This window comes from Equus przewalskii, chromosome 22 (assembly GCF_037783145.1).
Source record: "Equus przewalskii isolate Varuska chromosome 22, EquPr2, whole genome shotgun sequence".
Taxonomy (NCBI): Eukaryota; Metazoa; Chordata; class Mammalia; order Perissodactyla; family Equidae; genus Equus; species Equus przewalskii.
This window is the reverse complement of record NC_091852.1, coordinates 23,674,874-24,251,589: the sequence shown is the minus strand read 5'-3', so window position 1 is coordinate 24,251,589 and position 576,716 is coordinate 23,674,874. Positions and strand designations below refer to the sequence as shown.

The window sequence follows — 576,716 nt, the reverse complement described above, 5'->3', positions numbered from 1 at the left end:
ATTGTCTCAGGTGCCCCATGCAGAAGGATTTTTCAATTCACGTGGAAAGCCTTAATGAAAACCAGGCCAGAAGAGATGTCTAGTGTCACTAATTCAAAAGGAGCAGGGTTAAAAGCTATATTAATAAGAGGACATACTCCTTATATAGACTAGACAGGGTAATCTTTGGGGAAAAACTACTTCTCTCACAGATGAAGTTTGTTAGTCTTTAAGGGATGTCAGAAGGTGAACTGAAGGCAGGCCCACAGTTGGTGATGTACCCTCACAGCAGGTCCCTTCCACAGGAGAATGCACCCTTCAGAAGGAAGATCAGAGAAAGCTTCCACCAGCAACCAACTCAAACCTGAGGTTGCAGAATATTCTAGACTCAAGAAGTGCCTGGAACCAGAGATCTACATTCTGGCAGGAATAGAGGGAGTGATAGAAAGGGGAAAGGGAGATAGACATGGAGGAGTGGGGCCTAAATAGAGCAGGAGAAGATAAGATGATAAGGAGATAGAGGAAGAGTTAGGAAGGGAGCAAGCCTTCATGGAGACACATTCTAAAAGCCCCCAAACTTGGATGACTTGTTCTTCTGAGATATAAGAAGAATGTTAACTATTTTTTTAAAAAGGCACAATTTGTTTCTGCCCCCAACTCTCTACTGCTTTGGGTCCTACAGGACTCCTCCATGAAAAAATGACCTAAATCTTCTCCCAGTGGAGTTCAGGGAAGGCGGGAAAGTCAGTATAAGGAGAGGTAGCCATGTTATACCCGATAACACCAATCCTGTCCCTTGGAGGACAGCTGGGTGGGGAAGAGCCACCACCAGCTGATGGTCCCCTAGCCTCAGGGAGAGTATGGCAATTCCCTGACTCCTGTGACCCCCACCCCACCCTCTCAAGAGGGCTGCAGGCTGAGGCCAGAAAGGTCAGACACTCCCATAGGTGTAAGTACGTAAACCCTACTAGCAGTTTAAGACTTTTATCAAGCACCTAATATAGACAAACACTGGCTGGGGTTTGAACCTCCACAAAACTTACACTGTTTCCTGCAGATAGTGCAAATTATTGCACCCAATACATATGAATTACTGTGCTCAATAAATAGTATGAATTCTTGCCTACTTGAGCCACACCTGCTGCTTTTCTCCTTAAAATTTTATTCTCCACAATTTGGAATGTCTTAGAGTTCTTCAAACACACCATGATCTTTCAGGTATCTATACATATATGTGGTCTCCTCTTCCTGAAACGCCTCTTTCCCTCTCTACTGGAAAATATTTGTCCAGATTTGGGCCCACTGCAGCACAGAGCACGTGTTCAGGAAATGTTTCTGGAATGAATGAATGAATTACTCCTTCACCCTCACGCTGAGTTAATCACTCCCTTCTCTGTGCTACCTTAGAACCTTCTGTGTGTGTCAGTTCTTTCACTTAACACGCCATGTTCCCGATTTACATCTCTCTCTACCCCAGACAGATTCTTTTCTTTGTCACTACCATATCAAATTTACTTTCCAATGGCACTAATACAGCTGCAGGTGCTCATGGTGACACCACATAAGATTTTCTGCCTTCTGGTGTGTGTCCAAAGAGAAATGTCTACCCACCTTGTTCCTTCCCCCTTTTAGGGGAAAATCCACTACAGGGCATTTACCCAAATAATCCTCTTAATGCATTTAAAATTTTTTGGGGCATTTGAGTTTCCCTCTGAAGAAATGAAAAAAAAAAAGTGTTCAGTGTGTCCCATCCCCACCCACTCCAACCCCCCCGCCTCCGGTCTCCAGCCAAATACGTACCTGCGGCAAGGGCATTTCTGTTGCCTCTGAAATCTTGTAATAAATATCCAAAGAAATGGCACCAAGTCTTCACGCCGAGCGACGCACGGAATGGGCCCCAGAAACCCGGCAGACGGAGCAGCCGTGTGTCTGCTTAGTCTCGCGAGGCGTCCCGGGGCGAACACGAGGGCCTCTTGTGTGGCCCATTGTCCCGAGTCCTCCTGGGGCGGCCGGGGCTGCGGGGAGAGCCGCCTACAGTCTGTCCCCGAAGTTGTCCAGGGCTGGGATGCCTTCCTTCAGCCCTCTGTGCTTGCATGTCTCTGTTGCGACCTGGCAGGGGCGGCTGGGTCGTCGAAGGGGTCTCCGGACAGAGTGCGCCGGGGGTCAGACACGCCCTGGGGAAGGCCTGGCCGCCCGTGTGAGACCTGAGGTCGGCAGTGAAGCCAAAGGACCCGTTGATGGGCGGGCAAGTAGGCCTTCCCGACACACATGGGGGTGCCGGCCACCTGGCACTCCTCCAAGACGGGGCCCTGCTCCCTGTTCAGGACACCAGAGATGCCCCCAGCTCTTGTTGAGGACGCTTGCTCTCCACAAAGGCGTGGGCTGCCGGAGCCGGGCCGCGGTCAGCCCCTGGCGTCGGGGCACGGCCTGTCGTGCGGAGGCTCTGCATGGCGTCTGCGTGCCACGACCCGACGTGGACGTGAAGCGCACGCCCCGCGCGTTCTCGCACAGCGCCACCTCGGCCGCCGCGCTGTCGGTGATTCCTTGAGGTACTGCGTGCCCGTGGTGTCTGGCCTTGTTGAGAGATGCACAGCCTGGAGCATGGTCAGCAGAAGTCTCCCCAGTGGTGAGAATACTCAGTGGTTAAAGGAACCCCGGGCTTGGAAAAAACCTGATGATGCATGGGAAGTGCTGTCACATTGCAGAGAGGAGGGATGATGTCCTTGTGACCTTGGGGCTAGACCTAGCGCTGGTGGTTGGTGCCTAAAAGGAGACAATTTTCAGTTCAGAGTAAAAATGAATTTTCTAGCTGTTAGAGTCGTTCAAAGGTAAAATGTCTAAGAGAGAGAGTTTGTTGTCTTTAAGGGTAACTAAATAAAGGTTAAGAGATCCTTGTAGGGAATGTTGAGGGGATGACTCACATATCAGATAAGGATTGAATTTAAGTACTTTTGTGGCTCCTCCCAATATGGTATCCTTTGGTTCACTGAACTTGAGTTGTTTTAGTAAACACTAGTCATTTATCCGTTGTAGCACAGTGAGAGAATCCTCCTTTATGTGTGTAATGGAAAGAGTGTGGTTTGTAGAAATAGAACTGGGTTTGAATCCGTGATCCCTCATTTTCTAGCACACCTTCTGAGAGAACTCAGGTAAGTTTCCAAGCCTCAGTTTCTTTGTTTTAAATGAAGATGCTAGAGTATCCACCTCCTAAGATTGTTGTAAATATAAAGTACTTGACAGAGTATTTGATGTGTAGTATGCTCCAGGAATACTTGTCATTAATATTAATAGTATTATTGTGATTACTATTATCAGACAGCTTAAAATTTTGATTGATTACTCTAAGAATTAATTTTCTAAAAATTTATCTTGAAAAACATTCATAGCTTCACACAAAAGGTTTAGTCATAAAAATATTCATTATGGCCTTATAATATATACTTATATATATAATTTTTATTATTATAATGGGATAACACCCTAATACTGTTTGATAACCAAAGTTTCTTCTGAGTGTGTGGTGATTATAGGGAGGTTTAATTTTTTTTTCTCCTTTTTTTCTCTCTTAACTTTCTACTGTGGATGTGTTATTATAATAAAGAGATTAATCATAATAAAGCATATAAGGAACTAGTCGATTCCTCATCCCTAGGAGTGGTTTATCACTAGTTGGTCCTTGGGTGGTGAGGTCGGAAAGAGGCCAGCATCAGATGGGAAGAAGGGTGGAGAATCTTAAGGTTTCTTTGTATCCTGAAGCATTTTTTGCTGTCAATAAGTAGTACAAGTGGTAAGTGCTAAGGAAATTAAAGATGGTGGGGATCTCTGGACAGGCTTGGGGAGGAAGTGAGCCTTGTGGGCCAGGAAAAAAAACTGCATTTTCTAGAATTCCAGGCCAGGTCTGAAGTCCATGAAGAAATCTAACATCTGTGTGGCTTGGAAAATACAGCTGTTAGGTATCAGGTAGCAACTTATATTTTTGGGCTTTTGGAAATCCCTGAAATTTTTATTTGCTGGAGGGAAGCTGAAGAGAAACTGAGTATGGGAAGTGCAAGTGATGGCAGAAACAGCCCTGCTGTCAAACTGCAGCAAATGATACCCTAAGTGCTATCAGTTCGTCTGGTACAATAATCTTTCCCTGATGTGTGTCAGAAGATTTTCCTTTATTTAGAAATTTGGAAAACACTTCAAAATCTCTCATTCCATTATAATTTTACAAGTATTTTCTAAAAGACTGAAGCATCTGCCCTTGGTTTCTGGTCCTCTGCGGGGCAAGATCATGAAATTGGAGCAGCTGAAGGTTGACAGGTTACTTGAAATTGTGACGATGACAGTTACAACCCAATGATGTGCAACAGCATCTTGACTGTGGCTCAGGTTCCCAATTTGGATATCAGGGAATGGAAGGTCTTTTATCCGACACATTTTCAACACTAGGGTTGTGTTGGAGGGTAGAGGTTGAGTGGGTGGGAGTGAGAGGTGAGAGGTGGGTGTTAGTGGAGGACACAAAAGCTTATAGATATTAAACAGCTGGTGTTATAAAGTTCTCAAAAAGAAAGGCAGTTAGTTACCCAGCCTTTGGACGTGCAGGAAGCCAGGAGACAGTGATTTAGGTCTGGGAGTAAGGCAGTGAGTGGAATCTTGCTGTTTGTGGAAGAAAGGAGCGAGCGGCTTTTTTTTTTTTTTTTTTTTTTAAGACCAGGAAAGCAAGCAAGCAAGCAAGAAAAAAGACAGGGAGAAAGAGAGAAAGAAAGAAAAAAAGAGAGAGGGAGGAAGAGAGAGAGAAGGAATGAATTTCAATGTCTTTGGCAAAAACTTGGCCATGGATAAATAGCCCTTGTTAAAGAATAAAAAGCTGGTATTGACAACTTAGAAAATTAACTTTTATCTTCATATAGAGTCTCTAGAAAGTTGTTTTCCAATGAGGGTGAGTCCTGGCTAAATGAAGAGTATTGCCCAAAAAGCTACTTCCATTTTTTTTTTTTTCTGGCAGCATTGCTATTGTTTCAAAAGAGCCCCCCACGACTGAAACCGTAAAGTCATCAAGGTCCAACAACCTGAGTCCACCTCAAGTGAGGGTCCCACAAAGTGAGTGGGAGGAAAACTTGTAAATGTCATTGACTCAATCTCTGAACAGAGTGCTGGGAAGTAACTGATTAACCCCCAAAGGCCACAGCTTCTTCAGTACTAAGTGGGGAACAGATGGGACTAGGTTGATACCCTATAAGTGAGAAGACTGACCTGCAGCCAATGACACACAAACTCCTCCAGCAGATTATTGCAAAATGTAAGTAGAGGCTGGCTGTTCCTTGGGAAAGCAGGAGTAGTTTAGTGGATGTTTAGGGGAGTAAATCTTGAAGGAGAGGAATCTAGGAGTGATTAGGGATTCAAAGTCTCTCTAGGACTATCCAGCTAAGAAAGGATGAGGAGGGGGCCCATTTCTACTACTGGAGATCTGTTCACCATTTAATACCTCGCTCTTCATTGAACGGTAAGCCTCTGAACACAATAATTTTGTGGTCAATCAATATGAAGAAGGGGCTGATTATCCAGGAAATCTATTTTTCTGAAGATAGTTGCTCAAATGGAGAAGATCAAGGCATGGTACTACCTAAGAAGGGTGACCTTTGAAGGTCCCTTTAGGACCCATAATCTAGAGTTCCTTTCGTTTCAACTATCTTAATGGATTTTTAATGCAACTGGAGAATTGGAATTCAGAAATGTTAAAATATAGTCAGGTCTCAGCTTGTATGGAAACTGCTTTTGGAAAACATGCTGTTCTCAACCCGTTAGTAATTAGAAGTAATTACTAAACAGCTTCTGTCATAGGTGAGGGTTCTATATTGCCTTAGAAGTAACATAATAAATATCTTAATGTAAACCTAAATTGGTTTGCTCATCCAAGAATCAGGAACATTTTAAGTCAATAATGTGAAAGTAGTAGACACAAAAGGAAAATTAAATTTTCAAATAACAACTCCAAATGTAATTGAAAACTAATGGGATTGCAAAAGGTGAATAAAAATGTAATCTGTTTGAAGTTTAGTTTTTCTTGCAAGCTCGTTAAGCATTTGTTTTTTAAGCTTGCTCTTCAGAATGCTAATGCCAAGAACCTAATGCAATGAAATCTCAGGCCTTGGGCCAAGGAGAGGCTTACTTCTGCTCTTTTTAGTTCTTTCTTCCTCATATGAAGTCAGGACATGCCATCTTTCTCTATCAGAGAATCCAAGTTATTTACACTGTTTAGGTTTTGCTGTCTATTTTCTTGGTGAGTTTTATGCAATTCTTTCCTGGGAAAGAAAACTCATAAAAAGGTGGATTCAAGTATAGAATCAGTGAGTCCAGGGAAGGTCAAATTTTGCTATGTGAAATGGTTTATATTGGGCCAGAAATATTAATTAGGCAGTAGTGACACCACCTGGTCTTCCTGGGAATCTTCTCTCGATCAATTCATTGGAAAAGTGGACTAATTTTCATTGCGTCTCTTTAAATTGTGTTAGGCACAGTAAAAGCTACATTAGAAATAGAAGGGCCCTGATCTTGAGAGGTTTATTATCTTAGGAGTATAAAAAACATATTTGCCTTCTCTACCCCACCTCCCTCACCCCTTACTCTGGAAATTCTGGCTCAGGAGGTTAGGAATGGGAGTGGGGTCGTGGCATCTGTATATATTTTTCTGAGAATTCTGATGGTCACTTGGGGAGTGATTCCGGGGAAGACTGATTGATAGCATACCTGGGGAAACACTCAATAAATGAGAACCAAAGAACCAAAAGAATTCAGAGTAAGTAAGAGCAAGATTAGTTGGGGTAATCAGAGAGGCTTCCATGAGGAGGAGATTCTTATAGATCTGTGTAAAAAAGCAGACAGCTTAAAAAATAACAATAATAATAAAGTAAAATAAGCAAGGAGATATTCCAGGATGAGAGAGAAGGCATTTTACCCACTATATATGCCATTCAATAATAATCTAATTCTCCAATTTAATTTCAGTTTCAATTCTGGATTCTTATGGAACATATGAAACGTTCTCTAACCTGTGTTTGCGACACCTAATGCAATCATATCTCCCCTGATTTTACCAAATGTATCAGTCAGAGTATGGTTAGAAAAACAGATACCACTTCTGTTTCAATTAGAAGTTTCAAATAGAGGGAATTTAATACAAATTTTGACCTTATGGGTGTTGGAAGGGATAGAAGAGCTAAAAAGAAAAAGCAAGAGAGTTCAGGCAACAAAAAGGAGAAAGAGTGATACCTAGAGATTAGTATCTGTAGGAAGCAGCTACCAGCTGTATGGACTGGGAATAAAAGAGAAGAGGAGATGTTATCAAAGCCTAAGAGCAGACTTCTAGGGGTTCCAGCTAGCTGGTGCTAGGACTTTAAGAGGTTGGTCTCTCTGGACAGCACTGGTATCACCAAAGAAGGGCAGTTATAGCAGAAGCTTAGATCACCAACAGGATGCAGTTACTTCCAGAAACACTAACAGAAGCAAAGGAGTATGAGAAAGAAATAATGATTCTTTCTCTTGCTGGAATTTAACAGAAAGCCAGCTAGTGAGGGAGTCTGGGAAATGTAGTTTGTAGTTATCAAGCCCCAGCAAATAGATGGAAGATGAAGACAGAATAGATGGAAGAAGGTGGGTGTGGAGCTGAAGGACAACAGGTAGATAATTGGCACACCAAGTAAAATGAATCAAGATATTCTTCCTTCAGGAAGACAAATATGCCTCAGTCAGAGGTTCATGCATGACTGCCAGTGGGTATTAGTACTAAAATATGCCTAAGACTTATGACAACCACTTAGCAGCCCAGCCCAAGAAAAGCAGAGAATGAAGCTTGTGAATTTTGGTGAATATTATGTGAACATGCAACTCTTCCCTTGTTTTTTCCCATGTTAACCCAATTCGCCCACCCATCCATCTATCTATCCATCCACCCACCTACCCACTCATCCATCCATCCATCCATCCATCCAGTTAGTGCCCATTATATGCCAGACACTGTAGTAGGCACTGGCGATCCAAAGATGGTACCATGTAGCCCTGCTTAACTAGCTTCCAAGCCAGGCAGGCAGTGAGTGAATTTGATAGTCACAGAAAATACTACAAGCGATAACCATATCATTTATTCTTTATGCTTTTCAAAGTACTTTCTCATCTCTTAGCCTAAAATTCTTGTAGGATATTTTTTTAAAGAAAATTACATATTGAACATATTTTGTTTCCCACCAGCAAACTTTCAATGAACATTGCATATCTTTTTCTTATAAATATAAGATACTCACATTTTTACTGTTTTCTCATTCACTTGGCTCTCACTCTCCTTTTTGATGAATAGATTTCCCCCTCTGACTAGTGGCTTTCCCAAATCTCTCCCATCTTTGTAGGCCTCAACAATTCTACCATGCGAAAGACTCTATCCAATGGCCATTTCTGTCTATCTTCTCATGGTTTTCTTCCAATTTTTTATGGCCTCTTTGACTCTTGGGTTTGTCCATTTTCCTCCATCATCTTCATCTACTAGCTCTTGTAGATCAACCTTAGAGACATTCGGAGAGATCATACATTGCTGTGAATCCTTCTCTCCTCACTACACTCTTGCGAGGGTCTTGTCTCTCCTGTCCCAGAATTTTATATTGAATCAAGTCTACCCTTTGCTGTCTACCAGTTTCTTTTTACTTCATTGTCTTTAAAAATCTTAACCATGTATTTGTATTTGATTGGTAATTATTGGTAATGATTGGTAAGAGTTGTTTTTCAAAGTGTCCTAAATGGACCACCTGCCTGTGAATCACCCAGGGAGCTTAGTAAACATGCAGATTCCTTGGCCAACTCCAGTCCTACTGCCTTATAATCTCTGGTATGTGGCCCAGAAATTTACACATTTAACCAGTTTCCCAGATGATTCTGATCACACGAAAGTGTGATATACGCTGATAGAAACCTTTGTCTTCAGCTCTGACATTTTTATTCTCATCTCCTCTGGTGCTTTTGAAAATATTGTTGTCTTTAACAGAATACTGTCTTATCATCAGACTTCCCAGATGGGCAGTAATGATTTGAAGTTTGTCCCTTTATTTCTGAAATCATTTCGATTTGAACCAGTTATAATCTTTCTTCTCCTAGTAGCTACAGCCAAGGTGCCTTCTAGGTTTGAAACCTTGTCCCAAAATACTCCTGTGGAGTGGAGAAGGTATTGTTGTCAGGTTACAGGTGGTGAAAATGAGGCTCAGAAAGAATAAGGGACTAGTGCAATGTCACACAACTAGTTAATTACAGACCTGAGATTGGAACCCAGGCTTCCTGGGACCCGTTCACTGTATCTTCCCCCAATTCAGACCTCATTTTTTTTTATTGGCATCTGTGCTAAAAGACACACACACACACACACACACGCACGCACTTGCTTCTATCCTTTGCAATATACTCTGGCATATATTGAATATTGGCTATTTTTTTGTACCCACCTTTTGCAAAAGTAAAGTGACATCTTTTCTCCAAAAGTAAAAAGATTCTTGAAAATGCCTCTCTCATCACCAGGGCCACTGTGAATTAACACAGTTTAGTCCCTGGGTGGTGCTGATTGCAAATGGGTAGGGAGGATGCACACTGAAGTGAAACAAACAGACGTGATAATTTCAAGGTCCACTGAAATGGCAGAAAACAAGTCAACTGCTACTATCCAATGGAAATGAAGCAGCTAGAGGTTTAGCTCCCAGACCCTGAAGTCTCATCAACTCAAAACAGCTTATAAGCATTTAGATAATTTGCACTAAAAGAAGGGACTGATGTCAGTCTTCCAAAATGACTGATAATTCCAAAGTCATTTAAATTTTGCCTTGCAACATGGTTTTATGTTTAGTATTTTAATTTGGGCTTAATGTATTCTGGGAAATTATAACATTCTAAATAACGATAACACAGCAATTAGAACCAGGAAATAATATCTGGCTTTCTCATTCAGCCTCTTGATTTAACAGTTCCTCCTCTATGTGGTCCATAGAAGGAATGGTGGATGATCGCCCATTGCACCAACCAAAATTGAATCTCTGTTTCTGTCTCTCTCTTTCTTTCTCACATATATAATTATCGTATCTATTTCGTGGAACTGATGTAGGGTTACGAGATAAAATACAGGATGCCCAGTTAAATTTGAATTTCGGAAAAGAACAAATAAATTTTTAGTATAAGTACATTTCAAATGTTTGAGATAAACAATAAATAATTTTTAGTATGAATATGTTCCAAATATTTCAGATAAACAATGAATAATTGCATTTGGACATACTTATACTAAAAAATTATTAATTGTTTGCCTGAAATTCAAATTTAACTGGTGTGTATTTTTATTTTCTAAACCTGTCAACCTGAATGGCAAATTAAATGAGATATTATGTGTATAGTATCTGGCACATAGTAAACATTCAGTAAATGTTTATTAAAATAATTTTCATAATTGAGCTTCTATAGACCCTAGCAAATAATAATAATAATTAGCATTTGTATATTACTTTACTATTTCCAAAGCCATCTCATACTCATTGCTATTCTGATCCTCTTAATGACACTGTGGTATCCCCATTTACCAGCTGAAGAAATTAAGCCTCAAAACATAAGTTTTATTAACTGTAAAGTAATCCACAGTAATGCTGTACAATCTTTTGCTTTATAGACATGTATTTTTGAATATTGGTGTCATTTCCAGTCATTGCTACTATAAATATTATTGAAATGAACATCTAAGAGCATAATTGGGGTTTTTTTTGTAGCTATAAGATGTGTTCCTTAAGTCAGAAACCATGACTGTTTTGTTCTCCATTGCCCAACCAAAAATACTACTAAACACATATTTCCTAAAGAAATGCAATGTCCAGAATATTGCTAGATTCAACAATAGGGGCTGGCCCAGTGGCACAGAGGTTAAGTTCACATGTTCTGCTTCTGTGGTCCGGGGTTTGTCAGTTCAGATCCTGGGTGCGGACATGGCTCCACTTGGCAAGCCATGCTGTGGTAGGCGTCTCACATATAAAGTAGAGGAAGATGGGCACGGATGTTAGCTCAGGGTCAGTCTTCTTCAGCAAAATGAGGAGGCTTGGTGGCAGATGTTAGTTCAGGGCTAATCTTCCTCAAAAAAAAAAAAAAAGAATATTAATACTGTCTTATGATGTACCAGGCACATTCTGAATGGCTTACATTTACTCCTATAATCTTCACATTACTTTGTGAAGTAGGTAGCATTGTTACCCTACTTTATGCATGAGGTATCTGAGGCACAAAGAAGTTAGGCAATTTCCTGACCACTTGTTTGGCTAGTAAGCAGTGGAACTGGGGGACAGCTTCAGGTGACCTGGCTCAGAGTCTGCATTCTTATCCATTGCACCATTTATCCTCCAGCAGTGGAATCAATGGCTCAAAGAATATGCACATTTGTGAGCACCTTGATGCACATTGCCAAATTGCTTTCCAGAAAGATTGCACCTATATATTCTTCTACCAGGAATTCATGAATATCTCAACAGAACTTTTCCAGTATTGAGTGTTCTCATTAAAACTATTTTTTCCTATCTGATTGCTGAGAAATAGTATCTAGTAGTTTTTAAGTTGTATTTATTTGATTACAAAAGGTTGAGCTTTTTCATATGGTTTAAAAAATTATATTTCTTCTTTTATCAAGTATATATTTACATCCATACCCTTTGGGATATTAGAAACTAAACAAACCAGTTACACAAATCCTTTTGTCATTTGTTGCAAATGACTTTCAAAAATAAAGTTTGCTTGTCTTTCAGTTTTGTGTTGGGACCTTTGGCTTATGAAGTTTAATTATAAAGAGAGATAAATATGTCAGTCTTTTCTTTTATGATTTTTTTCTGTTGTTCTTGTGCTTAGGAAGAGAGCATATGGGTCCAACATTTTAAACTGAATAATCTATTGCTTTTTCAAATGCTTTACCTAAGAAACCTGTCTTCAGTCTCTGAAAGCTCTCCTTGGATCCGCCTAATGCTTTAGATGCTTGACACCTAAAAATTAAGAAGACAATCCCATTTACAACTGCAAGCAAAAAATAAAAAATAAAATATCTAGGAATAAACTTAACCAAAGAGGTGAAAGATCTGTACACTGAAAAGTTGACATTGTTGAAGAAATTGAAGAAGACACAAAGAAATGGAAAGATACTCCATGCTCTTGGATTGGAAGAATTAACATAGTTAAAATGTCCATACTTCCTAAAGCAATCTACAGATTCAGTGCAATCTCTATCAAAGTTCCAACAACATTTTTCACAGAAATAGAACAAAGAAACCTAAAATTTATATGGAACAACAAAAGACCCCAAATAGCCAAAGAAATCCTGAGAAAAAAAGAACAAAGCTGGAGGTATCACACTCCCTGATTTAAAAAATATACTACAAAGCTGTAGTAACCAAAACAGCATGGTACTGGCACAAAAACACACACAGATCAATGGAACAGAATTGAGACCAGAAATAAATCTCTATGGACAGCTAATTTTTGACAAGGGAGCCAAGAACATACAATGGAGAAAGGAAAGTCTCTTCAATAAATGGTGTTGGGAAAACTGGACAGCCACATGCAAAAGAATGAAAGTAGACTATTGTCTTAAATCATACACAAAAATTAACTCAAAATGGCTTAAGGACTTGAATGTAAGACCTGGAAACATGAAACTTCTAGAAGAAAACATAGGCAGTACACTCTTCAACGTAGGTCTTAGCAGTATGTTTTCAAGTACCATGTCTGACCAGGCAAAGGAAACAATAGAAAAAATTTAGAAAATGGACTACATCAAACTAAAAAGCTTCTGCACAGTGGATGAAACCATCAACAAGACAAAAGAACAACCTAATGATTGGGAGAAGATGTTTGCAAACCATATATCAGATAAGGGGTTAATGTCCAAAATATACCAAGAACTCATACATCTCAACAACAAAAAGGAGCCGGCCTGGTGGGCCAGTGGTTAAGTTCGCATGTTCCGCTTCGTTGGCCCGGGGTTCACCAGTTCGGATCCCGGGTGCGGACATGGCACCACTTGGCATGCCATGCTATGGTAGGCGTCCCACATATAAAGTGGAGGAAGATGGGCATGGATGTTAGCTCAGGGCCAGTCTTCCTCAGCAAAATGAGGAGGATTGGCAGCAGTTAGCTCAGGGCTAATCTTCCTCAAAAAAAAAAAAACTAATCCAATTAAAAAATGGGCAAAATCATTAACCATCAGGTAAATGCAAGTCAAAACTATAATGAGATGTCACCTCACTCGCCCTCCCCCCCCCATCAGAATAGCTATAATTAACAAGATGGAAACAATCAGTATTGGAGAGGATGTGGAGAGAAGGAAACCCTCATACACTGCTGGTGGGAGTGCAAACTGATGCAGCCACTATAGAAAACAGTGTGGAGATTCCTCAAAAAATTAAAAATAGATCTGTCATAGGATCCAGCTATTCCAATGCTGAGTATTTATCCAAAGAACTTGAAAACACAAATGCACAAAGATACATGCACCCCTATGTTTATCGCAGCGTTATTCACAATAGCCAAGACTTGGAAGGTGCCCATCAAGGACAAATGGATAAAGATGATGTGGTATATATACATAATGGAAATTTATTCAGCCATAACGAATGATGAAATCTGGCCATTTGTGGCAACATGGATGGACCTTGAGGGTATTACGCTAAGTGAAATAAGTCAGAGGGAGAAAGTCAAATACCATATGATCTCACTCATAAGTAGAAGATAAAAACAATGACAAACAAACACATAGCAACAGAGATTGGATTGGTGGTTACCAGAGGAGAAGGGGGAGGCAGGAGGGCAAAAGGGGTGTTTAGGCATATGTGTGTGGTGATGGATTGTAATTAGTCTTTGGGTGGTGAACGTGATGTAATCTACACAGAAATAGAAATATATAACTATGTACACCTGAAATTTATATAATGTTATAAACCAATGTTACCACAATAAAAAAAAATATGGATTAATTTTTCTTTCTGAACCTTTTCCTGCTGACTCCTTTTCCTCCTAACATCTTCCCCTGAGAGGAATCCTTTGCCCCTCCCTCAGAAACAGTCTCCTCCACTAGCATCATGTCCGAGAATATTTAAGGAGCAAGGCTAAACTATTTCTTTAAAAAAAATCCAGATTGCTAATCAGACTGTTCTGAATAACAGTAATAAGGCTTTGTATTCCATCTGGTGTTTTAGCACCTTTTCCATATGTGACTTCAGCATCCCTATGAGGCCCACAGCTCAGGGGCTATCTCCCTTTTCCAGATGAAGACTCAGAGACTGAGAAGTTAAGTGACCTGAGGTCACTGAAACTCATGCAGCTAGGACTGGAACCTGGTTATTCTAGCACCTGCTTGTGTGGTGTTTTCACTACTACAAAGTTTCTTATGAATCACTTACTGTCACAACAAGAGAGCTAAGTACTGACATAGTCATTTTTCCTCTCTCAAGTATGAGTGTTTTAGAAGGTTCTGAAACTTTCCTACTCTTGCTAGAATGTTATCAGTTGGGGTCAGGAAACTCTCTGAGTGTTCACTTTATATGCACACATTTTTTATAAAGCCAATAAATAATGATGTGTATATTCTGTTACTATAGAAGCAAACATTCTCTTAAATAGGGGCTTACAGTCATACTCACACTCTAGAAAGCCCTGTGTTTTCTAATTATCTTTGGTGTCAGCCACAAGATGGTACTCTTGCACAGCCTAGAGAGAGCATGGGTCAGATGCAGGAGAATTTAGAGAACTCAACAGAAAGGAGATTAATCTTAGGTTAAATGTAGCACGAACACAGAAGAAGGCTTGCTCTTATATTTAAAAATAGACCAAAGTTGTTCTTTTTCGTTAAAGGTAAAAAGGAAATTTGTATGTACTGTAATTTGATATACCCCTTTTCTTTACACTCCCACTCTCCCTCTAAAAAAAACCATGGTTCTGTTTGTTCTACAAGAACGTTATGATCTTCACTGTTACTGAAGGAGAAATTTGGGAGTGATTGGGCTTGATTGAAACTCCTTTTCTCTTCGTACCTGGTCGCATTTCTTCTCCTTTGGAGAGGGCTGACTGTAGGGGTCAGCTTTCCAGAAGGCATTTGAAATTCAGTTTTAAAAAACGGTGAATGACTAATAATAGTGTCTTGTGTCAGGAAAAGACAGGATTTGTATTGATGATCAAGCAGAGAGAGCAATCAGAGCATTATTTATAATAGTGAAAAGTTAGAAACAATGCAAATGTCCAACAATAGGAAATGGGGTGAAACAGCCATATAAAGGCATACTGTTGCAGATAATAAATAGCAAGTTGCAGAAGAATATTTCATCACCTGAGAAATATTTCATACAAGCTCAAGATGTATTGTTAAGTGAAAAGAATGGATTTAAAAACAGTATATTCACTTGTGTGCATGTATGCATGAATGTGTGTAAGTTGGATGCACAATAAATGAATAACAGTTGTTCTTTCTGGAAAGTGTAGGTAATTTTTTTTGACCTTTGAGCATTATCTACATTTTCTATAATAAGCCTGCTTTGTGTATATGATCACTCATCTAGGTGATGGGAAGGCTCTGCTGCCAACAGAGGTCTCATTCCTATCCTCTTAGTGGAGGAGATGTGATGCCTGGGATTGACAGCCTCATCAGAATCACAGAGAAGGGAGGAGCAGATAAGTTCCCCAAGGAAGGGATGCCAAGGAGACAGACACCATGTGTGAGCTTGACCAGAACAGCCCTAGCTGTCTGGAGGGCTTCAGGCTGGGCCTGTGTGAGATGTTCTTTTAGGGACTGGTTAATTGTTTGGAAATCCTGTGTGTGCTAGCCCCAGTATTGTTTTTTTTTTAAAGTAAGCTATCAGGTCTCCACTACCTGTTTCATTCATTGTGAGATGTGAAATGTATCTATCAAAAAGGTGCACCCGTATGGTGTAAATTGTTGAATAGTTACAGTTTGAAAACTTCATATTTTTCCCCCAGATAAGGAAAAATCATTAATTTCACACTGAGTGTTAGGAAGTCTTTTTTAGACCCCGGAAAGAGAATTTGGCCATGGGTTTTGTGTAACATATATATAATTGAAATTAATTCTTAGTGTAAATTGAATTGTGTCTCAGAAACATATGAAGCTTCAACAGTTTGTCATCCTAGAGCAGTGGTTCCCAAATGCTGGTTTGTGGGTCAACTATATCAGACCACATGGGAGTTTTAAAAAATCTCCCACACCTCTTCCAAATTCTGATTTAGTAGGTCTTCAGTGGATCCTGAGAACTCCCAACCTTCCCTAGGTGACTGAAATGCAATTGGGATGAGAAACTGCTGGTCTAGACCACAGGGCATGGAAGATGTTAACTGCTCATCTTCCACATTTAATGCAGTGGGTGATCAGTGATGTCTGAGAATGGTGTTCTGCATTCACCATCCCACCAGGTCACCAAGGAAAGTTCAGTTTCCTGTAAGCAAGTAGCATTTCAAAACTTATAAATCACAAAACCCCATCTTCTCTGGTGCTTGGAACTTAGAGAACACAGAAACCACTTTCCTGGGGGTGATGCCTAGTTATGAGATGTGGCATTTAATGATCCAAGTTGTGTTTTTCTTTCTGATACATTTTTGCCTTCCACAAACATTTATGCAGTGCTACTAATATTAGTCACTGCACGAGGCATGAGGTGGATAGAAATATCAGCCATCATCCCTGGCCCTGAGAATTCACTTTCTGTCAGAGGATGGGGAAGGACGATGGAGTCCTACCACTACACGGGGTGACATCTGCCACAATGGTGGGGGGGTGGGAAGAACATAGGTGACATAAGGATAAAGCACAAGATTCTTTCAAGGGTTAGATGAGCTATCATAACTTTGCATCTTTCCCAATTCTTGATTATATTTTTAGGGTTCTCTAGGAAAATCATCTATATTAGCAGGGCTGGGCCCCTCCAAGCAAATGCTCCTTGCCACAAGATTTTTTCTTTTAATCATCAGACAGTCTCCTGAATTAGCTGAAACTAGGAGGCTTCGTTGAAGCCACTTCCTGAAGTCCAGTAGTAAGTGCAAATGCTGTGTAATTTTTTATGGGAGTGTTGCTGTCCATGAGTGTCCTAGCCCATGAATGCCTGACTACTTTCCATTAGCATCCTGCCTACATCCTTCAGCCCTCTATCTGGGGCAGCCTGCTACAACAGGATGTGTCCAATGGCGTTTGTGGTTGGCGATACACCTGACAGAAACCACTGGTGGACCTGCTGTGTCTTTCCTAACCAGAAATAGTAGACCCATCCCCAAGAAGGCACTCTTTGTCCTCACTTCCATCAGCGTGCACTGCCTAGAGTGATGAGATCTGTAGTCCTTGTTTCTCCTGGGCTGGGACATGTCCCTTTCTCCCTACAAGGTCTAGGTGGCATTGGTTCATTTCTATCAAGGCTGTGCTCCTTGTGTAACGGGCCTTAGATTAGAGGGAAAAGATCCTGTTCTTAATTCCACCGTTGGAACTGACAATTTAGTCTTTAATCAGACTAAAACATAACACGTAGTAGGCACTTACTAAGTCTTCTCTCCATCTTTATAAGTGTAGTTTGGGGTTTGGTGGTAATCAAAATAGTTAAGTGGTTCCTTTTTGCCTTTGAAGGGCCAGCTACATAATTTGCAGTGCCCAGTGTAAAACGAAAGTGCAAGGTCCCTTGCTTAAAAAGCAGGAAAAAAGTACCATGAAAGGTACTAAAATATAATGCTTTTTCCTTTCTCCTGTAGTCTTTCTCTTGATTTGTCATGGTGTCTTAAATTTGCTGTTTAATGTCATTCTAAGTCATGAAAAATTAAACATTTAAATTATTAGCATGAATTTTACCATTCATCATTACATTGTGCAATGCCGGTTTTAAATGCAAATATAAGAGCATTTAACTTGTATGCGGAATCAATGTAGTTATACAATTTGCATATGTATTGTATTTGCAATACATATGTATTTCATTCTTACCAGAACAGTGGAAATGCTGCACAAAACTAACTCAGTTTCTAAAATTTCACTTCTTGATATATACAGATTCCACCAACACTCTCTACCTGATAAGTGAGGAAGAACTTAAAGGAAAAGGAGCTAACTGTTGCCCTACCTTTCCCTTTCCTTCTGTGTTGTCATTTTCAGCTTAAATGGTTGGCTAATCCAGAGAAGTAATGCAAATAAGAAGGATATGATAGGGTCCTTGGTTGCTTGTATTTCTGTTTTCTTCTGCATTCAAAGCAAATTCTGGTTCAAATGGAAAAAGTGGCCTCTTTAGGGAGTCAGTTTACTCAATTGTAGATGTAACATGTTCACCTTGTGCTCACTTTGAGTCTTCCTAAAGTCCCATGCATGTAGATTTACCACAATCCTGTACTCATGGAGCATCACAAATGCTGTCTGTGAATGTGGCAGCAAGAAATAGCGGCAGACATGCATGTTGCATGTATCTCCTTTGCTCATGCTTATGCTCTATTGTTTTGTCAGATTTCACTTATGTAACAGAAGCTCAAAGATAAAATTTTTTAAAATTTCAAGATGGCAGCAGGAGAGCATTAAATCAAGCACAGAGGCCTTCGGAGCATAGGCCCTGTGCAACTTTACAGGGATATGCCCATGAAGCTTGTGCTTCATGAATTCTTTCTAGACTAATCCCTCCTGCCTCAGGACACTTGAGCTACCTCTCACAGCATAAGTAGAGTAGGTTGAGTAGAAGTTATGCAGCCACATCTTCAAAATAGCAGGGATCCTACAGGAGGGGAGGGGGCAGGACCCAGCACCAGACCTACCTGTGGAGGCTGGACTAGAAGGGGTCTGAAAACAGATCCAGGTGCAGTTATGGCTAGAAAAAGTGCAAATAAACAAGTAGAATTGGGCATCCAAGGAAACAGTTCAGTTCCATCCACATTTATTTTGCAGGATACAGAAGGACTAAGAGGTGGCCTCTACTCTTGAAGCAAAAGGTCAGGTCCTCAGGAGGGGCTTGAGCCAGAAAGCAGATTGGAGCTTCATTTTGTAGGAAATGGGGAACCACTGAAAAGCATTAAGAGAGGTATTATGGGGTGATTTCTATGTTTTGTAAAGATGACTTGAACACAGTGCAGTAATAGGTAGTGGGAGAAACAAGGCAGGGGGCAAGGGCCAGTTGGAAAGCTGTAGCAATAATTCAATATCTAATATATCCCAACAAGAAGTCAGCAAGGAGGGCCACACACTGGGAGTGGCGGGATGTCCCAGTGGCAAGTCCTGGCAGGAAAAAGCACCACAACTACTCTCCCTGGACTGGGATTTGTGGGCCTGACTCCAGCCCTTGAGTGGAGGAGTGCCCAGAGCAACACAGGCTCATATAGAAGCTTGAGGGAAAGAATGAACTCATATAGGGAGGAGGAGCCTGGGGCTTCAGACTGAGGTGGTATCCAGTAGAAGAAATGGGGTGGGGCTGGGGGGGATGGCCCATGAGAGGGATTGGCTCAGCCATTCCAGACAGTGCACTACTTAAATGCCTCTGTCCCAGTCAGGATTTGTCCTGGGCATGCAGTGACTCAGCAAGTGAAAATATTACGTTTCCTTTTGTGAGGAACAGAGGAGATGCCAAGCCTGGGAACCAGGTGTGACCACACAGTTTATGTATGAAGTTCCACTCATTTGTGGTTTCCATATATTCATATGTGTGTATCTCAAGTCTCCCTCCCTGGAAGCAGGACCAGGTCTGCAGTTTTCTTTTGAATTCCCCAGAGCATCCTAATTCTTTCTCCAAAGTCTTCATGAAATAATAAGTTTTGTTGAGAAGAGGGCTAGTTACCTCTGTATATGAGTATGGTTGATCTCTATTCCGTAATTGAAAGAAATATATAATATAATAATAAAATTAATTGAATATAAAATATTTTATTTATGTATATTTATATTACATAAAATAAATATAATATATTGTTATACATAAAATATATACATATTAAATATAGAATATTTAATATCTAGAAAAGCTGACATGATGCAGCTCTCATTCCTTCAGTCCTTCTACATGAGCCAGAGTTTGAGATCCCATTGCCGTTCAGGGGAAAACAGAATGTGAAAAAATAAAAATACCCAAAGATTTTGACAGCCTGGAATAATAAACCAAATGAACCACATCAAAAGAAATTTATCTAAGAGACATAAGGTGCTATATTTACAACCAGAAAATCTAACAAGAACCATAGAAGAAGCACACAACTCTGGGATGATGATGAGGTGACAAATCATGGCTCCTGGGGAAGGGTTGAAAGAACGGGGCTGCTCATCGTGGAGAAGTCTGAGGAAGTGATGTGGCTCACTCATCTCAAGACTGTCGTGCAGAAAATGAGGCTCCTCACAATACAGAACCCCATGAAAATATTAACTTTTGGATAACCACAATGTGCTATTGATTTGTATTTTGCTTTTCACTGTCTCCATTATTTTCTGCAATTGTGTGTTTCATTTTTAGTTGTTTGCTTTTTGGTCATGAACGTAGGATTTTATTAGATAAACTGTCTTTAGAGCTGGTTCATGGTTCCCACTTGTCAAAATCCTTTGGGATTCTGATTCAATGAGCATCGAAGCCAGCTCTTCTGGTTGTATGCACGTTTGGTCAGCATGGCATTTTTATTTTATTATAATCCACTAGGTATGGATGAGACATAGAGCCTTAAGAATAACTTCTTGCTCAATGCCTTACAGCTCAGAGCTCAGACTACACCTGGGTCTTCTGTTCTTTCCCTGGCACCATACTCTCTCAAGACAATTTTAAACTTATGGTCGAGCTTATGGGTAGAAGCACTAGACACAATGTAATGGAGACTTACCCTTTGAATAGCACTTTCATGAACATTTTGCAATTAATTATTCTAATAGCTCTAGAGTTGGTATTGTTGCTCTCATTTTACAGAGAGGCCCAGGAAGGTTAAGTATTTTTATTCAAGGTAGGAGCGCAAACTGGGTGCTACTTATCAGTTGTTGCAGAGAACAGTTAGGTTGGAAAGATGTCTTCCCTTCCTGAGATTCTTAAAACATCTTTGGGAATACTTCTTTAGAAGACCAAGAAGGATAGCTGAACAATCCATCAGGAATTATTAAAATAGGAGGACCTCAAGGTCTGATTGGCCAAAATAGTGGAGAATCTTTATTATTTTGCTGAGGAAGATTCGCCCTGAGATGACATCTGTTGCCAATCTTCCTCTTTTGTATGTGAGCCACCATGACAGCATGGCCACTGACAGACGAGTAGTGTAGGTCATCTCCTGGGAACCGAACGGGGGTGACTGAAGCAGAATGCACTGAACTTAACCATGAGGCCACCAGGGCTGGCCCTAGAGAATCTTTCTTTACAATGTACAAAAATTCCAAGATGAAGCCTATTTCCAAAGAGACGCATAACAAGAAAGCATGTAAGCACCATTTGGAATCTGATTAGAATTCTGAGTCTAGTTTTTTACATTTAGAAATAGAGAAGTTGGAGAGAATTTTCAGGAAAAAAGAAAATAGCATTCTTTTGCGCATTATTTGCTCTATTTAAGACTTAGATAACATAAACAAGATTTTGATTTCTATAACTGAAGAGTTTGAAGAGGTCTTTTAACACCAAACAAAATTACCACCCTATTTCAAGCATAAATCATCAAGTTTGTAGATTCCAGCTCCACTTTGGATTAGAACAATAGAATTTGAGAACTAGAGGGGTCCTTAAAAAATCCCTTCTAGGGGCTGGCCCCATGGTGTTTTCCACTTCCGTGGCCTAGGTTTGTGGATTCAGATTCCAGGTGTGGACCTAAACCACTCTTCAGCCATGCTATGCCAGTGACCCACATATAAAATGGAGGAAGGTTGGCACAGATGTTAGCTCATGGCTAATCTTCCTCAGCAAAAACAAATAAATAAATAATCCATTCTAGTCCATGCTTCCATCTTCTTCTTTTTAGAAACGAGGAACAAAAGCTTAGTCAGGATTTTCCTTCAGGTCTGGGCCAGTGCTTGCCTTAGAATCAGGGTTTTGTGGCATCCTTATCTAGTGCTCTTTCTGTTCTCTGCCTTGTGATGCTCTGTTACCTTCTGGTTGGGAAAGGTCACTAGTAAGGGCTTTTCAGGATGACTTACTTATTTTCTTTGAAGATATTGGGAACATCAAAAGAAATCTCTTTTTAAATGGAAGAACAAAAACACCACCTAAAAAAACACCACCTAAAGTTTATAGAAATAATTTTAGGATTATTCTCTATTTGAGAATTGTCATACCATGTGATGCTTTCTTTGACATGAATAAGCAAGAATTGTCTCTGGTTAACTTGGGCTACTTAAGAGGGAGCATCATACAGTAGAAAGTCCACGGGCTTTGGAATTACACTTGAGTAAGAATTCTGGATTTGACATATTCACCTGCATAGCTTTGGTCAAGCTACATGAACCTCTCTGAGCTTCACTTTCCTCACTGTAAATTGAATAATAATACTTTCCTTGGTTGTATTAAAGAAGATTAAATGAAATAACAGATATGCAAGTATCTAGCCTAATGCCCGGTCCATATTTGGCACACAATAATATGTCACTTCTCTTTTTCCGTTCTAGAATTTGCTTCTTGAAACACATTCTCTCAGTAAATATCTATAGTCCTTGTGTTGGGTATGGACGATAAAGAGACGAATGGACGCCCTTGTAGAATTGTCTTTTAATGGAGAAGGTAGACATTAAATAAGCAATTATAATTGAGTGTTATGAGTGCTTAGGTAAGGAAATTTAAGGTGCTAAATTCAGACTGATCAGGGAGATCTACTTTAGGGGATTAAGAAAGGCCTCCCCGAGGAGGTGGTATTTAAAATAAATCCTACCGAGGAGGTGGTATTTAAAATAAATCCTAACAGATGCCTAAGATTTAGCCAGATGAGATGGGATGAAGGTGGGGAAGGGAAGCCATAATTATTCCTAACAGATGTAGCAATCAAGTGTGAAAATACTCAAGGGAGAGATTTCAAGAAACGTAAAGTGAGGGTGAGAGTGACAATTGATGTAGCTGGAGAGGTGAGCAGGGGATATATCCTTAGGTGCTTACAAGCCGTGGTAATGATGTTGGAAGTTAATTTTAAGGGCATTGGAGAGCTTTGAGTTTGAGTGATATGATTTTTGTCATTGGAATTAGAAGCCTGTAAATATTAGCTCTCTGGAGAGGTGTAGATAAAAGCCACTATTCAAATGGGCTAATAGGATTGCTTTAGGAAGTGCCTTCATCCTTTGTTCACGGAATTCAGGAATGTCTTTCTAATGGAAAAGTGGCAGGACTTAGCCATTGTGCTCCACCACAAGAGGGAGCTAGTGGTCTTCCCTGGTCGCGTAATTTTCTGTTGGCCCATGTGTAATGACAACATGGTGGCCCTGGCAGTTGGCTCAACAGTTGGCTATTCTCCAGGGACAAGGCTGTTATGGCAGTTGGTGGTTGGTAAATTCAGTCCCTGCTCTCTGAGCCCAACCATATGTCCAGACCCTACTGGCAGTCCTAGTCCTGGAGCCTCTAGCCAGCTTAAAACAAAGACAGTCTGAAAAGGCCTCTCCCTGTCACCATCGCAATCACTTGAGCATTTATGTTCAAAACAGCTCTCTGACAGGAAAACGTTTGTGTTCCTTCGGAATGTGAAGGAAGGTTCACGGTTTTTAAAATTCATGAATTGCGTGGAATGGAACGTTCCTTCTCCGAGTACAGGAAAGAAACAGAGAGGCTGTGTCTTAATGACATCCAAGCTATGGGTCATCTCAGGCAGGAAAAATCTAGTCAAACCAATTATTTGGCATGGTATAGACCCCTTTCCCTCCCATCTCAAGGAAAGGTTGTAAATGTTTTTGACTTTTCAACTTGTTGCATTGGATTCACTTGAGAGTATTCAGGCTTAGGCAACTAGCAGAAGACTTTCAGTACTTCTTTTTTTCTATTTTAAATGATTTGAAGAAAATGATACTAGTTGGGAATATGATCAAAGTAAAATCCAGTTAAAAGATTCAGGTGGCCTGATTTTCTTTATAAAATAGAGCCTTGGGAACTTTTGCAGTTTATCTTTAACTATCCTTAGCACCCTTTCTATGTTCTATCCTGCCTCCTTGGACCGATTTCTTTCTATCTTCTTGGCATCCAATACCCACATACCCCAAATCAGACTTCAGTTCCTCACCAAAGCATCCCCAAAGACCTCTCCTACCCTGCCCATTCTCTGGCATACATTTTTGAATGAACCTTAGAACCTATGAATGTGAAACAAAGAAATTTGATTACATTGATTTACTTTAAGATTTTAATAGACTCTAATGTGTGAATGTAGGAACACCCAGCAGACTCTCTAGCTCCTTAACCTTTGGGAGGGTGGTAGGTGTTACATTTTAAAAGAAGATTTTGATAGCCCAAATGAGTACTTGGTGGTGGCATTTTAGATATTCAAAAAAGGAAGCACAAAGTGAATCTCCTATTAATGAAACTGTTCGCACTTAAAAATGGCCAAATATCTTACCCTTAGATTTATCCTTGCCCCAGATATACCACACACTGTTTTTCAAGAAGGAATTTGCTAGTGTTAACTAAAAATACTCCAGTCCTAGGTTCTATCTAGTTTTTCAGAATTAACTTCAGAGAGAGATCAAAGACCTACAGAGATTTGGAGAGGGATTGGTTGTCCTGTTTGGTAATAGTTCTTCGGTAGACTCAAGGATATCTTAAGATCAAATGAGAGTAATCAAGTGGTTCTGCTCTTACCATGAGAGCCTTGAGTATTCCATTCAGTTTTTAGCCGAGGTTTAACCTGGAAGGGCAGATTTTATGACTTGACCATGCATTTTGTATCAAATGTATCTGTTTTCAATATTTAATATACAAGTTTCTGTAGGAATTCCATCCAGACTACTGTCAAACCAGAGTTACTAAAGGGGAATTTAAGCAAAGGATTGAGGACTATAGAAACCTCTTTTGTAACATTGGACTGGGAGTCCTGCTCTGCTTCCTCATAACTGAGAACACTGTTGGAGCCTTGCATGAAGAATTGCCACAAGAGGTTATAATGCAGTTTATTAACCTCAACAGCCTTCCAGCCCTTGTGAGATTATTTTAGTTGGTACAAGGTATTGATCAATGACAGTTCCATGTTTATTTGTATGTATTTTCAGAGCAGAAGAATTAAATGAATTTACTATGGTTAGAGCAATGATAGAAGTGAAAAAACAGTATACTTAGAAATGTTGCTGAGTACCTATTTGTTGAGGATAGAGGTGGGAAAGAATCCAGTCGGGATTAAATAGTGCTGGAGAAGCTGACTGCTAAGGGGCCTTTCAATACTAACAGCTCAGACACTAGGAAACATCTCTTGGACGGTACTATAGCTACTGCAGTATGTAGAATTTCTACTCCAAAATTTGTGTGTGACTTCAAAACGCCTTAAATATGCTTGGGGAGGTTTAATCGCTTTACTTTTTAAAGGCAAGTTAATTTTGATCATTTGTGTCCTACAGTTCTCTAGTCACTGGTGCTAAAACAGTTAAGAAGTTTTAAATCTTCTTCAGTTTATTGATTACTTCTATTCTTGCTGGTTTTCTAGATCAAGGCTGTCTCTTGGGATTAATGGAACTGATTTCCAATTTATAGAGCAAATAATGGACCAGTGTCCATCTCTCTCCTCTCTTCTCTTCTTTCCTTTTCTTTTCTTTTTCTTCTGCCTTCATCTTCTCTTTGTATTATCAGTATTTCTCCCTGACTACCCTCTTCATCTCTCTCCTTCCTTCCTTTAACTCCTCATAGTCTACTTCTTTCTGATCCAGTTTTCTTGAAATTAGGCATCTTTTATGTTTTCACATCATTCTCTAGCATAATAACTGGGTTTTCTGGCAGCCTTTCTAGGTCATGCAGAATTTACTCTTCTTGTTTAGTGAAGTGATGTACTAAGAGCTGGGTCCCTACTCCTTCTGTGCCTTCATGCCCATTTACCTCTTTGCTTGAGCATTACCTGAGGGCCCAACAAATGCTTTTGATCACAAAAATAACATTCAGACTTTGCCCCTATGAGGTAAGATCCCTTTCCCATTGGAGTCCTTGAAGGTGGCAAACACATGACCACGAGCAACTTTAAGGGAAATTCATCATAAAATGCCTTTTTAAAGTGTTGTTTGAAAAACAAGCCGTTGCTATAGGATTTTAATAAAACTGGCCCTGTGCCGAGATGGAAAGCGTGTGGTCATCAACTACAAAGGGAGCTTCAGCTGAGAGGGCTCATTTGGGGATGAAAATTGTCTTCCTGTTTTCTTACTACATCAATGATACAGCAATTTCTTTTATAATTTCCAGTTGTGCACAAGCTAGTCAGCAGAAAATGAGAGTTTCCTTTCCTCTCTAACTGAGAGAATAGTCTTTTAAAAGAATGAACAAAAGATAAAAAGAAGGAAGAAGGAAAGAAAGAAGAAAGGAAAAAAAATCTATGGCAAAAACACATCTGAAAAATCTCCCCTCTCCATTAGTTTCAGGGAAAAGAGGTGAGTTTGATGCACAATGCCCTGTCTTAGATCTTGTCTTAACAGTTGCCTTTCTAGGCACGTGAGGTTATTAGAGGGGAACTGATGAGCACTTTTCAGTGATTCAATCTTGTGTAAGTAAATGTATCCTTCTTCACTGACCATTTATCTCTTGCTTATTTCTGCTTTACAGGCTAGAAAAAGTATCAGTTGATCATTGGAATTTCATTTAGACTTTTCTCATTAAACTGCTCACACATTTTATTTCTTTTGGATGTGGAGAAGAAAGGTAACATTCCAAACTGGCAAAAACAAAGTAAAAACTTCAAAGATTACAAGGTCCTTCCCTTTACTATCAGGGAAGGAGCTTCAAATTAGGCTGTAGATTTTCTACGGATGTGCAACCAAATTTAGGGTTTTAAGATGTAATAAAATCCTTGTGTAACAACAAGGTGAGGAGATGTGGTTAGGACCTTCACTGACTTTTGATGCCAAGACTTCTCATTATGTGTTTACAAGGTCAGAGCAAGGACAACTCAGGACTGCTTATAGAATGGCTTGGGTAGAAATGTGGGGATATGGAAGCTTGAGCTTCCACCCAGGATCTATCAGAGGAATGATCTTGGCCCATTGGGTGAGTCACCCACAAAGGAACAGTTTCACACACCACAGCACTGTAGATCTAAATCTCCCTTGTATATAAAACCTTGCTGACACTTGAGATGGAAGGGCAAGAGACCTATGGTCAAATCATTTTTTTATGAGAACTGTTGTCTTAAATTGGTGTCCCTAGGAAAGGGAACAGCACCTTTAAGGGAGTGAGGGAAGCAGAATTGGGCAGAAGGAGAAGTTGAACAGCCATGTAGTTGGAGGGGAGATTTTAGCCAATCCCTGGGATCAACGGAAGGGTCCCTTCTTGAGACAAGAGGGCCAGCCCTTGGTACTTCCCTACATCCACTGGTCATTACATGAAGACTGCCTACAGGGAGGGGTATAACCTTGGGTCAAGCTGCTCCCTTTTGCAGATGGCACTTCCCAAAGAGGGGCAGCTGGGAGCCATCAGCAGCCACCATTGCCAGCAGCAACACTCTTAGGAATGAATATCTCAGCCTTAAAGTAGGGACCGAAGGTGCTCCAAGAGCATCGAATAACAGCTGTGTTGCAAAGTGGGCCTCTTTCGGAAAGCAAATATCAAGACTAGGATAAAAGCATTGGGACAACATGGGAATTAGGTCAGGAAAATTCGAGTCTGGCCACTGGAGAAATAAAGCCGTCAGAGGTTCCTGATTTCCTTGTGCCTCTATTAATAGTCAGTCGGCTTCTCTGCCCCAGTAGCATCTTTCTCAAAAGCACACCATTAGGAAATGCCTACCAGTGAGTTAACACCTCCTTTTACCTCACCCTTCAAGGCATCTGTGCCTCAGCACAGCTCTTTCTGTGCCAGGCAAAGGCAATGTAACATGATTTTAAGAACATAGCCTGTGGCTTCAACAGGCATGGGTTCAAAGCCCAACTCTGACAATAGCTGTGTGGCCATGAACAAAGGGCTTACTCTCATCCTTAATTTTTTCATTTATAAAATAGACTCAATAATATTGACTTCATGGGATTAAGGTAAAGAATAAATGAGATAATCCTTGTAAAGGGCCAAAGCTGACATGGTAAATGCCAAGAGCTTAATGCGTATTAGCAGTTATTATTTACATGACAGCAATTTAATTTTACTAATAATATTTGTATTAGCATTATTAGCCATCAGCCACATCTGTTTGAGCTGTTGAGTATGTATTTTCTGGGTGCAAGATGCACATGGACTTTAGGAAAGTCACAGTGTCTCTGAGATGGATCATGTTTTTCTTATAACAACCAAATGTAGTCAGTCATGTGTTCTTTTGTTGCTACTGCTCTTTGCTCATGGAAGACGTGTTGAGACACAGAAACTTTTGATGTCAAACCATCTAAAAGCCAGGGGTGGGTCAGGCATTTAGGTGACACTTCCAGTGTTTCTTAGCTTGCTGCCTCTTTGGGAGCAAACAGCGCTGTCTGCATAAGGCAAGTGCCTTCGTTGAGTAAGGATGACAGAGGGAAATGAGACTTCATTAGGAGATGGAGAATATCATAGGTGGGCTTTAATTTTTGTAGTTTAAGTTTTTGCAATTTCTGGTATTCCATTAAAATGCTAAATATATATATAGTTAACATTTGTCTCAGCATGGAAAAAAGTAAAAATAGATATATTGGTGCTTGTTTTTACTCAACATCAAGATTAATTATTTTTCAAGGTAAATATTAACTGAGGTGGAGACCAGGGCAGCCTGCACCTCTCAGTTCAATAATTCTTTATGTTAACTTCAGCAGAAATCAATGTCTGCTTATTATACTCCCAAGAGCCAAAGCAGGCAACTCTACCTTTTTAAATACATTTTAGTTCTAAAATTAAATTAAAATCCAGGTCTTGGCATCTCACGGGTACTGTGTTCTCCCAAGTTCTTTCTACAAAATGTTAAATAAAACATTTATTGGATCTGTTGCCCCTATCACCAGTCAGAAGCTATTATTCCTCCACAGATGGGAGGGAATCATTATAAGGTGATAAAAGGTGAGCAGCAGCTACTCAAAGAGTCAGCAAGAAAGATTGTAGGGCTTAGTCTCGTTATAGTAGAAATAACAATCAGAAATCTGTTCTGATTTTTGAAGGAGGACAAGCAGCTGTTTCTGACTGCCCGAGGCTAGTGGTTCCAAAAGCAGTTAAGGTCATAGCAGGAGAGAAAAGAGAAAAGGTCTGCTGAGCCACATGCCAGTTCCAGCCACTCTAGCAAGGAAGCCAGTAAGAGGTTGTGAAGATGCATGGGGAGATTCTCATGTGTGTGTCTATGGGTGTGCACAGCCGTGGGCACTCCTGGACATTTAGGGTTTGGTACGTACTGGAACAGCTGTAACAATTCACTTGGTTGGAAGGAGTCACTTCCAACCCCCAGAGAGTGGTAACTAGGATGACAACCCAGAATGAGGTACTTGTAACCTCCCTGTGGTGAACTATGCAAGCGTCTATCTCTATAAGCTGCCATGGCCTTTTGGAAATGTCAGGGGTGGGCCTAGTGACATGTTTTAAGGATTTAGGGACCCAGCCATCTCCCAAACTACAGCCAGCCGGGATTTAGGAACCTAGCCGTCTCCTGAACTATAGCCAACCTGGAGGGTTTTGGAGTGGAGGAGTGTAGGGGGCAGCAGAGGTAGCCCACACTGAATTCTATGCCTCTGGTTGTTACTAAGATTTTACGTGTTACAGGGACCTTTTAAACAACTGTCTGATCTGCTCTGAATAAAGATCGCATTGCATAGTGTTGCCAGTCGGGCTGTAACCAAGACACATATGTGTACATACACGCACATGCACATCGTATGCACACATACATACCTGTGCGCCCATCCCTCTGGAAGCATTTGTAGAATGACTACTTCACTGTATGAGGTATATCACGTAAATGTGATGCACAGACTGCAAAATTTCCACTCTAAATAGGTAGACTGTAAGAACTAGGAAGGCAAAGGTTTCTGTCTCTTTCAGTCACTGATATATCCCCAGCACCTAGAAGAGTGCCAGCACATAGAGGGTGCACAATAAATATTTGTTGAATGAAATAGGTAGTATTTCACCATCCTTAACAGCAACACCAACTATACTACCAGGAACAACTACATCAACAAACTAGAAAATTTCAACTGGATGATGAGCACTTCAACTTGGGAAGGTACTTAGCACATTGCTTGGTATGTGATCCTTAATTATTAAATAAATGGATGAACTTTTTTATTAGTCTAGGGTTTTTTTTTTAATTACGAAAGTAATGCTTGGCTATGGTAAAAAAAAAATCAAATATTAAAAAAGGGTATACAACAAAAAGTAGAACTCTTTGTCACTCTGGTCATCAGTCTCACTTTCCAGCAGCAACTAGTATTTATAGTTTATATGATCTTCCGGAAATTTTATTTGTGTGTGTGTATGTATACATCTGTATACACACACACATATATACATATACACACATGTGGGAATATACTCTACACTATACACACTGGTCTGCCCTTGCCCTTGCTTTTCTTTTCTTGGACATCTTTCCTTATCAGATTATATAGATCTACCTCATTCTTTTTCAACAAAGGCATAATATCCATAGTATCCTATCATGCAGATGTAACATAACTTATTTAATCATTCTTTAATAGTGGCAATTTGCATTGTTCTGAGTCATTTGCCATTTCAAACAATATAACAGTGAACATCTTTGTCATGCTTCAGGGGCACCATTGATATAGCCTCAATGGGAATAGTGCCGCCTGAACGACGTTATATAACATCATGGCCCAGATCCTTATACTTAGTTCTTTGCACATGTCCAAGTATTTCTGTAGGAAAAATTCCTAGAAGGACGATTGCTGGATCAAAGGCTACGCTGAATGTAACTTTTGATATCTAGTGCCCAGAATGTTGAGTGATGTTAACATGAATCAATTGATGAATCATTTGAGAGGATCTTTATTAGTCAGGGTTCTCTAGAGAAACAGAATATACACATATATACATATCCTGTTGGTTCTGTGTGTGTGAATATATAGATATATATATGAATGAATGAATGAATGAATATATATGAAGAGATTTATTATAAGGAATTGGCGCATGTGATTATGGATGGTGAAAGGTCCCAAGACTTGCAGTCGGCAAGCTGGAGACCAGGAGAACTGATGATGTAGTTCTAGTTTGAGCCTGAGAACAGGAGAGCCAAAGGTGTAAGTTTCAGTCTGAGTAGGAGTCTGAAGGCTGGAGCTGGATGTCCCAGCTGGAAGAAAGTCAGGCAGAGAAAGCAAATTCTTTCTTACTCAGCCTTTTGTTTTTACTCAGTCTTTTGTAGGCCTTCAACAGATTGGATGAGGCCATCCACATTGTGAGGGCAATCTGCTTTCCTCAGTCTACCAATTCAAATGTTAGTCTCATCCAGAAACACCCTCATAGATACACCCACAATAATGTTTAATTAAACATCTGAGCACCCTGTGGCCCAGTCAAGTTGACAGATAAAATTAACCATCACAGAGTCATTCCCCAAAGACTTAAAATGAAAAATAAATGTTACTCACTCTTTAAACGCAACTTGAGACAAAAATATGACTTTTTTTCTGTCTTGTTTGCATAAGTAAACACTAATACCCAATGGTTCATACATGTTAAATTTTGTGTTTAGATTGTTAGTGTTTGCAAACTATAAGATTTAGTGCCAGTGAATATATTCCACCATTTAAAATACTCATTAATATGTTACAATAATGCCAACCCTAACTCTTGGCATAATGCTCTCCCATGAAAGTCCAATTTAACCTTCCTTTTACATATGTGTTCTTGCAAACATCAGTGGGCATTTTATATCCAAAGGGCTTTGGGAGAAAACCTTTAGAGATTTCCTTACTGATGTTTCTCAAACTTTTAGTTCATCAGCAAATTCCAAATTCATCCTTGATGATTTTTATTGCTGTAATAATCATTCAATTTTCTTTATAAATGAAACAAGTGGCCTTTGATCACATACTCTTTGCAAAGCCTGATGTACTTCTGTTGAACCTTCCATGTTCCCTTTGTATTTTAAAAGCAGTAGCTGCACTAGAGACAGCTTGACCTTACCGTGAGAAATACCATTTTTTCATGAAACTTGGCAGAGCCTTCAGTTTCCTCCTGTTTAATATCTGCCAGTCATTCCCATTGTCCAGGAAACATTCTCTCCACTCTCCATGTGAAAGTTGTTATCTCTCGTGGCAGATACAACTTTTCTGGGTCCAGATCATCCTCATCCCACAGCTCAATCATGTTGCATTGCTGGATCCCTGTGAAAACCAATCATGTTCTTTAAAGTGCAGCTGGAAAGTTAATGATGCAATAGAAAGACCCTGGATTCCCTTCACATACCATGAAGTTACTGCTTACTCCCCCTAAATTTGTGCCAATCTCTCTGACCCTGCTGCTGAACTCAGTGGGCATAAAATAGAGGCTAAAACGAAAGGAAGAGGTCTTGTTTACCATATCATAGTGTTGAACTGGAAGAGATTTTAGTCTTTGTCTAATCATAAGCTTTCATTCTAAAAACAAGAAAGTTGAGGCCCAGAGAGGGGAACTGACTTGGCCAAGACCACTCAGCTAATTGGTGTCAGAGCTGGGGCTAGAAAACATATCTTTTTATTAACTAATTTAACTAAAGTGTAATTTGTGTACCATAAAATGCACAGAACTGAAGTGTCCAGTTGATGCAATTTGACAAATGTATATATCTATGTAATCATAGCCAACACACCAATCAAGATGTAGAACCTTTCATTACCCTCAAGAATTTCCCACATGTTCCTTCATAGTTGGAAAGTAGATTTTTGGTTCCTGATCTAGTGTTTTTGCCTCCAATGACCCTTTCACCAGTGTATAGGTACACTCGTCACTTGGTGAAAAAGAGTTCAGGACTGAAAACAGGGTGTATAGGTTCTCATTCCAGTTCTTGCTCAATTAACTGTGTGGTGTTAAGCAAGCAGATTTGCTGAGTCAGTGTCTCTAGCTATTATAAGGTGGGGTATAGGTGGGGATCCAGATTGTAAAAGTAATAAAGCTTGTGTTTCGTTCTTAATACGCTTTTATTCTGAGATCCTTCTTATAGCTCTTGGGCTATGAAGTGTCCCAAGTTCTATCTAGCTCTCATTTCATTCTGTGCTTGGTTTTGAGCTAGCTAGATACTATTACAAAGTGATCTGAGTAGTCCATTTCACGTTAAGGTATTAATAATTTTGTTCCTGGAAGTGCTTGTATTTAATAATCTTAGTGACATCTATAGTTTATTGGGGTCTACACTATACTGGGTAGGTGTTTAGTACTCTCTCTATTGCCTAAATGGATGCTGCCTTCTAGGAGCCCTGTGAGTTTGTTGGGTTCTACATAAAGCTAACCTGAGGCTCCAGGAGGTTTAAATTGCTGGCCCACAGTCACACAGCTGGTAAGTAGCAGAGTTTGTATTGGGATCCAGATCTGCCCAACTCCAAAGTCAGGACACTTTCCACGCTGCTACCCTGCCTCAGGGAACTCTTGAAGATGCCAGTGCCTTCACCCAAAGGAATGACTCTTTGAAGGTGGAATTTGAGGTAGCATATCTTCCCAGAGGGAGAATGACATCTGACCAGGGAGCTCGTAGACAAGTTATGCATCGCCCCAGGGCTGCCAATGAGGTTGTTCTCCTGGTCCCAGGACCACAGTGAGAGAGGCCTGAGAAAGCCCTGTGAACAGTGCACTGCTTTGCATGAGTGTGACTGTGCTTAACTGTGTCTGGGACAATCCCATGCACTGGAGTTTTGGTCTCAATAAGATGGGGCAGATGGACTCTGGAAGGCAAGCAGTTATTATAGGCAATATTGCCGATAAAAAGTGAGATTCTAGGCTAGAGTGTATAACTATGTTTATTATAACAAAAGGGAAAGGAATCGTCACCTGCTCCCTCAAGGAAGTGACTCTGGTCAGGGACCTCCTGCCGGCTAAAGGAGTGCTCAGTCCTCCTCCCTGCAGCATAAAGAGAGGTGTCCTGGTTTAAGGGTGTGAGCTGAATCTTGTTCACAAAGAGAATGGTTAGGAAGTTTTTGCCTGAGAGAATACTCAGAGTTTCAATTGGGGCATCTAATTTCATTTGGATACCTTTGCCTGCCATTGTGTAACTTGCAAGTTTATCGTAATACTCCTTTTTAAAAAGCCCTCTTGGCTATTAAGAGTTTTCCTGAAGTGGTACAGAGGAGTGAGAAATAAAAGCAACTCAACAGCTACAGGCGCCAAATTAAGTACAGCACATATAATTCAGAACATACTTCTCTATGCAGGGAATAGGCAGGCCCCAGGAGAAACAACTGAGAGCTATTCCACCGTGTGGTTTAGGGGAAGGGTCTGGATCTGTCTCAGGAGCATCCCAGAAATCTAGCCTAGTCCTGATTAAGACCCCCTTTTTTTTTGTAACTTCTTGACCTTGGACTTGGTGAGAGACACTCTTAGGCGAGGAATCAGAGTGCAGTTCTTAGTTTTGTTGGTAACACACAGATACACATGCTGCCCTTTGGCCAGCGCCCAGAGGCAGTTCTGGAAACGCCTTAGTCATTTCTGAGCTGGGCTGAGTCCAGGGACAAATCCTGGCCCCTGAACTTTGGAAATGCTGAAGCTCAGTAGACTTGATTAGTTTTGGTGCTGGTTAACTCCCACACCTCCTTCCCATCTTTTAAAGAAAGCTGCCTGAGGTCAGAGGCCTGAGGCTTCACAAAAGCAGTTCTTATAGCAAGCAGTTTCATGTGCAACATAGACGATGGAGGCTTTTGAGGGGTTGCTTGGCTACAGAAGTCTACACCCAGCCTGTGGTTTGGCCTGGTTGGTGGGGCACAGAAATCTAGTTGCCTTACCTCAACGTTTTTAGCCTTTAATGTCACAGGGATGTCAAGACAGGACGCTTCTCAGAGTCTGAGAGTAACAGAGAGGTTGGGTCAAATTGTGTTTGTTCACTCAGGGATCAAAGATGAAACCTAGTCTTGGGAGACTACCATACCCCAGGCTGACATAACTTTCCAAAGAGCTGACTGACCTCCTGACCAAACCCGTGAGCCAACAAACCACTATGGACTGGAGCTCTGAAGGAGTGTGAGGGCCCCATTTCTCAGCCTGAAGGGTCACCACTTACACCTGCTAAATGTGTAGAAAATAGGACTTGTTTTGTGCACCAAGGGATATGTTTTTCTTTTAAAGTTCACAAAATCTTTGTATGGTTTACTGAAGAATATTTATTTTTGGCCAATGTCTGAGAATATTTGTTTATGATCAATTCATTCTTTTGACCACTCCGTCAAAGTATTCTTTCCTAGAATCTGTGGCACAAAGGCAAGGACAAGCTGCACTGCCTGACACCACACCTAGCCCTTCAGGCCTGCCTTGGTCCTGATTATCTCCCCTCCAACTGCCTTAGTCCTGATCATCTCTGTGCCCATGAAAGCCTGTGGGTGGCCAATGGAAGAAATTTCCTTACACAGAGACAGCCTAATCCAAGACAGAGTTCACTTTAATGACCATCTATAAAAAGAGGCATGGCTGTTTGGTTATCATTCTGTGCTCTCTAATCCTGGAGACAAGGAAAGTTCTCGGTTTAACCTAGAAGTTGCCCCACCATGCCTTAGCCATCCATGTTCGTATGCCCTTATAAGCCAAAAGGACCCGAGGTGAATTGTGAGCTATTTTTAATTTAGAGATCAATGACCCAGGGACCTTACACAAAGAGCCCAGTGTAATTTTAGAGTCACAGGCCAGCCTCAGGTTTTCCCCTTTTTCCTGAGCCATATCCCTGCATGACCTTGAGAAAATCAGTTAGCCACCCAAAAAAGGGCACTACTGGGTGTTGCCTGAGCTTTACTGATGTTAGCAAAGCTCAGTACAACTGCATTTTTTATTTAAAGGAGGAATAGAAAGAACTGAGACAAGCTTCTTCTATAACGACAAAAATCTCCTTTTCCATTCCAGTTACAAATCTTAACTTCATGAACACGATAGTTCAAGCTTACAGAGATCACTTAGTGTATGAAAAGGAGGATATTTTACAAAACGATCTCATTTATTTTTTTAACTAAGAACAGCTATTAACCCTCTAGGGGTTAAATGAAACTTCTTAGATCTAAAACGCAACTCAAATAGAAGTACTACTTTTATTTTTTTCTCCAGATTCAGAATCCTGAATTTTTTTTAAGAAAACTGTGCATTCATTTTCTCTGAAAATGACTTCTTTGTGCTCCAGATTTCTAGCTCAGAGATAAAATTGGATTCTTTGAAGAGACCCAGAAACTAATTTTAAAAACCTAAGGCTCATCAATAAGTGACAGAGAGTCCTTTGGGTACCATTGTATGCTCCCTATTTCAAGGGACCACAATATTTTGTTCAAAACAAAATCTTTTCATTATCATTTGATGTCCATCATTAGGTATTCCAGATTATATACTTTTTGCCCATGAAAACTTCACTAATTCTGATCAATTAAGTGGAAAGTTCATTTTCAATCAGTGTAAAATCTGAATAATAAAGAAGTTTTAGATAAAGGTATTTTTGTGTTTTTAAATATATACTCTAATACTTTGTAATAAGCTGAAGCACTAGACATTTTTTGAGATATGTAAAAGATTTCTCTTCATCCCCCCAAATCTTGATTTATATATATAATATATATTTTATATATATTTTAATATATATTACCTATTTTATATATAAATATATTATTTTTTCTTTTGTCGAGGAAGATTAGCTCTGAGCTAACATCTGTTACCAATCTCCCTTTTTTTTCTTTTTTGCTTGAGGAAGATTCACCCTGAGCTAACATCTGTGCCAGTCTTCCTCTATTTTTTGCTTGAGGAAGACTAGCCCTGAGCTAAAGTCTGTGCCAGTCTTCCTCCACTTTATATATGGGTCACCACCACAGCGTGACTGATGAGTGGTGTAGCTGCACCTGGGATCTATACCTGTGAACCAGGGCTTCCGAAGCAGAGTGGGCTGAACCTAACCACTATGCCATGGGGCTGGCCCCTTAAATATTTTTTATGTGCATAATTATATGTCAAAGAACAATATGTGCTAGTGTATATGTGTGTGTTTTAAATGTACATGAGGGACAGTTTGCCCTACATATTTTTTTGTATATGTCATCTTACAAGTTGCTTTTCTCATTCAACATTGACATGAATATCTCTATTAGTGGATGAGTCTTATTTGTATTATTTATGGTTTGTGACATATTTGGAATTACTTATGCCACTTTAGTTTGCTTTTGTTTTTCCATTTTGTTTGCTTTTTTGCTCTTATCTTCTGTTGGATGGTCAGGTTTTCTTTATTTCTCCTTCTTTCTGCTATTAGTTTAAAAATTATGCATTCTATTTCTAGTCCTTTAGTAGGTACCATTGAAATGTTGTTATATACAGCTCACGTTATTTTAAAATAAATACTAAAGTTAATTTATATTCTCCTTCTAAACAGGCAAGGAAGTTAGCATATTCTGTTTTCACTACAAACAACCTTCTTCAGTCTCCCATATTGCTATTGTCTGAAGTTTTAGTTCTACCTTGTTTTTAAATACAAAAGAATGGTTATTATTGTTAGTTAACATATTTTTACCAGTTTTTTTTCTTTTCTTTTCTCACCATTGCTCTTGAATTCTATCCTTCATTCTGGCTTTCGGTTCTTTCTTGCTAAAGTCTCTCTTTCAGTAATTCTCTTGGTGAGGGTCAGTTAACTCTCTTGGGCTGGTATTTATATTGCTTTCACTCTTGAGTGATCGTTTATCTGGGGTAGAATTCTATTGTGTCACTTTTCCCCTTGAACACTTTGAAGACGGAATTCATTCTCTTCTGGCATCTCTTGCTTCCAAGGAGAAGTTTGCTGTCAGTCTGCAGTCAGTCTGAATGTGTGATTTTTCGTTTTGAGATAGTCTACCATCTCTTTCTGTTTGATTTTCTCTTAATATTCTGTAGTTTCATTACAATGTTTGGAATTGTTTTTATTTATCCTGCTCATGACTGAGTGTGGTATTTATTTATTTATGCATGTGTTTATTTATTTTTGTGAGGAAGATTTGCCCTGAGCTAACGTCCATTAGGCAATCTTCCTCTTTTTTTATTTTTTATTTTTTGCTTGAGGAAGATTAACTCTGAGCTAACATCTGTGCCAAACTTCCTCCACTTTGTATGTGGGATGCCTCCACAGAATGACTGACTAGCAGAGTAGGTCCGCACCTGGGATCCAAACTGGCGAACCCAGGCTGCCAAAGCAGAGCTCGCTGAACTTTAACCACTTGGCCACGGGGCCAGCTCTTTACTTATTTATTTTTTAACCTTAAGTATTTTTTTGGTTTTGGAAAATTCTCATTCACTATCTTTTTAGATATTGCCTCTTTCCTAACTTCTCTGTTCCATTCTTCTGGAATTTCTACTAGAAATATACTGAACTGTCCCTTTTCTTTCCTCTGTATCTCTTAATGTTTTGTTCATATTCTTAATTTCTTTATTTCTCTGTGCTGTGTTCATTGTTATTTTTTCAGCTTTCAGTTCACTAATTCTCTTTTCAGTTGTTTCCTTTTTTATTTAAATGAGTGTATTTTCATTTCTTGGATTTCTACTCAGTTCTTTTTCAAATCCAATTGTTCTCATTTTGTAATCTCCTATTTCTTAGATTAGGCATTTATATTTTTTCCCTTTGGAACAAGGATATTATTTAAAAAATATTTTCAGGTTTTTATTTCCCTATCCTGAAAATCTTATCACCCACATTGCAGTGTGACTGACAGGGCTTCTGGGAAAGAGCATGAGAAATACCTGCTATTTTTTAAAAAGACATTAATTAGCTTTTATCATCAAGTTAGATTTTGTTTGAATCCACAGTATGAAAATAAGCTTGAAGACCAGGCTTCTTTAAATGTAGAGAAGTTATTCTAACCAGCCTTAAGGTCTATGCAAGGAGCCGGAATCAGAAAGAAGAAGGTTATTATGTAGGGAAAGTGAAAGCCCAAAAGCTGCCATGTCAAGGCCTGGGCAACAGGCAGGACCAGCTATGTGGGCATTCAACCCCATGCTTAGAAGGGCCCTGTACTTGGTTTAATGCTCTGCTGTCACCCTCTTGAAATTTCTACTAATTTTTTAACAAGGGGCCCTTACTCTTTTTGCACTGGGCTCCAAAAATTATGTGGCTGGTCCTGGTACTAGGGTATGTCATAAGAGATAGGAAGAGGAAGTAAAAGAGAAACTGACCTTTATTGACCCCAGGGCATTGTGAGTAGATGAGGCAGGGAGACAGTGAGTGAGACACATGGATTCCACTTCCTCCTTGGCCCAGGAAGGAGGATATTATATGACTTGAGAGGAACACCAAAGGTGGGGTTCTTTTGTCCCATTTAACACTTTGGACTTTAAAAGGAGTATTCAATTGTCCACCTCCAAAACTAAGGTAATAATGCAATCCGAACAAGACTTTAAATTAAAAATAGTTTTAAAATTTTGTAAATTTAATTAATACTGTAATTGAATTTGTAAATTTACTCATGCTGTTCTCAGGTGAACAGAGAAAATATAGTTTAAAGACATTTTCTATTAATCATCTAAATTTCATCAATAGTTCCCATCCATTTGGAAGTGGGAAGAAAAGTCTAAATTTTAAGTCAGATCCAGTAAACCTGGTTCAGTGCAATAATTGAGATAGTCCCTTTAAACTTAGTTTTCATTACTGGCTTAAACATGCCTAGTTGCTCAGACTTCTGCCTGTTCTCCCTTTGCTATCCTAGGTGGTAAGTGGGTGCCTGCGAGGATGTAGCAAACATGGCCATGTGGTGGACCTTGAAGATTGGAAACCACTTCCTGAGATAGTGAACTGGCAAGATAGGAACCTTGGTCCCTGATGACACTGTGAAGATATTATATCAGCCCTGGATGGCCTACCTCCTCAGAACTTCTTTGAGGTGAGAGAAAAATATATCTCTATTTTGTTTAAGTGACAATTATTTTAAATGCTCTCTTATATGCAGACAAGCTTAATTCTAACTGATACAGATACTTAGTTTGATTCCAATTTCTTGCTGTTATAAGCTGTGCTGCAATTAACGTACTTGTCCAAACATCTCTGCATATTTGTCTGAGAAATTTTAGAATATATTCCTAGGAGTTGAATTATCAACTAAAAGATTTATGAACACTTTTTATTGTTTTGTGAAATAACTTACGTAACTTGGGAAGGTATTCTTAATGGGGATCCTCCCTGGCAATGAACAAATGGGGTGGAATACACATCCTAAATGTGCAGGACACTGACTGGAGGTGTGGTGCTGGGAAATGGTTGACATGAAACGGGAAATGTAGATGAGAGCCAGAAGTCCCCAAGTCAAACTAAAACTCCATTCTACTGTTCCCTTTACTAGAATGGCTAATGAATCAAAGTTGGAATTATGAAAGATAAGCCAATAAAATAGTTCTGTTTCAAGCCTGTCAGATAGTTATTCTTAAGACTTTTATTTGAATTAAATTGTAAATCAATAGACAAAAAAAAAAAAAGCTTCTATGCTGGGTGCATTTCCTTCCATGATTTTAGTTCACTCTGGATTATTGGGAGGTTATTATTGTTAGTGGATTATGTAAATCGTAATCCTCAAACTTCAGCACACTTAAAAATCCACTAAAAGCGTGTTGGAAAATGTAGATTTCTGAGCTCCACATATTCTGATTCAGTTGGTTAAGGGTGGGGCCTAGGAATATGCATTCTAACTGGCATACTACTTTGAGAAGTACTTATCCAGATACTTTAAAGAATTTTTTCAGCTATTGGCTGAAATCCCATCCATCAGTAAATCTTATTGCCTCACAGTTTATTAATCCTTTCAGAGAAGCTGACCAAAGATGGGGATAGAGATACAGCCGAGATTGGCAATTCTGGTCCTTTCCATCAGTTGATTGACATTTTGTGGCTCTGGATTTAAAGTAATGGCCACACTTATGAATAATGGATATGAGATTTTAGGAATTATTTAATGCATTTTTTATTCCTCTTAAATCAAGATGCCATATGGCTCCTCATCCTTTTAATCAATAAGTTTCAGTGCTTCAGGGGCAGGGTAGTCACTGGCTAGAACACCAAAGTCATCGCTCAGCTTTGACTGTCATATGAAGCTTTTTATGTATAGTGTCTCCAGGGAGAAAGTGCTCTTGAAAGCTAGGATGTGTCAAGAAGGAAAAGGAATTTCTAAATTTCTAAAGCTCCCTTTATATATCATTTATTTCTAATCTTATTGGATTCTTATTAGAAGATGAGGTCTGTAAAATCTCTACTTTTCATATTTTCTTGAGGTTTTCTTTGTAGCCATTTACATGATTGATTTTTATAATATGTATTTCCTTCAATGGATGTCAAGTTCTTTAGCAATTAAAACAAGTGAGTTGATAGTAATATTTCAGTTCCTCTGTGTCTGTATTTAATTTTTGTCTCCTAGATCTCACTGATTTGAAAGAAGTATATTAAAATCTCCTACTATAATTGTATTTTACCTGTTTCTTTTTAAATTTTTGCAGTCAAATTGTGCTCTAATTTTTACAAACAAAATGAAACAACAACAAACCCAGCAACATAAACTCTTGCCTTACTGCTCCCCATCCCCAAATTCTCACTCCCCAGAGGCAATTACTTTCAACTTTGCTTTATCTACTAGTGGTTACTACCATATTTCAAAATTACATATAACTTTGACTTTTAAATTTTAAATATTATCTGTTGACTTTATTCTTTGGAAAATGAGTTTGAAGAGAAATGGAGATAAACACCTGTATTCAATCTGCCACACTTAAAGTATTTAAGGAGGGGGAAAATGAGGAACAAAGGTAAGTGGTAAGATGTGTGGACCCTGGTTCCTCCTTTGCAGGTTAAAACCCCAGTTGGGGGTATGAGTGTTAGAAATAATAAGATATATTAAAAAATATTTATTGAACACCTACTGTTCTAGGTAAAATGCCCTCATGAGCTTACATTCTATTGAGAGAGCCAGACAGTAAACAAATAGGTAAAATATATGTCAGTTGGTTAAAAAAAAAAAAACTATGGAGAAAATAAAGCAAAGAGGTGGATAGCATAGGAGGTGGGGTTGGAAGTGGGCTTGTGATTTTTTAACTAGGGTCATTGTAGAAGTCCTGACTGAGACACTGAGACAGCAATAACTGTGCAAGTGTGTGAAGTAGGTGAGGGAACTGGTGAAGGGTGGTCCAAAAAGAGCCGAGTGAAGGAAGGACAGAGGTAGGAAGTGAGGTCAGTGAGGTAATGGTAGGGCCCAGAGTCAGGAAAGGGTGAGAGTAGATTGTGTAGGACCTTGTAAGCACTGTGGCTTTTACTCTGAGATGGAAACTTCTGGAGACTTTTGAATAGAGGAGCGACCTAACTTGATTTTGGTTTAAAGGGATCATTCTGGCTGTTGTATAGAGAATAAACTAAGGGAGACATGGGTGGAAGCAGGAGACTAGTCAGGTGATTAATGCCATAATCCAAGTGAGAGATAAGTATGAGTTGGACGACAGTTACAGTGATGAAGATGGTGAGAAGTGTGAATTCTGGATATATTTTGAAGATAGTGCCAACTAGATTGCTAATGGATGAGCTTTGCTGAGGGGAAGAGAAGAAACAAGGAATTTGGCTTAAGGAACTAGAAGGAGAGAATTACTACTTCCTGCACTGAAGAAGATTGTAGATGGATGCGGTTTTAGTAGGGAAGATCAGAATTTAGTTGTGGACAGGTCAGTTTGAGTGCCTGTTGTTCATCTGGTGAACCTGTGGACTAGACAGTTGGATATTTGAATCTTGAGTTCATGGGAGAGGTTTAGACTGAAAATGAATTTGGGAATCGTTAGCATAGATGGTTTTTAAAGCCAGGAGACTAGATGAGAACACCAAAGGAGTGAATGAGTATAAAAGAGAAGAGAAGAGAGAGGCCTAAGGACTGAGCCCTGGGTCACTCCACGTTTAGAGGCCAGAGGAAGAGTCAGAGAAGAGTTGATAATGAAGTCAGAAGAAAACCAGGATTTCCAGGAAGCCAAGTAAAGAAAATATTTCAAGGAGAAAACTTAATCAGCTTTGTTAAATGCTGCTGATGTGTTAAGTAGGATGAGGACTGAGAATTGACCACTAGATTGAACAATATGGAGATCATTAATGGCCTTGAAAAGAATAGTTTCAGTGGAATGGTGGCTGGAGGAAGGGAGGTAACCATGGAGGGAATTGAATTGGTCAGTATGGCCAAATCTTACCACAAGCTTTTGTAAAGGGGAGCAGAGAAGTGAGGTGGTAGATGAAAGAGGATATAGGTTCAAGGTAGGAGAAGAAATTGCAGTATGTTTAAGTGTTATGGGATTGAATCAGTAGAGAGAAAAAAAGATGATAATGCAGGAGATGGGAGAAGTAGTAGCAATGGAATCTAATACTAAAGTGGACAAGTTGTCTTTTGTTAGGAGAATGGATTGCTTGTCCATTGTAACAGGAGGGAAGGCAGAGTATGGGGCAGAGATGCAAGGGCTAGATAGAGGTGTTGGTACAAGCTCTTCTATGTTTCCTTATTCTCAGTGAATTGGATGACCTTTCATCAGCTGAAAGTGAATACAGGGTGAGGAAGTGCTGGGAGTCCAGAGTGATGGAACTTATCCCTCACTTCTTTGGATGCAGGTTGGGAAAACTTTAAGCTTCAGTGTTACCAGAGTGCTAGGTGAAAAAGGGTGGAGGCAGTTGGGCAGAGAGTGGTCTTGACTCACAGAATGTAGCCCGTGCCTGTGTGATCAGAGGACCCAACTATGAAAATCTGTCCCCTCAAAAGATGTATGGAAATGCTAAGAGAACTAATGGAGCGGAAGAGATAAGAGAGCATCGGGATTAGAGATAAGCAGGATTTGCAGCCAGAGGATACCTCAAGGATAACAGACTCCAGCTGCGGGTGTTAGAACAATTTCCAAAAGAATCCGGTGGGATCAGGTCCCTACGATGGTCAGTAGGTTCAGGTGTCCAGGGAGAAGATCAGTCCAGTTTCCATGTCCCCGTGGTGGATAACGGGAAGGACATGGAGATCAGCACATGGACCATCCCTTCCACTCCTGCCCTTCTGCTACCACAAATACAAAGAAGCTTTCTCAGGCCCAGGAGCCATCTTGGTAAGGAAAATGGGGAAGGAAGATACATTCTGAAAGATGGAGCCTTTCTCCCAAAGACACTGGGGTGAGACAAAATAAAAGAATGTTTCATACTAAAATTAACTGAGTTATATTTAATTGGTAAGTTGGTCTTCCCCTATTCCTCTCACTTCTACCCATTGGCGGAGAGGGAGCTCCAAAGTCAGATCATATCAGTCGTGGGAAATCAAGGAAAGTAACATAATTTTTTCTCATTTGATTTGTAGTTCATAAACTTCCACTTGGGTATAGACATTTTGGATTATTTAGAGATTTAAAACATACATATCGTTCCTGTTCCCATGTGGTAATTAAAAGTTGGCTGTGTAAGAAAAGACAAAGTATGAAAAAGAGAATAGATCCAGACATTCCAGGGGAATTCTGACTTTGCACTAGACCAAGTCATGAAGATCTTGTGAATTCACTGATGAGCAAGAAGCAAAGCCATTTGTCACCAGCTGGTGTTAGATCTTGACTTCTCCCCAGTCTTTGTATCTTGATCAATATCAACATGAGAATGTCTGCTCTGAGAAGTCCACTCTGTCACCAAAAACACACTGTTCCTTTCTGTTTTTTGAACAAAAATTGCCATGGAGCTTACAGCGTCACATGCATTAGGGAGATTTCCAGTTTTGTTTGACCCTGGGGTGCATTAGAGATCCCCCTCCACCCACCACCACCCATTAGCTCTTGGGCTGCATCTTATATGTCACCAGCAACCAAATTGGCAGTATCCTGTGATTTGACAGTGCTGTAGCTGTTTGAGGATTTTGCCTTTTTTTCAATCCAAGCCAAAGGCCACTACAGCTCAGGAGAATCATGTGTACTCTAAGAGTGAAGGTAAAATGAGAGTTAAGTGGGTTTTCCAAGGGCTTTGTGCAGTGTTCAAAGTTGTGTGTTCATCAGTGACCAAGTGAGCAGACAAAGGAAATGAGGAAGCTTCCTGGTAGAATCCAAGGCACTAGCACCTGAGAGAATGGATCATCCAGAGTCATCTTGGGCCACATCTCTGTCTTTACCAAGAGCCCAGTGTGACAGAATGTTCCACCTTAGAATTGGAGTTGTTTCTTGTTAGTTGGGATCTAGATTTGGACAAGTCTACTGTTATCTCTGCTTTTCTTCTAAAATTCAATCCTGTCACATTGCTGTAAGGATCAGTGATAATGTATTTAAAGCAGCAGGCATATAATAGGTGCTCAAGAAATGCTTGCTATTATTAACATAAACAATGAGAATAGCATTAGTCTAAGCCAGTAGTATTCAAAGCTTTGCTCAGAACTCTATGGTTAAAAAAGTGAAATTTAATGTATACCAATGGTTTGCAAATCTAGCTATGCTTGGAATATTCTCTGAGGCTTGTTAAAAACACATACCCTGGTTTGAGCCCTGGACATTCTGATTCACTAGCTTTGGGGTAGGGAGTGGGCATCTGTGTAGTTTAACAAGTTCCACAGGTGATACTGATGCACAAACCAATGGTTCTCAGTCCTGGTTGTATATTAAAATATTAAAATAACTGGGTAGCTACAAAAATTACAGATGCTAGGGCCACACTCTGGACCAACTGAATCAGAATCTCTGGGCACTGGTGTTTAAAAAGCTCCCATGGGATTCTAATGTGCCACTAAAGGTTCTGCACTTTGGTTTATGTCACATTCACCTGAGGTACTTGTGAAACATCCCAATACACAGGGCCCACTGATGCCATTCTGAACCAGATTTCTTTGGGTAGAGGCTCAGGAGTGTGCATTCTAGCAAACTCCACAGGTTCTTATGCATAACAAATTTTGAGGACCACAGTTGTAGATCAATAATTCTCAAACTTGGCTGCACATTGGAATCACCTGGGATAACTTAAGAAAGTACTGATAGCCTCGTATCACCCTCAGATATTCTGATTCAATTGGGATGGGATGTGGCCTTTCATCAAGATTTTTTAAAGCGCGAGGTGATCTTATATCCAAAAAAGCTTGAGAGCTAGTGTTCCTTGGGCCAGTAGCATCACCATTATTTTCTGGGAGCTTGTTAGAAATGCAGATTCTTCGGGCCTCACCCCAGACTACTGAATCAAAGACTCTGAGGATGGAGCCCAGTAATCTGTATTTTAACAAGTGCTCTAGGTGATTCTGATACACACTGAGGTTTGAGAACCAGGGGACTAGACCTTGCTATTTAGCACGAATCAGTTAGCAAGGATTAATGGATCAGATTAGCTGGTTGGCACTTTGATTCAAGGGACATGGCCCAGTCAGTTTCAATTGAGACAGTAGGAAAGGCTGGCAGGGTACAGCCCTGGATGAGGGGTGCCCAGAGAGCTCAGCCTCCAGGTGTGAGATCAGCCCTGCACACACTGGTTCTTCTTCCATAGACTAGCCATGCTCTGCCAAAAGAGAGGCCAACTCACCCAAGGCAACCCAAGGGCTTTCAACAGCTGTTCCAGGCTTTGGTGAGAGCTAAACCCTAGACACACTTGTGGTGGACTGTTAAAATTCAGTTTCCTGGGCTCCACGACAACAGATTCTGGTTCTCTGGGTGTGGAGTGGGCACTAGGAAACAGCATTTTAAACAAGCACCCATGGTGATGTTGATGTAAGTGAGGTGTAAACCAAACTCCGAAAAACGTTGGTTTTATGGGCTGTTGTCTCAAGGCTTTGTGAGACCAACTTGTGAGACCTTCAGATTTTAGCCGTGGTTCAGCTTCAGAAGATCTGGGCTCCTCCATCGGTATATGAGTAGCAGACCCAGATCACTATGTACAAAGTCACTGGCTGAGCATTCCTCCTGGTGTCTGGTTCCAAAGCACTGCTTTTGGTGTCACTGAGAAGCTTCTTTTGTTCCAGGCCTCCTCAGTCCTATCATTGTATTGCAGTCTGGCTTTGAAACGTCACACTGGTATCTTTGCCCTTGCTTAGGAAACTTTGCTGTATGAAAAATCCAATTTGCTTCAACTGACCCTAACTGCTTATGACTGAGGCAAATCGCAGGTGGCCAGACGCAACAGGTTGAAGAGGCTCCTTCTGAACTGAAATCCAAAACGTTGCACGTATCTGGCCTCAAGGCGGCACTAGCCTTTTGGAAAACAAGGCTGTTTATGTAACAGATTGGCAGTTTGAGCGGCTATGTAAATGTCATTCTTTAAAAATAAAGATGAAACTCTCAGTTAACTCAAACAGGAGCAAATTAAAAAGTAGAGTGAAACATCTATTTCATGAACACAATTCATCTGCTGTCTTTAGTACTTCAAAATGATACCTTTTCTCCAAATGATAACTGGCATCCTCCCACTGGCTTTAGCTAGGCAGTGACAAAACAACAGATCAGTCCATTCACTTCAGTGAAGAAGAAAAATTCAGTCAGTTAAGATTCGCTTCATGTGACTCACACTTCTGGAGACTGAATTCTTTCTATGCGACCAAACACATAAGCCAAGCCACTGAAACATGACGTATTGAGGAAGTTTTGTATTGAGTCTCAATTGTTTTTAAATCCAAAAGATAGTTATTTTTCCTTGTGAACTCGCCAGGAGGGTCCTTGAAATATCAATTTGCATCCATTTCAAGGGTATGTCTACAACACATAAAGCTATCTCATTTCTAGGGCTTTGTATCTTGTGTGCTAATGCAGAATCTCAACTTTATCTTCAAAATGGAATCACTTGGGAAGGTTTTTAAAATTCCCAGGCTCAGGCACATACCCCAAACCAATTAAGAAAGGTCATGGAGGTGGGACCCAGGTAAGAGTACTTTGTTAAGCTCCTTAGGTGATATAATGTGAAGGCACTCCTTTGGTTCCTTCACTTTCTGTTTGCAGCTCTTTCCCCTGGAGTTCAGACCCAAGTCCCTGGGCCTGGGTGCAGGGACCAGTCTCCAGTCTCACACTGCTTTCTCCCAATTTCTCTTTCTGCTTGGATTCTGCTCCAGAATCATGCAGATCGATCCCTAGTGGGCCAATCTCTAGTATCTTGTATGAAAAGAAGCCATGCTATGGACAAATAGAATTTTCATATTTAAAAAAAAAACGATGAATTTTCTTTCTAACCTTACCAGTCAGACCTTAGGGGAAAAAACAAAGCATTCTGGAAAGTCAGATCTGGGTTCTTGCCCCTACTTAGCCACACATTAACTGTATGGTTTGGGGCAAGTATTTTAATCTCTTTGAGCCCCAGTTTCTCCATTTTTCAAATGGGGTGGTACTTGTCTCATAAAGTTTTGTGAGGATTAAATGATACAACATATATTAAGGGGTGGGTATAGAACCTTGTACTGAGTAAAATCTCAAAACTGGTTGCTGTTATTTCTACTATTATGATTATCATTTATGTTAATCAGCAGTTATCTGGCTTTTTGATATGGGAGAAAGAGAGCCAGAATGATGGCCCAAGAGGGATCTACCATATTCTTTTAGCTTGGTGATCCTGGACGCCCTCATCTAACTCAGCACATCAGAAAAAAAGATCTGCAGGCACTTGAAGTTTTTTGTTAGATATATTTTTCTGGTTATAAGTGAAATACACATTATTGTAGAAAATACCAGAAATGTTCAGAATCATTGGAAAATATTGCTTTCAGTCTTTTAACTCAAAAGTATGATCATACTATACATACAATTTTGTATCTTTATTTTCAAATTAACATTGTGCTGTAAGCACTTTTCTCTGTCATTAAATTTTTTTTACTTTATCACTTGAATAGCTGCTTGATATCTAATCATATGGCTGCATTTAATTAACTATTTTCTGAGTTTTAGACATGTATATTGTTTCTATTTTTGTTAGAATAATTAATACATTGATGAATGTCTTTATAGGTAAGTCTTTTTCTAAGTTTCCAATTATTTCTTCAACATTGAGTCCTACAGTGAGAATTTTTGGGTTAAAGGACATGAACTTTTTAAACTTTTTATTGAGATTATGATAGTTTACAACCTTGTGAAATTTCAGTTGTACCTTATTGTCAGTCGTGTTGTAGGTGCACCACTTCACCCTTTGTGTCCTCCTCCCTTTCCCCTGGTAACCACTAATCTGTTCTCTTTGTCTACATATTTAACTTCTACATATGAGTGGAGTCATACAGAGATTGTCTTTCTCTATCTGGCTTATTTCACTTAACATAATACCCTCAAGGTCCATCCATGTTGTGATTGGGACGATTTTATCTAAAGGATATGCACTTTTAAATATTTTTGCTAAGTATTGTCAAATTACTTTTTGGAAAGTTTTACTAATTTGTTGGTGCACTAGAAGCCAGTGACACTACCAACTTTGAGTATTTTTTTCTAAATTCATGGATTAAAAATGGTATCTCATTTTAGTGCATTTAAAAACATTTACTAGGGGCCAGTCTGGTGGCATGGTGGTTAAGTCTGCACACTCCACTTGGGCAGCCTGTGGTTCATGGGTTTGGATCCAGGTGCGGACCTACACATTGCTCATCAAGCCATGCTGTGGTGGCATCCCACATACAAAATAGAGGAAGATTGGCACAGATGTTAGCTCAGTGACAATCTTCCTCAAGCGAAAAGAGGAAGATTGGCAACAGGTGTTAGCTCAGGACTGATCTTCCTCACCAAAAAAAATTTTACTAGTAATGCTGGATTTTTATATATTAGTCATTTGTATTTTGTCCCTTGAGAATTATCTGTTAACTGATTTATTTTTCTCTTGGAATTTAATGTTTCTCTTATCAGTTTGCACAAGTATTCATATATATCATTGACAGATAAATTTTGTAGACCTTTCTTCACAGATCCTTTTAACCAATCAATAGTATAATTAGTTTGTGCATCTATCTACTATCATGAAGGCTTACCCACTAAAGGAAATAATATACAGAGTGTGTAGGACATGAAACATTAACTCTGAGCAGCTAGAACCCTGCGTTTCCCGTAAGTGGTAGCTTGGTGTAACAGCAGGGTTTGGAGTTAGATAGACCTGGGTCTAAATCCTGATTTTGCCACTTATAGATCTTGTGGTCTTGGTCGTGCTATTTAAGCTTTCTGAATCTCATTTTCCTCTTCCATAAGATGAAAATTATTATATCTAGTTTGCAAGGTTTATGTGAGGATTCTGAGAGGTGGTGTTTATATAAACACCATGACACACACATCAGTCTCAGGCACCAGAAGTGGTAGCAATGATCCCAAGGTATTGAGAACTCTGGCCCAGAACTGATAGCCAGAATATTGCTGACCTAGCATGGCATGGTGGCTTTGGCTCTGTGGAGCAATTTAAATGCCAGTTGTACCAGCACCAGGGGTTTAGTGGACAGCCTTGGCCACGGAGATCTCTAAAAGGATCCAGAGCCAAAGAGGAGGAAAGCCATGGATGCTTTATGGCAATGGAGAGGATTTATTTTGAACTCACATGAGATACTCTTTGGAGACTCCCAAAATTAGGGCAGGGAGAGGATTTTTCCATGGGCTAGAGCCAGAGAAATATTGTTTTCTACTGCTATTGTGACCGCACTTGAACATCATGTTTTATGGCCTGTGGATAACAAAACAGATGGGGAAATGGAGGCCCACCAAGGTGCAATGACTTGCTCAAGATCTCATAGCCCATCGCTTTCAGACACAGGTCTCCTGACTCACCAATCACTGCTCTTTTTTCTACATTTCCTTGTCACCAAGGCAATTTCTCTGTCAGCAAATTTTTACATTAGGTGGTCACAGTACTGTGTTAACTACTTAAATTTCTTGGAACTAGATACAGACATCAAGCATAGGATGAGGGAAGGATCACTCAGTTCCCTTACCTTGTCCCCTTAAATCTAGTTAAGTTGGGGAAGGGAATTTAGGGTATTTCAGTGAAGGACAAGGGACCCAGGGGAGACTCTCTTGGATCCTTCCAGGATGGGTCTAAATGGATCCTGATGTTCAAGTTTAAACTAACCCCCTATGCAATGTTGAAAGCGCCTCCCATTTAGCCCTGGGCTAACTAGGGTCCTGCAGGGGAGATGCCAGACATAAGCTGTGTCAGCACCATCCCCGGGGCTGGTAGAGTGGAGGTGGACCCTGGAATCATCGCATTCTGCCTCTCTGTTTTCCAGCCTGAAGGCTTTGTCTACACAGGAAGCACATGGAGTTGAGGTGACACTTCTGACAATTTGAGCAAAAACCTTTTGCTGAATAGAGTTACTGGATATTTTTATTTGCTAAATCTGGCAATCTGATGAGCAATTGAGGATTTGCTTTAACTGAACCGTTTCATTTAGCTGTCTACAATTAGTTGATTAAATTCACAGGTTAATTGGCTTAGGGCTTCATGTCACTTTGTGATGTAGACTTTCATCACTGGAGGCATTTCTTAGGTTTCTAATTTGTTTTAATTATGGCACTGAGACAATCAGTAAAACCGAGTGGAATGGGAGTTTTTCTTCTGAGAGCTGTTTTCATTTTAGTTACGGGTAGAATTGTGGGCATGACTTTCCATGGATGGCCACACTTGAAGGTCAGGTAGAAAAGGGCCATGGATAGCCCCCCTCCCTCATGCTGATGGCTTTCTGTAGTGTCTTTGTGCACTAGAATGAATGCTGCTCTCGTAAAGGCAATGGCTTGGATGAGGAAGTGAGAGAGTGAAATGAGAGGGCAGGGTGGGCAAGGCAGTGTGGGGACAGTACTGCACCAGGCCCCTTGCTCACTGAGCCAGGTCAGACTGTTTGGTGTTCACCTAGGTAACCTGTTGCCAGGAGAATGACAATAACTTCTCCATGACAACATTGGAGCAAGGTCCCAGGCATTGCAAACAGGGCCAGAAAAGTCTGCCCTCCAGTAGGCCTGCTGCTTAATGAGCATGCATTTGCACTGAAGTCGTTTCTGGAGGGCTGGAGGGGGCATAGGACACTCACCAGCTTCCCAGCCTCTCCAGCCACCAGCTCCTTGGCAACCCCACCCTTTCTGCCCATCTGCATACCCTAGAGCTGCCTGTTTTTACAGTTACTTGTTTTGAGCTGGTTCTATGCTTTCTTTTTTTAATTTGTAGAAGGACTGAGTATTATATCCAGAAAACTCCTTTAGAAACAGAAGATTTAGAACCTGCCTGGGACTTAACCCTGTACAGATGGTCTTTCACTGTCCTCTTAACTCAATTTCTTCACCTGTAACGAAATCAATTGCCATTTCCCAAATTTGACTGAACTTATATGAGATCACACTGCCCAGACACCCTTGTTATAACTGTGTGTCTTGATATTCAAATTGAAATACTCTGAATTATGAGACTAGCGTATTGCCTGCCTCAGGAAGAAGTCGCTTGTGTTTCTAGGTACTTAAGCCCCTTACAATTAATCTAGTCCTTCCCTCTCCTTAAAAAGTCAGCGGAGTAGACATGGTGGCAGCGTTCCAGGTAGGATTTTAAGGAATCCAAGATATTTCCAAAGCAAAATGGTTTTCTCTGATGTTGCCCCAAATTCTACCTTTTATAAAGCCTTATTTGAGGTTTTGTAATAATATAATTTCTCTTGGGAGGATGTTTCCAATCAGGTGTAACACCTGAAAGTGATGGGGAATCTGTTTCAGATGAAGCAGGAAAGTTCCTCCCATCTCATTGTGTCACAAATTATATCTAGAACAGCCCTTCTCAGAGTTCTGAGGTAAGTTAATAACATTACTTGCAAAAAGGGTCTCATAGCCAAGTTCACTTGGGAAACGTTGGGTTAAATCAAGTTGAACAGATCTCTTTTCTGCAGGTCTTGTTAGAGACTTTAAAAGCACAGTACGAATCTCCTTATTATGCAATATTTTTCAAATTTATTTGACCAAGAAACCATATTTTTTTCCACAGAGCACGAGGCCTATTGTTCAATGGATCAAATTTGGGAAACTAGCCCAGAGCAATGTTGAAAGGTCGTTGAACAAGATCTTGTTCTTTCACTCTTAACTGCTCAGAAAATGCTAGAAATCTCTCCCTGTCTCTTGTGATGATATTTGCTAATTCATAAGGAAATTAAAGTCAACTTTTAAAAAAAGCTTAGTTTTTAAATTTGTAAAATGAGAATAACAATAACCTGTCTCATAAGGTTGTTCTGAGGATTGAAGGAGCTAGCCTAGATAAAGCTGCTGTCACAGAGTAGACACTCAGTGTTGTATAGACTAACCAGGAGCTGAAGACTAACACTGAACCAAGAGTTTCCTAGTGTCATAATAATAAAGACTATAAACAAAGAGCAATATACTGCCCATCCAAGAAATATTGATACTACCATGTATGGGGTTCAGAATACATAGCACCTAACACCTAATAGATGTTTAGTGTATTTACTGAATGGATGGATGAGTGGGTGAACACCTAAATCTACATCTATACTGAATGCAATCTATATCAATAAGGACCACATGGGGACGACTCCTGCATTAGTTACAGTGGCTCAAAGGTTATAGAAGTTTCTTTCTACCTCATCCAATAGTCCAGAGGTCAGTAGGGTGGGTAGACTACTCTTTGCCTCAAGAAGTCATCTAGATAGCCGGGTGGGCTGGTCTGCTCTGCTACCCTCAACATGGGGCTTCCATCTCTGGGCACAAGGCTGGTACAGTTGTCCCTGTTTCCAGCCAGCAGGGCAGGAGAGGAGACAAGAGTAAGTGGCTTTGTTGAGAAGATTCTGTGGACCAGAACTTAGTTACATGACCATACTCAGCTACAGGGAAGGCAGGGATGTTAATCTCTGGGCAGCCATGTGCTTAGCTAAAACTTGGGAGGCTTATATCACTAAGAGTAACAAAGTAATAGTGGATATTAAGGTCCAGTTAGCAGTCTCTGCCTCAAAAACCTGCCCCAATTTTACATCTAGATCTAGGAAGGAAAGGTGTTGTCAGTAAATGTTGATCATTAGGGTCAGAGTGTCGATACTTTGGGGTTGGGTTGGAGTATTTTCTTCAATTTTGGGTTCTACTTCAAGAGATTTAGAGAAGCTGGAGTGGGTTTGTAGGACTTCAACTGGGATAGTTAGTGATGAGATGTGCTCCAAAGTATATGAGAAATGCTTGGAGGAATTAAGTATATTTAACCTGGAAAAGAGAAAATTTAGGGATAACAAAATATCTGTCTTTAAATACATAACGAGTCCCAAGGTGAAAAATAGTTTGGATTATTCTCTGTGGCTTCAAGAGATAAAGACAGGGGCTCACACTTTAGTCCTCCAGATGCTCTCCCTCCCACCCCCTCGGACCACTCTGCAACCCAGCCATTTTGAATGTCTTTGTGCTCCTGTAATGAATCATATTTTCTCTCACTTCTGGGCCTTTGTTGACAAGTTCCTTCTGTCTGGAACACTCTTCCCTAATGTGTCTCTTTCTACTCAGATGTTCATCTGACTATTTCCTGCTCATCCTTCAGGTCTCACCTTAGACATTCCAAATGTTGGGAAACCTTGCCTAGCACCCGAGTCTGTGTTCAGTGCCTGTCTTCTGTGTTCCCATGGCACCCTACATTTCTTCATCATAACCTATCACACTTATGTACTGGAGTGGGATTTATCACCAACAACTTCCACCCAACTGTGGGCTCAGGATATTTTCTTGCTACATAATTGCTTCTTTGGATGTCAAGAATCCTTTTATTTCAAGGGACCAATGCAAATGCTGAGCTGTTGGAAAGCAGGAGTAAGGAAAGTTCAGTAATGGTAGTTTGAATGGTGTAGTGGATTGAATAGTGTACCCACAAAATTCATGTGTACCTAGAACCTTAGAATGTGACCTTATTTGGAGAGTCTTTACAGGTTTAATTAGTAATGATGAAGTCATACTGGGTTAGGTTGGCCCTAAATCCAATGACTGGCATCCTTATAAGAAGAGGAGAGGACACAGAGAGACACACACAGAGAAGAAGGCCATGTAAAGATGGCGGCAAGATTAGGGTTATGCTACCACAAGCTAAGGAATGCCTGAGGCCTACAGAGGCTGGAAGAGGTAAGAAAGGATCCTTCCCTAGAGCCTTGAGGGAGCGTGGCCTTCTGATATCTTGATTTTGGACTTCTAGACTACAGAACCATAAGAGAATAAATTTTTGTTGTTTTAAGCCACTCTGATTGTGATAGTTTGTTACAGTTGCCCTAGGAAACTAATACAGATGGTCCAGGGCAAGGTAGACATCCTTTCTACTAGACCACCTTAGGGTGGCATGCTTATAGCAGTCAGTAGAGGGTCCTAACTATACAGCAGTGGGAAGAATAACTAACGTGATCCCTCCCACAGATGACATGCATTGTTTGGTCAAATGGCAGCAGGTGATCTGTAGGCATTGGCTTAATTCCCTCCTGGCTCCCCTGGTGCTTGTAGTGGGTGATTATGAAAAGTTTCTCAGTGTTGACTCCACTTTTTGCAAGTTATCCCCTGAGTCCAGTCCCTCTTCTCAGCAAGCTCTACTCTTTCCCAGGTATGGTCTTCTACTTCAACTCCACCTTGCTTCCTAGCCCAGTGGAGGTCATTTATTTCCCCTTAGACCTTAGACTGGATCTTTGTCTTTCCAATCCACTGTCAAGGTATAAAATCTACACCAGTGGTTTTCAAAGTATGGTCCCTGGACCAGTAGCAACAGAATCACCTGGGAAAGTTTTAATAGTGCAAACACTCAGGTCCATCCCAGATCTACTGAATCAGAAACTGTGAGTGTGTACCACCAATCTGTGTTTTGACACTCCCTCCAGTTGATTCTGATATGCACCAAAGTTTGAGAACCACTAGCTTCCACCTTGCTGTCCTGGGGACCCTGCTGCTTGATTCTCAAGAGCTTTTCTTCTGTTGGCAGAATCCAGACATGATAAATCAAATCAATTTGGCTTTCAAAGCTATTGTTTCTGCTGTGGGCTTCAGGAGCTTACACTGAATATCACAAAGGTAAGTTTTGATCATTTCTGTATATTAGCATTTCTGGTGGAATAATCCTCATTTTCATCAAGGATATGTGAAAACATTTGGCTGACTTGGGGAAGGGTGCTGTTCAAGGAAATATGGAAAAGAAAAGCACAAAGATTAATATTTCAATATAATATCTCACTGCATTCATTTATTCTTCTGTATCTCCATCTAGACTATAAGCTCTGTGAGGACATGACTATTTCATCTGGTTCACTGTTGTATACCAGCACCTAGCTGTGAACCTGGCCACTTGTTGAACAGATGAAAAAATGGATAAATTATAAGATTGTGAGTTTCCCATCACTGGAAGTGTTTACACACTGGCTAGATGCTACCCGCTGGGATATTGTAGAGGAGGTTCTTGCATCAGTTAGGTGGTCAGACCAGATAAATTTTAAAGTTCTCTCTCACCCTGGAATGCTGTAATTCTTTGTTATAGGACCCTGTTGAGATGGCAGGTGGGACTGTACGGTACTTAGCACAGTGTCTAGCACATTTTTATTGATAAATGCTTTATAGCCTTTTGACTTCTCCAATGAGGGTGGGATGGGTGGGGTTATGGTGATTCTATTACAGGCCCCCAGACACTGCCTCGTTCTAGGACAAATTATAAGGTGTTAGAAGTACCTATTGGGAAGCCTTTTACCATTCAGATATATCTTTTTTTAGCTGTCACATTTGTAAATTTGGAGAATTACTCTGACTTCAATATTGAAAGGTTGATTATCAGAAACAAGTGGAAAAAGAAAAGACTAGAAGCGTCAGTGGGAAAAAAGGGAACTTCACACTTAGGTGCAGAGGTGCCCTGGCTGGTTTTATGAGGGCCTGTTGTCACGGACTCAGAATGTTATTGCTGGAAGAGACTTCAGAAAGCTCTTGGGTTACGTTCAAGGAAACTGAGGCCCACGGAGGTGGAAAACTTCTCCATCCCACACAGCTGTCCAAGTAGACAATATATTGGGGGAATGAAAAAAGGTTCAGGCCATTTCTTTAAGTGTTAAAAATATAGCCTGGCAATAAGGTAAGATTGGAGAGTCTTATTCATTATCATAAGCCTTTGGTAACAAATGCTATTGGTGTCTTGCCCATGTCCCCTCGGCACTCACCGCACAAACATTTGTCACTGGAGCTTGTGAGAAACAGGCAGGGAACTGCAACCTGTCAGCCTGCTGTCTGTGGCCTGGGAGCAATAAGTGTCAGACTCCTGTTCTAATAGAGTAATAATAGTGAACATCTATTGGGTGCTTACCATATGCCAGTACTGATCTAAGTGCTGTATGTGTCTTAATGCTTTCCATCCTCACAAGGCTCTGTATGATAGAAACAATTATCATCATCTTCATTTCACAGATGAGAAAACTGAGGCACAGAAAGCTGAAGAATCTCGTCCAAGTTCACACAGCTAATGATAGGCAGAGCAGGATTCCAACCTGGGCCATTCTAACCAGACTTCAGGATGACTCCTCCCTATCCTTCCTTACATACGCGATCATGGTTAGTTTCAGGATTCAGGAGACTTCATCTTTCTTGAGACCCAGAGCTTGGCTCCTCCAGGTTCCCCTTCTTCATGGCGGCTGATCTGCCAGTTGATCACAGTTTAGGGGTGGAGCCGCAGTTTATCTGTCCACACAAGTGAAAAGGTGGGAGGCAGAATGGCAGCTGAAGGTCTCTGGATTCCTCCCAGTGCTGCCTGTTTTGCTGTGACTTTCTGAGACATGAATACCTCCGCTTGCTGCCAGTTAGTGGGTAGAATGGGTTCTTGTCTGGCTTTATGCAGCAGGAACCCCAGGTAGAGTTTGGGCCTCTGGTCAGACTCTATGGAACACAACTTACTGGTACTGAAGCCCTGGATTAGGAGCATCCAGGGCTCTTCCCATCCACAGACCACATGACCAGAAGACCATATGTGCTGGCTGCAGGAGCATTGCATTGATAACGGTGATGAGTGGGGAAAAAGCAAACAACCCTCCAACATCCCTCCAATGTGAGTCACATGCGTGCAGAGGCTTTCTCTTTTCTACTTTACTTTTGCCCAAAATCCTTCTGAAGGCCCAGGTTCATGATATAGTTTCAGTGGACTTTAACTTGAATAGCTCAACATGGAACACTTGATTCCACTGGGCTTCAGGTACATTGGTCACTGATCATAGCTTTCAGGTATACCAGGAAGAAAACAATAGATAGGAGGAAGTTAGGCCTAGGTCAGAGAGGCACATCTTGTCTGTGGGTCACATGTCACATGGGGCTGCTGCTTGTGCACAACTCTAGGGGCACCATTGCCATTGACTGCAAAATGAATGGCAACCCCTGGAGTTCTGCAGTGTGGTGACACTGATTAAGCCTGTATTCAGTGAATTTGAAGGCCACATCCATCCAGCTTCTCAAAGCAGAAAGTGCAGATGTAGTTGTGATCCCTACTTCTCTTGTATCCTTCATACCCCCCAATTGTGCACCCAATTCCAATGTGGGGATTTTCCCCCACCAACAAGCAATTCTCAGACAATATCTGGGTGTCCTACAATTCAACTCAATTCTGACACCATCTACCTGGGGATAGCTAAGGGCTAAGCCCTGCAAGACTGCCCCCTCCATTTCAGATGCCAGTTGAAGTCCAGGTTGTCCCCTCTGCTTCTGACTAACCTGGCTATAGATCGGAGATTCCGACAACCCACTCCTTGGGTTCAATTAACTTGCTAGGGTGGGCCACAGAACTCAGAGAAACATTTTACTTATTGGGTTCTCAGTTTATTATAAAAGGATATAACTCAGGAACAGCCAGATGGAAGAGATACATATGGCAAGGTATGGAGAAAGGATGAGGGACTTCCATGCCTTCTTTGAGTGTACCTCTCTCCTCAAATCTCCAAGAGATCACCAACCTGGAAGCTCTCTGAACCCCATCCTTTTGGGTTTTTATGGAGACTTCATTACATAGGTATGATTGATTAAATCATTGACCATTGGTGGTTGATTCAATCTTCAGTTGCTCTTTCCTCCTCAGAGGTCTGGCACGGAACTGAAAGTTCCAACCCTCTAATCCCGTGGTTGGGTCTCCTGGCTACCAGCCCCCATCCTTAGGTGCTGTCCAAAACTCACTTCATTAACATAACAAAAGACACCTTTATCGCTCTCATCACTTAGGAAATCCCAAGGGTTTTAGAAGCTCTGTGCCAGGAATGGGATTGAAGACCAAATATATATATTTTTAAAGGTAAACTGAGGTATATTGAAATTTTTAAAAGTTTATTTGAGCAAAAATCAATTTGAATCGAGCAGTGCCAAACTGCAAGTGGTTAAGAACAATCCACCAACAGGAGCTCAGGGAGAGGCTTTTATAGAAAAAAGCCAGAAGAAAAGTAAGGAAATTATTGATTGGCTATAGCTTAAAGCCTAGTTGGCTGTTTGTGATTGGTTGTTCTTGGCATTTTGATATTGTAACCTTGAAGTTATAGACTTGGATTTTGGTTTGCTTATGTAGGCCACCATGGCATTAGAGCCATATCAGTCTAATGGCCTCCTTGTTTAATTAATTTAACAATTTTCCCCTTCTCATGTATGAGAAGATGACCAAAAAATTGGTATTAGCCCACTCTCAGTCACCATCAGGGCTCAGTTGCTCTTGTCTCATCATGAGACTCATAGGTTATGAAGCAGATCTGTGGAAGAATTGGTTTTGCTGTTCATCTTGTCGCTTATCTTGTTTCTGGTTCTCCAAGAACAGTGAGACCATCTGATGTACTGCTGATGGCTATGAACATGCATTTAAGACCTTTGAGAGAACATGGTGCACCAGGGAGACTATGATTATAACTATTAGGAGGATAATACCAAGAGACTGAAGTATACTCCTTAGCCAGGGCCCCCATGAACCAAACCAGTTGGTATCAAATAAATCAAAGAATATACCTGAAGGGGCATCAGCCTGTTTTAGTCATGACTTGTTTGTTAATTTCTTGTATTTGCTATAATACCAGAGGTGTTGTTGCAGGTACAGCAGGAAGAATTTGCTATGGCACAGAGTCTTCCTCATTCAGCCGAAAAAGTAATCTAAAGCAATTCTGTTATCTAAAACCACCTTAGCAAGAAAGTCTAGGGACTTTTGTTGTGCTGCTATAGTAGTAGATTTAGCAATAGTTGCCAGAGTTAAGGGGCATTGTTGTCTTGTGCATTAACAGAGAGAAAAAACAAGTAGGAAAAAGAATAAAGTTTTCATATCAGAGATGAAGATCTTGATCTGTGATCTTGGGAGAGCTGCTTACCACAAGATGCCATCTGCTTCTGGTGAGAAACCTCACTAGTCAATTTTAATTTAAGATCTCCAGCTGGGGTGCTGTTCTAAGAGTCTGGAGGAGCCCTTTTTAATTTGAGGATATGGACCCAGGTTAAGTCCCTAAAGTTTGGCTGCTATCTGGGTAGTGAGGAGAATCTGGTCTGGTTCCTTCCAAGGAGGTTCAAGAGCAGTCTCTGTTCTTAGTGATTCCAAATAAGAAGGGTGGGAGAAAATTAGAAATGTTAATTTGGAGAGTTGTAGCCAGATATTGGAGAAAACTAGAGAAATTCAGGATCCAGTTCAATTTACAGATATGTAACAAAACCTCAAAGACAATGAGCAGGACTAGAATTTGATATCCACAAGTTTATGTTATAATTTTCTACTGAAATTTAATTTTTTCCTCTAAATTACCCTCATTTCTATCAAAAATAGTCACAGTAGACTAATTTGTTGGCAGAATAAGTCTAGTCTCATTAAACTTGGACTGATTATTTATATAAGCATAGCAAGAATAGTGATTGGTCATATACGCTATTTTAAAAATCTGCTTTGTTGGAACTTTTCCCAAGGAATCTTAGAATGGACTTTAAAAGCCTCTCCACGATTAGAAGCCAAGACAAGAACTCACCATCAGACTTTGCCTGCAATACCTATAGATTTGGGTGATTTCCTCTCCTCTTGGCATCCCCAAGTATCTTGAGGTTCCTGGGCCTACCAGGACATGACCTTCATTACTCACATGGTAGGGCTGCTGGGAACCCTGTAAGCAAGTACCAGGGTGGGGAGGGGGAGGGGGTTTTCCAATGGGCTTTATTGACTACATAAAGTCAACCTTAGTTCCTTAAAACTATCTGTTCATATCTGATTTTATGCATATTCCCAAATATGACATTCCAGTCAAAGCCTTGGTAATATAACCACTGTTTCCAGCTGTGTCCTCTTACAAGGAGAACAGCACTTATGCAAATAACTACAATATATTCCCAGGAAAATAAGAATAGAGTTTCTGAATTCTGGATGGGTCAAGTAGGGAGTAAAAGATAAATGTTTCATTTTTGTTCACAAAGGTATATTTTACCAAATTGTCAATACTTTAAGAGAAAAAGCTTTCCTTAAATCTGGAAAAACAAAAATTAACGAACCACAATGTTTCAAATGAAAGTCATAAAAATTATAATCATCTTCATCAGTTCCTTCAGTCTCATGTAATTAATTCTTGTTGATCTTGATCTTTTGTTAGCAGTTTTATGAAACCATCAGTTTCTCCATTAGATTTTTACAAATTCTTACCCAGTTCAGTGGTGTTATCTGAAAGTTATCATAAACCTGTACTTTTAGAGTCCTTTCCATGAGTCTCCTTGAAGATGAGGCACTTTTGCAGGAACACTTTTGAAAAAGCATCAGAGTAAAACAATAATGGTCTGTAAATGATAAAATACTTAAAAATGGCCATGGTTAAAGATCTGATGAGAGTTCATTATAATGTTATTGACAGGAAAATTCAGTTATTTCTGTGACATACAATATGTTGAGATAATAACTAGAGTTACAAGTGATAACATTATACCAGGACATAAGAGATTTCTAGGAATTTTATACAATTTCTGGAACACATATTAATAACATATAGCCACACAAATATAATTATTACCTTTTATTTTACAATGCTTCCCATGTAATTTAACATACCAAATAAGCCTAATTAATTTAATTTAAAGTCTCTTTTTATAAGGAGAGAGAACAAATCTTTCAAGATGCTCCAGGGGCTTTCTGGAAAATCCCAAAGTTACTTCCAGATCAAAAAGACTTCATTTAGAATTTGATTTTGGGAAGTTTGTCAAAAATATCAAAAAGTTTTTGGACACTTGACTAAATAGGATCACAGATCATTATGAAATAATACTTAATTATCTATTTAACCAAAGTGATAAAAAATTTTAAAGGCAAATACAGAAGGTTGCATAGTTGTGAGAAAAGCTTAGCTGTTTTAATATTGAGAAGACTCAGTTTTTTTTTAAGTAATCAAAGACCTAATAAAGACAACATGAAACACAGGAAATTATTTTAGTAAAGCACAAAATCTTTGCTTTCTAGGCAGAGTACTTAAAAATTAAGAAAAACCTTTCACAATCTCTTATTATCAAGAGCAGAGCAATATCATGGAAAAACTTTGTTCTTTTACCAGATGAAAGGAAATTGTTTTGGTTTTACATAAATAAACTACTGATATTAAAGCTTATTTTTAAAACTCTTATAAGAACAATTCAATTTTAGCCAGCTTGACTATACAGGGTAAAATTTTCTCTCTTTCTCTCCGCCCAACTTTCTATATCCATTTAGCTTGTCTTTTTCCCCCCTCTTTTCCATTCTGAAGTAACCAACTTTACTTTAGGACAAAATTACTTTAATTTCCTGTAAGAAAAATGCATCTCCACACCTCATAACCTTTGCTTAACCAAAAACACATCTTACTTTCCTTGCATACATTTTTTCCCTTATTATTTCTAGTAGTTTTAATTATATACTAATTAGAATTCTTAATCCTTAAAAACCTTAATTTCTAGTGAAAATTAAAAAGTAACCAATTGAACTATTATGCCAGCATTCTTTAGATTGGCAAATTTATGAATACATTTCCTAATTTCCAGAAGGATATGTTTCCTCACAGTATAATTTTTCAGTGAAGCACAGGACATGTTTACTGCCAGACCAAAATATCTTTAGTTCCTCTGTATTCAGAAGCCAAAAGTAGATAAACCTATGTTCAGTAATTAATATTTCAGTACTTTATCTTATTTGGAAATGATCTAGATATTTGATGAATGTCTACCATTTAACTTATCTCAGTATAACTTTAAGGTTTCAAGTTACCACAAAGATTTTGGAAACTATTTTTAAGTATACATACCATAAAGCATAATTATTCCTGAAAAGTTCATGTATAAACTTTTACCGTACATCTATTTAATTTATTTGTTCTTAAAAATTACATTTAGATTGCTCATGAAAATGTCATGAGACTTTAAACAGCTAACCATCATCTTAAGTTATCTTTCTTGCTGACAAATTCTGTAACAGAGATAACATGAGCTTATTTGACTTTTAATAACCATAGGTTAAATAAAAATATTATATTTAATGCTGATAACTCTAAAGACATGCCTGTTTTAATTAAACCAACAAACTTAAACTAGCTTTTATTTACTGAAGATTATGCTAGATCATGTGAACTTGAAAAACATTTGGGTTAGTGTTTGTGTTTTTGAGAATATACTTAATTTATATAGTGCTTGTTTGTCTTTAAGCCAATTAAATAGAGCTCTTTACAAATTAATTTTGGCACTACCACTCAGAAGTAGAAAAGCATATATATACATACATAAACCTACACACAGGTGCAAACAGAGATCTTATAGCTTTTGTTTTAAAATTTTCGCTATAAGACAGATATGATAATGCAAAACTCATGGGTTTATAAAAGAACAGTTGGATCTAAATTGTCTTTTGGCAGATAGTGTAAGTTAAGTTTACCTGCTCAGATGGCTTAAACATTTTACAGATCTTCCTCAATTTATGATCGGGTTATGTCCTGATAAACCCATCATAAATGAAAAATATCGTAAGTCAAAAAGTGAATTTAACGTGCCTAAGCTACCAAACGTCATAGCTTAGCCTCATCTACCTTAAATGTGCTCAGAACACTTACATTAGCCTACATTTGGGCAAAATCATCTAACACAAAGCCTATTTTATGATAAAGTATTGAATATCTCATGTAATATATGGAATATTGTACTGAAAGTGAAAAACAGAATGGTTATATGGGTACAAAATGGTTGTAAGTATATTGGTTGTTCACCCTTGTAATTGTGTGGCTGACTGGGAAACTGGCTTGCTGCCACTGCCCAGCATCATGAGAGAGTATCATACCACATATCACTAGTTAAGGAAAAGATCAAAATTCAAAGTTTCAAGTATAATTTCTACTGAATGCATATTGCTTTCATACCATCATACAGTTGAAAAATTGTAAGTCAAACCATTGTAAGTTGGGGACCATCTGTACTAATATTTGAGGAAAGGATTTTTAAGATTTTTCGTTTGCCTAGTTTCCAAATAGCCTTTCCCCCTTTTCTTTCTCTATTTTTTTTCTGTCTGATAAGAACTACCTCCTTGAAGTTTACATTTCAAAGAGATAGCCCTCAGTTCCTAGAGAAGACAGGGTAGAACACTTACATCTCAAAGGCACAGGAAAAGAATGCAAGTTCCTACAAGGACTTTTGATCCTAAATCTAGAATTTTACAATACCTACAAGCCTTTTTGAGATGAATAGGCAGGGGTTTGGAGGTTAATAAAAGGGATATGTGGGCTTTGAAAGTTTTCTAGAGCAGCATTTCTGTTTTTTTAAAGACTTGATTTGGAAGACAAATATAGTTGTTTTTAATTCCTCAAAGAATTGGGTTGCAACCTGAATGATATCAAGGCTGACCCACCCATCCTACTACATTATTTTCAATTTGCTTCTTTATATCAGGGAGAAGATCTTCAACTAAGATGGAAATCAAAGATTCTGTTGTAGATTTAGAGCTATTTGTCTTTGGAATGTTTTTCTTTCCCTCTGGGTATATAATTTCATTTAGCTTAGGGAAGAAGGCTTAAAAAAACCCCTTCCCATCAGGCTTTTGAATACCAGCTTCCAATTTGGCTAACTTCAGACCTTAGAGCTAGTTAAAAAAAATCCTTTTGAATATATTATCGGGTTTCCTGGCAGTATTGAACAACCCCATGGATGCAAGAGGCATCCCTAAAGAGGTGCAAAAGATGCTATCCTCCCAAGATCCAGAGCCACTTTCAAAGATAGCCAAAGGAAAGAAAGATTTATTAGACAAGTCCCCTGTGAGCTGGAGCAGTAGTAAGACCCTAGCTGCAAATGGAGTGCAAACTACATTTCTGTCCAGCCATATTTTTGGGGGTCCCAACCTGATGGTTGCCAAGCCTAGTTCTCAGGACACAAAACAAGACAAACAAGGCAATAGCTGTCCCTAGGAGAGAAAAGATCAACAACCACTGGGTACCCAAAAACAAATTCATGAGTCACAATTCAAAGATGTTACTCCTACAATTTTGTGTGTGTGTGCCAATCTGAATTTGGAAAGGAAAGGACAACATGAAGTTTTACTGTCCTTTCCCCACCGGGAATTCCGCATAGAGATCTGGAAAAGCTGACTTTGCTGAGAATTCTCACTCTTTGCCAGCTTCTGCCAATTTTCCCAGGATCCCATCTGGAGGCTCTAGAGTGAGTGAGGTGTCCCAGTGGGTCTCATCTTGGTCACCAGAAACTAGAGGAGGAAAAGTAATTTTCCCTCTGTCCTGTATGGTGTTCTGGGATGAGATCTCTTTTTTTCTAGGGTACCTCATAAATGGATAAGCTTCTCTAGGTTAAAATTTCTCACTATGGCCACTGTAATTGAGGATATCTTTGGTAAGGTTAACCTACTTGTTCAGCCTTAAAACAAAATTTTATTCACCTGAGGCCTCACAGCTGTACCCAGTCCAGTTTCCAAGTCAGACCCAGTCCAACCCTGGACCCAGTCCAGTTTCTGAGTTGGACCCAGTATGACTCAGGCTGGTTTCTGGACCCAGTCCAGAGAAAGGAATGCTCAAATAAAGTCTGAAAGTCATAATGCAAAAACTGCAGAGCCAGGATCTGAGAGAGACTTACCCTCAACCTCCAGAGGTAGTGAGAAAGCCGTGAGCTCAAGGGGCTCAGCAGGTATCTTCCTCTCGTTGCTTGTTGCTACTGAGGGCTGTGGGGGGAGGGGTGGTGGTCTCCTTTGCTTCCCTCTTCTGAGATCAGAACTGTTAAAAGGTAAACTGAGGTATGTTAAAAATTTTAAGAGTTTATTTGAGCAAAAATTGTTTCAAATTGGGCAGCACCAAATGGAAGTGGTTAGAAGTGCTCCAGACAGGAGGTGAGGGAGAGGCTTTTATAGAGAAAAGGGGGGAAAAAGTAAGGAAATTATTGATTGGCTAGAGCTTAAAGCCTAGTTGGCTGTTTGTGATTGGTTGTCCTTAGCATTTTGATTTTGCATCCTTGAGGTATTTATAGACTTAGATTTTGGTTTGTTTATATAAGCCACCATGGCATTAGAGCCATATCAGTCTAATGGCCTCCTTGTTTAATTAAGAATTTCATGTTATAAATCATAATATCACAATACCCAATTCATCTCACATCCTAAATCCCACTTTAATCTACCGAGTCTCTTCTTTTCCTCCAGCACTTCTTTAGTACCCCCACTTCTATTGTCCCTCACTTAGACTACTAAAGTAGACTCCTAACTGGTCTCCCCACATCTCTCTTGACCCTTTTTTCCAGAATGCAAATCTGATCATGACATTCCAACCTCGTTCTCTCCCCCACTCCTACCCCTAACACTATTTTCATGATTCCTCTTTGCTCTGAGGACAAAGATCACAGGTTTGAACATGGCCCAGGCCCTGCTGTCTGTCTCCTGCTCACCTCCCCAGAATCATACTGCTGCCTTTGCTCTCTCACCTTTGCCACTCCGTCCAGGTCCTAGAAACCTACTGTTCCTTCTGCCTAGAACACTCCCCCTTCTCACTTCCACCCCACTGCATCATTAAATCTCATTCATTCCTCATTCTCAGCTCATGCTTCATTTCTTCATCTGACCTCCTTGATAGGGATCACATGGTAACCTCCATTTGCATGAGTATATGTTTTATGTCTGTCTCCCCCATGTGACTCTAAGCTATATATCCTGTTTAGTGCTGTACCCCCAGTGTCAACACAGGGAACTCAATACATGTTTGTTGTTGAAGGAATTGCTTTGCCCTTTGGTGGTGAGGAGGGAAAACCTTGTCACTGTGAGAGGACAGGCAAACCCACAGCCATGAATCCTCCATACTAATGCCAGCTCTTATGTCCTTATAAACCAAGCCCCACACCTCCCTCCTTTGCATGTGCTTCCAGTCTGAGTATGTTTCTGGATCTCTCTTTCTTTGTCCTCACTGCAGCTAGAGACTCCCATTTTATTTTTATTGAGGTAATATATATATACCATAAAAGTTACCATTTTAACCATTTTTAAGTTTACAGTTCGGTGGCATTGGGTCTATTCACGTTGTTGTGCAGCCATCACCACCATCCATCTCTAGAGCTTTTTCATCATCTCAGATTGAAAACTCTGTACCCATTAAACAATAACTCTCCTTTCCCCCTCCTCCTTGGTAACCACTATTCTACTTTCTGTCTTTATGGATTTTGACTACTCTAGGTACCTCGTATAAGCAGAATCATACAGTATTTGTCTTTTTGTGACTGGCTTATTTCACTTAGCATAATGTCTTCAAGGTTCATTCATGTTGTAGCATGTGTCAGAATTTCCTTCCTTTTTAAGGCTGAATGATATTCCATTGTAAATATATATACACCACATTTTGTCTAGCCATTCATCCATTGATAGATATTTGGGTTGTTTCTACCTTTTGACTATTGTGAGTAATGCTGCTATGAACATGGGTGTACAAAAATCTGTTCAACAGACTCCAATTTTAATGACATGCTGTAATTGTAAGATCAAAGGATGATATCTCCCTCGTCTTGGTATAATAGTCTTGAACTGAGTATTTACTTCTTCCCCAACAAGTATCTACTAAGCCCTTTGCTGAGCTGGCTCCAAGTTAGACATTCCCCGCTCTGATAAATTAAACAAATATAGGGAAAGTCTGTCCCTCAAAGGGGCTTACACTTGGATGAGGAAAATGCTTCTGTGGAGTTTTGAATGCCTCTTTGTGTATTCAAACTTAATCAGAATTCAAAGAAAGGGGAGATCAACGTAGACCTGAGTGTCAGAGAAGGGTGTATTTTCTATTGCTGCTGTAACAAATTACCAACAACTTAGTGACTTAAAACAACACAAATTTATTCTCTTATAATTCTGGAGGCCAGAGGTCTAAAATCAGTTTCACAGGGCTAAAAGTCAAGGTGTCAGCAGCACTGGTTCTTGCTGGAGGCTCTGAGGGAAGAATAGCTTTTTGCTTTCTTCAGCTTCTAGTGGCTTTCTGTATTCATTGGTTTATGGCCCTTTCCTCCAGCTTCAACGCACATCACTCCAGTCTCTGCTTCCATCAACACATCTCCTTCTCTTGTGAATCTGAATCCTCCTCCTTCCCTCTTATAAGGACCATTGTGATTACATCAGTCCCGCCTGGATAATCCAGGATAATCTCTCCACCTCAAGATCCTTAACTTAATCACATCTGCAAAATCCCTTTTGCTTTATAAGGTAACATACTCACAGGTTCCTGCGATTAGGATGTGGGCATATTTGGTGAGGGGGTGCATTATTCAGCCTACCACAGCAGGCTTCCTGTAGAAGCATGTGGGCTGGCCTTAATCAGCAGGCAGTGTAGGAGAGGCTGGTGGGGACAACATTCTGCCCTCAGCTTGACAGTAGGCTTTCAGGATCTTCTTTTTCCTGTGTATGATTCAACAAATGTACCCAGGGCCCACTGTATGAGCCTGGACCCTCCTCATTGCACCTGTTTGAGTATTCTGTATTCTTCAAGTTCCCACTTGGTGTTTTCTGACCAGTAAGCAAAGACCTGATCCCTGGACACATAGCAGCAATGGAGACCATTGACAATAAATGCTTATGGGTCTTTGAAAAAATTCACTCATCATCAACATTCATTGAATGCCTCTAAGTGCCAGGCACTATGTCAGGCTTTGTAGACACAGATAACTGACACATAGGTCCCGCACCCAGGGCATCTTTTTCTTTTTTATTTCTCAAGCTTCATACCATGAACAGGATTACTTTTATAAATTAAAAAAATAAATAAAAACAAAACATGGGCTTTATCTAAAAAGAGTAAAAGGGTTGCTTCTGGTGCCAGCTCTAGGTGAAAGTGAATCTAAAGTGCTTTGTCTGGTTGCAGTGCAGACAAGGATTAGAGAAGGTAGATGAGGCATCCTTTGTTTTGGAGGTGATTACAAAACATAGATGTTTTCTAGGAAAAGGACGGATGTGAGAGAATGGAGAGCGACCAGAAGGCTAAGTGGGGATGGGTTTTAAGAGACATGGCTGAGTAAAAATTCCTAGTAGGCTCTGAAAGTCCATCACAAATGCTAACTTAAAGATGAATTGTATTTTATTTCTTAAACCTTTCTTTCTTCCGTGTTTGCCTAAATGTTATGCCCTAGCACATTTCTCAGAGTTCTAGTCACAACATTATGGGGTCCTCTACACTTTAAAGCGGTTTCAAGGGGAACTTGTCACTCATCAAGAAGACACAAACAGCCCCAGAATAGGTCCTATGCTGGCCTCAAAAGTGAAACAGAAAGGAGAAAAAGTGTGATTGAGTTTGCAGTTTGGAAAACACAGATTTATGCATTTAAAGGTCAAGAGTGTGCTGAAGAAGACGCACTTTGCAGTCATATCAGTTGCATTCACATACCATCTTAAGCACTTACCCACTGGGTGGCCTGAGGACTTATTTAATTTCTCAGTGATTCTGTGATCTCATCTATAAAATGGGGACAAAAATAGTACCTACAGCATCAGACTGTTGTTGAGGATTAAAGTATTTAACATATTACCTAGCACACAGTAAGTCCTCAGTAAATATTAACTCTCATTCAGTGCATAAAAAATACTATTTAAGGTTGTAGGGGTACATCTTTTAGTCTTTAAAGCAAGGTGAGAGAAAATGATGAACAAAGTTAATGCTTTTTTAAGAAACGAAAAACAAATCACCCAAAGCCAAAATCAAGTGAATCAAGTGACTTACAGAAAATGGGGCAAAACAAATCAAATGATTTACAGAAAATGGTGCTCACTGAGTCATTGGCAGGCTTCCTGCCTCCTTGCATTTTCCTTAGCAATTTATTTGAATCTTGGAATATGTGTTCAGATTGACCTCAGTCTCTTTATGAGAAGATGTTTCAGAATCTAAATCTGCTGCCAAATTTATGTGTGAAAGGAGGGGGAAAAGTTTGAAAACATCAAGGAAGAATATTAATCATAATAATAACTATCATAGTGCAACTAACATTTGTATTGCCCCTTATAGATGACAAAGAGCTTTTTCACCTGTTTTAGCTCACATGGTTCTCAAAATAGTCCTGTGAGGTACCTATGGCAGGTGTTATTATTAATCTGATTTTACTGATTAAAATACTGAGATTGAAAGAAGTTAAATAACTTGTCTAAGATGACACAGAAAATATGTGACAAGGCTGTTGACTCCCATCCTGTGCCTTACAAAAACTCAGCATCCTTGTCATATCTATTAGCTTCACCATGAAGTGACTTGAATAATAATAAACACACCCAATTTGATGTAGCCAGGTGAGTGTTGTTTTTCACAGTGGTCACTTTTGGGTCCTGTGTGCTATTTTGAAAATGTGGCTGTTGTGCAAGCATTTTTAGGACACTTTTCAAATTATGAGACACATACACACGTCTCATTATTTTTTAATTCCTTTCAATTGTTGACCTGAAATGCCAAGTTATTTACTAGCCTTGGTTCCAAATGACTTTTTGCTATTTTCCAGACTCAAATCTGCCTTTTCAGATGAGACTTGAGATCAATGAACATATTCAATTAAAAATCCACAGGCTCTAATGATACATCCAAAAGATTTTGAACCAGAGTAGCCTTACTGGAATGTATTATAATATATGTGTCACTTCCTCAGGGTACTGTTTTGAAGGGCACCCCTTATTTGGGTGTGAAAGTTCTGGTATGTTTGTTTAAACACAAGGGTCATATTATTTTATGGTTGTGGTTTTAGGAAGTGGATAAATAACTCCCTTTTTTCTTCACCAGAGTTCAGCAATAGTTGAGAAATGAGACAGGGAAAGCAGACAGATGGAGATCAAAGTGTGAACTTTATCACTGATAAGCTGATGGGAGAACTTACTTCAGAGCTGTGGCCAAAAGGATTGCCAACAACCCAGCCCAAAGTTAGAGAGCTTTACCTACCAGTGAGAGCCCTCACCTGCACCTCCAGGGCAGAACCTGCCTCACTAAGCTTACCCTGATGGAGAGCGGCGGTGCAGAATGTCTGAATCCTGCAGACAGGCAGGTGAGACCAGGTGAAGGGTGGAAAGGGCAGAGGAGGGTGGGTGGCAGGTGGGAGTGGTAGAGAGGAGAGAGAGAGAGAAAGAGGAAGAGGAAGAAGAGGCAGAGGGGAGGAGGAGGAGGAAGTTGTTAAACTAGGACATTCACTTTCTTCTTCTAAATTCACTAATCTGTTAAATCACTCCTCTTCCTTCCCAAATGAAAAGTGAGTAAGAGGTGGGGGGTGAGGCGAAAAGTGTTATACCAGAAAAACATGGGGTAAGTGGCAAGGGGATTCCTATCTAGCATTTTCCAGATATTTATCTACTTTAATTTAATGTGACCAACATTTCCAAAAGTTAGACACTGTTATTGTTATATAGATAATTTCTGAAGGTCACGCAGTAGGTATTAGTAGAAAGGATTTGAAATCGGCTCCGAATACAAAGCCCATGTTTGTTCCAACAGACGGAGAAGAACTTTTGATTGTGTACAGATAAGCACTGTGTGGTAGTGTGTGATCATAGCCTAGAGATTGAAGAGATCATTCCATCTGGGAAATCTGGGAAGTATTTTGAGGGGATGTGGTATTTGAAGTGGGCATTGGGTGGGATTTAAATTCTCAGAAACAGAGGGCTCTGGGAACAGGCAATGCATAAGCAAAGGCAAGGTGATGGGAAATTATCAGGCATAGTTTAGGGAACCAAAAATAGTGCATATGGAAGTCACATCAGGTTGAGATGGTATATTGTGGTAAGCACCATTTTCAAAGTAGAAAGAACAGAAGTGAGCAAACAAGCAAAGGTGAGGGATCAGGGTAAGACTAGAGTCAGACCTAATGTCAATTTTTTTTTTTTTAAAGATTGGCACCTGAGCTTACATCTGTTGCCAGTCTTTTGTTTTTGTTTTTGTTTTTGTTTTACTTTCTTTCTCCCTAAAGCCCCCCAGTATAGTTGTATATTCTAGTCATAGGTCCGTCTGGTGTGCCATGTGGGACACCTCCTCAGCACGGCTTGATGAGGAATGCCATGTCCGTGCCTAGGATCTGAACCAGCGAAACCCTGGGCCACTGAAGCAGAGCGTGTGAACTTAATCATTTGGCCACAGGGCCGGCCCCTAATGTTGATATTTTTAAGCCTTGGTGACTGTGAAAGAAGGATGATAGCATTAAAAATACATGAAAATCAGAAAGAGAGACTGGTTTTACAGTTATTTATCTCTGAACATGCTTAGTTGGATGTACTGTTTAGTAGAAAGAAATACTTATTTTCATGATTCATTCATTCATTCAAGCAGCAGCTTTTATTGAGTTCTTATGATGTGCTAGGAGCTGGGGATTTAATAGCAATCAAACACAGGCATGCCTGCTCTTGAGGAGCTTACAGCTAAGTGGGTGAGGGGACAGACTGCAATTAAACAACCACGTGATGTGAAATTGCTACCGTGGTAATGCCTACAAAGGAGACATACAGGGTGGCTTGAAGGTCTATAATAAATAATGGAGTCTGACCTGGTTATCAAGGTCAGGAAACATCTGACAAAGTGACACCTGAGCTAAAATCTGAAGGCTAATTAAGAGCTAAATAGGCCAAGAAGACATAGAGCATTACAGACAGGGGACATTCTCATAATGGAGTATTATACAGCAATGAAAATGAATGAATCTCTACTACTCACAACTACATGGATGAATATTGGTGATGTAATGTTGGGTGAAAAAAAGTAAGTTCTAGAGACTATATACTGCATGATACCTTTTTGTAAAGTTTAAAACCAAAAACTAAATAGTATATTGCTTAGATCTACAAATATATGTGGTAAAACCAAAAAAGGCAACAAAAAATGAACACAAAATTTAAAGAAAGTAAAAATTCGGATGTGGAGTGGCAGGGGAAGGGATGAGGAGTTTCATAAAGGGACATATAAGTTATTGGTAATGTTCTAGATACTGGGGCAGATTGGGAGTTCTAAAAAGCTCATTATGTTAATTTAAATACATAAGTAAAGAGGGCCAAGCATCAGCCAATTTTAATGGTGTGATAAACTGAGGATTATAATTGATTCAATTCTGGGCACCTGAGGGCTTTTTTTTGTTTTTTTTGTTTTTTTTTGCTGAGGAAGATTTGCCCTGAGCTAACAGCTATTGCCAATCATCCTCTTTTTGCTGAGGAAGATTCACGCTGAGCTAACATCTGCTGCTGATCTTTCTCTTTTTGTATATGAGCTGCCACCTCAACATGGCCACTGATAGACAAGTGGTATAGGTCCATGCCTGGGAACCAGGCCTGGGCTGCTGAAGCAGAGTGCTCTGAACTTAACTGGGCCACTGAGGCTGGCCAAAGATTTTTTTAAAAAAGGGATTATGCTGAATTTTTGGGACTTAAAGAATATCAGGATGGCTGGAATAGAAAAGCAGAGGGGAAAGATAGGAAATGATGCTACAGAGATGGCTGAGCCCTGGATCATGCAGAGCCTTGCACGCCTTTACAGGCAGTTTTCCCTTTATCCTAAGAGCAACTGAAGGGTTTTTAAGCAGGAGGCAAGGTTCAAAATTTGAATTAAAAAAAAATCGTTTTGCCTTCAGCATAGTGACCAGATTGAAGAGAGGCCAGAATGAATGGGGATGAACCCTTAAGACAGCTTTGTCTACATGTAAGGTAGTGGGAGCTTAGAATACAGTGAAGGTTGCAGTGGTGATGGCGATGGTGGTGGTGATGATGGTGGTGGTGTTGGTGTTAGCGATGATGGTGATGGTGCTGGTAGTATTCGTGTTGGTGATGGTGGTGATAGTGGTAATGGTACTGTGGTAATGGTGGTGGTGGTGGTGATAGTGATGGTGATGATAGTGTTGGTGTTGGTGATAATGGGGGGGTGGTTCTGGCGGTGTGTGTGCTGCTGGTGATGATGGTGGCTTTAGTGTTGAAAATAGAACTAAATGGACATATTTGAGAATATTTTGGAAGTGAAATCTGTAGAATTTAGGGATATATTTGATATATGTGTTGATGGACATGAAAACATCAAGGATAATTCCTAGGTTTTTGGCTTATCAATAAAGTGGGAATGAAGCAGGAAGGAGAAATCAATAATTCAGTTTTGGGCATGCTGAGTTTGAGATGCTTTTTCAGGTTCCACCTCTTTTTCAACTCCTTTCCAGAGATGGTGATCTCACTTTCTTCTTTGTTGCCTAAATAAGAGCTAACAAACTCAAATTCTTTCTGGGGCCAGGCAGATAACTGGAGTGAGTAAAGCAGCCTGGGTCAAGGAGACATTCAGAATGGTGGGAACCTTGGTGACCTCTAGAGAACATAACCCTTGAAAGGAGGAGGGTGGCTGTGACTCAGCTTAGCCCATTGGGAGGCTGAGTGTTGTCTGCTCTTGATTTTTCAAGAGGAGCAAAAAAAATCATGATTTTTGTGTTGAATTAGTTAGCAACTAAGTCAACACACACAAAAAAACTCTACTGTAAGGACCAGTTCTTTGGGCCAAACAAAACTGATCTGTAGCCCATGGGTAGCTAGATTAGAATTTTCTTTCTAAATTATTAATATTAATTTACTTATATTATTGATCAAGTATGTTTCAATACAATTTTGGGATAGCAGTTTTCTGATAGCATAGCACTATAGTCATGTGTCACTTGATGGGGATATATTCTGAGAAATGTGTCGTTAGGCAAATTCATCATTGTGTGAACATCATAGAACGTGCTTACACAAACTAGATGGTATAGCCTACTACACACCTAGGCCATATGGTACTAATCTTATGGGACCACCATCGTATCTCCAGTCCTTCGTTGAGTAAAACGTCGTTACGTGGTGCATGACTGTATTAAGAGCTATTTGCATTTGAATTTTACCAACATGTACTACATACTCAATTTTAGAACATCATTTTTTAAGTTTTAAAATTTTCATTTTGATAAGTTTAAAGCCTTCAGAAAAGTTGCAAGAATAGAATAACGAACTCCCATATACCTTTGCCCAGGTTCATCCTTTGTAAGCATTTCTCCACATTTGAGTTCTCTTCCCCCCACCTCTTCAGCCCTGACTCCCTCCATCTGAATCATTCCAGAGTAAGTGCACACATCATGACCCCTAATGCTTCAGCATGTATCCCCTAAGTACAATGACATTCTCTTACATAACCACAATGCAATGATCAAATTCAGGATTAACACGATACTATTACCTAAAATACAGTTAATATTCAATTTTGCAATTTTTTTTCTTTCCAGAATCTAGGCTGGATCACCCATTGTATTTGGTTGTCATATATATTTAGTCTTCTTTAATCTGGAACAGTTCCTCATGTCTTTCATAACATTGACATTTTTGAAGAGTACAGGCCAACTGTTTTATAGAATGCCCCTCAATTTAAATTTGCTTGATTGTTTCCTCATGATTAGATTCAGGTTATGCATTTTTGGCAGGAATACTATATAACTATTGCGTCCTCAGCACATCACTTCAGGAGGCACATGATGTCACTTTGATCATTTAGTGAGGGTTGTGTCTGCCAGATTTCCCCACTTACAGGAATTTATCCTCTTTGTAATCAGCAAGTAATCTGTGGGGAGATAGTTTGAGACTCTGCAAATATCTTGTTCGCTAACAAACTTTCACTCAGTAATTTTAGTGTCCATTGAAAATTCCCATCTGAATCTATTCTTACTATGGAGGTTGCAAATTTGTGAATTTTTTTTTTTTAAAAACTAACATTTCTTCTCCACTTAGCATTCCACTGTAAAGAAGAGCTTTCTCTTCCCCACTTATTTGTTTAATTACCTTGTATATCTTTTTTGCCTCTGTTTGGACACCTGGACTCTTTTTGTATCCAGTATTTTCTAAGCTATTATTATTGTTTTGATACTAAAATTGCCCACAATTGGCTAGAGGGAGCTCCTTCAAGCTGGCCCCTGTGTTCTTTGACACATCCCCATCAATTTTTGAGGATTTACTTTCTGCCACAAGATGTTTATGGCTCACTTTGTACTTTCCCTGCCCTAGCCTGGAATCAGCCATTTACTGAAGGAGCCCCACTTCCTTTTGGTGAGGAATGTATTTAGAAACTAAAATCTGGGTCCTAGGGTGCTCATCACTACTGAAATATCATTGATGCTAGGTGCTTTCAGTGGATAGGAGGCATGTATTTTTAAAAATTCATGGATTTGTACCGGTACTTCTGATTCCAATAAAACACTTGAAGGCACTTCCTTGCCTTCCCTCGTTCCATAGGTGAGTACCCTGGCTCCTAACAACATCAATATATTTGCTCACTTAAAGCATGAATTTTAAAGCAAGAGAGCTTTCCTCCTTTACTTCCTCCTTTCCCAGTTGCTGAGTTAATTTGTTTTGACATTCCTCAGTTTCTACAGTTTTTTCTAGTTGATTTTCTCACATTATAAGCATGTTCAGGTTTCTCTAAGCATATCTTTGTAGAGATTTCACTGTGTATATAAGTACTATATTAATATTATTTATCATAAATCACGTGAAGAGCAGTTCTCTTGCTTTCAGTGAGGCTTTTGGGGGTTGTTGATAATAACTTCCATCTGCTTGGCAGTTTACAAAGTAGTACTTTACATATACTACTTCATTTACTCTTTTTTTTTTAAAAGATTTTATTTTTCCTTTTTCTCCCCAAAGCTCCCTGGTACGTAGTTGTATATTTTTAGTTGTGGGTCCTTCTAGTTGTGGCATGTGGGATGCTGCCACAGCGTGGCTTGATGAGTGGTGCCATGTCCACGCCCAGGATCTGAATTGGCAAAACCCTGGGCCGCCAAAGCAGAGTGCGTGAACTTAACCACTCGGCCACGGGGCCGGCCCCTTCATTTACTCTTACTGGTTTGAATTCTTCAGATCCCAGACAAAATGAACAATAGATAAACCCAGAGCTTCGTGAATGTTTCACATAGTAGGACTCAAATAATACTTGCTGATTTTTAAAAAGGTGCATTTAGAATCTATGGCTGATGAAAACAGGTATCATATAAAAGCATGAATAATCCTCAGCAATGCATAATCTAAAATTTTTTATACCTACATTGGCATTATTTGTTATTGTTATTTTCTAGGAAGTTTTTATCTTCCTTAGAATATTTTTAAGAGATGTCTGCTTCCTAAACATACACCAAATTACAAATGCCTTTAAAGCAATGGTTCTCAAATATGCCTGCACATGGAATAGCTTGGGAAGATGTGAGTGGGGCTGAACCTCTCACCAATTAAATCAGAATCTTTAGGGTAGGCACCAATACTTTTTAAAGCTGTTCAGAAGATTCTAATGAGCAGCCACCAGATGGGTGAGGGAAGGCTGTGCTAAGTTTTGGTGAGAGTGGATTGGGTCACAGCCAAACACAGGGGAGCTTGATCTGTACCTGATTTCTGATTTTAAGACTGATACTTAAAGTACGTAAGAATATATTTAGAGCTTAACCTAGCAGTTAAAAGGCATTGAACATACTCTTTTATTTTTTCATTAGCCAACCACGTTCTCTTTATTCTAATGATATCATGATTTTCACATTTTAATGTTTCTGAAATCATGTCATGACCTCAAATTAAGGGGTGGGGGTGTGCGCACACGTGCATTCTAACATTCTAAAGCTGTACGTATAGCAGAGTTCTTACACCTCAGTCTGCATCAGAAATACTTGGAGTACTTGTTACAAATGAGGAAGCTTAGGCCAGTTTTGGGCCTTTTGAAAGGGCCAAAGTTCACCAGCACCCCCAGGTGATTCTGATTCACCAGGTACTTGGAGTTTGTTTTGAAAAGAGTGGTCCTCTCCTCTCCCCTCTAGCAGTGTCAGCGTCACCTAGGAACTTGTTAGAAATGCATATTCTCAGGCCCTACCCCAGACCTACTGAATCAGAAACTCTGGAAGTGGCACCAGCAGTCCGTATTTTCACAGGCCTGATGCAAGATAAAGTTTGAGAACCACTGTTTTGAGAAATACTGCCAGTGTTTCCCATACTTCTTTGATGATAAGAATCACCTAGCCTTCTTTTAAAAACACAGAATGTGGTCTCCACCACTGAGAATTAAAATTCCAAGGCTAGAGGTGGGTAATCTATATTAACAACTATCCCAGGTGATTCTTATCTTCAGACAAATTTGGGAAATATTGAGATGGAAAAGCCAAGGATGTTATCAATTCACATCTTACATTCCTTATTTAGGGTTTCTCTTTGGATTTTGTATTCATCATCACATTTAAATTTTCTAACAGCCTTATGAAGTAGATACTATTATCAAACTCATTTTATATATGAGAAAACTGAGGTTTAGAGAACTTAAAAAACACATATAGATAGTAAACCAGAGAGCTAGGACTCAAACCAGGAGCTTTCCAACACCAAAGCCTTTGTTCTTAAACTGTTCTAAGGTAACTGTGTGCAAATCACTGTTGTTGCAATGTAGTGCAGCTTTTAGATAGATACTTGCCCAGAGACATTCCTTGATTCAGCATTTAAGAACTGCCATTTGTAATCCCCAACTAAGCTTTGCAGGCTTTCTTCCCCACTACTTCTCAACATGAATTGTTCCCTCTGACAAGGCCATTTTACTCCTCATCCTTGGCCTCCTTTGCTCACTCCTACCTTTACTGTTGTGCTCACTGCAGCTTTAATGATGAGATCTCTCCATCGTCTTGTCTACTAGGCCTCTTACTTACTCTCCCCCAACTTCTCCCCTGAAAAAACTGTCCTTCCTCTTCTCCAACAGTCCAAAACTGGGCCATCCATTCCTCAAGACTCTATTTCAGTCTAATTCCCCGAAGCTTCCCTGACTGCTAGAGGCCTCGGTGAGTTCTCCCTTCTTGGACTTATCATGACACTCTTGGCCCACACCCTCTATTTGTTCCTCAACATGGAGTGCCCTGCTGAAGCATCTTAATCTTTCATCTAGATTAGCTCCTTGACGATAGTCTCTGTCCCTGGCCAAGTAGTGGGAGCTGCTACAATATATACTGACCTGCAATAAAGTCAATCCATTTAAAGACCCACAGAAAATGAAGATGGATTTTTAAAGGTAAGGCAGACAAGTGTGAGACCTTCTGGGAGAATCTGTAATAAGGTCACACTGATGATCATGTGAGCAATCATTAGAATTGCAAGGGTAGTTAGATGAAGTTAATGATTATTCTTTAGAATTTAGTTTGTAGGAATCCTACCCTTTCTTCCAAACTCAGAAAAAGCTGGGAGAGAAATCTCTTTTGGTGGGGATAGAGTGACAGTGGCATTGGGAAAAGGGGTGGAGGTGTGGTGTATGCTTTGTAAAGGGGAATGGCTTTAATTTTTTTTAAAAAAATGTTTTTTCCATTGTGATCTTCATTCCAGATGAGAATGTATTTTCTTTTAAAAATACAGACAATGCTTATTCTGGTTCCCTTCCAGACGTTAGAAACACATCCTAAAACACTAATAGGTTTCAGGACAACAATGGCATTCTGAGAGGTAACATGAGACTTCTGGTCTGAAAGTCCTGCATTCTGGAAGCGGAGACCCGGAAGAACATGTCGATCCCTCTGAACTAGGGCCAGGGCCAACACTGGGGAAAGGGCGCCACCTACTGACCAGCCACAGTCACACTGCTTCCTACGAGGGACCTTCTGTTGGGTTTGGCTGAGAGCAGGTATCCCGAAGAGGCTGGCCCAGGGAAGTTGTCTGCCAGCACCCACCCCCACTGTGCTTCACAGGGAAGTTTATGAGGACATACACACAAAGTGAGGTGTTTCAAGGATATGTCTTCTATAAGAATCTCTCTCAGGAAGAGAGTTCTCCCTTGAGGAACAATACCAGCAGCCTTGGTGCAGAAAATGATAGAACTAATTTTTGGTTGAATGCTGTTACATAAAGTTTTGATTCCATCACACGGATTAACAACACAAAGACAATTGTGTTGTTGAGGAGTGGAGAGGGCAGAGGGTGAAGTTTAGGACTCAACTCTGTTTTAGAAGTGTTTGAATCTATTTAAAGGTTTTTAAAAAACAGAGGTCCATTTCATTTAAAAATAAAACTTTATTCTCTACCACATTAGTAAATAGAGTTTACACATAGAAAAGTGTCGTTACATACACACTAGAGTTTTAGAATGTCAACTGAAGCGACAAGACACTGACAGAAAGGGCACCCATGTCTCTTGAAAAACCATTCAGCCTCAAGCTCCCTGTCTAGGAGATAGTCATAATTGCTTGTCCTCTTAGTACTCTGTTGGGTCAATTTTAAAAGCGCATTAGGTGGCGCAGCAGTTAAGTTTGCACGTTCTGCTTCGATGGCCCGGGGTTCACCGGTTCGGATCCTGGGTGAGGACATGGCACCGCTTGGCAAGCCATGCTGTGGTAGGTGTCCCACATATAAAGTAGAGGAAGATGGGCACGGATGTTAAGTCAGCGCCAGTCTTCATCAGGAAAAAGAGGAGGATTGGCAGCAGATGTTAGCTCAGGGCTAATCTTCCTCAAAAAAAAAAAAGTGCCTTAGATGTTGACAGGATGGATGGATGGGATTTGTTTCCTCCATCAGGAAAATGCATCAGGGACACGTGATTGTAGGTGTGAGAAAGGACACTTCCTAAGTCAGCTGAGATCCAAAATTTGACTCTTGTACTTTTTTGGTGAGAGTGGTATCTTAAAGAGAGGACACTTTCACTGAGTCAGTAGGCAAGGGAGTGAGAGAGAGTGGAAGGACCTTGAGGGAGGAGAAAGAATTGGTCCTTCAGCAGCCAGAGAAGGACTTCTGGAGCTGCATCTTGGCAAATTGGGTTTTGGGGGCTTCCCACTTTCACCCTCAGCAGCTCTTAATCCCTGGGGAATTCCGGTCCTCTAGGTTCTGATAAACTCACATTAAACTTAACCCGCCTTTGAGATACATTCTCAGGAGGTTTTTACCTAACCTAGAATGAGAGGAAGCGAATGCTGCTTAGCCCAAAGGAATAGTACTAACAGCCAGTGCTTACTGGTGCCAAGCACTGAGCTAAATGCCTTCTAGAGATCATTTCACAGATGCTCCCTACAGCCCAGTGAAGTAGGAATAGCACAGGCTCAGGGATGGAGGTTAAAGAACTTACTCAATGTCCTAGAACTAATGAGTGAGAGAACTGAAATCTAAACCTAGTTCTGCTTTGCTCCAGAATCACTGTGACATCCTGAACCTCTAATGGTAGAATTTCGGAAATTGCTAGTGGAGTTATCTTGGAACTAGAGAAGCTATGAAAGAACCCATGGCTCACCTCTTTCTTAGATATAAAGGCTATCCTTTGCTGTCATTGACCGAGGATTCCCTACTTTCTTTTCCTTTTTTGCCTGAAGACTGTGTAGCTTCCTCAAAGTTCTAAATTACCTTAAGTGGAAAAGCAATGTCTACCTATCGATCTGAGCATGTGTGTGTGCACATGTGCCATGCATGAAGTGGGATGTTGAATCAACAGTAGGGACACTGGGGGCCAGCCTGATGGTGGAGCAGTTAAGTTCTCATGCTCTGCTTTGGTGGCCCAGGGATCGCCAGTTCAGATCCTGGGTGTGGACATGGCACTTCTCGTCAAGCCATGCTGTGGCAGGCATCCCACAAATAAAGTAGAGGAATATGGGCATGGATGTTAGCTCAGGGCCAATCTTCCTCAAAAAAAAAAAAAAAAAAAAGTAGAGACACTGAAGTAACGGAGAGCAGAGAGTGGCAGGCAGCTACACAGGGCCAGGAGGTGGAGCATGGTATAAAGAGCACTGGACTGGAAATCAAGGGCCCTCAATTCTGACTCTGGCTCTGCCATTTACAGCAATAACAACAATAGCTAACATAACATCTGAGTGCTTACGGTGTGTCAAGTGCCATTTCAAACATTTTATATGTGTTAATTCACTTAATCCTCATGACCATCCTATAGATAAGTACTATTATTGTTCCCATTTTACTAATAAAAAGATTGAGGCACACGGCAGTTAAGTTACATGCCCCAGGACACGCCAGCTAATAAATGGTAGAAACTTGGCTTAAACTCAGGCAATCTGGCTTACTACATTAACTATTATGTAATACTGTCTCTCGGCTAACTGATTCACTGATTGTGTCAATTAACCTTTCTGGGCTCTGGTTTTTGCCATTTATAAATTAATCTTTTTAACAAATATTGAGATCCAAGATTGATCAGGTGGAGATGAAAAAGACCATGCACACAGACCTCCGCACCCCCCCAACACACAAAAGTGCAAAATGCAAAGGAGAAGAGGTCCATGTGCGGCTGGCAGCACCTGGAAAGGTTGTAGGAGGAGCTGACATTGGAACTTGATGTTAAGGTTGGACACTGGTCCAGAGAGGGCATCCCAGGCAGAAGTAAAGCTCAAGGTGAGTTTGCGGACTCTCCTAACTAGTCCATTTTGACTGAAGAATGGGGTATTGGGCAGGGGACACTGCCAGAGGGAAAGATTGATTAAGGAGTCATATCCAGGACCATTAATATATGACAGTAATGTGTAAGTCAAATTCGAGTGGGGAGAGACTGAAGGCAAGGAGACCAGTGAGGAGGCCAGAGAAATGGTCTGGCAATGAGAACTGAGGACCTCAAGTTGGGTGGGGGAGGAGGGACTGAACAATGGGGATAGATGCCAGAAACGTCAGAAAGCAGGATGGTCAGGGTGAGACGCATAGAGGAAGTGGTAGAGACAGCAGAATGGCCAAGTGAGAGGGTGACAATGGCTTGCAAATGAGGACAGTTCAGCTGCTGACTTCTTCAAACTAAGATTCCTGTGAACTCTGTAGGCAGACACCCTTGGCCAGAGTTATTGGATTTGTATGGCGGGAGCTCAAATTAATGATCTTTAGAGGAATATGATGATAACTGCTATGTGCCAGGCACCCCTCCCCCTCATTATCTCTAATCAACAGAAGACTGCTGCTATATACAGGTGTGTGGCTTTCATTTTAGAGGGTTTTTTTCCTTACCCAAAGAGGCAGCATAGCATAGTGCTAACAGGACAGACTCTGAAACCAGAAGACTAGAATAAGTAGAGGAGCTACTGACCAGTTGTATATCCTGGGCAAGAAATTTAATCTTTTTTGTTCTTCAGTGTGGGCATGTATAAAATGGGGATAACGTTGCCCACCTCATAGGGTTGGGTAGGGAGTAACTGAGTTAATATGTAAAGTGCCTGGCCTGAGTAAGCACATAGCTATTGGTTATTCCTGTTGATGAGTAAACTGAGGAGCAGAGAGACGAAATGATTGGCTGAGGACAGACAGCTAGCAGAGCTGGGATTCAAACCCAGGCCCGTCCAGCTCCAAGGCCTCTTTAATTTCCACTGTGCCACTGAAAGCAGAGCCCTAACAGAGATGAGAAAGAAGTGAAGAGGACTGTGGGAATAGCATGTCAGAACGAGGAAGAACAGGAATAAAGAACTTTTAAAGAAATCATTTATGTTTTTCTGATTGTTAAAACAGACTCACTCTAAAAATTAAAACATCATAGGACTAAATTCCTGTGATCTAACCACTTCCCCTGCTCTTTTGTCAGACAGCCATTGCTAACAGACTTTGAAAAAACAAAACAAGCACAAACACAGGACATTATAGTATCGTAGAAAGCAGGGGAGATGACTCAACAGAGCAGAAGTAGTTGATAAGGCTGGATGCAGGAGGGTCAGGGCCATGAGGCTTGGTGTTGGGGAAGGCAGAGAGGGGACATCAGGGTAGGGTGGCAGTGGAAGCTAGGTTTAGGAGGGGGCAGTGGGCATAGACAGCTCCAAAATAAGGGGGCTGAAGCAGAGAGTGGCGGAGGTGGGAAACTTTTTTGTGCTATGGACCCCCTTTGGGAGTCTGATGAAGCTTAGGGACCTGTTCCCAAAATAAGGTTTTAATACCTAAAATAAAAGACATGAGATTACAAAAGGTAAATGCTTCTCTCCACAGACCCCTTGGAATTCAGAACTCCTGTAAGGACACTTCCAGCTTTAAGATTTGGTACTTCTGTGAAGTCTCCATCCTTAGAAGCTGCCTGCTGCCATCTGAATTCTCTAAATCCTGTCTGTATAGAAACCCAAAGATGCTGCCAGAATGCAGAAGGAGTCCAAATCTCTAGCTCTAGATTGTGATTTTAGACAAGGACTTACCTTCAGGTGATTTCAGCACCCTAAAACGTAGAGAAGTTGTGTAAAACATCAACATCACCACCCCATTTAGTTCTTTCAGAAGGATGCTGGCAGAGTGAAAAGTGCTTTGGAGACTGTGTGTGCTGATCAAATCCTTATAGTGTTCCAAAAAAAAATTCCACCACGACCCGAAGGCGGGTGATCCTGGGTTATTGAGTCATTACAGGAGGTCCTTGGTATGCTCCACATGCCTGCAAGATGGCTGATGTACTTTCCCTATGGGGCTGGATCTGTTCCCCCCACCCATATGGGCATAACTGGGGCTTAAGTTTGCAAATAAAATTCAGAAAATCACCAGTGACTCTTCCTGGACCAGGTAGAGGGCAGAAGAAAGGGTGGCAGGAGGCATGGCACAGGGTGGATTCGTTGGGACACATAAGCTAAAAAAATGAGTTTCTGAGATTTTCCTTATCACTCATTCAATCGGAAACTGGCTGAGCCTGACCATGAAGTCATTATTAGTACAGTAGACGGTGGGGAGGGGGGTTACATCAAATAATCCCATTTAATGTTCAATTATGTTTTTAATATTTTTTTCCCAGGCCACAGGAGTATGTCTGTAGGAAAAGGGCTTTTCTACTCTTTACCCGTAACTTGAAACTGAAATATCATCCCAACTACATTCATTGTTGCAAGTACTGTTTTGGGTTGGCCCTGTGTAATGTGAAATGAAGAGACAAAGTGTGTAGCTGAATCCTGATATGGAAATCCAGACTTAAAAACATTCTCTGATGGTTTGGAATCCGCGGGATAAATTGGTCATAGTTTTCAACAACTCAGATCAAAGCCAAATGCTGTTTGCATTCAGACAGTGATTCAGGGACCATGTCTTATTTGGTTTCTTTGAAAATAGAGCACAGACGTTTTTTCATACCTTCGAAAGAAATCTTTTGGCCGCCAAATTTGTGCCTTGTAAATGTTATTGTACCTAATACAAAATTTTACATCTTGTCTCAGCTGTCTTTTTCGGAGTTATTCCACCATCCTCAAGCTGAGTAGCTTGTTGCAATGAGGGGCTCCTGATGTAATGTGAAAAAAAAAATTGGCCAACTGGTAAAGATAAAAAAGAAATGAGAGTAAATAAAACACATATGGAACGTCTACTTTCAGAGTTAAAATGTATAAGTGTGTATGCAAATCAGCCATCCAAATAGAAATCTAGGCTGGGCCCGCCTTAGGCACAATTATAAAGTAGCAAAGTTTGCTTTCTGAGGCCTTTCATTCCCCTTACCTGGATATTTTTCCATTACCTCCACCCTGCTTCTTCGAACTCAGTCTGCTTTCTAATCCTGATCCTTCTGAACCTCAGTTAGAGAATCAGAATTGCTCGGGTTCCAGTACCCACTTCAGGACTCCTCCCTACGCTATGCATTTCCTTTCACTTCTACTCCCCCTTCAAATGCATATGTCCTGTGCCCCTTTGCTGTGGGCCTTGCTTATCAGAGAGGAGCTCCAGGGGTAAGTGAGAATTATTTAAATGACTCTTCTTAAAAAAAATTAACTTATAGCTAGTTCTTGATTTTAATTAACAGATTATATGTTTTTTGAATTGTTTCCTGATTGTTTTGTCTGCTTAACAGACTTTATTGAGTGTCTATTATGCAGAGCGCAGTGGCTTTGGTGTAGTGGGAATTATAGGAGAGCCCAGTTGATAATTAAGGGGGTGGGTCATATACACAAAAGGTTAAATAGCATGGCAAGATAGAGTAACAATTTGGAGATGATGCAAGCTGATTTTATTTTCTCTAACAAATGCTCATTTTGTACATTTGGTGTGGCAGACATTGTTCTCAGTCCTTCACAAATATTAACTCATTTAGTCTTCAAAACAATGCTCTAATACTATTGCTATATTCATTGCTGTTCTGCACATGGAGAGATAGGCACAGAGAGGTTAAGTGACTTCCCTAGAGTCACTCAGCTATTAAGTGTGGAGCCACAACTGAATCCCAGAAGTTTGGCTCCAGGATCTGGCTCTTTAAATCATCTCGATGCAGCCTCTCCAGCTTCAGAAGATGAATGCCAAGTGCAGGATATAGACAAGGGTTCTGAATTTGAAGGCAGGACCCATTCCAGGTGAGCTGAAGAGGTCAGAGAGGGCTCTATGACAGTGCTTCTTCACCCTGGCTACCCATTACAGTCAACTAACTGGAAGACTGAAGAAAGTCCCAATGTCCAGATGGCATCCAGGCCAATTAAATCAGCGTCTCTGGGAGTGAGGCCTGGTGAGTAGGGTGAAGTTTCTCCAGGTATGGTGAAGGGCAGCCAGCATGAGAACCACTGCAGGGAGGAGGCGCTAGGACTGGATCCTGAGAGAGGGCTGGAGCTCAGGGAGAGTGGAGGAGAGGGTGGTCAGGTGGGAGATGGGGGTGCAGAAAACAAGATCCCTCCTCTTTTTTCCCTCTTCCCATCCTCCTCGTCCACCACCAGGCTTCTGGATCTTCCCCCAAACCCCCTTCCTTCTTTTTCCTCTTCTCTGACCTCGTCATCCCTTTCTTTGCTTTGCTCCTCTCATCTCCTCTGTCAGCCCCTTTACCCTCTTCTTCCTACATCCTCCTGCTGCCTGAACTCTTCCTTCCAGCTTTTTGGTCATTTCACTCGACATTGCTTCTTCTCCCAGCAGAAAGTGAGCAGAGACAGAGTTGAGGCTCACAGATCAATTGCAAGGCCCATTCACAGTGCTCCTGAAGGAATTAAGGGAAGGCTAGGGATGTATAGATCTGGTTCCCAAATAGTATAGTCAGAGTTAAATATTGGTGAGGCTATATTATGCAGGGACCTAGAGCTTGTGGCTCCTGGCTCTAGGGGCGAGGGGAGGGAAGAGAGCTTGGAAGGTGTATGAGTTTTCTATTGCTCCTATAACAAATTACCCTTAACATAGTGGGTTAAATAACCCAGAATTACAGTTCTGTAAGATAGAAGTCTAACCTGGGTCTCACTGGGCTAAGATCAAGGTGTCAGCAGGGCTGCATTCCTTTCTGGAGGTTTTAGGAAAGAATCTGTTTCATTGCGTTTTCCATCTTCTAGAGGCCACCCACATTCCTTGGTTCATGGTCCCTTCCTCCATTTTCAAAGCCAGCAACGTAGCATCTCTCTGGCCCTGCTTCCATGGTCATCACGTTGCTTTCTCTGCCTCTCTTCTTCTGCCCCCTTGTAAGGACTCCTGTGATTACAATGGACCCACCTGCATAATCCAGGATAATTTCCTTATTTTAAAGTCATTTTATTAGCAACCTTAATTCCGTCTGCAGCTTAATTCCCTTTTACCATGTAACCTAACATATTTTGCAGGTTCCAGGGATTAGAAAATGGACATTTTAGGGGAGACATTATTATCCCTGCAACAGGAAGCCTCATAGAGTAGGAGGAGAATTGGACAGCAGAGGTCATTCCATGTAGACAGAATAGCAGATGCAAAGGCTTGGAGGCTTTGGAGAGTGTTCAAGGTAGGTTTTGAGGAAGTATAGTAGTTCAGTACACTTGGTAGTGTCATTTCACAGGCCATTACATGTATCATTTATACAGTATATTTTGTTCTTAAATTTTACATATAATTATATTTACCATGTATCTCATCAACACATCTTACAATAAGCAGTACTCTATAGGGGCAGTACAGTGTTACAGCTAAGAGCATACACCCTGGAGGCATAGGGAACTGGGTTCTAGTCCCACCTCTACCACTTAGACCAATATGTGTGAGGATTAAATGAGATCAGGAATCTCAAGTACTTTGCTCAGCCCCTGGCACATAGTAAGTCCCTAATAAAATGTAAGCTGTTATTTTTGCCATAATTAAACCATGCCTTAAGCTTATGTTTATAACTTGCCACCCTCACTGTCTCCTTAATGTCCACTTCTTGCTGGAAGAAAAAAGAAAGCACTGACAGAAAGAACATTTCAGACCTGCTGAGATAACATCATTATTATCAAACTCACATTGTCTAACTGCTGGGCCCTAAATTCAATCTAGAATCTAAGCACTTTCTGCCCCTGCCACTCACGACAACAGCCCCGAATGGTATCTATAGCTGAGTTTTAAATGATGTTTGGTTATGAAACAGAAAAGCATGGGTGTGGGGGAGGAGGTGTTCCAGGCTGAACTGAAACTTTGTAAGGTAGGATTAATAACAACAGCAACAAAACCAAAACTGAGCGGGACTCTGAGATACCTGGGAAGGCACTTCTATACAAACCTTTTTTATTTCTGAATGTCATCCCAGGAAAATCTTGACTCTGTTTTATCTGGGAATGAGATAAAGTCTAATTTCAATAGGAATTTGGGAATGAGTCTATTTCCTATTAGGTGCTGAGTTCTGGGGCTACAGTTGTTAACCAGTAACTGAGAACATGTAGAAATGGCTTGGCTTTTCAAGGCAGTTGTCTGACAACCAAATGGATAAGTTACTCTATCTCGTCCCGGAAGGTTGACCAGCTGGTCTGAAAGGGGGCATTGTGTAATTATTGAGGGAGTGGAATGTCTCTTGCTTAACATTATACTGACCAGATGGTAGGAGGATCTTGAAAAGAGCGTGAGCCATAACTTAATTTTTAAAAAACATACCAGGCTGGGGCTGGCCCAGTGGCACAATGGTTAAGTTCCCATGTTCTACTTCGGCGACCCAGGGTTTGCTGGTTGGGATCTTGGGTGCAGACCTACGCACCTCGTGTCAAGCCATGCTGAGGTGGCGTCCCACATATAAAGTAGAAGAAGATGGGCACGCATGTTAGCTCAGGGCCAGTCTTTCTCAGCAAAAAGAGGAGGATTGGCAGCAGATGTTAGCCCAGGGCTAATCTTCCTCAAAAAAAAAAAAAAAAAATAACCAGGCTAAAATGATATCATAAAAACTATTTAAGTATTTATTAGGTGGTGAGCCCCTTTAAATCTGTCCTGCTTATCTTTGTACTCTCCATGGTGTCTTGAACACCTCAGGTACTTCTTTAAGTTGCTGTCAGCTATTTGTTTAAAAAATAAAAGGGATCTACTGGCTCTCACAAACGAAGAAGTCCAGAGGTCAGATGGAGATCAGGGCTCTGGCCCCTGTTTTCTGCAACCTTCTCCACCCTGCCCTCTGCTAAGTGTCAGCTTTCTCTGCAGGCTGAGAGGAAGGCAGCTTCACTTCTGTCTCTTCACAACACACAGAAGAGGAAAGGGCACCTTTCCAGTGGCTCCCTAGAAAGAGGAGAAGCCACTTTCCTCAGGAGCCACCAAAGAACTTTCCTCTCATGAGAACATCTCATTGGCTCAAATTGGGTCACATGCCCATCAATGAACACTCCCTGTGGCCAGGGGAATGCCCTGAACTGATTGGCTTAGGTTTAGATTTATGAGCCATTCACTTTGACCAGGGGAGGGAGATTTCTTTCACAGTCATCAAGCGCATTCCTGGAACTGGGGCTGGTTTAATTTCCCCTGAAGCTCTTCAGCTGTGTCCCTTATCAATAGAGGAAGTCCCTGGTTGCATATGTGTGCTGGCCAGTGTTGCAATTCCCATTCAATCTTTGCAATAACTCAGGTAGTAGAACTGAGGTCCCCAGTGGTTCAGGAACCAGCCCAATTTTCCTAGTAAGTGGTAGAATTAGGATTTCTAGGTTTTCTGATTCCAAAGTCCACCCTCCTTCCAACACACAGCACCACCCTGCCTGAGTGATTGAACAAATAAATGTCCAGTGGAAGCAGGGCTCCCTGCCCCAAAGAGTAATAGAGTAACGGTTAACGTGGGAGACTGTTTCTGTTTGAAGTCTGGCCATTCTCCTACCAGCTGGGTGACCATGAGAAGATATCCCACATCTCTATTTCTCTGTTTCTTCATTTGTAAAATGGAAGTTGTGCTGGATCTTACCTCTTTGGGATGTGTGGGAATTAAGTAAGATAATGCAGATAATGAATTTGGAACAGTGCCCCCAGCTTAAAGGGAGTCAATACTCTTGCCCAGGGCAGGTCTGCTTTGGGCACAATTGGTCATTTGTCCAATGGACAATAAAATTACACTCCTCCCTGCTCTAAAGTGTTAAAAGAGGAAAGAAGTGTTTGTACGTGTGAAAAGCCCCCAGTGCATTAGTATCATGGGGAGTTAGGATTTGTAGAAAATTTCCAAATGTATTCAAACCCCCTTGTAGGTGTATTTAGAACCTGAGGTGCATTGGGAAGGAATCTGAAAAGCTATTGAATTACTTTTTTCAATTTAATTCAATTCAACTTAATTCTGTGCAAAACTTATTAATTTTTCTCAATTATCCAGATGGTGTCCTAATGCTATCCTCCCTTCTTCATTTCCTCTCATTTAAAAAAAAATTCATCTTTCTCTCTGAACTCTCATTCTGTATTTTCCCTCCTTTTCCTCCCCATAATTTAGTACATATCTTCTTTTTTTGGTAGACTTCAGAGTGTGATGCAAATGACCCGGTTTGGTGTGTGATCAAGGTAGTGGGGTGGCAGATAGGGAAGGATCATTGGGGCCAAGGAGGGGGAGGCTCATCTTCCTAACTCTAAGCATTGCCTAGAGACTGTGAATTTTCTTCCCCAAGAAATAGGAAATAATATTTTAATCTTCAGTTTACAGCAAAGAGCCTAGGGCACAGAAAGAGAATGACAGGTGTTTAGACTCTTTTGGAGTATTGAAATGATTACATGCATACACAAAGACAATTGTTAGTGCTATTCACCATCTCTGAAAGTAGGCATTCTTTCACTTCCTCATCAATTAAGTCATTCAGTTAGCATTAATTACTTACTAGTGCCAAGCAGTATTGCTAGGCCATGAAAGGCTTTGAAGAAATGTAAATTTTGGCTGTTAGAAGGAACTCATGGAAGGCAGTTATGGATAAAATAGCATCATGATCAGGTAATTAATTTTACAACACCACATATAAATGGCTAGTTTGGATGCTAAGTGGTAAAAGAGTAGGAAACTGGCTGACTGTGGAATGTTGTGTATATTATGAATTTACTTTTTATCTTGGTAAACTCTCTGTAGATATACCTTAATAAAATGTCAGGGAATATCCCATCAACCTTTGTAGAAATTAGATACATCTCAATCTAGTTTGTATAAAATGGGAAGAAAAATTTTACCAATCAAAAAAGATGGGGAGACATTGTATGGAGTAAAATATTTGACATTTTGGTTAGATGCATGTGGAATGATACATTTTAGACTCTGATTTACAGTTTTGACCTTAGAAAGGAAAAGAGTTATGATGCTGTGAATGTAATGGATGTCAATAACTTAAAAAATTTGTATCACTGATGTGTAAGCAAGAGAGTCTGCTGACTGCACTTATGGCAAAATTAGTAGAAAGATCGGCTTAAAAGTTTTATTAGGGTATCAAGCACTGATAACATTCCACTATTTGTACTACTCGCTTAGGGAGGTAAAATGGAAATTTTCCATCTTACACATTTAGTTCCCCTCTTTAAGTTGGCAAACACTGACTTTTTCCACTGCATTTCTACATAATTGGACTCTTGCCAGCTTTCGTGTGTGTGTGTGTGTGTGTGTGTGTGTATGTTTTAATAGCTAGGCATACTATCACTGGTGCTGTTAGCTCAACTTATCTGCATTTTGGTGTTAAAACTTGTTTCTCTCTATGGACACTTTACAGGAGTAGGAATCTGATGATAGTTCTTTGCAAATTTCTAAATGGTTTGCTGTCAGATCACTCAGACTGACACAAATAATAGTTCTTCTGAAGGTTTGCAGTTAGGATGTTCCCTCTGGGAGTCCGTTGTGTTCCACTGCTATAGCTATGAGAGTGGGAATGTTCCTATTTTGTAGTCTAGCTTTGTGTGAGCAGATACGTAGGATCTAGGCCTTTTGTCCCCTTTCTGATGCTGATTCCTCCTTTTGGAATGGTCTCCTTTGCTTATCAATTCTCTACCCATTTTTTTTTTAAAGATTGACACCTGAGCTAACTTCTGTTGCCAATCTTCCTTTCTTTCTTTTTTCCCCCCCTTCTTCTTCTCCCCAAAGACCTCTAGTACATGGTTGTATATTCTAGTTTTAGGTCCTTCTGATTGTGCTATGTGGGACACCGCCTTAGCATGGCCTGATGAGCAGTGCCATGTCCGTGCCCAGGATCCGAACTGGCAAATCCCTGGGCCACTGAAGCAGAGTCCAAGAACTTAACCACTCAGCCACGGGTCCGGCCCCTCTACCTATTTTTTGAAGTCCACTTCAAACAGCCAAACTACTCCATATTGTTGTAGGAAATTATTCTTGCCTCTTCCACACTCAGTTGTGCTTACCTGACATAAATCACAAGATGCCTTGCACTTTATACACCTGTGGTGTACTTTGCACGCATTCAAAGAACATGCAGTTATTTTGCAGGATAGCAATGTTGAAAGAACTTGGGGCTTCTAGACTGACAAACCAATCTCTGCCTCCCACTCTCCTTAATTGGTTACTGAGCTTCAGCTTCCTTCCTTCTAAATGGGAGATTACCATTTATCTCATATGATTGCTATCTCATATGATTGCTTTGAGCAGCATATGAGATCATATATTCAGAGGACCACCATTTCTTGAGGTTTTGCTGTATCCCAGCCACTGGACGAAAAGCTTTATGAAACATCCTCTCATGTTACTATACCTATAAGTGTTAATTCCTTTACCCCAAATCCTGGGACAAAGTAGATACTCACTGAATATTTCTCAAATGAATGAGAATTGGACTTGACCTGGCGGTAAGGCCCTGTCTGCTGATTCAGCTGCCCTGAGTCAGCGGTTGCGATGCATACAACTGACCACTCCAGAGAGGGAAGATACCAACTGGGTTGCAATTCCCAGCTATCTGGCTGAAAGGCTGCCAGGAGATGAGTCCTAAGCATGACAGAGAGCTCATGGGGAAGGGAGAGTGTCATTGCTGAACTACACTATTTCCTTTCCCACTCTCATTACTCTCCCTTCCCCCACCCCTGTTGACCAATTCAGTCCAGAAAAGGTTCAGATCTCATTCTGAGTCACTCCAGGGTTCTATTGCGAGTGCTGCATTTTTACTATATCCTGTGGAATGTAAGGACACTGCAGATCTACATTCCTGGCCAAAAGAAAAAAAAGTCAAGCAAAGCACTGTACCTATTTAGTGGTAATGTCTTAGGTATTTTTGAGGCTCATGAAAATCTCACCTAAATAAAAAATGACATTCCCATCCTTGGGCTTTTATAAGTGAAGAGAATTTTGGGGATCTCCATGTTGATGACTAATAACTTCCCCAGTGTTTTTTTATTTCCATGAGCCATTGATTAAAGTAGGGTGTAGCACTATGTTTTTCTCTTCCAGCTAAGCTATTCCCATCAAGTGGGAAGTTTTGGAAACTTCTGCAAGGCCCTAGGATATCATTTCATGCATCAAAACCATTGTATTTGAAATGATATTTGAGGGGTGTTGGAAAGGTTTTGTGTAGCCTCCATCCAGGCTTGTCTTGTTCCTGGGGAGCAGCCTCTACAGCATGAGAGTCTGGATCATGAGAATTTCCTGTGATGCATTGAAGGGTCAGTGTTCCCATTTTGCTCTGCTTCTGAAGGCTGGCGTTAATGATGAAGAGTTTTTATGTGAATGTCAGGCATGTTGCAATAACTAGCCACAATGGAATAGTCATGGCAACTTCCACCACTTGGTTTCTTTGTTTTTGTGATGTAGCTGCATGCTTGATTTTATGAATATTTTCTTTTCTTGTGTGTGATTGAACCCATCTATTGCCTTCTTGGGCTTGGATACTTGCATTTAAAAGGAGATAAAGAACACAGGGAGAAACTGGAAAACTGACAGAATGATATATCCTAAGCACTTATTATTTCCCTCCCTCCACTTCTGCTGACAGATATCCTGGTCATTAGTATTCTGATGAGTTTGTCTTTAGGAAAGAGAAAAAATGCCTTCCCTAAAGGGAGTCTTGAAGAGGGAATTATAACAAGACATAGGAAGATGTATTGTGAAAACTGGACCTTTTTGGGTGTTGTCAATATCATGGATACAGACCAACTCTAGTAATACTCTTTCTGAAGTCAGTTAAATGAAAATTGTCAACAATATTTTTGGTTTGGTTTTCTGAGGCAAGTCATTTGTGTACTTGAGGGCTTCTGTCTTGATCATAGCATCTACTACCTGAATGCTAATTTGTATTTGAGTGAGCGCCCTAGAATAGAATATAAGGACTGGTAACATTCTAAATGTCCGGAGATACCCTCATTCATTTCATTCATGAGAGTGAATAATAAGTACTGTCACTGCAGAAAGGCCTAACTGGAGGATATTATATGCCTTCCGTTCCCAAGACGGAAGTCAGTGCATCTGTGGCAATCAATACATGTAGGGAACCACCAAGAGCTGTTCTTCTAGGGACAACTTCTTGAGGGCTCTATCAAGCCAAGCAGAAAGGCTGGGTCACAGCTTAGGTGGGGTAGGAAGCTGAGGATGTTGAATTCTTAAGGAGAAAGTGCCACTATATAGATGCAATATATAGAGGAATGTGCCTCCATTCCTAGCAGCGTGTCTTTAGAATTTTACATCGTTGTAACACTTCCATCACCTTTGTCTTCTCTGCCTATACTTTATTTTAAAAAGATTTCAAAGGCATCCTCTGTGCTTCACCTATCCATTTTCAAAGTATCTATGTGCTTCCAATCCTGTATATTAGAAAGACCTTATTGCCATTTTTCACTTTTTAGTTTTTACTCTCTCCGTTTTACTAGTGGGTTTTTCTTTTTTTTTTCTCTTGTTCTTTACGATTTGACATCAAATCCTGTCAGAACGCTGACACTTTTTCATGTTAAAGAAAAAAACTAGTTCAACAAATAAGGGCCAACAAGAAGGCGAAGTGTCTCCCTTACATTACCCTGTTCTGGAGTTCCTCGACTCCCTGGCGCACTGGAAGGAGAATGTGTGTGAACACGTTGAGAGGGAGACACTAGCTCGGCCGGCCTTCGAATTGGCCAGCCCGGTGACCAGCGAGCCCGCCTCCACTCTTTCCCCCTCCCCCTCCGGCGCTCACACTCAGGAAGCAGCTGGCTACAGGCCGGCCCTCGCGGCCGCACGCACATCCAACACTCCTCGCCGGGCCGCCTCCCTCCCACCCTCTCTCCCTCCCTCCTTCCCCCTTCCCCTCTCCCTGCAGCCGCGTCCACACTGCGCCGCCGGGGCAGCCCAGAGCGCGGCGCGCACGGGCACAGCGCCGGGGGCTACCACTGCCGCCCCTCCCCGCGTCCCGCGTAAGCCGCCTGCAGCCGTCCAGGTTCGCACCAGCGCTCCCGGACGGAACCCGCCGAAAGCACTTAGCCAGCATCCCCGGCCGGCTCCCAGACGCATCCCCCGGCCCAAGGCGAGGATGAACAGGACAGGCGAGGCACAAAGTCGAAACTCAACTTTTTAAAACATTATTTGCGCGTGTATGTGTGTGTGTGTGTGTGTGTTGGGGGGAGAATGAGCTGATGCCTAGGGTCCATCCACCCTCCTGTCTCCTCCTCCCCCTGCCGCCGCTGCCCTCGCACACGCGCGCGCACACACGGCACTTGGGCCGGGTTTCCGCGCTCCGTCCCCCGGCTTGGATGGGAGTTTTCATTTCCGAAGGAGGCAGAGCCCGTGGAGCGCGCTGAAGGGCTAGAGCCCCAAGTTTCTCCTCGCCAGTGCTGGCCGCCCGCTGTCACTCGCACAGGCTGGCCGGGGGAAGGGACTCGCACGCCCGGCTTTGTTGTGGAAATCCCGGTTACCTGGTAAGTGGATGCCATAGGAACTTTGCTCGCAGGCGAGAGACTGGGAGAAACCCGGCGCTTGAGAATGTGGGGGAGTTAACGCTCAGAGACACAAACTAGAGGTTAGAAATAGTTTTCCACGCTGAGCCGGTGGCGTTCGCGCGGGCTTAAGGATATGCGCACCCCACCCCCAGATTCTGTGAAAGATCTGTTTACTGAGATAGATAGCAACCTTCAATTAGGAATCAAGCTGTGTTCTTGTCAGTTGCCTAAGAGCCCCCAGTGTAGAAGACGGAAAAGAAATCAACAAGGTTTTAAAGTTTCTCTAATTAGGAAGAGTTTTTGTTTTTGTTTTTCTTTTAAACTACAGGGCCACAGGGCTACAAAGTCAGGGCGAGTTACAGGACGCAAGGGCATGCTCGGGTACGGCACCCATGAGTCCCCACTGAAGGGAAAGTTTGGAGAAGTGGGAATTGATGAGGTGACGTGAGGTCTCGCGCGCGCACACGGGGCTGGGCTGCAGTTGTCTTTTCCAGTTCCACGTGTTTTGGAGCTCCACGAAGTCTGTTTTCCACGCTTGGGTCTCCCCCAAGCCGACGTCCCCAATGCTCTGGGAGGTCCTCGGGTTTGGGGTACAGTAACTCGTCGCGGGAATGGGTCCGGTGACCCGCAGCCGCCAGGTCTATAACTATAATCTCCCACGCCGCAAAATGCTCAGACACATTCAGACGCGCACACTCCCCACCGGGTTCGTCACCTCGCGTTTACATTTTTATGGGGCCCGACAAAATGTCAGCACTGTTTGGAAAATGTCTCAGTCTCGGGGACTTTGTCCTGCGCACAGCTCCAGTCCCTATAAATGACCCTGTGTGTATTTTGAAGTCGGCCCGGGGCCACTCTCTGGAAAGCGTGAGTGAGCAGCCGGCTCTCTCCTAGACACACACCTTGCCCCGAGCGACACTTCCAAGTTACTCACTGGAGCTGACAAGTCACCTCGGGGATGAGGAAGTCACCCAAGTGTCTGGAAAACTTGGCTCTGACGGATTTGTCATCCTATGGGTGATTCAATTAGGTATCTGGAAGGAGAAACTTTGGGAAATGTCGTTTCTGGCTTCGCAGGTCGCGCCCTCGACCTGTTGGGGTGCTTGGGAGGCAAGAAGTGAAAGTAGACTGGAGGGTTAGGACACTAGTTCGGTGGGGGTTCCGGGACCGCGCGCTCCCCAGAGCAGCGAAAGCGGAGCCGAAGCTCCCCCCGGATCCGGGCTTGGGCCGGGCTAGGCAAGCGCGCTGGTTCCCGCCGCTTGGGCTTCCCAGCGACGGGCCAGCGGCGTTGCCCTTTCGGCCCCGACTTACTCAGGACTGGGTTGCACAACAGGAAGCCGGCACGAGTTTGTTTTGTTTTGCGGCGCTCTCTCGCTGACCGGCCCGAGGGTTAGGGGCAGAGACGGCTGGGGAGTGACGGGATCGCAGCATTGTGCCCCCAGCTGGTGCCCGTCGCCTCCGCCCCCGAACCCGCCCCTAGCTCCGCGCCAGAGAGCCCAGGGGCGCGGGCCTCGAATCCCCGCGGGCCAAGCTAGGGTGGTCGGGAACAGACAAGGGCTGCCTACCTCCTCCCCTGCCCCACGCTCCTCTTCCCAGCCCGGCGGGTCCCCAGCACTCTCCTGATCTCTCCAGCTCTCCTCCTGGCTGAAGAGGCCACCACCTCTCTGCTCTGTTTTCCTCACTCCCCTGCTATGCTTCCCAGGCTTCAGCTCGGCCTTATCCCTGGAGCATCTAAACCCGGGGCAGGGGGTGGGGTGGAGGGTGCTTTTGGAATCGCAGGGAGTAGCGTCGGTAGAGACTGGACTCCTGCAGTTGCGGGCTCCCTTTTAAAGGGAGGAAGGCTTTGCACCCTCTCGACGCCTACTTCCAGGACATCAGCATCTCCCCACATCTGGGCCGGGGGCCCTGGAGTTTGTGAGGAGAGGGAAGTTCTGCAGCTCCCCCCAGTGGACCACTTCCCTTTAGGAACTGGGAATCTCAAGTATAGACTTTTAAAGCTAGATAGGACCTTGCCGATCACCTACTGATGAGAAAACCGAGACCCAGAGACTTTTAGAGGTTTTGCCCAAGGCCTCACAACCAATTGTCACAGACGCAGGAGAAACAGTCAAGTTTCCCAGTTCCCAGGTCAGAGAGCATTTTTTGCCCTGAAGGTGAACCCAAGACAAATGCAAAGTGTCTTTCTCTCCCCTCTGAATGCTTTGATGAGTCGTGATTTCTGCCTTGAGAGTCAGCCAGACATTCGTTTCTCCCACTGTCACGTTCACCCCTGGACCTCACTTTTTACACTAAACTAGGAAACATTTTTTGGTGTAAAATTGATTTATATTGGTTTGCATCTTTCCATTCCTCCTCTTCTCCCTCCTCCAGGCTTACTTCCAGTGGTGATGTGTGAAACAGGTGCAACTTGCAAAGATTTGCAGAAAAAGGATCTGCCACAATGAAGGCTGTTGGGGTGGAGTGGGGGTGGGGGGGTGGGGGGGGGAGTTTGAAGCTATTTAGAGACAGGAGTGTGTGATACTATATGTTACTTTTGCAGTTGGGAACATACTGAAGTTTAAGGATGGCCTTTAAATGCAGTACAGATTTCATGAGTTGTCTATGCAGCCGGAGTATCCCTAACACTAGCTTTGAAAGGAAGAGTCGGGGATATTTCTTTTTAGTTAGTTTCAAAATACATTTCATTATTGGTAGTTGAATTCCTTTCTTTTGTTGTTCAGAGGACTTAGCAATCCTTGACTATGGCAAGTTAAATCTGACAACTGCGATAAACTCCCTCTTTCCTTGGTTCACCTTAGGCCAATCTTGAGAGAACATCTTTTCTCTGATCTCTGATTCCATCCAGGTTACTTAATAGCAGTCGGTTTGTCAGAGGTTGAACACCTGGAGTCGGTTTGCTTGGAGAATGTGATCATTATTCGAAATAGGAAAAGCGACTTTTTTGGTGGGGGGTGGGGGAGAGGACTCCAGGGTCCACCTAGTGGGTGACATTCCTATTGGGCCCAAATAGGCAGAGTGGGGAGGTTAACTAATAGCAAATTAATGTTTGTTCCAGCCCTGCCTTCATTTATGTGGTGGAAAGTGGTCTTTCCATCATTTCTCAAGAGAGTTCAGTGTTCTCAGTCTTTTTTTTCTCTGAGTGCTCTTTCCTGCTAGTAAATTAAATCTTTGGACATTCTTTCCACTGTTGTCCCTCTCATATTGTAGTTACTGATCTCTGAAGTTGTAATGTTAATTTATAATTCTTCTAGAATATGGAAGGAGTACTTTATGAAAGAGATAATTCTGGAAGTGGCATCCCATGCACATTCTCTTCCCTGGAGAAGTCATTTTCTGTGTTTTTGTGATTATTTTCTGTTGAGGATATTATTAAGAAGGTGAAAATACAGAACTTAACTTGAACTTTTCAGTATGTTTGGTTCGCTCATAGACTCATTCAGGACTGAAAATAAAATTTAAAAATAAATAAATGGCACATAGGCAATCTGTGCAATAAAAATGTGCTGCCTTACTCATTCCAGGAGCATGAGGCATATAACAAAATCTTTAACATGACATTAACACATAGTTTGATTAAAAGATGCCCAAGTTCCAAGTTTTCCTAGTTTCCTACTTACTTTAAGCAGAGTTAACACAGAGCCAAATGTTTTAGTGAGATAAAATAAAATATCAATACAGAAAAGTGCACATATTTTAAGCTTGATGCATTTTCACAAGCTGAACACGACTGAATAACCAGCATCTGGATTAAGACGTAGAATATGACCAATACCCTAAAAACATGTCCCTTACTTCCTTCTAGTCACCGCATCCCTCCCAACCGTTCCAGTGACTGTGTTCCCCCCAAGAGTAACCACTGCCCTAACTTCCAACAGATATATTCCTTTTGCCTGTTTTAAATACCTTATGTAAATGGAATAATTCAATATGTACTCTTGGGTGTGGCTTCTTTCACTGACATAATCTTTTAGTAGGTCAAATAACTTGGATTTCCCTTTAAAGATGGTAGGAACAGTTTGCCTTGCAGAAATTAAGTGGTCAGGCATTACTTAATATGATAGAATTAAGGAAAAACACTAATGAAATAGAAGCCCTATTTTTTATCCTAATGACTCTTTGATTAGGGAGACTGAACAGACACTAGTGAAATGTATAGTGTGAAACCAGTGTGGGATGAGCAAGGAGAATGCTGAGGAGCTCCTTTTGCTATCACAAGCCAAAATGCCTGTGGTCGTCCCTCTGTTAGGGCCACTAAACCCCAAAACAAAAGAAATGCCTGGTCTCAGTACTGAAATGACTGTATTCGTTTTGTGGCTTTTAGCTAGGATTTTTCATTGTTCACAAGTATACCAAGATAAAGGCAAGACTAATGTGCCTGAGCAGAGAGTAGAATAGAGTTTCTATGCTACTTTTTCTTATTAGGGAAAGGAATAGACTAGGAAACATGCAACCGTAATTAAACTGGTTCCATAAGACACAGAGCGTAGGATTCACGATTATATGGTCACACCTTACTTACACTGTATTTATTCAGGCAATAAATGGTAAATATGGGATACAGGTAGACAAATATATAGTTATATATTTCATTTATGCCATATTTTTCAGTATAAATGAGCAGAAAAGTATGAAAAATATAAATATATGTGAATGTATAAATGTAGTATGAAAAATCTGTATGTATGATACATGTGGTGTGAAAAATATAAATATATAGGTATAGTATAAGACAATCTATGTACACATAAGGACTGGGGAGAGTTCAAAGATAAATTAGACATAGCCCCAAAACTTCATGAAATTAGAGTTTAGACAAGGAGATGCAACACAGGCAAATAACTGTAAGGCAATGTAGAAAGTTAGGAATGTTAAAAGAGAGGTATGTAGAGTAAAATAGTTAACGTTTATTAGGTCATTCTATGTATGAGGCACTGTGCTAAGCAAGTAACATGCATTATCTCATTTAATATTGTGTAATGCTGTGATCTACGTACAATAATGTAATTCTCGCCATTTTGTAGATCAGAGACATAGAGATTGAGAGGATCAGAGAAGGCCTCAGGTGGGTGTTTGAGGTGGGCCTAGAGGATGAGTAGGATCTGGATTTCGGGAAAAAGGGAGAAAAATAAGGGAGGAGGGGAAAGACCACCCTGGTGGACTCTAAGGGAATATGTAGGATGAACAGAAACAAGGATTCAACCGTGTTCCACTTTGGGAACAAAATCAGGGGATTTGTCTGTAACTGGAACCAGGAAGGCTCTAAGTAGTTGAGAGCAGACTTGAGATGAAGGCGGCTGGTGGGGCCATTCTTGTGTGACGTGATCTCTTCAAGGCCAAGAATGGAAACAACTGCATATTCCTTCAGGTGTGGCAGGCCTTGCTGAACTGCAGATGGCCAGATAGGGTTACGGTGCAAGATTAGATCCTGTCCCAGGCTCCTTGATAGAGGTCAGACTGTCTGAATATCAGTTGTTCCTGAAATTCTGAGCCAGATCTATGAAGTTTCATTTCTAGGCCTGCTGAATGCTGTGCACAGAAAACTAACCAGATGCCAGGGCTAGGTATGAATTCTTGTTATTCTTGTGTGTGAAGAAATGGATTAATGTTTTCCCAACCTTTTCAGCATGACCAATAGATTCCACTTCTGTCTGTAACTTGACTGAGTCATTCATGTAGGGTTTTTTTTTTTTTTTAATAAATATGTTGTCATGTTGGTTAAGGGCCTAGTCATTGTTGTGGACATTCATACTTCTACAGTGATGTCAGTGAGCATAATTTAACTTGTATAAAACTTCTGTCTACCAACAGCTAAAAATAGTTACATTAGTTACTTTTAAGCAATAACTAACTACACTGAAGGGAAGAAATCACTCAGTTACACGTGATAGGGACAGTTTAATATGCTTGAATATTTGGTTTAATGAGTGATAAATTCAATTTTATTTCTAGAATCTTCCATAGACTTATATTTATTACCTGTTTGAAAGGATTTTGATCTTTAGCTTTGCAATTAGCTGTTCACATGGGCCAAGTAGTTATTTATACACACTAAATAACAAAGAATGTGCTTTCCATTTACCATATTTGCTATCTATGTATCTCCCTGTGTGAAGATGGAGGGTTTTTTTAAAAGAAAAATCTCCAGCCAGTTACTTTTCTTATATTTCTGAAGAAATCTTTGTGTCTCAAACCATGACCATGTAGCGTTCACTCTTGGCAATTCAGGTAATTAATTCAGCAGTGACGTCATAGGGAATGTGTTCATTTTTCCATTTCAAATTCCTCTTCGTGGGATCTGATGGTTAACTCGTATTAAGAACACATTTTGAAAAACTCAGTTCTCAAAGGCATATGTGTTAATTTAATCTTTTCCCCCTTGAGCACTGTGAGAGTGAAGTTTTATTCCAGGCAAGATATCTAGCTTTCGCAGTGAGGAAGATGTAAAATTGTCAGTCATTTTGATCCTGATGCTGTTAGTTGGTTGATTAATTGATATTTATAGAGCACAATTGATATTTACTGAGTAAAAGGCACTGTGAAAGATAGCAGTGGTAGGAGTGTAGCTTTGTGTTACTTAATCTTTACATTTTATAAAGCTAAAAATACTGAACTTTTAGATCTTTTCTTCGTTAAGCCATATTTTGGTATTTGTTTTACTTTGGCTGTTCAACTGTGTCTATACCTGCTGCTGTTCTTTTTAGGTACCTGGGCAGGCAAATAGTCTAAATCCTTCTATAACAGTGGGTTTTATGCTTTTTTTGACTGTAACCTACCATAAAATATATTTTTCATCTTACCCAGGATACATTATATGTATATAGATATACAGACATGTACACTCATAAATAACTGAAATAAAACAATTCTCAACCATTAATATATGTGACGCACGTTGATAGCTTCTATTTTATTCTAGTTGGTTCTATTTCATAAAAAAATGCTTTCGCCATTGAATAATTGATTTAAGGGCCCACCAGTGGATTGCAACCAGTTTTAAAAAACACTGTTTTAGAAAGAGGACTTTGTTAAATATACATCTAGGAACTTATGGCCCCGTATTCAAGTTGGACCAAGTGGGCCAAGGCATGATTACCTTTCTGAACTTACCTATGTTTGTCTTAAAATTCTTTTTGCTTCCAAATTCATTCTCATTTTGTGTGATTTCTTACAACTGACTGAGGGGATCCCTAATTATCCCCCTCACCCTTGCCATTTTCTGTAGGGCCACAGTTTTCTAGAACTTTCTGTACGCATTGATGAGTTAATAACTGAGGTTCGGTGAATGAAACGTGTGTAGGTAATTACTACTAAAAGTAGTGACATGTTTAGTAAGCTAGGAGGATGTAAGTGTTATATGCAGATACATCGAAGTGTGGAAAGTGGATTCTAAGAGAGGTTACTGAACTTTTAATATTACCTTCCAGTAGTATTTTCCTAAATGTTCTAAATTTCTTGGAGCAACCTGTAATCACTGGCTTTGTGTAAAGGGCTCTCAGTGCTGCTTCTGATTTTTAAGATAGGATTGGCTAACTAAAGAATGAATTCCTGAGCTGGACGTGGTCATTCCTTTTTTTCGTTTCCTTCTCTTTCCCCGTCCCTCCTCTCCCCTTCTTCTTTCTGTGCTTTTTCCTCCTTCCCTTTCCCTTTCTTTCCTCTGTCCATATTTACTACCCATATTTTGAATATCATAGCCATTAGTTTAAATTGAAAAGGACACTGCTGGATAGTTCACTCCATAAATTTAGGGAAGATTATTTTCATTTTTGAGGACATTTTATAAAATATAAAAGTAAAAAAAATTAAAATGTGTATATCTCTAATTAGATAGCCAAGGGTTAGAATCCACAGATAAAACAAAGTCATAGATTCTATTTGATGGACTCCGTGATGTTCATTATGTTAACTTTTCTGAGTGGTCTTCAGAAGAATGGTCTTGAATCTCTGAAGGGAATACTAATTTGTCTTCATAATTTTAATTGGTCTAACTTAGAGCTAAACCTCTTTGATTTTTTGAGATTTCATCTTATTGGTGATTATATTGCTTGAGTAATATCTGTACATCTTAGTGTTCAGAATAAATATGTTAACGTTCTTAAAATTACTAACATTAAGTCTTGGGAGTACCCACGTGAGTATAAAATCTATAGTTCCCGGTTACCAGGTGTAACGTCCCTAAGTTTCTGCCCCAGGTCTCAGTCATGTAGAATTATCCCAACCCTGTCTCTATGTAACTTCTGTTGTGACGTCTGTGAAGCTGTCGGTCTCACTGAATAAAGCTACAAAACCAGAAAAATGATCAACTATATCTTGTTGGGGGTTACTTTATCATAATATAGTACTCTCCCTTTCAATTTAGAGAAATGATATTGTACACATCCAATGCATTTCCTCTATAATATCCTCCAGCTTCACAGGCACATGTTTGCACTTTCCTTGTGCTAAAATTGCAGACAAGAATAATTTTGATTTATTGGTGACATCTAATATAGCTGTGTTTATATTGTTGCCAATAAAATGACTTACACGATTGGGTTTTGTTTATACAATCTTTTCTGAGGAGTCAGTCACCTGTGTTAGGACAAGGTACATTCTGCTTATTAAAATGAACTCCCTGGATCTAAGAACATTCAGCTCTATCTGTCCTTGATTGAATTGCAAAATGTGCTTCACACTGCAGCCGTGCATGAGAATAACTTATATTATCTATCCGTAGGCTTTTCATTTCTATATCCTCCTGGCCACAAAAGCTGTAACTAGAGAAGCCCATGGGAATAGCCTGGGCCTATTAACGATCAAGGCAGCGACATTGAAAAGGCAATGTTAATGAAATTATACAATCATTAACCCAAAGGAAAAAAATAAAAAGAATCAATAAAAACTCTATTTTAGATGGCTGAGACGTATATATATATAAGAAGCCAGCTCAGGAGCAGTTTGTTTGCTGACCAGTATTTTGTGTCTCATTATCAGGTTTTCTATGCAGGGTAAAAAATGCTTGTGGCATAAGGAATGGAAAATGTAACAAAGGCTAAATGTAGCCTAAGGAAATGAAATGATGTATGAAAATTAATAATTAACTGGCTCATCAGAAGAATTATGACTCTAGATGAGTCTATTAATGATATTTACTAAGAAAGGGCTTCTGGCAGTAAATAGGCATTATGGAACTTGTGTTTTTGGATTTTTCTTGAATCGATGAGTTAACATTGCTTTTTGTTTGCTTAATCTTTTACTCCGTGAGGAACAGTGCCTGGAACCTTGGGTAGAAGGTAGAGTCAAGATCTTATATTCTGATTAAAGTCATAGCTTTTCCAGAAATCTAGTGAAATTATTAAATGCTTTTGTGCTTTGGTTACCTTAGGAGTTAAGTAATTTCCTCTCTGACGTGACTTATAGGAGTGTGTTTGAAGAGTATGAAAGTGGTCAAAAGGAAAGATTTATTAACTCATGTTGACTCATATAGCAGAATGAACATTTTCATTGTTTGAACTAATGGAGTATTAAAAATCTAAATGTAACAAAATGTCAGATCCAAAGTACCCTAAATTTGTACTTCTGGATGCTCCTTGCTTTTTCTTTTTCTTCTTTTTTTCTGTTGATAGCCTCAGGCAGAGTAGCTGGATGGAGGGCAGAGGAGAAAGTAATTCCTCTTTTTAAATGGTTTTTAAATAGAAAGATGCTCTTCCAATGGAATCCTACCAGTTAGGTTTTGATGCTGATTAGTTGTGATTTTACTTTTTAGCAAAGTGTAGGAAAATTTAATCTTACTATTCATTTTTCAAGGTAAGTGTTGTCTTTCAGCACATTGCTGGCATGAAAGCCTTCTGTCAGCTCTTGCTTTGATAGAGTCCGGAGAGACTACTATCATTTTTGCTTCCATATCTACCCCATCCCCTTGATTTAAGTGCCGTAGGTATGAAATCTACATATTTATTTTTGATTATAGTAAATGGGTGTATTTGATAATCTTTCTTATCTTAATTATCTGGAAGAACAGAATTTCAAGAGACTGTAGTGATTATCACCAAATTCCTCATTTTTTGGATGAAAAACCGTTAAGTCCAGAGAAGTTATAAATGATTTGCTACAAGTAGAACTCAGGTCTCCTGACTTCTAGTTGAGTGCTCCTTTCACTTTGACTCAGTGACGACGTGTTTTTCTTAAAAGTTAGCAGTTTATTTCTTTTTTGCTACCAAGTGGATTTAGAATTATACATGATCATATGGCCTAGATAAAAAGTATATAAAATATTATAATATGAATAGACAAAATTGATTTTTAAATTCTGGTATCTAAGGCTCAAAAAATCTGTTGGCATAATTAATGTGAAAACTGGATTATTAGGCATATTTTCACATACAGTTTATTTTATTTTTGTCTTGAGGCTGGTTTTTCTCAGCTCACACACCATTGACCTATTGGTTTTTCTTTATGGTATTAATCACTTTACTTTCTGGCTCTTGCTTTTTTAGTAATAAAATTTAAGTACAGTTTTGTTGTTGTTGTTACTTTCCACCTAAAGCTATTTAAAACAGGAGTGCAGTTTATAAAAAAATAAAAATAAAATAAATATCCAGTCTAAGACTAGCAGGTTTGACTGTCTGATACTTAATTAAGTTCTCAGCACTTTAATTATTTTTCCTTCTTGCAAACTCACCTTCTTAATGATCTAGCCTAATTCTAAGTAACTTCTTATGTGTTTTTCTCCAGATTTTTGATGAGAATTCCTGCTTGTATATGTATGATCTTGCTGCCAAAAATGACTCCTTTATTTTTAAAAACCTGGAAATGGGCATCGTCTGCAAATCTGCAGACACTTGTCACCTGGACCGCGGTCTTAGTGACGCATATTTCCAGTCATGTTGGATAATTCCTCATTTTCAACAAATTGCCAATACAACATATTTATTTTGCCTTTTTTTTTTGGTCGGTACTGAATAAGGGCTTTCTTCTGCAGGGTTCAAAGTACTTAGAAAACAGTATTTTATCAATGAGGGGAGAATAGATGGCCAATATCATCTGGCAAAGCATGGAGACATTAAATGACTCTTGCCCACAATCAACCAATGAATCAACAGACCAGCTGGTAATACACTCGAGTTCTTCTAAATGGACACAGCAGAAAAAGCATTGGAATTTTTCCAGTGTCAAAGAAAAATCTTACAACCATTCTGATACCAGGGTTCATTTCTCATTGTTCCATAAACAAACTTAAATGATTCAGGTTTGGATAACCTGGATTTATTTGTCTGTTCTTGGGAACTGTAGCAGAGGTAAGGGTAGGACGGAGACCTGTGAGTGTTTCTGAGGGCTAGATGGTGTGGCAGTATTAAATGTGACTGATAGAATTCTTAGTAAAATAGAGAATTGGTAAAGATGAAGACATTCCAAATTTTATATTGCTAGTAATTTTTGGAGTTCCTCAACATATGAGCGTGCACTGTCAACTTTGCAGAAGGCACAGTGAGTGGTTGACTTGAAAATTTAATATTTTTGATTTTCTAAAATGATAAAAGAAAAAAAACCTCTTCAAAAACTTTGCCCTCTTTGATATCCTGTCCTTGATGATTGATGGAGCCATTCATTTTGGAGTTGAGTTGGAAATATTTGTCTAAGGCATTGAGTGGATCATACAGAAAAAGATAGAATTATCCAGTTGAGGGTATCTGGCCACTACTACTTTGCACGCAGTCCATATTTCCTGTCTTTGTTCAGCTTTGGCTTCTTTCCATGACTATCATGTCTTTATAAAAGAATACAGATTGTGACTTTGTCTGTTATTCTTTTGGAGTAGTGGCACTTAGTCACCTCATTGCATATATTTTGGGGACCTATTGATCACGGGAGGAAGGGGTCTTTCCTAATGATTTTTAACCAGGGAGTACTGACATGTTACATACGGATGTATCATGATGTCCAGTGGCCATGTCAGTTCAGTTCTTTTGGTTTTCCCTCTGCCAGTTGAGGAAGAGGCTAGTGGGATGGCAGATGGAAGTTTCGTGGAACTATGCTGAATTTGCCATGTGCTTGGTGAACCTACTCACCTTTAGAAGGGCTCTTTGTCCTTGTGCTTTCCATAAAGCATTTTGCGCAGCCTTTTCCTTTTCTAGGATCTTAATGGAAGGTGAGAGTATTGTGATGTTGATTGTATTTCCATCCCCATAACTCAGGATCAGTATGGAACCAAGACTCTAATGGTGCTGTGAATATTTGGACACATGGATGTATGAAGCTTTTGCAGCATTCCCAGGCCCATATTTTTATCTTTTGTAAATCTAGGGACTGTGAAAAAATGGCTCTAAGGGTGAAAATCTGAGATGGTTTAATGTCCTCATAATCTCATTTAGAAGCCATATCTGCTTTTTGTTTGTTTACTGGAAACTTTGAAGCATTGCTCTCACAGCTCATGAAGGTGATGCTTTTGGAATTCTAAAACTCACTATAGCAAAAGTGAACTAGTATGAACAGATCCTCTAGGGAGCAAAGTAAATTTCATTTTGCAAGCTGGCACCAGTAGATTGGTTGTAGTTGCCAAGAGCACTGTATTGAGAAGGGCTCAGTGGCAAACAAAACAATGCAGTGATCCATAATCCATGTCTACCATGAATGCAGGAGGGGAGAGTGCTTGCCAGTGAAGCATGTATTTGATGACCCTGCTCTACATAAAAGATCATTTTGCTAAGAGTGCCTCTTTTCTTCCTGATATGAATGCTGTACAGGTTGAAAACTCGCTGTAATTTATTTTCATTTTTACTTTAAAAAATGCCTGCATTTATTTTTTTAAACAGGCTAATAACCCACACCATGGATAACTTATTGGACTTTGCCTGAAAGGAGTCATTAGTGCCATTGGATATTTGACCATCTTGGCCACAGGTTTTTTCAGAATGAATGGAAGGTCATGCAGCATGAATCTCCACCGGACATCAGGAACCCCACAGGGGCCTGGGATGGTCAGTGGCCAACACATTCCTCCCATCAGAGCCCACTCAGGGACTCCTGGCCCATCGTCCTGTGGAAGCACACCAAGCCCTGCTATCGGAAGCCTTACTAACAGCCTCCATCTCAAGATGCCCTCAGGAGGAGGGATGGCTCCTCAGAGCAACATGGCTGAGAGCCCCATCCATCTGCCTGCCTTGAGCCCCAGGAGACAAGTGCTCACCAATGGAAAGCCACGATACCAGGTCACCCAGGCCGGAGGCATGTCAGGGCCCCACACTTTAAAGCCAAAGCAACAGGAGTTTGGAAACCCTTTTCCTCCAAATCCTGGGAAAGGTAGGATTGTCTTTCTGGGATCTTTTAAAAGTGGACACTATTTTTTTCTCCCCCTAGTCTCTTTTCTGCCAGCAAATCCTATGAAAAAATATATGATTCAATGTCGGAGTCAAAGTTGATGGTCTCAAAATGATGTGTAGCTTGCTTGGTAAGGGGGTGAATGTGTATATGTGTCTGAGGGCAAGGGCCACAGTGGTAAATGTGACACCCCATGGGACTGTGAAACAGAGTAGAAGGTGAGATAGAAAGATCAGAAATGGGGAGGTAGGGTGGGTGGTGGTGGTGGAAGGGCAAGAGCAAGTTTAGCAAGATCCTGCCCTCTGGATACACAGAGCTCTGCCCTGGCTCATCAGGGGCTGGATTTTGCAGGCCATAGAGGAGAGAGGTGGCTGCAACTGTCATTATGGTAGGTGGGTGCTAGAAGAAAGGTGCTGTTTAGAAGGAAAAGGATAAAAAAGGGAGAAATTTTAATGGCTAATAAAATGAGGAATTTATACATAGAAATGATAAAAAACTATTCTCAGAGCAGAACCTATAATTTTTATATATGGCTAGTGACAAGAAAGAAGGGAGCTAGAAGAGAATAATGAAAAGATATATTTTTGTGCTTGTGGAGAACTGGAAAACCTGGTTAATTTGAAATGCAGAGAGAATGTGATTTTAATTCAGTAGTGTTTGGATTACCAAATACTTTAAATTAAAGAATAATTGTTGGAGAATAGCAAGTTATTTGAATGACATACTCTATAGAAACTGCTGTTGACTTACTGAGGTTATATTGCAAATTATATGTGTATTTGGGCTAGAAAAAGAAAGATAGGTAAAATATAGCTTTGTTATGTAAAATAGCACAACTATATATTCTTTAAGGTATTTTTAGCATTTAGTTTTAAATATTTATATGAAGTATTTATGCCATCAAAATAATTACTAGTGGCCTTGTGAATAGCCATTCACCCAGTTAACTCATAACTCACTCAGCTGTAGTGAATAATGCTTTAGATCAGACAGGTAACCAAAATGTTGTTTGTTTTAGTGTCTGTGTATTTCTGTGTATGGAGAAGTTGGTATAAATGGGTAGATTAAAAAAAAACACAACTAAACATATGTGTAGCTTTTTTCTTTTCTTTTTTATTTATTTATTTTGGCCTAGGTTTGGTTTTGAGTTGTTTTATTTCTTAGAACTACTGATATTTAGTATAAGTATAGGAGAAACCTTCCCTGGGGGCTGCATCCCAAATAGTTCTGTCATTGTCTGTATGTTCACGGTACGGTAAGCTAGGTTCCTTCATGTCAAGCTCATATGTTTGGATTTTCAGGGCCTGAGGCCCAGTAAAATCTTTCAGCTTATGCTTGATTAGTGAACTGTAGCTTGTTTTTATATATACTTGTGTTTGAAATCCTGACTGGCAATAATAATGGTGATAATAGTAGCTTGCATTTATTATATCATAACTTAGCAGGTATCAGGTATGTGTTAAGTGCTTTCCAATACATAGTCTCAGTTATTCCTCACAACAGTCCTGAGTTGTATGCTTTTGTTGATTAACCAATAAGGGAACTAAAGTCTCGAAAGAATAAGTAACTTCAGCATTGCCAGCCAGTAAGGAGTTTAAGAATATCGCTTTGATGGTGACCAGAAGTGGTTATAGTTATAATCATGGTGTTAAAAAAATGCTTCAGATACGTAAGAGAGAGTGAACTCTCTGGGTTAATACTCTTGGAACTCAGGTAGGGATTAGTACTGCTTCCTGATTCTCCTCTTTTCGACTTTCTGGCTCCTTGCTCAGCTTCCAAGCTGACTCTTGTAGATCTGCATGGTTGGGGCAGGTGTGGGCATGGATAAGAGGTCAAGGACAACAGTATTACTATCCCCCTGGCCTTGCAGATTGGATGCCACTGGTGGTCTGGATACTGCCAGCAGTAGCTGAATGTGTCCCTTTCAGATCTTAGTTGACAGTTCCTAAACTAAGTTAATAACTTGTTGAGAATGGTGATCTGAGACTGTTTAAACTTCATCCAGTCATTTATTCAACAAATAATTGTTGAGCATATGTTGTGGGTAAGCCACTGTTTGGGGGATACAGTAGCCAATAAAACATAGTCCTAGCCCTCAAGAGTTGGAGAAGTCAGACAAATAAATGGGCAGTTAAAATAAAGCACAGTTGGGGCTCTGATAGGGATACACTCAGGGTGATATGGCAGCATTTGGAGGGGTTCCCAGCCGGTGCTTGGTAAGAGGATCTAGGGGGAGAGTAGGATATCTAGGCAGACATCTGAAGGATGAGGAGCTAGCCTTGAATCAAAGTGTCTGTCCTCTGTGCGTGTGTGTGTGTGTACGTATGCATGTGAGGGGGCTATCTGCAACTTATTCTGGGTAAAAAGAAAAGCATACTCAAAACCTGGAGGGGAGAGATCGTGGTCCACTTCGTGGCCTTTCACGTGGTTCTACATTGGAGGGCGTGGAGACTATGCTAAGAGATGAGGCTGGAGAGGAATAAGCAGAAGCCAGATGAATGGTCATGAATGACACACCAAGGAGTTTAGATCTATCTTGATGACACTGGTGTGCTCTGGAAGGGTTCTAACCTTGGGGATGATGTGATAAGCTCGAGATTGACATCTTTCCCTGGCTTTGTCATTGCATTCTCATGCATTATTGACAATGCCATGACCCAGGGGGTAGGTACCAAAGAACGTGTGTCTCTGTGGGTGTAGTAGTCAGAGTTCTCTGGAGAAACAAAACCAATAGTAGATACATCTATATATCATCTATATCTATATCTACTTCCAATAGAATATATATATTCTGGGAGCCAGCTCCATGGCATAGTGGTTAAGTTCAGTGTGCACCACTTTAGCAGCCTGGGTTTGTGGGTTTGGATCCTGGGCGCAGACCTACACCACTTGTCAGCCATGCTGTGGTGGTGACCCACATTCAAAATAGAGGAAGATTGGCACAGATGTTAGCTCAGGGCTAGTCTTCCTCAGCAAATAAAAGAGGAAGATTGGCAACAGATGTTAGCTCAGGGCCAATCTTCCTCAGCAAAAAAGGAAAGAAAGAAAGAAAGAATATATGTATTCTCTCTCTCTCTCTATCTAAAGAGATATATATAAAAAGATATAAAAGCTCACATGATTATGAAAGCTGACAGGTCCCAAGATCTATAGGATGAGTCAGCAAGCTGGAGACCCAGGAGAGCCAAGGGCTTAGTTCTAATCCAAGTCTGAAGGCCTGGAACTAGGAGAGGCAATAGTGTAGTTCCAAGCTGAAGGCCAGCAAGCTTGAGACCCAGGAAGAACTGATGTTTTAGTTTGAGTCAGAATGCAAGAGAAAAGCCAATGTCTCTGTTCAAAGGCAATCATTCAGGAAAGAATTCTTTCTTAGCAGAAAGTCAGCCTTTTGTTCTATTTAGGCCTTCAACTGATTGGATGAGACCCACCCATATTAGGAAGGGCAATCTACTTTACTCATTCTATTGATTTAAATGTTATTTTCATCTGAAAACACTTATAGAAACACCCCAAATGATATTTGACCAAATATCTGGGTACTCCATAGCCCAGTCAAGTTGACATTTAAAATTAACCTTCACAATGGGATATCATTGCTTTGGGGCCAAGTACAGTTTACATGGTGGCTAAGAAAATACATTTCTAAGCCTTGAGAGTAATTATCCCAATTCTCACGAATCCAGTGGAGCTGTCTACAGAAAAGGATTACCACACAGCAAATATCTGACTTGAAGACTGGAGAATCTCCAGTGGAGGCCTCCTGAGAAATATAAATTTGATTGTAATGTTTATGTTAGGTAAGGATTGAGTTCTACTCACTGATAACTCAAATAACAGTGGCTTTAATATCATAGGATGTGGTTCTCAAATAGTACACCAAGGGCACTGGACTGCTATACCAAACTCAGGGGGTGCCACAGGATATTTTAAATTTGCAAGGAAACATAGGGATACTCGACATCCTTTGAACACCAGGCCAACTGCTAGCTTGAGAAGGTTCATAGTTTTGACATTAGATTGCACCATGTTCCTTTTAGTGATGTCATATCTTTGCTAAGCTACATTTTCAGTAGTGATAAAAAAAAGCAAGCACTTTATATACTCATGTTTGTAGTAACATTATTCACAGTAGCCAAAAGGTGGGAGCAACTCAAGTGTCCATCAGCAGATGAATGGATAAACAAAATGTGTCACATACATACAATGGAATATTGTTCAACCTTTAAAAAGAAGGATATTTTGACACATGCCTCAACATGGTTGAACCTTGAAGACATTATGCTAAGTGAAATATGCCAGACACAGAAGGACATAGATTGTATGATTCCTCTTATATGAGGTTCATAGAATAGTCAAATTCATAGAGACAGAAAGTAGAATGATGGCTGCTGTGGACTGCGTGGAGGGGAGAATTGGGAGTTATTGTTTAACGGGTCCAAGAGTTTCAGTTTGGGAAGATGAAAAAGTTCTGGAGATGGGTGGTGATGCTGGTTGCACAACAATGTGAATGTACTTAATGCCACTGAACCAGACACTGAAAAATGATTAAGATGGTAAATTTTAAGTTATGTATATTTTGCCACAATAAAAAAAAAGCAAGTGGTAAGTGAAAATCAGTGTGGAATAGGAGGTGAAGGTGGTGGTGTCGATTCTGATTACAAGGTTTGAGAAGTAGTAGAGGGCACAGTTGGAACACATGTACTCTCAGTAACTGGTTATTTAAAAATGAAATAAGAATACTTTTATTTTTAATTTATGTGTATTATTTTTTTCAAACAGCTAATAAGTTGTTAATATATAAATACCATTAAGTCGTTAACAACTAACTACTTAATAAATGGAACTGTTAGGTGTTCCTTTTGGCCTACAGGCACCATGAAAAAATTGAGACACTGAGGATGTCGGGACCTGAGAACATTTGGGAACCTCTGTTAGAGGAGTTTGTTTTTCTCACACAAAGAGCAGGCCAGGGTAGGCGATGCTTCTAATGGTTGGACTCTCAGGGATGTCAGGTCCAAGACCATGGAGCTTCCCTTCGTCTTTCCCTCTTGGTTGTACCATAGCCGCCTCACTCCAGCTCCTGCTGTGGAGTCTGTCTTCTGAGAAGGGTGATGGTGGAAGAAAGAAGGACAAAAGGGACAACTCCTCCCCAATCGATCCTTTTTAGTTGGCTTTCTCAGGAGCCGCACCCGTCTATTCCCACTCAGTTAGCCAATCATACATAGTTTATTTCTTAAATGAAACTCATTGTTTGCTCCTGAATTTATCTTTTTTAAAAGTTAGATTTTATCTTACATTATTTTATCTTATGTTCTATCGTATTTTGCTTTTTAGCATTTGCCACCTTTCTCTCTCTCAAGTAAGTTGAACCACTTGTAAGTTGCAGACATTGTCACGCTTCACCCCCAAATTCCTAAGCAGGTGTCTTTCATGCTGTATAACTAAAATACATTAAGGATAACCAAGGAATGTAACTTTGATACAATAGTATCATTTGTATATAATTATATCTTTAAATACAGTACATACTAAAATTAATTTTACTTATTTTATTTTACTTACATTATTTTTTGTAATATAAATTATTTCCTTTCCGCACTTATAATCCAAATGTCCATTGTAGCCATTTTGTTCATTTGATCCAGGATCTAATCAAAGATCATGCATTATATTTGGTTGTCATGTCTCTTTAGTCTCTTTTAACCTAGAACAACCTTCTCCCCCTGACTTTTCTTTGTGTTTCATGACAAAATATGTTGATATTTTTAAAGAGTTCAGGTCACTTTCTTGTCTCACCATCTAGTTTGTCTGATCGTTTCTTCATGATTGGATTCAGGTGAAACATTTTTGGTAGGAATACTACATAAGTGATTTGTGTACCACCTGTTCTATTATGCCAGGAAGCACTGAATGCTCATTCGTCCTACTATTGGTGATGCTGCTTTTGATCACCTGGCTAAGTGATGTCACCAGACCTCTACGTTGTGAAGGACACTTTCTCTTTCAAAATTAATAAATAATCTTAGGTGAATATCTTGTTCTCAAATAACCTTTCATAACATCCATTGATGATCCTGTCTTAATCAGTTATTACATTATTGCTTGCCTAATGGTGATTTTCTGATTCTAGCATTCCTTCTTTGTTTATTAGCTGGTATTCTTCTGGAAGGAAGAGCTGCTCTCTCTTCTCTTTTTGAACGTCACTGTGGACTCATGTGTTCTTTTTCAAAATTCACTGTGCTGTAATTCATTACCAACAATATTCTTTCTGATGCTCAAATTGTCCCAGATTTGGCCAGTAGAAGCCCCTTCAAGTCATTTCCTATGTCCTTTTGATATGTTCCCAGTAAACACTTCCTTGCTTTCATACACAACAAGATGTTCTAGGCTCACTTGTACTTCCCTGCCCCAGACCTAGAATCAGACATTTTTCAAAAAAAAACACTCAGTTCCTTTTAGTGGGAAATGATATTTGGAAAACTGGATGAAAGGGTGTTCTTATTGACCGTGGGTTGTCATTGTTTCTAGGCTTTATGTGTGGACAGAGTTGGGAAATATATCAGAACAAGATAATGAGTTCCAGTTAAAATATAACATTACAGAGTTCTTCCTCACACTTCCTCATTGCACATTTGTCAGTGAGATTCCTGGTTCTCAGCAACGTTAGTGTGTTTGCTCATATTTATCTGAGCCACTGAGTGAGTGTGGAGGATGTTCTGCAGTTGGCAGCTTCCTGGCCCTCCTAGGATTGGTGAGTATGGAATCCCAGTTATATTGTACCAATAATGGCATTTCTCCCTACTTTCTGCTCAACAGTTATGAATTGCAATTAGACTAGTAGAAATGCATTTTTCAAAGCATCTGGGGAAGTTTTATGATCCTCACTTTAAGCATATTTGACACAGCTATTTAAATATTTAAGACAATTCCACATTCTCAGTACCTGTAGGACTATATAATTAGGAAGATTTTCGTTGTAAAGGTTTTATATTTTACTTTGGGGCCTCTGACATTTCTTGTTGGGCTCTGCTGTCCTTGGAGACAAAGGGAGTTAGTTATTCATTAGCGCTTGTGGGTTATTCATTATTGTTGGTCAGAAAAGGCAGAATAATATCAACAAAGGACACCAAACTAATTGGAATTAAAAAACTCTTTTGTGTCACTTAAGGCTGGTGTTTCTTGTAAAGACCCTGTTTAAGAAAAATAATGTATCGTGTGAACTTGGGAGGTCTAAAAACTAATGTGCTTTAAATAATACGTCGTTTTATTTTTATTTTTTACTGTTTGTGGTTTGCTAATTCAGTTGGTTATAACCTGGAGTTTAGATTAGAGTTTGATTCCTTAGTGGGTCAGCTAACTTGATAGTTTTCCTTCACCGCCACGTCATAAATTGTAAAATACCATTGCCACTGATTTAAAATGTCACTTCCTCATATCATTTCTTCACTTATGTTTATCCCTGGAAAAACAGACTATGAAAAAAAATCTGCTAACACCATTGAGTGAACCATGTTGAATGTTCTCATGTTAGAAGTGAGGCAAGAATAGCAATTGGGGTCTCATGCTTTTGAAGAGATGCAGTTGATAATATTAGCTAAAGAAAGTTGGGACAAAATACTTGGTTACTTTTTTTTTCCACTTCTGCTTTTTAATCATTTATATTTCCTTGCACTTCCAATGTGGCTTCCTGTAGAATTAGAGCAAAGTTAATATTCCATAAATGGTTCCAAAAATAACCAAACCAGTCGGAGACCAAAGGCATTATTCCAGTTGAGGTAGCCAGAGTTTTCATTTTGTCTCGCCAACAAGGCAGGTGAAACACAATGTTTACTTTTGTTTACTCTTTGGGCTGCACAGGGTATACTTTGTGTGATTTATTGATGCTGGGTATAAATCAAATTGATGATGGATTTCCCAGTATTACTGGACGGCAGGCACAGTTTGTTCCAGTTATAAAAGCGATTTGTCAGTCTCCTAACGTTCCACCTTTAAAAGAATGTATTCTATTAACACCTCCTGCCCCTTAGACATACCTCAAATGCTGTAGGACATGCAGCTGAAACATAACAATCGTTAGTCACCTCCAGCGTTTTCTAAGGCTATTGAATAGCACCAGCTTTGGATTTGTACAGTACTTTGTAGTTCACAACCTTGCATATTGATTATCTTGTATGATTTGATCAAAGGCATCATCCTGTGAGGCAGGGCAAGTGTCATTGGGCCCATTTTAGGGATGGAGATACTGAGGCTCAGTTTGCTGGAGATCTCATTCTTTATTTTTTTTTGGAGATCTCATTCTTTATGTACTGTGTGGATTGACACTGAATAGGACTCCACAATCTGAGAGCTCCTGTTACAGGTATTCTGAGAAGTCTTGCCCCCTCTCTCCATTAGAGTTTTTGGTTACTGCCATTCCTGAAAGAGTATACCTTTAAAAACTCAAAACCATTCAGCTGCCATTTCCATCCATGAGCTGAGGAAATGGGCCTTTGCTCCTGTTTTGGAAAATTGTACTTGACAGTTTGCAACAATAGGCCCTTCTCTCAGCAGGGAGGGCATTGTTTACCTTGGGGGGAAGTCAGGCAGTCTTTGTGTGATGGCTACCTGAGTGATATCAGTATATGCACAAGTACCTTTCCACCCTTCTGTCTATGAAGTCTTTAAAGCCAGGCAGGGGGATATCATAATTGTGAAGAGATTTGCTATTTCTGACCTATCAAATTTTAAGGATACAATGGAGGTGACTTGTATTCAATATCTGTTTTCATCCCTGCCTTATTTGAATAATGAAAGAAATAGAAGGTCTGTAATTGGCTCTGACATAATAAACAAGTTAAAAAATAAGACTTTTGGAGTAGGACCTTGCTACTCAAGGATAGTCTGAAGCCAGCAGCTTTAGAATCCTGGGGGAGCTGGTTAGAAATGGACAATCTCAGGGCCACCACAGACCTACTGAATCAGATCATGCATTTCAGCAAGATCCCCAGGCAATTCATGTGCCCAAGGGCTGGGTTCAGGGCTGTGTGAGCAGCAATTGTACAGGTTCCCGTGCTCAGAAGAGGTGCCCTGTGGTTGGGGTTTAATGCTCTGTGGTTGCTGTCTTGGCATTCTTACTAATTTTATCTTTGAATCTGTGTTTTGTAAGTGAAGTTCAACGGGGCACTGGAGCATAGGCAGGGAGCTTGGAGTCTTAGTTCATGCGTGGTTCCACATCCTGCCAGGATGACTGCTGGCTCACCTGCCCCGACTCAGTGTCCACTGCTGCCCTCTGCCTCCAGCAGGGACCTGGACATGAGTATTCTCCATGTGCCCAATCCTGGGGGAGGCTCTCAGTACCTTTGAGGTCTGCATTCACCCTGTGAGTATCCCCATGCAGAAGGAGCCCAGTGTTAAATAGCAAATGAAAATACACCATGACAAGTCGAGAGAGAGACTGGAGAAGAATGGAAAATACTTTTTTCCTGCTTTTTGAACAAAGGACCCAGCATTTTTATTTTTATTGGCCCCTGAAGGTTATGTAGGTGACCTTGTAAGTACACATTGAGATTTGAGACACACTGGTGTAGGAGAGAGTATGAACGCTGGACTCAGAAGACCCACATTCCACTTCAAGCTTTGCTGGTGTGTGACCTTGGTAACCCACTTGACTTCCCTGCCTCAGTTTCCTCATCTGTAAAATGGGGGTAGTGTCTTATCCTTCTTTCCAGACGGTCAGGGTCTAGGCAAAGGGCAGACCTGACCACATGTCCTTGAGTAGGAGCATGTCCAGGAGACCTCTCATCTTTGGCTTTGGCTTCATGAGGCTCATAAACAAATCTGGATGGGGTGGAGGCAGAGGGCAGGGTTCAAAATGAGACTAGAAGGTCAAAAATTGGTTTTCAGCCACAGGGGAGTGGATGGAAAGCAAGAATCGAAAGCTGAGGAAGGCAAGGACTGAAGATCTTGGGTATGGAGAAGGTGGGCATCAGAGAACTTGTGAGTGAACTCTTTGGCTTTCTAGGTAGTCACCCACTGTGTGGCAGTCTTGGGTGCACCTAAGATGGTGGAACAGAAAATGGTGTTTGCTTTTGAGAGTTAAATTAGATGGTAAATGTGAAAGGTCATTTTATATGATAAACTGCCAGAGGCATGCAGAGTGCTGCTGTTCTCTGATTACAAATCAGTGTGGGGCGGTATGGATCTTGATAAAACACAGCAATTGCTGCCCAGTGGGATGGTGCTGCTCCATTACCCTATTCATTCATGTGACTTGTTCTTTGAAATAAAGGCCTGCTACTTCGTCATAACTCCTAAGTGTGGGCAGTGTGTGAGCTGCTCCATGTGTGGATGTAGAACCCTAAATGCTCTCTGTTTTCACAGTTTGTTTCAAAAGCTAGAGAGAAAAAATTTAAACCACAATAAACAAACACTGAGGTGAAATAACATATTTTAAAAGTTTATCTTCTGTCTAAAGATTTTACTTTATTTAGATAGGGTGATCATATAATTTATTATCCAAACCAGAACACTTTCAAGAGTGAAATGAGGCCCTATTAATAATTATGCCCAGAACTATCCTGGATGAACTGGAATTCAGGGTTACCCTACATTTAGGGGAAAGTATAATTGCGTTTAGATTCAGAATCTTACTCAACAGCTTTAAGGTAAAGTGGTTCAACCTACTTGACAGGATTTGCCCCATATAAGTTGATAGCAAAATTGTTTCTTGGAGCCATTGAGTGATTATTAGTATATTATTAAGTAGACTACATTAGTTTCTGGTTGTTCTGAGGTTGAAAATAAGCGAGCTAGCAATTATTTAGCACTTTCTATTTTTTATTACTGTTGTTAGCTTTACATATCTTAATTTAATCCTTCCCAAGCCTGTGAAGTATCCCCAGCGAAAACATGAGAAAAAGAGGCTTAGAAAGATTAAGAAACTTGACCAGGAACACACAGGGATTTTTAACCCATGTCTCACTGACTTTAGAGCTCTGAATACTTCTGTAGGATGTTGTTTTATTTTTTGGCACAGAGTTTGCCTTAAAAAGCTAGGTTCTTGGCCCTTGAGAATGGTTTCCTGAAAGACACAGTATGGCCACTGTAATTTCTACTGTATGTGGTGGTATAGTATCTGGCATATATTTCTTTTGAAAGGAACAGTGAGCTGAAGCAGAAAAACCACTGCCAAATGAATTATTGCAGGTGTCTGTGTCTATTTGTGTTAAAAGTGCCCTTTCTTACCTGCTTAAAGTTTGGTTTTGGTGACAGTCAGGTAAGGCATGTGACATAAAAAGGAAAGACACAGTAACAGCTAATTTTTGAGCCCTTCCTCCGGGCCAGCTGCTGCACTGAGCAGAGCTGCTGGGTCACATAACCCAGAAGGCCTTCCATGATGGCCCTGGAGCTCAGAATTCCCTTTAATTCTTGTAACAACCGCGTGGGTCATTAGATTAAGAAAGCTGAGGCTTGAAGAGGTGAAGTAACTTAGCAGCAGTCACGTGACTAGTATGTAGCAAAGCTGGGAATTGAGTGCAGGTTCTGTCTGACCCTACAGCCTTGTGTCTTAAACATTCTCCTGTGTTTTGCTAGGATGAGTCAGGGAGCCTTACTCCTTGTAGCATTATCAGCAGCCAGAATTGAGACCAGGACTTTCTACTGCAAGTGTACTGATTCCCCAAGTACCTTTTTCAGCTCTTTTGGTTGCAGGTAACTGAAACCCACTGTGCTAGCTTATGTAAAAGTGGCTTTATTATAGGGAAGCAGAGTGTTTCATGGCACCCAAGGAGAGCATGGACAGACAGATCTTTTGAAGGACTATGAGAACAAGATGCTTCCCTGTGCTGCTTCTCCCTAGGCAACGGAGTCTTTTATTTCTGCTTCTCTTTACACGCCACCTTATCCTTCTTCCTGTAGATTGTTTTCCTTTGTGTTTTACTATCTGTATTAGTCAGGCGTCTTTGGGGAAACACAACCAATAGGATATTTATGTATTTATTTACACATATAAGGAGATTTATTACAAGGAATTAGCTCACTTGATTATGGAGGCTGAGAAGTCCCAACATCTGCAGTTAGCAAGCTGGAGACTCAGGTGGGCCGATGGCTTAGCTCTAGTTCGAGTCCGAAGGCCTGAGAACCAGGAGACCCAGTGGTGTAAGTTCCAGTCCAAAAGCTTGCAGGCTTGAGACCCAAGAAGAGCCGATGTTTCAGTTTGGTTCTGAAGGCCAGAAAAGACCCATGTCTCAGTTCAAAGCAGTCAGGCAGGAGAAGTTCCTTTAAAAGGGTCCACTTTTTTGTCCTATTCAGGCTTTCAACCGATTAGATGTGGCCCACCCACACAGCAGAGGGCAATCCACTTAATTCAGTCTACCGATTCAAATGCTAATCTCATCTAGAAACACCCTCATAGACACACCCTATATTTGACCAAATATCTGGACGCCCTGTGGCTCAATCAAGTTGACACATAAAATTAACCATCATAGTATCTGTGGCTTCAACATGGCTTTCTTCCCTAGCCCTAAACATGTAATGCACTCAGAACTTCTGTGCTGTGAGTCAACTGGCTCCCATTTTCAGGTTCCTTGTAAAGAGAGTCTGGTTGGTCCAGCATGGGTTAGGTCTGGTTCATCCAAATGAGGTGGAGGCAAAACCTCATAGAATAAACATGGGTCCCACCTGCTCAGAAAACGGAGTGCGAGTTGAGTGACAGCTAGGACTTAGTCCCCTAAATAAAGATAGTTTGGGGATATGTCTTAAATTAATAGTGACATTTCCAAAGTTATCATAGAAATCATGTTCTTCAGCCAGTATGATTCCAAAGTAAGGGAAAAGATTTTAGGAGTATGACCACCAGCAAAAATTAATTAAAGGAAAAAAAATTTTTTTTTTAATTTATTTTTCTTCTTAAGAGTTAAACCATTTAGCCATGTACATTGTGATGCTTTGCATCAGTTTTTCAGTAGTGGCCACTACATTTTATAAAGTAACCCCTTTTTCTAAGGTAACCCAGATTTCCATTCCTGGATGTGGGAATTAAGAAAGAGCATTTGTGGGGCTGGCCCCGGGGCGGAGTAGTTAAGTTCATGTGCTCCCTTTCAGTGGCCCAGGGTTTCACCGGTTCAGATCCTGGACATGGATGCGGCACTGCTCATCAGGCCATTGAAGCAGCGTCCCACACAGCACAACCAGAGGCATTCACAACTAGAATCTACAACTGTGTACTAGGGGACTTTGGGAAGGAAAAGAAAGGAAGATTGGCAACAGTTGTTAGCTCAGGTGCCAATCTTTTATTTTATTTATTTATTTTTTAATTTTTTTTGAGGAAGATTAGCCCTGAGCTAACTGCTGCCAATCCTCCTCTTTTTGCTGAGGAAGACGGGCCCTGAGCTAACTTCCGTGCCCATCTTCCTCTACTTTATATGTGGGACGCCTACCACAGCATGGCGTGCCAAGCGGTGCCATGTCCGCACCGGGGATCCAAACTGGCGAACCCCGGGCCGGCGGAGAAGCGGGACATGCGAACTTAACCGCTGCGCCGCCGGGCCGGCCCCTCAGGTGCCAATCTTTAAGAAAAAAAGAGCATTTGGGGCTGACCCCATGGTGTAGTGGTTAAGTTTGACGTGCTCCACTTTGGCAATCCAGGTTCATGGGTTTGGATCCTGGGTGCAGACCTGCACCACTTGTCAAGCTATCCTGTGGCACCAACCCATGTACAAAGTGGAGGAAGATTGGCACAGATGTTGGCTCAGGGCTAATCTTTCTCAAGCCACAAAAAAATAAAAAAAGGAAGATTGGCAGTAGAAGTTAGCTCAGAGTGAATCTTCCTCACCAAAAAAGAAAAAAAAAAAAGAGCATTTAATGGGTGATCCATTAAGCATTTAGGTTTAGTTTGTATTTAGAATTTGGTGAAGGGGAAGATTGCCAGGGTTCAGGTACACAGACCTATGATATCTGTTTGAATTCACCTTGAACAACACAGCAATTTGAAGTAGTTTGGGTGTCAAATTTGAAATTTTTCAGCATAGCTATTTCCTGTTGTCTTGGGTTATATAATCAGAGCATTCATTTGTGATTTGAATACACTTGGCTTTTATGCCAGATTTTAATAGGAATCTATCAGACATAAAACGCAATTAACCATTGAGTTAAATTTTTAAAAGTTAGGGTATGTGGATTGGGTGTCAAAAACATATTTTCTCTACATATTTGGCTCAGGTAGTTTTTCCACTTACATAGAAGAAAATTCTGTGCAATCATTTATTTCATTATTGTGACAGGCAGACTCTAAGACCCCACCATTCCTGTCTCCTGGAATTCATGCCTTTGTGTAATAGCCGCTCCTTGAGTGTGGGCTGGATGTAGTGACTTGCTTCTAATCATGACAACGATGATGAAATGTCACTTCCATTATTAGGTTACAAAAGATTTGACTTCTGTCTTGCTGTCAGACTACTGTTGTCTCGGTTTGTATGCTTTGATGAAGCAAGCTGCCATGTTAGAATGGCCCATCTGGCAAGTAACTGAGGGAGGCCTCCAGCCAACAGACAGTGAGAAGCTGAAGGCCTCAGTCCAGCACCCTTATAGAAACTGAATTCTGCCAACAATCACGTGAGCTTCAAAGCAGATCCTTCTCCAGGTGAGCCTTCACGTGAGGCTCTAGCCCTAGCTGACACTGTGATTGCAGCCTTGTGGAAGACCCTGACTCAGAGGACCTACCTCAGCCAAGCCCAGATTCCCGACCCAAAGAGACTGAGATATTACATGTGTTGTTTTAAGCCACTAAATTGGTGGTAATTTGTTAGTAACAATTCTTTTTTTTTTTAAGATTGGCACCTGAGCTAACAGCTGTTGCCAATCTTTTTTTTTTTTGCTTTCTCTCCCCAAATCCCCCCAGTACATAGTTGTATATTTTAGTTGCAGGTCCTTCTAGTTGTGGTACGTGGATGCTGCCTCAGTGTTGCCTGACAAGTGGTGCCATGTCTGCGCCCAGGATCCGAACCGGCGAAACCCTGGGCCGCCGAAGCAGAGCGCACAAACTTAACCACTTGGTCATGGGGCCAGCCCCAGTAACAATTCTTAAAACAGAAGTCATGGATTAGATCTAAATGCCAGTAGGACTTCTCCCCTTTTATTCTCTCTTTCAAGAAGCACAAGAAAATTAGACAACATATAGGAGCAGGAGGGTAGGAATTAACATCTGTCAAGGGCCAATGACATGCCAGGTGTGGGAGTAGACTTAAAGATTCGGCAGAGCCTACTGGTGAGGTCTTTTTTATTACCTCCATTTGACAAATGTGGGAATCAACAGTCAGAGAAGGGAAATTATTTGCACAAGTTTACATGCCTCATAAGAGGCAGAACCAGGATTTGAATGCAAGTCTATCTCACTCCAGTGCCCCTGTTCCTTCCATGCATCTTGCTAACTCCTGTCAGCCATGACAAACTCTGGTGTGGCATTTTCGCCTAGAAAAAAAGATTAAACAAAGGCGGTTCATCGTAAGCATTCATCAAGTACCTTCTGTGGGCTTGTTGCCAGGACTCACTTTTCCCCTTCTCTTTCTTCTCAGTGGTGCGTTCCCACCAGATATTCTTTTGCTTCTGTCTTCTGCCCTCCATCTAAACATCTAAACCTGTGTTTCACAGACCTATTTTTTATTGCCCTCTTTATTATTCTCAAACAAAATTTATAGACAGTATTATCTACCTATGCACATGATATAAAAAATCAATATAGCTTCATAACTAAAATACAAGGGAAATAAAAAGGAACAGAATTTATAATGAAATAATATGCATTTAAATATGAAAATGTTGCAGCTCAACTATGCTAGAAGACATGATGAAGCAGTCGGATAAGCTTGCACCTAAATGTGGAAATAGCTAAAATGCGGAGGATTCAGGGTTGTGTTTTTTGTATTGGTAGTTCAGCTATCTAGTTGCTTTCCTTTCAGTGATATGATTCTATGAAATATGGTTCTATGATTTCATATGATTCTATGAAATTGTGACAATAGTTCATAATATTTCTGTGAAAACAATAATCAATCTTCCTTTGATTTGCCCTGTAACTTCATTTTAGATAATTTGGCGTAAGAATTATGAAAATAAAATGGCCTTGGGTTCTAAACTCAGATGATTATAAACAGGTTTTACCTCCATGAAGGTCTGGTGAGACACTTGAAAATCATGTGGGGTGTGGGATGATTCTTTGTGTGCGGGACTGTGTGGCACCCTGTCTTCACCACTGCGTGCCAGTAAAGGTGACAAGTCAGAATGCCCCTAGAATTTCCTAATGTCTTCTGGGGGAAGTGTCCTCCAAACCCACTGATCTAAATCTAAATCTGCTTTCAGTAAAAGAGCTGATCAACTGACTAAAGTATTACAATTTTCGGAGGTGTTTGTGTTTTAACTGGGTCAAAATCTTAGGACAAAGAAAGGCCTTGTTCATAGTGGAATTTGTGTGAAGTAGGGAAGTGGCAAGTTAAGGGAAGATGAGGATCCCCTTTTTTGCAACCCTTAAACTACGTGGTATATGTGTACTCTTTTTATTTTTGATTCTAGCCTTTCTTCTTATATTCCTTTTCTTTAGGCTGCATATATACTTTCCATGACAAATTTGATGTCTTCATAAGTCAAATTATTTTTCTCTTCTGATTGTGTGTTAAGAGTTTCCCTGTGTCAAACAAACAACTGATATTTTCTGAGCGTTGACTTTAACCAAGATGTTGTTGTGCTAGCTACTGGGGGATCAAAGGTGATCAAGATGTGACCAGAAATCTCAGCGGATTTGTGATTGTAACTCAATCCAAAACACATTTATAGGGCAAGGCACAGTGCTAGGCATGCTCCGGACACACATACACACACACGTACGTCTGTGCCTTCAAGGAGCTCACAGTCAAATGTCAGGAGAGAAAGGAGAAACTTTAAAAACAATAACTTGCATAAATAATGGTTGTTTAACAACAATAAGTGAATTTCACAGGCTTTATGTACTTATATATATTATATAATATAAGGCTGTGAAGTGACATATATACTATATAATGTACCATGCATATTATATATACTATATACAATTACATGTTATTATATGTAATGTATTACAACTTATATATAAAAGCTTTTGTTAAATTAATAAGCAAAAGTACCCAGAGGTAACTTTTTCTTCCACTCTTTTATACATTAGAAATATATCTTCATACATAGATACTTTAGAGGGTGTCTTTTATCGTTGGAAGCTCATTTTACATACCCAAAGGAAAGAGGGAGAATGGGAAGGTAGTATGTATTGAAAGAAATTTCGTATCAAGACTGATGGGACTGGTCTCGTCACACAATAGTACAGATGACAGAATATACATGGGCAGTGTGGAGAGTGTCTTTAGTGTACATTGACATTAGATTAAGAGGAGAAGATTTCATCTCTCAAGTGGAGAAATTGAAATCAGACATTAAGAAGAGCTCCCTTTGAGGGACACAAGGGCATTTTAGCGTGTTTCAGGTGAAGGGTTAGAATTGCCTTCTCTGTTGATTTTATTGATAAGGCGTGATTTTTGAGTAGTGTGAGACAGTTGGGACTAAATCCTCATCTAGTGGTGTATCAGCCAGGGTCCAGTTGGGAAAAGAGAAGCTATTTCAGTTAAGAGAATCTAATATCAGAAGTTTGTTAAATAGGTATTGAAGGACTGAAAAGGCGAAAAAAAGAGGTAATACAGATAACAATTGCAGGAAGCAGCTACTGTCCTACGACTGGAGAATCAAAAGGAAGAAGTTGGAAATTACCAGAACCTAGAAGCTTAGAGAAGGATCCCGCAGAGTTGGGACCCAGACTTCTGAGGAGGTGCTGCCCAGCTGGTGCTGGTATTTTGGGAGCTTGGACAAACTGCCCTTCCAACAGCTCTTCCAGAACCAAACCAACAAGTATGGGCTCCTACTCTCTGCTAGCGTCACCACAGATCCTGGAGTACTCTATAGAGATATCAAATTAGTAACAATTCTTCTTTTTTTTTTTTTTAAGATTGGCACCTGAGCTAACAGCTGTTGCCAATCTTTTTTTTTTTTTTTTTTGCTTTTTCTCCCCAAATCCCCCCAGTACATAGTTGTATATTTTAGTTGCAGGTCCTTGTAGTTGTGATACGTGGATGCTGCCTCAGTGTTGCCTGACAAGTGGTGCCATGTCTGCGCCCAGGATCCGAACTGGCGAAACCCTGGGCCGCCGAAGCAGAGCGCACAAATTTAACCACTTGGTCATGGGGCCAGCCCCAGTAACAATTCTTAAAACAGAAGTCATGGATTAGATCTAAATGCCAGTAGGACTTCCCCCCTTTTATCCTTGTTCTTTAATTGCCTGGAATAATTGCACTACTTAGGTTTAGGCAAAGTACACTAAACCATACTATTGAATTCCTTTCAAAATGCTTGTATCAAATGAAGCTTGTATATTTGAAAAGTACTATTCAGAACGAGCCCAGAGAAATAAAGCAAAGTGAGACTATAACCTCCTTTTCACGAGTTTTTTAATAGTTTTAATCAGATTTGAAAGAAGAATGATAGATATCTAATACTTACATAGCACTTATGATGTGGTAGATATTATTTTAAGTGCTTGATATTTCTTTTTAATGTATTAATAAGACATATTTCATTTAAGTCGCCTTAAAACTCAAGGAGGTGGATGCCATCATGCTAGTTGTTATTATTCTTCCTCCCATTTTATAGATGAGGAAACTGACATACAGTTGAATAATTTTCCCAAGGTCACACAGTTAGTAAGTAAGAGCTGGGATATAAACTGCCAGTTTTGCTCCAGAGTACATGCTCTTAACCACTAATCCGTATTGGCTATATATATATATTTTAAACCTGTGTTCTTATGTATCTGTGGATGGATGGATGGGTGGGTGGATGGACAGCAAATCTGTTCATTTCTTCAGCAATAATATAGTGTAGTAGACATGCTGACTTGGGGATTAGGAGGCTCAAAACCTAGGTCTTCCATTAATTTCTTAGAGATTTTAAGAGTCACCTTAGCAATCTGGGCTCTTTGTAAAATGAGGAAGTTCAACAAAATGATATTGGAGATTCCTTTCTAACTATCATTGTTTGTAAGGAGCCTGGTCTCCTTTTAGGAGCTTGGAGCTAGGGATAAAGCCTGACTTGCAGGGTGAGTTAGCAGTCCATTTCCTAACATGTGACAGACATAAACAGGGAAGTGGTTGTGCTATTGACAGCTAAGTAGCCAGGGAACGTCAAGGACAAAGAAATTAAGGACTCATTTTCTTCAGATGTTTGGGCACTGTGGGGTTGGCTGTTGTTTTAATTCCCATTTTTTGCTGAATTTTCATTTCTCTGCATCCAGATGTCACTCTTGCCGGGAACTGGCGAAGTACTATTTAGAAGTCATTTCATCTCTGGGGATTTAGTCAGGAGAGAATGGTCCCTTCTGCTAGCTTCCCTTGCTCCTAAGGGGCTGTCTACTTTCCCAATTTATAGATAGCCCATCTGTAGACTCATCTTTGATTTTAAGACTGGAGACATGGAGTCCAGAGACCAGAAAATGCCCAGGAATGATAAAAAAGTCTAGCAAAAATGACCCCCGCTTAAAAGATGGGAGATGAGTCTGTTGGCCTAAAAAACCTTATTGTAAGTTTAAGGAGGGAACAAGGGTGTGTGTGGGGTGGGTGTATCTGTAGGGGGACAGCTCTTCTCTTATTTAAGCAGTGATACTCCTTTTACCCTCAGGCATTCTCATTTTTTCCTATTTCTTTTCTCCCTCTCACATTTTCCAAAGGCTTGAATTTTATGAAAAAAATTGAGTCCTTGAAGCCTTTACATAAATAGGTCATATTGCAGCATGTAGCACTTATCAGCAGTTCTATAAAATTTATGCGTTTAGAGTCAAAAGTGATTTCAAATTAGGTCCTGAGTGTTGCCACATGTCACAATTGATGTTATTTTGGGTAAATTTAGAACCAAAGAATAATTTTGGCTCATGTTCAGTAGTAAAGTTGAATATAGATACATAGTTTGTTTTCTTTATAATCTTTGAATTGCATCAGGATAGTTTTTACTATTTATAATAATTTGCAATGAAATAACTAAATCATTATCGTAGTAGATGATATCCATCCAATACACAATCAAGAGCCACAAGGTTGGTAAGGAGATCTGTGTGTGTGGATGGGTGTGTGTGTAAAATGTAGTTGTGTGTGTTAGCATGGGCAGTGAGAACCAGTGGTATCTTGACAGGGTACACAGATTGGCTGTTCCTAATTTATATTATGGTAGAAGAAAGAAAGAGAGTCACTTTACTGCATCTCTGAACTTGTGGTGCCTATTTGTATGTCCTGTGCGGTTCCAGAATTGAGCTGGAGGGTCCCAGAAAATTTTCTTGGAGTTGTGTCAAACTCTCAGAGGGGCCCATCTGAGGCACTCTATCCTGCACAATCAGTAATTGGAAGATTGAGTCAAGGAGTTGGTTTGGTTCTTTCTGCACAAGCCAAGCAGCTGATTTTCTTGGTGACGGGTGAAGAACCAGGATGAATGTGTTTTGCTGGAGTATTGACTTTGGTTGACTCCAACTTGTGAACTTGTCACCTCTACTAGTTCTTGTTTAAATTTATAATCTTTAGAGTGGGAAATTTCATAATGTGGGTAACATGGGTGATGAAGTGGCATGACAGATGTCTCATTTGATGCCTCATCACCCTAACATGGCAGCTGGTCTCTGTATGCACATATTCTGCATTGGTCTGTTGTCAGTAGTCTTCACTGAATTATATTTTGGTAAAAGAGTTCTTGTGATTTAATATAGAAATTAAATTTCAAGCAATATAAGTGACAATGTTTTTTCTTTGATAGGAGGTAGAATTGAAGCATTAGAGGTCGTTCTAGATCAATCCCTCCATTTTCCAGAGAATAACATACACAGGCAGTTGATAGCATAGCATAGGGTCCAGGGTGTGGACCAAGAGTGTGATGCATCTGAGATTGAATCCAGACTCTCCCTCTTGTCACCTCTGGGATCTTGAGCAAGTGATTTATTATCTCTGAGGGATAATATTTGTACCTACCTCATAGAAACTTTAGAAAATTAAATAAGATAATGTATGTCCAGAATTTAGCATGATACTTGGTACATAAGGAATGCTAATATATTAAGTAGCATATTGTGATATTAGCACAGTAAACAACAGACTTTAAACTGGATAAGTAGGTTTTTTGAGTTCAGGATCTTTTCCTTGTCATCTTTCACCAGATGTAAACTCTATGAAGGCAGTAGGTTGTTATTTTACTAAGTGTTTGAGAGTCCCCTGTGTGCCCATGTGAACAAGACAAAGTAACAACACTCACCTTATGTTCTAATGGAAGTAGGCATCAACAAATACATATGTAAGATGTAATTTCATGGAGTGATAGTACTATAGAGCGATAAAGCAGAATAATGGAGTTCAGAGGGATGGGGAGAATATTTTAGAAAGGGTGTCCAGAGACGGCCTCTCTGATTTAAGTGAGGAGTGAGCCATCTGAAGATCTAAGGAAAAGCATTCCTAGAAGAGGTAAAGGAAGTGCATAGGTCCTGATGTGGTTTCAGTATAGCCATATCATTTAGGTCCTTATAGATTGAAGTAGGGAGTTCAGAGATTTCAAGTATAATGGGAACTCCTTGAAGGGTTTTAAGTAAGGGATTGATATGATCTAACTTACATTTTAAAAAGGAAGTCCTGGTTACTGTGTTGAGAATAGACTGAGTGGGAGGGCAAGAGTGGAAACAGGAAAACCAGTCAGGTTATTGCAGCAGCCCTGGTGAGATAAATGGTATAGAGGGTTTAGATTCAAGATAGGTTTTGAAGGTAGACCTAAAAGGATTTGCTGAAGGATTGGATGTGATGATAAGAAACAGAAGAATCAAGGAAGAGTTCTAGGTGTTTGGCCTGAGCATGTAGTGAATGGCAGTACTATTTCCTGAGATGGAGAAATCTGGGTTTGGGGGTAGGAGATCAGGATTTTGTTTGGAACATATTACATTTGGGATACCTATTAATCCTCCAAGTTAAGATCTCAAGTACATAGTTGGATATACAAGTCTGGAGTTTTAGAGTGAAGTGGGAACTAGAGATAGAAAGGTGGGAGTTAGTAGCATAAAGATGATACGTGATATCATGGGACTACAAGGGACCACCCAGAGAGAGAGAGAGGATGGAGAAAATGGCCAAGAACTGAGGCATGGGGCAATCAACATTGGAGGCTGAGAACAGGAAGAAACTGAGAAGATGCAACCAGTGAGTTAGGAGGAAAACCAGGATAGAAGATGTCTTGGAAGCCAAGTGAACAAAGTGTTTCAAGAAAGGAGAGATTAACTTGGTCAAATGTTGCTAAGAGTTAGGTAGTATGAAACCTGAAAATCCTCTCTTGAATTGGGGAGGATGGTGGCCGCTGTTGCCCTTGACAAGAGGATGAAGGCCACATTGTGTCTAGCTTGTTCACTGCTATGTTCCTTGTGAAATACGGTATCTGGAACATGATAGGAACTTAAAACAACATCTGTAGAATGTTTGGTGAATGAATGAATGAATTGACAAGCCAGACTTTCCTCTCTTTTTAGTCTCAGTGCAACTTTTGCTTGTTTTAGACTTTAGTTTTGACTCTTATCAGGGACAAAATCATATGATTATAGTAAAACATACACATGGCACCTGCTTTCTTTCAGTTAGCAGTCTGTAATATTGACTCAACGTTTATCTCACATGTTAATGAAAAATACATAAATCACCACAGTTGTAGACAATGTCCTACATTATACCATAGAGTGAAGTAGTTGAAGAAGTGGTGGATCCAGTAACACTGCACCCCCTGTCCTCGCTGGTTCTGAGTCTCTTTGAGTCACCTAAGGGTTTATCAGTTACCCCAAGGCTGCTGTGGCCTGAATGTAGAACACTTTTAACAGAACAGATCACAGGTTACTTCAGGCCATTTCAGTCTGGGCCACATAGATTTTTTCCCCTTTATTTTGACATGTGAACCAGCCAGGGTACTGTTGATTGGTTGCAGTTGGATGAGTCTGGCCTTGCCATTTCCCAGACTGTTCTCTGAGGTACTTTGGGGGTGCCACAGTGAATTCAAAGGGAGGCTATGGGATGTTTTAATTTTTTTGAGGAAAACAGAAATAATCGACATCTGTCAGTTACCCTGTGCCTACTGTAGTTGACTCACCATAGTTCATAGTTTCAATATTAGATCACTACATTCCTTTTTAATGATGTCATATCTTTGCAAAGCTGGGCTTTGGGATTTGCTGTACTTAAAAAGCTAGTACCATGTAAAACTTAATGTGGAGCAGGAAATAAAGTGGCAGAGTTTAAACTGAATCCCAAGTTTGAGCAGCTGTGCAGTCCCAGCAGCATACATATCCCATTAATAATTGTGGTTATTTAAGAATGAAATGAAAACATTACTTTCCTATCAATTTATGTCTATTATTTTTTTGAATGGCTACTAAGTTGTTAGGACATAAATAGTTATTAAGTTGTTTGAATCTACCTATTTAACAGGTGGAACTGTTGGGTATTTCTCTTGGCCTAGGGTACCATGAAAAAAATTACTAAGGCACTAGGGTGTCATGAGCTGAGAAAGTTTGAGAACCTCTGATTTAGCTTCTTAGGCTTCTAGCAAGAAGAAAAAAGGGCGGGAGGGAGCCATGGGCTGCCATCTCCAGCTTGGCCTGTTTGTGGCCCTGCATCTCACCCAAGTCCGTGCCACTCAGTACTCTTTAAGGCATTCCTGTGAGTGATTGGTGAATTTTCAAAATTAATAAGTATTGAACAGCCCCTAATTACAAATGGCCAGTGTTACCTCCCACCCAGGAGAGAGTGAAAGCATTTTCTGTCCCTTTCCTCTTTCTCCCTCTTGAGCATTGCACTGTAGCTCTTACTCTTAGTTCAGATTTATGGTTAAAGAGACTTTTTGGACTAGCCTGGGTCTTTCTCTAACCATTCATTTCTGTTTTATTTTCCTCTCCATGACAATGTGTTCTGAGCACTAGAGAACTGCCTTACATGTGAACTTTCAGGACACAGCCAGCCCTTTGTAACATGGGGACCAGCTGGATCTATGGAAAGCCCTCTCTGGAGATGATATTAGAAGATACAGTAGTTATGATAGAACTGTATTTGGCCCTTAAAGACTCAAATAAATCCGTATCTGTTCATAGCAGGAATATGTTTTCTGAAATTCCAGAGAAGAGAGTGAAAAAGATACATTTTCACAGGTTCCTGAGGCAGTTCCACATGCTTTAAGACTCTGAAATGGGAATTGAGTTTAGCAAAATTGTGGGTTTATGGCCATTGACAGAGATGAGTGAGTTACATGATGGGGTTTGTCCATTTTGCTCAGGGGTATTCTAAGGGCTGAGAGTTCGTGAAGATGTTTTCTATACCTTCACTTTTGTGATTTTCTTTGCTGAGTGGAGTGACCCTCTTGAATATCTCCCTGGGCACTTGTCACTTCATTCTTGATAACTGGCCTACTCAGTCTTAGTTTTCAGAATTACTCTGAACAGTAGGAAGGATATTTGGGTTTTTTATTGTTTTTTTCTACCTAGAGATATTCTTCTCTATCTCTGTCTGTTTTTTCCTAATCTCCATCTTTTCATCTATACTTCTACCTTCGCTGCTATTCTCTTTCCAACTTAATCTACGCCCCCCCTTTCCCTCTCCTCCTTTCTCCCCTCTTGCATCTCACTTAAGTCCATGGCACTCAGTACTCTTTAAGGCATTCCTGTATCCCCATATTTCCTCTTGATTGCTTCTATCCCAACAGTCTTCAGGCCCCAAGTCTCACTCTCAAATATCCCCAAAAGAAAGAGGCGCTCACATTGAATTGTGGGCATTTACCCTAGACCAGAATCGAGCATTAGAGCTTTGCAGTGTTTTCTGTGTTGAGCTCATGGATGGGACTCAGATGATCTCTGTGAATGAGTTTTACCTTGGGGATGAGTTAATCAGGACTCCATTTCCCCATCAGTTTTCTAGAATTCTGTATGGGTCAGAAAGATTAGCCTGTACTTGCTGCTTGGGTTTAAACGTCTCTGATTCTAGTACCACATATCTCCAGAGCAGCACTGCCCTGTAGAAGTATTATAGTAGCCACAAACATGAGCCACAGAGGTAATTTAAAATTTTTTTAGTGGGCACATAAAAAAGGAAAAAATAAAATAGTGAAATTAATTTTAATGATATATTTTACTTAACTAAATATATTCAAAACATTACCATCCCAACATGTAATCAGCATAAAAAGAAATTATTAGTGAAGTATTTTACAGGCTTTTTTTCCTACTAGGTCTTTGAAATCCAGTGTGTATTTTATACTTAAAGCACATCTCAGTTTGGATGAGCCACATTTCAATTGCTCAAGAGCCACATGTGCTAGCGGCTACTATATTGGACGGTGCAGCTCCAGGGAACGGGGCATGGAGAGAAAGAGAGATTTTAGGCAATTAATTAACCAAAAGTATTTCTTGAGCTTTATTCTTCCAGAATGCTGAGTGAATGGAACAAGTGCTTGGCTAAGGAGATGCTCTTGGGAAACACCTTCAAGTTCAATGTCAGTCTTTTAATGACCTTATTGAGATAGCTGGTCAGCTGAGGGATACGGGGACTTGACCTGAAGGGATAGAAGGCCCAGGGGTCACTACCCTTCTTTCTATACAACAACCCATTTCCCCTTCTCCCTCTCTATTCCCACCTCCCACACGTAAATTTCCTCACTTCTTGGAAGTCTAGGACTTAAACAAATAGAGACTAGTCCTGCTGGTGAAAATAACTCAGCAGTTAAGAGTTCAAGTAGGTCCTTTAAATCTTAGAACACATTCTCTTCCTTTTTACACTTTGGTTCACGTGGTGAAGGAGATTTACCTTTTTCCTTGAAATTACCAAATGACATCTTATTCCAGAAAGGCTCAAAAGCCAGCAGATCTAAGTAATATATTTTCATATCTTACATGTCACAGTGACAGGAAGGTGCTGCCCAACCCCACCCCCATCTGTGAATAGAGACAAGTTTGAACAGGCCTTGCTTCTTTCAACTTAGTTAAGCATTATCTTGTGTTCTTTGGGTTACTCTTGCATAACACCATCACAAGCATAAACTGAAAGTGCCCCCATTTAACTTTGGCCTGAGTCAACCCTGAGGACGAAAGGATAGGATTGTGAGGGTGGGGAATTGGTGAATTGTCAATACCTAAGTAAATAAAATGGGAATATGGTCAGCTTTAACTCCTCTCTCCTAAGTCCCCCAACACTTACCTTCCATATTTTCTTCTCTATGAAATGAGGAGTTGGATTAGATAAGGAATCTCTAGTGTTTTTCATGAAGAAAGCCTGTTTCCCATTCCCCATGTGCAAAAGGGAAGGTAGAGGGGTCCTGACTATACGAGTGGGGCTTGGGGACTCTTGGTTCTGCAATCACTTATCTGGCTGCTATTAGAAATGAGCACCCGGAGACCCTTGGATCCCATGAAATCTAAGGTCCTGTGGTAGTCTCAGTTTCTAGGTTTCTGAGTTTTGTAGAATACTTGAAGTGTTGCTTATCTGTGCTTTTGCAACAGAGGTAGGATCCTGGTTGCAAGGTCTCCATTAATGATAGACAGAGAAGTACTGGAATGTTTGGGGAGGGGTTATGCAGGGAAGTAGGGTTCAGGTAGGACATAGCAAACCCACAAGGGTCCATTGGTATTTGGTGGTATAAATTTGTTTGTTGGATGACATCTGGGGCTTTATGATAGTAAACCAGAAAACTTTCTTTAGAAATAGGATCGGAGAAGTACAGACGTTGAATTATTACCACGTGTTAGGAATGTGGAAGGTTGCTTGGATAAAAGAGAAGAGAAAGAAAAGAATCCAAGTGATGTTACACTAGGGTAGCACAGTACTTTGTCTTAAGTGGCTTCAAATTGTTAAATATATTTATGTTTACTATTGTAGCAATTTTTAAAAATCAACCAATGAAAACATAAAATCACCCCCAATTCTGTCACTTAAAATCAGCTAGTCTAGTTTTCTGTAGTTTGAGAATTCCAAGGGGTGATTTATAAGGGAACATGATTCCCCTTGGTGATGGTGTCCTTAAAAGCAAAAGGCCATCTTCCAAAGATGTTAATTATTTACCCATTATGAATCTTATTTTTTTAAGTAAACTTTTTATTTTGGAAGAATTTTAGATTTACAGAAAAGTTGAAAAGATAGTCACAGACAAAGCCCCAAAGACAAGCCCGCAATACCTCCCAGCAGGGCCAGCTATCTGACTAAGGTCATTAAAGGACTGATGATAAACTTGAAGGTATTTCCCAATTGCATTTTACTGGCCAATATTACCTAAATTACCTTATATTAAACATGTCAAAACTAAGAAACCAGCATTGGTATATTTCTGTTAAGTAAGCTCCAGATTTTATTCAGATTTCATGAGTCCATTGTGGATCTTTTATCCATGAATTTAAGTAATTTTTTGAAGTTTTATATTTTCTGTTATACCACTTTATTTAAATAATGTTTTTTTCCCTCTGAAAACAAACAAGAATATACATTTTCATTGTAGAAATTAGGAAAATACTGAAAAATATAAAGAATAAAATAAAATTAATTGTAACCTCATCCCTGTACTAATTTTGTATTGTATATAAACATGTATGTATTAGCAAATGAAGTTCATTATGTCTACAATATGGGTTTAAGTTGCATATTTTTCAAATAATATTACCTTAGGAGAAATTTGTTTAATTAAAAATCTTCAAATCAAATGTGCAGTTTTTTAAAAGTCATAGTTCCTTGTGTAATTATTCATTCATCTATGGATAAACATCCCTCAGGCTCTTTCTAATTTTGGCTACTATAAATTGCAATTGATACAAATTGTATTACATAGATCTTTTACCTCTTCTCTGGTATGTTCTCAGGGTAAAATTCTAGGAGTGAAATTACTGGATCAGTGAGCCTGCCTTGATGTATGTTGCCAAGTTACCATCCAGAAACATCGTACCAATTTATATTCCCAAAGTACCCTTTGAGATACTCACCTTACTTTACCTTTACCAGCACTGAACATCATAATTTTTAATCTTTCACAATTTGATGGGTGAAAAGTTGGATATTTTTATTATTTTAATTTGTTTTTTTCTGTTACTATGGTTGATCAGATAAATATTCACCTATATTTTCTTAGCTTATATAAATTAACATTTTACGCTTAATATTTTGTCATCACTAATTAAATTTACATTTGCTGAATTGTATGATATAGGATCTAAAAAGACTTTTTTTTCTGCGTAGTCAATGTTCTCCCAAACTATAATTGAGTATTGTCTATCCAGTTCTTACTAAACTGTGGTATTTTTTATAGGAGTGTCTCATCTTAGGGTCACTCATCTGTTCCAGTGACTTCTCTGTATCTTTGGCCTGTACTATTATTATTTTACCTTTAGAACCCTTTTATTTAGGGCTTGGGCAAATTCTTTACCTTTTTATTCCAAAAATGTTTTAGCGGGGCCGGTTCCGTGGCCGAGTGGTTAAGTTCCCAAGCTCCGCTGCGGCGGCCGAGGGTTCGGATCCTGGGCGCGGACATGGAACCGCTCGTCAGGCCACGTTGAAGCGGCGTCCCACATCCCACAGCTAGAAGGACATGCAACTCAGATATGCAACCGTGTACGGGACGGGGGGCTGGTTTGGGGAGATAAAGCAGAAAAAGAAAAAAAAAAGATTGGCAACAGTTGTTAGCCCAGGTGCCAATCTTTAAAAAAAAAAAAAAAATGTTTTAGCTTTTCTAACCCTTCCCAATGAACTTTGGAACATTTTGCTAATTTCCAAAAAGGAATACATACAGTCCCATTTCTTTGGAATTTCTTTGTAATTGCTTGTCTTCTCATTCAGTAATGTGGGATGTTTCTCTATTCAGTGTTTTAAAAAAATTCTTCGTTTCTCAAGGTGATTTGTAATTTTCCTCAGATAGATCCAGCACATTTCTTGTTAAAGATACTTTTCGTTTTGTTGTCGTCGATGTTGTTGCTGTTGTAAAAGGAATCTTCATTTCCACATATCTTCTAACTTGTTTTTAATGGTAGAGGTTATTACGTAGGGCTTGAACCTTATTTATCTTTGTACTCCTTGTGCCTAGCATATTACCTGACCTGCAATAAGTGTTAAGTGTTTGTTGAGATGAATAATTGATTTTTGTAAATTTACCTTGTTATCCAATCGCTGTTGAATTCTCTTAATTCAGTTAGTTCTTCAGTTGATACTCTTGGATTTTATTAGTATACTATCATATTCTATAAGTAATGATAGCTCTGTTACTTCTTTTAATATTTGAATGTTTTGTTTTGTATCTTATTGAGTTGTCTGTATCTCCCCAAATAAATTATACTGGTAGTAGTAAATATTCTTGTCCCTGATTTTAGTCGGAATGCTTTTGGTGCAGGAATCATAACATCCGTCGAGATCTATGGATGGGCTTTAGGGAGAGTCTATTATCCCCTAGAAGATGATTGCAACTTGATTGGAAGAGAGAGTATTTATATTTATGTATCTATTCTTATATTACCTAATTATATGTTTTAATATATTTTATGTTATACTTAGATTTATAATTTTAATCATGTAAACAATATATCCCATTATTCTTCTACTTCTTTTTGCCATGAGTTTATTATCCTTTGTTTGAGTTTATCTTTCCTTTTATTTATTATAGAACAACTGTCCTTCAGCTTTAAGGATATGTCCCCTTAAAATAGCTGCTTTTAGGGACTGGCCCCGTGGCTGAGTGGTTAAGTTTGTGTGCTTGCTTTGGCGGCCCAGGGTTTGCTGGTTCGGGTCATGGGCCTGGACCTAGTCACTGCTCATCAAGCCATGCTGTGTTGGCATCCCATGTAAAATAACTAGAATGACCTACAACTAGGATATACAACTATGTGCTGGGGCTTTGGGGAGGAAAAAAAAAATAGCTGGCTTTAGGGGCTGGCCCTGTGGCATAGAGGTTAAGTTTGGCACTCTCTGCTTCAGCAGCCCAGGTTTGCGGATTCGGATCCTGGGCATGGACCTACACCACTCATCAGCCACACTGTGGCAACGACCCACATATAAAGTGGAGGAAGACTGGCATAGATGTTAGCTCAGGGCTAATCTTCCTCAGTAAAAAAGAAAAACAGAAGGTCGTTTTGACTAATGATACTGTTAGCAGTGGAGAAAACAGCTATTGAGAGAAACCAACCAGTTTGTGAGATTTAAACTTTGTGGGAGGCTTGAGGTCCTTACAAATGGCACCGAGAGCCTATTGTAATGGCATTTTGGTACACTTGAACTCGTGAAGACCAAGACAAGGAGGACTGTCGAGGTGTTTTTAAAACCCAAGGTGTTTTAAAAATTCAGCTGTTTGAGTGACAAAAAGTATTCACTAGAGAATTTAACCACTTCTCACAAGTGTATTATTTTATGCCTAAACCAAACTAAATGTGAGCTGGTTTATTTAGAGTAAAGCTGGGTTTACCATCCTTTGGTGCCAATGTTTGGGTAAAGGATGTGAAAAATCCTGAATAAAATGAGAGATTATCTCACTGAACAATATTTATTAAAACAAAATATAATTTACAGTTTATGTTAGAAGTTAAAAGGAACAGAATTTGAAGACCCTACTTAAGAACTCCAAACAGGTGCTACAATGGGATACACACAGTTTTATTTTAAGAAATGGCAGGAGGAAAAGAAGGAGACTAGTTCTTACCTTTAACTTTAGCAAATTTCATACTAGAATTAGATACCTTTAGTCAGCAGCAGTTTGTGGGGATCCTGAAGTCCTGTCTCAGTTTGGAAAATAGATTACTGCAGTGGTGGCTGTGGCTTCATCAGCTGTTACTCACAACTTTAAGTTTTAGTGGAAGCCATTAGAAATCTTGAAACAACCAAAAGTGGCACTTAGAGAAAATGCATGTAAATTGTACTCATACAAGATCCCCTATGGAGTTGTGGAAATATTTTACCTTAAACAAGCTCTTGAGAGGCCCACTTCCTATCTACATACCTGGGAACACAACGTGGCCTGTTTCTTTCTCTATGCAGTGACTGACTTCATATGCTTTGGTTTGTGTGTGCAAAATACTTCAAATGCTGATCAGCAAAAGCATTCTCAACAATTTAAAATGAAAGAAGTATTTTCAGAGCGTTTATTGCTTCTTAGACTCATAAATGAAATGGGCCCGACTTGCTATGAGGTGTTTCCTTTTCTAGCAGATAGGGGAGGTAGAAACACAGCCAAGAATTACTTTTCCGTGATTATTCTTTATGTAGTTTGCTAAGTCAAACTGGGAAAGGAAAAATAAATGCCAAAGCAGGGAGTATAAGATATGAGAGTGAACAAAACTGGTGAGCTTTAACTACTTTGATAGTCGGTTGGAATTCTGCATTCAGGCCTTCCCTGCATGCTACAGGGCACCTCTGTGGTGACTTGGAGATGAAAAAGGAGGTCTCTGTCCCGGAGGCATTTAACAGGTGGGGAATGCTCAACTGTAACATAAGGCAGAATTAGGGTTATAATAAAAATATAAAGTATTGTGGGAGCCCAGAGGAACTGTGAAAATGGAAAAGGTGGAGGGATTTTGAACTTTGCAACCCAGACATGTATTTCTGAAAGAAGTTCATTCCAGGCCAGAGTAACAGCAGGGGCAAAGCCTGAGGGTGTGGAAGTGTTCAGGAAGAGCCTGTAGATTGTTATGATTCATGGCGAAATGTGATGAGAGACAAGACTGTGGAGCTATACTCTGAAGTCCTTCATTGCAATCTTTACTGTGTTGGTAGAGATAAGTTATTGAAGGATGTCGAGGAAAGAAATGACGTGATTTGAATTGTGTTTTAAGAAGACTACTTTGGCAGGAAATGACCATGCATTTGGGGAAAGAATAACAATGCATTTGGGTTGCATATAGACAGTATGTCTATTTCCAAAACAACTCTTTCTCCATGTCATCAGGGTCTTAGGGAGTTGCTCCTTTATTTCCATCCTTCTTCTTCTGTGTATTCATCTCTTTATTCATTCACTTAGGAAAAAAATACTCAGCATCCACCATTACATCTTTACATGTATATAGCTGCTTGAACTTTTTGAAGTGCCTTTATAATATTGTCTGTCTTGTTTCCTGTAAATACACTATGAAGTTAGTAGGGCTGATATTATGGTTCTTATTTTATAGATATAGAACCTGAAAATTGCTCAAAGTCAAAAGCTGGAAAGTGTGAATTCAGACCACAATTTGGGTCTTCTGATTCCTTAAACAAATATGACTTCTTCATCTTGTACAACACTTAATCCTGTGTGGAGTGCTAAGGACTGTAGGCCACAATGATTTCTTCTCTGAGACAGGTGACACTCTTTGTGGGGTCTGAGGTCATATACCTACCAAGCAGCAGGGTCCCTCTTAATCAACATGATCTGGACAGGTGATTGTTCAGATAATTAAAAAAAATTGGTTTAAATGGGAAATCATAAAGCTGCTATCCGTACATACCTTAAGCATGTTACAGCAACTTAAAGCATCTAAACTCATATTTATCAACCAGTCTTTTGATGTAAGACGATGGTTTTTTTCTTGGAGTCTACTTTAGTCATCTGTCTTGCATAACTCCTCTATAAATTAAGAGTGTTGATTTCTTTAATGTGGAGTGAGAATTTAAAAACATTTGTGATGCAATCTTAGGTGTAGAATCATTTTAGATTTTAAAATTCCCCCCTAAGATCTTTTACAGATATCTAGCCCATACCTAATTCAGCAACAGTTTTTTAAAAGCAGTTCACCTTTTTTGACTTTTTCCAATGTAGTTTTCATAGAAAAACAATCAGCCTTCTTTTTCTTCTCATTTTATGTAGGCTTTAATTAAATTTTCTAAATATAACAGCATACAACTGTCATAAATATGTTTGCCATAAACAGGTCTGGGAACAACACGACTTTTTTTTTGAGGATGATTAGCCCTGAGCTAACCCACTGCCAATCCTCCTCTTTTTTTGCTGAGGAAGACTGGCCCAGTGCTAACATCTGTGCCCATCTTCCTCTGTTTATATGTGGGATGCCTGTCACAGCATGGCTTGACAAGCACTGTGTAGGTCTGCACCTGAGATCCGAACCAGTGAATCCTGGGCTGCTGAAACAGAATGTGCGAACTTAACCACTGTGCCACCAGGCCAGCCCCCACAATGACTCTTGATAAATATCCAAGTCAGTTGGTGGGAGCAGAAGTACACCGACATAAGGGAAAGTAGCTTCCTAGGTAAGAGCATTCACGATGCCATGTGCAAGGGTCAGTATATTTCACAGAGGGAATAGAGGACATCAGCCATTCTGGTGAGTTGGTTAAGAGAGATTCAGCTGCAATGCAGTCTACAACAGCATATACCACTAAAGAAGGTCAGAGTGTAGGTGGGTTGAGGTGGTCCAGAAAGATTTATGGATGGCTTGGAATGTTAGTTGGGACTGGGATTTAGGAAGAGGGGGTTCTAGTTGTGTGTGTGTGTGTGAGTTTGTATATATGAGAGGAGAGAGACAGACAGAGAGAGAGTAAGCGGGGAATGGCCAGGTGTTCTTAGCAAAGGAAAGAAGTCCATTTATTTGGAATACAAAAAAGTGGACAATCAGATAGACCAACTTCCTCTATTCAAAATCCTCCTCTAAATTCTACCTCATGAAGGAAATCTTCCCATATCAGGTGGGTTTGTTGAAGATTTTGATTTATTTCCTAATGTAAATAAAATCATTGTGGTAGTTAGGAACTTAGTCATTTAGTCTCCCATCTTCAATGTGGACTACACCTAACCCATCCCAGACAGATGAAGAGCTCCCCTACTTTAAAAAAACTACCCGAGAGGCATTTATAATTTCCCTTAGTGATCCACTCTAATGTTCTGGCCCTCTCTAATAACTCTACATATTTAAAAGTTATTACTAAATCTTCCAGTGTCTAGGCTGGATTTTCCCAAAGTGGTAGAACCATCATTTCATATTCTTTATTCTAAATTTACTAAGTAGAAAGAAAGAGGAATTACAAAGCGTAGATTTCTCATCCTCAATTTCAAATCAGCCATAAGGAGTGTTAGTACTATATATGTATATCTGTGTTAGTACTGTCTGTATATATGTGTATCTGTGTGTGTCTGTATGTATACATATGCATATATATGCATTTATGAACATAAATATGTGTCTAAAACACAGTGTGTAAATTTATACCCACAAATGCACACACATTCATACACACACACCATAGCTTTTGGAAACCAAAATAGAGACATCTGATCAACTAAAGGTGCCAAAGGCAGTCTCACAGGTGTAACTGGAAAGTCAGAATGCTGAGGTGCTCTCTGCTGAGGTCACCTGACAGCAGGGAAAGTTGGTTGTCTGGTACCCTTTCACTGAATCATTTCTGGCTGATCCTTTCTGGCCACTTCCTCCTCCTTCCTGTGCTTTATACTCCGTCACAGGTTAAATAAGAACTGAGCCTCTTATCAGTTTGTTAAGCTCCTCTTGATTATTAAGTGGGTTTGCTACTAAAAATAGATTAAGGTGTTGGGGCTGGCCCCGTGGCCGAGTGGTTAAGTTCGCGCGCTCCGCTGCAGGCGGCCCAGTGTTTCGTTGGTTCGAATCCTGGGCGCGGACATGGCACTGCTCATCAGACCACGCTGAGGCAGCGTCCCACATACCACAACTAGAAGGACCCACAACGAAGAATACACAACTGTGTACCGGGGGGCTTTGGGGAGAAAAAAGGAAAAAATAAAATCTTAAAAAAAAAAAAAAAAGAAACTGAGAAAACATTTAAAAAAAAAAAAAAAAAAATAGATTAAGGTGTTAGTCTCAGAGTTATTTGTTTCTTAAGAGAGGATTCCTGGAGATGGAAGGCTTTGAAGACATAGGTCTTGAAGACCCAAGGCCGGGAATCTCTATTGTGGGACCAAGTTTTTGCAGGGTTATTCACAGTAATTTGTCAGGGATACACTGAAATTTCATTGATGTACATACAAAACTGGGCTTTTCTGTATGCATGGTTTGTCTAAAGCAGTGCTGTTCAATTGAAATATAATGTAAGCCACACATATGAACCACATACATAATTTAGAGTTTTTAGTGGCCACATTAAGAAAGTAAAAAGAAACAAGTGAAATTAATTTTAGTAGTAGATTTTATTTAACGCATTATATCTAAAATATTATTTAATGTATAATCAGTGTAAAAATTTATTAATGAGATATTTTACTTTTTTTTTGTACTAAGTCTTCTGAATCTGGTTTGTATTTTGTATAGTGCATCTCTGTCTGGACTAGCCACATTTTAGTGCTTAATAGCCACGTATGGCTGCTGGCTACTCTATTGGATAGTGCAGGTCTAGAGAGTGCCCATTGTGAGGACAGGGAGCCTGTCATCTCTGAGTGTTGGATCTCAGTAGGTGCAGGAAGCCTGTTGTTAGACAACTTCCATCAGCCAGGGTGGTTCTGTGGTATGCGTTGGTCTGCCCAATAAGTAGCTGGAATCAGAATGTTTTGTGGAGCATGGGGCTTTGGCATGGCACTGTGTGTTTGATTTCACCTCAGAGGGAACAGATTGATTCTTATAGAACTCTGAATAAAGAGAATTGTTCCTCAGAAAGAGAGTTGTTGAGCAACTAGTATAGAATTTCCTGGATAATAGCCAAGCCCAAGCAGGGTTTCTATAGATTGATTGGCACACATTTTTTCCACTTCCTGGAGATGCCCTAGAATTAGAAGGTGAGAAACAGCCATGTGCTACAGTGGCGGACTATAAAAGACACCATGGTCCTGAGACTGACCAGGTTGGAAGTTGTTTCCAGAGGTCCAGGATGAATCAGAAACGTTAGTAGCAGCAAACTTACTTTCCTCTACTGCTCAGACTTCTGTGGCACCCGTGTGAGTTTCTTTTCATTGCTGAGGGACCCAAACCCACAAGATAAATATGGTATAATTTTACTCCAAGACTTAGGAAGGGAACAGCAATTTTATTTTTGTATTAAAACAAATATGGCTGTATTATGAGGGTAATGCAAAATTCTCATGCATTTTAAAACATAAAACACAGATCTCGTAAAAAAAAATTTGACAGTGAATTGCTTCAAGACACATCATCTTTTTCCTTGGGCTTGGAGCTCGTTTTCCTTTGCTCGTTAGGAATATTTGTAGAAGCATTGCCTTTCCTATGTACCCCACCGCACTTCCTTCAGGCTTCAGTTTAATGCACCTTCGGGTTCCAAAGCATGCACAAAAAGGCAAGGAAACTCTGGTAAAGTCATAATTATAAAGGGAGATTTTCCAGTGGTGGGGATGAAGTTCATTGGAAATCAATATTTTGAAAGAAAAGGACAACAAATGCCTGTTAAGATTAATTTCAGTAGAAATTTAGTTTAAAAAATATATATACACACATACACATAGATATTATTTTCTTCAGAGTAGCCAAAGTTCTCTTTTTCTCCCCTATGTCATTTATTTTTATTTGAATATTTCGTTTAGTGGAATTTGATGAATAGGACTATGCTATTTAGGTAGTTGTCTTATTCCCTTAGGATTCCAACTTGTATTTTAATTAATTAACTAATTTATTTTATTGAGACACAGTTGACATATTAGTTTCAGGTGTACAATATAATGGTTCAATATTTGTATATATCCAACTTGTATTTTAAATCTTTTCTAACATTTTTGCTTTACTCTAAGACTAATGCGTACTGATTATATGAATAAGATAAGGTTATCTATCAATTTTGTGATATTTATACCATTTTATAATCTGGTTTGTGATTATTGCTTTTTAAAAATTTTCTGGAGGGAAAGCCTTCAGCATAACCTAAAGTATGACTTCAACCTTATATTAACCTTGTTTGTGATTATTGCTGTTAAAAATTTTTTTTTTCTGAAGGGAAAACCTTAGAATCAAAGGGTTAAAATTATGCTTTAGGTGATGAAATAATCATAAGAAAGATAAAATATGTGTCCACCACTTACATATTATAATTGTATCTATCTCTCAATTACAATTGCAGTTGGAAAAAGATCAAGTTAAATGGTTGCAGAAATAATTCAGCATGAAAAAAACTAAAGTTAAAAAAAAGGCACTTAGTGAATAACATAATGCAGATGAGTGACTGGGGCTATCACCCTTTATTCTGGTAAAGGGTGATTCAGGATGAGGAACTATATACCGCCACTTGCTAACACTCCGGAAATCCAGTGATCATGGTGGACAGCACTCATTGTCCATGGTCTTGTTTTCTGCTGCGCCTGGGCATAGCCTCACAATACTTTTTAATCAGCTCTTGGTATAGTCAAGTGGAAACCTATTTAATATTCTAACATATAATCTAATAAGAGAAGGGAAGTTGGTGATGGAAAACCATAAAAAATCTTTAGATCCTTTTTTTGGTGATGCTCTCTGAAAAAGAAGGGATGGGACCTAATGATTATGAGATCCTCTACAGCTCCCAAAGTCCAGGCCTTCTGTTATATTGAATTTAAGGTAAGAGAGAGAGCACCAGTGTAGTGGTTCTCAGCCTTGATACCAAGATCTCAGTGAGTACCCTTTGTTTTCTCAGTAATGACGGAAGTTCTAGAGTTGGCTCCCAGGTCTCTAGGAATGGCACAGAGCCTGCAGCCTGTAATAGGTCTGCTCATGGGAATACAGAAGTATGAGAACTTCATCTCCCCCAGTCACAAAGGAAAAGACTGCAGTGGCTACAGAGAAGAACTGTCTAATAATTTGTTTTGAACTGGCTTCCTCATGGTGAAGAATTCACAGCGGCAGCAGCTGCGGCTGCGGTTGTTAACAGTAGTTATGGTCCATCTCTCAGCTGGTCATTTCAAAAGTCTGAACCCCAGGGAAAGCCTGACTCACAGAGGCCTTTGGGACATGAGTGCTTAAGGGTTTAATTAAAGAAAGCCACCTCTGGAAGAAAGACGTCAAGTGGGCACACGATACAGTGCATAGTAGGTGTCTGACTCATGAGGAATGACACAGAGGGAGAACACTTGTTGAGAAAATTCATTTTTCTGTTATCAGTAACTGAGGGAACATTGGTAGCACTTTTATTATGCTGCCCATGAATGGTTAAGGTTGCTTTGGTTGCTAAATAGAGGTCTTCTATGTTCAGGTGGCCACAGTGGTTTTAGCACTGCAGGGTGGGGGGGGATTTGGCACTTGATTTATTTTATTTATTATTTTTTGTTGTGAGCTGGCAGGTCTAGGTCTATTTCAGGAAGGAAGTTAGAATGTTGGGGAATGATTAACATCTCTCATGTGGGTAGGCTCTTTCATTGTCAAACATAAAGTATATTTGCGTTCATATTCGTCTTCAATAGGAAAGTAACAATTCCCCCTCCGTTCTGTGTCAGTTCTATTCTGGGCAGAGGTTAGGGATGGGGGAGGGATAAACTCTGAGTGTCTATTAAGAGATTTCCTCTCTCTCTTTTGGTCTCCCTTTTAACCACATTCTTTTTACATTGTCTCTTAGGAAGCTCTGTGGGGGAATAAACTTCACATGAAACAGGCTAAGAAGTCCCAGTTCCTTTCTCAAGGAGTGGTCCCTGACATTATGCTCACTGGTATGGACACAAGACAGGGTGGCCACAGGAAATTTCTGGGGAAAATTTTTGTTCTAGAGCATTCTTAGGTAGAAATTCTGAGTAGGGAGAGCTGGACAATCACTGGTCAGAGGTAGAATAAAGGGAACATGTGAGGGACTCAGCCTGTGTGTGTGAAACCTGCTGGGCTAGTGAATTAACTGAGGAAGGGAGAGTTGTCTGAACCACACCAACTAGATAAGTCGCTGAAGGAGCAGAGGACGGAAAGAGAAAATATGCTTCCAGTGTTTCCAAAAACAGGAAGAAAGAAATGAACCTGTCACTTGTTGTTCTCTCAATTTACAGTTAATCTCAAGTGAAACAGTGGAAAAAATATTGCAAAACAAAGGCATTTCTTACGTGAGGGTTAATCAGGTTGTGAGAATTAACAGTTTGATAAACTGTGTTAAAAGACATATTTATGAAATTGGGGATAAAAAAGGTAATAGAATTTGGTAATGAAAGTGCTACACTAAAATAGCAGGACCTGTGGTTTAAAAAGTAATTAATCCGCAATGATAAAGATCCCATTTTCTAGGTTTTTAGCCATGCCTCAAGGCTCGCTACTTAGCTTGAAGTAGAGATTTCTTCTGGTTCTCACTTGAAACTCCTATTTTTGCATAGTTATTTAAAAATATTTGTAGTCCTGGTATAGACTTAATTCTATATTCTGATTTTTTTCTCAGTTAATGTAAAGTTGCCGTGAGTGGTTAGTTCATGTTGTTGTAATTTTTATGGCTGCATACGCGTCTATCTAGACACTGTACCTAACCATGCCTTGTGTTAGATATTTAGGTTATTTCAAAGGGCATTTTTGCGATTACAAATAACCTGCTATGAGCATCTTTGCATAATACACCTTTTCCCCTTATTTAGGGTTATTTCCTTAAAATTACTTTTAAATAGGAGGAGTGAAGGAAATGAGCATCTTGAGGACTCTTTATCCTTATTGTCAGATTGCTTTCTAAAACACTTCTACAATTTTCACGTGGAGTAAGATTGGAGGTGGCCACTTGGGCCTAAGGAGGTTACACTGTGTGAAGGATTCCCTGGATTTAATGCAACTGGAAATGAATCTCACCCGAAGTGATACCGACTCATCTCCCAAGGGAATCCTGGTCTCAAAAAATATTTTTAATGAATTGTTATGGACAAAAGAAAGAGAGGCATCTGTCAAGCAGAAGTTTTAGATAGCCTCCAATGGAAAGATTTAATTTTTAGGTTTACATTGTGTTACATGCGAGTTTTGGGCCTAAAAACTAGGGAGTGAATACAATTTTAATAAATTGAATTTTGTTTTCTATGAGATAGCACCTAAAAATGCCTCATGCATAGTGGGGCTTAGTAATATTTGTGAGCAAATGAAATGCTGTGGGAAACTTGTCATTGAAAGTAATCCTGAAGTGAATGTTTTTTTGATTATGTGGTGGAAATTAGACTGTTCTGCTTGAAATTTCAGATATTTTTCCACCCAGGTTTTCTTAAAATGAGGTATGCTTCTACAGTTCACTGCTACAGCCAATATTTGCAAATACTGTAACAAAAAACTGTTTAAACATAAAAACAAATATTCAGTCTGTCACATCCCAACCCATGTGGAAAAGGGAAATACTTTTTAAAAAGAGGGAATTCTTAATATTATAGATTGTTTGGTTGGAGCAGGAACTATTTAAAAACTCACAACTTTAATAAGTGAAGGAGACATACTGATATAAACCACAAACATGTTTAGTGCATGAGATCATTCAGACTCCTTCTCACCTTCAAAACAAAAGGTTTTCCCTCTTCTCTAGTTTTTTCTTTTTTCTTTTTTGACAACCACGTCAAGTTTTCCTGGCCGTGGCCAGGGAGCAGCGCTCCAACTATTAAGCTGTGTGAGAACAGTGAACTTGGTCAGCAAGGATCATTTGTCTCCAGTTGTCAACAAAGGCTTGTTTTACTAGGAACAATGACTACGCAGGTTTGTGCAGAGTGTTGTGTGCAAAAGCGTTAATCAGTAAGCAGCTTGAGCCATACTCAAAATCTCTTTTCCATAGTTATTTTGCTCTTTAGGGGTGATTGTTGTCTCTGTCAGTTGGCACCATCTGAAAAAGAAGTTCATCAGTATGCCAGGATGCTCTCTACAGAGAAGGCTTGACTCAGTCCTCTGTTTCTTTCTTTTGGTTCTCTTTAATCAGTTTTCACCAGCGCACAGACCCGTTACTATTGATGTTTAAGTACAGCGAAGTGATTAAATGATAATGATCTTGGTTTCCATCCAAGATGACAGATTTTTCTAGCTTTGGGAATACTTCAGTGGCTCGAATGGAGTGCATGTTTTACACACTCACACAATCACACACCCACTCATGCATTCACACATACACACACTCACACACTTCACACTCACAGAGGACCTTGATTCCAAGAAGTACAGAAAGGACGACTGTTGGCTATTAGAAAGGGTGCTAGTCTAAAGCTAGTAGGAGTAACTGGGGGTGAATGAATTCTTCTGCTCTGTTTGGCGCTTACCAAAAGGACTGAATCACTGCAAGAAACATTCTGAGCTTAATTCCAGCATGGCTGAATCACTGAGATCAAGTTGTTAGAAATTTGAAGCAAATAAAAGTTTCATTTTGAGTCCTATACAGTGGCACATGTGGGAGCCTTCTCCCTGTGTATGCATATTTCAGGAAACTCTCCCGAACTTTTCCTACTCAGTGACCCCCCCATCACATTTTTATTAAGTTCAGTGGGGTGCAGCTTTCAATGCCTGATGAGACAGGTGAGACTGATGATGGGGTGGCATATTTTTGAGTCTTTCCAGCTTTAGAGAGTGTTTGTGAGGGCGCAAAGAATGTAGTGCCTAAGAGCTTGGACTGCGAGCTCTAATGTAGGATAGACCTATGTGCTAATCTTGATAGTGAATTAATAGCCATGTGACCTTGAGCAAGTCACTTAACCTCTCAATATTAAGAATAAACATACAGGCCCGGCCCCTGGGAGAGTGGTTAAGTTTGTGCACTCCACTTCAGTGGCCCAGGGTTTGTAGGTTTGGATCCTGGGTGCGGAAGCACGCACCACTTATTAAGCCATGCTGAGGTGGCGTCCCACGTATAAGAACTACAATGACCTATAACTACGATATACAACTATGTACTGGGGCTTTTGGGAGAGAAACAAAAAGGAAGAAGATTGGCAACAGATGTTAGCTCAGGGCCAATCTTCCTCACCAAATGCATACTTAAAAAAAAAAGAATAAACATACAAATAATGTACAAATAATGGATTAACATAATGATAGCTTAACACTAATTGAGCACTCACTATACACTGGGCACTATGCTTAAGCATGTTACATATGCTGTCTCATTCAATCTTCATGACAATGCGTTGAGTTACTTCTTGTTAGATCTTGATTTTACAAATGAGGAAATTGAGACCCAGAGAGGTTAAAAATCTTGTTATAGGTGACATAGTACGCAGCAGTCAAACGACTCCATCTTTTGAACCATATTCATTCCACTATACCATCCTGCCTCTCCCTAAATGCACTGGTAGGATGTCTTGTATACCAGGATTTCTTCTTCTGAAAGACTGAGTAGATGAGATAGGGAGAAAAGGTTGATCAAGGATCTCCCCAGATTCTAAACTTGTGCTTTCTTCTAACCTCTTATACTTGGGAAGCAGAAGTGAGGGGATAGACCCATGAGAACTAACATTCTAACTAATCTCTGGTCATAGTGGTTTCCAGCAAGCGGTTTAGGTGTAGTGAGAACTGGAAAGGGATACAAAAGGCTGAGGCATCCCATGGACAAACTTCCCTCCAGGAGGGACCATGAAGTAACAACACGAGTGACAGTGCAAGAAAACCCATTTGAGGGTCTAGTGAGTTACTTAGTCAAAGGTCTTTCAGCCCTAAAACTGAAGGTATGAGGTTTTGTGTAGCTCGACCACAGCAGTTAGCACCAAGTCTTGGAGTGCGAGTCTTTGGAAATGACCCTTGGAGTATCCCATAAAACCTGTAGACTTCATTGTCCTTGAGCAGAGCTTCCCTTAGCCAAAGCTAGAGGGAGTCTGAAGGAACTTCTGGACTCCCCAAGATTGGCAAACCTAGATAGTACCTGAGCAGGAGAGGTTAGTCCTGCTATAAAGTACAAGCCTTTTTGGAGGGGACCTGGCTAGTACCTAAATCAGGGATGTCTGTGGTAATGCTGGCCAGCTTGTAAATTCTAGGTGTTTGAATGGAGATTGTCACAAGAGAAACAGTAGTTAACCAAGAGCATCAGGGAGTCATCTCGTCTGCCAGTCTTAAAGATTGAAGATAATGTGGGAACACTCTCTCTTTGAAAAAGGGGTCACCAGTGTATTTATATCATTGTACACAAATAATTGGTCATTGAAGCTCATCCTCTTTATTAATATAGGTATTATTATCATGTGGTGGGCTTGGTGGCAGAGTTGTTGATGATATTCTAGAGTAGAAAAGAAACTGGCCCAAACACAGAAAGATTTTGTCTATACACTGATTCCGCTGGAGGTATATTAGGATTAACAGTCTACTCTTTGGGATGGCCAAAGTTTCCTGGGTAATTTTAACCTATCACTTACTTATATCTTAGTGCCAAATGTTTAAACATGACTTAGTAAATGGAAATTTTAGGAGAAAAGAGAATAGGAATAACATAGGTAGACTCCTAATTTTAGATGACTTTTCTAGTTCTTACAACATCTTCATCTGGGAGTATAGGTACTCCCAGAAACCCCTATTGATATGATGATGGTGACGATAGCTTTTGTTTTGTAGTAGTCTACATGTTGTTCATCCTTATATAATATTTAGAAAATGTCTTGTGTATTAACCTCCCAACAAACCAATGTGTTAGGGATTATTGTCTTTATTTTAGTTAACACACTGAGATTCAGAGAAGTTATCTGACTGCTCAAAGTCACACAGCCAGTGGCAGAGTGAAGACAGGAACCTAAAAAAGTGTAGTGCTAAAGTTAGACACCTTTGTTTCGTTTTTAAAACAATTTTTTGAATTGTAAGACATTGTGAATTAAAAAACAAATTAATACAAATCTTTTTAAAAAGCTAAAGGTTTAAAGAAATGATTTCTCTTGATTTCTGGTAACTCAAAAAAAAGTATTGTTTTGGCAAATTAGCTATTGTGCAACAGAGGGAAGCACTTTGACAGGAACATGATGACAACCATAAGGCTTTCATCAGCTTTGTAGATGCCTCTGTTTTAAATCCCCATGCCTTCCACTAGGTTCACTTGCTATATTTACTTGATAGTATTTCCCTGAAGGGTCTGTGAGTAGGAATATCATTTAATGGTACTTCCTATCAGTGGTAAAATCTTGATCTTTGAGTGTCTGAAAATGTCTTTGTTTTGCCTGGCGGATTGAATGATAGTTTAGTTGGGCATAAAATTATAGATTGATGGCAATTTTCCTCAGAACTTTGAAGATTTTAGCATTGTTGACTTCAATTTTGCTTTTCAGAAGTTTACTAATCATCTAACTGTAGTTCCTTTAAGAGTTTTGCTTTATTATGGTGTTTTTCTATTTCATCTCATTGTATATAGATGTGGATTTATCTTTATTTATCCTGCTCATACTTTCAATCTAAGGACTTGTTTCTTTCTCCAATTATGGGAGATCTCTACAAATATTCCATCTTTAAAATTCCCTCCATTCTTTTCCTCAGGAATTGTTATTTGACATTTAATGGAGCCTCTCAATCTATCTTCTGAATCTGTTAATTGAACCTTAATATTTTAAAGAAAAATCTTTTTTTTTTCCCTGTGCTTCCTTCCAGGTGAAATAAAATAACAACACCTCCTTAGTATTATCTTCTAATTCACTCTTCTTTTTGGATGTGTCAAATATAGATTTTACCTCATCTATTGGATTTTTCCAGTTCAGTGAGTAGACTTTTACTTTCCAAGATTTTTAATTTTCCTTTTTTTATATCCACCTGTTCTTATTTTGCTTTTTTATTTTCATAAATTCATGCTTATTTTTAAGGAATATTGCTTCTTTATTCATCTTATTAATCATGCTAAACCTATTTATTTTATACTCTGGCTGACTGTTCTATAAAATTAATTTCATTTGGTTTGAATTCATAACTTGATGGCTGATTTGACATTCTTAGAATTAGATCCTTGTATATGTTTGGAATTTTAATTTGTGGATTTATTTTGAATGTAAGGGATTTTGCTTTTCTGTATTTTTTCTTTTTTCTTTTTTTCTTTTTTTTCGAGGGAGATTAGCCCTGAGCTAACATCTGCCACCAATCCTCCTCTTTTTGCTGAGGAAGACTGGCCCTGAGCTAACACTGTGCCCATCTTCCTTTACCTTATGTGTGGGGTGCCTGCCACAGCATGGCTTGACAAGCGGTGCATATGTCTGCACCCAGGATCCAAACCAGCAAACATCGGGCCACCAAAGCCAAATGTGTGAGCTTAACCGCTGAGCTACCGGGCCAGCCCCATTCTGTATTTTTTATTTCTCTCATTCTCCCTCCTTGACTAATACTTTTGTGATTTTGCAGTTGCCTTCACCTGGTGCCTTGGGCCCAGTCCATAAGCGAGTATTATGGTAGCGTTTGATATATCACTGCTTTGTAATGATTTGGAGAATACCACCAATTCATGGAGCAAGCAGGCAATCTGACTCAGTTCCTCTTCTAAGACTTCTTTCCTCCTTCGCTATGCCCAGAGCTGCTGATAGAGCTTGAGCCTCAGACAGTAGGTCCTCTGTTGTTTTGTTCTGCTTCCTTTCACAGATGTGTGGGTACTTGGATATTTGCAGAGGAGGGAGGGAGGCTCATTTCAGTCCCTGGCTTTGAGCAGTAAGCCAAGCTCCATCTCCATCTAGTATGTTGCAGCTCAGGCCCTCATGCCCCTCAGAAGTCCAGTTCTCTGTTGCCACTGCCTGCTTCTGGCTTGGAAATCCTGCATTTCTTTGATCTCAGCCCCACTTTCTTTCTTTGTGTTTCTTTTCTGGTTAATGGATATTTATCTTGCCTTTGAGATTGACAATATCTTATTGATTCTTTCATTTTAAAACTAAATTTTAAAATGTAAAATATGTGTTTGGATCAGAGGAACTGTTCTGGAGCTTGGACTCACAGGACTGACTTGACCTGAATTGTACCATTTTCACTTTGCCAGTCTGCCTGTTTTAAAGTCGTTCCCCCAGAAGTGCCGAGATCCTATTATTATATTGCTGTCTGCCTGTCCTTTCTTCCTTCTCTTGCAGAATTGCTTCGTAAATTAAGGGATTTGCTTTCTTCCTGGTGTTACCTTGATTGGGCAATATTCAGAATAAATTTCAAGACTCCACCTTCAGTGTAAATGTCAGTATTATCTCAAGTTAAGGAGAATAATATTAAGAAATAAGTAAGTTTACAGAAATTATTCTCCAGAACCAATTTTCAGGAGATGTGACATTTGATATGATGTGTACTCAAGTATAAACTTCCACTTGGCTTTCACGTGAGTTATTATGAAATAGCTGAAAAAGCTTTATGAGTCATTACAGTTTTCTTTTTCTTTAAAATAAGAAATAATATTATAGTAAAGACTTTCTTTATAGCAAAACTTTTTTAAAAAGCAAATGTTAATAAAACTGCAAATATTTTATTTTATTTTTTCACATCTTAATAAACTCCAAAGAACCAGAAAATATCTATGCTCCAGGCATTTTTGAATGTACCTTGAGTACTTGAGGTTTACAGGTATCATTGTGCTGTAGACAGCTTCTCCAGTGCTCCTTTAAAGTGTGTTAAAGACCCACCATAATTTTCCTGCCACTCCAGTAGGTTGTGCTCTTATGCTTGGATCCTGAATTCTGGTAGCTGGTCATGGTAACCAGTCTAAGTCAGATATCTTGAAATTCTTTCTTTATGTAAAATAGAAACTATTGTTTTCAAAATTATTGTTTATTTACTTAAAATGATTCTTAAAAATCTTTTGAAAAGATGCTATGTGTGTGTAGTAAAAGCAAGTCTCTAGTCCTCTTTCATCCCTCAGGCCTCCTCCTCAGAGATGGCCACTGTTGCTGTTTTCTTGTGTATCCTTCTGGAGGTCTTCTGTGAATGTATGTGCATATTCCGTTTTTGCATAAATGGTAGCATATCATGCATGCTTTTCTGAACCTTGTTTTTTTACACCTAAGAACTTATTTTGGAGCTCATTCTCTGACAATATATATAAAGCTGCTTGATGATTTTTTACATTAAAACTGTTAACTATTGCTAGAATCTTCTTGTACTCAACAAAGCATTATGTAGGCGCTGGTAATGTCCATAGCAGGTTTGTTTTATTTTAAAGTAGAATGGACTCTCTTTATTCAGCTCTCCTGGTGGGTAGATTTTGAACTTCATATTCGAGTAGATAACAGAGCAGAGTTTCACTCTATGGAAGTCAGCTCCTAAGCTAGGCTTTCAGTTCTGTGTTTTCAACAATAGGTGGCACCAGCAATTTCTGTATTTGGACTGTGTGTAGATGTGAAGCATCATCATTTTGATCATTTTTTATTTCATATCGTTGTGTTCACAGATCATTAAGAGCAGAGCTGTGTTTACCTGGAGGCCGAGAGGCTTGCACAAGTGTGCGTACATACATGGGGAGTTAAGAAGCACTTTGTGGAAAGGGACATGGGATGCTCTGCCGTATCCCTTGCCTTGCCCCATATTTGTAGCCGTCATCTAGTGAGGCCAGACATTTAGTTAACATCAAACTTATTATGAATATGATTTTATATATATTAAATAGATCTTTGCATTCAATATTTTGAAATTGATTTTACTGGAAATTTGTTCTTTGGCCCCACATGTGAGAATTTATCATTGCATTGAGGAATCGTATATTCTCATAGCTTAACCTGTCAGATCTGTGTTGACAGGTCTCATCTCTGCGTTAGCCCTTTCCACTGCCCCATGCTCCCTAGCAGCTATGCCTAGAATGTTCCCTCAGCATTTAAAAAACTAAATTCATCATTATTCCCCAGAAAGCAGTTCCCTTTTCTTTTTATTGCCACCTTAGACGTATCTTCACTAATTTCTGATTCACTCTTTTGTCTTTCAAAAAATTGCCTTTATTTCTGTTCCTTGATGATACAAGGCTTTGGTCACTTTGTAACTGAGTAATTCTCCTGCCCACTCCCCTTTTGTTCTTGTTAAATATAGGGAGAATAATCCTCCTGGCTTGAAGATGGAAGATTGATAGAGGGGTTTCCTAAATTAAACATGTACTGATCCCAACAAACTGTGTGATCCAATACAGGTGTGACGTACACACATTCTGATGTCGTCATCCCTTTGCCTGCATCCCTTGGGTCCATGGGCACCCCTCAGAAATGAGAAAATGAAGGGAAGTTCTGTGAGCCTCAGTGATGTTGGCTTTCAATTGAATCAGCCTTCACTTCTCCTTTCTTTTCCTTCCTGAAGGGAGCTTAGAAATCCTGGACCTTCACCTGGCATTGCTTTGGTTTCGTCCCGTAATAACACCTGCTAGTTTCTGTCTTCATAGAACCTTTTGATCCTGTAGAAGTGCCAGATAGGCCTGCTGTGTTTCTTTATGCCCACACCTTATAAATTCTAGAGTTTTAAAATCTTCTTTGTCTTCTGTAAATCAGTACTTGACTCTTAGAGATACTGGCTTTTTAAGGTATTATTCAGATATTCCAATAACTTATGCAAATCACTCTTTGAGTCAATAGTAAGTTTACACAGAAACACCAGAGCACACATTCTGAATTATGAGTATTCTTTGTGCCCAAAGCTTCTGATTGATCTGCACCATATTTTGTCATTGTGTTGCTTCATGGATCCCTGCAAAAGAGGCCAATAGAATCCTGGAATCACTGCCTCCTCCACAGTTCTTGCTGCAAAACCTTCAATAGTTCTTCCCATCTTGCCATTCCAGACCATGATTGTGTGGACCTAACTTACATTTTTTTCTTTGTAACATAATGTGACTCAGAAGCATCTTTGGGAGTCTGGCAAACTCAGCCCTGTCTTTCTGGGACCAGGAAAGATCACGTGCCTCAGAGAGGAATACCCAACAGAGAGAAGAAGAGCAAAATAGGGATGCTTGGTGAGGTTGCCAGCTGCTGCAGAGCTCACTGCCTCCTTCTGTGCTAATCCCCATCAGCAAAGCAAAGGGACAGAAGTGCTGTGTCATGATTCTGCAGACCTCTTCTCACACGAGGCTTCTTATTTGTGTGCTAGGACTTCTGTTTTTCTTCCAAGAATACGCCCAATGCTTATTCTCACCAGATTTCATACATATATACAGCCAAGATCAGCTGTGGCCCTCTCGTGGATGAGTAATTCTAATTCCCTTTAAAACTGGGTGTAGTGATATTCTAGGAATTTACTTCAAACTAATTAATTAATAGTAATAGCCACCAGATATTGAGGTCATGCTATAAACAAGATACTTTGCACACATTGTCTTTTTGGTCCTCATCAACAACTCTATGAGGTAAATACTGTTACTCCCGCCCCATTTGCAGTGAAGGAAATCAAGGTTCGGGAAAGTTAAGTAGTTTGTCTAAGGTCATACACATAAGGGGTAGCCAGAAGAAGTAGACTTGGCTCTTCCCTTCATACCTTGCTGTCTCCACATTTTGAAGCAATGCTATAAAGTTCTACTTCACAAAGAAGCAGGAAGCCATACAGTTCTCTTATCCTTGCTTACCATTCACTCTCTCCTAGGCATAGAAAGGTTGTAATGCAGACTTTGAGCCCAAACATAGCACCCTTTAACCTTCTCTAGGGAAGAGCTAGTATTTCTCTGTTTGAGTTTTGTAAGTGTCTCTGTTGGTAATTTTTGCCTTTATTCAACATACAGTAGTCCCCCCTTACCCACGGTTTCGCTTTCCACGATTTCAGTTACCCATGGTCAACCTCAGTCTGAAAATATTAAATGGAGAATTCCAAAAATAAACAATGTATAGGTTTTAAATTGCATGCTGTTCTGAGTAGCGTGATGAAATCTCCTGCTGACCGCTCTGTCTCGCCCCGAAGTGAATCATCCCTTTGTCCAGCGTATCCACGCTGTATACGCTCCCCGCCTGTTAGTCACTTAGTAGCCATCTTGGTTATCAGATTGACTGTCTGGGTATTCCAGTGCTTGTGCTTGAGTAACCCTTATTTTACTTAATAGTGAACCCAAAGCACAAGAGTAGTGATGCTGGCAATTCGGATATGCCAAAGAAAAGCTGTAAAGTGCTTTCTTTAAGTGAAAAGGTGGAAGTTCTTGACTTAATAAGAAAAGAAAAAAATTGTATGCTGAGGTTGTTAAGATCTATGGTAACTTTTATTATAGTATATTGTTATAATTATTCTATTTTATTATTATTTATTGTGGTTAATCTCTTACTGTACCTAATTTATAGATTAAACTTTATCATAGTTATGTATGTATAAGAAAAAATATAGTATTTATAGGTTTTGGTTCTATCTGTGGTTTCAGGCTTCCACTGGGAGTCTTGGGACATATGCCTGTGGATAAGGGGGAACTATTGTATATTCTAATGACTATGTTCTGAACACTGAGTATGCAGTTGTTAAGAAGACGTATAGGTCCTGTCTTCATAGAGTTTTACAGATTAGTTGTGGAGAATGCAGGCTATATGTAAATAAAACAATAATTAACCAAGTAAGAGACCATCCTATTTTCAAAATATTGGAAAACAAAATTAACTTGAGCAGCTAATGCACAATCTGTTGAGAAAAGTCACTTATATGAATACATTGTCTCGTGGGTAGGAATTAGTAATTCAAACCAGTATGTGTTTGAAGTTGATTAAAGGAAAATAGTCAAATTCCTGAATAATGATTTAAATGTGCTGGAACATTATCCATTACCCACACGTTATATAAATATATTTTATAATTCTGGCCGATTGTTAAAATGATAATATTTCAGATAGGTGGCATTAATTGGTATTCATGCAATCATAGAATGTTGAGTTAGAAAATGTTGTTTGACCTTCTCCTTCCTCATTTTCCCTGAAGAAATGAAAACTCAGAGAAATTGCATATGCAGTGTTCCCTTACTTCCAAAATTCATGACTTGTAGGATGAATAGATTCTGGTTTATTCAAAGTCTCAAGAGTTCAAGTTGTCAACCTTTCGCCCTCTCATACGTTAACAATGTCAATGACTTGGAAGTTAATATGACTTGAACTTCGTGATTCTTTCCCTTAGATGTGGTTGAAGTAGTATGAGCTCATCATCAAGAAACAGTTAGTTAGATCTTCTCTTCAGCTTGCCTTGCCTAAATTTCATCTTCTACTACTAAATGGTTTTACTAGTTCTAGTGACTCAAGAGGCAGTTTTACTCTGTTTGACTACTTTAGCAGACCACATTAAAGCGTTTATGTTAGGTTACAGGAATGAGTTTTCTTAATGCCATCACTGAATTCCAATGGAGGAAGTAAATTACTCATGCATTTTCTAATGGTTAAAAAATTTTCCAGAGTCTTGGCTGTCTAGTTCTCATCATGCTGAGGTTCCATTAGCAAAGAGTAATTGATACGATTTTGACTAGCAGGCTGATACTACTTAGAAAACCAACTAAATAAAACATCTGAGTCATAGATCTTAGGACAAAATTTCAAAGAGTAAACTATATAAGAGCCAAAATTTTGTAATTATGGGGAAAACTGCTAGACTTGAAGGAAAAAAGACCTGTGATCTTGCCTTATTAACTTATTAACTTTGTCAACGTGGACAGGCTACTTAACCTCTCTGAGCCTGTTTTCCTCATCTGTAAACATGAAGATAGCCGTAATACCTGCTGTAACTATCTTGTGATTGTTGAGAAAATCAAATGAGATAACAAATCTGAAGGCTCACTAGGCAAATACTATAAATATTTATGTAAATGTAAGAGGTTAAAATTGTAGTAACAATAATGATATTGAAAGTGACAATTGGATCTAGATCTTGACATAGAATTATGTAGAAGAGAACGTTAAATGGATGCTTGGATGCTTTTGTGTGTTGGTATAGTGACAGTGTTGGAAAAATGCAAGTCACTAAAGGAATGATTTTGCTGTTCAACATTGATGTCAGTAAGTTAAAATAGCTTGAAATATCTCTTTTGTTTCAAAAACGTTTAAAAGCACTTTTCAAAGATATAAACAATAGAAAAAGATGAAAAAAGATAAGTGAGGAAATGGGGAGAAGGGCAAGTGGATGAAACAAAGGGTTTAATTTAGGATCCCAAATGCATCTCATATGGCCCTGTAGCATTTGTTAGAGGTGAGTCAGAGGTTTGGTTCTGAGTTTTCCTGTAGCCATGCAAAGAGGGAAACATAATTGGCTGTGTGAATCATAGTGACCTTAAGCTTAAATAGTGAAGCAGGGCTAGTCCTAATAATGAGACACAAGACAATGATTTTCCCAGGGAGGGCTCATAAAGAAGACTGTGCATGATGAACAACATCCTACAAAACATCTTGATGATAAACATTTGTACATTTTTTGAAGTTATTGGTATGATTGCCTGATGAAAAATTATTGACTAATTCACTGTTTGTTAGCAAGCTTTTAGTACTTGGTTATAATCATGATTTTAACATATGTCAGGACAGGAAATGGTCTCTGAGATGAACTTGGTCCATCCTCTTGCCTTATAGATTAGGAAATTGAAGCCTATAGGAGTTGAGCAAAAGCTCAGGATTACATGGTGGGTTTGTATCAGATCACAAGGGGCTCCAAGTGAAAACAGTTTGCTCTGAGCCCATTCGGGGTGATCATGGGAGCTTTTCTTGTCCCAATATAAATACCATTTGGCACTTTCAACATGTTTCTCATTGTGAGTTTAGCAGTTTACTGTGGTGGGTTTTTTGGGCTGTTTGTTGTAGAAGTGTAGAAGCCATTGAATTTGATGGCATCTTCCTATATTGTTTGTTTGTTTTGTCTTTTACTGTAGAATTTACTGATAAGCCTGCAAAATTGGATCTGAAATTTATAGAAAACAGCTCTTAATATGCAAAATTTCCAAAATTTGTAACTATGCTGCCTAGAATATACATCGTCATAAAGTATCCTTAGCACTGTTGTCATGACATAACCAGAAAAATGTAGAAAAGCATCAATATTTTAAGCAAATTAAAAAAAAACCCAAAACCTTAATTTTGAAACGTGGATGGAATTTAAAAACATTTGCTAAAAGCCTGAGGGAATTTTAGGTTGCCTTCTATAGTGATCTTATTTGCTCACATTCATGGAAAGTGATGTCTCATGTGAATAGCATTTGTTCAAGAGGTTCCTGTGGTGTTTTAGAGGCCAATTAAAACAAACTTCTTTCATCAAGGAACCATGAGATCAGCCATGAGAATAAACAGGGGGCCCAGGTTCTAGAGAAAATAAGGATGGATCTCTAAAAGGAGCAGTCAGGGGGCTTGAGGGATAGGAGAGAAATTAAACTCTTTGTGATTAGTTTGTGAGGCAATTTGATTATGTCTTTGACAGAGGCACACTTCTGGACTTTAACCTAGGGGTCGTGAATCATGGAACGCAAACGCTGAAAGTAACGATAGTGAGAAGTCATTTTCTCTCTCTCATCCACCAGATTAAATGACTTGACCAAAGTCACAAAGTAGAAGAGTAAGACTTTGAGTCTTCTCGCTCCGAGTTTGAGATGTGTGGGGATGTGCTGGAGAGGAGAGCAAGAAGAGGGAGCACAGATGTTAAGTCCCTTCTTCCATCTGTCTTTTTGTTTCCTAATTTATAAAATTAAAAATTGGGGCCACATTATCTCAAAGCAACTTCATAAATCTGAAAAGAATTCCTCTTGTGGAGTATAGGTATGGGAGACGTAAGTACTTAAAAAGTAATCTCTTTCCTTAAAAAACCCCAGCCTACCTCGAAAGTGTTTTCTCCTAATTCTCTAAGGAACAGCAGTTAAAGGAGTAAAGCTGAAGGCTACTGAGATAAACACAGCAGAGGCATAATCTGTTACTCCCCTTCTGCTCAGGATAGCCTTGTGAATGAACACGTTGGCCTGAGAAATAGAATGCTGCCTCTTTTTCATCTTACTGACAGCAAAATGAATCCGATGTCTTTTATCTCAAACATATACACTTGCTAAGCCAATGTGTGAGGATACAAAACATATACCACAGTTTTTTAATAATTTTATTTTTTTATTGCAGCAACATTGGTGTATAACATTATATAAATTTCAGGTGTACATCATTGTATTTCAATTTCTTTATAGATTACATCATGTTCACCACCCAAAGACTAATTACAATCCATCACCATACACGACCACCACATGTTTTTACTCAATTACTAGCACATAGTTAAACTATAAGGCATTCCCCTGGACTTGATACTGCCCAGACCTGGTTCGGGTGATGCCTGTATTCTTTCTCTTAAAGTAGCACTGTTCTTTGACCCTCATATCCGAAAACTTGCCCACTGAATAAGTGATCTTTGCAAGAACTTGACATTAAATAGGGACACTGACTTGAAACATTTGGTGAGCTCCAGTGCTGTGGGGTTAAGCAAACTCTTGCCTGGGTCTGTTTATGTTAGTTCTAGGTGGTGAGCATTAAGTGATTCACAAAAGAAAAGGTTAAACAGAAGGGGAAAGGGTGGGCCCATTCAAAGCATCTCATTTATGCTCGTGCATTTCTTTATTTTTATTTATTTATTTATTTCTTGGTGAGGAAGATTGACCCTGAGCTGACATCTGTTGCCAATCTTCCTCTTTTTTTTTCACTTGAGGAAGATTTTTGATATGGAAATACTTTGAGATTATTTGAATGTCTATTCCTCATCAAACCTTTACCCTCTGCTTTTAGTTACACTGATTATTTTCTAACCCTATTGTTCCTTCTAAATTTATTAGTTTCATTCCACAGTCAAAATTATTTAATTTATTTATTTACATAGTATGTCATGGATTTTTATTCTTTCAATATGTTATAATCCATTGCTCTTAATATTTATTTTGATGTTCAAAATATCCCAGATTTGGCCAGTGGGAGCCCTTTCAGGCTGCCTCCTGAGTCCTTTTGAAGTGTCGCTATCATTCTTTGAGCAGCATTTTTACTTTCTGCTATAATTAGATGTTCTCAGTTCATCTAGTACTTTCTAGCCTCGGCCCTGGAATCAGACATTTCTCTAAGAAGCCCTGGTTCCTTTTACTGGAGAGTGGTATTTAGAAATCAAGATCTGGGTGGTAGATGTGCTTGTTGCTACTGAGGTATCATCGCTCCCAGGCTCTCTCAGGAAGAAGAACTAGGAAATAGGTATATGTACGCAAATATTATACACACACAAGCATCTATATATCTTTCTATATCTATCTGTAGATGTTACAAAACTTGAATTCATACCAGTACCTCCAGTTCTAATCTAACACCATAGGGCTTGTGCTAGTTTTATCCCTTTCCATATTTGTATTTCCCCTTCTCCAGCAGTGAGAACCCTCCCCCTACTATCCTCAGTGTATTTACATATTTTCTCAATTTCCTGCCTGTGTGGGCTGCCTCTTGGGCCCTAACGTCTCCAACACAGCAGTCATGCAGGACAAGCCCCTGTTCCTGCCCTGCCCACTATGAGCCTGCTGCGCGTGCTGATTGTACTAGCCAAGGCCTCTCCCTTCCCTCAGCTCATCTGCACTATTTGTGAGTTTTTAAAAAATTGTTAACGTGTCTCCATTGAAAGGTGCTTAGAATGGTGGCTGCTTTAGCTAAGGTCAAATTCATAACTGGTATTTTTTCATCTTTCTCCCTGTTCATTATGGGTGTGAGAGAAGTGACTGATTTCTGTATATTTGAGTGATATTTTGAGACTTTTGGGTTTGATCACATTTACTGAGGGGTGAGCTCAGTGGGTTAGCAGTGCTTCTCAACCCTCTTTGTATCTTGAGACATATAGAAAATGATATCTATACAGCATGCAAAGTTGAATGGATAAGACTTGTAGAGGATTCAGTCAACAGGTCTGGGGGTTGTAGGTGTCCAGGCTACCCTTGTCTTGTTCATCCGTTACCCAGTAAGGACACACTGTTTTTGCAAGCTTTGGTTTAAAGCATGGCCCTCCTAAGTTGCTAAGACAATTCGATGACCTAATTCTAGTGTCTATAGCTTGTGTGCCTGATGTTGGCCAGTTCTCTATTAGATTTGTGCCAGTGGTCACAAGGGGACCACGTAAGAAGATGTGGATGTCCTATGACAACCCCCTGGCCTGTTAGGTGCAGAAACTCAAAGCACCTGGCCATGTTAGTGGAAGATTCACTAATTGCCTCTCTTAGTGGAATACTGCTGTAAAGCAAAAAATAGAAGATAAAATTAAATAAAAAAAAATATCTGCTCCAAATTCATTCGTTTATTCATTCAACAGTTGCTTATTGAGCTCCTACTTGTATGTGCCAGGCACTGTTTGAGTTAATAAGGATATAGTGATGACCAATTTTGGCTCTTATGGGACTCATATTTTAGAGGAGGAAACAGATAACAAAGAAACAAATAATAAGAAAGGATTATTTTAGATAGTTACAGTGCTATGAAAAAAATAAAGCCATGGGAGTGTTTTAAGGTTTGGGGGCACAGGCTATTGGGCATGTTGTGATTTGTATTTTTAAAAGATCGGTTTGGCTGATATGTAGGGCATGGATTTTAGGGGACAAAGAGTGTTGTGGGAAACTAGGAGAAAGATGATAATTATTTAGACTTGGCAATCCAATATATGGTAGCCACTAGCTTTATGTGGCAGTTTAAATTTCATTTAAAATTAATTAACATATCTGACACAGGCTACATCATGGGTGAACCTTGAGGATATTATGCTAACTGAAATAAGCCAGTCACAGAAAGATAAATAGTGTATGATTCCGTTTATATGAGGTATCCAGTAGTCAATTCATAGAGACAGAAAGTAGAATGGTGGGGCTGGCCATGTGGCTGAGTAGTTAAGTTTACATGCTCCACTTTGGGGGCCCTGGGTTTCACCAGTTCGGATCCTGGGCGTGGACATGGCACGGCTCATCAAGCCATGCTGCGGTGGCGTCCCACATGCCACAACTAGAAGGACCCACAACTAGAATATACAACTGTGTACTGGGGGGCTTTGGGGAGAAGAAGGAGGCAAAAAAAAAAAAAGCCAGAGAAGATTGGCAACAGATGTTAGCTAAGGTGCCAATCCTAAAAAAAAGGAAAGAAAATAGAATGGTGATTGCCAGGGACTGGGGGAGGGGAGAATGGCGAGTTGTCATTTAATGGGTACAGGGATTCAGTTTTGAAAGATGAGTTCTGGAGGTTGGTTGCACAGCAGTTGAATGTACTTAACACTTCTGAACTGTATGCTTAAAAATGATTAAAACAGTAAATTTTGCCACAGTTCTTTTAAAAAAGTTTAAAAAAAGAACTAGCTAATTTTTTTTTTTTTTTTTTTGAGGAAGATTACCTCTGAGCTAACTACTGCCCATCCTCCTCTTTTTGGTGAGGCAGACTGGCCCTGAACTAACATCCATGCCCATTTTCCTCTACTTTATACATGGGACGCCTGCCACAGTATGGCTTTTGCCAAACAATGCCGTGTCCGCAACCGGGATCTGAACTGGCAAACCTTGGGCTGCCGAGAAGCAGAACGTGCAAACTTACCCGCTGCACCACCAGGCCGGGCCCAACTAGCTAAAATCTTTTACGTGAGAACATGAGAGATAAGCATAAATTTGTGGAGTAAGAAGGGTGAGAATAGAAAATAGGGAAGAAAAGAGTAGAAAGATGACATGAACGGCTAGAGTTGAAAGAGGAGGAGAAAGCCAGCCTAACAGATCCCAAGAAATAGGATATGAAAAGCAATTTAAGAACATTTATGTACTCCCCCAAATTTAATTAACATAAAAAAATCATTTTTTTCCTCAGTTGCAGTAGCCACATTTCAAGTGCTGAGTAGAAATATGTGGCTGGTGTTCCCATATCGGACAGTATACTTATAGAACATTTCCATCATCACAGAAAGTTCTCTCGGACAGCTCTGGTTTAGACCATGGTGATTGTAATGGAGGCAGGGAGAAGTAGATGGATTGGGGATGGATTTGGGAATTACCATCAACAGGGCTTGCTGATCGATAGGATATGGTGGGAAAAGCGAAGCGACAAGTTAAGGTTGGTGTATGGCTTCTTCTGCTTGAGCAGCCGGGGTAGATGGATAAGACAGAAAAGAAAAAGGATTGGACATGCGAATCAGGAGTTCTGCTTTAGGCATATTATGCCATCTCTTCTAGAGCAGAATCTAAATAAATCTTAATGGAAGTAGAAGGAGAAGAAAAAGTCCATTTTGATGAGCTTTTCAGTCTCATAACAGATGCTAAATAAGTCCCATATGTTTGTAAGTCCTCATCTTGGTTTAATTTTAAAGAGGCCATTATAGTCTGTTGGTTGTTTTATTAAATACTATTTCATGCTGCTGCAAAATTTAATTCTACATAAATCCCTTTGTTTATTTTAATTTTGTTTGAATTGTGATTTGGGATGCCAACTGAAAGTGACTATAAAATGGTGAGTTTGCTCTTGATTCTTTGCTGAAGAGTTACTTATTAAGGGACCACAGATAGAGGACCCTGGCCTGAGCCTGTAACAGGTAAATTAAACCATACTAGCCTTATCTTTTTAGAGCTCAAGATTTTAAAATATGTAAGTGAGGCATGTTTTCTAAAGGAGGAACTGTGGGTGAGAATACTGGAAGTGCCTTAGAGCCAAGTGACACTTCTTGGTCTCTTTGCAGAAGGGTGATACTTTGAGACACATGGACGGTCCATGCTGTGCATTGTGTTTGGGTACATGCACTTCAAGTTTTTCACTCTTAGAAGTCTCTGCCAGTGTTGCCCTTTTTTGGAAGGAGTAATTTGCCTGCCCATGGTTAGGGTGAGAGGCCCTCTATTGACATTATCATGAGGGGAAGGCTGATCAAGTTTTTATGCTGTTTAATGCCACAATGCTTTTATGGCTAATGGCCTACAAACAGGTATGGAGTCTGAGCCAAGTGAATGAGTCACATCCATGCTCTGTGTGCGTCCCTGCACACGTTCTTCTGAAGCATGAAAGTCCTCTTTGGCTGCTAGGGTTTTGGGTTGACCGCTTTTGTGCTCACGAGCTAGTTGCCCTGGTGCCTCGCTTCAAGTTTCCAGATCCTGTTTAATTGTTCTGTGGGAGAGGGATAGATCACAGAAGGGGCTGACAAAAGAAAACTGGAGTCAACTTTGGAAATGTTACCTTCTTTTGTTTGCTTTTTTCGCACATTTTCCAGCGCCAAAGCTCCTGGCAGCAGCAGTCCCCTTAGTGTGGTTCTGTTCCCCTTTGAATGTTCACTCTTTAATGTATTGAGGTCTCCATTCTCTTATACTGTTATGCGAATCAGATCAATTCCAATTTACTATTCAAGAGAGGAGGAGTTTTGATTTTTAATATAATGCATGTGACATTCCTTGTGTGCTTCATCTCTTTTTGCTGTGGCAGCCCCCTCCCTTACATCCTGCTCCTCAGATAGAGAATGAATATTTACAGATCCATAGCTATAGTAAGAATAAACTTCTCAGGAAAGTGTGAGGACTTTTGAAACCTAAGCCATAGGCCACATTGGACTTTAGGTGTACTGGAAAGCACAGCAGTATTGGGATAACGCTAAAAACAAAGAACTACCAGGTATGCATTACAGTGAACTTATATGTGGCAGCTGAACTTGACTCTCTCTAGCCTTCCTTCAGAACCCTGGTGGGGTTCTCTAAGTCCAAGGAGTTTGTCAATTCAATCCACATTTTCTTCTTGCTTGGAATTAATTTAGAACTAAGGAAAAAAACTGCCCTGGCATCTGTCTATTTAAATAGAAAGAAAAGTCAAAGACTTTTTTTTTGTACAATCTTCTCTGAGCATATGTAATGAATTCATGTGGACATGATTTTCTCAAACATTAGGATGGCCGCAATGGGACCATCGCACCAAACAAGATGGAGTCCAGCATCAAAATGAGAGTTATATTTGAATTTAGAATAGCATTAGAACCAGATTTTTGATTTTTAAATTCTACTATGTCCATCCATTTATTGCAGAACCATTTTCTAAAAAGGATTTTACAAACAACTGAGTTTGCCTTTCTTTTAAATGCAGGCAAATACCAACCAAGCATTGCTGTACTATCGAAGAAAACAAACACTGGAAGCTGGAACATGACTTTGTAGTAACACAATGTCATGAGGAAACTTTGAAGTGGTTCAATTACACAGACATGTTTTCAGAGTCTAGAGCTTTCAGTAGGTATTGGAAATGGAAGCTGATGACGGGAACATTCACTGCATCGAAATTGAATCATAGAAAGATGATTCCATGGCACAGACCCAGGCGATGGCATTATAGTGAAGCTCTAGGGTTTTTGACACTTGGGAGATGAAAGCAGAGCATTGGAAAATCCAGCAGTCTTTTCTTAATAGAGTGGTAATGAGACTAAACAGATTCTTTTCTTCACAATAATTGATAAGCCATGTGTCATCCTCCACAAAAGCTTGCTATCATAATTAACAGAAGAGGTGAACTCCCTTCCCACCTGAAAGTGAGCGTATATATAACATATGCACACGGATTTATTTATATGTACACACATGTGCACGCACACACATATGTGCACATGCACTCGCATCTCTTACCTGACCCCTCACAGGCAAACATATGACCAATGACTGTGCATGCAGAAGTTTAGATTAGTTCTAGTTGGAGACTTTCGGTGGTGAGGTGGGAGGGTTTACACATGGATTTATTTGCGTATTAATCCTCTCCTCCTAGGAGGAGGCTGGAGTTGATCTCAGCAAAGTTTTACCTCTATCTTCATGTGGCTGAGTTTTCAATGTCTCTTCTCTGTCCTTGAATATTGGCTTACCTGTACACCAATCAACTAGTGCTTTGAGGGCAGAGTCATCATTTTTATTCCATTTATGCAGGATCGTTTATGCAGACCATTTATGCAGGGCTTTTTAAACTATAGAGTGCTGTCCCATCCAGTTTCACTTAACTCTTACAACCAGATGAGGTGAGGTGAGCAAATATCTTAAAAGTCCAGGTGATCCTACTGGGGACTCTCCTTTTGGGTAAGTGATTACCACAAGTTATATGCAGTTGACCGGATTTACAAGGCTATTTTGTTTCCTACTCTGCAAAATGCACTTTATATTCTGACATGCTTTCCAGCTACCTGCTTTGTAATCTGAGTGGTGTTAGAAGCCACAGTAGCTAAGGAAAATTTCATTTTATGAAAGGTGCAGAATTACAAAAATAACCTTGGTCTTAGGAAGGAATACAGCATCCTTGGAGATTTTATGACTAGGGATAAAGAATGTTTAGGAAGCTAAATGAAAACCAAAAGAAAGAGAATGGTGTGAAATGCTCTGCCCACACAGTCTTGTGTGTGTGTGTTTGTGGTTTCTCTTGTCCTTCCTGGTATGGGGACTCTTGGAGGGCAGACACCAGTGGGTGTCTATCTGGGGGCTTAGCACAGCCCTGGCACTGTGGGAGATGTTCAGTAAACGTGGGGTGAATTTAATTGCAAAGCAGAAGAGGCATGCTGCAGATGGAGATTTTGATTGGCCATTGGTTCTGACACATGTTGTGACACTAAGTAATTCAGAAGATGTTTTCCCCCAAAGTTTACAGAAATTCTCTGCCTGCTGGGGCTAACCATTTGACACGTTAATAGCTTTGAAACAGAATATGGGTCAATTTTGCCACTGCCTTCTTTCCACAAAAATGCATACTTGAAAGCTTTTATGACAAGATGATCAGAGAGCAGAATTTATTTCTGAGCAATTATCCTACTTTCTGTTAAAGTTTGTTCCATTAACTTTCATCCCAGTTTTGTTTGATATGTGCTAGAATGCAACTTATGCTGTGACAGCAGAGGCTCTGGCAAATGCTGTTAGTGAGATGAAGCATCATTAAAACCAACACATACTCCCTGCATCACTCTCTCTCCATCCCATTACCCTGCTTCACTCTTTTTTTATAGCACCTCTCTTTCTCTGAAATTGTTTATTTTTGTTTTGCTTACATGTTTATGTTCTGCCTTCCCCATTAAAGTGTAAGCACCACACAAACAGGGGGCTTGATCTGTAACCCTGGTATCTAGAACAGAACTGGGCACCTTGTAGGTGTTTGATAAATGTTTGTGGAATGGATGGATGAATGGATGGGTGAAATTATTGGCTATCTGAGCCTGTGTATATTATTCATTCATTCATAAATATTTATGAAATTCCTATTATGTTCCCGGTGCTTTTCTACATGCCAGGGTTTCAGTGGTGAACAAGACATGGTATCTGTGTTTGGAGAATATAATGTCTAGTGCTGCACTGTCCAGTGTGGTAACCACTAGCTACATGTGGCTAAGTAAACCTAAATGTAAATTAATTAAAAATTCATTTCCTTTGTCACACTAGCCACATTTCAAGTGCTTGTAGGTAGCTAGTGCCTACCATATTGGACAGTGCAGATATAGATGATATCCGTTGTCATAGAAAGTTCTGTTGGGTAGCACATGTTTAGTGATAAAACATCAGTATGTAGGCACTTGCATTGCAGAGGGATATGATATATGCTGTGTAGAGAATAAGCACATCTTTCAAAGGGAGAATATAGGAGAGGCTTCTAGCCTAGAGTTTGGCTGGATTGTCAGGGATGGCTTTCTAGGGGAAGGACTTCTAAGACATTAAAAATACATAGGGATTAGGCAGGCTCAGGGGGCAGAGGACAGAGACTATCTGCATCAAAGGAAACATCGGGAGGAGAAGGGGCCAGAATAAGTGCCTTAAACTGGTTAGCTACAGGAGGACCTGATATCTTATTCTGAGGTCTACATATGAAGGACGGAAGGCACCTACCAAATAAGCCACTTCCCATTCAGGCAGATATATTTATCATGGCAGCTTCTGCCTCTTCTCAGGCCTGGGTCACCATCAATCTCTAACAGCCTCCTAATGGGTCTTCCTGCTTCTAATTTGGGTTCCTCCCCATTTCATCTCCACCAAAACTCCAAATTTGATCATGTTATTCACTTGCTAAAAATACTTCATTGCCTCCCCATACCACTTGGATAAAGCCCAAACTCCTTAATAAGCATATGAGGCTCTTTATGGACTGACTCTTGTTTGCTTTTTCAAAAATTTTTCTTCCTACTCTTAACCTCTCACACTATGATCCATCTAGACCAAGCAGCATCAGTTCTCCAAATGTTCCATCTCTCTTGCCCTAGGCCTTTGCACCTGCTCCTCCCTCTGCATGGAAAACTATTCCCCTCCCCTGCCTCATCTTTGTTTTTATACTTGCTTTTCAGACCTCAGCTAAAAGTTAGTTTCTTCGGGACCCCCTGATATCAAAATCAAGATGACATGCCCCACCTGTGTGTCCTGTCACACCTGTGGGTCCTCCTGTTGTAAAACATACCATGCTGTCTTATTTTGTTTGCTTATGTGTCTCTCACTTTGATTTCCGGGACTGCAAAGGATCACATCTGCCTTGTTTCCTGTTTTCTCCAAGTACCCAGCACAGAGCCTCAGTAAATATTTGCTTAACGAATGAATGAATGGATTTGATGATCCATCCCCTTTTCCAAGATGTGATCCATCACAAATATGGTTCTGAAATGAAGCTGCAGCCCATTAGAGGAAGCTCCTAAAACTCAACCATTGAGGGGAAAAAGAGATGGAAGTCAGTCCATGAAGAAAGCAGATCAATGACACTTCTTATTTGTTTTTATACTTAATTTTTTATTGAGGTGTAATTTCATATATAACTCATTCACCTGAAGCATACAGTCCAATGACTTTTGGTAAGAATTGTACAACTATGACCATAATCCAGTTTTAGAACGTTTGTCACCTCAATAAGATTCCTCATGTGTGCTAACAGTTAATCCTTGTTCCCACTCCCAGTTCCAGGCAACCATTCATCTACTTTGTGTCTCTGTGAATTTACCTTTTCTGGGCATTTCATATAAATAGAATCATACAATATGTGGTCTTTTGTGTCTGACTCTTTTCACTTAGCTAAATGTTTTTAAGGTTCATCCATGTTGTAGCAAGTATCAGTACTTAATCCTTCTTTTTATTTGAATAATATTTCATTGTATGGATATATCACATTTTATTTATCCGTTTATGAGTGGGTGGACATTTGGATTGTTTCCACATTTTGGCTATTATGAGTAATGCTGCTGTGGACATTTGCATACAAATCTTTCTGTAGATATATGTTTTCATTTCTCCTGGGTAGATATCTAGAATGGGATTGCTGGGTAAATTTATGTTTAACTTAAAATATTTTTAAATTTTACTTGGGGTAAAATGCACATAACATAAAATTGGTGATCTTAAACATTTTTCAGTGTATAGTTCAGTAGTGTTAAATACATTTACATCGTTGTGCAACCAATATCTATAACACTTTTCATCTTGCAAAGCTAAATCTCTATACCCATTAAAAAACAACTCCCAATTCTTCCTTTGCTCCAACACCTGACAAGGACCATTCTACTTCCTATGAATTTGACTACTCTAGGTACCCATATAAGTGGAATCATACAGTATTTTTCTTTTTTTTTTTCCCTGCTTTTTCTCCCCCAATCTCCCCAATACATAGTTGTATAGTTTTAGTTGTGGGGGTCCTTCTAGTTGTGGCATGTGGGACGCCCCCTCAGCATGGCCTGATGAGCGGTGCCATGTCCACGCCCAGGATCTGAACCGGTGAAACCCCGGGCTGCCAAAGCAGAGCGCGTGAACTTAACCACTTGGCCACAGGGCCAGCCCCCAGTATTTTTCTTTTTGTGATTGACTTATTTCACTTAGCATAGTGTCCTCAAGGTTCATCCATGTTGTAGCATGTGTCAGAATTTCCTTCCTTTTTAAAGCTGAATAGTATTCCATTGTACGTATATACAACATTTTATTTATCCACTCATCCACCAATGTACACTTGGGTTGCTTCCATCTTTTGGCTGTGGTGAACAATGCTGCTATGAACATGGGTGCACACATATCTCTTTGAGACCTGCCTTCAATTGTTTTGTGTATATACCCAGAAGTGGAATTCCTGGATCATATGGTGGTTCTGTTTAATTTTTTGAGGAATCTCCATACTGTTTCCCATAGTGCCTGTACCAGGGTTCCAATTTCTCCACATCCTCACCAAAACTTGCTATTTTCTGTTTTATTTTGTTTTTTTTTTTTAGTAGTAGTCATCCTAATGGATGTGATGATTAATTTTTTAAGAAACTCCCCAACTTTTTTCCAAAGTTGCTACACTATTTTACATTCCTACGAGCAGTGTATGTGGTATGACCCTTGTTCTTAAGGACTAACTTTAACCAAGGCTGTATTCCCTTTTATTCTACCATCTGGTGTTGTGAGTTGGCAGTTAGTAACACAGTGTCTCTTTCCTTACAGAATAAGCAATGAGTGGGATGGGCGGGATGGATGACATGGTGGCAAAGCTTGGTGGGTCGCTTTCTGTACTGAGTGTGAATGAAACCTCCTCAGGGATGCTCTGTTTTAGGAGCCTGCTGGAAAACCCACTGGCCATATCCATCCCAATGAGAAATCCATTTTGTGGGTTTTGATTAGAGTGGGGCCCACTGGAACTTGAGTTTATAGAAATCACATGGAGTCCAAAAGAAATGTACATGAAGAACAGGGCACAGCTTCATACATTTAGCACAACCTGAAATAGCCCAGTGAACAAGTTTTTACTGAGCTCTTACCATGTGCCCAGGATTGAGCCACATGCTGGTGAGGGGTGGGTATCATAGATGCTCAGGGAATTTGGTCTTTTTGGGGAGACCAATTTAATCTATAGGAAGCCACAACCAAACTCTGTAAGATAGAGTTTGCTTAAGTGGACAACAATATGGTGCAGGTTAAAAGTGTGGTAGCAACTCTGAGGAGAGGACTGTCTATGAGAGCTGGAGGTGTTAGAAAAGGCTTCCTGGATGAGGGAAGGTAAGAGTGTATGAGATTTGTCTTGGAAGAGGGAAATTGGGGACATTCCAGATGGGGGGCCAACACGGGAGAAGACTCAAAGGTGAGATGGCCCATGGCTTATTGGGGATACCATTGGTCAGACTGGCTTGACCAAAGCTAAGGAAGATAAATATGGGCAAGTGAAGGGGCATCAAAACGTGGAGCCTGGTGGGGGCCCCTTGGTGCATTTCTTCTTTGAACTAGAAGGATAAGTGTTATATTTCTTTCTGGTTTTTGAGACTTAATCATTTTCCAGAGAGACTTGCTTATTTTTAACTGAAGACTTAGGTTTTCTGGATTATAAAATCCCAGGGTAAAAAAAAAAAAAAAAATCCCCAGGGCATCTCACTAAAGTTTGCTCTTAAAAAAAAAAAAATCCCTGCTTAGCCGTCATAAATAGCTTGCTGGATATGAATTTAAGCAGGCCAAATTTGAAATTCTATTCTAATTCAAAGCATGTTGCACAGTCCTGTTTTCAGATTGGCAATTCAAATGCTTTCCCAGATAATACAGAGGAACGTTAAGATAAACTAAGGCCACCGCAAAATAGGAAAGGCAATTGGATGCCGAACTTTAGCTGATAACAAGAGGCACGATAATCTGATGGTTACTTTCTGGTTGGGTTGTTCAAAGATGGAATGATTAGCCACACCACAAATCCTTTATATATTGGAAAGCTATCATAATAGGTACTTCTGGTATTTTCTCAAGAAGGTCTTTGGGTCTTCTGTTACTGGAATTAGGCTTATTTATTAAGGCTTGAGTTAACTAAGGTATGTATTGTTCTAAAGAAGGCTTCTTTCATTCAGTAAATACTTACAGTGTGCCTGCTATGTGCCAGGCATTGTACTTGGACTGGAGATACCAAGCTGAACAAAACATCATCCCCTCCTTCCATGAACTATGTACCCTATCTTCACATCAAGCCATGGACTGATATTGACAGAAAAGATTAAGGAGAAGGTGATAGGATGTCTTGTCTCCGTTATGCCTGTGTAGATTTCTTATTTGCAGCCTAAGCCTAGAGCAGTGGTTTTCAACTGTGGGTGATTTTGGCAATTCCTGGAGACAATTTGATTGTCATACCTGGGGGGATGCTACTGGATTCTGATGGATAGAGGACAGGAATGCTGCTAAACATCTGCAATGCACAGGACAGCCCCCCAAAACAAAGAATTATCCAGCCCCAAATGTCAGTAGTACCAAGGTCAAGAAACCCTGGCAGAGAGGAACATAAAATGGTAGGAATTTTACAAAGAATCTAGCAATGAATCTCTTCTTGACAAATATTCTGATTAATGTTGTGGAGAAAAGTGAAATGGAATTAATGTGACTTATAAGAATCTAAGAGCATGGGTGATACAATGCACATAACACAGACTTAGCACTGATGAAGTTTCTGTTGTGAAAAGGAAACCCTTCTTAAGAGGGTTGTTCCCAGTAGGGGCTCCGTTGCCGATTGGAGTGGAGGATTCTTTGTGTGGGGGAATGTTCTATGGGCTGTAGGATGGTTTCCATCCCTGACCCATGCCCATTAATGCCAGTACCATGCCCAGGCATTATGACAAACCCAGAGACCTCATTTGCTTCCAAATGCCCTCAAGGGAGGTAGCACAAGCCACTGTTGAGAACCTCAGGAAGGAGCACCAATCTAGAGTAAGGATGTGTGGGTTCTCTGTGAACCCGGTGACTCCCACTGCAAGGTAGTTTTACCTCTTTGAGCAGAGTCTGCATCTATAAAATGAGGGGATTGAGTTAGATCAGAGGTCTCCAAAGTGGAGTTTGGACGTGTGGATTTCCATTTTAGTGCAGGAAGAAAATTTTAGAACTTCTATAATTTTATCTATTTTCATGTCACCTTTTAAAATAGCACTTTTTTGTGTGTGTTTTATAATGTACCTAGCATGGATACATAATTTATATAAAAATGAATGTACATTTATGAAGGGCATGCTGAGTAGTGTTTTTCTTGAAGGGGTGCACCATCAGAGAAGTTGGGAACCTAGACCTCTTCCTATTCCAATAGTCGAAGTTATGGAAGGAATGTCATGGAAGTTGGAGGCTTTCTGGCCATGATTCACTTTGCTGAAGGACACACAAGGACGCACAAGGTGATGAACATTGGTGTCACCAAGAAACAGCCACCTGCAGAACTCCATCTCCTGGCATGTGGAGAGTGGCATAGGACTTTGGCCAAAAAATGACACATTCCCTTGTCACACAGAGTCAGAATTTTTAAAAACTGGCAAGCTACCAGCGTTTTTCAAATTATTCTCTACATGAGTGTGGGAAATACTATTCCCTGATAGAAAATTTGATTCACACTTTACAAAGAGCATTGGGACATAGTTCCATTGCATAATCACTGCCCACAAAAGGACCCTGAGTAGAAACAGCCTCTTCCCATCCTGCCCACTTCAGCACAAGCAGAATAGCACACTTATTTTCAAACACTCATGCTACACCATGTTGAGCAACTTAGTACACTTTATATTCTTAAGACCACTTTTTGGAAGCTGCTCAGAGGCGTAGTTCTCGCTCAGTCCCCTTTCTATTGACGTCAGGCCGAGCTGCAGGGAGACCTATGTATTGAACAGCAGAACTTGCCACAGCCATCGCAGTCTCAAGATCTAAATAGAAATCCTCTCCATCTCCCATTCCCAAGCCCCTTGATCAGCTCTCCTTTTGTCATTTAACTTGGGGGAGTATGTACTTGTAGTCGTATGAGGAAGCCATATTTTAGAAATCAGCTAGTTTCTTGGATTACTTACGTGTGGCAAGAATCTACTTTGACAAATAAAAGCTTTTCTCCCTGGGGACTGAGCTAAAATGAAAACTGCAGGCCTGCTTAGGCCTGCACTTGGCAGGCAAGGAGGTTACTGTGACGTTAGTAGAATAGAAGTAGCTTTGCTATTGGTGAACTGAATGGTTATTGAGTTACCCACCCTAACTGTGCTGTTTTAAGTGCCCTGTCATTGCCCCCAGCTTTGCTCAAGAAACATATAGTATTTCTCTGGCAGTTAAGGTAGAAGTACTTTACTTTAGCCAGATAAAGCAAAATCACAGTCATTGAATCGCTGACCTAAAAGTGATCTTAAAAAACCATTCCATTTGCTTCCTTGTCTCCTACCCTGCTCAGAGGCAGTGTAGTGCAGTGGTTAAGGACATAGGCCCTGGGCCAGGCTGCCTGCTTTGAATGTCCCCTATGCTACTTGTTAGCTGTGTGACCTTGGGCAACCTGTTTGTCCCCTCTGTGCTGCTGTTTCCTCGTCTGCAGTGCAGGCACAATGAGAAAGATTATGCTGCATCATAGCACCGCTGCAATGATTCAGTGAAAGACTATCTGTAAAGATCTTACCATGTGTAAGACACATAATATGTTGGCTATTATTATTAGCTATTATTATTATTAACTTTAAACAAGAATAATCATTAATCCTCCCAGATTTGTAACCTGTCTCTAAATTACTCCTAAGCATCTTTTTGAGGTAAAGGAATAATGGAAAAAAATGTACATTTTAATCCTGCAAGTGTTTCTTTTGCATTCTGAGAGTTTAGGTAAGGCTGGCAGAGGCCACTTCTCCTCCCCACCGTCGGGACACATGGGGGGCAGCTGTAGCATGTGACTGCTCTGCATGAGGAGGTGATTTGGGATTAGATCGTAAAATTGAACTGGGTTGCAGAAAGAGGTTATGGATTGTTCTCCACAAATCATTATGAATTTGGAAGTGTGGCCTGGAGGCAGAGAATGAATGTGATGACTTCCTAGGTGCCCTCTGGTCCAAGTCTGTAATTTTCAAAGGGCAAGTTGTCTTCATCAGCTTCCAGCCCCTCTGGCTCCACAAAAAATGTATTTGGTTTCTGTGGCCATGAAAGTCCAAATAAGGAAGTTAAGTAGTTGTTGTTTGTCAGTATCAAGGATTTAGTCCTTTTCTCTTTCTTCCCAGTGCAATATGCCAAGTATCTACATTAAAATGTGAAAACTAAGTTAATCTCTCAATTGTACCCAGATTTGACAGGTCACATTTCAAATGACAGTTAAACAGTTCAGCTTTGGTGTAAATTGACCCAGAGTTCATATCTATCAAAGATCTTCATTCAGGCAGTTACCACTATTGCGCATTTTTCACAGATAAATCATTTTGTACATGGATGGTTCAAACTCCTCATTAGACCTGAAAATTTGAGGTGTGAGACCCATGGTTCTTCCAGCCCAGCTGTTGCTGTGGGAGAGATTATAAAGTATTTTCTCCTTTTGTTGACCTCAAAAGTTAGGGAATATGGTGATTTTCTTTAAATGTCCAGTGTCTATATACTGTTTGGGGTTTTCCTAAGTAGTTCATAAAGCTATGCCTGCTTTTTCGACTGGTGAGAATTCTGAGTTTCACATAGTCATATCTTTCTATTGGAAACAGTACATTTTTTTTTTCTTTTTCGGTGCTGAAGATTGGCCTTGAGCTAACAATCTTCCTCTTTTTGCTTGAGGAAGATTGTCGCCGAGTTAACATCTATGCCAGTGTTCCTCTATTTTGCATGTGGAATGCCACCACAGCATGGCCTGATGAGCAGCGTGTAGGTCCCTGCCAGGGATCTGAACCCGAGAACCCTCAGCTGCCGAAGTAGAGTGTGCAAATTTAACCACTATGCCACTGGGCCGGCCCCTGGAAACAGTAATTTTTATTTGTAGAAAATAAACCTCTTTCAAGGTTAGAGGATGCCAACTAGTCTTTGTGTACTGAAATTTGGTGAACAAGATCTTGGTTAAGCCAGTTTTTGGGTAAATTTTTGGAAGACCCTCGTTATAGTCTCCTCCAGAGCTTTTCTTCTTGCCAGAGTAAAGCCTTTGATCTTTTTTTTAAAAAAGTCTTTTGTAAAATTATAGAAAATAGAACGAATTTGCAAATCCCCTTGAACATGTTTAAGATTCCCTTTCCTAGACAGTTCTGTTATCGATTTCCTTGGGTTTAGTGGCCAGAAAGCATATATAGTCTTTCTCTCCATAATTTGAAAGGGAAGAATCTTGTAGCAATTACTCAACTTTCCCTACTATACCTTCAACTCCCCTCTTTTCTAGATCCTTACAATCTGTTTTCAAATCAGATTTGGGTATTTTGCGTCTTCAAACAAACAAGCAAGCAATCAAGCAAACAATGAACGAAAAAAACCAAACTAACTAAAAACCTTCTTTTGACCACACTTGATCCTTCTTTGGGTACTACCTAAATTTTTTACTTTACGTCAAATTTCTTCAAGGAGAAATCATCCTCATTTAATGTGATTACCAGTCAATTCAAACTGCTTTCCTTCAGGTCACTACTGACTCCCTGTATCAGTTGGGATTCTTTGTCTTGTTGAACCAACTCCAACTGGCTTAAAAGTAATGGACAATTCTTGGCTGATGTAACTGAAAATCCTGAAGTGAGTGCTGGCCTTAGGTGAGGCTTAATCCAGTGCCTGAAGTGATTCACCAAGGACCTGTCCTTGCTTTGCCTTCCATGTTTTGACTTCATCCTTAGGCTTCTCTGTGCCACTTATTCACCTTTCGCCGCCCCAGCTCTAGCCTTTCCCCTCTTCAGCGACAGGTCTGCAAGCAGTTCCAGACATCACACCCTTACATTAAACCTTCCAGAAAAGAGAGAGAAAATGTCTTTTTCTCACAAGCTGTAGCAAATACCTCCTTGCATCCCATTGTCTCTGCTTGGGTTCCTAACCATCCCTGAACCAGTCAGTCATTCTGGCCAGGGGTTTTGAAGATGGGAATTGACTGAAGCCAATCATGTCCATCTTTGGAGCTATGGATGGGATCAGTAAATCTAGATCACATGACTAAGAGTGGGGAAAGAGTGGATTTCAAGGCACAGTTGGGGTGCTATTAACAAAAAGAGAGCAAAGGGTCTCGGGCAGCAACAGAGTGGATGCTGTCTTTGAAACAGTCCTAACTTATTTCTTCTTGAAACTTAACTCCCTTGGTATCAACCTTCCTGGTTCTCTGCATATTTCTCAGGCTCTGATTTCAGTTTCCTTTGCGGGCTCCTGTTACTCTGCTTGTCAATAAGCACTGGTTTCCTCAGGATGAAACCCTTTCTTCTTGCTCCTTTTGCTTTCTTTGGTTACTTTTATCTTCTGTGTCTTCTCAACTTCTGCACCCAGATTAATGCAAGGAGTCTCCTACTCTCAGACATAATGAGTTCCTGAAAATGTATCAGATGGTTACAGGTACAAAAGTCAAATATATTCTAGAAGGCATTGGGATGTGTGTGTGAAAAAATAGTTGTAAAGCCCCTAATTATACCTCTCCTTTTAGACGTTATTTTCAACCAGAAGATATTTCCAAAAATGTGTACCTGTTTAATTTAGTGCTTTTCCCTCATAAGGATCATGCTTTCATCAGCTTAAATTCAGTGACTATCTGGACATACTTAATAAGTTCTGACTTTCATAAAGCTTACATTTCTTATCATTAGTGTCAGCACTTTAATTTTCTTTTTTCCCTCTTTTCTTTTGCTTAGTAAAACAGTAAGTCCAAAATGTAATACATCCCAGTAGCCAAACAATTACACAAACACTGTTGGGCGAAAATGTTGCTGCTACTGCCAGAACCCAACATCTGGCTGATAAGTGCTGTCACCATGTGACTGCTCAAAATATTCGTTCATCAGCTGAGGAAACAAAGTCCATATTTGGCATTCTAAAAGTGATTTATGGGTTTTAGTGGACAATGTACAGAGGTGAAATGGATGAGAGGTCATTGGAGCCTGCATTTCCAGCCCATGTATATTCAGGCGCCTCCAAGATATGTCCACAGAAATGTCCTCAAGGATGCTTCATCCCTCCAGCATCCCTCCTGCGTTCTTTAGCTCAGGTGGAGACACTACCACCTTCCCTAGGTATTCAAAACAGAAGCCTGAGAGTATCACTGACAAGACCCTTGATCTCATTCACACACCTTGCTGATTTGATACCTTATGTTGTGAAACTGCCCTACCCTCTGCATCCCTATTTGCCAATTACCCACTTAGCACTAGTTCAGCCCCATGTTGTTTTTCAACTGGTCTATTCAACTGCAGAAGCCATCTTACAGATCTCCTTCTTTTATCCATCTTCTGTACCAGGGGTCAGCAAACTTTTTCTGTAAAGGACCAGATAGTAAATATAACAGGCTTTGCAGGCCCTTTGGTCTCTATTGCAATTGCTCAACTCTGCCTTTGTGATAGCAACCATTGATACGTGTAAGCTATGAGTGTGGCTGTGTTCCAAGAAAACTTTATTTATGGACACGGAAATCTGAATTTCATATAATTCTCACGTGTTACAAAATATTATTCTTCTTTTGATTTTTGAAAAACATTACAAATGTAAAAACTAGTCTTAGCACTAAGGCCATATGAAAGTCCTGCAGGCTGTAGTTTGCTGACCCAAGTTCTACAGGGTTACTAGAATGAGCTGACTAAAATATAAATTTGAACATTTTATTTGCATGCTTAAACCCATCATCAAAGGTTTGCCAACAGCACTAAAAGAATAAGGTCTGTCTTACTTGAAATGGCTTGTTAAATCATTTGTGATCAGAGCTCTGGCCTCCTATCTTGCCAATTCAAGTCTTGCACTGCACTCTTCAGAATACTGGCCTTCTTGCAGTTCCCTGGCCACACTATGCTATTTCTTTCTGGGGCCTTGACCTCTCTTCTTGGAATGTCTTCCACTTTATATTTCTTTCTTTCTTTTTTCCTTTTTTCACAATATATTAGAATTGTTTGTTTCCTTCTGGCAGGCCCATGTATTATTCTACTCTGTGTCCCCATCCTCTTACTTCTAGCCCAGTACCCTGCTAAAGTAGGCATTCAATAAATATTTGTTGAATGCATGCATGCATGCATGCATGCATGAATGAATGGACAAATGAATAAGTGGAATGGAATAGTTAAATGAGCCAATTTTGCTAACAGCCCTGACCAAAGTGTTGGTGAATTCACAGGTTGAAACTGGTACAGGCAGTTCTTAACACAGGAATGGGTTGGGTTCCAAAAGTTTGTTTGTAAGTTGGTTGTTCAGAACTTGGAATACATTTTCCCATATAAATGATGTTAAAAATTATGCTTAACTGTTCACCTAGTCCACAAAAGATTATTTGATGCATCATATCACAAAAATAATGTGGAGTTGAAATTTTAAAAAATTAGAAAATAACTGAGGTGTCACATTTTAAATTCTGTTGAAATATTATAAGCCAACATTTTATCTCAAGAAATGTTAAAAGGCATTTCCTCACATTTTGTAATGTTATAAATAAAACAATGCTGATGAAACTGAATGTTTTCAGGAGCATCAGTTCTTTACTCTTTTCATTATCACTTCAGAACCTATAGTTTTCTAATTGCCATGATAAAATATTTATCATTAGAGCTTCTTTTTTGTCTGTGTGCTGAGGAAGATTCACCGTGAGCTAACATCCACACCAATCTTCCTCTGTTTTTTAGTATGTGGGCCACCAGCACAGCATGACCACTAACAGAGCAGTATAGGTCCTTGCCCAGGAACTGAATCCAGGCTGCTGAAGCAGAGTGCACCGAACTGAACCACTGTGCCACTGGAGCTGGCCTCATTAGAATGTCTTTGAGGCCCGTTTTTCTTTTTTATTCTTTCTTTTTTTTTTTTTTTGTGAGGAAGATTGGCCCTGAGCTAACATCTGTTGCCAATTTTCCTCTTTTTGCTTGAGGAGGATTGTCCCTGAGCTAACATCTATGCCAGTCTTCCTCTATTTTGTATGTGGGATGCTGCCACATGGCTTGATGAGTGATGTGTAGGTCTGTGCCTGGGATCCAAACCCACAAACCCCAGACCACTGAAGCGGAGCACGTGAACTTAACCACTGTGCAACCAGGCCAGCTCCTTTGAGCCCATTTTTAACTCAAATGTAAACAATACATAGACACACATTTTAGAGGCAAAAAAAAAAAAGGTCTTCTTAACCATTTACTTCTAACCTCTTTCAGCAAAATTCCATTTTATTTTATTTTAGCTTTTTCTCTTGCTTTAGAACTATTCTTAATTATTTAGAATTTTTTCTCTTTCTCCTTATTTTTCTCTCAGGTTCATCAGTATTTTTCTGGTGGTGTTCAATTTCCTTGTATATCAACTAAGAGGTCACCAGAGGGATCAATGATAAGATGACTAGCCTCAAGTCATTTTTATTTGTTAATTGAATTGCTTATTAAATCTTTCCTGTATTTGACACATATTTATCAAAATGCTTTCTAAATGTAAGACAGAAGGCCAGGCTCTGTATCAGTTAGGGAAAAGGGTTTGGAAGAATAAAGGGAAGTTAATAGGTATGAAAGGAAGTTTGAAGGGCAAGAACAAGGCTTGGTATTAGAAACCATGAAGATCTAAATCTTGGCAATAGAATATACTTGTAAAAAGTCCTATCATTACAGAACTTTTTAATGTAGACAAGTAAATTTCGCCTTAAACTCCCCCCTTGCAGATGAGGTATGTATGTCTAGATTTTATTTCATGCGTTTATGAACATATATTATTAATCATGATTTTTTTAAAGAAATTGGGGCCATACCTTATTTCATAAAATCTAAAATTCTTAATTGAAGATTCACCATTATTTTGTGTATCACTAAAAAAAGAAGAAAACTTTGCCAATTTAACTTTGATACACTGTGCCGGATATATATGTTGATTGTGCTTTCATATCCATTCTCCGCCCTTCTCCATCCTGCTCTCTGCCCCGGAAGGCTGATCTGTATGGACCATGTCAATGGCCCCTTGCTCTCTGGCTTCCATTTGGGTCTGGCGCATGGGGAGCCCCTGCAAGAGATCATAAGGAAGAAGAAGAGCGAGGAAGGAGGATTTATTCCTATAGCAGTGTCCTAGGCTACCTTGTGCTGAATGTGCTCCTTGATAAAAGGGCGCTTTCTTCTCAAGGTAGCAGACTCTTCTCTGCATGGCTGGCTCTCTCCTTCCTCAGCCCCGCCTTTTTCTTTACATTCAATTCCCTTATTAAGTCTTCCTCAAATTGTCCTAATGTGAGTGTGCCATCTGTTTCCTTTTGGGACTTTGACTGAAATGTAAATGACTGATTATAAGACTCTCTTAATTTCTGAGATGTTAAAATGTGAAACTCTTGGAATTGATGCTGTTCTCAGCTTTCCTCCTGCCCCTTAAAAGTCTGTGTTGCCATGTCAGCACAGAGGCTTGCATATGAGCATTCAAAGTAGCACTATTTGTAATAGCTGCAAAGTAGAAACAACCCAAATGTCCATCAACTGGAGACTGGGTAAGCAAAGTGTGTTATATGCATATAATGGAATACTATTCAGCAATAAAAAGGAATGAATTCTGAAATATGCTTCAACATAGATAAACCTCAAAAACATTACGCTAAGTGTAAGGACATAGGCACAAAAGACCACAAATTTTGTTTCCAATTGTATGAAATGTTCAAAAAGTCAAATCAATAGAGACAGAAAGTTGATTAGTGGTTGCCTTGGGTTGGGGGTACGAATGGAGATTACCTGTACAGGCACCATGGATGTTACTGAGATTATGGCAATGTTCTAATTCTAGTATGGTGATCATTGTACAACTTGGTATATTTACTAAAATTCTTTGAGTTGTGCACTTAAAATGGGTGAATTTTATGGTATGTGAATTGTACCTCAAAAAGTTGTTTTTGAGAAAGTACATCTTGGAAATCTTTTTGTCAGTAACTATGGCTATAACTGTAGCCCATATATTTAATGCTTTTGTGTATAATTCTGTTTTTCTGCCATGCAATACCGATGCACAACCTCTGTCCCTTTCCACGTTCCCTTCCCCATCCTCAAATAATCTAATTGCATAAAAGCACTGAAAGCGCTATGAATCCTATCAAAGATTTTACAGGGGAGAGTTAGTATTCACAAGAGAGAGAGCTGCTGTCCCAAGTCTCTTCAGGCCTCTCCTCCAATCAGGTGCTCCAGCATCCCTGAAAAATTTCCCCTCCCCTCCCCTCCCCTCCCCTTCTCTTCCCTCCACTTTGCTCCTTTCCCCTCCACTCCTCTTCCCTCTCCTTCTCTCGCAAATGCATTATTATCCTGCTTATTGGAGAGCAATTGTGTCTGCATCTCTAAGTCCTACATTCTAGTGGCCCCTCAAACTCAGATGTCCACCAAGGAGCCTTATCCAAGCATTTACCCAATGAAAGCAAGTCTCTCTCTTTGGGGTGGGGATAGTTTAATACAGCTGCTAAAAAAAATAAGATTATATTATTACATTCCTTATTCTATTTAATTGCTGAATGGTATTTCATTTTACGGGTGAAATAAACTTTTTATCAAGTTTTCTCCTCAACAACATCCATGTGCGGTCCATATCTTCACACATGTAAAGGCTCCCTGTTGTTGAATTTAGATTAGATTTAGATTAGATAGTGTTTATCTGCACATTTGCTTTTAATCCATGCCCTCCTACATTGCCAAGGATAATCAAGAGTTGGCTGTAATAACTTATACTTTGATTTGGAATGCACGATTAATTACATGTAAATATTATTTCCTGTTAATTGGTGTTTTCAGTATAAATGGCGTGAGTTAAAATTCTTTCCCAGGGCTTTATTCCTTTTATAACTAGAAAGTCAATTTTCCATGTTCCTCATTGATTTCCTATGGCAATAAAAATAAAAGGTATTGAAATTTGTCATATGAATTTAAATTGCAATTTCATTGAATTTAACTATGTAGTTTAATTGAAGTGCCCACTATGCTAGGCAGCAGCAGTATGTTAGAATAATCATTTACAGTTTTCTGCCCGCAAGGACCTGAAAGGCTGATGGAAGTCAGACATGTAAACAACTAACCTATAAAAGATCCAAAATAAATGTCAGGATCCTGACAAGGCAGGAAGAAATAGAAGGAACTCCCTAATCAGTTTGTGCGTAAAGCTAGTCTAAGTGATAGTGACTTAGGAAGTATTATTATTTAAAAAAATTTTTTTTAAAGATCAGTTAACATAATAGGAAAAGTTGTAACTGAAAGAGACCTTTGAAATAAATCTAATCAGTGTCCTTATTTTACAAGTGGAGAAACTGAGATCTAAACTGGTAGAGGGGCTTTATAAGGTCACACAGCTTGGAGTAAAGGAGCCAGGACTCAGATGAAAATTCATAAACTTTCAGGATTGCTACTTCCTCCAGTTCAGTGTGCTAGACCATGTAAAGGAAGCTAGATTAAGTTAATGAAAACAAAGCTAATTAAGTTAATGAAAAAGTTATGAAATCTTTGCTCAATCTATCAAACCAACAGTGAGTGGCGTGGAAGCATCTGAGTGTAGAAATATGGGTTCCTTGCAGAATTCCTGAGCTACATAGTTAGTATTTCTTTCATAGAACCCTGGACTCTCATGGTTGAAGTGACCCCCAGCATTCATTGAACTTCTCCTTAAAGTTTTATGTTGAATTTAAATTTTTGTTCCTAAGATACCTGCCACCTGGTTTCAGCTTTGTTTCTCAGAAGTAACATGGAAGTCAGATATTATTCTTTCATTATGACAGTTCCTTAACAGCCAAAGATAGTCGACTGTCATCTCTCCAAGCCTCTCCAGGCCAAAGAGCACCATGGGAAATACCTTGCAGACAGTGTACTGACCTGACCACTATCTGTGTCAACCACACATACCTGTCCTTCACTGAGATTGAGAGAGGGCATTAGAGTGACAGAGGCTGAGTGCCATTTACTAGCTCTTGTGTGGCCCTTGGCAAGTTGCATTCATCTCTGCTCCTCAGTTCCCTTATTTGTAAAGTACGAGTTGTGACAAGACTCAGATGAGATGATAGGTATAAAGCATTTAGAATGATACTTTTATACATAGTAGGTGTTCAATAAATGATAGCAGTTATCATCACCCTTGAGTGATCGTGATCACTACTGCTTTTTCAAGACATTAGTCCTAGCTAGTCTCTAAAATAGCCCTGATGATCCTCATCTCCTAGTCTCATCTCTTACTGAATCAGGGCTGGCCTATGTGACTAATAAAATATTGCAGATGGTACGTGACTTTTGAAGCTAGGTCTTAAGAAAGACCGAGAAGCTTTTGTCTTGGTCTTTTAGATCACTCACTCTGGGGGAAGCCACTATGTTGTGAAGACACTCAGGCAGCCCTGTGGAGAAGCTCATGTGGAGAACTGTGACCTCTCGCTAACAGCCAGTGTGACTTGCCAGCTGTGTAAGTGAGTCACCTTAGAGGCAGATACAGCTCAGACAAGTATTCCAATGATTGTAAGCCCAGAGACAATATGACTGCAGTCTCATGAAAGACCCCAAGCTAGAACTGCCTGGTCAAGCTGCTCCTGAATTCCTGACCCATGGAAACTGTGAAAAATAATGAATGTTTATTGTTGTTTTAAGCCACTAAGTTTTGGAGTATTTTGTTATGCAGGAATAGATAACTAATCCAATTTATTATCTTGTTTTTTATTTTTTCAATGGGAAAACTATAATTCATGGAAAACTAGCCCATATAGAAGAGGGAGATGAAGATCGAGCTCTTGTAGATTGTGAACACTCTCCAGGATGTTGTTGGCGCTCCCCTCAAACCTCTGTGCCTTCTTATCATCTCCCCCAGGTTTTTAAAATTTTGTTTTGTTTTTGGTGTGGAAGATTAGCCCTGAGCTAACATCTGTGCCAATCTTCCTCTATTTTGATGTGGGATGCCTCCGCAGCATGGCTGATGAGTGGAGTAGGTCCACACCCAGGATCCGAACCTGCGAACCCAGGGCTGCTAAAGGGGGTCACATGGAACTTTAGCCACTTGGCCAAGGAGCTGGCTCTACCTCCCCCAGGTTTTAATCCACTTTTCAGTTCATATCTCTGTTTTGGCCTATCACTGATGATAAAAAACCCCTAACAGTGTAGAAAAGTTCAAGTTTTCTACACCCAGTGCCCTATAATTTATCACCATAAATGGTCAAAATTGGGGAGAAATCAAATGTCTCTAGAGCCAGGCAAGTAAGTTCGATGTGTTGAAGGAGGTGTGGACTATGCTAGTATAAAGTGATGAGGCTGTGGCTGCACTGAAGAGCACATGCCCGTCTAAAGAGATTCACGTTCCAAAAAATCCAACAACTCTGCCTAATTAGACTCTGTCTACAGAATTCAGACAGATAGAACCATTTTGATAACTCTAATCAAAACGAACAACCATATTACCAAACCTCAAAGGACAAAAGGGTCTTCACGGGAACCTTTTTATCCCCTTTTGTCTTCTCATTGACGCATAATAGCTCACCACATATGTACTTAAAGAATGGATACATTTCCATCTTCAAAAAGCTATACTTGTTTTTATCCGTTAGCTATTGCAGCATGACACACTGCTCAAAAATTTAGTTGCTTAACACAATACATGTTTATTGTGTCTCACAATTCTGGATTGGCTGAGTGATTCCTCTGGTCTGGCTGGCTCAGCTGGGGCTGGATGACCTAGGATGCCTCACTTAGATATCTGGGACCTTAGCTGAGGCAACTGGGACAGAGTCTCTCTCCATGTGACGTCTTGATCTCACGGACGCTAGCCCAGACTTCTTCATATGGTGATCACAAGGTTCTAAGCAGCAATAAGCTCCAATTCTCAAGCACTTTTCAAGCCTCTGCTTGTGTCACATTTGTAACTGCCTCATTGACCAAAGCAAGTAACATGGCCAAGCACAGATTCAAGGAGTAGACACACTCTACCCCTTCGTGGGAGGAATGGCAAAGTCACTTGTATTTGCCTCAGAAACTATGTGGTACTTTTCATTTCTTTAGGTAAAGAGGGCTCTGTTTGGTGGGAAATTTTCTGAGTATAGGAAGGAGAGTCTCAAATGGTGCTCAGGCAAAAAGGACAAATGTCCACTACAGTGCCTTCTGGCACAGCCTGGCAGTAGCAGCCTAGATGCCATCGAGCACAGTCATACCAGAGTACCCGGCTGTTATCAGTGAGGAAGCAGAGCTCAGAGAGATTGAGGGGTGGGGAGCAGGCAGAGTAGCCAAATGGCTGGAGGGGGCCTGAAGATGGTGCCCATGGGCCTCATGGATCATGGAGGACCAGAGGGAAAATGAGTGTCTGCATGGAGTGAGTGCTGGCCATGGTCAGCCCCAATATCCAGGACATAGATGAGGCCTGACCAACACCCACAGATCCTTAAAGGAGCATCTCAGTATGATGCCTTTGGAGAGGAGCTATCCCTGAAGCCCTTCTCATTAGACAAAAGCATCCCCAGGATGGCTGACCTCCAGGCAGCAGGGCTGACAGCCATCTGTGCCTGGAGACTTTTCTCAGCTCATCTTACTAACATGGAGTGGACAACTGCTTCAATATCCAAGGGTACTTTTAAGTCCATTTATCCCCTCTCTCCAAAATAGAGAGTGGCATTCTGGACAGTCAAGGAGATGGTGACAATCATGGAGTAGAAGAGATGCCACCCACCCAGCACCTGTACTTGGGTAAATCTGAACAAAACCAGTTTGAGATTTTATTCACTGGCTATTTGCCTCCTGACATTCCACCACCCCAAAGCCTTACATATAAGATAGGAGGAATTTATGGCTATTTTAAAAATACTGTTTACTATACTTGCTTAGGGAAGGGAGAGTAGGAAAAAGTTACATGAATGGGATCTGTTCTCTGATGAGATAGGAAGGACAGAATTCCCTGATTAAAATTGGAAAGAGAAGGTTTCCAGAAAAAAGAAAGATTTCTGATCATAGGCCTGACATTTGTTGAGTGCCAGCTGTGTACACCACTGGGAAGTATGTCACAAAGAGTGTTTCATTTGGTCTCAAAATAACCCTAAAAATTTATGTGAGGGTTTCCTCTTTCTCAATAAAGAAATTGAAACCCGGAACATCTAAACAGCCTGAGCATGCCCACTGAGCTAGGAAGAGGGTGACCCTCGTGTTCTTTCGTTGTGTCAGACTGCATCCTCTAGCTATATGGGCGAGTAGGATGGAGGCATCTGGATGGGATGGGGTTATTGCTGAAATAGGACTGAAATATTTTTCGGGATCATCCTGGTAGGAGACTCTGCCCCATGACTCTTTTCCCCTGTTATCCCCAGCCTCCACCTTCTCCTCATGCTTGACCCACCCCCCCCCCGCCCCGGACCTCCCTCCTGCTCCCTGTTCCAGGACCTCTGTCTCTGCCCCTCACTGACCCTCCCCAGCTCAGTCTTGACACAGGTAACCATTGGTAACTTGGAGCCAGAAGAATCTCTAAATCAGTTATCTGTCAAGGGGCAAAAAAAAAAAAAAAAAAATGTTGCTGCAGGTCCAAGAAGATGATGTGGATTCATGGAGAAATGTCAAGTTTGAATTTCAAGCCTGCTTTGTCATAGAAATGCTATTACATTGGTAGTTCATTTCTATTGCTAGAAATTAATTTTAAATGATGGTTTTTAAAAAGGCTTATATTTCTTCTCTCTCTATGGGAGATTGTGTCCTGGGTTAAAAACTAGAGAGACTTAATAAATAGGGTTTCCAAATAATTTATCATCCAAACTGAGCACTTTTGAGAGTGAAAGGGGGCGCTAGTCATCATATCCCAGGACTAACCCAGGTAAACAGGGACGTATAGCTACCCTACATAAGGGAGTTTTAGAATAGCACACCTTTGAAGCTGGAGACTACTTGCACATATTTTATAACTTGATGACAATTTGTTTTAGGTACTGTCTTAATAATTTTAAAGAAAATACATGCATGTCTCTGGGGCAAACTTCTAAACAGTGAAAGGAAGAATAACTTTTTGGCTTGCTTGTTATTAATAGCCTCAGTGCTCTCAAATTGCCAGTAAGTTTCTCGTGTATGGTTCGCACATTTGGATTCTGTCTTTCATACTGAACATTTGCAGACTATCCAAATATAAACATCTCTAATGAAACAGTAAGATACTGAGGCGAAACAATGTCCAAGGTGTGAATTATTGCACCATCCGTAACTCAGACTAAAGTGTGACTTTTGTGATTGCATAATGGCTGTTTGCCAAGTTGTATAACAAAAACCCTGGTAATTACAGCCCTAAATAATTCGTATTATCTTTAAATGTCTATTTTTAAGTTAGTAGAAACTGTAAAATAAAAACCCAAATAGTAAAACCTCATCTTCAAATTCTTAAGTTTATTTAAATAACTAGTGTTTATGCTAGATACCCTCAAAGATGTTTATTTCTTTTCTTAGTGATTTTTAAGAAAAATTATTAATGGATGATGGGTGGGAGTTAGATAACTGAAAAATGTCATTAGTAAAAAAACTTCTGATAAACTTACATACATCAGGCATAATTTTATACACTAGAAAATGGTGTTAGACTTTCTGAATTTCTTTAGGAAGTTTGGATTTATAATTTCCTGTTTTTTATCATAGTTAAACTGTGATTTCTTTGACATGAATTATATATGCACTTAACAAGTTTGGAATACCGAAGATATATGTAGGACAAGCCCTAGGCAAAACCATGAAACAGGCAAAATTCAACAACACTCAATAGCTGTTTGTTTTCAACAAGCTAGGCACTGGATGCAGCTAGCTCCAGGTGTTTCTGTGTATTTCCCCTCTACTTCCCAACTCTTCCTTATCCTGTCTTTTTACCTTAAGATTCTGATCTCTACTCAACATAAAGGCTATTAATAAGTGATAATCGTTCACATTATCTCCTATGCCATCTTCTTTTTTTCTTTGTAGGATATCTTTTAGAAAAGTGATTTAGAAGAACCAGTAGGTATTTCGGACTCTGTGGCAAAGTCAACTGTAGGGACAAGAATTTTGAGGGCAGGAGTGTTTTTCTCAGCAGCCCTCGTATCTCCTTGTGTAAATATCTAGTCCATCTTCCTGTCTTGCATTATGCAACTGACCAGAGTCATTCTGGTTCACTTGGAAATAAGAACGTATCTTTAAGGATAAAAAACAATCCTGTGAAAAGATGTACTGAAACGTGGGGCTTTTGAAAAAGGACATAATAATTGCTAGCTTCGCTCCATAAATCACTGTATTTCCCTGAAGGTGGTGATACTCAGTGTGCTTTGACTCTCAGCTTCAGCTGGAAGAATCAAGGAAGAAATATTTCACATTGATTTGTCTCATCCAGGACCCAAGCTGTGATGGGAGTTAGTGAATTCTGAAGAATAGCTGATACATCTGCTGGAGACATTCAGCATTTGGAATCCTCCTGTCTTCCTGTCACATAGCTTATTCAGTATTGCTTTTTTTCCTTTGCACCAACTGCACTTTCAGAGAGAGAAAAAAACTGTTCAGACTCACCAGGAATACTTTCCATATGAAGGCTTCTTACTATGCCTCTGGGATTCTGGCTTCCTGAGCTCACCAAATCTTAGTGTGGTTTTAAAGCTTCTTTTTGCACCCAGGGAAAGGGTGGTTTCATAGAAGCTGAAAGAGATCTTAGAAATTGACAGGCTCAGTAGTGTTTTATTTTATTCTTCAGAACCCTAGGGTTCCTCTGAAGTGTCTCAGAAGCTCGGGTTGGGGAGGGGGTCGGGGATATAAGAAGGTAAGATCCCTTGCTTCAACCCAGCACCTTCACTTTTATCTGTTTTATACATTGGGCTCTGTGTAAAATTTCTCTTGACCATGTCACCCAAAATTTGAAAGCTTCTGATCTGTGTGAAGTGATTAGTCCCAACTGTTCCAACTAATTAATGGCAAGGTCTGGGTCTAGAATATGTCTCCTGAGCCTGTGGACCTCCTGTCTTGTTATGTTACTGCACCTTGTGAAAAGGGAATCAAGGCCATAAGGTGCCAACCAATAGATAAATAGAGACATGAAGAGACCACTAATAAAGAGGAAATAAGCCTTTTAAGAAAATGTTCAACCTCATTGAATTTAGGAATACAAATGAAAGCAATAGTGATTTTTTTTTTTGCCTATCAAATTGGTGGAGATGTTAATACTCAGTAGTTAAGCAGCACACATTGAGATTGGAGTTCTCAATGTGTGTTTTGGGGGTGTAAATTTTGGGTGCCATCTTAATATAGAGAGCTTGAAAAATATTTAACATACATTCACCCTATCAGCTGGTAGGTAAACTCTGGTACAGCTTAGTGGATGTTCACAAGCCACATCCTTTCTGACCTGTCTGTATGTGTGCCTTCTGACTGGAGGATACCTGTGTTGTGCAAAAATGAAATGTGTTGACTGTCATTTGGCTCAATAACTCCGCTTCTAGAAATTGATGCTAAGAAAGTAATTTGAAATATGGTAAAAGAAATGTACAAAGAGATGTTCTTTGTAGTGTTTTTTTAAATAGTGAAAAATCATCTCTACTCTAAATGCACAACAGTGAAGGAACAGTTAATTAAATTTACAAGTAGTTTTTTGAAGTGTAATAATTTTAATATATGGTTAAATGAATAGAACTTCATGCAAAATTGCATATAAAATGTAGGCTCTAATGCTTTCAAAGTATGAAGAGATACAGAGAAAAGACTAGAGAAAATAGTCTAAAGTGTTCTGATTGTCTCTGGGCAGTGAGATTATGAATGATTATTAATTTCTTCTTTGATTTTTAAAAATATTCCCCCAATTTTCCACATTGTTTGTGTATTACTTTTATAAGAGGGAGAGAAATGAGTTTTTTCTCTTCCTGACAGGTCCATTGAAAATACCACCAAAATCTTGGCTCCAGGTTATTTTCTGATAAAACCCAGGAATGAGGAAAGGGCCAGAGGCTGCCTTCCACTGTGCTGTTTGCTTCTATGAACAGAGGAGGTTCCCACGTATCATTTGTCAGCCTGCACACTCATTGTTTTCTGCTGGCGATGGTTGCCCCTAAGTCTTTCAAGTTAGCATCAAGGAACTCTGGGTTTATGTTTGGGAGAGTATAATGACAGTGTTGGGTCTTAATTAGGGATCAATGTAAAGATACTTTCTTCTAGCTCACTGAAAGGAGAAGCTTTGGGTTTTAATCTTGGCTACATCATTTCCTATCTATGAGACTTTGGCCGAATTTGGAAACCTCAGGCCTCAGTTTTTTCATCTGCCACTTGAGAATGATGATACTTCTTTTATGTTGTTATTAAAACAAGAAAAGATAGGTAATGTGCGTAACACAGTGCATGACACTGACATAAAAGCAACCTTCAATCTTTGTTTGTTACCTTGCTCATTTCCTCTGGGTCTCCTCCCTTTATTATGGCAATTATGTAAGGGAGGGGGAAGGTACTGAAAATTTATTACTTATCCAATACAGTAGGGAACTGGGTAGGTATAATCCTAAGAATCAGACGGATAGTCCTAGATGAGTAGGTCATTCTGACAACTCCAAGAGAGCAGCAAACGGCAGTTTCTGTTTTTCAGGGACTGTGTACTGCCATGGTTAAGAACTTTGTGTGTTTATGTGTGTGTCTCAGAGGATATATAAAAATGATAGTCATTTGTCTTCTGTAGCCAAAGGTCCAGCTTTTTATTATGTATCCATGACTAGGAGAAGGCGTGTAGCATAGAATGAGTTCCAGAACTGTGGAGGAGACAATTCTTTCTAGTCTCCTTAGTCCGCCTCCATCCACCCAGTGCCCTAAATCTCTCTCTTTCCCTCTTCACACTTTCAGAAAACTGCTGTCAAATCCTTCATTCTGGAAAAAATGATAGTATTAGCAGATATTAATGTTACCTTTCTTAGGTGCATTTGCTTTTAATGAGAAGGCTTGGAGCTAAGAATATGGGATTCTAAAGGAGGAAATCTAAGGTCCGGTTAGCAAGAGAGAATTTTGGATGTACAGAGACTGAGGCCTTAAATAACTTCTGAGGAAACCTCCTATTTGGACTATCTGCTCTTTGAAAAAACAAAGTGCTGCGTTCAGAAGATCAAGTGCTTAGGGAGGGCCACTGCTGTCCTTGACCTATTTCTGAGTTGTCTTTTCTTCGCCAAATGTCACTAGCCGTATTTGCTGTGAAGATGGTCAGATCTAACTTCTTGCAGGCCAGAGGGCTCATATTGGAAGAACCTAAAATTAAACCAGGTCAGATGGCAATGAATCTGTAAAATGCAAATGAGTCATTAAATAATTAAAAGTGGAATTGATGTTTACTACCTCCTGGAATATAGCCTGGGAACCTAGATGCAAGATTGGCACACGTCTCTAAGATGAAGCAACTGCAGCACGGGATTGAAAAGCCAGTAATTCGAAAGGAACAATTAATTAAAAAGGGAGGTAAATTCACAGTTTACAGACTTAGCATCTGCTTGTTTAGCATATGCAATAAATAGCAAAGTGGTGGTAGATTTATAAAAGTGTCACATAATTTATGATATATATACTAATCGTTTTTGCATAATCCATTTTTTTCCCTTTCATGATCCTCACTGACATTATTGTTTTAGAACAGAATGTGGCACTTATACCCTATGTCTTTTATGGTTTAAATATTCTAAATTGAGAGAATTTATATATTTTTTTGTATTCCATTTTGTGATTGGAATGCCTGGAACCTTTTTTTTTTAAATCAGTGAATTGAAAATTTTCTATTTGTGTATTTTCCTTGGCATATATAAGCAATATTTTTGAGCTGAAGTTCACAGATTATGTTGTTTTCGAAGTATATGTAATACAGGAAACCTGTTTAATTTGCCGATAACAAGAACTTAAATGCACCTGATTGTAATATGAAGAAATTCACGTTATGGCTTTTTTCCTTTGCATTTTTGTATTTACCTTTATTCTATACGGGCAAACTATTATTTTATTTGCTTTTTCTTCTAGAGAGATGTTCTTGCTGCAAAAGATTTTCATGGCCTCACCTACTTATGTAGAATTTCCTACAGAGGTCTAAATATACTGAAACATGAGGGTTAAAACTGAGATAGAGATGTAGAAATCTAAGTTGGTTTTTTTCCTAAATTTATCGGAGTGTTTAGGTTATTTTTCTATGTGGAAATGCTTGTGTGTGTGTGTCTGTGTGTGTGTGTGTGTGTGTATGCATGTGTGTGTGTTTATTTTAACTGGATGCTCACACTAGGATTCCTGTCTTCTTTTGCTAAAGGCTTCAAGAACATAAATTATTTGAAACAAAAATCTTCCAGTATTTTCCAGTGATAAATTTTGGATATAGAATTTTTAAATAACATTTATTTCTTCAGAAAAGATCCTCCCCTCCCCCTAGGGATCACTTTTTGTGTTAAAAATACATAGCTCCTAAATATAGTAATACATTTGCTTGTAATTAGAATATCATGAACATCTGAAAGACTTTATTATTTTTTTTGAAATTTACTTATGTCTCACCTCTTTACAAAAAGAATTTGAAGCTATTTACAAAAAGAAAAGAAGACATATATGGCATGATTAATAAATAGGAAGAGTTAAGGGCAAATTAGGGGGTGAGAATATGGATTATAAAGAAGGAGATGAATTGGTAACTGAAGCTTGAGCATAATTACTGAGATTGAGTGCATTAAGGACTTACTACTATATGAGCCCTTACTGGAATTTAGCCACTAGAAAGCTATACCTGATTTTCCCATTTGTGTTCCTGTTTTGGCTGATTTCTTCAGTGATATTGGTATGCCACTCCCACCTCCCATCCTGTGCCAGACTTAAAGATAAGGTAAAAATAAGCAGTGAGTTCTTGTTGATATGTAGAAAGATTTAGACTGGAGGTTACGAGAGGATAGTCCATGGGCAGAATGTGACCCACAGCTGTGTTTTGTTAGTACATGTAGTGTTAAAACAAAACAAAACACAGAACTAACATTCAGAAATGAGAGGATTACACATAAAAATGCAGACTTTTGGCTTCTCTTGGAAAACTGGAAAAGCAACCAACCATCCAGCCTCCCTTCCTACATGATAGCAAGCAGCCCCTGCCCTCTTTAGATGGAGCTGTGCTCCTTGCATCTGCTGGCCTCAGAGGCATTTGTGAGTAAGGCCCCTAATTGAGGCAGCCCTGCTTGCAAAGAGCCTGCAGTCCTTCTGTTGGTGAGAGAGGATAAGTATTGCAGAGCTTGATCTAGTTTCCCAGTGATTTTCTTACGGTTTTTACTTGTTATAGTCTTCCCTCACCCTTACCTGTGGAGAGCACATGCAAAGCCCCTTGTACCATAATTCATCTCAGATGATGCATCCTCATTCACTATTCATTTATTCATTCATTCACTCACTCATTCATCATTCCTCACAAAAACTTTTATATCATGTTTACTATTAAAACTCAGGTCCAGATAACATGATCTATAGTTGATATTTTAGAAAGTGCTAAATAGCTAGTATAAGAGAGGACTTTAAAAATACTGTACATCAGGATTTGGGTTAATAGTAGATATATAGAAACAAGTCTAGATTTTCACTGGGAGAAACTACTGGCAATGTGGGCACCAAATGACCTTGGTGGACTAGAAGATATCTACTCGCCTGTCAGTGCCCAGCTTACTCTTAGGAATGAAATAGCTAAGAGGCTGTATATATTGAGAGTTGAAGCTAAGCCATTACCTCCAGAAAAGAAAGCTTAGTGATAGTAAGAAAGACAGATGCAAATACAAGACTTTCCAAGTAAATAGGAAAATATATATTCACATGGATTTATTCTAAGCCTGAATGTGATTCATTTTGGGGCACATATTTTTTTCTCAGTTCTTAGCATTTGCAGTCAGAACTGAACTTCAGTCTTCACATACCCTTAACACGAGGTACCTGGTATAAAAGAGGCATTTTACAAGATGGAAATGTTCAGCAATCTGTTAATTGTTGAAAGTTAAAAAAAACCCCACAAAAACACTTTTGGTCATTATCACCTCAAATACAAACAAAATACAAACATTTCTCAACCTTTGGTTCTTGGTTTTCCTTTAAATGACTTTAAAAATTTTATTCCTTAGGCACCAGCCCTCTTCAGTCATTTAATCCTTCAGCCAGTTGACATTTAAGCATTTGTTCTGTGTGGTACGGTAGTTCCAAATTATACTCATTGACAACTGCAAAGTCTAAACAGTGTAGACCCAGTTTTAAACTTAAGCTCCATTAAGAGAAAAAGAGTTCAAACCATCTTAGTCAGACTCCTTCCATATAACTGCTTTTGTCATAAATTTTTGTATCATGTGATAACTTATCAATCCATTAAAGGTCACTGGATGATGTAAGCAGTTCTCCTCTCAGATAGCTAAAGATAAATTCCTTAAAGAAATCAACCAGCAAGAATCTTTCCTTATTCCAGATTTTGAAGTCTGCATCTGATTTTCAAATTAAGTGAATGAGGTTTATTCCATCTGTGTTCCTTTTTTTTTTTTTAAACACTAAAAATGGAAGCCTAAAGACAGAGTTTATAATTTCTTTTAAGGTGAAGAACAGAATGTGATAGGTTAAATTTTAATCTAATCTCTCTCTAAGCAGTGTCTATGGAATCTTTATTACTATGCTTGGATACAACACATTTCATTTTTGAAGGCTTAACTTAAGCTATTCCTCAGACTCTCTTTTAGTGAATAAAAGAACTCTTTTATCTTCATACTGTGTTGGTGAATATTGTACTTATATGTATAATATCATGTCCATCCCTGCAGAATTGAATTGTAATAAATACCCTGTCCATGATGGAAAATCATAGCATTTTAAGAGTGAATGTCTAGTATTCTAAATGTGACTTACAGGTGATACTAATAAAAGTGCATTCACCATGCATGTGGGTGGTGATAAATCTCATCCTTAGAAGCTTGATCACTCTCATATGGCTCCCTTTGTATGATCTGTATGTGGTAGGTATCATGAGCACAGTTCTAGGTACATGATCTCTTAATTAAATAATTGCTAATTGACCAATTCATTTTTCTCTCTCATTGTGTTCTCTGCCTGACTGTGTGTAATCCCAGTTATGGGAAGTCATGGAAGTTTTATACTTAGTATTTAGTGTGGTAGTGTTTGGAATGCTCTTGCTTAGGTGAATTTAGGTAGTTACTAATAAAATGCACACCTTGAGCATACAGATGTTGGATAGAACATGGATACCTTTCTGAAGACTTTGCAGAGTGGGAGAAGGAATTGTTTTCACTATACATTTTAGTTCCGATTGAGAGTTGCCTACTTTGGGGTCAGAGCAATGTGTTGACTGCATGCAGTGCTCTATCTTTGAGATGTTGGATTGGGTATATGCTTGGAGAACAAAATTGATGCGTACTTTAAGATGACTATCTCACAGACTTTAAATAAACTGTCCGTGGCATACTGTGTTGGAGGTTTCCCGTCAGTCTGGGAGGATACTCTAGCATCAGCCCCCATGCCTTGGTTCCATCCTCATGTTGGTTTTAGAAAATTGATCAAAAGTCCAGACCTGTAGACTAGCCCAGCTTCACTCATCCTAGCCAGTACACACTTGCTTGGTTTTCATGGCAGGAGACTCCCTCAGGCCTGCTGCCATGCCTCTGTCCAAGAGTAGCCCTCCAGTAAAGTCTCCTCTAAATTCATTGCTAATTCGTATATTTACTCCTTTTAATATCCCATTTGAAACTCATATATCTTCCAGAAAAGTTCGCCCAATTATCTTTAACTCTTTCTGAACACTTATCTCTATTTTATCACTTCGGCCTTCTTGAAGGCAGGAATCATGTCTACCGCTGTTGTTATTGTTTTCTCCATGTGTTGCAGGAAAATTGCTATATAAATGATTCATTACTCATCATTGGAATCTGAGACTTGAGGATAGCTAGATTTAAAAAAATCCCCTGGTTCAACCCTCTTTCATTTTGCATATGAGGATACTGTGTCCAAGAGAAGTTAAAATGGCATTTGGTGAATATTTACTGATTGCCAATTGTATACGTAGGATTTATTTTAGTTAAAGTTTTTATCTTGATTTAATTTCAGACTTAACAGAAAAGTTGCAAGAACAGTACGAAAAATTCTCTTATACTCTTTACCCAGATTTCCCAAATGTTAACTTTTTACCACATGTGCTCCATTATTCCCTCTGTTTTTTTGAACCATTCAGAATAAGTTGCAGACATGATGCCCTTTTATCCCTAAATACTCAAGTGTGTATTGCTAAAAACAAGAACATTCTGTTATGTAACCACAGTACAATTAGCAAAATCAGGAAATTAACATTGATACATACTGTTATCTAATATACAGATCTTAGTGATTTCACCAGTTGTCCCCTTTGCTATTTCCTTTATAGCAAAGGAAAATCCTGGATCACGTGTAAGTGGCAGCTGTGAGACTAGCACCCAGATCGTTCAGCTCATTCCCTCCTGTTCTTTCCAGCTCTCTATGCTAAAACGACATTGTTAGACCTCACCACTGCCAACACTATCAAGTTATCTGAAAGCCTTGGTAAACTTCTTAGGGCTTTCAAACATGTTTAGTAATTTCCAGAGTCTGGGGCTAGTAATGATATTATTTTTTTTTAAAGGTCATTGAATGCAAAGTAGAAATCTTGATGTCATTCCTCATGCTCTCCTTGTGCCTACCAAATAGTAGAGGTCTCATTTATGAGATTAGAATTCAGAGAACTACCAGCTGATAATGTTGGGCAGCAGCAAAAGCCTTGGCCAAGATTTACCTAGGGTTGGAGATGTTTCAAGTGTAGACAGGACAATCAACTCTCTCCTCCTTTGTCATTGAGGATGGTGGTAATGATCTTTGACACCATAGGAAAAAATTGTCTCTCAGAATACTCTGTGAGATAGTTTAAATAGCTCATCAATTATAAGTTAAATAGCATATATTTTCCTACATTGCTACCATCATTTTCATTAAAATTGTCTGGTTATGTAATAGTTAGAGACTCTGGATTAAACAGATTGATGTTTCAATGATTAGACCCAACCAGGGACCAAGGCTTATGTCTATTTCCATGGAGTTCCTTGTTCACTTTACCATAAAGCATCCCAACATGGTCCCCGGCGTGAAAGAAAACTTAGTATAGTAGAATATTCAGCTGACAAAGAATTTAGCACTGTTCAAAGTTTTGGAGGACAGTTAACAGTACTCATAAAACCAGAAAATGATACATAAATTGTTTTTAAAGTAAAAATGTTGGTGTATTTCTCAAAATGTTTCTATTACTTAATACTGTGAGTATCAGAGCCTTTGTTTAGCACATAATGTTCAAGATAATTTGGTAGACATGAACTGAAGATCCTTTAAACAATTTGCTTTTATCACAATTCAATTTTATTCCTCTATTCAGGCATAGTGACATTCATTTAGTGACTTTGTTGTGGGAACATTTCTTTGCATATAATATACAGAACTGTTCAAATGTAGTCTGTTTTGGATCATTATCCATTTCTTTGGGCTTTCTTGGATGGAACAAACAGAGTCTACTTAACAGCCTCAAGTCAAAAATATCTGAAAGACATGGCTTCTCTTATATATATAATTAGGAAAAAAAACCCCTTCATTTTTGGATGTACTTTAGACAGTCATTTACAATAGAGCTAGTCTGAAGTTTTGGCAAGCATGAGAGAGAGAGAGAGACAAGAAAGACAACAATTGGTCTGACTTGCTTGCTGAGTTTTAAGTTGAAACCTGTCAAGAAGGAAAGGAAAGATTGCACTTAACCAAGCCAGTTATGTTATCTCTGTGTGGTAGGAGCAGACATCAAACTGGAGCTCAAGACCAGTGTGCTCCTCCTGTGGTTCTGTGGCTCCTTGCTGCTGGCCCTTGAGAATGTGTGCTCCTTGGTACCCTTAGAGATCCTGACCATGCTTGGCCAGTGAAGAGGTGCAACCAGACCAGAAGTGGCATCTTGAAAAAACACTTTGAAAGCAAACTAGGATTTAAAGAAGAGGGTGCAGTAGCCACAAGTGTGATATAAATCAGCCGGTCCATTTGTTAGAAAATAAGGATTTTTGTTTGGGTTGGAGAAAAGTATATGAAAGGCAGCCTGTGCTCTGAAAGGAACATGAATGCACTGTGGAGTCAGACAACCCCAAATTCAGATTCTGATGCTGCCAATTTTACTAACTATGTGACCATCTAGAATACTTTGCTTTACTCTCTCTTATCCTTATTTTATGCACCAGGAAAATCTTATACTCATTCAGCAGGCGTATGTTGGGCACCTACTGTGTACCAGCACTCTGTCAGGCACTGAGGATTCATGAATGAGTAAGACCCTGCCCCTCTCTTCAGGGAGCTCAGAAACTGCAAGATTGTGTCACAGAGTGGCGAGGCTTATGTGAGAAGATATGTGAAATCACTTAGCAGAATGTCTGGCACGTAGTAGGGGCTTAATGTGTTTTGTTTTCCTTTCCTGTTTGTCCTGTCAGCTGTCCATGAAAATGGGGAAATCCAAAGATTTCCCAAGAATTTAGCAATTTTAGTCAATTATTCCCATTACCTCCCACACAAAATCTCTTATTAGGAAATGTTATAATTTGGAATTTAACCAGTTGGAGGCATAATTCTATGGAATCTGTACTGAACTGAGTCAGCAAACATGAGCTCCTCTTCCAGCTTTGCGTCAGTAACTGTTTGCTCTTGGGCAATTCACTTCACCTCTCTGCGAGTCATTTCTCTCAATGGTAAAATGAGGGTTGCGGACTAGTGAGGCGTGATCTTTATCCTTTCGGATCCCACGTTAATTGATTTTACTTCTGACTCTCCACTTGAATCAATGTTATGTGCATGTTTGTCTTGCTTATATCCACCGTCCTCCTGCCCCACTCCAAAGCTTTGTTGGAATTGCTGGTGAACAGGAACACTGCTTTAGTCTCAGTCTTGATTCAGTTTTTATCCTGTTCCTTCCTCTCATCTCTGGTTTTCAGGCAAACAGAGGAGGACAAACAAGAGGAAGGAAGACATGGTTGTCTCCGCATCACCATCTACCCCTTTAAATAAACTGAAGGTGACTTTTGGGTTCTCTGATTCATGCTAAGGACACAAGAGATTGAAGTCCCTCTGATCCCTAATGTCTTCACCAATGTTACTGCCTTCAGGTGTAGCTACTGAATTCTTAAGCTAAATTATAGAATAACAGAAATCATAAATGGTGAGAGCTGGAAGGGATTTCAGTCGCCTAAAGTTAGCATCTACAAAATGGAAGTTTGTTTTTTGGGGTTTTTTTTAAGGAAGATTAGCCCTGAGCTAACATCTGCCTCCAAACCTCCTCCTTTTTGCTGAGGAAGACTGGCCTTGAGCTAACATCCATGCCCATCTTCCTCTACTTTATATGTGGGATGCCTGCTATTGCATGGCTTGACAAGTGATGCGTAGGTCTGCACCCGGGATCTGAACTGGCAAACCCCGGGCTGTCACAGCGGAACATGTGAACTTGCCACTGCACCACCGGGCCAGCCCACAAAACTGAAGTTTTGGAAGGAGAAGGAACTTTTCCAAGGATAAGCAGTTGGTTAGCTGTCAGGCTGGAACTTGCACTCACATCTCTAGTGCAGCTCTCTTTCACTCTGCCATTGCTCTAAGAGTGGTTATTTTTATGGTTTATTCTCCACATCACCTCTTAGTAACCAAGCATCATGTGCCTCTTTTTATGGAAAAGATTATCTTGGGGCCCCCATCGTCCTCATTGTGTGGTCTCTCTTTGTCCTATGGGGTTTTCCCCAATGTCTTCTGGGCTGTGGCTTTCCTTTCCACTCTTCAGGGTATTCACAGCAGTTCTAGAAAAGGATCTGAGATGCTCCTACTCACGTATTATCTTGTGTGTCTCTTTTAGTCCTGTTTGCTTCTTAATAAACATATTAACCATGTCTAACAGTTTTTGAGTGCTTAATATGAGCAAGACACCATGTCAAGTACTTTTCATCAGAACAACTATGTGATGTACTATTGTTTCCCCCATTTTCCAGAGGGGAAAATTGAGGTGTAGAGAAGTTCCGTGTTTTGTCTGATCTTCCAAGTCCTGTAAGCAGTGGTCCCAGGATTTGAAGCCAAGTGGTCTCACTCTAGAGTCTGTGTCTTTAAATATTGTGGCATATTCCCCTCCCTCTCCCTCCTGCTCACCCCACCCAACTCTAGACACACTTTCTCTTCCTATTTTGCCAATTCCTTTCTGCCTGCAGCCCTCAACATTGGATATTCTCGAGTTCCATCTTATCCCTAATTCTCCATCCCCTATATATGTGAACCTTGAGCAATCTCACTTGCATGGAAGGCTCTGTACTTACTGATACCCCCAGCACCTGGTTCCAGCCCCATTTCCAGGCTCTCCCTTCCAATTGCCTATATGTAGTTCTATCTGGATATCTGCACAGGCCCTTCATACTCAGCTTGTTCAAAACCTTGTGGCACCTTAGGTGACTGGAGTGATAGCCCTTCAGGCATCAGCCTGGAGGGAGAGATATTTTGAAGGCCTTCCAGGTTCTGCTGTAATGAAATTCTAGATGTAGGTCCATGTCACAATGTCTGGGTCCAGGTATTACAAAGTATTTTTATAAGCATTTACCTATAAACAAATAAATTAGTAAACCTTTTTTTCCATGGAAAAGAATGTAGTTTTCAAAAACGTAGGATGATTTTTTTTTCTGGCCTAGGATATTCAAGTAGGTTTATATCAAACGAAACTCTGCAGGGATGATGTTGCAATGGCCCCATCACCATGTTTGAGGACCCCTCCAGCCTCTGTTATTCTGCATCCGTGGAACCTGAAAGGCAGAGGTGCTTTAGAACCTCTCACAGTGTGGGTGAAACACAGCCCATGAGGGTTTCCACAAGTTCCAGTAACCCAGTGTATCAAACCATAGCATGATACCTTGAAAGGGAAACCAAGAACAAAATTTAGAATTAATCTCTCTTCATTCCCCTTCCCTACTCCTAGCCTCCAGCTGCTCTGCTATTTTTGGTTTAAGCAGCGCTATTTTTGCGAAGATTAAGCATCTTTTTGTTTCTTTTAAGTCTGGTCTGTGCCTTGCTTGGGAATGCTCATCTGAGTTTTACTCCCTTCCTCCCTGATCCATAAATTTTTGTTCTCAAATAGCTCTCTCACCTAATACAGTATCTTTTGCTTCCCAATATTGTTTGTTCCATGCTTATAGGATGATCTTTGCCATCTAATTTTAGATCCTACATAATGCCCTCTAAGCAGCCTCTCCTTTGGAGGGATAAAAGCCATGGTTAAGATGTCACTTCCCATAAATCAGTTTTGGTGAAGATGAAGGCAGCGGTGGGCAGAGGAGGGGGGTGCAGGAACTCATGAAGTCTGACCCTTTCAAAGTCGACTTAATCCCCCCTCTTATCCCCGCCGTCTCTGTGCTACTCTTTGGAGGGTGGATGGACGTCTTTAACAAGAAGGAATCAGCCTTTGCATTGTTCCCCTTTGTCACAACAACAAAAGCCCTGGAAAATTCCAATTAATTAGCAAGCCTTCGGCTAATGAAAGAATAAAACTGAAAGAGAAATGCTCTAAGCTTTTGGAGAGGCATACGCATGTGAGGACAATGCTGATTTCAAATATTTGGGGCTATTTGTATAATTTTCCCAGGGTTTGCCTTCCTGAGACTCATAGAGATAAGATGAGAGAGACAAGAGCAAGGATTTGTCAGAGTCAGGATGTAATAACATTGTTGGCTTTTCAGGACATAAATGACACACCATTATTTGAAGAAGGCAGTTAAATGTGGACTCACACAATCAGGGAAATTAAAACTAGACTATAGACCCTTTGCACATTTTGTGTTTAGAGGAAAACATGGCAATTGGACCGGCATAAATTAGATTATGAAATAAGATTGAAGTTAATTATTATGAAGGACCAGGAAATCACTGTATCACTGTCTTCTTCAATGAGGACTTGCGACCAGTGTGGCTGCTAGAAACATATGGTGATGAAAAACACTGAAGTCACTCATTTGTAGCTTTTTATTGGATGATGATGATTATTATTAAAATTATAATTTACTAATAAAACCACAAAACCGCTATCAACAACTAACATATACTAAGCATTTACTGTGCACTAGGTACTATTCTGAGCACATTTAATCCTCTCAACAATCCTATTAAATACTAGATAACTATGTGACGCATGTCTTTATCACCTCCATTTTGTAGTTCAGACTACTGAAGCTAAAATATTAAGTGGCTGGCCCACATATGTAAATGACAAGCCAAGATTTGAATCTATACAATCTAATTTCAATCTCCATACTCCAAACCACCACGATGACCTGTTTGTGAAATGTGGTCTTACTACAGAGACGACTACGTGCTACTAGAGAGGCTAGATATTGCCAGCCTGGACTATAAGCCTGAGAGTCTGAGGCTCTATTCCCAGTTTTGTGACTAGTTATTCCTGTGATCTTGAACAAGTCATTCAATTATCATTTCTGTTCTTCAATGTGTTCATCTATAAAATGAAATTATTGTATTAGATGATATCTGAGGTGTCTTCCAGTTCTAATATTTTGTGGATTGAGAAGAGGAAGTGTTTCAGATACAGGGTAAATGAAATGGTCATTTTTGAAATCTGTGTGTGTGTATGTATGTTCAAACATTAAAAATGATGCATCAGCTTTGGACTCTGGCAGATCTGTGTTCAGACCCTAACTCTCCTGTTTGACTTGGGGCTGATTGCTGTATCTCTGTGAGCTTTAGTTTCTTCCCGTCTCTGATGGAGGTGATGATATTATGTGTATAGAGTGCCTAACATGATGCCCAACCATTGTTGGTACTTTTCCTGTCTGTCTTCATGTGGATGGTATGAGAGCTGGGTAGAGATGTCTCACTTAGGGAGCTGAGTACAAAGAAGAGATTGGTTCAGTCAAAAGGGACATTTTCCTGCAGAAGTGGCTGGGTAGGTGTTTTTGCATGATAGTCTGTTGGTAATTGACCTCACAGGTGAGAATAATTCAGTCCTGAAACTACCAAACTGTGGCAATTTTCCTGTTAGACTTCTTCATTGAATTATGTCACTTCCTTTTACTGTTCTTCTGTGGGCAATTATTTTGGCTACAGATGTTCTTCAGTTGGCGATGTTCTTCAGACCCCTTGGAAAAAGTGGTAATTGAAAAGATGCTGGCTTAGCAACCATACTAGGTTGAATAGTGTCCCCCCAAAATTCATGTCCACCTGAAATCTCAGAATGTGACCTTATTTGTAAATAGGGTTTTGTAGATGTAATCATGTTAAAAGATGATGTCATACTGGATTAGGGCAGGACCTAATCCAATAACAGGTTTCCTTATAAAAAGGGGGAAATTTGGACATGGATGCAGAGATGAGAATGCATGTGAACACAGAAGACACACAGAGAGAATACCATGTGATGACAGGGGCAGAGATTGGAGTGATGTGTTTATAAGCCAAAGAATGCCAAGGATTGCTGGCAACCACCAGAAGCTAAAAAAAAGGCAAGGAAAAATCCTCCCCTAGAGCTTTCCGAGAGAGCATGGCTCTGCCAACACCTTGATTCAGGACTTCTAGCCTCCAGAAATGTGAGAGAATAAGTTTCTGTTGTTTAAAGCCACCCAGTTTGTGGTCCTTCTGTTGTGGCAGCCTTAGGACACTAACACAACAAGTAAGATAGGCTGTTTCTAAACCATAATAATCAGGGCTGGACGAGAGGGAGAGAGACAAATAGACACTGACTAAGGGGGAAAAGAAAATACAATGCATCCCCAAAGGGGTGTTTTGGAAGCCATTTATTGCCATCATGGCTCCTCTGCCCGGTGTAACTGAAAGCTCTTCTTATTCTTATGATCCAAGGTCAGAACAGGTATGGAAATGACAAAACAAAAAACGACAAAAACGGGATTTTTAGTAGGCCAACATTGCTAAAAATTGACTTTCATAAAACCAATGTACTGTAGACTATGATGATTACCAGCGGAGATACTAAAGTATTGTCTACACAATGAATATTAAGAGAGGTGCCACTACATGGTTTACCAGTTGATTTGAATTTTGTGGGGTTTTTTTGATGAGGAAGGTTGGCCCTGAGCTCACATCTGTTGCCACTCTGCCTCTTTTCGCTTGAGGAAGATTGTCCCTGAGCTAACATTCATGCCAGTCTTCCTCTATTTTGCATGTGGGATGCTGCCACAGCATGACTTGATGAGCTGCGTGTAGGTCCGTGCCCGGGATCCGAACCCGCGAACCCTGGGCCATGGAAGTGGAGCATGTGGTCTTAACCACTATGCCACCGGGCCGACCCCTGAATGTATTTTGAAGTCACCTACGTGCTTCCAGGGGTTGAAACAGGTTTAATATATCTGAAACACTAACTTGGCTATAGAATAGATTGAAAAGTACAGAGTTCCTTAGAATTAGATTATTATTTGTCATTTGGGAATAAATCTTGAAATTGTAATAAGAAAAATCTTAGTTACCTAAAAGGCAAAGACTTTGCAGAAAAGAACATGATAATAAGACAAAACCATCAAACATGCTTGGGCTATGTGCACTCAGTTTGTTCCAGAAAAGCTCAGAGTGAAGACAGCTCGTGAATTCTGTCATCAGGCAGTGAGGCCCATATCACATGTCACTTTGCTTTGTTTTTAACATGTGGCTCAAGCTATGCCAGACCTGCTGCTGTGTGGGAGATGTACTTTCTGACAGAATAAGGCATTTTCCTGGCATCAGGCCCTCTTGGAATTTTTACTGGTGTTCATAAACCCAGTGAGTCTGCATTTCTCACACGTATCCAATGTGGCCACAGTTGGCTTTCTGGATTTGTGGTGGTCTCGAAGCCTGTCAGTGCCAACATGGTCAATTCCTTATCACCACCGGGGGTTATTGTGAAGAAATGAAACCAGGCATCCATTCATCCATTATTCAAAAATTGTCTCCCGTCTACCATGCCTGTTACGAGGAAGAAACAGAGGAGACAAAATAAACCAATTTTGGAAGGACTGAAAATATTTTGTAGCGTGGAAATGAAAGTATTTCTAGTAGGCTGTCTCTTTTTCCTCTTTCTCCTCATCTATCATGATAATAAAGTTCGCTGGGAAAGTTCATTTATATTATTTTGTGTTCAAAGAGATGATGATGATGATGATGATGATGACAGTGATGACATTAATATTAATGTTCATGCTTGGTTGTCCCGTTTTTGGGTGAATTCAAGTACTACATAAATAAATAAATCCCAGGACATGGCTCTGAGCTCTTCTGAGCTACTTTTTAAAACCCTGTCGGGTTGCCCTTTGAACTCCTGGTTCTCGCCTCCTGAATGTATTTCGCTCTTGATCACAAGAGCCATCAGTAAAACCATATGGATCTTCAAGTACAAATTCATGATCTCTGATGGAAAAATAACTAAAAGAACCTTCTTGGGGCCAGCCCCGTGGTGTAGTGGTTAAGTTTGGTCCATTCTGCTTTGGCAGCCCAGGTTTGTGGGTTTGGATCCCAGGCTCTGACCTACACCACTTGTCAGCCATGTTATGGCAGTGATCCACATACAAAACAGAGGAAGATTGGCACAGTTGTTAGCTCAGGGCTAGTCTTCCTCAAGAGAAAAAAAAGGTAGGGAGGGGGCGTGGATTGGCAACAGATGTTAGCTCAGGGTGACTCTTCCTCAGGAAAAAATAAACCTTCTGCAGTTCCTCCGTCTCCAGCATTAAGAGTCCATGGTATGCTATCTTTGCACAGAAAGGATAGAACATGATCGTCCATATTGAACGAGTGGCTGAGAGGAGGCAGATTGTACAAAGTGATAGAAAAAAATCCCCAATGTTTCATATGTGACCTTGGGAAATGGCTCATTTGGTTCATTTATTCAGCACACGTTTGTAGACCATGTGTCAGATATGAGACTAAGGACTAGAGATTCAAACTCAAGTAACACACAGGGTCTGTTTTCTAGGAGCTCATAGTCTAAAGCCAAAAGATTGGCAAGTTATCTCCAAATTTATCTGGTACCATGCTCCCCTTTGCTGAGTACATTCCAGCCAGCCTGGTTTTCTTTTCCTTCCTCCAACATGCTAAGCTGGATCAGCTTTCAGGTCTTTGTACTTGTAGCCTCCTCTGCCTGGGATGTTGCACTGTGTTGTTGCATGGCTTGTTTCTTCTTACCGTTTGCATCCCAGTTTATGAGCTCTCTCTTTCACAGGCCTTCCTGTCACTCAGTCCAAAGTAACCCCCTCCCTCTCATAGTCTCAATCCCATCTCCCTGTTTTCTTTCTTTCATGACACTTATCCTTGTTTGAAATTATCTTATTCATTTATTTTGTTTTATTGTGCATCTCCTGACCACTAGGATGCACACTTTATGAAAAAGTGGATCTTGTCTTGTTTACATTGTATCCTTAGAAATACATTTTTGTCAAATGAATGGATGAATGAATGAATGGATAACACAATAATTCATTATATTACATTTTATAATGGAAGCGTTAACAAAGTGCTATAAGGAAAATGAGGAAAAGAGTGACAACTTCCCCGTCTGAGCAGGCTGGGGATGTCTCCACAGAGAATACGTGAGCTGCACCTGGAAGGCAAGATAGAATGTATCAGAAGGCCCTATTTCTGCTTAGGTAGATGAAGCTCTTCCTTCCTCATACTTACCCTCCCCAGTCGACCCCCAGCTCCTGGCATTCAGTGAACAGCCCAGATCACTCTCTGATAGAAATGACTATAATATTGGATGGGATAAGCCCAGTAATTGTGACCCTTGCCCTCTTTGGACACATGTATCAGAGCAGTGAAGAACATGTTTCCTGAAAACTTCTCTTTCACACTATGAAAAGTTGCTAAAAGCTTGTCTTTCCAATAAAGAGAACTTGAAATTGATGTAATGGATAAAAGGAGCTTATGAAACATAAGTAGGCATTCTTGACGAAATAAAAATAGAAGCTTAAAAGACGCATCGTTTTTGGAAAGTTAAAAAAGATTTTTTTCCCTACTGTAAGAAAATATGTGTGGATGAGGCATGTGTTTTAAACTATAGAATAAAATTTGCATATTACTTCAGGGTACTGCAACCATGGCAATTCAGAGTTTTGTCAGTCCTGATAGACATGCTTGGAATATATACATCCATTAACAAGATTATCACTTGAAGAGACAATCGTATTTTTACTGAAAAGGTTTTTTGAGGATAAAATTTATTGATATTTAATGAAGCATGAAGCTTCTAAATGAACCATGAAAGCAATAGCTAAACTAATTAACTGCACATAAAGGCTCCCAGAATACATATGTGATGTGGGCTGTGTGCTTATCAATCGTGCCTGGTTACACTGACATCCTGGATAACATGCTCCTCATATATGCTTTGTGGAAGCAACAGTAAATCCTCCTGTAATGCATGCAATAAAGGAGGAAATAACCATTTAGATTTCCTGCAAACGTGGATGGGATATTTAAAGTCAAGCGTTGCAGGGTTTATAGGTTATAATTTAGCAGAGTTAAGACTAGTAATAACAACATATTATTTCCACACACTTGATTTAAGCCTCTATCTGTGCTGTTTCATTGAATGATAAATCATTCCCTGGTTCTAAAACTATACATTTTCCTCCCTTCCTTTCCCCTCCAAAGAGAGACCAAGGGTGCTAAATAACATGAGATGAACATTTCATTGTGCAACAGGGTGGACCTTTTCCAACTGCGTGTTAAGACATGCCCTATTGAGAGCTCTGAGAATTGCAAAGAGAAGCAAAACCACTCCTGCTTTGGTGGTCACTACAAATTGCACCAATTTGAGAGACAGAGGACTTACCTTAACAGAGCTGTTAACATAGACCTTTATCAATGACCATCTTCCTTTTTAGCCAATGGCTCCCTACTCAGCCACAGGCACTTACTCTCTGCCCCATTATCACAGAGCTTAGCTCTCAATGGGTAGCTTATAATTTCCTCTTGCACCTTTCTGAAAACTATATTCTTTTACTAATAAAGGAATCTGACAAATCATTAGACTCATAATAATAGTACATACTAATGGTAGAGAGGCAGGCAGTGTGATAAGACATTAGAGCAGTGCTTCTCAAACTTGTGTGTCCATCAGAATTCCCCAAAGGACCTGTGAAAATTCCAGTGGGTGAGCCCCACCCCTAAAATGTCTGTTTCAGTACATCTGGGGTGAGGTCTGAGAATTTGCATTTCTAACAAGTTCCCAGGTGGTGCTTATGCTGCTGGTCCAGGCACCATATTTTGAGAACCATTGTGGTACCATATTCAGGGGAGGGTGGGGAAGGGCATTTCAGGGACACCCTTCAGGGAAGTCACAACCAGGGAAGGATGTAGTTTGTCTCACGTACCCTCAAGACTCCCATCCTATACCCTTTTCTTCCTTATAAAGCATTTCTGTTCTTTCTCCAAGACATCCAGGGCACTCCTCATAGATAAGGGCTTGAGACTTATTTACACTTAGGTGTAAGTGACCCTTGACAACTTAGAGGGCTACCCTTAACAAGGACATGTACATTTTAATGGCATGAAATCAAAGGAATGAAGCTCTGAAGAAGGTATTTCAGATGTCTGCCAGTGGGTTTTAAGGGACATAAAATTCAGGTCTGAATTCACATCATTCAGGCAAACTACTCTATTTGTCCATGAAGCATCCTTCTGCCCCATACCCTCTCAGATGAGCCCACCTTTGCTCCAAGTTCTCTAATACCGAACACAGGGCCTGTGATAGAGTAGATACCTGGTAAATGTGTATTGAATGGATAGAGGGATAGATGGATGGATGTATAACAGGGACAAAAATGATTAATGCTTGTGTGATTAAGTGCTTCTGTTTCTTCTTGCCTATTAAGAAAAATGTAGTGTTGTCTGAAAAGAAAGAAATCTCATGTTTCCCCAGAGTACTGCCACTCCACTCTATCTGTTCTTGGGTTTTAATAAGCTAAATAGTAAGTGAAGACAAACAGAGGAATGGGAATAGAGGAATCTGTGTTGGAAGAGAATAGTGGAAGAAGGGAGAAGACAGGGAAGAACCTTATTTCTGGGAACATTGGAGAGGGCTTATTTGTTATTGGGAGAGTGGAAGAGTGAAGGAAGGCTTGGGGCTGCTAAAGGTATGAGAGTTGTCAATTAAGGGGGATGGCAGAGAGATGGTAGAAAAGGTGATCTTTACATACATTGCTGGAGTTTATTTCTTTGACTGGATTACTCCATCTGAAACTGGAATGAGGATTTATTTGGGTTATGGATTATGTTAACGAATACCAGATAAGATTTCTTAATGTGAATAGTAGGGATAAATGAATAGCTGTAGCCCACAGAGGAAAGATACTTGGTTGTTCATATGATCTAGAGCAGTGGCTCTCAAAGTGGGAATCCCTCGACCAGGAGCATCAGCATCACCTGGAAACTTGTTAGAAATTCAGATTCTCAGGCCCCACCCAAGACCTACTGAGCCAGAAATTCTGGGGTGGGGCCCAGCATTTTGCGTTTTTACAGGCCCTTCAGGGGATTCTGATGCATGCTCCTGTTTGAGAACTGGGAGACTGGGGAGTTAGTATCCTTGTCCCTCCGTTTAAAGGAGCAGTAGAGGCTGTACCTGACGGGACCCTCTGAAATTCAGGAGGGCTTTTGGTTAAAGGATAGCAGAAGCCAATGTCTTCCCATGTGTGAGTACAAATTTTTCCTAAATATTCCACCGCCACTGTTTGAAAGGCCTCTAAAGACAGAAACAGAAACATTTTGAGCCCAGCAAAGAAAACAAATGGGCTAAATATTGAAAAGGGAAAAAGAAAAGTTTATAAAGCAGTCACACTGAACATGAGAATCTGCGCCACGGCTGAGTCATGAGCTTGGGTTGCAGACCAAATAGGCCGCGTAATGGGTCAGTGGTTCCAGGTGTAATCGCCCCTGATGTCACTGGCTGCACAATCATGCTTATTCTCCTGCTTTTAAACTGACTTTTTAATCTTTCGGCAGTTACTTAGTAACGTGACCTTTTCAGTTTTTCGCCCATCAGTACTAGTATTTTTTTTTTTAAATAACGTATTTTTTCTGAGTATAAAAACAATGCATACTTACTGTAGAAAATTGTTTAAATACTGAAAAAAATAAAGAATAAAATAAAATCACCTACCCGTAATCCCCAGACACAGAGATATCCATTGTTAACATTCTAGGAAATAAACATGTGTGACTATCTTGTGATGGATAATAGTGTAAATAAAGTGTTGTGTTCTCTTTTTTCACATTATGTGATGAACTTGCCTCATGTATTTCAGTCCTCTTTGAAAATATGATTTTTAAGTACATGTACAGAGATTTTTTTATGTGTGTGGGAAGTGTATTATATTTATTTAATCAAGTTTGCTTCTTTTATATTAAATTATATTACTGCAAATATCTTAAAAAATGATGCTAGATTATTAGGTTAAATGAACATTTTAAATACCCTTGACTGTATTACCAAGTTGCTATGCCACATTTTGTACTCTCTGGTAGCAGGACACTGAGTGTGTCTATTTTATGGCTTGTCCATTGGAGTCTTCTTTTGTGAACTGTTTATGTCCTTTGCCTTTTTTCCTCCATAGGAATGTTTGTCTTTATTATTGATTTGTAAGACCTCTTTATATATTAAGCATTTATGTAGAATGCTAGTATTTTGCTAGTCTTTTGTTTGCTTTTTCATTTTGTTTATGGTACTTTTTGAGCTAAAATGTTTTTGCAGTTATGTCTGTTTATCTTTGCCTTCTGCATTCCAAAATGAAAGAAAACCTTGAATATATTTTCTTTTAGTTGTTTTATTTTTTATTTTTATTATTTAGTTTCCCTGGAATTTATTTTATGTATATTATGGCTGATTGTATTTTCCAGTGATGACTGAAACCATCTCTCTCATTCCATGTGCTCTTCTGTGGTGTGACTCCCTTGTCAAGAAGTAGAGTCCATTTCACTATCCCCTTGAATTTGGGTGAGCCCAAGATTGCTTTGGCCAATAATATATAGCAGAAGTGATGCTGTGCCTGTTGTAGGCATGTCATTAACTAGCCTGAAAGCTGCTTCTTTCTGCCTCTTAGAAGTCAGCCTCACACTGTGAGAAGCCCCAGCCATCTGCACAGGTCATGTGTCGGTGCTCCCATTGACAGTCAGCATGTGAGTGAGCCACCTTAGATGTCCATCCACTTCACCCTTCAGATGACTTCAGCTCTAGCTGACATCTGACTGCAGTGCACGAGAAGCCCCAAGTGAGAAGCTCCCTGCTGAGCTCAGTCAACTCCCAGAACCACAGGAGATAATAATAAATTACTGTTTTAGGGACCCTAAATTTTGGCATAGTTTGTTATGTAGCAATAGATAATCAGTACATATAATGTGAATAATGATTTAGCTTTGATCTTTTTCCCCAAACAATAAACATTTGCCCCACTACCACTTATTGAACAATCTCCTTTCCCCTACTCGTTTGTAATGCCATTGTACACTAGTTGTTATTATATATCTGAGGTCAAGACCTTTTGCATCTGTTCTTTTTATTCAGTTTAACTAGTCTTCCTTCTATGTTCCACATTTTTTACTTCCGTAGCTCTATAATTATTTTCTTCTTAAGTCTTTTTGACTGTTAGTATAGTTTATTTTTCCAGATGTACTTTAGAATCCATTGTCAAAGTAGTGAATAGGAAGAGCCTATTAGGGCTTTGCAGTAGACCACTGGTTCTCCACCTCCGTGATGGTCCTTGGGGGTAGTTGGCAATATCTGGACAGAACTTAGTTTTGGTTTTCACAACTTGTGGGAGTGCAACTGGCATCTAGTGGGTAGAGTCTAGAGATGCTGGTCAACATCCTACAGTGCACAGGGCACTCCCCCCCCCAATAGAAAAAAACAACAACAAACCAAAAAGGCAAAGACTTGTTTGACACAAAATGCCAGTGATGCAGAGCCTGAGAAACTCTGCATTAAGCCTATGAAAGACTTTGGAAGAATCAACATCCTTACTATATTTAGTTTTCTCATCTAGGAGCATGTATATAGTATGTATTTACTCATGTCTTCAGAAAAAAAATTGTAGTTGTATTCATATTACGTACTATTCCTAGGTATTTTTAATTTTTTAAAAAAATTTCATTATATTTTGAAACTCGTAATTGACAGTATATAGGAAACCTATTGCTTTTGCCATTTATATTGTGTCTTGTCACTTTGTTGGATTTTCTTTTCATGTATAGTGATTTTTGGCAGAGTCTTTTGAAAAATTTTATAGGTAGATAGAATTCTTGAAATTTAATTTGGTAAAAAGGAAAGAGAGTAAACTTGATGTTTATTCAGAAAATGTTTGAGCTAGAAGAGACTTGAGAGATTACTTAATCCCTAAATGATGATAAATCTGAGGCCTTAAGAAATTAATTTACCTGCTTCAGGTCACATAGTTAGTGTAGGAGCCTGGAAGCACACACACACACAAAAATAGCCTTTAGATAAGGGCATTGAAAATTCTCATAATTTACATAAAAATGTAAAACTTGCCACTGTGTTTTAAGCCTTTTGGGGTGTTATAAAGAGTTGGGAGACCTTAGAAATGTTCTCTTCCAATCTCCACCCCCCACATTCTCTGCAATATCCTGGCAACCATTCCTTATATTCTTTCAGGGACAAGAACTCTGCCTTACCAAGTGTTCCCAGTCACTTCTGCTTGCTAGAAAGTTCTTCCTTTGGTTGAGCTGTATTCTGCCTTCTTGAGGCTCACACACCTTTTATGGTTGAAAGGTGTTGGAGGAAGCAGAATTTTTACCAGCTGCTGAAAGCAACTACTAGAGGTTTGAAGGGCAGTGGAAAGAAAATTGTGTTACTTGTTGGTTGACCAGGTGAGATTTGGGGCTGGAAGGGTTTGAAGTTCTGGTTTCCAAGTGTATAAGACCTGCATTAACTGGAAAGCTCATAAATACTTACAGAATAGAATTTTATATAATGTTTTTATGTTTCTAGTTGTTTTTTTTTTTTGAGAGGCCTCTAGGTAAGAGTTTGGCCCAAGGAGGACTGAGGGTCTTAACCCAAAATGACCCTGATTCTGTCACCTTCCAAAGGTTCTCCTCTCCTTGGGGCCTTCAGTCAGGGTTCTCCCCTGCTGTGGAGGGTATGAGCAGGTTTAAATAGGAACAGATGATCCTTATGCTTCATTACCAGGCAAGGTCCCTGTGCCATGGGGACTCCATCCAAACTCTTTGACATAATGAAGAGCCCTTTGGTTATTTTGTACTCCTGAAGGCAGAATGTTTCTTCAGAACAAAGACAAAGAGAGTAAGGCCACAATGCAAAGAAATTCCCTCAGTTCATAACTGCTAATTGGACAATTGTTCTGCAATTATTATTATGCCAGGAAATAATTGCCTTATAGCCTCACTCATTGCTTATAAACTTTCTTTGAGATGGGAATCTTTTAAAAAATTATGCTGTCAAGTTTGATATGCTTAAATTAGATTTTTTTCCTTTCCTTAATGAGGTGCTTGCTGTCCCTGAGCAGCCTGAACATTGGTTCCATGGCAAATTTACATTTGGCAGATAAATAAGCAGGCGCTGGATCCACTAAAACCTGTGGTTCAGCAGTGGTTCTGCTAAAACCTAAGGTTTAAGGAGATTTGAGCAAACTCAAACTTCACCTCTTTTTTAAACCGTTGGAGGTAAATAATCTCATTTCTCTTTTCTCCTGTATTTTCATTTTGTCTGATCTGGGAGAGTGATGGCTCTTGTATCCTCTGGGTTTGTAGACAAAAGGGGGAGAGAAGTCTGTCTGGGAGAGTTTTCAGATTCAATTTGTGACCTGAAATGGAATTGATCTTTAGGCACATTTGTGAAGTGGGGAGTCTCTGTGTCTCTTTTCATCTTTGATTCCCTTCATTCTCCTCTGTGCTTACCCCTTTTCTCTTCCAGCTCTTCATCTCTTCATGAACACTCCTGTCCCAAACTCAATGCTCATTGTGTAGGAGGAGTCTGCCATCTGCCATTTTTATTCTATTTTGAAGGCAAAAGACATTTTTAACTACCTCACAGGTATTTGCACCATTAAGCATCATTTATAACTGACAGTCCAATGAAAGTAGCAGAATACAGTAGAAAGTGGGCACCTGATTACTTGGATCTTTGTCCTGACTGTGCCATAACTGTATGACCTGGGGAAAGTCACTTTACCTTTCTGGACTTGAGTTTTATCGTCTGTAAAATAAGGAGGTTGGAAACATGATTTCTGTTAGTCCTTCTTGGCATATAAATCTGTGAGTTCAAAGCACAGTGGGAGCAGAGATACATCTTTTTCTCATGAGTGAAACCCTCGAAATGATTTCGTCATCTATTCTGGTTTAAAGGTAGTCTTTTAGATTATGAGTGATGATAGCTTTTCAGATGTGATCTGCAGGTAGGAAGGAGAATTAACATTTATTGAGCATCTGGTTTGTGCCAGGACAGGCTATAGATAGTTCTTTATGTGATCTCACCAAGCTGGGCTTGACAGGGAGGTTTAATCTAAGTGACTAGCTCAAGTTCAGCAGCTGCATAGCTCCGAGCAAACTTGGCCTCCTGGTCTTGTGACTTGGCTTTGGCATAGACCCCTCTGTCTCCATACCACTGACCCTGCCCACCCGTACATCCACATCTCTCTCCTCCTATGTTAATATTTTATTGCACAGTGAAAGCAGAGAGCAGCCACATGCCTGGGGACAGTTGTTGGCTGGTTATACTCTGCTTTTAGGTCAGTGCGGTTTTGAAAGATGAAATCTTGGGTTACTTGGGTTACTGAGGCAGAATTTTAGACAAGACCACCTTTAAGGCTTTATTTGTATTGTCTTTAAGGTAGGTTGATTTCTAATAGAAAGGGGCCCTACAAAATGTTGGGCCTGCTTGGGAGGTTGTCCCTTTAAGGTACCTCATATTTACTTCTTGTTGTACCTGACACATTGTGTAACTGTCTTTGTGCTCATGTGCGCACATCATGTTCTCACGTCTCTAATATATATTCTGATGAGTTGTGCACACTCGAGACTGTTTGTTGAATGAATAGGAAATTAGTAAATCCCTTCTATGGTAAGATTTATGCAGTTGAGTATTTTCATATCACATTCCTAAATATCACCATCATCATCATCATCATCACCTCTTCTTCAGTGTCCTGACAGCTTTTTGATCTTACCTTATTTTATCAGACATCATTTTGTGTTGTCATTCTCTTGTTCTCCGTTTTACCTGCTCTTATCATGCAGTTTAACCACTGAATGAGTGAATGAACAAACGAAGTTCATGTTATATACCAAAAATTCCTGAAAGTGAGCGAGATAATATAATAGACATTTAACCACTACTGGAAAGATTAGAATAGTGTTATCTACTTATACTTGCATGCATGACACCATTTATGGCCCCTACACAGAACAAATTAAGGTATCATTCCTGACTCTTACTTATATATGGAAAACAAGATGTTGGAGGCCATGGGTGAGTGTTTGTTCCGGCTTTAGGAGGAGAATCAGTTTCCAATTGTTGTATCTCCTCTCCTTTAGTAGTATTTGTCCAGACTTGTGGAGAATGGTGGTTAAGGATGTATGAGTTCATAGATGTCAGTGTGTGTTTTTGGTGTGGGACTGTCTGGGTTTGAATCCTCACTTTTATCAAGTTCCTCCATTTTCTGAACCTCAGGTTGCCTCTTCTGTGAAATGGGATGGTAATAATCAGGATTGTTGTGTGAGCCGAATGGGTTAATCCAGGTATAGAGCCAGGCATCCTCCCTTGGTACCAAATAAGCCTTCCATTAATGTTAGCTCTCATTTTATTTTTAATGTATAGATTTTTATTATTATTAATAGTAGTAAGTTCTTGATGAGGAAATATGATCACCATGTCGATAGCTAGGTAACTGCTACATCTCCTTTGTGGTACTTATGAATAGCGAAGAAGAGAGAAAGGAGAGAGAGGTTTGTTATACTCCTGTTTCCATGGAGGGCATCACAGAACAGGTGACAAGTCAAGCAGTTTGGAGAGGGCTGCATCAATAGGGAGGAACTGTGTGTGCAGTAAGGTGTAGAGGCCGCCTGTTGAGGAGTGACACAGGAGAACAGGTTAGGAATGGCTGGTGCAACAGAAAAGAGTCAGCCCTGCTTCCAGCCCTATTCTGGGCGTCCTAACAATCTCTCTGTTTTAAATAATAAAATATTGTTCTCCTTTTAGCCCTCCTCCCACCTACTTGTGGAAAGAGACCCTGTACTAAAATATGCTACTGGTGTGGTGTGGTGTGGCTATTATCTGTCCGTAGACATTTAGTGTGTGTCTGCCTTTGCAGGACTGGTACTCTGGGGGTGAGGGGTGGGGAGTGAAGACAGATAAGTACATTCCCTATCCTTGTGGAACAGCACATTAAGGGGCAAGGTAAGCTATTGGTACGGCTAATACACAAGGTAGAAGTGATCAGTAGCACAAAAGAGGCAAAAATAACATTACCTGGGAATTTAGGCAGTGGATAGAGCACCATAAAATTGGGATAGGAGGCAGGAATCTGGAAGGTTTGTTTCAAGGAGGGGGTGGCATTTGAGCTGATCTTTGGCGATGGGGTGGAGGGTTGTTGGAGTGTGAGAAGTGGTGGTCAGGGGTTTGGTGCTGCCTGGAGTGGAGTGTGTATGAAGGAATTGGGACCTTCTGTGAGTGCAGCAGGGAAGCCGATGTAGCCAGATCTCATCTAGGATCAGCGAAAATTACTAAGAGTTTTCCTGAATCTGTTTTCACTATAATAAGGAAGAAGGGGGAAGGATTGAGAGCTAAAGCATTCCCAGTGTTCAAGTTAAATGTTAACTCTTTTGTGTGGTTAACTACTGACTAACTTATTCTTTGCTATGAAAAAGAAAAAAAGAGAGGGAGAAAACACAATGCGGCAGTAACTATGTAACTTAAAAAAAGTCCTGGTTTGCTTATGTGGTTGCTTATTTTCAAGGTAATACATATGTAGCGATTATAAAGATGAGTGCAGACTTGAACAACGGACTGCAGGCGCACCTTCCTGAGTTCCCTGTGTTGCTTCTGCAGCGTTCTCAGAGTTAGCTATTTTCGAACACATTCCTAGTTTAGCCATTAGAAAATTATGGGTTTTATTTGTATAAACTCAGCAGCTAAAATAGCGCTTCCAGAAAGGTGGGTGAGCTCATCGCCGTCTGAACCAGGCAAGTTAATGACCTGCCCAGTATTGTTCGCACCGGCCAGGACTGGCTGACTTCACCCGCAGTTCCACTTGAAGGGAGACATTGTTTCTTAGGCTGCATTTGTCAGATGCTTTCCTCTCTGCACACCAGCCTTTGCTGAATGTCTTAGCAGTCCCTGAATGTTCCTGCTGCGTGTACTTTATGAAACCAAAGAGCAGGTAGCCCTGGAAATGTATGCAAAATGCTCTGCACAGCTGGCTGAGGCCCCCAGCTAAGAAAAGGATGTAAACACCTTTATCCCCGAACGTTTACACAGACAGTGCCTATGGAAGCTCCCCAGTGGGAGGGCTTCTTACTTCTAACTCTTAAATGTCAGTGACCAAACAGCCTGTGAACATGAGTAACTTATGCTTGAGCTGCTTTTGCTGGTGATTCTGATCACTTTTCAGGAAGAATAATGGTAATGTATGGAATGGAGGTATATGGAGGAGGGAATTAAGGATTATAGAATTTGTATTTGCTGTAAGAATTTAAAATATAGCATGATGTAGAACTTTAGGAATTTAGGATATTAGCTGCATAATGTTCAATTTGGTGAAAGAATGAATGGTCAAAAGATGAATTTCAGTGGACTTAAAATTTTAAATGTCAGATGCTAGGGCAAGGTGGCTAGAAAAGGAAGAGGCGGATGGTGAGAGGCCTTTGATTTGGTGTAAGAGCTAATGTGTTTGACTCTGGAGACACTATTCCACAGACAATCAAAATGGAGAAAGAATAGCAATGTAGTTTTAAAAAGTGAAACTGAATACTCTTCAGAATGAGTGCCAAATAAAATCCTAGTACCTTGGTTCTGGCCTCTTTTAAATGAGTAGTTTTTGCATTATCCTCCCCTTCCACTGTGTTAATCAAGAGGACTGTTTAATTTTTATTACTAGGCTAATCCCTGAATTAAAGACCTAAGACATTCCATCTGTAGGTTCGAGAATAGGTGTTGGAGTTGAACTTTCTTCGGGATTCTGTTCTTACTGGAGAAAATCCTAATTCACCATTGAGTGGATTGTAACTGCAGCTGCTAATTTAGAAATCCATTTGCCAGATTCAGGAGACTTTGATAAGACTTTTATTCTGTTCAGTCTTGTGCATTTGTGAGCGCATTCTTGGGAAGATTGCTGCTGGGTAGTGTTGCATGTCAGAGATGAGGGAAGTTTAGTTATTAACCCCACATAGAGGGGAAAGCGGGGCATAGGCAGGCTGTGGAATGAGGAAAGGACTGGGTTGAAACATTTCCAAAAGGTATTTTTGTTGTTTATACTTGTTAATTATTAATATTAATTATTGATGAAAAGTGCTTTTGAGTTACATGCCACACATTGTTTAAGAATAAATTATCACATTTCTTATCTGGAACTATAGTAGATAGTAAACTGTTTCAAATAATCAACATTTATTACTTTAGCAAGATTTTCCCCCTTCCTTCAACACTAAAGGAAAAAAAGGAATTTCTGGCTCATAAAGAGTTTGTTTTGTGAAAGTGTACTTTTTCCTCAGTTTTTGTGTGGCTTTTAACACTAAATGAATATGTTAAGAATTTTATTTGGGGGCCGGCCGGTGGTGCAGCGGTTAAGTGTGCACGTTCTGCTTCGGCGGCCCGGGGTTTGCCAGTTCGGATCCCAGGTGCAGACATGGCACTGCTTGGCAAGCCATGCTGTGGTAGGCGTCCCACGTATAAAGCAGAGGAAGATGGGCACGGATGTTAGCTCAGGGCCAGTCTTCCTCACCAAAAAGAGGAGGATTGGCAGCAGATGTTAGCTCAGGGCTGATCTTCCTCAAAAAGAAAAAACAAAACACTTTATTTGACCAAATTACATCAATCATTAAAAAGTATCTTTAGAACAAAGTATGTATTTCATGCAAGACACATAGATAATGTTGACTTAAACAAAATGGTTATTTCACCAGGAAAATGTTTATTCAGGAATAGCAGAGGAATTGTAATTGGGAACAAGCAGGCTATAGCAAAAGCAAGAAGCAAGTCCGGCAAACAAAGGAGAGGAATGTTACCTTATAGAGAAAAAGGAGGAACTGAGGAAGGGTTGTTTTGAACAAAAATTCATTGGTGGAAAGTGAGAATTCAGGGTGGTGATGGTTTCTCATTGGCTGAGTTGCTGGGCAAGGAGGAAATCTTCCTTCCTCCTGCTGGGGTAATAATTGACGGATTCTTCCTGTTTGGCGTCTGTAATTGAGGTTGAGTAGTCATGTGTAAGGGCTCCCCTCTCTGGCCTCCCGACTTCATTTTAAGTGAGGTTTCCTTCATTCTGTTTCACAGTAATATATAAAGCTTTGTAGGTTAAAATTGCTAAATTAGTTGTGAGTATTGTGCTTTGTCTTAAATATCCATGTCTTTTCAGATGTGCACTCTATGATCATCTTAGTTTTTTGGAAATGAGCTTTTTAGGAGTTGCTGTATTTTCTGGTTTATTGTATAGATCTCAATAAAGTATATTCTGTTCAAATTCCAATTACCGGGGATGTATAGGATTGAAGATAGATCTGAAATAAGAACTGGCTGATGCTCATAGTGCATAGTGTGTGTGTGTGTGTGTGTGTGTGTGTGTGTGAGAGTATGTGTGAGAGAAAGAGGGGAGGGGAGAAGGGGAGGAGAGGGAAGTGAAGGTTGAGATGGACGGGCCTTCTGACAGATTGGGAATTGGAGACATTGTTTTCAGTCAGGCTGTAAAAATCAATGTTTATGCTTCTTAGGCATTATTAGCTTTTTGAACATTGTTAGATTGAGTCTTAAGGACTGTGTGTTGGGTTTCCTATGGGCTTTATTAATTTTTACTTTTAGATTGTGTCATTCTCATCTCTGGGCTGTTCTATATACTATCATAGCAGTCGTGTGTGAAAGTACTAGTCACAGCACTGGTAAGCCAGAGTTGTTTGGTTGTAGAAAATAGCACACACATGTGAACCACCTCTAGGGTTCGTTTTGCATTTGCCTGGGTGTACTCCAGAGGTGACCTGTCCTGGTATATTTTCCCATTAGGGAGAGGTTGTTGTAGTGACTTGAAAACCTTGCCTAAGGTGGAGTAATAGGCTGATCATGGGTCAGTTCGTTCTCTCTGTCATCTGAAAGTCTTGCACACTGACCTCATTCATAGCTTGGTGTTTGATCTCTATGAGCAGTTGATTTCACCACTTTTCAGAGCCCCAAATTAAGATCACAGATTCTCTGGGGGATCTGGGAGGGTCTGCCTTACCTTTATGAAGGTTATGGTCAGTTAGACTTTGCCTTCGATGGGCTCACTTCATTTTGGGAAGAAAAATTCAGCATTTGTGGAAAATGAAAGGACGCTTGCCTTTTTCAAGGGAGCTGACAGCTATTAGTTTCTCCAGAGAGGATTACTGGTGAAGACAGTTATGAAGAGAACAAGTAACTCTTTTAAATGAACAACATGTTCTTGCTTAAATATTTCCCAGAGCAATTCTAAAGAAATATAATACAGGTAAGTTTTGTTATGTTCTCATTGTGAGTTATGTTTACGAGAAACAAAAATAGGATTAGAATCATAGAGGAGGAAAAGCTTTTTCTTACCCGTGGTTTGTGTTTTATGTCTCATGAATTCTAACCATTTATAAAATTATCTGGTTTCTTGCCCCTACTCATGGTTGATTTTTTTCTCTCTTTTTCCATCTAGAGACCTTTGAATTATTTTTATTCATAAGTGAAAAATGTATTACAGCTTTATTTCCTTTTATTAATAGTTCCTTCTTGCCCTTAACCACATCTCTGACTTTTTGGCATGTAAAGTCCAATGAGCTCATGCTTAATCATGTATAAACAACCGTCTAATTATATGGTTTTGAGTTTTCATTTGACCGACTAAACAAAAATGACACAGAAAAGAGAAACCTGACAGCCTCCCTGTCTTGAGATACCTGGCCTTTCTCTCCTTCACTCTCTTCACGCATTTAGTAGAATACGTGTTAAAACTTATCAAAAAATCAGTTTATATTTGCCAAGTTTCTGAGGTAAAATTGTTCTTTTCAAGGCTACGTGGCTAAAAACAAGTTAGTTGAGTTGAATTATACGTCTTCTTTACAAATTTCTTTCGGACTCTATTCTTTCCTCCTCTGGACGGAGGTGTTACTAGAATTCTTTGTGCTGCTGGTATCAGATGACAGAACAACCAATATTCATGGGGCACGATTTCTCAATCTTCGTCCCCTTACCTTCTCCCCTGAGGTACAATAACCATGATCCCGGTTGCTGTATCTTCCCACCCTCCCCCAAACCACTCTGATTGACACATTTTTGAAAGAAGGTAGTGGGAAAAATCTTTCCAAACAAAGGTGTTCACTGTGTTTGAACAGGAAGGAAGAAGTTGTACATTGCCTTTTTTCTCGTTGGCTTAGTCTTAGAATTCCAAACAGGGAGCAAAATCTCTTCTGAATGTTTAGATGGTTTCACCATAGAGAGCTCTGTGTGCTTGATAGAAGAAGACCGAAGAAAAGATACCTGTCTTTATTATTTTTTTTTCTAGATATCTCACAAGACGAGTACCTAGATAGTAGGTTTGGCTAACTAGTAGTTAATGGCTATGAGAGAGAAGAAAGGGAAGGGGTACCTGTGAAACTTGGCAAAAGTGATTTATTTTCTCACTAATCTTTCAGCCTTAAAAACATAATTTGATCTCTGAAAGTGCTGTGACTCTGAAACATGCATATCTTTAAGTGCCAAAATCTCATACGCTTAGCTAGGGTGGGTTTGTTTGGAAGCAAATTATATTGGCTCCATTTTGAAAATTTAGAGTCAGAATGATCTCTTTGAGGTTAGCATATGAACAGTCTTCCTCAGTGAAAATATTTTAGAGATAATTTCTTAATTTTTCTGTTCATTATAAGAAGCCAATAATACCCTAATAATTAATAGGGATTTATTGTAATATTTTATTCCACCCTGTAGATTTGAATCAAGGTTCATGTTTCTCTCCTTGTAGAAGATCAAAGTGAGACTTCTGCCTTTCGTTGTTATTTTTGTTTTGTTATGGGATGTTTAGAACAAAGAGGAGAGCAAATTCTGGCAGAGTTCATAATTTAGTTCACCTGGAGCGATCAAAAGAGGAGGCACTTTAACCACCAAATCAAGACCTCTGCTCACTTGTCCCTTGGAGAATTGGGGAGGAATTTTATTTCTCCTTTCCGTTTACTTTGAAAGCCACAGAATCTTATGTTGCATATGACTTGTTATTAATTTTCTTCTAAGAATTTGTGTATTACTCAGGAAATAAGTTTTCAACTCAATATAGCAGTCAACTTTTTATTCACGTTTATTTTCAACTTTCACATTTAAATTCAGATAAATAATACTACTCCTTAAAAAATATTACTTTAGGGAGAACATAAGCACTACTCTTAATTTGGGTTTTTTTCATACTGGCATCAATCTGTGTTATGATTGCTTTTTCATTTTGATGAAAAAGAATTTGGTTTGGAAATGGTATTCTTCCTTGCTGTTTGACCTAATTTCAGATATTGTTAGGTAAGAGTTATTGTTGATACAGTGGTCTGAATTAGCACCTGTAGGGTGAAGGGATAAAACAGTCACATTTACTTTAATGCTAAGTCATGCTCCAATTCTGTTTACATAGAGGCTTAGATTACTCTAGTTCTCTTAAAAGTTCAAAAATGGCATTAAATAAAAGAAACAGAAGAGAACTTACAGTATATAGGCCCTAGCCAGATTGCCTGTGTGTTGAGATTTGTGATGTCAATTTTTTTTATATTTTGGTAGTTTGGTTAATGTTATGTAATTTTATACAGTGACAAGTTGTTTGAGCCAAAGGGTAGACATTTCAGCCTTTCTTTTTTTTTTTTGGTTTTGACATATTTTAGTTATCCCTTTTAGCTGAGAATCTTTAAAAGCAGGAGCATATCTCTAATTCTTTTTGTATTTTTTTTTTAAAGATTGGCACTGAGCTAACAACTGTGGCCAATCTTTTTTTTTTTTTCCTGCTTTATCTCCCCAAATCCCGCTTGGTACATAGTTGTATATCTTAGTTGCAGGTCCTTCTAGTTGTGGCATAGGGGACGCTGCCTCAACGTAGCCTGACGAGCGGTGCCATGTCCACGCCCAGGATCCGAACCCTGGGCCGCCGCGGCAGAGCACGCGAACTTAACCACTCGGCCACAGGGCCGGCCCCTCTTTTTGTATTTTTACCACCTAGTAAAATTTCAAGCTTTTAATCAATGCTCAATAAATGTCATTTGAATTGAACTGAATTGATACATAATCTATGTTGTCTCTTTTACTGACATAATTTCTTTCTTTTTTTTTAATTTTTATTTTTTCGGATGTACATCATATTTCAAACTCTGTGTACATTACAGCATGTTCACCACCCAAACACTAATTATAGTGCATCCCCTCACATGTGAGCCTAATCACCCCTTTTGCCCTCCCCCCTCCCCCCTTCCCCAATGGTAACCACCAGTCCAATCTCCAATGCTATGTGTTTTTTTTTTTTGTCGTTTTTATCTTCTGCTTATGAGTGAGATCATATGGTATTTGACTTTCTCCCTCTGAGTTATTTCACTCAGCATAATACCCTCAAGGTCCATCCATGTTGTCACAAATGGCCGGATTTTGTCATTTCTTATGGCTAAGTAGTAGTCCATCGTGTATAAATACCACATCTTCTTTATCCATTCGTCCCTTGATGGGCACCTAGGTTGCTTCCATGTCTTGGCTTTTATGTATAATGCCGCAATGAACATAGGGGTGGAAGTATCTTTATGCCTTTGTGTTTTCAAGTTCTTTGGATAAATACCCAGCAGTGGAATAGCTGGATCATATGGTAGATCTATCCTTAATTTTCTGAGGAAACTCCATACTGCTTTCCATAGTGGCTGCACCAGTTTGCACTGCCACCAGCAGTGAACAAGTGTTCCCTTCTCTCCACACCCTCTCCAACATTTATTGTTTCCTGTCTTGTTAATTATAGCCATTCTGATCAGAGTGAGGTGATACCTCATTGTAGTTTTGATTTGCCTTTCCCTGATAGCTAATGATGTTGAGCATCTTTTCATATGCCTGTTGGCCATCTGTATATCTTCTTTGGACAAATCTCTGTTGAGGTCTTTTGCCCATTTTCTAATTGGATTGTTGGTTTTTTTGTTGTTGAGATGTATGAGTTCTTTGTTTATTTTGGGTATTAACCCCTTATCTGATATATGGTTTGCAAATATCTTCTCCCAATTGTTAGGTTGTCTTTTCGTTTTGTTGATGGTTTCCTTTGCTGTGCAGAAGCTTTTTAGTTTGATGTAGTCCCATTTGTTCATTTTTTCTTTTGTTTCCCTTGCCCGGTCAGCCATGGGACTTGAAAATATGCTGCTCAGACCAATGTCATAGAGCGTACTACGTATGTTTTCTTCTAGAAGTCTCATGATTTCGGGTCTTACATTCAAGTCTTTAATCCATTTTGAGTTGATTTTTGTGCATGGTGTAAGGGAATGGTCCACTTTCATTCTTTTGCGTGTGGCTGTCCAGTTTTCCCAACCCCATTTATTGAAGAGACTCTCCTTTCTCCATTGTATGCTCTTGGCTCCCTTGTCACATATTAGCTGTCCACAAATGTGTGGGTTTATTTCTGGGCTCTCAGTTCTGTTCCATTGATCTGTGTGTCTGCTTTTGTGCCAGTACCATGCTGTTTTGGTTACTATGGCTTTGTAGTATAATTTGAAATCAGGGAGGGTGATACATCCAGCTTTCTTCTTTTTTCTCAGGAATCCTTTGGCTATTCGGGGTCTTTTGTTGTTCCATATAAATTTTAGGATTCTTTGTTCTATTTCTGTAAAAAACGTTGTTGGAACTTTGATAGGGATTGCGTTGAATCTGTAGATTGCTTTAGGAAGTATGGACATTTTAACGATGTTAATTCCTCCAATCCAAGAGCACGGAATATCTTTCCATTTCTTTGTGTCTTCTTTGATTTCTTTCAACACATTTCAGCCTTTCTATCTCTCCAATTTTAACTGAATCTGTAGTAGGTGTGACTTACTCTACCAAGTCATGTATATAAGAAATAGTTCTTTAAATTATTTCCTTTAATTCAAAGCAAATGAGACCCCATCTTGCTGATAAACAGGAAATTTAATCCAGTCATTGTTGCTTGGACTGCCCAACACCTTGCCAAGTTTAGACAAAAATCCCAGGGTCTTTGTACAGAGCAGAACATTCCAAGAGCTTTTCTGCTTCTTGATGCGTCAGGTTACTCCTGAAATGCCTGCTGACCAAGCCCACATGACCATGCCTAGAAGTCTGCTGCTTCTGCATTGCTTGGTCACAGAAAGCTTTGCTGGAGCTGGGAGTCCCCGGACCTAGAGCCTGGCCTTTGCATGTTTGCCCTGCAGCCATGCCCTCCACCCCCACTGCCTTCCCTGAGAGCTGCCTCAGTACTTAGGGGACTGTCAAACTGCTGTTCTTCCCAGAATTTGGGCAGTCTCACCTTATCCTGGCTTCTGCCTCAGAGGCACTCAGAGCGCCTGGATAATCTCAGTGGATTTAGGCTTCTACACAGGACTAGAAGAGAGGATGAAATCAAGCAGTGTCTTACAATAACCCCCCTAGGACAACGGAGCACAAAATACAAATAATAGTCCAACAAATTTTCTTGCCATATACCTGGGCTCCTGAATGGACTTCGAAGCATGAGTCCAGAATCTACAGCCTAGAGGCAAAGGGTATCTAGTTGAGACAGTTGAACAGCCCTGGGTGACTTCTGGGTGTAGGAAGCTGGGTACTTTCTGGCTCTTAGAAGTATGGGGACTTAATTTTTAATGTAAGAGAATGTAATCTCTCATAAGGATTTGCCTTTTCTTTGGGTCTGATGCTTCTGGGCACTGATCTGGACTTGCAAGCCCATGTAGAATGTGTAACAGAAAGTTTATAGTGGAGTATATTTCTCTTTGGACAGTTCTGAGGAATTTGAAGGGAAACAAAGGTATTCTAGCAGCTTTTAATGATGACTTTGTAGGCTGTGCCTTTTAGATACTGAGAAGTTATCTCTAATATGAAGGATCGAATGGAATTTTCCCTTAGAACCAGCTCTTAGGTCCTGAAAAAAAAGTTCCATTGATTTATATTGAGTAGCTTAGACTATACTCCTTTCATGTTGACTGTGAGAGTGTGTGTGTGTGTGTTTGTGTGAGTGTGTGGCAGGAGGGAGTATGGAGAGAGGGGGCAAACTAATTGTACTTCCAGCTCTTCAGGAATTTAGAGACAAGGATATATCAACAATTGTATTCAGCAGGGATCTCTGTCTTTCTTTCTTCAACATCACAACTTGCATTTAGCAGGGAATTTCTCAACTTCATTTGTGGCCTTGAACTATAGTTGCCTTATGAATTGCCCTAAAAGTCATGTTTTTATTCATTCACTTAGCAAATATTTGTTGAACACCTACTCTCTAACGGAGGGATCCCAGTCATTGTTCCACACAGGAGAGGTCTCACCAATAGGCAGCTTTGCCATTTCTCATTCTATCTCTGCTTTTGGTTGGCTTAGGGGGGAAAAGCAGCTTAGAAAAAACACGATCATAATTTATGGAGAGGGGCTTGGAATCTAGTATTTCTTATAGGCCCTTCAACAACCCTCTTATTTGTTTTCTTTATAAGGTCATTTGGAGTTACTCTGTTCTCTGTATTTGTCTTTACCTGACCTGGCCCAGGCCTTGTCACTGCATCCTGAGATCATAGTGACATCTTCCTAACTTGGTCTGCTTCCATGTGTGCTGAAAATAGTGAGATTGTCCTCTTGATAGTCCCTCATTACTTCATACCCATGCTTATAAAACCTACTGTAGCTCTTTGGGGGAACTTGGCCTTGGAGGTCCTGTGTAATCTGATAATACTTTAATAATAACATGAATGCCTAAGGCTTATAGAGTATTTACTATGTGCTGGACATTATTCTAAGTGCTTTGCATACATTGACTTATTAGTTCTCCAGACAGCCTTATGAAGGTAGGTACAATGATCACCCCCGTTTTCCAGATGAGGAAACAGAGCCACAGAGAGTTTAAGGAACTTGCCCAAGGTTACACAGCTGGTAAGTGAAGCCATTCTGGCGCTAACATCTTCATTCTTCACTATTTCCTCATGCTGCCTCCATACCACTTTCCTAGCACATTCTCCTCACTTCTCTTTGGCCAGCCCACTCTTTGTACTGCCCTCTCCCCTCCAGCCATTAAAAGGCTCAGATCAAATCTCACTTACTCCACCAGGGCTCCTCCAGTTTATACAGATGTTTTTCTTGTTTGATCGCTTTCATTGCTCAGCATTATGGCAATTCGGTTTAAGATTGTTTTCTAATTGTCTCATGTTTGGGTTAAAAACTTGGTCAGAAGCTCTCTGAGAGCTAACCCAATGGCCTAGGACTCCAGTGGTACGGCACAGCACCAACCCACAGGTAGTGCTCAATAAATGTGACCTATTCATGGTCTTTGGGAAACTGAGGCAGTTTTCTCCCATTAAAGTAGCCTTCCTCCCTTACTTCCTCTCTTCCTTTCTTATGTTTATGGACGTCTTCTCTTTATAGAGTAAGTATAATTTCACCTTGAATTCATATATTTTTACAGATGAATCCCATGGATAAGCCTATTAAATTAGATAATAAGCAAGAATTTTCTAACTGATCTATGTATCCATATTCCTTACAGTATATACTATGGCAGAGTAGGGACACGATAAACAAATACCCAATCAGTGAACAATAAATTACTCAACTGTGCCTGTACTGGTATTTCAGCTTTTCAGAGTAATGGTTTGCTTATTTAACAAATGTATCTGCTCTCTTCCCCTGGGATTGTTAGAAAATTGGTCAAGGGAAAAGCAGTAAAATGTGCTTACATTTCCTCTTTGGTTTTCTAGGCTAATTGTTGGTGAACTTTATTTAACACTCTTGCTATACTAAGAGTCTCTGTGGAGCAGAGCAGCTTTCAGTTAACTTGGCAAATGATTACAAGAGAGAACAGAAGGGTCAGCATAAGTACTCTCTACTAATTAGTTGATAATTGATGTACAATAGCTGACTGATGGGACTTTAGAATATAAACTTCGAGAATGCTGTTTAATATATCTTTACATCTTTATGAGGTGGTTCAGAGCACTGTATTCTTTTAATAACATTTTATCAGGAGTGCCCAGTGGGTGGGCAGCAAGATCGAGGCTGCATGTCCAGGAATTCAGAGCACTGAGTGGTACAGAAAGGAATATGACATTTTTAAATCTCTCAGGGTATAAATATGATTCCATTTAATGCAGGGATAAAATGAAATGAGTAATGCTGGTGATTCCATACTTTGTGGCCAACATTCCTGAATGCTGACTAAGGTTAGAAGAGTGTTGGTGTGAAAGTTATATTCTTTGTGGGATAAACTTAGTAGATTCAAGCTGAACTCCTGAGGGCAAAGTGGTGGGAGATTGCATGATTTGTGGGAATCTTCATTAATCTGGATTTGGATTTGATGTGTTTATTATCTGGGACGAAGTAACTCATTTTGGAATAGAGTCACAAAAATAATCTTTATATGACCTCCTCCTCGTTTTTAAACTAGATCTCCTGAATCTTTATCAACCAGTTACAAAATCCTCAATCTTACTCTAACTGGCTTCTATAACTACTGCCTTTTTTTAAAATCTTTTTTTTTTTTTTTGGCTGGGAAAGATTCACCCTGAGCTAACGTCTGTTGCCAGTCTTCCTTTTTTTCCCTCCCCAAAGCCCCACTACATAGTTGTATAATCTAGTTGTAGTTCCTTCTGGTTCTTCTATGTGAGCCACTGCCGCAGCATGACTCCTGACAGATGAGTGGTATGGTTCCGCACTGGGGAACTGAACCCCAGGCTGCTGAAGCAGAGCATGCCGAACTTTAACCACTAGGCTATCAGAGCTGGCACAACTATTGCCTTTTTATGCTGTCATTTATCACCATGTGGGCTCCTCCTTATTGTCTGTCCAGCATTTGGTTCATGTACTCCTCCAGCCTTTCTCCCTGTCTCTACCAGATCAATCTTGGGTGAGCTCAGCTTCCAGTGGGGCGCACCACTACCTGCAGCACAGAGCCCTAGATGCATGTCAGCAGGCCACTTGTAGCAATGTCTTCTGACTTACTTGGTTTGAGGTGGCATCAACGAATTAGCATTTTTGAAAAGCTTTCCTGGTGACACTAGTGTGCAGCCAGATTTGGAGCCATTGGTGAATGCGTAATGTCCAGTTGTTAAATCAGGTCCTCCAGGCTGACTAAAGCAGCCCTCTAAGTCTGTGTTCTCCTTTTCTTCTGGTCAGAGTCCCTTCTTGCAGGCAGCCCTGACTTTATTTCCCCCAGTACACATCATGACTCCTTTCTGTTTCCGTGTCTACACTCTACTGTCTCCTTCTCATTCGCGTGCTCATTCTTCTTTCACGTTTTAGCTTATTATTTTCTAAAGAGTGTTCCTTGGTATACCAGTCTTGGGTGAGTCCATGAGAAAAAAAACCACCCTAAACAAATATATATTTCATATTATTTGCTCCTCTGGGAGATTTATTATGCACATTTGCACTTTTAAAGACTTTGAGAAGACCTATAATAAAGAGATATGTTTAACGTCATTGTATTAGGGTTTCCCAAAGCCATTTGACTATGGATCTCTCCGTGACCCTACCTTATTTGTTATCATTGAGCAGCTTTGGACTTCCTGAAGAAGTTTGGGAAATGCCTTTGTGGTTAAAATTGTTCTTCAATGAATTATCTGTGCATAGAGATTTCTCCCTTCTCGGAACTCCAGTTTCTATGATTCATCCTATACAGTCCAGTATCATTATCTGATGGTTCCTAGATGAGTATGTGTTATCTCTACAGAGATTGTAAGTTCCATAGAGACAGGAGGTTACACCCAGTGTTCCTTACCTCCCATAGGTTTTGTGCAGTTTTGAGCATTTGTAACATATGCTAAATTAAAATGCTTAGCTCCTGAATATAGAAGCCAGTTATTTCGTTCTCATTCTCATCCTTCAGTGTTCTTAACCACTCACCCATGTCTTACTGTATTTCAAAGTAACACACTACCCACTCACATATATTCATTAAGTTGTCACTACTGTATCTCAGCAGTGAAACATTACTAATGTGACAAAACACTACATAACAGGCTAGTATGTTTTGTATGTAAGAATTTCTTATTTCTAGTTTCAGGTAGGAGTAATAGTGAAAGCTGGAGAGAGTCTAAGAGTAAGATAAGCTGAGGTGAGGAGAGGCCTGGAGCCTGGAGCCCACTGAGGGTAGGATAAGTCTACTGTGTGTCGAGGGGAAGGTCTCTGGCAGGGAGGTATCAGCATGCAGTCCTTGGTCACTGAGGAGAAAAGAAGTGCTTAGAGACGATATCAGAAAGGTACCAGAGACAAGTTCTTTAATAAAATATAACTGACATTTATAGTGCATTTATTAAGTGTCAGGCCCTAAATATCTTGCATATATTAGATCTTTTAATCCTCAGATCAACTCAATGAGGTAAGTACCAGTATTAACCTCATTTTAGCGATCAGGATACTGAGGCACAGAGAGCTTAAATAACTTGCCCAAGGTCACATGGCCAGTCAGTGGTGGAGATAGGGTGCAAACTCATGCTCTTAACTACTGTGCAGTGTGCTCTTAACTCTCACTTCTTTTCTTTCTCTGCTTTTCTACTTTTCCATCAGCCTTTGGTGCCCTGGTGTTGGGTGATTTACTAACCCATTCTTAAAGACCCACCTGGGCATGAATCTCAAACCCTTTCTTTGAAATGCATGATCCTGAATTGGAAAACAGTTGCTCTGAAGGGTATTATTGGGATAATTGGTAATATTTAAATATAAATAGTGTATTACATACTAGTAGTATATCCTTGCTAAATGTCTTGAATTTGATAATTGTGTTATGATTATGATGTAGGGAAGCAGTGTATAAAAGTCTATGACTTATTCTTAAATGATTCAACAAATTAATGATAACAATAATAAGCTTATATAGAGAGAGATGGATGAATAGAAAGATCAACATAAAATTTATTAATTGATAACATTCATTGTACTATTCTTGCAGCTATTTTGTAGATTTGAAATGTTTTAAAGTGAAAGATTGGGAAGAAAACCCTGAGCCTTAGAAGTGATAAGGCATATATTAATATGTACTAACCCTTTTTTTTTTTCTGAGGAAGATTAGCCCTGAGCTAACTACTGCCAATTCTCCTCTTTTTAGTGAGGAAGACTTGCCCTGAGCTAACATCCATGCTCATCTTCCTCTACTTTATACCTGGGACGCCTACCACAGCATGGCTTTTGCCAAGTGGTGCCATGTCCTCACTCAGGATCCCAACCAGCGAACCCCGGGCAGCCGAGAAGCAGAACGTGCAAATTTAACCACTGTGCCACTGGGCTGGCCCCTATACTCACCCTTTAAACTTGATAACAACCCTATGAGTTATGTACTATTACTATCCCCATTTTAGGGAACAGGATGCTGAGGCATGGAGACTGAGAACCTTGCCCACTCACAGCCAGTGAGTGGAGGAGACAGGACTCAAATCCTGATATGTATTTATTTCTGTTTCCATAACACCCTGCACATGTGTTAGGTTGAACCATATAGAAATTGCTCTCATTTGACCATGTTTGACCTGTAAAGAAAGCCATTTTCTGTGACCCAACCTAGGAGCAGGGACCACCTCTTTTATAATGAATGGTTGGTTTGGTATTTGTCTTTATGGGCAGAATGCGGGCTTTGTGTGGGCTGGGACCTTGCCCATCTTGCTCACCATTGTCTCCAGGGACTGCCTGGCGCGTGGTTGGCATCTGATTAAGTGTTGGTTGAATGAACAACACCACCAAAAAATCTTTGGTTACTTCTCTCTATTCCCCTCCTATATATATGCCATTCCTGTTCATCCAATATCTGTGTCATTTTTAGAGACACTAGTGGATAAACATAAATTGTTCTGAAAGATGCAGCCTCAGCAGGGATAATTGTGACATAATCAACTATTTGACTTCCAGAGAACCCTTTTAGCTAATGAAGGCCTTAATTAAAAACACGCCCCTGCTAAGATGACCTCTCAGTTCAGAAACTTGAAAATGCAAAACGTTTTCACTCCCCACCAGCATGCGGTGATTTTGGCTAGAATATATGTAGTAGTCGGAATGCCATCTACTCGGATTCTTATTTGAGCAGTAAACACGTTTTTAAAAAACATTGTGCAGTCTCTAAAAATAAGCGGTATTTCAAAATGAAAACCAGCACACAAGTGTTTGGCACATCTGGTAGTCAGAAAAGTTGTACGGTTTGTTTTCAGGGAATGACAAGCCAAGGAACATTCAAACTTGGCCAAATGAAAACTTTTCTTCTATCTGTGATGACACCTGGTTTGAAAAAAATTGGCTCCAGCCTCAAGGCAGAAAGAACATTGGAAATGGGTAAAGAATTAAACAGCATCATTTACTATCTTGTTTTGTGCAAGGAATTAGAAAGAACAGGTTTTTTCTTTTTTCAAGAAAGAGAATAGAGCAAAAAAAAAAAAAAATGGTGACAGGCATGAACAATAATAAGTAACAGCAAAAATAGAAGATGACCTCCATTGAATACCTACTATGTGCTAGACAATGTGCAGAGTCCCTTACGTGTATAATTAATGCTAAATACACGACAACCTTATGAGGTGGTATTGTTTTCATTCTCATTTTACAAATGAGAAGACATAGATATAGAGATAAGGCACACAAATGTTTAACTAATTTGCCCAAGTCACACAACCAACCGGGGTAGGGGTGGGGTCCCAGGGGGGCTGTTTCCAGTGCCCACACTCCAAAGTGCTGTACGATTCTGAGAAGTCTGAAGGTGTTCATTGTGTCTGGCATTATGAAAAAAATTAGAGTGAGATGGTTGCATTGAGCACAGTGAGTCTTGGTCAAACAGTTATTTGCCTCCACTTATGAGACAGATGATGCCATTTTCCAGAACATTCTCACAGCTGGGCCACAGACATTACATGTTCCCAATGTACTCTGTAGCCTCATGCTTCAGGGATGCCATATGTGATCCTGTCCGAAGCTATCACTCCTCTGTGGTTAGATGAGGTTCAAACTGACCAGTGAATTTGGGAGTAGGAAGTGGTATAGTAAAAATGATGGAGACACTGGGGAGGGAAGGATTAGGGTTTCTTTAATACAGAGTGAAAAAATAATGTAAGTGTGTGAATCTGGGGTATAGGGTTACAAAGGCAACCTTGACCAGTCTAAAATTCTAGCCCACAAAAATGAATTTATAATTACTACTCCCACTAGCTTCATCTTCCATTCAGACCTAGTTAGCAGTACTGTGGAGAAGCATCAAAGGATTGACTTAGTTGGAGTTTTTGAAAAATGGCGCTGTTTTTTAAAAAAGAAAATCAGGAGGGTTGCAGTGGAAACAATGTGTCAGTATTTTAATATTCATGTATAACTATCTGTTATTTTCATTCATTCATTCATTCTTAACCTCATCAGTAGACTTAATTGGGTACTGTACAGGCCCTGGGCTAGGCGCTGAGGAAGCAGAGGTGCCTCAAACAAGGGCTTTGTCTTTAAAAAACAACAAAGTATAAAAGAGGAGGGGATGACAGCATGTAAATATTTCAGTTCCCTAAAGGTGCTGAGGCAGATGTGTTATGAGAGACTGGGGTGGGGGAGGGACAAAAAGAAGAATTGGTCAGATCTTCTCAGCTGGCAGTGAGGGAGGAGGAGTCATAGAGGAGGTGATCTTTGAATTGAGACCTTTAAGATAGATAGGTGCTCACCAAGCGGACAAGTTAGGGTGAGGGTGTGCCAATCAGAGAGAAGAGCATGAATAAGAAAAGGGTTAAAAGAAATTTTTCTGCAGTCATGTTGGTATTTATTGATTCTAAGGTGCACATATTTTCACATCTGAATATCTCTGAAATCTCGACACCCGGCGCTAGTTTAATTGATTGTGCATGTTTTTACTGTACATATATTATAATGTTTATTACATCGATCTAATAGTTGATGTAATAATGTATTAATATGCTTTGTTACCAAGTAGTATTTCTTGGGTTTGCTGTTCCAGCTGTTAATATGTCTTTGTTTTAGAGGTAGATATTAATACCTTTTTATTGTGGAGGAAACAGGCATGAAATGACTGAGTTCCTTAGATGAGTATGTGACACTGAATTTGAGAGAATACCTGACATCTAATGTTGCTTAATAGCAGTGGCTGGTAAGGAGGGAACCTGGGGAGTTTAGTCTTATATGCTGGACTAGCCATCCCTGGTGGTCTAGTGGTTCAGAATTGGTGCTGTCACCTCCATGCCTCGGTTTGTTACCTGGTCAGGGAACCACACCACCCCCCATCTGTTGTCATACTGTGGCAGCTGCATGTTGCTGTGATGCTGAAAGCTATGCCACCGGTATTTCAAATACCAGCAGGGTCACCCATGGTGGACAGATTTCAGCGGAGCTTCCAGATCAAGAAAGACTAGGAAGAAGGAACTAGCCAACCACTTCCACAAAAATTGGCCATGAAAACCCTATGAATAGCAGTGGAGCATTGTCTGATACACCGGAAGATGAGAGGATGGTGCAAAAAGATTGGCTCTACTCTGCTGTACACAGGGTTGCTAAGGAGTCGGAATTGACTCCATGGTACTAACAAAAACATATACTGGACTAGGCTATGAACCATCACAATGCCGTTTTCCGAGGTGAAAAGGGGGTTTGAAAAGAAAATAGCGTGTAGCTTGTTGGAATTTATAACGACACTTGAGTTTCTGATCATTGCACAAAAACGTACCCACCACTCTTGGTGTCAAGAGGAAGCCTGGATGGTACAATGTTATGTGAGTTGTGAAAACAGAGAGACGATAACTGATTTTTCTAGGCACAAGAAGATGCATCAGATATAAGCCACAGTGGAGGGGTAGAGGAAAGGTTCTGGTTTTATCTGAAAAAATAAATCAGAGAGAAGTTTCTGTTGGACCTAATGATCTTGGAAAGTATCCAAGAAAGAAACTAAGCATCCAGCATCTAAACTGAAGCACACAGGTGCTATGAAAATACACCCTTGTAGAATCCGTTTCTGCTTTGTCAGTAAGTCCTTGTCTGACTTTGGGCACGTCAATTACCACTTGGATTTTAGTTTCCCAGAGGGCTGGACTAGAGTAGGCTTCCTGCCAGCTAAAGATGCTGTGACTCTCCCAGCATTGTTGAGGTGCAGTTTCATTGAGGAGAGCATGGTAATTGCTCTAAGGTCTTGTTTATCCTTCAGTTGTGTGGGCTCTTGGAAGAGAATGATACGAAAGATAAAAAAGTCATTTTTTGGCTATTAATTTAATTTTTGGAAAAGCAAAATAGGAAATTATGCTCCCTAGGGCTAAGGAAAGTTACTGAGATGCTTTTCCACCTACTTTGATCCCAAATATATCAATGAGAAAGATGGGGAAATTGGTGAGAAAATTTTAGGGCCTAATTTGCCAGAAACTGAGCTCATTTATTTTCATTTGTTTGAAATGGGAACAGAGTGTACAGTCACTGAGACTTGACCAGGTAGTTTGCAAAAAATGTTTGAAAAAGTACATCCATGTAAAAAGAATGTCTAGAATGATTCAACCACTATTATTATCTTTTATAAATGAGTCATGGCAGTGTTTGCCTTTCTCCTCTTTGCTTTTCACTTTTCCATAACGGCACAGATTCTTGTGGGTTTCTTTTTTTTTCTTTCCCCTTTGGGTATGTACCAAATTTTACTGCATTCAAAGATTGTTACTAATGAAATGAAAAATCTATGTTGAATTTGGTTACCATGCTGCTTTTGGAATGAGTGTTTTGTTTATGGCTCTCATCCTGATTTTTTTTTAAATTGGGTATATGTCCAATGACAATGTGTTGGGATGAGGAAAAAATCAAGATTGGAGAGACACAGACAGACTGTGTCCTTTCAGAGAGGCTTTTTGAAAGGCCAGAATTGGAATGAAGTGAACCAGTTAAACAAGTTTTTTCAGCAGTGTCAACTTTCCTTACTGGGTGATTTAAGATATTAGTTATTCTAGAAAAAACTTGGTTTTATATAAGGAATCCCATCTACTTACCACCTTAACCCTTTAGAGAAGGAGATGATAAAATATGATTCTTAATATAACTGGGCACTTTTATATAGAAGGAGCAAAATGTAAGCACATTTTATATGAGTGGTGATTATGGAAAGTTTCTATTGTAGCATTATGGCTTTTTCATTGGAATTAGAGAAAACTTTTTGGTATCACTAATACAAAAAAAAAAAAGATAATCCAAGGACTATCTCTAAAGATGAGTCCTGATATAAGTGTGCACATGTGTGTATTTACTGATTTCTGATGTAAGGGACATGAAAGCTAACCTGATTCATTTGTTTTTAGGGGCTCTTGGCTTTGGGCCTCAGTGCAAGTCCATTGGAAAAGGCAGCTGCAACAATCTAGTGGTCACCAGCAGTCCCATGATGGTTCAGCGACTGGGACCCATTTCACCTCCAGCAAGCCAGGTCTCTACAGCATGCAACCAGATCAGTCCTAGCTTACAGAGGGCAATGAATGCAGCCAACCTGAATATACCTCCTTCAGATACCAGGTCTCAAGTTACTTTTTTTTTCCCCCTTCTTATGGTATAATCACACCCCGTGAGTGTTTTCCCTTCCCCTCCGTAACACATGTGCACACACAACACAAACACACACACAACACATACATACTCATTCAAGCAACTCTTTCAATTTGAACTTTATAGGAGAATGTGTATAAAAACTAAGTATATGCCGTAATATCATCTTAATTGGGAAGAATAGTTTACTGCCTGCTGTCTTGCAGTATGAGTGAAATGAATGCCCAGTTTGAGATTTTGGGGCCTCAGTGATAAAAGCCCAGTGTGTAAATCTGTCAATTCCTGGTGAAGCAGGATCATCCTAAAAAATTGGGATGTTCCATGCACGTCTATCTTACCTGCTCATTTTTCAGTGTATATGTTGCAGTGTCCCCAGGCTGCCTTACAATCTGTTTTATCTGTCCATCCACCCACCCATCCACCCATCTACACAAGTATCTATTAAGTACCTACTGTCTGCATAATACAATAGCTGAAGTTTAGGGAGATGGTAGAAAAAGTAAAGTTAGAAATCATGAATTTACAGACTTGACGATGTGTCTTGGAAAACATACTTTCATGTATGAGTTACATAAAATTTCAACACAAGTCTGATTAGGTGATGGAATCAGTAGGTCTGATAAATGCTGTGTATCTATCTCCATGGGAGAGCATTGAATAGGAAAGGGAAATCACTCCCTCAGACAAATTTTTATATTTCTCAAGGTTGATATTATAGGGAACATAAAATCAAAATACTGTACAATGTGTAAGTTCTGTTTCTCTGTTTGAAATGAATTATTTCATCTTCTGTAAGTAGTCGTCTTAGAGAAACGCAGTTCAAAGTTTCTGCCTCTTAGTCCTGGCTCTGCTGTAACTGTGATTTTGCAAAGGAATTTGACTCTCTGGACCTCTGCTTCCTCTTCTTTGGGGGCTGGAATTTGCTGAGATGCCTTGCATTTCAGGGATCCGGTTTCTTTCTCTCCTTCCTCCTCCTCTTCCTCCTATCCCTCCTTCCCCCTCTTGTATCTCTGCACCATCCTCCTACCTGCTATTTGAGACTGAAATCATAGTTCCTAGGTCATTTTTTATGCCAATTTTTTCCTGAGATTGAAACTTGTTTTTCAACTCAGATTTTTTGTGATGGGAAGCTGCTGCTGTCATTTTCCCATTGATGATTATGCCTTGAGGGACTCCTCAGACTTGCTGAGTGTTGCCTGTAAAATTAACTGTACTCGTGGAGTGTCATTGGGAAGCCTTCAGCTTCTTGTCTGTGGCAAGTCCAGCCCACGCCTTGAAGGCAGAGAGTCATAATTAATGGAGAAACTGATGGGAGGCAGGGCACAGGATGTTCCAGCCATGTATCTAATGCAGTTCCTTTCACGAGTCATCCAGGGAAGGGTCATTATCTCAGTGTTTTCTGGCATTTTTGATTCTTTAGCATAATTCTATATACTTAAAAGACAACATCTTAAAGATTCATTGCCATATGTTTTTGACTGTGTACTCTGTGAGTCCTTCTATGGAAATCATTCTTTGCAGGATGAGCAAAGAAACAGGAGTTGGGAAGTGGCTTGGTGAAGTATGGAACTTACTTTTAGCAATGTGGAAAGGTTGCATTTATTTGTGATCCTTAAACTGGTTTGCGTGTTCCAACAGAGGAGAGAAAGGATAGGAGGCAACAGTTCAACTTGAAGGCATTTTGCCATCTAGAGATGAAGAGAAGATAGAGAGAGAATCAGCTTTGTGTTTTATTCATTGGGGGCGTGTGGGGCGTGGGGAATGGAGCATGAACTGTTCAGTCTGAGTGATGGTCGCCCTAAAGAAAGCTGTAAAAGTTATTATTTTTTCCTGATTTTCTGTGTAATTCTTACTCATTGTAGAAAATGTAGAAAAGCACCAGGCAGTAAGTGATAGTCATCCTGAATTCTACCACTCATAGGCAATCATGGGTGGAATGTTGATATCCATCTTTCTGGCTATATGCAAACACATACATCATAAGTGTAGGTTTTCCTTTCTACCAAACTGATATGTAATAATCTACATAGTATTATAATTACTTTTTTCAATTAAGGTACACACTTTCTCTTGTAATAAAAAATACTGCAGCATCATATAATGACTTCTTCCTGCCTAAGATTCCATTTTATTATACTTATTTATTTATTTATTTATTTATTTATTTAAGATTGGCCCTGAGCTAAGATCCATTGCCAATCTTTTTTTTTCTTCCTCTTCTCCCCAAAGTCCCCCTTATATAGCTGTATATTTATAGTTGTAGATCCTTCTAGTCCTGCTATGTGGGACGCCGCTTCAACATGGCTTGATAAGCAGTGCTAGGTCTGTGCCCAGGATCTGAACTGGTGAAACTCCAGGCCACTGAAGCAGAGCATGCAAAGTTAACCACTCAGCCATGGGGCCAGGCCCCCAAGATTCCATTTTATCAAAAAAGTATATAAATAAAATTATAATTTTTTCTTGGTCTTTTATCACTGGGCATTTAGTTGTTTCTCTTTATTTCAATATTATAAGTATTACTTTATTCAATCAATTCTGTAAATCTGTTGTTGCACATCTCTACTTATTAGAAATAAATTCTTATAGCAGTAAAATTTGCTGAGTTATAGGAAGTGCACAGTTTGAGGCTTTTGATATGTGTTCTCAGATTGCCCTGCAGAAAAGGCCTAATCATTTATAAACTTTATGTTTCCCTATATTTTATCAAATACTAGATATTGTTATTTTTATAACTCTGCCAATTTGATGTACAAATTATTTTATCTTAATTTTCATTTTCTTAATTATTGATAATATTGAATAGTTTTCATAGATTTATTGACTGTTTGCATTTCTTCTTTTGACCTCCTTTGAGTATTTTTCCTCTAGAGTGCTCATCTTAGAAAAAAGCACTCTTTCTAAGCTTTTTTGGGTTTTGTTTAATCCAATGATGAGAGTCATGCCCAACTGCTATATATTTGCCTTTATTAATTTCCCAACCATTTCTGACTAGCCTCACTAAATGGTAAATGCAAACTATACCTTTCCATCTTTAAGATCCAGGAGCCATTCTTGATTTAGGCACTGCCAAAACTCTGTAATGCAGAGGCCATTGTATATATTTCCCCTACAATGACAAAGCTGAAGTGCTGAAATAACCTCATATAGTGGCTTCATATCCCTATCTAGTAAAAGTTGAATGGGCAGTAGAAGAGATTGGATGCTACTTTGCATGGGCTTTGTATATGTTTAGCTTTTCCAGTGCTTTCACAGACATTGTGATTCTATATTTTATGGACTGAATATTCATAAACTACCTGCAAGTATTATCCTTGTTTTATAGATGATGGACCCAAGATGCAGCAAGTCTAAATGCTTTGCCTAGTGTCATTTAGCTTGTCAGTTACGAAGTTCAACTATCAATCTAATAATGTCATTCCAGATCCAAAAAGGCACCACATTTTTTTTCTCCTAAACCAGAAATTCTTGGAGGTGATTTCTGGGGATAGAATTTCCTAGGGTTTCATTTTGAGTTGGACCGTATCCACAAAGGTCAGAGGAGGCCAAGGGGCTGAGAATGGACACTGGGCTCTATGTAAGTTCTAACATTTTACAACGCCATCCTGTCTTCAGATGCAGTGCTAGTTCTTTTGGGAATTTTTCCAGGCACATAGACAAGAACTTCCAGATAGACTGCGACTAGTCTTTGCCGTAACACATAATACACACACACATGCACATACACACACGTATGTATACGGATTCTTTCTCTTGAGCATCATTTTGAGGAATTTCATGTGACCTGAAAGTTAATATTTCTTTTGAGTTTGACATTAAACTAAGCAATTCAGTTTTGTCGTCATGCCTCTTATGGCCCTGTGAGAGTTAGTGAGCTCTTGCTTCACCAGCCACCCTAAACTACTATACTGATAGTTTCTGAGTTTTTCATATTGCTTTTATCTTGTTTGAGCTATATATCTCTTTCCTTTCACATATAGCTCCAAATTAACCAGTCACCAGAAATACTATCCTTAGGATCAGATGAGCATATGGAAATGGAGATTGCTCTCAGTGTGGTGATAGAACCACAGCTCTTTGTCACTTCCTTTCCCATAGGCCTGGTGTGGGTAGCAGCAGGGATTATAGGCAAGAGTCCTTTGGAATCTTTCACAGTCATTCAGTATATTGTTGCATAAGAAGAACAGAAGATGTGGGTTCTGATCATAGCTTGTGTGACTTTAAGCCTGTCATACTGGGTCTTTTAATCAAGCAGAGCATTATGGACCACATGTCGGGGTATGATATGGGGACAACAACAGGATGTATGTGATCCAGTTAGGTGACTGCCTATTAAATCCTGCTTCATTTGTACTTCTATAAGGACTTTAGTCCCCCACCCCACCTTTTTGGTGTCACTGGGAAGAATTTCACAGAACCTCAGTTTTATTCTTATAAAATAGAAGTTATTAAAAAATCCAATTTACTTACAGGTTGTATCAAATGAGATCGTATATAGGGAAAATGCTTTGTAAGCTATTAATGATGGTTAGTTGTCATTATATTGATTGATTATTCACCTTCTTAATCAACAATTTTTGAAAAGTTATCATATATCTAATATTCTCTAGTTGGGTACTGGGGGAGATTAAAATGATCCTTTCTATTGAATGGCTTTGAATTTTACTGAGGAAGATAACACCCACAGATGTCTGAAGTTAGCTATGTTTAAGGCGCAGTACAGACAATATATAACTTCTTTGGAAAGAGGACTCTTACTGAGAGCTAGTGTATTTGGAGGAGGTTTCGTGGATTAGAACTTTGAAAGATTAAAAGATCTGGGTAATCGCGCAGGAGGGAGGAGGGCCAGTAGGTAAAGGCCATTTGTTCCAAGTTTTGTTCTGATTAGGTGTTGGACATAGAGAGTTCTCTGTTCATATTATTACCTTACTGAATAGAATATAGGATTTGTTTTCTGAAAAATGTATCATAACTGTCTTAGAAAACTGAGATGTCCAAGGAGTTAAGGAGTGTGCTTGCATGGGGTCACGCTCAAGTTTAAACTGATCCATGCTTAGGTGTAATTTGAGAAAAATAGGAAACATCTCTCAACTATGGAACAAATGAACATGTCTTACTATAGGCTGCCCTCAAACCAAATAATGTAATTTCAAATGCAAAGTATATACAGGTGGGTAAAATACTTTCTGCCTGCTATTCACTGCTTAAAAATCGGAAATGCTCCAGTATGACGGTGACCAGGCAAATGTACCATTTGAGAATGTTCTATAAACTCTTTCAACCTCAAGGTGTAAAGCAAAGTCAGTTGTCTTTGCCTCATACATGATACGACTACTGATTTGGCTTGGGTCAGAAAGCAATTCTTGAATCTCCCTGGGGAAGGGACTCAAAAGGTCTTTGACATCTAATCACCAGGAGCCTTCAGCTGAGCTCTGCAGGGAGAGCTGCATGCTGCGGGTGTGCTTGGAAAAGAATTGGAAGTGTCCATGGGGAATTAAGAAACAGATGGTTCAGAAACCACTTTGGGGCTAGCATAAGGACTTCAGCCCGTATATAAGGATGTGGACCAAGAAATAAATCCATGTCAAGGGCAACTAGATTTAAATTCCTGCTGTGTTTGTCATTGGTAAACATTACTTCACTCGATGGGAACATCACATCAATAATGGTGTTATCTATCACCTTATACTGTGCATTTTGGAGCCAAGACGTTTTCTTGCTAATATCTCATGCTTGTAGGAAATAGTGTTCCTGGCTTCCTTTTTGTAAAAAGCAGTAGAGGAACAGGTGGGATGAAAATGCTTCTCTTTTCCCTCAGTTCCTTCGCAACAGGTTGCTGTATAACAGCTGGAAGTCGTAAATGGGTTCATTCTGGGAAGATAGACATTCTATATGATATTTTGCTTTGATTAATTTTTCATCAGAAAAAAGATATCTGTAGAAAACCAATGCAGGTACATATAAATAAGCCAGGTTTTTTTTTGATATATACCATGTCTGAGTCAGGAAATACAGTGAGGTGTGTCTAGCTTCTTGGTGACAAATTTTCTATCCAAGGGACACAGCTTTTCTTTTCAATGATTTTTAAGGCAATGGTGCTATAGTAAAGCAAAATGAATTTTAAAGTGGCCAGACTACGTTACAAACCATTTTGATATGCAGGTAAATATTGTGATACGTGAGGTATGTTTTCTCAAGGGTTAGAAGAACAGGAGAGGAATTGTTACAAAGTCAACTACTGAAAGCCAATGATCTGCTCTTGGCCCACAGCTGCTTTGATTTAAGGACAAGAGCTCCTGAAAAATTCTAGACTAGTGAGGGTGATTAAACCCTGCACAGCCCAAATGCATAATTCCAAATATGACTTGAGTGCAGACTGTCACTCCTTTAAATTATAGCTGTAGTTTGTATATTTTTTCATTTTCTGCGATGGTTTGATGTTGTGACTGAGTATTGATAGTGTAAATTGCTATGTTTTAAAGAAATCTTTAAAATTCCTTAATATCAGTGAAACAAATTTGTGAAATTATTATGAGGTTCCCTGGATGACCCTTTGACTTTGAGGATTTACTTTTTTTCGAATCAAGCATGGGTTTATGTTTTACCTCACCAATTGGTTTTACTTGAAGGCTAGGACTCTGTTTAGACTTATACTTCCTGCAATGCCTATTTGTAGCATGCTGAACACAGTAGGTGCTTAATAAATACTTGCTTATTTGGTTTGCTTTGGCAGGGATCAGTAATTACTCCAAGGTCTCTATTTCCCCTACATTAAAAAAGATATTTAAAAATAAAGCAAGGACTATTTATTATCATTAAAGTATTAAGATTATTTATAACAATAGATCTTTTGTTTTATTATTCCAGTGAGCATTAGCCTTTATTGTTCTTCTTGGTAAAATGTTATTTACCTGGGACTAAAAGCCTTGGATTTTATCTTAGCCAAAGAATGTGTGTTTAGCCTAGAATGTAATTAGGGGAAATACTTAAGGGATTGTCACTGCAATGTTCTTTTAGCTCTTAAGCAATCCATATCCTGCTAAAATGTTTGTCTTTTCTTTTTTTTCCCCCATTCTGGCTGCTGTTCCAGGTCCCTTATTTCGCGTGAGTCTTTGGCGTCCACGACTTTGAGTCTGACAGAAAGTCAGTCGGCCTTGAGCGTGAAACAAGAGTGGTCTCATGGCTACAGGACTCTCCCTTCGCTCTCCTCCAACCATGGCTCTCAGAATGGCGTTGATCTAGGGGATCTCCTTAGCCTTCCTGCCGGGACAGCCATGTCCAGCAACAGTGTCTCTAACTCATTGCCATCCTACCTTTTTGGCATGGAAAATAGCCACTCTCCTTACCCTAGTCCCCGGCACTCTTCGGCCAGGTCCCACTCAGCCCGCTCCAAGAAGAGAGCGCTGTCCTTGTCTCCGTTGTCCGATGGCATTGGGATAGACTTCAATACCATCATCCGCACCTCGCCCACGTCCTTGGTTGCCTACATCAACGGGTCGAGGGCTTCCCCTGCCAACATGTCCCCCCAGCCTGAGGTCTATGGGCATTTCCTGGGGGTGCGCGGCAGCTGCATTCCCCAGCCGTGCTCGGTGCAAAGCAGCCAGAAGGGTGTGCGAGTGCCCAGCGGCGGCCTGGCGCTCCCGGCATACGGTGAGGATGGCGCCCTGGAGTACGAGCGCATGCAGCAGCTGGAGCACGGTGCCCTCCAGCCCGGCGTGGTTAACAACATGGTGGTGCAGCATGGCCTGCCGGGCCCCGACGGCCAGCCAGCCAGCCTGCTGAAGACGGAGCGCCTGGATGATTTCCCAGGCAGCGCCCTGAATCTGCCCCCTGCGCCCCCTCTGCCTCCTCTACCACCACCGCCCCAAGGTCCCCCGCCCCCCTACCATGCCCACCCGCACCTGCACCACCAAGAGCTCGTCCCCCACGCCCAGCCGCTGGCCCTGTCCCAGGCGGCCCTGGAGGAGGACGGAGAGCTGGACGACGCCGTCGGGGGCAAGCACTGCTGTCGCTGGATCGACTGCAGCGCCTTGTATGACCAGCAGGAGGAGCTTGTGCGGCACATAGAGAAGGTGCACATAGACCAGCGCAAAGGCGAAGACTTCACTTGCTTCTGGGCCGGTTGTCCTCGAAGGTACAAGCCGTTCAACGCCCGCTATAAACTGCTGATCCACATGAGAGTCCACTCCGGAGAGAAGCCCAACAAGTGTACGGTGAGTTTTCCGAAGCCCACGAGAGTTCATTGAAAGTGCCTGTGTCTTCCAAACTTGGCCTACAAGTCAGGGGACGTTTTCTTCTTTTATGGCATTTGGATGCCTGGGAGCCTGGGTATTCATGAGCTTTGACACCTCTTCATCCTGGAGACGGGGAAGGTCTCTTTATTAGCGGCTGGGATATCTCTCCACTTCCAGATTATTTTCTGCAAATGTACATGATCCATCACATCAGGGGAGGTTAATCTGCCACACTGTTCAAAATCTTGGAAAATAGATCCCTGCCAGGCACCAACTTGAAGTTGCTGAAATGTGCAGGGCAGAGGAACACACACCACACCACCAGCAAGCTTTAACTTTTCCAAAGCAAATATTCAATGATTCTTTTCTTCCCTCCAATAACTGAGCCAGTATTGGGGTTGGGGGAGGGGTGGTTCTCATATTTGGAAAGGAACTCACACTTAGCAACTTGGCTAGTAAAAATGTTGCTGCATGCACCCACATGCCTGCACATTGCACCCAACGGGTTGTGAGACTAGTTAATGATTTATAGCCAGCATAGAAACATCCAGGGATACTACAGCAGCAGAATCTCACAGGATCTCACCAAATTTTAAGGAGAAAGAATTTCGTAGAAAGATACAAAGAGAGAGAAGCAAGAGGAGAATGTGCCTTTGGTGTTGAAGGAAGTGTTCATGGTGTCTCCTTCTCCCTGGCTTTCCCTTCACAACATAGATCCTGGAACTCTCTCTGTTTCTTGGCAAAATTTACTATTTTTGAATAATATGACTCTTAAATGATTTCACAATCATTTTACACCTAACAGAAACCCTCAGGGTTTACAAATAGGACATCACCCTTGGGATCACAGGGCAGCTTTGCACAATCTCAGACAGCTCACTTAACTCTTGGAAAAAGAAGAGCATGTGTTTTATATTAGTTTAGATGGACAGAAATATTTCTTTTAGAGTTAAAATCTGAGAATTGTAGGTACTCCCTGGATATTGAATATGCTACAGGTCACGAAATGTGTGAAATACATAAATCATTTTGAAAAGAAACTTATTTAGATGGTGGTCCCCCAGCCAGAGTCCCTTCTTTTTCTAGTATGTCTTGATGATAAAGAATCTGGACCATGTTTATGTTGGATTTTTAGATTGGCAAAGTTGTCTGATTCATGTAAAAGCAAACGAAACAGATGATAGCTGTAATGCAAGTATTAGAAGCACTTTTTCACCGTCCAGTAGGTATTTTTGAGAGAGTTTTAAGAATTTCTGGCAGAATGAAATTGCATTTCTTGTCGTTACATTATGCCCCATGTTGTGATTTTTCTGAAGGAAAACCTGAAGCTGATACATTGTGAGAATGCCATGTTATATGAGTGAAAAGAATAATTACATTCTAGGCGGCAAAACCTTACTCTGTCGGTAGGGTTCTGCATTAAAAATGCCAGAAAGAGACAAGCAATTGAAGGCAATTCCATTTACTCTGTTTGGAACACACTGGCCTATTGCAGGCAGTAAAGACATTCAGTCTCTGAAGGAAAACAGTCCAACCTTTTAGTTCTGACTAATCCTGGCTGAAAATAGTTTGCTGGATTTGGCTTTACTGAAATAAACATAAAGGCTTGAATTATCCCAAAAAATATTTTTTGCATTGCAAAATTCGTTTTTGTGCAATAGGATTTCCCCATTTTCCCACTGTTCCAGACTTTGCAAAGGCATATAACTATAAAGTTGACTTTTGCTAAAGTGCATGATGACTATTAAAAGCAGAAATACTTCAGTGGAAGAATAAGCTGAGAGGTGAATGTTTGCAGGCCTCTGCACTGCTTTTCATTGTATCTTTCAGGATGGGTATGGCATGTGATTTCTCTTTCCCCTAGTCTGCCCACTTCCCACTTCTAGATGGAGTCTTTGCAAAATTCAGATCACTAAATTTAATAGCATATCAACTCTAGAACCACAAAGCTTTTACTTACACATGTTATAGTGCAAATGTATTTATACAACACAGGGTTTCTTAGGAGCTGACTAATGCTGCAATTCTAGTCCTGGGACTATATATTTTTAGCAGGAAGACATCCATTTTAATATAAAACATACATATCATGAGCATTATGTCTTCTGAAAACTGTTATGTTGCTACATGTCATTGCTTGATTTGTAGGGCTATAGCTAACTGGCAGCAAATAATTTTGCTGTGAAAGTTGAGCAGTCCTCTCAAGTGTAGTCCGTGGATAGAAGACATTGTGCTTAATGTGGATGCACATCTGAAAAAGATGCGTTTTTTTTTGCCTTTTGCAAAACCAGTCTTTTACACTCTTGGAATCCAGACACAAAGAACTGTTAAAACTGAAATGTTTCATCTCCCACTTCTTTGAAATCTGATGGTAGTTGATTCAAAGCTCAAGATCCATGCCAAGTAAAATGACCACATTCCTCTTTTGGAGACATGAAGTGATCTTTGGGTTTTTGCGGCTGTGTCACATGCTGCAAAGGCTAGAAGCAGTTTAAATTACAAGACCCAGTCCACTTTTGTTTTACGTATGTTTAACTGTTATTAATTTTCTGTGGACCGTAGTTAGAGTTAGTCATCATTTTCGCTCACTTAGCTTATTGACCCAAGAAAGATGTGATGACCCAATTGTGTTTGGTGACCATGACTACAAGCAGCACAATGAGCTTCTGGAAGTCATAGTAAAAGAAGGGTATGTGAAAGGGCTACTCAGTGACAGCCTGCTTACAGTAAGAGGCTACCACTGGTGTCCTCTCTTGACGCCAGATTCCATTTCATGCATGGAAGAATGCATTCTCAGAATCTCTGACTGTAATTCCTCAGCCTTACCCAGAACTCTGGGATTCAGATCACTCAAGATTCTAGGTGGCAGAACTGGGGGAGGATTGTTAATTTATTATTTGGTTAACTTACTGGAAGAGGAGAATGGTTTCTTTTCTCTTTCCCACCCAAACAACTCCACCCTTCTGTAGATCTCATTGCTTCTGTGGAAAGCCAAACCAGCTGCTCTCTCTCCAGACCTGGCCTCTATCATAGAGATATTCCTAGCCATGGCAAAGGCCTTGAGAAGTAAAGGCCTCAGTAGGCAACTCAGTTAATTCAGAAACTAGGATATAGCAATATTATGTTAAAAATACCTCAGTCCTTTCTCTACTATGTACTAGTTAAAGCAGTTTCTAGCTGCCGAATCATTTCTGTTTAGATCTTCCAGAGCTTAAACCAACCCCAACATTGATGAATCCTGGAATTTATCAAAACTTTTAAGCATTCCCAGGTATAATTATGCTGAATTCTATTATGTTTTTTGAGATGATAAGGTTTCAAATTCTCAAGTCCGAACAAGTCATGGAGTCTCGGAATTTGCTTCTCTCCCAAACCCCTGTTTCATGTTCCTAGAAGGGCAACATAAAGTGTAACCCAAAACTATAGATGTACACTAACCACCCCTAACAGTATCCATAGTAATGGTTCCAACAGAGTGCATGCTGAGAATGTTTTTACTGTAGGTCTTTTTGCCATTAAGTTGAAGTGTGTGCAATGCCTGGGTAGCGTTCCCAGGAAGGTGTGTTCTGAATGAGCTCAGGCACACTGTCTGCCAGTACTTCTCATGAGAAAGCCTATCTGATGGGAGCAGAGTGAGCAGGGGGACAGGGTTCTGTTGCTAGGATCAGAAACACTGATGGCTTGCCTTTGTGCACAATAGAAAGCAGTTGTGCTGGGAGGTTAGGGAGTGTTAATAAGGGAGTTAGGGGGAATGTGGGTTGCCACTTAAACTCTGCTTATTTTCCCTGGATGAATTTTATCCAATAGCAAAAAGGAATTTTGCAGAACTTTTACCCACCCACAGATTTTCACGAAAATGTCACTGACCAAAGACAGCTTTGAATTTTGTATGAATTGACTCATTTCTCCACAGGCATTTTGCCTGGCAAAATCCAGAGTATTTGCTTTGGCTTGAATATTGGGCAGTTTGCTTTTTAAGTAACATTGGATTATGAATACAAGAAAATAAATACAGAGCTGGGGCCATGTCCCCATTCCTCTTTTATGGCTTGATTTATGGGTTCATGGGCCAAGCTTTAGCAATATAAGACATTTCTTGAGGAAAAGTAAATTCATTGTAAGCTGCAGAAGTTTTTTTTAAATATCCTTTATTTTGTTATTTTGATAAGACTTGGCATTGATGTGGTGGCCACAATTGTATGACCTTAGGGACCTTAGGAAAATATCCTCTAAGCATAACAATTAGTTACCACTCCACAATCTTCATATTGGCAACAATTCATAAACTCTCATAATGTTAAGTATTGATAAGGGTATGGAGAATGGGGACTGCTTTACCGTTGCTAGTGAAAGTAAATTGGTGTAACCACTTTGGAACAAAATTTGGGAATATCTAGTAAAGATGAAGATGAGCATATCCAACAAAACCATGTCTGCGTCTGCAAGAGAAACTCTTGCATATGGTACAGGGAGACATGCAAAAAAGGTGTTTATTGGGCCAGCCCCCATGGCCTAGTGGTTAAGTTCAGCATGCTCCACTTCAGTGGCCCAGGTTCAGTTCCTGGGTGCAGACCTACACTGCTCTGGTAGCAGCCACACTGTGCTGGCGGCCCACATACTAAAAAACAGAGGATGCTTGGCACAGATGTTAGCTCAGGGCAAATCTTCCTCAGCAGAAAAAAAGGTGTTTATTGAACCTCTGTTTTTTAAAAAAATGTAAATAACCTAACTGTTTATAGATAAAGTAAATCAATAAAGTGTGGTTTATTCCTAAAGAAATAATGTAAAGGAGCTTAAAATTAGTGAACTAGATATAAATCTCTATATCTATAGTTAGATATCACTGTGGATAAATCTCAAAAAATAATGTTGAATAAAAAAATTAAAGGCAAAAGGATATACATTGTTTAATACAATTTACGTATGTTTAAGTACACACTAATCAGTATTATATAGTTGTTGTAAATGCATAATTACTTGGTTAAACAATAAAATCATGTGGGCAGGATAATCAGTAATGTTAGCATAGCGGATAGTTCCAGAGAGGAAGGAAGTAAGAAGAAATGGGATGTAGGGATTTCGTCTTATCTTTTTTCCAAAGAATGAGAGAACTAAAACAGAAGGCAAAATATTAATTTCTTTTTAGCTTGGTGGTGGTAATATAGGTGTCAGAGGTATCTTAAAATATTTTCTATGCTTTGCTGCCTGTTTGAAATATTTCATAACTGTAAGTATATATTTTTATCTAAAAATAAAAGAAAATCAATGAGTGTAACACTCCAGCTCCCTTCCACACATCCCATTCTTTTCAGATGAGGCGAACAAAGCCTAGAGAAATCAAGCGATTTTTCTAAGACTAGTAAATTGTTTAATTGTCGCTTACTTAGCGCCTCCATGGCGGGTGGTTCTTAACCTTGGCGGATGTTGGCATCGCCTACAGAGCTTTATGAAGTACCTATATCTGGGTCCACCTCCAGAGTCTGGGATGTAATTGGTCCGGGGTGCAGCTTCCCAGGTGATTCTAATGTGCAGCCAAGGGTGAAAGTGTCCACGTTCTGACATGGAACTCGGGATAAATGAAAGCCTGCCTTCTCGTTAGAGTTAAGGTGTAGGGAGGCAGTGGTTAGTAGCTAGTACATCTTCCTTATCATCAATGTCCTGACAATGATTAGGGTAATTTTGTGTTCCCTTGGAATAAAATTCAGAGACAAGAGATAAGAAGATAATAGAGGGACTCTGGTAATAGCAGAAGGCTTGCAACTGAGCTTGCATCTCCTATTCAGAGTACTCTTTCTCTACAGTTAACAGTCAGTTAAGGGTGGGGATGAGACTGTACTGAGCAACGTATATCATTGCCACGTCCTTGCCTCCCTGAGTTAAAAGTGGAACTGGCAAATCTGTCACATGGTTCCCATTTTTAAAGGTAAGATAGAGTGTTCTCCCTTCCAAATACAGTGCAGCTTTTCTGCTTTTAAAATAAAATTGATCTTCAGAACATTTTTGCTACTATGGCTATTTCCGAAGAGTTGGTAAATTGACAAAATATTGAATTTTCCCTTTTATCAAATCTGCTCAATGTGATTAAATAAATAAAATTAACAGTAATATCCTTTTTGTCTCTTGAGGCTGAAACACCACCAGTGAAACATCTGGTAAAGATCAGAGAGAGTGTAGCTTCCAAATCATATCCCACAAGGCATAAGTCTGTCAAATAGTTAGTGCAAACTCAATGATTTAAAAAAATACAACTAAATTGCAAGTTTTCTTCCAGCGATTTTACATAAGAAAGGGATCCCGGCATATTAATCTGTGTATATTCTTGTTCAACATACTGTAGACATATATATGTCACCACAGATTGTGAACCACTTAGTCTAGGTAAAAGCAAAACCACAGAAATTCTCATCAGATGGGGCTTTGACCAGTTTATAAGGCATCTGTCAAATCGGATTTCACATCCCAAAACACAGTTTAGAAACCTGCCATTTGGTAGTGGTTTAATTTTATTTCTCTTCAGAAGGCATTTAATCCACTTTACCTGGGGAACTGGCCTTTCATGAACTTTGTCCTGAAAATAAATTCGTAGCAGATTTGGGCAAACATTTCAAAGCAAATCATGGTTTATATTTCTTTGCCCTGTGATTCTAGGATTAATGAAAAACAATAGATAATGAGAGAGACCCTAAGAGGTTAAATATTTGAGGCTTTATCCTCATTAAGCAAAATCATTAACTACATGATGGTTAATGTTCCTTTTAGTTCACATTTGTTTTGTGGTTTTTCTCTAATTTCATGCCCCGAAATAATGTTTTTAAAATTAGAAAGAATTATGTAAATCTTTTCATAAATGATCTGATTAAGGGAAAGTATTTCAAACCTTTTGAGGTTTGTTCACATATAGATTTTTTTAAAGTATTTTTATTAGTTCACTCAGACTGTATCAGTGTGTAAAATTAGTTTGGCAATTTATTAGAAACATCTTTTGTGACCTTTAGAATATTTCTTGGTTACTTTTTCTTTGAGTGGCTGTGTTGACGTCTTTGAGTCCAGATAAAATTTGAGTGTGTAGAGTGAAAGACCAACCACATTTATTATTCCAAAAGAGAAGTAGTCTGATTCTCTTTGATCTTTCAAAGTGTTTTCTTCAAGCTCTTGGTAGAATGATGTGGAAAAGAGATATTTGTGTATTTTTTTCTGGGCAGATTTATTAGCTTCTACTGTAATTACTAAGTCAGGGCTTCTAGACTATCAATAAAACAATGGATCTTGTAACCCTGGGCACTAGAGGTGTGACTGGCAAACACAGAATCTGGGCGGGCAGGCTCAATTTCCCATTTGTTCAAACTCTGGGCAGCCTCATCCAGAGGGGAGATGGATGGGTCTAATAGGTGTCATCACTCATAAAGGAGGTCGATGTAGATAGGAATTTGGTGAGAAAATGGAGTGAAGTCTGTGTGCTCTTACTTTGTAGCACTGTATTTATTTTTATTTTCTTGGGCCATAGATTCTGGACTTGAGTAGGGAGAATGACTAATTCTTTTGAGGGAGACCTTTGAAGAATTAAAAAAATGGTTAATCTGAAAAATTATTGAGAAATTGGAAACTGAGATGACCTAGTTCTGGGCAGGAAGAAACAGTGTGCATAAATCATTGTACATGCTCCAAACTTAGGGTGACCGTATAATTTATTATTCAAAGTGGGACAATTTTGGAGTTAAAGGGGTTGTATTCCTCTGGAATATCGGTGTAAATCAGGCTTGTCCTGGAAGAACCGCCATGTGTAGTTGTCCTACCCAAATAGCATATGCACTGATGTGTCCACCCAATCAATGCTGTTCATTCATTTATTTGATCGCTTGAGTACAAGCCATGTGCCACGCCCTGTCCTGGAAGCTGGAGGGTACAGAAATAAATGGGACATTCTCAAGCTCACAGTCTTCTAGGAGTGATAGAGACGTAAATAGTTATTTATAAAGTAGTGAAACAAGGGCTATGATATAGGTCTACGCAGATTGTTTTAATGGGAAAGTGGGGGAAGTAGCTTCCAACTATGTCTGTAGAGTCTGGACAGGCTTCTTAGAGGAGGTGACTGCATCTTGAGAGAAGAGAGTAATTCTTACAGAGAAGGCAAAGGAGGCCATTCAAGTGAAGCAATACTACAGTGTGCGATAGCACAGGGGTGTGAAAGAGCCCAGAAAAAAACCAATTCCTGAGTAGTTTCATGGTCTGAGACTAAGTAGGAGTGGGAAGGGAGGCTGGAAATTTACCTTGGGCCTATAACAAAGGCCCTTTACTACCAAATAGGGACAGTGTTTTGAAAATTAGAAAGAATTACATACCTAGTTAATACAAATACATATCCCATTAATACAAAAAAAAAAATCTTAGGAGGTAGCAAGCATTGTGCTTTAGTGAATGTAAAATGAAACTCTCACTTCTGTGGAACCATCTCATTGTCTCTTAAGTTTATAGTTTAATCCTTCATTAAAACATATCTCTTGGCAGCTATCATATGAAACACAAATTTTTCTTAGACCAACTGATCAGCCGGGGAAACACGTAAATGGAGACAAGCATAAAAGCATTTTCTGTGGTGGACTTCAAAGAAAAAAAATTAAAAACCTGGGGAAAACTAGAGACCAAAGTTATTTGATCAGTTATGTGGAATGATTAAGATGTGGACAGAGGCCGCATACATTATCCTGTGTATGAATATCCTTCCATTAGTTAAATATTTCCTTTTTTACTCTGTAAAGAGAGTAAAGTACGGTTAAACAAAGGTTTGGACTGGTGCTCATTATACTGAGCCTGTCAGCCCTTTCAAGACTTTTTCCCCCTCACTGCTAAGATTTACTTTGGAATTTTTTTTCTGCTCAGACTGAATTAATACAGAACAGAGCTAAATGTTTGAGATGGTTAGGTTAGAGTAGTACAAATTAAATTAATTCTCATCAAAATGGTGCCCGTTCCCAGTGATTGAGTTCCGACCACTGTAGGGCCGCATGCCTCTCCAGACCGGGGCAGGCAGAGTGAGAGGAGAGCCTCATCTTTTGTTACTTGAGCTTCCTGCTCCAGCAGCAGTCGCCTCACCTGGGGTTTGAGCCTCTCAGGGTCAGGCCATTTGCCTCTGTGACCAGAGAGCACAGTCTAGAGCCAACCTTAGTGGACTCAGGTGTTCAGAGTATTCCAGTTTAGGGCATCTGATTGGTTTTGCTCTTAAAATTTACCGGGCAGCATCTCAGGCTTGTCTCTCCAGAAGTTTCTTTTCCATATTTTAGAATGTTTATTTGAAAGTGCTTTCATTTTAAAGTTGGGGCATGGATATTGAGCCTGGTAAGCCCATCCTTTGATGAGAAATGTTACTACAGTAGTCCTCCCTTATCCATAGTTTGGCTTTCTGCTGTTTCACTTACTCGCTGTCAACTGCAGGTCGAAAATACTAAATGGAAAATTCCAGAAATAAACAATCCATAAGTTTTAAATTGCACACTGTTCTGAGTAGCCTGATGATGAAATCTTGGGCCATCCTGCTCCATCCTGCCCAGGACGTGAACCATCCCTTTGTCCAGCATATCCATGCTGTATATGCTCCCTGCCCCGTAGTCACTTAGTAGCCCTCTAAGTTAGCAGATGAACTGTCGGTATTGCAGTGCTTATGTTCAAGTAACCCTTATTTTACTTAATAATGGCCCCAAAGTGCAAGAGTAGTGATGCTAGCAATTTGGATATGCCAAAGAGAAGTCATAAAGTGCTTCTTTTGAGTGAAAAGGTGAAAGTTCTTGACTTAATAAGAAAAGAAAAAAATCGTACACTGAGTTTGCTAAGATCTATGGTAAGAATGAATATTCTCTCCATGAAATTGTGAAGAAAGAAAAAGAAATTCATGCTGCTTTTGCTGTCGCACCTCAAATATGTATATATAGGAAAAAACATGGTATATATAGGGTTTGGTACCATCTCTGGTTTCAGACATCCACTGGGGGTCCTGGAATGTATCTCCCATGGATGAGGGGCGACTACTATACTACTACTACTAAATGGTTTCTCTTCTGCTGCTACCTTTCCCCCAGTAACAATTTTTAGCGTGAAAAGATCAAATGGTGCTTTGTTAGCCAAGAGAATGGATTTGGGGGAGGGGGAGCAGTTGTAATGAAGAGGAAATGGGGCACCCCACCTTACACAACATTCTGAAGTGGAAATTTGTCTTCCATTACATTTGTGATGACTCCTGCTGTCTTCTTTCCTCAGAATTTCCTTGCTGCCTCAGGGCCCCTCACTTTGCTCCTTATTTTTCCTTCCACCTATTCAAGGTTTGCTTTTGGGAAAGAACTTCAGCAAAGATAAAATTCATACGTATAAATGGTGAGTGGCTGAGAAAAGATTCAGTGTACTGGCCCTCCCAGGGGTAGCTCCATTTTGACTAGGAAGGAAGTATTAAACCTCTCCCTTAGACCGAAAACTCCTTCAGGGAAATGAGAGGGAAAGAAAATAACCGTGTCACAAATTCTGAGCTACTAGATTGCTTTAAGCCTCACTATAGCCCTCAGAGCAAAGTAATTTGTGGCGTTTGAGATTCATATTCTGTTCTTTCTACTATACATGCAAAGATCATTATTCACGTTTGAGTCCTACCCACAGCACCTAGCTCAGTGATTAGATTAACATATAGTAGACCCCAAATATATTTACATACATATCTATCTATCTATCTACCTACCTATGTGTATGTGGATATATATGTATCCATCCCCTAACTCCAGATATACACACATACTCCATGTATCCAATGGATGTGATAGATACATGGAAGTTCATTGTTTTATTGTTTATACTTGTATGAAGATTTGAAATTTTCCATAGTAAAAAGTTAAAAATAAATAACATATTTTTTAACTTAGAGAAAAGGACAGTTTGTTTCCTCCAACACCTCAGAAAATCATGCCAGCCAATTATTTCCTTAGGGAACCTGTCTACTGATCTGAAAGCAAATTAATTTTTTCCATTGCTCTTGAAGGTCTCTGAAATCACTCTGCTTAAGAGTGAGATGAGAGACACTCTTAGGCAATAACATGATATTTGAAAAGGCGAATGATAACAAGGAAGCCTTTTTGGAATATATTAAGATAACTTAACTTCTGTAACAAAACAGCCACAAATCTCAGTGGCTTGATATGATGAAGGTTTATTTCTTATTCATGTTCTACTACAACTTGCTCCTTGTGATTGTACAGTGACTCAGGATCCTTCAGTCTAATGGCTCTGCAGTGTCAGTCTAGAATGGAAGACAGGATGTTGAGGATTGTGCAGAAAGTTTTAGGAGCCATGACTAAGAGTGACACACCTCACTTTTTCCTGCGTCCCGTTGGCCAGCACTCAATCACATGACCTCAGCTAATTGCAAAGGAGGCTGGGAAGCATGGTCTTCGTGTGTGTGCAGGAGGTAATTAAACATAGAATATTGTGTATGCTTCAGGGAACTAGAAGTGCCCTTCCTGCTTCACCCCTGACTTGTCCTGGGTCTCTGTATCTCCGTGAAAAGAAGAAATGTTTCAGTCTTCATCTTTGAGCTTTCCTTGAGTGGTGACCCTGTCTCATCAAACTGGCTTTGTTAAAGACCATTTCTTTTTTCTTATCAGTGCCAGCTCCTATAACTTGCTTTTCAACTTACTAAATCTTTCCCAGCAACCATTTTTTTTCTTATTTACTCTCCAAGGATTCCATTGCCGTACAGTCACCACTGCTGGGAAAACTCTTGTTATCTCAAATGAATTACTCAGTTTTTCCCACCTTGTCCAAATTACATGTTCTTAGTGCATAATTCCCCACTGCTCATCATCTTTGTAAGTCATGGGATGTGCAATGTCTTCATGTCCCACAGGCACTCACCCCTGAGGGAGATCTGCTCATTATCAAGGGCAAGGTCATGAATGAATCATGGAGAGATCCACCATTATGAGCAGAAATTTGGTGTGAGGGGCTATTTTACTAAGACCCTGAAACACAATATTCCCCATCTGTTCATAAAGTAGCTTATTTGATACACACAGTGTGGTCATAAATGCTCTTCTATTCTCTGAATGCTTGCTTTTGGTCATGAACTGGCACACACTCAAGGAAAAAATGACAATGTGCCTCTATGGACACTTTTGGTCCATTTCCATAAATATAGTCAAACAAAATGAAATTGCCTGGCTCTTTATAATATGTCCTTTAGTGTGTTTAAGCTTGCAAAATTACCCCCAAGGATGACAAATTGTAAACATCATACAATACCACAGCCCTGGTTCAAGGCCTGTCTCAGTGTTCTGCCGACATTCACCCTTCCTAGAAACGTTTAAAGTGTTTTAGGAAAATGAAGCTAGGCAAACAAGCTTATCGGGAGCGACAATAAAAAAAATCATTGATTCTAATTAAGAGGCGTCACATATGCAGAAACAAAGCTGCTTTTGTATAGTGGAAAGTCTACCTGTTTCTGAAACACATGGAGTGCTTTCCAGTGGCTTTAGATAATCAGGCTGACAAAGTTTCAGGGCCCTGACCTTTTGGCCCATCTCAAGTGATTCAGCTGCACTTGTCGAAACTTGTTGAAGGTGTTGGTGGGAGGTGTGCTGGAATACAAGTTTGTATCAAGGTGTGACAACGAGACAGGCGCTGTTTTTTTCTGAAAGCCCAAAATGCATCATAAATTGAATTGGGGAGTATTCGTGTTCTTGAGGCAAGGACTGAGTTTATTGTAACTATCTCTAGTTGTTCCTGTCGCAAGTATTTCCCCCAGTAGCCCAGCGCATTGACCCACCACTTGTGAGGACTCCAGCAGCTCGGGCTGTCTGGGTCAGCCTGATCCTGCTCCATTGTGTGTCCTGGGAAGGCCAGCTTTCAATTGTAACCCTGGTTTTGTGCTATGCCAATGGAATGGGGCCTTTATGTTGGAACCAGTCAAGGAAGGAGCTGTCTAATCTGAGCAAATAATAGAGAAATCACTCTAATTGCTTACTCTTTTGAGGTAGTAAATCAAAATCAACAACTGTGTTGCTGTCACTTTTCTTTAATTCAGAACTTCAGAAAAAAATGAATTTCACTAGACCATAGGGCCAGGAACATAGATCTTGTGAAATCAATGGGCAATTTAATTCAAAATTGGGTGCATATTGACCATTTGCAGTGTCAATGATTTATTTTCAAGGAGGAGTTTCATAAAAGGCATTTTTAGTTGCCTGATTATACATTTCCTCCAAAGATTGGCTTGCTAATTACCATCAGTGAGTAATAGGGTTTGGCAAAACAAAACAAAAAAAGCCCATTGTATTCCGAAGGAATGATGCTGCCAAGTGTCTTGACAGGCTCCTGCTGCACTTGTCAAACAGCTGTGCCGGGGAGTGAAATTTTTGAAGTTGAATTCTCACTTAGCCGAGATTAGAATAGGCTTAATTGAAGGTGTCTGCAATGGGGGACAATTTAAAATTCTTAAATACAGAATTCATGTATTTCTAAAAAACATTATACTGACTATCTCTAAATCACTTAATTTTGTTTCCTCCTTCGCTTTTACTCAGATAGATATCATATAAAATTCAAAAAGAGAATAAGATATAAAAGAAAACTGTCCTAATACAGAAAAAAAATTTAAAATTATTTGTGTAATTGTTTCACTTAAAGATCTTTTAGATATTTAAATATTTGCTTTACATTTACATTTTAATGCAGAGTTGTTCATCTAATTATAAGTGTGTTCCCTGTGGTCTCTAAAAGTGATCCTCAGATTGCAAAACAAAAAGAAAAGTCTCTGAAGACTGTCTCTCTTTCACTCATTCAACTATTTATTGAGTAACTGTTTCATGCCAGTATGAATACAGCAGTGAACAGAGCAATCTCAAAACTCCCTGTCCTCTTGGCGCTTACACTCTTGAGGGGGAATAGTAAGTCATGCAGCTCTCTAGGGAGAGAAAGTTTCAGGCAAGAGAAATAAGGCCTAAGGCAGGAGTTGGTTGGCTTGGTGTGTTCTAAAACTTCAAGGAGTCCACAGTGACTGGAGCAGAATGAACAAGGAGGAGAGAGATGAGAAGGTCAGGGTAAAAATGGGGGCTAGATTGTTTCGGCCTTGTAGGCCATTGAAAGGATGTTTTGAGTAGAGGAGTGACAGGATCTGATTTATGTTTTAATATAATCACTGAATGTTGTATGGAGAGTATACTGAAGGGGAACAAGGAGTAGAAGCTGGAGGTCCAGACATCCATGAATGGATCGTTGCAGTAGCCTTCTCTCCGGTCTTCTTGCTTATGTCTAGTGGTGTAAGTTAGGATAAACAGTTGGATTCTGCCTCTATAAACATAGCCAGACCAGACAGGATTTCCCAATAGATTGGATATGAGGTGTGGGAGGCAGAAGTGTCAGGGTGACTCCAAGGTTTGGCTTGCATGTCTAGAAGGATGAGAGTTACCTTTAACTGAGATGGTGGTGATTGTGGGAAGTCTGGAGAGGAAGCAGAGTGTTTGGTTTTGGACTTGTCAGGTTTAAGGAGCCTGTGGTGAGTCCTCAATGGTAAGTCTGGAGATCAGAGAAGTCTAGACTGACACAATTTTGAGGTCACCTTTGTATAGATAGTATTTAAGGTTATGAGATTGGCTAACCTAATTTAAAACGAGATGAGGAGTAGAGTCCTGAAAAATTGATGTCTATACTCCTGGATTTCATGAGAGGTGGGTGAAGGGAGAGAAGAGTAGTAGGAGGAGTGAAGTCTTCTTTACCAAACACCTATATCTCCTTTGCCCTTCTTTGTTGTGTTGCCCTGAACCCATCTCCCTTCTGTCTAGGAGAATTTCAAGGGAGCATTGAAGAGAAAAAGATAGGGTTGAAGAGGTTGTTCCAAATTGACTTGCCATTGGCACACCTGTATTTATGTCCCCAGACCAAGAGAGAGGCAAACAGAAAACAAGGAGAACATGATCCAAGAGAATAAATAGGGTTCTACCATCACAGTCTTATGCTCTTGAAATTAAAAGGAGGGTGTTAATGACAGGATCTATATATCTTAGTTCATACAGAACTTAACAATGTGTAAGCAGACACTCCGAGAAATAGTATTATGTCACTTCTACTGTTGGGGTGACATTGAGCTGGCAAGGAGTACAGGAACAGACTGTGATTTCTTGGTCACTGTGTGTTGAGGGAATTCAGAAAGCAATGGGTAATTTTTTCCTACCTTTCTAACAGTGAGATTCTGAGATTCTGTCTTTCAATAAATTAATCTCTCAGTGAATTTGATGGTTCTTGTGTTCCGGAATGTGTCTTCTCAATTGCCTGGCTTTCTTCTACTTAGAGAGCCTGCTCCAAGAATGTGTCTGTAGTGTTGATACGGAGCAATATGAAATGGCTACTGGCTGGAGGCTCTCAGGGGTTGTACTCAGGTTCACTTTCTAAATGTGTAAGTTGCGTGAAAGGCTCTGGGACTCGGTTCTTGGCCATTGAAGCCCAATGAGTCTGTGGAAATAATTTTAATTTTAAGATCACACAATTATAATTCTTCTTATTATAGAAACAGCTTAATGAAAAACCTTTTGTGTACCTTGTATTGGGTTTGTTTACTGTGGATTATGATAGCTAGGGAACAAAACCTTACATTTTAGCTTTTGGAAAATTTTATGATGTTCATGTCTATGGCAATAAAACTTCATTGGCTCCAGTGGAATGCCTCTTTTGTTTAACTGAAGTGTTATGTCACGTCTACATCCAGAGAAGGGATAAGGATTTTTTTTCTCTTGACATTTATTTTTCCCTTCTTTTGCCTCCCATCTCCCCCCATCTTTCTTGCACCTACTCATTCCCTTTGTTTTTTCTTTCTATGCAAAGCTACTGAGGATGACTGAAAGAGAAAATGCAGATTGTAAAGGTGCTTAAAAGCTGTGTGCGTGTGTGCATCTGTGTGTGTTTCCATCCAGTGACTGTGAAAGAAAGCAAACTTATGGAGTTTATCTCTATTTGGGGGGCTGTTGTATGTTCTCTAGCAAGGTGTACTATCCTGCTAGTTAGGGCGGAGCTTTACAACCTCACACTATTGACATTTTGGAATGGATAATCCTTTGTTGATGAGGGACATTGCAAGATGTTTAGCCACATCTGTGTCCTCTACCCACTAGATGCCAGTAGCACCCCCTGCACCCCAAGTAGTGACAAAAATGCCTCCAGGCATTGCTATATGCCTCCTGGGGGAGAAAATTACCCCTGATTGAGAACTGTTGAGTTCGGGGAACCTGAGTTTATCTGCCTTATTCATGCAGAGACATGGCAGTTATTTTTAGGTTACAGCCAGTGTCTGAAACACAAAAACTAATACTTGGCTTAAAGAAACAGAACAAAACTTCATTTGGTGTTGCCAAGTGAGAGCTTGTGAGAGCCTCTCCCTCTTCTCTGGCTTACCAAGGACCCTGGCCATGACCTCTGAAACGTCTGGTGACTGGTTGCTGAATAAGTAATCCTTTATGTGTCCAAGATTGTAGTAGAAAGGGATTTAAATTGTTCTGAGCACCTAGTTAACACTGGGATTTCCTTTTCTTATAAAAATACTGGTATAAATGGAAGGTTGGTTTCCTGTTCTAGAAGATTAGTTGTATCTAGAATCTATCCTCTTCTGTTGGGGAAGCATCTAGAACAGAAATAGTGTCATCTTCTAAGCCAGAATTTTAGCCTTAGTTGAGAATAATCGTTATCAGTGTTCAACTTCTCATGAATTTCAGTATTCACAGTGAAATCATAAAGTACTGAAAATGCACAGAAATTTAGAGTTCTAAATTTGCAGTTTCACTGTGTCTGCCTTTGGATGTTCTGCCTCTCGATTTTATAAGTGAAGCTTATTTCACTCTTCCATTTGGAATAAGTCATCGAAAGTGTGCACTTTTGGTGCCCAAGGTGGCACTAGATATAATGACTAATTAGGGAAGTTCTCTTTTCATCATGACCTGACTTTGATAAGAAAAGCCAAAAGAAGTTGAGATCTACAACTGTGTCAAGCCAACAGTGCTTCTAAGATTAAGCTTTTTTTGAAATCAGCTAATTGGAAGCAGTTTAAAAACAAACAATCTTCTGCATCCTTCATCAGGAAAATAGTAGGTATAATTATCAGTAGTTACATTATTATCCTATAAGAGCAATTTTCAAAATCTAAGATACTGATTGTTTAGCCAACCTGTTCCACCCTGGAGACTTTGTGAGTCAAGACTGGTTTTTGGAGATATTTTATATAGAATGACTAGTGGCAATAATAATAGACATTGACAAATGAAGGTAGCTTTATATGGTTTATCATAATAATAAAAAGCCCACTATGCTCATGACAGAAGAAAATTAAGTAGGAACAGCTGTATTTGGACATTTGCTTTTGGACTCTGAGAGAAAGAGTTTTCATGATTTGAGACAGACTGTAGGGAAGCTGAACTCTACCCAAGATAATGACATCTCCCATTTGTTAAGTTTACAAAGCACCGTCCCATGCATACTCTCGTTGGATTCTCACAATAGTCTTCTGAAGTAGAAAAGGTAGTTGCAGTTTTTGTTTCTGTTTTAAAATGAGAGAACAGCTAATGTAACTTTATCTAAGGTTATACAGCCGGTAAATACTGGGTTGTGAACCAGGACTCAGGTCTATTGGACTATTAGACCAGAATTTTTTTCCATTCCACTGCAGCCTTCCATGAAGTTATGATGAGTTATGTTTACTCCATTCCATACTCTGCTATTTTTCAGGGCCTCCAATCCTAGTTCCTTCCCCTGTGTGACTAGGACTGCTACATTGCACAATTGGGGGCACTTTCATTTTGCATGTCCCCTGGTATTGTACGCCTAGAGGCCCCCTGGAGAGGCCCCCTGCACATAGACCATATAGAATTCCATCCATCAGGCACTTCCCACCCAACTGTTAGTTAAAATTGTACAGTGATGGTGTGGATAAGTAAAATGGCTTTCCATGCCTGGAAACTTTACAAGAATCAGTTTTTCACTTCTCTCCCTGTCTCACTATTCTATCACTTAAAACGCCACATAACTCTATACTACTACTTGTGAAATAGCCACTCGAGTCCTGCTAAATTAAAAGAAAAAGGCACCACTGGTTTTATTCCTTTGATTAAAAAAACCTCCTGGTATCTGACACAGAATCATTTCATCTTGTTTAAGATGATAAACTGTTGTCCTTTTGAATTTGGTTATTCTGGAAAAAGCACATTTTTAATTAATAGAAAACTACATATCTCTGACTCATGTTATTAAGGAGTATTAGAAGTGAGATGATTTTTTAATCATTTGTTTTTCCTAATTAGTCAGGTGTCTTTTATCCTGTTTTCTTGTACACCTCCTTAATTTTTGTCCTCTTTTCTTGGGTGATGCATTTTGTGTGAGAAGAATGCATGTAAGAAGATAAGTTTAGTGACTGGGATAGTGTGTGGTTTAACAGGGCAGCCCTGGCAGGGAATGAAGCCAATTCAGATAGAGGGAAAATTACCTGCCAGGATAAACCTTGTACTCTTCTAGTGCCTTACTTGTTCAGGTTTCTGCTATAACAACTCTGGTTTCTATTACTAATATATAACAGAAAGAAAACTAAGAGTAAGGATACCACAACTTTTCCTTTTTATACCATTTTACGCCTTTTCAAAACATTCCTCTATAGTATGTGTCATTTTATTGTTGCAAAATCCACTATGAAAGACAGAATGGGCAGTCTTCTTGTTTCCATTTTACAGGCTGGTAAACTGTGGAACAAAGAAGTTATGTGGGAGAATTACCCAAGTTAATCAATTACATGACAGAGTCTTCTTTATATTATGTTGTAAATCTTATCATTTTCTCCCAGAATAATATTAGGAATTTGAAGGTGAAAACACATTTTAAGCAATTTAAATTCTTTGTGGAATGAGGTGAGATATAAATAAAATGGAAACATTTTAAAACACAAAGTCACACATTTCTGTTCATACTTAATATGTGACTTATTATGTCTTGCAAAACAGAACCAATAGAAATTAGGTTTGGAAGCAGCTTAGAGAGTCAAACCTCATCTTGGAGCAGGACTTTGTTCTGGGTTGAATTGTGTCTCCCCAAAAAAGATGTCTTGACGTCATCACCTCTAGTACTCAGAATGTGACCTTATTTGGAAATAGGGTCTTTATGGAAGTAATCAAGTTAAAATAAAGTCATTAGAGTGGGCCCTAAGCCAGTACTACTGATGTCTTCATAAAAAGGGAAAGGTTGGACACAAAGACAGACATGCACAAAAGTAAGACGTGAAGAGACAGAGACACAGAGAGTCCATGTGACGAGGAAGACAGAGAGTGGAGTGAAGCATCTATAAGCCAAAGATCGCCAGCGAACCACTGGAAGCTAGGAGAGGGCACACAACCGCTCCTGCCTCAGAGACCTCAGCAGGAACCCACCCTGCTGACGCACTGATTTGGGGCTTCTGGCCTCTGGAACTGTGAGACAATAAATTTCTGTTATTTCAAGCCACCCAGTTTGTGGTCTTTTGTTACAGCAGCCCTAGGACACTAATACAGACTTCTCTCCATGCTCGCCTTCGACAAACTGCCAATGCCACTTTCCCTTCTTGCTGTTGTAACTGTAGTAAGCCATGCAGCAGGATACTGGACTTTATCGTGAAGGCAGTGGGGAGCCCCTGGAATATATTAAGAGGAGAAGGAAATGGTCAACACTGTGTTTTAAATGCTCACTTTGGCTGCAGTGTGGAGAATGGATTTGAGAGCCATGGTGGGAGCAAGAGTACAGACCAGAAAGGAGGGTTTTATACTGATCCAGGTGAGAAATGATGAGGGCACAACCTAAAGTGAGGAGGCACTGAATTCCTCCTCCTCGTTAGGTTTCCAAGACGTTAATCAGTAAAGCCTCATGTGTACATCCTCTCTCAGCCTGTGGGCCAGAGCAGAGTGGACCAGATGTCTCTTGGTTGCACCTTCTGGTCTGCCATGCATCAGGTCTCTAAACATACTTGTAGTGCATGTTGTCTGAAGCCCAGCTCGTGGAAATTTTGGAATTATCACACTCTGCCCTGAACATAGGCATCTCTCACCTTGAGCTCTGTATGCAGATTTGTTTAATGTCTTTCAGCAGCATGTGAGAGCTAACTTGGATGAATGAGTAAGCTTCTGGGGGGACTGAAGTCATGAGTCTCTATACTTCAGTCAAGATCCCTGGAATTTTATATCTCAACTCTGATCATGGTTTTTTACTATAAAGAGACAATATAAAGGTGAAGAAGTATGATGTTCTAGCAAAGGGTAGAACTGAATATTTCAATAAATTAGAAATAAAGTCTAGAACCATCTCTGTAGTTTGAAGGCACAGTTTTGACTATATACAGTTGGAAGAAAGAAATGCCTCAGAGGCCTTAGTTCACATCCAGTTAATCTCTCAGGGTAATTTGTTTACTGGAGTCTGCTGCCAAACCTGAGTTGCTTTCTTCAGGGGTGAGGGTTAGTTGATGAAGCAATTTATTATGTTTCTGTTACACGGCATATCGATCTTGCTCATGGAAAATGTTAACCATGTCCCTTCTGTATCATTCATCTTCCACTTCCCCAGCCATTATTCCCATCCCCCATTAGTAATTCTTGTATTACAGAGGGACATCTCATTAGGAATATTTCAAGGTCAGTGAATGACGTGGCTCTGTGTGTTGCTGTGAGATTTTTTAAAGGCAGTTATTACTCAGAATTGCAAGAGAGAGTTAGCATTTAAGTAAGAAAGTGTTACAAAGTCTTGAAAGTGGATCCTTCCGTAGCTTCAGTGAGAAATCAAATTCTGAGAGACAGAAATTTGTTTTTATTTTCGTATCTCTCAACTGCACCAGCTCTTCCTTTTTTAATCATCCAGTGTCCTGCTGTGTTGAAGAATCTATGGGCCTGTCAGTGTGATACTGAAACCCTGATTTTAAAAGGTTATGAACTATTTCTGACATACCTAAAGCCATAAGAATAACATAGTGAACATTCAAATAGACCAATGGAACAGAATAGAGCCCAGAATTGACCCACAAGTAAATGGCAACTTAACATACCAGAATTCTGGTAGCTTTTTTTTGTTGTTTGCTTGTTTTTCTGCCTTCACTGGGTAGTGGGCCTTCCTGCTCATTTGGGGGATGATGCAGACCCGGCAGCACTGGATTCTTGGGACATGATCCCATTACACTCCCTGTGTTGATCCTACACAGGATGAACTGAGGAGATATTGTCGACATCGAGCAAAGTGCTTCGCGTTCTGCAACAACAGCACAGCACACACCCATGGTTGTATTTATTCTAAAATACTTTATCCTGGCAAAATATTTTGGTCAGTATGTGATAATGTTAGAGTCTCTGACATCTTGCATTGAATTACCCACTAATTTGTGATGTCTTCAGTCAAAAGTCCCAGTAGAGGGGGGCTGGCCCCGTGGCCGAGTGGTTAAGTTCACGCGCTCCACTGCAGGCTGCCCAGTGTTTCGTTGGTTCGAATCCTGGGTGCAGACGTGGCACTGCTCATCAAACCACACTGAGGCAGCGTCCCACATGCCACAACTAGAAGGACCCACAACGAAGAATATACAACTAGGTACCAGAGGGCTTTGGGGAAAAAAAGGAAAAAAAATTAAAAAAAAAAACCTTGACAAAAAAAAAAAGTCCCAGTAGAGAGAGGAAGCTAGTGAAAGTGGTCATAAGAGATGCTGCCTCCCTCCATCTGCCTTCTCACTAAAGGGTGCACAGGTGACTCTAAGAGGAAGTGACATAAACATCAGATGAGTCCACCTTCTGGTCCTAAATGAACCCTGGAACCCAGGATTTCATGTAGGCCCATGTTTCTCCCTATTTCTTCCTATAAGGTAGATGTCCCATTGGTGTTACAGGTCTTCACTCAAACAGAAACTCATTCATACCTTATTACTCTCAATGCTGAAAGAATCTTTTTCTTTTGTCTCTTAATATATAGTAGAGACAACCTTGGTTCCATGTGGCTTTGGATGGCAGGCAACTCTAAAAGAGAATGTTGCTGCCCTAACAGATTGGAGGTGTGCTGTTCTCCAAACCTGTAGGTCTCTCTTGGGAGAAAGATTTATGCAAACAGAATCCTCCACATGGATTGAGAAGTGACTTCTTTCTAGTTTATCCACACTTTGTTTCTTTTCCTCCATTAGTTTGTAAGTTCTTCCCTCTACCCTATCTCTGCCTCTCCCCTCCCCTTTCCCTCCAACCTTATCTAGAAGACTGGATCACATCTCAGATAATTCCTAAACTCAGGCAGGAAATAGTCCCCACTACGAGTAACCTCAGATTAAAGATACTCCACTATAATTTTAATTAAGTCCTTCAGCCACTAGATGGATTTAAGTGAGTTAGGTAAGGACTCCACTCCCTCACTCCCCAACCTTACTTTTTAAAAATTATAAATGGTCACTGAATTAAAGAAAGGGCCATTGATAATTTAGAGTTCTGGAGTTATTCATAGGATGAATGCATTACTTTTGTCTCTGTTATGAGTTAACAATACAAATGACCTTCCAGTTGGAACTATTCCTGAACTAGGTGTAGGAGTAGTTCAGTCTGTGTCTTTATAACACAACTGGTAGGAAAAGAGAACCAAATGCCCATATTTACCTTAGTCTAAATAAAGTCAATTAACAAATCATCTGGTTATTTTAGCACTATGTAGAAACATAGATTTTAAGTCACTTTTGGTGATTCAAAGAAGTTTTTTTTAAATTATGTATTTACTCCTTTGTTGAACAAAGTTATCTTTGTTCTTTTTCCTGATTTTCCCTTAAAAATATATTTCTCCTTTTGCTTTGCATTCAGATATATTCCTGTTATGACAGAATCCGTGATGGAGAAATTTTTTTTCTTTAAGTCTGAGTTACGGGGTGTAGAGAAAATATGGCAAAAAACAAAGAACTCAGATTTGGGGTTAAATCCAGCTAGGTTTGATTCCTTTCTGGTCACTTGCTGGCTCTGGAATCCAGAAAATTACTTACCACCTCTGAGCTTCAGTTTCCTAGCCTGTAAAAGGAAGATGATAATACTTAGCTAATGAAGTTGTTGTCAGAGTTAAGAGAAGTCATGGAGAACTACAGTGCCAAGCAATTAGTAGGAACTCACTTCTTAGGTGTTAGTTCCTTTTTCCTTTCGTGTGGGTAGATTGAGTGAGGTTCAGCTCAATTTTGCTGCAGTATATATGGATCATTAAAAGTGGAAGCAAATTTATAGCTAGTTTACATTTGTCATTCATGGATGAGGGCAATCAGAGGAATGAAGTGTCTTATTCAAGAGGACAGAATTGTTGGCAGAGGAGACATTAGAATCCCCCCATTTCCACCTTTCTCAAACCCAGACCTTTCCCCTTACGGTATAGGTTGACCCAGGATCCAGTAAAGTTTACTCTTGAATTCTGTACAGCATAGCAGCCACCTAAACAAATCTCATGATCTAGTCACCAAAGGGATATGAGCAAATATGATCTATATCTGCTTGGACATCACATTTGTTATAACATAATTTGTTAATTAAGACAAAGTTATACTGAATATATTTTGTGCACCCTGTGGTTATCATATAAGAAACCTGTTCATTGATAACTCTCCTGAAATTTAGAAGTACTCAGAATTTGGATGTCTTTTTGGTGTAGCATGAGGTGGCACCCACTTATAAGGTTTAAGTTCAGGGAATGGCTTGTCCAAAGGGTATCTGCATTTAAAATTGGATAGATGTTGACAGATTTTTGCCTCCATAGGTTATTGTACCAATTTGCACTCTCACTACCCATATATCAGAGCACTGATTTCTCCCTCACCTCACCAACACAGTATATCAGCAAACAAGTTGATATTTGCCAATCTAGTAGATGAAAAATGTTTATCCTTTTAAGCATTCAGTGACCCATTTTGATTTTCTTCCTTGTTCCTCAGCCTCCCTGCCATGTTCCTTCCGTATCTATTTCTGTCTATCTTCTGATATTTTCAGTTGGGATTTTATATTGCTTAAAGTCTTTTATTGGGAAGCATCCACTGAAAAGGTGATCTAGAAGGACTCAAAATTGAGACATTGGCAGGAAACTGCATTCAAAGAGGATGAATTGCAATGAATCACTCGCAAGAATTAGTCAGTAGCAAAATATTGATTCAACACTTGGTTGACCTAAAATACCTAGGTTTTTGGAGTAGGATTTTATGAAATGTGGGATACTGAATCAGGGATTCAATATGAATCAGTCATTCAATATGAAATCAGGGATATTGAGTTGATAAGGCCTTCTGGTCGACTTGTCCTGTTGTGACCAACGAGGGTGTCTTTCACCTCACATGGCCTAAAATTCAAATGGAAGATATTTAGCAATACCAAGTCCAGCACACCCACTGCAATCTGGAAAAGTTGTAGATGTACAAATCGACCTCACTGCTGGGTTAGGAGGAAAGTTGAAGATGCCTTGGCCTCCTTTAAGCTTCCTCAAGACCAATATCCAGTCTCCGGGAAGGCCAAGTCCATAATAAGCATTTGCTCCTTGTCAGTTTAAACCGTGCTAAAAGTTAAGTGACTTTGGATTCAGAGCCAAATCCCTGAGTTCCTTTTCGCATCTTTGGGAACTCCTTTTGTGTCTTGTGTTCTCACTTTGGCTGGAAAGCCCCTGCCAGGCCTGCGTAGGGAGCAATGAGTCTGTCCTCCTCTGCCCTCCACATGCCTTTGTCCTCCAGTCCTGCACACTTTGCAAGAACTGTCCGCTCTCATTGAAAACAGCAGGGTCAAGATGATTGACTCTTTTCAGTATTTCTCTGCGGAAACATTCATTCGTTATTTTAACATTTTTTCAGAGGCCATACCAAAAAGATTAAGAGCATGGACTCTGGAGCCAGACTGCCTGGGTTTAAATCATGGCTCTTCCACTCAACACCCCATGCCTCAGTTTTCTCATCTGTAAATGAGGATAATTAAATATACTATAGTATGTACATACGTGGGTGTATAACTTAACAAAGTGCCTACTTTATTGTAAGTGATCTGTGGGCTTATTGTTATTAATAATATTATTTTTACTTCAATCACTGTAAGGATAAGTGGAAAAAATGTTTACTACGTACAACTCTTGCAAACATTTTAAACGTATTAACTTCACTCACAGTAACTCGATGGATGCTGCCATCCTCTTTTTATATATTGAAAATAAGGTGCAGAAAAGTTAAATAAATTGTTCAGGAAAGTTACCCAAGTCAGAAAATGGCCAAACTGGGATTTGAAATCGGACTCTAGAGCCTACAGTTGTAACCACTGTGCTGTGCATGAAACTTCTCTTCACGGAGAATCTGGTACAGCCTGGTGACTCTGGCATGCTGGCAGTAGTAATAGTGGCAGCCCCTGCAATAGCAGTAATAGTGATAATACCAGCCGAGTGGTAAGAGGGCGTGTTGTGTGCCAGGTGCCATGCCCACTGCCTCATGTGCTTTGTGAAGAAGGTGCTGTTAGAATCCCCACAGATGAGGAAACTGAGGAACACAGGTGCTGTAGTAGCTACCATGTAGCTGAGCCATAGTTTGAGCCTAAACCTGTATGATTCCGGTGTCCTTGGCCTTAATAGCACCCTGGGAGCCTCCAGTCTCAGGATTCCATGTCCTGGACCAGGTAGGTGGCCTGGGTGTCTCAGGCAGGACAGCAATATGGGTTCAGAGTACTTGGAAGCTTTCCTTTTTCCTTCCACCCTTAGCTCTCTCTTATCTGATTCTGCCTGGGAAGCCTCATTTTTTTTTTTAAGGAAGATTAGCTGTGAGCTAACATCTGCCGCTAATCCTCCTCTTTTTGCTGAGGAAGACTGGCCCTGAGCTAACATCTGTGCCCATCTTCCTCTATTTTATATGTGGGACACCTGCTACAGTATGGCTTGATAAACAGTGCGTAGGTCCTCACTGGGGATCCAAACCAGTGAACCCCGGGCTGCTGAAGCGGAATGTGCGAACTTAACCCCTGCACCACCAGGCTGGCTCCCTTGTTTTTTTTTTAAGTTGCAAAGAAAGTTAAAATACAGATTCTTTTGTGACACAACACAGGAGCTGTAATCAAATCTTTTTTTGTTTTGTTTTGATCAAGTGTTGAGTCAGTTTCGAATCCTCAATATGAATGAATTCAAAGGGTTTTCTTAAACTCAAATCAAATATTGATTAAGCCAAGTTCACAGTTTTGGATCTATTGGGAGCTATAGGCAAGAAGCTAGCACTAAGGAGAAGTCTAGAATTTTCCAGAAGATGATGAGGGTTCTGGCCTCTGTAGAAGGGTAGAGGCAATGCAGGTCATCTGTATCACAGCTCTGCCTAATACATATTTGTAGGACAAGCACTTTGACCTAGATGGGATAGGAATGAGAAATACACACCCCAAAGTCCCTGGGAGCCCAAACAGGACAGCTCTCACTGACACATGGCGGAAGGGACTGAACAAGGAGTGAAGTTGTTGGACATAACACCCCTTATATCGAGAATATACATATGGAAGGTACCACTTTGTCTGAATAAAAAGAAATACTCTTCTTTTTTGATCATGTGGAAGTGTACATTTATCCCTCTTCACTACCTTATTAGTGAAGACACCTGAGAGTTTAAATTTTATGTATTTAATATTTTTATATTTTGGCGATGTTCTTCCTCAGTAATTCCCTAATAATTTTGAAGTAGTTATCTATTTTCCTTTCCCCTTTATTCAGATGTTGCTTGAATATTTAAAGCGTGTATGTAAATATGCAATTTTGTATTATCTTTCATGTTACGTATATATATATATATATATATAGTCATACAAATATACATATACATCTGTTTGTTTTCTCTTAAAACTTTTGAGGAGCAAAAGAATGTAAATATTATCTACTATTTAAGATTAAATTTTTCAGGCATTTTCATTTCTGAGGTCAGTTGATGAAGCTGAGCTATTTTATGGGTGATGCTTGTCCCCTTTATATAATGGAATGATGCCTCCCTGTAGAACCTGAGCTTAAACTGCCACACTGAAGTTGTGACAGACATGAATATTTAAGTTATTAAGAAACATGGAAAAGTAGCCAGATCAAAATATTTGGGACTAGTCCATAGAAATAGAAGTAAAGCAAACATTTGCATTTTGTTCAAAGGAAGTTGTAGGGGAGAGACTTTCTACCAGCTTTATTTTAACATAGACACATGGATATAGATGTTTCTGTCAAAATTAAGTCAATGGTAACTCCATCTGAAGAGCTTTCTATTCCATTTTCTTTATGAGGAATGAAGGCAGGCCTTTTGGGGTAAGGCCCTTTGGACTGGCAGGCTTCCATGTAGGATTTGGCAGTGAAGTACTTGGGCCATTTGTAAAGCAATATTAGTGTGTCCATTTTGGCCGTGGTTTTCAAACATAGGACTTTATAGTTATTATGAAATTTCATTATTTTTTTTGCATCATAGTAAAGGCGCTGCAGTATACAAGGAACATGACATTAGAGTTTAAGATCCTTGAGGGAAGGGACATCTCTTTCCTCCCTAGCATCAGAAACACACCCTGTGTATAGTTGATGCTCAATAAATATGTATTGAAGTGAATCCAATCTAAAATGGAGAGTAGCCAGTTTTAAGAAATAAGAAGATAACTGTCCTGTGAACTTTTATACTATTTTTTCAAATTTGGCTGAAGGGACAGACACCTTATTGAATCCCTTTAGGACACACTTAGGATGGGGAAAATAAGAGGATTGTACTTCTATTCTCTTGACCTTCATTCATCTCTCATTTCAGTGGGTACTAATTAAGGGAGAATATTTCTTTTTCTTACTGTCCTCTCTTCTTTAATTGATTTGCCAAATAATTATTTATTAAGCATATGTTTTACACCAGGGATTAAACTAGGCTATGGGACTGCAAAGGTAAATAAAACCTAATACTCGCTCCCACAGGAGGTAGGTCAATAAATTGAATTAATTGTTTCAAGTGCCCTGGTAAGAAAGATTTATCTACATGGTACTAACCTCTCTTCTTCTATCATCTTTTTTCTTTCCCATCTTTTTCATTCTTTCTCTGTTTGAGAGGTAGAATTCTTATAGGGTGTGTCGAGGTGGAGGACAAATACAGATCTACCATGCTGTGGTCAGAGATTGTGTAGCAGTCAGCTGTGTTCATGTGGCAAATGCATTGAGAGTTTATCAGTGAATGAGATGTGGAGTCTATCTGCAAGTGATCTAAAGTTCATTGGGACAATTACATTGCCATAACTGACCATAAAACAAAATGGACAAGAGTAAATGGGATAAGCAGGGATGGATAAACCTCTGGGTGTGTTCAGGGGCCAGGGAGAACAATTCTGTGTGTGTGGAGGTGGAGGGAAGAAGGGAGGGAGGAAGGAAGAAAAGTGAAGACTTCATGGAGGAAATGGTCCGGCTTGGGCTTTGTAACAGGATGGGGTACCTTAGGACTGCGAGCTGTCAGCTCACATAGGAATATGGATAATGCCTGTTTCTATATTAAGTGCTCAATGAATATTTATCTCGCATGTATAAATCCTATGTTGTTGTACTTTTTTTCTTGAATCTTCTATTGTTTTCTGACTTTTAATGTGGTTGTCAATACAACTGTCTCTTCAGCTCTGTGAGGACAGAGTCCACATCCTGTACTTTCTGTTCTTCTTCACAGCAGAGGGTCTTCAAACCACTTCCCAGGAACAAAAGGATTTAGTTGGGGTATTTTCACCAGAGGAGTTAGGCTTTAGATCTATCTGGAAATTGCTGATTTTTCCCCTATTTTGTTTATAAAGATACCATTTCAGAATCTGTTTTCCTTTTCCTCTTTGATCTCAAAACTTTTTTTCATCTTCACTCAGTAGTGAACTATACAGTTTTGGCTGTGAATATATACCCAAGGCTCTCACTTGAAAGTGAAATACCTGTTTTGGCAACATAAGTGGAGAAGGAATAATATATGTTTATACCTGACATAAATAAGAGATGACAAAACAATTAATACATTTTCACAGCTGTTCTACCTCTCCACTCAGTCCAACCATTGTATGCCTAATATTTATTGCTACTACCTATTAGCACTATCTTAGATTTTCTCTTCCTTGCCTCTACTTAACATGGCTGCAAACAAGTATAATTATTGCTTTTTTTTATTTGAAACTGTGCCATATTTTCAGAGTCAGTCCAATTCAGTTAAAGAATTACAAGTTGACTGCCACGTATACACAGAGCACTATACTAGAAGCATGTAGAGGCCGTGGAGGTGAGGACTGGAGGGTCCCTGCCTTCAAGGGGCTCATGATCCGGCATGGAGGACGCTCTATAAATTATTCCTTTATCAGCTAGGCTGTGGAGAATGCTACAGCTGAAGAAGAAAACAGATCTGTGGGAGTTGAGGGAAAACAAAGAACGATCTAGGGCCGGCCCCGTGGTGTAGTGGTTAAGTTCAGCGTACTCTGCTTCAGTGGCCCGGGTTCACTGGTTCTGATCCCAGGCAAGGGCCTATACCACTCATCGGCCATACTGTGGCAGTGACCCACATATAAAGTGGAGGAAGATTGGCACAATGTTAGCTCAGGGCTAATCTTCCTCAGCAAAAAAAAAAAAAAAAAGAAAGAAAGAAAAGAAAAACAAGAATGATCTAAACAGAGGTATCCAAGTTCATGAATTTTTTTGGTTGGTGAAGTTGTTCCAAGATGCCTAAAATCCCCACCATGCACAGTGCCAGGCACATACTGTAGTGCCTCTTCAGAATGTGTTGAAAAATAGTACGCATATGTGGTAAAAAATCTAAAACTCTATAAAAGGACATACAGTGGAAAGTAAGTCTATCTCCTAACGTATTTCATCATGTTTCCTCTCTAGAGACAGCCACTTTTCACAATTTCCTGTGTCTGATTAATTGTTAAAGATTTGCTTCTGGAAGATCCTTTTTAAAATTTCATTGAATTCAACACAATGTAGTGAACATTCTGCAAATGTGCCAAGTGCTGTGTTAGGTACTGGGAATACCAAGACTAGGACTCTCATCTCTGAGAGTTCACAGTATGATACACATAAAGATATATCTTGGAATATAACGTGTTTAATGGTTTGATAGAGAAATGGGGTAAGTGTTCTGATAACTCAGAGGAGGAAATGAATGATTCACTGTCCTAGGGTGGGGCTGGTGCAGTTTCACAGAGGTCATGATTCTTCAGCTGGGACTGGGGTTGAGGATTTCACTAGACTGAGATAGAAAGAACCACATATTCAAAAAAACAGAAGACTGAAAATACATGTTGAGTATATCAATAAAGCTAGAGTGTAGAGTACATGCAGTGGTAGATCCATCTGGAGGTTGGGGCCAAATTGTCAGGGACATTTAATTTCTCGTCCTGTGAAGTTTGGATGTCATCCTGTGTAATGGTGAAGGAAAGATGTTGAAGGATTATAAGCATGGCAGGGATATGAGGCATATCTGTCATTTAGAAGGATAATTTTGGTGGTCCTCTGAAGGATAGAATGGGGAGGGGAAAAAGTGTAAGTGTGGGAACAGTCAGGGTTATAACTCTGGCCATCAGCTGGACAGGATGAAATGAGAAGGTGGCAGTGGAAATGAAGAGAAGAGAGATCTGAGGGTTATCACAGAAGGGGAAATGACAGGCTGTGATGGTAACAGGAGCACCTCAGGCATGCTCCTACCTTGGGATTTGTGTACCTCCTAAGGGGCATTCATAGATGAGTTAGACAGGTTTTGTCCTGAAGGAGCCAACAGTCTAGTGAGAAACAAAGCATTATCAGGATTTGGAATAAGAAATGAGAAGAAAAGGAAATCCCTGAAAACCATCAACATTTAAACAATGGGCAGATAAAAAGCCATCAGTGATAGAAGCAAAGAGATTGATTATAAAGGCAGAATGAGACACAGTCTAGAATAGTACAGTGGTGGGAGTTTGAACAAGGAGAAGGTGTTCCTTAGTGTCTGACCACTGCTACTTCTCGGAGATGTCAAGTAGAGTGAAAATTGAGAGATTTGGCAGTTAGAAAGTCAGTGTTGACTTCTGAGGGAGAATATGACTTATTTGGCAAGGAAAGAAAGGTTATAGTGGAGGGCCTTGAAGGGAGAAGAGATGAACTATGAACCGTTGCCTATGAAATGGGCATGATGAAAGGAAGGAGGGCTGGCATACTATCTCTCCTCCTGCCATCTGCTAAGTGAATTTTGGTCAGGGTTGTTGGTACATGTGAGGGCAAATGTGGGAGCTGGAGGAGAGAAAATTGGTCTTCTAGAGTGTGAAAGATGGCAGTCAAGGCAGGGAGAGGGTGAAGGTTCTTCAGAGCCACCATGGGGCATCTGTTCCTGGCACTGAGCCCAGGACAGATCTGTCCACTGCCTTTACTGGCAAACTGTTTTGTTGTTTCTATTGACTATCTAATTTTATGTGTAAACCAAGTAATATCATTTTCACTGGGCTTTTTTAATTTCCCCAAAAAGTTTCGTGTCCCTTTGTTTGTAAAACTTGATAGTCCACTTTTCATCACAGATGGGACCAACCCTGCCTGCATCTTTCTGACCTTATCAATATGAATTGCAAAAGGCTTCTTTGAAAAGAGCACTGTGCCAAATGTTATAGAAGGTTCCTGTGCATGGATTGAGATGTACAGATTAATGGCCACAGTCCTGACGTGGTGTTCTGGAAACAGCGTCAGTCTACATGAGGGGGCAGCTCATGGGGAGCTGGTTAGGTCACCAGAGCCCGGAGCTTGAAGCACAGCTTTAGTGTATGGCATGCTTCTGTTGTTTATAACTTTCTGTAATGTGTGATAACAAAGAGCAGTGTGTGGTAACAAAGAACACTCTGTTACCACGAGTTATTTTAACCACCAGCCTTCGGCTGCTCAGCCTTTTTTCCCCCTTCTTCCTCACAGCTCTGTTTCTGGCTCCATGTCTCCGTCACCCACTTCCACCTCCTCCCCAGCTGCTACTCCCTGTCTCCGTGTGAAGTCCTTCCCTGGGGCTGTTTCTCCTCCACCGTGACTGCGAACCTGCTGGAGGCTTTTGGCTTTATAACATTTGCAGTTTGCCATTATTTTCTCCTCTCCTTGCACATACCTCTTTCCCAAGGGTTCTTCAAATTCAGAGAAGCCTAAGATAAAAGATATTTCACGGGCCCCTCTCAGTTTAAGGGAAGTCTGGGAATAGAGTATGTGTGTGTGAGAGAGACAAGAGAGAGAGAGAGAGAGAGAGAGAGAGAGGGAAGGAGGGAGAGAGAGAGACAGAGAGAGAGACAGAGAGAGAGAAGGAAGAGGAGGATAGATCAGAGTTTTTGAGGGCTTCATAAGTCATTTTCTCTCTTCCCAGAGGACTCCTTGCTGTCTTTTCAATACTACCAAGCTAAAAACACGGAATGAGCTTTATTAAACAGGACTGGAAAAGTCACTGTGTTTTGTTCTTAAAAACCTGGCCTCAAACTCTGAATGGTAACTGAGCCCTGAGTGATCCAATCGGACCAGGTGGAGAGAGGTTAGAAATTAGGTGGGACCATGGTGTAATTGACTGTGAATCCAGAATTGTCAAAAAGAGGCCGTTTCTTTCTCTGGAGACAATTTCTACATGTATTGCATTTTGTTTTGGCATGAAGTAGCAAGTGATATCAGAAATTGTTGGTGTAAGCAAATGGTATGTGAAGCAAGAGTTATATGGTAAGCGTTGCTGATCATACCACACAAATTTCAAAGTAGAGAGTAATTTTTATAGCTCTCCTTGCACTTTCTGCAGTGGATTTTTGTCTGTTTGTTTGGCTTGGTTTATAGAATACATCTGAAATGTTTTTTCAAATGTTACTGTTAAACCTTGTTGTGCATGTCTTCAATGATATGAATAATACCAAGAAAGAATATTTTATTGTTTTTTCTGCCTTTTCTCCCCAAATCCCCCCAGTACACAGTTGCATATTTTAGCTGTGGGTTCTTCTAGTTGTGGCATGTGGGACGCCGCCTCACTGTAGCCTGATGAGTGGTGCCATGTCCGTGCCCAGGATCCGAACCAGTGAAACCCTGGGCCGCTGAAGTGGAGCACACGAACTTAACCACTCGGCCGTGGGGCCGGCCCCAAGAAAGAATATTTTAAAAATCCAAAGACTTCAATTAAAAAAAATCCCTGTGGTTTGGCTGTGTGACCTTTGAAAAGTCAATTAACATCTCCATTTCTCAGTTTCTTATCTGTAAATGGGAGAGTTGAACAACATAAAGTCTGTCTGTTTATTTTAAACGTTCATTAATAACAGGACAAATTCAGGGCTGGAAACTGGATTTCAATTCCATGTGTCTGGTAGCAGCCTCTTAGAGGGCTATGGTAAGGATTATAGACCCCCAGGCTCAGCTGGAAAGAGTAGGGTATTGATTAGTGATGTCTGTCTTGAATGTAGTAATGAGGAGTGGTGGCATGTGTTTTTGCTATTTTTTCTCTAACCTTACTAAGAGGGACCACAGGGCAGTCGTGTTTTCATTTTGCACACACACATACACACACACATACACACACACACACACCTCTCACTTGAACTAAATAGTTATGAAACCACAAGCATGGGTTCTATTCCTTTTCCAGATGATTTAGCTTCAGTTAAATCAAATTTCTGTTCCCTGATTCATATGTCTTGAAACCAAGGGGAGTAGAGAAAAGGATGTGTGGATGACTCATTTTAAACACATCACCACTTCAAACCCAGGTCTTCTAAAAACTTGATCACTTGCAGAGGACAAGTTATAGCCAGTTACTGGCTTAATATAGTATATCATTGAGCCCTAAAATGTGACTTTTTTATGACCATGAGCCTAGGAATAAAAAGTTGTAGAGAAACACATATGGGAAATTATATAAACTCTATCTTAAGTCTATTTCAAAAGTGAATACTGATTTTTATTATAATTGCTCTAGGATGTTTGACAAAATTATGTTTTCAAAATATCCAAGTGAAGAGTGGAGAGCTACAAAACAGTGTTTTTAGATGCTAGATGGGGATGGGTGATGTTAATCAGATTTCAAGGTTCATCTTGACCCGCTGCCTCTCGGGACACTGATCAAAGTTTCGTGAATCCTTCTGATGCGGAGTTATTCATTAGAGTTCTCAGCACATAATTATGGACTGTCAGAAGATTTCGGTTTTGTGTAATAAATGAGTAGCATGCCTGCGGCTTGCTGAGGTGTTATCTTAATAACCTCATAAGACAGGTTGTTTTTCTTTTCCCTCAAGACCTGAGCAAACTGGCTTATATCGTGCCCACCCCATCTCAAATGAAGATGAAAAGTTTAGGACTTAGATTTCTTTAAAAGTTGATTTCCAAGAGGAAGAAACACAGCTTCTCATTTTATCCCCTTTTCCTTTGTTCTATCTTCTTTTGAATTAGAAGCGTAACAGATGTTGTTTTTATGCCTGAATCTTGGTGAGGATGTATAAGTTTTACTCCTACCACGCATGGTTATATACAGTAAGACGTTAGTAAATCATTGCTGATAAGCAGTGCCACATTTAAGTTGCTGCCTGCATGATACTCTTACTTGGGGATGCAATTATTTCTCTTGGTTTTGACAAGATGTCAACTGTGATATGCACAGAGCACAAACATATTCTAAGACACCATAGTGCATTAGAAATCTTGCCAGAGGAAATCTCAAGTATATGTCTGGGGCTCCCATTCTAACTCCGTCCTCTGTCTTTGGATGTTTGTTTATATTTAGATTATTAGCTGATTATGCTCATGAAGTGGCATTTAAAAAGCATGACTCATTCTGTTTAGTGATCATAATTAAAAGGAGTTTCCAGGAATATTTTGCCTTCATTTTCAAATTTTGAGAGTATAAAGAGATAGCAATTCATTATTAGTCACTTTATCGGTAGTGGTGGTGGAGGTGCTTGTTTATAATAGCTTCAAGAGGTAAATAGAGGTGGCTAATTTACTATGAAATTGTATTGCACACCTACTGTGTGCAGCTCACTGTTGAGAACACAGAGATGCATCAGATACAGAGCCTGCCAGTGGGGAATTTGTAGTGTAGTTGTATATTAGTATATTAGTCAGGATAGGCCGGTTGCTATTACACACCTCTAAATCACAGCGGCTCACACAACAAACTTATTTTATTTATTTCCAATAAAAGTTTATTCCATCTAGTTGGGGACTTTCCACGTGTTCATCCAGGGAACCATACTCTATCCACCTTTAGCTCCATTATCTTGGAGCTCTACAGTGTTCTTTCCGTTTAGCCAGATGAGGAGGAAAGGAAAAGAGGATTACATATGGGAGGTCTGAAAATGGATAAGTTCCTTCTGTTTCACATCCCATTGGCTAGAACTCAGGCATATGGCCAAGTGTTGGGGCAAGGAAGGCTGGAAAATGTAGTCCAGTTTTTTAAACAGCTGACAGCCTTTGCTTTCAGAGATTTGTGCAAGAGAGGAGAAAGTATTGAGTTAGGTAAGGACAGAATGGAGAAGCTCGGGAAAGAGGAACTAGATGCATCATGGGTTTTTTTGTTTTGATGTTGATTAATGAAGATATTGCATCAAAATGTTTTTATCTTGATTACTGAGTTTTTGGATCCCCTTTAAATTGTGTATCCGAGGCAAATGCCTCATAGCCTAGCTGTAGTCTGAGCCCTGGTTTACTTACTTTTGCATCCCCAGTGCCTAGCACAATGCCTAACATATGGTAGATGCTCCAGAAATGCTTATGAACATGAGAATGCTAAAAAAAAAATAAATGGATAAACTAACAGGAGTGGCATCTTGGAATTGGAAGAAAGGATGATTACAGTCTCCAGCAGAATCATAAGGCCAGGTTTCATAGTGGCCCAATACACCCAGAGTCCTTGAGTCTTACAGGTAGGCAGATTCCTGTGCGGACACTTTTACAACAGCATTTTTCAAATGGATCCTTGTTTGTAATCTTAAATGGTTTTACATGTTTTTCATCTTTTAGAAGGAGGGTGTACATAGTGTCCTCTCTTTTATCAACAAATATCGAATATCTACCTTTTTCTTTTTTTCTTCTCTTTTCTATATTTTTTAGTTTTTTTGGAGGGCAATGTTAATGTTTATTAGCAGCTGTGATTCATGGAATTTCTCTTGTGTATGGGTTGCTTTTAATGATCACAGCAACCTTTTGAGGTAATGGGTTTCTTTGTTTTTAAATCCGTCCTTTCAAAGGTGGAAATGGAGGTCGGTCCTGGTTTTGAGTGGTAAAGCTAGGATTTCGATCCAGGTTTCTCTGACTCCATAGCCCATGCTCTTCCCAACACTGAGGACATGCTTGAGGATAAAGGCATTTCATTGGTTATGAGTTTAGCTGTGTCCCAAAGGCAGAGGGACAGGGTGAGGCCTTTGAAACTACCTGACTTCCGCTGATTGGAGGGACTTTCCTGGAGAGGCAGATGAGAAAATCCCATCAATGGAACAAGTTGCTCCAGGCTTGCAGAGGTTTCCAGATTGGGTGGCCTCCTGGTTTTGCTTTCTTCACTTTGGTTTACAGATCCTGCTGGAGTTTAGAAAAGCAGCATACCTTTCCAAGCAGGCATAGGGCGGGTATCCAGGCAATCTTTTTCCTAGTCTGGCTTTGACCAGGATTTTAAGCAAGTCAAACTCCCTGGGCTTCAATCTTTTCTTCTGTCAAGAAGGAATAATTCTAATACTTACCACTTACCACCTTTGTTGACAATTGTTGAAAAGATATAAAGGAAAAAGTATTTGCAAGTTATAAATGTCACCTATGCAAAATTTAAATGTTTGGAATTTGTTCCTAGAGCAAGATGACCCTATTTCAGGGGATCAAAGAAGGTAAAGACATAAGCTTTAACCAAACTGTAGTGGAATACGGATGCAGGAAAACCACCTTTAATATAAAATATCTTGTTTGCAGTAAACCGTTTTACATTTGAAGAGTTTGAATATCACAAAGACTTGGTTCAGTTTAACACTTTCCTAAAGAAGCAAGGCTACATTTTCAGCAAATGGCCTGGAAATTTTTTTTTTTAAGAAAAGGAAGCTTAATCGTTTTCTGGGGGGGAAATGAGGGGCATTTCAAAGCACAGATTTCTCTTATTCAGGACTGTCAATGCCCTCTCTGAGCTCTAAAGTAGCTAAACACATTTTAGTAGCTTCACTGAAAGAAAGTACAGCCTGGAGCCAAGAACTTTCATGCCAAACTTTAAGCTAGAGGAGATTTTTTGTCATGCTAACCTTCGAAAGAAGAGGGATTATAATGAAAAATGCTAACCTGTCCTTAACTTAACAGCAGGAATGACAGCACAGTAATAATGGTTTCCCTACTGCATTACCCAACCCTGGCTAAAAAGGATCACTTGGTTTCCTTTTGTGGCCAAAAGATGGGGTTGTAAATGGGACAGCTAGGTGCATATCACACACCTTGTGGCAGGGGTCTTCTGTTTGCTAGAGCCATTATTGGGGCCACATAGATTTCCAGAGAACCCTGGGACCATGTGAGAAGAATTGGATAGTTATAGAATTGTAAGATTTGAAAGGGAACTCAAGTTGTCTAGATCAGTAGTTGCCGGACTGGGTTCTACTAAACCCAAGAGTTCCACAGAAGGATGGTGCAGGATGGGTGGGAGTAGGACTCTGAAGAAACTATTGGTGGAATGGGAGCCAGGCAAGCAAGGTCAGGATGCTCCATACCCCCATTTTAGCCAAAGCGCCTCTCCTTTTATATGCTTTACAAATTTATATGCTTTACTATCCAATTCTTCTCACATGGTCCCAGGGTTCTCTGGAAATCTATTGTAAAGATTATATTTGCAAAAGGATTGTGTTGGTAAGGATAATCTTAAGACCACTGATCTGGTATAACTTTGTCTCACTCTAGGAATTTCCTTTATGTTTCCTAGACTAGAGGTAATTCCTTCTCAGTTTACCCAGTTCTGGTGATAGCGAACTGTATCAGTCAGGGCCCACTGAAGAGACTGGAATCACACCAGACATTTTAACAGAGAGAAGTCAATATAAAGAATTGTTGTTATCTTAATAATTCCAAATAATTCTGAACAATTCCAAACTAGGTATTGGAAAATTTTAAAGGTAAAAGATAGGAGGAAATAACTGCAGAAGCAGCTGTCACTCCTTGAGATGGGAACAAAGGGAAGAGATTGGAATTCTTAAAACCCTTGAAGCTCAGAAAAGGGACCCATGGAGCTGGGAACCAGATCTCCAAGGTGGAAACTCTGTGTTGATGAGGCTGGTTCTGGGAGTCCTGGAAAACCCGCAAACTAGAATCAACTGCTGCTGCCAAGATGAAGGACTGTTCCTGGGGTGATGCTGACAAGAACAGAAGAGCACAGAAGGAGCCAGCCCTCTCTTCTCCTCCAGTTTTCCTTTTGTACTCCCTATAGGCAGAGGCCAACAGGATACCCCTTGGAACTGTTTGGCAAAGGAGAAATGTGGTTGCAGATTCTCAGCCCTAGCATCACAAAGCACAGCACGGGAGGGCAGTTTTGAAACTAAGATGCAATAGCTTAATAACCAACATAGGAACTCTCCTTTTCCCAAGGAATTGTGGTATATTGTTGAATCAACTTTAAATAAGAAACAAAGAAAAAGACAAGAAAACAAAAACCCTTTCCCTTTTGGAGGGAATTTATCTTTCCTTCCTAAATTTTCTTTTCTCTGGGAATATACTCAATCCCTTTTGCCTGCCTCAAGGACATGTTGTATAGACATTTTGGTTGTCATCCTTTGGACATATTCCAGTTTGTCAGTGTCTCTTTTAAATACAGTTCTCAATTTGTCAGTAACTACTGAAAGCTTTAAGAATGTGCATACTCTTTGTTTTAGCAATTCCACTTCTAGGAATTTATCCTTATGAATTTTTCATGGTCTGCATAGAAATGTAGCTATAAGGGTATTAATAGCAAAGTTGCTGATAATTAAAAAAAAAACTTTGAAAAACCATAAATGTTCAAGAATAGGGGATTGGTTATACTATGGAGTACTCAGCAGGTATAAATAATGATGAAGAAGAAAATTTAACAATATGAAAAGAAAATCACATTATATTTTTAGGTAAAAAAAGGCAGGTTATAAAATGGCGTACACAGCATTATTATATTTTTGTAATACGTACATATATCCACATTTTTAAAAAAAGATTGGGAGGATATGTACTAAATGTCCAACATATGATTGATGGTTATTTTGAGGTGGAAATATAATGGACAGTTTTAATTTTCTCCTTTCTATTTATTTGTTTTAAACGTATTTCATAATTAAAATATATTTCCTTTTGTAATAAGGCAAAAACTTAATTGGTGCTCAGAATGGAGCATACATTTTGACTAACGTGTAATATAATGGAATTACAATTTCCCTTCAGCTGAAAAACGTAGTTCAATTAAGACAATCTAAGATTTCATTCTTTTTCTTTTGTGTTTTTGCAGTTACATCACTCTGTTGCTCCAGAGTAAGGTTATAATCATTTAAAATTCAATAAATTTTTCACATGGATATCATGATTCTCATTGGACCTATTAATCAAGATTTCCCCATCCTCTACAGGTTTAAATGTATTGTGTGTGTGTGTGTGTGAGAGAGAGAGAGAGAGAGAGAAAGAGAGAGAGGAAGATTGGCCTTGAGCTAACACCTGTGCCAATCTTCCTCTAATTTTGTGTGGGATGCCACCACAGCATGGCTTGATGAGCAGTGCTGGGTCCATGCCCAGGATCCAAACCTGCAAACCCTGAGCCACCAAAGTGGAGCATGCAAACTTAACCACTATGCCACCGGGCTGGGCCCTAAAATGTATTTTTAATCAACTTTATTGGGTTTTAATTTACATTCAGTAGAACATATTCATTTGAAGTATAAAGTTCCATGAAATTTGACTATGCATATACTTGTGAAACCACCGCTCCAATCAATATGTAGAATATTTCCATCACCCCACAAAGTACCCTTGTGTCAATTTGCAGCCAATCCCTCTGCCAGCTCTGGGCTGAGGCAACCACTTCTTGGCTTCATTATTGTAGATTAGATTTGCCTCTGAGAATTTTACATAAGTGGAATCATTCACTTTGTACAATTTGTTCCTAGCTTCTTTTGTGCAGTATTATGTTCTTGAAATTCATTTGTTGTTGCATATTTAAGCAGTTCATTCCTTTTTATTGCTGAGTAGTATTCCATTTGTATGAATATACCACAATTTGTCTATCCATACACTTGTTGATGGGCATTTTGGTTGTTTCCAATTTTGTATTGTGAATAAAGCTTCTGTGAACATCCTAAAATCTATTTTTAAAATATATATTTAGGACTATGTATTAATCCCTATGAGTTATCTTTTATTTAGTTTATTTCCATCATGTCAGCTCACCTCAGCCTTTTAAAAGCTCATTTCTATCATCTAAGGTATTTGTCATCCTTCTCATTGTATGACAACTACCTGTTTGATGAATATCCTTTTATATCTTCATTGTGAAATTACATTTGCGGAAAGATTGCTGGATCAGTCAGGAATCTGTAAGCTGTCCCTTAGCCATGTGACTTTGAGCAAATCTCTTAAACAAGAACTTAAGTTTCTGTATCTGGAGAATCAAGAAGATTGCAGTAGATGATCCTTTTAGACTGGCTTTAGCTCTAGAACTCTATGGTTTCATGAAAATGCCTGATGACCAAATGGAAGCAAAATCTTATTTACCAAGATCATAGTTGCTTTGTGGGTGACACAGATGGCTGAGGCCAGGTGACTGAAATGTAACTAGGTCCTATGTTGATGATTTAAACTAATACCATCTGAGAAGGATGTCGGTACAGGGGTAGGGGCCCAAATGTGATTGTGTTTCCAAATTATTGGAATAGAGAAAACAAATCTCCTCTGATATAATAAGGGTTCAATTTATAAAATATAGAGACATAAAAGAATATGACCCAATTGGGTAGAACCTCCATATCTGACAAAGGAGGGAAGAAGTTTAGAGGTTGACAAGTGAAGAGAGATAGAGAACAGAGATGGAAATGTGGCTGAATCTCTCAAGAGTGTAGGGTTTGGCAACATCAGCCCCCTAGAAAGCATTATCAGGAGGAGAAGCTGAGTGTGTTTAGAGGTATATGAAACACAAACGGCTTAGAAAGTAGATGTTCAGAAAAGAGGACTAAATTCCTAGAATTTCTGTGACAAAGCCCGGGTGATGATGATGCCCTGCCATGGCTTAGGTGGGGTGTTTTTTCAACCTGAAACCAAAGCGTGGTTTGGGGACCCACACTAAAATGACCCTGCTCCTATGGAGACCCCTGGTTCATGACGTTGACTGTCCCCAGCCTGGGGCTAGCTTGATCGTAAATTGATAAGAAGATTCTAACTCCTTGAGTTGGGGAGGAATCAGCCCTATGGAAGGGAGATAGAGGCATAGAAATACCAGAGAGTCGGGGGAAATGATTGCAGCACACTCCTTGTGCAAATTTAAGTGAATAAAACTAGAAACCTGCACCTTGGCTCTCAATCTGTGTAATAGGATTCTACAAGTTACATCTTCAGTGACTGTTTTGTGTTCTGCATTTTAAGCAGGTGTTTGTGTACTTACACATCTAGGATACACACAGATCAATCACTGAGTACCTCCTCTATACCAGGTGCTGCTCTATACACCATGCATGTTTTAGTTTACTTAAACTTCCCAATAATTCTGTATCAGAGATTAAGAAACTAAGGCAGAGAGAAGTTAAGTCCTTGGTGGAGCACGGATTTGAACCCACGCGGTCTAACTCCAGGATTTACATTCTCAGCCACCATGTTATGTCGCCCTATACCTGGTATGCCCTGGTCAGAGTTGGAGAAGAGTGCTGTGTTACCCAGTAGAGGCCACCCTGAGTTTCTGCTTTGTAGCTGTGCATTGTGAGTATTTCCTAGCCAACTTTGCTCTTGTTGTCCTACTCTGAGAGTCTGTCAGCTCTTTAAGCCTTTAAGTGTAGGTGCAGACTCCTTTTTTGAATGTGTCCCCAGTTGTGGGAGCCCATGAGTGCTTTAGAATGGCCTGGGTATTTGTTTAAAATTCCAGGCCCCATCTAAGGTCTTCTGCATCTGAAACTTGCCAAATGAAACTTGACAGTCGGAAGGTGTAACAAATCCCCAGGTGATTTAGGCGTATGCTGAGATTTGCAAACTACTGCTTTAAGCATCCTGTATTTAGAGGAATGTTACACATCAGTGCTCTTATGCAAGCCAGCTATAGCGATCATTCTTGTAAATCGTTGCAGACAAATGTATCTCTATCTCCACTGTGCTATAGAAGTCAGGTGGTGGGTATTAGAGGAACAGGTGTGCAATGCAAATGTAGTGATTGCAAAGTTATAAAGCTGATTTCAATTTGAGATTGGCAGCCATTTAAAAAAAGAGAGAGAGAGATACTTCAGTGGCCAATATGTAAAAAAACAAAGCAATAAACCCAAACAAAAAAGGATTGTAAATATACACATCATACTCTATGGCTAAAGCATATGCTTTATTTGAGTTATTTTACTACTAATTTGGACTTTCAGTCCTATTTGGGTCTGTATGTGAACTGTAAAATGATGAGTGTGGCTTTGTCAGGCTGCTCATGTATGTCACAAGGTTCTCTTTTTGAATTTACTCTACTTTTATAGAAGAAAGAAACTAAACAATCACAACAGCAGAACAATAATATAACAACAAAAAAGCATAGTCTTGTCTAGAAAGTCAATTCTCTGTCATGTGCGGAAATCTGTAATAAGCAGGATGTCATAAAAAAAAGTTTATGCTTGGCTAGACTTTTCAGTAAATTATAAAGAGGAAAAAATGTCATGTTTTATTTACCATGAATGCATTTCATACATAGGAACTAAATCTTGATAGCTCAATAATGGCTATTTAAAATATCCCTGGAAGTCTTATAGAAAAACTCCTCCCCGCCTTGAAAATTAACCCATTATTGCTCAGATGTTATTGATGGATTGAAGACACTCCCACTCCACTGTCTGGGAAGAATGGACCCACTATGGAACTGTACCCACTCACCATGCGGGGACGTTGTATGCTGGTCCTTGTGCACTCGACAATTAAGGACTTCATAGCTTGACCCTTTTCACAATAGTCCAAACCTTGCAATGATTGTGAATAGCACAAAGGGCCCATCTTTGAGAGATTTGAGTTGTGTGTGAACCCATGTTCAGAACATGGTCAAGCCTAAATGTTATTATCAAGATGAACTCTAAGAGACAAGATGAGTAGCTTGAAAACAGTCCATGGAGGAAAGAACCACTGCAAGAGGTCAAAACTGGACATAAAGGATGAGGGGAGTATTTCCACGATTAGAGAAGACATCCTTGCACAGCTTTGCCTGATCTTCTCTAGCATTTGAGACGTTGGATAGCCTACCAGGCAGGTGTGTATTGAGCTCCATCCTTTGTGTTGCACAGAGCTGTTGGTTTCATTCTCTGGCCGAAGGGTTGCTACCAAGACAAGTAAATGCCACTATTGCTTTTTCTCTTCAGATGTGTTTCTTGATGTTGTGTTATCTCTTGCTTTGTGATGAATACTCTTTTGTGAAACTCTCAGGGTGACTTTTAAAAAGACATGATAAGAAAGCACTTTAAGATTATAAAACCATCTTGGTAATTTTTCTCCCAAAGAATAAAAATGTCAAATTAGGAATTGTGGGTTCCAAGGAGAATGGCAAAGGGAAAACTGAATTTTATCCTTTCCGTCTGTTTTTAGCAGTCCTGGGAGCATATATGTAGTAGTAGGATCCCCTAAACGGGAACAACATTGGCAGCTGTCACTTAAGCTTCTGCTTAGTATTCTGTTCTTTAACACTTTGCAGATATCCATGCACTCCTTTTAAAAATCAAAATCTAAGATCCAGGTAAAGTCCGAGATAGAAAAGCAAACACTGGTGGAGACTTCAAGGTCGTGGATGAATTAGGAATAGCTCTTTTCAAACCCTGATTCTAATCCAACCCTAGCGGGCAAAGCTGGTATCAAGTTTGACTTAGGGACAGTTAACTGATATTACTTTCAATTTCCATAGGATCATTTCTGGAAATGGGGTTCCTCTGTACCTTGGGGAGAAAAAAGAAAGGAAAAAACTACAAGATTTTGATTAAGGACATCTACTTGAGACTTTATTTCTTTATTCACATTGGTCCAGTGGTTACATAACAGGTATCTGCTGTGAATATTTTCCAGCACATTATACCTTTGAAATGCATCCATAGGCATTTGGAGTCCATGCCTCCCAATGATGCATTGTCTCCTTATTTAAATTCAAGGAATGCTTTGTGACAATCGCTAATTCCTGAGTGGGAACTTTTGGTGTTTTAGGATGCTTTGAAATTGAAAGGCTTTACAGATCTCTTTGCATAATATTGGTCAAAGCATCATAAGCCAGTTTTAAAGGAAGAAAAAGGATCCCAGTGGTGAAAGGAAAAAATAATGACAAAGATAGCTGTTTGCTGTGAGTGTACATGTGCATGTCTCTGAGTGCTAAACTAGAGATAAAAGCAGGGGGGTTTAACCTTGCCACCATGTTGAGAAGCTCTTTTCTATCTTAGTGGGACTTCTCTGGCTGGCCTGTAAAAGAACTGTAAAAAGCATCCTAGTAAATAATTGGAGACTCACTGGCACCAGATTGATGAATTAGTTGATTACTTAATTATTTAAATATTTGACTACTGATTACTTTCTTTGGGGTATAAGAATTTGAATATTTGGGGCAGAGTAATAACTTTACCCATATTCTTCCACCTGAGTAAGTGTGAGAGAATTACATAAAGCTTACACATAAACACATGTGCATACGCACACAGAGTTACCACCTCCTTTTACTTGTGTCTGGGGACCTAGTCTTAGATATCTGAGAGAGCTTATTAACAAAGAAAATTTCCCAGGAAATAGAATTTATTTTCAGTTTTCTCATTATTCTTCCCTGGTGCAAATCTGAACTTATCCTAAGTCTTTATCCATTAAATTGTTATGTCCAAGAGAGAGGAATTCAGCACAGAATGGATCTATATGGAACCTTCTTATGAGGAAGGGGTTAGCTAATTGAAGAATTGAAGCACTTTTCTATAAAGCTTCAGCAGAGATAGTGAGGACAGAATTAAGATCCAATATGTAAATTGTATATACATATACACAATACAGTGTACACACACACACACACATACACATACATATATACACACACACACATATGTAACATTTTGAGTCAGACAGAATCACTTGAGTGATCACTTGATTACAGATAAATGCAAGCTGGACCAAGTGGACTGTGGATGAAGTGGCTGCCCATGTGCCTTGGTACCGTGTTCCCTGGGTCTCTGCCTGGATCTGACAGTTATGAAACTGACAGCTGGATCATGTCCAAAGCTTCTCTTCCTGTCACCCACACGCTTCCCTTCCCAGGTGGAAATTTTCAGAGTTGCACTTCGATCTGGAGAAGGCAGAGTGTCCTTGGGTGTTTTTTTTTTTTTTAAACCTGCTGTGGTATTTTAAAACGATTCCCAAATCTTTCATAAAAGAGCTTTGGCAAAATAGCAAAACAGCTGTAAAAGGCTCTTGACTAAATTTAATGGCTTAATTTCCTTGTAAGTATGCACTATAGACCAAAAAGCACCCCTCCACACACACTTTCATTTCAAGGTACTTTCTGCCTCAATATGGAGGTAGACGTACAACTGGAAAAAAAAACCCTTTTGATGTTCTGGGAAAAAATTAGCCTCATATTTGACAGATTAGAAAGAAACTTTAGGTTTTTCAGATCATAAGTATCTCTGAAAGCCACTGTGGGTTGTTACAAACTCAGGGACTGGGCCTTTAGTATGCTTGTAGGCCCATGTGCATTTAAATCTATTAATGGTTCTTACATGTAAATATCTTATCTCTAATCCTGCTCTTTCCTGGGGATAGCAATAGGAAGGTTTATGAGCCTGGGGTTTGGAATGGCTGAGGAACTGATCTAAAAGCTTAGCTACCAGCTGGGCAGCCTCTCCAACGGTTTTAGGCCCAGGGGCGGAAGGGGACCCAAAGGAGCAACCTGCACTCTCAAAATCTGGAAGACAAGGTAGCCAATTAATTCCTCAACCATAAAGTTTTAGAGCTGGCCGGTATCTTAGAAATCTACTCTGCTCAGCAAGTTCCTACATATTCAACAGGGCATTTTTATTGAGCCTTATCCGAGGCCCTCAAGGCTTCATAAAACTATGAGTTTTATAGTATTTCTTCTAATCCCATACATTTATTGGAACTAGCTCTGTTGGCTGGACATGAACAAGCCACTTAACTTTTCCGGGCCTTACTTTTCCATGAGTGATACAAGGGGCTTAGATTATAGATGATTTCTAAAATCCCTTATTTTTCTGATACTTTTTAAGAATTTGTTTTATTTTTTATTCAGGCAACCTTGATTTGTAACATTGTATAAATTTCAGGTGTACATCATTATATTTCGACTTCTATATAGACTGCATCGTGTTCACCACCAAAAGTCTGTTTTGCATCCATCACCATACACATATGCCCCTTTGCTCCTTTTGCCTTCCCTCCACCTTCTTCCCCTCAGGTAACCACCAGTCTGTTTTCTGTATCTATGTATGTGTTTGTTTATCGTCCACATGTGAGTAAAGTCATACAGTAATTGTCTTTCTCCATCTGACTTATTTTGCATGGCATAATACCTTCAAGGTCCATCCACGTTGTCACAAATGGCAAGATTTCCTCTTTTTTATGGCTGAGTAGTATTATATTGTATATAACACATCTTCTTTATCCATTCATCCATCGATGGACACTTAGTCCATGTCTTGGCTATTGTGAATAGGGATGCAGTGAACTTAGGGGTCATAATTTTTTCAAATTTGTGTTTTCATGTTCTTTGGATAAATACCCAGAAGTCAAATAGCTGGATCATATGGTAGTTTTATTTTTAATTTTCTAAAGAATGTCCATTCCGTTTTCCATAGTGGCTGCACCAGTTTACATTCCCATCAGCAGGGTTCCCTTTTCTCCACATCCTCCAACACTTATTAGTTCTTGTCTTTTTAATAATAGCTTTTCTGAGGGGTGTGAGGTGGTATCTCATTGTAGTTTTGATTTGCATTTCCCTAATAGTGATGTTGAACATCTTTTCATGTACCTATCGGAAAAATGTCTGTTCATATCCTCTGCCCATTTTTTGATCAACTTGTTTGTTTTTTGTTGTTGAATTGTATGAGTTCTTTATATATTTTGAATATTATCCCCATATTAGATATATGATTTGCAAATATCGTCTCCCAATTGGTAGGTGGTTTTTTCATTTTGTTGATGCTTTCATTTGCCATGCAGGAGCTTTTTAGTTTGATATAGTCCCATTTGTTTATTTTTTCTTTTGTTTCCCTTGCCTGAGGAGACGTATTCAAAAACATACTGCTAAGACCAATGTCAAAGAGCATACTGCCTATGTTTTCTTCTAGGAGTTGTATGATTTCAGGTTTTACATTCAAGTCTTTAATCCATTTTGAGTTAATTTTTGTGTATTGTGTAGGATAATGATCTACTTTCATTCTTTTGCATGGGGCTGTCCAGTTTTCCCAACAACATTTGTTGAAGAGACTTCCCTTTCTCCCTTGTATGTTCTTGGCTCCCTTCTCGAAAATTAGCTGTCCATAAATGTGTGGGTTTATTTCTGGGGTCTCAACTCTGTTCCATATATCTGTGTGTATGTTTTTATGCCAGTACCATGCTGTTATGATTATATTAGCTTTGTAGTATATTTTGAAATCAGGGAGTGTGATACCTCCAGCTTTGTTCTTTTTTCTCAGGATTCCTTTGGCTATTCAGGGTCTTTTGTTGTTTCATATAAATTTTAGGATTATTTGTTCTATTTCTTTGAAAAACGTCATTGAGATTGCATTGGGAATCTATAGATTGCTTTAGGCAATATGGACATTTTAACTATGTTAATTCTTCCAATCCATGAGCATGAAATGTCTTTCTGTTTCTTTATGTCCTCAATTTCTTTCAACAATATCTTAAAGTTTTCAATGTATAGGTCTTTCACTTCCTTGGTTAAATTTATTTGTAAGTATTTTATTCTTTTTGTTGTGACTGTAATTGAGATTGTATTCTTGATTTCTCTTTCTGCTACTCCATTGTTAGTGTATAGAAATGCAACTGATTTTGTATGTTGATTTTGTACCCTGCAACTTTACTGTATTCGTAAGTTATTTCTAATAGTTTTTTGGTGGCTTCTTTAGGATTCTCTCTATATAGAATCATGTCATCCACAAACAGTGACAGTTTTACTTCTTCCTTTCCAATTTGGAAATTATTTCCTTTTCTTGTCTAATTGCTCTGGCTGGGACTTTCAATATGTTGTTGAATAAGAGTCACAACAGTGGGCATCCTTGTCTTCTTCCTGTTCTTAGAGGAATAGCTTTCAGTTTTTCACCAGTGAGTATGATGTTGGCTGTGGGTTTGTCATATATGGCCTTTATTATGTTGAGGTACTTTTCTTCTATACTCATTTTATTGAGAGTTTTTTTTTTTAATCATAAATGGATGTTGAATCTTGTCAAATGCTTTCTCTGCATCTATTAAGATGAATATTTGACTTTTATTTTTCATTTTGTTAATGTGGTGTATTGCATTATTTGATTTGTAGATGTTGAACTATATGATCCCTGGAATAAATCCCACTTGATCATGGTGTATGATCCTTTTAATATATTGTTATATTCAATTTGCTAATAATTTGTTGAAGATTTTTGCATCTGAATTCATCAGCGATGTTGTCCTGTAATTTTCCTTTTCTGTATTGTTCTTCTCTGGTTTTGTTATCAGGGTAATATTGGCCTTATAAAATAAGTTTGGAAGCATCCCATCCTCTTCAGTTGTTTGGAGGAGTCTGAGAACGATAGGTATTAAATCTTCTTTCAGTGTTTGGTAGAATTCACCAGAGAAGCTATCAGGTCCTGGAGTTTTGTTTTTGGGGAAGTTTTTGATGAGTGTTTCAATCTCTTTGCAGTGATTGGTCTATTTCTATTTTCTACTTCTTGATTCAGTTATGGAAGTTTGTATGATTCTAAGAATTTATCCGTTTCTTCTAGGTTATCCAGTTTGTTGGCATGTAACTTTTCATAGTATTCTCTTAAAATCCTTTGTATTTCTATAGTATCCATTGCAATTTCTCCTTTTTCATTTCTGATTTTATTTATTTGATCCTTCTCTCTTTTCTTATTAGTGAGTGTAGCTAAAAGTTTGTCAATATTGTTTATCTTTTCAAAGAACCAGCTCTTAGTTTCATTGATCTTTTCTATTGTCTTTTTAGTCTCTGTGTCGTTTATTTCTGCTCTGATTTTTATTCTTCCTTCTACTGACTTTAGGCTTTGCTTGTCCTTTTTCTAGTTCTTTTAGGTGTAGTGTTAGATTGTTTATTTGAGATTTTTCTTACTTTTTGAGGTAGGCCTGTATTGATATATACTTCCTTTTTAGTACTGCTTTGCTGCATCCCATAAGTTTGATATGTTGTATTTTCCTTTTCAATTGTCTCCAAGTACTTTTTAATTTCTTTTTTGATGTCTTCATTGATCCAGTAGTTATTCAGTAGCATGCTGTTTAGTCTCCACATATTTGCAACTTTTCTAACTTCTTCTTCAGTTGATTTCTAATTTCATACCATTGTGGTCATAAAAGATGCTTGACATGATTTCGGTCTTTTAAAACTTATAGAGACTTATTTTATTTCCCAACATATGGTCTATCTTTGAGAACATTCCTTGTGTGCTTGAGAAGAATAATGTGTATTCTGCTGCTTTTGGATGGAATGTTCTATATATATATATATATATTAAGTCCATCTGGTCTAGTGTTTCATTTAAGGTCAAGGTTTCCTTGTTCACTCTCTCTAGATGATCTATCCATTGATGTTAGTGGGATATTAAAATCCCCTACTATTATTGCGTTGCTGGCAATTTCTCCCTTTAGGTTTGTTAATAGTTACTTTATATACTTTGGTGTTCCTATGTTAAGTGCATATATATATATTAATAACTGTTATGTCTTCTTGGTGGATTGTCCCCTTTATCATTATATAATGCCCATCTTTGTCTCTTGTTATCTTTTTTGGCTTGAAGTCTGTTTTGTCTGATATAAGTATGGTTACACCCACTTTCTTTTGATTGCCATTTGCTTGTAATATCATCTTCCATCCCTTTATTCTGAGCCCGTGTTTGTCTTTAGAGTTGAGGTGGTCTCCTGGAGGCAGCATATTGTTGGGTCTTGTTTTTTAATCCATCCAGCCACTCTGTCCTTTGATTGGTGAATTCAGTCCATTTGCATTTAGGGAGATTATTGATATATGAGGGCTTTAATGCTGCCTTTTTATCTTCTATGTTCTGATTGTTCAGTATTTCCATTTTTTTTTTTTTAAGATTGGTATCTGAGCTAACAACTGTTGCCAATCTTCTTTTTCTTCCTTCTGCTTTTTCTCCCCAAATCCCCTCAGTACTTAGTTGTATATTTTAGTTGTAGGTCCTTCTAGTTGTGGTATGTGGGATGCCACCTCAGCATGACCTGATGAGTGGTGTCATGTCCACGCTCAGGATCTGAACTGGCAAAACCCTGCTGGGCCACCAAAGCGGAGTGCGCAAACTTAACCACTCTGTCACGGGACCGGCCCCGCCATTGTTTTTTTCCTCTTGTGTTTCTGTCTGCCATTTCAGTGATGGGTTCTCAGTTTCCTCTTTTTTTTTTTTTTTTAAAGATTGGCACCTGAGCTAACAGCTCTTGCCAATATTCCTTTTTTTCCCTGCTTTTTCTCCCCAAATCCTCCCAATACATAGTTGTATATTTTTTTAGTTGTGGGTCCTTCTAGTTGTCGCATGTGGCCTGATGAGCAGTGCCATGTCTGTGCCCAGGATCTGAACCTGTGAAACCCTGGGCCACTGAAGCAGAGTGCATGAACTTAATCACTTGGCCATGGGGCCAGCCCCAGTTTGCTCTTTTTTTAATGTTTTGTGACTCTGCTCTGAATTTTTGTTTTGTGGTTACCATGATGTTTGTATAACACATCTCATAGGTGAGATAGTCTTCTTTCTGCTGATCGCATCTTATCTCCATTTGCCTATGCATGTTCCGTTCCTTTCTTCTTCTCCTTCTGTGTTTTTATTTTCACAACATCTCTTTTTGTATTGTGAATTTGTTACCAATTGGTTATAGATGTTTCAATGCTTTCTTTCTTTTTAGCCTCTATGTTACTATTGAGTGTTTACTAACCTCTTCTGGTATAGAGTTGTAATTTTCTTATTCTATCTATTTATCACCTATTTATCATGTTAGAGCTTTGTATACCTTTCCCTTTTTGTTTCAGGTGGGAGAAGTCTTTTCAAGATTTCTTGTAAGACAGGTCTTGTGACAGTGAACTCCCTCAGCCTTTAATTGTCCTGGAAAGCCTTTATTTCTCTTTCATATTTGAAGGATAACTTTGCTGGATAGAGTATCCTTGGCTGACAGTTTTTATTTTTCAATACTTTGAATGTATCATTTCACTCTTTCCTGGCCTGTAGAGTTTCTGCTGAGAAATCTGGTGATAACCTAGTGGGAGTTCCTTTGTAGTTATTATTTTCTTTTCTCTGGCTACCCTTAGTATTCTTTCTTTGTCATTGACTTTTGACAGTTCTAATATTATGTGCCTTGGAGAAGGTCTTTTTGCATTGAGGTAATTAGGTGTCCTGTTAGCTTCATGTACTTGTATATACAGTTCCTTCCCTAGGTTTGAGAAGTTCTTAGCTATTGTTTCTTTAAATAAGCTCTCTGCTCCCCTCTCCCTCGCTTCTCCCTTTTCCCTCTCTTCTCCTTCTGGGATATCCATTATCTTATGTTGTGTTTCCTAACTGAGAAGGATATTTCTGGTAGAATTTATCTATCTTTTTAAAAATTTATTTCTCTCTTCTCTTCTATCTGAATCATTTCTAATTTCTGTCTTCAAGCTCACTAATTTCTCTCTTCCATATGGTCTGCTCTATTTCTAATTCTTTCTGCTTTATTCTTCATCTCATTGATTGTGTTCTTTAGTTCCAGAATTTCTGTTTGGTTCTTTTTTAGCATTTCAATCTCCTTGGTGAAGTACTTCTTCTGTTCATTTTTATTCCTGAGCTCATTGAACTGTCTTTCTGAGTTTTCTTATAGTTCATTAAGTTTCTTCATGACAGCTGTTTTGAATTCTCTGTCAGTTAGATCGCAGTCTTCTATGACTTCAAGTTTGCCTTGTGGAGAGTTGTCATTTTCTTTTTGTGCTACTGTGTTACTGTAGTTCTCCATGGTGCTTGATGAGTTGTTTCTCTGCCGGCACATTTGTGGTAGCAAACACCTTTCTTATTTGGGTAAGGCTTTGTTTACTTTGATTCTGAGCTGCTTCTGGTTGTATTTGAGAGCCTGCGTTTTCCACCTTCCACTGCCTCTGGTAAAGGTGTCAGTAGTGCCCTTGTGCTGCTTGTACCTCCTAGGTGCTGGTGCCTTGCAGCTTATGATGTTGCTGCAGTTGCTAGTGTTGCCACTGGGGTCACTGGGCTGGTGAGCACTTCTGCTGCTTCTGGGGTCACCTGGATCACAAGTTCCTCCACTGTGGGGGGTATGGAGGAGAGTGGGGCAGGAGCTGTGGTCATGGGCACCTCTGCCATATCTGGGTTTGTTGGGTCTGTAGACACTACTGCTGTGGGTGGGGGTTGCTGAGGTTGTGGTCACTTCTGCAGCTGGGGGATACTGGTGTTGTGGGCTTCACAGTAGCTGTTACCTGGCTTTCTATGGGCTCAGGCACTGCTGCCACATGTGCCTCTTGTACTGCTGCTCTCAGCTTATCTGGGAATGCTAACAATGCCACTACCAGGGCTCTGGGTTAGTGGGTGTCACTACTGCTGTGGGTAGGCCAAGGTTGTGGGTGACACTGCCACTGCCATGAGGGGAGAGGCACCTGGATCATGAGTGCTGCTAGGGTTCCTGAAGCCTCTGGTCTCTGGTACATGTGCAGTTCCTGGAATCACAGGTCATGAGTGCCATCATCACTGCTGGAGGCCCAGGGTCTTGTATGCAGCCCCTGCTCCTGGCAGGGCTCCTGTCAAGGTCTTGCCATAGGGGGCTGGGTCACAGGCACTACTGTGGTTCCTGAAGCCTCAGGTCGTGGGCACCACCCACCACTGCTGGGGGAGGAGGAGGTGCTGAGTTGTGAGTTGTTGCTGCGATTCCTACAGCCTCTGGTCTCCAGCCCTGGCATGATTTCTGGAACCTCAGGTCATGGACACTGCCAGCACTGCCAGGGGTATTGGGTCTTGGACGCAGCCCTCACTCCTGGGAGGGTCAGGGTTGAAGGCACTGTCACTGGGGGAGGTATTGTCACAGTTCCGAGAGAACTCTGGTCATGGGCCCTGCAGTGATTCCTGGTGCTTCTGGGAGCATGGACTGCCTCAATTCTTGGGTCCTCCATTCGTGGGTGTTTCTTCAGTTCCTGGGGCCTCTGGTTGCAGGCACAGCCACAGATCCTAGAAGCTCTGATCTTGGGTGCTGCTGCCACTGCTCCCCTACCAGGAGGTCCAGTCCACCCATCTTTAGATGTTTAGATGTATGGATCTCTCAGGCTTTCTGGTGTGCTGTGCAGAGTCCACTGTTGGTCCATGGATGTCCTACTGGTTGTAACTTAGAGGGGAGAAGCAAAGGGAGTGATTCACTCTGCCATGATGCTGACATCACTGATCTTCTTTAATCAACGATCAGACCTGGATTTATTGGTCAAGTCTGCATTGAGAAGAGAAGTCTAATAGATGTATTAAACACACACGTATACACACACAGGGCAAAACTCCACAAAACCTGTTGTAAATAAAGAAAAAAAATCCCTTGACAGCATTCTCTTTCAATGATCCTGCTGTATGACTAGTCTGTCGCTTTCTTTGGTCTTGTAGAGGCAGTTTTAGGAACATGTAGACTGACCCAGTTTGCAATTAATGACAGATGGGAGCATCTCCTCTGAATTTCTTAGTTTTTGAACCACAAGATTTTCTCCAATATTTATTATTTTGTTTCTGATTATACAGATTATACTTGGTCATTGTAAACAAATTGGAAAGTACAGAAAAATACAAAGGAGGAAAAACAAATTCACCCTCAAACATATTTAACACATTTTTGGATATCACGTTAGCCTTTTTTCTTTGTATATATATAGTGTTTCTTTGCCTTTTTCCCCTTTTGTGATTTGGAAGTTACTGTTTTCAGGTTAAAATTAATTTTATAATTAAATAGTGTGTACTTTTTTCTCTAGTTTTCAAAATCATAAATGAAATACTCTGTTAATTCTCTGCTTGTGTAAAATAAGATATACAGCATCTTTCAACAGCTTCCCCTTACTAGAATTTTAGAATTGGATTATTATGATGATTTAAAACATTGCTTTTATTACATTTTGCATTTTTAATTCAAAACCAATTTTAAGAGTTTGTCCTAAGTTTTTGTAATGTTATAAATGACATTTAATTTTAATTAGAACACTTAGTTTCTGAACTCATGCTTACTATCAGCCCTTTCATACTAATACTTCTCCATTTTTGAGCTCTTAATTGTGGTTCCTTTCTTTACCAGTTGGAGGTTTTTTGACTCTTTTCAGGACAGATGCTTTTTGACTTCATACACTCTGAGAGTTTTTTCTGTTATCTTTACCCAAGAATGATGATTCTACTGGATATTAAACAATTGCATAGTAATCTTTTTCTTTTAAAGCTCAGTGGTTGTTGCTCCATTTTATTTCTAATTATTATTATTGTGGAGGAGAAGTCTGGGATCAATCTATTCTTTGCTGGTAACCTTTTTTTTCTTTGATGCTTATGTTTTCTTTCTATCTCGAAACAAGACATTATTAATTTCTTTTCTCTCTTAGAAGTAAAACTATTTGATAGGAATGCTTTTACTCTGATCCTTTGTGGATATTTTCTTCTTTTGACTTACAGAATCTTTTCCCAGGTTCTATGCTCTTTCTCTCTTTGTTCGCTCCTATAGAAGAAGCAAAATAAAGTATTGAGACAGTGCATCAGGCAGGGTCCAGTCAGGAGGCAAACTTCACCAGTAATTTGAAGAGGGTCAATTTAATGTAAAGTGTTATTAACCAGTCAAAGGTGTTAAGTACTAAAAAGGGTAAAAGTATTCTAAGAAACATATGAATGGTGAATGCAGGGAGCACCTGCTTCCTCTAGGGTTCAGGGGGACTGCACAAGGAAGGAACTAAGAGTTTAGAAGAGGGATCCCCTCCTGCCCAACCAAGATTGGGAATGAGACCTCATTGGAAAGAGTGTGTTTGCAGCTAACTCTGGTGGACAAGTTTGCTGGGGTGCTGGCCGTCTGGAGCTGTTCCACACGAAGTCCCTGTTGGAATGCCCGCTGGCCACAGCTGTTGAAAGGAAATCACCTACCATAGTGCCAGTGGGCTGAGGCTAGTCCACAGGATGATGCTCACTGGGGTACTGGAAAAACTCACTGGGAAGTAAGTACCACGCTTCCCACACTGCTGCAGCAATGCAATAGAAGCAATAGAACACCAGAACCAGAAGAGAAGCCCCTTCTTCACTATGCCTTGCAGTGGCCCTCCAGCTCCCTCTATTGACAAAGTCTAACGTTACACCAGCTGGAAAAGAAATGTTTACAGGATCCAGCTCTAGCATCACAAAGCAGAGCAAAGAAGGGTAGATATTTGGAGTTGACAGTAAGTTGATAACTGGCACATATGGGCTCTCTGAGGTTCAGATGAAAGAAGGAAGGAATTGTTTTAGTATTATTGTAGATTACCTGGTCAGAAATCCAGCAGCCTGGAGAAGCAGGGAGAGAACTGGAGCCATAGCATTGGTGACAAGGAGCTTCAGCGTTGTGCTGATGAGTTTCTTTTTCATTCTTGTTTGACAACCAAGACGTGGCTGGGACAGTGCCCTTGGTCTGCAAATGGTGCCGACATTAGCATCAAGGGCAAACTAGGAGCATGCACTCCAGAGGGTTTCCCACCCAGGGAGCCTCCCTGCCTTTGATGCTTCTAGAAACACTGCTAGGGTTCAGATAGGTTCCCAGCTGCCCCACAATAACGAGTGTCAATGAGTTTCTACTGGAGCTTCTTCCACTTCTGTGCCAGGGAGTTGCATATAGGGGCAGCCTTTCCTACAGAGAAGTACCATTTGCTTTTATTAAATAGAAATGCCTTGAAACTTCTGGTGTATGCATGTTACCCTTTCTAATTTCCTTAAAGGATGTAACTTTTCCCTGTTTTTTTATATCCTTTGGGTAATTTTAATGAAACTGTGGAAGGAGGCAGAGTTATATGTATATATTTATATGCCAGGAAGTCTCGTATTTTTATACCTGCCACAAATCTATTTTCCTATACTTATTTTAACCTTATATTAAAAACTGCAGTTTTCTTAGTCTGTATTTTCTATGCCCTTTCTAATTGAATTTAGAGCCATGTAATCCCATCTCAGAGCTAAAAATACACTGCATGCTTTAGCCATTTAATTTTTATGTCGTCTATACCTACAGTGTAGGCCAAACTCTAGCATCTTAAACAGACCTCTTTATCTGGAGCGTTCTATGCTTGTCAGTTTAGTTAATTAGCATCACACTGACTTGTGGATTTAGTATCATATGGGTTTTGCTACTTCACTTTTTTCTGGCCTGTAGGAAATTTATAAAGTTAACACAGAGAGTTCTATTTTAGTAAGCCTGTTTACTAATTGGCAGAATATGACATTTGTGTTACTTAATACATTAAGGCAGAAGAGTTGGGAATTTGTATAAAACAAACAAATCTGAGACTAAATTTTGAAAAATGACAGAAAGTTTCTCACTTTGGCTGTTGTACGGTGTTGGTATGAAAAGATTCAAAAGTGGTAAAATAGAAAATGAAGGGCTTTATATAGCATGTGAGAATAAAACAAATATTGTAGTACTTAAAAATAAGCCATCCCACTTGCCCTTGACACATCCTTGTTCAGTATCTCTCAATCCTCCTTTTTCCATTTGGGCTGTGTTGCTGGTCCAGCTGGGCCCTGTGGAGGGAGGGCTCTAAGTCAGAGAAAACCTGAGAAGGGACTCAGAGATGCCTTTGTCTCTGGGAAGGGCTAGTTTGCAAACTCTATAACCTGGGGGAGTTCTGGGAAAAAGCATAAATCTAGACCTACAGAAGAAAAAATAGCCAGCTCTACACTCTTGATAGGGAATGGGTTTAAATTCATTGCCCTTTTGTAATTTCCAGAATCAAACTTTTTTTCTAAAAAATTAGGAACAGTGCCAGTTTTAATCTGCAGGCATCTCTTCTTTGCTCCCAGACAGTGGATGGTGGTGCACCTGTCACATCTGACAATACTGGCAGCTCCGTGGGGCATTAGGCCCCGTCTGCACCAGGACACTAGGACCCAGTTCACATTACTACATCCTGTCTTGCTATTTTTTCCCTTCTAAATTAATCTTCAGTTTTACAGTTTGAAGCCCATTTCCCTATATGAGAAAATGGAAATGAAATAGGAGTTTAGTAGTTTCTTCTCTGACATTGCTTAATATTATATATCGTCCCTGAGCAGAGGGTTCAAAATTGAGTACTGGTAGGAGTGGGATGAGCTAAATGGGGATGTGGCTCTTTCATAACCCATATTATAAATCCAGTAGATATATTTGCTGAGCTAATAATTAATAGAGCAGAAAATATGACAGTCGAGGAAAATCTTGAAGTAATGTGTAAATTTTATGTAAGTAATCTCTGTGCTTTGCTGTGTAAAAGCTTTAAATTTTTGATAGTCCTATTTTTCAACCACTTCTATTATTTGTGGATTTTTATCTTATTTAAGAAGGCCTTTTTATCCTAATACTAAAAAAGTATCTGTTGTTTACCTCTCATACTTGTGTAATTTTTCTCCTTACTTTTGTCTCTTTATTTCTTGTAGAACTTATTTGTATGTGTGGAACTAGGTACAAATCTAATTTTTTTTGTTCAATAATGTCAATTTTCTTGGCATCATTAAAGTCGATCCTTTTTCTGAAGATAATAGCTTACATTTAGCATAAACTGTATTCTTATTTTTGCCTTCTTCTGTTACTTGGTTCTCTCTTCTGTTTCATTGATCTGTTTGTCAATTATTGAGTCTCTGCATTTCAGAGTTTACAAAAAAAGTGTCTTATTGCTTTAAAATATGTTTTGAAATCTGGACAGGATATTTCCTCTCATTAATGGTCTTTGTCAAAATTTTGTTAATCTCACAGATTTCCTTTTTAATTTTAATGGGCCTCAGAATCAGCTTGATAAGTTCCATAAAAATTCTTGTGATTTTGATTGGAATTGGATTTGATTCACAGGTAAAGATCGAGTCTTACCATTCAGTTTCTGATATTTTCTGTGTTTGTTCATGTCTTCCTTTATGTCCTGCAGTATAGTTCTATGATTTTCTTCACATATGTATTTCACTTTTTTTTTTTTTTTAGGAAGATTAGTCCTGAGCTAACATCTGCTGCCAACCCTCCTCTTTTTTTGAGGAAGATAGGCCCTTGAGCTAACATCTACACCCATCTTCCTCTATTTATTATGTGGATGCCTGCCACAACATGGCTTGATAAGCAGTGCGTAGGTCCATGCCCAGGATCTGAACCAGCAAATCCTGGGCCGCCAAAGTGGAGCACGTGAACTTAACCGCTGCTCCACTGGGCTGCCCCTGTATTTCACTCTTATCAGTAGGTTTATTATTGAATATTGGATACACACACATGCACGCTGAACATCTTCACTTTTTGTTTCCTCCTTCTTTTTTTTTTTGCTGAGAAAAATTCACCCTGAGCTAACACCTGTTGCCAATCTTCCTTTTGTGTGTGAGCTGCCACCACAGTATGGCTGCTGACAGATGAGTGTTGTAGGTCCGTGCCCAGGAACCAAACCCTGGGCCTCCAAAGTGGAGCATGCCAAACTTAACCACTAGGCCACCAGGCTGGCCCACCTTCACTTTTTAATTGGTCAGTTATGTGTAGAAAGTTATTTTTCTGTGATGACTTTGTATCTGACCAACCTATTGAACTCTCTTATTTACCTTAATATTTCCTTCAATTGATGTTCCTAAATTTTGTAGGTATTCCTTTCTAATATTTACACCTCATTTTTGTTTAATTACCTAGTTAGGACCTTCAATACATGGTTGAGTTCCAGTGGTGAAGTGATCACAAGCATGCTTGTCTTGCTTCTGATTTCGGTGAATGTGCTACTAACACAACACCAGTTTTAGAATGCTTATTTTTTTAAATCATGAATTGGGATTGAATGTTCGAAGAGCTTTTTTAACCTCTATTGCAATAATCATCTGGTTGGCTTTCTTATTCTGTTAATGTACTGAATTACATGAATAGATTTCCAGATGTTTAATCATTGTTTATTCCTAAAGTAAACCATTCGTGGGGGTAGGATTTGGTTTTCAATAATATTATGCTTTTCTGTACCAACAGGCCAAATATATAACCCCTCCTTCCAGAATAATTTGTAACATACCTCTGAAAGTCTCTCCCACACTGACTGAGTTATCCATCATGTTACTTGTTTTATAAGAGTTAGAATTTACTAAGTGGGGAATAAAAAATAAGTATAAGTATGAAGTAAGAAAGGACAAGTCTCATACATTTTGCTCCTGGGAATATTAGAAAATGTACAAATCACGTCCCTAGCTGGACCTAAGGTGGTGTTAGCTCAGAAATACTTTTTTCCTTTGTACTTTGTTCTTTGCAGGAATGCAACTCAGTTTATTAATCATCAGTATATTCATCTGGTAAGATCAGGCTTCAGATGATGTAAATGAGTTTATTCCAAGTGCTTAGTCAACATAAATAATAGCAATAAGAATTTGTGTCAGTCATACACTCTACTTACTGTATGCATAGCAGTCTTATATACACCATCTAAATTAATCTCCACAGCAATGATGAGGTCAGGCAGAAGAGTTATTTTCACTCCATTTTATAGATATGAAACTGAGATTGAGAGAAGGTAAGTGACTCAACCTAGGTCACATGGCAAGTAAGTGATATAGTTGAAACAAGACCCCCAAATCTTAATCCTAAACCAGTATTCATTCTGTCTCTGCCTTGGGTTTTTGTTTTGTTTTGTTTTGTTTTTTTGTATGATGAAATCTAGGCCCTCTTTGTGGTAGAAACTGGCACAGAAACAGGGAAAGTTTAGAATTCATTCTTCCCTTTCCACCTCTCTCCCACTCCAGCCAGTAATTTCAATATAAGGAAATTAGCAAGGAATCCTCAAGGAACACCTTATACACCTTCATGAAGATTTGCCTTTTGCACTGCCTTTTCTTTCTCTCCTAACTTAAGGTATTCACTAAGCCACAGGAGCAATGTGTCATTTTAATATGACTTTTCATTTGTTGAGCTCCTTTGGGTCAAAAAACACACACTCTTAAATGGACATTAACTTTCACAACGTGGCTATTTAGTGTGGGAAGGCAAGGAAGTAATTCACTCCTCATGTTATGCTAATGGATTTGTGTCAGGCAGAGGTACAGTGACAGCCTGAAATCTCCAGAGCAAATGAAGTGAGGACTGGGAGGACCAGGGCTCCTGGAGCCTTCTCCACCTCCCATATCCTTTTTTACCACCTGACATAAAGAAGCTCAGCTGTCCCAGGCAGAGGAAGCTGTCTCAGGATACCCCAGTCACTGATAAACCAAAGAAGCAGAGTGAAATGTGCAGTGATAGTCCTTATTTCACAGTTGTGGTGTTCTAGGATAATTCTTCATGGAATATGCACAGTACAAGCTTACAGAAAGAATCACGTGTGGCTTTTTTTTTAGAAATGTTTCAGGATATCATGATATTGGCCATTATGATGCTTTTGGATAATTCAAATATTTTACTTGACTGTCATGCAGACACAAGACTTTAAAAAGAATGGTTGCTGTCTCATTTTTACACTGAACTATGCCATTATATACTTTGTGTAGTTCAGTCTTTACGAATGTCCAATTAAACCATCCTGTGGCTATTTACATGAGGTTCCAATTCTAGAATGGGAAGTTCTCCTTTCTTTCCCGCTTCTGGTGTTGCAATGCAATGTTAACAGCTGGGCAGCAGCCACCATAAAGCAGGCAAGTAGAGGGTGGTGTGCAAGCCTAAGTGAACCAAAAGATTGGGGTGGAAACTATATCTGAAGCATGCAAGGGATTGGCCAGAAAGTAGAGACTAGCAGGCAGGCTCTGAGTCAAGAAAATCCATAGGCAGGGGTGGGGCAGGGCATTAGAATGGCACCTGTGAGTGGGGTTAAGATTTTTGATTCTGGGGCATAGGCTGGTTGATTTATGGAAAAGAAAGGGAACACTATCCGAATGCCACCTATTGGTGAGCTTGGAGGGAGCACCCTCAGGTGAAGGGACCAAGCATTAGATCCTATTGAGAGGGATGACTACCCAAGGTGATAAGAAATAGCTAGGCTGGGAGGAGAATCAGGGACCAGATATATGGTTGAAAAGACAATACTTCTTAAACTGGAAAGTTTTGAAGTGAAGATAGAAATGAGAGACTGAGTATAGGCAGTTAGCCTTGGAGAACTGGAAACAGAATGAAGTGAGGTATGAAAATTCCATTAAGTGAGAGGTTCAGGGTAGGCTGGAATTTTCAAACTGGGAGCTTGGCTAAGATCTTCCAGTAAAGTGTCTAGGGTGTGCTAAGGGGGCTGACAGATAGGCTCAGAGGAGCTGGCTGGGCTGGCCAGGAGCCGTAGGTTCCAGGAGCAGGGATGCATCTAGAATTCAACGTAGCCTTAAAAGTAGGAGTAGGGTTCTGATTCAGATGTAGAAAATTGCAAGAGACTTTCACACCTACTCTAACAATGAGAATAAGAAACAAAATCACAAATGTTTTTAAACCAGTGAGAGCGCCAAGGACACAAAGAAATATACATAAATTAAATTTCAGAAAGTGACAAGCCCTTCCTAGAAGAGAAGAAACCCAGGGCTACTTTTATCCCTGGCAGAGTGATAAGATGAAGAGGAATCTGTCATAGGCAGAGTAAGGAGAAACTTTTAACTAACTTTAAGTGGCTCTGTGTTGGCTGGCATGACTGTTTAGGAAGCCAGCGATCCCTAGCCACAGAACAAGCCTGCACCGCCCTCTGAATCTTTCCCATAGGCCTTCACCAAGTGCATAAGGGTGGTAGGCAGAAGGATGAGAGTAGGGCAGAAAAGCTGATAGAGTTTCCCCTTAAGGCATGTGTGGCCTTTCCCAAGAGCAAGGCAGTGACCTGGTGAAGGCTGACTGGGGACAGGGCAGGAAAGCTGAGAGAAATCCTGCCACAGCACTCTGGAGTGTTCTGTAGTCACTATCCAAAGGTTGAGGGCATCCAACAGCAGTGCAGAGAGATCTCCAGAGGTACAAAGAGCCAGGAGCTGTAATGGAGAATGAAGAGAATTTCTTAATGACCCAGAAAGATGCCTGCCAGAGTTTAAGGCTGAGAGAGATATCCCCCAGTTAGGAAAACTGATAGTTTAGCTGTAAAGCACAGAGAGATCTCTGGAATCTTACTACTGCTCAGATCTCAAGCCCTGCTAAGAGTGAGAGTATGGATCCCACTCTCAAAATACTGAAGCCACTGGTGAATTGAAGCTAACTAAAGCTGCCCTAAATCCAGACCCAGATCAACTATAGATTAGATGATTCACCACCCCCTCTCCCCATCACTGACCCTACCACAGAAGGGGTGAGGCCTTTTCTGTGAATAAATATTCTTAACTCAGTCTCTATTGCTCTTTTACATGAAATGTTCAGCACAAAATAAGTTATAAGATGTATGAAGAAACAAGTGAATGTGACTCTTGCCCAAGAGAGGAAATGGTCAATAGAAGTAGACATAGAGATGGTCTGATTTTAGAATTATCAGGCAGGATTTTAAATGATTACGCTATGTTTATTCAAGGATCTAGTGGAAAAAATGGATAACATGCAGGAACAGGTGTGGGATTTCAGCAGAGAGATGGGAACTTTCTTTTATTTTAAAGTAGGGGCAGGAGAATCTAGAAAGTCAAAGAGATCAGTAGGCAAAGACACTATTGAATAGAGATGTGATTTCTGAGCCCAGAGCAGTGTCCACTTACTCTCTGCCATGCTTTTGTGCCCCCTGTTGCGTATGTGTGGTTCATAGTTGTTAATTATGGAAAAATAAAGACAAAAAACAGAAACCAAAGCAAAGCAAAGAAAAAAAAAGCAAAGATCTACATGCAGTTTCTAGGCTGGGGGGGAAATCCAGTGGCCCAGGAAGCTAGGCTCATAGCCAAAGCCTGGGTTCACTTCCTTTTCTCTAGGAATAGGGTGTACTTGTGATTCAGTAGGATCCACACAGCAGGTTATATTCTTTGTCCTGTCTCCTTAGCTTTTTTTGGAAAAATCACTCATTCAAAAGGGCAGATGCACCAGAAGAAAATGTCTGAGTTTCAAAGCCCATAATAGAGGTAAACATCTATAGATATTTTTGGCATATTATATTTTCTTTACAATTCATTTTTCTTTTTTTTTTTTACATGTAAAGAAGATCAAGATTCATTGCAAGAAGCATGTGCTTTTTGCATAAGCCCATCATCAAAGCCTCTTTTCTGAAGTTTTCTCAGTGAAGACCACTTTTTCTTACAGTATTAAAAGTAGTCATGTCTTTTCTTGGCAGTGTCCAAGGGTCCTTTCGATATCACTGAAAAAGTTGAGTAAACTATTTTTTTTTCAAGCTGCATTCTTCTGTTCCCTAGGTAGTCAGTTTGACCTTTCCTTCTTTTTTATTTCTTTCTCAATTTTCTTTCATTTGGAGAGGAGTGAACTGGTGACTTTACCTTGTGCCTTTCAGTCAGGGACAAATAATGAGTCTGAAACAGACCCCAAATGCCTGCTGAACTTAAGCCTTTTCCAGGAAAGGAAAAAGTGCTTCTTTTTATTTATCTATGATTATCTATTTTAAAACTGTTCTTTGTCATCCAGTTCTGTGCTTTCCTGTTCAGCTCTTTAGAATAAGAGTGTTATGATATCTTTATTAGAAATTTTTCTTAGGGATGGACCCAACCAGAGAAAATTCAGTTTGAAATTAGGAGCAGCTCCATAATTTGCAGGGCCCAGTGCAAAATGAAAATATGGGGCCCGTTGTTCAAAAATTATTAATAATTTTGAGATGGTGACAGCAGAGCATTAATCCAAGTGTGGAGCACTTATAAGGGTGGGGCCCTGTGCACCTACACAGCTTGCATGCCCATGAAGCCAGCCCTGGCATTAGGATTATCTCAGCTTCTGGTTATTTAGGACATTGTTGATCTTTTGTGAAGCTTCTCATCCAGATAATCTAGAATCATGGTCTTGAATGAGATGAAATTGAGGATAACTAGTTGTTATGAAGGATGCATGGCCAGGATGTAAGGCTGTGCAGGTTGTGTGCAGCACAATTCTGGGGAGCACCATTCGCATTCCTAGTCATCAAAGATCTAGATGATGATTGTGGCATTTTTTCCCAGCATATGGCAAAAAAGCACCTTGAGGAAGAAGAGTGGCTTTTTCTAATACACAGGATGCTCTTTGGCAAGTAGTAGCTGCTTTTGCCAACTCCCTATTCCCTATCCGTTAACATTTTCTCTTTCTCTTCTAGATCTAATTCCTCCTGTGGCTGTAAGTGCCCATTTGACCTCACAGTTTGTGTGTGTGTGTCTACATCTGTCTCTTTTTTCTCCTTTCTCTCCTCTTCTCTGTTTTCTTCCCTTTGTTTCTTTTTCTCTCTTCTCTCTCCAGCCTTTACTTTGCTCCCAAAGCCTGGCTCCACAGAAAGTCTCCTGAGAAACTGGCATTTGAATTTTAGGTTGAATTTCATTCAATGTGTCCCCTCTTCAAGGGGGTATTCCATTGTAAATCCTCAATTATAAAAGGGAAAAAAGAGATTTTAACAACTAAAGGAAACCTTATGAACAGATGGTATCCATCTCAGCTACCCTTAAAACTAGTAGCTTAATAAGGGGTCCTATGTTTGAAGCTGCATCTCTGGGGAATTTATACTGTGACAGTGAAATAGGAGTAAAATCCCCAAGAAGACTGTCTAATTTACGAGCCTTCAAGTTTACCCCTCAGATATAGATCCTCTGAGCTGGAGGAGATCTTAGAGATAAATTAGAGATTCTAACTTGCAGGGCCTCATGCTATTAGAATTCCTCCTGTGAACCTCATTGGTAGCCATTCCGACGCTGTAGGTTGCCTTACTGAGCCTATCCAGGGTCTGTAGAATCAGGGCCAAACCTGGGGCTGGATGGTGGCTGTGACAGAGATGGACGTAGCTGACATAGGGAACTAAACAGGATATAGTGTTAATTGCACACAATCATCTGTTAACCCTTCACCATTCTTGCGCTCAGGAGAAGGAGGGTTTCATTTGCCTGCATGGTCTTTCCAGATTATAGACTTCTTTCCTTCCTTGGTGCTGCCCTCGATGTTCATTTTAACCCAATTTTACTTGCAAAAGAAATGTTATCAAGAAGGAAGAGGAGTCCAGTTATGAAAGCTAGACCATTTGTAGGGCTCCTTTACTGTCCCCAACAAAGCTGCAAGCTGGCTGTTGTTTAAAATCACTCAGCGCTTGAAAATGAGCCAACGTACCATTATTGATCCATGGAAAATGAAAGCGTCTATGCATTCTGCCTCAAACCACATCACCAAGGCTGGTCAGTGAAAAGGACAGCACCACCATTTCCTGTTTCTTCATCAGGCCTTTAAATGTTCCGCAGTGCAACATGTTTGCTTAGAATTTCAAGTTGAACCTTTGTGGGAAGATCCTGTAAGCCTTCTTATAAGGTTTAACATTGTACATTCTCTATCTTGTAATTACATATTTTAAGCTTTTGCGTGTCTCAGGATTGTAAGCCCCTGAGAGGCAGCTACTCTGTCTTGATCATCATGGAACCCCCAATGTCTGGCCCCAAATTTGGTGTGGGGAAGGTGCTCAGTACAGGAGCTTGTTGGTGATGTTGAAAGACGTTCAAAAATGGCATCAGGAACAGGGATGCACAGAGGCACCCTTGATTTAGTTTTACCTGGAATTTAGAATAATCTGAGGCCAGATTCTGCTTAGTCAAACTTGACATCTGTAGCTACATTTCTCAGAATAGCCCAGGAAAGAGAAAACAGAGGCTCTTGCCAAGCCTATTGATGTCAAGGATGACAACTGCATATACTAGGAAGCAGGAAGCCCCAGTTGCACTGTTCATTCTTGGTCCAGGATGCAGAAGTAATGGAAAGGAGAAAAATGAAGCATATCTGGCATCACCTTTTCCTTTTTTCCCTTTCCCCACAAAACCAGGAAGAGAGGAAAATAGAATTTTAAAATTCAAGGTATCATCATAATGATTTTTTAAAAGCCCTAAATATCGATGTTAGACCAATCCTTGTTAAATCCTAGAAAGATTAATTAGTAGCTCCCCTGAGAAAAGCCTTGAGAGGCCATTACTTGGAACAATATCTTCATTTTTAGGAAGGGAATCTTCTAAGCACTGATCATAGTGGTCAATGTGCTAAGGAGCAAGATGTTCAAAACTGCTGGTTTTTCAGATGCTTTGGTCAAGCAAACACACATGCACCCCCGCACAAAACAGAATTTTAAAAAATCCACTCTGGTTTCAAAACGTCCTAGTTTGCCTATCTGTGATGTGCTATTGTTTATTTTGACTGAGAAATAGCACAGGTCTGTAGAAGAAATGACTAAATAAGCCAATGTTCAGGAATAATGATAATTAGATCTTCAAACCCTGAATTGCCATGGAGGCAGCTTTGTCACCAATGATCCCTGTGATGTGATTCCACCTGAGCCCCTGATCAGGCCTATGTTTGCCTCCTTCTCCCATAGACAGTCATTTTTGCACCTGCAGAACCCACGGGCCCTGACTGTTGAATTCACTCCAGAGCACATCCTCATGTGACTCTAACCAAAGTGTTTATTGTCAACCTTTAAATTCAGGTGGTTCCTCAAAGCATGGGAAAATATGTTTGTTTTGTGCATTTGAGAGCTTGGAAATGTGGAGGTGCTGTGGAGTTGTGGGACCATTTGTTGAGTACACCGCAGGCCCTGGTCTGTTCTGAAATAAAGCAGTGACCACAAAAAGTGAAATCTCTGCCCTCATGGAACTGATATTCTGCTGGCAAGTGTAGATGTGCTTCCTGCTTTGCCACCAGTGAGCTCTGTGATTTTTGAATAAGCAGTTCAACTTCTCTGAGCTATGGTGTCTTCATCTCCTACAAGGAGTTAGACCTTTGGAAGGCTTTGTGCTCAAATCAAACATTTCCTCTTTGTTCCTTTTTCTCTCTCATTTAAATAGCAAAAATTTGATCATTGTGAAAAAGACCCAGACTGGGAAAAGGCAAGTGTGTAAACGTGGAAGGATCCTGTAGAGTAACTTGACTTTTTGCTTTGGCCTGAAAGTAAGTACTTGGAGCCTTCTATTTGGTAAACAGAACAAAACAAAATCAAAGCCTGAAGCAAACTTAGCTCCTTTGTCTTTACCTCAGGAACAAAAACAACTAAGTGCAGTGTTGACTGGTCTATGAAAGGGAGGCAGAGCCTTAAATGCACAATTGAAGTCTAAGTGGTCTACACTTGATCAATGATGTCATTATCAGGTGGCCTTTGGGACCATGTATTCCTTCCTCTTCTTTGGCCTGTGGAGCTTATTGCCATCCAGAATTGGTTTTTGTGTGTGTGTGTGTGTGTGTGTGTGTGAGAGAGAGAGAGAGAGAGAGAGAAGAAAGAAAATTAATAGGGATTGCATCTCACTGTCCCTCTGTCTTGTAGGAATTCTTTTAGCCTTGAGAACTGTTCAGACATTTGTCCACCAAAGAAACCCTACTGTGTGCCTGGTACTGTTTTAGGTACTGCAGATGTAGTGGTGAACAAGATAAGAAGAGTTCCCATGGAGCTTACATTCTAGACCGGAAAGATAGGCGATTAATAAGTAAATGAATAAATGAATAATTTCAGAGAATCTGAAAGTGCTATAAGAGGGTGAAACAGGATGATAGCCTAGAGGTGCCTGGTCGGGAGGAGGAGCTGTTTCAGTTTGCATGACCAAAAGGTTCTGTCTGAGGAGCTGCCCAGTGAGCTGAACCTGGATAATCTGGAGAAGCCAGCCATAATTGCTTAGCCACTTGTGTTAATTAATAATAGTTATAAAATTAAATATGAATGTAAAATGGGGTAGCCCTTGAGAAATAAGATTTGGTGGTTCCTCAATAAGTTAAACATAGAATTACCATATAACCCAGCAATTCTACTCCTAGGTATATATCCAAAAGAACTGAAAATGGATGTTCAAAGAAAAACTTGTACATGAATGTTCATAGTAGCACTTCTCACAATAGCCAAAAGGTGGAAAAGCCCCAAACGTCTATCAGTAGGTGAATGGATAAACAAAACGTTTTATATCCATACAATGAAATACTATTCAGCCGTAAAAAGGAATGAAGTATTGATAGATACTATAACATGAATGAACCTTGAAAACATTTTTCTAAGTGAAAGAAGCCAGACACAGAAGGCCACATATTATATGATTCAACTTATATGAAATGTCCAGAATAGGTAAATCCACAGAGATAGATAGCTGATTAGTGGTTGACTAAGGGTTGGGGGAAGTGGGGAATGGGGAGTGACTACTAATGGCCGCGGGGTTTCCTTTCAGGATAATGGAAATCTTCTGGAACTAGATGGTGGTGATGGTTGCACAACACTGTGAATGTTCTTAATACCAATGAATTGTCCACTTTAAAATGTTATGTGAATTTTACCACAATTAAAAAATATTAAACCCGACTGTGATGTTTGACATGAGTCATACCGAGAGACATTTATATACACTTGGAAAATATCTGGAAAACTAATTGTAGACTGTCTGTTTTAGCCCTTTATTTCAGGGAGGAAAAATTTTATTTGGTATTTATTTAGGCCCACACCCTCTGAAAAGGGCTTTCAGGGACTTATCAAAATAGCATCGAATACAAACATGGTTGTGCAGATATGCAGGTGTGCACATCTCTCCAATGAATCCGTTCTTTAAAGCCCTAAACTGTTTAGAAGTGAACACGATATGTTTTATACAGGGGCCTCCCCCTGATGCACTCTAATCTCTAATTGTTTTTTATACATGAGGAACATTCTCACCTGCAAGCTTGTTGACTGTCCCTGGGGTCTTAGTGAAAAGAGAAGAATCTGGGGATGAGGGGTGGGTAGGGGGGTGATATTCCTTACCAAGAGTACCAACCTTGGATTTACAAACCAGTGGAGAGGGCTTGGACAGGTCTCCCAAGAAGCTGAAAATATGGCTATAGATAGAGGGAGCACAGGGAAGGGCAAGAACACTGACCTGGCATTCAGAAGGCCTGGCTGTAGTCCTGGCCTCAGCTGCCACTGCCTTGCCTATACTCCTAGGATGCCGTTTCAATTCACGTATATATGTATTATTTAGAAAAATTAGTACCTTCCATAAGCTAGCACCTAAGGTAAATACAAATGGGGGAAAATAAACACCTCTGATCAGTCTTTAAAATATTAGCCACAGCAGTAGTCCCATATTTCTTTGGTGAGTTTGGCATGTCTTTCATTTTACATTTCTTAGAATGAGAGAAATCAGTGAAAATTCGGTAGCACAGAACAGTTATTGATGACGTCTAAAGAGTTTTGAAACCTCTGGTAAGAATGATTGCTATGTTCTTTTTTTAAAAAAATTGTTTCTTAAGTAATATTCATTTAGTGTCTAGAGTCGTTATGACCCTGTTCTTTCTTTGAGTAACATAAATAAAATGCTAGCTAGGCCTCTTTGTTTTTTCTACCAATTACTCTGATCTACATAGTTATTAGGATGTGGAAGAATGTTCAGATATATTTTTGAAGAGGTGGATTTTGATATATTTAGGCTTAAGTGTAAAGCACTCCACCAGACTGGCTTAGAAAATGTTGAGACTCTCACAATTTCCAAGAATCCAGAATGTTCTGTATTGGTTCTATCTAACCAACCACTTGTCAGTGGCAGCCTCCCCCACTACCCCCACCACATACACCTTTCCTTTTTCCTCATCTTCTTTTCCTCCCACACTCAACGTTAGAAATAAGCAATGCTATGTCTTACTTAGGTGATGTTTGAATTCCCTCATGAAGACGTGAGAGAAGAGAAGTGCAGTCTGTTCTGTTTGTTTGAGGCCCATTGTCTGCTTTCATTTTGACCCAGTTTCTTTTGGGGCTGGGAGTAGAGAGAAAATTTAGGCCTCACATGAGATTATCAATGGATGCTTTCAGGCAGTTCTCTAAAACGTGTGCCTGAGTAGTAATTACTTGCCTAGGATCCTGCTTTCACCAGAAGGAGTTTATTGTTCTCAAACAGGAGGAAAAATAAATCTTTGTAGTTTACTGTGAACGTTACAGCTTCCCCCAACTACAAGGACCCCGATGGCAGGTTTAGGGTTTCACCTGCAGGTGTGAAGGCTTACTCTCTTTATCTCCCCTTACATGGAGGCCTATCTCTGATGAGGGGGCCCCATTAGAGAATAGAAATGATGCCAGTGACTTTCAGTGACTCTAGTATTTGAAGATTGAAAAAAGTCACCACTAAAAGATTTGAATCCTGCAAGAAAGGTGTGAAAACAGTAAGGACTCTTAACCCAGCATAGCTTCTTCTCTATAGAGACGTACATTCTGTGATCTTAAGATATTCCTCAAAGGATTCTTATGTAGAGCGCTTACTCCTATGTGTGTTGGAAGTGGGGAGATGGGTGTGAAAGAGAATGAGAAAAAGAATCAGAATACTAATGGACTCAGCATAGGGCACTCCTGTTAGTATCCCTGGGCTGTGGGCACTAGTGATAGTCATAGTCTTATTAGATGGCCTGGCATCAGCAGTGACTGGTCAGAATGGATGCCAACTATATTGCTGAAGCAGGGTCCTGGACAGCCCATTTTGTTCCAAGCTTTCATCCTTTAGCAGTCATGTTGTGGGGGAGGTGGTAGGAAGGGTCCTACAGGAGGAGCCCCGGTGGCCAGGCTAGTGGCAGGGGGAACTTAGGTATCGGGACAGTGGTTACTTAGCAATCACTGTGCTTGGATTTGAATTAGAATATTTCAACAACCAGTACATGAGCTGCAGCTCTGGGAATCTCTCTGTATCCTAGACTTCTGAAGCAATTCCTATCAAGATATAGCCTACTTGGTATCTAAGGCAGCTGGTAGTTGTTGTTATTAGATGTTTACTTGTTTCTTGGCTAGTATTCTTGAGTGATAATTTGCTCACATGTCCTTAGTGTTCATCTGAACTGCTACCTGGTTAGAACCCAGCCATTTCTCTTCAGTAATCTCCATGCCTGTGATATTCAGAACAGATAGAGTCCTGCTGACTATATCAGGAGCCCAAAACTTCCAACCCTGGCCTTCTCTGAACTCATCTACCACTTGTTGGTGACTCTTTCAAAGTGGAAGAAAATAGTCAAGTCACTGGCACTCCAGAGATGGTTTTTCAGGAGGACTACATTGCCTGTTTCTAGGAAAGGGCTAAAATGTTGGAAGTAACAAAAAGTTATTTGTAAGATGTTTGTGCAGAGGTCTTCATAGGTGTACATACTAGGCTTGGTTGCCTGAGGGGTGGTTGGAAGGACAGCATTTGAGAGGGATGAAGTTATTGAGAAAGTTTGCAGCTGGGACATTGGACTGCCACAAAGAGGACTTAGTGCTAGAAGAGATATTGCCACTTTTCGATCCTGGTCTTAAATGATGCCTTGATGTGCTCCATGAAGGGTTACTTCTCTGTACATAGGTCATTGCCTTCAGAGCGATTTAATACAATTTAAAAATAAGCACACAGTTGAATAGCATAATGTGGTTAAGCAAGCTGTTTCTGACTGTGCACGCTAACTTTTTTTCTATTTATGACAATGGCTTATATTATATTATGCACATACTGAGCCATGGCGTGACGATATGATAGCCCCATGTAATATCAGCATTTCAGGTGGACTGTTTAAATAGATCCACAGGGAAATAAGTCTTCAGCAGGATCCCTTACAGTGCATGAACTATCTCACAGCTTGATTTGTACCTTTACATCTTCTGCTAAATGTTTTCTTCTCTTGATCCTCACGAATGCCATTCTGAATTAAAAAATACTATTTGCTTTCCGTGGTTCAGCTTAAATGTTGTATTATGTTTAAATTTAACATGCCCTTCATCACAGTATTTGCTAGAGGATCAGAGAAGGGTTTGATACCCAAATATTACCACTTGCCCTTCTTCTTCAGGGTTTGGCTGAATTTAGCCTGAACGCACATAACTACAGTAAATGGGACAAAGTATCAGTTTAATTTAGGGTTTTCTGATCATGGGTTAGATTGGAGAGCACAGCGGGGCCTCTTACCTCACTGCCTGAATCTTGAGGCTTACCCAGACTTCCCCACCTGGAGACTGCTGGAAAAATTGAAACTAGAGAACAGAGACCTTCCTGGGTCTACCAGAGAGCAGCTGGTTGTGGAGGGTGTAATTAAATCTCTGTTTGACTGGGTCCAGTAGATGTCAGAGTCTCCTTAGTATTAGTCCCTCTTCTTTCCCATGGAATGGCCAGGAGGACCAGAAGCCTTACATGGACAAGCTCTCTCCTAAGGAGGGCCTTGAAAATCCCTTCTTGGATGGATGAGGATGGGGAAGTAGAGTACTGCTTATACCTCTCCTGTCCCAACAGAGTTCATCTTAACGAAAGTTCACTGGCCTTGTTTAAACTACTTGGAGTTAACTTTTCTATATAACAAAAAGGGTATACAGAGAGGTCTGGAATGTGGCTCTGAAGTCATAATACCAGGTTCAAGTCTTTCATAAGGCCTTCCATGGCTTAGCGAGGAGACCCCTCTTCCTTGTTCCTATGGTGTAGTGCACTGAGCCCAGTCTTTCTCTTTTCACTCTGTCAACATTACGTTAAAAGTCTTTCTCCCCTAGGTTGTGAGCTCCTTGGGGCCAGAGACCAAGCATTAGTCATTTTTATATCTCTAGCTCCTGGCATAGTGCCCAGGTTATAGTAGGTACTCAATAAATATTTGTACTATAAACTAAAATGAAAGGCAAATGAAGCCAGCTGGTAGAGATCTTTAAATGGTAGGTCTAAGGGTGTGAATTAAGTTTGCTTGTAATTTGTTGCAGTAGCAGGTTTTAGTGAAATGACATGATTGGCACTTAAGTATAAGACAAAGGGTAACATTTTAAAAAAAGCATAGACCCTTAAGATTTAAAAGGACCTCAAAGGATTACCCAATCTTAACTACCGTTTTAAAGTTGACACTCCTCTATAACTTTCCCATTAGTGGTTATTGGGCCTTTGAACACCTGCCAAGGCAGCCTGTTCTATTTTCACAGTGAGCTAAAATATCCTGTATAGCTCCATCCCTAATTTTGTCCCTTGGAGATACCTAGACAAAGTATTGCCTCTCTTCCACATGATAACCTTTCATTTATTTTAAGAAAAATTGCCATGTCCCCCAACCCACACTTGCCAAGTGGACATACCCAGTTCATTCAGCCATTCCTCATATGATACAATTTGAGTTCCTGCACTATCCTGATAACCATCCTTAGAATATATTCCACTGAAGGTATATTCCTCAAAAAATTCATCATGAGAACTGAAGGGGATATTCCAGGTATGGTCCAGAGTAGAAAGGGTTTATTACCTCTCTAATCACAGAAACCATATGCACATTAAATGCAACTTACCTTATTATCTTTATTGATGACCTTGTTCCATCTCTGAATCACGTATAGCTTTGTGTTGATGAAAACATAGTATTTCCCTATGCTGTTGCTTAAGCCAGATCTCTCCCTGCCTCTACTTATGTAGTTGCTTATTTGGACCCAAGTAGAAAACTTTACATCCCGCTAGACCTAACCCACCTCTCACGCCTACTGTACCTCTCTGGCTCCATACTGCACCATTTGAAGTATTTGCTATCTTTCTCAGCACTGTGACCCCTAGAGATTTGAAGGGGATACCCTTGCTATTACTGTCGTCATTCAAGTTCGCATGAAAATGTTGAGCTGGAAAGGCCAAGGGTAGAATTCTGTGGTAAGCTGCTAGAAACCTCTCTGGAGGTGGACATCAGCTTTGAGAATGGTTTATGACAAGTTTTACACCACCCCCATAATTTATAAGAATATCATAAGAGACCTTGTAAAATGCATTGGTGAAGTTTGTATTTCATCATAATCAAAGTGAAAACTAGCTTAGGTAGATATGGCCAATTCTGAGTAAAATTTTGCTGCCTCCTGGTGATTTCAGTTTCTTTTTCTGCCTTCTCATGAACAATCTCTTTAATAAACCATTTCTGATTTTTCCCAAGGTGACCTCTATATAATTTTTTAAATCTAACTTCTTCTTCAATTTGAAAGCATGAATGACATTTGCCAGTCCCCCAGTTTTTGGCGTATCTTCCATTTTCCATGATTACTCAAAGATTTCTGACAGGACTGGAGCACTAGTGATCTCTGTTGCAAGGATGCATAATATCTAGGCTGTGATTCTGAGGCTGTGTTTAATTTCACCTTAGGCCTTCTGTCTGATGTTTTCCAGGTCTTGGCTCCTGAGACCATAACTTCTTTTTTTCCAAGTTGTTACCTCGTATGTACAGAAGAAAAAAAGTCATTTTTATAGCAAAAAACATCCTGAAGACTTCATCTTCACATGCAGATTTTTAGTTATGTCAAATGCACAAGGCCCAGTTGTGTGCCTTGGGTTCTTGCATTTGCAAGCGCGCTTCTTCAAGTAATAGGGCTTCTTAAAAGGATGTAGGTGGTAATAGTGGCAAAAATGGCTCCTTGGAAACACAAAATGGAATCAAGAAATGGCCAGGACTTGGAATTGAAAGTCTGTAGTAACTCTAGGGACTGGGCTGTCTGGTCGCTGTAGCAGCAGTAGCAGTTCCATGACTTGCCATCCTAGCCCTATTCCAAGAACAGCTTAATTCCTTTCTTTTTCTTTCCTGCCCCTAGAGCCAACCTCAGGTTTTGTTCGTTTGTTTTATTTAACTCCTGTCTTTGCCTTGTCTCTTACTCTTGTGCTATCAAACAATTTACCTACTCTTTACCTCAGAATTTACGTTTACCTATCTTTTTGGCCTGGTCAAAGCTTTGCCTCACCCATGGCAAGGTGTGGTCTATTTCTTATCCATTCTCTTGTCCAGGGGGACCTTGAAGATGGTGTCTGGAGTAATTTAGGAACGGATCTGCTCAAAGTCTTTTGAGAAATTAAATAATCTGAATATTCTTCAGGTTTTTTCTTTTCTTTTCAAACAGGTATGAGAAAACTTGCTAATGTCTCTAACTCTTTGGCAGTATTGTGAGCAGTCACTGTGTCAGTCATGCCCATAGTCTCTTTCTGAGGATAACTACTCACCATCTGGCCCGCCCTGTTCTCCTCCACCTGACCCTGGCTCAGACATGGCTGGCTGGATGACAGATGTGCACCTGACCCAAAGACAGCCAGTCCATGGGCTGTCCAGCAAAAAGCTCTTCCCATACTAGGATGAGATGGGCCAATTGGATTTTTTCTCTGAAGGATCTTAACTGAAAAACGGGAATAGGACCAGGCATATGGTGGCAGGAATAGAAGATAAAAGAGCAGAGAGGGACCATAAAAGCCCAGAGAGATACTATTTGCTATTTTCCTAAGGCAAGGGGACAAAGATTATTTAATGTCTATCATAGTCTTTGGGCAGATCCCTATAATCATATGCATAAATACTTTATGCCTATTTTATAGAACTTGGCACCAGGGGATGGAGAATGGGAGATTTTGCAGGTAGGGTTAGGAGCTACACACTGTTTTTAAAGACTTTATTCTATTGTAGGAACTCCATTCTCCTCTTGAGTAGATCTCTCCCTCACCACCTTTCTGGGGGCAATCCCAAGGAGGTCTCTCAGCTTCTCTTTGTACTGAAATGTGTCTGCCAGTTTCCTCTTCTATGCTGGCCCCCATTGGTGATGTTTGTCCACTTTTCCTCTTGGCCCTTACCTGTGTTCTTGGCAGTGCCTAACATGCTGCCTTCCAGTGTTGGTGACACCAGCTGGCTGCAGGTGCTGGCCGGTGCTCGAGGTGCTAGATTCTGCTGCCCCTGCAGCTGCTATACCTGGGAGCCCTGTCAAAGAGTATCAGAGCCAGACACTAGTTGTAGGAGAAGGTAGATTTTATTCTGTAACTATTACAATAAAGGAAAAGAGATGCCAGTATAGAACTAGGCTCAATTCCACGTACAAGGATATATGGGAATTCATAGCCAAGGAGCAGGATGAAGGGTCAGTGGATGGAAATTTACTAAGAGAGGACATCAAAGGTGGGCAGGTTCTTGCTAAAATGACTTAGCAGGATTCTTGCTACAACTGGATTAGACAAGCTGAAGATAGGGCCCAACATGAGGCCTAGGTGAAAAGAGTGCCTAGAGGAGCCTGTGTAAAGTTTGGTCAAGGAGGGTGTCTTTGTCAGCCCCCAACCCATCAAATTTGTATTGTGTTTCTGGAACCACAGATGAATTGGATGTCTTGTTCTTGTCTTAAATGAGGTTCTCTTCTCCCTTTTGTATTACTCAGTTACATTCTCCTAAAGTGGGTCTGTGTTAATTACCAGTAGCTCAAATGCGGTGGGTAGATAGGTCTTTTCATTTATTTCTTCAACTTCATTCACAAAACCCTGGCTGTGAGGACTTGAGTGAAAGGTTTTCCTGGGAGCAGTCTGAGTAAGGGACAGAACACTGTACCCAGAATCATGCCTTCCCAGCCCTCCAATAACTGAGGCATTGTTTGGAACCAAACGTGTGGGCCTGACTGTCTCTTTCCTTAGTCACATGTGATAGCCCCTCCACAGCCCTTCCTACAGACTGACCCTGGTGGAGCTGTCAGCCCCTCATTTGCCTCAGACCAGCCACACCTGAATACCACCTGAGAGTCCAGCCAAGGCTCAAGCCAGAACTGCTCCCCACCCTCCCTGCCGCCCTCCTTAGTACTTGGAAAAAGAAGAAAATATATTGAAAACCTCACCCTGACTCCTGCCTCAAAACTAAGAAAACTGCATTTCTTTCTCAGCACTCTACAGTTTATACTTTAAAAAAATTTCGTTCTGACAGAACCACCTCAGGCCCCTTTCCAAAGAAGTGAAGTTTTACTGAAAGTAATTGGAAGAAAAGGCACAAATGGGTGGTCAGAAGAATTAAAATGCAGGACTTGAACTGGGACCTTGAATGGGGCTGTGGGGAGAGAAGGGGGCTGGAGGGCTGCAAGTGCAAAGAGAAGCGCGACTGAGAGCATTGTCGCCTCCAAAACTGGGGGAGAAAAAGCACATTTTTGGTTTTCAATAGAAGAATGGCCATTTCTTTTGATATTTCCAAAATTGCCACTCTCGGGGTCTACACTGCTTTTTCACTGCACCTTTTTTCTTTTCAAGAAAGTGCTAATGATTTGGCATCCTGGCACATAGCTGCATTCTCATTATAAATATGTGTACTTTCAAGTCTTTACTCAAACTCAATATAATTTCGTTTAGAAAAGCGTTTTTCGGGAACGTGGTATTAATTCAAGAAAGCTCTTGCTGCTTTTATTGTCACTAAAATCATATATTGTTTTTCACAGAATACTGCCATTTGTTTGTATTTACCCACAGTTTTTGTTTTTGGGAGTTTTGTTCCGTTCTAGTGGCAGCTGAAGTGATTTTGAGTGTTTACAGCATGATGTTAATTAACCAAATGTTTCACCCTGGAACTTTAAACACCTGGGCTGACATAAATTGCTCTGAATCAGTGTGGAAATCTTTGAAACGGTGGATGTTGAAGATTTGGGGTAAAACAGACAGTAGATGGTGAGAGGTTTTATGCTCTACACATTTTTTTAGGCAAAATAAAAATAGATGAGTAAGTGTCGGGCTCTTTAGCAGAGTTTGTTCTCTGCCCCAGGCATGCCTCATGTACTCACAGGTTAGCCAGTGGTGGCTCTCCGCATCTGTCTGAACGCAGATAGCGTAGCTTTAGTCTATGTTTGACCTTGTTTCCATTCCACTTCTCTATTCTGCCTATCCTTGGGCTTGATAATTTTTAAAACTTGGATAGTTGCAAATGAAGAGTTGGAGCTGGTTATGGAAATTGCTATAGAGTGTCAGGTCAAATTTTGGTATCCAAATCCTCCTACTCATCTTTTCTTCCCTCTGGGGATGCTGACCAACAGAGCATATGCAAAAAGGGCCATGTTGGAATGGAAAACGAAGCACCATTCTGTTAACAATTGAGCAGGCATCAATAACCTCACACAGAGACTTGCACAAGAAAGGGGGCTCTAGTAAGGCTGAAGGGAGTCAGAATGGCTGTGCCTATGGAGCAGACCATCCTTTCTTCCACCCCAATCTAAGATGCGAGAGCTACAATGGATTGAGAGGAATAGTTGATTTGTCTATAGCAGGGTTTCTCAAAAGTGGCACTAATGACATTTTGGGCCAGATAATTCTTTGTTTGGGGAGGCCTGTCCTGTACTGTAGGATGTTCGGCCTCTTTCTGGCCTCTCCTCACTAGATTTCAGTAGCAAATTTCCTCCCCCTTGTTTGGACAACCAGAGGTGTCTCCAGACATCGCCAAACATCCCCTGGGGGACAAAATTGCCCCCAGTTGAGAACTACTGGCCTATGAGAAGCAGACTTCAACTGGTCTGGGTTTCCCAATGATACCTATGTTATGAAGCACAAGCTTAATCATGGCCCCATGAGAAGAAGATCTAGAGTAAAATTTTTAAATCAAGTGCAAAATATGATTGAAGCTCTTTTGAACATTGGTTTCCAAATGTTACATGTTAGAATTATCTGGGGAGCTTTTAAAAATCCTGATGTCCTGGCCACACCCCAACGTCAATTAAATCACAATCTCTGGGGGTGGAACCATTCCTTCAGGATTTTTTTAAGCTTCCCAGGGATCCCAGTGTGCAGCCAAATTTGAGAACCAGTGCTTTAAAGTACAGTCACTGGTAAGACATGGCCAAACTCCGTGACTTGCAAATATCTTGTGTAATGAACAGCTTCTTGCTGTTTTTCGTTCCATATAACTGACTACCAGTAATCTCAAACTTTAGCATTTCAGAATCACCTGGTGAGCTAGGTGTTGAGAAAAAATCTTTCAAATTTGTTAGGTCTGGGGTGGGGCTTGATGTTTTGCATTTCTAAAAAGTTCGCTAGTGGTGCTGAGGCTGCTGGACCAAGAACCACCCTTAAGGACCACTGCTGATGGAGCTGTAGCCCAGCTGTCCCAAGTCAACAGCACCACCCAATGACAGACATAGAGCATCTACCAAACATTCCCTATTCCCTCACCTCCTTTCATTTTCTCATAGTGTTTTCTCCTTTCCATGTTTCATAAATCACAGCCACTTAATTCTATTGAAGGCACTCTGTTATCAACCTTATAGTCCTTGGAAATGCTCAGAATTTTCATTCAGAAATTTTATATGCCTTCCATATCTTTATTCATTGAATCTGTTTTTCTTCATTTGCTAGCATTAAAGATTTTACAAAAAGACCACTCACTTAGTTTTATTGTTTTCAGATTGCCCTTATTTAGTGACATACCATCAGGGGGGATCTTCTGTTTTCCTTGTAAATGTAGCATACTGTAATATTTTGTTATTGAAAGAGACTTTAAGGGCTAACTTAGAAATCTAACAACTATTTTCAAGCAATGAATTAATTTTTGACAGAATATCTTTGGAATTAGGAGGTGATATATTCAATGTAGCAGGTTGTTTTTTTTTTAACCTGTGAGATGCAAGGCTCTGTAATTTAATGTTATTTAAAACATGATTGTCTTGCTTTAGAAGTTTCCAACTCTTTGAAGACCAAGGCTATGACTAACATGTCCTTATTTATATCTTCCATTAAAATGACTATCTGTCCAGAAATAAAGAAGGTGTTAATGGGTAAATATTTGGTCAGTTAAGTACTAGGGCTATGCAGGAGGCTTTTCTCCAGGGTGACCCAAGGATGGCATTTCATTAAACAAAAGATCTCAATTACCAACTGCTCGGAATCCTTTGAAGTAGGGCTGCCTGCCCTTGTCTTGCCTCTTGACACATCTTCCCAGTGTGAGATAGACTGGCCATGTGTTTGGTATTTGCCCTTTGGCTTTGCAGAGTCAACTTCTCACAGACATTTCTGTGACCCTACCAGAAGCTGTTTGAACAGATTTTGGAAAAAAATAAATATGTTTTAGCAAATATAGTGGGAATGAGCACTGGACTGGGAAGCCAGAATTGGGCTCTAGTCCAGGCTCTGCCGCTAACTAGTGGTGTGACCTTGGACAAGTCACTTCACTTATCCTGTCTTCATCTTTCTGTCTGGAAAATTGAAAGAGGGAAACCAGGCAGTCTGTAAGCCCCTCTCCAGTGCTGCTATCCTGTGATTCTGCAAAGTTTTATATTCTGTAGGCTAGAGACCTGTGGGAGCAGGACTGCTTCAGTGAAGCGTGGCCTGCTTTCCACAGTCAGCAACTCAGGGTAATATATTGTTTGGAGGAGGAAAAGACAGGTGTGTGGACACTCATAGAGAATGTCTGGGGGCTTCTCTGTTTTTCCCTTCAGTGGCTAAATAATACTGCATTACCCAGCTAGGAAAAAAATTGTTTTTTCAATTAAGCCCTTGAAATTTAGTCCTCACGACCAATTTTAATATGTGCAAAAATGCCTTACTGCATGAGTATGCTGGACTCTCTCCAAAGGAAAACCAGGTGGCCTACTAAATTCTATATTAAGCAGGTGGAGAGAGTATGGAAGCACCCTACGTATGGAAAGGGTCCTTTAAGATGTTCCTTCTTAAAAGCTCCCAAAAAGCCAGGATAAGAGTAAGGTCTGGTACCCAAGTTTGTTCCATTGGTTTTCTTTTTTCCCTGCGTTTGCAAGAGATTGATGGTTCCTACTGTTGCAGCAGGCTCTGCAGCTTTACCCAATGACTCACAGTGAGAGAAGACTTGGGGTTACCAGGCAATTCCTCAGTTGTGTATATTAGGCTGCCTTGGAGATTGGTGGGGGAGAAAAGCAGGTGATCACAGTTATGAGGGAGCCCAGTGTGTCACCTTCCTGATGTTTCTCCAGACAGGAATACTTGTGCATAGTGTTTAATGCATATAAAGAGTGGGTCCATGCCTTTAAGAAATCAAGAGTAAGGAAGCTATACAAATGTAAACTATGAAGAAAAAGAATGAACAAAAGAATACTAGAGAGTTGAATAGATATGGCCAAACTATGTCATAAGCCAAAGGACTGGTCATCTTTATAACATGCCAGCACAGTGATTTACCAAATGAATTCCTAGGATAAAAACATTAAAGGGACGTGCCCAGGAAATTCTTTTCCTTTTAATCAGGATAAAGCGGCCTATTGAGACCTGGGAAAGTGTATTGGATTTCACTTTAATCTCCCAGACGTCAGTCTCTTTACAAGCGGTCGTTCTCTGAAAGGTACAAGTCGGGAGTGCTTTGGCATTGAGTTCCAGAATGGCCTTTATCATCTTGATGACAATTTTTCCAATTTAGTTAACAGTTTATTCAGTTGTAAAACTACAGTGACTCATGTAATTAGAGGTTTCCCTCTGTGTCAACAGAGAGGATTTTGGAGCTTGGTAACGAGTTGGACAACTTTTCTGCTGCACTTCAAAAGAAGTAGTCAATCATGGGATAATATTTTTAGAATGTCAGAACTGGAATATACCCGGCTGCTAATCATCTTCAAATAAAACCCTTGATTAATTACAAAATGAATTATCCAAGAGTGACAAAATTTACTTGGGCCTCCTTGAAGTTTTACCAGGTTACCTCCCCCATGCCAGGTGAACAGGAAGCAAGAAAAGATGCCCTTCTCCTTCATTAATGTTCCACTTAAACACACAAACAAAAACAAAAATCTTCAGAGCTAACAAAGGTGGACGGAGATCTTGTAAAAGTTTCATCTGAAGAAGTGGTATGTTGCCCTTCCTGGATTTCGTGTCTTCCCTGAATGTTGGCAGCTGAAAGGTGTGTATAAAATACTCCTGAACACCAAAGTGAAATTTCTCCACAGCTGTCATAATAAAAGTTCATTAAATAAATGTTGTTGTTTTTTTAAAACTACTTGAACATTTCACGAGCACACATGGATCACAGCAGCTCTTAGAGAGATGTTGGAAATTAATCAAGTGACCACAAGGCAGGATGAAAATCTGAAATTTGAAATTTAGAAGAATTCTAGCCATGAGTCCCTTGTCAAGGATGTCATCTGTTTTTCTGCTCCTGAGAAGGTTGTGTATCTCCTCTTGCTTGAGTCGTAGGTTAAGATAATGCCTGGGCCTATGATAGTTCTGCCAGGATTCACTATTATTCTGTGTGTGTGTGCGTGTGTGTGTGTGTGTGTTTGTGTCCGTCCCCAGCAGCACTTGGCATAGTACTTGGCCTATAGGATATTCACAAAATTGATATATTTGTGAAACACATGTGTAACATTTATTATATGCCGGGTACTTCTTTAGACAAAAAATTAACTCCTCTAATCCTTGTGATAACCCTATCAGGTAGGCACTCTTATCCCATTTTACAAATGAGAAAACAGGCTTGGAGAGGTTAGTAACTTGCCCAAGGTCACAAAACTAGGAAGTGACAGAACTGGAATTTAAATCCTAGGCCATGTGCTTCTAGAGTCTGTAATCTGTCTTCCTGTGCAGTGTTGCTCTTCTCAATAAATCTTTGTTGAAATGAAAATTACAGTCTTGTCCATGAAGAGTTTTTAAAGCATTCACATGTCATTTAACTCAACGGAAGGTACAGCTATTCCCATTTTAGGATGGAGAAAACTGAGGTTCGGACAGGTGGATGATTTTCCCAAAGTCAGCTGGCTAGGAAATTATGGGGACAAAAGGTTAGAACCTGGATGCCCTCTGGCTTCAGCTCTGGCTTTCTTTTGACCTTAGCTGCAGTGAAGTAGTAACTGCTACCAATAAGAATCCACTGCAGTCTGCCTCTTTTATTTCCAGCCCCTGCTGCTGGTTTTTATTTCTCCTTGAGATCAGGAGTTACACTCAAATGTAAAGAGTGGAGAGAGATTTTTGCATCTAGGAGGGGTCCTTCAAATACCAGCTTTTCTGCAGTCCTTCCTAGTATATCACCCATAGTTTTTCCTCCAACCCCTGCCCCATGAACAACTAGCAATCACTTATTATGATGGGCATGGATTTGGGAAGTCAAAGTTAAGTAAAAAATTCTCAGGTAGTGCTCTGTTTCCTGGGTACCTGTTTAATATCTGGGCCTCAATGCTTAAGGCTGCAGGTCTTCAGAGTGATACTCCACCATTTTCCTCGGTAGCACCCTTTGAGTCTCAGGGAGCAAACTGCTTTCTTGCTACAGTCCTGTATCCTCCCCTCTTGGCTGTTGACAGACAGTGTAGCGAATTTGGGCTGAGTTCTCCGCGTCTTTCCGTTAGGAATCCTACTTTCAAGTTGTCAATCATTTCTCAAAAGCCTAATCTTTATTTATACATCTATTTATTTATATTCCATCTTGTTCCACTGAAGTTGAGGTAAATTAAAGGAAACATAAAATAGTAAAATACAAGTAGAAAGTAGAAACTAAAGATCAAAGAAGACAGAAATTAGGAGAGGCAAGGCCTAAGGATAAAGAGAGATTGGACTTCTAGCTTCTTAGCCAGAAAAAACAAACAGAAACAAAAACAAAACGTGATATGCAGTCAATTCCAGAATTCTTATTGATGAGGAGGAGGAAAAACCTTTTAACTCTAAAGGAAAATTCTCACTTGAGATTCCTTTCAGATGGTAATTCCCTGTGAAAAACATTATAGGCCCTGTGGTTTATAAAGATGACCTTGCATCTTTTAGTCTAGCAGGCAAGTCGGGCAAATTAAAACCTACGGAATGAAATAAGTGCAGCTCAAGAGCAAGTCAGTATGGGAGTGCCTATGAGTCATTCTGATAGAGGGATCTGGGAAGGTGACAGGATATTCCACCTGATTGAGCCTTGAAGGAAGGATTTGATTTTGTTTGGAGAAAAATGAAGAGATGGCATTCCAGCCCTAGGGAATAGAATGAGCCATGGTCAGGGTTATGGGCTTGTGTTTGGGCTGTAATAGGGAGACAACCATTTGCATCAAGTACGAGAAGACTGATGTGGAAGGCAAGACAGGAAGGGAGGTCAGTATGAGACTGTGCCTTTTAGGAAGATGGAGGATTTTTGAGGAAGGGCCATGTCCTGGCCTTGCTTGGAGAAGCTCATTCTGGCGCCTGGGTGAAGGCTGTGTCACAGAAATGAGGGGCTACATGGAGGAAGATCAGTTAGGGCTCTGTTGAAATAACAGGGAAGAGAAGTGACCAGGCCCCAGCTAAACCAGAGGCAGTGGAAATGAACGCTAGAAAATGGAGAATCTTTGGGAGTCAAAGTTAAAAAGATTTGGCCAGATGTGGAGGTTTGACTAGGAGACAAATAGGAAGTGGACAAGGAGAAAGTTGAGAGGTCAATTTGGGAGATGCTGAGGTTATCCTGCATGCAGGGGTCTGACTGGATCTTCTGGAGTCTTTTCTGGTTTTGCTACAGTATAATACACTGGTCAAGAACTTTGACTTTAGCTGACCAGACCTCATTTTGAAACATGGCTCACTAGTTCTGTGTCCTTCCATAAGCAGTCGAAGCCTTCATTTTTCCATCTGTGGAATGGGGATAACATGTACCATAAATGATGGTGGTAAAGCTTAAAGGAGAACATGCATGTTTGGAAAGTGCTTAGCACACTGTGCAGCTGTGGTAAGCAATCTTGTTGGGATTATTTCTACTCCTCGTCCTTTCAGGCTAGTCTTGCTCCTTCTCTTTATATTTCTGCTTTATTGTCTCATTTGCAATTCTATCAGAAACATGTATTTCTCAAAACATATTCAGATGCTCAGTGTCCGGTGAAGGTTCTGCACCCTGGGGTGTGAAGAACTGCACTGGTAGCCTCCCCAACCAAGGATTTCAGTGCTCCGGTTGAAGTTCAAGTGCCTCAAGGGCAGAAAGGCAGATGCTATTGAAAAAGGGAGCACCAGCGATTCCAGGGTCACTTGGCTCCCCAAACTATTTCTTTTTATTTATTTATTTATTTATGACTGAGGTCACATTGGTTTATTACATCATATAAATTTCAGGTGTACATCAATATATTTCGACTTCCGTGTAGAGTGCATTGTGTTCACCACCAAAAGTCTCCAGGGGGAAAGGGTGCACATGCGCGTGGTGACAGATGCCAAACTGTTTCTTGAAGATTTGTAAACGTGACAGTCTGCAAAAGCAGCAGCAAAAGTGACAAGAATTAGAAATTGTGGTAGAAATTGTGATGTGGCCTTCTGTGAATCCCTGAGGGCAGCCAACACCAGGGAAGGGTCTCTAAAGGGTCAGTTATAACGTCCCTAATTGTTATACATCCCTAATTATGAGATGTTGTGGGCTGAGCTTCTTATTGGGAAATTCTCTCCCTAATTAACATATCCCTGCTCTGAACATGATCACAGGTCTCTGCTAATTCAAGAAACAGTGGAAAAACATACCGAAAGCTCAACTTTAATTGAAAATATAATAATTAGATTGTGGAATCCTACTCTTAATTATAGAGCCAGATTTTTCTCAGTCTCTAACTTATTTTCTGATGATATTATGCTCTGACAGAATTAATAAAGTTTCTGGGGATCTGTTACAATTTTTAAAAACTCCGTGGCTCAGTCTGAACCTAGAAATGTAGATAGGATCCATGTCATCCCAGTTTTCTTGGATCCTTTGCCTGAGTTGTTGGGGAATTAAAAAAGTCTTGTGTTGTCATGCACGTGAATGAAATGTTATTTCCTCTGAAATAGCTGGAGTTCATTTTTGAAGTTGGTTGAGTAGTATATTCAAGGAATTGACAGTTGCCAGACACAGCATCACCCTTCAATTTGGACAAAAGGAGCCCCTGTGCTAGTACCCATACTTGAACTTGAATGTCCATGGGAATCTCCTAGAGACTTCGTTGAGTAGGTCCAGAGTGGGGCCTGGGTTTCTCCATGTCTAGCAGGCTCCCAGGTGGTGTCCACACTCCTGTTGATGGAGCACACTTTGAGGAGCACAGCTCTGAAGGGCCCCACTCTGGCCTTTCTTCACCTTCTCCCATCCCCACAGGACAAGGAATCCACAGGTCCAAGGGCATGTCCCTACCATAGCCTGTGCCTCGTCCTTCTGGACCTTGCTGTGGGTAGTTGGGGTCCTAGAACTCCCTTCCCAAATGACCTAGCGCCACCTTCTAGGGTTTTCTCTGGCCTCCTCCTCAGGTCTGTTCACTTGAATTGGGTGCAGCCCAGGTCTGAGGTGTGACTAAGGGACAGCTTTTTGAGGCCTCTAATAGTATAAAGTGGAACTGAGATGGAAAGAAGGGGGCAAGTTAGGGTGTGGGTGGCTCTCCTGGCACTGCTCCGTTTTGGTGTAGAACCCTGAGAAGTTCAAGAATTCTACATTCAACCTGGACTCCAGCCTCAGGTTCTTTGAGGAACTTAAAAGGAGAATGCCATCATCAGTAGGGACTGGGGGCATGTTGTGGACAGAAGTTGCCTGTCTTGAATTGGGTGGGGTGAGCAGACACCTCAGGGCATATGATAAATGGGCCTCCATTTGTACTCTGGCCCTTGTCCTACAAATGCTAGGGTGGGTATAACTGGAAGATGCCTTATGACCCCAACAGAGTGAGATCTTTTTCCCTTCATCATTTGATATTTTGCGTATATTTATTTTCCTTGATACACATTAGAAATATTCAAATTTATTAGGCTGCTATATTGTATACAGTTCTACACCTTCAGTTTGTTTGCTATTCTGCCATTTTTAGATATATTTAACAGCCCATAGTTCTTTTAAAAATGATATTTTAAAAAAAATTATAAAGGTTAGTATAAAATTTAAGAAATTAATTCTCTGAGGAAGAAAGTAAGATGATATACTTTTACTTTTATAATTTTGGTAGATTTCAGTAAAAGTTGGTTCTTGGTGATTAGACCAGTGAGAACCCAAGTTCCCAGCTAAGATGCAGATTTTAGGGCTGATACTGAGAGGAGTGAAGGGTCTTTGGCTGAACCCAGCATCTCGTGCTCTGCTGTAGGTGCTCGTCTGCACTTCTGAAACCTCCTTCTTTATGCAGTGAACATCTGTGTTATAGGGCCCTCATGCCCAGCACGCAGGTGTTCTTAGCAGAGCTGAAGGTACTCAGGATCTGGCACTTAGGATGGGGATCTCCCTGGGTATCCCTCGCTCCTCAGTGCTCTTGCTGCCTCTGTCTGGCTTCCTGGACAACCCACCCTTCCTGCCAAGGTTGAGAGGACCTACCCGGCTCTGGATTTTGCTGAACTTGACCTCCTAGCTGTCTAATTCTCAGCTAGGCTAGGCAGAGTCTAGGCTTCTTGCCACCGATATATTGACATGCAAAATGAGGGTTTCAAAAGAACCGTTTCAAACCTTTTTTGTATTGCCAAAGAGAAAGGGACTGGAACCATTGGAGCAATTCCTAACCGATCTCTCAATTGAATTGCTTGCTCATTTTCTCATCACTTTTATATCTCTAGGTTTGTTTCTTTGGCACCTATGAGCGGTTTCTTTTCTTTTTTTCCTTTTTTCTTTCTTTTATTCCCTCTTTTTTTTTGACATTTAAAAAACTGAAGTAAAACTCACATAACATAAAATTGACTGTTCGGTGGCATGCAGTACATTTGCCTATTCTGGACATTTCATATAAATGGAATCATACAATATGCGATCTTTTGTGTCTGGCTTCTTTCACTTAACATGTTTTTGAGGTTCATCCACATTTAGCATGTATCAGTACTCCATGCCTTTTTATGGCTGAATAGTATTCCTTTGTACATATATACCACATTTTGTTTATCCATTCATTCATTGATGGACATTTGGGTTTTTACCACCTTTTGGCTATTGTGAGCAGTGCTGCTATGAACATATGTGTACAAATATTTGTTTGAGTACCTTTTTTCAGTTTTTTGACTGTATACCCAGGAGTGGAATTGCTGGGTCATATAGTAAGTCTATGTTTAACTTTTTGAGGAACTGTTTTCCACAGCAGCTGCACCATTTTACATTCCTACTAGCAATGCACAAATGTTCCAATTTCTCCACATCCTTGCCAACACTTACTATTTTCCATTTTTGTTCCAGCCATCCTGCTGTGTTTTGAAGTGGTATCTCAGTGTAGTTTTGGTTTTCATTTCCCTAATGATAGATGATGTTGAACATCTTTATGAGCATCTCTTGATAAGTCAATACATGATGCTATGATCAATACATGATGCTATGATGTCACCAACTGAGATCCATTTTGTAGTGGAATATTTGAATGAAATAGATGACTCAGCCTCATCCTAGCTTCATGTACATGCTGTTAACCTCTTGGTGTGTGTGAGTTATATGAACTCTTATTATCGTGTTATCAAGAATGATAGGAAGCACTCATTTTGATCGAGTGGGAAGAAAAGATCTGTTAGTCATTTTTAATCCTGAGGGGCAATTAGTGTTAATGGTTGACTAGAGAATTTTTAAAATTTATTTTTCAAGGATCTCAAGTGTTTCAAAGATGGTTTTTAAGATGTTGAGTGAAGGGGCCAGCCCAGTGACCCAGCAGTTAAATTCTCATGTTCTGCTTCAACGGCCTAGGGTTCACTGGTTCAGATGCCGGGTGTGGACCTCTGCACCACTTGTCAAGCCATGCTGTGGTAGGCATCCCACATATAAAGTAGAGAAAGATGGGCATGGATGTTAGCTCAGGGCCAGTCTTCCTCAGCAAAAAATAGGAGGATTAGTGGCAGATGTTAGCTCAAGGCTAATCTTCCTCCAAAATAAACCCCAACAAACAAACAAAAGATACTGAGTGAAGTTTAAGATTTGATGTCTTTTGGGGGAAGTTACTGATTTGTATTTTAAGTTTGGGTGATTGCAGTTACTTTCAGAATTAAATAATCTTTCTTCTTTCTACAAAATACACTTCCTCCTTCTTCATTGTCTTATAGTAATATGTCTTCTCAATCTAGTACCACACTGGAAAGCAGATAAAATGAGTCTTACCACCTGAAAGTGTAAGATTTACTCCTTTTTGTTCTACAGACTTGGATAAAAAATAAAGAGAGAAGAGAGCCCAACACATTCTTAGCAACGTATTACCATTTTTACCTTCATTACTGTCACTATTTATTTATTTTTATAACTTACTATCCCTTTGACTTAGCTCATTAACTGGAAATCCATGTAAAATATCCTGCATTTCCATTTGCCATTTATTTGTGTCAACATTATTAAAATGTTACTTGATTCAAAAGCAGGCAAAAGTAGTTTATGGTGTTGGGATTCAGGAAAGAGGTTATCGTTGGGGAAGAAGTGGCTGGAATTGGTCATGAGGGGGCCCCTGGAGAGCTGGTTATATTCTTTCCTGGTTTGGGTTCCATGGCTATGTCATTTTGTGAAAATTCAGGGAACTGTAACCTTATTATTTATATTCTTCTTTATATATGTTACAATTCTTCAGTAAACATTTTACTGAAAAATAAAGTGAAGGAGAAAACTTTGCTTCTTCCTCAGTGCCCTATATGTTCTTGATTTTAATATAAAGGCTGTGTGATTTGAGAAAATGGGACAATCTTTAGTCCCAATAAAGGGAGAAGGAAGGGAGAAAATGGATTTTTTTATTGAGTATTTCCTATAGAGTCAAGTAGTATGCTACATAACGTATCATCTCATTTGGTCTTCACAGCAATCCTGTGAAATGATGTGTGTTATCCCCATCTTGCAGATGAAGAAACTGAGGCCCAGAAAATTTAAGAAATGTAGGGAGGCTCATATTACTACATGTAATGGATTCAGGAATCGGGGAATTGGGTCTAGAGCTGTCTGGTTTCAAGGTTCTCTGCAGTACATGGTGTCTGCCTAGTCAATGTTCGATTACTATTTTTTTATGGATGAATAAATTAATAAGAGAAGGAAAGTGCTGTGCTGCTACTCTGTTGGATCTGGTTTGTGCTGGTTTGGTCTGGCATACGAGGTTGCAGATAGGTCCCCGGAAATGGAATTGACAGGACCCTCACCCACTGGGTTCCCCCTTCCTCTCAGCCCTGACCTGGCCTTCACTTGGACAAGGCTGAGGAATCTTAAGAGCTACAGACAGATTGACGGTCTGTTAGCCGGAGTATAACTCTCCTGTGAGGGTTCCGCCAAGGCTGTTCTCATTTAGAGCCAATTGTCTGACTGCCTGGTCCGCCCGGAAACTGGCAGAAATAATGGACTGGTTGGGAGGCTGGATTGAACAGGATCCTAGTGAGCTGTCAAATGTGATTGCTGAAACTGTTTCAATATGAGCTTATCAGACTCTTTAGGAACAGAGAACAAGCACAGTACATGTTATTTATGGCATTCACACTCTTGCAGCTAGAAACAAAATATAGCATGTCCCAGGCTCGGATTTAAATTAGAATATTCTGGTGTGCACAGATTAACTGAACAATAGATTTGAAAGACAGCAGAGAGACTCAAAATGAAAGGGAGAGAGGGAGATTGAGGAAATATGTCTAATTTTACAGTGCAATTTGAAAATGTTTCAATCCTCAAATGAACTGGTTGTCCTTTACCAACTGTGGGAATGGGAAAGGCATTCTAGTGTATCCAATTGTGAACTATTTTAGCAAAACTCCTGCTGTGATCAACTGCTGAATTGCATTGTTTTCTTGTGGCTTAAAGACCTGTTTGGATAGATCTTTCAGAATCTTCTGAAATCATTTTAGCAACTCTGAAAGGACTAAGTGTTGTTCAGTTAAATAGATGTGTCCTTTTAGCTAGGTTACTAAAATTGTATCCTGGTGGACTGTTAACTACCATACTGGTGGAACTCATTACAGTGTAGCAGATCGAGTGTGTGTTTGTGTCCAAAGGATTGGCTTGCATTTGTTATTGAAAGAAAGATGGGGCAGGGTTGAGATTTGAAGGAGCCTCACTGCTGACCCACCTCCTACCCTGCAGGCACCAGGCCAGTGTGACACACCAACATGTGTCCTCAAAGCCTGGGAATCCATGGAATTTGAAGTCAGATAGACACGGCTTTGAATCCAAACCCACCTTCTACCAGCTGTGTTACTTTTAATCTTTCTCTGCTTCTCTCTTCTCTTCTATAAGAGAGTGACAAGACCTATCTTGAAGGGGTATTGTGAGAATTGAGATAATAGTTACAGTGCCTGATCAATAAATGTTAATTCTGTCACGCATCTCCTTTCCCTCCTGGTAATTTGAATGGATGAAATAATATTGGTAAAATTGTCTGTAACATATGTTCTAAAAAGAGTCTAACAAGTATGCTTAAGGAAAGTAGATGTTAAAATATCTTTTATTTGGAGGGCTCTTAGATTTGGAAGTGTATTATTCATTACAAAATGATATATATTTTATTGTATTATTTTACTTGGACTTCATTGTATATATAGACAATTTTTTCCTATTTGCGTGTCTGTATATATATGTATGTATAATACGTATATATGTGTATACGTGTGTGTGTGTGTGTATAAACCTTTCTCTGGGCCACCTCAGATGTTTTTTGGAAAATAGAAGACAGTAAAGAAATATAAAGTACATAGATTTTTCACTTTTGTTGAGTTTTCAGACTCAAATGCCTATTGATAAAACTGACTGTAATCATTGTTGCTTTAGGATAACATTAAAAAAAGCATTACTATTCAGATATATAATGATAAAAGTAATTGTGTATTTTCTAGGAAAAAATTAATAGACCTATGTTTACGTGGCTTGATAATTGAGACTGTCCTGTAGCAAATCTAATGATATTGTTTCTCAGTAAATACTAATGGGTAAACTCTCTCTCTCCAGCTAAAATAGCAATAACCTAGCTTCAGGGATGTTGAGGGCCTGAATGGTAAAAAACTTGTGCATTGATAATCTTGATGTTGGAAGGAAGCCTTTGTAGGCTGTGTTAGGCAGTTGGGCTTCTATAACAATATACCAGAGACTGAGTAGCTTATGAATAATAGAAATGTCTTTCTCACAGTTCTGGAGGCTGGGAAGTCCAAGATCAAGATTTGCTGTCCAATGAGGGCTAAATTCCTAGTTCCTTGATGGCCATTTTCTCACTGTGTCCTCACATGATGGAAGGGACACAGAAGCTCTCTGGGGTCTCTTTTATAAGGACAATAATCACGTTAATTAAGTCTCCACTGTTACAACCTAATTACCTTCCAAGGGCCCCACTCCAAATGTCATGATATTGGGGAATAGGTTTCAACCTATGGATTTTAGGAGACACAAACGTTCAGTCTACAGCATAGACTAGCTGTATTCTCTCAGGTTTTTACTATTTGCAGTTGATAGTGTTCTTGGGATCATGATTTGACCCAAAGCATAAACAAAGGTATATTATAATATTGGTTCTTCTCTACCAAGACTTATGTTTTAAAAAATTATTTGCAATATTATCCTAATTGCAACAGAATAATCCAAGTCTCTTTCTCTGTTGATTATTCCAAAAAAGAGAGCTGTTTACTTTATAAAACTCTCCCCATGGGCAAGAATCATGATTTGTGTACTCCCAGTATATTTCTCGCCCATGAATTCTTAGAATTTTTATTTCCTTTTGAGTTGATAACAAAGCCTCCATGGGCTGCTCAATCTCCTTAAAAATTTTACTAATTATGTGAGACTCATGATTAATTTTATATTTTTATCTAGTAACATGGGCCTAAGCATTGTATAGATGGTCTAATACCTAGAGACTTCATCTGTCTATCCATTCATTTATTTATTCATTCATCTCTTCTTTCAGCAAACATTTGTGAAGTGTTTTCTATTGCTTGTCACTGTGCTTAAGTGCTAGGAAGCCAGTGCTGAACAAGACTGGCATGGCCACTGCCTTATGGAGCTTACCGAACAGTAAGGCAGATGGACACCAATCAAAGGATCACGGGACTAAATCGATCCTATCTGTGATGAACAGGAGGAAGCAGTCTAATCAGGAAAGTTGGGGAAGGCTATCTGAAAAAGTAAGAGTTGAGCTGAGATGCAAAAGAAGAATAAACATTAAGTATTTTCTTTCCTATGGACTCAAAAGTCTTGGCCTCCATTTTGCGCATTTGACTCTGCACAGTTTCAGCGGCAGTTGTAAGGAGCACGCCTCTTCCCATGCACTCCCCGTGCAGTGGGAGGCAGCCTGTCTGTCACACTCTTTGAGTTCCCACCAGCTAATCTTTGTGAGAAACATGAGAAATGAAGAGACAGAGTTTTCTGGGCTTCATTTTGTTCTACCCTAATTAGATTTAAGCAGTGGCCACATGGAGCAGCCCCATCTGTGTCTGCTTCCTTTGCTGCTCCAAAAACTAATGGGGCTGATTCAGGAATAAGTACATTCCTACAGGGATGGGGAACAAAAAGGAGAAAAAAAATGAAAGAAAGAAAAAAAGGAAAATTAATTAATTCTATCCACACAGCCATTATTATGACCGTCATTTTGATTCTTGATGTGGTGACAACCATATTTGCGGCTTGTACAGCCATGATACTAATTAGAATGGAAACATAGCACTTTTGATGAACTTCCTCTTTGAGAAGGTTTATTTAATTTGATTTTACAATCTCAGTTTGAACACCTACGGACAGGCTGGTAGTTGCAAGGATTTGACTTGATGATAGAGAATGGCCTCTTTCTGGCTCCCACTATCATCACTTTGAGAAAAATTAACCTTCACTGTGTTAGCTGTGCTATAAAACTATGCTTCTCCAACCATGTGTGGAGGAAGACTTTTTTTTTTCCTTTTTGCATTTTAAGCCACTGTAAATGAAACATGGTCCTGCTGTTCATGACTGGATTCACTGCATGTGTTTGACCACACCGGACCTGGTCTATACCCTCTTCAATGAAAATTAAGTCCACAGATCACAGCAATGTCAAATTTCTGTATGAGCTTTCTAACCCTCTCAATTTCTGTACTTGTCTCATTGAAGGTCAGTGACAAATAGTTTGTGAACCAGCGCTGGTACTCCTAATGCTATAGGCTTCTGTCTCCTTGAGAGAGGAAGGAGGTGGGAGCACATGCAGAGCTGAGAAGACTTTCTGGTCTCTAGTCTCTTGTGGGCTAAACTCTGTCTTGTCACCTTCTTTCCCCTTCTCCTTTGTCTTATAGAAAACCTAAAGTTCAGGCTTAAGATTGCACATGGCTGTCAGAAGTAATGCTACCTGTGTGGCCCGTGTAATCTAACACATCTGCTAATATAAAGAGGGTTTTGGAGAAGTTCTGAGACTTACTTGTGGGGCATACTTCACCCAGAGTCCTGAGTTTTTGGCCGTCTTTAGATGTTTAGGAACAAATAAGAACATTTCCATCTGTTGCTAAGCTTCCTCTTTTTTTTTCTTTTTTTTTTGCTTGAGGATGATTGGCCCTGAGCTAACATCTATGCCAATCTTCTTCTACCTTGTATATGGGACACCACCACATCATCACTTGATGAATGGTGTGTAGGTCCGCACTGGGGATCTGAACCCATGAACCCCAGGCCGCCAAAGCGTAGCACATGAACTTAACCAGGCCGGTCCCCTGAGCATGTTTTTAAAAAAGATTTGATAACTAGAGTTCAATATATAAATGGTTTCCTTTATAAACCCATATAATTTATTTTCAAATTTACTGAGGTATAACTTATATATAATGAATTATATCCTTTTAAAGAGAGAATTCAAGGAGTTTTGCAGCTCTATCCACCCATGAAATCATTGCTCCAAATAGGATACAGAGAGTATTTTCATCACCTCCAAAACTTTCCTCCTGAGCTTTTGCAATCCACTTCTCTCTCAGCCAGTGATCCTAGGCAACCACCGATCTGGATTTAGTCACTATAGATTAGTTTACATTTTCTAGAATTTCAGATAGATGGTATCTTACAGTATGTACTTCTTTGTGTCTGCCTTCTTTCACTGCTATAATTATCTTGAGATCCGTTCATGTTGTTGTGTGTATCAGTAGTCTATTCCTTTACAATGCTTAGTAGGATTTCATTCTATGGATTCAACTTACCTTGTTTATCCACTTCCCTATTGGATTGTTACCAGTTATTGACTACTGTGAATAAAATGGCCATGAACATTTGTGTACAAGTCTCAGCATGGACATATGCTTGCATTTCTCTTGGGTAAATACCTAGGAGTAAAACGTCTGGGTTAGAATGGTAGGTATTTGTTTACTTTTTAAGAAAACAGGCCAGGGCATTTCTGCTAAATCCGGCCACCAAGAAATACATGTTTGTATTTTGGAAAGTTTAATTTTTCTACATAAATGGATAGGATCAGTTTGTGAGGAAGTAAGGATTGTCTGTAAAAATGCATGCTGAAATGTGCTCTTATAAAATAGACTCTCAGAACAGGGAAAAATCTGAGCTATGAAGGAGTGAATTCTACTCATATGGGTATCAAACCAAGCACAGGACCTGGGGCTTGAGCTCCACAGTCTCCTGGCTGTGTGACGCGGACCAGTTCTCAACCTCTCTAAGGTCTCCATTAGCTTATCTGTGAAATGGGGGTGATGGTAGTGGGGTGAGATTTTAGAAGGTTGCTGTAAGAATTAAGTGAGAAGTGCCATCTAATGTTCTTTAGGACAATGCCAAAGCATAGCAAGTCTTCAGACATTAAGATATTATCATCTTGGTTGTGTTTAAGGAGGTATCTGAAGCACACTTTCTGAGAAGTGCCTAAGCTGCATTGGAGACAAAAAAATTGAACTGCTGTTCCACATGTTTTGTTTGTGATTGTGTATATCTGGTCCTTACTCTTTGGCTGAGCAGTGCACCAAAATCACTGCTTTGGGAGCTTCAAATTATAGACATGCTGCTCCAGATAAACTGAAAAGACTCAGAGTTGCTTTGTGAATTACCCAAGTGAAGCCCAGCTGGTTACATGCTTAGTTCAGGAAAAAGTACAGGCAGCTTGGCAAGTGCTTCAGCAGCTTGATTCTGACAGAAAACCGGAAGCTTCTTACAGCTAGCTCGGGGAGTCTCTAGGCCCTTGGATATATTGTAGAAATGAGGAAGTAACCTCTTTATGTTAAATGCAATCTAACATTATATTAATTAAAAATGAGGTTCTAACTGTATTCTATTGTTAACAGGGAATTTAACTAGGGCACAATGGATGCTTGCATTTGTAAAGCATAAAATAAAGGATGAGAAGTTACCCAAAGCTTGACGTTCCCACATATCAAGCAGATTTGAAGCTACAGATTGCCATATTCTGTGAAATTTTGCTGTGTATAGGATAAAATCTTGTCTCTACCTGATGGTGACATTAACTCATTAAATTAAGCATTAATTAGATAAGTTTGGCTAGGAGAGGTTTTGCAAAGAACAGAGAGAAATTTCTTATTCAGTTGCATCAAAACCACTTGTAAAATGTTATAAATCATTTAAAAAATAATAAATTAGTAATTTGGATTTGTTCTTTGATAGTCTATGTTATCTAGTTTGAACCATCCTCCCAACTTGATCTGTATTCCTAACGTAGTATAGTATAGCATGTATACTCTAGTATAGCCAACTGTGGTGTGTATATACCCTATACAACAATAAAATGCTTAGACAACAGTCTCAAAGACTCCCTAGACCTCTCAGGGACTTGTCCAAGATTTGCAGCTGCTCAGTTCCTGTCACTCTCGAACAAGCTCTGCATCAGATCTGTGTCTTTTTCACTCCCTAAGACCCACAACCTTCTCTAGCACACAGAAATCTCTGAACTGCTCTATTTTTGGCACTGCGAGCAGGTGGAAGTTGATTTGTGGTGAGTGTTACTGTGGCTGTGATCAGGAGATGCATGACCAGTATCATTTGCTTATATCAGGGTGACAGCAAGAGAGAATTTGAAACGAATGGTCCATGTGCGCTGCTGCTAGTTATTTGCTTTGTTCGGTGCAGCTCGGCACTAATTCTCACAATATCAGACATTTATAGTCTGATACTTTGTAAATGACTGGGGAGAGGACTAAAAAGCATCTCATAGCTGGAAGCTCAGGCTTATTGGAAAGGTTATTAAGTTTCAAGATTAAAACCAAAGTGAAAAGCCTGGTGGCCGGATGCTTGTTACTAAATAAGTATTTGGTGTGTGACTCTTCCTGAAGATCTTAGACAGCACATGAAGCCCACCTGACTGGTTTTAAGGGTGAAAAAAGCAGTCCCAAAGGCTTTTTTAAAAATTAAGTTTCTCTAATGCTAAACAAAAGGATTGGTGAAATTTCCTTCGGACTGACCAGGTGTTGGGTTATGATATAAATGGAAACAGACAATGGCATGCTTGGTTTGAGAGGGGCCGGGACAATGCAAGTCTTTGCGAGGAAGAACTGCGATGTGCTCACAGCACACAGGCCTCTTTTACACCAGTCTGAAAAATAAACAGACAGACCTCCCCTCTGTTACCCTCCCCCTCTCACCACCCTGGCCACAAGGGCCCCTGGCTGTTCCTTCCACACAAAGACTCACTCCTGACTTAGCATCCTTGCACTGGCTGTTCCCTGCATCTGAGACTCTCTTTTCCTATTATCTAATGACTCTCACCTCCTTCAAGGCTTTGCTCAGATTTCCTCTTCTCCAGGAGATATACTGTCAGCATCTTATTTAAAATGGCAGCCCACACCTTCCCCCATCCCCTCTCTGCCGATCCCATTACCCTGCTCTCGTTTTTCCTTTTTTCCATACCACTTGCCAACTTCCAGCACGCTATAGAATGTACTTCTCTATTACTTCTTTATTATTACGTCTCCTGCTTGTTGTTGGCCTTTCCTCCGCAGACCCCTCCCGGAGGACAGAGTTCTTTGCTGTCTTGTTCACTGATGGATCCAAGTGGCACATAATAGACAGTCAATGAATATTTGCTAAGTGAATACATTTATGGTACGAGCACGGAGAAAAAATATACTGGATGGTAAGGTTGCTGAGGCTGTCTGATGTAATCCAAGAGATCTGCACACAGGGTCTGTTCCTCTGTCCATTTCTTTGCATCACTCAGGCAAACGACTGAACCTCCTGGGCCGCCATTACCTCCTAATAATCCCTGAGGATGCTTGTGACAGACAAAGAAGCCACAGACGTGAAAGCACTGTTTAAACATCCTGTATAAATCTTGATCCTTTGTTATTGAGTTTTAACATTCCAAAGAGCAAAGATTATTTATAGTTTTACCAAATTCTTAACTGTCCTTCATACTGCATTAAATGAATCAAACTAGCATCTGTCAACTGCCAGCTAAGGGACACTGTGCTAGGTGCCTTACTTCACTGCATTGGTCGCCACCACCACTGTGTGAAGTAACTGCTATTACCTCACTCTGTAATAGGAATTCAAGACCAAGAGGGGCACACAGTAAATAGGACAGCTGAAATTTAAACCTCAGCCTATGTCATTCCAAGATCCTTCATGCTTGTTCTTCTAAGCAAGAATACGTGATCTTTCTTTTCTAGTCAGGGAAAATTGGTCTCATTAGCTTACCACCATTTATATTCTATCCCTCTGTCGCGGTGATTCCCAAGGGGCGTGTATCAGCATCACTGGCGGAACTCTTTTTCCAGGTGTGTATCCCTGCCTCCCAGGGTGTTGGGCCTCATGGCCACAGCTGTGCCGAGAGGACTGTCAGATCCTAGAGTTTAGGTCAAAGACAGTTTGAGAGCTGTTGCACTTCTGATTTGAAAAATACTCTTTAAGTTGCCCTCATCAGCTTTTCCCTTCTCTAAGCCCACTCATCTCAGTCAGGATCCCAATTATAGCTAAGAACTTGTGAAGCCCCCTATATTTTATTCTGTTTTACAGGCTTAATGTAATTCAGAGGTTATAAACTATGACTTAAAAAGAACATCCCAAGTGTTCCTTTAATTCATGAAAGACAAACAGGAAGAGAGGTGATTCATCTTATTTCCTTGCTCAGTGACTTCTCTTTCAGCTGCGCTTCTGGAGGCAGGTCTGTGCACTCCCCTGGGCTGCCAGAGCCAGCTCTTGTGTAACTAAGGCGGGAGGATGTAGAAGCAAAGCCCAGAACTTATCTCTAAACCTCATCCTAATTTGCACATTTTATATTTAACATCCCTCCTATCAAGACATGACAAAGGCCACTAGCAAGTAGCTAAGTTTATTTCCGTTTCATCCCTCCTTCCTTCTTTCCTTTCTTCCTTCCTTTCAGGATATACTTGAAAATTGTGATTAATTTATAGGAAGAGTTTGCTTCTCTTTCAACCCAAGCATTCAAAAATCATGTGTTTATGAAGAAACCCACAGCACTGAGATGTAGCCATGTTTTAATATTAGAAGTAGGTTCCCTGGGGGTGGGGTTGGGCCTGGGGACAAGGTCTGCTCTATTGGCTGGTGGGGGAGCAGCCATGTTGAAAAAGATGTTACTTTCAATCAGTTTGGTTAATATATCTCACAGTCTTACTGCTGATGTTCCAATTGCATATTTAATCGATTGACCTTTGCAGTTGTACAGTTTCTGCTGAATTTTTTCATCAGTGTTAGCACCCATCCTTAAATATTGATGAAAAGATACCACTTGGTGAGCATGTATTTTGGGGAGGGGATATTCCTCCTGTACCCTCTTAAACTTCTCCACTGACTCACTCTGTCACCAGGTTATTCACTGTAAGAGTTCTGTCTTTGCTTGTGACATTTTCCCTACTGGAAATCCCCACAGACTTCAGATATGTATATCTAAACCCTAGCCACCTTTCACAGCCTCTCTCTCATCATCTCTACTCTTGGGAAGACTTTTGTGACCACCTCTGCCCAAGGAGATTTCTCCCTTCTCCAAGTGCTTGTCCTCATTCTGTTTCTAGTCTTGTATTACATTTCTATATTGCTTTGGATTACTAGTTTGTGTGTGTGTGTGTGTGTGTGCATGCACCCATACACACACTTCTTGACAGTAGGGACAGTAGATCTTCTGCCTATTTCATGGCATCCAGCACCCAAATTGCATCATCTCTTGGTGGAAGAAGTGCATACTGCCTGCTACTTCCTACTGCACAGTGAAGATTGGTCGAGGAGTAGTTAAACAACTCTTTGAACTGATTATAATTGCTTCCCTAGAACTAAACCAGCATCTCTCTTCATCTTCCCAAGCAAACATCTAGCTGCTATACAGAGACAAGCACAAGGCTAGCCACTAAGAAGAACTGGTCTCCACAAACATCTGCGTGGTGATGCAGTGGGAGGAAGACTGGAACAATTTAGTGGTTTCTGAAAGAGAAAAGGTTTTCAGAGAATAAAGGCCAAGATGCCTTTTTCAGACTCACTCAGGACCAGATGACAAGCACATGAGGGCCAAATGAATGGTTGTTCCTCAACATTGAAAGCATTTTGCAGCATGATTGTTTGGCTCGTGGATTGGGTGTCAGAAAATCTCTTGGGCTCCATTGCCCAAGAGTGAGACCTCAGCAGTTCCTTGTGCTGTTTAAGTGTTTGTGTTCACTTTAGTTATCATCTGATCATATGCCAGCTGGTAATGGGATTGTAGTGGCTTTGCACAACAATGGAATCCTCAAAGGGCTGAGAAAACATGACAGAAATGGTGAGTGGCAGAATCCTTAGATGTCTCATTTAATGCTGGGTGATTGAGTGCATCCATGTGATGGAGGTTTTTCAAGTCAGCTTCAGAGCAGAGCAATTGCAGGAAAACATCAGAGCCTTCCGCCAACAAGATGGCATGGGTGGGCAAAGGCAATTATTGCGAACAACCTCAGAAATCTCAAGGCAGAGGGGTTGCCTTGTTTTCAGCATTGGGGAACCTCACTGTCGCTTCACATGAAATCTAAAATGTCCCCTTGGCATTTCTGGCCTGATATATTATGCTGAGCTCATTCAGTCCCTTTGTTCTGTTTAGGAATATTTAATTTTTCTTATTTATTTAGTGTGAAGTGGAAATGAGAAAGTAAAGGAACCGTCAAACTTAAGGTCTCACTGTAGAAAAAAAATGAGACAGTTCAGCCAGGAGCTCTTTTTTAGAAACAATGGGACAGTTCAGCCAGGAGCTCTTTTTTAGAAACAATGGGAATTTCGGTGGTTTCTGATTCTTCCTGACTTCATGGTTGACTCCATATAAAATAGCTTCAGATGCGTGAGGCTTTTTATTGGTTGACAGTGCTATGTGGCCATTGACTTTCTGGGTCAGGGGTGATTGGGGTCAGCCAGTCATTCACTACGTTCAATTTACTTTGAATATAATTAACTTCAAGTGGAAAATATGACCCATCTTTGAATTAGCATTTGGTGCCTTAACCAGAAAAGAAATGTTATGTGCAGGAAGGTTGTAATAGAACCATGCATTTGATAGCCTACCACAAAACAACCTTGAATTTGATAGGCATGTATAATTGGGACAGAATTTATCAGCTATACAGTATTTACCAAATTCCTTATTTATCAGGGCCAGATTGGTTATGCCACTTATTGTGGAGAAAAGTCTTTGCTGTCGTTGCTGAATTTCTTTGTAGACAGGAAAAATGTAACTTCACGTATGGGGTGGGGAAGATTTGAGAGGGGGTATTCTTGGCTTCACAAAAGGTGAAATATTTCAGATAGAATATCATAATATTTCTAGGGTAGACAGGTATAGGTCAGTACATACTGCAAATGAGAATTTTCTTTGCCTTTTGTGGGGCTGTAACTATTTTGTGGTTAACATCTCGTTAACATACCTTGATAGGACAATGACATTATCTTGCTTTTGTGTGAGTTTCCAGGAAAGGCAGCGTGGTGGAAAGAAGATTGATGAGGTGAATCTTTATCTGGAATATTGTCTTCCAATTCTACCTCTTTACCCCCTCAAAAACCCCTTTCATCACATGCCTGCACATGTGCTTTTCCATGGCCTGGTGAACTAACTCTAATTTATCCTTTAGTTTTTGGTCACTTCCAGGGAACCTTTGCCTAATTTCTGGGTTAGGTCAGAATTTCCATATCATGTGCTCTCATCATCAGACGTTGTGTTTCTCTCTGTAGCTTTAACCCCACTTGTATTTAAATAATTGATTGTGTAGATAGTTATTTATTATCTATCAACTCTGTTAGAATGAAAGTTCCGAGAAGAAGAGGGCTATCTTCATGTTCTCTAAAGCACAGGGACCTCTTCTAAGTAAGAAAGCACTTAATGAATTTGTTGAAGGAATGAATAGACAAGTGAGTGGATGATTGAATTGTCCCAGCTCTGCTAGGATTCAGCCCTGTGATCCTGGGCCAGTCATCCAAATCTCTCGAGGTCTCAGTATGTATATCTGTGCTTTGAAAGAATTGGACTAGAAGATTTCTGTCCATTCTGTCTATTAATTTCCTGTGGCTGTCAGAACAAAATATCACAAACTGGATGGCTTAAAACAACAGAAATTTATTCTTTCACAGTTCTAGAGGCTAAAAGTCTGAAATTAGGGCACTAGCAGAACCGTGCTCTCTTTGATGGTTCTAGGGAAAAAAATCCTTCTTTGCCTCTTTGTAACTTCTAGTAGTTGATGGTAGTACTTGGTGTTCCTTGGCTTGTAGCTACGTCACTCTGATTTCTGCCTCTGTTTTTACTTGGCCTTCTTGCCTCTGTGTGTCTGTCTCTCCTCTTCCTAGACGGACACCAGTAGTATTGGATTTAAGGCCCATCCTACTCCAGTATGATCTCATCTTAACTAATTACATGTGCAAAGACCTTATTTCCAAATAAGGTCACATTCTGAGGTTCTAGATAGACATGAATTTTGGGGTAGACATGAACTTTTGAACCCAGTACAACTTCTAAAGCCCCTTCTCAGTGTTTTGTTTCTGTGGCTTAGTCATCTATGATTCTGTTCTCCCATATTCACAGCTCTGCTCTCCCCTGGTGGTCTTAGGAACACTGTAGGTTCGGTGGAGGCCCCATGTAAGAGTTGGTGTTGCCATCAGCAGGACATGTATTAAAGCTTACTGGCTGGGAGAAAATGTTGAGTCAAAATGGAGATCTACTTGATTCTTAGGGCTTTTGTCAATTCTGTCCTTAGGGCCTTTCATTGCCCTTCGCTCTCTCAGAATTATAGTGAACCCATATCATGCTTTTGCATGAAGGAATAAAAGTCACCCCTGATGTTTGGGGTTTCAGCTCCCATCACTCCTTCACTGGGCATCCTTGTGCTCTGTACAAACTGTCCAACTATGTGCCTTTCCAAATTTCTGACAAATGCCTACCTGGCCTTCTGTTCATCTGCGTTGCCGCTTCAAACTTGAGTCATCCAGGTTTACATCTGCTTATCTGGCCTGCCTGTGACTATACTAATCCTTGAAGTAGTTCTGGCTCTAGAATCTTTTATGCTAACTCAAGACTTCTCATTTGCCCCCAAGAGATGAAGCACTGACTAGAAAAGTGGAAGAAAAGGTGGCCAATACTTCATACCCACAAAATAACAAGCCAGTAATGGTAGCTCTTGAATCTGCCTGTGGTCTTCATTTGATAGAGAAGCCAAATGAACATTTATTGAGCACCTCCTGTGTGCCAGGTCCTGGATACACCTATTATAAATGTATAAATGTGTACACAGAGTATGCATCTTATTCCTATTAACATATTTAAGTGTAGCAATCATATAGAAAGAAACAATGAATCTCTAAGGACAGAAAATTGATTATATCCTGAAAAAGTTTACATTGAATCGTACCATAATTGTTACTGCTTTCTTGGATATTGGGAATAATTGTCACCACAATCATCAAGAGAGAAAATATACAAGGAAGAAATGGAGTCTGCTATGGAAGTGGTTTTTAAACTTGTAGGCTGTTTAAAGTCTGTCACTTAGAGTCTGTACTGGCTCATCCTCTGAGAAGTGTGTGCTAGTGTTTAGAAAGTTGGGGACATGAGACATCATGGGCCACCAGAGGACCTAAATCATTTCACAGGCATCACCATACTGTGGACCAAACTGTCACAGAGAGCTGAAGATTCCCAAAGGACAACCACAGTTTTGCTCTATTCCTATAGAAGAAACCAGGGACAGGTGAAGAATCCAACACGTGAACAAGTATTAGAAGAAAACAAAGTTCAAGAGAAATGGTGGCTGGAGCCCACCAGGTCCCCCCATTTCCTAACAGCTCATAAAAGAATATTGTGGTTTTCACACAAATGTAAGGAAGAATGTTTTTACATAATAGTTAAAAAAAAAATCATGAATCTCAGTGTCCTCAAGAAATTGTATAAATATATAAATGAAAGCATGAAGAAAGGTTTATATGTTCAATGCCTTTGGAGAATTATTGGAGGAGAGTTAAGAATGATCATCAACCTTTTTTTTTCCCCCATGACACTGGTGAAAGAATAAATACAATAATCACCAAAAAGAATTTAGTTTGCCTAGATTTCTAGGCCCTTCGTTTGGTCTCCATAATGTGCACTGGCTGCTTTTATCTACACTCTTCTAATAATTATTAGTAATTCATTGATTTGTTTATTCATGAGGCATTTATCTATACTCCTACTTACCAGGCATTGCGGTGACCGCTTCAGAAAGATCAGAGTTGTGGAAAACACGGTCCCATACTTAAGGGGTTTACAGCCTAATGAGTAGGTATGAAGAGGGAATAGGGGCCGTGGTTAGCCCCTATACTTATGAAATTGCTTTGAATGACACATATAAAGGTTAGAAGGGGTTTTGTTGTACTTAAGAAAATTTTTTTCGTTCTCCCCATGCTGTTTGTTTTATAGGCAGGCTTTCTGCAAGGGGAAGGAAAAAATCTCAGTGCCTCTAATACTTCCCTCTCTCCTGTCACCTTTCCGACTTCTGCTGCCAAAAGTAATCATTTTTAATGAGAATTCTCAACCATAAAAATCTGACTTTTGAAAGCAGTGCTGGAAAGAGAGACCAATCTCTTGGCGGGTGTGTCAAAACAATAAAAAAAAAAAATGCTAAGAGCAGATATGCCCAGTTCCCCATGAATGCCTAGAGTTTTATGAAAGTCATAGCAAGCGAAAAATGAAGCATGGGAATAAGGTATCTGGCCCATGCAAGCCAAACTCACGAGAGGAAAGCAATTTACCAAGAATCAGTTGGAAAATAATGATCATATGGCAACTCCCTCCTAAGTGGTGAGGTCGGCTGGACCAGAGACAGCAGGCGGGGAGCAGTTCAGTGCATTATTCACCAGGTAGAAGGGATGCAAGGTCTTTGGCTCTCTCCCCTGCTTGGGCAACTTTATGTTCTAGCTCCTCTATGAGTGGGATGCCTGTCTTACCTGTGAATCAGGGAGATCACTTGGTGCTGCACAGCCCAGCATCTGCTCACTGAAGCCTTGCCTATAGGACCAAAGACACTCATAGGCCACCAAATGCCACATGCCTCTCACCATATTTTCCTCATCTTCTGGGCTTTGCTTCTGTTTTCATCTGCCATTTGACTATGAAATCCTTAAGGACAGAAATCCTGCTTCTTACTGAGTGCCTTCTCTTCCCAGGGCCAGGCGTAGTGCATCTTACAAACCAGATTCTCTAGAGCCATCAATCAACAGTTGTTTGCACCCTTCTCTGCCTCTGGGAATGCTTCATTCACCTACTTGAGCACTTTGTATGCGTGGAGCTGGTATATATTTTAGGATTCTTCTCTTCCTACCAGGATTTGCAGAGTCTTTCAGAATCTTATTGTTCTGCAGCTGTGGAGAAGAAGTATGAGCAAGTGGTAAACCACACCCTTCTTTCCCCCACACCTAGCCATCTTGAGAAGTTCCACTTTTACCTGTTTTATATTTTGGGATTTTCTTTGGAAATAAAGGTTCTATTGTAGATACATACTTACACACACAATACATGCATACATACTAATACATCATTATTCCTGGGAATACTTTCCTGATGGTAGGATTTTAGTATCTTGATCAAGTTAATGGATTCGTAATTAAGAGTTTGGTGTGGAAAATAGAACCCACTGTAGGTGTTTTAAGCAGGAAGGCAGTTCATACGAGAAATTAAGTGTTAGAGAACCATTGGACAGGCTGGTGGAGGAACAGCCAGGGAAAAATGCATCTGGCTTTCCGAAGATTAGGAGGCCACAGAAATCTAAAGAAACGGTCACAGATTACCTCAGCACCAAAGCACCAAAGCAGGTGATTTTCAGGAGAAAGTCTGGAAGCTGAGGCAAATTTCATGCCTGTTCTTGCACACGGCTCTGTTTGCCATTCCTAGAGGGAAGTAATGGCTTCTCCTTCTCTTCTGTTTTCCAAATTACACACAAATGCTTCTCCCTGGTAGACTCTAAGCTGGAATTCTGCCGGTAGGGATTCTGGAAGAATGGAATATTTCTTGGGGAGAGGAATGCTTATTGTGGGCCAGGCACCATTCCGGCTTCTTCCTGGAGGGTTTTCCATGTATGAAATAAGTGAATATTTGGAGCCACCTTATAAGGTGAGTTCTGTTATTATCCTCCCATTTTATAGCTGAGGACACCGATCCACAAAGACAGAATGACTTGGCCAAAATTAGCCATTTAGTAAGTGGCAGATTTGGGATTAAGAGCCCTGGCAGTCTAGGACTTGAGTCTGTGCTCTTGACCTTGATACCACTGGTTCTCAATTGGGAGCCATGCTGAGGCCAGGAACATGTCTGGAGATATTTCTGATTGCCATAACTGGGGGAGAGTGGTTGCTACCAGAGTCTAATGGGGAGAGACCAAGTATGCTGCTGAACATTCTACAAAGCATAGGACAGCCCCCTACAATAAAGAATTATCCAACTCAAAATGTCAGCAGTGCCAAGGTCGAGAACCCTTCCTCTACACTCTGCTGAGCGGGTTGGCAGAGGAAGACTTGGGAGCAGAGGGGCTTCTTATCTTCTTTGGTGTCCACCACTTGAGAACTAAGCTCTGGGCCAGGGCAGCCAGACCCCTCCCCCAACTCTACAAGGGACCGCTTCTCTCTTTGCAGTGAATCCAGGTGGAGCTGGCTGAGGTTGGAGGATGGGAGGCCTCTCCTGGTCCTGAGACTGTCAGATGCCTTAGTGTTCGGCCCACACCTCTGGAGGTGCCTGGAGTGTTTTTCAGATGTAACACTTTGCCTCTTCCTTCTCTTCCTTGCTCTGTCCAGAACTGCCATTCTGCCAAATATAACACAGACCTGCAGGGAGCATTAGAACAAACTTTGGCCCCAACTGTGGCCCCAACAGCCCAGCCAACATGAGTGTGCTGCCACTTCCTTCCCATAAATGGCCAGGACAAAGCCGGTCGCACTTCTGTTCTCTGCTGGGAAGCTCCATGGAGGGCTACAGGACGCAGGGCCTTGGCCATGGGCTGCACCTTGCTGGCCGGCAAACACACCAACCATCTCCTTGAGTGGCAGCTGGTGCCTGTCACACGTGTCCTGGTGGTGTCTCTGCTGGAGGTGAGGAGTGATCTGTGCCAGCTGGCTTGTCAGCTGTCACAATAAACAATGAGCATGAGCCACCTTGTGTCTGCGGCACAGCTGAGGGACTGTCTTTGCACGCGGGCTGTGCGAGGGAGGTGGGCAGCCTCCTCATGCTCCGTATGAGCAATTTCCATTCTGTTGTTTTCTCTCGCACATGGTGTTCTGGAACGGCTCTGGAAGGAGAGAGAGAGAGACTGACTCAGTGTTTTAACTTAGGGTCTGTGAGATTTATAGATTCCTCCATTTTCTTGTGAGTAACAGGAACACTTCTTATGTATCACAAAATGCCAACCCATCAAGAACTTTGATTCTGCACTGGAAAGAGCACTGGGCTGTGAGTTATGACTCTGCTGGGTCTAGTGCATGAATCACCTCTCTTCTCTTCACCATTTTCTCATCTGTAGAATGTAGATATTGGAACATTATCACCTCTAAAGTTTCTTCCAACTCTAAATGTCAGTGGCTTTAGAGTTCACTTCATAGCATTCAGACGAGGTTCAGAAGCTTCCAGATCCCCAGCCAATGGCCCTTTTGACTTTGTCACAGAATTCATGCAAGCAAACATGTGGAGTACCTGCTCGGTGAATTGTTTACAGTCTAGATGGAAAGATGAACATGGAGTCTTCTGAGAGTCACCCCTGACTATGTAAATCAGTCCTTACCCTCTGTGTTAAAAGATGTCAAGTTAAAGATAAAAAAGCACCTAAAGGTAGAATAACCCACACAGAATTCTGCAGGTGCTACCCCTTTTATCTGGGGAGGTTATGTTGGGGGGCTAGGTTTTGAACATACACTGGGAGGATTTTGGACAGCTTCCATCCCCCTCTTTACCTAGGAATAGAATAAGGGCAAGAAAAGGCACTGGCTACTTTGGTTGGGATCAATGCTTATGTTGGAGGCTGATGGCAACTTCTGAGCCTACCTGAAATGTTGGGCTTGTCCTGGGCAAGCAGTTCAGAGCCACTAAACAAGTATAATTGTAGGGCCTACTGTGAGCCAAGCACCATGCTTTATGCTGGGCCCATGAAAATGATCCTAAGGAATCCTGTAGCTTACCCTTCCGAGCCATGTAAAAACTAGGCCAAGCCCTTTCTCAGCCACTCTCAGGCCTTTTATAGGCAACAAACTTTCCAGAGACTGGAAGGGTTTGTTAGAGTTCAGTTTAGATAAAGAGAATTTAAGAAACTGTGGAATTAAGGGCTTTCTTTGGTCAAATGAGAGCTTAAGTGCAGGGAGCATGGACATGCAGCCCTGGTGTGCACAGAGAGAAGCACACTGACAAGAGACTGGGCGTTTAGTCCCAAGAACCTAGGCTGTCTCACAGAGGGCTGGAGTGTCACCCCAGGGGCATTTGGGGGTAGGCAGTAGCCTTAAGAATATCTGTGATTGCTACCCAAGTCTTGACCCCTCCAAAGCAAGAGTACACATAGATACTTCTTGGTTTATGGATATACTTTAAAAAAAATTAGATATGTGTGTATCTTTCTTTTATGTCTTTCTTATGTGTGTATGTGTGCCCATGTGTGCTTGCAAGGATTTGTATATATCATCAATTTTTTCATGGTATCTGAAATTCTGCCACTACCTATTCATTCCTTTAGTTTCTTTAGGCTTTTTTCTTAAATTGTCAATGAATCTCCATTGAAATTCCAACTATCCCTGGCATTGTTAGCACCATACTTTTTTAGCTGACATCTTAGCAGGGAGTGACACATCTCTTAACTTTGATAGAGAACTGAGACGATGGCATCCAGGGAGAGGGGTGCAGCTGGCACCAGGGAGAGGGAAAGGTCTTTAAACCAGGAAGAGGGACAGGGACACAAAGCATTGGGCTTTATTTCTCACATTAGCCTGAGGGGTGGATGATGGGGTCACTCTGTTTAAAGCTCAGATCTTGGCTGTTTTGCTGTCCATTCAGAAGGAAAACAGCCAGGGGTTTTGCTACTGCTCACCCTAATCCTGGATGTCCCTTCTCTTTTAGGGGCCCCTGAGGCAGGGCAGCATCCGCTGGGCTCAAGCAGGGCTGGACCAAGCACTGTGAGACCCGGTTGGGTGTTTGGGTTTGCAGCTGGTGTCCTGAGGTTTTCTTCCAATGATCTTTTCCTCTGTGAAAATGAGTCAGATTCTTGGTCTCAAGGCTTGTTCCCCATAAGCAAGAACCTCCAAATGAGTCCCAGAATGCTTCAGGTTACCAATGTATCATCATTTCACTCTGGCCAGCAACAAAGTACCTTGATGACATTGGCCTTTGGCTGTAGCCTTTGCCTCTTCCCCAGGCAACTTGGATCCAGAAGGACTTTCGGAAACATCTGTCAGCTTGCAGAGTTTCTCTGGGTAAAGGAGTACCATTAAGAGTTTTGGATAGACCTTCTATCTGTTCCTACATCGTTCCCTTTAGTCTGTACCATTGCTGAAATCCAATCACAAACTTCGACCCGAAAATGTTGAATCTTAGAAGAAAGAACATGGGTTTTAGAACCAGCCAACCTGGGTTTTAAATCTAAGCTCTATTACTTTCCTGATAAATAAACTTGGGCAAGTCTTTTAAGCCCTCTAAGTCTCAATGTTTTCATCTACAGATGGAGCTGATGATTCTGAGTTCATAGGATTAGTCTGAGTACTTAGTGCATATAAAGTGCCAGGCACATTTGGTACTCAAGGAACATGCTGTGGTCCCCCATCCTTTCCCCTTCTCCTCACGCATAATCCATTCTAGGTTATCAAGTGTTCCTCGTCTCACTCATGTGCTCAAGGCATGACTTGAATTCAGTGATGACACATTTTTTGTAATCTGGTCTACAGCTAGTTATATTCTCATCAGCTAGTTTGCCCCTTTGCTCTGTTTTCAAAATTTCCACATGGCTGGTTAAATGTGATTTAGAAATACTACAGTTTTCTTGAATCCTATGACTAATTTTAGTTAGAACCAGTGCTCAAGATAATCCGTAAGAGGAGCTTTCATGCTGTTTACCTGTCAGGCAAGAAGTGTGAAAGAGAGAATTTACAGCAAAGGGCTTAACACTGTAGATCCAGGCAGGACAACCTGCATTCTCCCAAATTATTTTGGCAGCTTTTGTGGAAAGTCTTTTGAAAGCAGGGAACAGAGGAAGGTAGCTCACGTGTTTCCTTCCGATAATAGCTGTGAATTGAGAAGTGAGGCAGTAGGTAGGAAGGACCTATGTAGGTCTGTAAAGATGTTATGTCCATGTGCAAAGACACACGACTTTAATCTTTGTGTTATCTCACATTTCTGCTCATCCTGAAGCACTTCAGACCATAGTAGGACTATACTAATTCAACAAATGACTAACAGATGGCTGAAGGGAAGAAAAACCCCAGAAAGCCTCAGACAGAATTCTTTGCCTGACACATATATGTTCTTTCTCTTCTAGACAAGCAGCTGATACAAATATATTTCAGTATCTTCAGTGGCAGTATCATTTCTGTTATATGGATGTATCATCAGGAATTCAACCGTTCTATTCTTGATAGATGTTTAGGCTATTTTCAGATTCTTTGGGTATTACAGTTTTTGACTGAAAATCATAATAATAACAGCTAACATTTATATAGTACTTAATAATTGCTGACCTAAGCATGTATAGTCAATTTAATCCTTTCAACAAGTCTATGAAGTAGCTACTATTCTTAGCTCCACTTTATTGATGAGCAAACTGAGGAATAGAGATCCAAGAGGCTCAAGCTCACAATAAGAAAATGGTAGAAGCAGGAAGAAGCAGGATTTGAACTCGTGCAGTTTAGCCCCTGAAGCCATGCTCTTATGCACTACATTACTCTGTCTCCTATTAGCCTTTTGTGTGTGTGAGTATGTGTGTATTTGTGGATGTATGCCATATAAACATATATGTGAATGGCGGGACATACTTTTATTGTATAGCAGTAGGCTAAATTCTTAGCAGTGGGATTGTTATGTAAAGAGTATGTGCATTTGGAATTTTGATAAGTATTTCCAAATTGCCTGCTGCACTCCCACCCCCCAAAATAGAATGCACCAATTTACTTTCTTACAACAGTTATTTCAAGACATATTTTGCAGTGCTAGGTTCCACAGAGAATACCGAATGCAGAAATGTCACAAAAATGTGTGAAGGTAGGAGCTGAAGTTTGAATGTTCCTGATGACAGTTCAGAATAGACCCAAGAATTCACCACTGGGCATTATGATTCAAGGGATTAGACCACTGCCTGTAAATTAAGGAGCTGTGGATTTTAATCCTACTTTGACTTTGTAGTGATTCTTTCAGAAGGTTACTTTACTTCATTTCTTCATTCAGTCACATTTTAAATTCATGTTATCACAGATATAATAAGTGTATTTAAAAATCCATATTCTAAGTCTAGTAGAATGGGGTTACTAATTGGTATCTCACAGAGTCGTTGGTTGCAAGGATTAAATGGTTAACATGTGAGGATTACTCACTATCTACTTAGTAAATGTTAGTCTCCATCTCTTTCAGGAATGTTCTCTGAAACCATATAACTAATCAGCAGTGCCCTCCTTTCCAGTATTCCCCCTAAACCAAGTGACCTGCACAGTAGACAGCCACCCCTGGGTGTGCTAAAGACGTGCTCAGTAACACTGAATTTCCCCAACCTGTACTTTTCCTGTAGAACAACGTTCCCAGTCTCTTTCCAGCTATTCCAAGTTGTGTTCGCACAGCAGTATCTGGCCAGATCGTCCTTTAATCCTTCATCTGTTGGATGACTTTGTTACTAGCTGTTAACTCGTTCTTCCAACCTTGTCTCCAAAGACATTTTTGCTGTTTGTGGAGGGATTTGAGTAATTCGTATATTAAAGTCCTCTCATTGCCCTATCACCTCCATCCAGTCTGTTATTTTCTTTACTTGAAACAACCCTGCTCTGTTGACCCATCAAATGTGAAGGAGTCTTTTTCTTGTTTACCACACTTGGTCTGGTCTTCAATCAATCAATCAATCAAAAGGAATTTTTTTGCTCATGTTTTTAATTAATTCTCTCATTCCGTCTTAAGAACTTGTAATTCCCTTTTTATACCCTGTAACGTATATTTATTTGTCAATGTCCATTACTTACTAAGAATCTGAGCTTCAAATGACAAGAACTGTAATTTCTCTTTGTCTCCATTTCTAGTACTGTGCCTGCCAGTGACTAGGTCACCCACATAGGTTGTTGACTCCAGCCTCTGAATGTTTTGGTGCACTGGGACACCATAGTAAAAGTAATTATAAATGGAATATTCTAATGAAAAATCCCATTTTAGATCTCTGCCTTAGCCACAAAAGATTTACCAAATAACTTTAACAAATCTCAGATCTTATAAGATAATCCGTGATATGAGCACCAAAGAGAGAATTTTAGAGAGTTGCTGGAGTAGTTTCATTCCCAGAATAAACTTCTACCTTTTTTGACATTGATTTCCTCTAGAAAAATCACTGTGATCCAGATTACTGCTCTAGGAATTTTATCTTAAATGTAGTCTTCAGCACACTGGAGCACTTTATTTGGAACTGGCAAATGAAGCCTCCATGCTTTGAGTTAATTTGGTATTCGGATTTGTAGAATGGTGATGGAGAGACTTAGAGACCCCAAGTACGGTGATATTAGAAGAAGTGATTGGAAGTCTCAACTTGATTCTTATTGCAAGTTGTTCAATACGTATTTATCGAATGTAATTCTGTAAGATTGAGGCAATGAAGGTGGATGCGTCTATTCTTCAGCATTTCTTTTGCAATTTGTAGTTTGATAGCGATGACTGAAGTTTGGCTTTGAGTTACTCCCTCCTTCCTTCCCTCTCTTCTGTCTCCCTCCTCTATCTCCCTCCTCTTTCTTCCTTTCTCTTTCTTTCTCCTTCCCTCTTCCTCCTCCTTCTTTCCTTCCTTCCTTCCGTCCTTCTTTCCTTCTTTCCTTCCTCTCTTTCTTTCTCTCTGTACAGAGCAATGCATAAAACTATGTGCTAAGGAGGATTCCGTTATTCTTTCTGAAGCTTCAGTGATCTGGTTGCTGGTGGTACAATAGGGCCTATCAGAGAAAGGTAATATAGTAGTTAGGAGTGCTTTCAGCCTCAAGTAACAGCAGACCATGCTACTGCAGCTTAAATGAATAGGAGCTACTGTTCTCACAAAACCAGAAGTTTCCAGAGGTAAGCAATTATTGGCTTTGGCTCCTTGAGTCAGCAATATCAGAGCCCATGTATTTGTGGTTCTCTTGGCCTTTTACTTGTGATAGCAAGACAGCCACTGCAGCTCTAACCATCAGACTCATATTCAAGGAGGAAGAAAGGAAAATGATCACACTGGTCACATCTTCCGTTTTTATCAGGAAAGCAAAAGTTTTCCTCAAACTTTCTTTTTCTCCCAGAAGATATCCACATATGCCTCATTTTCCAGAACTGGGTCATTGCAAGAAAGGCTGGAAAAGAGTGTTTGACTTTCTAGCCACTGCAGTATGAGGCAGCAAGGCCTTGAGAATGAGTTGAGAATGGCTTCAGGGTAACTAATCAACAGTGTCTGCCACAGCTAACAAAGAGGTATCAGATTAATACAAATCACACTAGAGTACAAAGGGGTAACCAGTGAAGCGTGAAGATAGTTTCAGAGATGAGAGAATTGAGTACTATGCCGGGCCCAGAACAATACTGGGGCAACATAATGTATGCAGGAATAAAGTCTAGTCAGTGAGTGGATTAGTTTTCTATTGCTGCTGTAACATTTATCACAAAGTTAGTGGCTTCAAACAATACAGATTTATTATCTTACATTCCTGGAGATCAGAAATCCAAAATGAGTCTTGGTGGGATTACTGAGTGAAAGTCAGCAAGGCTGACTCTGTCTGGAGGCTCTGAAGGGAGAATCTGTTTCCTTGCCTGGGGCCACCTGCATTCCTTGGCACCTGACCTCATGTTATTCCAACCTCTTGCTTTCATTGTCACATCTCCTACTACTAGCTCTGATCCTCCTGCCTTCCTCTCGTAAGGACCGTTATGATTATATTAGTCTTGCCCAGAGAATCTGGGATAATTTCTCCGTGTCAAGACCCTTAATTTAATCAATCTGCCAAGTCCCTTTTGCTATGTAATGTATCACAGGTTCTAGGGATGGGACGTGGACATTGCTGGAGAGGCTGTTATTCAGTCTACCACAGTGAGACTAGTGAGAACCACCCAAGAGGGCCAGAATAAGATGTCTACGGGAGAATGATAGTAGATTTGTCCACCAAAGAACGGAAGCCAGTGTGGGGAAAATGAAGTTGCATCCAAGTGGCATAGCTGCATTGTACATACAATGATCCTTACTCGCTTTTCTGTATTTGGTTTGTTGAAAGCTAGTATCTGAGAAATGCATCATTTTAAGTATTCCTTGGCATGCAATATTCATAAGTGGCAAATCTGAAAACTGACTGCTTACTTGGATGCCTGAAGCTATTTAGAAATGTAAAAATTTAAAAGCATTCCTGATTTGAACTCTTTCTTGGGAATGTTTTCCTTTTAAAGAAAGTGAACAGCAAGTAAACATGTTTCCAAACAGAGTTTCACATGGGAGAGAACAAAAAGAAACACTTTCATTAATATTTTCCAGTTCCACAAACAGCTTGTGTCATTGCTTGCTATTACGTTGCATAATGAATCTGAGTTTTAATTGGTTTGCTGGATTTACTCTTTTCTGGAAATTCCATAAGAATAATTAAAACATCTCCATTAAGATACACATTTGGTGTTTTTTCCTTAGATGAACTTTAGTTTTTGACAGATAGATACAATTTACAGCCTTAAAAAAGTCGTGAATAAAAGCCACTGACAGCATGATTCATTGCCAATAGACTTATTTGTTTGTTTTAAATAGGAAAAGAATAGTTCTTATTTGTTCCTTAGTTTGTTCATTCACTGAGTGATTCATTCACTGATTCATCAGACGTAATTGAATCATCTGCAATATGCTGGGCACTGCAATCAGCATAAAGAATGTAGACATGAGTATAACTAAATTGCGAGCTGTTTGAGGGTAGGAAATGGAGCCTATCCTGATAAATTCAGTGTCTAATACTGTCATGACAGTACATCATTTCTATGTGAAATTAACACGGAAAATGTCGGTTGAACTGAATTGAAAATACAGCTCCTGCCTACAAGGATCTCACAGGCAAGTGAGGAGGGACATGTAAATAGATAAATTGAAATACAGCTTTGTGAAAACACAGAAGAAAATATCCATCAAAATTTCAGGGAATTCTCTGGGGCCAGCCTGGTGGTATAGCGGTTACATTTGCACACTCCGCTTGAGATCCGGTTGGGATCCCGGACAGGACCTACACACCGCTTATCAGGCCATGCTGTGGCAGGCGTCCCACATATAAATAGGGGAAGATGGGCACGGATGTTGGCTCGGGGCCAGCCTTCTTCAGCAAAAAAGAGGAGGATTGGTGGTGGATGTTAGCTCAGGGCTAATCTTTCTCAAAAAACTAAAAAAATAAATTGAAAAAAATTTCAGGGAATTCTTTACTAAGGATCTGGCATTCTCTGAAATTGGAATTGGCTAAGTTGAGACAGAAGGAGTGCACGCCATGCAGAAGGAACTGCAGGTACATAGCTCAGGTGTGGGCTTGGGGACCTGTTGATACAGGGTGTCACTAGAATACAGGTGAGTAGAATGGGGGAGTGAAGGAGTGAGTGATGAGGCTGCAGAGGTACTTGGAGGCTCCATGGGGAAGGGCCTGTAGTTTTCCTTGCTGGGGAGTTGGGTTTTACCCTGTAGGCAACAGGAAGCCGCTAGAATCTTTTAAGTAGAGGACTAAGAAAATCATCTTTTCTTTCTTTTTATCAAACTTTTTGAAATTGTGAAATGTATCTTATCTACCAGAGAGTGAATATAACATGTATGTATATTTTAAAAGAAAATGATAATAAATAAAACACTGATGAATCTGACATCCAACTTAAGGATGATGATTATCAATCTCTTAGAATCTCGCTGTGTCTCCTTTACCCTCTCTCCCATCAGGAGAAATTACCATTTTAATATTGTATTAATGATTGATTTGCTTTTCCTTAAAGTTCTGCCACATTTGTGTGTGTCCCTAAAAGTATATGTGTTTGGTTTTGTCTACTTTTGAAGTGTATAATAGAATCATACTGAGTGCATTACTTCTATGATTTTCTTTCTCACTCCCCATTGTTTTCAAGATTTATCCATGTGGATCTGTGGACCAATGGATCATTAATTTCCACAGCTATGTAATAGTTATTAAATGATTATACTAAGTTTAATTATCCATTTTATCACAGATACTTGGGTTATTTCAAGTTTTTTATTATTATGAATAATGCTGTTTATTCTTATACTTGCTTACTGGAGGCAGGTGTATGAGAGTTTCTCTGGGAGAGAAATCACAGGGTCATAGTGTATTTTCATGTTCATTTATTTTTTTGGTGAGGAAGATTGGCCCTGGGCTAACATCTGTTGCTAATCTTCCTCTTTTTGCTTGAGGAAGATTGTTCCTGAGCTAACATCGATGCCAGTTCTCCTCTATTTTGTATGTGGCATGCCACCACAGCATGGCTTGATGGGTGATATGTACGTCCGCTTTCCGGATCCAAATTGGCACCTTTGGGCCGCTGAAGCTGAGCTTGCAAACTTAACCACTATGTCACTGGGCCAGCCCTGCATGGTCAACTTTTTAATTGACTTTTTAATCTTTGCCCCTTTATTCGGTATAAAATATTCTCTCACTAGAATTTTAATTTGCATTTTTCTACATACTAGTGAGGCTGAGCCTCTTTTCATATGTTCTTTGGCCATTTGTATTTCTTCTTCTGTGAAATACAAGTCGTTCTGCCTGTTTTAAATAGGGTTATTTGTCTTTTACTTATTGATTTGTAGGAGTCCTCCATTTATTCTGGATACTATCCTTTGGTGGTTATCTTCTTCCAGTTTGTGACTTTGATTTTTATTCACTTTGACGTCTTTTGATGAGCATTCTTAATTTTAAGTTAAAACATTTTTTCATTATGGTTTGTGTTTTATATGTTTTATCTAAGGCACTTTTCAGACCTTATGATCTTCAAAATGTTATCCTATATTTTTTTCTTAAATGTGTTAATGTGTTGTCTTTCACTTTTAACTTCTTGATTTGATTTTTTTGAATGGTAGGGGTTGGAATCTATTTTTCATTTTTTTCCTCTGGCTAATAAGTTGTCTGGCTGCATTTTAAAATAATCCATACTTTCCCTATAGATCTGCAATGCCAGCTCTGTCATATATCAGATTTCCATATATGAGGGTCTGATTATGGGCTCTCTGTTCTTTTTCATTGATCTATTTTTCTATTCCCATGCTTAAATATTAAATTACATAATGACTAAGTCTTGTTATTTGATAGAGCAAGTCCCCCAGCCTAGTTCTTTTTTAAGCCTATCTTGGCCTCTCTTTCTTGGCTGTTTGCCTTTCTGTATACATTTTAGAGTGAGCTCATCTCAGTCCTTAGAAGATCCTGCTGAGACTGGTTGCAATCCTGTGGCGTCCGGCGCTCAGTTACCTGACCGTGGGCGTGTTGACGGTAGCGAGTCTTCCCACCCCCGTATGCGCCTTCTCTCGCAGTTTATTTATATCTTCTTTAAGGTCTTTCAAGAAAGTTTTATACTTTTTTTACCTAAAAATCTCACACAACTCTTGTTAGTTTTTTCCCCCATGGTATATTATATATTTTTGTTGTTGCTTTTATAAATGATCAACTTTAAAAAACCTACATTTTAAATTCTTCTTGGTGCGTAGGAATGCAACTTTGCTAAAAAAGCCTTCTATTGGAGAGTCTAGAAGAACAAGCATTCTCATTCATTGCTAGTGAGAATGCAAAAGGATTACAACCTCCATGATGGAGAATTTCATGATACCTAACAAACCTACATATTTATTTACCCTTTGACCTAACAATCCCACTTCTAAAAATTTACCTATATGAAACACCTCTACAAATATGAAGCAACATAAATATAGTTATTCGTTGTGGTATTCTTTGTAATGGCAAAATATTGGAAACCCAATTGTTCAGTTATAGAGACTGGTTGAATAACCATGGCATATCCATTCAATTGAGTACTATGAAGCTATAAAATCATCAGGAATATTTCTATAAATTGATACTGTGTGATATCCAGGATGATTGTTAAGTGAAAAAAAGCAAGGTACAAAAGAGTATATCGTATGCCTCCTTTTGTTTAAGAAAGACAGGGGAATGTTTATGTGCTTGTATATGTATGTAGGTGTGGGTGTGTATTTGCTTAATTTTGCAAAAAGAAATATAGGAAGGATAACCCAAAAAGTAATGAAAATAGTTGACTAGATGGGCTGGGTAGTAATTGGGTTGAAGTTGATCAAGATTAGGGCATACGTATTTATATAGTTTTGACTTTTGAACTATATACATGTTTTACCTAATGAAAATAAAATTAAAACCATAATGGATGAAAAAATATCAAACCTTAAATTGAATGGAAACAAACAAAAACATGTGCCAAATAGATAACATAACCATAAAGCAAATAATTAATTCACATAATTTTTAAACATAGTACTCGGAATATATATTCTTAGGGGATATATTCTAAGGACAAAGAGAACTGCAAAGAAATCTTAAACTCTACAGTAGGTTTATCGTTAGGGTTAATGTTTGTATTGTAATTATGAAAAAACACGTAGGATAAAGTAGACAAGTAAATATACCAATATAATTATAAACCACAATATTTTTACCATAAGAGAAAATAAATATATAGTAAACGAAGATAGATATAAAGGTATAATAAAAGAAAAAACTCCATGATGTTAAATTTGAATTGACTCTATCAGATGAACTCATGATTTAAAATAATATATTTCCTGGCTCTGTGCATTGAAAGGACCTGGAAAAATGACACTCCATTAGCAAAAAGCACACTCAGCACACAGTCTTAGTTTCTAAGTATCATTCCTCACTAAAAGGAAACAGGAAATGGCTAATTCCAGATCTGGAGCAGAGAAAGACCAAGGTGAACTGGAATCATCTTTTTTGGGCCAGAAAGCAAGGAAATGCTGAAAGAGTAATGGGGGTCATGTCAGAAGAACACAGTCACTAGCCTAAAAGAATTTCCATAGGCATTTGGGTTGATTTAAGCACCAAAAGGAACAATGACAACAATTGATTATTGTGTAGTAATAAGAACATAAATGAAGCTTCTCTAAATTCTTATTAATTCTAATAATTTGTAGATTCTTTAGGGGTTTTTATGTGTAAGATGATTTAATCTACGTATGATGATTTTTGTCTTCTTTTCTTAGCCTGATACATTTCAGTTCTTTTCCTTGTCTAATTGTATAGACTAGAATCTTGAATGAGATGCTGAATAGAAATGCTGATAGCATGTTATTTTCTCATTCTTATTTCCTTTAAAGTCATGTTTAAAAATATTTCACAATTGACTATGATATTTGCTGTATGTTTTTAACAGGTTAACAAGTTTCTTTATATGCTTAGTTTGCTGAGAGTTTTCATCCTGAGTGGTTGCTGCATTTTAACCTATTTTTCCTTAGAGATAGTCATCTGATTTTTGCCTTAATCCCTCAGTGACGTGATCAATGAATTTACATTCCTAGAAAAATGTTCAGCTGGGTCATGATGTGTTATATTTTTTATATATTGAATGAGTTAGTGTGCAATATTTTAAGATTTTGTCGTTTGTGTAAATGATGAGAATCACTTAAAGCTTTCTTTTCTTATACTGGTTTTGTCTCCTTTCTGTTCTCTGATAGATATTTTGTAAGTTTGAACTTTTCTGTTTCTTGAATGTTAGTAGAATTCAACCGTTAAGCCATCTAGACAAAATGGGAAGATTTTAAATTTCTGATTCAATTTTTTTTTTTTTACTTTTTTGGTGAGGAAGATCTGCCCTGAGCTAATTTCTGTTGCCAATCTGCTGCTTTTTTTGCTTGAGGAACATTAGGCCTGAGCTAACATCCATGCCGGTCTTCCTCTGCTTTGTATGTGGGTCGCTGCCTCAGCATGGCTGACAAGTGGTGTATGTCCGTGCCCGGGATCTGAACTGCTGAACCCAGGCCGCTGAAGCGGAGCGTGTGGAACCCTTAACCACTATACCACAGGGCCAGCCCCTAATTCACTTATTTTAATGGCCATAGTATCAGGATTTCAGGATTTTCAGTATTCAGGATTTTTAATTTTTCTTAAGTCTGTCTTGATAATTTGTATTGTTCTAGACTCTTGTCCTTTTCATCTCAGTTTACAGATTTATTGACATAAGTTTTATCACCTTTTTAATCTCTGCTGCATCTGTAATTATGTTCCCTTTTCATTCTTATTATTGTCAATTTGTGTCATCTTTCTTTGTTTTCCCTCCTTTATTAGTTTTGCCAGAGATTTGACGATTTTATTATTCTTCCAAAAGAACCAATTTTGGATGTCATTCATCCTCTATTTTGCATTTTTGTTTTCTATTTTATTAATTTATCTTTATTATTTTCTCCTTCTACTGCTTTGAGTTAATTCTGCAGTTTTTTCCTCAGTCTTAGTAATTTCTTATTTGCTAACATAAGCATGTCAGGTTATCAGTGTCCCTTGAAGAAGTGCTTTGGCTGTATCCCACAAATTTTGACATTATAATATGCATATTTAACTCAACAAAAATTACCATCAATCAATATCTTTCCCTTTTCTCCAAACACCATTTAACACCATTCACTCTCCACCAGAATTTGATGCTGTCCTCCAGAATTTATTTATCTTTATTCTTTATTCCCTCAAGTTAAATCTTAGGGTTATTTTAATCATGAATATTTGTATTTACCCCCAATTTTCCTATTTTCTTTGGTCCCCAGTCAAGCTTCCTTGTTATCAGAACTTATTTCTGAGGTCATTTTACTTTTTCCTGAAGGACATCCTTTAGAAGTTCCTTTAGTGAGAATCTCTAAGTTTTTTGTCCTTCTGACAACATTTTTATTTCATCCTTGTTCTTGGAAGATATTTATACCTCGTGTGCAATTTTAGATAGACAGTTATTTCTCACACCATGCATGATAGTATTCTGTGTCTTTTTGTTTCCATTGTTGCTGTTAACTCTAACTGCCATTCCTTTGTAAATAGTCTCTCTTGTCTTTTGGACTGCTTTTAAGGTCTCCTCCTTCTCTTTGGTCTTTTGCTACAATGTGCCTAGGGGTGAATTTGTTTTTATATGTCCTACTTAGAACTCATTGGGATTCCTAAAACCTAGCATTGCATCTTTTTCAACTCATTAAAGTTCTTATTCATTCTTTTTAAAAATATTTCCTTCCCTCCATTAGTGTGCTATCCAGCTCCCAAGACTCGGAGTACAAGGCTATTCTGTTTCCTTTTTACCTTTTATATCTTTTAAACCATCTTTTGTAACTTTTTATCACTCTCTCTCTGCTGCATTTCATCTAATTTACACACATCCATTTTCTAGGTTACTAAGTCTTTCTTCAGCCATGTCTTCTCTGCTGTTTAACTCATAAATTAAATTTTTATTTTTAATTATTACATGGTTCATTTTTAGAAGTAGTTTTTATTTTTCAAAACTGTCTCACCAGTTTTTTTAATTTCTTGTTTCTTTGGCATACATTAATTATTCTCTTTTATTTCTTAAAACATTTAAATCATACTTATAGACTTGATATTTCCGTACTTGTATAGCTGATAATCTTTTCAAGTCTTGCTCTGTAGTGTTTAGTTTCTGCTGACTATCACTCAGTGGTACATTTTTACCATGAACTCACATTCTTTAGAATTTATCTTTGGGAATTTTCTGAGGATTAGGTTGAAAATGCATTCTTTCAGGGAGTGTTTGCCTTTGTTGCTTCCAAAAGCTTAGAGACTCTTATCAATTCTCTATCACCTTAAACTAAAAGATCAGTTTTTGGATGTTTTGGACCAAACAAGTAACATGAATTCAGGATCTAAATCCAGGTTTTGTGGTTAGGAATTCTTAAGAAAGCCTTTTTTCCCTCTTTCCAAGAGCCAAGACCTCTTTGCCCACTGTCTCATTCTGCAGGTCAGATTTATTTATATGTTTTTTCCTAGTTCATTTGCTGCCTAGGTTGCCATTCAGAAGCCCCTGATTTATGAATGAGTCTCTCTTTGAACTCAGATCCAAATCTGCACGCATGCTTTGTTTTTCTTACCTGACCCCGCAGAAGCCCAGCTCTAGGGTACCTGGAATTAGTAGAATATTCCCAGCTCTTGCTTACTTTGATTGCTAGGGTTTTTTGTTTGTGTGTTTCTGTCTTCTAAAGCGTGCACTTCCTCAGGTCAGCCATGCATTAGAAAAGATAATCTTTAAAATTTTTAGCCAACATTTTTAGATGTGCTGCATCGGAAGTGATTTCTCTGAACGTCTCAGGTGCCATATTGCTGGGGACGGAAGTAAATAAGGAATCAGTTTTGATTTTTAGGAAGATAATGTAGGTGGCAGAGTTGAGCATAGGCTGACATAAGGGCTAGAGGCAAGGAGACAGTTTTTGGTTCCGATGATTTATTTATACAATAATGCACAAATCTTGTGTAAACACTTAGATCTGATTATATAGGCAAAGTGTGTAAAACAGCTTGAAGGTATTTAATGCTTATTAGTTATGGAAGTAGTTGTTTACGCCTTGTGGTGTTTTAAACTAGATTTGTGAGTCAGAGTATATTTTCAGTCTGACCTTAAGGAAGACATATACTTGCCAAATCTTGAGTGAGAAAAATGAATCCCAAATCGAGGTGTAGGTGTCAAAATTGCCGTCTCTCCTGCCAGCGTTACTTGTTTGCCAAACATTTTTCAACCTAAAGAGGGCACATTAAAGAGGGCACCTGAGCACATGCCAGGCCACTGACTGTGCTGTGAAATGGCAGTTGAAGCAGCTTTTTATTTCTCAATGGGAGGGTAAAAAGAAGTGAGACCATAATGAGAAACCACTTGCTGTAGCAGTGTCATAAATCCGGCGAGTGCTCCTCCAGAACAGTATTTCTCTAAGTGTGGTTCAGACCATGAAACTTATCAGAAATGCAGATTCTCAGGTCTGACCCAAGACCTTCTCGATCAGAAACTGGAGGTGGGGTCCAGAAAGCTGTTGACAAGCCTTCTGGATGATTCTGATGCATACTAGAGTTTGAAATCTACTGCTTTTTTAAGAAGGCTGGTTGAAACAGAAAGGAAGTGATTGTTCAGAAAAGATAAGCCAGTATTTCCATCATCGAAATACTTTTAAAATGTGACAAAGCAAATTATTTATAACAGACAAAAAAATTTGGAAGCAACCTAGATGTCTAGCAGTAGGGGGCTGGTAAAATGAACAATGGTATAACCATTTGATGAAATTATGTAGGCTTCAAAGTTATTTGAGAATATTTAATAATAATAAAAATGCGTACAATAGAATGTTTAAATATGTGTTTGCATACACACACAAACATCCATGCTTATGGTAGCATATATAGACTTTCATCAGGATCCCAAGGAATTCCTTACTTATTGTTGGAAATACGTGAAAATGACGTTAGTTCTCATGGGTGGTGAGACTATGGGATAATTTTACATATGCCTGTAATATACATGTACATTCATACTGTGTGTATTTCTAAATTATCTATGATAGACAAATATTAAATTCATAAACTACTAGCAACAAGAAAATAAACTATTTTTTAAATTGTAATAGAATTGCATTGAATTGCAGTTTTCGGAAGATTAAAGATTACACCTGCCTCACTGCCATTCTGCAGAACAATTCAGGGAAGAAGCAGGACGAGGAGATCCTGATCTGACATGTGGTATGAGGCCATGGTAGAGCGAGGTGCATTGTCAATGGGTTTTACTCCGGGGATATTTTCAGGCCAGTTCATGACACTGTTGACTGGCCATAAATCTTGAAAGTTTGAGAGCTGGAGTAAGAACACAGGAAATGCGAAAACCTTCTTCCCCACGATCTTGTAGCTCAGAAAATCCCCAACATCTGGCTCACGTGTGAAGCCCGGAAAGATACGATTTACACTGGCAGCCAGCCTTGCTGAGAGCCTTAACCTGTTGGCTCCGTATTACATAGGGAAAACACTCTGCAAGGATTTGCTGAGGATTTTATTCCCAAGTGGAAAATCTTCATACACATCAAACTAAACTAAAGACAATTTTGTATGGCACCACCTAGGGGATAAAAGTGTTTGACCTTATTAGAATTGGTTCAAGTAGAGATTATTGGATATTGCACTGTCTGGTCTTTTGTTTTACACTGGCTAAATTAAACCTGAAATAATATTTAAAGAGCAGTGATATATTTACAAAGACAGTGAATCCACTGTTAACTTTTTTTTAAATTTTTACTATGGAAATTCTCAAAAATTGTCAAAAGTAGAAAGCGTAGTTATAATGAATATGCCCATCACCCAGCTTTAATACCAGTTACTCCTTAATAATGGAAAGAATATATCTATTCATGCTGAACTTCTGGGTTAATAATCTTACCAAGTCTATCCCATAAATGAGCATCTCTTCCTTTACTTTGAGAGGGGTTTGGTTTAGAACCTCTATGCATTCATCCTTCACCCATGGGGAAAGAGGGCAATGTAGTTTCCTTGAATGCTTCTCAGCAGAACCTTTAACACGGAAAAGCGTTTCTTTGTTGCCCCTTTTCTCAACAACGCAGCTAACGTTAAAATACATGCACAACTAATTTTCACTAATCCCTTTTCCTTGGTTTTGCATTTTTGAATAGCTTTTGCATTTTGAATAGCTGAAAACAAAAATGACTTTTTCCCCCCAACATTACTTCTGGAAAACATGTTTTTTTTGACCCTAAGCATTAGTCTGAGTACCATATAAGATTAAGGCGAATGCCACTCTTCTTGTCCTCTACATGTCCGCATTGTAACAGCGTTAGTTGTGGCTGTGAAGTGAACAGACAAAGCTGCCCTCAAGCAAGATTTTCAATAGAGAGTCCTGTTTTCTCATTGACTTTACGCTATAAAATCTGACTTCAGTTCCTCTAAAAGTGAGATATAATAAAATTTTATTTAAAAGTTCAACCCAATTAAAATAATGATGAACTATATAATAATAGTATATTGCCAGCTCCCAAGGTAAGCCACAGTTAAAATATGAAAATATAATTAAATTAAAACAAAAATGAAAGTATCGATGCTTCCATTCACCACCACGTGAAGTATAGCAAGTGAAGATGTGGCAAGTGGAGTTAACAGACTCCAGGACGCTTATCATCTTCCTTAGTGTTCCCAGCATGTTAAACCTTCAAATGAAATCATAACTTCAGCTGTTACCTCCAGGTTTTTTAATTATGTGATTCACTTTGTTGTACTTCTGCTATCCCTTGTGTTTACTAATCTTCCTGCAGATCTGAGCCCAGTGACGTCTGCTGAAACTTTTTTGCATCTTCATTAAAGAGGCGTTGAGGAGAAGGTGAAAGTAAAAATCCAAATGTAGGCATGTTGTACTGATGGCTACTGAGGTACCAGTTTGTACACTGATCTCCAAGGCATCTCAATAAAATGCCTTCCAATTTTAAAAGCTGATACCACTTCCTTGTGCAAGATGTCTGACATGCCACTCCTTATCACCACTAACACCCTCTCCATACGAGTGGTTGCAGGAGCTGCGTGCTTCTGTTGATGTGCTGGGAGCCTCTTCTGCTTGAGAACTAGTTGAGGTAAAGCTACTCTGAGACTCTTTTCAAGTTCCATTGCCCTAATTTTCTGCTTCATATACATTAATCTGGGTCTCTGCTAAACAAAACAATTTCAAACTTTGACACTCCACATTTCAAGCAGCCTTTTGATGGTTAGGCCTATTTTTCAAATTTAGAAGCGTACTTACTGCCAGGGATGAATCTAATTTTTTTTGAAGCTCAGTTCTATCATTCAGTTTGTATGAAATTTAATTTATATAAAATTTAACATATTTTTAAATATTAAAATAAACATGGATACATTTGAGTATTTGAAAAGTAATTTTGACTTTATGGCCGGCCAGCTGCAGGTTAGTTCCATCCTAGGTTCCCCGAGAATCAAGTATTCCTTCAATCTTCCGTGTGGTAGAAGGCGAGGGCTCTTTTGGAGGGAGTCTTTGAGAAGCACGGGCTTAGGCAATGTTCAGGGTGCCAGGAAATTCCTACTTGACCTACAGAGCCAGAATCTTATAAACTCCTAGTTGGCAGAAACTTCTCTATTAGCCACACTGTGTTAGGTGTGAATTTGCTTTTTATTCATGGATCAACTCTACTGATGCCTATCATGCGTCAGGGACTACGCCAGGTGCCAATCAACCTTTGATGAATAAATCAGCTGCATCATTGCCCTCTGGAATTTAAGACCTGTTGGTATCAGTAATTGCTAATTGACTGATAGGATGTTTACTAGCATCTGTCTTCCTCCTGGCTGATCTTAATACTGTGTGAATGTAAGATTCCCTCCCCTTTTCTCTTATAGAGCAGTGGCTGTTCAGTGATGATTAACTGAGTGATGAAAAACTATGCACAAATGCACTTTTCCCAAGGCCCTTTCCATGCTGTACACCTGGCCTTGGTTGTCACATGCCATGTTTGAAAATTGACTTCATAATAGAAATATTGCCTGCTTTCATCATTCACATTGTGGCAGTGTTCAGGTTTTTTACATTGATATGTTTATTGAGATAATTGTAGATTCTCATGCACTTGTAGGAAATAATACAGAAATGTATTCATGTGTGTGTGAAGTTCTATACAATTATAACACCTGTGTAGGTTCTTGTATTCACCACCAGAGTCAAGATACTGAACATTTCCAGCGTCACAATGATCTCTCCTCTATCCTTTTCATAACCATACCCACTTGCCTCCCATCTCTCCATCCCTGACTTTTCTGGTAACCATTTAATCTGTCCTCTGTTGCTAAAATTTTTTTGGTTCAAAATGTTACATAAATGGAATCATACATATGTCACCTCTTTGGATTGGCTTTTTTCATTTAGCATAATTCACTGGAAATTCATCCAAGTTGTTGAGTGTATCAGTATTTATTCCTTTTTATTGCTGAGTAATATTGCATCGTATATTTGTTCCACAGTATTCCACATTTTGTTTAATCATTTATCTGGTGACGGACATCTGGGCTGATTCCAGTTTTGGGCTTTTACAATTAAAACTGCAGTTAACATTTGTGTACAGGTTTTTGTATTTATGTAAGTTTTCATTTCTCCAGATAAATACCCAGTAGTACAGTTTCTGGGTCATATGGTAATTTTTATGTTTAGTTTTATAAGAAACTACCAAACTTTTCCATAGTGGCTGTGCCATTTTACATTCCTGTCAGCAGTGTATGAGTAGTCCAGTTTCTCTACATCCTTTCCAGCATTTGGTGTTGTCACTAATTTTTATTTTTAGCCTATCTGATAAGCATGTAGTGATATCCCACTGTGGTTTTAATTTGCGTTTTCCTGATGGCTAATGATGTTGAAATCTTTTCATGTGCATCTTTGCCATCTATATATCTTCTTCTGTGAAATATCTTTTCCCATTTTCTAATTGGATTGTTTTATTACATTGAGTTTTGAGTTTTTAAAAATATATAATCTATATACTAGTCCTTTGTTCGCTATGTGGTTTGCAGATATTTTCTCCCAGTCCATAGCTTATCTTTTCATCTTCTTCCCATGGGCTTTCACAGAGCAAAAGTTTTTAATTTTGATGAGGATAAATTTGTCAGTATTTCTTTGTATGGATTGTGCTTTTGGTGTCAAGTCTGAGACCTCTTTGCAAAATTCTAGATACCAAAGATTTTCTCCTATGTTTTTTTCTAATAGTTTTTTTTGTTTTATATTTCACACTTAAGTCTATGATCTGTTTTGAGTTAATTTTGAACAAAGCATGAGATTTAGGTTGAGATTGATTTTTTTTGTCTCTGGATGCTCACTTGTCTCTGGTGTTCCAGCATCATTTGTTGAAAAGGCTATCCTTCCTTCACGGAATTTGCTTTACACCTTTGTCAAATATCAGTTGAGCATATTTGTGTGGATTGATTTCTGGGTTCCCTATTCCGTACCATTGATCTATCTGTCTGTCCCTTCATCAGTATCACACTGTCTTGATTACTATAGCTAAATAGTAAGCCTTAGTATCAAAAAAGAGTGATTTTTCCCACTTTATTCTTCTTTATTAAGATGGGTTTAGCTATTCTAGGTCTGTGCCTTTCCTATAAGTTTTGAGTGAGTGTGGATACCTCACTTCCAGTTAGGTCCCTTTACCTTCCCCACTTTTAAATATCATTGTCTCGAGTATCAGATGATGTTATAATTTTTGTTTGAATCATCATATGTGATTTACAAAACTGATGAATAAATGATAATCTATTGTATGTTGCAATATTTCCATTGTACTTTTTCCATTGTACATTCTTCCTTCCTAATGCCCTGGGATTATTTCTTTTATCATTTCCTTTCTGTTGGAAGAACTTGCTTTACCCAATCTTTAGGGATACGTCTGCTAGCATCAAATTCTTTATTTTTCTTCTTCTGAGAATGTTTTTAATTTTCCCTTTATTCCTGAAGGATAGTTCTCTGGATATAGAATTAGCAGTTGACAGTTCTTTCAGTTCAGCACTTTAAACCACTTTGTTCTGGCCTCCACGGTTACAGATGAAAAATCCACTGTCATTTGAATTGACGTTTCCGTGTAAGTAGCATATCCTTTCTCTTTGGCTACTTTCAAGATTTTTTTCTTGTTTTTTTTTTAAGATTGGCCCTGAGTTAACATCTATTGCCAATCTCTTTTTTTTTTTCTCTTCTTCTTCTCCCTAAAGCCCCGCCAGTACGTAGTTATATATTCTAGTTGTGGGTCCTTCTAGTTGTGCTATATGGGAGACCACCTCAGCATGGCTTGATGAGCGGTGCCAGGTCCACGCCCAGGATCTGAACCAGCAAAACCCTGGCCACCGAAGCACAGCAGGCAAACTTAACCACTCAGACATGGGGCTAGCCTCCAAGTTTTTTTTCTTTATATTAATAGTTTTCAGAATTTTAATTATATATAATGTGTCTTAGTGTGGATTTTTCTAGGTTCATCCTGTTTGGATTTACTAAGTTTCTTGGATCTGTGGATTTGTGTCTTTTGCCAAATTTGGGAAGTTTTCAGCTGTTATTTCTTCATACAGTCTTTTAGTTCCACTTTCTTTCTTCTCTCCTTTTGAAACTCTGATGATAGGAATGTTGGATTTTTGTTACTGTCCAGCACAGGTCCCTGTAGCCCTGTTAGAGATTCTATTTCTTTCCTGGGATTTTCTATTTTTTATGAAAATTTGAAGGATTTTTATGACAGCTGCTTTAAAATTCTTTTCAGATAACTCCAATATCTGATTCATCTGATTCATTCTGGAACTGGATTAGTTGATTATCTTTTTTCATTCAGGTTGTGATTTTCTTGGTTCTTGGCTGATGGGTGATTTTTCATTATATCCTGGACATTTTGTCTATTATATTTGGAAACTCTGGGTTCTATTTCAGTCTTTTATTTTAGCAGGCAGTCACCCTGTTTAGGTTTAGTTACATGGGTCTTTGCCTACTTCAGTGGACTGTGGTTCTAATGGTGGTTTAATCTTCATTAAACTATTTTGGTTGGTCAGTTTATCTGGGGCTATTGGGCCTCCCAGTGGTCCCTGCTAGTGCTGCCTGAGTAGACAGAAGGGGTTTCACCACTGCATGTCTCTCAACGTTGGGAGCGGGGGGTTCTCCTATCAGTGTCCCTAGGTTGGGGAGGAGAGTGTCAGGCTCATGGGGACAGAGGAATCCCCGATTGGGTCACTTGTGTTGGATCCCTCTTGCTGGTTCCATTTGCCCACCCTGAGTATCCAGTTTAAAGTGTACAAATGGTCACTTTCTTAAAGATTTTTTTTTTGTCTCTTTATTATAAGTGCTGGTATCACAATTCTCTGTGCATTTCTGGACCTCATTCCATCCTCCCTTATTGAGGCAAAAGTTCCATTAAAATCAGCGGTATGTTGGGTTGGCTTTAGGCCTATAGGACCTTTACCTGGGTTGATTTGTAACAGTTTGCTAACTCAGCTCCCCATGTTTTTGACTGTGTGTGTGTTATTGTATCTGATCCTGTTTGCTTGCCCCTGCAGCCTTCCATCTTCTCTGTTCCCCCTTCTCCCAGACCACAGTGCAGCTGGAGTGAGGTGCATGGCCTGTTCACTTGGATGGTCTCATGTGAACAAGTAACCCACTGATTTGAAGCTCCTTCCTGGTCTATGCAAGTGGCATGATGTTGTTGGCCAGTTACCATATTTTATTGAACATTGGGCCTAATCTTGAGACTTAACTGTTTCACTGGGAGACCAGTGCTATGTCTCAAAATATAGCTAACTCTGAGGAATAGCTTGTGTTAATTGGGAGCTCAATGGTCCATATGGCACCGGGGAAGAAAGATCAGATGGTGGGATTAATAGTGATGTCTTCCTAATTATACACAGTTTCCGGTAAATCTGCGTGAGAGGTCAGAATGGGGCCTGGGGAACAGGAGGTGGAATTCTGTGACTAGTTTATTACCACACAAGGAAGCTTCAGTTCATACTTAAAGTTTGATTCATAGTAATTATCAAAGACTCAGAGCAAGTTGTCTGCAGCAGCATCCACAGCCTCCAGCTCCCAGTCTTCGCGTACTCCTCCACTGCTGAGCAAGCACATTTAGCTCTGCTGTGCTCACATGCGGTATTAGCAAAAGGCAGAGGGTCTCATCAGGTAACGCACAAGCCTGCAACGTAGAAGTGCAAAACACTACTGCTCGCTGGACCCAGTCGCTCTGAAGTATTGAGAATTTGTTTGGTAGTTTTAATTTACTATGAATTATTCTATAATCTAAGTGAAGAAGACCTCATTTTCCTTCAGGGGAGTCATTCTTGACAGTTCCTCACTTAATTTTTTTTAATTAGCATGACTGATTTATTTCTCTTCTTTTTCTCCACAGATGAATTTATAATTGATGTGGGTAGAAAAAATTATGCAGTTTATAGTTTAGTAACAACTATAAAGTCTTAATTTAAATTGGGAATGGCAAAAACGGGAAGGAAACATTAGGAAATAATTCTTACAGAATTAGATTGTTGCACCACTCAGTAGTTAGGGTTTGTATGTAATATTCCTGACACAGATGACCTCTGCTTCTGTTGAGTGTTTCATATCAATAAATACTGTATTTTCCAGAGTAATCTTCGATTTCTTATATAAAATCAAATCTTGCTTTCTTTGCTAAAATTTTCTATTATTTGAAAATTTTCTTGCTATTCCTAGTTGACACGTTTTATTAAAAAAAATAATGAACTTAGTCATAGCTGTTGTATATCCATCCACACAATCTGTGGTAGAAGACGATATTCTAGAGAAGAACATACGTCTACCTTCTGGCCCCAAATATCTGTGTATGAGGAATCAGTGTCTTGTAATTATTGATCCCTAAAATTGTGGAATTCCCTTTCTGGCAGAAGAGTTATGTCTAATTTTGACTGAAATGGTGAAGAAGAGTCGATTGTGCATTAAGCTCCATGTATAGGGAATACACCAAGGACGAGGGAATGTTGTTTACTGGCCGAGAGAGCCTCAATCGTGGCCCTTCACCTTGGTTTTGACTCTGATTTCTTCTAATTCAGGCACGTTTGAATTCTTTATCATCTCTGCTGATATTTAAGACCCCATGGTGACTTAGGCCTGGATTGTCCTACCTTCTTTCTGGCTAGCTACCTGAAGCTTCTATAGATGATAGGGAAAATAAAGAAGTGAAGGTGCAAGCCAGTTTCCCTTTCTGTTTCTGAGAAAAGTCTCTGTGAAGAAAAGAGTTTGAAACTATCCATTGACTAGATACGTCACTGGATATATATTATCTTTGCTTGGCGCGGCCCCTCTGACTGACCAGAAACTGAAAGAATCTTATGTATTTATTAGTTTGCACTTACGTAGATATTGAGTTTATAGAGCATCTTTTCCTGTATTCATAAAGGGCCCCAGCTTTTATCAACAAGGAAAAAAAAGAAACTTCTCCTTTATTTTCCATCATGGACCGCTTGTTAAAAAGGAATGCAGTCAGACATATAAACACTGCAGTATGTAGAAAAACATTTGATCTTTACAAGTCAGAATGACTAGAGCTGTAACAAGCTGCGCAGAGCCTGGCACAAGTAAGCATGACTTTACTAGGGTAGGGGACCTGGGGGAGAGATGGAGTCTCCATGCCAAGATCACCCTGGATAGGAGCTGTGTTTAATATGAAGGAGGAAAAAAAGAGATAAAAAGAGGCAGTGTAGTCAGATGATTTCCTTTGTAATTTATGTAGCTGTATAGGAGAAAAAAATGAAGTAAAGATACCCCATGCTGGTAGAGGAAGGGCAAACCATGGGAAAGAGTACATTTTGGAATGCCGTGTTCTTTTCTGTTCTCTGCATTAGCAAGTAAATACAATAGCGCTACATGGAAACAACAAAGGAATTAAAATGTACCATTCTGTAAAGGCATAATAAAATCAGACAGGCCAATCCAGGATTTTTTTTTTTAAGCGTAAGCAATTACTTTGCAGGTGGAATAAGATTAAAACTGTTCCATGATTCCCTCCCTCCCTCTGTGGCAGACGTGCAAAGCTTAGTGCCTGCCAAAGCTCTCCAGAAACTTTTAAGATATCTCTCAGGGTTTTGAATGTCCTTGTGTGCAAGAAATTTGCCAGCAAGTGGCTGGGCATCCACCCAGGAAGGTTACTCTCATCTGGACCTGTCTGCTAAGATGATGTGATAGAAGATGTCTCATTCATGACAAGTATTAGCTATGTGGGATGCCTTCCATAGCCCCAGAAAACCGGACAGCCACATCACAGTTCCAAGCCAGTCAGTGTTCTTGATTTGGACCTATGCTTGTCATAAACTATGGATGGCAAAATTCTCTTATGAAGGAGCTGGCCCGGTGGCACAGCGGTTAAGTTCACATATTCCTCTTCGGCAGCGAAGGGTTTGTGGGTTCGGATCCTGGGTGCAGACCCACACACTGCTTATCAAACCATGCTGTGGCAGGCATCCCACATAAAACAGAGGAAGATGGGCACAGATGTTAGCTCAGGGCCAGTCTTCCTCAGCAAAAAGAGTATTGGCGGCAGATGTTAGCTCAGGGCTAATCTTCCTTAAAAAAAAATATTCTCTTATGGAGTTGGTTGTTAAAAAACCTTCAAAAAGTTTGAATATGCTAGCAAACAGGATGAATATGCTAGCATCCATCCATCCATCCACTCAACCATTCATCCAATGGGTTTTGAATTCCTTTTTGTTCAGAGTGTTGAGGAGCTGCGCCAACTTTATTAAGTCATGAAGGGGCCACCGACAGCCTTGAATTTTAGTGTTGTGTCACCTCTGCTGCGGTGCTGTGTTAATGACCCAAGAAAGAGTTCAAGCCCTCACCCTGAAAGTGCCCCATGTAACTGTTAGAATCAACGATAATTAAGGCACATTTTCAAAAGAGCATGTAAGGTTAGTTTCTTATACTTCTTGATTTCTAGAATAATAAATATCCTGAAAAACTGGCAAAATGAGGGGGCTGGACCCATGGCATAGTGGTTAAGTTCAGCGCACTCCACTTTGGTGGCCCAGGTTCAGATCCCAGGCATGGACCTACACCACTCATCAGCCATGCTGAGGGAGTGACCCACGTACAAAATAGAGGAGTATTGGCACAGATGTTAGCTCAGGGTGAGTCTTCCTCACACACATGCACAAAAAAACAAAAACAAAACCTAATAGAATGCTAAGTGGTCTGATTCCAGAGCAGCCCCAAAATGGACCAACAGCTCTTCATGAATCTTGGGAAGCAAAGCTGCACCAGCCAAACATGACAGAAGTCCCGTAGCTTCACTCTGCTTTGTCTCAGCCGCTTGAAGGTGAGTGTAGGCAAAAGAGCAGGTCTTCAGAGTTTGACTTGTTGATTCCTTGTCCCTCCTTCTCACTGTGTTTCACCTCTGGGATTGGAGTCTACGCCTGCTGCTCCTTCCCCTCTCCGGTTAACCAGGCCATTTGTTCTATTTGCCTTTCTAGTGCCCTAACAACGACTCTGACACCAGCCCTTTGGCCTCCTTGACTGACAGACATTTACTATGCATTGATTTTCATGTGTCGCCTCCTACTACTTGCTTTTTAATCTTTTTCTTTCAAGCCTAGGGGACATTGGAATGGGGCTTCCTTCCAGAAATAATTCCACAGTTGGCCCAGTTTCCCTGTTGAGGATCTTGAAAGTTTCTTGTGTTCTATGGGTTGGACTTCCTACTCTATGTATTCAACTTGTGTCGTCCGTTCCTCCTCTGCAGCTAAGCCTCTTCTCACCCTCCCCCCAACCCATACTCACTCCAGAGGTCTGCCCAGCCCCTGCTTTTGCCCAGCGGTCTCCTTCCCAAGGAAGGTGAACTTTTCCTTTATTCCCTGCCCTAACAAATTGTTCAAAGCCTCCTCAGTCCTAACTCCTCTGTGACCCTACTGAACTCCTGTAATCTCCCTTCTCTCAACTTCCACTGCTTTAGCCTTAATCTCCCCAAGCTCTTAACATTTAATTATCCTTTCTGTGTTTCATATGGTCTAATTTTGTCTCCCCCAAAAACGTTGTAAGTTGTTTGAAGGTAGGGAGGAGGTTGTTCTTTTTTGAGATCACTCAAGTGGTGGCACAGCTGTGCCTGGTGGCATGCGCTCCCTGGGTAATAATTGATTGGAGTGCTGACCCCATGGCTGTGAGACCCAGTTCATGCCTCCAAAAAGCCTATGTATTGATGAGGGAGAGGAACCAACATGTTAATTTGACCCTCTCTCCCTAATCTCTCTGAAGGCGCTGGAGAGAAGTAAAGAAATTTGGTTTTAAGTAGTAATGAAGAGATGTATTCTTGGACCCTACTTGAAATTCAAGAGATATAGGATTAGTAATGAGATTGTACCTCACTCATCAGAATCAATTTTGATCCCATTAAAGCATGAAAACTTCTAATGTAAAATAGTCTTAAGCCAGGCAACATTTAATAAGATGCACCTGGACCAGTAATTTTCATATCTCTTATATCTCTGTTTCCTTAAGATATTCCTTCTTGCTGTTCCATTTAAGCACATCTCTTCCCTTACTGCTAATCTGTTAGTAGATAATATGCTTTATGCTCTGCCTCCAGCGAGCCTGCCTTCTTCTTTTCTAATTTAGTGTAATTCTGTTGTGATGCAGGAAATGAGAAAAGAATGCTTGTTGTATTTCTCAGTTAATTGAAGTGATACAGGTTCTGAATACAGACCTGTGAAAGTATCTTCTTAGCCGAGTGTATAAACTTAGGGCACACCTTCTGTGTGCAGCTGTATCTACTGATTGTAATTTTTCAGATTCATCTTTCCTACTAAATTGTACATTCAGTGAGAGTAATGACCGTTCATCTCTATTGTACATTGTCCCTAACACTACTCATTGCTCTTCCTGTGCAGACAGAAATATTTAGAGTCTGGTGTCTGTGGGTGTCAGTAACTCTGCTAATTTTGTATTCGACATGTTGGCAAGGTAAATGTTCGAGTTAGACATTTTTCAACCTTGGGACCAGCAATGTGTGCCTGGAACTAAATATATTCCATTCATGGGACGGGACAGAGAAGAGATGAGGATAGGGTAGTGGAAGGAGTTTGGGGTAAGAAAAGCAAGGGTATTTTGAAGAATTTTTCATCCCATCAATAGTTTTTGAATGCCTACTATGTGTCAGGACGTCTGCTAGTAACTGGCAGTGGTGCAACTATAACCAACATACACAAGATCTCTGCCCCCATGGAGCTTGCAGCCCCGTGAGAGAGAGTAATAATACAAAAGTTTTTACTTAAAAGGGGTTAAGAGTCACAAAAGAAAAATTACAGGGTGCTTTGAGGATATGTAAGGGGAAGGGAGCTTTTACTCAAGACTTTTGCTGAGAGATTCATCAAGATTCAGCTGGCCTGAAACTAATCTGCAATTCTTTTTCTCAGCATCAGTGAGAAACACCATTGTCACGTCAGGAAGAATTTTCCAGCACCAGGAACCAATGGCATATTTATAGCCTCTTTTACGTCAACTTGTCAGGCAGCATCTTTAACACAGCCTGCTCCCTAGAAGCATCTCACGCTTGTTGCAGACTGTGGAGGCGCTGAAGCCAGACGTCCTGTGGTCTCCATTTCAGCGTGGCAGGGGATGCTGGGAGTTCGTCTGCCCGTAGCATACTGTTAGCACAAGTGTCCCAAGTGAGCAGAAAGACAATAGCAGCTCTGATTCCCTGGACTCCAGAGGTACTTCTCTGGCCAACTGGTGCCATATGTAAACCTCTAGACCTGGAACTGGATGTTGGTAACTGATTGAGAAGCTTAATTCTATGGTCTCCTTTGTGTTTTTTGAATGGTGGTGATGCCGTGTAATTTTTTAGACTCTTAATATACCTCCAAGAGTAGATTTTAGAATTTTTGTCGAATAATAGCATGTTAAGTCTAAGCTGCAGGGGTGCAATGATGCTTAATGTTATTGGGACCTGCATGTTATGGAAATATGTGCATAAAAAGGAGTTAAGATGTATTATGCTGCAGAAGAATGATATTATTCACAAATGAAACCTCAAACAGATTATTAAAATGAAGACTATGAAGAAAAGATCAACAAAAGCAAGCCTTGGTTATGCAGCTAACTGAGCTTAGGAGTCCATCCAAACAAGGTTCCACCATTGCCTAGCTTGAATTAGCTCCCATTTTCAATCAAGGCAATTTGATTTTGTGCATAATCCCACATAGGAAAGCTCAGGGCAGAAATAATACCATGCTCTTTATGAAAAATCACAAATAGCCCATAGCCCATCCATCAGCCTGATCCTAGTTTTCTCTGTACAGAGAAAACTATATTCATTCAGCAGTGCTTTAGCCATCACAGATCTTCTGTTCAGAGGAATGGGGCTTTCTTTGGGCTTTGCTTGATGAGTACCTGAAACCTGGACCCAGCGTGATTGCTTTTAAATGGGTTAGCACTCTAAATCTTAACCCTCTTGAGATCTGGAATTAGCAGAGAGTGACTGTCTCAGTGAGTTCGGAAAGGCTTTGCTGAGGATGTCACATTTGAGCTGAATCTTTGTGGACATGCAGGTTATGCCCAGAGCATAGAGGTGGACACAAGAGGGAGCAGTATGTGCTAAAGCACAGAGGTGCAGCAGATGTAGGAAACAGCTAATAGTTGGGGGTGCCTACAGATAAGATCATGGCAGGGAGAGGTGGTCAAGGGGGATGTGGCAGCTTCATGTGTTGGTCTGAAGACTTTCTCCTGAAAGCAATGAAGATACATGCAGGCTTTTTAAGCAGCAAAATGATAGGCTCACATTTGTTTTTCAGAGAATTCTGGTGGTAAGCAAGAAACCAGGAACAGTAAGAGCTATGATGAGGCCAATATGGGAGGTGCTGAAAACCTGAGGCCTTATGTGGCAGTGGGGAGGGGAGGTGGGAACAGAGTGAAGAGGTGCTTAGGAGAGCTCTGGGTCAGAACCTTCATCAGCAAAGGAAACACATACTCTGGGGAGATATAGCACATCCATTGCAGGAGGCCAGATACTGAGAATAATTGCAGGAGATGTAATCAGCTATGACTTGCATGCCCTTTTAGACCTTGGGACCTGGAATCTGGAGATTTTTCTCTTGAGATCCAGGGCTGATAGTGAATTTATTTAAGGTTTATTATGTGACTGACACTGTGCTTAGCATCCTGTCAGTGCTATCTGATTGAATGTTATTGCAAGGCAACCATATAATGTAAGTATTAATCTAATCTCCATTTTGCAGATGAGGAGATTGAAGCTTAAGAAGCTGGGTAGTTTGCCCAGGGCTTCAAGCTTAACTGTCAGACCTTAGAAGCACCCCCTATTCCCCCCACACCCACTGCCCAATAGAAAGATTTCTCGGTTTCCCCACAGGTATATAAAAAAGAGAAAGTCCCAAACAGAACCTCCTGCCTCCTGGTTGCATCTCTCCCTTCTCCTTTATTCCCTTACCTTATTAATGACAACACGTTTTCTTGATTACCGAAACTAGAAAATGTGAAAGTCCGTTTCCTCTTCCTCCCTCTCCTTCTTGTGCATCACCAGTTAATTACCAACTCTGAACTGTTTCTCTTCCTAAATACTCCACTATTGAGGTGTTTCTTCACTGTGAATCAGCCTGGCCTTTCACACGTTCTATCCTTTGCAGGTACTCTTTACAGCCTGTGAGTTACTGTCTGTTTTACCTCCTCCGTTGATTGTAAACTCTTTAAAGGTAGGGACTGTGTTTCATGCATTTTTGTGTGCCTTTATGGCTTCTAACATTCACCATGTCTTAGCAACAATAGAGGCATAAAATTATTTCTGATTGATTGTCAAAAGAGCCTTTAACTATGTAATGAAACTTTAATTGTGTTTTACTATTCATTTATTTTTACGTTAACCCAATTGGGAGTTTAGTTGGGGGTGTGTGTGCTGCAGAAAAGCCAACAGGTTTTATATGAGTTCTAACTAGAGAACAGCAGATGAAATCAATGGGTTGGACATAGAGGGGGTGGTTTCCAGATCTGATTTCCAGATCTTCTCAAAAGGACAGATTTCTACAGAAAAGTCTTGGAAAAAACATTTGGACTTCATAGGTGACTTGGGTCGTAGGCAATTGCAAGGCCCAGTATGGCGTATGAAGTGCTGCAGACTCCCAAAGCCAACCAACCCCCACACAGATGAGCATGCAGAGAACCACCTTCAGGGGATGCAAGTTGCATCACCAGACTTTCCCCAAGAAGGGGGTCTGTTCTCTTTTTTCCCTCTCACATTCTTCCATCCACTTTTCATTTTAAAATTACATGTGACGTAGTCTAGGTTTTTAATTAAGGGAAGTGAATTTCACATTAAATTACTTAAAAATTTGCAGACATTATTTTCATAATGAAATAGCCCCATTTTATTTACAAATGAAATTTTAATTTCCTTGGCTTCTCTCTCCTATATTTAATGAACATTTAAAATCTGTCATCACATGATCTCCATTTTTGCCTTCCCTGTCGTTTTTGAAAGCTCCTACTTTAGTGTCCTTTGGTGGGGTCTAACATTCTGGTCGGTCGTTAGAACTGTGGCCAGCGTATGAGCCTACCCTGAAGAGTTTTCATGCTGTAAAAACTCATTAATTTGGATTCGATTGCCTTAAATTTGTGCTAATTTAGGCCTGGTGAATGTGACTGACATTGAGTAAAATGTTTGGCCTTTTATGTATAAAACTGTCCTTTTCCACTAATTTTCAGAATTGTAGAGCTGGAGGAACTGTAAGAGCTTGTCACAGATGTCTTACTTGACAGACAAGGAAATGAGGTATGGCAGGCGGAAGGATATTTGAGAGCAGCAAACCCGTGGTCCCTTACCTCCAAATTCCCGTGGTACCATGGGCAAGAGATACCTTTTTAAAAAGTTCCTAAACAGTCCTCACTTTGAACCCTATACTGATGCAAGCAAGGCTTTCTTGTCCACCATCTTCTCACCTCCTGCCCCCTCACACATTATTCTGTCAGTGAAGTTATCCTTATATCCTTATATGCCAGCAGGGCTTTAAGCCAAAAATGTTTTTAGGACCTTCTCTGTACTATAAATGTAGTCCCTGATGCTGCTTTCTTCATACCCAATCCCGAAGTGGCCATTTGCAGATAGAATGGAAAGAGAGGAGAATCCTGGTAGTCCCTCTTGTTCACAGCTAATGGTGCAGCCTTTAACCAGAGCTGGCCTCCTGGCAGCAAGCCATTAGGTTGAGCCACCAACCCCTTAGGCTGGCCCCTAGGTTGACTTTGGAATCTTGCAAGTTGCTTGAAATGTTCCTCAAGTTCAAGGAATTGGCTGTAAACAGCTGCTGCCCTGGAGGCTATTTCCAATTGTTAGCCCTGTCCCAGAGTTTTGGAATAACACTAGCTAAGGTCCAAAAGGACAGTACATCTTTCTCCAGAAGCTCTCAAACAATGGCTTTGGGGCCCTTATGAAGGATATGGACCATTCCTCCTTCCCCAGCCCCAAATACGGAGATACATGCTCACGTACACACTCACACAGCTTTGCATGCTATTTCAGGGGATCCATAGATTCTCCAAATCCCATCCATGGAGTGTAAGAATCAGTCACCCTAGCCTAGAAAGTTGAAACTTATGAGGAATACCACCTAAGTTTGTATAGCACTATATGGTTAATGACACCTTTGACATATAGTAAATAGCATTTGATCCCAAATAAACTCATGTGGTAGGTATTATTTCTCCCATTTAATAGATGTAAAATTAACATAAAGTAATAATAGCAATAATGACATTATTATTATTTATTGCTAAAATTTATTGTTTGCTGGGTGCCAGACAGTGTTCTAAGTACTTTATGTATATTAACTCCCTTTCATAATGTCCTTTTGAGGTAGGAACTATTATTAACTCTAGTTCAAAGGAGAGCAAACTAAGGCAGCATAGTGGGGGAGCGTGGCTCACAGAATGGATGAGGGGCTTGAGAATCACGCATGGGACTGAGTGAAATCTGAGGCATCTTTCAGAGTTTGTGAATCAGTCTTAGTTTTGGTGAGCACACTTTCCCTGTGATGAACAATCTCCAACCAATTCTTCAACAATTGGATCACTTACTCAAAATGCAGTGCCCAGGGGAGACTATCTAATACTGGCCCAACTTTTAATAGATAACACTCCCATCCCCTGACTGAACTGGCTCCTGTGGTTTCTGTAGAAAGTGGCCAGCTCCTGGATTTACCCTTGCAGTCATACTTACTTCGTGAAGAAGAACTAATTCTCCCAAAAGAAGTTGGGTGAATTAGGAAGGGACAATGAATATTGGTCAGCTCAAAATAATAAATGGACTGATGATCTGTTACCATCCCTTCCAACCGTGGGATTTTGTGACTTGGTGATTCTGTGCCATCCCTTGATTGAGTGATTGAATGAATTAATGATGGTTGAATCTACACCAAATATCCAATGCCAGCAGCTGGACTGATGCTGGATCCACTTCCTGGGCCCCAATAGCCCACCACATGAAAGGAGACAGGAAGCAAAGCCTGTTTTCCTTCAAAAAAAAAAAAAAAAGAAATAAAAGCTGGTTGAACTAACCTCCATATTAATGTAAGCTATTTTCATGGGGAAAGAATTTTATGTATGGGGTACTGGGCCATAGTAAAAACTTTATTTTATTTTTAATTAGATGCTGGTTTTTCAGATGCCTTTGGGCCATACTAACGTGTGAAGAGAAAATTCAGAACGTGTTGGGTTTTTTACAGGGATTTATTGTGTAAAAGCAGCTCCTTGCTCTACTGTAGTTTTTCCTAGTGCCCGGTGACTTTAGCCATAACCAACACATGTGGAACTGAGTTTTTTTACTCAGCACCCTCCTCACACATCTATTCATGTATTTCAGTCTAGGTCTGCTGTTTGTGCAGCAAAGGTCATGAACATAGACTGCCCCATATGTAAAGACTCCCACACACTTTTTTCTCCCTTTTAGGGCTTTACAGTAAACACCACCCAGAATACCCACCTCAGCTGGTGGTCGGATTGCAGTCGTTAGGGGGTCATTGATCACATGGAGCCAGAAGTAGCATGACAGGGTGGAAGGAACACAGACTCTGAAGCGAGACATTATCTGGCATTCAATCAAAACTGTGTTCCCTTTTTTAAAATTCTCTTTTCTCTCTGTGTTTCATTTTGGATATTCTCTATTGCTCTGTCTTCAGCCTCACTAATCTTTGCTTCTGCAATGTCAGATCTGCTATTAATCCCTTCCAGTGTAATTATCAGACGTTGCAGTTTTCATCTCTAGAAGTTTGATATTTTTTTGTATCTTCCATGTCTCTTCCTAACCTTTTTAATATAGGGAATATAGTAATAATAATAACTATTTTAATGGCTTTGCGCTAACTGTAGCGTCTGTGTCAGTTATCAATTCATCAAAACCAGATTGATGTTTTTCATCCTTGCACATCACGTTTTCTTGCTTCTTTTCATGCCTGGTGACTTCGTCACGTTTTCCTGGTGGCTTTCCATGCCTGGCGGCTTTTGATTGGATGCTAGATAATGTGAGTTTTTTCTCATTGGGTGCTTGATATTTTTGCATTTCTGTAAATGTTCTTGAGCCCTGCTCTGGGATGTAGTTAAGTTACTTGAAAACAGTTTGATCTTTCAGGTCTTGCTTTTATGATTTGTTAGGCAGCTCTGGAGCGGTGCCCCATCTAGGGCTGATTATTCCCTATACTGAGGCACGACTGTCCTGAGTACTCTACCCGATGTCCTATAAACTGTGTAGACTTAACAGGGACCCTGTATGAGTGCTTAGCACTGTTCACTCTAATCCTTTAGTGCTTTCCTCCCACTTGGGTGGTTTACTCACGTTCATGTACTTTCTTCTCTGCTAAATACTTGAGGAGGACCCTCTGCAAATATCTTTCTAGGCTGTTATCTTCTCTGTACGTTTCTCTACTCTGTCCTGTAAACGCCAGCTGCCTTGGTATCCCCTTGCTCTATTTCCTCAACTTAGTGGGTCTGCTGTGTTCTGCGTAGGTCCTTCCCTTTGCTGCCGCCTGGAAGTTTTCTCAAGGCAGTAATTGAGGGCAATAGTAGGCCTCACCTCATTGTTCTTTCTCTTGAGGATCCCTGTCTTTCACTGCCTGATGCCCAGTGTCTTGAAAAGGATTGTTTTATGTATTTTGTCTGGGTTTTCTGTGTGTGTATGTGTGTGTGTTTCAGACCAGAGAGTAAATCTGGTTCCTGTTACCTCGTGTTTTTTTTTTTTTAAAGATTTTTTTTTTTTTTCCTTTTTCTCCCTAAAGCCCCCTGGTACATAGTTGTATATTCTTCGTTGTGGGTCCTTCTAGTTGTGGCATGTGGGACGCTGCCTCAGCGTGGTTTGATGAGCAGTGCCATGTCTGCGCCCAGGATTCGAACCAACGAAACACTGGGCCTGCAGCAGAGCACACGAACTTAACCACTTGGCCATGAGGCCAGCCCCCCGTTACCTCATCTTAGCTGTATAGTAACGGGAAATGATGCATGTGTGGAGGGGGTACTGTTCAAAGATTTTGTAGTCTCCTTGTATATCAATTACTGATTTCACTCAGCCATAAAATTCCCATAGTAAATTATTTTCATGTAGGTTAGTGCTCATTTCTCTCTCTTTCTTTCCTCCTTCCTTCCTTCTTTTTTTCTTTCTAAGGCAGTATTAGCTAGCATATTTTGCATTCCTCATTTACTCACTTTTTCACAAATCCTCATTGAGCGTCTACTACTAGATGCCATGTACTGTGTGAGGCACTGGTGACATAAAGGGTGATGTGATGGTTCCTGCCTCTTTAGCCATAATGTAGTCATTGATTAAAATTCCCTCAAAGCACTGGGAGCTAATTTCTTGTATGTAGCCTATGAGTTGCCTTCTTGACTGGAAAAATAAAGGCTCTTAAAGGAGGAAGGAAGGGCACATCTGAATAGCAAGTCCTTTGGACAATGCATGGAAAATAGTAGGTACTCAATAAATATGTGTTATTTGAATGGACAAATGAATGAATAAAAATTATCTGTGAATTTAATAATCTCATTAATAATTTTAGCACCATATTTAGCTCAAATGGCTTGAAGGGCTTTGAAAATACTTTACCATCCAACTGGCAAAGCAGTTTAGTTGGAACTGTGTATTGCAGCATTGATATGCTCCAGGCACTATGTGTGGCACTGGGGCCATGGCAGTGAGTGAGACACAGTTCCTACCCTCTGAGCTTATGGTCTAGAGCTGTGTGAAGTTCTGGCTGTGTCAGAGCACCTGGGAGGGCACTTAACCCAGACTCATTGGGTCAGGGAGGGCTTCCAGGTGGAGGTGATGGCTAAGCTGTGGCCTGAACACATGATACCTTTGGTGAAGAGGCACATTTTGAATGAATCCAGTTATTTCAAGGCCTAAACTACAGCCTTGGAAGCTAGAGTCAGACTTTCATGTCCAGGGTCTGCTTCTGTTCTGACTAATAGCTTTCATATAAAATTGGATGAAATCATCTTCCAGTCATGTACGGTACAGTATCCTAGGAGTAGCTGGTTGAAATGAAAACACCTAAAGTTCTGTTCCCTTTAATACAGAATCCATTTAAAAAGTATCCCAGCAGAGGGCTGAGCACAGAGGGCTAAGGTCTTAACAAATGCTTGTTTAATTGAATGGAGGACATAAACTCCGAGAGGTGGCAAGGAGACAAGTTGGGGAATCTTCTGCCTCCCTCCCCTCAGTTCTGGGCTGCTGCCCGAGTTCATCTTTCTTCAGTTCGTCCAGCTCTGCAACAAAGGAGTGCTTCAGTTCAGCAGAGCAGCATAGAGCTTGCACGCATGCTGAGCAGGAGGGCTGTTGAGAGAGACCATGTAGTAAATACAGAGCACTCATTGAAATGCCAAGTGTCACTACTTTGGCATTTAATTATCTGACTTGCTAGCAGCTGGAAGTAGGGAAGCAAGCAGAAGAAAAAAAGAAGAAAAGGCAGTGAGGAGCAGAAGGCTGAACTGGACAGTGATCTGATGTAGACAGTCAGGCCAGGAGCAGTACTTTCTAGGTACATCCTTAAAAAACTCACTTTGTATTGACTTAGAGTTACCTACGGTTTTTGTTGTTTTTTTTTTTAAAGATTTTATTTTTCCTTTTTCTCCCCAAAGCCCCCCGGCACATAGTTGTATATTCTTCGTTGTGGGTCCTTCCAGCTGTGGCATGTGGGACGCTGCCCCAGCGTGGCTTGATGAGCAGTGCCATGTCCACGCCCAGGATTCGAACCAACGAAACACTGGGCCGCCTGCAGCGGAGCGCGCGAACTCAACCACTCAGCCACGGGGCCAGCCCCAAGTTACCTACGGTTTTTGAGAATAAATCTCAATTAAAATGCCTCGTGATTTTTAAAAAATCATCCCTTTGAACATACAGGGGCACAACCGACAAACTCTTACAGTGAAGATCATTTTAGGTTATGTTCAGTGTGGGCTGTCAAAGGTGTCTAAACACACAGCTGGGTCGGGGGAAGGAAATTCAAACAAAGCAATGCCAGTTCTGTGGGAGCTCTGTCAAATTTGAATTAAAACGACTTGGCAGCCTGCTGGTCTAGCTTACATCTCGGTGGAGTAGAGAGATGTGGGCTCTAGAGGTAGCAGACAAGGGTTTAATCCCAACTTTGCCACTTAACGGCGTGAGCTTGGCCTCGCTGTGTGTGTATCAGTGCCCTCAACCCTTAAAGCTTAGAACACTTGAAGCTTCCTATCAGAAGCTTTCACTATTTAGGGACGTATCCTGGGCTTAAAGGCACTTTATTTAGTGCCTAGCGCAGAGCTGCTTGCACTGGGGGATATGTTTGAAAAAAACCCCCTTTTTTTTAAAGCAGCAGATCCCTTTTATTAAACAGAATATCATACAGGGCGCTTGTATCTGAAACCAGTGAAAGGAGCTAGCTGCTCAAAGGAGTGTGAGCGACCTCTTCCAACTCTAGACACATTCAGGTCTTTCTTCACATGTCGCCTTTTCGGGGAGACCTCCTCTGACCCCACCCTACCTAAGTACTAAGCCCTCCCCGCCCCACGGCCAACCTCTGGCATTCCTGTCCTCTTACTCTGTCTTATTTTTCTCCATAGTAGTTATCATATCTGCCATACTCTATATTGACCCATTTGGCTGTTGGTCTGTCCCTCCCCCACTGGAATATATGCCACATGAGAGCAGGGACTTTATCTGTTGTCACCTCTACTATATCCCTAGCAGAGAGGTATCCCTATTACCTGGAAGAAAGTAGGCCCTCACTAATGATCTTTTTCAAAGAATAGCATATAAGTAGTGACCAGTATTGACACATATGGTTCCTGCTTTGATAATCCAGTGTTGGAGAAAGACACATAATCAGGCAACCGTTGAACTGTGTGGTAAGTGTTGTGGTGAGTGAAGAAGTATGGAGTGTTGTGGGAACACAAAGGAAGACCTCTTACTCAGACATCGGAGGTCCAGGAAGACTTCCTAGAAGAGGAAACCTGAGCGCTTAAGAAACTGAGGCACGTATAGGATAAGTCACTGTCCAAAGGTCAAGTAGACTGAAAAGTGGCAGAGCTGGTGCAGAGCAATAAAGTGGCACTGACGTGAAGGCCTTGATGTCCAGTCTGAGCATGTGATATTTAGATGCTGCAGAAGTCAGTGTGAGGACCTTAGTCATGCCTATTGGGGAATTCCTACACTATGGCTGCATCACTGAGCATTGACCAGAAAAGGGTGACTTGCAGGGATTAGGTCCAGGGAATGTTCACATTATTCTTTTTATCAGAATAATATGTTAAACTGGAGAATGATAAACAGTATTGTAGAGGAAGTGGAGATGAAATTGTAGATTTGTATCATGCTATAAAAGTGATAGTAACAGGAGTGGGGTTTTAGCAGGATCTGATCCAAGAGAAGGTGCTTCTAAAACAAACATTCCATGTCCAGGCATTAAAATAGTGGCTATTCTATATGCAACAATTCTTTTTAAATACAGATACTTTGACCTAGGAGTTCCAGTTATAGGAATTTATCCTAAGATAATTTATCCTAACATAATAATCAAATTATATGTGTGTATCTGCGTAGTACATGTTCATGTATAGAGACAACATGTTAATGTACTCTATATTAGTGTTAATATGTATATATACATATACACATATCATTGCAAAATAATTCAGGACTATCTAGATGTCCAACAAGAGGAGACTGATTAAATAATATGAATAATCCATAATGGAATATCATTTAGTTAAAAATGATTATTTTGAGATATATTTATTGACATGGAAGGATAATAACCATAAATTATTAAGCAAAAAACTTTACAAATATATATAGTGTGATTTCGTTTTTTAAAAAAAGTATGTGTGTATGTAACATTTATATATTTCCATGGGATAAAGTACAGAAAGATAGGTGTCACTATATTAACAGTGTTTATGTATATTAATGGTGTTTATGCAATCAATATATTTGTATTCATGTAATAAGAATCAGTGGAGAGAAATACAATGAGAAGAGTATGCACCCCCACCCCTGTAAGAAATGGCTAGGCCTCTGGCAACAGTTTTTCCCTTGGAGGTCACCAGCACCTTCTCATTGGCTGAGGAGTGTTCCCAGCTTCATGTGAAGTCCTCCAAGGGCTTCCACCTTCCTCCCAGGTCGAGGCCCCCCCTCCCCTCTCCTGTGAACTCTTCACAAGAAAGGCCCGTTTGTCAGTACTCAGCCCAGACTGCTGTTTGTCGCTCAGGTTTAGACCAGTGGAGGGTTCACCCAGCGGTGTCAACTGTCCTTTTGCTGTCATGAAATATTACTGTTTTACACTCACAAATAAAAGTTAGCAGCGTTTCATTGCTGCGTGGTGTGAAATTAGACCTCCCAACCAGCTGGATGCAACAGTCTGGCGTAGAAATGGTGATGACTGCTAGTGTTTGTGGTTCAATTCAATTAGGAATATTTTTTTCCTCCTCTTGGTGAAAGGGGTAGTCAAGATGAATGCCTAGCAAACTTCTGAAATATGTACTTGTATAAAAGAACTATTAAAGTAGAGTAACATCTCTATGATCTTTGAACTAAGCCGTCATTCTGCCATTATTGATGTAGCTGCTTTAAGCCGTCTAATTAAAATCAGAGTGACAGATTTGTTATTGAAAATCTGAAACCCAGCTCACATCCTGTACAGCACATCTGAACAGGGTATATATCTGCTGTTTTGATGGGCTCTCAAAATTGCTAAGCTGTGCCAGGTGCCAAAAGGAATTCAATAAATCTTTTATTTTCTTACCGAGCAGCTCTCATTAGTCTTTTTAATAATAGCACTAGTGGATATCAACTTCACTTCTCCAAAATAAATTAAGTGTGTCCATTAGGGTTGTAATTATAGCATCAGATATGAGTTTATTCTCCTACAAAGAGATGGCAAGGCTGATAGAGCCAACAGCTCTCCTCTCGGCCCTTACATTTCAAACATTGCTTTGTGTGTAAAATGTGGATCTAATATCTGGGTTGGGGAGGGGTGGCCTTTTAAGGTCTTTTGTCATCCAAACTGACAATATTTCTCCCCACTTGGAGTTCTGAGCATACGATATCAAGTGGTGTGAATTCTGCAGATACTAAGTGAAAGCTGGTCACCAATGAGCAGCCTGCAGTTCAGAGCCTGCTAAACAAACCGCGTAAACCTCAGACTGGGAGAACATGACAGAAGGCTGCGTTATCTGAAAATTTAGCTAATTTTTTTTTTAACCAGCAGGAGCCATCTGTCATGGTTATTCAGATTTGAGGGCTAAATGGAATGGAAGGCATTGCTGGGTGATTAAACAAGTTCTCTCAAAATATTTTCATACCTTTCCCTCTTGTCAGAAGCTTTTTTTTTTTTTAACCAAAGATGTCATCCGAGTTGGGTTTTTTTTTAAGTTTCTGTCTTCCATGCCATTGGGAAACCTTGTTATTCTGTTGGAACTAAAGGATGGAGTGGGCTGCAGATGAGTGTATAGTGTATGAAGTTTATTCTGGTCTTCTGATCTCACGGCTTATAGTGTAATTCTCAGTCCCGATTGAGAAGTCTTGTTATTCTAAATGAATCTCTAAGAGAGTTCTGCAGGGGTTGGCAGAGGGGAACATTTAAGCAGACCCCTTTTCCTCCCCGTGAACAAGGGGGCAGAAGACTGCTTTTTATGGCAAGAATCTACCAACACTTTCCTGTCATTCATTATCTTTCCACTTCCTCCTCCAAATTGGAAGAAAACTTTCTGTTATTTCCTATGTCATGAACAGTAACACAGAATTTGGAAGCTCTGTCCTCTTGGGCAAGTGTGGAAATATGAAGTTTGAAAAGATACCTACATCTTTTAAATATGTATGGAAGGTAAGCTCCCTCCCTTCCCATCTTCTAACTTCATTATTAAAAGAAAAAAATTCACATGTTGATGTGAAGGCGACTGGGTGTCAGTCTCTTTAAATAGTACAAAACATATGGGGGCAGGATTGCATTTGTCACAAATTGTCAAAATATTTTGTTTTAAGAAACCAAAATCTTCTAGGGATGGTTCCAAATGTGCCTGATTTCCCTGAGCAGTGAGCAGCGTGACCTTTACATTAGCAGATATATTTATAAATACACATATGGCCCGCCAGGACCTGATTGGCTACTGATCTGATGAGCCAGTGACAGAATTATGGTGTTGCACCTACGTGGAGTTTGGTTTTTTAAAAAAATTACTGATATACCTTACCAGTTTCATTTATAGTCACCTAATTTATCTGCAATTTGTTAATGCAGGCTGTGGAAGCAGAGTTCTGAATGTCTTTTGTAGGGTCTTTATACGATGATAGCTTTTTTCCTGGTGAATCTGTGAGATTTGTCAAGGTGGATAACAACCAGGGGCATAAAAGAGAGCCAAATGTGTTTATTTGGAAGCATGCAGGTAAGATCATAAGAATTAACTGGTTTCTAGTCTATTTTAGGCACCTGGAGAAGTTTTTAAAATAAGCACCTATAAGATGCTTTGAGCTTCTTGAGATAAAGATGCCATGCAAATAGAAAAACCAAATCAAATACCCCACTATTCGTGTCAGCTAGGTTCCAGAAAGTGCCAGAGGTCAACTGTATTCCAGAACAAGCACCCCCAAAGTTACCATGACAGCCAGTAAGGGCTTTTAGTGAATAGAGTTCTAAAAGTCTTAGTGGTATTTCCAGGTAACTTAGGACAGAGTTTCCCAGTCTTTTAAAACCAAATGCCCTCCTTCAATAAGCAGAAACAAATCCCAGCCTCCCCTCCCTCCCTGTGCCCTCAGGAAGTGGGTACTTGTTTTGCACGTCCCTCCTCTTACTTCCCACTCCCTCTCCTGTCGAGAGTCTTCTTGGCTGCTGGGTTAGAAGGGCTTATCTCCACCAGCCAAGAAGATTTGTGCTACAAAAATGAAAGATATTTTTCTGTATTCAAAATATAAGGTTATAATATTTAATGCCCCTTTTCAAACTACACTGCAACGCAGGAAATTCTAATCTTCTCCCACCCCAGCTGAGAATCGCTGATTTGGGAGGCTTCTCTCCCCTCTCCTGCTTCTTCATCCTCCATATGCATTATCGTGTTTTCTAAGCCCGTCACCTTTTCTTTTCTTTTCTTTTCTTTTTTCTTTTTCATTTTGTTTTTCTGGCTGCTTTTTGATTCCTGAATATTCACCTTTCTCTAGCTGATGACATTAAAGGACATTTCCTCCTACACGAAGACAAATGAAATTGCCTGAGTGAACTGCATACTTTTGCAACTGAGTTCATTTCTGTTTCAGCTTCACAGGCACAGTGAAATGTGTAAATAGGCACCTTAATTTTCCCTCAGCTGCAATCTATAGTCTTTAACACTTCCAAGGTGGAAAAAACATGTGAATGCTGTTCTTTTAAACTCGCAATAGTTTCATTGTAAATTCCCGGTGTACTCTCTGCCCTCTGTAATAGTCAGCAATTGCTTTCTCTGAGGACACAAATGGAGCTGATTGACTTTTAGAGAAGAGGAGAAGCCACATGTGTCTGTCTGTAGGGAAGTTTTCTACCCCCACTCAGGGCCTTAATTGTATTAAAATCACTAAGAACCAAAGATTTCAAATGGAACAGAGATTCTTTACAGAGCTAACTGCTTCTTTCTATGAGTGGACAAGGGAATCCAGAAGCTTCAGTTGAATAGAAACATAATCCCACTGTTTGCTATGCATCAGAGGGAGGTTCCAGATCCAGAAATAAATTAGCAAAGAAGGAAAAAGGTGAAATTAAACCATGGTCTCTTCATATTCATCAGTTTGTTGAGGGCAGTAGAAACCATTCATTAATTTATTCAAACCCAATTCTTGACCTGCCACTGTATGTAATTCATAAAATTTCATGTTGGGAAAGGAAAAAAAGGTGTAAATCCAGAACTCTTTACTCTGTTTTCATGTATGGTAGGAAAGGTCTTGAAGAGCTTTACACGCCTCACTTGCAAAATAAAGTAGAAATGAGTGAGAATTTGTACCGTATGTCCACTTATTTTTTGCACTTAGAGGAATCGCAAGTGATCTGAGCTCATAAAATGTTGATTTTTATAATAATTTTCTTTTCTGTTGAGAAATCTCACCTAAGTCTGTGAGGCTTGAGATGGATTACAATAAAAATCTCGGTTAGGTTTCAACAGCAAAATAAACTCATAAAAGTTTACGAAAACAAATAGTGAAAATGTTTATGTTTTATTCTTCTGAATTACATAGTTTGAAATGATGGCTATTTTTCAAGCTGTTTCCCATGACTCTCATTTTATTTTTAACTGTTATTTGGAGGTTGCCTTCTTATTTTGATAATCTTAATTTTATGTTGTCAGAGATATTTATTCCTGAATTTAGTTTGCTTATCATTTAAAAATTTCCCAACAGTTCTATGTGAAAATTATTCCCATAGTGAAATATCGTAGTAAGATGAATAGGCTAGGATTAGCATGATCAGTAAGAACAGGTAAATTATTTATGTAATAAAAAACTTGGCCTTGCCCAGTGAGAGGTCTCCTATGCCTTCGGCTGCTGGGAGGTAATCTATCTCATCATATCTGACAGGAGTGTCTTTTTTAGTGCTCTGGATCTTAGAGTGGGCTGACTACAGCAAGAAAATCAACCATGTGAGTTAGGGTGAGGGCTTTGGGTCTTGTGGTCTCATGATATCAGTTAACCCAGAGGCTGAGATCAACAGTCAACCACGAGAGTAACCAATCAATCATGCCTATGTGATGGAGCCCCAGTAAAAACTCTGTACACTAAAGCTCAGCTGACCTTCCCTGAATGATAATACTCCTTGCAGATTGTCTCATATCAATGCAGGACAGGTAATGCATTCTGAGGACAACAGAAGTTTTCACATTTGGAACCCTCTCAGACTCTTCCATCTGTGTTTCTTCACTTGGCTGATTTTCATCTGTATCCTTTTTCTAAATGATCCATAACCATGAGTCTAATAGCTTTCAGTGAGTTCTTTGGGTCTGTCTCGCAAATCATCAAAACTGAGGGTGATTTTGAGAACCACCCCCCAAACTTGCAGGTGTCAGAAGTGAGGGCAGTCTTGTAGAGGACTGTGTCCTCAAATTTTGCAGTTTTGTTAACCCTTGCATTTAGTGTCAAAAGCAGAATTCTCTAGAATGACCCTGACTCACTGAAACAAGAGATTTGGGAAGAATTATTATGGTACAAATATCAAAATCTGCTTTTGTGTAAGTTAAACCTCTCTTAAATCATTTTTGAAACAAGTTGAGGAATAAATAGATACATAAATACTAATACTAGTAAAGTAAAAGTATAAACTAAGCCAACAGAGAGGAAGCGTTTTCTAATACTACTCTAGCCTCAGGTCCTCAGGGTTCCTTCCCCAACAGGTTTCATTATTTGACAAGGAAGAACACTTAAAAACAGCTCATCCAAGGGGCCAGCCCAAGGGCATAGGGGTCAAGTTTGCGTTCTGCTCTTTGGCAGCCCAGGGTTTGAGGTTCGGATCCCAGGCATGGACCTGCACATCACTTGTCAAGCCATGCTGTGGTGGCATCCCACATGTGAAACAGAGGAAGAGTGGCACAGCTGTTAGCTCAGGGCCAATCTTTCTCAGCAAAAAAAAAGCTCATCCGAGAAGTGACGCCATGATAATCCCTCAGAAATCAAACAGAAAACCGTTTTGAAACTTCAGTCAAGAAACCAGAAATAAATACACTTAAAAGATACAATTACAAAATACAAGGTTCAGACTTTTTTAGATACTGATTCAAACACCCCTGTTAAAAAAATGATTTTGAGACAGTTGAGAAAATTTAATTTTAATTTTTTAAATTTAATTTAAAAAAATTGGACTGTTTTAGAAAATCCCAGAACAATTTTGCTAAATAGGATAACAACGTCGTGGTTATGTAACAAAACATCAATATATTTTTAAGATGTACATTGAATTATGTAGGAGTGAAATGGCATGATATATGGGATTTGCTTTAAAATGTATCAAAAATAAAAGAAAAAGGGACAAGTGAAGCATATGTGGGAAATCTTAATAACTGTCGAATCTTGATGAAGGGATCACCCTGTTTTTTCTACTTTTGTACATGTTTCAAGTTTTTCATAATGAATTGTTTTCAAGTATTTTTTTTTTAAAGAAACCAGAAGTAAGGAGGAAGTTTGCCAGACCCAAATACTGAGAAAAATCTCATGCTTCCTTGGGGAGTCCCCTGTCTAGGAATCATTATCTGTAACACAGGACCCTCGCAGTCTAAAGAAGCTAACATACCCTCCAAAACTGAGAAGCAATTGCGCTTTCCCCCTCATTCACAGGATCCAGAGGTAACCAATAACCAGAATGTAGAATGAGGGAAGTTTAAAGTTATATTAGATAGAGGAACAAAGAATTGTAATGGTTTGTTATAGGCACAAATTTCATCCTAAAACAGAGAAGAACAGTCTCATGCTCTCAAAGCCATACTGGAAAAAAAAAAAGAAAGGAGTTAGATCCAGTTTCATCCTTCCCAAATCAGGCACTACTCATCAAGACCAATTTTTTGGTTTTGTAAATAATGTACAAGTTCAGTGTTCCATAGAACAGCATCCCTCTCTATTGCATTCTAATCTAGATATGAAAACTAGAGGAGATGTGAAATGCTAACCCACTACAATGTGTCACATGAAAGATAAGTGTCCTAACACACCTTTCTGAACAAAAGCCTCTACTTCCATCACAGAACATGCCTGCTTCTCAAGTATTTGCTTGTTGGCAAACAGGTGCCACTCGAAACAGCGGCATCCTCAGTACCACAGTACATACTGCCTCCAGTGGCCGTTGCTGACCTGAAGGAGAAGGATGAGATGTGAGTCAGCTTGTCTGTTCCCAACTCTGGGAAGGCAGCTAAACAGTCTGGCATTCTAAAATGCAGTAGGGTTTAATTACTGGAGCCTAATCGTCATGTCAATACAAGGCAATCCTTTTTAAAGAACTGTTATTACAGGCTTAAGTGTAAATACACCAAATAGAGCAGTTACAGTGTGCCCATCAGATAACTGTATGCCTATCATGCTACTGTGTGTACCGGAGATTAATTTATCATGTTTAGACCCAGCCTTGCATCCTGGCAGTCATGGTGCCAACAGGGCCTGAGCATGTCAGTTGTGTCTGCATCTTAATTGTGCGATAGATCTCTTTTCATTTCCCCTTCTCTCTTCTTCTCACAAACCTGTTATTAGTTTCCCCAAATGGCTTATTTAGAATTTTCTCGTTTCTGAAGAATGCTATTTTTAGGTGCAAATGATGACTGCATGGAAATCGGATAATGACTCCTTTTTTTATGCTGGGTCAGTTCTGCCATGACCCGGTCTTGCTTTGTGTCAGTGACACCATTAAAACACAAAATAAAATTCAGCCTCAGCCTCCTTCTAATGTAGGTGACATCAGACAGAAAGTGCTTAGTGTCTTCATGTAGACAGGAAGAGTCTGAAATGAGCCCCCAAATGTCCTCACTATAAGAGGAGTAACATGGCTACCTCACCGTGGCTCTGTTCTTCCGTGCTGATGGAAACATAAAGCTCCTTCCTCCCTCCCTCCCTCTCTTCCGCCATCCCTTCCTCCATCCCTCCCTCCTTCCCTTCCTCCCTCCCTCCTTCTTTCTCCTATCCCTTCCTCCATAACTTCCCTCCCTCCTCTCTCCCTTCCTTCCCTCCTTCTTTCCTTCCTTTCTTCCTTCCTAATGCTTCCTTCCTCCCTCCTTCCCTCCTTCCGTTCTTTCTTTCTTCCTGTCCTTTTTTTTTCACCCCAAAAGATCAAGGTCATATAGCAGGGCAAATATAGCCTACTTTGAACCTCTGAATCTACTTTGAACTCATTGCCCGACTTGGGGAATAGTCATCTTCTCATCCTTCTCTCTTTAATTGCCAGCTTTGCAGTAGGGTGATCACTTGGTAAATGTTCTCAGAAGTTTAGAAGAAGTTGAACTGTGTTGACCCGAGTGAGGGTCTTGTGTGTTTTTCAGTGATCAAAGCAATCTCAGTTTCTGCTCACATGAGTAATCGTGCATCGCCGTGCTCTAGAATAGGGTTTCTCAACCTCAGTACTGCTGACATTTTGGGCCAGATAATTCTTTGTTATGGGGGCCGTCCTGTGCATTGAGGGCCTTTACCCACTAGATGCTAGTAGTGGCCCCACATACACACACTCGCAGTGTGACAGCTTAAAAATATCTCCAGGCATTAACGAATGTTCCCTGGAAGGCAAAATTGCCTCTGGTTGAGAATCACTGCTCTAGGATATAACACTGGTCGTCTCTTATTTCTAAATTTTTTAAGAAGATGCCTATGGCAAACTTTAAGTTGATAAAATTGTAATTTTTTCTTCTCCAAATAATGCATTTGTTTTCCCAAGTTGACTGAGAAAAAGAAAAATTTGCATTTTGGACTCCATGTCCCATAAATTATCAGAATCTTCTGTCAAAGAAGAATCAAAACTATTTATCGTCTCATAATGTAAGGACTGTAAGATCAAATTACTTTTGCATTTTTTCACAATTAAAATATCTTATTTATGACAATTTTAGTCGCAAATCTTTACAAGCATCAGTGAAACAGCAAGGGTCTTGTTTACTTTCTGCTTTAGGAAATTTCTGAGCTTAAGCAAAAGGATCTGTGTCAGATATTTGTTATATATGTGTACCAGCTTTCCAAACCACCCTTAATAATTGTTTTCAAATTGCTTTTTGCACTTAAGCAGAGATGACGAAAGCTAAAACTAAATTACTGACTTCCTCATTGAGTGTGAGGGTGTATGAATGCAGTGCGTGTTATTCATTTGGAATACAAAACGACTGTACAAGTCTGAATAAAGTATTTTATCATAGGTAGCATATATCCGCCAGTTGCAAGACATATCCTGAAACAGGAAATAACAGAACCAATTTTAAGCCCCTCACCTAGTTTCTCTCCCTGAAAGTATACTCTGAAAATGACTCTTCTGGAATTTTACTCAATTTCTGGACAGAGGTGCTCACTGCCTCACTTTCCAGTCATCAGGAGTGACTCTGCAAGCAACCATTTGGACTTCTAACAAAGAGGGCATGGAACTTAAAAATGAAGGACCCAGGCTATTTTGGTTAATTCATACACAACAAGCTGAGCCCTTCACAGTCATTCTATTTGGTTGGGAAGAAAAGATCTCCAGAAGAGTCAAAGAGCTATCCTGGGCTTCCAGAAGCTTCAGCACAGCTCACAAGCACCGTTGGCTATAAAAGCAACAATCACATAATGGTCCATAGCTCTTGAGATCTCTGCTTTCATGGAATTGATCCTGATTACTTTATATCAATTCTGATCAAGTCAACAAATAGCTGTGTATCTGTTATGTGCAAGACTCAAAGAGGATCTACTTTGGGTGGAAACATGGGGCGTTAATAAATCCTTTCCCTCGACCTATTCTTCTTTGGAGATATTTCTTGCAGGTGTAGGGAGTATGCAGGGTCTGCTCACTTTTGAACTTCTGCATTTCTAACCTGAACGTGGATTCTAAGCAACCTTTTATTCAGAGAAAGAATAACAGATTGAAAAAGAGATTGATATTCCAGCCTTCTGAGTCTTCGCTTTGTGCTGACAAATTAATTGTCTGTTGTACCGTCTTTGAACAGTGAGGCTCTGTTCAGTTTGCCGGGTCACATGCATTTCATTACACTACACCTTGGTGACAAAGGAAGCTTAGGGGTAAAAACGAACCCAGAGATGAGTCAAGGGTTTGGCTTGACTTCTGTGACTCAAACATAGACAAGTCATTGGTCCTGACAGTCTGTCCTCTGACACAATGGAAAAGACCGTGGCAAGCCATGTTGGTGGAGCATAACACATTTTCCAAGGGATGTTTTTGTCTCTAGACTCTGTGGAGTCATATTTAAATTTGCTCACTCACTCATATTTAAATTTTACCCAGACAGCCCAGTCTAAAAAGGATGGAATAACTGCCTAAATATACCAGATGTATTTGGTAATTCAGACTTTATTCCCTGGAATTAAAGATTGAATTTCTTTTAGGAATAATGATGAAGTGTTCTATCGCTTCATCTACGTGGTGGTTACATGAATGTGTTCAATTTGCAATAATTAACTGAGCTGCATGTATATAATTTGTGTGATTTCCTGGATGTAATACTTAAAAGATTTATTTAAAAAAGAATAATGAAATTGACAAGAATTACAAAAGTTTATAGAAAGAAAAAACTTACCCATGGAAAAAAATAGAACCACAGCATCTTAGTAAGATTCCAGATATAATTTGTGTAGTTTAATAAATATCTTTGCAAATGTACCTCTATTAAGCATTTTTATAGGAGGGTTATCACACAAATAGTATTTTTCATATATGCGTATAGTCACAATTTCATTTTGTGATGCTGAAAATGTTATCTCCTTTTAAAAAATCCTTCTCTGTTGCTTTACTGATAAGTTTTCTGTCTTATTTAATTAGACTACAATGGGTATGGAGACCAGTGCTGTTGGATTATGTATCATTTCATCAGCACCTTAATGAGTCTAAGCCTTTACCATATCTCCACTACCCTATTCAGTTGGAATAACTATGAGAGCCAATAAAGGTGAGGTTTTGTCCTGAATATCCGGCTACTCCTGCTGTGTGATTAAATCATATTGTCGAGGTCTTCATCCCCTTACGCCAGCACTGTGAATTTGAAATCCAATTTTGAAACCTCTTAAGTTATAACCCAGAGGTCTCCACAATCCACATAATATTTTAGCCCACGCATTTGGTAAAACCATCTGAATTTAGATTTATGGTGAGGCGGGAGGGATAAGGAAGCTAATCTGAGTTAATAGAAAACATAATTACAGTTTTAAAAGATATAATTTATGGGATTTTTACTTTTGAAACAGCAAACCAATATTTGCTCACAACAAGGTACAAAGTATTTTCCTCACCTGCTGCCCCCAATCACCCTCCCCCTTAAAATAATAAGTGTTGACAGTTGGGGGCATGTCTGTCTGTATAGAAACAGAGAAGCATACGCACACATATGATTTTTTCTTTTTTTATTACAAAAATAGGATCAAATATACATATTTCTTAGCACATTGCTTTTCTCTTTTAGTAGTATATTATGGACATTCCTCCAAGTCAGTTCATGTAGCCCTAACACATTCTTAATAGCCATATCACAGCCTATAGTGTTGATGCATAGTAACTGAGGATTCAGGCTGTGTCCTATGTTTCTGCCCCTATAACAAATGAAGCAATAAATACATTGGTACATTTATTCTTATACACTAATGTGGTGTTTTAGTAGGATAGAGAACTTCTAAAGAAAAGTGAATTTAAAAAACTATCTTTAGGGGCTGGCCTGGTTGCATAGTGGTTAAGTTACTGTGCTCCACTTTGGCAGCCCAGGGTTCGCGGGTTCGGATCCCTGGTGCAGACCTAGCACCACTTGTCAAGCCATGCTGTGGCAGCATCCCACATAAAATAGAGGACAATGGACACAGGTGTTAGCTCAGCGACAATCTTCCTCAAGCAAAATGAGAAAGAGTGGCAATAGATGTTAGCTCAGGGCCAATCTTCCTGACCAAACATAAATAAAAAATAAATAAATAAATAACTATTTTTAGAGGCATAGAGTAACTGAAAATGAGTTAGCCAGGTTCTGGCAGACGGAGATCCTTACTGGGCTTCTTTACTAAATGCCCAAGAAGAATTGTACATAGTGTATCAATCATGTGCCTAATTGAGGAGTCCTCAAAATGGCAAGTTTTGCAGATTAGAGGTTGCCTGGGGTGGGGTGGGAACAAAGATTAACTGTAAATAGGCACAAGGAATCTTATTGGGATGATAAGAATATTCTAAAACTAGGTCATGGTGACACTTGCACAACTCGTTATATTTACTAAAAGTCATTGATTTATATTTTTAAATTGGGTAAATTTTATGGTGTGTAAATTATACCTCAACTAAGTTGTTCGAAGAGGTAAATTTTTAAAGCAGGTCGTGGGACGTCTTTTTTTATATCATCAATTAGCATTATCTGAGAAAAAAGCTTTGCTTCAGTAAAGTCAGCTGCAGCCCACCAACACCTGTTTGGTTTTTTACAGTCTCAGAATTCTTGGAATTTGCTCAATAAATATTTTCTGCATTTAATTGAATAAATTTTTTGCTCCTGCCAATTGCAATAGTCATTTCCCAGAGTGGCACCCAAGGAAGCCAAGACTTTACTTATACACTGATGAATTTTATCAATCCCAGTCATTCTTCCAGCAGTTATACACTGAGCACCCAGTGTGTGCTAGGCCCTGTTCAGTCATTTGGGGTCTGTCAGTGTCCAAGAAAGGCCAAGATCCCTGCTCTCTTGCAGCTTATACTTTAGCTTAAAGTCTAAGAAGGAGAGAAAACTACTATTTCGTCTTTTAAAGCAGGGCTTCCAAAAAGAATTCTCCGAGTTTCTTGCTAAAATGCAGATTCTGGTTAAGTAGGGATGGAGTCTGGAAACCTGGATTTCTGTGAAGCAGCCAGGTGATTTCGATGCTGCTGGTCTGAAGACCACACTTTGAGGAGCAAAGTTTTAACATACAATTGACATGTATGTATACAGTGGTCATGGTTATATGAGGTTGTGGTGTATTTCACCTTGTTTCTCCCCACTTCCCTCCATTTCCTGGGGCCCAGATAAACAGCACGATAGAAGTGGGACAGTTGGTAGCCAATAGCTTTTGGCCATCACTTGGTACCTCTTCAGCATGTCTTTGCTGGATGAGAGATGTGCTGCCTGCTGCAGAGAGGAGTAGCTTAGCTGGTCTTGGAAGTAGCATCTTCTGGTTTCCGCTTCCACTGCACTGGCCTTCCCATCCTCATATCTGGCCTGGAGGTTAGGGAGCTTGAATTTTTCTGCAGATCTTTTATAACTCTTCTCTAGACTCTTGATGATTAAAACATAGGATGCAACTAAAAGTTATGAACCAATGAATTGTAGTGATTGAATTAGGAAAGAGGTAGGGTGAAAGGAAACCAATATTTTTTGAGTGCCTACTGTGTACACTTAAGCATCCTGTGATGCTTAAACCTTAGGAAGGATTTATTATTATTTTCATTTTCAAGCATGAAAACTGTGGCCCTCAGAGTATTTTGCTGATTTTTCTTTTTTAGTTTGTCCAAGATCACACAATAGATGGTTGGCAGAACTGAGGTTAGAATAGAAGTATTTGTCTGACTTCTAAGAGGCAACAATACCCTTAGCCTCATACATTGCTGGAGAATTCTTAGTTAAGGAAAATTTCTTATCTTTTAAGATCTCCCTCAATTATTACAACTTTTGAAGTTGAAGCACTGTAATTTCCTTAAAAAACCATCACTTCACTGAACGTCATGGCCTGCTACTACCCAGAAATTCTGAAAATACAAGGGCCTTGACATTGTCTATTATAAATCATTTCACCTGATAACCTTTTGTGAAGACAAAAATATAAAAAGATTCTGTTCCTGTCTCTTGTTCTTTTCAAATATTCCCACATGACAGGCAAGGTATGCTCTTGACACAGGCAACTTTAGAAATAGAGAAACATCATCTGTGGGAGAATAATTGATCCTTGTTATATGCCTGATAATATTTTTGGCTAGTCATCTTCAGAACATCAGATTTAATTAAACACAGTCACTAATTAAAGTACAGAGTGTATGACTGAATCCCTGGGAAATGAGAAAAAGAAAATTTTAGATAGTAAGTGAAATTCTCTTCATAAGCCCTCCCCTCTTTTTTGTAATTTCTTGACCTTTTGTCAAATGCAGTGCAAAGAAAATGTAATTAATGCAAGTGTGTTTTGTACTCCCAGTAATAGATTTTTTTCATTGAAACATAACCTTTATATGATGCTTCCGTTATAACTGGCTGTCAGGTGAAAATTAAATGAGCTTGCACTGAGCTTCAGATTTATCTTTCTGTCTACAAAAGGCTATGTGAGGGTCTGAGGAGATACATAGCGTTTACCGATGATTCTGTAAATTAGCCCCATCAATCTGTGGTAAACATAATACATCCTCTCCTTGAAGCTGATGGTGGGGCCAGCGGTGATGCTTTGCAGTCCAGCACTCCCTCTGCGTCTTCTGCTTAGAAAATACCTCTAGATACCAGGAACTTCTACTAGTTAGTGCGCTAATGCGCTTGTTTACTTAAAACATGCATGGCAGCTTGAAGCAGTCCATGCACCCTTACAGATTGGAAAAAGCGCCCAGTTTACCATTGGGATATTGTGTTGGGTTCATTGCAGCTTCATGGCAATCAGATTCAGAAATGAAACTGAAGACTGACTTAAGGAATACAGAGGGCCCTTCCATGCACTATCTCCTGAGGGTTTGTCCTTTTATGCTTTCTGTACTGCAAACATTGTCCTTGATTGTCTCCCCAAGAGACAGCCCCCACTGGACCAAAGCCCCACAACATCATCAATCTGAGTTGGGAAAGATCCCACCCTTTGCTTTACCTGCATTTCTAAATCTGATCCACAAAGCGCAGGTTAACTCATTTAAATAGCGCCTCTGCTTTATGGGTGTGAAACCTAGGATTGAGGAGGAAGCCCCTTTTATTTGGCAATCAGTGTTCTCATATTTGATGTCTGTGTCAAAAAACAGTCCCAACAAGCACAGAGCTGACTTTAACTCTGTCTGAGTCACCAAGGACTTGGAGATGAGATCCCACTTGGCCAAACACCAGAAAGTCTCCAGTTTCCTTCCATAACTCAGTCTTCACAGGGGTGAGGAGACTGACCTCACATCTTATGAGAACAAGCAGCACATCTCCAGCCGGGCCAGGAATACTGCAGGAGCCGTCCTCGCCTCGCTGTTGCTGCACTCCTGCTGCCAGTTTTGTTCAGAGTTCCAAAAGTGCAGGGGATGTGTGAACATGTCAAATTAATGAAAAACAAAGTTAAACATTTCAGAACCTGAAAAAGAGTTCAATTGCAGAAATGAGCAAAGGTTTGGGAAGAGCCTTATTTTTTTAGCGGGGTTTATTCATCCTCCATAGACACAAAAATAAGTCTTTCAAAGAATGTGAATATTTGAGGCATTTGGCAACACTGAGTCTCTGGCAACCTCTCTTTATTTATACCATGTAATTATATTTGCCTTTATATGTGTGTCCTTTTCATTATTGAGCCTAACATGGTCTTTTATGAAATTCCAGTTATTGATTAGCACTGGCAACTCCGAAATGTGGCTTTTTATACATCAATAAATCTCTCTTCCCTCTTCTTAAATCACAGCAGATCTTGTTGGACATTTGGGGAGAAAACAACTTAAAATTCACATCCAGATCTTGGCTGCCAATTCAGGACTTTGTTACTATGAGATATGCCAAGTTTTTAGCTTACTTCTTGCTGAAAGTGCAGAGTTTAGGGGTGGGGGATCCCTATAGCTGGAGTAAAAAAGATGGAGTGACGTCATTAGAATCAACTCAGTCTGTGGCCCCCATGAAATTCTGGCCTTCATGTCACTCCCCCCCACCACTTTTCCTTGTTTCCCCTCAACCCATCCTACAGTCAGTTCTCAAACTAAAAGCAAACAAAAACCTACTCAAAGGCATGACATCAGTGACCAACTATGAGCCCATCAGATTTGTTTGAATAAATATAAACAACCAAAGACTTGGCTTTTTTTCAAGAGATTTAATCCTTTTGCCTGCTGTATACTTAACAGTGTTAATTTTCATTAGGGAACTGGTACTCTTTTTAAAAGGAGAATATTAATATTTCTGGGGAAGAAACTAATGAGGAATGAGCGGGAGCATCAGGTATTTCCAGCTTCCCTTTATTATTTACAGAAGTTCTCGTCATGTCTAATTTATAGTGCAACCAAGAAAATTTAGTAGCAACCAATTATTCTAAACTCAGTTATGTTTAGTGTTGAATCTCTTTAAAAGGAAAAGAACAAAAATTCTTTGATAATGCTGTTTTCATATTACACATTTGTATGAAGATACATGGAGATCATAATTAGTTTTTTATTTGAGGTTACATTAGTTCATGTGTCGAACGGTACCCGTGGGCCTGAAAGAGTTAATGCAGTTTTTCATGCTGCCTGCTTTGCAGTCACTAACGATCCCCTCATTCTTTTGAAATTAATAGATTTGTTCTTACCTTTGTCTGATTGTGCAGAGATTTGCATGCAGACCCACTAAACCTGCCAACTCTAGCAAATGGTTAGTAACTATTCTCAATATGGGTGAGCCCACAAAGTACTGCTTCAGAATGGAACACTGTTTCCTCACAGCAAGTTTTCTTCTTCCTATTGAATGTTGGCAACCTTGATTTTGGAATATTTTTGCATTTACAATCAAGAAACTTTCAAAGAATGTTATTCTGACTGGCTTATTAGGGACTCATGATTTATGATGTGTTTAATTCCACCTGACTTCCATTGGGTGGTTGCATGGAGAGAACATGGAATGTATTCGGATATTGTCAAAGCCCAAGAATAGCATATTTTTGTCACATATCAGATTCAAGCCTGTATTCCAAGTATTTATTCATTTTACTAGTTTATTTATATATTTTTTTGTAACACCAAAGTGATTAGTACATGAGTTTTGAGACTTGTGTCACTTAAGGGATACTGTTTCCACATCTTCTGGGGTCAGAAGGCCTTTACAAGCTATACAGCAAGAGCACAGTGGGTTCTGATGAACCATTTACTTTCTTGTAATGCAAGAGCCTATTTAGGGTGATCCTTGTGCTGCTGTCAGAGCAATGAGGGTCAGCAGTTGTGGTGACAAATTAGTTTTGACAAGCCTAATGACCCCAAAGAAGAAAAGTCTGTGGCTCTGATAGCAACTGGGGAATAATTGGTGAGCTCAGCCAAATGGGGAATGTGTTAAAATTCCCCAATTCTCTATGGCAGGCCAATTACACCATTCAGCAAAGGGGTGGAAGGTTGCCATCCGCTTCTTTAGCCTTACAAAAGCATCAGCAGGCTATATTTCAATCAATTGAATTTGGTTTGGCGGAGCATCAGGACATTGAAAGGAACAACTAGATCTTTCAAACTATGTTCGTACGAAAAACTTGAGCAAAGAGCAAAACGAGAATTTTTGTGAGGCATCGGTGGATAATGCTGATCTCACTATTGGCAGGTTTTTCTGGTGCACCACAGGCTGGCTCTCCCTCATCTGCCCAGGGTGGGGAGGCCCTGTGAACAAGCATAAGTTCATTAGAGTAAGTAAGTAAGTGATTATCAATTACCAGTCCACCCAAACAATCTTTCATTAACTTATTCAACAAAAAATTTATTGTGAGCCTACTATGTACCAGGGCCATTCTGGGTGTCAGGGAATAAGATGAACAAAGCAAGAAAAGACCCCTGCCTGCATGGAGACTGCGTTCTAATGGGTAAATACAGTTAATAGACAAATAAGAAAGAAACCAGATGATTCCAGATGGTGGTAAGTGCTATGGAGGAAACACATGGGGAATGTGGCAGACATATTAGTTTGCTAGTAGTGCTGTAACAAAGGACCATAAGCAGGGTGGTGTAAATAACAGAAATTCGTTGTCCCCAGTTCTGGAGGCTACAAGTGTGAAATCAAGGCATGAACAGGGATGATTCCGTCTGAGGGCTGTGAGAGAAAGATCTGTTCCAGGCCTCTCACCTTGGCTTATAGGTGGACGCCTCCTCCCTGTATTTTCACATTGTCTTCTCTCCGTGAGAGTCTCTATGTCCAAATTTCCCTTTTCTATACGGATGCCAGTCATGTTGGATTAGAGCCCTCCCCATGACCTCATATTAACTTGATTACATCTGTAAAGACCCTATCTCCAAATAAGGTCACATTCTGAGGTACTAGGGGTTAGGAATCCAACATATGAATTTTGAGGGGGATACAACTCAACCTGTAAGAGCAGTTAAGCCACCTAAGAGAAAGTGCTCAGAGAATGCATCCTGGAGGGAGTGATAATGGAGTTGAGACCTGGGGAGAAGAAACCAGTCCTGAGGAGAGGTGGAGGCAGAGTGTTTGGGCTGAAGAAATGGCATGTCACAGACCCTGAGGCGGGAAGGGCTTTATGTATTTTAGAAAGAGTGGCTGGAGTGCTTGTGTGGATGAGAGAGGGCATTAGGTCAGAGATGTGGCTGGGACCAGATTACAAGGGCCTTGTTGGCCAACTGCAAAGAGGAATTTGGATCTTATTCTGAGTACAGTAAGAAGCCAGTGGAGCATTTTAGTCAGAGCAGATGCATGTTCTGATTTTGATTTTAAAGTCCGTATTTATAGAGTGCCTACTGAAAACAAAGCAGTGTGTCCAGTGCAGAGGGGAGCTCAAAGCTTTTCTACAGTCGTTACCACAGCTTATTCTATACGTCTTACCTCTACTTGACCACCAAGGACCTCTTGCTGTTCTCTCAGGGCCTGTTCCCACAGCGTGTCATCCGTTTTCCCACCTCTAGGCCTTTGCCAGTGGTATTCCTTCTGCCCAGATTTCCCTAAGTGCCTATTCTGCACAATGATCTATTCACACTTTGACACCCATCTCAAAAGTTGCTTCCTATGTGGTGTCGCCCCAGATTTATATAGTCCACCTCTGTCTTTACTCATGTCTTTTCTTATATCACATTGTATTGCATCTGTTTGTTTACATGCCCACCCAACCAAATACTAGCTGAGCTCCCTGAGGGCAAAGACCTCAAATCCATTCATCCTCCTGTGCTGAAAGCCTACCGCAGCACCCAGCCCAACCCCTGTTTATCAAATGCATGACTGAATGAAGTGTAAGTCAGGGCACTGCACGGGAGAAGAGAAGCCGTTAAGAACTCTTGGGCTAGTGGAGTAGGGTGGAGAGAATGAGGGGCTATGTAGGCATATCAACTTCAGTCTGACTTCAGTCCCGACCAGCGTTACTTCTGGGCGTTCTGGCATAACTTCTTGGAGCCTCCATTCCTTCACTAGTAAAATGAGCCTAACGATTCATGACTTTTTAAAAAAATAGAATTTACGAAACTCTTGTGACTGCACTTGGCCCATGACCTGGCACGAACTAGATGCTCAGTGAAATGGTGTTGGTGTTTTCTTTCTCTTCTCCTCATCTTCGGAAAGCCTTATTATTAGTACATGTGGGGAAGAACACATGAAGATTCATGAAAACTCTGAAGTGAGCAGTTGTTTACTTAAGGGCTTGCTATTGTAAATGGGAGACATTTACCTCTGAAATACGTTTTCAGAGAACTGAGAGAATGGAATGCAATATTGCAACAGTCTGTGGAAAATCAGGGATTTGGAGGAGTGGAGGAGTTACAGCTTCCCGTTGCCAATCAGCTTTTTATAAAGAACTTTAAGAGTCTAACATTTGCTACCACAAATTCCAACATGAAGGTCTGATTCATTAACTGGGATAATCCCTTTGTTTGGGGCCTTATTTCCTATTCCCAAGAAGCTGCCTGATTTGCAACATGGGCATTTCAGGCAGAACATTTTGCACAGTCTTGCAACATCTATGATGTGAGTCTTTGTGTGGACCTGAGCAGATGATGTAAATACTTAATTTTTAAGACAAAAGGGAAGACATTAAGACGCTCTTTCCTTTGTGTACCTGAGCCAGACTGAGAATGAAAATTAAAGACACCTCACCAAGAAGTCTGTTGGTGCTAAGATTTCTTTGTTTTCCAGAGTCATACTATATGTATATGTGTAACAGCAAGGTTTTAAATATGGCTTCTATTTAAAATCACTGTTCTCTTGTGTTGCCCCTGGGTGAGGATCTAATTTTCTCTGTCATTACTGCTCTGGTGGTGCTTCCTCAGGGCGGCTCAGTAAGCCTCTTGGTTGACTTGTCTGCAGTATGCTGATTCCAGCTCGAGGTTCACCATGAACTCCCTGTAGTTTGGGTCTTGGTTTGTTGTGCACAGTGTCTCAGTGCCTTCTCCTCACTACAACCTCAATAGCAACTTTTAAAATCTTCTTTTAAATGTGCTAATTATAAAGGTGAAAGCAAAGACATTAATTGGCTAGGCAGCCAAACCGGAGAAGTGTTATTCAATCCAAATACATTGATTACTGCATAAACAAGAACAGGTTTGATGTGTAGGCAGTGTAAAACATCTCAGGCAAGGACTCCCAGCCCACTCCTTGATGATGATTTTATCCTGCTTTTCCACTTGAGACCCCTAGGCCACACCTTCAAAGAAGGAACAGATAGACAGATATGGATCCGCTTGGAGCCTTCGTTCCCATTCCACAGCACTGCAGGAGGCAGGTGGCTTAGAGGCCTAGTAAAGATTTTTCAGGTTTTAGCTCCAACTGCTTATGCCATGCTGCGAGTTCCAGGGCAAGTTCTCCAGGACAGAGTTCTTAGATGGTTTGCCAGGGAAGATGTGGGGCTTAATCAGCTTGTGACTGCAGGTGTAGATTGTTCTTCTTGTTATTGAAGTGCCTGAGAGTCAAGGCAGAAATCTCCCCTTTGGGGGGAGCTCTCATCTTTTCAGGGAAGCTGTGGAAGAAAAAGCCAGATAAACCCTAAACATCCAAAGTTGTTAAAGCATGGTCAGCCCTCTCGTGTGCAAGGCTGTTTCTGTAATGGAATTACTGTTTGGGGTTATTCAAAGTTGGCTAGAGAAAGAAGCCACTTTAGTAGTGAAAGGAGAAAAAAAATATAACCGATCTGTGGGATCAAAAGAAAACAACAGCAACTCTTTGTAGCGTCTTTTGGTGCACCCTGAAGCTAGAGGTTAGACCCAGGGTTTTGAGTTACTTAAGAGTGGGCTAAGAATCAGAATGACGTCTCCAAGCCCTTTGGCTTTCTGGGAAAAGCCTTTATTTGACAGGCCAAAAATATTCCGCTTGAGGGTTGGGTCTCCACAGAATTAGACAAAGGGCATCAAAGCCTGTTCCATGGTGATCTGAAGGCTTCTGCCCAGGACATTTCTGTCGATTTGGATACCAACTATAGTCTCAAACCCAGGGCACTTGGTTGTAACATTTTAATAGTCAGGCTGGATTTTTGGCAGGCTTTTGTTTAGTTTATTTTTCTCTAAGCTTGAGACTTAAGGAATTGAAATTTGAGAGCATTGCTGTGTCTTGGAACTTAAAATTTAAAAAGCTATTGGAGGTGATTTTTTTTTTCTTTCAACTGCTGCAGTGAAGAATAGAATTTAACTGTTATAAATGACGGTTGGGTAACGTAACCACAACAGTCTTTTTCATGGATAGTTGTAAGCAGGTGGTTTGACCAGAGTTGAAGAGGTCCTTTCTTTTTTTCTTTTTCTGCTAAATCCAGAGAATATAGATTGTCATAGGAAATATTTATGGGGGAGTAGACTGTGGTAGGGTCCTCGCCGCTGGCTTATGCGTTTATACTACTTCACTCACGTTCCTCTCCTTTCCCATAGCTGCCATTAAAGGGAAGCGTCTCTTTGCTGATTATATTGACACCTTTCTTTTTCCAGATTTTGTTCTTTATGCTCTATCTCTTAGGCAACCAAAATCAATGTGGAGATTTCTGGACAACTCGATCTATTATTCAATCTCCAGGTAAACAGTCTATCCTTAAATATAATTTATCAGTTATTTTTCCCTCTGGCTTTTGAGTCTGTAAACGTTGGGAGAGAAAATTAATCTGACCTTTTGGTACTTTTTATGCTTAACTCTTTTACAACCCTATTCAGTAAGAATCTGTTCTGAGACCCTGGAAGCATCTTGGATATTTCTTGTTCTTTAATCCAGTGCCAACCATAACCACTGCTCATGACCCCTCTTTCATTGGTATGATGCTTTTAAGTTTTCAAAATATTATCTATATTATCTCCTTGAGCTTCACGACAGCTTCTTGAAGCAAGCCATTCTCAGTGGCAGAAATTCCTTCCCAGGTACCATGAACCCTATCCCTATGTCTTCCATGGAATTCAAGTACAGGGAGTTTTTGTTGAGAAACCTTGGTTGAACTGTCTTCCTTTTTTTTTCTTTAAAGCACAAAATGACCTTCAACTTTCCATTTAAATCCTAGAAGAGACAGTCAGAACACCACATGTCTTCCCTTGCTGCTACTCTGAGGGGCCATGTTTTTAGACATCTCTCCGATTTACTCTGCTTCCTAGGGCATCTTCATTTGACACGGCTGTTAGCTTAAGCCATTTATACTTTCTCTCCCCAGCCTGTCCCCGCGTCCCCTCCACATCATGAACTCCCTTGCTTTTGCAGAACTTCAGCTCACCAGGTGGGTCCTTTTGAGCTTTCACTTCGCTCTTTTATTTATTTATTTTTACCCACAGGCTTATTCCATATGCACCATTGTCTGAATTGTCATGAATTTTGGATTTAAGTCCCGATAGTTAAAGGCATGTTTTCAGCTGAACAAACCAAATGAAGTAAAAAGCTTCATCCCCCTTTTACTTTATTCTTATTACCCATCCCAGCGGGGTGGATGAGTAAAGAATGCATCCTCTAGATCCTGAAAGAATTTCCAATATTCATTCTTTCTCCATAAGATACAGAGCTTAATCCTTTCTTTAGACATTTTCTTTTTTTTCTAAATAAACAGGGCCTAATTGGAAAAAGCTGAGAGAGCTAAGCAGAAAAGAATAGAAAACATTTACTGAGCTTGGAAGTGCATATTGAATACTGCAGGAAATTTGCATATGGATTACTGGTGAAAAAATAGAAACATTCTCAGCCCATTAGTTACTGTGATGGACTCCCACTGACTAAAATCCAAGTACTTTTGCCTTGTTTTCTCCAACTGTTCTTTTCTGTAATCATTTCTCTTTAACCACAGGGCGGCTATTCTGTTACTGCACTTTGTACTAGGAAAAAGACAAAATAAGGAATGTAGCTGCGCCTAGAATATGAACAGGCTACCTCTGCTTTAATCCTCAAACATTGTACCATTGTTTCTAAGCTTTGGCTGGAGAGTTGCCTCTTTATCAGAGGGAGCTTCTAAGTCACATTTTCGGCTCTACAGTTGTGTTAAGTGACAACCTTTAGATTCCTCCTTACTGCCTCAGTTTCTTCAAATGCAAAATGGAGAGTAATGTTTAGCAGCACTAATGGAGACAGGGGGAGAAGAATCAATGAATATTTATGAAAGTAAATTGAGTTCCTGGAATATAAATTTCCACAGAAATTCAAAGCATAATTAAGGTAAGGAGAACAGATTAGTGTTAAATGTATGTGTGAAACACATTTTACATTTCCTTCCAACAAAGACTGAATTTAATTTACTCCAAGTGAAGGGGAGAAAAAAGGAAAAAAGTGGTATTGTTAATTAGGATTCTAAATTTGGATTTTGATATGTTGATTGGTGTAGTACAGACATAAAGATACATGTTGACTTTTTCAGCAAATGCGTGCGTGTGTGTGTGTGTGCGTGCGTGTGTGTGTGTGTGTGTGTGTGTGTGTGTGTGTGTTGGAGATGGAGGAAGAATATACGGTAAACAAATCTAATTACCAGTGGCAATACAACACCAGGAAAGCCACATCAAGTACTAGCAAAAGAATTGTTATCAAAAGATATTTAAAACTGTTTACCTATAATCCATAGAAAAATCATTAAACATGGATCAGACCTTTGCATTGTAGAGACCATGTGTACAAAGAGATATTCAGATATTGCCTGCAGAAAACATCTCCATTATTGTGTTATTGTTTGAGGAAACAACCCAAACTCTGTCACTTTACAAAGGAATTGTTGAATAGTAGCAGATGTGGAAGTTGGTGTAAAAGAACAAAATATCAATCTCCAGCAGCCCGTTTCAGGCTTTCCACAATGGCTTGGAAGTTGTTGGAAAGAAAGATTTGTGTAACATCCATCCCGGAAATAAAGGCAATCCTAATAGATAAAGAGAACCCTCTGTGTTTTATAAACACCTAGGTTCTGCATATGCACTAATTTCTTCAAAGAACTGTAAAAAGAAAAAAATTCTAGAAAGATTTTATCATAAAAACTATGTCCTATAGAAAATCCAAGGTCCTTTTTTTTTTTCTGGCCAAATTCCCTTGATGCAAGTGAACCTTTCATTGGGATAATGAAGACATGGCTAAGTTTTCTGGTGAGATGCAGATTTCACCAGAGAATATATGTAGTACAGACCCCAAATCCCAGAGAAAACCAAGAAATGCTGGTCCTTCATCCCCCCCAAACAGACATCTGTGTGAATATCTGAACCAGGAACCACCTAGGTAATAATCACAATGTAATTTTTTAAATGCAAAATAAATGAGATTCACGTGGGGGAAAAGCTGTATTTGGGTTGTCAATTTGACCCCTAGGACCTTACTTTACAAAGTGTAGCCTGAGGACCAGCAGCATCAGTATCTCTTGGGAGTTTTTTTTAGAAATGTAGACACTCAGACCCCACTCCAGACCTGCTGAATCGGAGTCTGTCTTACAATGAATTCCTCAGGAGATTTGTGTGACATTAAAGTCTGAGAAGCACGGTCCGAGGATACCACCTGGTATGTCATTGTTTTAGGGCTTAGTTGTCATCTCCACACAATAATTTACTTGATAAACTTCCAGTAATTGATTTTTGATCATTGAATAGATGATGATGCAGACAGTAGCTTTAACATTTGGGTGATCTGACTTAGCATTACGCATCAATCCCAGACTTTTTCATTTCCATACATTCATTGAGCACCTGGCAAGTTGCAGGCCCTGTGCTTAGTTCTGGAAACAAAAGAATGAACAAGATAGATGCAGAACTGAGGAGACAGCCATTAAGCAGATGATTACTGAGAATTTTATTTAATGGAGGACAAGTAAAGAATCATGAAGGAAAAATACAACAGGCAAAGAAAGTGCAAATTGGGCGAGCCTGGTGGGGTCTGGAAGATCAGAGAGTGCCGTGGGATCCCCACCGTGGTGCTGCTTGTTGGAGGCTTCTGGTTCAAGTAGGCCTCTCCTGAGTGGATCCCAGACAGGCAGAAGAGCAGGACATAGATTACCCTTTCCCAATAGTAAGGTGGCTAAGTAAAGAAAGAAACCGATGCTGTTACACTCACCTTTTTTCCCCTTAAATAGACATTTTTATTTGCCATATGATTTTATTTTTTGAGGTGCCAAAAGATTATATGGTTGACTCAAATTAGAAAAATAGTGAAAAGCACAAGTCCAGACAGCATGCAAACAAGAATTGCAAATAGGGCAGTATTTGCAGATCTGCCTTGTTGATTGTCATTCTCCAGATTCTGTTGGTCTGGGAGAACCTGTGGCTATCACCTTCTGGTTCTCCCTTCTTCACTCTGGTTGTCTTAAAGTGATCATCAGTGTCCCTGGCTATCTTTAGCTGACCTCGAATCGTCCAGAAGGACCACGCTTGTTTTTTTCATGCCTCTCCCATTCCTTCTCTCTTTCCTTCTCTTTTTCCTCCTGAGGTTGCTTTTCCATCTCAGTCATTTCAACTTTGAATTTGATTTGCATATCTAAACTGCTAATTATACCAATTACTTGCAGTGCTTCTGCATTTTAAAAAGAAGGCTGAAACTGACCCCTTTCATTAAAGTCATTGTCAGTTTGCCCTGATATTTGGAGCTATGGAGACAGGCCTTTTCTTTCCTTTTTTTTTTCCCTTATGAATATATTTTTAAAAGACTAGCTGCCAACGACCGAATTTTTCAGGTCTCCAACGCTCATGTTTCTGGTCATGTTTTTCTGTAGTCCAGCTTACATTCTTTAACTAAATACTACTCTTGAAAGATCAAAAGGAGTACTCCCTGCTTTCATTTTGTTCTTGGCTGTAGCTCATGGATGTCTGTTTTTTTTTTCTTAATTTACGAAAAGCTTTCTTTCCTTCAGAAGTAAAAGAAATGGCTGTGTGGATCATAAAGACATCATTAACGTTTACTAATACAGTCTGTTCTCAAGTTGCTTTACCACCACGTGTTTTCAGTATTATTTACTGAGCAGCTGAAATAATTGGGCTTTGAATTTTTAGATTACTATAAAGCAAGACCTATTGTCACTTATTGCTGGGTATAATTGCACCATATGTATTTAGTGAAGCTATTTATTCATCTCCCTGGTGGATAGCTTTGTCAAAATGAGTTGAGATATTTCTGTGTGTGCAGTTGGAATCTAGAAAACATTTGCATTTCATGTAGCACTTAGAAATTATAGAGGGCTTCACAAATATTTTTCTTCTCCAGACCTGAGGGTCTTTTCTTTAAGTTCTACTCATCTTTTATTATTCCCCATTGTTTGTTAGAAAAAGCACTGTTTTTATGAGTGTACAAAACAGCAAGGGAGGGAGAGAAAGAAGGCATTTTAATACAAATAACTTGCATTTTAATATATAATAACTCATTTGTCCATTGTTCAGCAAATCTGCATTGGGAGCTTATTGTACACACTAGTGCATCACGAAAAGGACCAACCTGATCCCACTCCCGAAGGAGCTCACTTTCTGTGAGGATGGTATAAGGGCACATATGTGGGAGACTAAGCCTAAGCTCGGGGACAGAGAATGCTTTCCTGAAAACGGGATATTTCAGCTAAGCTCTAAGAGATGAGTAGGATTTAACCAGGCCAATAGGAGAAAAACATTTTTCCAGGCAAAAGCACATGCAAATGCCCTGAGGGGAGAAAGGAAGGGCATGGCACCTTTGAGGAACTGAAAGACCAGTGTGGCTGAAGCTGAGGGAGTGAGAAGGAAGGAGGGTCAGGTGAGGATGAAGGTGGAGAAGTAGGTAGGAGCCAGATCAAGCCCGAGACCTTTTAAGCCATGGCTAGGCTTTGCTCTTTATTCAAAACCAAATGAGAAACCTTTGAAGAATTTGACACAAGGAAGAGACATGATCAGATTTATAGTTTTCAAAAAATAACTCTGGCAGCAGTGTGAAGACTAGACGGTGGGTGAGGGGGACCCATTAGGAGATTATTGAAGTAAAGCAGGTGGGAGAGGATGGCTTAGTATAGAGGAGGTCAAATGTTGATGGAAAGAAGTAGACCTGTTTGAGACATAATTCTGAGGATTTGGAGATTAGATGGATGTGTGGGAGAGGGAGATGTCAAGAATTACTTCCAAACTCTGGGCCTACACTGCTGGGTGAATAGAAAACAGGGAGTGAAGACTCTGTTTTGAGGAAAAGGTCATTGTTAAGTGTTGGAATATTTACTTTGAGGTACTTGTGAACCATCACTACAGAGATGGTGAATAAGTGGTAGGGCCTGGAGCTCAGAGGAGAGGTCTAGGTCAAGTTTAACAATTGACAGCCGTGTGCCTTCTGATGTGATACAGGTTGGATTCTCATATCCCACAAAGGAAAATAGTAAAATAAACTGTTTTTCTTGAGGAATTTTGCTTCAAATACAGTTAGAAGTACTACAACAAATATTCAGGCAAATGATCAATTAACCATTTTTCAAAAAAACATTTATTGAGCACCTAATATGTATTAGGCACCTATTAGGTTACGGGGACTTCTAAAACTTCTTTCTTTTCTCCATAAGTAAAGTTACTTTGAAGAAAGGCTTAGCTGAGTATGCCTCTAGGAAGGACAAAGTTTTGTCACCATTGGTAAATTAGTACTAAATTCAGGGACCCCTTCATTTGATGAAATGAGTAAGGGTGCACACTGTAAGATATTTCATTGTTTGGCTGAATATGCAACCTTGAGGTCCTTCTAGAATACTCAGACTGACTATCTCATGCCACGTCTCACTTTGCATTTGTTTCTCAGCAGCCCGAGCATCTGAGTGACTTACAGATGCATACCCCTCTTTTTTGCTGAGGATGATTTGCCCTGAGCTAACATCTGTTGCCAAACTTCCTTTTTTTTGTTTGCTTGAGGAAGATTAGCCCGGAGCTAACATCCATGCTAGTCTTCCTCTATTTCGTATGTGGGTTACCGCCACAGCTTAGCTGAGAGTGGTGTAGGTCCATGCCCAGGATCTGAACCTGTGAATGCAGGTCACTGAAGTGAAGCATGCTGAACTTAACCACTATGCTATGGGGCCAGGCCTCACCACATTTTTTTTTAATTTGAGAATTACAGTTAGCAAACAAGAAGATTATTCCAAGAACATACGGCTCACAATACTGTTCTGTCATTATTAATGACTTCACTCTATGCTCAGACTTTGGTGAGAATGATTGATAGAATTTCAGATAGTTGCCCTGTTCACTACAGCAAACTTAGACTACTATTTTTCCCTTTGTAAAGAAACAGAAGACAAAGGGCATTTGGATTCCTTCCAATATACTTCTTTCTCTCTTTGACTTGAGAAGTAACATTCCCTTAGAGTTGCATGGAGGAAATACTTAGTTAAATAATGGAGCCAAAAGTCCATGATTCTAGTTGTGGCTTTGCCACTTACCAGCTATGTGACTTTGGCAGGTCACTTAACCTCCCTAGACTTTGGTTCCCTTCACTTGTAAAATGGGGGATAATACCTAGATAATTTGAATATATAAATGATGATGATAATAGTGGCTAACTTTTATTGAGAATTTACTGTGTGCTAAGTACTTTCATGTCAGGATTGTTTGCTCTATAAGATGACCAAGGAGATAAAATAAAGGAAGAAATGTATCTTAGAAACAGCACATTTTACTTGTTTTTTTTGTTATTTCTTTGGAGAATAAGAAACAGTAGTTTAAATTTAATGAAAAAACCAACTACTCTAAATAATAGACCAATATTCTCATCAAACTAAAACATCTTAGATGATCCACATCCACCCAAACTTGACGATTTTAGGGAGAACTTTATGTAGACCTGTTATTCTTGTGATAAATGGAGTCAAGTTCCAGAGGGGGGCTGGAAGTTGCATTAAGTAGAATAGTCAAGAGGATTGAGATTACAATTCTTAGCCAAGGTATTTTCTTCAGAATTAAGGGATCAAACCCAATGCATACATGCAGTGATTGAATATCTTGTGGGTTTTAAAACCCAAAAGATCATAATTGGAAAGGGTTAATGGATTTAATGACAGTTTCCTGCCCATGAGTGAACCATGGGCACTTAGGAAGAAGGGGCAAGTTGTGAGAGCAATTTTCTCCACAGCCAAGATGGAAAAGGGCTCAGAGGTGGGATAGGTAGTTTAAAGTCAGAACAAGGAAGGAGAAGAGCAAGTGGAAGGAGTGAAAGGTCTTCTGAGCACCTGCTGTGTGCCAGTCAGGCATATGATGGGAAAGCCAAGCAGAAAAGCTCAGCTGTGAAAGAAAGAAAACTGGAGGTGATGCATTTTGGAAGCAAGCGAGTGAGTGGTTTTGATGAACTTGTGTGGGTTGTCACAAAAGATTGTCAATCCTGGGACGGCGAAGCTGCCATGAGGCATCACTCTGAGCTCAGCCCTTTTTAATGGCTGCCAGGGCTAATGCAAGGTTTGAGTTCCATTATTTTCATATCTGCTTCTTTTTTTAAGCAGCCAGTTGCAGATGACTTTTAGCAAGTACAGAATTTATATTTAAGCAATGCATAATGAAAATCGACGGCTTTTTGTTGAGAAAAGCACAGTGTCAGGAAAATATCCCTGCCACTCTCTTCGCCCCTGTCACAGTGGTGGAAATTTTACATTTGAAAGTGAAAAAGCTTAAGATATAATTTTTTAATCCCATCTTTCCTGCCCACTTGCATCTCTTCCAAAGCTTGTCAGGGCCAGATCTGGAATAGTAAGAGCCATTAAAAATTTGGCATCTTGCACTCTGTTTTTTGGAATAAACTCAGTGTGGGCCAATTTATGGTAAATTATTCTCTTCGTGTGTGAATTTCCTTTTCTCTCTTGGCAAATTCCTGCTTGCTTCTACACCCCTGCACACAGATCTTAAACACACACGTTTATTACAGAATCTGTGTGGGATATGTGTGCAAGTGTTAAAGTGTGTGCCCATGGCTGTACCGACAAATGCATATGCACATCTTTGCACCTATGTGCCTATATGGTAGCAAATTGACTTAAACAGTTTGTCTTGAAGGTTTGTGTTGCTGTATGTATGTTAGCATACATTCTGTTGCAACCAGCAAACAGTTTCTCAGTCAAGAGATGACAGAATTCAGCAATCATTTTGGGAAACACCATAGTAAATAAATATATTGCTTAGTTCTGTTAAACCAAGCATGCCAATTCTTAATAAAACTGAAGGCAAGCAGTGGCATTTCTCATCTTTGCAGTCAGAGACAATTACAGGGCAGCTAGTCCACTGCCAACAGGAAAGGCAGAGCCAAGGTCTTGCTACAGCCCCTGTACTCTGAACACAGAAAGCTCTGGAGCTAGGTGTGGTTGTAACCTGGGATTATATAGAGTTGTAGTATCTGCCTCCCATTCAGAAAAGTGGGCTATATGATGGTGGGCAGAGGCGTAACATCATGGGAAATTGCTTGATCTGCTCCTTGGGGATATTTGACTCAGGGCAATTCAGGGCAAGGTCCCAAAGATCTTTTCTCTTTGCATGAGAAGCTCCAGTGAGAGGCTGTTTTCTGGCATATTTGAGAGCATATTAGCTCAGTTTTTAAAGGGCAATTTAGAGCAGTTTCTTTTCCTTTATGTGTGAAAAAGGCACGCATTTATGTGCCTTGAATTATTGCTAATAACATGTTTTCAATGTGTCTGTGTATGTTTAGCTCAAGTTTGGAGAAGGGTGTGGTAGGAAAACAGCTCACTCACTTCACCAGTATTGCTGCAAATTTCTCAGAACATCAATAAAGAAGTTAAGGCAATGCATCCACAAAAAAAAATACAACCAGATGTTGTTATTAGTATTGTTTCCCCACGTGGTTAGATATTAAAATAATTAAATATATATTTTATGGTAGTTCTATAGAATATTAAAATCCAGCAAAACCCATAAATGTATTTTGTAGCTTTTGCGATGTTGACCATTTGATGTCATCATGAACAGTAACTGGCCCTACCTAATTAAAAGGCCTTAATGAGCTTACTACACAAGGAAAGCTAGGAAATCAATACGCTTTTTCACAAAGAGTCCATTCTCTCCATTTTGTTTAGCATTTATTTAGCAAATAATCTGTGGTCACTTGAGTGTGTGCCAAGCACTGTACCCAGTGCTGGCAATAAAAAGATTAATAAGACTCAGTCCCTTATCCTCATAAAGCTCACAGCCTAGTAGGGGAGGCAAACAATGCAATTAGTGTGCCTCCATGCATTAACAGGGCAGTGGGCAAGGTGTGGTGGGGAGGTGAGGAGTGATCCATTGTACCTTGGTGAAAGCTTAAAGGAAGTTGTTACAGAGGAGGGGATACCAAGCTAAAGGATTGGCAGGATGTCACTAGGTACAGGGAATAGCACATGCAGAGGTACAGAGGCCAAAAGGAATATGCTGCTTAATTAGGGAACTGCCACTGGACTGGCCTGGAGCCCAGGTGGGAAGGTGGGAGGACAGACAGGAGGGGGCAGGCCTGACCACGTGTGTATGCTAAACCCTCTTGACCCGTAGTCTCTGTCTCTGTTTTTCCACTTCTCCTTTCCTTCTGCCTGCCTTAGTTCTCTTTTACTTCATCTGTCCTTATCTGTTTTCTGAAACTTGAGAGGCCTTTTAGAGAAACTGAAGTTTTAGAGAATGCTTCTGACATTTTAAAAAAAATGAGAAAAATAATGCCTAAAATCCAAAGGACAATTCCTCCAACTTCTCTCAGTTTCCTCACCTTTAGTATGTAGAAATAATGTAGAGGTCTTAGAGCAGGCTGGATCAGATTCCAAATTTATTCTGGGTGTTATCTATCTCCTGAAATGTTCTATGAATGCAGGAAACGTGGGGTTGAGCCTGATGTTTCTTTTGTATTGTCTGCAGAGCCTAATAAAGTGCTGAATGTGCAAAAAACTCAATATGTGCACGGTCCATCCATGGAGCAGGGCCTTGGGCACTTGGCATATAGACTGGTACTTAAAGAATTTGAAAAATTTTCTTTAAAGTAGCAAAACATCTGAAAGTTGCTTTTATATGTATGCTTTGTATATACTTCATAGAAGTATTGTGCTTATGTAGATAGATTTACATGGAAATGTATCTGGCTATGTGGTGGTAAGAAACACAGGTACAAAGAAAATTAAATAATTTGACTGATTTTAGGTGTATTTATGCAGGGCCAACCATGTAGTCTTAAATATATTTGCTCTACTGGCATGTAATCAAAGTGCGTTATTGAGGTCTGGCTGTGAACATCTGAAGTATACGTGCTCTAGTAGATATATATTTGCAGATTGCATGAAATCAATGCTAATACACAACAACAATAAAAACCAGGCAACTAACTTATTGTTATGTTTAAACAACCCCAGACAACCAGTTTTTCATTATTTACCCACTCACAGAAATAATTATTTGCTTGGAATTGTAGTTTTCTGGCATAGTATTGATACAACATGAATAATCTATGATACTTTATATTTGTTGAATAACTGGAGAGGGTCACATGATATGTCTTAAATATCAGTGTTGCCCTGTGGAGTATTCTTTTTCCAGTTGCGAATATAATGCCCATGATGAGGTTCTATTTGTCCCCAGCTCCTTTCAATTGTTGTAAACCAGACACTTGATAATTTCCATAAAAATTTAATATGGTTCAAATGTTGGCACAGAAGTAACATATTTCTCTCTACATTGTCATGTGGCTTCTCAAAAACATTTTTTCCATTTTCGTTTTGTAAGTTGCACCCTCGTTTATTTTGCCACCTCATTTAGAATACCCTTCTAAGGAACAACTGCTACCCCTGACCCAAAATGTTAAAAAGCAACGAATTGCCTTGGACCAATAAGAAACACATACATACTTCCCGTTTAGGTAACCTTTGTTTTACACAGATTTCTTAATCAAAAACAAGAAGCTCAACAAGCCAGGAAGTTGTATTTATGAGGTAGTTAATGGATTCATTTTGTACACCAGAATAACAAGGAAAAACTTAGTAACTGGGATCTCTTTATTACAGTTTAGGAAAACATTACCGAAAAGGTTTTATATTAATTCTACAAAATTTTTAATAGTTCCAGGCAATCTGGATAAATGAGATCTGTGGGCCACTTCAGAATACCAGATGAGTGGCATGCACTGAAGTGGTTGACTCATTGAGGCCAAAGTGTCATAGTCTCTTCCCCTTCTCAGGCTGCCCCAGCAAAACCGACAGACCCGGAAACTTTCAAGGCTGTCATGGGAAATGCAAGGGCAAATCTATTTCGATACTTGGAACCTTTGGAAAGTCAGTTTGGGGTGCACTGATTTCCCTGAAGTTAAGAGAACTCTAAAATTAACCAAGGGTAACCCTACTAAGACTTTAGTTTTCCAATGAGGCCACTATTTCTCTGAGTAGAACCTTTGAAATAGTATTGTAAAATCAGATGTTACCTTTTAGCAACCAAAAAGAAACACAGAAACTCCTTTTCTTTGCGTACTTTGTTCTGTTATGGACAAGAGGGTGATTAGACCGAAAGCATGAGTAAAATCACAAAGCAAGAACACGCAGCACCATCTTCTCCGTCCTCATTGTGGAATTTGTGATCTGAATGAAACATGGAGAGGAAGGAATTTCGTATCACTCAGTGAATTAATGAACTAGGTACTTTTTAAAAGCCTCAAAACATTTGAATTATTTTCTTTTTCTCCCTTTATGTAACACTTTCTACAAACTGATGTGGTAAATATTAAGATGTGCTGGAGCATGCAGGCCTAATGAGATGCACTGGGAACAGAAACCACAGAGTGGCACGAGGCGAGCCATACGTCCCAATGCGAATGAGCCTGAAGGAGGAACAAAGTCAGGCTCCCAATGTGCTTTGCAGTCTCTCTGTGTTGATTCTTTGTCCCTTTTTTTTTCTGACATCTCTTCTGCTTTTTGTTTTCTTTTCCAGACAACACTTTCTGTTATCTTCCCAACCTAAATTTTAAAATTACATTTTACTCTTCTACATTTTTAAGGATGAAGCTGCCACAGTTTGGTTCATCAAAAGAAATCCTTTTTTAAAAAAATTCTTTTATTCTTGCTCTAGTTCTTTTGTTTATCTCTTCTTTTTTTAAAAGAAAAATCACATCAAACTGCACATTTTCAACCTGAGGGGAGTTTGATGATCCCTAGAACCTTACTTCTCGAGGTGTATTCTTTGAACACTCACCGTTTAGAAGTATCACCTAGGAAATTGTTAGAAATACAGACTCTCAGACCCCACTTCACGCCTACTGAATCAGAATCTGCATTTTAACAAGATGCCCAGGTAACTCATGAGCACAGAAAACTGGGAAGCACTGTCTTGGAAGGAAACTTCTAAATCCCAGCTGAATCCATGGGTCAGATTCCTCACTTCTTCTCAGGTATGTGAGGGGGCCTTCTCTTTCTGAGTCACAGGAGAGGCAGTGTTTCGTTTACACCTTTTGCAGGTACAGTATGTGTGTGATTCAAGTGGACTTGAGCTCTTGGGCCTGTTGTGGAAGTGACCGCCACTGTTTCCCTGGCATTAGAAATATTTGCTGACTTTCCTGCCAGTGCCTTTCATCTCTGCTGTCTTTGGGCTATAGTGGAAGACGTAAACTAGCATATAATTCATCAGTCAGTTCCTGGCACTGCCCGGCATCACAGGGTCAGCCATCACTAATGGGATTAATTGGTCTCGACTGATGAAATGTAAAAGCACGTACCTCTAAGAGCCATAAACACTGAGCCTTAATTGAAATCAAATGTATTCTTTTAAAAAGCATGTCCAGCATCATAGACTCCTTTCTGTTTGGGTTTTGTTGACATTAGTGATGGTATAGAAACCTGATCAGCAAAGGTTTGCTGTTATTACTGCTTTGAATACGAACTTGTGCTTCTCAGCACTCTAAGTAGCTGATTAGGGGAGGGAGTAATATTCTGCTTGATTATTGCTTACACATATGGAATAAATCCTGTTTTAATGGTGTCTAATGAGCCTTTTATTTTCAGAACTTTACACAAAAGCCTCTAATAGAAAGAGAAAGTAATATTTCAAAGGTCATCTTAATGCCACATAATGTCAACAATCCATAATCAAGCCAATATATATAGATGGTAATTACAGTCCAGTTGTGATCCTTTAAATATGAAGAATAATCTCTCAAATTAGCCAAGTGGTGCAAGCTAAGGTTCTCTGGGTTGGAGGCAACTTATACTTTTTAATTAAAGTTTGTTACATGAAAACAGTTTCAGAGTTAAAGAAATTTTTCTGAGAGTGAAGTTTCATGCAATGCAATATTTTCAAAACCCATGAGATTTAAAGTTGTCACTTACAGTTTCATGCATTGTTCTCATATGTGGCTGTGAAGCCACTGAAATATGCAAATGGAAAACGATGGTTCCCCTTCAGTGCTTTTTCTCAACAGGGAATGAAATGGGCACTAGAAATGTGGGATGTTTTGTTGGTCAGGAGGCCACTAAGGGAACTTCTAGGCATACTTATTTCAGAACCAGACATCTGCCTGGCAGCAGATTAAAAAGTCTAGAGTTTAAAGAATCTCTAATATGAGATTGGCATTCTGGGATTTTGTCCCATTTGCTGTGCGAATGGAGATAACCCTGCCCCACATTTGAATGAAGATGTTCCTTTTCAGTCCAAGATTGCTGCTCGTCTATATGACTCTTATCTCCATTAGAAATGGGTGAATTCTACAAGACGTTTTACTTCTGTCATTAGAAATGGGTGAATTCTACAAGACATTTTACTTCTGTCAGGAGATTTTCAGAAGAAAATCACAATGGTTACAATATGATTGGCATTCTTGAACTCACAGGCTCACCCTGTAGCATCAGAGTCACCTGGAAGGCTTGTTAACACACAGATGGCTAGGCCCCCACCCCCAGGGTTCTGTTCTGTAAGTCTGGGGTGGGGCCAGAGAATTTGTATTTGTTTTTTTTTTTAAAGATTTTATTTTTTTCCTTTTTCTCCCCAAAGCCCCCTGGTACATAGTTGTATATTCTTAGTTGTGGGTCCTTCTAGTTGTGGCATGTGGGACGCTGCCTTAGCATGGCTTGATGAGCGGTGCCATGTCCGCGCCCAGGATTCGAACCAATGAAACACTGGGCCTCCTGCTGCAGAGCGCGCGAACTTAACCACTTGGCCACGGGGCCGGCCCAGAATTTGTATTTCTGACAAGTTTCCAGCGCATGCTGATGTTGCTGGTCCATACACCACGCCTGTGAGACTCACTGCTAAAGGTTCATCAGTAAATGGCTTGCCCGGCCCTATGCACTGACCCTGCTTCCATCTTCCCATGAGTAAACCTGGAGTTCTATTCTTGTTCCTCCCAATGCCTAACACATAGTGCCACGCTCACAGGGCTTACTCAGTATTTCTTGGGGAGAAAAAAAAATGCTATTTAGATAAAACTACTCAGGTATACCAGACCCCTTTCCCACCACCACTTTCTCCCACACTACCACCCTGTGTTTGTCTCTTTTGTGTTCTGTTTTTCCTCCTTCTGCTACCTTGTGCAATTCTGAAAGTTTGTTTGTTGGTTTTCTCTCGTCTTCCCATATGTGTCCTATGTTTGAACCACGGGCAAGCTCAGACCTGGTAATCCAGTTGTGTGTCACTGGCTCCTAGGTTTCTGGTTCTACAGCCAGTCCAGGAAGAAGAGGACCTGAGCCTACCATATTGGTCAATTTTTGTGTAGAGGCGGGTTAGTGGCAGTGACACGAGCAGTCATGTGACAATTTGGACCTTAGGTCTCAGGATAGATCTTGCACTTTAGGAGCCTCCATGAGAAAGCATTTGGAAAAACCCAAGGAAACTCTCTTCCTATGGTCCCTGCTTCCCTAAGTTTACATGTTATTTGCAAGGTGAGACTCTCCTTAACGATTCAGAAAACGTGAAAAAAGTACTAAGAAGGAAAAAAGGTACCCATTTGTCCAAACACCCAAGCCATCCAGTTTTAGTATATTTTGTAACAATCTTTTATAGTTCTACCTAAATGTTAGTTTATTTTTAATGTGTTTGCATTTAATTGAACATATAAATCTAGGGATAAAATTGCCAAAGGGAGAGGAAATTCTTGTGTTGAATTACAGGGTTATTCCCATAATGAATGATAATGATTCATTACAAAATTGTTTGCTTTCAAGTTTCATCCAGACACCATTAGAGAAATGAGCAGCAGCTCCTTCCTCGTGTAGAGTTAGTGGTGCAGCGAGTTCGGTCAGGTGTGCTGCCTGCGTACACTTGTGATGGGTTGGGTGTTAGGCCGTCTACTGAGCCATTTGTCAGTTCTTCAGTGCCTAGCTCTTTATTGGTCTTGGGTTCATGGTTTCTTCAACAGCAGTGAATGGGTGGTATGTATTATGAGCCCCTGGGTACATGAAATTGCCTTTCTCCTGCCTTTATTCATACAACTCAATGGGATCTAACTCCTTCACTCCATCTTTTCCCCTGAAAATACTATAAGGCTAGTACCAGTACTACCAATACTTTTGTCTCCTGGTTTTTCTTGTTATAGAGGAAACATGATATTAGCTGGATTTTCATGATTTCACAGATAATCTTTTTGTTTTCATTTTCAGTCTGGGTGCTCATATGCTCCTCCATCTTTGCTATTTAAAAATGGTCAGGGGGCCGGCCCACTGGCATGATGGTTAAGTTCGCGCACTCCACTTCAGCAGCCCTGGGTTTGCAGGTTTGGATCCCGGGCACAGACCTACACACTGCTCATCAAGCCATGCTGAGGTGGCATCCCACAAACAAAAAATAGAGGAAGATTGGCACAGATGTTAGCTCAGGGCCAATCATCCTCACCAAAAAGAATTTTTAAATCTCAAAAAAAAAAAAAAATAGGATGTTCTGAGATGTAGTTCACTTTTCACTGATTTGCTTGGAATGCAGCAAGCCCGTTGGTTTTTGATCATTGCTTCTGTTAACAGTATTAATAGCAATTAGTTGACTTTAATTAGACATTTACATTGACTGTTAACTGGAGAGAACTTGGAAACTCTAATCTATATCCAGTTTATGTCTGATCAAGTGGACAGGTTGAATTAGCTCTACGACATGTCTGCGATCCCTCTAATCACTCGGTGCTAGATCCAGGGTTCTGTCTGGTACTCACAGAAACCTCATTAATCTATTCTAAAGTGGTTCTCCACTCCCGTGTTGGTGTCAAAACAATGCAGCCTTCTCTCTGACCAAGATCTGAGGCAACTGTAGAGGGATTGTATGCTGGTGCCTACCCAGGTCTGGATATGCACCCCTGGAACTGGCCCCAGAATTATATCCACCCTATGACAGAGCCTTCTTAGGAACTGGGCTACAGACTTGTGTGTCCAAAACCACAAGCTCATTTCAGACCTCTGTGGTCCACCAGGTGATTCCAAGTCAAATAAACTAAGCTCCAGTAGTTTACTCTGAATCGTCATTCAGAGAGAACCTTCAAAACAGAGGTTCCATCAGCAGAGGCCTCTTAGCTATGAATTGGAGGTTAACTTTGAGCCCCTTTATTGTCAGATTTGAGACCCACTTGAAAACCTGTGGAAATAAGCCACTTAACTCCTCTCTCCCTCTAGCGACATAGCATTGTATGCCTTTCATTCTGTTGAAAAAGTAGTTGGCTTCGTCAGCAATCATCTTCTGTTCAGGCTAAATTTATTTTTATGTGAAATAGAAATCAGGAAAACACCAAAATTATTTTAAGCAAAATATCAAAATTGAAATAAACCAACATATGTCTGTGAAACATGTATAACTCTCAATCAAAAATAAGTGCAACTTTCATAAATTTCTTAAAATAGTCCAGCATGCAAAATCTGGACAACTTAAATAGATGGAGTTATGACATGTTTGCTTCTTCTTTCTCCTTAGTTCATCCTTTACTTCAAGATGAAAATTCAGATAATGAAAACCTGGCCAGCTCTGGATAATCCCTTCATGAACAATGTACTCCATCATCTATTATAATAAGCAGGAGAGCCAAAGAATTTTATAAATTTTTTTGCAGTGAAGTTGTTATACCTACTAATTCTGAATGGAAAACATCTTAAATTTACCTTCTTTACTTATATTCTGTGTCCCCCCCCCAAACCGCCACACACACATTCCTCTCTAAGAGGTGAGGTTTCCTAATTGCTTTAAACATGTTTTGCTTTGTTCTGGTTAGTTTTTCTATGTTTCTAAATTTCTCTTGCAGTGGGAATTCAAATAGGATTAAAACGGTCAAAGTGACATAAATATTCTGGGGCTTAGCACCAAAGAGAGAGTTAAAGGATAAATGCCCATCTCACATTTATGCTTCATTTATAGGCTTTCTCTAACACATTTTCTTTATTAGATTGTCACTTCAAGGATTGGGGTTACTTTGACCTGCTAATAGTAGCTGATATTTTGTCCACAGAAGACATTAAGTAAATATTACCGTCAATAAATATTGACAAATTAATGAAGCATTTCTTGAAATGTTCAGCCTTTCTCCTTAAATTCTTGTCTTCATGAACTAGGTAACAAAATTTCTTTAAAAAAATAAAAATAAATAAAACTACCACTTTATTTGGAAAATGACTTAGCATTAAATAAATTGTCTTCCAAAACCTTTTTAAAAGCACCTTAAAAACTTTATCTCGTTAGGCTTAGCATCACTCTATATGTTAACAAGATCACTTTTTTGGGAGTTGAAAAACCACGTAAAATGTTGTTAGGGAAGTTCATAATCATAATGATTCAGTGCACACACGTCTTTTTCATCTCGAGCTCTTGGATCGTCAATTCACCTTTTTTTTTCATACCTCACTCTGATTTTTCTTGTTAGTTTATTAGTTGTAAAAAGTTTCTGCCTTCCTGGTTCCTTCAATTTAGACCAATTTGGAAATGGAAAAGTGTGTTAATTTTTTAATAAATCTTTAAGACACGCATTACTGTATTTTTATTAACTGAGCCAGATGGCTCACAGCAAATTTTCTCTGACATAAGTAATCACAGAAATCAGTTTGGGACCCAAATCTGGTATGGAAAGTGGCATGTATATTCAGTGGAAAAATGCAGTTCACATAAACATATGGATATTTTTAGAAGTAATATTTGTTACTGTTTGGATTTCATTTTATTTTTTTGTTTTAGGCCAAGTACGAACTAAGGACTTTTTTTTTTTCCCTGTCTCCCAGATCTAAAGGTCCTTCTCAACAACCCAAAATTGTTTTCTTTCTGCAGTTTGAAGGTTGCAAGAAGGCCTTTTCAAGGCTCGAAAATCTCAAGATTCACTTGCGGAGCCACACGGGCGAAAAGCCGTATTTGTGCCAGCATCCGGGCTGCCAGAAGGCATTCAGCAACTCCAGTGACCGCGCCAAGCACCAGAGGACACATCTGGACACTGTAAGAATGGCAGGAGCTTTCCAACTTCCAGCCGGAAGCCCTGGCCTGAGGAAGTGCCCGTTTGATAGTGGGATGGTGAAGGTGTTTGCTTTATGGTCTGTAGGCTATAGGGACAATGCCAAAGGCAGCAGTGGAACCTGGGAAAGGGCCAGAAGGGGCCCTGTTTGGCTCTTTCTTCATTTTTCTGTAGTCACAAGTTATCCTAAATATTACAACTGCCTGGGACAAAGGGGTTCCTTGGTTACCTCTGTGTATCAAGCAGAGGCAGTTCAGGGGCCGTCACATAGAAGATTTTAGTACTGAGAATGAGACCTAGAGATTGGGCATTAAAATAAGTATTCAAATATCATGATACACTTAAAATAGATAATATATGCTATTGCTAGAAATAGGAAGCATTTTTTTTTTTCTTACCCTGGTGATTTTCTTCTTGACATAAGAACTTTGAGTCTGGCAAGGTTTTTGAGAGTGAATGGGGCCTTTTGCTTTAGAAACCAGCTAGTATTTTAAGCTTCAGGCGATCTAAAAAAATCAACAAATCTTTCCCCGGGGTTCAGTTTCATCACGCTTCCTATGTGTTAACAGCCACGCATCCATTGACATAAACCCTATGAGAACAATTGATTTTCATTATTACACCTTAACTCTCTTAGTGCTGCAACATTTTGCTCATTTGCAAATGCCTTTTATATTCTTTTATTTTCTCAATTATGGTGATTGTCCTCCTTTGCATTTCTCAGATTTTGATGCCATTTTCCTTACATGAGGCCAGGTAGACTGTATGTAATTTCACTTCGCTTAACAAAGCCATCAGGATAAATGTATTATACACATCACAGATCTCTTATTTCACGTTCTTGCAAATAATGTGTTCATGACAGTACTTTTTCAGTGTTAACAGTCTGATGTCTATTATTAAACTACACCAGAGTTTGAATTTTGAAAAGATACTGTTATTTCTATACACCTTCTCATACATATTTAAGATTCTTCTGATGTTATAGTTGACATATTGATTAAATTTTATATTAGTCTCTATTAGTCATATTGATAGAAGTCATTTTAGCTATGTGTCACATAACCTTTCTAAATAGAATTATCTCCTAATATACATAAATGTGATGGTTTGCCTAGTAAATATCTGAAATATAATTAGAATAATATGGGCATAAGATGGAACCTTTCTGCTCTAACTGAATTGAATGCAGTGATTTTAGGACCAATAGAATAGAATATTAAATGAATAAATTTGCTGAATAGCTGTATTTTTTAAAGGTAGAAGTAGGAAAAAAGAATAAATTATGTTAAAATGCCCTATTTTGTATGTCTAAAATGGTCTTGGTAGAATCCAATAAATTTTCCAATTTGTCATTAAACTTTATCATGGAAGAATGAACATTCATGAGACAAGATTGTCTTGAGAAATTGCTTCTACTCTAGCTAGTTATCTGTAGTTTGAAAGAACTATTGTGAGGCTAAGTGTTATGGTTCTACAATACCCTTCTTTGCTTGGAGCTTATTTTAGCTAATCAGACTAAGAACATTTTCTAAAATCATTTGGGAAGTTAAAAAAATATATCCCTTTTTAAAATTTTTGAGGAAAGCTACCTAAGGTGATAATTTCATGATTCAGTTCAATACAGTAGCTTTTAAAACTCAGCTATTTTTTTTTAAATTATTCTTTATTAAATCTTTTAAAACTGTCTTTTTCTCTTTAAGATCCAAACTACCTCCTGTTTAAATTTTTATTAAGCTCTTTTAAAATCATATAGAAATTAAACACTTGCTTTAAAAAGCAAACTGTAGTTGCTTGAAGAATTTATTATTTAAATTTAGGTCCCCATTCCCTTTATTAAGCACTCCTTATTGCTAATGCTGTCAGAATTTTGGATAAATTATCTTTCTTCAACTAAATGTTTCTTTACTTATAGGAAAATGGTTTTCCCATAAAGATTACTGAGTTCATAATTCTAATTCTGAAAAGTTTTATTAATTCATTTCTCTATTTGCATCTTAATATCTAAACAGGAGAAATAGTTTTACTGTACAAATGGAAAATAATGAGAAATAGAGTTTGATGAAGTGTAACATGCCATTTAAAGCTTAGGTAATCTGAGATAAAATGGCCAGTACACCAGTACTACTGAGCCCAGCCCCTGACACTGCTATTTTGGCATACCAGTCCCAGGTGGCTGACAGCAGGGGAGTGAAGCCCAGCAAGGAGGAATGGTGAGTATTCAAGCTTTCTTCAGGAACATCTCAAAAACAAATACAAAATGACATTATCCAGGGGATGACCTGGTGGCATAGTGGTTAGGTTCGCATATTCTGCTTCAGCGGCCCTGGGTTCACTGGCTGGGATCCCGGGCACAGGCCTATGCACCACTAATCAAACCATGCTGTGTCAGGCGTCCCACATATAAAATAGAGGAAGATGGGCATGGATGTTAGCTCAGGGCCAGTCTTCCTCAGCAAAAACGGAGGATTACCTCAGAGCTAATCTTCCTCAAAAAAAAAGACATGATCCATTTCTTATCTTTCCAACCCAAATAATAGCAACCATGGTACTAATAAAGGCATCAATTTATATAACATGTTAATATTCCCAAAGATTTTTTTTATATGCAACATCTCCCCTGATGCTTAAAACGTGAGCTTATATGGTCACAAGATGACTGCCAATAAAGATATTGGCTAGTTGCTCCCCCAAAGCCAAGGCAGGAAAGAGAAGACCAGGACAAGAAAGCTGTGTGCACCCAGTAAAGATTCCCAGGTTAAAGAAAACCTTTGGTTACCCAATGGAAACTCATTGGTAAGTGACTTCAGCCTATAATTGGCTCAGTGTTTTGCAAAAACTGTGAGATATTGAGAGCCTAGTTCATCCATTGTTCATTGTTATGTCCCTAATATGTAACACAGTGCCCAGCACATTATGGAAGCGTAAGAGCTGTTGAGTGATTCAGTCAATCAGTCAATGAACAAAAACATCACATAATCAAACTTACAATTCAATATGGGAGTTTCTAACTGAATTACTGTATATATTCATGACTTTACCTTGTTCTTGGAATAAAAAATGGCCAAAAAAAAGCACGAATCATAACATAGCTTCCAGAGGGGCAAATAATAGAATCCACTTACATCTTGGCCCACAAAATGACAAGCATGCACATGAAAACAGGAACAAAATATAAACAGTAGGAAAAAAAAATCTGAGTTTTTTTGGGGGGTATCAATAAGCAAGTTTCTAAAGCAAAAATTCTCTTTTAGAGACAGAGTTTCAGTTCTCTTCCTTACATTTCACCTCACATAGACATAGCTCTGATATCTACCTGTTGAGATATTAAGTAGATGAGTGATGTTAATACATCTTATAAACACAGTTAATCTCATGATTTTTTTTTTCAGTTCTTAGAACAAGCAGAAGGTTTTGATTTATTTCACAGCTTAAAAGCCATACTCTCAAACCCTTGCTATGAATTTTGTTGTTATAATAGGAATAGGTGCTAAAATGTGAATCGATGTGTAGTGCTCTCATTCATTCATTCATTCCTAATTATTGTGTACCCATCACCAGGGATACAAAAATAAAAAGTTTCTAGCCTCAGCTTTCGGCTCCACCCCTCACATCTTTCAGGAGCATGGGGGAATTGGAGCGGCCAAAACTTGAGTTCTCATCATACTCAGCCAAGGGCTTATTCACATAACCCAGGCTTAGCACCAAGACTCCTCTACAACTAATAGTATTAATGTTTCTCTGGCTGATTTTTCATGTGTCTGTTGTTTGAAACCTTCTGTCTCTTACTCACTTTCCACTGATTTTCTCTTTTAATTCTCTCCCTCTCTCTTTCTGAATCAAGGTTCTTCTGAAACATTCCCAGTCTTTCCTGGACTTTTCTACAGTTTCTTTATACCTGAACTCTTAAAGAATATGTGTTTCCTAGTTTCTGACAGTACCAAAGAGTGTTTTCAGGGGAACAGAACTGTAAGTATGACTGGAGATGCTTATTAATAATTTCCACATTAAAATTGCCGCGAGGTTTCGTGGTAAGAGTGCACTTTATAGCAGTCTCTTAAAAACCATCAAAGATAGGCCATTTCTTTGTTTCTTGGAATTTTATTCCCCTCTTTGCCTTGTTGCAAACTTACTGGGATTTCTAATTAAAATGCATGAATATTACCCAGCATGTCGCATCAGTCAGTTGATAATAGTTCACGCTCTGAAGTCAGTAGTCTTTGAGTAAACCTCCCCCAGTTGCCTTTATGATTTAACCACAGCTGTTTCTTTCTTTCTTTCTTATTTAGAAACCTTATGCTTGTCAAATTCCAGGATGCACCAAACGCTACACAGACCCAAGTTCCCTAAGAAAGCATGTGAAGGCACATTCTTCCAAAGATCAACAAGTGAGGAAAAAGGTAATTTTGAAAAAGGATTTATCCAGCCAGAAAAAGCACATTTAAATTGCTCTTGCAGTACTGGGAGCTTCTACGGGGCATTGGAAATTCTTGTACTTCTCAAGATGTAATATATTTTAGACTCTTTGAGGAGAGAAGTCTTCCATGAAGCAATAGCAAGGCTATGGTTTGCATAGCTGATAAACCCTATATGAATTTCTGGGAAGGGCTTGTATAATAAGAATCAGAGAAAATTAGTGAAAGTCACCTAAACTGGAAAGTAGAAAAAGGCTTTTATGGAAATTAAGTCCAGATAACTAAAGAAAATTGAATTGGGAAAAACAGCACAACAAAAACTCTTTCTGGAGGTAAGTGCCTTTTCTTAAAATATCAGTTGGCTAAAATCGTTTTAGCTGTGATGAAGAAGATAGGTGAATCTCTAGGATGAGCAAGTAAGCATAGAGCTTTTCTCCCTTTAAGCTTAGAAAAAAACACGTTTCTTTTTTTTCAGGTTTTTTTTTTAATTTTTATTTTTTTCGGATGTACATCATATTTCAAATTCTGTATACATTACATCATGTTCACCACCCGAACACTAATTATACTCCATCCCCTCACATGTGAGCCTAATCACCCCTTTTGCCCTCCCCCCTTCCCCAAAGGTAACCACCAGTCCAATCTCCAATGCTATGAAACACGTTTCTTAATAGGTATTGTGTATGAAAATCTGAGAAAGGAATTACTTTGACATCAATGAGGGATTAATGCATCTTTCGAGTTCATAGAAATCACAGTATCTCAGACTTGGAAGAAATGTTAAATAACAACCAACCAACCCACCTGACTCGCTCTCCTGACCTCATAAGGTCTCCAGCAAGTGGCTGGCCATGCTGTGCTTCAAGACCTCGAGAAAGGAGGAGCTTACTACCGTTTAAGGCATATCCTGATAATTGAGTCTGTAAATTTTTGGACCAAGAAGTCTCTTCTGACTGAGGCAGAAAACATGTTGAGCTGACCTTGGCTTTTTGAGTGTTTCATTTGTGTTAAGATGGGACCTGCTTCATCTAAGGGCCCTTCATAGCAAATTTAAGGGAAGTTTAAGAATCAGCTTATTTCAAGTGATTGAACCCCATGGCCGTGGTTCTCAGGTCACCGTGGCTTCCAGCTGACTAGAATCTTGTGTTCCTTCATGGTTTGTAGGGATTTAATACTTTCACATTAGGAAATGCTGTGTAGTCTTTTTGTTACTTGCACTTTTTCTTCCTTGAGAGGTGTTAGCACAATGCCAGTTGAGGGCTCATATATGGAAAGACTTGACCTCTTCCCTGAGAGTTAGAAAAATGCCCAGTTAGAAGGATTTGATAGATTTGCTTAATTGTACACAAACCCGCTATTGTAAGTCAATTGTTAAAATAATTTTTTCTCTGTAAATATAGTTGTCTTTTTAATTGGAATAACAATAAATTGATAACAGATGATCATTATCAACAGATGACAACAGATGATCATTCAGCATGGATTGGCTATGTTCGTGTATTTTAGAAGAGCGAAGGAACTGCTAAGTGAATTAATAATATAAATAAAGTTGTAAGGAGGATGCTTAATATTTTTAAAATAGCACACTATTGTTGCATGTTATTAACTCTGTTCAGCAGAATGACTGTCTAATGGTTTTTGTCATTATCTATGTATATCTTATAAACTTGAAGTGAAAAGTTGTGTTTGGTTAAAAAAAATCTCTCTTGATAAGCGTTTTTTCCTCTAAATGTGACCTTTCTCCACCTCCAAGTTGTCCTAAATGTGTGAGGTTTTACTGTAATAGCAAATCTATCATAAGGGAGAGCACCTTCAAAATTGTCATGGACATGAAAGAACATAAGTCCCATATCTAGATGAATAAGCAACAATATGATGTTCAACATAAGGTAACCTAGGTTGACAGTAGGTATGGAAACATTATGGGATATTTTCAGGAATTGTTAATTAATTGGTTTCTATTGTTCAAACATGGTGTGTTTCAGCCTCTCAAGAAAAGAAGAGTAGTTTTGATTATGTGAAAGATTCTTGAAGCGCATTAATGTAAAAAAGAAAATCAGACCTTGAGACTACAAAATAGAAACTTACAGGTGATTTGCAGAAAACCATCAACAGGCAATCTAGATAACAAGAATATACTTTTGAGGAGCAGTATTATAATCTAATGTGAAATGTCGCAGTATTCTCTTAACTTTGTCTTATGTAAAGTGAGGTGTTGTCTCCCCAGTGATTTAGTTTTTGATGTGCACTGTTTCCTGCAAATGGTTGCACTAGATTTGGCTGACTTTCATTGCCCAGCCCATAGTGACACTTTTACTGTGTTTACTTTCCAAATTTTAACCCATCTTTTTACTCTGAAGATTTTAAAAATCGTTTATGAATCTGTGATGGATTAATTTGTGGAAATTAAATGATGAAAGTTGCTCCATCCAATAAAAAGAGGAAATGTCACTCCCAGGAGAAGCAGTATCAATAAACCTGAAATCAGTGAATCCACATTTTCAAACCTTGCACCAGTATACTAGTATATAATATTTACATGGGCACAATGTTGTTACTAGACCTTGGAGAGACTCTAATTGCTAACTCACATCAGGGCTTGGTATTTGAAATATTTCCTGGCAGCAATAATAAAAAAAAAGTAAGAAACAATAAACCTTTTAAGGCAGAATTAAGATTATTTACGACTTTAATTAAAAATTGAAAACTGGCATCTTTTCAAAAAAGCCTTTACAAAAATGTGAATTCATCAAAAATAACCATAAAAATTCCAAGGTGATAAAGGCACAGTGGAGTAATAGTCCCAGCCCTAGGGAATTGTTTTGTTGAAAAGAATAAAACCCTTTTCTGTCACACCCTGTTAGTCATGGACACGTTTAATATACCCTGCCTGCCTGCCTGCCTCTAATCCTCTTTTTAACCTCCTCCTAGACACTAAATGACATTATTTTGGTCTTAACATGGCCAGTTTCATGAGGCCCTCTCTGAAATCAGGGCCAGTGACAAGGCACCCTCAGCCACGATACAAATGTTTTATCAGGACAAGAAAAGATATGTAAGTGATGCCCTGGCCATGGGCTGGTGGCCCTTTCCCACATCTGTTGGATCCCACTGAAAACCAGGAACCTGAAATCTCAGCTAAATGTTATTCAAGCTCTGAAAAGAAAGAAGAAGAAGAAAAAGAAGAAAAGACTCTTCTTCAAAGGAATAGGGATAATTCAGCTCATTGCATGCAGAGAGTAACTTTTCTCTTTGCCTAATGCGCGCACACCCACACATCCCATCAGCTGATGTATCGACTTCATCTATTGAATGCGCTTTCCAGATCTTGAGTCCATTAAATAGAAGGCTACACAGATAAATGAGTAGCAAAATACTCAAGTCGCCAGCTATGGTCTCCAGTGAGAAGAGAATATAGCTCGCAGAGGAAAGGCAAAATCTGTCCTTCAATTCTGTCTGATAGTGAGTAGTGAAATAACAGAAAACTAAGGCAATAAGTCACCTGAAATTTTCCACAAGGCTGTGAGTTTTATCAGAATTTTTCATTTTCACCTTAGAAGTGCCATAGGCAGGAGGGGTTTTTTTGAATTTTTAATTTTTGTTTTTATAGCAGTAACATTGGATTATAACATTATATAACTTTCAGATGTACATTATATTTCAAATTCTGTGTAGATCACATCATGTTCACCAAGCAAAGACTAATTACAAATCCATTACCACACATGTGTGCCTAATAACCCCTTTCCCCTTACTCCCTCCCCCTTCCCCTCTGGTAATCATCAATCCAATCTCTATTGCTATGTGTTGTTTGTTGTTTTTATCTTATACTTATGAGTGAGATCATGCAGTATTTGACTTTCTCCCTCTGACTTATTTCACTTAGCATAATTCCCTCAAGGTCTATCCATGTTGTCACAAATGGCTGGATTTCATCCTTTCTTAAGACTGAGTAGTATTCCATTGTATATATAAACCACGTCTTCTTTTTCCATTCGTCCCCTGATGGGCACCTAGGTTGCTTCCAAGTCTTGGCCATTGTGAATAATGCTGCAGTGAACTTAGAGGTGCATGTGTCTTTATGCATTTGTGCTTTCAAGTTCTTTGGATAAATACCCAGCAGTGGAATATCTGGATCATATGGTAGATCTAGTCTTAATTTTTTGAGGAATCTCCATACTGTTTTCCATAGTGGCTGCACCAGTTTGCACTCCCACCAGGAGTGTACGAGGATTCCCTTCTCCCCACATCCTCTCCAACACTTGTTGTTTCCTGTCTTGTTGATTATAGCCATTCTGACCGGAGTGAGGTGATATCTCATTGTAGATTTGATTTGCCTCTGCCTTATGGTTAATGCTGTTGAACATGTTTTCATGTACCTGTTGCCCATCCATATATCTTCTTTGGAGAAATCTCTGTTCACATCTTTTGCCCATTTTTTTAATTGGGTTGTTGGTCAAAATGGACTTTTTAAAGTGAATGCAACGAACGCTGGGCCAAAAGTTAGAGATGACATGAATCTTACGTCCATTTCACACTTCCACAAAGATTCCAGACTTTGGGTGTGATTTGTTAAGTGTTTGTTAAACATTCACCTTTGACCCACCATGGTTGATGACTTTCACTTTTGGGACCTGAACACAAGCTGTTATAAACCAAGCATGGCATTTGAAATGTGTGTGAATGTATCATGTGTTTATATTTCCTACTTACAGAACAGCTCTGTATAGCTTTTTGGCCAAAATAGAGCAGCTTATTTAATGCAACTCTCCTCATGTAGAACTGGCAATTCTTTGGAATCTGTTCAGAGCCACCACTACCCCATACATGCTCAAAACTTTAAACAATTTCATTAAGTACCATGTGGCTCACCTTGCTTTATGCAGTTGTTGGAATCTTAAAATATTTTAAGATAAAATCTTAATATATTTTCCACTAAATGGAAGCATGTATTAGAAGAGCTAGTGAGGCTTGCTTTTGTATTAGTTGTTTTCTGTCATCATCTACATGGAGGATGGCATCCAAAAGTTGGGGACATGATCAGACGTCCTCCTAGATTTTGACAGTCCTCTTTCATTTTTTCTCTTCCTTCCTTTCTTCCTCCCTTCTTTCTTTCCTCAGGAATAAATTAAAAATCATTCCAACTCCTAATGGCATGTCAATGATAGGCACATATCACGGACATATCATTTCAAGATGAAGTAGCCCACGCCCCTCCTCTCACAGTTAAGAAATCGTTGGAATTTGAGTAAGAGTGATGCTGCCAAGGGGATGACATTAAAATGGCACTATGTTTTTTTAAAGGGAGTCAATTACTAACTTCTGTACTTTAACAATTGTTGGTGACAAATTACTTACATCACATCTCAAAATGATGATGAGACATACTGTCCTGCCTGAATATCCTGATGCCTCAGTTGAAGGTAACTTTGAAGTTGAAGGTTTCAAGAAAGTCCTGGATATCCTTTTGTAAGACAAATAATTTTGGTTCAAAATAGTGATGCTAATTAATAATTAAATTTACATGATAAAAACAAATCATCTTAAATTTAACTCTGTTCCAATAGTACTGATTTGGAGTTGAAACCAGTTGTATGGAGGCTTCCATTTTAATTAGACCCAGTGATGCCAGCTATGCTTCCGAGAGCATTTTGATACTACATGGTGATTAGAGCTATTAAAAAGGAATTGAGAATTCGCATTTGGGCGTGGGAAGGAGTAGTAGGGGCAGTTGTCCATGAGAGTAAGCAATTGGAAGTAAAGGCTTCTGTTTCTTTCTGGAGAGTTCAGAAAAGTTGTCTTCAGTTTTGTAAATACAGAAAAATAAATACTAGCATCTCCAGGCCTAGTGACCCGATGTCTTTGTTAGCTCTTAAGCAGTGTTTTCCAAAGAGTGTTCTTTGGAACACATTCCACAGGATGTTAATAGATATTAGCTTTGAAAGGTTTTTTGTTGTCATATGTATTTGGGAAATGCTGAGCTAAATAATGTTCAATTGTTTGCTTCTTGCAAGAGGTCTCAGAGTCTTGGATATACAATATTCCAAGATAACATTAAGCATTGCTCAAAATTACTTGTTCCTCTAGAGAATCTCATCAAACTACTTTTCTAGTAAATTATTTGAGAAATACAATCTCAAATAATTTCATTTATTCCATTTAGCAAATATTTCTTAAGCACTTACTGTGTGCCAGGCACTGTGTTTAGAACCATAGATGCAAGTGTGTATAAGACATACATGTTCTCTGTCCTCATAGAGCCACATTGTCTTGATGAAGCCCAATGACAGTAAAGAGATCAACAGAAAGTGAGTAATGTAAATGCAAGCAAGGAAACAGTAAGGGAGTTGATAGGGAGAGTGCAGGGGGCACCTATTAAGGTGAGTTGGTCAGGAACACATTCAAATGACCACTTTAGAAATGAGAGAAATGTATTAGCTGCAAAATTTTTAAAAGCATGGCTTAAATCAAAATACTGTATCTTCCTGTTTCAGCTTTTTTTAAAAGACCTAGTACTACTAAGAACACAATAGATGTCAGGATCTTCTTAGCTTATGGTAATTGCACTTTCCTGCAGCCTGGCCTCCACTGCAGTGGCATTAAAGGGACTGTGTGCTGGACAGTGAAACACAGAGCTCATGCCTCCCACCTAAAAAAAAGACTCAGATGGTCAGCATCTGTGATTCACTGAGGAATCAGCTCAGGTAGCACAGGTGAGGCCCTGCACCAGCCCTGAGAATTTAGGAACAAGTGAGACCTGAACTCACCCTCCTGAAGATTACATTCCAACAAGAGGCACATGGAGACACATGCTTTCAGTACAGTAGGAGAAATGCTGTGATAGAGTTGCACAGAGAATGCTTCTGAAACATGGTATCTGGGGGTTCCTTCGCAAATGATAGAGATTCTTAACGAGGGAGGTCTTAGGTTCTATTGTTAAAGCAATAGGGAGATCTACGAGTTTTTATCTTGTTCTTGATTACATATTATTTAATACTTTGTCATACATGGCAAAGTAGTTTTATTTCTATTCCCCCTGAAAATTCTTAATTGGAACAAAAAAATAAGGGTGTTTGGTTCAGCTCTGGCCAACTATGTAAAGGATGAGGACCCTATGACAGGTGCTTTAATGAGCAATTCAGGCTGTACAGTGCCTAGCACAGCTACCTTCGGAAATAGTTCCTAGATAATTGCTTTTTTGATTGATTGACAGACAGAAGCCTTCTAAGCTTCTCATTCCCTTTCTCTTATTAGATTTTTTAGATTTTTGATGAAAACGATTTTGGAATAAAAGCATTTAGCTCAGACTCTGTGCTGCCTAAATATAATGTCCTAAAATATCATGACACAGCTCACCATGGCCCTTCTCGGGCTTTTGCTCTTCGTCTCCACTTCTAAAGAACTCACGTCCCTCGTGCAATTACTGCTCCCTCTTCTAGTTCTCTCTTGTCTTCCCTTTTCAGCTTCAGTTGAGCTTTGTCTTTGATAGCCATGGGCAATATTTTCCCATTTGTTCTTCTCTTGGCTCTGCGCCATGAAGAATTATTTTCAGGGTGACTTCACATAGAGCTTGGATAAGCCAAATGTAAAAACTTTTCATGGTGGATACTGGGAAGGTGGCTGTGTCTTAGAGCAGCGTTTGGATTGGATGTCAGGAGGTATGGGCTGCTTTTAAGCAGTGCCATGAATTGCTTCGTGACTTAGCTTAAGTTACATTCCCCTGGTTTTTCCATTTCCCAATCTTCACAGCTACCTTGAAAGGCAAACACAGAGCCTCAGAGGTGAAAGGGTAGCTATTTCAGTAGAAAGCTTTGTTATATCACATATCTGCAACCCAGGGCAGTGGATTGTGACTGACAACAGAACAACAGTGTCCTTGGAAATATTTTCCTCCTGAGAACCAAATATTCTTGTGGGTAGAGTTATCTTTCACTGATTACTACAGCCAGTCCTTCTGGGTCATATGGACACTTGGAGCATAGTGCAAAAAAGATTCAGATGAGGGAAATGAAGCTGGCACCCAAACCAGAAGGAATTAAAATCAAACTTGAACCTGTGATGTTTGGTTCTATTCAGGGGTTATTAACTTGGGGTCCATGGACCATAAGGCGGGTCCATGGCAGGATGGGTTTTAGGAAGCTCATAAAATCTCAGAAATTATGTGCAAAATGTATTTTTCTAGGGAAAGCCAGGCTCCAGAGATTTCACTGACTCTCCTAAATTAAGACCCTCTGATGACCAAAAAAAAAAAAAAGACAAACCCACAACAGGACACAAGGAAACTCTGGGAGGTGTTGTATATGTCTATTACCTTGATTGTGGTAATAGTTTCATGAGTGTTTGCATATATTCAAACTCATCAAATTGTATACATTAAATATATGCAGTTCTTTGTATGTCAATTATACCTCAATAAAACTGTTTTAAAAAAAATGACACTGAGCCATAAGAAATGCAGGACTCCTCGTGACTGTTTCACGTGGCTTTAGTTAAAATGCCCAAAAGACTTATCCCCAGTAAGAAGAGTCTGTGCTTCTGATGTCCTGTAGGATTGACTTCTACTTACCTGACATTTACTGTGTGTCTCATATTTTGCTAAGTTCTTGGGTGTACAGAAATGGTAAGATCTGCTCCTTTCTCTTGAAGCAATCAGAGATGTCAAAGCTGGATTTTGACAAGTGGTGGGCTGATTGTATAAATGGTGAATTGACATGCAGAGTGGAGATAGACTAGAAGCAATTGCACCAGTTAGGACAGTGTGCACTTTTCCAGGATTTAATGGAGACCTGGCTGAGGGTAGTGGCAGTCAGGATGAAAATGAGTAGGCAGGAAGTGGTGATGGATTGAATGCCAGGGATGAGGGGAAGGGAAGAGACAAGATGGTGCTAGAGTTCCCAGCTTCGGGATTGGATGAGCAGTCCACAGGTGGAATGTTTCCTTCCTCAGGGAAACCTCAGTTCTGCTCTGAAGGCCTTTCAACTGATTGGATCAGGCCCAGCCAGATTATCAAGGATAATCTCCTTTACTTAAACATCAACTGATTGTACATGTTAATCACATATAAAAAATATCTTCACAGCAATACCTATATTAGTGTTTTATTGCCTCACTGGGGACTAGAGGCTAGCCAAGTGGACACATAAAACTAACCATCACAACCACAAACTAAAATCCATTATGTTAAAATTTAACTCAAGTTACTTTATTTGAAGGTGACACTAGCCACGTGAAAATGGGGCATGATGAACCTCAAAGTGTAATTTATATTAGTGCAAATTGATTATTCACTAGGAAAATAGAAGGAAATTAGTTATTGGATATACCCGTTCCCGTTCCCTTTCATTATACCATTGACTGTTCAAAGCAAATATGTTCATGCCAACCAATTTAAAGACATTGTGCCAAGAGAGTAAGAGGATTATACTTAAGCAAATAAGTGGATACTTTTCAAACATATATTTTACATTATATATCAGAGAATTTACAGAATCATACAAGTTTACCAAAATATTATTATATTAACTTTTAAATCAGTCATTTTTGTCATAAGTTTATATCATATAATGTTTGCTAATATGGTGTGTTTATATCATATTAAGTGAAATAATGATAGTAAAACACTTAGCATGGTGCCCGACATGTTATGCATGCCCAATAAAGGTTAGCTGTTACTACTAGAATTACATCATGGTGTCCATTAAGGGTTTCTAAGAGAGAAGACAAGTGGTTGTTGAAATTTTAGTAAGTTAGTTTTCTCTACTCCAGATTCCTCTGTTAATTTATTTTCCCCTCGGAGAAATTTTAGCCATTTAAAAACAATTAATGGAAACTGAGATCGTATCAGAACTGAAAATGGTTTATATATCCACTTTGTTTTTTCCTCACACAAGAAACACATTTATAGTCACATTTATGTGTTTTAAAATCTCGACTGGACAAGGTGACCATCCTAACATCCATTTTCATCCAGGGAATTCACGTCTTTGGGTTGGAAATCCTTGCCTTTTGTCAGTCCTCCCACAGATATTGTTGTGTGAATGAGAGATGGATGGGTACAGATTTATGCTGAAGTTGTACTTTTGTGCCCATTTTAGACCTTGGTTGTTTCCTGAATTTGCCTTTGCTAAATTGACAGAAGACTTCTCATTATTTCCTTATTATAATTATTTATTATTTTATTTCCTCTTGTGTGAGTTATCTGCTTGTTTCTTCTGCATATGGATGTCTGAGTCATGGACCTAAATTCAAATCCGTACATCACCAGTCTTAGTAATATAACCTTGGATGAATTACTTAATGTGTCTAAACTTCAGGCTCTCATTTGTGAAATCAAGATAGTAACAGCAACCCTTAGGTTTGTCGTAGCTATTAGTGAGAAAACACAGTTTGTTGCAGTCCTGCGTGTAGACAGAGTTCAATCCTTGGAGGAGGTAGCTGGGGCCACGGAGGTGGGAGTTGTTATTAGAAGGTATTACAATATAGAGGAAAATGGCTTGCCATCTTCCATTTCTGCTGAGGGAATTGGCTTTACTTAGTCGGGTAGAGAGGTGAAAGTCAGATAATAACAAGAATTTTCTAAGAGGAGAAGAGACTTTTCCTGCCCCAGCTGGTTTAGTTGGATTCTTGCTTGAGAAGTTGGGAGAACTTGACATATAGGTCTTTGAGCCTTTTGCAAGGCTCCACTTGAGTTGTTGATCAAGTGGAATCCAGTCTCTGTGATTCGGATGTTCTAATAGTGATCGTGGTAATAGTGATAATAAAGAAAGGGTCTTACTTTGCCTATGTTTAATGCTTTAACATTTCAGAGTCATTTTGTATACATTATCTTATTTTATTCTTTTGGCCTTTAGAGTGAAGATGAATTTTTTATTACTACTTCTACTTTCTTTAGTTTGTTTCTGAGAAGTGAGAAAATTTAGAAGCAGAAAGGGAGCCAAGTATGATGCCAAAAGGTGGTATGCTGTTTTCCTACAAGACGAAAGACCTACAGAAAGTGCGCCAGAATTAGTTAATACTGCCTAATGCAAAGCTGTTTGTTAAGTCTTGACATACTGTTTGCAATCTTGGCATTCCACAAAACCTTTTGGCAAAAGATTATTCTCTCACTAGGCAATCCAGAGCCCTCTTTATAAACTCTAGCATGGTGTCATGTGACATCTTAAATGCTCACTGTTTCCGCTGTTTGTTGAGTAGGGACTAACTCCTGAGTTAACTGTTAAAGGACTACCAATAGTAAATGCCTCAGTACAGCTGTTCTTCTAATTAGAATAGAAACATGTTTTTCCTGAGCAGCTTTTTGGCATGGGTGCTTGCTATACTGCCACTTCACGGGGCCAGTTGTAGGCACAGCTGCAATCCATCGGGATTATGAGTCCTTAAATGTCACCTCATCCTCCCTGCAGCCCAGTATGGGGACTCACACTTAGAAACTCCCAGAAGATATTCATAAAGCCTCTTCAAGAAATCTTAAGCTTTCCAGCTTCTAAGACAATCCCTTTTTTTGTTATTTATTAAGTCTAATATGTCCAAATATTCTTTATATTATTGAGTCAAATACCTACCTTCCTGGAACAACTACACATGGGTTCTAGTACTGTCTTCCAAAGACGCTTCTTCTTTCCCATAATGCCTCGCTGATCTATGTAGAACTTCTGCATTAATATCCCTAGTTCCCTACAATTTTTTCTGATTACCCAGCTTCCAGAATTTTTAGCATATGGATTGCATTCCTCTCTATGCTTTCTTTTTTGTTCTTGCCATAGGATACAGTTTCAGCTAGGGTCACATGAGACCGACAGTGTCATTTAATGGCTATTGAGACAAGCATTGAGGTTGAAAAGGTTGACAAGGGAACTGGTGCTAAAGGGCCATGTAAGCCATCCTATGATGTTTAAACATAGTCTGTGGTCAGACCTATGATTTAGAAAGAAAATTATGGTGGTAATGTCGGGGATGAATTAGAGATTTAGGGTGAAAGGAGACAAGGCAATTAGTTAGGTTGGCATATTTCCATTAATCAATATTCTTTAGATACAGTGGTTCATCCAATTATGACTGCATCCAGCTGGACTGTCATCAGTTCCGGGTTTCTTAGTCTTGTCCAAAACGCTATCATGAGAGACTCTGCTAAATATCTTGTTGAATTCTAGGCTCATTATATGTGTGGCTTTCACTTCATGGTATCTGAAAAGGAAATGAGGGGCCTGCCCGGTGGTGCAGAGGTTAAGTTCGCACATTCCGCTTCTCGGCAGCCCAGGGTTCGCCGGTTCAGATCCCAGGTGCAGACATGGCACCACTTGGCACGCCATGCTGTGGTAGGCGTCCCACATATAAAGTAGAGGAAGATGGGCATGGATGTTAGCTCAGGGCCGGGCTTCCTCAGCAAAAAGGGGAGGGCTGGCAGTAGTTAGCTCAGGGCTAATCTTCCTCAAAAAAGAAAAAGGAAATGAGGATTCTCTGGTTGTTCTCAATAACTCTATCCTGGCTCCTATTGACTTCCTTCCTTCTGACCTGCTCACCAACCTGTGATTCTCTCTAGAATCTTTCCAAGCATGAAGTTTAAGTGTTCTGGTCATCAGTTGCATTTCTAGGCTTTGTCTTTTTTGCCTTGTTGAAATTTGAGGTATGGATCTCTCTTTCTCTACTTTCTGGACCTTATCTCTTTGCACTTTCTCAAAGTGTACTTTTATAATCATATTTACAAGTGTTTTTGTAGCAGAGTTTGTGGAGGCTTAGAACCTTGAGTTTCCTGACTTGCTAAGTGGGCTGTCTTTCGATCTTCTCCCCTGTGCTAGGCTCTGTACCCCTCTCCCACTCTACCTCCAGCAGTTATGTCTCTAACATTTCCTGTTTGGCACTCTCACTCACAGGACATACAGACGCCAGGTAGTAGCAGAGTTGAGATATTCTTTATTGCAGTGGCTTAACACTGGTGCATATCTTTCCATATATTTTTCTATTATATATATAAACATATTATGGGGCCCCTTTGTTTTGATTCTTTTTACTCAGTAATATATAGGAAAACTCACTGCCATAAGTTTTCCTCACTCAGTATTTGCACGGACAGCACTGGGCTCTGAAAAAGGAGACTAAAGAGGGAAAACATAAGTAAAGAGGTGGCAAGATCATGACAGACAAGAAGCTCCATTTCACAATAGTACTTTGGGCTAGCCCTAGCGCACAAGCACCAGCTGTAGGAATCTGGATAATATTTACCCACTGTGGACTTTGAATAGAAATTGCATTTTGAGATGATAGTGCAGAGGACATCCTTGACATTTCCTCATCTGTACATAAGCAAATACAGAAATCAGATTTCATTTCTGTGTACTCAAAATAGCAGTCAAGGATGATTCACTCCCCTGCTCCTTTTTTTTTTTTAATAATCTTGTTCTTTTATATGGAAAAAGACGTCAAGAACAAGTTTTCCAATTTTCAGGTCATAAAAACTCACACACATTAGGGTGCCCTAAAATCATGGCAGAAATGAGCAGAGGAACATAATGCTTCATAACCTTCTCCCCACCTCCCGTCTCTACCCCAGTTATGAGCCCTCTCTTCCTGCAGCATATTAAGCTTGAAATTAATCGGAGACTTCAACACAGCAGAACAGTCACAAACTTAGTACCACTTATATCTCTTCAACCATCAGTGACAGCAAGAAGGGGTGAATTGGCCTTTAAAACATCCAGTAATAACATAATGGGTGCAATTACCTATTTTTATTCTCTTCCCTTATGAAATAAGAGTTTAAAGGAAATGGGAAGAACAATAATAACCACCAAATACCTGTGTAGCACAGTTTACTGGGCATTTTTCATGCCTGTTTACCTCTTTAATCTTCACAACAATTCTGCAAGGTTAGTATTACAGTTATTATTGTAAGTTCGTTTTAGAGATCAAAGACCTGAGGTTCAGAGAAGCTAAGTGACTTTACAAAGCACACTAAGTCAGTAATAGAACTGTACTCCAGCTCAGTTTTTCTGACTCCATATCCTGTGTTCTTGGACTCTACCTTTCTTATTATGGGCTGTCTAATTTTCCAAAATGGGAAATTTCATAACTTGTCAAGGAGTTCTTGGCATGAGGATCATTCCCAGAAGCTCTAAAGTGGCCTTCTGTTAGAAAATGGTGGCAGGGCCCTTGACTGAGACTCTGCCCCTACGGGCTCCTATGCCTTTGAGAACCTTCCTTAAAATGCCTGCCCTTTGCTCAGGAGGAAGATACTATCCCAGACAGTTTTCCAAAGGTATTTGATATAGAAACGTCCTTAAAAAGGTAGTCCAGGGACCAGCCCGGTGGTGTAGTGTTTGGGTTCGTGCACTCCGCTTTAGTGGCCCAGGATTCGCTGGTTCAGATCCCAGCACAGACCTATGCACAACTTATCAAGTCATGCTGTAGCAGCCATCCCATGTATAAAATAGAGGAGGATGGGCACAGATATTAGCTCAGGGCCAATCTTCCTCAGCAAAAAGAGGAGGATTGGCAACAGATGTTAGCTTAGGGCTAATCTTCCTCAAGGAAACCACAAAAAGACAGTCCAGAAAGGCAGTCAGTGCCTCTGCTCCCAAGACATGGAGAAACTTGAGAGACCTCTGGAGCATTGCCTCTCAATAGTAGGTTCTTGTTGCTTTCTCTTGGTTGCAAATGTGAAAGAACAGCCAAACAGTAACCCCAGCCTACTCTGGAATGGCCCTAAATCTTCAGGATCATCCCAAAATAAAAGTGGTTTTCAAAAGAAAAGACGGAAGCCAGGAAAGAAGGAACATGGATGTTTGAAAGACATGATTCTAAACCTTCTTGGTCTGTATATAACTTGATCATTTCCATCCATGTCTGTTTCAGATTCTATAGTCCTGCCCATGAGTAGCATCAGTGATCTCATGATTCGATTTGGGAATTGCTCACCCATACCTAAAATTACCCATACCCCTAGCCTGATACAATGCTTAGAATCACCACCATAGCAATCATTCTTTCCAGTTATGGGATTATCTCCAGAAGATCCCTATATAATTTTGTTTTGTTGTATGGCAAAAGCAATGCAACAGTGCCTCGACTCCCATTAATATATCTATCAAGTAGCATCTGTCTGTCCTCTGTGGATATTATGCAAGGAAGATGGTTTTAATGGGGATATGGGATCAGAAGAAGTGAGAAATGATGAGTATACTTGAACCTGGAGAGTTAGTTTCAATAGAGTCTCTGTGGGATAAAGGAATAGTTTGAAACCACTGGGTGTCAAGGCAGAGAAAAACCAAGCATTGGGGAGCACTGAAAAAAAAATGAATGAGGTGGTATTTTAGAAGTCCTCCCACAATTTGTTCTGGAGCCTGGCCTGCCATTGGACTGTAAGAATAGATCTTAAAATGAGGTTTTACTATTCCATCTCCTTAGTTTTCCTTGGCTTTTTAAAGGAATGTAGGCTGTATATTCTAAAATGAATGCCAGGGAAGTGTTTTTAAAGGAACAACTCAAATGCAGTTGTGTTTGCTCACTTGTCAATGTCACCCTTCCTTTTCGACACCCAACTCAGCATCAGCTGTGTGCACTGCATATGCAGACATCTTCAGCCCTGACAGCACACACTGTTCATGGCTGTTGCCTCTTTGGCCGTACACTTATGCAGATGCTGCCACCATGAACAACGACTTGGATACAAAGTAGTGATATTTACATTGATATGGTTAAGTTAACTTTGTGGTGGTGAAAGCCTCAGTTTTTCATTTCCTGGCTGGTATTTGCAATGTGGAATTGCAACACTGCATTTACGTGCATTTTTGCCTTTAAAATGTTCTGTGGTGTTGCAACATTTGAGAAATTCCCAGGGACCCTTAATCTTCCTACAAACACTGGTTTGTAAGCTAAGGGCCAGCTCACTATCTCAGAGTAATCTCCTTTTACCCCTGCTGCCTAATTCCTATTTTGCATTGTATATCTTTAGATTGTTCCTGTGCCGTCTTTCAGTTCAAGTTTCACTCTTGAGGATACCAATAAAAGGATGAAGAAAAAAGATTTTTTTTAAAATCCTACCTTCTTTTAAGAGCAATTGAACTTAAAGCTGCTTTCCCTATTGTTTTCCATGAAGTCTCATTTAAAATAATTTTATTAATGCAAAGAGACGTGCATTCAGGGCTAAGGACCAGTGAACAGTAGCCATGGCAACCAGGAAGCCATTTGGGAGGAGAAAAAAATGCAGTAAAGAGTAAGTGTTTTAATCCTTAACTTTAATCCCTTTACTTCCTGTTCTCAAAATGAAATATAAATCAGGCACCATGGAGCGCTGCAATTTTTCTCTGAAAGGGATGTTGGCAAAAGAGGATTAGTAATGGACAGACATGTTTAAGGAATTTAATCACACAATTTGTTGTAAAACTTTTGAGACCACGAGTGACCAGTTCCTTTGAGTGGCGTCAATGAGAACCAACAAAACATACTTTGAAACTGATTAGAGAGTTGGCACAGGGGGACACCCCTGTTTGCTGTTATTGTTACATCATTTCAGCCTGTGGTAATGACATGAGAAACCAAGGAATTTGCTTGGTTCCCCCAGTGGGGAAGTAGAAGACTGAGGGGTGTCTCATTGGTGAAATAGAGATATTCTTTTGATCTTCAAAATACTAAGGAAAAATTAAGTTGCCTGTGTTACACATACCACCTTTCCTTGATGTTTGATTACCATGGGAGTTTTACAAAGACATGTCCTTTCCCATTGTCAACAGACTCTTGGGTTTCTGTTAAAAAGCACAGACTTTAGTTTCTGTGGACAGTAAAACAGAATTCTCAGAAGGATAGATTATTATTATTTCTCAGTATCTCTTCTTTTTGTTGCTAAGATTTTCTTTTATATGTAGTACTGTTGACTTGTTAATTTCTGATTAAAAATAGAATACCTCGTTTTCTTTTTTTAAAGTCAAACCAAAAATGTCCCCCCACACTGGCTTAAAACGTTGGTTGGTTGACTCTACAACAAATCTATTTTTCCTCGTTCTACTCTGGAGGATTGTTGAGGACAAAAGGGATACATGTCTTTTTATGGCACTCTTCCTTCCCTCAGCATATATATGAGTATTTCTTAAATAAATATATTTCTAGTGGACTAAAAGTTACCAGTGCACAGGGCTCTTCACAGAGATCTGAAGTAGCTACAACTTGTACTAGCTTCCTGCAGTGTCAGAATGTGAAATTACTTCCAATAATAGCATCTTCCCAAGGGGGTGCTAATAATGATGACAGACAAGCAACATGAGACTAGAGCATTTGAGAGTGGAGTTAGACACAGCAGACCGCTGAGTTTGGAGTTTCTTGTAGACCTTGAGAACAAAAGCATACACACTGAGACTTCCAGATAGCAGGACATCTGGAAAAGAAAAATAGCATCATGTTCTCCAGCTCAGAGGACAGTGTGCAATGTTGACAACATCTGTTTCTGCTTCCTTGTCTTGACCTGGTCTCGTTTCTTCCCATTCTGTCAGAACCAGCCAGACTAGCGTGGCTGAGGACAGAGCTTCTGAGATGTAATCCTTGTGCCATGAGTGACTGCTGGTAGCCCTCATCATCCTTCCACACTTCTCTCAAATCTTTGGCTTTCTAGTCTGGACTTTTGGGGTTGGCTTAATTTTTTTTGAGAGGAGATTGGAGTTCATTGCAGGGGCTAGATGATAGGAAGAAAGACAAAGTGATGTCAGTGTCCAAAGAAGGAATGGTAGATTCTAAACATGAAAATGACTTCGACAGAGGCTAGAGACTACAGGAAGCCTCTAGAGCAGTCTAGTTCTTGTCTCGGGCTTCACCCTAAAGAACTTCTGTGAGCCAGGCCTCCTTTCTGATGACCAAAGAGAAGAGTTTCATTTCACTGAAGCGTGAAAAAGTCTTGTGATTCATGAATCCCTCTAAGACGTACAGTCCTTGGACAAGAGAGAGGAAATTACCTGCAGTAAATTGCTTCTGTGCATTGACAAAAATAATACCATGTGCAAGCTCTCATATCGGTGGCCTCACCTCAGGAGGAAGAAGGCTCTGCAGTAGTATTAAAGGTTGCATCAGGAGCAGTGACCAGGGAGACCAGGGCCACAGCTGGTCACCTGTTCATGTGGGAGACAGAAGATGGAGGTTGTCATCTTGGCTGAGTAGGTTGTCAGAAGAGGCCTAGAGAATAGTTTCAGGCACACTCAGCTCAAAACTTTTGTGTTCTGCTTATCAAATATATGCTAGACATTGAATCTTTAAAAGCAAGGTACAAAATTGGATTTGTTCCCAGCCCTTCCAGATGAATGAGAGATATGAAGTATAAATGTAATGAATTAGCATTTCTTATTGGAAGAATTGCTCATTTGCACATTCCAAGAGGCAATATATAAATGTGAATAGTATTATCTAGTGAAATTTGGCATGAACGGAGACTGAGTATTATAAAGAAATAAACTTCCCAAATGTCTTTTTTTTTTTAAACTTCTGTTAAGGTTTTACTTGGCTAGTTCCTATTTTGTTCTTAGTTGATAATTTTGGCATCCTTAAACTGCTTCACTCTTTTTTTTCCCCTCGTATTGCATAAAGACGTGATTTGATCTGTCTTTAGGGGCTGCTGTAAAGGATGAACAGAATTGATGAATCCTTAGCAGCTATTGATTCATTTGTTATTCATTCATTTATTTGTTCACATATTTCCCCAAACGTTTATAGAGTACCTTTCCTGGGAAAAGAAGCACTGTGTTAGATTGCATGATCAAACAGACATGGTTTCTGTTTACAAGGAGCTTTTTTGTCTTCTGTGACACACATACATATATAATTTATCAGTAAGTATTATACAATGTAGAAAACCACAAGTACCATCAGAACAATACGGAAATAGCTGCCAGGATGTTTAAAAAGAAGAAATGACTTTGTAATGGAAAGACCTGGGAAAACTTCAAGGAAGCAATGGCATTGAATTGGACTTTGGAGAATATGCAGAATGTGTTATAGATATGCGGAGTCTGGAGAAAAGGAGACTCCAGATGAGGAAGTCTTTTGGCCAGAAGTACAGCATGAGACATGAATGAGAATGAACAAACATTACAGAGAAGAACATCTTGGCTCTGTGTGACATGGAGGCATGGGACTCATGAAGCCACACAGCTAGGTGAGAGCCAGCTTGTTAAAGCCTGTGAATTTAGGCTATAGATAGTGCTTGGTGGAGAGTCACTAAAGGGCTCTGGAGGGGGAAAGTGACATTGTCAGCAGCATACTTGAGGAAAATTAAACTGACTACTGAGTATGGGATGGATGGGAGAGCAGAAAACAAGTGCTCTCCATTGAAATGACAGCCTTCAACTTTTACAAGTAGGCATTTAAAAAATTGTCTAAACACTCATGCACGTTAAAACCAGCCTTAAAACTTTTTCAGACAATCCATTTTAATTAAATGAGAGGAAGGGAAAAATGACTTCTGCAGTAAGTCTCTCCCCACACTTCCTAAACCTTAGCGTAGGCTGGGGCTGTAGTCAGAAATCAATTCAAAGGGAGACAATAAGGAACTGGTTAGATGGACGGGGGAAGTAATTACTAGATAGCTGGCTGCTTTAATTAAACCTTGAGAATGCTTGAATAGAAAGAAAAATGCTACACTTGACTGGATGGGATGGAATGTGTGTGGTTACGTTAGTGCAATGAGCTGGTGTCAGGAGGAATTTATGAAGCTATGATAGAAGTAAACCCTTCATCTTGCTTTGATCATTACAAGCCCATAACTCGGCCCCAAAGGGTGAAGGAGGATGTTTTTCATGGCCATGTGAAATTACGCGTTAATATTTCTCTGTCTGAAAAATAGAATCTACCTTTCAGTTTTGTGTTCTGTTTTTAACATGTTCCTCCAGATGAAGTTTAAATCCACCTTTGACTATGTCCATTTGTGTATCGTTTTCCAGTGAAAAAAAGTGTAAGATTCTTGGTGTCAGTTTTAGAATAATATTGACTTAGGAGGAAAATGGTGTTTTTATATCAATAGAAAAATCCAAGCACATGCTTTTCTGACTTTAATATCCTTTCAAACCTCAACTCCCCAACTCTGTCTAGCTAGATCGTGGTACAGATTTTCGTAAATAGAGCATCTAGATGAAGTATTAACATCCCCAAGTGTTCTGAAATGTTTTGTGTTGGTTTTGGTTTCTAATATATTTTGGATTTTTCCAAGAGAATGAAAGCCAGCTACATTTTTCTGAGACAGAATAATTTCAGGTTGATATTCATCTGTGAAAACTGTGCCTTGTATCTTGATTTGGACGCTCTTCAGCTCCAGATTCTATTTATGAGGCTAAGCAAGACCCCAGGGGTTCTAACAGGTATCACTCCTAACAATCATAATAGCTTCTACATCTTGAGCAATAGCTTCTACATCTTGAGCAAAAAAACCAGATTAACTGTATACTACACTAGCCACTTTCCTTAGGTCACCTCATGTAATCCTGTAATAATTATCCCAAAGAGTTGGTGTTATCACTCACATTCTACCCAGGATGGTACTGAAGCCTTTCAAGGTTAAATAGCTTGCCAAAGGCCACATATTAGTAGGTGGCAGAACTGAAATTTAAACTGGCATCTACTTGACCCCAGAGTCCTCATTCTTTTTCCTTTGTCATATTGCCACATTATGGTATACAAAAGGAAGAAGTTGATAAAAAGAAATCTAAAAATACATAAGAGAAAAGGAAAATAAAGGTGCCTGTTACATGGTGTTACAATGCTTCCACGCTAGATATTAATGAAAAAAGTAATAATAGAAATAGTCATTAACATGTATTGAACATTGTCTATATTGGTGAAATACTTTATTATCTCATGTTATCCCTAACAACAACCTTATAAATTAGGTGCCATTATCCACATTGTACAGAGGCAACTGAACTAAAGAGATGTTAAACACCTTGTTCATGGTTGTCTAACATTTCATAAGTAAGGGTATGAAAGCTCAAATCCAGGTATTCTGGGTCCAGAGCCTACACTCTTCTTTTTCATGATCTATATCATGGGTAAGCTATTATTTAAGTGATTATTAATTGCTTAATGTCAATAGGTCGTGGGCTGGTTTTCAGAGATAACTCACTCTTTGGTGGAGATTTAACATCATTTTTGGTGCCAGAGAATGTTTTTATCAAGTTTTCAGATGGCACCGAAGTGGGGGATGTGGTAGCCAGCTGAATGATTGAGTCAAATGAAAAAATCCATGTTATATTCTTCATTCATTCATTCATCACATATTTACTGAAACCTTACTGTGTGCCCAAAACTATGCTAGGCCTAAGAGGTGAAGTGGTGCACAAGATAACTGAGTTCCCTACCCTCAGGGAGTTTACAGTGTGGCTTAAATAAAACTTACCATCAAGTAAAATCCCTAAATCTTTTTTCATATGTGATGCTCTTTATTTCTGATGGCTCTTATATTCAGAAACTAACCTTTTCAAGCCCCATTGTCATTTTGTGGCCCAGAACTGTTCTGTGAACAGTTCTCACCAATCGCCATTTTCTATTAAATAACCAGTAGTTTTGTTATGTCTATACTGGCACTGATTTTTCATGTCTCTTATTGAGCACATGTGTCTATTCAGATATTTTGGCATGTTCATTAATCAGCTATTGATAAAATTTTGGCCTTAGGAGTCACTGCTAACCAAATAGGTATCCCCTATATAGAAGTTCAGGGTGCCCGGTTGGACAGTACCTCATGTTCCCAAAGAGATTTGTTCCAGTGCTGTTTTTCTAAGTCTTCACTCTCATTTCTTTTCCTCTTTGCAAATTGGTCATTCCCAAAGGAAATGAATTTGCTAGCAGATTGTTGGAGATTAATTACCTATGATACACCAAAGCCACTTCATAAATGTCAGTGCTAAGGAATCCCCTAGAGAGAGAATTTTTAAATTCAACTAGAAATTAATTGTAATTAATATAATAGGTTAATTCATTGTAATTATTTTTAAGCCTTTTGGCAATGAGTTAATTCCCTGAGATCCACATTGCTTGAAGTGTCATAGGGAATGCTTGATGAGAATATTCTGGTAGTAAACTAACCCTCTAGAAAAAAATCTTATCTTCCTTCTGGCTGAGTTTCTTCAGAAATATGTTTTGGTGGCATTTGATTTCTTGAGAACAAAAGAATCCCTACAAGGTGATGCATAAACATGCATAGCCGGGATAGACCATGCTCATTGGAGAAAGGGAAAACAAAAGGCCTTTGATTGTGCCTCGTTTTCTTTGGAAGTATGTCTCGCTTCAGACTAACAGAATGCCTTTGCTCTTGGAATAAAATGTAATGGAACTGAAAATTGAAGAATCTGGGCCTTTTTCCCTTTCCTAATTATTTCCACTTGACTCACTTAATCTTGGACGATTATTCAATCATATCTGAAATGAGAAAATGACGGGAGTAGAATTTCCATCTCTTGTTTTGAGAGCTTATAAACATTAACAGAATAGTCTTGAACAAAAAAACAAATACAAATCACAGTTGACGGTGCCTTGTTTTTATATATTAGGAAAAATCCCTGCATTGTTAAGGAAAGCAGCTCAAATTTCGGAATGCAGGAACCTTGTCAAGCCTTGATGGTTGATTTCATTATTAACATTGAAAAACTATCATTTGGAGCAAATATTTCATAATGGGAGATTGTACAGAAGCTAAGGAGCCAATTTGTTTACTTGCACCTGAATAGGCTGAGAAATTAAGCCCTAAAATGGGTCGTTGAAGATCAAGATTGTTAACGCTAAAAAGACTCACAGATTGGTTTTTGAGACTCAGAGATGTTTCATTTCTCCCTAGGAAGTTCCTGAGCGTTACTGCAGGTTTATGAACAGACGGGTGCATGTAATCCTAATAGTTGCTGAGAGCTAGATCAGGATTCAGTAGGCAAAAAACTTCCTGACAATTGCAACTGTCTAAAATTGAAGCTAACTGCCAAGATGAAGTCGTCCATTGCTATAGAGAGTCAAGCCGACTCTCAGGGCCCCTTACTGGGGTTGCTGTAGGGAGGTGATGCATAAGGTAGAGGTTTAGACCCAGTGACATGGGAGGCCTCTTTGAATGCTGATTATTATTGTAAAATAGGGTTTTGTTTTTAATTTAGGCTCCACAGTTATGCTTTTAGTATTATCCATAATGTCCCAGAACACCCTACTTTCATTAAACATCTAGTTACCATACCCCTGGTGTGTGGGCAGAGCAGGTACTGAAGAGAAGGGAACAATGAGCATGTGAGCATCCTTGAGTGCTGCTGTTCAGCTCTCAGTGGTCCTGAGCCAAATCAAATGAATTTTGCAATGTTTACCAGGTTGGGTGCTCTGGGAAGCCAACTGTGAGCCAAGGATTCAGGTGCACATGAGTTGTTAAAGAAGTGCTTCCAGGAGAATCCAGTAGAGGAACGAAGGAAGGAAAAGAATCTAAGCAGGGTGATCTAGGCAGAGCTCCACTGGGAGCTCTGGAGTATAACTTACTTAGAGTTTGTCCCACTTTGTGGCAAAGGAACACAGGCTAGTCATTCATGTGTTTGTTGGAGGGGATGCTACTAGCTGTTAGCTGTAAAATACACAGAAGCTGGGGGATGGGCCCACCAAAGCTGGGGGAGGGGCGGCGTGGAGCTAATCAGATAGATCAGAGGGGATCTGGGCAGAGCATAAGCAGCCTCTCCACTATGGTTACTGTTACCTGTGTCTGTTAAAATTCTCCATTGGGAGGGGTAATTAAGACATGGCCTCACTGTATTTTTTGGACATATCCACACATCGCTAGGGATTGTAACCTCCTTTAGATAAAGAATTGTGTCTCATTCTTACAAATCCAATGATTTACCCGGATGTGGGTCCCACGCTGCCAGGTGCTGTGGGGTTTTAAAAGTTTAAAAGGCAGTCAGTCAGCTAGATCCTCATGAACTTTACAACACAATTGTGCCAACTAAACTCATAATGAGAAACAAAGCCCAGTCCACATGTCCCATTGTAGGACTGTTGAAAGCAGACTCTGCAGCTCTCCCTGTAGCATGGGAAGCCCAGTGTGGGCTGGCCTGGTCAGAGCGCCTTCATTCAGGAGGGGAGCTGAAAACGGGATCTTGGAAGCGTTAGAGTGGGAGGAGGGAAGCCATTCCAGGCAGGAGGAATAAACAACATGATAAATGAGATGTTTGCGGACAGTGAGGCAGTGCTCTTGAAAGGAGCAGTGCTTTTGTTGAGGCCTAGGGGAAATATCTGTCCATGGCACGTGGTGGAATCACAGCATGGAGGCTCTTCTTGTCTTAGCCTTTTGGGACTTGTGTGCTAAACAAGAGGAGAGGACATTTGTTTCTTGGATATGGCATAATCAACTCTATTTTAGGAGAGTCTATCTGAAATCCCAGGATGGACTGTGGAGGGAAGAGAGCCTGGAGGGAGAAGGACCTTCTCCCTGAACCATGCCCTCTGCTATCCAGCTGCCTGTGGCTTCTCTCCACATGGATGTCCAGGGATCATCGCAGTTAACATGTCCAAGACCAAACTGCTGATTCACCTCCACCTACTCTTCTCTTCTCCTTTGCTGTTCCTCAGGCCAAAACATGAGACCATCCTAGATTCCCTTTGATCTTCTCTCTCATATTCCACCCCTCATTCAGCTCCGCCCTTAAAACAGAAACTGACAGATTCTCACCACCTCTGACTCTGAAACATCGGCCTCTCTCATCTGGATTGTTGAAGTAGCCCCTAACTGGGCATACTAGTCCTCCTGATGTCTGTTTTCCACACAATAATCAGCGTGATACTTTTACGATAGAAGACAAAGCAGTTGCTTTCCTGCTCCGTCCCTCCCATTAGTTCACCTTTACCACAAAATCAAATGCTAAATCTTCCTGTGCTGGAGACCAGACAGGATGTGACCTCTGGCTGTTTCTCCACCCTCTTGTCCACACCCTTCCCTTTGCTGCCTTGCGAGCATGCTCCTTTCCAGATAGCTGTTTTGAGAACCCATCAGCTTGCTCCTGCCTTAGATTTCTTTCCTTTCTGTTCTATCTGTGTAAAATGCTCTTGCTGCATGTCTTGCTGTCTGACTTCATTCAGATCCCAGCCATAATGTCCTCTCCTTGAAGAGGCCTTCCCTGACTCCACATCTAAAGGATGGGGAAGCACAGAGAAGTGAGTATTGTCCCCACAAAGTCTTGCCCCAGAGACAGGAGTGAGGACCCAGGAGAATGTCAGGGAAGGGATGGGAAGAGGAAGAGGACTCAAGGGAGGAGCAGGAGAGAGAGAAAAGGTGTCTTCTCTTGGTGGGGGGTACTGCAGCTGGGGAGACCCTGGGTCAAGATCATCTCATTTCAGGTGTCCTGGGGCCACTGCATTATGTTTAGGATACAGATTTTAGGGAACTACATGTGCTGTGCTTTATTTTTCTCAACTGCACACATTCATATTATTGGCCTAGGACTGAACCAGGTAGACAAACCTCTAGGGGACGGGACGGTGGAAACCAAATAGCAGTGGTCTGTTCTGTTTCTCCATCTCCAACAAAGACCCCTTTCCCTGAAGGGTGACAAATAAAAATGACAAGCAATAGGATGTATTGGAGAATATGAGGAAGCCATTTGGTATAAACCTAATTCGGCCTGACCTTGTCTTTCCAAAAGGGCCTGACCTGGCTGTTGAGCATGCATTGTATATCTGCTTTAGATATTCCCTATGGCAAGAACAAAGGCCCTTGAGATAAAGGTGCAACTTCCCTCCCCCTCCCAACGTTGGCATCTCCTTAAGGATTAAGCATCTTTCCTTAGGCTAGAAACTGATTGCTGCACTCACATGTGACCGCCCAGCTCGAGACAATAGACTTACCTCCTGCTACCCCGTCTGAGATAGCAGACCCACTACCTGCTGTGTCCATCAAGCACTGTGCTGACGGGGCAATCTTGTGACTTGTGGGAGGGACATTTCAATCATATGTGAAACGTCCTGTTTGGGGGTATATAACCACTCTATACACCTCACTTCTTTGGTGCTCTTTCTTCCTTCAGGAAGAAAGGCTCCGGGCCATGGTCCTCAGATTTCAGCTCAGAATAAACTCACCCAAATTTTCATTTATAGATTGGTTACAGATTATTTTCGTCGACAAGGGCATTGTGTCAGAATCTACACAGTACTAATGAGATATGCTAGAAACTTTTCCAGAGAATTTGAGGACCCTTTGCTCTTTCCCCAGCTAGACCAAGGTCTGAATGATAGGCTCCTGGCTAAAATATTAAGAAGTCCCCAGAGGAAACGGAAAGTCGTGTGAGTTTGTGCAGCATGGTGGGGGAAAGGAGAATGTTGGAGGTGGGTTATTTCTTGAGGTAGCATAATGTGACTTCGGAGGGCCTGACTTTGGATTCTGACACCCTAATTCAAGCCTGACCTTTACTAGCTGGGTCATTCTAGCTTTTTCGTCTCTAAAAGGGAAATCACAAAATATGCACCTTATCGGGTTATTGTGAGGCACACAATTATCAAGCACACTATAGAGATTCCATATATATTTATTGAATAGAAATGCAGTCTTTAAAAGTGTGTCCTGGTGACTGTGCACATCCAGTGCACATTTCTGTGGGGTTCATCTGTGTGATGCTCTCTCCTTCCTAACCTGAATGATCGTCATGTGGTAGTGGCTTTCAAAGTGCATTCTGCTGGGATCTGTATCAGTCAAGCTTCTCCAGAGAAATAAAGCCAGGAGGACAGAGATTAATTGGTTTCAAGGAATTGGCTTATGTAATTGTGGGGACTGGCAAGTCAGAAATCTGTAGGACCAGGGCTGGCCCCGTGGCTGAGTGGTTAAGTTCGCACACTCTGCTGCAGGAGGCCCAGTGTTTCGTTGGTTCAAATCCTGGGCGCGGACGTGGCACTGCTTATCAAACCATGCTGCGGCAGCGTCCCACATGCCACAACTAGAAGGACCCACAACGAAGAATATATACAACTATGTACCGGAGGGCTTTGGGGATAAAAATGAAAAAAATAAAATCTTTAAAACGAAAAAAAAGAAATCTGTAGGACTGAGAACTCTAGGAGGAGCTGATGCTTCAGTCCAGAAGAGGAATTTCTTCTTTTTCTGGGAAACCTTAGTTTCTTTTGTTCCCGAGGCCTTTCACTGATTGGATGAGGCCCACCCAGATTGTAGAAAATAATCTGCTTTACTTAAAGTCAACCCACCGTAGGTGTTAACTCCATCTACAGAATTCCTTCACAGCAACACCTAGTGTTTGAATCTTTGGGTGCTGTAGCCCGGCTGAATTGACACAGAAGTAGCCTTACCTCACAGTTCATGTGGGCTCTCAAAGAAGTGGGGCAAAGTGCCTGTGAGGCTGTGGATACTAATGGGGATGAGATAAGTCTCCCAGGAACAAATGGCAGAGACCTTCAAGGGTGCCCTACTGCACTAAGACTAAAAGCCAGAGTCCCAGTTGAGGGCTACATCCTGCCTGATCTGGCTCTGCCCCCACCCCTGCTCTCAGACCTCATTTCCTCCTTCTCTCTCTAGGTCACACCAACTCCAGCCACAGCGGCGGCCTCCTTGCAGTTCTTGCCTCCTGAACTCTTTTCCCCGAATGTGCACTTAGCTAATTCTCTCAACTCCTTCACTCTGGGCTCGACTACCTCTTCTCAGCGAGGCCACAGTTCTCCCCAGCATTCTCAATCCCACCTGCCCTTCTCTTGCTTTCTTTTTTCCATAGCACTTACCACCTTCTATATAATTTACTTATTTAGTTTATTTACTGTTTAGTCCCTCCTCAAGAGCATAACTCCTCAGTGAGAATCTTTGTTTTGTGTTTTGTTTTGTTTTCTTTTGTTTTTTTTGAGGAAGATTAGCCCTGAGCTAACATCTGCTGCCAATCCTCCTCTTTTTGCTGAGGAAGACTGGCCCTGAGCCCACCTTCTCTACTTTATATGTGGGACACCTACCACAGCATGGCTTGCCAAGTGGTGCCACGTCCACACCCAGGATTCGAACCAGCGAACCCCGGGCTGCCGAAGCAGAACGTGCGAACTTAACCGCTGTGCCACTGGCCTGGCCCCAGGATCTTTGTTTTGATGGCTGATGTATTTTAAGCCCCTAGAACAGTGCCTGGCATATGGTTGAGGACCAAGAACTATTTCTTCAGCCAATGAATGAGAAGGATAGAGAAGGGCAGTGCCACTCTGGAACTAATACAGTGTGGTTAGGGCAGCTGAGTTGGACAACTCCAGGGGCTCCACTCACATGGATTACAGCATGAATAATTAAGTTCCTAGTGTCATACAACACAGCAGCCCTTTAAAATAGGTGAATTGATGATCAGCAGGTTCAATTCCACTTCTTTCCATAAAGAACAGTAAGGGCGTCATAAAAGGCAAATCCTTTGTTCTCTCCTAAGAGCAGGTTTTGAACTGGATTGCATTTTTTTAACCCTTTTTGTCACTGTGAAAGAAAATATACATCCAAATTGTTTTTAAGACAATTTATTATTATGAGATCTGAAGAGAGACATAATAAGAAATGGTTACATGAGGTTCATATGTTATAATTTCCTTTTTCCACAATTTATTTCCTCTTCCCATAACCAGAAAAATCTCAGCTCTTCTTATCAGGATTCTCAGAGACCAGTGGTTCTGAAAGTGTGGTCCTGAGATGAACAGCAGCATCACCTGGAAACTTGTTAGAAGTGTACCTCAGACCTACTGAATCAGCAGCTCGGGCTGATTCTGATGCATGCCCAGGTTTGAGAACCACAGTAAGAGACCATCCCCCACTGAAAAATTGTCCTATATCTTTTTTGTATTCCTAGCAGCTAAGAAGATGTTGTTGAAATATACATTATGTAATTTGTTTTATATAAATAGTTGGGTTTCTTACTTCAAATATAAAACCGTGTTATATTGAAAGACATCCCTCCCAGGAGATTCTGCTATGTGCCTTCTGCCTCACCCATTAGATAATTCCAGGACTAGGGAATATTTAAGAGACTTAAATGACCTGGAAGGCCCTTTCCTGGTCTACTAATCTGGGAGGGAGGGAGAAAGGGATATTAAGCTTATATATCATTATTGCATTTCTATGCATATGGCCCTCCTTTGGAAATTTTGCATAAGGTCCTCAAGGCTTGTTCAATTTAAGAAGCACTTTCTAGAACCATGCCTAATCCCAGAGAAAACGAAATTAACTCTCACCACAAAGTCATATGGAATCACACTCTTGGAAAACATGAATACTTGTTGAATTGCCTGCCTTTGACTGCAGGAGAAACCATGGCCGTGAAATTCCTTGGAAAGACCTCATCGGTACTGATAACTGTAAAACCCTAGAGTAGTTGGTAATAAGAAGCAGAGAGACCTTCGTGTCTATGCTTAGTAGAACATGTGGGCCCCAGATCACATTTTAACGATGGAAGATAAATTAAAAGTGATCACCAGAACTCATTCTAAGCCTTGATTTTTTTTCCAGTTTTTCTTTTGCAGCATGTGTTAGGTTAGTACCAAAATAACAAACATACCTTCCAAAGGCCCTGAGAGGGTTAGGCATTAACTCAGATAGTCTTGGTCAGAGATTCCAATGTGGCAAAGCTGAGGAAATTATAATATAAGTATGTCTCATTCATTACATGTGTTAAATGCTCCTTCCCTATGCTTAGGGTCATTATGCCATTTTCATATTCTTGGACTAAGACCTGGACACATGTTTGTCTCTTCATGAAGCTTTTTGAGATCCAAGAAATACTGCTTTCTGAATAGTAGCTTACTGATCCTTGTATGTATGTGTGTGGTTTTCTTCTTGATCAGAGCATTGTTCATAGTCATTGTCAGTGGTGTGCTGGTAGTAATTAACAGCCAGCTCTCCAGATGAAAAATCCTCAGTTTGTAGCATTTGCCAGTTTCCACGGTGTAAATATTCTTACTAGGACCAATTTCAAGTTCTCAATCTAACATTATTGCATGGAAAGTTTGGAAAAGATACACACAATTGGTGCTCTTGGATTGGTGCAAGCTAGCTCAAACATATCATTAGTATGTAGAAAATTTGGAAAGCAGAGGAAAAGATTTTTAAAAAGCAGAGTAAATAAATTCATGATATTGCCGCTGGGAACAAAAATCAGTTTTGATATTGGATTACATTTCCTTGTAGTACTTTGTGTATGTGTTTTTATTCAATTGTTATTTTGTATATATAATTTTGCATTTTGCTTTTATCTTCATGAACATCATTTAATGGTTGCATGATATTCCATCACATTAATAGAAGATAATTTATTAGCCCTAATTTTGGACATTTAAGTAATGTTTCCTAATTTTTTATATCACTATAAATAATGCTATATATCATTAGAACATTGGGCATAAATCTTCCTTCACCTTTCTGGCTGTTTCCTAAGACAGACTCTAAGATCAAATGGTTTTAATTATGGGGCTTGAAAAAATCTTACCAGATACCATCTAGAAAGTTTGTACTAATGTATGCTCCTACCAACAGTGTTTAAGAATGCCTCTCTCACTGTCCCTTCACTACCACTATTTCTTTTTTAAAGTTTCTGATAACTAAAAACCAATGTTACCACAATAAAAAAAAGAAGTTTTTGATAATTTGATAAGTAAAAAAAAATTTTAACACTTCTTGCAAGTGTGCTAAACATTTTTTATGTTAATTGTCATTTCTGTTTCTCCTTTTTAAAATTTTCTCTTCATGTCAAGGGCTGCACAGCGAGGCAGTCCCCACCCAGGAGATTCTGCTGTCTGCCTCCTGCCTCATCCATTAGATACTTCCTGGACTGGAGGATGTTTAAGAGCCTTAAACGATCTGGAAGGCCCTTTCTTGGTCTAATAATCTGGGAGGGAGGGAGAAAGGACCACAAAACTTACTCCCTCTCTCCGCCTGCTTACACCTCTGGTTTCATCTTGTATTTCTCTTCTCCAGGCCCCAAGCTTACTCCACTCCAGCCTTCCTATTCCTCAGATAGTCCAGGCACACTACGGGGCAGGCAGGTTCTTCTCCCATATATTTGTAGGACTCACTCCCTCACTTCTTTCAAGGCTTTTTACAAGTGCCGTCTCCAACAGGCTTTCTCTAATCCCCCCAACTCTACGAGTTGCCATCCCTTATCCCTACTCACTGTCTCCTTCTCTGCATCACTTTTCTCCATAGCATTTTTCACCGGCTGATATTGTACATATTTTATTTGTTCCTTGTCTTCCTCTCTAGAGTGTAAGTTCCACAGGACATGTCCTTAGTGCCTAAGGCGAGTGTTGGACACCCAATAAGTATTTGTTGCATAAGTAAGAATACCCCAGCCCTGTATCTAAAAAGTTTAGTTTTGTCTTGATAAAGACAGAATCAATTTTATACGCTCTCTTTAAACACTGAAGATGATAATTATTTATAATATCTGTAACAAATATATTTCTAGGCTTTTTAAAGGTATTATGTTTTTATACAAGCAGAAAGTTAATATTTTTAAGTAACAAAAGCTTTCATTATTTCCATTCAAATTACACCTAGAAAATTCTTTTTCATGAAGAGATCAGATAACTTTTCACCTATACTTTATTCTAACATTTTTATGGCTTGATTTTTTTACATGTAATTCTTTAATATATAAAGGATTTGTCATTGTGATAAAATGGAGATGTAAATTGTTTTTTCATATAACTTACTGTTGGGGTTTTGTTGCTGCTAATGACATTGGTTTTTCTTTTAATCATGCTCCGTAATATTTTGAAATTTCCTCTCATGTAAAATCTATAGGTATCAAATCTTAATGAACATTTCTTAATTATCTCCAAGATATTTTCATGGTAGTATCTCTGTATTTTAAAAGCACTTTCCAATCTGGACTAAATATACTTGAGTTTGTTTTTTTTATCACTACAAGTTCTGATAAGATACAGAGCAAATAAGAGGAAATATAACAGGAAGTTTGGTTCTCAGAAGTGGAAATATCAAGGACTGAAGTCAAAACCGCCTGTGGCCACATTTTTCCTGAAGCACCTGCCAGGGCTGCTTAGGGCTGGAGAACTCACCCTCTTTTATTGACTCTCTTAAGCCCAGTGCCTGAACCATAGTTGCTGCTTGATAAATACTTGTGGGTTGAATTGCACTGAACCTTAGGGCATAATGCCTTTCCAGGAAAGTATTCCAAGGAACAGCTTTCCTTTCCCATCTGTCTTCTGTTTTCTCCTTCTCTTAGTTGCGGTCCAGTGCAGAGCTCCATCCTGACCTGCTCACGGATTGCCTCACCGTGCAGCCCCTGCAGCCAGCCACTTCCCCACGAGATGCTGCCGACGGGGTTGTGGGACGCTCCCCAGGGCCTGGGCCTGACCTCTATTCAGGTAATGACGGCAAAAGCAGACCCAGCCACATCAACTTCCCTTCTCTAGGCCCTTCGCTCTGGTTAAAGGGAATGATCACATGAGAAAAATTCTCCTAGGATCACCTGTGTTTAGCTTTATCAATGAACTGCAAGTTATCCCCCTCCCTCCTCCCTGTCTGATTCCTGACCTGGGTTTGGCAGCAGACTGTTTTTTCTCATAAAGAAACAAAGTAAAATAATGCATTAGTTCTTTTAGTTCTGGACTTCTGCCAAAACTTTAGTGCACCCAGCCCTCCAAGGTATCTTAAATTTATTAACTTGATTTAGACTCAAAGGAAATGCTTCCCCCTTAAGCAGGTAACAGGGTGCATGTGGATTTCTTAATGGAACAGTCATTGTTGTCTTTGCATTTTAAAAGGAAGCCCTAGGTCTCTAAGAAAAATTTCACATCAGTAAACCAACTTGTAAGAATGACCATTAATGTTTGTCAACCATGGGGTGGGGGAGGATGGGATGGCACTCCCAGACCAGCTTCCTTCTGCCTGGGTTTGGATAATAGGTGAGTCTGCATTTGGAAAATTTCATGAATGTGGTGAAAAATAAGAAAGGATTAATATGGAAATGGAAGTTATTTTTTTCATTTACTTTCTTAGCCTGGATTTTTGTGCATTTTCCACTCTTTATGATGGTGATGCACTTGTGCAAACGTAATTGGTTATCATCCTCACATGTGGAAAGCTCTTGCTGTCATGCTGTGAATGTGAAAGGGAAAGTCCCAGCAGCTCCACATTCCAGACAATGGGAATTTTCTATGTTCTGTGGATTGCAGATCCCACTCCCTCCCCCATCTGATTCCAGAGCCAGGCTTTGGCAGCAGACTGTTTTTTTCTTTTTAAAAGTATTAACAAGCCATAAAGAATTAAGAATTTACTGATACATAACAGGAGAAGGGAGAAACTTGTACAACTGTTTTTTTTAATTTGCCTGATTGCTTTTATTTTTTTTTTTAAAGGTATGCTTTTTTTGGTAAAGAAGATTGGCCCTGATCTAACATCTGTTGCCAATCTTCCTCTTTTTTTTTTTTTTTCTCCCCAAAGCCCTAGTACATAATTGTATATGCTAGTTGTGAGTCCTTCTAGTTCTTCTGTGTGGGACACTGACTCAGCATGGCTTCACAAGCAGTGCTAGGTCTGCACCCAGGATCCAAACCAGCAAACCCTGGGCCACTGAAGCAGAGTGCACGAACTTAACCACTAGCCCACTGGGTGGGCCCCTGTATAACTTTTTTTTTTCCCCCAAGGAAGATTAGCCCTGAGCTAACTGCTGCCAATCCTCCTCTTTTTTTTTTTTTCTCTGAGGAAGACTGGCCCTGAGCTAACATCCGTGCCCATCTTCCTCTACTTTATATGTGGGATGCCTACCACAGCATGGCATGCCAAGCGGTGCCATGTCCGCACCCAGGATCCGAACCGGTGAACCCCAGCCACCGAAGCAGAACGTGTGCACTTAACCACTGCGCCACTGGGCTGGCCCCCCTGTATAGCTTTTTAAACTTGACAGTTCTCATTTGATCCAAATGCAGGGGAAAGGACAGTAAGCAAATATTTCCAGAGGGTCAGTTGTCAAGACATTTTAATGTCCTCCTGGTGTTGGCGGCCTTTTATCAGTTGCTTTGGGTATTACTCTTGGAGAAAACAAGACCTCTGCTTTTTGAGACCCTAGGAAATGAGATTAAAACTTATTTGAGGGGGCCAGCCCGGTGGTATAGAGGTTAAGTTCACACACTCCATTTTGACAGCCCAGGGTTCACAGGTTTGGATCCCAGGCATGGACCTAGCACCGCTTGTCAAGCCATGCTGGGGTGGCATCCCACATAAAATAGAGGGATATTGGCACAGATGTTAGCTCAGCAACGATTTTCCTCAAGCAAAAAAGAGGAAGATTGGCAACAGATGTTAGCTCAGGGTCTTCTTCCTCACACAAAAAAAACTTATTTGACGGGCTGACCAAATCTTACAGAGGTTTCAAGTACAGCTACATATGTATACATGAAATATGCCAATGTCCAGTGTTATCAATGTGCATAAATATTTTGTATTAGATATATACATGAAAAAGCATGGCTAGATTTGTCTGCACAAATGTCGGTTTGATTTGCCAAATTTTTGATATATGAACATTTATTCTAGCACATTAAATTAACAATCTGTTTAAAGCAGTCTATAGAACATTTCCCTACTTCTTCAGTCCATAAATCCGTGATCTTACTAAAGACCCGGAACCAAACAGTTAAGAGTCAAAGCTAACCAGAATCTATTGAAGAATGGCTCAACATTCAATGTGAATAGTTTGTGATGATGGGCTAGTCTTACTGCATTTAAAACTCTTGGAAATGGGCTTGGGAATCCATGATATGTCTATGGAAAACATTAGTACCTTCGCTGTATGTAGCATACAGCATATGGCTCATTTTCAAAACTTAGGAGTCACATTTGACCAGGTGTGTGTTTTTGTGTGTCTTGTAGTATTGTAGTTTTTAAGAGGTTTGGTTTGAAATGGCTTTGTCATTCCAAGCAGAATTCCTCTTTTTGTTCATGACGCTTTTTCTTTTCTGCATTTGACCTTCAAAAAGATTTTGCGCTCTTAGTTTTGAGCCTCTAGCTGTGGCAGGTGAGGTGCCATACTGGGTGAGGAGCCTAGGTTGCCACAGCATCAACAGAGCATCTTCAGATGGACTCTCATTTTCTATGACTCTGGGAACATTTGAAACAGGCAGGTGGCCACCTTGCTTAACTTTGTTCCTGGAATTTAACTTCTCGAGTTAACTTGTAACTGTGAAAGTTTAATTTCCCCACTTCTTTTTCTCTTCCTACTTCCCTTGGGTTCTATTTTACTTTCTTTGTTCTTGCTTTTTTTTTTTTTAATTGATTATGTCTTCTGTTTTACTGAATAGGCAACAAACCCAGAGCAGAACAAGGCAGGAGGAAAAACAAAGACTTTAAGCCTTTCTTTTATAGTTCTAGAAATGCACTTGCCAGGAGTGCATGTTCACACTGGTTTCAAACCTGCGCTAAAGATATATGGAAAGAAGCCAAACAGTGAAAAACGCCAAAGAAAAGGAAACTGTTCATCAATTAGTTAATTGTAAAATCTGAAGTGCTAAGGCAATTTGACGAAGATTAAGCCTTGGCTAAATGGCAAAAGTACTTGGAGTCGTTCCCTTTACATTCTGTTACATGAACTCGAGAAAAATATTTGTTTAATGATTGTCAAGCACTTACACCTTTGAATGCTAGTAAACTGATTTATCATAAAGATATTTTGATGGAAACCTGCTGAGTACATATGGGCATAGGATCAAAAGCGGTTTAGCATTAAACACGATGATTTTTTAGAAGCCACCACAATTGAGGACTCATGGTTTGATGAAGCCATGGTTTTGAAATGGAAATTTTTAGTGGCTATCAGACAGTGATTTTTAAGATTCCAAGAGAGGACTAGTTTTCAGAGCATTAAGATGAAGAAGGAAGATGGCAGTTCTGACACATACAAATCTTGTGCGTCTCCTAAAGTGTTGGCTTCTCTTACTGAAACACACTTTTGGGATTGATAAGACAGATTTTGATTGGAAAGGATTGCCCAAAAAGACTTTTACTTCTGTGGAAGGAAATAGTGCCCCAAGTTAAAGCAGCTAAATATCACTTGAGGCCATGCTGAGGATGATTTTAAATTGAGGTGTTTACTTGTCTACTATTCTGAAAATCCTGGGGCTCCCCAGGTCTGCTCCTGAACTAACCTGAGAGCTATTTTGTGATCTAACGGGAAGGCTGGGGCAGAGATGAGCAATTCTCAAGGATGGCTCACTTACAGTTTCCTGCCCTTTTGTTCAGAGGTTCTATGCCCCAGATAAATAGTGCTACAGGCCAGCCTGTAAATGTAGGTGATTTATCTGATGATCTGAGGGAGAAGTGTTTCATAGCCAATAGATTAAGGTGTGAATGCCATTTTCAAGGCTTAATGCCTGTGTCGATCTTCTCGTCAGCCCCCTCCATGAACTAATGAAGCAGATAAGCCTACAATTAGTGAATCTACAATATCATAAACAGCCTGGACCAGTGCCTGGACTTGGCAAAGCGTCCATTCACTAACAAAGAATGCTCTGTGGAAGAAGATCTGTCCCATGGGTGATCACAAAAGTTACAACTCCCTCCAAACCAAAGCTGTACTGTAGATTTGATAAAACATGGCCTGTGCAAATGGCCTTAGCCGTGAAGACATCATAGAGGCCAGTGTGGGTGAGATATTTGAGTCCCACGGGAACCACCCACCCAGTGAGGAGCTAATGCCGCTGGAACAAGGAAATCTGCAAGAATGAGGGAATTTTATCAGTACCATTTCTATTGGGTTATAGAGTAATTATCATGTTTTAGAGCTTACAAGTCCTGTTGAATTATCCCAATTTTGAACATATGTAACCTTAGATTTTTCAGGAAAAATAACATGTTATGTTCAGATATTATAGGGAATTGTAGAAGGAAAATAAAGACTTTTTTTAGAGCAGGAATTTTTGAAGTCATATAGCGTCATTTCCTTCCCTTCTCCTTCATTACTGGGAAATGAAGACTTCTTTTTTACAATACCATCACTTTTTGTAATAAATAGCACCATATTAAATCCGTACAAGATTTAACATACTTCATGAAATAGTTTTATGCTAATATAATTTTAATGGTATATGTTTTAATACATTTTCTACATTCTTAAGTTGAGTATATTTGCTATGTTGGGACAACTTGCACAGTTGTAAGGATTAGAAATAATTTTATATAAAAGTGCCTCATATAGTCTACTCTCAAAAAGTGGTCGTTAATTTAGGGACTTTATTAGAGTGTGTTAAATTGGCACACAAATTTCCCAGTAGGTTAAATTTTTAGGAGAATTGTCAAGATCAAATAACATGAGACCTATATAAAAGTCCTTAAGAAGGCATAGAGCATTATAAAAAATGCAATAGTTATTATTTGTATTATCTTTGCATGCTCTTCTTTACTTAGACTTCAGCAGAGACGAAGAAAGGACAGAACACTGATGGGCAGTGGACACAAGGAGGTGGAGGCTCAGGTTATGGAAGGGATCCAAAGGGAAATGTTTGGCAGTCACGTCTTTGTTGTATCTCTTCTGACGTTGCCTTTAACTGCTGTCAAAATCGTGTATTGTTCTTGTAACATCTCTTGCATCTGTGGTTTATCCGCCAAGATGGATTGGAGAATCAGTGAGGGTAGGAGCAAGCCTCATTCTTCTCTGTTGTAGGAATTGATAGCTTTAACCTATAGATTTAGCCCTCCCTGGCCCTGAGCCAATCCTTTAGGGTGCGTTGAATCACCTGGAAGGCTTATGAAAATACAAATTGCTGGGCCCCATCTCCAGAATTTCTGAGTCCCAAGAATTTGAATTTCTGCCAAGTGTTTCTAAAAAGTTCTCAGATCACACTGGATGCTGTTGGTCCAGGGAACACAATTTGAAAAGCATTGTTCTGCATCATAAAATGTGAGAATCTGACTTCTAGCAAAACATGGTCTGAATTTTGACTGGTGACAGTTACAATAAGAAGTGCGCCTAATTAACTAGGTGGGGGAAATCTTCTCACAATGTATATGTATATCAAACCATCATGATGTACATTTTAAATATCTTACAATTTTACGTGTCACTTAAACCTCAATAAAGCTGAAATTTTTTAAAAAATAACTTAAAAATTAGAGAAAAATTTTAGCGTGAAGACATTGTGATAGAAATCTGTCCACAAAAGGCAATTTAATGATATACCTGATATCCTGTATATTTACAATGATAACTAGAATAATACGGCTCTAGTACTTACAATTAAATCATTACAAAGATAATAAAATGGAATCAAATAGCGAAGAAAAAGATTGCCATGTGGTATATATTTTTGTTTCTCACTATAGGAAATCTATAGATGAACATTAAGCTTGTCTTTCCACACCGGTGTAATAGCGGCACTGCTCATATTTTGATTGAGTGAGGTCTTATAACCACTCAACTGAAGAAAATTAAAATTCCGATTCCGAGCCAGTGCAGGGCACATTTGTTTGTATGTAGCTAATGTTAATGTTATGTGTTTGCAAGGTCCTTAATTTGGTGCTTCAGTTTTCCATATCCACTTATTCCCTTGTACTCATGTTAATTTTTCACACAAGATTAAGCTGACTTATTCCGTTTTACAATATGTACAGGTTTTTGCTGTAAAAATATTTTTGTGGGTGAGCAAAAACAATTCCATGCCTCCTAGAGCCGCCTGGAGGAGGAGAGAAAGGTGGTGAAGCTAGGCACTTGGAGCTGTATTCCCACTGGGCAAAGTCTTCTTTGCCTTTATGCTGTTATTTCTCTTTTTCCTCATTTTATGTTATTTTGCTGACATTCAGAAGGGGTGTGAGACGAAAAGGTTGGACCTACTTTGAAGTGTACCCTGAGCAGGACTTAGGAAACAGACGAATGGCAAAACGGAGAATTCAGGATAGAACTTCTGGAATGGGGAGCTAATAGCTTATGTGACTGGGGGCATGAGCCAAACTTCTGAGTCTGAAGTCCCGACTTTCTGCGTCAGCTGAATTTACCTTCTGAGGGAGAGAAATAGGTAGTTATGTCTCTTTAATGTGAAGAATAAAGAAAAAAAAAGAAAGTGGGCGTTTTCAGGTGTTTGTAGTCCCAGTGAAAGTTCATTTTTTACGCTTTTATGGAGCACTGAAAATAAGTGGTAAGAATAGCATAAAACTCTAAAATGAAAGACATCACTGAATTAGCTTGGATATTACTTGTCATGTTTTACTGGTAACAGTGATAAGAAAGTGTGTTGCAAGCACTGAATAAAGAGGGTATTGTGGAAGTGACTCATTCCAGACAACCAACAGCACTGTCTTCAAAGACTGGCTTTTGTAGTATCTTCCTCAATATTACCAAAGAATGATCTGCCCCATTCAGGTGCCCTGGCCATGACTCGAACCATTAATGCTGCCTTAACCAGCAGGCATTGATTCATCAGAAGTTCCAGCTACCTCCTTGGCTTCTTAACTTAGTTTTCCTACCTAGGCTTCAAGTCTGTTCTAGCTTCACTTTCATGACACCATTTCTAGTTGCTATCTGGGCCTTGCTTGTTGCACTCCAGTCCTGGTCTCTCTTAGTGAATTTAGCTGCTCACGTGTGGCTTCTGCTCTGACTGTCCATCAGCTCTGATTTCTGTTAACAGGTCTGTTAACACCTAACCACACCCTAAGAAGTCAGGATTTATAATCTTCATTGGCACATTTCTCTGGGGATTTAGTGAAACTCCTATTCCTACCTTTTAAGATGGGCTGTAGAAAGTGAACTATTCACTATTCAAAAGAAAAGGGCATAAACTCTCATTGGCATGCATAGGAGTTTGCTCCTCAGGCTGGTTCACAGGGATGCTTATCCAGTTTTCCAAGAAATGGATGCACTTTGTGAAAAATGCAATGCATCAACTGCCCCAGGAGATTTTGCGGTAACGTAATGATCTAGGGTGTATAATGTTGAAGTACTAAGGCAGTTTTGGGTTATATCTATACAAAAGTAAGGATGGGCAGTATTTAATGTCCGTTTTCTTACATCATATTATTGACCATGTTTTGTACAGTCCCTCTGGCCATCTGCATAGCCAATCCATGCTGAAATGGAACATTTACAAATGGAAATGTTACTTCTTCTTCTAACTCAAATTTATTTCCCTCTTACGGAGATCAGTTGCTAGATTAAATGACAGAGAGGGTGCTTAGAACAGTGCCTAGCACATAGTAAGTGTTCAGCATCTATAGTTATTATTATTGTTGTTTTTATCCAAATACTAGAAAAATGCATGTTACAGTTCCATAAAGCAGATAGGGAACAGGTGCCACAAATTACCCACCACTCCCACTTTGTAAGAAATGGAGAAAATATGGAAGCCTGAACAAATTAAAAATTTAATCAGCATCATTGGTAGAATAAAAGAAAACTAAAATACAGTTCTTTACATTTTATATTTCAGTAATTTGCCCAGTAGTTCACATGACATTTTTTAGTTAAAGAAATCTACTGTAGGTTTCTAGAGAAAACCAAACTGGAATCAGACACCCATCACTTGGATACAAGTGCCCCCCAAATCACAAAGTCAAAATTGTGTTTTGATGGGCACTGGGGTTTCCTATTCAAAAATAGTGGGGGTTTTTTGTCTGTCTTTGTTCTTTAGATACAGTGTGCTACGGCAGAAAGAATGTGGAGCTAGGGCTGAGCTCTAGTCCTACCTTTCCACTCACTAGATGTTTAGTTTGGAGAGGTTACTTTTCCTCTTTTATAAAATGCTGGTGAGAATGCTGATTCCACTGGACTGTTGTGAGAATTAAATGAAATCACATGTAAGAGTTCAGCACACACCCTGCCGCTGGTAGATGCTCTGCTGATGCTCCTTTCTTTTTTTTCCTTCCTCTTTGCTTAAAAGCTTAGCAACTTACTCATGAACCAAATCAATGTCTGTGACAGGGACTGAAACCCCTTCTATCCATTCCTTTTAGTACTGGTTGCTACTATTAGGAGTTCAGAAATAGCTGTCCTGAGATAAAGTGTTACTTCCAAGAAGAATTCAAGTCAAGATGAGAACTCAGTACTCCCATATTCTAAAACCCATTTTCAGATCAGTAAATTAGACGTTTTTTCTGTTGCCATGAAGAGTAGAAGTATACTCAGGCTGGTCATACAGAGTGCCAGTGTGCTTGGTTGAAAAATGAACTTAATCAAGAGTGAGTCTGTGAGGGTGAGCTAGGTGGTGGAAAGAAGAAATAGAATTGATGGCCTCAACCAACACAGTTTTACACAGCCATTGTTGGCCTTGCTCAGGCATAGCCTTGGGCCCTCCTGGTGTGATTTTGTAAATAGACTCTTCCAGGCCATGTCATTTATCTTAAAAAATACTCCAAGGTGTCTAGAAAACTATTCTTGACTATTTGCTTACCTCAAATTTAGTTTCCATATTTCAAAAACAGTTCCCTAGTGTTTTTGTGATGGTTCTTAGTAGTTAACATGCAACAGATAATTTATTACACCACGGTCCAAGTCTGGTCCACCTACCTCTTGTTTTTGCATGGCCTGAGAGATAAGGGTGGTTTTAAGATTTTTAAATGTAAAATGTAAAGAAGACTGTTAGCCTTAGGTGAGAACAGTTGCTCAAAGAATTGAGGACATTGCCTCTTGCCTGAAAAACCTAAAATGTTTACTATCTGGCCCTAAATGGAAAAGGTTTGCTAACCACTGCTTTATGCTTACATCTGGGGCATTCATCAATGACTGAGTGAAATCAAGGAAGCTCATGGCTTTCATGTATTTGCTCAAGTTTTGTTTTAAAGTCTCCCAATACATACAGGTTTTGTTGATCCCCATAGTATTTTAGACTTAGCATATAACTTTAGTAGTCTTCTAGTCCGTGGGTTTGCAGAGATTTTGATAAGGCCCAATATTTAAAACAGGTCACAGCAGAGCTATTTCAGTTGAAGGGATCCAGACCACTTATACCACCCATTGCCCAGCACTCCTTGGCCTCCCTCGGGCATTCTATGGAACCTCAAATGAAATTATTACCACTTGAAGTCATCACATTGCAAGCAGACATCTGCAGAGACAGCTTGGGCCGTGGTGGAAGGGTGTAAGCCCTCACTGATGTGCCTCCCCCTTAGGAAGAAGCTGCTGGAAGAAAGCGGGGCTTGATTCTGGTTATGATGAGCTCCCAGGGCTGGCATAGAAATCAGAAGGGGGCAGTCATGGTTTAATTCTACCCAGGTCTATTTTTCCTAAAAAGAAAAGAGTCTCAAATCCTTGAATATCAAGAATTATGTTTTCTAAAATCCAGGCCTCTTGTAGACATATAAATTAATGCCCAGGGAAAAAAGCAAAAAGTTGAAATATCAAGCTTTAGGAATCCATCTGGTCACATTCCAACAGGAAAGTTGCTTACTTCCTCAAAACACATTTTCTACCAGCAACAAAGGTACATGAAACTCATACAACCGAAGACTGAACCCTCCATTCCACAGGTAGTGAAAAGTCTTTAAATAAATGTCCCTGAGAAAGGTTGTATATGAGCATAAATTCATGATAACGTGGGATGACTTATCAGAGTCTGTCTTGAGAGTAAAGTAAACTAGGAGGTTTAACACTGAAAACCTGAAGGCAAAATGGGAAGAGCATCCAGTTCATGAGCAAAGTGTGAAAAAAGAGGGAAGGGGATTCCCTGCAGTCACAACAAAACCAGCTTCACCATCTAGGTAGTTTTTCCCGGGGCTGGTGGTCAGCGCTGACTTTGGTTCCCCACTAGACAGAGCACAGTTCCCCAAAAGGGCTCTTGTCACTCCATGTTACAGAGCTGGGAAGAGAGAGGTCTCCTGAGAGAATTCAAACAGAGTTGGTAGATCAGCCATTGAGTTGGCTAGAAAAATATTGCATTAAAACTTGGAGTGGCTGTCTGTGCCAAAAAGCTGTTTCCAAGAAACCTTTGCTGTGAAATGTTTTCAGAAGTCACATGAAGGTGGAGTGGGTGGGGTTGTCTCAGTAGTAGCTGAACAGGAGGAAACACCTTTTGTAGTCAACATGGAACAGGTAGAAGACAGCTAAAGGATGAATAATGTGGAATTAAATCCAATATTTTTACTAAAATTTTGGTTCTTGTGACCAAATCAGATTTTATTTCTGAAGAAAGATATGAGGAGCATTCCTGGAAAAGCTTCTGGGAATGGTTGGCCATACCTGCTCCATCTTTCTGCCCTCCTACTCTGCCAACCTGGAGGATAACATAACACACAGAGTCAATGCTGGATTTCCCACAGGGTAGTCTGAATTGTTTGCTTGCTCAAATTATTTTACTGAGTTTCTGTGTAACTAACTTTCTGTAAGTGATCAAGTAGGTAGAGTGAAGAAAATAAGATGAAATTTGGGGTTAGGTTGTCATGCATTGTCTGGAAAGACCCAAGAGGGTTGCACGAAATGTTGGTCCCAGAGAAGTTGAGGGAGCTGCCAGAGGATGCCATTCTACTTGTAACAAAATGTCTTTGTTCTGAAATGCAGCTGTTTCAAGAGCTTTTCCTAACATGAAGTTAATTACATGTGGTATTTCAGAATGTTTGATGGTAACTTTTGGCATTTATGTGGATGACATCAGCCATTATCTTCTCGTTGTATCGCAGTGTATTCCAGAAAGGCATGTAAGCATGTATCCTCTTTCAAACACTAATACGGTCTTCCCTGGCTATAAATCCGGCTGTATGATGTGAAAATGTAATTGGGCAGCCTACATGGAAGTGTGGAGCTCATGTGGGAATATCTGTTTGTAAGAGAACCTGAATATTCATGTAACTGTCCAGACATCAATAAATTCTCATTTTACCTTATTTATTTCTGTTCCCCAGTGAGCAGCAGCGCTCTTAAGCTCAAAGTTAATAGGCATGCTCTTCAGAGATGTACTCTCTTTTACCTTAATAGAATGTCTCCCTAACACATTTGTTTATCAGTTGCCAGGTAGCTCTCCCATCAGGTGACATGAGTGTGTTTTCTTTGTCTTAGTGCACAGGTGACAGTTACCATTGTTCACCATCAATTAGCTCGGGGTAGCATGTCAAGGATGTACGGGTGGTGTCATTTTAGTCTGACAACCACCCAATCCGGTTGAGAAAGGTTTGTTTCATTATCCTCTTATCAGGGCTGCTGGATAATGATACTCTACACCACAAAGTGAGAGAAAAAAAGACAGGCAGAAAGAATAGATTTTTAGGGATTGGCAATATTAAAATTATTCATGCCTCAAGGAGAAGGGAAAGATTAGAGAGATGACTGTGCAAACCCTTAAGAAGCTACTTTTTCCTAATATGGGTGGAATGTGGAATGATGCACTTCCTGTTGGAGAGGGAAGGGGAAAAGTGCCCAGACAGTAGGAGGAAACGAAAGGGAAATTAGGCTCTTCTACTAATAGGCAACAAGGCAAGGATTAGCTGAGGCATCCCTCCCGGGCTTCAGTTAACCTCGCTATCAAATGCAGCCTTACGAGTGACCCTGACGGGGCATTTTCCTTCTTATAAGACTCTCTGGTTTGTGAATTCAGCTTGTGAGAGCGTTTCTTCACTGAATGACAGTGCCATTAAATTGCTCCAGGGTGAAATGCAAAAAACCACAGAGGGTAGTGAGGCCTAAATTTTCACTATTGGGGACCAAAACTCCAGTTACCCCCAGTATTGGTCATTTTCCTCAGAATGACTGAAGGGGAGTCTTTTTTGAATTCTGAAAATTAACCATGGCTGGATCTTTACACTCTTAGAGAAACAAACAAAAAGAAGTGCTGAAATGTAAAAATGCTTCAAGATAAACTAAGCTTCAAGAGGGACAATTGTGTTGACATTTTAGTAACAGCCCATTTTCGCTCCTTAATGAAGTGCAGTCATGCATGAAAATGACTTGTTATCTTTTAAACTGAAACACATTATGGGTTGTAACTCAAAGGTGTATATTACTCACGTAAAATGAAGTACAACATTTTAACCCTATGAGGATTCTTTTGCAGGCCCTGAAGGCTTTATAACAACTTGCACTAGAAAAATTGAACAAAAAAATGCTCATTATTAGAGAATATGATGTATACAGTCTTCTGCATTTTAAAATGACCCTAGTCCACTGTTTATATTTATGTGCATCTTCAGTAAGAGGCCATACTTTATTGGAGATTGCCATTCTGGAGTAACATATGCCTTTGTCTTCCCCATCCTATTAGTATTAGTAATGGTTACAATAATGTAAATAGCCAAAGAATAGCAACAGTGGCTTATGGAGTACTTAACCAGGGTCCAGGCACTATGCTAAGTGTTTTCTATATATGATATAATCCCCCTCACCATCCTGTGAGGCATTATCTTTATTTAAGATGAAGAAACTGAGTTTACCTTAAGTGACTTGCTCAGGACACATTGCTAGTAATTGGTAATTCAAACCTAGGTCCATCCAACTCCCAGTGCATGCACTTTGTTCTCTTAATAACCACCCTGATAGCTCTCTTTTCTTTCCCCCTGCTTTTTTCTCCCCCCAGTACATAGTTGTATATTTTAGTTGTGGGTCCTTCTAGTTGTGGCTTGTGGGTCCTTCTAGTTGTGGCATGTGGGATGCTACCTCAGCATGGCCTAATGAGCCATGCCATGTCCGCGCCCAGGATCCGAACCCTGGGCCTCCGAAGCGGAGCGCACAAACTTAACCACTCAGCTACGGGGCCGGCCCCCTGATATCTCTCTTGAGTGCTCAATTTCTAGTGAGACGGAAGGAGCCACAATTTTTATTGCAGTTCAACTGTTTCCTGAATCCTTCCCAGGTTCAAATTTCTCCTGGTAGGGGAAAGTTGAGGAGAGGAGACAGAGCCAAGACTGAGCTCACCATCTGCGTGGGGCCTCTAACTCTTTTTAATATCTCACTGAAAGCTGACTTAACCTGGTTTCATTGATTAGCTTACCCCTCTGTGCCCAGACCCTGGACATACTGCCCAGGAAACAAATGGTGAGTCCATACCTCTTCCTGTGTGCCATCCACCAAGCATTAGTGTCATTTCTCAGGGTCCCAACATTACTCAGGTACTCATTATAAATGAATTCACAGTCCATGGATAAGACTGGTTCCACCTTTCCTATGAGAGCAGGCCCATTATGAAGAGTGACTCCATGGCTTTTCAAGTAATCATAAATGACTCCAAAGGCAGATTTGCTCTAACAGCTCAGTGGCTACAGAACTGCACAGCAAATCCCTTCTTCATGCATTATTGACACAGGCAGTGGCCTTTCAGCTCACGACGTCCAGCTCACTTGTGGTAACAGGTGCATATATCTGATCGGTCGTGAATAACCCTTCCTTGCCTTTCTTCTTTCCCGTCAGTGGATCAATAGGCCCCTGACAAACATCTGAAATCTCTATTTGGGAAAAAGCACATTTCCTACTGCTGTTTGTTTTCTAAACCAAATAATTCAGTTAGTTTCTTGCCTGAATTAATTTTCAGAGCTGGAAAATTTCTCTCATCCATGCTGAGCTCACTTAGGTGCTTTTAGGATAGGTAGAAACAGAAATGGGAATGTACCTTTTGCATCCTAACCAGCATTTTGGTGGTTAAAGCTACCCGTGTGCATTATGTGTGGTGGGGAGCAGTGTCCAGTGACTCCAAGCTGCCTTTGCAAGTGGAGAGAACAGGGGTTCTGATACAGTATGAACACTCTTATGACTTTCCTTCAATCCATCCTGCCTTTGGAAGGCCATATAGTATGGTGGTTAAGGTCATGTGATCTGAAATCAGGCTTCCTAGGTTTGAATTCCAGCTCCACTACTTACCAGCCGCATGACCACGGCCAGGTAACCTATTCAGGAACCCGATTAGGCCTCAACCTGCTCATCAGTAAACTGGGGAAAAGTTTGCAAAGTACTCAGTAAATGGCAGCTACAATTCTGAGGGATGGGGCAGCAAGAAGATGAAATGCGGCTGAGATATATATAGTCCAGCATCTACTGCTCAAAGTGGGGTCCCCAGACCAGCTGCACCACGGACTTCGAGAGTCTGATGGAAGTTCACAATCTCAGCACTCCCTGCCTCCAAGACCTAGTGGATCAGAATCGAAATTTTACCTTGGTGATTTGTTTGCAAGTTAAAGCTTGAGAAGTAGGACTCCAGCTGCATTCAGGTTTGAACTGGAATATTCCCTCCGTTGGCTGTTTTTAATATACCTCAGCCTGGCAAGGGAGGTCTTCCTCCCTGCCCTCTAAAATGATGAAAACGTAGTTACCAAGGAGTGTTTACAGTGGCCTTCCTTGGCTCTGGGGGTGGCCTGAGACAAGTAGACTTCATTTTGGGGAAGTTACTAATGCTCCTTGCCTCCCTCCATTCACATAGTGATGAATATGTGACAGCTGAATTATCCCCAAGGGTGCCCTGTCCATATCCATTAGAAATACAGATTAACCGTTTTCATTTGGCTAGAGAGAGCACTGTCTGTTAACCCAGATTAACCTGAGCTAGTTAAAGGCACCAGCCTAGGATGCCTGGGTCCCGATAGCTGGTGAGATGGCATCTGGAGACCACATAGATGAACAGATGCTGCTTTGGGAAAACTATAAAGCCCAACTGAGTCACCCCCACCTACTTGTACAGGAGATGGGGTGGAGGACAGCAGTAAACCAAACCCCACAGAGAAAGCCCAAAGCAGCAGGGAGGCCAGCTCTTGGTCCTCTGCTGAAGGCAGGGCTCACAAATTCATCTCAAGGCCAGGCTTTTATTTCCTTTGGGAGTCCACCACCTCTTAATCACAAAAGCAATAAGAATTTCCAATATGTTCCTCTGCCGTGCCTAATCAGTTGTTCCAGCTGCCAGTCATCAGCGCCGTCTTGAGGTTCACCTAAAAGCCTCTTCCAGCCTTGAAAGCAGCACTGACCCCCGAGGTTACACCAGACAATGAAGGCTGCCCCTGTGGGCAGCCTGTATGTGCCGGTTGATTTGATCACAACAGTTTTGTTAATATTGCCCTGGATTCTGGAGGGATTGGTTCTCCTCCATATGCTTTGATTGATAGGCCTCATTGTATGCCCCATTGGTTGGATTTGGAAAATCATTTTGAGTGTGTATGGAAGGAAAGTTTTCCTTTTATGAATGACCTTACAATTGCACTCTAACATGGAGATTTTCTTCCTGAGGTTAAAAAATCGCTTGGCAAAGCCTGAGCATTTGTCTGGAAGCATGTGTTATGGTGGGCAGGTCTGTGTGAAGCCAGCAGGTATTCAGACTTTGAACATTAAGAGAGCAGCACATAGTTGTTACAGAGTAGAGGCTGGAAAATTGTGTTTGGATAAATGAATGAATAAAAGAATATTTTTAGACTATAGTAAGTAAGGTGGAATCCTGGATGTATGACTGTGATATAGGTGGAAGTTCCTAGAAGTTAGTGTAAGTAGGAGAGGCATTTCCTGTGCCATAGGGGCAATTTCTGAGAAATGTGGATCTTTGGTAGAAGCCAAGGGCAGTCCTACTGAAGTCACAGCTACCTGACTCCAGAGTTTTGTCCATTTTATTAGAAGAGTATACGAGACAGGGGTCGGATGAATGTTGGAAAGCCATGTTTGTGTCTGTTGTTGCTTCCTCTAAATCTCTGGTCATTATATTGGTCACAGGCAACATCCACAACTAGCAATTTTGCCTTGAACACTGCATGCAGAGCTCTCTGTGTAGCCCTGAGTTATAAGCTTCTACTAGGTTATCTCACCAGAATAGAGTTTGTCCTCTAATTCTCATCCCATCTGTTAGAAAATAGAGGCAAATCACAGGCCTCATTTTGCCGAGAGGTGATTTCTTACACCCTATGTAAGAAACTGTCCAGTATGTTTTCCAAATTCAAACTTTAAATTGAACCTAAAGCCCTCTCTTTCATATTCTCATGGGGCCCCTAGACAAAGGGCCACTGCCTGTTCCGGTGCCATTCACCAAGTATAGCAGTGGAAGGAAAAGCAGTAGGTGTGTGTTTGACTGTTGCAGGTAACACTAGACCTCAGCACAGGGGGAGGGCATGTTTCTGAGATTTCAACCCTGTACCATAGACCGCTTATACCCCACCCTTATACCTCACATCCTCTCCACCATCTATTCCTACCAGCAGCCATTGCTTTGTGGCAACCAGTTGCACCAGCATAACCGGGCAGCACCTCCCCTCAAATGCACCTTCTGCCTCTGGATTTCTGCCCTCGGGCTTCTCTGACGCCCTGGTGTTGGGCATCTGTGAGAACTTTTATCTACTCTGGTACATGTGCCTACTTGGAAGTATGAGAGAATTGGCACTCTGAGTCAATCCTTGACCAGTGGGGAACAGGAGTTGGTGGGTAAATGTTCCATTCTGTCCCTGTCATACTCACTGAGCCTTAGATGGACTCCGTTGGCATTTAAATTGTGTTTGTCTTTGTTCAACAAACAAACGTGAATGATGCTGTTGGAGATAGTAGACACCAAGAATGTCTTGTTTTCTAGTCTCTTCCAGGACTTAGCTCAGTGTCTGCCACGTGGTAGGTGCTCCATAAATATTTGTGGAACAATTGGCTGCTAAGAGAGGAATGAGAAGAACACAAGTAACTGTGCCCATAGAGCAAAAATGTTAAAATAATTAGAGAAAGGTAGAGGTCATCACAGTCAAAGCACAGTAGCATAAATTGTTATGATGTGTTGGAGGTGTGATCAGTTATCTGGTTTGGTCAGCGCTTAGGGAATATTTTGGGGCCACAAATAAAATAATGTGTTAAAGCCCTTTGAACACTGTTCGATGCTCTACACTAGTAAGTCTCTGTATTTTGGTAGGATTGATATATAGAGATCTGTTCCCCTCACTAAACTGTAGCCTCCTCAAGGGCAGGGACCCACATATAGTAGAGTGACTAGCGTGTTGTAGGCACTTAATGAATATTGCGTTAAAAAATAATGATTGGAGGATGAATGGATGGACAGATGGATAGATGGATGATGGATGGTTGGTCCTGGCTATTATTTGAGATGAAGGAGAGGCCCTTAACCAGGCCTAGCTTTCAGTGTGCAGCAGGCTGCAAACAATATCAAATTTCCCAGCCTATTTCACTGCAGTTAATGCAAAAATGTGGCTAATATAGCTAATGTAGACTTCTGGGAAACACCAAATTTTCTTTTGAACCATCGAATAGAGCAGAGTGTGCACACCAACTTTCCCTGTTGCCTGTGGGGTCATAAACAGCAGGGGCAGCACTTCCTCTGTGATAAACACACACACATATGTACATACAAAAGTACCTCCAGGGGATAATAAGTGATGGGTGCATTCAGCAACTACAACACAACAAATAGGAGAGCTCATGTTTCTACACTAAGGCAGATAAAAAAATTAGCTGTGTTTCCACAGTGTCTCTGTGACTTCTTATTATTCCATTAGTTTTTAGAATAGTATATAAAACACCCAGCTCCATGCTGACAAACACCAGTATTGAAACTATTGCCACAGTCAATCCAAACAGCCTTCTCCCGTGGGTAAAATTATTATTTGGAATACAAGCGGAATTGTGGTTGCCTGAGCAAGCTGAGCATAAATGAGGGTAGTGATTCATAAGGTGACTCTAGCGAGTTTGCAAATGTGCAACTTTTCTGGAGGCTGACACACAACAGAAGCTCTGCATTGCCTTTTTGAGCTGGTAAGCGTTTTCTTCTCACCACCTCTTCATGACTTGGAGGGCTGTGGAGGATGCAGGCTGCTGAGGACAAGAGTTAACCTGACACAATGCTGACTTACCAGAAATAAACCCTTCAAATCACATCACACCCTTGTCAGTGGCTTTTTGAGCAGGAAGATGGTAATTCTGCCTGTTCACGTATTCCTTTAAGTACTTGAACTCTTGTTCCATTGGATTAAGCTTTTGGGGGCTGGGTCATCTGGGGTATTAATTCTATCCTGGAGAGGTTGCAGAAAAGTGGTACTAGTCTAAAAATACAGTTCCCTGAACTTTTAAACCCTCAAATCTCTTTGATTGTATGGCTTCTTTTTCTTAATCCTGAATCTGATTTCTTTTATTTTTTTTAAATCCATTTATTCTTTGATATCAGTAGAGTAAGTTCAAAAGAACAGAGATGGGTATAAAGCTCAGTAGAGCTTTGTATAGAGAAGGAAGTTAAAGAGAGTCAGCATAATGATGTTGGTATGATTGCAGCATAATGAGATGTCTGCTGAGTAGGTCCCAGACACTGAGCGAGCCTCTCTGATAGTGATAGACTCTGAAAGTGACAAGCCCCAGTTTCTTCCGTGACATCGTACCAATTAGCTGATCTAAATGGGCACATATTTAAGTTTGAGGTCAATTCTCAAAAGCTAGGCTGCCCCTACGAATGAGGCTGTGACTCACTCTCTGTGTCGTAATAGGCAAGAGAGGGGGAAGATCTGGAGCTGCATTCGAGGCCCTCTTTTCATGTTTTGTGGTGTGGGAAGAGGCCTCAGTTTTGACCAAGACCAAGTCCGCCATCCATCACACCATCAGGGAAATGCCCTGGGTCGGTTAGACTCTGAAGTTAAAAGGGTGTAGGATCCTGTGCTGGTGCTAAGATCAGGGGAAGCTCCATTCTCATCACATTGATTTAGCAGTGACAGAGAGAGACGCCAGCCTGACCCACAGTGGCTCGCTGCAGTGATGGGAAAAGGAAGAAGGCCTATGTTGTGCCCTTCTGGGTCAGCAGACCGAAGATTCTGTTACCTGACTCTCATCCCCCATGACTGAAAAGCGCTAATACAGAGACCTTTGCCCAGATGCAAACATTACAAGATTGACTAATTATACAGTGTCCAGACAGGGAACTGGCCGGGCAAAGCAGCGCTGAGACAAACCGTGAATGTCAGCCTGGAGTGAGCCCATCGTGAGCTCCTCAGGCAGCAGTAAAGCTCATTAGCCAGGGAACCTGAAAACGTTCCACTGTGAAAACAAAAGCTGTGTCTATCCAATAAGGGGAGAACTGTTCCCTTAAAACCACCAAGAGGAAAACAAACAGGCCCCTAAAATATGCTTGCTGTCAGCCTTTGATTTAAAAAATGTGGCCTTCATTTGGGGTGCAGCCTGATGCTTGTTTCTCCCTTGATTTCAGCTTCCATTTTCTCCAGCAATCATTCAAGCCGAAGTGGAACAGCTGCCGGGGCCGTGCCGCCCCCACATCCTGTCAGTCACCCTTCTCCGGGACATAATGTACAGGGGAGCCCTCACAACCCCTCCTCCCAGTTACCTCCACTCACAGCTGTGGATGCGGGAGCTGAGAGGTAAGGCCATCTGTCTCTCTCTTCTAATAGGTGTCGCCGCCAAAACTCCCTCCACGGAGAAGTGCTTTGACAGTTGCTGAATTTTATTAATAATCCATTGGTGGGTTGAGTTACCTAAAGGTGACATTTTAAAAGTACATACACAAAGCACGTGGATCAAATATCTCATTATCTGTTTTATTTTCCATGGTGAAAAAATTCACAGATATTGGCAATAGCCACCTGAAGTATCTGATGCTGGGAAAATGCATCAGAATGCACCTGTCTTTCCCACCCTTCCTCAGTTTGTTTCAGGGACTCAGTTTTAAGGTAATATCCCTACAGGTTGAAAGGCTTTCCAGATGTGAAATGGTGCCTTCTGCACATAGATCAGTAGTGTTAGCTCGAGAGTGTAGCATAAAAGGGCACGGGATTTTATATGCACGACCAGAAAGAGGCTGTTCACTGAATGCTTTATGTTGATACCACCCTCATAAAGTGTCTCTGGGAGAAAATTTTTAACTTTTGTTACTTCCGTCCCTGTCTTTGACTGCCCAACCCTCCAGTGATGTGAACAGCATGCCACTCCTCTTGTTCTTCTCTCCACTTGTCATTTGCCCTGAGTTGACCTAGTTAGGGGTTACTCCCAGACATCCACAGGGAGGAAAGTTTTTCTGGGGACCCCTGTGAAATCCTGGAGTAGTGGGTGTTTGTTGGACAGAATAATAGGCAGCAGCTTGAATAGGCAGCAGGAATAAAAGTTTTGAATCTTGGATTTCGACAGCAACCTGTGGTTTCATCGTTGTTAGCCTGATCTATGAGGGGTTTTTGTAGAGGGGGGAGGTTGGTGAGAAAGATTTGCCCTGAGCTAACATCCCTTGCCAGTCTTCCTCTTTTTTTTTTTTTTTGCTTGAGGAAAATTTGCCCTGAGCTAACATCTGTGCCAATCTTCCTCTATTTCGTATGTGGGATGCCTCCACAGCATGGCTGATGAGTGGAGTAGGTCCGCCTCAAGGATCTGAACCTGCAAACCCTGGCCACCGAAGCAGAGTGTGCAGAACTTTATCCACTCAGCCACTGGCCGGCCCCTCTATAAGTTTTTTAATATGTGTTTTTAAGTCTGACAAACCATATATTTTTTTACTTATGCCTACCCCTTTATTTATTAATACCTCCATTCATTTAATAAACACCTGTTGAGTATCTGCTATGTGTTGGATGTTGTGCCTGGTGCTAGGGACCCAGATTATTAAAACATGGTCCTGCTCTTATAGGATTTAATGGTGAGGATAGACATGTAAACAAAGTATAGTAATGCTGTTTGGATAAATGATGTAATAGAGATGCCATAGGAGCCCAAAGAGGATGTCCCTAACTCTGCCTCAGGGAGGGAAGGAAAGACAGAGCAATCCAGGCATTGAAGGAGGACTAAGCCTTTTCCAGATGGATAAATGGGGAACAATATCCAAGGCAGCAAGAGGAATGCATGCAAGACATAAGGAGGGGCAAGGATACAGGTCTCAGTAGTTGAGGTGGCATCATCCAGAGTGTATATGGCTGATGAAGTCTGGTAAGAGTGGGTTGGTTCATGTGGAACCATGTATTTATGCTAAGGAATTTACCCCTTATCCTCTTGGAAGCAAAGAACCATTATAGACTCTTTATTAGGAGAGAAACACATCAGATTGTCATTATAAAGAAAGAACTCAGGTGACAAGATGGTGGAGTAAGTAAGGCTGGAAGCAGGGATGAGAGGTAGGGAAAATAAGGAGGTTATTGTAGGAGTCCTTGTAGGCAATATGAGGACTTGAACCAAGGCAAAGCAGTAAGGACGGAGCATTTATTCAAGGGCTATCAATTAGGAGACAATTGCTAATTATTAATATATATGTGGAGTAAAGAAGAGGGGCCAAAATTCATTCCTGAGTTTCACCCCTAGACACCAAGATGCAAAACTGTGCCATTAACAGCGGAAAAAAGAGTGTTTAGTAGAGAGAAGGGTGGGAAAGAAGGAACAATAATAAACGGACTTTAGGGTTTTGAGTTTGGGGTGGTTGTAAAAGATCCATGTGGATGTTCTGATGGACAGTTAGAAGTATGGATCAGAGGATGTCAGATTTATTTTAACAGTTCTATGTACATGGTAAATGTAAATAATTATTAGCCTCCTTCCACAGGATCCGTCAGCACAGCAGTGCAAATGATAACCATCTATTAAGTTTGCAGGCACTGGGGACAAGCAGTCTTGCCAGTTATTGGATGTATTCCTATGAGTTAAGATGAGCTTATTCATTGTAGCATTTTATTTAGTTTCCAGTTGGGTTTTAAATGATATCAGCCATGGGCTTTTTTTTTTTTTTAAAGATTTTATTTTTTCCTTTTTCTCTCCAAAGCCCCCCGGTACATAGTTGTATATTCTTCGTTATGGGTCCTTCTAGTTGTGGCATGTGGGACGCTGCCTCAGCATGGTTTGATGAACAGTGCCATGTACGCGCCCAGGATTCGAACCAATGAAACACTGGGCTGCCTGCAGTGGAGTGCGCGAACTTAACCACTCGGCCACAGGGCCAGCCCCCAGCCATGGGTTTTTTATCATCTCATTTCATTCTGCCTGGCTGAGAATCATACCCCACAAGGTAGTGAAGCTAAAAAACCATCAATCAGGACCTCCTCTTCTTCATCTCATCTTCTTATCAGTAGTCATAATGACTCTTTACAAGAATATAGGAAAAAAGCCATGTCTTATTTTTCTTGTTGTTAGTGCTGGGTCAATTCCGACTGCTAGTGATCCTGCATACAGCAGAGCTGAACTCTGCCCAGTCTTCTTGCTCCATCCTCTCGCTCCATCCTCTCCCTTCCAGACCTGTATCAGACAATGCTCCATTGCTATTCATGGGGTTTTCATGGCCACTTTCTTCGGAAGTGGGTGACCAGGTCCTTCTTCCTAGTCTGTCTTAGTCCAGAAGCTCCACTGAAACCTGTCCACCATGGGTGACCCTGCTGATATTTGAAATACCAGTGGCATAGCTTTCAGCATCACAGCAACATGCAGCCACCGCAGTGTGACAACTGATAGATAGGTGATATGGTTCCTGTTGGGGCCGCAGCGCTGAAAGCACCAAATCTTAACATCTAGATCACCAGGGCCTGTTTTTCTACATAGCCTTTACAAGAACAAATGTAGAAAAAGATTGTAGCCATTATTGGAGTAAAAAAGAACCACCAGACACCTGATGTTTGAATCTCAGCTCCCTCAGTTGCTTGTTGTTTGAATGTGTTCCTTAGATGCTCCTACTTGCTTGAGTGGGTTTTTTTTTTTTTAACATTATGTGTTATTAAAAAAATTTTTTTTCAATGCCCTCTTTTGAAAGTTTTTAAAATATAGAAACCTCCAGGAACAGTACAATCAACACGTGTACACCCTGCACCCATATTTACCCTTTGTTAATATTTCGCCTCCTTCTGTCTATCACTTTATCTTTTCCTCTCTCTGACTTGAGAGATCCTTTATTTGCTTTCCTGTTGTTTCTGAACCATCTGAGAGACAGTTGCAAATATCATTGAACTTTAACCCTAATTTAAACCTAATTCAGTAGAGATCTCCTGAGAAGGACATTCTCCTACATAATCACAATGTAACGATCACACTCAGGAAATTTGCCATCAATATAGTATTATCTAATATACGATCAATATCCAGATTTCCCCAGTTGTGTGAATAATTTTTTTTCTTTTATTTCCATGATCCAGCATCTAATAAGGATCGCAATTCTCATTTCTTTTGAGTCTTCTTGAATCTAAAGAAGTTCCCCAGCGTTTTAAAAATTATCGTCATTGTCATTATTATTATTGTCTTTCCTGACATTGACAGTGTTTGAGGAACTCAGGACATTTATTTTGCAGAATATTCTACCATTTGGCTTTGTCTGATTGTTTCCTCCTAAACAGATTCATTGTAAACAGTTTTGGCAGGAACACCTCATAGTTGATGTGGTGTTCCTTAGCTCTTTTGTGCCTTAGTTTGCATCTCATGGGGAATTAAGATTAAATGAACCAAAGTAGGTAAAGCATGTAGCATGTTACATGGCATGAAGCAGACACTCAGTAGCTGTCATTGCTAATATAAAGACAGACAAAGCTTGGCATGGATGAGAGATTCAGGTTTGGAAGCTTGAGGATGTTGAGTGATTACAGTGGTTGATAATGTAAATAATCGTGGAAGGGGAAATGGAGAGGAAGGGGACGGTAATAGTACTTTATGTGGCTGGGCGGATGAGGTAGACATTTCACTTTTTTGGCTTTCCCTTGCTGCTGTCACCTTCCCGCAGGATGTGTGCCCCATTCCTGGGCCAGCCCAACTGGAATGGGCAAGTATGTGCAAGGTTATCTCTTCCGATCAGGTTTGGAGAGGAGGATGACATGAAACAGCCCTGAATTATTCACTGTGTTTGCATTAGCGTCCAGCATAAAAATACTAAAAGGAAATGTGCTTACCTTCCGTTTTTGGTTTATATATCTTTGCCTCTGTTTGCCTGGGAAATCCCCCAGTAAAAACTCCAGCAGTTTTCTTAACGGAAATAGGTTTATCACACTTTGCGATTTTTAGTGGGAGACTGGCATTTTTTCCTGCTTTGGGGGCATTGATTCATCATTTACTTAGCTTTAACTCGTTAATAAAATGGGCTGAGTCACAGTCAGAAGTCAGGAAAGGTCGGCCACATCTGTCCAGTTAGCATCAGGTTCTTTGATCCTTACCATCGTAAAATAAAATAAATGCAAGTTCTCTCAACTTGACGAGGTTCCATTTTTATTTTGAAATATTATCTGAACGACACATGATTTCAATGATTTAAGCAGTACCACACCACACCACCTAATGTTGATTTAGACTTATTATGGGAAGTGGTGTTTTACTATGTCGTGTTGAACGAGCCAGTGATACTTTATGACAGTGCCTTCCCATAAGAGGAGCCCAGCGTCTTTGGAAATGTTAATTCACTGGGTTTCATAGTATGTCTGTTAGACCAGAAAAAACAAAAATATGCATCAGAGTCCCTTTTTGAGATGAAGAAATCTTGGAATCCCAAGTATAAGTCAGCTGGCTTTGTGTCACTTATCTCGTCCAAGCACCCCAGCTTCCTCTCTTCATTCTGAAGAAAGTCACCAACATGGTGTGCTTTGTAGTATAAGTGATAGAACTTAAGAAGACTTGTTGACTGAACACAGAGGAATGACTTGTAAAGGGCCTCCTATGAGCCCAGCTTGTGAGCCCGAGAAGACTGAAAACAAGGAAGGGATGTGGTCTCCTGGGAGAATACAATCTAGTACAGGAATCAACAGCAGAGAATGTTAGGGACAGTTATTTCTGAGAAAGTAGTCAAAACACCTTCATCAAATAAGGAGTGCCAATTTCTTGAATCTTGAGTATTGGGAAGCCTTACTGTTTTCCATTCATATCAGATGTGACATTGCTAGAATTCTAGGTACTTTGACTTATGTGTGGTCTTTCTGTGCTTTTGGGTAACCAGGGCTGGTCTTAACAGTTAGCATTTTCTAATTCAGCATTGGGAACATAGTGTAGCTTTCTTGGATGCTAAGGAGTTAAAGACAGTGATTGCTTTCTATTTAACAATTTTGCAATTCTGTAGGGTTCTTCAGCTCTCTCAAACCAGACTGCTCACTGACTTTGTTTCTGCATCTTAATTCAGCATCTTTCTCTACCTAAAGAAACAACAAGGATCTTCCCTTAGTGTTCTGTTTTTGACTAAATGTTACCTAACCTGGAGATTGACTTAGTTCTCAACCCAGAAATCCCCCTTGCCTCTTGCAGCTCACAGAGACAAGTTCTTCTGTTAATGTCCTTGGCTCTTATTATCTGTTTCATTTGTTTATCATTTCCCAGATGTCACCTTGCTAATTGGATTGTTAGTTCTTTAACAGCAGGAACCTAAAGTTTTCTCATAACCTCCAGAGTGCCTTGTGCTGCCCTTCACAGTGGTAGGTGCTAAGGAGGGTTTGACAAGGGAAAAGACCCAGGGAGGGTAATGCGTAGGAATAGGAGATCATTGCCAACTCCCACTGTCCAAGTTGGGGGTTCCCAGCAAGGATTAATTCCCTTGATTCATTGGTCTGGAGGGTGGTGGCCCCAATTCTAAAAGTTCCCACAATCTTATGTAACCTGCATACTCCGATACAATACATAGTTGCTCTACTACATACGTTCGCACGCTGCATACATTCACGCGCACACACACATTACTAGGAGTCCTTTGCCGTCATCCATTGCTGGGGTTCCCTACATTGCTTTCCTGTGCTCTCAAATACTGGAAGCCTAATACCCACCATTCTCTCTTATTTGTATCTGTAGTATCTGAACAGCTCAAAACTAGGCTCACTGCTTTGCTGTCCTTCCCGCCCCAGGACTTTCTGAACAGACAGGGACATTGATGTCTTCACTTACTCAGCTTTTTCACAACCTTACACACATACACGCACATATACACACTCCACATAATCTTTCCTCTCTCTTCTTTATCTCAGTATATGTACAATAATGGCTAAAATCGTAAGCATCGATAAAATATTCAAGTTGTTCAGAATCTGTTCTAGCATTGGGGTTCATTCATTATTGAATCATTCACTCAGCTGTTATTTGTGTACGAGGCAATATGGTAGACGCTGAGGTCAACAAGCCTGACAGGACCCTGCCCTCTCTCAAGTGTCTAGTCTATTGAGAGACAACCAGGTCAATAGGCAGTCATAACTTAGGATGTTCTGAAAGGGTGCCACAGGGGCTGTGGAGTCACACAGAAAGAGCACCTAAAGCAAAACTGGGGAGAGAGGAATAGAAGAAGAAATGTCTCCCTGAAAGCTGAAGGTGTGTACAACCCAAACAGGCGACATGGGTGTGTGCAAAAGCTAAGAGGAGAGAGCGTGAGCGAGGGTGGAGCTTCATGTATAAATGCGGGAGGAGCCTTATGAACTACCTTGAGGAGTTTGGGCTTTTCCTTGAAGACAAGAATTTGTTTATTTGGCCTATAAATGTTCCCTGGTGACTCTGGCATACATTCCAGATGCCTCTCTATCCTGTCATCCACCCAGCAAGAGTTCAGAACATCTTCTGTGCCCAAAAGAAGAAGAAATGACAAAGAATGAACAAATGGGTCATCTGGTCCTCAAGCAGACAAGGGCTGCTCTTTGTCTATCATAGCCTGACAAAGCAGCACAGTGGGTTTTACGTTACTTTTCTTTTTAATACTATTTGAAAAGATAGTTTTGTCACTTGCAATTCCAAATCTGTATTTTATGTAGTCATGACGTACTAGGGTTTTGAAGAGTCACTGAGTGACAAAAAAATATATAAAATAAAAGACCTCCATGTTAGAGACAAAGTGATGGACATCTGAAAGTTAGAGCTCTAATATCAGCAGTACCTGAGCCCCACTTGTCCCTCTATATCAGAGAAGACTCAAAGGCATCCACATTGCTGAGTGTCATAACTTAGTTGCAGTTTACCCAGTGAGCGCTGCTCCGAGAGGCTCCCTGGCATGTATTACGGACACTTTCCCACTTGTATGGAAAGATACCTAATTCATAGGGCAACAAACAAACACTGGCAAAAATAAGCCCATCAATCTTCATCACTGAAGTAGTTGAGAAAAGCCATAGTCGAAAAACAAATATAAGCCTCAAATAGCTATTTTTATCAGCCTGCATGTTGGCATCTACATCATCATCTGTTGTAGTCTATCAATATTATGCTCACCTAATGTCACGTGATCATGAGCATCATTCTTTTACTTTGGTCTACAGCACTTTCTATTCAGAAGACAGTTATCCTCATTTAGCATCTCATATAGGGGTCAATTTCCTTCTAGAAAAGGAACTTCCACAGATATTCAAGATTAAGAGGGACAGGGTCCAAAATCCACCCCCTAAGACGCAAATGTGCACACACATACATATCCTACTTGAGAATCACTGAATGTAATGAAAGTTGTTCCTGGCGTCAATATTGTGAGAAGTAAAGAGGCAGAAAATTCCAATATCCTAGCCTGGAAAATGAAGATTAGAGCTTTGGGTCTTATATTGGAAAAGGTTGGAGTCCTTTCTCTATTTTGTTTTCTTTAAATTGGTGGAAAATTCCTGGTACTTCTCAATGTGTATTCCAGAGAAGAAAGGCCCACCAGGCTTTACATTTCTGAAATGTTGATAACATGACCACAGCCTCATGCTTCATACTCTATGGGAAGTATCAGTTGGGTGATTGGCCTTTGGAATGAACTTTTTTCTCATAGAAATATTCACCTTACTAATAGCTTCTTAAATATGCCACCCTGATTTACTCCTAGTAGTCACACTTAGAGGGAAATTGAGGATAGTGGATAATTTCTTTTTACCTACCTGGTGATTGTGAATGGCTCTACTGAATAAAAAAAATAAAACAACAACAAAAACATTGCTGAACGGTCTTCTCTGATCTATCTCTAATTTAAGTGTCCATATGGTCCATAAAACTTTTATGAGCATAATTTTCAGAATCCAGTATGTGTCTTGATAATGGAGGAAAATCACGAGTCAAGTCTACATGGCTATCTCCAATTTAGTATTAAAAACCTGAAAAGCCTAGTAGTCTATTTTGACTCCTCCGTTTTCGCAAACACTCTCACCCCTAATTAATCTGTAAATGCTATTAGCTCTACCTTCAAGATACAGTTTAAGCCTAGTCAGCTCCACTCCTCCAGCCCTGGTTCACCACCGTCTCCTCCTGTCTCAACTCCCACAGCCACCTAACTGGCCTCCTCCCATCCAGTTAGCTACCCACAGCCTTCCACTGTTACCCCACCAGGGCACACGTGGCCTTTGCGCTACACCACAAGGGCTGCTCTTTAAAACGTAAGTCAAATCATCTCTCTTTCCTGCTCATATCCCTCTCCCCATCATACTTGAAATAAAGTCCAAACTTCTTTTTGTAGTCTACGTGGCCGTCTCTGGGCTGGCCTTAGTCAAATCCATCTAGCGTTACTCCTCCTGCTTAATCTGTTCCAGCCACACTGGCCTTCTTCCTGTTCCTGGGAAACACCAACTCATCTTGCCTCAGGGCCTTTGTACTTGCTGTTTCTGAAACCTGAAAGGTACTTTTACCAGAACCTTACATGACTTATGTCTTCATTTCTGGTCTGCTCAAATTTTACCTCCTCAGAAAGGCCTTTCTTGACCACTCTGTCTAAAACTTCCCGTCTCCAACCTCATTGTGTTCCTTAACTCTGCTCTGTTTTTATTCATAGGTTTACCACTCCCTGAAATTACACTGTTTACTGATTTGCTTACATTCCATTAAAATGGGAGCTCCCTGAGAGCAGAGACTATGTCATGCTTACAACTACCTTGTTCACAACCCTTACCCCTCAGTGCTGAGAGGGAGCACCTAAGAAACTGTGTGGAATGAATGGATGTAAATGGAAGGAGGAAATTCTCTATGATGTCTTTGTTGTTACCTTTCCCAGAAATAATTCCCTGAGCAGATGACTGTTGCTCTCCCATCTCTGCTTTCTCCTCTGGGTCACTTCATGGCAAAGCAAGAGACGCCCATGTGAGCATACGTGCGGCACTCTACCACACAACGGCTTGACTTATGTGGTTCAAACGTTTGTTCAAATCAAATTGTTTTCCGTGTATTTTTAGTTTTGAAATGCACTGGTTCTTCATTTTCGATTAATTACAGCACACATCACAAACGAACTCTTAGAATGTCTGTGAAAAGAACTCTATCTTTTAAGGACCAATGAAGTTGCTTCACCTCTCCATGCCAAATCAACCATCTTTATTTCATTCCCACATTCCAAACAAATCTACCTCATGTGAAGCCCAAGATGATGTTTTTTTAGTCCCCTTGGATTTTCAGTCAGGAAAGTGAGTCATGGCAGTAACAAGGAAGGTTTGAGGTGAAATAGAATTCCTTTTCTTACAACCCCTACTTTAGTGCGTTAGTATGAAGCAAGATGAAGTTCAAACTAAGCCATTGTATTATTCAGATGTGCCGATGTGTTCTTTTCATATGCTTTCTCTGAAACAGCAAGTCATGTGGAGCCAGAATTCCCAAAGTGAAAGGCCACAAGCTGTCCTACCCAGAGTCAAGATATCCGCGTACTACGATGTCTCGTCTCTGACTTAGAAAAGGCTATTCAAAGGAAAGCCTCTGCTTAATTTTAACAATGTGATCTGGAAATAAAGTTCATCTTTTCCCCTCTCAGGTGGGGACAGTTGGGGGAATTGGCTGCTAAGAGACTGTCTATCTTTTTGCAAGTGAAGAACTGTCTGTTTATGAGTGGTGAAGAGACTGTTGAAGTGAACAGAAACCAAGAGACAAAGTTCTTTGGATTAGTCTTTTTGCTTCCTTTTCTTTTTTTCTTTTTTTAGGAAGATTAGCCCTGAGCTGACTACTGCTAATCCTCCTCTTTTTGCTGAGGAAGACTGGCCCTGAGCTAACATGCGTGCCCATCTTTCTCTACTTTATACGTAGGACACCTACCACAGCATGGCTTTTGCCAAGCAGTGCCATGTCCGCACCTGGGATCCAAACCGGCAAGCCCTGGGCCACCAAGAAGCGGAACATGTGCACTTAATCGCTGCGCCAGTGGCCCAGCCCCGCTTCCTTTTCTGAGAAATAGTCTTTGATTGCTTTTCTGTTTAGTTCAAGGAAAAAGACTTTTCTTTGTTTTACTCATCTTCCTCAGAATAAATTATTGGCATCATCCTCTTGAGTAGGATGTTCTCCCTCCAGAAACAGAAACTGTGATCTCTGGGCAAATATAATATCCAACGGGACATTTGTACCAATTGGACAAAGGTACCATCTACCTGGACACAAGAATTGGCACTGAGTTGAGAGCTAAGTCTATGGAACCAGTAGTCTGTTCAACAGAGTAGTTCTTCAACAGCAATGACCAACATTTATTAAATACTTATCTTTGCATAGTACTGGATGAGGTGCTAGAGATACAAAATGGTAGCAATCATCCAAGGATTTGATGCTCTTTCCTTCAATAAGAGCCAAGAACCCTTCTCTAATTGAGAATTTTTTAATATATACTATTTCCTCCATTTATTTCTCTAGCTAAATGCTGAGTCTTATCTTCAAGAGAAGATGCAGAAAATTCCTTTGTGGTTACTGTGATAGCAACCTGACATCTTATAGATGAAAAAACAAATACATATGTAAACAGCACATGTTATTACTGACCAAACCACTACCCAGCTAATTTCTTTTCAAATTTATGGATTGTATTGACTTCTGAGGTCTCATTTGGCAGTGGATTTCAAAGGCAAATGGCCATACTTGGCAGGGGTACTGCATTTGAAGTTAGTTCTAAAAGTTCTTCTGATGTTTTCAAGACACTCTTGTTTGTAGTTTGAGAGCATAAGAAAGGTATGGAATAGGCTACTTTTTATCTACCTATTCGTCCCTTTCTCATGTTTAGACAAAATAACACTTTTTTCCCATTTCTCCTCTCTGGCATTCTCATTACATTCTCTTCTGAATGTTTTTTGTTGTTTTTTTTTCCATCTAACGCATTCCATTGCAAAGCAGGCTGAACTCTATGCCTGACTCCAGGCTGAACAAGAGAAAGAGTCTTCCCTTTGCCACAGGACAAATTAATCCCCTTGCTTTGACCAATTCAGAGCTGCCCAAGGGATGACATCATTGCAGAATTTTTTTTTCCGTGGCAGAATTTTTGACATCAAATGTCTAAGACCACTCTGGATAAATTTTCTTCTGGTTGGGGCTTTTTTGTAAAGAGGATTTGGCAGAATCAGACTTTTCTTCTCTCTCCCCATCACGTCAGATTCTGAAATAGACAAACAACTGAGTCACAGCCAATTCTGCAGTCAAGATTTCCCAAAAAACTCCAGCTCTTGGTTAAATGTGTCCTGCATAATTTATTTCTCTAACAAACCCTGGATGTCCTCTCCTCCTCCCATTTCCTTTCCACAGGGGGGAAATATTGTGATGCGCTGGGCCCTATTTCAGTCTTTACCAGAAAAAAATATACTTCTCTGCTTTGGGCATTGATTACTTTGTTTTCTTGACTTACTGCTGGCTCCCTATACCCAAGTGGATAAACTGCAGAACACTCTTTCCTTTCTATTTCCCTCGAACACTCACTTACATATATGAGTCTTTTTTAAAAAGCCTGGTGATCAGTTCACCTACAGCCAACTTCACAGCCCTCATTTTCTCGTGCTCTGTGGAGGCTCGGGCAGTCATTTTTGAGTCTTAGTCTTGTCCAACTTGATAAATCATTTGCAGTTAATATTGACCCAGCCTCTCATAAGGAGAAAGAAACACTATGCCCTTCTAGGGTATGGATTCAGCTCTTTGGCTAGTTTGGAACAGAGTCCTCAGATGGACATACAGCTCTTGGCCTGCTTTGGTCCTGCCCAGATGGACAGTGTTGCAATTACCCACACTTCCCAGCGGCTGTTTCTTCGTTACTGAAAGCTGGTCTTGATTGTCTCTGAAGCAGAATTCAATTTGCAGTTCCCCCAGTAACGTGCTGTGATTCATTCGGGGACAAATCTGGATTGAACTGAATCCAAGTGTCTCTTTTGTGAGACAGAAGGGAAGTATAAGTAGATACTATAGTCACCCAGATGAGTCAGCCAGGAATTCATGAAGTGATTCATAAATCGTTATAAAGACCACTAAAGTCTACTAAAATGGAGCGCTGTCTGGCTATACAAAGTGGGGTATTATCATTGGGGGGTTTTTTTAGATGTTAAATCAGATGTGAAATCCTTAAAACTGCTTTTCTTTTTAGGTTTTGAAAAGGATTCCTTTTTTCCCCTTCTGCAGTCGGCCAACTGCTAAAGCCATTTTTCATTGATTAGTTTTCACAGATGAATTTTAAAACCACCACAGATGATACCCCACAATTCTTTGGGGGAATAGAAAAGACCTCCCTAAATCCACCATAGACCAGTTTGTATCCATTATTTCTACTCCCTGGCAGCAAATCAATAATATTTTTCATGTGAATACAATGAAACAAGCTGTTGCGGTGCATTCTTCCTTCTTTGGGAGGTCTGCAACCCCTGTGGAAGGTTGGGGGGAGGGGGGGACTATCGAAAGCACATATCAACCAACATTTAATCTAGTTGATCATGTAAACACTTCTTTTCAAAGTGTTAACCACCAAAGCAGTGCTAAAACATGGAATCCCACATTGCTTGCTAGAACTGCTTGTGTATACAACAGGAGTGAAGAAAGTAAGACATATTTATGACATGTACTTGACTTGCAACACAGTCTATTAGTAAATTTTGTTTGAAGAAGCACAATTGTAAGTTGACATGGAAATACTTTGGACTTATAGACAGGGGAAAAGTGCTACCTGAAAGGAGTTATCCAATTGCAAAGACTAAAGGTATAAGCACAGCTTGGGCGTGAAGAACCCCAGCTCAGAATTGAGCAAGTTCACCAAAGTGAATTGGGCAGAACCAGAAAATTAGCCAGTTGAGTAAATGCCTCACTTTCTTTGAGCTTTAGTTTCCATATCTGAATAGTCTAGGGAGAAAAGAGTCCTAATATTTTTTATTTTATTTACTTTTTATTTTATTTTATTTATTCTTTTATTTAAGATGTTCTAATGCAGTGCTCAAACCACAATCTTATATAGTTCTCAAGCACTGGGTACATGTAAATGTCAGGATTACCTTAAATGTACATTCTATTTGTAGCAATCATTCCATAAACATGTAATCATTATCAAAAGGTATCAGATATTCATTGTCTAAAGTCCTTTGATATCTGTGACTTCCCAATTTAAAGTTGTTCATATTCCACCTCCACACCTTATTTTTCTCCTTTAGTACTCATTTTCTCTGGCCCAATACATAATTTGCTTACTTAAATTTGTTCATTGCCTGCCTCCCCTCACTAAAATATAGCTTCCACAAAGACAGGGGTATATGTCGTGTTGCTCTAACCCAATGCTTAGAACAGTGCGACACACTTGGTCAGTGCTCAATAAATATCTCTTGAATGAATAAATATCTTTTCTCAGATTTTACAATGCCTAGTTAGAGTCAAGATTATCTTTATTTTACACTTGAAATTGAGGCTGAGAGAAGTCAGAGAATTTATTCAAGATTACCCAGCTAGTAGAGACGGAGCCAGAATCCAAGCCCAGGTGGGTCTGACTTCTAGTCCATCTGTTTTCTACGACATCCATCTGCTTTTCCTGCCATTTGCAGTTTTTCTGCTCATGAACCTCACCAATTCTACGTCTCAATTGGGGCCTGCTGTTCTATGAAACATTCGAAGATTGAGTACTGCGTTTACAGGAAAGATGTCCTCTTTGCTTCCGGCCCACCTCACTGTAAGGTTGGGAAGCTCAGTGTGAACAGAGGGTGGGAGTAGGCCACAGAAGGGAAGGAGCGTAACCAAGTAAATACTTTCAAATAATCAGACATTTTCTAAGGTGTGTATAGATAAATATTTGCAGAAACCTTTTTAAGTTTTTTTTTCCCAGAACATCTTTTATGAGCCCTTTAAAACCTATTTCCCTCCTTTTTTTTTTTGGGCAAACCATTGAACCATGGCTCATGCTAAGGTTATATAAACTCTTCTACTGAATGAATGGAAATGGTTGACTCAATTCTCTGTTTGCTTTTGTGTGATCTGTTTCTGGTAAGCAGTCATTTTTTTTTTCTTTTAATTCTAGTCTGTTGTGTGCATATTTACATAACAATCTTCTATTGTTTCAAAGAAGTATAAAAGGCCAAAGAAGAGACTGGTAAGCTATGCCAAATGAAATCTGTGAAATGTCAACTGCAGATCAGCAGCTGGGGGACACGGTTGGTCCTAGAAAAGATTTTGGAAGTTCTCTCTTCTGGCTCTTGGGCACTGCTGTAACTCAGAGTAAATTAAAGTGATGTCATCTTGTCCTGACGTAATGGGGGAATGAGATATTCCACAGGAGAAAAATTGTAAATCACTGCAATTTATACTCAGCATCAAAATTTTTTGTGTATTTATTTTAGCTTCAAAAATTTTTAATTCACCTTCTTTGGATTAAAAAGAAATCTCTTTAACTGTTTTGGGCAGCATATTCAGATCATATTTATTTTGGTGTGCATGTTAAAGAAAGAAGGTTGGAAAATAGGTGAGGACACTAAGATGATGGGGTTCTGACCGCCCCCCACCTTCAACAATAAGAATGTTTTTCATTTTGCTTAGTGAGCTTCTGTTTAAGTGTGCATCTTTTTTGTTTGTTTACTTGCTTCTGTAGTAAATGGCTGCAAACTACTCAAATTTCTTGAGTCCTTTTGGCTTTTTAAATAACATTCTGGCATCCCTCTTGCTGTGAGTGGTCAGTGATTGTTTTCAGATGCTCCCAGGGCCTTGCCTCTGACGGTAGGACTCTCTTCCACCTTCTCCACTCCTCTCTTGCCCCCTCACCCCTGAATTTAATTTGCTATTTCTAGTCTACTATGAGCAGGTTAACAAGTAACCAAGTTTATAAAAATTGTTTCAATTAACAGTGAGAATGTGAGAGATTTTTTGATAAAATACCGTGTAATGTTTCTAGGCAGTATGAAATTAATTCTATGTGCTGTCCTTGAAAATCACACTTATACACTCACTTCTTACGCTGGACCTTTTAGTGCTGAATTCTTATTTATTTACTCGTTCCTAGCAGTTGTCTGGATAATCAAGATCACATCTTGTCACTTTTGATCTTTTCTCTATACATGTAAAAGTTACAATTTATGTACTAATTCTCTTCTTTCCAAATCAAAGAGCACTTTAGGTGTACATTTATTTCACGTAGAATAATTCATATTTAAATTTTTATTAATACTTTATATGGGGTGATATGCTATATTTTGAAATTATATTTACTTTATACCATATAATGTCATTTATTTGAATAACATGGAGAAAAATCCAGTGTGAATTAGCAAAAAGCAAAATGTAGAGTAGGCATTATTGAAGGCTTTAGGAGGCATTATATCATTCACCTCAGATTTCTGAGATAAGTAATGCTAAAACCTTGGTGTGTATCATACCACATTTTTTTTCGTTGTTCAACATTGCTGTTACATTAAGTAATACATGGTAGTCAAGAGAGCATGGCCAGGGTTTGAATGCGTGAATGAATAGATAAAAATGATTTGTAATTAGCGTGCAATTATGTAGACTCTCTAGATAGGTAGATACATAGATAAATAATTTATGTGTGGAGATATAATGTATATATAGATTGTAGAGTCTATTATATAGAATGTATATTCCAGATGACTCCTAAAATGCTCAAATGATTTCTATTCTTTTAGTTGGTTGAATTCTTCCCCTTTTTTGTAGGTAGTGACCATAATTCACTCCATAGCCATATCCTCCCAAATTATAAAAAATAAGGTTTTATATTATAATCTTTGCGTCCTTCCCCTCCCCCATCCACCTTTTCTACTCTTTGTTAATCAAATCCTTGTTTATGAGGCAGACTTGCTGTGCTGTGGGAGTGGGGAATTGTGAAACAAAATGGTTCTCCTCTGTCAAGCCAATGATGTCATACTTCTAAATACTACAACATGCCCCATTCCACACAACTCTGCCCCATTAGTCCCCAATAGAAAGGAAAGATGGCAGAAATACCAGAAGAAAAGGCAGGAAAACCATCTAGAGCATGTTACATCCTTTTTTCCCAAATGAAGAAATAGAATTAGGAAGCCAGTCAAAGGATCCTACTGCTTTGCCCAAAAAACAGAATTGTGATGCCAGTGATGGCTACTTAGCAGTAACATAGGCTGCCTTACAATTCAAATCCTCCCTCCCTGGGGGTCTCCTGCCGACAGGATTTCGGCGTTGAGTAGTAGAGTGGACTCCTGGTAGCCCTAAGGTCTGTGATCCCATAGTTCCTCATCCCTTTCCCGCAACCTCAGAGCAGCTTGCGAGACACATTAAGGACATGTTCCCCAAGAAAATAGCCTCCATATGAGGAATCCTGGCATATGAGTTTTTACTGGATGTTCTCAGGGCAGTGCCAGGATTCCTTCGTTGTGTTTTCTCTCAAGGACATTCAGCACGTCTTTTCAGGCTAATTCCAATTAAGATGATATACTTGGAAAATGTATATTTACCCAGCACAGGACACACAGTTACTATTCTCTTTCAACAGAGTGAGAATGTAAATTATTGATTAAGCAGACATCTTAACCCAGCAAGATTGTTTAAGCCTCCTCTGACTCCTCTTCTCCAGGGGTTAACTAGTCCAAATCCTTCCTTCTTGGTTCCTACCTCACCCTCTTACACAGCCTCACCATACATCAGTAAGGGGAAAGCACAAAGAGCATGGGATTTCATCCCGTGGTTTCTTACTGCTGCAATACCGGTGTAGAAGCTCTGTCTTATTAAATATTCTGAGTCAGAGCATTGTGAATTACTTTATAAACTTGACTGGTTCATCCTCCCTTTGTGCCGTCTATGGGCCTACACAAAGCACAGCAAAGTGAAGTGGCTTGTTCCTGTGAAGTGAGTGGTATAAACAGATAGTGGCTTCTACACATTAGTGTAAGATAAAGCCTGTCTTCCTAAATGGTATAAGAACAAGCAATTGAAAGTTTTCAACTTACTGGGCCTTTTTGGGGAAACTAAACAATTCATTACTAAGACATTTGTCCCCCGAATTATTTTGCTGCTTCATTCACTGCATTGATAGAGTCTCTACTCCTTTCTCAACCACGTTTGTGCCAGCCCTCTACTAAACTGGCAAATCAAGTATCACTACGAAGCCTATGGACATTGCTGAACTTTAGCCTTTTTCTCACAAGTACACTTTCCCTTCAATGTTAGAAATTATAAATTGTTTTTTTAAACCTAGTGAGTCAGATCCTAACAATTTTCCCTTAGAATTAGGAGATCAGTGGACAGTTATCTATCTTATATCTCTGGTTAGTTGACGGTGTCACCTTATTTAAACACCTGTATGTCCCCCTTCAGAAACTACCGAAAGTGTTATTGTGATTGGCACATGTGACTGCAAAAGATGTCCCACATCGTATTCCTGTTACACCCTGGGCAGTGTTCTTTGCCAAGCACAGAATCCACGCAGATCTCTTGGGTTCTGGGTTTCAAACCACACTTGACCTTTGAGGTTTAAGTTAATTTATTCTTGGCAAAAGAAAATGTATTGTTTAAAAAGAATAGGATTAGAGAGGCTTATAATAAAGACTTGTAACACTTCTTGGACCTCAGATATGTCTTACAGAACAAAATGTTTATGAGCTAAGTGTAAATGAATCAGAAACATACGGATCAAATTTCCCCTAAAATGCAAACAGATTTAAAAATTAGCAGAAAAGGGGTCTGGAAAAAGATGTGCTTTGAATTTCACTAAACCCAGAGTATTTAAAACGCATTTTAAGAAGCTTGACAAATCCAAACTGTGACTAGATTTCCCCTTTGTTGATCTCTTTTATTCCCTCAATATCTCAATTGAGAAGTCAGTGGTTAAAAATGGGAGAAAAAAGTCTTAAAGATTTTTCTTAAAAGAGCTTTGGTCATACTCCTATATAGCCAGAATGGGAAATTAGAACTGGGCTTTGCAGAGTTTGTCTTTGCTCCTGCTGTTTTTTCTCCTTCATGTTGCCTTTTATAATTGTTTTCTCAGGTTTGCACCTTCTGCTCCATCTCCTCACCACATCAGCCCCCGGAGAGTTCCAGCTCCTTCTTCAATAATGCAGAGAACACAGCCTCCCCATACCCAGCAGCCGTCAGGATCACACCTGAAGTCTTATCAGCCAGAAACAAACTCTTCATTTCAACCAAATGGAATCCATGTCCATGGTGAGTGAGGAGCTGTCAGTCCCTTGAGTTTTAAAAAGTGATGTTGTGCTGTTGCTTTTAATCAAGAGTCTTAGTTACCAGTTGTGGATTTCAAATGTTCTGTTATACACCATTATTTGGCTTTTATGACTTTGCTCTAAAATTTCACACTTAATCAGCAGGAAATCTTACAGTGTTTTCTTGGCTTTGACTCTAAGATGCTACGACTTGTGACACTCCAAAGTGGTCAGCCTAAGGTGATGATCCATTCATTGACCCAGGACAGCTCATGGACAGGCCCTAGCAACAGCATCTTGTTTCCTAAACGGTGAACAGTCATATGGAAGAGAATAACGGGAATTCTTTTGCCCATGCATACCTTTCCTCTCATAGGTCTTTGCCCCCATTCCCATATGCCCAGATACTCTCCATCCTTCAAGGCCCAAGTGAAATGACATGTCCTCTCTGAAGCCTTTCCTGATCCCCTACCTCTAAACTCTGATTGCACATCACCTGTATCTCTTTGATAGTACTTATGCTCTCTCTACCTTGTAATGTACTTCTCCATAAGTAAAACTTGTCTTTAATATTAATGTGTAAACTTCTTTCTGAGGTCAGAATTTTCTGGCCCGTTGTCATTTCCCTTAGAGAACTTAGCACAGTTCTTCACATGTTGTAAAGACACATAGATATTTGTTAGGTGCGTGGAGGAAGAAAAGGAGGGAGGGAGACAAGAGAAATCATGATGCAAATCTTGTGTTTAACTCAGAATATGCATGGACAACTAAGTCTGGCTTAATTTATTTTCTTTATTTAAACTCATTTTGCTGACCTGGGCAGATATGTTAGTGAACATCCAAAGAAAGTCAAATTGCCAAATCATATAGACTCAAACTACACATGGCCTTTTACTTCTTGGGGGCAGTGAGAACTTCTATGTAAGTAGAAGGGATATTGTCCATTTAGTTTGAGTGTTTTAGCTCCTTCTGAAAGCTATGATTCTCCTCCATCTGCCTCTTGCTGATTCCTGAATTTGCTCCATGTGAGTTATTACTTGAAATTAATGGATGGTATCCCCAAAGAAATCTAAATCAGTATTCCAGCTGAGTATGAATAACTTCCTGAGATGGAAGAATCAAGCAGCACTATGGAGTTAGGCTTGGATAAGAACATCAAAGTATGGGTCTGGACAGCCAAAGAGGAGACAATGTGGAGACAGTGGCAGCTGTAGGGAGGAAGGGAAAGACCCTGAAAAGCCCAGAGCCACTGGCTCTGGCTCAAAATTCCATCCATCTCTTCTCCCCATTCCCTGAGTGTAGTCATACAAACCTTCTGTCCCCAACTAAACTTGGGCTTCCACCATTCTTTGGGTCTGTGGTAATTTTTACCTTCTTCTGTTGGTAAATTTCTTCTCAAGCTTTAGTTATATATTTATTCAACCAAGAAATATTTCTTGAGTGCCTACTATGTGAAAGCAATGCTTATGTGAGAAAAACAAACAGCATGCTCCCGTCTGAGGGGGGCCTCCCAGTCCAGATAAGGAGCTTGTCTAATATGGAGGAGATCCAAGTTGCCTGTGCTGTGAAGCCGCCCTCACCTGCAGGCAGGTGGTGGACAACGTAAGTGTGGGCTTTGTGGAATACAGAATAGGTCCTTGATCCTAAGATACATGATTTTTACCTTCACTTCAACATCACTGAAAGCTGACCATATGTCCGTCAGTGGCATCACATAATTGGCAATGATTTTTCTTTCTTCATTGTATAGAATAATGGAGCATTTCACAGTCAGTGGTGTCATAGTTCCAATGAAATGCAGCATAACATGCTTTGATTACAACTGTGAAACACATTTTAAAAATTCAAAAATTAACCTATGTGTAGAGGAAAAATTGGAAGGAAATTCTCCAAAACATTAACAGTTTTTTTAATCACAGTGGTAGAATAATGGGTGATTCCTTTCCTCTTTTTTCTGCTTTCAAAAGAAATTTTAAAAGAGATTTTGGAATTAGACCAATTTTAATGGAAACACCAGTCTACTCAACTGTGTGACTCTGGACAAATTATTGAACCTGGATTCACATTCATTAGATGAGGAGAGTCTTACCTACCTTCTCTCATCAGTCATCATGAGGATTTGACAAGAAAAGCATCTGGCAGAGTAGGAGCTTAATTAATTTAATGCTCTTCCTTCTACTCCCTTTCTTTTCTTTATCAAACTCTTTGAGAATAGGAATAATGTTTGTAGCCCCAGGGCAACCAGAATACTTGGTACAAAGTAGGCATTTAGTAAATATTTACTGAATAGGTGATTGGCACTCTCTCATTAAACAAATGATAGGGAAACTAGAGGACACAGAAAATGGGATCTACCTTACCATTTTGCCCTACCTCTTGGCAAAAGAGTCTTTTCCCACATTTCTCTTTTTTACTGAAATAATGAATATATTGTCAACTTGAGATTGTTAGTTTTTTTTCTAACTTTCACTTTGTAATTGTTAAAAATTCCATGGCCAATGAGAAACTGCTAATCGCAGCCCTAAAAATAAATGCATATGACAAGCCTTTCTGGAAGAGATCAGGGTATAGTTATACAAATTGAGAAATCATGCTTTCTCCCAGAAGATGGGCAAGTAGCTGCTGTGATAAGCTTGCAAAGGGAGTGTCCATGCATTAGCCACTGGGCCACTGATAGGAGTTAAGGGGTAGGGATCCAGATGCAGCCTTGCAGAGCCCTCCTCCATGCATTTTTCTGAAAATGTTTTTCCAGAACTTTCTAGGCACAAGCATTTCTCATCAACTGCTCCTTAGGATAAGGACCAAATTGATCTAACATTTTTCAAGTAGGTGATACAGTGCTAGGAGTGAGAAGCGTTCAAGACCTTCTAAATGAGTTGCAGTTATTGGCCATGCCTTTCAGCTTTGGCTGGACTAGTTTGCTGGGTGGCATTATACAGCATCTTGGTGACAGGGATCTTCATCCCCTAATAAAACTAGACTTTTAAAGCCCCAAGTAGTGTCAGGGTTGCTAACACGATAGCTAGAGTCAGTGTTTGTTCTCTCTTTCAAGAAGTTCATGGCTTTAATGAGCGTCATCACCCCCTTCCTCTCTGTACTCCCGGGTAGAGGTCAGAGAAAAATGTCATGACTGTATTTTTAGAGATGGGAACTGAGACATAGAAGAATATAAAATGTCTAGGCATTGCTGCCTTGGCAAAGTACACAGGCATCTTTAACAAGAGGTCCACATTTCCAAGCCACATTCTTAATCTACATGTTTCTAAGTCCAAGACACACCAAAATAAATATGCATTTATATCTTTCCATGGGAAATATTTTGCCTGTAAATACTGTTGCATTACATAGTATCATGCAATACCGTGATATGAGTATTACATCATGAAAGGTTAGAACTCAGAGGAACCTTGGTCTTACAGAAAGAAAATGAGGACCATTGAGTTTTGTTCATGCCATACTAATTGATGCAGAACTCAGACGTTGTGTGCTCAATGTATATTTTTATTAATAAATGTTTTGTAAAAGGCATTCTTTGAAAAGATTAATAGAACTGCTTTTTAAAGTTCCCTCACCTAGTGAATGACCCCAGGACGAGAGCTCAATTTTGTTGATTCTGCATCTGCTTCATGCATTCATACTGCCTTCATTAGTAAGGTGGATAAGGTGTCATTTCTTTTAATGTTGCAATGTTGATAGCATTTACAAGTTTAGCATTTATTCTGTTTGGGTGGCATCTCCAAGGCAACTTCTCAGTACATTTTAGTCTTTTATTTTGGCTGTAAACATAAGGGCAGCTCTTTCCAGTCATGTAGGCTTGTTCTTCGGTCTTTTCTTTCTCTTTAGGGCCATTCTCTTGCCCAGGCAAGCTTCAGAATTTTGCCTGGATTAGTTGCCTGAGAGTTGATATTTGTACATTTTGTTATGGTACCAATGGATAATTTCTTTTGAAATGCCCTATTTACTCCAGGCTGTTAGAATGCCATGGGAATTCCTAGAACAGCATTTTCACAACCTTCCTACTTCTGGACACATCAAGGAGAGGCCAAGTTCAATTCAGCAAATGTTTACTGGTCACGCACTATGTGCCAGGCAAACATTTAATCAATGCACTGTGAAACATGCAATAATAGAAGGTATCAGAATCACCCAGTTTATTCAGAGGAATAAGGTGTCAGAGAAGGGTACCTGGAGGTGACTCTTTTTTTTTTTTTTTTTTTTTTAAAGATTTTATTTTTTCCTTTTTCTCCCCAAAGCCCCCCGGTACATAGTTGTGTATTCTTCGTTGTGGGTTCCTCTAGTTGTGGCATGTGGGACGCTGCCTCAGCGTGGTCTGACGAGCAGTGCCATGTCCGCGCCCAGGATTCGAACCAACGAAACACTGGGCCGCCTGCAGCGGAGCGCGCAAACTTAACCACTCGGCCACGGGGCCAGCCCCCCTGGAGGTGACTCTTGAATAGAGTTTTGAAGATAAATAGTTCATGGGGAAGGCCAAGTGGGCAGAGGCATTCCAGGCAAGGGGAAGCAAAGTGCCCAGGAAAGAACACAAATAACGGTGTGGCTTGTGCCTAGAGAGAAGAGCCAAAGGCAGTTTTAGTATGGCCGGGATGTACAGCTTAAGCCATGGAGTAGAGGGTGAGAAGACTGGAGAACCAGCAAGGCCAGATCATAAAGGGGTTTGGGGCCAAGCTAGGTGAAATGCTACTGAGTGAAGAAGCCAGCCTGGTATTTTAGAAAAGTCAGCGTTGTCTAGAGAATGGAATGGGAGAGGTAGGAACATTACATCCTAACTGTTGGGATTCTATTGGACTGCATGTGTAGAACACCCAAACAACAGTCTCTTAAATGAACAGTCCAGTTCACTCAGATGCAACTGGTAAATAGGAGAATGATGTCAGAATAATGTGGAATTGTGTTTGTTCACATATAATCTTTCCTAGGCAAGAGGAACTGGAATAGCAAAGGAAGAAGAAAATGAAAAAGCCCTCAGCCTAGCTGCTGTACAGGCAGGAGCCTTTTCATCTCTCTTTTAATAAAATTGGAATTGAGCGCAACCCTAGACACTCCCACCCCAGAGAAATGTACACCCAGCCTTGCACGGCCCTCAGCTAATGGCAGATCATAATCTTTCCTATGTGCTGCTTCTATCACCTGTTGTCTCAGTTCCTGCAAGCCAGCGTTTCCAGTTGACAGTTTTGTGCATTTTCGATAACCACTGAGGAGCCTCTAGCCACACACAGCTGGCTGCCCAAATTCCCTCTTGATAACTCTGTTACTGCTGTAGTAAGAAGGTTTCCTAGATCTTGAGCGGTCTGTCCCAATCGTAGTTTTCCCAAAGAGCCTCTTATTTGTAATACACATTTGTACAGAGCACAAGACTTTTCGGGATTTGTTTATCGTGTTATACTAGCACGCCTACTATTTAGGTTCACTCTTCTCATGTGACAAAACGTCTAACAGTAAACAGTGTGGGTGGAGGAGCAGCCCCAAGGAGCCAACAGTGTGCCAGCCTCCTCCTAGCTTTCTGCTTTGCCATCTCTAATGGGTGGCTTCCATCCTCCTGATCACAATATGGATGTTGATATTCTACATATCTTGTCCCAGTTTCAGGCAGAGGACAGGGGGAAGAGTGAAGGACAAGTGTACCCCAAGCTGAGTCACATGGCTACCCTCACATGCGAGGGAGTCTAGGAAGACAGATATTTTAGTGCATTGCCATGCTTAACAAAATTGAGGTTCTATTAATAATATTTATTGGATAGGCACACTGCAGGGTCTGCCAAACGTTCTCTGGGACAGTTTTCTAATCTGTGAAATGGAACTATCTCCCAGATTCATTCACACTGATTGCCTCTTGGAAATCAATGGTAAAGCCTGGAGGCCTTTTTCTGAGGGGTCTGCCCCATTTATGCCCCTCTCCCCCATTCCCATAGGTTTCTATACTGACGAGCGCTTGCTCTTATTTTCACCTCTCTGGAGTTGCCAGTTGCCAACGCAAAGATTTCCATCATCCATGATCCAGTCATTAGATTTCATTAGGAAAACACCATGAAGCTGCCTCCCCAGCCTGGGCCATTTGATATCAAGGCAGCAGCAGTGGGAAGTGGGAGCCTTCTCTGTTGGTCCCGGCTCCTGTGGTTCATAAGCTGTCTTTCTCATGATTTAAAGCGTGCCCTGCCTGCAGGCCCTGAAGATGCAGACCAGTCAGTTCCGAGACAATGGTGGCATTTTCCCGCCTCAGTATGGAGCAGTAAGCTTGTCAGCCCAGTTCAAATTGACTGCATTGGGAAACGAAAGGTTTCCAGCCACCAACAGGCCTCCAAGAACAAAACATGTTGTAAATAGCTTGTCCTAGCAAACAGCCAAGTCATCTTTCAAGATGAAAAAATTTCAGAGCATTAATATTTAAACGGAATGTGGTGGCAGGTACAAGTTTAACTTCTTCCTCTGTCGTCGGCTGTTTACTTACAGTGATTGTGCAATGGTACTTTCCAGAAGAGTCCTATGGGTCACCACCATGACTGATCTCATTTCTGGGGGTTTATAGTGTTAAATGTTTAAAGGTTATTTTTTTAAGGGCAAATTGTAGAGACAATAAACATTCTCCCCTCCCACAGGAAGTTTAGTCACATCTGCATCTGGGAGGTTGGGAAATAATAAAGTAGTAAGTCTAGAAGTTGTCTTGCTTATGTGTCACAACTTCCCTTTGAAATCTCAGGAAGACAAATGAGATTGGCTGTAAATCAACAGTGTAACAGTCTGCACTGAGAAAGTTGTGACATAGTCACGAGGAGAATGAGCCATATTATTCTGATGTTATCAGCTCATGTTCTCATCAGTAGTCATAATCAGGAATAATTCTTGGTATAAGCCATGATGTTATTAATGCTTGTATAGTGCTAGGAGTTGATGATTAGATCCAGAGAAATTCTTAATTACGCTTATACACTTAATTACTACAAAATTACCTCAAGAGCAGTTTTACATAACTAGTACTTTATAAATTCTGACAGTGTGCTAATTCGATAAAACAAAAATTAAACTGAGGTGTGTATTCAGGGTGCAATCAGCCTTTCACCATGTTGGGTTTTGTGGGAGGGGTGTAAGATGGTCATCTTAATCAGAAGAGCCGTTGAGTGATTGATTATGAAAATGACTGAACTGTGAATAATCTACGTATGTAATTATGCATCTACACACAAGCACGCACACACACAGATTAAACCCATATATCAATAAGGATATTAAGATGACTGAATCAACTAAGCATCACTACATTGTAAGTTTCCTCAGGACAAAAACTGTATCCTCCCACAATGTTTTGCTCATAGTAAATGCTTAATAAAAGTTTGCTGAATAAATATAAATTGAGTAAAAAGGAGAGGAAGAGGAGGAGAGGGATTTTTTGCTCATGGCTTCTTGGACTGATTGATGGAGCCATTTGCCTTGGCAAAACTGTGACTTGGAGTCAGTTCTCAGGGCCCCTCTTTTCTCTGGGCTCCTGTTTTCCTGTCCCTCTCTTCAGGTGTCCAGTGCCTGCCAACTGCCTGAGACCTCTCCCCAGAGGAAATAGGATGATCTGATGATTCCCTTATACGTTAAGGTATCTTTAATATAGCACTCCTTCTCACGCATATTTTCACAGCTGGTACTGAGTGCTGGGTAGTGAAATTCCGAGCAGTGGCAGCCCTGTGGAAGAGGTATTTTGAAGCATTCCCAGGGCCCGTAGATACAAATCCCTTGTTTCCAAAAGCGCTTCTCAGTTTTAAAAGTGTTCACAGACACTAGCTTGCATATTCTCAAATTGGTCATATTACCTCAGAAGAAGAGGTTACCAGAACAGGAAATTGGGATTTGTCCAAGGTGATACAGGAAGAGAAACAATGAGCCGTGGGAAAAAAGTAGGTAGAAAGACTTTGGAGTCAGGCAGATCTGAATTGGAATCTTATAAGCTAGTCATGCAAAGTCCTGACTTTAAATGCAGCTTCCTGACTCTTAATAGGGGGATAATGATGCCTCTCTTTCAGAGTTGGTATAAGAACAAGAAAGAATGCCTAGCCCACAGTAGATGGTCAGTTAGTTAGAGCTATTATTGTTCTTATTTTTCTACTCTTTACGAGATACTGGGTGCTCTGGATACCTCCACTTATTTGTTTAATCTTCACAATAACATTAATAAAAATATTAATATACTCTAGCCTCCCAAGTGAGACTGAGAGATTAAGCACCTCGCCCTAAGTCACGTACCAGGTGAATATCAGAGCTGGTGTTATAAACATAGTCTGACCCCAAGGCCCACACTCAATCTCCTTCCTGATGGTGCCTGTAGATAGAATACTATGGAAGTTTTTAGTTACTTGGGATTTATTTTTGTGTGAAGGTTAAGTGTGGAACCATTAAAGATGAGGTTCCTTACAGGACTAAAATTCTGTCAGCAATACACGTACTACGATTCATGAGACGGAGTGATTTCCCACCACCCACTTGGTCTCATGTTTTTGCACACTGATTCCTGAAGATGTTTGTCTTTTTGTTCTGTGTCAGGCAGTGTGGTGAGTGCTTACAGTACCCTTTCTCATTAATCCTCAGAACAACACTATAAAGAGGCATTGTTTACTCCCATTTTAGAGATGAGGAATCTGAATCACTCAAATGTTAAGTGGCTTGCCCAAGATTTCTTAATCTCGAAATGGTGGAGCTGGAAACTACACCCAGGATCATCTGACAGCAGAGTGTAGGCTCTTAATCGGTGGATATGTGCCACTGCCAGTGTGGGGGAGGGGTGTGTGTGTGTGTGACTGTGTGTGTCTGTGCACATGCTCTCATGTGCCGTGTTTGCTCAAGCACCTGCATGCTGGGGAAGACTGTTTGGAAGCCTGATTACTAAAGCAACAAACCAGCGATACTGGACTCTTAGCACAGTCCTTAAATGCAGTTTAAAAGTTCTTACTGACTTTTTAAGTTAGAAAAGAAAAAATTTACCTGTTCATTTTTTAAAAGTTGTTTAGGGTACTTAAGCTTATAAAGAGTTTAAGTTACTTGCAGCCTTATGCTCACCTTAAGTCCAGCACCCAAAGGTAATGACTGTTAAGATTGGTAAGTATTCTTTTAGACCTTTTTGAATGCTTATAGAAATGAAGTGTATGTGTGTATGTGTGCTTACATATACTTGTACATATATATATATGTAAACACACATGCTCTGTTATAAAAATGGCCTCACTTTTCTGCGTTTTATTTTTTATTTATTTTTTTCTGCCTTTTATCTCCCCAAACCCCCACTGTACACAGTTGTATATCTTAGTTGCATGTCCTTCTAGTTGTGGGATGTGGGACGCCACCTCAACGTGGCCTGATGAGTGGTGCCATGTCCACGCCCAGGATCCAAACCCTGGGCCGCCGCAGCAGAGCGCACGAACTTAACCACTCGGCCACAGAGCCGGCCCCATCTGCATTTTATTTTATGGCTTTTTTTTTAATTTGACAAAATATATACTTTTGATTTCTAGGTCAATGTATATAGATCAACTCCTTTTTTTTATTGTATAGTACTTACAGGAAGAGGTCATCATTTTTTAATCATTTGCCTATTGATAGACATTTATAGTTTTTTCATGTTTTGTTTTTATTAACAATGCTATATTAAATCTTCTCATGTTTATATGTGTGTTTACACAGACATTCTCACACGAATATATATCACTTTGCATACTTTCTTTAGGAAATATTTCTGAAAGAGAAATTGCCGGATTAATGGCTCTGCACACTTTACAGTTGGAGAGGTGCTGCCATATATTCCTCCACAAAGGCTGCGCCAGGTTCAGCTCTCAGCAGCAGTGCATTACAATACCCATCACCCCGCACTACATACTGTCAGTCGTTTTAATTCTTGCCAATTTATACAGCAAAGTTGTTTTGGTTTTTCCTTTGGTTAGTAATGTGATTGACCATCTTTTCTTATTTTTCTTGAGCTGTAACGGTAGATTCGTTATAACAGAGATTAAGTAACACAAAGTACTACTTGCGTATTTAAATTATTATTAAGGAATTTGCCTGCTCTTTCACCCTGCCAGTCAAGCCGTGTCATTTGCAGCATGACAGTTTGTTTTCCTAACTGAAACTCAAAAAATTGTTGAAGAGAAGGAAAACATCCAGAAAATTTCTATTTCATTGACTATTGTGACCTCTCTGTCAATTAACTTAAAAACATCATAGAAAAGTGTTTAATGAACATTATTACAGATTTAGTGCTTCGTCATTCTTTTGGGGAAGTACAGACATTTTTAACAGAAGCAAATGTTCTGTCTTATATCTGAAATTCATGAAGTTTAGCCTCTAATGAATGGAGCTCTTAAAATCAAGTTCAAATTTTTCTTATAAGTCTATTTTAGGGACTGCTCAGTTGGACTCTTCAGGACTGAACGTATTAATGGCAATCTGTGTCATGTAATTCATGTATTTTAGTTGGAATTTTCCTTGTAAATATGATAAGTAATTGATGTTAGAATAAAAAAAAATGTGAATAGTTGTGGGTGGAGATTCCTTAAAATACAGGGACCCCCCTCCCCCATCTGGAACATCTAGGTTATTGGTAACGAGGCCACTGTGTTAATAAAACTGAACAACAACAATAAGACATCAGAACTGGCTTCATCTGTGCCTATTCAGGGCATCTGGGCTCAGACCATGGTGCAAAAAATCCCAGTTTCCTTAGAATTCCTAGTTAGTTTATTTACAATTGTGAGTACTCTTTCTGATTACAGAAATTTTCTCTCTCTAGCTAGATTGTTCTGACTAAACTCTCCATTTCATTCTTTTGCAAGGTCTTTGAGAACTAGACCTTGTAAAGATGCGAGTCTGTTGAAGTAAAAACATTCAGGCATTTTTCTAGATCATTTAAGTGTAACAACCTGGCCTCCCCTCCCACATTCCTCCACCAAACCCCATCTCACATCACACATCCCAAAGCAAAACCTTTACTTCAAGTTCTTAAATTTTCTCATCATTATGGCAAAATGATTCAGAGGATCTGGATTACCCAAGTGCTTACCCAGGGTCTTTTGTATCTGTGGATCTGAGCGGATGCAGCGTTTTTATCAATACCATTGAGGTCCGTGACAGTATCTATGTTTGTACTGCAATATAAATAGCACCTTAGGTACAAAATTTGTATCAGTGTCTGGTAACTATAAAAAAATTGCTCAATAAAATATGTGTTGAATGAATATCTGAATCCTCATTATCACTTTGTAAAGAGAATAGGAGATATATTTCTGCCCCTATTTAGAGATAACACTCAGAGAAGTTGATTAAGCTCCTTGACCTAGGGATGGTTTCCTAAAAGAGTGCAAGGTGTCCTGTGGATGAGTTGAGTTGCTTAATTCTGGTCACTCTTCTTTTCTCTTCAGGTTCAGTGGCTCTTTGGCATCCAGCAGAAAGGGTGGCTTGGGGCAGCAAAACTCTGCAGGTCACCTGAACAGGGCCAATCATATTTTCATCATCTTTGTCTCTTCCTCCATTAAAAAAATTTCAGTGTTAGAAAGGGAAGTTACTTTATTTTCTGAAACTCTGATAGGCTATTGTGTATAAGCTTCATAGATCAGAATCTCTGACCTCAGTTGTGATCCCTCTCACCATCAGTAGTATTTTCACCACAGGCTCTAGCTGTGGGTGTCATTCACTCATTCATTTATTCATTCTCAAATATTCATCTCCTGCTATGTACTAGGTCCTGTTTGGGGTGCTAAAGCTACATCAATATTAAAAACAGACAAAAGTCCTTGCCCGTCCTGAGCTTAATCTAAGGGGTGATTCTTGGCAAGCAAAGCCTTTGAACTCAAAAGTGAGAGACTATTCCTCACTGTCCGTGTGTAGACAGAGAATCATGTCATCTATTTATTCCCTGTAGCACTTGGCACATTTTGAGATGCCTAATACATACTTAAAAATCAAGAGTTTGGTGTAGAGTGGAATGAGATTAAGCAGGAAAGAGAAGACCCTATAGACTAGACACACCAGTGGGTGGAAATCTGTCTGTCTAGCTGGAAGGGCGGAGCAGAGACTGCAGGTTATAAATTGGGTTATCCAGACTAGTAGTCAACGTCCACAAGGTCTGACAAGATAAAAAGGAAAGTTTCCTGGCGGCCAGATGGAAGGAGGTGACAGGAATCCTAGGATCCAGTGACATTCTTCAGGTGTCACAAATGCAACATCCACTCTGCTATCTCAAACCCACTTACATAGATTTCTGTACTTTTTTACTTCAAGCCCAGATTTCATCTCAACATAATATTCTAGACAGTAGATTTTGGGGAGGCCTCAAGTATGTAATAGGGACTTAGCTGTGAGACAAGAGGTTCAGCAGGAGAAAGAATCAAGCCATTGGTGCAAGTGTGAGATGGGGCCTACTCTTAGAGAGATTAGAGTGCTGGAAAATTGTATAATCACAGACTTGGATTCAGAGAAGCAAGAAGTCACCTAGTTAGTGGAGCGGATATAATGTGGGAGTTTGATTATAGATGGACAACAGAAGTCTAGGCCACAAGATCAGTATGGGGCCAACAGAAAGACCAAGACTTCTGAGTCACTCAAATGAGGTACCATGATTTCACCTTGACCAAGAACTGACATGTAAGAGAAGGGCACTGGGGTGGGGAGGGAGGTCATCTTGATCCATATCTGCTGAGAGTGTAATCCAAATTCACGTTAGGACTGTCCTCATCCCTTTATTCCCAATAACCCCCAGAGTCCAGCAGAAAGGGCTGGGTCCCAGCCAGGGGGAAGAGATGCCCATTGGAAGAGCTCTCCTCCCCTGTTTCAAATGAAATCAGAGTTGTTCTTTTTTTTCCTACTGGTATTTCATTTGGAAAACTTTCAGAAGATTAAAAAATCATCTAAAGATCTTAGAACCTCTCATTCTTTAACGTAAGAAATACCTGATTAAACACGAAGATTTCCAGGCCCTTCACCCAGACGTTCTGATTCACCACGTCTGCCGCAGAGGCGGCGTGGAGCTGATGCCGTGGCATCCACCGTAAGAATCACTGGCCTTTAGTGTAGGACTCAGTGCCCCCTCACCACCGTCCCCCAGTCAGAGGTAATCCAAAGGAAGCAACTGGCCAGTGGCTAAGGAAATAAATATTCTCCAGCTTGCTTCTCCCTTTACCTCCTGGGGAAGTCTTGTAAACTCAGCGCAACCTAAAAGCTATAGAGAGCCAGGACAGGCTCTCACGGACCTCAGTGGGGGCTACGGCACTTCTCTTTAACGTCCCTTCTGACCTCTGTCTGGAATCCTCTTAACTGCCAGACTTTTCTTACAGCAAAGCTTGCTTGGAAGGACAAGGGCAGATAGAATTAAATCTTCGGTCTTTGACATGCTTCCCTTCTTCTGCTTTAGGCTCAAGTAATCCTGAGCCAAAGAGTCGCTCGTGAGCTCTGTGGAGCAGAGTTTGACACAACTATGGGCAGATTTACCTGTGTACTCAGAGAAGGTAGGGTGATTAGTAACACCAGGCTTACAATGAGACAGTCAGGGCTAGATTTTCAGTGGGTTTTACTATTTGCAAAATATTTTCACACTTATGATTTCATTTGATCCTTGCAGCCACCCAGTAGGGGGACTATACCAGCAACAGAGTGGCCCCATCTCACAGAGATCCCCAAGTCATTCTTACCAACCTTGACCAGTGGTTAAGGTGTTCACTTCGCAAGGCCATCAGACCCAGAATGTCCAAATCCTTGACCCTTCATTCTGGGCCTTACATGTATCCAGGATTTTTCAGTCCCAGGCAGGTGATGGCATGTGGGTGGCAACTCATGGGCAACTGAGCAGTGAATCCCTTTCATTCGTTTCTCTTCCTACTGTGAGGATTATGCTGCCACATGAGTATGATTATGCCCCTTTTACAAATAGGGAGTCATAGGCTCAGAGAAGCTATGGTTTCTTTAAGGCCACACAGCCAGAAAATGGCAAAGCTGGCTTTCAAACCTATCTCAGACTCCTCAAGTCTTCTGGTTTTGAGAGTCTCTATTTTATGTAATTTCCAAATGTGCATTATCACCGTCAAGATTTACTGAACCGTTTTACTATAACTGTATATACCCACACATGGCAATTACTGAGACACATTGCAATTAGTTTACTTTGGCAGCTTATCATTTTGAGAATTTGGAAGCCATAGGCCACCACACGTTAGGGTTTTGGGTGGGTTGAAGATATTTAAATGAAAATTGATTACATCTTTTAACGGAGAGTGTTTTACACACACCTTCCTTCTCGCTCTGCTTTTTCCCATTTCCTTTTTGTCCCTTTCAGCAACATGCTCTGCCCACTCCCATCCCCTTATTCCAACCTTTGCAGACATCAGTAGCAAACCGTCTCCCTCTTCCCCTACTCTACCCCTGGAAATGAATCACAACTCCACGGGCAAGACTGTGGCTCAGTCATAAATGCTGTTGGTAGCTTGCTCAGACCAGGTGGGGTGCTGTGAGGGGCTCAAGCAGAGGAGAGCATCCCGAGTGTTCAGAGAGCATCTCACTGTGGCCTGCGAGCTGGCGGCAGAAGCTATAGATGAAAATAGTCCCTCCTCTTGGAACCAGGTGGACTTTCTAACTAAAAGCCCCCATGCTGCAACCCATCTGACCGAGGGCAAGGGGACCAGGAGGTTACTCCAGCGGTTGGCTCTTGAACGACTGTCATGGGGTTCCTTCAATCAGAATGTGCCTAAGTGGAATTTTAAGGGTTATTATTTCCATTATTTCCCTCTTTCTTAGTACAGTAGTTGCTTAAATGTCAGTCGTAAATAGCTCGAGTGCTTTGCAAGCTGGTTCAGTTCTCAGCCCGAAGAAAAATCTGTCTTCCTAACACAGTCTGTGAGCTGTTCCTGCAGCGTCCCCATTTATAGACTCCGTATTAAAATGAAGAGGCAGTTTCTCCGTCACTCCCAAGGAGGAAGCTTAGTAGAGTTCTAGCTAGATGAAGACCTGTATGATGTCGATGACCAAGACCAGGAGTCAAGGCAAAAAACGACAACCAAATTGTGGAGATTTCACTTTTAAGAGCAGTATCATTTTATACTTAAGGGTGGTAGATTATGAGAGAAAAATTGCTTAAGAATTGCTTGTGTGTTATATAGAATCTATACTTCTAAGTTTATGTCATGGTAATAGTAATTACTGCTGTTTACTGAGGGCCTACTACATGTCAGAGAATGTACTAGATGCTTTTATAAACACTCATATATAATGTTTTCCTCAACCCTATAAAATATGTATTATTTTGAAATAAAATGAGGCTCAAGAAGGAAAACAATTTATCCAAAGACACACAGTTGGTTAATGGGTTATCCAGTTTTCAAACCCAGATCCAAGTTGTTCATGCAATGGATGGAAATAAAATAGTGATAAAATCAGAAAATTGGCCAAAAGAAATTTCTGAAATGTCTGTTTCTATTCTTGAGGGTTTTTAGAATTTTTCAGTGATTAGGTGATTTCATCAATTTTATTAATTAATTTAATGCTCTTTTCCCTAATGAAAATGTTTGTACTTTATGAAATGTTGATCCAGTCTGAGTACTTTGCCTATGATCTGGCAGCAAGGGATCTCAACAAAAATGGCAAGATTTTGTTTAAGTGAATTTGGTCCATGAGCTTATGCCCTGTAGTCTGTATGAACTATGTCACCATACAGACCAGAGTTTGAGTCCTAGTTCTGAAACTTGGTAGCTATGAGGATTTGGGTAAGTTATTTTCACTTTTCTCTTTCTTTGTCTATAAACTGGGGACAATACTACTTAACTCAAAAGTTGTTTTAAGGATGATTTTCTGTGTAAAACACCTAGGACAATGCCTGTCTTGGAGCAAATAAATATTAGTTCCTTTTTTTCCTTCTGTCAGAATTCTCTTGAGTGGCTAGTATAACACCAACCAAAATGTTCTACGACAATTCCAAAGTAAGGGGACTGGAAATGAGAAAGCTCTAGACTTGGAAGGAGATTGTATGACAACTGGTTTAGTTCTGCTGCCTGTTTGTTTTAAGATAAAGGCTACATCCATGAATAATTCAAATATCTGAATGGTTAGAAATATTAAAATGATTGTATGAATTTTCCACTTTTCTGTTATTTGCATGGTACCAAGTAAATGAAACATTGGTTATAAAGGCAAGAGATGCAACAGCTCCTCTGCTTCTATCTCTGTCTATAAAATGGGAACATTTGTTTGAATCACCTGCTTATAATACAGGAATGTCTGGGGGCTGGCCCAGTGGCGTGGTAGTGAATTTCATGCACTCTGCTTTGGCGGCTCAGGGTTTGTGTATTCAGATCCCAGGTGCAGACCTACACACTGCGCATCAAGCCATGTTGTGGCAGCGTTCCACATACAGAATAGAGTATGATTGACACAGATGTTAGCTCAGGGACAATCTTCCTCAAGCAAAAAGAGGAAGATTGGCAATGGGTGTTAGCTCAGGGCCAACCTTCCTCACCAAAAATAAAAAGAAACACAGGAATGTCCAGTGACTACCTAAAAAGGAATCTTAAAAGTTTTCTAATACTAAGGTAGCATGTGAGTAGTAAGTGGATGATTCCCTGGCCTTTCTCTGAGCAAAATTGATGTGCATAAAATCAGGCTGAGAAGATGTGACACCAAAGATTATACCAGAGACTTAACCTATGTTTGCCTCTTTTCTTCTCATTGGCTTGTGTCATGGATTACAGAAGGTATTCAAGGGGGCAGCTCAGAGAGTAGGAGGAAATGCACAAAGAGCCATGAGAGTGTTAGAGAAGGAGAAATTAGGGGAGCCAAAGGGAGGAGAATCATGGATCTTCCTTCTGTGTCCCTGAGCCTGGAGCTCTCTGAGCTGAGCCCTCCCATTCATCACTTTGGCTCATCCATGCCTCTGCACATGCAGCAGTCATATGACTGAGCCCAAAAACTCTATGCTTCCTAAAGTAACCCACAAAATTGTAGTTTCTGCAGAAAAATAATGAGAGTCATAAAGCTCATAAATAGACATCCTTCCTTCCACTTGGCTAGCAAACAACTGTACCACTAAAAAGCTGAGGCCCTGCCAGCACTGCCTCTGCCACTCATATGTGCTTATCCTCCTACTCGGGCATGGACTGGTCACACCACTGGCGGAAAAAACACTCTGCCAGGCCCGGTCCTCAGCAGAGCTGGGGCATGGCCTCCTGATGGTACCTGCCATCACAAGACAGGGCCAGACAAAGGGACCCACAGCCAGTGCTCCGTTTAAAAGGTCATGAGCCCAGCCACACTTCTTTCTTATTTGTTGCTTCTTTCTCCTCCTACTTTGAGTACATTCTGGAGAAAACAGTTGCATCTCTGTATATCTTTGAAAGAAAATTTCCTTTCTATTGTCAATTATAGTGTGAAATTATATGACTTGATTTCTCATTGGTATGTTTTCTTTCTTTCTCACTAAAACGTGAACTCCAAGAAGGCATGGAGTGTGTTTGATTCAGTGTGCCTCCAGCACTTGAGTAAGTGTTTAGTAAAAGGTTGTTGAGTGAATGAACACATAAAAGTTGAAATGCTGTGCTATTAGAAGAATAGAGAAAGAAAAGGGAAAAGTAACACTCGTAGAGTGCTAACTATGCGCCAGGCACGTGCTCAGCGCTTGACTTGGATCATCTCTTTTAATCCTCTTTAATCTTTGCAGTTACCTTATGAAGCAGATACTGTGAGCACCCCCATTTTACAAAAGTATGAGAGCAAAGGCAGGCAAACACATTAGTCAGTGCTGCTTCTGGAAGGTCAAGGGGACAGATGACTCCTGAGATTTGGGCAGTAGCTGAAACCAACAGTGCTTGCCCTGGATTCTGAAATATGTTCCCATCTCACAGGATGTGAAGGATTCTCCCATCTGAATGTAGCAAGGGGTCTTGGGAAGCGATTGCTCTCAGCATTGTTTTCCAGGAGCCTCACAGAGGATCCTGCCAACCCTGTGCAGGCCACACTCTGGTTGGGGAAGCAGTTCCGGGGAACCTTCCTGATACCTAGGAGGGGCCCCGCAAGTGGGCTGTCTGCATCTGTTAAGTTGTCATCATGGTCTGGGCAGAGCCACCTCAGGAAAGGGTCAGTCTCAATTCTGATTGTCCCTCCAGCCTTTTTGCTGGTGCCCAGACTTTGGTGATGGTTCCCAGCCTCACCGTAAAAGAGAACAAGAATTTTGTTTTGCAGAACCATCTGCTACATAAACAAACCCACTGAGCACACAGCTCCTGACATAGCACCTTGACGAGGTGTGGGGTGATGGTACTGCTCTCCGTCCGTATGGGTAAGCACTTGGGTAGAGCCTCTGTGTTGAACTTCACTCCACCATGCTGTGGTGGGGAACTGGAGGCCCGCCTGTGTTGTTGCCGCTCTCAGTGGACCCGGTGAGTAGGCCTGCGGTCTGCAGGAAGGAAAATGGGTGACACATTGCCTTTTGCTTCTCCTACTTCCAGAAGGGAAAGTGGTTTCTCAAAAGAGCTGAAATGCCCTGGAAGTTTAGCTTAAAAAAATGTCCACCAGCCCTCTTGAGAGTTGTGACTATTATTTACTTATTGATGTATTTACACTCTGGCTCCTTCCACAAAGACTGGAGTAGTAAATTTGTAAGAAAAGATAAATGTAATAAGGAGTGTAATATCCTTCCTATCTTGAAGGCCAGGAGTCTAAGAATCATTATCTGGCTTTTATTTAAACTCTTGGTCAGTCTTGTGCTTTTCCTTCAGGAATTTAATCAGAAACATTCCTGAAACAAAATCTGTTAAACCTGGAAATGCAGATTGCCCAAGGGCTGCGCTGTCCAGTACAGTAGCCATGAACCATGTGGCTATTTAAATTTGAATTAGTTAAAATTAAATAAAACTTAAAAGTCAGTTCCTCTGTCACACTAGCCACGTCTCAAGTGCTCAGTAGCCACATGCAGCTACTGTATTGGACAGTGAGATGCAGATCGGGTCCTTCATCACAGAAAGCTCTATTGGATTCTTCTGCCCTAGAGAATAGCCTTCCATTATCACATTTAGTCACACAATTCCCTTCTCCTCTAACTTCCTCCACTCCCCTTCCTCTTTTGGAAGGAAACCACACCCAGCTTCACGGGGCTGCCTTATCATCCCTAACAGCAAGAGTGACCTTGAACTCCTGATCTAACCTATCATCACAGAGACACCAGTGACCCCGTGTGACAAAGTAAGAGGAGCGTTTTTTAAGAATGAATTTTAGCGATATGTGAAGCTCATAGCTAATATAAGGGAGAAAACAGGATAAAGAACAATGTATATAACATTCCAGTTTTGTGTGTATTTATCTGACGATATCTGAATTGTGAAAATAAAGATAATTTTTCCTTTCTTTGTTTGTACTATTCCACATTTTCTAGCTGGTATAATTAATTCAAATATTTTTTATAATCAGAAAAGCAAATTTGTTTTTAGAAGGGAAAAAACCTTCCCAAAACTGAGGAGAGGAGGCATGATTCTCCTTAACCGTCAGGAGCGGTAACTTGGGTAGAATCAGTTTATCTGAGAATTCCTCCCCACCCCCCACTCCCTCCATTCTTGGAGGTAAAATAGCTTCTAAAATGGAGAAGGGATGATTTTATAACCAAATGTGACAACTAGCATTTATTGCCAACATAAATTTGTGTGTGTGTTCTTATGCTATTATGAATGTATGTGTGGTCACACCAACTGCGTTATCAATCCTCAAGGACAAAGTATTATCTTGTATTTCTTTGGTCGTTCCAACAGCACGTTGACCAGGGCTTGATAACTATCATTGACTGGCTGACTGACAGATTGGCTGACCTTGCCATCACTCTTAGGTTTTATGCCCACGAAATGTGTTAACATCTTGCCTCATTTTGCTTTGGGTCCGAGAGGTAGTGTTCCTTCCAAATTTACTACATGAAATCCAACAGCTGGAATACAGGAGCCATTCATCAGAAAATGAGTTCGGCTTTCTCTGGGTTTGTGTGTGTGGTAAGACCCTAATGGAATTTTTAAAAATTCTGTTAGTTTTATAGAAATAGCGCTGGGAAGAGGACATGGTAAAGCTCTTTGATTTGAGCGACCACAGTCATCCACACCAGTGTATTTGGCATCTCTAGTAACTGGCTTTTGCAGGGAGGGATTTAATAAAGAGGATTTTCTTTCCCTGAGTTGGCTGTGAGAGTGATAAAACATGCTTGCAGGGCCATTCTGGTTTCGACTGTTTCTGGTGTCAGCCAAGACACCCACAGGCAGGAATTACAGTCCACTCTGCCCTCTCATTCAGATCCAGATGGACAGGGGAGACTGGGAGATGGAGCCCAGAATGCTGGGCTTAATATTCAACTTCACTGAGTGTATTTCACCGCATCACAGACCTTTATAGTCTTACGCATCACAAGACAAATGTAGATTGAAGCCATGTGACATTTCTGTTCTCTCTTAGAAGCATAGCAGAAGATAGGAAAGAGAGAATGAGTTAGTTTTCACAAAGACCAGTGAAAGTCTCTATCCCTGTTCCTGACATACCTGAATGATTAATATCCCTATTTCAGGAGTTGTGGGAGTTTAGTGAAAAATGTCTTCTCTTTTTGGAAGGCTAATATTACACTGAGGAATGCTCTCAGGGAATTTATGGGTGACAAATTTAAGCACAGCCAGCATAGGGATATAAATAGCAAATATTGTCTATTTTGCTCAGTGAGGAGACATTACATCCTAATAAACCAACCATCATGGTTCAAACCCTCCTGTTGGGAATGTCCTGATTGCATGTGCCTGGACAGTGGGAACCAAAGTCAAGATCAGTCCAAGGAACCTCCCAAACCATGAAGCTGACATCCCAGGTCCTTCACACCACTCAAAACTTGTTGCTATCTTGAGCCCATCCTGGGGTGAGTGAAAAAGTCAGGATGTGCGTCAGTTAGTGCAGGATCTAGGAGGTAACATGGGCAAGAGGTATACAGCTCAGGTCCCCAGAGGGCCAAGAATGTTCCAGAGGATGCCACCTGGGAACTGGGAGTGAGTCACATGCCCACTTCTGAGTCCATTCTTACATTTGGTTATTGTTGAAGGACTTACTTGTTGCCTTTTTGAAAGGTTAATAAACCTTAATAAACATTATTTTATTTTTGAGAACCACATTATTGTGCAATAATTTTACTTTTTTATTTTCCTTATTTAGCAAACACATATGTATTATATAAATTATATTATTAAAATATATATTATATGAATAGTAATTATATATTTAATTGTATTATCAGATTATATTATACAATATGTAGCTAGCAACTCATTTAATCTCCATAATAACTCAGTGAGGTGTAGGTACTACTTACTAACCCCATGTTTACAAATTAGAAAACGAAGACTGAGAGGCTAATTCACCAAGACTGCACAGCTGGTAAGTAGTTGAGCTAGGATTTGAACCCAGGAAGTCTGGCTCCAGAGTACTTGCTCTTCACCACTATTAAAATTCACAAAAACATAAAGCAAAAAAAAAAAAAAAAATGCCCAAAGGCGACTAGACATATGTTGCCTTGCAGTCTATCCTATACCTAGATTTCCACATAACTGAGCCTAATCTCCATATTCAGTTTGGCTACTTAATGTTCCCGTTGTGTAAATGTACCGCTATTTGCTCACCCATTCTCTTATGGTTGGCTGTTTTGGTTCTTCAGTTTTCTATTATGACAACTAAGCACTGTGGTGACTATCTCTGTGCCGAATTTCTTCTCTTCTTCAGAATATACTTTTAGGATACATTCTTACAAGTAAAATTCCCATGTCTGAGAGTGTGAACACTTTTGGGGTTCCAGATGCAGGTTGTCCGGTTGTTCTCCGAGAGGCCTGTACTCTTTAGCAATGTCTGCAGCACTGCACAGAAGTGCCTTCTTCACCAGTCCCACTCCGGCGCCGAGAATGATTTTTAGAAATCTTTGCTAATGTGATAGGTAGAATATGGTATTTTGTCATTGTTGTGATTTTTATTCCTTTGATGGCTATAGGACTGACAGTTTGTCCATACTGATTGATCAGTTATATGAGTATTTGAGTGGTCTCCATGGGTCTTTTGCCAGTCAGTCTATTGAGATCCTGCAGAAGTCTTTGGGGGTCAAAAACAGAAGAGTCAATAGTTTTCCATTCTTTCTTCTCCTGCCTTGACATGGAATTTCCTTAGGTATTTTTGTAGTCTATACTGCTAACATGCATTCAATCTTCCCCCAAATGTTATGTGGATTTTTCTGACTCCATGTAAAGTATACTGCTGTCTGCTTATAAAGTATATTATTATTTTGTTTTCTACTGAATGTGCCCTGAGCATAGATGTGCACCAATCCCTGTGTCTTGGTCATAAGCTCCTAGAGTCTGACCTGTGTCTTTATGAGCGGTTTAGCACACATTCATTGGTGATATTCCTAGCAAACGTAGAGCAGGCCTCCAGCCAAGAGTAATCTGAGCAATTACACAGGCTACCTTGAAAGTACTCAGCAGGAATGAGAAGGGGTCTGAGCTTAGTAGGCTGGATGTGTCAGTGCACCCTGGTTGTACTTAGGGAGAGCTGGAAAGAACCCAAATAGCTCCTCCCTACCTGCTGGTAGGTGGTTCATGTAAGAAGAAGAGGAAGTTGTAGTGGAGGTAGGTATACAGGATTAGGGACCCAAAGTCCATGAATTAGTCTGTGTTCTCCATCATTTAATGTTTGTAGAAGGAACCCTGGGACACTTCCTCTACAAATTCCTTGTTTTTTCCACCAGAAACAGAGTCGTGATATCAATTATAACTGACATTTATAAAGCACTTTAAAATATTATACGTGGACTTCCTGATCCAGTGACTTGCTTAATCTTCACAATAGCCTGGTGAAATAGAGAATGACATTCACGTTTTACTGTTGAGGAAACAGATACAGTAAAATGGAGAGTTTGCAGTTCTCCCTTCAATAAACTATTGAATGAAGATTTCATTACTACATTTTTCAAAGCATGTTATACTCCAAGGAAATAATCCTTTGACTTAAATTTATCATGAGGCAAAGAGGAAGAAGGAAAAGGTAAGGTATCATGGAAGGTGTGGAGGATCACAGAAAAGGACCACATAGGACCACAAGGAAAACTCCAAGTGAGAAAAACATTGAAAGAGATAAGTGAAACAAGATTAGCAAAATGTTGATGATTATTTTCAAATATTAAGAAATATTTCCTCATTTACTGCAAAGGTCAACCATAATAGTATTTAAGTAAATTGTAGTGCTACGGGATACTATGTACCTATTCAACATAATGAGGAAGATATGAATGTGTATGAATTTATAGAAGGACAGATGGATGGAGAGATCTATGTTGCATTTCTTTTTTAAAGGTGGGCCTTGTTTAGAGCATGCTTCAGGTTTTTACCAATTGTGAAAAGCAGAATAGCATATAGGATAAAGGAAGTTAAGGAAGATGCATTCAAAACCTGGTGGGAGGGCATGGGGTAAGAATGTCCTCTGAAGGTCAGGCCTTCAGTATCCAGGACTCTTTGGAGAGTCTAGCAAAAATAAGAAGGCTTTCAGCTTCAGGTATTAGAGCAGGAATAAAAATGTCATACGCCGACAAGCTTCGAAAGCCCCTGAAGGTAGAAGAGTTTCTACTCTAATGGTGCATTCCAAATGCTTGTTCAGGTTTTACAGGTGGGCTTTACAGTCAGCAGCGTGATGTCATATGAAGACAGACTGAGTGAGGGTCTAGCTGGGTTGGAATGATCTTTGGCACCTGTGCCCTGCAGTAGCTCAATGCCATGCTTGTGTTTCAGGATTTTATGGGCAGCTGCAGACATTCTGCCCTCCGCATTACCCTGACTCCCAGAGAACCGTGCCGCCCAGCACCTCCTGCAGTGTGGTGCCTTCCTTCGAGGACTGCCTGGTCCCCACGTCCATGGGCCAGGCTGGCTTTGATGTTTTTCACAGAGCCTTCTCAACTCACTCGGGCATTACAGGTGGGTTGGTGTCTGTGACTTAGAAACGCGGGCAGATTAGCAGGTAAGACTGGGGTTTTCCTGTGACTGACCCTGACTAGACTTGACGCAGCACATGACCACATCAAATCCTGTTGAATCTACCCCTGAAATGTCTCTCACCTTCGTCTTCCTCTCCAGCCCCATTTGTGTCACCGTAATTCAGGTGCCATAGTGTCTCCCCAGGCTATCACAATAGCCTTCCAAGTCTCCCTGAGTCAACTCCTTATCTTTACCGTGCTGCTCTCCGTGCTACCATGAGCATTGCCTTCCCAAAAATGAAGGATGAAATGACCTGCTTTCATATTCAAGTACTTTAAAGAGTTTCCGGTTGCCGAGGGAATAAAGTCTACTTGCCTCAGCGTGGCATTCGAAGCCCCCCTGAGTTAGGCCTGATCCAACTCTCCAGACCTGCCCTCACACGTCTCCCTGCATGCTCTGCTCTTGAGCTTTGCCAGCATGCTTGTCCCCACATGCCCCTCTCTCTCTGTCAGGGAGCTGTTTTCTCCTTCTAGAATGTTCTTTCTTCACCTCTTCATCTGTGAGAATCTCATACATTTTTATGACTCAACTTTAACATCACCCTCTTTTTGAGGCCACCCTCATCCTTCCCTAGAACGCTTTACTTTTACTTCTGCTCAGCCCATATTTTGTGCTGAGTCATATTTTAGACATCTGTCTGCAAGTCAGCATCCTCACCTACTCAGGTTTCTGAGGCCCAGAGACTCACTGAAGGGCCTGGCCCAGGGCGGTTGCCTCTGTATCCCCCAGTCTGCATTTGCAGCGCACGTGGTGGGTGTGGCTCGGCAGGAGGTAATGACTCCCTGTGTCCTTTCTCTTCCAGTGTACGATTTGCCTTCAGGTTCCTCCAGCCTTTTTGGGGAGTCTCTTCGCAGCGGGCCTGAAGACGCCACGTTCTTGCAGATCAGCGCTGTGGACCGCTGTCCTAGCCAGCTCTCTTCTGTCTATACCGAAGGCTAAAAGCTCCCCTGGCCCCCACTACCACTGGCAAACCTGTTTGTTGCTCACCGCCTTTTGTTTTCATACTCTCTGCGTAGACTGCGTGAAAAGGGATGTCAACCAGATCAGCGGAACCTGCAGAGTCACAGATGTGTCTTTGGAAGGCAGGACAGTGGGTCAGAGCTGGGCTTTGCTGGAGGGTTTGCCATTGCTCCTTTTTCTCTCTGGGTTTGCTGGACCAGGTGACCAGCAGGACTGTCTTTTCAAAGGGAATTTAGAGTCTCACTCTACCGGATACCTGTTACTTCCTGACTGTCAGCCCTCAAAGGACACCGATGAAATGATGTGCATGTGAAAATGTAGTTTGAGGATGACCCTTGCTGAAAACTCCAAATAGGAAGGACTTACCCAGATTGCCAGAAGCACAGTGAGCTGCCTCGCCCAGCTGTCCTCACTGCTGGCCGTGCAGAGCCATGCGCAGCAAGGGAAGTCCACATCCAAAGCACAGCGTGGGCTCTGCTCTCAGCCGAGTCCCGTGTTTCTGGCACCGGCTTGGCATTCCAGTGAGCTGCTGCCTCACTCCTCTCAGATGCCCCCGTGCTAACCAGTCACTTCTCAGTGTTTCTCCAAAAACAAGCTAAGGTTCTGTCAAGCACAGTCCTTGAAAAGCACTACAACTTATTTTATATTCCAGCAACCTATCTTAGTTCTTTCATTTTAAAGACTTGTTATTGACACCTACTCTAAAAGGAAAAAATATTTAGAGGTCTGTTCTTTGGATGGAAATAATTATTTTAATCATCCCAACTACATACATTTTGCCACAGCTATAGCTCTGCATGGCCCCCTCGCAGCACCTGTCAGCACCCTTGGAATGTTAGTTTTGCATTTAGCAACGGCTACCTGAGGGAAATGGGGGCACACCCCGCTTCCCAGTCCTGTAGCAGGAACCCTCATGGGTTGACTGTTCGGCGACTCCACCTCGAAGACCTTGTTCAAAGGAAAAGGTCACTTGATTATTCACCCCTTGCCTCCGCTCTAGGTGCTCAGCCCAGAGATGTGCTAGAAGATATGAGAACAGGGGCCCACTGAGTGGTGTTCCTGGTTCTCTCAGAAAACCGAACTAGAGATGCCCGATGTCCAGTTATTTTTCACAGCCTCTGCTCACCTCCATTAGGCTATCTACTCATCTGTCTGTCTGTCTCTCTGTCCCCTGTACTTCTCCTCTCCCTCTTTTTGATTGTTCTCACCTTCTTCTTGACTGTGGTTCAGACGTGCCCTCCACCCACCATTGCCTGACCATCGTCTCTTGGGAAAGTCCAGCCTCAGACAGGTAGAGGGAACAGTTCTGGAAAGGTGGGCAGAAGAAGGCAACCTTTTTTCTGAAACTCTGATTTCAGGGCCTGAAATTTTCACAGAGCACTTGGCCATTTGACATCAAGCCTGAAGAGGAAGCCATTTTCTGTGACACCTTTACAAAACTATTGAAAAGATCCCAAGTCCTATGGCATAAACTAGAAAAATGAGCGAAACCCCAAAGACACCTGGTAAAATCTGACATTCCAGTACTGTCACATTTCACAGTTTCTTTTCTCTCTCTTTAAAAATGTTTTCTGAGCAAAAATGAAACAATGCTATTTGTCAGACTGAGATAATTACAATCTTCAATGAGACAATTAAACAAGTTGATGTCAGGCTTGGGATCCAGTGACAGTTTGTATCCTGACAGATGGGTCCTTCCAGTCTGGCTGCACAGTCAGTAGTGTCCTGCCTGGTTCTGGACTTCATTCCAACATGCAGTAGAATAAGGTGAATAAAGAACCAAGCATGGCGGCCACTTTTACAGCGCACTCAGTCAGTCTCTTTTCTCTAACTAGAGGGCTCTGATCTGAGAAAAGCTATCACGTAGACGTCCAAGTCTGCAGAAGTTATTCACTTGACAGAGATGTGCTCTGCTTTCCGAAAGGATGCATGTCAGGATGTCTTTCCAGATGAGCTCTCATGTAAAGTCCCTCCTTTTCTTGCAGACTTTGTGGGTCGTGTCACTTGGCCTAAACAAGGACACATGCATGCTAACACTGGCATCCTTTGTGTGTCCTTTGTCACACTCTGGAAAGAAAGGAAAGCTCTGGTATCTTTAGAGAGACAATCTGTCCATTCTTAAATACCGAAGCCTTTACAAGGAAGCCTTTACAATAGTTCATTTGCGTGATGAGGAAGAAAAAGATCAAAAGGCAAGGTTGTTATTGCAGCTGATGTCGTCAGCCCTGCCTTATGGCTTTATATAATTTAAAGTGGAAGAGGGGAAGGAGGACAGAACCAGAAGCTGAACCTCGGAAACCAAGGCTGTTGTCTCCCTCTTTGGCTGGAGGAGATACTCCGAGCGTCAGTCTCTGGTCTACTTGTGGCCTCACTGTGGCCCTGCTCCTCTCTTGCCTCATTGTGGCTGGAGGGAACCAGAGGGGCCAGGCGGCAGCAGTACCCGCAGGGGCTCCTTCCTCAGCAGGAATTCGGGCCGGCCCCTGGGGGGCCTTCACATTAGCAGAGGGAACAAGCAGGAAGCAGGGCCCAGCACAGCCTGCCAGGCCCAGCGCCCCTCACATACCCCTTAGTGTTTCCCCATGGCTGCAAGCTTGAGCTTAGGGCCTCAGGACGTGACACTTTCAGGTTCCTTCTAGATACACACACTGTCCTTAGCTTCCAGAATCTCACCTGACCTTACAATGTGTCCATAGCCTGCTTTCACATTGCAGAAGATTTATATTTGCTTTCGTCATTGTTTGTAGCAGTAAAAGTGGAAACTTCAAAATTCATTCCCTCCCATTTCCTGGCCTTTTTAGTCTTGAGATGTAACCATTTTCATAAACATCTAAACAGCGATTCTCATTCCCCTTTTTTAAAAAACTGGTGTTTGTGAATATACACACAGCCCAAAGCCAATTATCCTATTACATTAAAAAAAAATCAGTATGCCTAGAGACATTTCATTTGCTGCATTCTTAATTCCCTAAAGGGACTGCATCAAAATGTCAGTTGTAATTTAGCCTCTGTGATCAGCTGTTAAATACTGTTTAAATATTCACTAGTCCTGAGGGGTGTCTCCCTTTACCTGTATCTCCCTCAAATTACATAGGTGATTCTAAAATGGGCAAAAGGTCTTCAGTGGATCTCGGCACAGTTTCCACTGATAAAACAGAGTGTTGGTTCTGTTGTTCTCAGATTACCAGAAGGCCAGCACATTCGTGCATCAGAACAGCGGTCCATGTTCACCCCTTCCATCCAAGAACCTTGGCGTTCCAGTTGCCTTGAAGTATAAGGAATAGTGATTGTAAATGTCCAATTTAATAATCTGGTATTTTATTTGACTGTTTTGACCATGTCATTTTATAGCAGCATTTTTTAATGGCACTTTCTGTTGGTGGTGTGGAATTTCTGCGGTTACATTTTTTTTGTGTGTGTGTGCAAAAGATAAAGCAAGAAAAAAAGACACTCATTGGAGAAATGGCGAGTGTAAAAAAGAAGAGATTTATTTTGTACAGACAGCAGAGCATCCTGTGTAATGTTGCTGACATAAAGCACTTTGGGGGGAAAAAGTGGAAATCTGTTTCCCATAAATCACACAGACTCTTGTACATAGTTATATACACTCACGTAGAGAAATGAACTGCATATATCATACTGGATATGGGGCCGATTTTACTCTAGGGGCACATCTGGTGCTTATTGTCATAAATCTTTTAAAGAATTAGGTACACTTTTTTTCTATTAATATGTATAGTTTTGTGATTTGTCACAGTTATGTTTCATATAATCATAAGTTATTTTGTCTTGTTTCATGAAGTCCTTTTTTTATGTCAAAAGTAAAATGAAGGGATTGTGCACTTGGTACAGAATAAAACTGGAAATAGAGGATACGTCCACTTGCCCGAAATCCTCCTTCAGCATGTCGTTTTAAAACACAATGGCAACAACCATTTTTCGTTTGTTTGTTTTATTATTTTGTGTTGTTTTACCATCAGCCTCCTTCATATTGGGATGGTAATTATAATTAAAAGCAGATGGGGGTGGGGGAGGGCGTGTCCAAGGCCAGCTTTAAAATGCCGCATTGCTTTGGGCCAGAGCTGCAGCCTGGATTTAATTATAGATATGAGGACGAAATGGCAGTAAAAATGAATGTGTCCCTGAATCCTTTACATGTTGGGAGTGTCCATAAATAAAACATGAAGTTTTATTTCATCAGATTTAATTAAAGCTTTTATACATGTTTTATTGGTTATTCTATTAATCCGCTTCACAAACTGGATAAATGTGTGCTCGGGTTTGGGGTTTATTTGTGCCTTCTCAATGTAGTGCTACATCATGCTTCAGAAATGCCTCTGGTGCTGGGTCCTCCAAGTGATGGGGTTTCGGCACGCTGGCCGTGGGAGGAGTGGGCGTTTTCTGCCCTGTTTTCCTAAAGCCCTGCAGAGAAAGACACAAGCATCGGCTTCCCGTGAGCTGATATCCTGACCTTTGAAATCCTCTGATTTCCCAAAGGAGAGAGGGGCAGTTGCCATTTCCCTGATTTCCCATCCTGTCCACCCTGCAGGCTTTGGAAGGCCACCTGACCCATTAGCTATGATGAGCTTCCCTCCTCAGCTCCCATCCTTGGGAGGGTGGGGAGGGGAGGGAGAGGGTGGTCAGGATATTCTCACACCTGGCTGGCCTGTTAGCCAAGCACATGCATCTAAAAGACATCACACTATCTCAAGGATCGTTCTTAGAAAGTTGACTGTTTGCTCGCTACATTTTTAAGACTTGAGAATTCTATTAAGCGAAGATACAAAGCAAAGGGGATGATGGCTTCCATGCACCTTGTCTGGCTCTTCAGGGTACTGGGTGGCAGGCAGCAGAACTATTTGGTTCAGGGTTGAGAGATGGAAATAGTGCTGATTGACAAGACACAAGGAACTTCTCTACTCCCTAAAAGGAAGCAGTTGCTGGGGGTAATTTGGTCCCATGTCTTTGGAGAAGAGTTCAGCATTAACTGGTAGAGCTGAAGATATACATATCCTATGATCCAACAATTCCACTCCTTTCTCAAGAGAGACTCTTTCATACATCAATGATGGTTCAGATACAAGATGTTCACAGCAATGCTATTCACAATAGCCAAAAGCTGGAAATGACCCAACTGTCCATCAACAGTAACATGAATAAATGAACTGAGCTAAACTGATATAGTGAAATGCCATGCAGCCAAGGCAGTGACAGAACTACAGCCACAGGCAATAACTCAGAGTAGAGCCCCACAAACTGTGTTGAGAGAGAGAAGCAAGACGCAAAAGCAAATGTGTAATGTTACTCTATTTATATACTGTTCAAAAACAAGCAAAATTTAATTACAAAGTTTAAGTGGTAGAAGTATAAAGAACAGCAAGGAAGATATTATCACAAAGGTCCAGTTAATGATTAACTAGTCAGGAAGAAAGGGCACACAGGAATCTGGGGTGCTGACCAACAATGTCTTATTCCTTGACCCACGTGTTAGGTTACACAGAGGTTTACTTTATAATTACTTAACCGTGCATATATATTTTATAGTTTTTACTTCAAATACCAGTGAAGGCCAAGTCTTACATTCCCTACTCTAGGGGTCTGCAAACTTTTTCTCTAAAGGGCCAAATAGGACATATTTTAGACTTTGAGGGCCATATGTTCTCTATCTCAACTACTTAATTCTGTCATCATAGCTCAAAAGTGGCTGTAGACAAATGCAAACAACTGGGTGTGGCCGTGTTCCAATAAAACTTTATAGACACAAATTTGAATGATTTTCAGATGTCATGAAATATTTTTATTCTTTTGATATTTTTTTCAATGTTTAAAAAATGTACAAAACATGCTTAATTCACAGGCTGTACAAAAACAAACAAAAAAAGGCAGCAAGCAGGATTCGTCTCGTTGGCCATAATGTGCTGACCTTAGCCAACTTAGGGAACATTCTCCAGCCCTTCCCCATAAATATCCACCCAAAGAAAACCACAGTTAGGAGCCCCTCTGCTTATTCTTCAGCTACGTTGGGTCCTGCTCCCAGAGGAAATTCATGAGTTCTATTGATTAAGCTTTTCTTTGTTGAGATTCTGGGTTCTGCTCCCTGGGATACAGATGAATGCTTAGAGCCTGGAGAGCCATTCGACTTTATCTCTGGATTTGAAGTTTTTAATAAAAGAACTGGGCACAGAGAAATCTGTGAGAATTGGAAAATGAGCACCCGTTCTTTCCAAGCTAACCAAATATTTACTGGCTCTTGGCAGCCATAGTCAACCTTTTCCTCTGAAATGCTGAGAGGTTATAAGTAATGGGAGAATTCATTTTTCTCAGGCCGTAGCTCTTGTGAGAAGCTGGAGCTGCCTCTCAAAACCTGGAGGGTTCTCAGGGAGAGGAGAGTCAGGGTTTTATCTTCAAAGTCTCCTCCGAGAAATGGTCGGAGCCGAGTCAGGGGGCCCTGACAGTGCTAACGGTCTGTGCCCCTCCATGCAGCAAGGGAGCTGCTCAACACCCCAGCACCTTCTCTGGCCCCTGTCTTCCTATAATGCCTAGCTCCCTAAACCCCAAATTTAGGGGTTTGTCAGCCCTGACTTGTGAGAGAGAATGAGACTGAATTCACATGGGCACAAGCATGTGCCTCTCTTTGTATCTCTAGCTTGCGATTAAATTGATAGTTTCAAAAGGATGGTTATGCATGAGCCTGGGTCATTCGCTAAGTAGTAGTGTAGACTAAATCCTCTTCAGCAGGTCTCCCTGGTGATTTCGTGTACTTAGGTTTGTGTATTGCATATGGTTCTGCTATTAAAGCTGCCAGGAACACAGTTTCTGGGGTAAAATAACCTGAACTTTATAAAGAGAAGTTTAAGCAAGAGAAAGCTTAGAAGACATCCAGTGCAACCTCATCTTTTACAGAGTAGGAAACAGGTTGTTTCATTCATTTTTCATTCATTTGTTCATCTGTTCACTCATTCAACATTTGTTGTGTAGAATAAACAGAGGTAGAAGTGGCCTTTATCCTCACAGCGCTAACAAGAGGGGGATTTGAAAATCATCTGCCCGAGAATATTGCCTGGCATACTTGTTAAAAATGCACACTCCAGATCCACCAAATGCACCCCCAAGAGCTACTGAGCTTGAGTTTTTAGGGGTACAATGGTGGCAGCTGCGTTTTTAATAAGCTCTTCAGGTGATTGTTGATACAAACTAAATTTGACACACATTCTTGATATAGGGAAGGAGGCTGGCCATTTAACAGGACAACACTGTTTCATAAGAGCTGAGCAGAAGATGGGCTTCCAACCCCTGCCTGGGGAGACAAGAGAGCAGGGTCAGAGTTTCCTGACGAAAGGGCTGAGTGCCTAAGCTAGTCCTGAAGGTTAAGTTAATCTTAAGGAGCAAAGAAGCAGAGGAAGGGTGGACCAAGCAGAGGACAGAGCATGTGCAGAACCACCAGGAGGAGGAAAGTAACATGCCAGGATCACCCAACAGGCTAGTTGGAGCGTTCAAGGTGGTCTCATCTCTGGGCTGAGTGATCCTGCACCCGTCCTGAGCCCCAGCCCTTTCTGCGTAGGCCTGCGAGCTCAGAGTGTTCTTTCCCAAGCCAGCAGAGGATGGTATGTTACCAGTTACTTGGCAAAAAAGGGTTCCACTGTTCAAATTAGTTTAGGGAATGGTGGGTCAAAGTTACACAGATTCTTTACTTTGGGACTTCTCAGAGCCTTTACTGTGCTAAAGTGCACTGTGACTCTCCAAGAAAGAGTTCAAGGATGAAGTCTGTGGACCACCTAACCCTTTTTCCAAAAAGTACCTTGATAGCACTGTGGAAAACAGTTTGGCAGGTCCTCAAAAAATTAAAAATACAGTTACCATGTGATCTGGCAATTCCACTCATGAATATACTCAAAAGAATTGAAAAAAGGGACTAAAACCAGATACTTGTACTCATATGTTCCTAGCAGCATTATTCACAATAGCCAAGATGTAGAAACAACTCAAATGTCCGTCAACTGTTAAATGGATAAACAGAGTGTGGTCTATCCATACAATGAACTATCATCCAGCCTTAGGAAGGAAATTCTGACACATGCCACAACATGGATGGACTTTGAAAACATTATGCTAAGTGAAATAAGCCAGACACAAAAGGACAAATATTGTATTATTCCACTTACCCGAAGTATCTAGAATAGGCCAATTCATACAGACAGAAAGCAGAATAGAGGTTACCAAGGGCTGGGGCAGGAGGGGATGAGGAGTTATTGTTTAAAGGGTACAGCTTCTGCTTAGGATGATGAAAAAGTTCTGTGGGTGGATAGTGGTGATGGTTGCACAACAATGTACTTAGTGCCACTAAAACTGTACGCTTAAAAATGGTTAAAATGGTAAATTTTGTGTTATGTGTATTTTACCACACACACCAAAAACATAGTGTAAAGAGAGTATCTAATAGGGTGCCTGACACCTAGAAAACAACTTAAAAAGTAAGCGCCTTGTTAGGCAAGTGTTCCTTGGGATGCTCTTTGGGAATGCCCACTCTGGGGGCAGGTGAGAGCAGAGCCTCTGCTGTGGAACCGGCTTGCTAAGAAAGCAGAAGAGGATGAGAAGCAGAGAGGAGATGGCAAGGCGGTTTGGAGCAACTGCAGAAGGTAGTTCTGAGCATGGAGCGTGGGGCCCAGCATGAATGCTCAGTAGTTGAGGGAGAGAAAGGAAGGAGGAAGGAGGGGGCTGGAGGTCAGTGTGGTGGGAGGAAGAGGTGGTGAACTAGAGGGGGTAGAAGAAGCACCAGCCTCGACCCGGCCGTCCCATTGTCAGCAAATGCAGACAGCTGGGTTCATTCATTCATTCAACAATTGTTTACTAACTCCATCCCCAACACTCCGTACCAATTACTATTCTAGATGCTGGGGATAATGCAGAAATGAAACTAAGCCATCATCCCTGTCCTCCTGGCGTTATATTCTAGCGGCCTGCTGTTTTGGATTGTTTATTTTGGTTGTCTGTGAAGTATGACGCTCTGGGAGGATGTTGACACTTGGGTTCTCCAGGAAGCAGATGCTGAGACAGTTGAGAGGGCAAAAAAATTATTGGAGAGAGAAACACCTGTGAAAGGAAAAAGGGCAAAAGCAGGACTGGGCAGGGGATGCCATCAGACTGTGATGCCAACGTGACAGAGGCTCTGTCAGTGCTCTGGACCTAAGACTGCTCATATCCAGTGCAAGAGCTCCAGCTGAGCGGAAATAGCTAGGCTTTTGTCTCACCCCCTTGCTGAAGCCCACCCTGAGAAGGCTGTGTCTTGGATATCACTGTCTTGGTCATTCATTGGCTAAGTTCCTTTGAGAGAGCTAGAAAGCTGAGGCAGACCCTGAAGAAGTTAACACTGTCAGCTAACCACACACCATGTAGCTGGGGATCTGAGCAGCAAATCTCTGTGCCTGCCGCCTAGGGCACGGGGGAAAAGCATAGGTCCCCCATCGTGATGTTTCCAAGTTTACTTTATTGGGCACACACTATTGAAAATGGATTTCTGACTCAGCCCTTCCCCTGCTAGCTCTAACACACACAAACACACACACACACACACACACACACAAACACAGAGTCACTGGGATTTCAGTATCTCAAGAGTGGAATATTTTCTCTCAAGGCTACCATACTCCCTGGGGAACAGTGGTGAGAAATTTTGAGAGGGATGGGGAGGTAGATGACCTATTGACTCTTCTCTCATCTGGGGAGGCATCAAGGAAGGTCACAGGCTTTGGTGTCAGGTAGACCTTGTTCTCTGTCATTTACACACTTTGCATCATCAGAAGTAAGTTCTTCTTCCAGTGGAATAATCATGCTCATCTCACAGGCAATGAGGTAAGTACACAGACCATCTGGCTCAGTCCCAGGTACAGGCAAAGTATTTGCTAAAGAGTGGCTGCTACCTTTTAAAAATTACTGATCCTGTACCCAGAGTAGGATGATCATTTGTGAGGAGACCACAGCAAGGAACGCAATTCTGAGATCAGCCCATGGAAGTGGAAAGGAAATGAGCTAGCCTGGAGCACAAGCAGGTCATAAAATCCTCCAGATGATACTGCCTGCAAAGGGCTGTCTTTATCTTCAGTTCAGAGCAACTCATAGTACACACACCTGTCTCTCTGGCATCTTCCAGAGGCCATCAGCAAAGATAAAATTGCCTTTAGAAGCAAATAAGAGGACCTCCTATGCTGAGCCGTGTGCTTCAAAGGCTCCACTCTGACGATGCTCCAGCCATACCCCACCCCACAGAGTGAGGAGCTCATGTGACCAAAAGGATGTCTCCACCTAAAACCCACTCTCCCTCCACTTCTAGACCCACTCTGGATGTGTGTGACCTCAGAATGCTCTGTCCAGATGGTCCCACGCTGCTTCCAAGGACAGCACAGGCTTCTCTCAAGCCCAACCCCCCAAGAGGGGATCAGGTCTATGCATACATCTCTAGGCCTGAGGGGTGACCAGGGGATGGCTATTTGTGGAATTGCAGATGGAGTTGGATATGGACACTGGACTGTCCATATGTGAACATGAAGCCTCCTCATGGCTGAAGATGGAACCAGGGGTTTGAAGAGAAGAAGGGTAGGTCATAGGCAGGAGGCCAGGGACTGGTTCTCCTGGTGCCACCAAGTTCTGGCCAAGAAATACAAGGGATCTCTGATCATTCGACATCAGACCTGGCCTTGCAGGTTGTTATGAAAGTATATTTGTTAAGAGGAGAGAATATACTTTATGTAATGTTCTTTTAGCTTTCTTTGGAATTTTTAAATATTTTGATCTCTGAGTTTGTGGGCCTGCATTCGCAATCTTGCCCCGGGCCCTGTAAATGTTAGAGGTGGGCCTGGGAGGATTCTTAGAGCCTGGAGTCAGACCCCCAAAGTACCAGGAGAGAAGGTGAGCAGTGGAGATGTGAAGGTCCATGAAATCTCTTTAAGGAGTGTCAGAGCAAGGGAATCAACAAATACCTTGACAGTTGCCAGACAGCAAATAGTGTGCAGTGCAAACATTTGTTGTAGTCTGATTCTTTTCAAAACAAAATAATGCATTGTAATTTCTAATCCAAGAGCTTCCTGACTTGGCTGTGCTCTTCAGTCCACCGTGAACATCTGTAGAGCGTGTCCCATGTACGGTACATGGAATATCTGCACAGCTTGGTCCTCTGTGTTTCCCGTGTATATTGCGTGAGCAATTACACTGAAGAGTTGCTTTTTGGAGTGCCCCTCACCCCTCCTGCACATCTGCATTGCACATTAAGCTAACAGTCTCCCTGGGGTACTGTGGGGCACATCTGTGTAGCCCAACCACCCAGCTGGGTCTTCCATCATCAGTTCCAAATGATCTTCTCTCTTCTCCCTGGCAAGGACCCTGTACTCACTTCTGCTTAGACTTTCAAAAGGCTGGCAGAAAGTGTTTCTGTCTGAGGCCCAGGGCCCATGGTGGAAGAGGCCCATTTGTTCTCCAGGCCCCCATGGCTGCCTGAGAAATCCAGACCTCAGTCACTGAACGCTATCTAGTCTGGGTGCCTTCTTTGATACCACAGAGAAACCAAGATGCAGAATTAGTAGTTTGTCCAGGGTAACAGATAGTAAGTGAGACGACTAGAACAAGCAGCCTGGGCTCTTCTGTTTCCTCTGCGATCACTTCTTTTCCTCTGTCCCCATTCCTTCTAGGACCTTAGCCCTTATTGAAAACCTAACTTAGCTGTGCTGAGCTATTATTGGGCAGACTTGCTCACAGCCCATGGTGGAAGCAAAGCTGCTATGGGAAATCCTGGGCTCTGCTCCATTCTCTTCAAAGTTGATCTCAGGCTGCCTGGCTGGGCTCTGACCGTCTGACCTGAGATCAGTGCTGTTCCAGCCATGCAAATTACACTGTGATTGAGGCCGCATGCTGAGATGCAATGAGCACTATTCTGGAAGTCCTGAGACCAAGCTCTAGCTGGGTGACTATGGCCAAGTTACTTCTGACTAGCTTGAGCTCTGGAGTGAGATAGCCTCGGAATCCACTCTATCTTCACCACTTAAGCAAATTATTTGACACTCTGAACCTCAGTTTCTTCATCTATTCAATGAGGATCGCACCTGAATGACAGAGTTCTTTGGGATTCACATGCCTGTCACATGCTGGCCCTTAATAAACGTTGGTTTCCCTTCCTCACCTGTAAAGTTCAAGTTGCTGAAGCAGATGGTCTGTACAGCTCTGACATGCTTTTGTGCTGTCACTTGGCTTCCTATTCCAGCATTTTCTCCAGCATCCATGATGGATTTCCCTCTTGGGTCATTTCCCTCCTCAGCCCAGCTGCGTTCACTGGAAGGTTTGCCATGAAATTGTTGCTCACCTTCCCAGGCCATGAAGGGCTTTGCTGCCAAAGTCAGTCCACCTGCAGGTTGTTGCTATTAATGAGTCACCAAAAAGGCAGATCCAGGAAGAGTCTTGTGACAAGATCACCTTCTGTGCTGCCTGAAAGAGGCTCCAGGAGAGCTCTGAGGTCAGTGGGACATGCCATCTTGAAGCATGGGACCCACAGGGCTCATGCGGGCAGAGCTGAGCCTGCGTGAGCTGCACCCAGAGGCTGCAGCTGCACAGAACAATACCAAGACTTCCAATCTTGGCCTTACTGCCCCGGGTGCAACCTCAGGACTGGAGCAGAGAACAGAGTCCTGGGGGGTAAAGTCAAGCTGTTGAAGGCTGAAAGGACAATTCTGCACAGCCAGACGGAAAGCAGCAACTGCTTTGTTTTTCAGTAACGAAAGCTGACCTGAGCCTGCTGAAGTAGTGAAGGAAGGTTATTGAAAAGACACAGGGTACAAATGCAAAGAGATATCAGGAATGGAACTGAAATGCTAACCTAGCTCCCTCTCTCCCTCATCTTTCATCTCCACTCATTTTGGTCTGGCTGTTCTATTCTAGTTCTGCAGAACTGCCTCCTCTGCTTCTCTGATCCACGTAACTGGCAAATGATGCGCATCCTGCACTCCAAGGCTTATGTTTTACCAGCATAAAGAGAGAAAAGAGAGTAAATCAGCCAGTCTCTCTCTACAATAGGTAGATAGATCATAGATGAGAGAGAGAGATACAGATGTATACGTAGATATAGATATAGATAGAAACATAGACAAAGATGTAGATATATATCCTATCAATCTGGATTTCAAGTCCACAAAGAAGGCTTCGGAGGGCCCATTTTGGCTCAGGTACCCCCACCCCTCATCTGATCAATTAGTCCCGGCCCTTGGTATATTAGTTAACTGGGACCCCCAAATGAGTGAAGGAGCAACAAATAGGGATCTCTGAGATCCTGGCAGATGCTCTAAAAGGTACTCATGGCAGCCTCACAACTTGGGCTGCCCTGAAAGCCAGAATCGTGACCCTCACATCAAGAGGAGCCTGAGAGCCCCAGGATTCCCACATACCAATAGCAAATGGACAGTGGACCTCAGCCGACAGGATGCTTGTCGAAAGCTGACGGGGCTGACTCCTGTCGGGGAGATGGGCTTCTCCCAGTAGTTCCTCAGTATTCGGTTCTCCCTTTCGGAAATAAATAAAACTGCTTTAAGAAGAAAGAGTAGGGAGAGAGGTTTTGAGAAAGAGAGGGAATGAAATTTGCTGTTGGTGGCTTGGGCTTTTCACATTCTATATACATAACCTTTTCCATAGAAACCTAGTTTAGAACAGAAGTGTCATGGGACTTAAGGAAGAAGTGTTAGGCTGCTGGTGCTCCTGTCCTGCTCTCTGTTTATTTCCCTCTGTGGGCGTAGAGGTCGTTTGGCAGTTCCATTCCACCGACAGGGTAACATTTAAAAGAAAAAACAACAGCAACAAACAATAAAAGAGTAGGAGCTAACCAGGCCTCCCTTCTCACTACAATCTGTTTACAGTAACTTAAGTTTTTCTTCATTCCTCCAAGACAAATCAGGTGCCCCTCTGACAGTGTCCCCCTCCCTGACCACCGGCTTTATAGTTGGTATTTAAATGTTGGTAATGAGTTGTGTGTGTGTGTGTGTGTGTGTGTGTGTGTGTGTGTGTGTGTTGGGAGAGGGTCAAAGGAGAAATTTTAATAAGAGAAACCATTTTTATTGATTTACTTCTCAAAATGTGTGTGGTGCACCTTTGTGGTGGGGGAGAAAATGTAAGTAAATACAATCTAGGGCAATCTCTTTTAACTATTATACTTGACACACATGAAGGCACGCACTGCAAGGGATTTCTCCAGGTGTTCCTGTGTACTGGGAGGCCAAGAACTGAGAACCCTGTGTGGCTGTTGTGAAGTGTGAATGAGGTAACACAGTGATTGTCAGACTTTAACGTGCATTTGAATTGGGTGAGGATCTGGATAAAACACACATTCTGATGCATCAGGTCTGGGGTGGGGCCTAAGAGTCTGCATTTCTAACAACCTCCCAGGTGATGCTGATGCTGCTGGATGGGACCACACTTTGAGAACCAAATGCAGAGGCGAGTGTCGGCACCTAAATCAAGAAGTGGACATCGCCATACAGACCAACCTACATAGATGTAAAGACACTGGCCACACCCTACTCAGGCTATTCCCTTGCACACTCTGGTTAAGGTCATCACTTTCTTCTTGGTAAGGAGAAAGTGGAGACTCAAATACACTCCTTTTGTGTTTCTTCCCACATGTGTATTCCATTATTTCACACATTACCTAGAAGTTCAAAACTTTCTGAAATTTTGGTTAAAATTCTTTCAGCAATAGGTTGCAAATCCCTACATTTTTGCTTGCACACACAACAGGTAATGTTAAGCAATTTGTTATAGAAGTTGGTGTGTGTATATATGCAAAGACAGACATTTCCCACTCAAAGGAAGACAAGTTCTACTTAAAGGGGAATTAGCCAATTTCAGACATATTACAGAGATTATTTCTTCACATATTTAAATATCCATGATACTTAATATCCTCAGCACTCTGGACCCATTTCATGTAATCTGGTTTATCCATCTCTATGTTGTTTACCTCTTGTTTTAGGCAAAGAGCTGCCTTACACACACCAGGAAGCATGAAACCAAAGCAAAGAGATAAGAAAGCTCCAGTAGATTCATTCCAATGTTCTCCTGCTCTCTGAAGTTTTCTCCCAAAACATTTGCCCTCCCCAACCTTGGCCACCATTTCTCAAAAATAAATTATTCTGTGCTGCCACAAGCATTTGGGCATGCCATCTAGGACCAATCAAGATTATTATAATTATTTACTGATGTCCCCTTTACTCCATTATCTTGTAAGCTCCTTGGAGAGAGAGCTTATGACTTATTTATCATTATATTTCCTGAACACAGCAGAGTGTTTGAAACAGAAAAGGTACATAATAGACTCTGTTGAATTGAACTGAATTGCAGGTCAATGAAAAAATTATTTCCAAGCTCTTTGGAGAAAGTGGGGATTATGGCTTCTGGGGTAAGAATGGGATAGGGACAGATCTAAAATGCAGAGTTGTGATAGATCACCTGTGCAGGGAACTACAAATAGTTGAGTGTGGCTCCATTGAGTGTGTCCAATGTGAGTGCATATCAGGAGAGAAAGGTAAGCAGGGGACAGATCCTCAGGGGCTGGGGACCCCCACTAAATAGTTTAGGATATATCCTGTGAGTCATGGACAAGTATAAAACTATTTTAAGCCTATGATGTGATCCTATTTGGTTTATAGACAGAACACTGGCATCAAAATAAAGGATAAACCGGAACAGATTGAGACTAGAGGCAGGGATTTAATGGTCAAGACCCTGGTCCTTGGAAGGCTGGAAGGATAATGTCTAATGGATCCATGGTCAGTGTGCAAATGTGCCTGCATCTCTGGTACCCACGACTCTAGGACTGCCCAAAGATGTTCAAGCACTTTTCCAGAATTTTGAGAACCTAGTGGATTATGTTTGAAAACAACAAAAACTGGCCTTTCTTCCAAAGACATGAGAAATTTATTTAGTGTTAAAAGCCCATAAATTTATATAAGATTCTGGGGGTGGCCATTTTGGCAAAACAAATTTCCCATCAGCCTATTTGATTTCACTTCCAACCTTTCATGAAATACATGTATAGAGAAAGCATGAGACTCCCCACTGGGTTCTGCGTTCATGTGCATCTGCCGTCCAATTTACAGCTTACGAAGGAGGTGTTAATTAGTTGGCAGAAGCACCTGAACAGGGAGTACTGGGTTGGCTGAGGGGGTGGGAAGGTCTCTGGCATTTCCTTATTCGCATAGGCAGGAAACGAGAAGAAAGGAAACTCACATTGCTGTCCAAAATGGCAACCTCCAAGCCAAGGCAAGTGGGGCAATTATAGCAGGTGCCTCTTTTCTCTAAAAAGAGAGTCTATTTCTGGATTCATGTGACTAATATCAAATTAATATCAAATGCTCATAAGAATTTATTTTAAGTTTTACCTTCATATACTACTCTCTAAATTTTAAAGATCTTTCAGAGAAACATGAGTTAGTTTTTGCTATTGAGTAGGGTAAAATTAACGTTGAAGAAGGAATAAAACGAATTCCCACAGGAGAAAAAGCAGACAACAGTCTTCCAAGAGAAAGGGCAGTGATTAGGAGCCAGGAGAGTTGAAGAGGTGGAGAGCAGAGAGGGGAAGTCACAAATCCAGGTGGAGCAGAAAAGATTTTTCATTGGTAGTCAATAAAGAAAAGTTGGCTGAGTTGAAGTAGATGCTTCTAGGCAACCATTTGTTTGGGGGGGGAGAATAAGGCTAAATAAAGAACAGCTCAAGCTTTCTTCAATTTGTATGTCAATAAAACTCATCAAATCTCTGTGACTCAAAATGAACAAATGGTTCATGCAACAAAATGAAGACAGAGCAACAGGATGTCACCTAGTAAAACATTTCCATTTTGGAGGTGGCACAACTGAGGTGCACAGAAGGAAAGTAACTTTACCAAGGATGTTGATGGTGGAATCATAGCTTGAACTTTGGGTTCCTGACTTTCTGCCCATTATTCCTTCCACCACACTGAAATGTTTTTTTAAAGGTCTTCAGAACGCACTTGGGGCAGTACCCCCAAATCTAGTCTAGCACAGCAACTCTCAACAGCACTGAGATGTGCAGTATTTTTGCAGAAATAGCAGCATGGCCAAACAAGTAAGATACGACCAGAAAAAAGACGTGGACACACAAGGTGTGAAACACCTAGTTATTTATGCCTCTGGTGACCACCAAGAGGAAATCAATCAAAAAGCTGGTGAATTGTAAAGGTGCAGTTAGTTAATAAATACTGCATGTATCAATGTGGCAGGAGACATCGTGTAAAAAATTCAAAGGTGCTCAGATTACACATATAAGGAATATATGAAGACCACTTACTTTTTACTTTGAAAAATGCCACTGAACTTCCATAAAATACGACTTGCACTGAAGCAGTGCAAAAAGGAGAAAGCGGCACAAATTGGGCCTTTAGCACACTCTGCAAGTTTAGGCTGCCAAGGGACAAGGTACCTGAACAAAGAGAGAAGAGACCGTTTCATCCTATGGCAGCATGGCCACACCTGGCTCCTAAGGAAGCTGAGGTGTCCATACAGAAAGACAACAGTCAGGACACTCTGTGAGGAAGACAAATGCCGGCAGGGCCACTCTGGAAGATCAGAGGCCTCCAAGCTCGGCTGCTTCCTTGAGCAAATCCTAATTAGCCCAGAGAAGACAAAACACACTGTGTTTTCTGGACACACGCCCCAGGGAGAGAGGGATTCCTGGGTATATAATTAGGAGCAATTAGCAAGGGCTAGAGGGGAGGAGAATAGAATTCGGAACAGGCTTGATTGACTAATGACATCCCTGGAGACTTGTGGGAGGGGGGCCCGCTTAGGGCTGCTCTGAACTGACTTCACAGTTGGCCCTGTGCTCAAAAGCTTGAGGACAGAGGGTGGGAAATCAAAGGGCATTTTCTTACTCATATTTACCAAATATTTTCTCTGTGAATTGTTTTAAACCTCCAGTTTCCAGGCCAGTCTTCTGACACAGAGATTTTCAATAATGTTTACTAACGAGGAAACAAAGTGAAGTGAAATAGTGAAGGAAATTCACACGTTTCCTGTGGGTCTTCGTCCCCTATATAAGTTGTGAGGGTGTCGGCAGAGGTGGAGCTGGCTACCTTTAGTTACGAATAAGGCCCTTCTAGTTGTCTTGTACTAGCCCCAAATAGCCTGTAAAACCCAGCAAAGGGAAACCGGGATGATATTTCTGTTTTGCTGGAGGATTCATTAGGTGTGATAAAAGATAATGGAGGTAGGGCCTCTTAGAGCCTGTGTAGACAAGATGCGTATGGGAGAGGGTTGGTTCAAATCCAAGATCTACTACTTACTAGCAAGATGACCTTAGGAAAGCTATTTGATCTTTCTGAGCCTTGGTTTGCTCATCTACAAAACACACCTGACTTATATAGAGTTGGTGTAGGAATTAATAAGAACATGTCCCCAACCGGCTATAGTGAACAACCTGAGACAGTAAGCTAATAAGTTCATTTGCCCAAATGTGTGTTTTGGAATCAGTTTGTCTTGGAAGGTTCACCAGGAAACTTCATTTCTAAAAATTAGACATTCTAAACCTGGGAGATTTATTGGGATTTTTTTATGACCAAGGTGGGCGTTTGGCAATGCCTCCTTTTAAAGATTTTCAAGTTAAAATTATTGTGGCCAGGCTCTACACTGTCAAACTTTGAGCCATTCATGCATTTTTTGGAGTATTCCTAATTTATTTTTTTCCATTCTTTTTTTCTTAATTGTAGTAAAATAATACATAACATAAAATTACCATTTTAAAATGTGCGATTCTGTGGCATTAAGTACATTCATATAGTTGTGCAACCATTACCACTATCCATCTCCAGAACTTTGTCATCTTCCCAGACTGAAACTCTGTGCCCTTTAAACAATCACTCCTCATTCTCCGCCTCCCCAGTTCCTGGCAACCACCATTCTACTTTCTGTCTCTATGAATTTTACGACTCCGGAAACCTCATATAAGGGAAATCATATAATGTTTGTCCTTTTGTGACTGGTCTATTTCACTTAATGTCTTCAAGTTTCATTCATGTTGTGGCATTTGTCAAAATTTCCTCCTTTTTAAGGCTGACTAATATTCCATTGTATGTATATACCACAATTTTTTCATTCATCTGTGGATGGACATTTGGGCTGCTTCCACCTTTTGGCTATTATGAATAATTCTCCTCTGACACTGGGAGTACACCTAATTTATTTTTTAAGAAAAAGGTTTAGCCCTTTTCATAGGTACTTCCTTGAGCTACCATGGATAATGACTGGATTGTTTTTCCCTTTAAACACATCATCTCCTCAGATTCTTAAAATCTCACCAAAAAACTGTCAGCCCTCACCCCAGTTCAGTCAGCTGTTGAAACATATGAATTTACAATTAACAAAAAAAAACTGAATGGCTGCATTCCAGGTACTTGTAAGAAAGTATAATCTGAAATTGAATGTGGCTCAGTATCCTTCAGAAGATCAGTTGAGACGCAGACTTTGCTCAATGAGAGCTGTTAGAAGCTTTACCCTTTCGAGTCTATCCCTAAATCAAGGCAGACCTCATCCCAATAACCGGGATGTATTGTTTAGCATCCACAGAAGTGCTCTCACTGAATTATGATTTGGTAAAAGGTCTACACTTAGCTTCAGTTTTTCTCACCTGAGGTTTTATTAAACTGTATTGTATTTACTGCACAGCTATCATGCAGTGTGTGATTCACTTTTTCATACTGTGCCCTCTTTAGGAGGATCCACAGAAGAAATTGTTCTTTGGTGGCAGTATCAGCTGTGCCTTCTTGGAACTACTGGTTTGTTTTTTTCTTATGAGCACAGAATTGTGTAACAAATTGTGTTTCCATCATTGCTTTGGCTACTAGGAAGCTTAGAAACAAACTTGCTACCCACCTGTAACAAAAGACATGGAAATGTATAACATGAATTTTGTGTATTAAAGTCACCTCTGGCTTTGTCCTACACTTACCATAATTTTCTCTTTGCCATGATTTTCTCACTTATTCCCTGTTGCCACTGTGTGTTTGTATAAATCAAGAGAGAGGTAGAGGATATATTTTAAAATGAGAATGTATCTTTCAAAATTCTTGGCTGCAAACAACAGAAACCAGTTCTAATTAGCTTGATCATAAATTAATTAGCTAAAAAAAGAATTCATGGGAAGACTATTAGCTGAGCTCACAAAATTATTGGTGAGGGTGGAGAATAAGGCTAAAAAAATAGGCAATGTTCTGTAGAAGCCAGGCGATGGGGACTACAGGCACCCACCTATGGAAAGGAAGAGTGGGGTAGGATGCTGCTGCCGGGAAGGGAGGGGAGAGAAGGCAAAGGAGAGGAAGGAAAGGGGAGAAGGGAAGAGAGGGGAAGAGGAAGGATGGGAGAGGAAGAAAAGCAAAACAAAAGAGGGAAAGAGTTCTATGGAAGCTTCAGGAAGAGAGCTTTTTTTTTGTTAATATTGAGGTCACATTGATTTATAACCAATGTTATATAAGTCTCAGGTGAACCTCATTATATTTTGATTTCTGTGTAGACTACATCATGTTCACCACCCAAAGACTAATTACCATCCATCACTGTACACATGTGCCCTCTCACCCCTTTCTCCCTCTTCCCTCCTTTCTTCCCCTCCAGTAACCACCAATCTAATCTCTGTTTCTATATGTTTGTTTGTCATTGTTTTTATCTTCTACTTATGAGTGAGGTCATATGGTGTTTGACTTTCTCCATCTGACTTGTTTCGCTTAGCATAATACCCTCGAGGTCCATCCTGTTGTTGCAAATGGCAAGATTTCATCTTTTGTATGGCTGAGTAGTATTCCATTGTGTATGTATACCATATCTTCTTTATCCATTCATCCTTTTAAACCCATTGCTTCTTCCATGCACGGCCCAACTGTGTGGCAGTCCTCTTATCTGTGTACGCTTAGGCACATCTTAGTAGACCTCGAGCCCTTGGTCCTTTTCCACAGGCACACAGCACATTTTGTTATCTGAAGGTCAGGTTTCACTGAAGATTGCACGTGCTAAATAGATGGGAATGTTTTCACTTTATGTCCCCGGTCCCCACCAAGGCAAACCACCTCAAACATCCTGCAGCCAAGATGTCCATTTTCCCTGGCTCTCTCTCCAGTATGTGGTCCTCCTCCTTTTTCTGTCCCTGCCATAGTGCTTACTTGTCTAAACTCTGCTTCCAACTCTGTAAAACGAAAGCCCTGTAGTTAATAGACGCATTCTCCTTAGAACGTAGTTTACTGACCATCTGGTGCTGCCTGGGCACACCCCGCCCTCCCTCACTGTCCCCCACCCCCACTGCCATCAAGTGGCTCATAAAAGATTCTTCAACTCCACGAAGGGCTTTCCTTTAAAAGAGTTCAGGTAAACACAAATTCCTCCATCCTATTAGGCATCGAACGCGTCACTTCCTCATTCAGTGGGCCGGAAATTCCACTCTCCCCTAGGTCAGTGTGAAAGAAACTCATCTGAAGACGAAATGTCTAAAAACTTTCAGATATACCCAGGGCCTGACTCAAATATAGTTCCAGAAGTAACTGCTGTATTAGCATATCTAAAGCTTTGACCCTGCCCCCTTTTTAGTCTCCACAATCCCAAAGAAAGTATATTATCACAATGGAATGCTCTGTGTGGCACCAGAGAAAAGAAAATAAGTTTGAATTTGTTAGCTGTGTTCACAAGAGGGAGTTTCCTGACCAGAGGACTGGAAGTTTCAGTCCCTTTTGCAGGTAAATACGCGATATTCTCTTCCTGTATTGGGAATGACTACGTTAAATCCGCACAGCTTGAGTTTACCAAGTTCTACTTCCATGCTCACCAAGCAACCTTCAAATTAAAACTTGATTTCCCGTGTAGATTTTCATACTAGGGAAGGGTACACTGACATGCTGACATGAATGTCTGGGTGGCCCCCTTGCCTGTTCTAAATCTTACTGTAAATAAACGCATTGGTATAGGGCAATAAACCCTTTTGTGAGTTTGAGAGTTTAGTCTATATGGGCCAATCTCCTGTGCCCTCTTAACTGATTGCACTGAGGTGATCACATTTCTAGATCTATAAAGCTGAGCATCTCCATGATACTCAAGGCCCATTCATCCACTTACTCCCACCCTGTGAGGTCCTGTTGAAGTGGCCAACAGGATTCTTGAATCATAAGAATGCTTACCATTTATCACGCACTTACCACTTGGCAGGCACATAGTCTACAAACCCTCTTGTAAAAAAAAGACAATTAATTAATTTAATCCTCACAACATCCCTGTGAGTTAGGTACTATCATTATCACTGTTTTATTGATGAGAAAACTGAGGAGCAAAGAAGTTCAATAGCTTACCCAAGTGGTAGAGCCAGGATTCAATCCCAGGCAGTCTGGCTCCCGGGCTTGCAGTCTACACTGTGATGCTATAGTGCCTCTAGGGACTGGGGACCTTTGTATCTTTGCTCTACAACTATTAAATTTTGGCCAGACTACAAATAGCACATCTGGAAATTGTTCATCTGAAGTCATTGGATAGAAGCTATGTCTAGTAGCTTAGAGTGCTTTGATATTGGAAAGCAAAGCAAAACAAAATGGGGAATGAAGAAAACCCAACACATGTGGTACATGCCAGGTAGTCCTGCAAACTGCCCCAAAGTCATGTCTTCAGCATGGGAAGTCTTCAGCATGACCAAGGAGACTTCGCCAAAAATTCACATGGATGTTGAAGGATCATTCCAGGGGAAATACTCCTCCCTAATTGGCTCAGATGATCTCTCTAGACTTCTGCCTCCACACACACACCTCTTCATCAGTGATCTGTGATACCTGCATTGACAGACACCACACACATGGTGGGCGAGCATGGAGAGAGAGTTGATACCATCAGGCCTCCAACAAAGGAAAAGATGACACCATGATGGGCCCTTCAGCCAGGGTCTCATTCCTCAGTTGTCCTCCTGTGCTCAGCATGAGTCAGGCATTCTGACTTGCTAATGAGCAATATGGTTCACTTTGACTTTCTCCATGCAGATTCATCAACAGGATTCACAGCACAAACCAGAGTCTGGCTCACTGTACCCATTCTTCCTTTGTTTTTCTATAGCAAAAGCCTGAGCATCTTCTAAGAACTTCAGAGTTAGAGCATGATGGCGTCCCACCACAACTCTCACAGCTGAAGCCCAGGCCATATGCAGATCAGGGTGAAGCCTGGGTTGGGATGTCCCCATCAATACTGGAGTCATTTCTCCCAGAGGGGGTTTGATAAAAGCCAAGCCATTTGATTCGGGACTCACTAGAGTCATCCAGGGTCAACTCTTTGTCTATACTGGCTGAGAAGTCACCACGTCCAAGTCCGTGCTCTTCCCACTAAGCTGTACTGCTTCTTTTTCGGTGTCATACAGATAATTGTACACTTTGCAGTATTGGAATATGGAATTCCTGTAATTAGAAAGAGTTTTCATCAATAATAAATTGTGTTAGGAATATTCACCATGAAAAAGAAAAAAAGCATTCTACAGTGTCACTTGCAGCTTCCTTTCTGAGAGCTGTGCCTGAGAATAAAGCCCAAGCAGGCCCCAAGCCTGGCCTCAGTTTCTGCCTCCCAGCCTTCTCTCACCCCAGTCTCCGACTAGGGTCCAGCCTCTTTGACACATTGCGCTGGTCTTGAGCCCTCTGCCTGAGCGTATCTCAGCCTGCTGGATCCTCTCCTAACCTGTGACCATGCACTGACTCCTCTGCTGCCTAGAACTCTCTCATTATTCCATGACCTCCCTCAACTTCAGCTGCAGATGACCCCTCCCGCCCCAATCACTGCTGACCCAGTGTCTTCTGGAATGCCAAGCTCTCCTGCCTTCCTCTCCTATTGACCATACTTTTTGAATGACTCGTTAATTTTCATTTCAATAGCTCAGTCCAAGAGGCAAAAATGCCCTTAAGTGACATAGACAAACCCATGCTCGCCTTCCATCCTCCAAGCAGCTGAGATTCCTACCTTTATGGCTGATTCAGCAACTAATCATTTGGCTCAATTAGAAATGCATTTACTGAATGTTTTGTTGCTTACCAAATAATACACACTTATTGTAAAAAATTCAAAAATTGCAAAAAATATATAATAGAAAAAGCGAACGTTTTGATTATTCACATTCCCATTAGGCAACCACTGTTAACAGTTTGGTATACATGGATAGATAGATAGATAGATATTTATATCTATATTTATGTATATTTAGTTTCTTGAAACTGTAGTAGGGGTATTATATAGATATATATATAGTTTTGGAACTTTTTCCCCCACTTAATAATGCAATCCTGAACATCTTTTCCCATCAGCACATAAAAATCTACCTCATTTAAAAAAATGTTACATAGTGTTCCATTGTATACACATACCAAAAATTATTAACAAATACCTAATGATGGACATCTGCTTTGTTTTCAATTAATTTATTATAACAGTGCACAGTAAACATCCTTAGACCTTAGTCTTTGCTTACTTGTGTATTTCTGTAGAGCTTAGATTTTTGGACATGGCAAGGCACCTCTGAGCCTCAGCTGCTTTTTCTATAAAATGAGTGTAACTGCAGAAGGTTGTGAGAATTATATGAGATGATTCACACTGAGGTGGACATGTGTAATTCACTCTAGCTCCCTAGTATCTAAAGCTCTGTCTAAGCTGGGAATTCTCCACTTTATGAGTCCTGGTTGAGGACAAAGACTTGCTTCCATTAGAAGTATGTATCCGAAGTGCCGGATACTCACTTTCCCAGACTCCTTTGCAGCCTGGCAAAACCACATGACCTAAGTTCCACCAATCAGATGCACTCACAGTACACTTTGACTTGGGAGTTAGTGACACAACAGCCAAGATCAGGGAGCACACTCACTCTCTCTTTGATGGCAGTGGAAGTAATGGTAAAAGCAAGATCAAGTTCTCATCAGAGAAAGAGCAGTGGTGCCAACAGTAGATTTTGTGTGTGGTAACTGACAGCAGAAGAGGCTTCTTCATTAGAATAGCTCTCATGGTTTTCAACATTGTTTCTGGCAGCTTAATCTCAAGCTTCATTCTTCAGACATCCTGACAACTCGGAATTACTCAAAATCCTATGAATAAAGTCATTTTCTTGTTAAGTCAGTCAGGAACATTTTCTGTTGCTCATAATTAGGAACATTGTCTACTACATATGCGTAGCTGTAAAACACCATATGAAGATAAGGATAGAGCAGATGCTCCTGGTTGCCTCTCCAACGACCAATCCTTCTTCCTCCTTGCTAACAGGGTGGACATTTGACCCAATTTCATCTAAGCTGATATAAAGGATAGAATTCTTGAGATTTCTGGGAAAGAATTTTCATTCCTTCCTAATAAGAGAGAGGCATGTAAAGAGAAAAACTTTTTGTCACTGCCCCCCAGCTTTCTCCTTGGGATACCGTCATGTGAGAATGAGTTGTGTGGAGATCTGGCAGCCATTTTCTGACCATGAGGAGAGATATAGACCACACATTGGAGGTGAATGACAAAGCTCAAGAATGTAAAGAGCCTTGGTGATTGATGACACCATTGAATTTCCAAAACAAACTTGGTTTGCCTACTTCCAGACTATCTGCTAAATAAAAAATAATCTTTGGGGCCAGCCCAGTGGCATAGTGGTTAAGTTTGTGTGCTCCACCTTGGTGGCCTGGGGTTCGTGAGTTCAGATCCCGGGCACAGACCTACACACTGCTTATCAAGCCATGCTGTGGTGGTGTCCTGCATACAAAATAGAGGAAGACTGACAACAGATGTTAGCTCAGGGCCAATCTTCCTCACACACACACACACACACACAAATCGTAATTTAAGACATTAAAAATAAGATATCCTGTTACTTTCAGCTGAGCACATCCTAATTGGCATAAGACATTTGAGTTTCTTTATAGCAGATGTGAGAGGCTAAGCTGACGATTTTGAGTTTTCAGGAACTCAACTATCTGACCCTATCTCCAGTTGCAAAACTATCCAAAATTACTGATGACATCTAGATATTTTTCACCCAAAGAAAACTTTTGGGTAGTTCAGTCTGTTAGTGTTAGAAGTCTGGTCTTATTGAAGTGCTCTTTGAGAGACTATTAAATTGTCCCAAATTGGCATAGATCAAAGTAATCTTATATACCCTGGAGCTTACCCACATAGGGCTCCCTAGTATACAAATGTCTGGTACTCAGGGTCTGTTGACAAACTGTGAACAAAACTGGGACCCTCTCTCTGGCCTAACAGGCAAATCTGACAAAGAACTGCGTAGGCTTAAAGTCAGTACACTAAAAATCCATGCTGTAGTGTGGAGCAGCTGTTCAGGCCACCCTAAGCCTGCACTGGAATGACCTTGCAACCCCTCCTCTCACAACTTAAGATGCCAGCAGGATGAATCGGCAACAGGAAGAGATAATGGACACCTCACTCTCACATTTCCAAACTACATTTCTTAGAGGTAGAGGGAAAAAGTAATGACCCCAGTCCTTGCCTCCCTCCACACGTAGAGAACACCAACACTCCAAGCCTTGTTTGATGTATAGCCAAGAAGCTCTTGTTATCCTTGAAGTAGATGACTCTTAGATGCGTAAGCCTTTCCCACACATACACTGCTCAGTGAAAAGGTATATAAACTATACTCACATCTCTAGGCCTTGGAGAAGTTCCTCCGAATACTCTGTTGGACTGTTTCCCAGGATGAGAATTCCTCACTTTGATTAGCGAATAAATTCCTTCGTTTAACCTTTACCCAGACTCTTTTATTTCAGTCCACAAAACCTGTGGCTGGCTTCCAGGTCTTAGGTTCACAGCATACAACTATCATTTCTTCTCTATAGACTCTGCTGATCCCAGGGAATCTACCAGATGTAACAACATTGTTCCACTTGACACTGTTCTGCATTCTTTTACATTCATCATCTCATTTTAGCCTCAAAAAAACTTGATGAGGTAGGTATTATTTCTTTATTTTGCAAACAAGGAAAATAATTTTCAAAGAGGTTAAATAATATGCTCCAAGTCACAAAGCTAGTGAATTGTAGAGGAGCTGTTCAAATCCATGCTTTTCCCTCCACCTCAGTGGTTCTCATCAGCTGCCTATCAGGATATCTGGGGAACCTTAAAAAATACTGATACCCATTCCCTGCTTCAAAGATTCTGATGTAAAGGATCTGGAGGGAAGCTTGGAAACTGGGATTTTTGAAACAGTTTTATTGAGGTCTAACTTACATAGCATACATTATTTATAATTGCAAATTAATTATTTAAGAAAATATATAGAATTTTGTGCAGCCGTCACTAGTTTTAGAACATTTTCATCCTCCCCAAAAGTTCCCTCCTACCAATTTGCAGTCAATCCTTGTTCCTACTTCTGACCCCAGACAGCCACTGATCTGCTTTCTATCTCTATCAATTTATCTTTTATGGACATACGTATAAAGAGAATCAGACCATATGTAGTCTTTTGCATCTGACTTCTTTCACTTCTCCTAATATTGTTGAGGTTCGTTCATGTTATAGCATGTTCTTTTTTATTGATGAACAGTATTCCACTTGTTGTTTATCTATTTAGCAGTTGATGGACATTTGGGTTGTTTCCAGTTTGGGGCTATTATGAATGATGCTGATATGAATATTTGCATACATGACTTTGTGTGGAAATATGTTTACATTTCTCTTAGGTATATTCCTAGGAACAGAATTCTGGGTTATATGGTAAGCTTGCATTTAAGTTTTTAAGAAACTGCTGTACTATATTCCAATGTGTACCATTTTACATTCCCACCAGCAATGCTAGAGTGTTCCATTTTCTCTACATCCTTGCCATTCTAGTGGTGGTGTAGTGATCTGTCATTGTGCTTTTAATTTGTGTTTCTTTAGTGACTAATGATACTGAATATCATTTCAAGTGCTTATTAGCCATTTGTATATCTTTGGTGAAATGTCTATTCAAACCTTTTGCCCACTTTTTAATCGGATTGGTTTTTTTTATTAGTGAGTTGTAAGTGTTCTTTATATATTGTAAAAACAAATCTTTTATCAGATATATGATTTGCAAATACTTTCTCCCAGTCTTTGACTTATCTTTTCATTTTTTTATTGGTATTTTTTTGAAACATAAATGTTTTTAATTTTGATGAAGTATAAAATATCAATTTGTCATGTTATGTATTATACTTTTGCGTCATATCTAAAAACTCTTTGGCCGACCCAAGGTCATGAAGGCTTTCTCCTATGTTTTCTTCTAGAAGTGTCATAGTTTTAGATCTTACGTTTAGGTCTCCAATCCATTTTGGGTTGGGTTTTATGTGTCTTCTGAGGTTTTGCCTATGGATATCCAGTTGTTCCAGCCTCGTTTGTTAAAAAAACTATCCTTTCTCCTTTGAATTGTCTTCGCATCTTTGTTGAATGGGTACTGGAATTTTAACAGACTCCAGGTGTAGTGAAAAGTGAGATCCAAGCTGCCTGAAGGTGAGTCTCTTCTGCCCTTCCATATTTGACAAAGATCTTGATACGTTCTAGAGTCCAGAACAGTTTCCTAGCCTGACGAATCTTTGTGATTTTTCCCTGGAATTTTTGCAAATGCTGTCACTATCTATCTGGACAGAAATCTCCAGAGGGATCAGACCATACAAAAGTGATCTTAAACTAGACATAAACGTGACCTACACTTATAGACCTGTGCTATTATGTCTTGCATGAATCACACCTATATCTGCTTTTCCCATTAGACTGTGAGCTATTCAGAGGCGAGAACAATGTTTTAATAATAAAAACAACATTCACAGCTACCATTCTGAACACCCGCTATGTTCCAGTGCCGTGCTCAGCATTTATGGATATTCTTTCGTGTAATGAGCATCTCATCATTTTCCAAGATTCTTGAGTTGTGTTTCACAGAGACTAGGTAACTTGCCCAAGGTCACACAACCAGTAAACGGCAGAGCCAGGATTCACGCCATGGAGAGTCTGTCTATAAAACCACAAAAATTAACGAGGCAAGTGTTACTAGATAGCCCAGTCCCTCACAGGAAATGGCTCTGATTCTCCAACCTATGGCAGACCAATGACATAATTATAGCATGAAAAATGTATACATAGTCAAACAGGGTGAGCAGGAGAGGCTGGCAGAAATCTTAGGCATGGGTGGGTTAGGGCTCGCCATGAGGTGGCACTCACAGTCTTTGTTTTTATTTTCTATTATGATGACAATTTGGAATTTTTACCCCACTGCGAAGAGTGGTGCTTCGTTTCATGTTTTACGTGGTTGGTTTCCTGCGCTTTTGACAGTTTCCCCCCAATCTTGACAACTGTCAGGATTGATCTTTCTTCTGGAATGACAGGATACTACACTGAGACCTGGGAGAAGCCTGTGTTCCCTCTCACCAGCCATCCACAAACATGCGATGCTTTGTCTGTTTTCCTGTATCACCACTCTGATGGCCTCTTCGTTTTGAAAGATGATGTCTACACAATTCCTGACACTCCTGGTTGGACCACATTCCCACAGGTGAGGCCATACCTTTGCCGAACTCAAAAGTAGGGCCCACCTGCTGCCCTTTGTCGGTTTCTGGTTAGGAATATATTTTCAGAACCAGGGCTGCCTGCATTGAGCAGGCAGCATAGATAAGGGCGGTGACACATGCACCTGTCCTACCCAGCATGGCTTCTGCTACTGCTCTCTCCCAGCTACTGCCTTCCAGACCCTGCCTCCTGCCCGTCTGGCCTAGCAGCACAACACAGCCCAGCCCAGTCCTGTGCTGGCTTTGCACAGGACTTCTGTGCCTCTGCTCAGGAAATTGGAAGCATCTCCAGCTCAACCTTCCATAGGAAAACACCAAAGCCATAGCACCTGGCTCAGCCCAGTGACTTCTAAGCAGTCCTCTCTCTAGTGCTCGCCTCTCCATCAGCTCTGCCTCTCTGCCCCAGCAGTTCACGTAAGTAAAACAGAGGGCCTCTCGCCCTAGCATTTTTGTTTTCTGATGGAAACCTTGGGGCCTCACCTCACCATGAGTCACAGCTTTAATAAGGAAATAGCCTATCTTAAAACTCAGCCCTCATCAATTTCATTAAAAGGCAATTCAACCTCCATTAGTTATTTGGTGTAACATGTTGGGGACCCACAGGTCTGTGGTGGTCAGTTGTGTTTTTCTGAAAGAGATTTGTTCCATCAACTTGTTTGTGAATTTACAAGTCACAATGACCACTTGCTACTTAGAATTTTTCAAGGCTAATGAGTTGGTAATGCCCTGGCACACAAGAACTGTGGTTGGATCTGGCACTCTGGACTGTTCCTCTCAAAAACCAGGACAAAGCTCAGCTTTCCTCTTGGCCCTTATACTCAGGATCTTATGTAAAGACATGGAGGAAGCACTATGCAGTAGTCAGGAGGTCTGAGTTCTGACTTTAGCCCTGCCACTCTCTAGCTGTGTAACTTTGGCAAAATTACTTCATTTCTACAATCTTTAGTTTCTGTATTTGAAGTTAGGACTAGCTCTATATTTCCTAATTGTTGTCCTATGTAATGCAAACCTATAATGTTCTCTAATAAAATTGGTCTTAGTGGTCAATTAAGTGAAGGAGACTTCTCTGGGAATCCATCTTGTCCACCTGGAAATCTCCTATGCTTCCTTCAACCCTCCTCTAAACTTTGATTCCCCATGAAACTCACCCTGATCATCCTCCCCAACAGAATTCATCCTTTCTCTCTTCTCCTCCCATGCTACTTTTCAAATTCTTCTACTATAGCATCCATCCCATAGTACTCAGTTTATTTTCACATGTCTATCCAGCAACAACCTGAACTCTGAAAGGTTAGAATCTTGTCCCACTTATCTTTATATACCCAAGACCTAATGACACATAGTAGGTGCAACATAAATATTGATATGAATAACTAACAATTGTTATTGGATGACTAGGGATGTGTTTACACTTAGTTGCGCTCCCGTAACCATTTTTGTTGGTCATCCACACACCTTTCTTCCCTCTCTTCCTTGGGAAACAGCTTCTCCCCAACTCCAGTTATGTAATCCTGGTGGGGCTGCCGATCATAGTACTCGGCCCCTTGCCCACAGGAATAGCCATGATGTGACTTAGCCTGGCCAACTAGTTTACTTTATCCTTCTTTCCTAGTGACAACATAAGGGGAGGGGGACATGAGACCAAAGCCAGGCTTCTCATGGTTCTTCTCCAGGATTTATTTCATTGTTGTTCATGAGTTCCTTATCAAATTTTGTTTTTATGTAGTCAATTAATACTTTTTAACCATGTAAAACCACCTTTACATGGAGCCACAAATTTATGGGATGTCACCCAAATTAATGTTTCCAATGACAGCCCTAGGGCACCAAAATTCAAGAAAAGGACTGTGATGTTCATGTTTACACATCCACATATTATGCACACATTTAAATGTGAGATTGACTTTAATTGTGTTACAAACCTTACCAGGAACTCTTCCATCACATTCTACTTGATCCCTCTGTGGTGTCTGACTTTTTTTACCATTCCCTCCTTGAAACTCCATCCTGCTCTGGTTTCTGTGACATAGCTCTCTGCTGGGTCCTCTCTTACTCTCAAGCCACCCCTCTCTCATCTCCTTTATAGACTCCTTTTGTTCTGGAGTTTGTTCTCAGTGGAGAGGGAGAGAGTGTCTTGGCTTTTGGGTCACAGAAATTGGAGCACATGAATCAGAAGCTGCTGGTGCCATCTTCCATCATCTGTGGAAATCTGTTTCCAGCAGGAGAGAATGAAGCCAGGTAGAGCCTCGCAGAGTGGAGATACAGAGAGATGGAGGGAGAGAGAGCATACAAGACAGTGGGCCTCGACAGTAGCAAATCCCTTATGTCCAGCAGTTTCTCTTCCTCTGATTCTTAACCTCCAGTGTCTTTCTAACATACTCCTTAATACTTAAGTGAGTTTGAGTTCCCATTATTTACAATCTAATTTAGCTAAATCACAACTCCAACCCATCCTTTAGCTTAGACCATTCTAGGAACGTGATTACTATAAAGGCTTAACGTAATGAAATAAAGATAAAGTCCAGGGTCTCAAACAGGGAGGCAAGATTCCAGGGCCGAGAAATGTTCTTTTCAGACCATAACTCAGAAAACTAGCACATTTTGCAATAATTCTTTGTTCCTGGATAGACTTTAAAAAATCAATCTACTCCTTGCCTCCAGCATAGCTCTCTGAGAAACCTGCAGTCCTTCAGAAGGATTCCTATATTTGGATGCTGACTCAGCCAAAAAAAATTTTTTCCCCAACTAATTTAATTCTGCAGGCCCCCCCCAGTGACTGACAGTGTTCCAGATTGGAAGCACTGCAACTGAAGGCAGCAAGGTGCCTGCTGTTATTTTCCACTTTGTTCTAGTTTATTGCTTTTGTACATGTGCCTATTACATGAAGAACTAAATGAAAACTCTACAGGACTAAAAATAGCACTTAAAATAGCATTATGTCCCCTCAGAGTCTCCTGTTCAACTCCATAGCTAGGCAGGTGTTTTTCAGCAGAAGGAAAGATTAAAAAAAAAGAATTATTTTGGATCTGGAGAAAATAATGGCTTCAATTTCACCTCGCCTATGTCACCCCCTCTGGCAAATTCTCCCATTAAAATGACAGGTTTCCTCCATGAAGCCCACCAGTAAAATGTTTCACATTTGATGATGGCAAAGGAGATAAAAGTTGTGTAAAATTTCCCAAGGTGAAAGTTGTCATTTTCTTAGTTGAATGGCGTTGGGTTTGCATAGTGAGATGTTTTGATAATAAACATAGTACTGTGCTATCTCTATATTGTCACAAACTTTCCTCAGTGTTCAAGTAGTAGTGGCCATTATGATTAATACACTGTGGATTGATCCACTCTTTGCCCTTCTTCTTCTCTGTCCTGGAACACAGAGGGGGTTGGGGTGACTCCCAGAGTTGTTTCCTGAGCAACTGTGACAAAAGGCTTCCTAAAGAGTTTGGCCAATGGGAGGAACTGGTTCTTGTTCATCCTACCACCAGGATCTAAGACATTTGAGAATGGAGCAAATGGAGAGGAACCAGAGGAAAGAGGTACAGAGAAAAACTCATTTGAGCTTCTGGATCAAGCCGTGCCTGAAATCAGAACATCTTTAGGCTTTTTATTTATATGAGCCAATAAATACCCTCTCTTCTTTTCGTCACTTGCAACCAAAAGAATCCACGCTGATACTGATCATTTCATTGTGTGCATTCTTCCTCTATGAAGAAGCATCTTTCAAGGAACCGTGAGGAACGTGAACTATATCCACCTTCACCTCCATGCCCAGTCATCCATTCCCAGCACATCCTCCTGCTGCTATTTGGCCTCACAGCTGTGCTAACCTTGCTAACTCAACCTGGGGTCAATTCTAAAACAATGGTTTGTTTTTCTTCAAAGAGCAATCCAAGTAGAAAGCGTAGAACAGAGGTTCTCAAAGAGCGTAATCCCAGAGCCAGCAGCATCAGCACCACCTGGGAACATGTCAGAAATGCACAGTTTCAAGCCTCACCCCAGATCTCTTGGATCAGAAATTCTAGAGGCGGGACCCAGAGAGCTGTATTTTAACTAGCTCTCCGGGGGATTCGGATGCGAGTTGAAGCTTGAGAACTGCTGGCACAGAGGATGTCCAAAATCATTGTCGACTGGAGAGCAGACGTGATTAGCAGTTATAATGAGGAAAATTGAGCGGTGGTATCTTATCAGGAATGTTCTGTGACACAGAGGCTGCAAATTTCAAGTGGTGCAGTAAGTCAAATGTGATGCTTGACAAGCATGGAGACCAAAACAGGGCTCTGACTTACTGGACCCCTGTACTTCTCTGCACACCAATACAAGTCAGCTTGGGAAAAAAGAAGCGGGGTGGGGGAGGGGGGCGTGGAGAGGTTTGGCTGTTTCTTCTGTAGAAGAATCCACTTGTAAAGCAGCTATTTTATCAGAAAGTAAATTCCCCAAGCGATCACATTTTGATATCATCTTTGGTGGTTTCAATCGAGTAATTTGGAAAGTTTTGGAGGGTACTCATTTGATTTCTCTGCAAAATAAATTTAGTTTCTGTTGTAACAGCAGCTTATCCAACCTTATCCTGCTACCTTATACTGCCTTATACTGCATCCTACCTTATACTGCTGCCTGTAATTTGGAAGAAGCCAGAGGAACCTCCTTCTCTCTTTTGATCACTGAGAGTGCTTGGTGCCCTTGCTCACTTATGCGTCACCGCAACTAGGTGTGGTTCATTTCTGAACACAGCATTCAGTAAAGCCGGTGTATTTTAGCAAGACTCCTCCCATAGCACCCATCTGAGCTATACCATTTAGAATGAGCAAGAACTTGAGTGAAGAACGTAACTCCCCAGGCCAGGGCGAGGACTGCCCTCGATTTCTCTGTATTTGTGCCCTGCTGCCTCCCAGTCCAGCCTTCTTTCTAGATAGGGTCACTGTGGTTATGGCATTGTCTCCATGCTTGGGGAGAGTCCTCAGTACGAACCAGTGAAAGCACAATATTAACCTGCAGCATAGAGAAACAGCTAACCTGGTCCCAGCTCCAAACCCCAAGGGCAGGTGGTGGAAGCAGGACCAGGTCCTGGGCAGCAATTGCAAGGGCATCCAAGCAGCACTGCCCAATTCTGAGGCTCTCTCCTGAAAATTCAGCCATGCCTCTCAGGTTTAGAAGCCTTATGGGAAATCAAGGATTTCTCCAGGGCACTCCTCCTTCTCACAGACACCTGTGAATGTTTTCGTCTGTCAGGTGCGCTCTGTGCCCAACCATCTCTCAGTCCCTCCCTCTGTTGCCAGATAATTAGCAGGTATTCAAGAATGCTGCTTTTGCTAAATGCCTGCTGAATGGGGTAAGGCTCTAGGACAAGGCTAAGGCCTCTACACGCACACACACATATACATACACACATATATGCAGGATGTCGTCTCAGCCATGAGTTTGATTTTTTATTAAAAAAAAAAAGAAACCACAGCAACAAAATTGATCAAGAAAAGCTTGCTTTATTCTTTGCTGCAGTGTCTACCATTCCTCCCCACGTCAGCGTGATGAGTGTACAATCCTATTGCCTGCCAGCACTGTTATCCATCAAAGCTTCCACTGGCTTCCATTCCCACTCAGGTGTGGCAGCAAGAGCCCAGGACCTGCCACCTGCCATTGGACAGACCTGAGTCCAAATGCTGGCCCTCCCACTTACTCGAATAATCTTCTGAACCCCTGCACCCTACCATTCAATAAGTATTCACTGAGCACCTACAAATGCCTCACACTGATCGGACCACTTGGAATGTCAGTGACACAAGGATATCTGCCCTCATGGGTTTTATAGTCTACCAAGAAAAGATAAATAAGAAACATAATGAATAATAAAATATGTTAGAGACATAGTATGTTTCTACTATGTTAGAAAGTGGTAACTACTATGAGAAAAAACATAGATCAGGTCAAAGGGGATAGGCTCACCACGTGATGGGGATCAAGTTGCGCAGTTCAGTGGGGTAGTCAGCACAATGCTCAAGAGCAAAGATCTGACAATAAGAGACTTACATGAAGGGGATACCTGGAGGAAGAATGTTCCAGGCATAGCGCACAGCTAGAGCAAAGGTCCTGAGGCAGAACTATGCCTGGTAAGTTTGAGGAAGAGGAAGGAAGCTGGAGCGGCCAAAGTGGAGTAAGCAATGGGGAGAGAAACAAGAGAGGAGGTCAGGAGGTAAGAGAAGGGTGGGATTAGCTTGGTCACTAGAGGCAAATGTTAGGACGTTGGCTTTACATTAGTGACGTGGGGAGCCATTGCAGGATTTTAAGCAGAGGCCTTAGGTGATCTGACCTGGGTTCTAAATGAATCACCCAGGCTGCTGTATGGAGACCAGTCTGTAGGGGGCAGAATTCAAGAGACAAAGGATGGGCTGGGCCAGGCTGGCAGCAGTGACAGGAGAGAAGTGGTTGAACTCTGGGTATATATATATTTTGTGTGTGTGTGTGAGGAAGATTGGCCCTGAGCTAACGTCTGTTGCCAATCATCCTCTTTTTTTTTTTTCCTTCTCCCCAAAGCCCCAGTACATAGTTGTGTGTTCTAGTTGCAAGTCATTCTGGTTCCTCCATGTGGGATGCCGCCACAGCATGGCTTGAGTGGTGTGTAGGTCCATGCCCAGGATCCAACTCCATGAACCTGGGCCACCAAAGTGGAGCATATGAACTTAACTACTCAGCCAGCGGCCCCATCTGGGCACATTTTGAAGGTAGGGCACTAACAGGATTTCTTGATGGATTGGATATGAAGTGTGAGAGAAAGAGGATGTCTCCAAAGGTTTTGGCTGAGCAACTGGAAGCTTGCAGCTGCCATCAACTAAGGTGCAACTGATCTGTGAGAATTAAATGGAAAGCACGTCCCCTGGAGACTGGCACATGGTAGGCACTCACTAAATGTTGCTGTCCTCTGCACCAGCCCCAGAGTCACTGTGCTCCTTCCTCCTCACTGCCTCACAGTGGGCCAATGGCAGTTCTTTAAGCCTCAGTCTCTTCATCTTTAACTTGGGGTCAGTAGAGCCAGGAGCGTGCTGAGGATTGCATGAGAGGAAGCATTTGCAAGAGGTTGGCGTGGAGTAAATGCTCAATGAATGTTGGCTTTTATTAAACAGAAAGAAAAACTTAGCAAGTTGTTGAGTACATCAGCATGAGTGATTTTGGCTGGGCTTCCCACTTCCTATCCCTGCGGCTTCATCCGAGGCTTAATGAATCTTCCCAGACACTGGCCTGATCATGTCACTCAGCTGCTCACATTCAATGGCTCCCAAATGCACACATGGTCAAGACCAGGCTTTTACACAGAGTTGACAGGCCCATCACAGTCCACGCCCAGCCCCATCAGTAACCAATCCCCTACAACTTATGCTCAATTCACACCAGACCATGTGCTCATCTTCCCAACCTCCACACGCACATTCAGGCCACAGAATGTGGTCCCACTGCCTCTGTCCTCTAGAATGCCCCCTTCCCTTCTCCTCTCCCACCTCTTGGTGTTGTCCTCCTCTTCCTTTAGGAGACAGATGAAATACCACCACGCTGTAAAGTTGAGAAGAAAGCTTTCCCGCTCTGTGCTACTACTGTGGAGTGTACACATGTTCCTGGTGGTGCTTCTCACACATCACAAAGCTGGGATGATATTAAAATATTTAGCAGGTGGTATGGCCTGGACACTGACCTATCACCTTAGACACCAGCCATACCAGCCGTGCACGACTGCTGCAGATCAGCTTCGCAGACAGTGTCATGCATCAACTTGCCTGCCTCCTCTCTTGATTCTAAGGCCCCACAGGCTAGAGACCACCAGTTATTGATCTTAATGCCCCTAAAGAGTGTCTGACATTTTCTAGCCTCTTTTTAGATATTTTCTGAATAAACAATCATAGGGAAAAGAGAAGCAGAGGTCCTGGCCTCCTTTGAAATCACCCCAGCACTAACTTCTCGCCCCTGGCACTGCCTGGATCAAAGAGCCCCTCCTCCCGCCCTGCCTCCTGGCTGTCAGAAGGCCCAGGCCCTGGCGTGTCTTCCTCCTCTTGACTGATGCTCAAAGACACTCATATTGGAGCTGAAGGTATCTCCCCAAAGCAAGTTTTCACAAGTGGCAAAGCCAAAACCCACAACATCCTCCTCTGCCATCCGTTCCAGGAGCACACTTGGCCCTGGGTGCCAGCGGGCACACGTGTGGAGGAGATGGGCGTGGTTTGAATTTACTGCTTTCAGCTCAGCTCAGCTTTGGCAACTTCCGTTGCCCACTTTTCCTCATTTGTACACTCACCCTTTCTAGCCCTAACTTAAAAGTGGGTTTTGGAAATTTATTCCCTCCCCACCAGGAAAAACAAGCTCCAAATAGGCCAAAGTAAATTGGCTGGGCATTTGAATAAATGATTATTTTTCCTAAGTGGCCTCTCACACATAGCCAACGTCCATGATTTTAGCCAAAAAATAAATAGAGGGAAAGTGAGAAAAATTAGATTAAAGAGGGTTGGACAATCTTCATGGAATTCCCCAAAGTTCAGGCTGGAAGAGGCCCTGCAGATCAGCTACCTCAAGGTTTCTCAAACTGTGTTCTGAGGAGCCCTAGGAGTGTCAAGCAACCCCATCGGGGGATGGAAAAGGGTGACGAGCAGGTGGGGTTCCAGGCCCCCATCACCTCTCCAACCAGCTTCACAAAGGTTTTGTGTGTTTTGCATAAGTTTACTTAAATAGAGAGTTTTGTGGTTAAAAATGCTTACAAGCTACTGTTCCAAGCCTAATCCACACATTTTACAAATGAGGAAACCAAGGATGAGAGAGATGAAACATTCTGCCTGGGC

The 576,716-nt window shown here is 40.3% G+C and overlaps 1 protein-coding gene and 1 long non-coding RNA gene across 4 annotated transcripts; one reads left to right on the top strand and one right to left on the bottom strand.

The window, feature by feature from the left end:
• Positions 1 to 95,591: 95,591 nt before the first annotated feature.
• On the top strand, positions 95,592 to 542,589 carry GLIS3 (GLIS family zinc finger 3). Of its 3 annotated transcripts, XM_008543923.2 has the most exons (11): positions 95,610 to 96,315; positions 109,125 to 109,611; positions 241,685 to 241,892; positions 249,010 to 250,132; positions 437,789 to 437,950; positions 442,256 to 442,366; positions 474,553 to 474,694; positions 494,375 to 494,543; positions 513,197 to 513,372; positions 537,164 to 537,346; positions 538,209 to 542,589. In XM_008543923.2, the coding sequence occupies exons 2-11, from the start codon at positions 109,224 to 109,226 to the stop codon at positions 538,343 to 538,345; spliced, it is 2,799 nt and encodes a 932-aa protein (XP_008542145.1). In that variant the 5' UTR covers positions 95,610 to 96,315; positions 109,125 to 109,223; the 3' UTR covers positions 538,346 to 542,589. The 3 variants fall into 3 exon arrangements, with proteins under 3 accessions (XP_008542153.1, XP_008542145.1, XP_070446084.1); XM_008543931.2 differs by lacking the exon at positions 109,125 to 109,611 and having other exon boundaries at positions 95,592 to 96,315; XM_070589983.1 differs by lacking the exons at positions 95,610 to 96,315; positions 109,125 to 109,611 and adding an exon at positions 225,387 to 225,735.
• On the bottom strand, positions 96,603 to 97,787 carry LOC139078482 (uncharacterized). Its single transcript, XR_011531449.1, has 2 exons — positions 97,648 to 97,787; positions 96,603 to 97,370 (listed from the first exon to the last, which is right to left on the bottom strand). It is a non-coding gene; the product is annotated as an uncharacterized lncRNA (long non-coding RNA).
• Positions 542,590 to 576,716: the final 34,127 nt, after the last annotated feature.

Bases quoted from the DNA above. Each gene is read 5' to 3' on its own strand.
- GLIS3 (XM_008543923.2), top strand. From the start codon at position 109,224: ATGAATGGAAGGTCATGCAGCATGAATCTCCACCGGACATCAGGAACC. The intron at 250,133-437,788 runs GTGAGTTTTCCG...TTCTTTCTGCAG, and splicing joins AGAAGCCCAACAAGTGTACG to TTTGAAGGTTGCAAGAAGGC. The intron at 442,367-474,552 runs GTAATTTTGAAA...TCCTTCTCTTAG, and splicing joins ATCAACAAGTGAGGAAAAAG to TTGCGGTCCAGTGCAGAGCT.